The 491,691-nt window shown below is 57.5% G+C and overlaps 156 protein-coding genes across 156 annotated transcripts in view; 61 read left to right on the top strand and 95 right to left on the bottom strand.

Annotated features, from left to right (window-relative positions):
• THITE_2121352 (uncharacterized protein) overlaps nucleotides 1–802 on the top strand; it is a 2,552-nt gene extending 1,750 nt beyond the window's left edge. Inside the window, exons 5-6 of the mRNA XM_003656512.1 lie at nucleotides 1–398; nucleotides 459–802. The exon at nucleotides 1–398 is cut by the window's left edge and continues 411 nt beyond it. Of these exons, the coding sequence (XP_003656560.1) occupies nucleotides 1–398; nucleotides 459–727 (667 nt within the window). The 3' untranslated portion in view covers nucleotides 728–802. The remainder of the gene's footprint in view (nucleotides 399–458) is intronic.
• Nucleotides 803–1,375: 573 nt separating this feature from the next.
• On the top strand, nucleotides 1,376–2,449 carry THITE_2091723 (uncharacterized protein; the record flags this gene model as incomplete). Its single annotated transcript, XM_003656511.1, has 1 exon — nucleotides 1,376–2,449. One exon carries the CDS (start codon nucleotides 1,376–1,378, stop codon nucleotides 2,447–2,449), a length of 1,074 nt encoding a protein of 357 aa, XP_003656559.1.
• Nucleotides 2,450–9,589: 7,140 nt separating this feature from the next.
• THITE_2171257 (uncharacterized protein) lies at nucleotides 9,590–10,662 on the bottom strand. Its single transcript, XM_003656510.1, has one exon. The coding sequence runs from the start codon at nucleotides 10,563–10,565 to the stop codon at nucleotides 10,227–10,229; it is 339 nt and encodes a 112-aa protein (XP_003656558.1). The 5' UTR covers nucleotides 10,566–10,662; the 3' UTR covers nucleotides 9,590–10,226.
• A 2,306-nt stretch (nucleotides 10,663–12,968) lies between these two features.
• Nucleotides 12,969–14,231, bottom strand: THITE_2091721 (uncharacterized protein; the record flags this gene model as incomplete). Its single annotated transcript, XM_003656509.1, has 2 exons — nucleotides 12,969–13,051; nucleotides 13,994–14,231. The coding sequence occupies 2 exons, from the start codon at nucleotides 14,229–14,231 to the stop codon at nucleotides 12,969–12,971; spliced, it is 321 nt and encodes a 106-aa protein (XP_003656557.1).
• An 8,661-nt stretch (nucleotides 14,232–22,892) lies between these two features.
• On the bottom strand, nucleotides 22,893–28,607 carry THITE_2121340 (uncharacterized protein). Its single transcript, XM_003656508.1, has 3 exons — nucleotides 28,066–28,607; nucleotides 23,135–28,005; nucleotides 22,893–23,071 (listed from the first exon to the last, which is right to left on the bottom strand). The coding sequence occupies exons 1-3, from the start codon at nucleotides 28,420–28,422 to the stop codon at nucleotides 23,044–23,046; spliced, it is 5,256 nt and encodes a 1,751-aa protein (XP_003656556.1). The 5' UTR covers nucleotides 28,423–28,607; the 3' UTR covers nucleotides 22,893–23,043.
• Nucleotides 28,608–29,147: 540 nt separating this feature from the next.
• THITE_2121337 (SWD1-like protein) lies at nucleotides 29,148–31,088 on the bottom strand. Its single transcript, XM_003656507.1, has 2 exons — nucleotides 30,621–31,088; nucleotides 29,148–30,548 (listed from the first exon to the last, which is right to left on the bottom strand). Exons 1-2 carry the CDS (start codon nucleotides 30,977–30,979, stop codon nucleotides 29,504–29,506), a joined length of 1,404 nt encoding a protein of 467 aa, XP_003656555.1. The 5' UTR covers nucleotides 30,980–31,088; the 3' UTR covers nucleotides 29,148–29,503.
• Nucleotides 31,089–31,510: 422 nt separating this feature from the next.
• THITE_2156116 (uncharacterized protein) lies at nucleotides 31,511–32,945 on the top strand (the record flags this gene model as incomplete). The annotated part of the gene is made up of 7 exons (XM_003656506.1): nucleotides 31,511–31,524; nucleotides 31,582–31,803; nucleotides 31,858–31,902; nucleotides 31,960–32,132; nucleotides 32,181–32,269; nucleotides 32,333–32,437; nucleotides 32,498–32,945. The coding sequence occupies 7 exons, from the start codon at nucleotides 31,511–31,513 to the stop codon at nucleotides 32,714–32,716; spliced, it is 867 nt and encodes a 288-aa protein (XP_003656554.1). The 3' UTR covers nucleotides 32,717–32,945.
• On the bottom strand, nucleotides 32,914–33,756 carry THITE_2081496 (uncharacterized protein). Its single transcript, XM_003656505.1, has one exon. It carries the CDS (start codon nucleotides 33,660–33,662, stop codon nucleotides 32,967–32,969), a length of 696 nt encoding a protein of 231 aa, XP_003656553.1. The 5' UTR covers nucleotides 33,663–33,756; the 3' UTR covers nucleotides 32,914–32,966.
• A 290-nt stretch (nucleotides 33,757–34,046) lies between these two features.
• Nucleotides 34,047–35,545, bottom strand: THITE_2121333 (uncharacterized protein). The gene has a single exon (XM_003656504.1). It carries the CDS (start codon nucleotides 35,335–35,337, stop codon nucleotides 34,090–34,092), a length of 1,248 nt encoding a protein of 415 aa, XP_003656552.1. The 5' UTR covers nucleotides 35,338–35,545; the 3' UTR covers nucleotides 34,047–34,089.
• A 1,115-nt stretch (nucleotides 35,546–36,660) lies between these two features.
• THITE_135209 (uncharacterized protein) lies at nucleotides 36,661–40,673 on the bottom strand (the record flags this gene model as incomplete). Its single annotated transcript, XM_003656503.1, has 7 exons — nucleotides 36,661–37,426; nucleotides 37,506–38,058; nucleotides 38,116–38,371; nucleotides 38,429–39,121; nucleotides 39,279–39,379; nucleotides 39,608–39,671; nucleotides 40,654–40,673. 7 exons carry the CDS (start codon nucleotides 40,671–40,673, stop codon nucleotides 36,993–36,995), a joined length of 2,121 nt encoding a protein of 706 aa, XP_003656551.1. The 3' UTR covers nucleotides 36,661–36,992.
• On the top strand, nucleotides 40,669–41,944 carry THITE_2069837 (uncharacterized protein). The gene is made up of 4 exons (XM_003656502.1): nucleotides 40,669–41,093; nucleotides 41,154–41,298; nucleotides 41,357–41,415; nucleotides 41,471–41,944. The coding sequence occupies exons 1-4, from the start codon at nucleotides 40,972–40,974 to the stop codon at nucleotides 41,499–41,501; spliced, it is 357 nt and encodes a 118-aa protein (XP_003656550.1). The 5' UTR covers nucleotides 40,669–40,971; the 3' UTR covers nucleotides 41,502–41,944.
• Nucleotides 41,945–42,265: 321 nt separating this feature from the next.
• Nucleotides 42,266–45,066, top strand: THITE_2121318 (uncharacterized protein). Its single transcript, XM_003656501.1, has 3 exons — nucleotides 42,266–43,002; nucleotides 43,124–44,742; nucleotides 44,803–45,066. Exons 1-3 carry the CDS (start codon nucleotides 42,901–42,903, stop codon nucleotides 44,909–44,911), a joined length of 1,830 nt encoding a protein of 609 aa, XP_003656549.1. The 5' UTR covers nucleotides 42,266–42,900; the 3' UTR covers nucleotides 44,912–45,066.
• A 212-nt stretch (nucleotides 45,067–45,278) lies between these two features.
• THITE_2021557 (uncharacterized protein) lies at nucleotides 45,279–46,058 on the bottom strand (the record flags this gene model as incomplete). The annotated part of the gene is made up of 1 exon (XM_003656500.1): nucleotides 45,279–46,058. A coding segment is annotated over one exon (780 nt), but the record flags the coding sequence as incomplete, so codon positions are not given.
• A 1,829-nt stretch (nucleotides 46,059–47,887) lies between these two features.
• On the top strand, nucleotides 47,888–49,075 carry THITE_2121314 (uncharacterized protein). The gene has a single exon (XM_003656499.1). The coding sequence runs from the start codon at nucleotides 48,006–48,008 to the stop codon at nucleotides 48,660–48,662; it is 657 nt and encodes a 218-aa protein (XP_003656547.1). The 5' UTR covers nucleotides 47,888–48,005; the 3' UTR covers nucleotides 48,663–49,075.
• On the bottom strand, nucleotides 49,076–54,329 carry THITE_2121311 (uncharacterized protein). The gene is made up of 5 exons (XM_003656498.1): nucleotides 52,038–54,329; nucleotides 51,647–51,963; nucleotides 51,414–51,587; nucleotides 50,117–51,359; nucleotides 49,076–50,039 (listed from the first exon to the last, which is right to left on the bottom strand). The coding sequence occupies exons 1-5, from the start codon at nucleotides 54,133–54,135 to the stop codon at nucleotides 49,489–49,491; spliced, it is 4,383 nt and encodes a 1,460-aa protein (XP_003656546.1). The 5' UTR covers nucleotides 54,136–54,329; the 3' UTR covers nucleotides 49,076–49,488.
• Nucleotides 54,330–54,502: 173 nt separating this feature from the next.
• Nucleotides 54,503–56,655, top strand: THITE_2121308 (uncharacterized protein). Its single transcript, XM_003656497.1, has 2 exons — nucleotides 54,503–54,775; nucleotides 54,912–56,655. The coding sequence occupies exons 1-2, from the start codon at nucleotides 54,673–54,675 to the stop codon at nucleotides 56,639–56,641; spliced, it is 1,833 nt and encodes a 610-aa protein (XP_003656545.1). The 5' UTR covers nucleotides 54,503–54,672; the 3' UTR covers nucleotides 56,642–56,655.
• Nucleotides 56,656–57,052: 397 nt separating this feature from the next.
• Nucleotides 57,053–58,231, bottom strand: THITE_2055241 (uncharacterized protein; the record flags this gene model as incomplete). The annotated part of the gene is made up of 2 exons (XM_003656496.1): nucleotides 57,053–58,073; nucleotides 58,143–58,231. 2 exons carry the CDS (start codon nucleotides 58,229–58,231, stop codon nucleotides 57,053–57,055), a joined length of 1,110 nt encoding a protein of 369 aa, XP_003656544.1.
• Nucleotides 58,232–59,295: 1,064 nt separating this feature from the next.
• On the top strand, nucleotides 59,296–60,895 carry THITE_2121305 (uncharacterized protein). The gene is made up of 2 exons (XM_003656495.1): nucleotides 59,296–59,906; nucleotides 60,152–60,895. Exons 1-2 carry the CDS (start codon nucleotides 59,596–59,598, stop codon nucleotides 60,729–60,731), a joined length of 891 nt encoding a protein of 296 aa, XP_003656543.1. The 5' UTR covers nucleotides 59,296–59,595; the 3' UTR covers nucleotides 60,732–60,895.
• THITE_2121304 (uncharacterized protein) lies at nucleotides 60,868–62,224 on the bottom strand. The gene has a single exon (XM_003656494.1). The coding sequence runs from the start codon at nucleotides 62,079–62,081 to the stop codon at nucleotides 61,059–61,061; it is 1,023 nt and encodes a 340-aa protein (XP_003656542.1). The 5' UTR covers nucleotides 62,082–62,224; the 3' UTR covers nucleotides 60,868–61,058.
• A 571-nt stretch (nucleotides 62,225–62,795) lies between these two features.
• Nucleotides 62,796–64,890, top strand: THITE_127415 (uncharacterized protein). Its single transcript, XM_003656493.1, has 2 exons — nucleotides 62,796–64,418; nucleotides 64,475–64,890. The coding sequence occupies exons 1-2, from the start codon at nucleotides 62,991–62,993 to the stop codon at nucleotides 64,541–64,543; spliced, it is 1,497 nt and encodes a 498-aa protein (XP_003656541.1). The 5' UTR covers nucleotides 62,796–62,990; the 3' UTR covers nucleotides 64,544–64,890.
• On the bottom strand, nucleotides 64,877–65,927 carry THITE_2121301 (uncharacterized protein). Its single transcript, XM_003656492.1, has 3 exons — nucleotides 65,725–65,927; nucleotides 65,497–65,657; nucleotides 64,877–65,376 (listed from the first exon to the last, which is right to left on the bottom strand). Exons 1-3 carry the CDS (start codon nucleotides 65,733–65,735, stop codon nucleotides 65,033–65,035), a joined length of 516 nt encoding a protein of 171 aa, XP_003656540.1. The 5' UTR covers nucleotides 65,736–65,927; the 3' UTR covers nucleotides 64,877–65,032.
• A 530-nt stretch (nucleotides 65,928–66,457) lies between these two features.
• Nucleotides 66,458–68,350, bottom strand: THITE_2121299 (uncharacterized protein). The gene is made up of 2 exons (XM_003656491.1): nucleotides 67,506–68,350; nucleotides 66,458–67,428 (listed from the first exon to the last, which is right to left on the bottom strand). The coding sequence occupies exons 1-2, from the start codon at nucleotides 67,944–67,946 to the stop codon at nucleotides 66,529–66,531; spliced, it is 1,341 nt and encodes a 446-aa protein (XP_003656539.1). The 5' UTR covers nucleotides 67,947–68,350; the 3' UTR covers nucleotides 66,458–66,528.
• Nucleotides 68,351–72,290: 3,940 nt separating this feature from the next.
• THITE_2121296 (glycoside hydrolase family 18 protein) lies at nucleotides 72,291–73,831 on the top strand. The gene is made up of 4 exons (XM_003656490.1): nucleotides 72,291–72,566; nucleotides 72,623–72,854; nucleotides 72,934–73,466; nucleotides 73,580–73,831. The coding sequence occupies exons 1-4, from the start codon at nucleotides 72,387–72,389 to the stop codon at nucleotides 73,667–73,669; spliced, it is 1,035 nt and encodes a 344-aa protein (XP_003656538.1). The 5' UTR covers nucleotides 72,291–72,386; the 3' UTR covers nucleotides 73,670–73,831.
• Nucleotides 73,832–75,056: 1,225 nt separating this feature from the next.
• THITE_2121292 (uncharacterized protein) lies at nucleotides 75,057–76,570 on the top strand. The gene is made up of 2 exons (XM_003656489.1): nucleotides 75,057–76,074; nucleotides 76,154–76,570. Exons 1-2 carry the CDS (start codon nucleotides 75,468–75,470, stop codon nucleotides 76,504–76,506), a joined length of 960 nt encoding a protein of 319 aa, XP_003656537.1. The 5' UTR covers nucleotides 75,057–75,467; the 3' UTR covers nucleotides 76,507–76,570.
• THITE_2121291 (glycosyltransferase family 90 protein) lies at nucleotides 76,571–79,408 on the bottom strand. Its single transcript, XM_003656488.1, has one exon. It carries the CDS (start codon nucleotides 79,035–79,037, stop codon nucleotides 76,635–76,637), a length of 2,403 nt encoding a protein of 800 aa, XP_003656536.1. The 5' UTR covers nucleotides 79,038–79,408; the 3' UTR covers nucleotides 76,571–76,634.
• Nucleotides 79,409–80,257: 849 nt separating this feature from the next.
• Nucleotides 80,258–81,943, top strand: THITE_2121289 (uncharacterized protein). The gene has a single exon (XM_003656487.1). It carries the CDS (start codon nucleotides 80,353–80,355, stop codon nucleotides 81,805–81,807), a length of 1,455 nt encoding a protein of 484 aa, XP_003656535.1. The 5' UTR covers nucleotides 80,258–80,352; the 3' UTR covers nucleotides 81,808–81,943.
• Nucleotides 81,927–86,189, bottom strand: THITE_2121288 (uncharacterized protein). Its single transcript, XM_003656486.1, has 3 exons — nucleotides 85,871–86,189; nucleotides 82,452–85,770; nucleotides 81,927–82,395 (listed from the first exon to the last, which is right to left on the bottom strand). The coding sequence occupies exons 1-3, from the start codon at nucleotides 85,871–85,873 to the stop codon at nucleotides 82,046–82,048; spliced, it is 3,672 nt and encodes a 1,223-aa protein (XP_003656534.1). The 5' UTR covers nucleotides 85,874–86,189; the 3' UTR covers nucleotides 81,927–82,045.
• A 3,003-nt stretch (nucleotides 86,190–89,192) lies between these two features.
• THITE_2171246 (uncharacterized protein) lies at nucleotides 89,193–92,717 on the top strand. The gene is made up of 6 exons (XM_003656485.1): nucleotides 89,193–89,258; nucleotides 89,331–90,517; nucleotides 90,599–90,853; nucleotides 90,914–91,323; nucleotides 91,387–92,205; nucleotides 92,283–92,717. The coding sequence occupies exons 2-6, from the start codon at nucleotides 90,417–90,419 to the stop codon at nucleotides 92,357–92,359; spliced, it is 1,662 nt and encodes a 553-aa protein (XP_003656533.1). The 5' UTR covers nucleotides 89,193–89,258; nucleotides 89,331–90,416; the 3' UTR covers nucleotides 92,360–92,717.
• A 518-nt stretch (nucleotides 92,718–93,235) lies between these two features.
• THITE_2121281 (uncharacterized protein) lies at nucleotides 93,236–97,555 on the bottom strand. The gene is made up of 6 exons (XM_003656484.1): nucleotides 97,431–97,555; nucleotides 97,205–97,361; nucleotides 96,782–97,144; nucleotides 94,619–96,716; nucleotides 94,361–94,562; nucleotides 93,236–94,260 (listed from the first exon to the last, which is right to left on the bottom strand). The coding sequence occupies exons 3-6, from the start codon at nucleotides 97,023–97,025 to the stop codon at nucleotides 93,676–93,678; spliced, it is 3,129 nt and encodes a 1,042-aa protein (XP_003656532.1). The 5' UTR covers nucleotides 97,026–97,144; nucleotides 97,205–97,361; nucleotides 97,431–97,555; the 3' UTR covers nucleotides 93,236–93,675.
• Nucleotides 97,556–99,671, bottom strand: THITE_2121278 (uncharacterized protein). The gene has a single exon (XM_003656483.1). It carries the CDS (start codon nucleotides 99,503–99,505, stop codon nucleotides 97,958–97,960), a length of 1,548 nt encoding a protein of 515 aa, XP_003656531.1. The 5' UTR covers nucleotides 99,506–99,671; the 3' UTR covers nucleotides 97,556–97,957.
• Nucleotides 99,672–99,804: 133 nt separating this feature from the next.
• THITE_2121277 (uncharacterized protein) lies at nucleotides 99,805–101,399 on the top strand. The gene has a single exon (XM_003656482.1). It carries the CDS (start codon nucleotides 100,227–100,229, stop codon nucleotides 101,154–101,156), a length of 930 nt encoding a protein of 309 aa, XP_003656530.1. The 5' UTR covers nucleotides 99,805–100,226; the 3' UTR covers nucleotides 101,157–101,399.
• Nucleotide 101,400: 1 nt separating this feature from the next.
• On the top strand, nucleotides 101,401–105,210 carry THITE_2121276 (uncharacterized protein). Its single transcript, XM_003656481.1, has 3 exons — nucleotides 101,401–101,852; nucleotides 101,935–104,596; nucleotides 104,735–105,210. Exons 1-3 carry the CDS (start codon nucleotides 101,685–101,687, stop codon nucleotides 105,046–105,048), a joined length of 3,144 nt encoding a protein of 1,047 aa, XP_003656529.1. The 5' UTR covers nucleotides 101,401–101,684; the 3' UTR covers nucleotides 105,049–105,210.
• A 507-nt stretch (nucleotides 105,211–105,717) lies between these two features.
• THITE_2121275 (uncharacterized protein) lies at nucleotides 105,718–106,235 on the top strand. The gene has a single exon (XM_003656480.1). The coding sequence runs from the start codon at nucleotides 105,899–105,901 to the stop codon at nucleotides 106,094–106,096; it is 198 nt and encodes a 65-aa protein (XP_003656528.1). The 5' UTR covers nucleotides 105,718–105,898; the 3' UTR covers nucleotides 106,097–106,235.
• THITE_2121273 (uncharacterized protein) lies at nucleotides 106,236–108,354 on the top strand. The gene is made up of 3 exons (XM_003656479.1): nucleotides 106,236–106,940; nucleotides 107,057–107,958; nucleotides 108,040–108,354. Exons 1-3 carry the CDS (start codon nucleotides 106,359–106,361, stop codon nucleotides 108,140–108,142), a joined length of 1,587 nt encoding a protein of 528 aa, XP_003656527.1. The 5' UTR covers nucleotides 106,236–106,358; the 3' UTR covers nucleotides 108,143–108,354.
• A 3,423-nt stretch (nucleotides 108,355–111,777) lies between these two features.
• THITE_2121269 (uncharacterized protein) lies at nucleotides 111,778–113,012 on the top strand. Its single transcript, XM_003656478.1, has 2 exons — nucleotides 111,778–112,575; nucleotides 112,758–113,012. The coding sequence occupies exons 1-2, from the start codon at nucleotides 111,993–111,995 to the stop codon at nucleotides 112,904–112,906; spliced, it is 732 nt and encodes a 243-aa protein (XP_003656526.1). The 5' UTR covers nucleotides 111,778–111,992; the 3' UTR covers nucleotides 112,907–113,012.
• Nucleotides 113,013–113,576: 564 nt separating this feature from the next.
• Nucleotides 113,577–116,727, bottom strand: THITE_73286 (glycoside hydrolase family 47 protein; the record flags this gene model as incomplete). Its single annotated transcript, XM_003656477.1, has 2 exons — nucleotides 113,577–116,564; nucleotides 116,629–116,727. The coding sequence occupies 2 exons, from the start codon at nucleotides 116,725–116,727 to the stop codon at nucleotides 113,577–113,579; spliced, it is 3,087 nt and encodes a 1,028-aa protein (XP_003656525.1).
• A 3,784-nt stretch (nucleotides 116,728–120,511) lies between these two features.
• THITE_2121267 (uncharacterized protein) lies at nucleotides 120,512–122,859 on the bottom strand. Its single transcript, XM_003656476.1, has 3 exons — nucleotides 122,406–122,859; nucleotides 121,320–122,312; nucleotides 120,512–121,228 (listed from the first exon to the last, which is right to left on the bottom strand). The coding sequence occupies exons 1-3, from the start codon at nucleotides 122,688–122,690 to the stop codon at nucleotides 120,596–120,598; spliced, it is 1,911 nt and encodes a 636-aa protein (XP_003656524.1). The 5' UTR covers nucleotides 122,691–122,859; the 3' UTR covers nucleotides 120,512–120,595.
• A 10,614-nt stretch (nucleotides 122,860–133,473) lies between these two features.
• THITE_2121261 (uncharacterized protein) lies at nucleotides 133,474–136,608 on the bottom strand. The gene is made up of 3 exons (XM_003656475.1): nucleotides 136,201–136,608; nucleotides 134,258–135,953; nucleotides 133,474–134,102 (listed from the first exon to the last, which is right to left on the bottom strand). The coding sequence occupies exons 1-3, from the start codon at nucleotides 136,429–136,431 to the stop codon at nucleotides 133,855–133,857; spliced, it is 2,175 nt and encodes a 724-aa protein (XP_003656523.1). The 5' UTR covers nucleotides 136,432–136,608; the 3' UTR covers nucleotides 133,474–133,854.
• A 3,226-nt stretch (nucleotides 136,609–139,834) lies between these two features.
• On the top strand, nucleotides 139,835–140,404 carry THITE_2121256 (uncharacterized protein). The gene has a single exon (XM_003656474.1). It carries the CDS (start codon nucleotides 139,951–139,953, stop codon nucleotides 140,308–140,310), a length of 360 nt encoding a protein of 119 aa, XP_003656522.1. The 5' UTR covers nucleotides 139,835–139,950; the 3' UTR covers nucleotides 140,311–140,404.
• Nucleotides 140,405–141,661, bottom strand: THITE_2121252 (uncharacterized protein). The gene is made up of 2 exons (XM_003656473.1): nucleotides 140,866–141,661; nucleotides 140,405–140,797 (listed from the first exon to the last, which is right to left on the bottom strand). Exons 1-2 carry the CDS (start codon nucleotides 141,501–141,503, stop codon nucleotides 140,500–140,502), a joined length of 936 nt encoding a protein of 311 aa, XP_003656521.1. The 5' UTR covers nucleotides 141,504–141,661; the 3' UTR covers nucleotides 140,405–140,499.
• Nucleotides 141,662–145,908: 4,247 nt separating this feature from the next.
• THITE_2121250 (uncharacterized protein) lies at nucleotides 145,909–146,896 on the top strand. The gene has a single exon (XM_003656472.1). It carries the CDS (start codon nucleotides 145,923–145,925, stop codon nucleotides 146,772–146,774), a length of 852 nt encoding a protein of 283 aa, XP_003656520.1. The 5' UTR covers nucleotides 145,909–145,922; the 3' UTR covers nucleotides 146,775–146,896.
• A 1,466-nt stretch (nucleotides 146,897–148,362) lies between these two features.
• Nucleotides 148,363–149,380, bottom strand: THITE_2091683 (uncharacterized protein; the record flags this gene model as incomplete). Its single annotated transcript, XM_003656471.1, has 2 exons — nucleotides 148,363–148,660; nucleotides 148,710–149,380. 2 exons carry the CDS (start codon nucleotides 149,378–149,380, stop codon nucleotides 148,363–148,365), a joined length of 969 nt encoding a protein of 322 aa, XP_003656519.1.
• Nucleotides 149,381–156,924: 7,544 nt separating this feature from the next.
• Nucleotides 156,925–159,304, top strand: THITE_2121245 (uncharacterized protein). The gene is made up of 2 exons (XM_003656470.1): nucleotides 156,925–159,122; nucleotides 159,205–159,304. The coding sequence occupies exon 1, from the start codon at nucleotides 157,679–157,681 to the stop codon at nucleotides 159,002–159,004; it is 1,326 nt and encodes a 441-aa protein (XP_003656518.1). The 5' UTR covers nucleotides 156,925–157,678; the 3' UTR covers nucleotides 159,005–159,122; nucleotides 159,205–159,304.
• A 4,872-nt stretch (nucleotides 159,305–164,176) lies between these two features.
• On the bottom strand, nucleotides 164,177–167,284 carry THITE_2081442 (uncharacterized protein; the record flags this gene model as incomplete). The annotated part of the gene is made up of 1 exon (XM_003656469.1): nucleotides 164,177–167,284. One exon carries the CDS (start codon nucleotides 167,282–167,284, stop codon nucleotides 164,387–164,389), a length of 2,898 nt encoding a protein of 965 aa, XP_003656517.1. The 3' UTR covers nucleotides 164,177–164,386.
• Nucleotides 167,285–168,383: 1,099 nt separating this feature from the next.
• Nucleotides 168,384–169,733, top strand: THITE_2121244 (uncharacterized protein). Its single transcript, XM_003656468.1, has one exon. The coding sequence runs from the start codon at nucleotides 168,735–168,737 to the stop codon at nucleotides 169,416–169,418; it is 684 nt and encodes a 227-aa protein (XP_003656516.1). The 5' UTR covers nucleotides 168,384–168,734; the 3' UTR covers nucleotides 169,419–169,733.
• Nucleotides 169,734–171,332: 1,599 nt separating this feature from the next.
• THITE_2121243 (uncharacterized protein) lies at nucleotides 171,333–174,412 on the top strand. Its single transcript, XM_003656467.1, has 2 exons — nucleotides 171,333–171,446; nucleotides 171,529–174,412. The coding sequence occupies exons 1-2, from the start codon at nucleotides 171,407–171,409 to the stop codon at nucleotides 174,021–174,023; spliced, it is 2,535 nt and encodes an 844-aa protein (XP_003656515.1). The 5' UTR covers nucleotides 171,333–171,406; the 3' UTR covers nucleotides 174,024–174,412.
• A 340-nt stretch (nucleotides 174,413–174,752) lies between these two features.
• On the top strand, nucleotides 174,753–176,327 carry THITE_2056097 (uncharacterized protein; the record flags this gene model as incomplete). Its single annotated transcript, XM_003656466.1, has 3 exons — nucleotides 174,753–174,795; nucleotides 174,858–175,307; nucleotides 175,393–176,327. The coding sequence occupies 3 exons, from the start codon at nucleotides 174,753–174,755 to the stop codon at nucleotides 176,325–176,327; spliced, it is 1,428 nt and encodes a 475-aa protein (XP_003656514.1).
• Nucleotides 176,328–176,436: 109 nt separating this feature from the next.
• THITE_2121237 (uncharacterized protein) lies at nucleotides 176,437–178,927 on the bottom strand. The gene is made up of 3 exons (XM_003656465.1): nucleotides 178,469–178,927; nucleotides 177,946–178,386; nucleotides 176,437–177,890 (listed from the first exon to the last, which is right to left on the bottom strand). Exons 1-3 carry the CDS (start codon nucleotides 178,702–178,704, stop codon nucleotides 176,546–176,548), a joined length of 2,022 nt encoding a protein of 673 aa, XP_003656513.1. The 5' UTR covers nucleotides 178,705–178,927; the 3' UTR covers nucleotides 176,437–176,545.
• Nucleotides 178,928–179,544: 617 nt separating this feature from the next.
• THITE_2121235 (uncharacterized protein) lies at nucleotides 179,545–180,433 on the top strand. The gene is made up of 3 exons (XM_003656464.1): nucleotides 179,545–179,857; nucleotides 179,925–179,942; nucleotides 180,039–180,433. Exons 1-3 carry the CDS (start codon nucleotides 179,692–179,694, stop codon nucleotides 180,389–180,391), a joined length of 537 nt encoding a protein of 178 aa, XP_003656512.1. The 5' UTR covers nucleotides 179,545–179,691; the 3' UTR covers nucleotides 180,392–180,433.
• Nucleotides 180,434–181,875: 1,442 nt separating this feature from the next.
• Nucleotides 181,876–184,710, bottom strand: THITE_2121232 (uncharacterized protein). The gene is made up of 5 exons (XM_003656463.1): nucleotides 184,152–184,710; nucleotides 183,469–184,056; nucleotides 183,058–183,411; nucleotides 182,672–182,991; nucleotides 181,876–182,605 (listed from the first exon to the last, which is right to left on the bottom strand). Exons 1-5 carry the CDS (start codon nucleotides 184,283–184,285, stop codon nucleotides 182,544–182,546), a joined length of 1,458 nt encoding a protein of 485 aa, XP_003656511.1. The 5' UTR covers nucleotides 184,286–184,710; the 3' UTR covers nucleotides 181,876–182,543.
• Nucleotides 184,711–185,993: 1,283 nt separating this feature from the next.
• THITE_2121230 (uncharacterized protein) lies at nucleotides 185,994–188,508 on the bottom strand. Its single transcript, XM_003656462.1, has 2 exons — nucleotides 188,010–188,508; nucleotides 185,994–187,947 (listed from the first exon to the last, which is right to left on the bottom strand). Exons 1-2 carry the CDS (start codon nucleotides 188,289–188,291, stop codon nucleotides 186,097–186,099), a joined length of 2,133 nt encoding a protein of 710 aa, XP_003656510.1. The 5' UTR covers nucleotides 188,292–188,508; the 3' UTR covers nucleotides 185,994–186,096.
• A 2,578-nt stretch (nucleotides 188,509–191,086) lies between these two features.
• On the top strand, nucleotides 191,087–193,420 carry THITE_122992 (uncharacterized protein; the record flags this gene model as incomplete). Its single annotated transcript, XM_003656461.1, has 3 exons — nucleotides 191,087–191,588; nucleotides 191,763–193,285; nucleotides 193,352–193,420. 3 exons carry the CDS (start codon nucleotides 191,087–191,089, stop codon nucleotides 193,418–193,420), a joined length of 2,094 nt encoding a protein of 697 aa, XP_003656509.1.
• Nucleotides 193,421–193,933: 513 nt separating this feature from the next.
• Nucleotides 193,934–196,458, bottom strand: THITE_2121223 (uncharacterized protein). The gene is made up of 5 exons (XM_003656460.1): nucleotides 196,264–196,458; nucleotides 196,092–196,116; nucleotides 195,693–195,771; nucleotides 194,162–195,626; nucleotides 193,934–194,107 (listed from the first exon to the last, which is right to left on the bottom strand). Exons 1-5 carry the CDS (start codon nucleotides 196,271–196,273, stop codon nucleotides 194,067–194,069), a joined length of 1,620 nt encoding a protein of 539 aa, XP_003656508.1. The 5' UTR covers nucleotides 196,274–196,458; the 3' UTR covers nucleotides 193,934–194,066.
• Nucleotides 196,459–198,330: 1,872 nt separating this feature from the next.
• THITE_2121218 (uncharacterized protein) lies at nucleotides 198,331–201,263 on the top strand. Its single transcript, XM_003656459.1, has 3 exons — nucleotides 198,331–199,432; nucleotides 199,560–199,604; nucleotides 199,656–201,263. Exons 1-3 carry the CDS (start codon nucleotides 198,434–198,436, stop codon nucleotides 201,177–201,179), a joined length of 2,568 nt encoding a protein of 855 aa, XP_003656507.1. The 5' UTR covers nucleotides 198,331–198,433; the 3' UTR covers nucleotides 201,180–201,263.
• On the bottom strand, nucleotides 201,263–203,865 carry THITE_2121217 (uncharacterized protein). The gene has a single exon (XM_003656458.1). It carries the CDS (start codon nucleotides 203,753–203,755, stop codon nucleotides 201,347–201,349), a length of 2,409 nt encoding a protein of 802 aa, XP_003656506.1. The 5' UTR covers nucleotides 203,756–203,865; the 3' UTR covers nucleotides 201,263–201,346.
• Nucleotides 203,866–203,972: 107 nt separating this feature from the next.
• On the top strand, nucleotides 203,973–204,954 carry THITE_2121216 (uncharacterized protein). Its single transcript, XM_003656457.1, has 3 exons — nucleotides 203,973–204,161; nucleotides 204,224–204,460; nucleotides 204,528–204,954. Exons 1-3 carry the CDS (start codon nucleotides 204,078–204,080, stop codon nucleotides 204,915–204,917), a joined length of 711 nt encoding a protein of 236 aa, XP_003656505.1. The 5' UTR covers nucleotides 203,973–204,077; the 3' UTR covers nucleotides 204,918–204,954.
• Nucleotides 204,955–204,990: 36 nt separating this feature from the next.
• Nucleotides 204,991–206,451, bottom strand: THITE_2057447 (uncharacterized protein; the record flags this gene model as incomplete). The annotated part of the gene is made up of 1 exon (XM_003656456.1): nucleotides 204,991–206,451. One exon carries the CDS (start codon nucleotides 206,449–206,451, stop codon nucleotides 204,991–204,993), a length of 1,461 nt encoding a protein of 486 aa, XP_003656504.1.
• A 420-nt stretch (nucleotides 206,452–206,871) lies between these two features.
• On the top strand, nucleotides 206,872–210,944 carry THITE_2121214 (uncharacterized protein). The gene is made up of 2 exons (XM_003656455.1): nucleotides 206,872–210,042; nucleotides 210,097–210,944. Exons 1-2 carry the CDS (start codon nucleotides 207,104–207,106, stop codon nucleotides 210,734–210,736), a joined length of 3,579 nt encoding a protein of 1,192 aa, XP_003656503.1. The 5' UTR covers nucleotides 206,872–207,103; the 3' UTR covers nucleotides 210,737–210,944.
• Nucleotides 210,945–211,054: 110 nt separating this feature from the next.
• THITE_2121211 (uncharacterized protein) lies at nucleotides 211,055–213,411 on the bottom strand. Its single transcript, XM_003656454.1, has 3 exons — nucleotides 213,261–213,411; nucleotides 211,854–213,204; nucleotides 211,055–211,750 (listed from the first exon to the last, which is right to left on the bottom strand). Exons 1-3 carry the CDS (start codon nucleotides 213,291–213,293, stop codon nucleotides 211,245–211,247), a joined length of 1,890 nt encoding a protein of 629 aa, XP_003656502.1. The 5' UTR covers nucleotides 213,294–213,411; the 3' UTR covers nucleotides 211,055–211,244.
• Nucleotides 213,412–213,767: 356 nt separating this feature from the next.
• THITE_108939 (uncharacterized protein) lies at nucleotides 213,768–214,792 on the bottom strand. Its single transcript, XM_003656453.1, has 2 exons — nucleotides 214,589–214,792; nucleotides 213,768–214,499 (listed from the first exon to the last, which is right to left on the bottom strand). Exons 1-2 carry the CDS (start codon nucleotides 214,730–214,732, stop codon nucleotides 214,296–214,298), a joined length of 348 nt encoding a protein of 115 aa, XP_003656501.1. The 5' UTR covers nucleotides 214,733–214,792; the 3' UTR covers nucleotides 213,768–214,295.
• A 530-nt stretch (nucleotides 214,793–215,322) lies between these two features.
• THITE_2121210 (uncharacterized protein) lies at nucleotides 215,323–216,888 on the top strand. The gene has a single exon (XM_003656452.1). The coding sequence runs from the start codon at nucleotides 215,596–215,598 to the stop codon at nucleotides 216,697–216,699; it is 1,104 nt and encodes a 367-aa protein (XP_003656500.1). The 5' UTR covers nucleotides 215,323–215,595; the 3' UTR covers nucleotides 216,700–216,888.
• Nucleotides 216,888–218,364, bottom strand: THITE_2121208 (uncharacterized protein). Its single transcript, XM_003656451.1, has 2 exons — nucleotides 218,200–218,364; nucleotides 216,888–218,144 (listed from the first exon to the last, which is right to left on the bottom strand). Exons 1-2 carry the CDS (start codon nucleotides 218,254–218,256, stop codon nucleotides 217,077–217,079), a joined length of 1,125 nt encoding a protein of 374 aa, XP_003656499.1. The 5' UTR covers nucleotides 218,257–218,364; the 3' UTR covers nucleotides 216,888–217,076.
• Nucleotides 218,365–219,974: 1,610 nt separating this feature from the next.
• On the bottom strand, nucleotides 219,975–221,661 carry THITE_2121201 (uncharacterized protein). The gene is made up of 7 exons (XM_003656450.1): nucleotides 221,473–221,661; nucleotides 220,978–221,372; nucleotides 220,849–220,881; nucleotides 220,737–220,782; nucleotides 220,462–220,676; nucleotides 220,380–220,395; nucleotides 219,975–220,246 (listed from the first exon to the last, which is right to left on the bottom strand). Exons 2-7 carry the CDS (start codon nucleotides 221,151–221,153, stop codon nucleotides 220,145–220,147), a joined length of 588 nt encoding a protein of 195 aa, XP_003656498.1. The 5' UTR covers nucleotides 221,154–221,372; nucleotides 221,473–221,661; the 3' UTR covers nucleotides 219,975–220,144.
• An 805-nt stretch (nucleotides 221,662–222,466) lies between these two features.
• THITE_2121199 (uncharacterized protein) lies at nucleotides 222,467–223,644 on the bottom strand. Its single transcript, XM_003656449.1, has 2 exons — nucleotides 223,347–223,644; nucleotides 222,467–223,288 (listed from the first exon to the last, which is right to left on the bottom strand). Exons 1-2 carry the CDS (start codon nucleotides 223,475–223,477, stop codon nucleotides 222,598–222,600), a joined length of 822 nt encoding a protein of 273 aa, XP_003656497.1. The 5' UTR covers nucleotides 223,478–223,644; the 3' UTR covers nucleotides 222,467–222,597.
• Nucleotides 223,645–223,648: 4 nt separating this feature from the next.
• THITE_2121196 (uncharacterized protein) lies at nucleotides 223,649–226,143 on the bottom strand. The gene is made up of 5 exons (XM_003656448.1): nucleotides 225,535–226,143; nucleotides 225,308–225,482; nucleotides 224,812–225,146; nucleotides 224,171–224,737; nucleotides 223,649–224,100 (listed from the first exon to the last, which is right to left on the bottom strand). Exons 1-5 carry the CDS (start codon nucleotides 226,023–226,025, stop codon nucleotides 223,974–223,976), a joined length of 1,695 nt encoding a protein of 564 aa, XP_003656496.1. The 5' UTR covers nucleotides 226,026–226,143; the 3' UTR covers nucleotides 223,649–223,973.
• Nucleotides 226,144–226,822: 679 nt separating this feature from the next.
• On the bottom strand, nucleotides 226,823–228,357 carry THITE_2171226 (uncharacterized protein). Its single transcript, XM_003656447.1, has 2 exons — nucleotides 227,682–228,357; nucleotides 226,823–227,602 (listed from the first exon to the last, which is right to left on the bottom strand). The coding sequence occupies exons 1-2, from the start codon at nucleotides 228,276–228,278 to the stop codon at nucleotides 227,345–227,347; spliced, it is 855 nt and encodes a 284-aa protein (XP_003656495.1). The 5' UTR covers nucleotides 228,279–228,357; the 3' UTR covers nucleotides 226,823–227,344.
• Nucleotides 228,358–229,258: 901 nt separating this feature from the next.
• On the bottom strand, nucleotides 229,259–230,616 carry THITE_2121185 (uncharacterized protein). The gene is made up of 3 exons (XM_003656446.1): nucleotides 230,334–230,616; nucleotides 229,626–230,094; nucleotides 229,259–229,572 (listed from the first exon to the last, which is right to left on the bottom strand). The coding sequence occupies exons 1-3, from the start codon at nucleotides 230,402–230,404 to the stop codon at nucleotides 229,309–229,311; spliced, it is 804 nt and encodes a 267-aa protein (XP_003656494.1). The 5' UTR covers nucleotides 230,405–230,616; the 3' UTR covers nucleotides 229,259–229,308.
• A 563-nt stretch (nucleotides 230,617–231,179) lies between these two features.
• THITE_2121182 (guanine nucleotide exchange factor synembryn-like protein) lies at nucleotides 231,180–233,407 on the bottom strand. Its single transcript, XM_003656445.1, has 5 exons — nucleotides 233,147–233,407; nucleotides 233,016–233,090; nucleotides 232,884–232,960; nucleotides 231,633–232,828; nucleotides 231,180–231,557 (listed from the first exon to the last, which is right to left on the bottom strand). The coding sequence occupies exons 1-5, from the start codon at nucleotides 233,175–233,177 to the stop codon at nucleotides 231,446–231,448; spliced, it is 1,491 nt and encodes a 496-aa protein (XP_003656493.1). The 5' UTR covers nucleotides 233,178–233,407; the 3' UTR covers nucleotides 231,180–231,445.
• Nucleotides 233,408–234,022: 615 nt separating this feature from the next.
• THITE_2121179 (uncharacterized protein) lies at nucleotides 234,023–240,094 on the top strand. Its single transcript, XM_003656444.1, has 2 exons — nucleotides 234,023–237,292; nucleotides 237,342–240,094. The coding sequence occupies exons 1-2, from the start codon at nucleotides 234,338–234,340 to the stop codon at nucleotides 239,703–239,705; spliced, it is 5,319 nt and encodes a 1,772-aa protein (XP_003656492.1). The 5' UTR covers nucleotides 234,023–234,337; the 3' UTR covers nucleotides 239,706–240,094.
• Nucleotides 240,095–240,553: 459 nt separating this feature from the next.
• THITE_127436 (uncharacterized protein) lies at nucleotides 240,554–242,238 on the top strand. The gene is made up of 3 exons (XM_003656443.1): nucleotides 240,554–240,998; nucleotides 241,091–241,423; nucleotides 241,572–242,238. The coding sequence occupies exons 1-3, from the start codon at nucleotides 240,735–240,737 to the stop codon at nucleotides 241,956–241,958; spliced, it is 984 nt and encodes a 327-aa protein (XP_003656491.1). The 5' UTR covers nucleotides 240,554–240,734; the 3' UTR covers nucleotides 241,959–242,238.
• A 13-nt stretch (nucleotides 242,239–242,251) lies between these two features.
• On the bottom strand, nucleotides 242,252–244,040 carry THITE_2121177 (uncharacterized protein). Its single transcript, XM_003656442.1, has 2 exons — nucleotides 243,342–244,040; nucleotides 242,252–243,267 (listed from the first exon to the last, which is right to left on the bottom strand). Exons 1-2 carry the CDS (start codon nucleotides 243,836–243,838, stop codon nucleotides 242,343–242,345), a joined length of 1,422 nt encoding a protein of 473 aa, XP_003656490.1. The 5' UTR covers nucleotides 243,839–244,040; the 3' UTR covers nucleotides 242,252–242,342.
• A 273-nt stretch (nucleotides 244,041–244,313) lies between these two features.
• Nucleotides 244,314–245,171, top strand: THITE_2121174 (uncharacterized protein). The gene is made up of 2 exons (XM_003656441.1): nucleotides 244,314–244,790; nucleotides 244,880–245,171. The coding sequence occupies exons 1-2, from the start codon at nucleotides 244,518–244,520 to the stop codon at nucleotides 244,982–244,984; spliced, it is 378 nt and encodes a 125-aa protein (XP_003656489.1). The 5' UTR covers nucleotides 244,314–244,517; the 3' UTR covers nucleotides 244,985–245,171.
• A 480-nt stretch (nucleotides 245,172–245,651) lies between these two features.
• On the bottom strand, nucleotides 245,652–249,584 carry THITE_2121173 (uncharacterized protein). The gene is made up of 2 exons (XM_003656440.1): nucleotides 249,252–249,584; nucleotides 245,652–249,193 (listed from the first exon to the last, which is right to left on the bottom strand). The coding sequence occupies exons 1-2, from the start codon at nucleotides 249,347–249,349 to the stop codon at nucleotides 245,788–245,790; spliced, it is 3,504 nt and encodes a 1,167-aa protein (XP_003656488.1). The 5' UTR covers nucleotides 249,350–249,584; the 3' UTR covers nucleotides 245,652–245,787.
• Nucleotides 249,585–250,934: 1,350 nt separating this feature from the next.
• Nucleotides 250,935–252,204, top strand: THITE_2121170 (uncharacterized protein). Its single transcript, XM_003656439.1, has 3 exons — nucleotides 250,935–251,302; nucleotides 251,386–252,043; nucleotides 252,162–252,204. The coding sequence occupies exons 1-3, from the start codon at nucleotides 251,270–251,272 to the stop codon at nucleotides 252,176–252,178; spliced, it is 708 nt and encodes a 235-aa protein (XP_003656487.1). The 5' UTR covers nucleotides 250,935–251,269; the 3' UTR covers nucleotides 252,179–252,204.
• A 663-nt stretch (nucleotides 252,205–252,867) lies between these two features.
• THITE_2121166 (uncharacterized protein) lies at nucleotides 252,868–254,335 on the bottom strand. The gene is made up of 3 exons (XM_003656438.1): nucleotides 254,038–254,335; nucleotides 253,297–253,981; nucleotides 252,868–253,243 (listed from the first exon to the last, which is right to left on the bottom strand). Exons 1-3 carry the CDS (start codon nucleotides 254,205–254,207, stop codon nucleotides 253,007–253,009), a joined length of 1,092 nt encoding a protein of 363 aa, XP_003656486.1. The 5' UTR covers nucleotides 254,208–254,335; the 3' UTR covers nucleotides 252,868–253,006.
• A 1,133-nt stretch (nucleotides 254,336–255,468) lies between these two features.
• THITE_127440 (uncharacterized protein) lies at nucleotides 255,469–257,040 on the bottom strand. The gene is made up of 4 exons (XM_003656437.1): nucleotides 256,948–257,040; nucleotides 256,665–256,870; nucleotides 256,247–256,579; nucleotides 255,469–256,179 (listed from the first exon to the last, which is right to left on the bottom strand). Exons 2-4 carry the CDS (start codon nucleotides 256,769–256,771, stop codon nucleotides 256,077–256,079), a joined length of 543 nt encoding a protein of 180 aa, XP_003656485.1. The 5' UTR covers nucleotides 256,772–256,870; nucleotides 256,948–257,040; the 3' UTR covers nucleotides 255,469–256,076.
• A 162-nt stretch (nucleotides 257,041–257,202) lies between these two features.
• THITE_2121159 (uncharacterized protein) lies at nucleotides 257,203–259,653 on the top strand. Its single transcript, XM_003656436.1, has 2 exons — nucleotides 257,203–257,722; nucleotides 257,790–259,653. Exons 1-2 carry the CDS (start codon nucleotides 257,637–257,639, stop codon nucleotides 259,399–259,401), a joined length of 1,698 nt encoding a protein of 565 aa, XP_003656484.1. The 5' UTR covers nucleotides 257,203–257,636; the 3' UTR covers nucleotides 259,402–259,653.
• A 1-nt stretch (nucleotide 259,654) lies between these two features.
• Nucleotides 259,655–261,655, bottom strand: THITE_2121158 (uncharacterized protein). The gene has a single exon (XM_003656435.1). The coding sequence runs from the start codon at nucleotides 261,503–261,505 to the stop codon at nucleotides 260,054–260,056; it is 1,452 nt and encodes a 483-aa protein (XP_003656483.1). The 5' UTR covers nucleotides 261,506–261,655; the 3' UTR covers nucleotides 259,655–260,053.
• A 962-nt stretch (nucleotides 261,656–262,617) lies between these two features.
• On the bottom strand, nucleotides 262,618–265,022 carry THITE_2121157 (uncharacterized protein). Its single transcript, XM_003656434.1, has 3 exons — nucleotides 264,773–265,022; nucleotides 263,967–264,662; nucleotides 262,618–263,899 (listed from the first exon to the last, which is right to left on the bottom strand). The coding sequence occupies exons 1-3, from the start codon at nucleotides 264,822–264,824 to the stop codon at nucleotides 262,743–262,745; spliced, it is 1,905 nt and encodes a 634-aa protein (XP_003656482.1). The 5' UTR covers nucleotides 264,825–265,022; the 3' UTR covers nucleotides 262,618–262,742.
• A 452-nt stretch (nucleotides 265,023–265,474) lies between these two features.
• THITE_2121156 (uncharacterized protein) lies at nucleotides 265,475–266,918 on the bottom strand. Its single transcript, XM_003656433.1, has 4 exons — nucleotides 266,676–266,918; nucleotides 266,452–266,587; nucleotides 266,075–266,386; nucleotides 265,475–266,013 (listed from the first exon to the last, which is right to left on the bottom strand). Exons 1-4 carry the CDS (start codon nucleotides 266,706–266,708, stop codon nucleotides 265,484–265,486), a joined length of 1,011 nt encoding a protein of 336 aa, XP_003656481.1. The 5' UTR covers nucleotides 266,709–266,918; the 3' UTR covers nucleotides 265,475–265,483.
• A 389-nt stretch (nucleotides 266,919–267,307) lies between these two features.
• THITE_2057738 (uncharacterized protein) lies at nucleotides 267,308–268,153 on the top strand (the record flags this gene model as incomplete). Its single annotated transcript, XM_003656432.1, has 1 exon — nucleotides 267,308–268,153. One exon carries the CDS (start codon nucleotides 267,308–267,310, stop codon nucleotides 268,151–268,153), a length of 846 nt encoding a protein of 281 aa, XP_003656480.1.
• A 93-nt stretch (nucleotides 268,154–268,246) lies between these two features.
• Nucleotides 268,247–270,209, bottom strand: THITE_2121151 (uncharacterized protein). Its single transcript, XM_003656431.1, has 3 exons — nucleotides 269,917–270,209; nucleotides 269,338–269,847; nucleotides 268,247–269,278 (listed from the first exon to the last, which is right to left on the bottom strand). The coding sequence occupies exons 1-3, from the start codon at nucleotides 269,947–269,949 to the stop codon at nucleotides 268,340–268,342; spliced, it is 1,482 nt and encodes a 493-aa protein (XP_003656479.1). The 5' UTR covers nucleotides 269,950–270,209; the 3' UTR covers nucleotides 268,247–268,339.
• Nucleotides 270,210–271,233: 1,024 nt separating this feature from the next.
• On the bottom strand, nucleotides 271,234–272,340 carry THITE_123024 (uncharacterized protein; the record flags this gene model as incomplete). The annotated part of the gene is made up of 4 exons (XM_003656430.1): nucleotides 271,234–271,787; nucleotides 271,874–272,017; nucleotides 272,115–272,217; nucleotides 272,305–272,340. 4 exons carry the CDS (start codon nucleotides 272,338–272,340, stop codon nucleotides 271,234–271,236), a joined length of 837 nt encoding a protein of 278 aa, XP_003656478.1.
• A 388-nt stretch (nucleotides 272,341–272,728) lies between these two features.
• THITE_2121148 (uncharacterized protein) lies at nucleotides 272,729–274,755 on the bottom strand. Its single transcript, XM_003656429.1, has 3 exons — nucleotides 274,631–274,755; nucleotides 273,157–274,555; nucleotides 272,729–273,098 (listed from the first exon to the last, which is right to left on the bottom strand). The coding sequence occupies exons 1-3, from the start codon at nucleotides 274,666–274,668 to the stop codon at nucleotides 272,826–272,828; spliced, it is 1,710 nt and encodes a 569-aa protein (XP_003656477.1). The 5' UTR covers nucleotides 274,669–274,755; the 3' UTR covers nucleotides 272,729–272,825.
• A 244-nt stretch (nucleotides 274,756–274,999) lies between these two features.
• On the bottom strand, nucleotides 275,000–278,335 carry THITE_2121145 (uncharacterized protein). The gene is made up of 5 exons (XM_003656428.1): nucleotides 278,017–278,335; nucleotides 277,846–277,939; nucleotides 277,543–277,776; nucleotides 276,382–277,486; nucleotides 275,000–276,326 (listed from the first exon to the last, which is right to left on the bottom strand). Exons 1-5 carry the CDS (start codon nucleotides 278,146–278,148, stop codon nucleotides 275,690–275,692), a joined length of 2,202 nt encoding a protein of 733 aa, XP_003656476.1. The 5' UTR covers nucleotides 278,149–278,335; the 3' UTR covers nucleotides 275,000–275,689.
• A 2,507-nt stretch (nucleotides 278,336–280,842) lies between these two features.
• THITE_45545 (uncharacterized protein) lies at nucleotides 280,843–285,856 on the top strand (the record flags this gene model as incomplete). The annotated part of the gene is made up of 5 exons (XM_003656427.1): nucleotides 280,843–281,145; nucleotides 281,235–283,809; nucleotides 283,881–284,809; nucleotides 284,868–285,185; nucleotides 285,260–285,856. 5 exons carry the CDS (start codon nucleotides 280,843–280,845, stop codon nucleotides 285,854–285,856), a joined length of 4,722 nt encoding a protein of 1,573 aa, XP_003656475.1.
• A 767-nt stretch (nucleotides 285,857–286,623) lies between these two features.
• THITE_115141 (uncharacterized protein) lies at nucleotides 286,624–289,719 on the bottom strand (the record flags this gene model as incomplete). The annotated part of the gene is made up of 4 exons (XM_003656426.1): nucleotides 286,624–287,192; nucleotides 287,256–288,654; nucleotides 288,819–288,871; nucleotides 288,933–289,719. 4 exons carry the CDS (start codon nucleotides 289,717–289,719, stop codon nucleotides 286,624–286,626), a joined length of 2,808 nt encoding a protein of 935 aa, XP_003656474.1.
• Nucleotides 289,720–291,116: 1,397 nt separating this feature from the next.
• THITE_2121138 (uncharacterized protein) lies at nucleotides 291,117–292,931 on the top strand. The gene is made up of 3 exons (XM_003656425.1): nucleotides 291,117–291,650; nucleotides 291,710–292,528; nucleotides 292,588–292,931. Exons 1-3 carry the CDS (start codon nucleotides 291,569–291,571, stop codon nucleotides 292,680–292,682), a joined length of 996 nt encoding a protein of 331 aa, XP_003656473.1. The 5' UTR covers nucleotides 291,117–291,568; the 3' UTR covers nucleotides 292,683–292,931.
• A 3-nt stretch (nucleotides 292,932–292,934) lies between these two features.
• On the top strand, nucleotides 292,935–293,806 carry THITE_2121136 (uncharacterized protein). Its single transcript, XM_003656424.1, has 3 exons — nucleotides 292,935–293,243; nucleotides 293,319–293,380; nucleotides 293,443–293,806. Exons 1-3 carry the CDS (start codon nucleotides 293,196–293,198, stop codon nucleotides 293,588–293,590), a joined length of 258 nt encoding a protein of 85 aa, XP_003656472.1. The 5' UTR covers nucleotides 292,935–293,195; the 3' UTR covers nucleotides 293,591–293,806.
• Nucleotides 293,793–294,816, bottom strand: THITE_2121135 (uncharacterized protein). Its single transcript, XM_003656423.1, has one exon. It carries the CDS (start codon nucleotides 294,542–294,544, stop codon nucleotides 293,996–293,998), a length of 549 nt encoding a protein of 182 aa, XP_003656471.1. The 5' UTR covers nucleotides 294,545–294,816; the 3' UTR covers nucleotides 293,793–293,995.
• On the bottom strand, nucleotides 294,817–296,582 carry THITE_2121132 (uncharacterized protein). The gene is made up of 4 exons (XM_003656422.1): nucleotides 296,496–296,582; nucleotides 295,822–296,423; nucleotides 295,291–295,748; nucleotides 294,817–295,190 (listed from the first exon to the last, which is right to left on the bottom strand). Exons 2-4 carry the CDS (start codon nucleotides 296,178–296,180, stop codon nucleotides 295,090–295,092), a joined length of 918 nt encoding a protein of 305 aa, XP_003656470.1. The 5' UTR covers nucleotides 296,181–296,423; nucleotides 296,496–296,582; the 3' UTR covers nucleotides 294,817–295,089.
• Nucleotides 296,554–298,804, bottom strand: THITE_2121126 (uncharacterized protein). Its single transcript, XM_003656421.1, has 5 exons — nucleotides 298,536–298,804; nucleotides 297,584–298,464; nucleotides 297,118–297,514; nucleotides 296,715–297,041; nucleotides 296,554–296,656 (listed from the first exon to the last, which is right to left on the bottom strand). Exons 1-4 carry the CDS (start codon nucleotides 298,698–298,700, stop codon nucleotides 296,913–296,915), a joined length of 1,572 nt encoding a protein of 523 aa, XP_003656469.1. The 5' UTR covers nucleotides 298,701–298,804; the 3' UTR covers nucleotides 296,554–296,656; nucleotides 296,715–296,912.
• Nucleotides 298,805–300,005: 1,201 nt separating this feature from the next.
• On the bottom strand, nucleotides 300,006–303,054 carry THITE_2036687 (uncharacterized protein; the record flags this gene model as incomplete). The annotated part of the gene is made up of 5 exons (XM_003656420.1): nucleotides 300,006–300,492; nucleotides 300,555–302,305; nucleotides 302,359–302,676; nucleotides 302,731–302,901; nucleotides 302,959–303,054. Coding segments are annotated over 5 exons (2,823 nt in total), but the record flags the coding sequence as incomplete, so codon positions are not given.
• A 1,432-nt stretch (nucleotides 303,055–304,486) lies between these two features.
• On the bottom strand, nucleotides 304,487–306,566 carry THITE_2121122 (uncharacterized protein). Its single transcript, XM_003656419.1, has 2 exons — nucleotides 306,297–306,566; nucleotides 304,487–306,049 (listed from the first exon to the last, which is right to left on the bottom strand). The coding sequence occupies exons 1-2, from the start codon at nucleotides 306,373–306,375 to the stop codon at nucleotides 304,572–304,574; spliced, it is 1,557 nt and encodes a 518-aa protein (XP_003656467.1). The 5' UTR covers nucleotides 306,376–306,566; the 3' UTR covers nucleotides 304,487–304,571.
• A 967-nt stretch (nucleotides 306,567–307,533) lies between these two features.
• On the bottom strand, nucleotides 307,534–310,502 carry THITE_2121120 (uncharacterized protein). Its single transcript, XM_003656418.1, has 7 exons — nucleotides 310,036–310,502; nucleotides 309,766–309,931; nucleotides 309,574–309,701; nucleotides 309,314–309,517; nucleotides 308,904–309,249; nucleotides 307,925–308,840; nucleotides 307,534–307,864 (listed from the first exon to the last, which is right to left on the bottom strand). The coding sequence occupies exons 1-7, from the start codon at nucleotides 310,392–310,394 to the stop codon at nucleotides 307,740–307,742; spliced, it is 2,244 nt and encodes a 747-aa protein (XP_003656466.1). The 5' UTR covers nucleotides 310,395–310,502; the 3' UTR covers nucleotides 307,534–307,739.
• A 634-nt stretch (nucleotides 310,503–311,136) lies between these two features.
• THITE_108954 (uncharacterized protein) lies at nucleotides 311,137–311,781 on the top strand. Its single transcript, XM_003656417.1, has 3 exons — nucleotides 311,137–311,196; nucleotides 311,284–311,411; nucleotides 311,484–311,781. Exons 1-3 carry the CDS (start codon nucleotides 311,189–311,191, stop codon nucleotides 311,579–311,581), a joined length of 234 nt encoding a protein of 77 aa, XP_003656465.1. The 5' UTR covers nucleotides 311,137–311,188; the 3' UTR covers nucleotides 311,582–311,781.
• Nucleotides 311,782–312,028: 247 nt separating this feature from the next.
• On the bottom strand, nucleotides 312,029–314,799 carry THITE_2121114 (uncharacterized protein). Its single transcript, XM_003656416.1, has 4 exons — nucleotides 313,387–314,799; nucleotides 313,260–313,329; nucleotides 312,718–313,204; nucleotides 312,029–312,659 (listed from the first exon to the last, which is right to left on the bottom strand). The coding sequence occupies exons 1-4, from the start codon at nucleotides 314,471–314,473 to the stop codon at nucleotides 312,252–312,254; spliced, it is 2,052 nt and encodes a 683-aa protein (XP_003656464.1). The 5' UTR covers nucleotides 314,474–314,799; the 3' UTR covers nucleotides 312,029–312,251.
• Nucleotides 314,800–314,948: 149 nt separating this feature from the next.
• THITE_2121111 (uncharacterized protein) lies at nucleotides 314,949–317,587 on the top strand. Its single transcript, XM_003656415.1, has 4 exons — nucleotides 314,949–315,242; nucleotides 315,308–315,374; nucleotides 315,435–316,622; nucleotides 316,692–317,587. The coding sequence occupies exons 1-4, from the start codon at nucleotides 315,232–315,234 to the stop codon at nucleotides 317,253–317,255; spliced, it is 1,830 nt and encodes a 609-aa protein (XP_003656463.1). The 5' UTR covers nucleotides 314,949–315,231; the 3' UTR covers nucleotides 317,256–317,587.
• THITE_2121106 (uncharacterized protein) lies at nucleotides 317,587–320,210 on the bottom strand. The gene is made up of 5 exons (XM_003656414.1): nucleotides 319,948–320,210; nucleotides 319,515–319,573; nucleotides 319,141–319,451; nucleotides 318,581–319,084; nucleotides 317,587–318,517 (listed from the first exon to the last, which is right to left on the bottom strand). Exons 1-5 carry the CDS (start codon nucleotides 319,957–319,959, stop codon nucleotides 318,036–318,038), a joined length of 1,368 nt encoding a protein of 455 aa, XP_003656462.1. The 5' UTR covers nucleotides 319,960–320,210; the 3' UTR covers nucleotides 317,587–318,035.
• Nucleotides 320,211–321,124: 914 nt separating this feature from the next.
• Nucleotides 321,125–322,445, bottom strand: THITE_127447 (uncharacterized protein). The gene is made up of 2 exons (XM_003656413.1): nucleotides 321,995–322,445; nucleotides 321,125–321,928 (listed from the first exon to the last, which is right to left on the bottom strand). The coding sequence occupies exons 1-2, from the start codon at nucleotides 322,221–322,223 to the stop codon at nucleotides 321,399–321,401; spliced, it is 759 nt and encodes a 252-aa protein (XP_003656461.1). The 5' UTR covers nucleotides 322,224–322,445; the 3' UTR covers nucleotides 321,125–321,398.
• Nucleotides 322,446–323,416: 971 nt separating this feature from the next.
• Nucleotides 323,417–324,707, bottom strand: THITE_2121102 (uncharacterized protein). Its single transcript, XM_003656412.1, has one exon. The coding sequence runs from the start codon at nucleotides 324,418–324,420 to the stop codon at nucleotides 323,899–323,901; it is 522 nt and encodes a 173-aa protein (XP_003656460.1). The 5' UTR covers nucleotides 324,421–324,707; the 3' UTR covers nucleotides 323,417–323,898.
• Nucleotides 324,708–326,001: 1,294 nt separating this feature from the next.
• THITE_2010991 (uncharacterized protein) lies at nucleotides 326,002–327,447 on the top strand (the record flags this gene model as incomplete). The annotated part of the gene is made up of 1 exon (XM_003656411.2): nucleotides 326,002–327,447. A coding segment is annotated over one exon (1,446 nt), but the record flags the coding sequence as incomplete, so codon positions are not given.
• Nucleotides 327,448–328,909: 1,462 nt separating this feature from the next.
• Nucleotides 328,910–330,648, top strand: THITE_2121100 (uncharacterized protein). The gene is made up of 2 exons (XM_003656410.1): nucleotides 328,910–330,462; nucleotides 330,540–330,648. The coding sequence occupies exon 1, from the start codon at nucleotides 329,050–329,052 to the stop codon at nucleotides 330,418–330,420; it is 1,371 nt and encodes a 456-aa protein (XP_003656458.1). The 5' UTR covers nucleotides 328,910–329,049; the 3' UTR covers nucleotides 330,421–330,462; nucleotides 330,540–330,648.
• A 151-nt stretch (nucleotides 330,649–330,799) lies between these two features.
• On the bottom strand, nucleotides 330,800–332,299 carry THITE_2091621 (uncharacterized protein; the record flags this gene model as incomplete). Its single annotated transcript, XM_003656409.1, has 1 exon — nucleotides 330,800–332,299. One exon carries the CDS (start codon nucleotides 332,297–332,299, stop codon nucleotides 330,800–330,802), a length of 1,500 nt encoding a protein of 499 aa, XP_003656457.1.
• Nucleotides 332,300–332,453: 154 nt separating this feature from the next.
• On the bottom strand, nucleotides 332,454–334,660 carry THITE_2121098 (uncharacterized protein). Its single transcript, XM_003656408.1, has 3 exons — nucleotides 334,415–334,660; nucleotides 333,921–334,341; nucleotides 332,454–333,853 (listed from the first exon to the last, which is right to left on the bottom strand). Exons 1-3 carry the CDS (start codon nucleotides 334,590–334,592, stop codon nucleotides 332,608–332,610), a joined length of 1,845 nt encoding a protein of 614 aa, XP_003656456.1. The 5' UTR covers nucleotides 334,593–334,660; the 3' UTR covers nucleotides 332,454–332,607.
• A 1-nt stretch (nucleotide 334,661) lies between these two features.
• THITE_2121096 (uncharacterized protein) lies at nucleotides 334,662–336,122 on the bottom strand. Its single transcript, XM_003656407.1, has 3 exons — nucleotides 335,808–336,122; nucleotides 335,698–335,746; nucleotides 334,662–335,622 (listed from the first exon to the last, which is right to left on the bottom strand). Exons 1-3 carry the CDS (start codon nucleotides 335,925–335,927, stop codon nucleotides 334,862–334,864), a joined length of 930 nt encoding a protein of 309 aa, XP_003656455.1. The 5' UTR covers nucleotides 335,928–336,122; the 3' UTR covers nucleotides 334,662–334,861.
• A 540-nt stretch (nucleotides 336,123–336,662) lies between these two features.
• THITE_2121093 (uncharacterized protein) lies at nucleotides 336,663–338,365 on the bottom strand. The gene has a single exon (XM_003656406.1). The coding sequence runs from the start codon at nucleotides 337,755–337,757 to the stop codon at nucleotides 336,843–336,845; it is 915 nt and encodes a 304-aa protein (XP_003656454.1). The 5' UTR covers nucleotides 337,758–338,365; the 3' UTR covers nucleotides 336,663–336,842.
• A 1,140-nt stretch (nucleotides 338,366–339,505) lies between these two features.
• On the top strand, nucleotides 339,506–340,622 carry THITE_2056137 (uncharacterized protein; the record flags this gene model as incomplete). The annotated part of the gene is made up of 3 exons (XM_003656405.1): nucleotides 339,506–339,557; nucleotides 339,611–340,179; nucleotides 340,263–340,622. 3 exons carry the CDS (start codon nucleotides 339,506–339,508, stop codon nucleotides 340,620–340,622), a joined length of 981 nt encoding a protein of 326 aa, XP_003656453.1.
• A 369-nt stretch (nucleotides 340,623–340,991) lies between these two features.
• Nucleotides 340,992–343,808, bottom strand: THITE_2121090 (uncharacterized protein). The gene is made up of 2 exons (XM_003656404.1): nucleotides 343,301–343,808; nucleotides 340,992–343,242 (listed from the first exon to the last, which is right to left on the bottom strand). Exons 1-2 carry the CDS (start codon nucleotides 343,415–343,417, stop codon nucleotides 341,212–341,214), a joined length of 2,148 nt encoding a protein of 715 aa, XP_003656452.1. The 5' UTR covers nucleotides 343,418–343,808; the 3' UTR covers nucleotides 340,992–341,211.
• Nucleotides 343,809–343,967: 159 nt separating this feature from the next.
• Nucleotides 343,968–344,972, top strand: THITE_2097063 (uncharacterized protein). The gene is made up of 3 exons (XM_003656403.1): nucleotides 343,968–344,119; nucleotides 344,362–344,554; nucleotides 344,632–344,972. The coding sequence occupies exons 1-3, from the start codon at nucleotides 344,096–344,098 to the stop codon at nucleotides 344,703–344,705; spliced, it is 291 nt and encodes a 96-aa protein (XP_003656451.1). The 5' UTR covers nucleotides 343,968–344,095; the 3' UTR covers nucleotides 344,706–344,972.
• A 1,187-nt stretch (nucleotides 344,973–346,159) lies between these two features.
• Nucleotides 346,160–347,591, bottom strand: THITE_2121086 (uncharacterized protein). Its single transcript, XM_003656402.1, has one exon. It carries the CDS (start codon nucleotides 347,322–347,324, stop codon nucleotides 346,293–346,295), a length of 1,032 nt encoding a protein of 343 aa, XP_003656450.1. The 5' UTR covers nucleotides 347,325–347,591; the 3' UTR covers nucleotides 346,160–346,292.
• Nucleotides 347,592–350,996: 3,405 nt separating this feature from the next.
• THITE_2151762 (uncharacterized protein) lies at nucleotides 350,997–353,607 on the bottom strand (the record flags this gene model as incomplete). The annotated part of the gene is made up of 4 exons (XM_003656401.1): nucleotides 350,997–351,351; nucleotides 352,848–353,263; nucleotides 353,336–353,423; nucleotides 353,479–353,607. 4 exons carry the CDS (start codon nucleotides 353,605–353,607, stop codon nucleotides 351,313–351,315), a joined length of 672 nt encoding a protein of 223 aa, XP_003656449.1. The 3' UTR covers nucleotides 350,997–351,312.
• A 1,710-nt stretch (nucleotides 353,608–355,317) lies between these two features.
• On the bottom strand, nucleotides 355,318–356,116 carry THITE_2121084 (uncharacterized protein). Its single transcript, XM_003656400.1, has one exon. The coding sequence runs from the start codon at nucleotides 355,854–355,856 to the stop codon at nucleotides 355,407–355,409; it is 450 nt and encodes a 149-aa protein (XP_003656448.1). The 5' UTR covers nucleotides 355,857–356,116; the 3' UTR covers nucleotides 355,318–355,406.
• THITE_2121081 (60S ribosomal protein L20) lies at nucleotides 356,117–357,640 on the bottom strand (the record flags this gene model as incomplete). The annotated part of the gene is made up of 5 exons (XM_003656399.1): nucleotides 356,117–356,246; nucleotides 356,303–356,592; nucleotides 356,648–356,824; nucleotides 356,882–357,066; nucleotides 357,637–357,640. The coding sequence occupies 4 exons, from the start codon at nucleotides 357,638–357,640 to the stop codon at nucleotides 356,434–356,436; spliced, it is 525 nt and encodes a 174-aa protein (XP_003656447.1). The 3' UTR covers nucleotides 356,117–356,246; nucleotides 356,303–356,433.
• Nucleotides 357,641–358,065: 425 nt separating this feature from the next.
• On the top strand, nucleotides 358,066–359,999 carry THITE_46470 (uncharacterized protein; the record flags this gene model as incomplete). Its single annotated transcript, XM_003656398.1, has 6 exons — nucleotides 358,066–358,365; nucleotides 358,479–358,780; nucleotides 358,836–359,061; nucleotides 359,113–359,174; nucleotides 359,229–359,637; nucleotides 359,916–359,999. The coding sequence occupies 6 exons, from the start codon at nucleotides 358,066–358,068 to the stop codon at nucleotides 359,997–359,999; spliced, it is 1,383 nt and encodes a 460-aa protein (XP_003656446.1).
• A 6,898-nt stretch (nucleotides 360,000–366,897) lies between these two features.
• On the top strand, nucleotides 366,898–367,053 carry THITE_27361 (uncharacterized protein; the record flags this gene model as incomplete). Its single annotated transcript, XM_003656397.1, has 1 exon — nucleotides 366,898–367,053. A coding segment is annotated over one exon (156 nt), but the record flags the coding sequence as incomplete, so codon positions are not given.
• A 7,973-nt stretch (nucleotides 367,054–375,026) lies between these two features.
• THITE_2121075 (uncharacterized protein) lies at nucleotides 375,027–376,329 on the bottom strand. The gene is made up of 4 exons (XM_003656396.1): nucleotides 375,997–376,329; nucleotides 375,525–375,928; nucleotides 375,244–375,475; nucleotides 375,027–375,183 (listed from the first exon to the last, which is right to left on the bottom strand). The coding sequence occupies exons 1-4, from the start codon at nucleotides 376,182–376,184 to the stop codon at nucleotides 375,144–375,146; spliced, it is 864 nt and encodes a 287-aa protein (XP_003656444.1). The 5' UTR covers nucleotides 376,185–376,329; the 3' UTR covers nucleotides 375,027–375,143.
• A 1,414-nt stretch (nucleotides 376,330–377,743) lies between these two features.
• On the bottom strand, nucleotides 377,744–379,089 carry THITE_2055259 (uncharacterized protein; the record flags this gene model as incomplete). The annotated part of the gene is made up of 3 exons (XM_003656395.1): nucleotides 377,744–378,465; nucleotides 378,522–378,777; nucleotides 378,835–379,089. 3 exons carry the CDS (start codon nucleotides 379,087–379,089, stop codon nucleotides 377,744–377,746), a joined length of 1,233 nt encoding a protein of 410 aa, XP_003656443.1.
• Nucleotides 379,090–379,811: 722 nt separating this feature from the next.
• Nucleotides 379,812–381,408, top strand: THITE_2121066 (uncharacterized protein). Its single transcript, XM_003656394.1, has 3 exons — nucleotides 379,812–380,210; nucleotides 380,269–381,147; nucleotides 381,229–381,408. Exons 1-3 carry the CDS (start codon nucleotides 379,970–379,972, stop codon nucleotides 381,246–381,248), a joined length of 1,140 nt encoding a protein of 379 aa, XP_003656442.1. The 5' UTR covers nucleotides 379,812–379,969; the 3' UTR covers nucleotides 381,249–381,408.
• Nucleotides 381,409–382,075: 667 nt separating this feature from the next.
• Nucleotides 382,076–384,111, bottom strand: THITE_2121064 (uncharacterized protein). The gene is made up of 4 exons (XM_003656393.1): nucleotides 383,784–384,111; nucleotides 383,498–383,662; nucleotides 382,309–383,099; nucleotides 382,076–382,234 (listed from the first exon to the last, which is right to left on the bottom strand). Exons 2-4 carry the CDS (start codon nucleotides 383,637–383,639, stop codon nucleotides 382,199–382,201), a joined length of 969 nt encoding a protein of 322 aa, XP_003656441.1. The 5' UTR covers nucleotides 383,640–383,662; nucleotides 383,784–384,111; the 3' UTR covers nucleotides 382,076–382,198.
• A 778-nt stretch (nucleotides 384,112–384,889) lies between these two features.
• On the bottom strand, nucleotides 384,890–385,404 carry THITE_2121061 (uncharacterized protein). The gene has a single exon (XM_003656392.1). The coding sequence runs from the start codon at nucleotides 385,372–385,374 to the stop codon at nucleotides 385,180–385,182; it is 195 nt and encodes a 64-aa protein (XP_003656440.1). The 5' UTR covers nucleotides 385,375–385,404; the 3' UTR covers nucleotides 384,890–385,179.
• Nucleotides 385,405–385,632: 228 nt separating this feature from the next.
• On the top strand, nucleotides 385,633–387,322 carry THITE_2121059 (uncharacterized protein). The gene is made up of 4 exons (XM_003656391.1): nucleotides 385,633–386,190; nucleotides 386,262–386,321; nucleotides 386,482–386,589; nucleotides 386,695–387,322. Exons 1-4 carry the CDS (start codon nucleotides 386,163–386,165, stop codon nucleotides 386,748–386,750), a joined length of 252 nt encoding a protein of 83 aa, XP_003656439.1. The 5' UTR covers nucleotides 385,633–386,162; the 3' UTR covers nucleotides 386,751–387,322.
• THITE_2121057 (uncharacterized protein) lies at nucleotides 387,322–390,528 on the bottom strand. The gene is made up of 3 exons (XM_003656390.1): nucleotides 390,356–390,528; nucleotides 389,986–390,129; nucleotides 387,322–389,919 (listed from the first exon to the last, which is right to left on the bottom strand). Exon 3 carries the CDS (start codon nucleotides 389,595–389,597, stop codon nucleotides 387,519–387,521), a length of 2,079 nt encoding a protein of 692 aa, XP_003656438.1. The 5' UTR covers nucleotides 389,598–389,919; nucleotides 389,986–390,129; nucleotides 390,356–390,528; the 3' UTR covers nucleotides 387,322–387,518.
• Nucleotides 390,529–394,228: 3,700 nt separating this feature from the next.
• THITE_2121054 (uncharacterized protein) lies at nucleotides 394,229–395,222 on the bottom strand. Its single transcript, XM_003656389.1, has 3 exons — nucleotides 394,964–395,222; nucleotides 394,498–394,816; nucleotides 394,229–394,389 (listed from the first exon to the last, which is right to left on the bottom strand). The coding sequence occupies exons 1-3, from the start codon at nucleotides 394,964–394,966 to the stop codon at nucleotides 394,355–394,357; spliced, it is 357 nt and encodes a 118-aa protein (XP_003656437.1). The 5' UTR covers nucleotides 394,967–395,222; the 3' UTR covers nucleotides 394,229–394,354.
• Nucleotides 395,223–396,738: 1,516 nt separating this feature from the next.
• Nucleotides 396,739–399,070, bottom strand: THITE_2121050 (uncharacterized protein). Its single transcript, XM_003656388.1, has 5 exons — nucleotides 398,899–399,070; nucleotides 398,371–398,664; nucleotides 397,523–398,322; nucleotides 397,317–397,466; nucleotides 396,739–397,261 (listed from the first exon to the last, which is right to left on the bottom strand). The coding sequence occupies exons 2-5, from the start codon at nucleotides 398,600–398,602 to the stop codon at nucleotides 396,950–396,952; spliced, it is 1,494 nt and encodes a 497-aa protein (XP_003656436.1). The 5' UTR covers nucleotides 398,603–398,664; nucleotides 398,899–399,070; the 3' UTR covers nucleotides 396,739–396,949.
• Nucleotides 399,071–401,596: 2,526 nt separating this feature from the next.
• THITE_2121047 (uncharacterized protein) lies at nucleotides 401,597–404,994 on the top strand. Its single transcript, XM_003656387.1, has 2 exons — nucleotides 401,597–404,148; nucleotides 404,216–404,994. The coding sequence occupies exons 1-2, from the start codon at nucleotides 402,006–402,008 to the stop codon at nucleotides 404,668–404,670; spliced, it is 2,598 nt and encodes an 865-aa protein (XP_003656435.1). The 5' UTR covers nucleotides 401,597–402,005; the 3' UTR covers nucleotides 404,671–404,994.
• Nucleotides 404,995–406,258: 1,264 nt separating this feature from the next.
• THITE_2146951 (uncharacterized protein) lies at nucleotides 406,259–412,758 on the bottom strand (the record flags this gene model as incomplete). The annotated part of the gene is made up of 3 exons (XM_003656386.1): nucleotides 406,259–406,609; nucleotides 406,680–411,971; nucleotides 412,477–412,758. 3 exons carry the CDS (start codon nucleotides 412,756–412,758, stop codon nucleotides 406,259–406,261), a joined length of 5,925 nt encoding a protein of 1,974 aa, XP_003656434.1.
• A 136-nt stretch (nucleotides 412,759–412,894) lies between these two features.
• Nucleotides 412,895–413,477, bottom strand: THITE_2121046 (uncharacterized protein). The gene has a single exon (XM_003656385.1). It carries the CDS (start codon nucleotides 413,162–413,164, stop codon nucleotides 412,937–412,939), a length of 228 nt encoding a protein of 75 aa, XP_003656433.1. The 5' UTR covers nucleotides 413,165–413,477; the 3' UTR covers nucleotides 412,895–412,936.
• A 1,582-nt stretch (nucleotides 413,478–415,059) lies between these two features.
• Nucleotides 415,060–417,357, bottom strand: THITE_2121045 (uncharacterized protein). The gene has a single exon (XM_003656384.1). It carries the CDS (start codon nucleotides 416,930–416,932, stop codon nucleotides 415,424–415,426), a length of 1,509 nt encoding a protein of 502 aa, XP_003656432.1. The 5' UTR covers nucleotides 416,933–417,357; the 3' UTR covers nucleotides 415,060–415,423.
• A 221-nt stretch (nucleotides 417,358–417,578) lies between these two features.
• Nucleotides 417,579–419,467, top strand: THITE_2171199 (uncharacterized protein). The gene is made up of 4 exons (XM_003656383.1): nucleotides 417,579–417,654; nucleotides 417,776–418,058; nucleotides 418,127–418,186; nucleotides 418,234–419,467. Exons 2-4 carry the CDS (start codon nucleotides 418,020–418,022, stop codon nucleotides 419,425–419,427), a joined length of 1,293 nt encoding a protein of 430 aa, XP_003656431.1. The 5' UTR covers nucleotides 417,579–417,654; nucleotides 417,776–418,019; the 3' UTR covers nucleotides 419,428–419,467.
• A 452-nt stretch (nucleotides 419,468–419,919) lies between these two features.
• Nucleotides 419,920–420,690, top strand: THITE_2121041 (uncharacterized protein). The gene is made up of 2 exons (XM_003656382.1): nucleotides 419,920–420,006; nucleotides 420,203–420,690. The coding sequence occupies exon 2, from the start codon at nucleotides 420,207–420,209 to the stop codon at nucleotides 420,498–420,500; it is 294 nt and encodes a 97-aa protein (XP_003656430.1). The 5' UTR covers nucleotides 419,920–420,006; nucleotides 420,203–420,206; the 3' UTR covers nucleotides 420,501–420,690.
• Nucleotides 420,691–421,024: 334 nt separating this feature from the next.
• On the bottom strand, nucleotides 421,025–424,022 carry THITE_2121038 (uncharacterized protein). The gene is made up of 2 exons (XM_003656381.1): nucleotides 422,562–424,022; nucleotides 421,025–422,507 (listed from the first exon to the last, which is right to left on the bottom strand). Exons 1-2 carry the CDS (start codon nucleotides 423,873–423,875, stop codon nucleotides 421,323–421,325), a joined length of 2,499 nt encoding a protein of 832 aa, XP_003656429.1. The 5' UTR covers nucleotides 423,876–424,022; the 3' UTR covers nucleotides 421,025–421,322.
• A 796-nt stretch (nucleotides 424,023–424,818) lies between these two features.
• Nucleotides 424,819–427,385, top strand: THITE_2121035 (uncharacterized protein). The gene is made up of 2 exons (XM_003656380.1): nucleotides 424,819–425,318; nucleotides 425,380–427,385. Exons 1-2 carry the CDS (start codon nucleotides 424,941–424,943, stop codon nucleotides 427,240–427,242), a joined length of 2,241 nt encoding a protein of 746 aa, XP_003656428.1. The 5' UTR covers nucleotides 424,819–424,940; the 3' UTR covers nucleotides 427,243–427,385.
• A 13-nt stretch (nucleotides 427,386–427,398) lies between these two features.
• Nucleotides 427,399–431,109, bottom strand: THITE_2121031 (uncharacterized protein). Its single transcript, XM_003656379.1, has 5 exons — nucleotides 430,856–431,109; nucleotides 429,594–430,797; nucleotides 428,684–429,532; nucleotides 428,192–428,635; nucleotides 427,399–428,100 (listed from the first exon to the last, which is right to left on the bottom strand). The coding sequence occupies exons 1-5, from the start codon at nucleotides 431,006–431,008 to the stop codon at nucleotides 427,556–427,558; spliced, it is 3,195 nt and encodes a 1,064-aa protein (XP_003656427.1). The 5' UTR covers nucleotides 431,009–431,109; the 3' UTR covers nucleotides 427,399–427,555.
• Nucleotides 431,110–432,497: 1,388 nt separating this feature from the next.
• Nucleotides 432,498–434,989, top strand: THITE_2121028 (uncharacterized protein). The gene is made up of 2 exons (XM_003656378.1): nucleotides 432,498–432,902; nucleotides 432,971–434,989. Exons 1-2 carry the CDS (start codon nucleotides 432,639–432,641, stop codon nucleotides 434,669–434,671), a joined length of 1,965 nt encoding a protein of 654 aa, XP_003656426.1. The 5' UTR covers nucleotides 432,498–432,638; the 3' UTR covers nucleotides 434,672–434,989.
• Nucleotides 434,990–435,249: 260 nt separating this feature from the next.
• On the bottom strand, nucleotides 435,250–438,037 carry THITE_2097049 (uncharacterized protein; the record flags this gene model as incomplete). Its single annotated transcript, XM_003656377.1, has 5 exons — nucleotides 435,250–435,635; nucleotides 435,731–435,847; nucleotides 435,924–436,126; nucleotides 436,239–437,668; nucleotides 437,730–438,037. The coding sequence occupies 5 exons, from the start codon at nucleotides 438,035–438,037 to the stop codon at nucleotides 435,513–435,515; spliced, it is 2,181 nt and encodes a 726-aa protein (XP_003656425.1). The 3' UTR covers nucleotides 435,250–435,512.
• A 515-nt stretch (nucleotides 438,038–438,552) lies between these two features.
• THITE_2121023 (uncharacterized protein) lies at nucleotides 438,553–439,681 on the bottom strand. Its single transcript, XM_003656376.1, has 3 exons — nucleotides 439,325–439,681; nucleotides 439,028–439,222; nucleotides 438,553–438,910 (listed from the first exon to the last, which is right to left on the bottom strand). The coding sequence occupies exons 1-3, from the start codon at nucleotides 439,481–439,483 to the stop codon at nucleotides 438,659–438,661; spliced, it is 606 nt and encodes a 201-aa protein (XP_003656424.1). The 5' UTR covers nucleotides 439,484–439,681; the 3' UTR covers nucleotides 438,553–438,658.
• Nucleotides 439,682–441,447: 1,766 nt separating this feature from the next.
• On the bottom strand, nucleotides 441,448–441,956 carry THITE_2057473 (uncharacterized protein; the record flags this gene model as incomplete). The annotated part of the gene is made up of 3 exons (XM_003656375.1): nucleotides 441,448–441,627; nucleotides 441,695–441,785; nucleotides 441,853–441,956. 3 exons carry the CDS (start codon nucleotides 441,954–441,956, stop codon nucleotides 441,448–441,450), a joined length of 375 nt encoding a protein of 124 aa, XP_003656423.1.
• A 1,626-nt stretch (nucleotides 441,957–443,582) lies between these two features.
• Nucleotides 443,583–444,893, bottom strand: THITE_2121016 (uncharacterized protein). Its single transcript, XM_003656374.1, has 4 exons — nucleotides 444,727–444,893; nucleotides 444,377–444,543; nucleotides 443,974–444,270; nucleotides 443,583–443,808 (listed from the first exon to the last, which is right to left on the bottom strand). Exons 2-4 carry the CDS (start codon nucleotides 444,440–444,442, stop codon nucleotides 443,614–443,616), a joined length of 558 nt encoding a protein of 185 aa, XP_003656422.1. The 5' UTR covers nucleotides 444,443–444,543; nucleotides 444,727–444,893; the 3' UTR covers nucleotides 443,583–443,613.
• Nucleotides 444,894–446,454: 1,561 nt separating this feature from the next.
• THITE_61961 (uncharacterized protein) lies at nucleotides 446,455–447,464 on the top strand (the record flags this gene model as incomplete). The annotated part of the gene is made up of 3 exons (XM_003657273.2): nucleotides 446,455–446,651; nucleotides 446,757–446,968; nucleotides 447,037–447,464. The coding sequence occupies exons 1-3, from the start codon at nucleotides 446,566–446,568 to the stop codon at nucleotides 447,462–447,464; spliced, it is 726 nt and encodes a 241-aa protein (XP_003657321.1). The 5' UTR covers nucleotides 446,455–446,565.
• On the bottom strand, nucleotides 447,316–448,716 carry THITE_2121012 (uncharacterized protein). The gene is made up of 4 exons (XM_003656373.1): nucleotides 448,696–448,716; nucleotides 448,290–448,630; nucleotides 448,145–448,220; nucleotides 447,316–448,071 (listed from the first exon to the last, which is right to left on the bottom strand). Exons 2-4 carry the CDS (start codon nucleotides 448,319–448,321, stop codon nucleotides 447,628–447,630), a joined length of 552 nt encoding a protein of 183 aa, XP_003656421.1. The 5' UTR covers nucleotides 448,322–448,630; nucleotides 448,696–448,716; the 3' UTR covers nucleotides 447,316–447,627.
• Nucleotides 448,717–449,239: 523 nt separating this feature from the next.
• On the top strand, nucleotides 449,240–449,899 carry THITE_2121011 (uncharacterized protein). The gene has a single exon (XM_003656372.1). It carries the CDS (start codon nucleotides 449,332–449,334, stop codon nucleotides 449,635–449,637), a length of 306 nt encoding a protein of 101 aa, XP_003656420.1. The 5' UTR covers nucleotides 449,240–449,331; the 3' UTR covers nucleotides 449,638–449,899.
• Nucleotides 449,900–451,384, bottom strand: THITE_2121004 (uncharacterized protein). The gene is made up of 3 exons (XM_003656371.1): nucleotides 451,145–451,384; nucleotides 451,021–451,071; nucleotides 449,900–450,944 (listed from the first exon to the last, which is right to left on the bottom strand). The coding sequence occupies exons 1-3, from the start codon at nucleotides 451,320–451,322 to the stop codon at nucleotides 450,163–450,165; spliced, it is 1,011 nt and encodes a 336-aa protein (XP_003656419.1). The 5' UTR covers nucleotides 451,323–451,384; the 3' UTR covers nucleotides 449,900–450,162.
• A 514-nt stretch (nucleotides 451,385–451,898) lies between these two features.
• Nucleotides 451,899–455,063, bottom strand: THITE_2121003 (uncharacterized protein). The gene has a single exon (XM_003656370.1). It carries the CDS (start codon nucleotides 454,643–454,645, stop codon nucleotides 452,216–452,218), a length of 2,430 nt encoding a protein of 809 aa, XP_003656418.1. The 5' UTR covers nucleotides 454,646–455,063; the 3' UTR covers nucleotides 451,899–452,215.
• THITE_2121001 (uncharacterized protein) lies at nucleotides 455,064–456,749 on the bottom strand. Its single transcript, XM_003656369.1, has 2 exons — nucleotides 456,487–456,749; nucleotides 455,064–456,435 (listed from the first exon to the last, which is right to left on the bottom strand). The coding sequence occupies exons 1-2, from the start codon at nucleotides 456,578–456,580 to the stop codon at nucleotides 455,306–455,308; spliced, it is 1,224 nt and encodes a 407-aa protein (XP_003656417.1). The 5' UTR covers nucleotides 456,581–456,749; the 3' UTR covers nucleotides 455,064–455,305.
• A 201-nt stretch (nucleotides 456,750–456,950) lies between these two features.
• Nucleotides 456,951–458,407, top strand: THITE_2121000 (uncharacterized protein). The gene has a single exon (XM_003656368.1). The coding sequence runs from the start codon at nucleotides 457,102–457,104 to the stop codon at nucleotides 458,392–458,394; it is 1,293 nt and encodes a 430-aa protein (XP_003656416.1). The 5' UTR covers nucleotides 456,951–457,101; the 3' UTR covers nucleotides 458,395–458,407.
• A 505-nt stretch (nucleotides 458,408–458,912) lies between these two features.
• THITE_2120997 (uncharacterized protein) lies at nucleotides 458,913–461,279 on the bottom strand. The gene is made up of 3 exons (XM_003656367.1): nucleotides 461,063–461,279; nucleotides 460,472–460,594; nucleotides 458,913–460,416 (listed from the first exon to the last, which is right to left on the bottom strand). Exons 1-3 carry the CDS (start codon nucleotides 461,081–461,083, stop codon nucleotides 459,244–459,246), a joined length of 1,317 nt encoding a protein of 438 aa, XP_003656415.1. The 5' UTR covers nucleotides 461,084–461,279; the 3' UTR covers nucleotides 458,913–459,243.
• Nucleotides 461,280–463,312: 2,033 nt separating this feature from the next.
• On the top strand, nucleotides 463,313–465,562 carry THITE_2120995 (uncharacterized protein). The gene is made up of 5 exons (XM_003656366.1): nucleotides 463,313–463,727; nucleotides 463,882–463,925; nucleotides 464,006–464,418; nucleotides 464,492–464,714; nucleotides 464,773–465,562. The coding sequence occupies exons 1-5, from the start codon at nucleotides 463,629–463,631 to the stop codon at nucleotides 464,933–464,935; spliced, it is 942 nt and encodes a 313-aa protein (XP_003656414.1). The 5' UTR covers nucleotides 463,313–463,628; the 3' UTR covers nucleotides 464,936–465,562.
• A 1-nt stretch (nucleotide 465,563) lies between these two features.
• On the bottom strand, nucleotides 465,564–469,986 carry THITE_2120993 (uncharacterized protein). The gene is made up of 2 exons (XM_003656365.1): nucleotides 469,281–469,986; nucleotides 465,564–469,228 (listed from the first exon to the last, which is right to left on the bottom strand). Exons 1-2 carry the CDS (start codon nucleotides 469,709–469,711, stop codon nucleotides 466,123–466,125), a joined length of 3,537 nt encoding a protein of 1,178 aa, XP_003656413.1. The 5' UTR covers nucleotides 469,712–469,986; the 3' UTR covers nucleotides 465,564–466,122.
• Nucleotides 469,987–471,277: 1,291 nt separating this feature from the next.
• On the top strand, nucleotides 471,278–472,680 carry THITE_2120990 (uncharacterized protein). The gene has a single exon (XM_003656364.1). The coding sequence runs from the start codon at nucleotides 471,477–471,479 to the stop codon at nucleotides 472,464–472,466; it is 990 nt and encodes a 329-aa protein (XP_003656412.1). The 5' UTR covers nucleotides 471,278–471,476; the 3' UTR covers nucleotides 472,467–472,680.
• A 329-nt stretch (nucleotides 472,681–473,009) lies between these two features.
• THITE_2120989 (uncharacterized protein) lies at nucleotides 473,010–474,762 on the bottom strand. Its single transcript, XM_003656363.1, has one exon. It carries the CDS (start codon nucleotides 474,578–474,580, stop codon nucleotides 473,246–473,248), a length of 1,335 nt encoding a protein of 444 aa, XP_003656411.1. The 5' UTR covers nucleotides 474,581–474,762; the 3' UTR covers nucleotides 473,010–473,245.
• Nucleotides 474,763–474,943: 181 nt separating this feature from the next.
• On the top strand, nucleotides 474,944–476,287 carry THITE_2097043 (uncharacterized protein). The gene is made up of 3 exons (XM_003656362.1): nucleotides 474,944–475,146; nucleotides 475,212–475,369; nucleotides 475,432–476,287. Exons 1-3 carry the CDS (start codon nucleotides 474,957–474,959, stop codon nucleotides 475,843–475,845), a joined length of 762 nt encoding a protein of 253 aa, XP_003656410.1. The 5' UTR covers nucleotides 474,944–474,956; the 3' UTR covers nucleotides 475,846–476,287.
• A 2,785-nt stretch (nucleotides 476,288–479,072) lies between these two features.
• Nucleotides 479,073–481,425, top strand: THITE_2120984 (uncharacterized protein). Its single transcript, XM_003656361.1, has 2 exons — nucleotides 479,073–480,688; nucleotides 480,757–481,425. Exons 1-2 carry the CDS (start codon nucleotides 479,251–479,253, stop codon nucleotides 481,257–481,259), a joined length of 1,941 nt encoding a protein of 646 aa, XP_003656409.1. The 5' UTR covers nucleotides 479,073–479,250; the 3' UTR covers nucleotides 481,260–481,425.
• Nucleotides 481,426–483,007: 1,582 nt separating this feature from the next.
• Nucleotides 483,008–485,156, bottom strand: THITE_2131584 (uncharacterized protein; the record flags this gene model as incomplete). Its single annotated transcript, XM_003656360.1, has 4 exons — nucleotides 483,008–484,100; nucleotides 484,154–484,578; nucleotides 484,722–484,833; nucleotides 484,906–485,156. 4 exons carry the CDS (start codon nucleotides 485,154–485,156, stop codon nucleotides 483,008–483,010), a joined length of 1,881 nt encoding a protein of 626 aa, XP_003656408.1.
• A 629-nt stretch (nucleotides 485,157–485,785) lies between these two features.
• THITE_2120979 (uncharacterized protein) lies at nucleotides 485,786–487,636 on the bottom strand. The gene is made up of 2 exons (XM_003656359.1): nucleotides 487,273–487,636; nucleotides 485,786–487,211 (listed from the first exon to the last, which is right to left on the bottom strand). The coding sequence occupies exons 1-2, from the start codon at nucleotides 487,355–487,357 to the stop codon at nucleotides 486,040–486,042; spliced, it is 1,257 nt and encodes a 418-aa protein (XP_003656407.1). The 5' UTR covers nucleotides 487,358–487,636; the 3' UTR covers nucleotides 485,786–486,039.
• An 837-nt stretch (nucleotides 487,637–488,473) lies between these two features.
• Nucleotides 488,474–491,308, bottom strand: THITE_2120978 (uncharacterized protein). Its single transcript, XM_003656358.1, has one exon. The coding sequence runs from the start codon at nucleotides 491,007–491,009 to the stop codon at nucleotides 488,604–488,606; it is 2,406 nt and encodes an 801-aa protein (XP_003656406.1). The 5' UTR covers nucleotides 491,010–491,308; the 3' UTR covers nucleotides 488,474–488,603.
• Nucleotides 491,309–491,691: the final 383 nt, after the last annotated feature.

Here is a 491,691-nt window from a genome sequence, read left to right as displayed (position 1 = left end):
GTCTGACCTCCTCCTCTTGGACGTTGTTCCCCTGTCCCTGGGTGTCGCTATGGAGGGCAACATCTTCGCCCCCGTCGTCCCCCGCGGCCAGACCGTCCCCACCATCAAGAAGAGGACATTCACGACGGTCGCCGACAACCAGCAGACCGTCCAGTTCCCCGTGTACCAGGGTGAGCGCGTCAACTGCGAGGACAACACCTCTCTGGGTGAATTCACCTTGGCTCCGATCCCTCCCATGAAGGCTGGCGAGCCCGTCCTCGAGGTTGTCTTCGAGGTCGATGTCAATGGTATCCTCAAGGTTACCGCCACCGAGAAGACGTCTGGCCGCAGTGCCAACATCACCATCTCCAACTCTGTTGGCAAGCTCTCGGCTAGCGAGATCGAGAGCATGATCAGCGGTACGTTCTTCCTCGAGCAATTCGATGCTTACGGGTGAACGCTTGACTAACAGCCTACAGATGCCGAGAAGTTCAAGAGCAAGGACGAGGCTTTCAGCAAGCGGTTCGAGGCTAAGCAGCAGCTCGAATCGTACATCTCGCGTGTAGAAGAGATCATCTCCGACCCCACTCTGTCTCTCAAGCTCAAGCGGGGCCAGAAGGACAAGATTGAGCAGTCGCTGAGCGAGGCCATGGCCCAGCTCGAGATTGAGGAGTCCACGGCTGAGGACCTGAAGAAGAAGGAGCTTGCTCTCAAGAGGCTGGTTACCAAGGCCATGTCCTCGCGGTAAACAACTTAACGCTTGATGGATGACTAGTCTCGACCACATAGAGATATGGGGGCGTATTGGGCGGCGATTACGAAGCCACAGGCTGGAGCTATCGAATGACCGGTAGACGGCAGGGCCGCGGCATGATGGAAGGCGTCTTACATGTTTGGTTCATGAAACGGGACACCAAAAGTTAGAGGGATACCTTATATCTGGCTTTTCAGCCGCGTTTGCTCTGGACCGTTTTTGGGGGCGGGGCAGGCGGGGGAAAGGATATTTACAAAGATTGGTGATGCCTGGCATTTTTTTCTCCCTGCAGTTTCCCTGACCCGAGTTCCCTTTAGCCCATTGCATCTTGCATGTACTAGACTAGGTAGGAAGGTTAATCCCATACTACGAGTGCTCCGTCCTTCTCTCGGAGCCCCTTCCATCAACCATCGTGATGCACATCTTCGCCTGCCCTTCTTATCCAACATGCTTTCAACGCCCCACATCCCCACCATAAACGGGTCCGCTTTTTTGGGTATTGAGCGAACTAATTTAACTCCCGCCACGGGCGGCTTCCTGGAGCCGCTCACTCAGTCGTTTGCTAAGATTGGAGCGCGCCAAGCTTACGAATGCAGTCGAGATCTTGATTCACCAGAATCGGCTGATAATAACTGACTGAAAATGGCGCCCGGGACATTTGAATATTTCTTCGACCTCCCTCCCGAGCTCCGGGAACAGATCCTCTCCCACGTCTGCCTCTTCCCCCCCGGCGTCCTAGTAGGCGGCGGCACCGACGGGAGGACCGTGTCCCTACCCATCCGCGCGTCCCCCGCTCTATCTACCGCGCATGCTGCTACCACGAGCAAGCGTCACTACGGCGGCGGTGGTGGCGCCGATGGCGAGACAGCAGCGGATGGCGAGTCCGCAGAGCTCCCCGCCGGCCCGCCCGTCAATCTGTTCCTCGCCTCGCCCGTCCTGTACCGCGAGGCTGGCGACCTCTACTACGGGCGGAACGTATTCCATCTCGACTTTACCGCGGCCTCCTGGGGACGGAGGCAGCAGCGCATCAGGGTAGTGGGTGCTACTAGTACTACTGGCTACGCTACGACGGGTTCTGTGACGGAGAGCGGGAGCAGAGGAGAGGGGCGCACCGGAGCGGGGATGGGACCCGGGACCGGGACCGGGACCGGGCTGGCCGCCGCCATGAGGCTTCTGACGCACCCTGCAACGGCTAACGCCCGCAGGCGGCTGCGGAGCGTTTCGGTCCGCGTGAGGCGGCTTGGCGCGCTCATGCTGGACGTGCTGGTCCCGGCGCTGCGAGATGCGGTGCTGAACGGGGCGCTGCGGAGGGTCAGGGTCGATGTGCTGGAGGCCGGGGTGACGGGCGCGGTCTCGCTGGGGCAAGAGAGGAGGCTGCGGGCTTTGGATCACGGGGGGAACCCGGCGTTACGGGCGCTGCTGGTGCTGCTGACGGACCCGGATATGGAGAGGGCTGAGCTGCGGGTGCCGCGATGGTTGCACGCGCCGTTCTGGTGTCACTTCCACGGCGGGATGGTTTCAGAGGGCGGGGACAGCGCGGGCTGTGCGATGGCCGGGCGCCAGGGCCGGGGTTGGAAGGGCGGGGATTGTGGCGACGAGTTCTTGCAAGTGGACATTCACAGGCTCGTGGAAGCTTGCGCTGGCGGTGGCGATGCAGCCGAATTCAGGATTAAGAAGGCCGGCTTCGGTTGCCAGCGTATGGCGGTGGGACCCTGATGGCTTAGAGGGCTTGCCAAGAGGCCGCAAATCACAACCGCAAGATCCGGCTAGATCTTAAAGAGGTCCCGCCAAGACCAATTTCCAATGTCCCTACAGATACTATAGCGCCTACGCTTAGAAGTCACTCCTTTTGCCGCCGCTTAACAATTTCAATGCGGTAGTCCTTACGCCTACGTCGCGTCAGTAGCTGCCTAGCCGCTAGTTTATATCCTGCCTACATTTCTCTAACCAATCTACGTCTATACTAACCCTCTATTCTACTTAGACCTATATTACAACGTTATATCGCTATAGAACTATGTATTTAGCCTATATCCAATAGATCCTATTAGTAAGTTCAGATTATTTACTACTAACGTATATTAGTAGTTGCTAAACATTGATCTAGCTATAGACTAGTATTCTACTATAGACTAGCTTGCTTTATATAGCTAGCAACTAGAAGATGCGCTAAATAAGTTGTTTTACTACCTACTAATTAGTAGTTGCTAAACATTGATCTAGCTATAGACTAATATCCTACTATAGACTAGCTTGCTTTATATAGTTAGCAATAAAACAATATACTATATAACTAGCTATAAAACGATATACTATATAGCTAGCTATAAAACGATACGCTATATAACTAGCTATAAAACAATGTACTATATAGTTAGCTATAAAACGATATACTATATAGCTAGCAACTAGAAGATATACTAAGTAAGTTGTTTTAGCGCCTACCTATTAGCAATTGCTAAACATTGATCTAGCTATAGACTAATATTCTATTATAGACTAGCTCGCTTTATATAGTTAGCAATAAAACGATATACTATACAACTAGCAACAAGACGACGTAGTATTTATAGCCTATTAGCGCCCTTAGTCCCCTTTAATGTATAAATGCCATTTAGTTAAATAGCGAATTTAATCACTAACGTTGAATTACTAATACTATACCTATAGCGAGCTCCCTAGTCCTAGAACATCTACTTCCTAAGCCCAACCTCGATCTAGCTACTTAATAGGTACTACTCTAACCTAAGCTTCTCCCTATTCCTAAGCATCTAACTCTACAATCGTTATAATTGAACGGTATTCCTAATCCTATTCTAGCCTCTACCTAGCTACTAGATAGCTTTTCACTATCCCCTAAGGAAGATAGTTCCTCTATAGGGGAAGTAGCTTCTAAACGTAGGTATAGGTATATTTCCCTAATTTATATATCTAAACTAAAGGTTAAAGCGCTAAATAGCAGCTTTACAATTCCTTACAATATTATAGAGATCTAGGAACGCTAGTTCAAAGAGGGTATATTTACCCTCCTATATACAGCTTAGTAAGCTAAATAGCACTAGATTTCGTATTTCTATAGCTAGAGAGACGCCCTAAGGCAATAGAAAAAGAAGACTATATTTCGCTACCTCCTCTAGAAGACGCTATAAAAGACTAAAGGGCAAGGTAAACGCAATAGGGCGCTATAGAATATAGAGCTATACTGCTATACTCTCTACTAGGTTAAATACAACAATAGCACTATTGACATTGCTATTCGCTATAGCCATAACTACTTAATAAAAGACATTAAGATAGTCAAACGCCTATATACTATTCTAGAGTATATCGTCTATCTCCTCTCCTCTAGATATAGCGATAGCATAGTAGAACACTAGCTATATAGCTATACTAAAACCCCTAAGGCTAGGGCACGTCTTTACTATATAAGTAGCTAGTATATTACAACCTAGGAGATTAGCAACCTACGTAGGTTTTTTAAGCTCTACAAATACAATGATTATAAGGCATAGTCCTACAAAGTCCTTAAGGAACTAGAATTTATAGAAGCTATTGCCTAGCTACTATCCTATAGTGACTAATATAAGTATAAGGCGTTAACTGTCCTTAGCAAGAACTCTTTTACATTGGTCTTCGTATATAAAGACCTATTGGATACGCTAAAGAAGTATAGCCAACTAGCGATTATAGATACTATTTACAAGACTATATATAGAGGTTAGCACCTATTTACGATTATAGTTTAGGACTTCAATAGCTACTAGCTCCCTTCTACTTACTTCTTTATAGAGAGGTAGACCGCTAATAGCATTATAGTATACCTAGGCGTACTACTAGAATAGTATAGGGGAGTAGCTAATAGGGGCTAGCCCTTAAAATATATAATTACCAACGACTCTATAGCTAAACAACTTACTATCTAGGTAGCATTTAGCTATAATAAATACAACCTTCTATATATACAATATCTCCTCTATATAAAGCATTGCTAAAAGACTTTAAAGTACTAGATTAGTATTAACAAAGAGTGCTTTAGCTATATAGGAGCCGCTCTTCTAAGCCGTTGTTTAGAAAAAGGCTATATAGAGTCTATTAAAGCTACTATTGCTTATACTAGTACTAATAGACTTAAGTAGTATTTAAAGAACAACTAGCTAAACAACATTTGGCTATAAGTATATTAGGTATAAGACCTAATCCCTTTGCTCTACTAGGTTACTATAATAAATATAGTCGAAGGATAGCACTCGAAGGTTAAGAACTCTAAGCCTATACTAAAGTAGTAGATGCCTAGTACCTTTTTTCTTGCTAGTTTAATTATCTACCTTGATTATTGTATATAAGACTACCGAAATAAGGTAATCTAAGCCAAGTTTAAGAGTCTCAATTATATACTTCTAGCTATATATATAGAGCGGTTTAACGGCTAGGGCTTCAATAGGCTACCTAAGCGGGCTTAAGCACTAATTATATATAAGCTATCGATAGTATATAAGCGGTTTAATACCAATGTACTTTTCAACTTCAATAGCGTTTTTATACTAGACTAGTTCCTTAGTCTATAGTATAACAATAGGCAGTGGCAGAGCGGTATAGTAGCTATCTAACTACTACGACTAAGTACCTAGGGTGCTACCGACATTGCTATCAAGGTCTCTATACTTAGATAGGCTACTCTAGACGAACGCTATAACCTAGACTATTATAATGTAGTCAACTAGGCGGATCAAGTAGCTTAGCTCTTATAGAATATACCAATTCTAGAGCTAGTTAGTATCCCTCGCTATAGGTGTAAGTGGTTTAGAAGCTAGTTGCTCCCCTACTCGTATATCTAGCATTATCATTTATTAACGAACTTGTTATAGCTAAAGCACTTCTAGTAGCTAGTTAACATTTTAGAAGCAAAGGGGTTTAGGATATACTATAGCGCTATTCTACTACTAGTAGATCTTACTAGCTTAGACGAGGTCTTTGTTATATAGCACCTATTCCTATAGGTCTAGGAGCTTATATAGTTGCTATAAACAACGATATATAGGATCTAGGATAATGTACAAGTAAAATATAGCTCTTAAGAGGATCTCAACTATATTCTAAGGAAATTATTAGGCAAAGTATAGGAGGATCTACAATAGGTTTAGGGGTTAGATATTCCTTCATTTATATCTTAGTAATAAGTAGCAATATATAGTTCTCTAGTTGAGTACTAGCTAGCTACTAGACTATACTATCTTATATTCTCATTGTTGCCTCCAACTTTAAAGAACTTCGTAATCATTGATAGCTAGAAGTTAGAGGATTAGTAGCTAGCTAGCTACTAGACTATAAGCAAGTTGCTTAGTTCCTAGCTAATTAGTGCGTTTAGAAAGGAGTTTCTACAATGCTAAAATATAGTAAATGTTGTTAGTAGTCTAAGTCTTAGCCTCTAGATAAACTTTATAGAGTTGATCAAAGTTTCTAAAAGGGGGCTCAACACTATATAAATTCGTAAACAAATAGAAATTTTATCCTAACCCCTAAGCTTAGCTTTATAGAGAAACTAGAGAAGGAATATAAGTATAGAGGAGGTGTTAGCTAGCTACTTTTCTACTACTGGTCTAGATACTTTATAGTTAGATAATTCTAAAAAATAAACAATGTTTACTCTATATAGTTGATATTAAAACTATCGATTCTTTAAGAACTATATAGGTATATAGGCTACACCTTTTTCTACTACCCTAGAGCCCTCTACCTACTTCTTCTTCCTTTCCTTCTTCCAACCTTGTAGCTATAGCCGTTGCCACCTACCCACCCACGTACACTACCATTATATAAGTTGATTTAAAGCTATTTCTATCGTCGTTATCGTTAAGAAGCTAATTATCTATATTATAGCTTTAATCTATATTTTTTATATACTCTATAAGTCGGTTAAGTCGAAAAATTAGTTGAAATCGCGATAGTAGCGGTAGTATTACAATTAGCAATAGCTAATTGAATTATATAGCAACTTCAAATACAACGATATAGAGCTATATAAGGAGAACAACCCCTTCGCCACTATCAACAACAACGCTCCTACTACTAACAAGTAGCTAGCTCCTACTACCCCCCTAGCCCCTACCGCCAACCCTCCTACCCCCCCCAACTAGTAGCAACAACGCCTCTAGGCCTGCCCTACGTACCCTACGCCTACTATTATTACCACCACTACTACTACTACTACCAACGAGGGCGCTATTAGCTAGTAGCTAGCTCCCCCTACTCCCTCTACTCTAGCTACCACCCCCCTCGCCGCCCCTAGCAAGCAGTAGCAGCGCCTTTAAGCCTGCCCTACACGTTCTATACCCATTACTACCACCGCTACTAGTACTAGTAGCAAGGACGCTACTAGCAAGTAGCTAGCTCCCCCTACCCTCCCTGCCCTCGCTATTAGCTAGCAATAGCAACGCTCCTATATATACCCTACACCTACTACTACTACTGCTACTAGCATTAGTAGCAAAAACGCTATTAGCAAGTAGCTAGCTCCCCCTACCCCCCTCGCCCCTACCGCCCCCCCTACCACCTCCCCTACTACCTCTACCACCCCTACTAACAAAGGTAAGTCTAAGCTAGTTACGCCTAACAACCCTTAGAAACGCCTAGCTAGGTCCTTAGGCATAAAGTCTTTAGTAAAGAGTACTATTTAGGTGCTAGTTAGTAGCTAGCTAACGTTAGATAGGCTAAGAAGAAGAAGAAGGAGGAGCCTAACTATAGTAAGGTATAGGTAATGCTATATATAGTCTACGTTATATATATCTATAATAGGGATATATAGGCTTGCCACTTCTAAGAGAGTAAGTATAGTATTATATTTTTAATATATTAAGTTTATATTCGTTAACTAGTATATAGATCTAGGCAATATATACTAGAAGTATACTAAGTAGAGCTATATCAAGTCCTACGTTTTTATAAATAATATTAACTAATGAACGACTATTAGTCCAATACTAATAAGCTACTAATAGCTACCTACTATAATTTAGCTAGAGGTTATTAAGTAGTATAAGCAAGTCCTTAAAGTCGATAAGGACAAGCCCCTACCTACTAACTTTAAAGCGTAAAGTAGACGTTTAGTTATAACTATTTATAAGCTATATAGTACTATAGCTACCTTATATTTATACCTAACTAACCAGTATTAAAAGGTATAATATATAAGGAGACCGCCACTACCCTACCCCTAGCTAGCACTAGTATACCTACGCCTAGCACTCCTACCGCCTCTATAGCTCACCTCTTACTCGCTAGGGCCTAGCCCTAGCAGAGTATTAAAAAGAGAGTCGCTCTAACGGCGGAGCGCTAGGCTATAGTTGCTAAGCGGCTAGCTACCGCTATCGAAGAGTTAGCCTAGCTAGCTTAAGATACCCTAGAGAAGGCTAAGTAGTATACTAAAGCCCTATACTAGATATATAGGCACCTTATAAATATTGAGAAGAATATTATAAATGTACTATACCTCTACTTTATAGCTAGCTAGTAGCTAATTAGTATAGTATAGGGAAATTCTAAGTAAAAAGGGTAGTAAAGATAAGGATAAAGGTAAGGTTAATAGTAAGTAAGATACTTAAGTTTAATTTTTTTATTTTAATACGTTTCTACTATTGCCTAGTAGCTAGCTAGGCTTTGCCTAGGTCAAATATAGTCTTATACTTCCCTAGCCTAGCTATAGCCTCTATATATAACCTATTCTTATATAGCAAGATAGTAGTAGTTCTAAGGTAGGTCATATCACCTACTATATAGACTTAACTAATATAGCGTAGATACAGCGATGACTCGTAGCTAGCCAGTAGCGGTAAGCGCGCTACTACCCACCTTTAAGCGCGCTATACCCTAGAATATACACGAAGACCCCCTGCCGGTACTACTACAGTACTTCGAGTTGTGGTGGGGGGGTGGCGTTGACAGGGGCTGGAAATTAGTCTTGGCGGGACCTCTTTAAGGACGACCAAGATCCGGCTACCAGCCCAAACGTGCTACTCACGCTGCCAATGCTTCCGCCAAGACGGAGATCAAGATCTGGCCTAACCCGCTGCGGACAGTGAGAGACGGGATCTGAATCTTGGCTAAGAGTGATGTCTGGGTCTCTGAAGATCTCTGTGTCAGCAACATGACAACCGACGAGGCGGAGATTTGCCAAGATTTTGCGGTGAGTCTTGACAACAAAACATGACGAGAACATGACTACAGATTGTGAAGGCAGCCAATTGACTAAGGTATATTGTCCGGTGCTCGCTGAAAAGCTACCTCACGTCAGCGAACGTTACTCAGGTAACTAGTTGTCGATCACCCGCGGAGGCGTTCCTTGGCAACAAGCAGCGGAAAGAGCTCACAGGAGATCGTGGTTCCAGGAAAAGAAGCCACCACGGAGGCTCGGAAACGAACTAATTTCCAAATTATATTTTTTTTTCTTTCCTCATACCAAAATGGCCGTCGCCTGTGGTCTCCTTCTTTCTCTTCTGTTTCCCTCTTTGTTTTTCTTGCAAACCTCTCAAGAGAGTGACGTTACGCCTGTGTCTGTTGTGGCGGTCTCGGCCGCTGTCGCCTGCCGCCTTGGCCTGCATCGCGGACTCGGTCCTCGGAGCAAATCTCGTCGATCGACCTATCTCACAACGCGCAAAACGCGCATCAGAGGACGAGATACGAAGCGCCAGACCTTGGCGTCCGGGACTGGTTGAGGACGGTTCGTCATCCTTTCCTCCTTCCCAGATTCGCGAACGCCGCTCCCCGCCTGCCCGTAAGCTCTCATGCATGAAGACTCCGCACCTCGACCACACGACATGCATAAGCCACGCCCAGGTATTGGTGCGTTGAGAAGTCTGGTCTCGTGCAAAGAGCCAATGCAGGCCAGCGAAGAAGCAAATGGCTGCGAGATATTATTCTCCAACGACACACATCTTCTCGGACCCGCCACACCACCCTGCATGCGGCGCGTTTCTGGTGTGGAAGAGATATGGATTTCCTACCACTGTTGGCTCGAGGCGAAAAAGCACCTCCACCCTCTCCCCACCCTCACGGCGAAGCCGTCGGGTAACAGAAACAGGCCAAGCCAGAAGGATCCCTTGTCCCAGTCGTCTTGCCATTCTCCCCCCTTCTCCCTCCACCGTTCCCTGACCTCCGGAGCAAGCGTAACTACAGAGTGGGAAAAGTCATTCGTAACTCGTGTGAGAGGGACTTGTCGCTCAGGCGAGGTGACCGCGGAGATTGGACTCAGTTTCGCCTGCTCTCAAATCCCCGCCCCTCGCACACCCCTCGCTCTCCCCGCCTTTGGAGAAGCAGAGGTGTCTGGGCCAGGCTTCGCCGAGCCGAAGGAGCCGAAGCAGCGGTCAGCCGAAGCAAACCTGCTCTTGGCTGCGCTCGCGGTCTCATGTTGGTCAATTTCGCAAAACACGGTGACGAGGTGAAAGGAAAGACCGGATAGCGTTATGCCGCTGGTCAGCGGCAGCAGCGAGATGAAACCGCTTCACTCGACTGCGACCTCGTAAAAATCGGCCTGGTGGTCGTCCTGGTGCTCTCCCCAATGGACAGGGCCGAGCTTCAGGAAGCGCAACTTCGAACCATCGCTGCTGAGACTGGAGGCGCGGCGCATGATCGCGTTAGCGTTGGCGCCATCTTGCTTCGTAGCCTCGGCGAGGGCCTCGGCGGTGAGGGGTTGCTTGATCCGCTGGCTCCGAGGGTAAGAGTCCGACGTTTGGGGGGCCAGCGAGAGGAAGGTGGAGGGCCGGCTGCGAGCATTCTCCGGGACGAAGTCCACGGCTTGCTCGCTCAGCTGACGGATTTGTTCGGGAGTCGGGTTCGCCATTGGAAACAAAGGGTGATGAGAAGATCGATTGGCGGTGTCTCTTCAGTGTGGATGAAGCTTCTGCAAAGGAGGCCGAGATAGCCAAGGTTGCCTCGCGGAAACGAACAGCAGAAGCGTAAAGATTGGTAAGTGGGAAGAATCGATGGGCGGGTGCCGGTGGGATTTTATACACAACGACTCGCACCCTGTTGGCGGGGGAAGGAGCCAGCCATCATTTCCCCCCCTCCTTCCCCCCTTCCCAACCCCTGTTGTGAAGCTTTTCTTTTTGTGCTCCACACTAGTGCTCACATGAGAGCTTCCGTCATGCCCCCAGGCGGCTCGGCACTGTTTCACACAGCGCAAGTAACCGGAGAGTTCAGACGGGGGCGTTGGGGTGCCATGATTGGGCTTGTTCAGCAGCCCGGGCGACCCGGCTGTTTTCGGCCCAAGGTAGACGCACGTGCGATGGCAATTGGCCGAAGCCGAGCGGAAGAGCGGTGGTAAGCAGGGCGGTGCCGCTGAATATTAATCCGTGCTCTGCGCGACACGCGTTCCGGAAGGCACGGCGAAATGGCGAGAAAGCAAAGAACCGGGAAACTCGAGCACTCGGTTGATGCTTGAAGTGATCTCGGCGAAGAACAACAAAAGGACCGAGTGAACTTTGATACGGCAGCAGGGTGGAGCACGCAGCGGGCCTCCTGCCGGTGCCGGTGCGGCCACCCATGACGTCGGAACTGGGCCGCCAACTGATTGGATCCCCGGGCAGGATCGCGAAGATATCCCGGGAAATTTGCGGCTCGCCTCTTGGTTGATGCCGCAGGACTCCGGGGTACGCTGCGGGAAAGCTCGCGGGCTCGGTCTCAGAGTTCCGCTCCCGGGATCGGCGCGGCCCGTCCGCCATTTCGCGATGCGCATTGGCCGCCAATGTTGGGTACTTAAATCCCCCAGGAGCCGGCGATAGAGGGGGGAACTTCGAGACTGCCCGGATAACCAGCGCGTTAAATACGCCTCCATTTTCAACACCGCAAGGGCTCGCTGCAACAGCCCTGGATGCAGGGCGACCTTTCCCTCCCGCAATTGAGAGAACGGCTGCCTAATGAGCAGCCCTCCGGAGCCCTTTTGTGATAAATCAAGGTGGAATCGAGCTTCGAAACCGGTCCACAATCACGGTTCGTAGGGATTGTGGCAACACAAGATGCTCAATGGTTGGATCGGGAGCCCCGTCACAGACACAAACGCCCGGCCCGCTGTGCATTGCTCTTCTGCCATTCCGAGCTCGCCGCTGAACGTCGCTATAAATACTCCGTGGTTCAGTTCACGGGATCTTGCTACGCACCCCCTGGGTCTCTGAAACGGGAGCCAAAGAGACACTCAGACAGTTAGGTAGTTTGTACGTCGGACACTTGTCCACTGGCCCGGCTCGGAGAGCACCCCGGGTCGAAAAGCAGACCCCATACTCCCTCCACCGAGTGTAAGGTGGCGGAACAGCGGCGACACTTGAGGCCGGCCCTTACGTTTGTACCAAGGCGGGAGTGCTCGCTTGAGAACGCGGTGCGCGACTGTTCGTTTCAGCCCACGGGCACCCACGTCTAGAAAGAGCCCTGAGCCAGGAAGTTTGTTAACCAGAAGCCCAACGCCGAGCCGGAAGTAGTTGGGAGGCCAACCGAGCCGGACATGGCTCTGTGCGTCCGCCCAACCAAATATTATCCTTCTGAAGGCAGTAGGAACCCTTCTTGCAAAGCCTTGTCGCTCTCCGCACCCATGGAGGCTGGCATAATACCGGCGAGAGGGGGGGCGGTGGGGAGGGGGAAGGAGGGACACGGTGAAGCTGCCAGCTGAAGATAACCAGCTCGGGCAGCTCTGGGAGAATCCAGACCGAATCACGATTGGTACCGCGGCCAGGCTAGTGACTTGGGGATACATACCCGGAGACGCCTCGGGAGGGGAAGGGGGGTGGACGGATGGAAATGATGCCGTGGTTGGGTGCCAGTCTTCCTCAACATGACACGGCGGAGGACCTGCGGAGAACAAGGGCCGAACGCAGAGCGGGCTCTTCATTAAGCCAGGACATCGATTCCAACCGACGGAGGCCCGTGATCGCTGTCCATGGGGCGGGGCTGCAGTTGGTGATATCGACGCCATATGCCGGGGCCGAGGGGGTGGGAGAGGAAGAGGAAGGGAGAGAGGAAGAACGCTGCTGGGTTGCAGCGCGGCCGGCACGACTCCAACGGATGTCAACTCCGGCTACTCCCTGCCAATCGGACCGGGGCTTTTGCGTTTGCATATCTCGTGAACAGGCACAGTTCGGGGGGTTTCTCCAGCCGTGCTTGCAGGTGTGGTTAGACCCTTCCAGCAGACGTGCAGGCGGGAGGTGTCATATGCCAAGCCGTGTACGGGCGTGACGGGAAAGCAAAGCGCCAGACTTCAAAGCAGAACAAGCCTGTTGGACTGCTCGGAGAGCAGGCCGGGACCGCAGCGGATTTGCTCGACGAGCGAGCCGGCCTTTTCTGCGGCAGGATGAAGGAGATTGCTGGAGGGCGATCAGCGAAAGAACAGCCGAGTGCAAGGGAGAGCACCAAAGCCTGGCCTGGCCAACAACGCGATGGGTTGGGGTCATCGTCGCCGAGCGGCGTTTGGAAGTACTTACCGGGCGTCTGGCGCTTAAATCCTGCCCTGATTGGCAGACACCCGCAATTGTGGCCACAGTCACAGCAAAGTCGCGACTAAAGCTCGCATATTCGCGACCCAACATCGAAGACCATCTCGGGCCCGCCTCCACTCGTCTGTGATATCTGTGTTTGGCTTGGTAGTGCGTGTCGTCACTGCAAGGGGGGTTACCATCCAGTGCATCCCGTTCCCCAAGTTGTGTCGTTGGGAGCCGCGCCGAGACCAGCTTCGCAGGGGCGCAATGTAAGGTAACCGCAGACTGTCGCGTTTAGCTGCAGATGGAGATGGATGCAATGCGAGGCACGCGTGCTGGTCGTTGGGTTGTCCACCACCGCCGGCGTTGAGTGGGAGGACTCCTACATCACGTCGCACAACCAGCCAAAAAAAAAAAAAAAAAGCCCCGAGGGAGGGCACGAAACACCCGGCGAAAACATGTACCGCGAGCCTCGGGTGAGTTGGCTTCAAGCCCAGAGGGTTGTTCTCTTGTTGCCGCTCAGGGCCACCGTGCCATCTTATTTTCACTGCAGCAACCCCTCGTCCCGGCGATAGAGCGAAGGACAGCCGAGGCCCGGCAAGTCGAGCCTTCAGGTCATGAGTCGACTTGTGTTGCTGACACCGTCAATCCTGGCCTGGTGAGAGGGATGTCTCTGTGTATACGGGGAAAGAGAGAGGGGGGGAGAGAGAGAGAGACGGAAAGTGACAGATAGACGGCGTGCCGCGATGCTTAGACAGGGAGTCTCTGAAGGGCGGGTCACAACCCAAAGGGGTTGCACTGTCCTGACCGGCATCCGCGGCTTCGAGAAGGCAGAAGAACACGGCGAGATGGCGGGCGGCGGTGCCGGTGACGGCTTGCGGCAAGTTTGAGGTTGAGGTGACTCGGGGGTCTCCGTTGCCCTGGCCAGAAAATGAGAGCAGGGCTGTGCCGAGGCACCGGCCAGAAAACCCGGCCCGGCCAGGGCGCGGCACGCACCCGGCAAAGATGGACATGTAGTTGGCCGCAGGATGGGCCGCACGAGGCATTCTGGTAAACCAAGGAATTACTCAACGGCGTCCCGCCCAGCCAAGCGACAAGGCAGATACCTAACAAGTCGCGCGAGTCCGCAAGCTCGCAAGCAATTGCCAGGTTGGGCGACGTCATCTTCAAGAAAAAGAGACGAAGATCGAACATCCCGAAGCATTTGGCGCCCGGCCCCGGACATTGTTTTGTTGGCCTGGATGTGCTGCAACGGGAGCAGGAGCCGGTGGCCCAGCACCGCCCAGCCTGCAAGGACCAGGACCCGCTACACTAACTACACTGGTGAAGATGTGGAGTCAACTGCAGCTGCGTGCCATGCGTCTGGTGGGGCCGCAGTTTACCAGGCAGGCATCGAGCAAGCCAAACTCCGTAACCCATTGGAGAGGCCGAGCGATGATTGGCCGACCCGCGGCTCCAAGAAGCTTCAAAGCAAGGGATGGTTGATGGCTCAGGCGAGTTCCCAGGCCACGCACAAGCCGTTGAACGTTTCCTGGAAACTTCCATCTTCCACAGCCCTTGTATGCTCCGTCGTCGCATAACTACTGAGTGCCCGAGCAACATGGACATCACCAGCTGATGGCAGGACTCGGGCGCCGAGGGCTTTGCGCGAGGGTACCAGGCCTCTTGCAGCCCAGGTCCTGACATCGTCTTACTGCCTCTTGTGGCCGTCACCGCTTTGTGGCTCCTCGTGGTCTCGCTGTCGTCGACTCGACTCGACTCACATCCCGCGTGCTCCATCGCCGTTATGTCGCGTCGAGCCCGAACAATGCCGGGGTCACTCGCACCTGCCGACATGGCTGTGGAATGCTCTCTGTTCCCACGGGCTGTCTCGAGTCCGTGCCGGCCTTTCTTGAGAGGTGAGTCCCTGATGCGAGGGTACTGGCCGCTGGTATGCAACCATACCATCAGCCTCACCTAGCACGTACGTCTGCGCCTCGCGAGGCGCGGTGCGCTCGGGAGCGAATCTTGTTCTGGATCACAGGTTGTTCGTCGACGCTGGGCCCGGATGAGTTGGTGCATGCCCTTCCCTCCTTGCTTTACCCTTGACAGTGCTTGCGCTACCCCCGTCCCCCGTCCTTCCCTTTCCCGCTGCCAACCAACTGATCGCGAGGACCCGGATGGGCGCGCCTCCTCTAGGCTGCTTGTCCTGCTTCCGCACAAGCGGGATGGAGACAGTATCGCCCTGGTTCTGTTGAGTTGGGCACATACCGGCCTCGAAGTTAGCGGCTGCTGTACGGTCCGTGACGGGAAAGTCTCCCTGCTCGCCTGTCGACTCCCACAGGCGGCACCTTGCTTCTATCCGTCCTACGCCTCGCCTGGGCAGCCTAAGGTAACCGTCTACCTAGGTACCTTACCTAGCTTTCTGCATTATTTTCTGCAAGGTTCTTGACGAACTGCTGCGGAAAACACCGCCCCTGCCTAGTTATCCGCTATCTCATGTGTGCCGTTGCCCCCGGGGGTCTTGGCAAGCGCATCAGGTTACCCTGCTCGGCCACCCAACAGCCCGAAGGGGCCATAACACGGCATGGCCAGATCGATTCAGTGGCCGTTGTTCGAATGCCGTTCCCCCACAGCTAAGATGAAGGTCAGCATCATCGCGGCGCAGGGTACGCCATTGCCGAAATCACTTGCGCCTCCTATCCCCGGCAGACACAAGGGCATTGCCCTCCCGCTCTTGTTTTTTTTCTTCTCCTACGCCCCGGGTCTCGCTGGCCATTGGGTGGATATTTGTATTGTACGTACCGGTGTGGGCTCTCCTGTCGCCGGTCAACCCGCACCGGGCCGTGGAGGTGAGTACTCTAGAGACGTGATAGGCCCAGCTCCGTCTTTCTCCTGCATATCCTCTTTCCCCGTTCCCCCCCTTTGCCACTTGCCGCTCCCGCATCGACCCACACCTACCTGGTGGCCTCTCCCGGGCTCGCAGCTGGGTGAGCCGGTAGGTCCCCCCCGAGCACGGGATACACACTTGTACATCTCCTCAGAGGGGTGGGATCGTTACATCCCCCTGACAGAAAGAAGTGCTCTGGCGCGACCGTCACACATCCGTCAACCAACCGCTCCGCGCCAATGCAAGTCTGTCTTGTCTCGCCCTATGCCCAGCGGAGAGGCAGCTACCAACAGACATTGACCAAGGAGTCATCACGGAGAGCAGCGGGGCCGACGCTGCCTCCGCGAGGATCTAGCGAAGACGGCGAGCGATGTCGAAAGTATGCACCGGTGGAGGCACTCCGTCCTCGTCCCCAGCAGCGCCCGTCTATAAAGCGAGCCGTCGTGTTCCTCCCCGAACCCGTTTGCAAAGAGCCCATCACCATCCTCTCTTCGTCTGATCGCCATCGCCCTTCTCCTCTGCTCGCTTCGCGCCCTCGCCTCCCAGCGCTTCTGTCTTATCTACTATTGAACACCACACACACCGCGCAGCCCTCGCCTGCCCACGATGTGCACCCTCTTGAGGTTCCGCTACCGCGACTGCGGCCACTACGACGGGTTCGAGTACGTCCACTCGGCCGAGTGCAAAGCGGCCGGCGGCGGCTGCCACGGCGGCATCCAAACCCAGGAAGACTGGCACGACGGACTCTGCAGCCGGCATCACTAGGCCACGGCGCGCAGGCGCAGAGAAACGACGGCTCTCTCTGGTATGTTACACTACCCTGAAGATCACACCTTCCCCCCCCTCCCTCCTCCACCTCACGGAAATCTCGTTACCTCAAGTTATTTGGGAGAAAAACTCCGTTCTAACTAATCCGGTCCAGGCTCTGTGTTCCGCCACTTCTCTTCCCCGACTCTGCGGAACGCGCGGCTAGACGAGCGGTCCATCCACACGGCGACAACGAGCCCTGAGAACATTAAAGGCCGTAGGGCGGATTCTGAAGTTCCACATGGTGCCGGTGGCCGGGTTTTGTCGCGTTGGTACAACTCGAGTCCCCTTGACACCCTACAAGCCTGTGCGGGGCGGCTTGCTACGCCTTGGGGCTTGGGGGTGGAAAGGGGCCCGGAGAAGAGACTTGGTTGCTATCGGGTTTTGTGGGACGCTGTTGAGCCGGGCTCTCGCGAACCACTGCTTTCCTACTTCGCAATTTGGCTTGACAGCAGTTGTTGTACATCTGCGTGCTTGTGTGTTTGTATTGGGGACGGAACTGCCTACTCTTCTTGGTTGTTGAATTTTTTTTCCTACATAGCTTTTTGAGAAAAGTCCTTTGCCTCACTCCCCGATCTTGTCCGGTACTACGACTACGCGTTTCAGAGGCACGCATGATCAGTCGCAATGCCTTGGCTATCCAGGTTGACTCGACGCGATTGGGCCGTAGCCTCAAGCCACTCGGGCAGGACGGTTAAGAACCGGGTCTCGCCCGTCAGGCGAAGGATGGACCGATTGACAGTGGTCGGTGGACCACAGAAAAGGACTTGCACAGTGCTGTATGTAGGCCGGAAGGTGGAGGGGTTTTTGAAGGTACTCGCTCATTGCTCGACAACCGGTCGGCCCAGCAAGTCCCGGTGGAGGACGCGCAAAGAAGCGGGCCGTAACATCTTCGACGCCGTCGCGGGGACAAAGTCCTCGTGCGCTGGTCTCAAGTTTTTGTCTCTCCGGTTTCCGTTCTCTCATTTTTCTTGACCTTTTACGCACAATAAGTGGAGTTTTCTTTTTCTTCATTTTCCTTTCCTTTTCTTCGTGGCATGGCCGTATGCGCTGGCGACGGGCTGCTTTCACATTACGCGGTTAACTGACTTGCATTCCGTAACTAGCCCTGGACTCAGCGTTCCGGGCCGTTGCGTCGCAAAACATGGCAGCGGGGAGATGCAGCAGCGCCTCGTCACATGAGCTGGATCGTGGAGGAGGCGTGCAGTAAGGCAGGGAACCCCCCTGGCAAGGCTTTGGTACCTCTGTGAAAAGAGACATTTCCCTTATGGTCCGTGCGCAAGCCCCCAGCAGCCAAAGCGGGAAGGATTGCATCCTGGACGCTTATCACCGCCCGATGTCACTACAGTACGGATCCGTGCATTTGCACCTACGGTAATACTGTGTAAGTAAACATCAACGGTCCATCTGGGGAGCCAGGACGACTCTCCTCACCGAGTAATTAACCGCACTTAAATCAATCTTGAAGCGCATGTGCTAGGAGGGCCTGCCCGCTGCTCAGTTGATGTTGGACCTACTTGGCTCGGTTTGGCCCGTTCAGGTCCGCCGTTAGGCTGGCGCCGCCTCCTTGGCCCAAACCAACCTTCCTTCGTCGGTCGTATATCAGACACCCAGAGGCTGCAGCACCTCCGAGTCTCGAATGGACGACGACCGCCAACACGCAAGCCGGCTAGCCCAAACATGGGAACGGGGGGCGGCTGCGTTGACGGGAATACGAGAAGCGACATGCCGGAGGTAGGAAGAGGCAAGAGCAACTTCGCGCCGGTCCGGCAGAATACCTACCTCCTTAACCTACCTTAGGCAGGCAAGATGCAAGGCTTCGCGACACAGCTTGCCGGACTGACCGATGTCTGGCGCCGCCAAATGTGACCAGATGTCGTGGACTTTGCAGATGCTGTCATGGACCCATATGCTCCCTGCATTGTGCTACGACGCAGCGTCTGCATCGCGCTTACAGTCGCACCCTCTGCCAATGGGAACCATGCTCCAGCGGCGGCAGGCAGAAATCCGGAAGTGTGGGGGCGGCAGGGGTAGATGGCGGTTCCACATGTGGGGCTCGCGCGTCTTCTGTCCTCCGTTGTGTCCTGCGGTACATTCCGGAATAATGGAGTGTGCGTCAGGGACTTCCGCATCGGTACCTTACTTACACTCGATCCCAACTGGCTTCCTCCGTGCCCGTCAGACCACAAACTGGAACTTGCCGCTTAGAATGCGCCTTTCTATACCACAAATTATCTCGCTGTTCGCGGTTGACGTTGGGTCTCCCAGTTCGCTCAGTCACATTTCCTGCTGGAGCATTGGCTCGTCGTCATCTCGCCCGACACCCGAACCTACCGGTGTAACATGAGGCTAAGCAGCTCAAAAGTCGGATCCCAATGACTTTGAGATAGAGTGTTGCGTACTCGGTACACCATCGACTCCTGCCCCGCACGTTCACACCGTGTGGCTTCGGGCTCGGAGGAAAAGAGACGATTCTAGGCTCCCGATGACCCCTCGGCTTCCTAAGCTTGGATGCCACAGCTGGGCTCCGTTAGATGGCGTAATGTTCGGCGCAAGAGAGGGCCCGAATCACATCGTCGTGCCGAGAGAGGAAAATAGGTGAAGGGCGGCTCGCATACACTACGCCAATCATCCGGCCTGAAGGTCTATGTCAAAGCGTAAGGTAACAACCCCGGCAGGGGAGCAGCAGCTTCCCGTCGGCCTGTGTCCTGTGTCCTGCTCGCTCCGGCAATCCTGTTCTTTCGCCGGCTTTAGGTGCCTTGCTGTGTATTAGGTAGGTATGTACCTAGGTACTACCTCAAGATGCGGTACGAGCCACATGCGGTTCCCCCGGACACCTCAGCCGAACCCTGACCCGAGCTGCTGACAGAGCCTCAAGGCTCCCCACCCTGGCTCTCGCGTCTGCGTCTCTCCCGCCCATGCCTGCCCACTGTCGCTGTAGGTGCCTTGCACCAACAAGCTAAGGTCATATCTGGAAATCGCCAATGATCTCCCACCACCCTACACCATCCCGGACCAACGTGCAGACCGATCCGGTGGCCACAGGGACATGACTGGATCGAAAGGGAGATTGCCGCCTGGCGGGCCCCGATTGCTAAGCGCGAGTGGCAGGGGGCGATCTGCTGGCACGGCAACCCATCGGGCCACAGAGAAAGCAAGAATCGACCAACAACCCCATGCTTCCGCATGGGAGATGCACGCCGCTCGTGGGTCAGGGTGCGATCGCCTCGTGGCGAGACCAGCCGCCTGCCGTCCTCATTGCTTGAGGTCTCGGGAAGACGGGACTCTGGGGGGCGCGAGCCTCTTGCGTAAATGGCGCTCGCATCTATTGCTCTCTCATGCCGCTGTGGAGATTGCATCACCAACAGAACATCATCCGCCGGAAGAGTTCCCGCCTGGCACCTGGGACAAACATCGTTCCTGCTTACCTACCTTGAGCTCCATTGGAGATAAAGAGAATCGCTGGGGGACCCAAAGTCGATGTACTCTGGCGGATGGGGCTGGTAACAGTACATGGACACCGTGTCCGAGGCGAAAAGGAGTGCCATGCCACGACATGCCAGGGATGGGCGACTGGGTGGGCCGAATGTTTTGCGATCGCTCAATTTCGGGATACAAAGTTGCATTCCGTACTATGTGAAAGAGTTCGGTGCTGTTCCTTGGAAGATCTCGCCTCAGTCACGATGCCGGCCAAGCAATGGCGAGACAGCCAGGCGGCAGTGGACTTGTGGGTAAGTTATGCCGAATATTTCTGGCAAAGTTGCTCGACCCGGCGCTCTGGTAAACTTGGCTCGTGCGCAGTGAGCCCTGGCTGACGGTGAGAGTACCGAAAGTTACCAAGTGTTGGAATGACGCGAAGTGTTGCTGGATTGTTAAGACATTAACGTAACTTGTTTCTTGGCAGAGAACACAACTCAGCTGCAATGCAATGCATTTCAATGTCTTGATTCCGTGTCCGCTCCGTATCTTCGATGTAGGCGTTAATAAGGGTTGTTAACATATGGACATACAAAACTTGGTAACTTTACACATCAGTTACAGATCTGCCACTAACTTAACTGCCGAAGCCTTCCCAATGATACCGCTGCGGCCTGCTCACGGGCTGCCAAGGTTTCAAAGTCATCGGATGAACAACACAGGGCGGAAATACCAACACTAGCAGCATCTAACACTCACCTGAACCCCAAGTAGAGTATAAACCACCTACGGAGTCGTCCGAAAGTGAAGACGCACTACAACCCAAGTTTTAGCGGACATCGCCGACAATGACCAGCCCGTACGTAAATTTTTGCCTCACTGCTCCCTTGCAGTTTCCGTCAGCCTTCCAAAACGAGGCTGTGGGCAGCGAACTAGGTCTGTCTCTATGCGGCCACCGTGACAACCCGAGGCTGAGCCCCGCTCGGGCCACTGCTCTCGAGACCCCCGTGTGCGCGCGATGACTCCCCCTCGGTCAATCTACGTGTACGCACAAACGGAGAAGTCTTGTTTCGGCCCAAAATGCCAGAGACTGTTTCGTGGACGAGGATCAAGCTCGCAAGGCGATCAACCAGCTCAGGTTGACGACCAGCCACCCCGGTGGAATGATCCGCCAAGGTTTCTGATGGTGAGCACGCGACTCATAGTCACAGTATCTAGACGAGCAGAGACTTCAGATCTCGATGCGTCTTGCGGGGATCAAAGGAACGGGTCTGTAGGTGCCCAAGTAGTGCCCAACGAGTACCTTGCCGTCTGGTCGCCTCACAAGACTGATCATCGCCTCAGTCCGCTCGTGCGCCCGCACTCTTACTCCCGTTGTACATGCCCGGCCGTCCGTAAGCCCGTTTCAAGCAGCCCCTGGACTTCTCCGTCCCCATCGGCTTCCCCACCCCCCAGCTTGCCCTGCTTCTTCTCTGCCACAGCAAAGACTCGGCCCACCGCGGAAATGAGTATAGCCAAGAAGACCAGGCGTGGGCGCAGTCACCGTATACAGGGTAGCGGGGGTAGCCGTAGCCACGACCGTAGCCACGAGTCATGCCTGTACCATCGCCAGCACCACCAACCCAGACCGACCAAGGGTTGTCTGCACTGCCTGTAGCAGGCTACCCCCTTTCCCCCCCCTTTCTTCTAACCGCAAGGAAAAGGGAGGATAAACCCCTCGGTCCCGAGCCTACCAACTCGGCGCCTGCCCGATGTACCCCTCCCTTTCGTTGCCTCCGCCAAGGCAGCCCAGCCAACAACCAGGACAGACGGAGAAGCATGTAGCCCTGCCGGCGGTCACCCTGCCGATGACGACGACACGGACGTTCCAGATCATGACCCAGTCGTGCTGTGCCAGGGCCACCCCGGGGCGGCGTTCACCTGCAGCCCAGCCACTGTTGGACAAGGTGCCACTGACCACCGAAGATGGAATGGGAACACCCCCGTCCAAGGACCAACACCAACTCGACTCGGTCAATAGGCCCATCACCAATTCAAGCCGCACACCCATGTCACCCTCCCCTTCAGGACCCGAGTGACACGCTAAGCTGTGGCGAGACCAGCCGAAGGAGGAGAAAAGGGGGGTCTTCTGCGAGAGTGCCGCCACCAACCAAGCATTCACATTCTCCCAACAAGTGAGCTCCTTCTCGGTATGAGATCATTTTCCCATTCATCCACTCAGCTGCTCCAGGTGCAAGGCAACCCTTGACCGAGGGGAAAAAAAAGAAGCATGCCGGAGCCAACACTTGCTCCACCGGCTAGCTTGCCCGATGCTGCCTGTATGTACTGTACAAATCATTACAACCGCGCCCCTCCCTGCCCTTCGCCAGGTCCTTCCATCCGTCTGTCTGCCCCCACACTCATCACCAGGCCGCCAAGCCTTTCCACCAATTTCACGCCGCGGCAATGGCTCTTCCGGCCGTAACCAATCTGGTGCCGCGCATCTTCCTTAGTAGAGCCGGGGGCCATCCGCGAGGGTGCGAATCAGAAATGCATATCTAAAAGGGAAGGGGCGGGGCTGTGTTTTGGCAGTGTCATCCTCTGTTGGGGGAAATAGGGGGTGTTCTATCACATGATAAGGAAATGGGGCAGAAATAGGCAGCTCGGTCCAAATATATACCCCCAATAACAACCTGCGGATGCCCCGGGAGATCCCGTGGCATCCATGCAGAGCAGCCAGCACCCTGCATGCAACGAGAGTCGCCCGTGACTCACAAGGAACCGGATCAGTCGTTGGTCGGAGAAGTGGGTGAGCTGTAGTTGCAAGGACGTTAGCAGAGTGGTCGATCATCTGGGGCACGCCACCAGACGACTTACTACTGGTCACCATTGCCTCCGGCAGGGCCGCGGCCCGGAGTCCTTGGTGAAAATGAGGGCGACGTGGGCGAGTAGCCAGGGCTGGTCGGCGACATCTGCTGGCCCGGGGACCGCTGGAACGACGGGCTCGTCGGTGAGTAGGCATCCGGAGATGTAGGAGACCAAGTGGGCGACGCCGGCGAGTATGACGGCGAGGTGGCATGCAGATTGGGTGACGCCGGGCTGTAGCTCGGACTCGTTGGAGAGTACGACGGAGACGTCGGCGAGTTGAACTGCGCCGGCGACGTCGGGGAGTAATGCCTGGTCGCTGCGGGCGACGCCGGAGAGTAGCTGGGCGACGTCGGGCTGTAGTTCGGGCTGGTCGGGCTGCCAGGCCGCAGCATCGGTGACGTTGGTGAGAACGATGGAGACGAGGGGCTGAACTGCGGGCTCGATGCGTAACGGCCTCCAGCGTCGATGAGGGGCGAAGTGGGCGAGTAACCAGCTGGTGACGAAGGCGAGTACCCGCCATAGCCAAACGGCGAAGTGGGTGACGTGGAGAAGGGGCTGGTCGCGCGCGGGCTCGTCGAGTAAGGGTTGACGGTGCTCGAGCCGAAGCCGCCCCCGTACTCGGTCCCGAAACCGCTCGGGCTGTCCGATCCTCCGCCCTGTATGGGCGAGAAGTTACCCATGGTCGGCGAGTAGCTGCCCAGATAGCCGTTGTCCGCCATCGGCGAGCCAGTATCGTAGGGGGTTGCTGCGCCCTCAAGCTGGGATCCCTTGATGGTCATGCCAGGCATCAAGCCCATGCGCGAGTTGTCCGAAATGACCGTCTCCAACATCTTGGGATCGAGAAGAACATCGAAGTGACCGGTCCCCATGGGCGCCATCTGGCCCAGCATGACGTTCTCCGAAATGCCCCGGCAGTCATCCAGCTCACCGACGGCAGCAGCCTCGAGCAGAATCTCGACCGTCTCTTCGAACGAGCAGCGCATCAGAGCACCCGTGTCAGCGCGGTTGATGCCGTGGCGCGTCACGGCGGCGATGCTGCCACGGTAGGTCATGACGTCGACCAGAAGCGCCAAGTGCCGATGGTTGACATACGAACCGTCGAAAGCGAGCACCTGGGTCAACTCCTGCAGCAGAGCCGCCCGAGCTGCCTCGATACCGAACACGTCCACAATCTGATACAGATCGTTTGTTGACGTTCGCTTCGTGTCGACCCCCTCGATGGTCAGGACCTCCCTCAAGGCCGTGCCCTGCGTATCGAGGTACCACTCCATGCATTCCGGAGCATCCTTGTTGGCCACCTGCGATCCATCCGCCCTCTCGACCAGCTTGGTGCCCTTGTTCAAGAAGGCACGCTCGATACCGACGACGCCGCGCAGAGTGCAGTGGTCGAGGAGATGCTTCTCGAGTCGCTTGAGCATCACATCATCCTCAATGATCTTATTACCGTCCTCGTCCTTATCGTCGTCTTGGCGGATGACGCGTATCCGGATGACCATCTCTTCCGCATTGTTGTCACTGAAGATGACCGCCACGTCTTTCCTGTACTCCTCCTTGATGCGCTGCGCAACGTCTTCCACTCGGAGGCCTTTATCGAGCATTTTCTGTCGGTCAAGAGTGAGCCTCAGAATCCAACGCGATTGGTTTTCGATCGAATCCTGGTCCGACGAGTCCGGGATCAGGAAGTAGGATTCAACCATATCGAAATCCTCGGGGATGTTTGTGGATGTGATGTCCGGATCATAGTAGATCTCCGTTACGGCCGTGACGGAACGAAGGCTGGTATGTTCAACGGCGTTACGAAGCCTCTTGGCATCCTCCTGTGTCGCGTTCTCCGAGTCCAGGTAGACAACCATGGAGGGAGTCTTGATGTCCTTGGCGACGTTGAGGATCTCCTTGAGACGTGGGACACCCAGGGTGACGTTCTTGGACGAGACACCAGCGAAGTGGAATGTGTTGAGGGTCATTTGCGTCGCCGGTTCTCCGATGGACTGAGCAGCCAGCACGCCAACCATCTCGCCAGGGGCGACCATCGAGCGCGACCACCGGTTCTCCAACTCGCCCAGGATGTGTTCAAAGGCTAGCTTGTTGATCCTCTGCTCGACTGCGAGCCGCTTGAAAGCCAGGCGGGACCGCAGTTGAATCTTGAACAAGAGTGTCGCATTGTAATCGGCCTCCTTCGAGATCGCATCGGTGCCGCGGACAACAACCAGCCGGTCAAGCAAGGCTCGGACGGCGGGGATAACGTCCTTGGGCGTAAGATCGCTGCGGTGAGAGTCATCAACCTTGAAGAGCTTCTTCGCCGTCTCGATGATGCGAGCCACGTTGAGCGGGAGCTGCATGTTGTCTTCACCCCGTTTGCGGCGGTTGATCTCCCGCAAAAGCTTGCGATCAGCCAGCAGCTGCTCGTACTCTTGGTCCAGAAGCTGCTGCACCATCGGGTCGCTAGCCATCTCCCTCCCGAATTCCAGAGCATCTAGAGCAGCAGCGGAGCTCTCTTCGTCCATGACATCCAGGCGGAAACGCTTGTCGAAGAGCTTGTTCGACAGATTCATGTGATCCACTCGCTGCTTCTCGATGGCGACACCATCCAGACCGTCTTCACCGTAGATGAACTGAATGATGTCACCAAGCGAGTTCCGGACCGTGCCGTCATAGTGCGCTTCTGCATCCTCGAGCGCCTTGACAAGCCGGCGCTGGATGTAGCCCGTCTCGGCTGTCTTAACAGCGGTATCGATCAATCCTTCTCTGCCAGCCATGGCGTGGAAGAAGAACTCAGAAGGAGTCAAGCCACGGAGATACGAGTTCTCAACGAAGCCACGAGCCTCGGGAGAATAGTCGTCTTTGGTGAAATGAGGGAGTGTACGGTACTTGAATCCGAACGGGATACGCTTGCCCTCCACGATCTGCTGGCCGACGAGGGCAGTCATCTGCGAGATGTTGATTGCAGAGCCCTTGGAACCCGAACGAGCCATTGTCACCGCATTGTTGAGGTCCTTCAGGCTCTTCTCGGTGGTGGTACCAGCTTTATCGCGGGCCTTGTTGAGGGCCGTGGAGACCTTGTTTTCAAAAGTCTCTCGAATGTTCATGCCGGGGAGCGGCTCAAGCTCATTGTTGGTGGCTTGCTGGGTCAGCCGGCGGACCTCCTCCTTCTCGTCGTCGATATGCTTCTGGACCAGCTCGATAGTCTTGGCATCAGGAATTGTGTCACCGATGCCGATGCTGTGTCCATTGTGCAGCAACCAGTAGTTGACCACCCGCTGGCAGCCATTGAGGAAGTCCATGGCCCCTTGGGGTCCGAGCTCGTTGTAGCACAGGTGAACAATTCCGCCTCCCGTGGCGCCTACGCTCTTTTTTGACAGCAGGCCAAACATGAGCTCTCCTTGCTGAATGAGAAGACCATCATCCTTAAATGGATGGTCTTTGTCAGGCTGGTCCGAGTTCATGTGGATGTTGATGATCTTTGGGATGATCATGCTAATGATCTGCTTGCCGGTCCATCGGGGCCGAGGCTTGAAGATCGCTGGGAGCGGAATAATGCCATCCCAATCAGGGACCCAGAGCATGATGTTCATCACCTGCTCTTTGGTAAGGAACACGTCGCGCCGGCAGAGCTTGTACACGCCAGCTAAGGTGTCCTGGACGATGCCCATGAGAGGACCGTTCCTCTGCGGCGAGACAATGTTCAGGGGAACCATGCAAAGCTCTTTGACCTCGGCACGCGTCTCCTCGGTCTGGGGGACGTGCAAGTTCATCTCGTCACCGTCGAAATCAGCGTTGTAAGGCGAAGTGACGGACAGGTTGAGCCGGAAGGTCGAGTAAGGCATGACCCGCACCCTGTGACCCATCATGGACTCCTTGTGGAGAGACGGTTGACGGTTGAAGATGATGTAGTCTCCATCAATCAGGTGGCGCTCCACTTTCCAACCGTACTCGAGCTGAATGCCGGTCGCACGCCGATGGTGGCGGAGGTCAATCCGAGTGCCATCAGATCGGATGATGAATCTTGCTCCCGGGTGCTCATTCGGGCCGTTCTGGACGAACTGAGTAAGCTTGGCGATGTTGTACGGCGTCACGGTCTCGGGGTATGTCAACGTGCGGGCGATGCTGCGCGGTACGCCGACCTCATCCAAGGAGATATTCGCATCGCCGGTAATGACAGTACGAGCCGAGAAGTCGACGCGCTTTCCCATCAAGTTGCCTCGCAGCCGCCCCTCCTTCCCCTTGAGGCGGGCTCGGATGGCCTTGACGGGGCGTCCGCTCTTCTGCAATGCCTGTGGCTGACCAGCAATGTCGTTATCCATGTAGGTAGCGACATGATACTGGAGTAGGTTTTCAAAATCGGTGATGATATGCTGAGGCGACCCCTCTGCGATGGCCTGTCGGACGTTGCCGTTGGCGCGAATGATATCACCGAGCTTATATGTCAAGTCGTCCTCGTTTCGCAAGCCCGTTCCGGTTCCATCCATGGAAATGCTCGGACGAACAGGCGGTGGGGGAACAGGCAGGACGGTGATGATCATCCACTCGGGTCGGGCTTGCGAGATGTTGAGGCCGATGTCCACCATCTCCTGGTCGCTCATGCGGCGGAAGATGTTGAGGGCCATCTCCGGCGTGATGATCTTCTTCTCCTTGTTCTTGGCGCCTTCCTCATCCTTGGTTTCGAAGTGACCCCAAAGAGTGAGGGCCTGCTGTCGAATGACAGGTTGAATATTGCCGCATCCTCCATGCCCGCCGAGAAGCCCTCCCGCGGAGTCACCATCTTCGGCATTCTTGGGAGGGTCGTTGTCACAGCGCCTCTTGCTCTTACAGATGTCCCAAACCCGCTTGAACCGGACCTTGGGGTCCCTGATGCGCATGGCGGCGGCATATTGCGGGTCGGACTGGTCAAGCGTCAGCATCAACCGCAACAAAGACTACCCAGGCGGGTAGAATGCACTAACTCTATCCGCTAGCACCCTGCTGCAGTTGTGGCAGACGATTTCGAGCAACTTCTTTGTGCGCCTGATGAAACCAGGATGATAGACCGGTCGGGCAAGCTCGATGTGACCAAAATGGCCAGGGCACTCCGACATGTTCTCGGTGCAAGTCTTGCACTTGAACTGTCTGTCGACCGAGCCGAGCAGAGGATCATTGAGACCGCCATCGCGAGGCTTTGTGCGTGTCTCATCCATCGTCTCAGGATAGAGGACATGGCACACGCTCATACCCTTGATTTCCTCCGGGGACAGGAGCCCAAACTGGATCTCCTTGATCGTGCGGATCGGCGCACTGGAGTGCGCAAAAATAAGATTCGCCATTTTTGTGGAAGGAAAAAGGCAAGACCGCTGAAAAGAAAATCGCGATGCGAGGCGGATCGAAACGGACGGCGACCGGCAAGGACCGCGAAGCGCGGGTCGATCGTATTGTCGCAATCACAGTATTTGGGCGCGCCGGGAATTTGGTGACGAGGAGAAGACCGCGGCAAATGACCGAGGAACAAGCACTGAGAGCGTCGCCGAAATCCCGATGGCGATAGTTCTGGTGGCGCCGGTTCGCGATGCTGTTGTTGCCTCCTCCTCGGCGCTTCCCAGGCCAGAGGCCTGAAGCAGCGAACCGTCAGAACCCGGTCGGCTCCAGTCTCGGTGTGACGCGGGGAAAAAAAAAAATCGCAAAACTCGAAGATCGCGATCAGCACGTTCGATTTGCTTGTCGAGGAAGGCAGACGACAAGAACTCGGAAACCCTTGACGCGACTCGCGATGTCGGTCGGGCGGTTGATGAGAGTGGGTTTGGGGAAGGAGGCAGATGGCGCAGCCTAGACCTGAAAAAGTTCAACTGACAAAGCAACGCCCGGGAGAGGCAAAGACGGCTAAACCCGATTCTGTGAGGACCCACTTTTCGCTCCAAAGCGTGAACTACGAAAGTACTGCGTACCTTACCTGTATCTGTTCCTTTGTACCGCAGAGTAATGTGACCTTACAATGGACCGTGGGAAGCAACGTCGTGAAATGCGCACAATAGGGCAGTTACCTCCCGAGAGCTCCCTATAGTGTACAATAGTCAGTGAATGGGATGCTCGTACAGCTTGGTTCCGTCCCTTTTGTTTTGTATGTATCAGTATTTCAGGGCTACGATTGAGCGCTGACCTGGCATTGTATGTAATTGCCGTTAAATTACGGCACAATACCTCAATTGCAGCCTAATGGTATACGCCAAGCTGAATTGGAGCGGCTGCAACAACAATGCCAGGCGACTCGGATTACACAACCCATCCGGTTCTCATTCCTCGATCACATTTCCAAGCTGAGCTATTCCGTAACCTGAAAGACTTCCAGGTCTCCATTGCCCTGCGAGCTCCAACAAGGCTCCGCTGCGCTAGGGGGCACCGTCATTATGTTGATTATTTCTTCTTCGCCCGTCCCCGTCCCGGTTTCCTCCCCGGCCCTCGCTCTTCGCCTGTCATCTCATCCTCGTCCTGCTCACCAGGACTCTTCCGCCGCAGCGTCCCGAGCGATACGTTTACGAATTCTTCTTCGCTGTCCGACTCGCCCAGGTTGAACAGGATCGGCATGCGAAACGTGTCCATGCCGTTGCCTAGCCCATCACCGTCTTCCACCGTCAGGACATCGACGTCCTCATCTTCCTGAACCAGGCGCCGCTTTTGGATCTCCTCCTGCGGGTGGATGTCAAACTCGTCCTCTCTTTCGATGTACTCGACGTTCTCTTCCACCTCTACGAAGTCGGGCGCGAGGGCCGACCATCGCTGAGGGCTCGTGACAGACCAGATATTGATTCGGCCAGTCTCAAGGCCGCAGGCGGCCAACAGAGCGCGGTGTGGGTGCCATTCAATGACTCCCTGCTCCTCCTTCGGACCCTCCAACATGCGCACCAAACTGCCATGCCCGCGTTCCCAGATGTAGAGCTCGTGGTTGTTGTAGGTCGACGCTGCGACGTACTCGCCCGTGGCGCTGAAGGCTACATGGTTCCACGACAACCTGTTCACCACGTCTTGAAACTTGTGCTCGAGGGGTAACTGTATGGTGTCCGGATCAAGGTCTGCTGCGGACAGGTTCGGCACACGGAAGGTCCTTATTATGCGGTCCTGGGCATTCACCAGGAGCTCCTTGCCCGACTCAGTAAGACGAAGAGTTGTGATGACACCGCTAGCTATCTTCTCTGAGTAGATAATTTCACGCGTCCTCGCGTCGATGATATTGAGGCGGCCCTTGGTTGTGCCGGCGAGGAGGTGGTCACCTGTCGCCGTATAGACGATGGCGGTTGTCATGTGTTTCGCATCCTCCTTGGCCTGCTTCTCCTTCAACGTTGCATCGGCATCGGTGTTGGGTCGTTTCGGCACCGAGGGGAGAACGTAGCACACGGGGGCGGGAGCCGTGATGTCGACGAGCATCGGTTGGTCCTCGAAGAGGGCCGCAGCAAACTGGTAGCTACCGCCCCACACGTCAGCGGACCCCGTCCTCTCTAGGAACGATGATTAGGGGAAAACCGGGGGAACGAACTGATGCCACGGGTGAAGCTCAGCCCCATACACCGGGGCGCGGAAGCGCACCTCGCGGTGTCTTTTCCCGTCCTGCAGATCCCAGAGAATGACTTTCCAGCCCTGGCAGGCGGAGAGCAGATAGCGGCCGCACCGTGACCAACTTAGTGATGTTATGTTCTTGGAATGGCCCCTAAGTTTGCGCGCCACTCCCATGGTCTCCAAGTCCCAGATGACCACAGTGCCGTCAACGCGGCCCGAGGCCAAGAAGTCGCCCTTGCGATTGAATCGCACGCATGTCGAGTGTCCTGACCGGATAGTGTTGGTAATATTTTCGGGGTAATCTTGAAGGAGGTAGTCGTCGGATAGGAGGAAGTTCATTGTCGCGCTCAATGTGCCGAGACTCCTTGTTCTGGGAGGATTGCTCGTCACCAGCGCGGCGGCAGGAAACTGAGTGGGGTATCTGCAGTTCGTTGTTGGCGGCTTGCTGCAAGGTTGGTGGAGAGCCCCACGGAGTCCGCCCCAGTGGGTTGGGTGAGCTGGAGAACGAACTCACTGGTGACAGGGGTTCAACGGCAGATCTACGGATCTCTTAAGGTCGGGTTATGGGTGTCAGGTAACCTACCTAGCGATGTACCTTACATACCATGTTCGTACGGAGTACTGCGCATTTCACACCCGGAAGTTACACGTTACTTGCATTTCCTGTCACAGCAGGTGGGGCGGCCTGTCCTCCAGCACAACCTTCCCTACCTGACCTTACCTGATGGTTCACGGTTCGGAGTGGACCGCATTTTATGACGACGAGACTCTCGTCCCTCCAAGTGGCAGACGTCCCCAAGTGGCAGACGTCCCCAAGTGGCAGACGTCCCCAAGTGGCAGACGTCCGTTGGGCTCAGCCGAACCTTAAAGATGGCCAACTCTCAGTACGCAGTGCTTCGGATTCGTCTCGCAGACGCATCTGGCTGATGTCCGGGCTCAAGGTACGAATACGTCAAGCAATTCGAACAGCCCGACAGGCTCCTACCCAACACGTGGATAGTAATCAGGATCGACGGTCGAGGCTTCACCAAGTTTGCAAACAAGTACCGCTTCGAGAAGCCCAATGACAGGCGGGCTCTCGAACTCATGAACGCAGCCGCTAAGGCAGTCATGACCGAGCTCCCAGATATCACCATTGCATACGGAGTTAGCGATGAATACAGGCATGCGTTGACCGGGATCCTCCAAGTGGCTGCACTCTGCTGACACCAGTCTAGTTTTGTCTTTCATAAGACATGCAGCCTATTCGACCGCCGTTCCAGGTAGGATCTCACCCTGAGAGATGAGCCGGCTCTGAAATCGACCCCTGACTGGCGCAGCAAACTGGTCTCGACAGTAGTGTCGACCTTCACCGCATACTACGTCCACTTCTGGCCAACTTACTTCCCGAACAGCCCGTTATCCCCCCCATTGCCCAGTTTCGACGGCCGAGCGGTCTGCTACCCGTCGGTGGAGAATCTTCTGGACTACATGAGTTGGAGACAGGTTGACTGTATGTATGCATCCTAACTTGCAACTCGGTCTTTTTCTAATGGTCTAGGTCATATCAACAATCTCTACAACACAACATTCTGGGCGCTCATCCAACAAGGCGGAATTGGGGCCACCGAGGCTGAGGAGAGACTGAAGGCAAGCACCGCGGGACTCAAAAACCGGGCCGGGCAACGCATTTCTGACTAGCCCAACACACAGGGAACGCTTGCCTCTGACAAGAATGAAATTCTGTTCTCAGAGTTCGGTATCAACTACAACAACGAGCCTGAAATCTACAAGAAGGGCAGCGTCGTTTTTAGGGATGTAAGTGTCGACGGTTGCACCCGCCCGGGTTGCGTGGCAGCGGCTGAACAGGAGAACAAGTACGAACTGGTGGAGCCAGGCACACATAACCCTACTGTTGAAGCGGACAGTCTCGCAAAGCCGGTTCAACAGTCCAAGTCGCAGGCTGAAAAGGACAAGAAAAGACGATCGAAGGCCCGGATTGTGGTGGAACACGTTGACATTATCAAGCCGGATTTCTGGGAGCGCCGGCCCTGGTTGCTATCCAACAAGCCGGGCAAGATCCCGAAGGAGCCTTGAGAATGGCCCAGCGGGTATCTCGCCGCCGCCTGACGCTTGGCTTGCCACGACCGCAGCATGCTCCAAGTCGGCCACGAAACCCAGTGCTCCCACGAATGACGCGGAGATTGCGCTGGAATCGCCGAGCGCGGTTGTCCAGGCGACTCTAGCAGCCGCAGGCCCCACGCACTGCGCGATGGCGATCTGGATCCGTCGTGCCGCTTTCGCAGCGAGGGGGGCAATGTACCAGAGAGCACAAATGCCAAGTTCTTCATCCCTGGTCGGACTTATGCGGTGCCGCCCCTTCTCGTTCCCTCCTTTTGGCCTCTTTCCGTGCCCTCCTCTCCGCTCTCCTGGCGCGCCTTTGCTCCTTCGTCTCGTTGGCCCTTGTCGCCTTCTTCAACTCCTTTTTCGCAGCCTTCTCGGCAGCCCTCCGCGCCGCTTCCGCCTCGGCAGCTTTTCTCGCAGCCTTTTCTGCCTTGCGCAAACGCCTCGCGGCTCTCCTCGCCTCTCTCTCGCCTCTGGTATCGCTCTGCTTCTCCGTCTTCGAGACAGACCCGTCGCTGTCCTCCGAGCTCACGGGCGTCGCGTCGGTAGATTCTCCCGTCGCAGTGCCGGCCTCAATGGTGCCCTCCAGCATACCGCCTCGTACGAATGATGCGTAAAGCCCGCTCGCGCCCGTGTATTTCCCGTTCGGCTGGGTACTCGCAATGACATCCAGCTTGCCTTGCGTGACCGTCTGCACCACGGTGCCCTTCTTGGACGTGTCAAGGCCCTTGAGCTTCTGGTCGAAGGCGTGCAGCCACCATTGGTCGCTGGTGTAGTGCGTCTTCTGGCCGATGCCACGGCCGTCGGTGTTGCGAGACAGGAGGAGGGGCTTGGCGAGTCCGATATTGTTGTCGGTAGGATGGAGCGAGAAGCCTTTGCCCCGCCACCCCTGGGATTTGAGGAGCGCGGCTGCGTCCATCGCAAACTTGGGCGGTAGAGGGTCACCCAGAAGGCATGCGTTAACTGAGCTTCTTCATGGGTGTTGGATGCTGGCTACCTTTGCAGGGAGACACAGAGCGCGAAGTGAATCCATTCGCGACAAAAATTTGGGATGCCCTCACCGTAACTGATTGATGTTACGCAATTCTGCCGGTCTGTATTCCGTATTCCGTAGTTAATCCGTAATGTGGGTCACATACGTCTTTCACGCTGTGTTAATTTCCACCACAGCCAAGACAACTCCAAACAAGACCCTGCGTACCTGACCAAACTCGGGTCATAGCCCGTTTGAATACGACGGGACAAATGGGAAAGGTGTGATCATCATTGATTGCGAATGACCCATTGTGGCCGCGCATAGTGTATGAAAGTCATGAAACTCGCAATCGCTTCCTACCTGAGTTCAACTACCCTGTCCTGGTATACCCCGCCGGAACCTGGACGGTTACTGTCTTCCACACCACCTCTCCAGCAACTGCCTTGGCCATGCCTCTCATCGACTGCCAGCTGAGTTCAGGCAACGAGAATGCCGGATCATACCAGCCAGCGGCTCGGTCGACGCCAGCCGTCTCAGCCGCCCCTCCGATACTGCCGACAGCGCCCCAAAGCAACCGAGCCGCCAGTGCAAGCAGATGACCAAGTGTGTTCCTCACGGCATAGGCCAAAAACATGACGATCTTGGCGATGCCAATGGCAATCGCGATGACGGTGATCAACACCTCCATGACGAACAGGAGTGCTTCCCGCGCGACGTACTTGGCCAGCCCTACCAGCCCGTGCCTGACGATCTGCAAGATGTCATCCACAACGGAGATGTACCGTGATAGGAAGCCGAGGAGCAGCCAAACCGCAGCGGCATACGCTATCCAACGCAACCGCATCAGGGATTTCCACATGCGTTCTCGCTTGCTCTCGTGCACCCAGTCGGCCAGAGTCGGGTAGTGCTCACTCTGGCTCCCGCCGCTCTCGTCCGCCCAACCGCAGTAGTATACTACCTGGGATTTGAAGATCGTAGTGACGTTCTCCCCGTTGGCAGCGCCGGTTTTTGGGTCGATCTCACCGACTGCCGCGAAGCGCTGGAGCATTGGCCACAGGATGATTTGCACCTTGGCCAGGCGGGACGACGGCCGGAAGTGTGCGGCGTCTTCTTCATCGTTGACGCCCTCTTCGTGGCCCTGGCCTATGACGCGCCTCATGACCGCTTCGAGACGGTTCCTCACGGCGGCGATCATCATCCCCGCTCGGCCCCCGATTATGGGAATATTGGAGCCCGCCACTGCTCCCGGCTGCCGTGGAGGTTCTCGCTTTGCTTTCCATAGCTCCTCGTCGATCTTATCGGCCTTGTCCCTGGCGGCCTCGGAGGCGTTGTAGACGGCATTGTCGACTTGTTCTTGGTCCATATCCCACGGCTCTCCAGGGTATGGCAAGGAGAAGCGGAAGATGTTGCGTGACCAGCGGATGCCGATGGACAAGTAGGCCGCTTCGGCAACAATCGCGTGTAGGGCTTGATAGATGTCCCGCATTGGTTTTGCCTGGCTGGCTGGGAAGTACTTGTCCATCAGGCGAATAAGGGGCAGGAGCAGCACCATCAACTGCATTGCGAGCTGGTCGACGCAAGGCCAGAACTCGGGTGTCAAGGCGTCATCCCTGAGCATGGTGCGAACGCAATGAGACCGCAGTTGGGTGCGTTGATAACCTGCATCGAGTGAGTTCAGCGTCCATAATCCACCAGGGGAACCACGTACCTTCCAGTTCGAGGGTGCACTTGTCTTGAGCTTCCAGCATGTCCTTCTGCGTCTTGTCTGCCCCAAAAAGCAGGTCGTCAAAGACAGACGTCTCCAGCACCTTCCCGATTACCCCCGTTACCAAGCATTCTCTCAACAACCTTTTCACCAACAAATCATCCCAGCCGCCCACGGCATTGTTGTCTTGCATCGCAACTTCCTCGACAAACCACATGAGTTGTTCCGAGAACCTCGCCTCCAGCCAGATAAACCCCTTTTCAGGAGCATCATCGGCAGTGCCAGTCACGGGCACGTCTCCATACCCAAAGTACTCGGTGACAAACTGCCTCACCCGCACATACAGGCGTGTATACACCTTCTCGAACCACTCGCTCCCCAACTCGTCCTTCGGCCAGTGCACATCAAACGCCATCCTCGTAGGGCGCCAGCTGGAGCTGGTCAACTCACCCAGCTCGCGGCGCGCACGGCCCCAACGGCCGCTTCTGGCAATGCCCCAGCTGAGCCAGGCCCGGCGCGGACTGGGAGCATCGGGAGCAGGGCGGATGGGACTATCCTTGACTCCGAGGGCCCTAGCAGGCTTGCCATAAAGCGAAACTTTCGGCATGGCGCTGTGGTCGCCGCCAGAAGGGTAAGTGTCACCGTTACCCTGTCGGGTTCGAGGCCGGCGACGGGACCCGGAGCCAGCGCGGTCATGGGGTTGGTCGAGGAGGGTGCGACGAGTGAAGCTGGTGTTGTAGCCGTAGCTGTCCGCCAGGGAGCCACCGCGGAGGTGGAGGCTGCTGGTGGCGTCCCTATTCATGTTGCTGAGGCGCCCGAGTGCGTCTGGTCTTGTTCGATAGATTGTTGCCAAGCTTGGTGGTCGCGACCCTGAATGTGCCTGCGGTAGAGCGGGTTGGTTTTATGCGTGTTTGAGACAAACCCCCTTGCTGTGCCTAACCGTTACCCTGAGGTGCATCAAGCCAGAGAGAAGTTGTATCTTGAGAATGGAGAGGACGACAAGCGCTGGCTCCGGCGATTCAAATGCCGTACTTGAGAGCGACCGGTCAAAGAGAAAGCCAGCTTGGCGATGATCCGGAACAGGCATGGGAAGAGCAGCTTTCAACAAACAAAGCGAACTCGACAGCTCGACGGATGCGAAGTGGGCTTCCTACACAACAGTCCAGATAAAGAACGCATCCCGAGCAGCAAACATTATTGAGGCACATTCAAGGGCAATTTCAAGGGAGCGTAACTGGAACCGGGGCAAACCCAAACCGTGGCGCAGCTGCGACGGCTCAGTAAACAAGCTAAGGTATGCTTGGCTCCCAATACGCGGGAATATTTTGGGGAAACCACGGAGGTCCAACAAACCCAAAGGCCTCGAGGCCTCGCTGCTTTCGCGAGAGGCGCATGGCACGCCAATCGAGCCTCAGATGCCCCCAGAACGCCAACCGGCCCCGTGCTACCGCTTTCCATACAATGACATTGAATGACCAACAAAACCATGAAACCTAGTGCGCCTTCCAGGAGGGTGCCGCCTTCCGACTCTTCAGCCTCTGCCCACACAGTATCCAACACGTCACGTGTTAGGAATACACTCGCAGAAGCTGGGCGTTGATCACCAGCTTCTCAACCTCACAATCAGAACCATTCGGTAGCCTCTGGCCCTTGGGGAGGGCAGCAATGACCGTGATGCCGATGATGTTCGTAATGTGCTGCAAGCTCAAATCGAACACAACGGCGTTCACCGGCAAGGGATCATCGGCGACGGGCAGTGGCGTCGCGCGCCCCACCATTTGGCCGTTGACAGTTACAAACAGACGATACGACCGGCCCTGCTGCTCGAACGGAGCCAGGCGAGGAATGAGCTGCAATCGGCTGTGCTGCCCTGGAATATGTATCGCGAGGTTCTGCTGCGCTTCCTTCGGGTGAGCCGGGATCTCCAATCTGAACCTGTGGTCCATAACCACGCTCGGGTGTGTCCGAATCACCACACTGGGCATTAGAGAATCGGCGAGGCCTGACAGCGACATTAGCACGATGAATTTTGTGCTTGTAATGACTGGGAAACAGCCAAGAATGCCGGCGCATGAACCTACCCCTGCCGGGAGCACGATATTTGTGGTCCCATATTTGTGGCACATTTAGCGACACGGCGGTTGGATGGCCGTTTTGGAGTTGATGAGTGGAGGGATGTGACTGCAAGTTTTGGCCAGGAGCGGACGTTCCGTTCGGGACGTTGGCCGCACCTGGCGCCACACTGCCATTCTGCCGCGGAAGAGCCGCCGGGGATTGCTGTGACACAACGCCAGGCGTAGGACCGGCCAAAGATGGACCCGGAGATGCCACAGAGCCAGGTAGAGGCCTGGCACTGTCGGCCTGAAAACCGGCGCCGCTCGTGTTTGCCGCAGGAGGGGAAACAGGGCGGCTGCCGTCCGTGGCCCCATCATGACGGCCAGAATCGTTCGGCTGGTTAGCTTGTGGTGCGGGCGAGGCCGCCGCGCTACCACGAGAGCCGCCGACGTGAATGGTGATCTTCTTAGAACCAACCACCGGCGTCTCTTGCCCTGGTGTCATCTTCAGCTTGATTTTCGGTTGTGGGGGTTCCTGGACCTGTGCCTTGGCCTCATTAAGTTCCTTTTCGAAGCATTCCTGTCACACCTCTCGTAAGCTTTCCTGAACTCTCACCATACGATCGATGTGTCTTACCTTGAGCTCCGTTGCCAGGGAATGTATGACACTTCCTTCCTCGTTGTAGAAATGCGCATTGGTCCAAAGGAGGCTCGCTTTTTCTTCGAATGCTGCCCAGCTTTTGAAGTCGCTGACACCAGTGGCGGGCTGCCGGCCGTGGATCCCCTTGACAAGCTTCTGCAGGCCTTTCAGGGATAGAGGGGAAGTTATCACAGCGAAGTAATCTTTGTAGGTGCGGGCGGGCAAGTTGATGAAGTCGAGGAAGTATGGACCCCTGCCTCTGGATTAGCGTCGACAGCGCAGGGAAAGCGGGGAAGCAGACATCGCTTACGATCCATCGGACTTCCTGATCAACTCCTCAACAATCTTCTCTTGGGCTTGCTGGAAGGAGAGTCCTTTGTAGGGCACGCCTTCGTACTCGTGGTCTGCCTTGACCCGCCCGCTCTTGTCAAACTTCCTAGCTTGTTCAGACCCAGCTCGGGGGGGTCTGCCGGGCCCTTTCCTCTTGAGGATAATTCTCTTGGGATTCTCGTCATCTTCCTCGCCGCCTTCGTCGCCCTCCTCGCCCTCGTCACCCTCGTCACCCTCAGCATCCTCTTCATCGCCTTGCGCAGCCTCCTCTCCGTTCGCCTTCTCATCTTCGCCTTGCGCACCGTCTGTCCCGTTTTCGGGGGCACGAGCCTCCTCTGCCGCGGTTTGCGTGTCGCTGGGAAGCGGCGTTGCTTGACAGCTGTACCGGGGGTTGAGCTTGTACGCGGGATTGGTTTTCGTCATGTAATTGCTCAGCGCCTTCCGCACCCGCTCCGCGTCTTCAAAAACCTCCGAATTCTTCGGGTAGAACTCTTTCGCATTGGTCACCATGCGCTTGAAATAGCTTTCCAACTCCGACAGGTTCTTGAATTCCTGGTTTCGAAGTTTTTGCTCGATGATCTTCAGCGAGATCGGCATGCGGATACGGTTATAATACTCAGGGTTCGTCTCGCGGGGAACCAGGTCCTCGAAGTAGCTCGCGACAAGTCGGCCGCTGCGTTCTAATGTCAGCACTCCATGTCCAAATAGTCGTCACGGTTTTTTTTTTTTTTTTTTTTTTTTTTTTTTTTTTTTTTTTTTTTTTTTTTTTTTTTTTTTTTTTTTTTTTTTGCGCGGCCGAATGCCCCGGTCCGAAAAGAAGTTTAACTCGCCTCTTGTCCTTGGTCCTCCGGATCGTCTCGAGGAAGTGTAGACCGTAAGCGGTCGTAGACTCATAGCTTTCGCCCTGCATCAGATTGTAGTCGGACGGAGGCTAAAACCATGGTCAGCGATGTGCCTGAAAGGGGAGAAAATGAACGAGCATATCCGGTTGCGAGCCAATGAAGGATATCGCGTCGGCGGCCGGGCGCAACTCCCATTTGCATTCCGCTTTCGAAAGCGGCAGCAGAATTTTGGCACGGCCGACGAAGGGGAAGGTATACAGCAGATCGAGCATATGAATAGTCCTCGCGTAAGCGAACAAGAACCCAAGCCAACTTACTCCTGGCAATTTCTGCCTCTTCCCGGCACGATCATCGCCGTCGGCGAAGCCAGCTCCCGCAGAGCTTGCCTTGCGTTTGTTGTCCATAGGGTATCAACTTCAGGCCAATATTGGTCAAAGCAAGGCACTAGATAGTGCCGGGTAGTGGCAATACTGCCGTTACGGCGGCTGTGCTCGCGGGGTTGGGGGAGCGGAGGAGGGGGGACCGCTTGTAGCTCCGGACGCGACGCGAATCGATCGAATACGCGCGGAAGTTCTTTCGCCGGAGGGAGGGGTACTGGCCGCTCGGGACCACTGAATAGCTGGGGCGCGCCCTGAGAACTGAACGAGGAAAAGATTCAGCTACAGATAGAGAAGCAAGTCATTGGATTGTCAGATATGAAAAGGCGGATATGGCCGGGAGTAATGGTATGGATGAGAGGCTGCGTGTTCGCGGGCAAACCGAGTGTGCACTTGGAATTCCAGGTTGGGGAATGTAGGGCGGGTCCACACAGTGAGCCGCAGAGGTTTGCGCAGACACTGTGGACTGCGTGACTGAAAATGACCGTAACTATGGTATTTCTGGCTGAAAAGGCTGAGAAGACCCTTCCACAGTATCCGTAAACGGTTTCGGCTGAATGGGTGCCGCACAGGCCACCTTGGTGCCAATAGCCAAGTCGCATTGTGGAATGCTAGCAGGTGACATAATCACATTATTTGAGAACGGCTGCCGCAGTACGGCGGACAAAATATCAATTTTTTGTTCGGTTCGAAACCACCGAATGGGAGATCAGGGCACTCCTGTCTTTTGCAAAGGCTTCTCGTTGCAAGTGAAAATATTGTAACTATACGGAATAGAGTATCCGCAGCGCTTCTCCATTACACTATTCCGTACAATGGTCTGAATACATAAGGTGACAGGGAGTAAAATTTTGGCTGCCTCATTAATCAATAAGGTGGCAGACGGCAAGCTGCCCGTGCACGCGGCAGGCACCCCAGCACATTGGAACCGATTGTTTATCTTTCGCCCACTTTCCATCCCCGCCGGATTTCCACTCAACCCCAACAGGTTGCGCACGGAACCCATCGGAGTTCTCCTCTTGCAAAGGCGTTTCTCAAAAAGCACTCCCACCCAGCTCGTCACTGATTTACACCACAGAACTGACTCGTGCATCCTGGTTCGGCATCCGCCAGATCCTCATCTCATTACCCCACGCGACCCGCTGCCACCCAGTCTGGGAACAGGGCATTGCTCGAAGCCAAGTCTCTTCCGGCCGTCCGCGACATCCTCGATAGTTCCTCTCCTCTTCACCAGCAACCAACCAACATCCTCCTGGGGATCTCCGCACACGCGTCTCGTGTCCCACCTCTCGCAAACCGACAAAATGCCGACTCCGGAGCAGATGGGCATCGACATCAGCCGCCGCAACCGAACTCCAAGGCAGCTCACGGAGAAGGAGCGCGCGGCTCTGGACGAGTTCATTGATTTGATACACTATTCAACCAGGTGTGTTTTATGACATAGCCGAGCCATAGCGAGTCATCACCCGGCACTGACGCACTCCAGATACTCGGATAACGAGTTCGAGTATCGACACGTCCAGCTGCCCAAAGCCATGCTCAAAGCTATACCCGCCGAATACCACGACAAGTCCAAGGGAACCTTGAAACTCCTTTGGGAGGAAGAGTGGCGAGCGATGGGCATTACACAGGTGCGTCCTGCCTCGGGAGGGTATCTCGGCCTGTAGGATGGCTAACCAGTCTGTTTAGAGTCTGGGTTGGGAGCACTACGAGGTTCATGAGCCCGAGCCTCACATTCTACTCTTTAAGTAAGCGCGGTACCGTACATGTTTCGTGGTCACGTCGGTAACTAACATTCAGTAGACGTCCTCTGAATTACCAGCCCCCTCAGTGAAGCGCGATCGACAGGTCGTGAAGAGGAAACTCCTGAGTCCGGGTCCGTATATCGCCACTCGCATTGCCATGATACGACCGCGTAGCGACTGTCATCACGTCTATGGCTACGATGCACGACAACAAGGACAGCGAATCGCCTGTCTCATCGCATGGCTCGTCTTCGACTCGACTGAGACGGTGCATCCATCACAAGATCCATGCGCCCACGAGGTCCGGCGTCGTTGGAAGGAACGATTGGGATGTGGTTGATCACAGGACACCTAAAGGAGGGAAGGGGCTTACCGTTGGAGAAGCGCTTCGAGGGTAAACTGGATGTTGCAGGGCAGTGAAGTAATTGCCGCCGAGCGGGGCGAGCTACTCCATGTTCTAGGCCGTTGATCCGCAATGCCAGACTGTTGGTTAATGTGCTGGATGGACAAGAGATAATAATACCATTGGCCTAACTGAGCCGAGGTATGCAGCGCATATTGGCTGAAGTGGGAAGTGATACCTGCAAGCTTCGTGGGTAGGATCGCAGTCCGGAGACAACACACGTGGTCAAACACGGAACCCCGAGCGGGTGACACCAACGGAGCTGCGAGCAGTTACCCATAAAGACGGTCTCAGCGGCAGGTAAACCACGCGGCAACCACCGAGACAAAGACACTGGACATTTTCTGCAGAGTGTGCAGTATCTGAGTATACTAGGTAGGTACTTGTAAATATGCACCAGCATGGACCCGAGATCTTGAATGCTATGGGGTCATCCGATGGGTATAAACCTAATGGAAAGGTGTCAGGTGGTAGGTACTACACTCGGTACCTTGCTTATACGGAGAAACTAACGCGTTCGCTAACATTATCGGCAGGTTCCAGAATCGCCAGGCAATCAGCATGCAGCAGTCGTACGGTCGGCAATTCAGCATCTGCTGATCTTGGTTCAGGCCACATTTCCTCTTCCTTCAGACCCCATCCGCGGCTTCCTTTTTAGGTGTTTGATATGTAAGCCAAGCAGAAACCAAGCCCTCGTCGTCCTGCCACATAGTCATGGGAATAGGCGATCAAAAAGCTCTCAATTGCACTTCTTTGATGGAAATCGTGCTTCGGGTTCTTTGTCTTCCAATACCCCAGGTTGCCCTTTTCCCTGTGTTTCCTGGACTGCCAAGCCTTCTCGCCCGAGATCCTGGCCTCGAGATCAAGCACTTATCGATAAATGTCCTCTTGCGGCCGCCACTGCTGACACCCCTCGAACCGCATCGCGTCCTTTGGGAGGACCTTGACCCGGACAGTGGCCAGGTCTCGGGAACCGCGCCCAGACCGACACCAGGCCTCTCGGCAGATCGAGAAAGTCGATCCTACCGTCCCGCCGTGGTCTCAAGCCTAAAAGTCTCGGACCATCGCAACAAGCTCACGCTACCATGAAGTCGGCCGCTCGCCTCTTTTACCTGTCGGTGTTTGCCCTCTGGGGACCCCAAGTCCGGTGCCAGAATTCCGAGCGGCCTTCACAAGATGCCTGCGCGGTATGCTCTCTTTTGCCTTGTTTCCGCTATTGGCGGCTTTGACGCACCTTCGTTGCCTTGCTCCGAGGCGGCCGTGACGGTCGAAGTACCCATGTTCCATTCTAACCCCTCCCTCTCTCAGATCTCGCCCAAAGCCATTGTCAGCGACGCATGCGCTTCCTACTCGACCCTCGAGCGGTTGAACCGTAACGTCAAGCCGGCCCTTGACGACCTGACGCAGACGACCGACTTCTTCTCGCACTACAGGGTAAACCTGTTCCACAAGAAATGCCCCTTCTGGGACGACGGGAATGGCATGTGCGGCAACATCGCCTGCGCCGTCGAGACGCTCGATAACGAGGACGACATACCGCCGGTATGGCGCGCCAGCGAGCTCGGCAAGCTGGAAGGCCCCCGCGCGAGACATCCGGGCAAGACCGTGCAGAAAGAGGAACCTCAGCGGCCGCTGCGGGGCGGGCTGGGAGCAGATGTCGGCGAGAGTTGCGTGGTCGAGTACGACGACGAGTGTGACGAACGGGACTATTGCGTGCCAGAAGACGAGAGCGCGACCTCCAAGGGAGACTATGTGAGCCTGTTGCGCAATCCGGAGCGGTTCACCGGCTACACCGGCGTCGGTGCGAAACAGGTCTGGGATGCCATCTACAGGGAGAACTGCTTCCAGCGGAGCTCCTTTCCGCACTCGGCAGCGCTTGGCCATGACACGGCGGCAAAAGGGCCGGCAGCAATGGATTTCAGGGCGGTCATCGAGGCTGCGGGCCGGCAGCAGGCTCTGGAGCAGCAGCGGCAACAGAACCCGCTGACGCCCTTCGTGGCCCAGACGGGCCTGGAGCTCGAGGACGAATGCCTGGAAAAGCGCGTGTTCTACCGGGTTATTTCAGGAATGCACGCGAGCATCTCGACGCACCTCTGCTGGGACTTTCTCAACCAGACAACCGGGCAGTGGCAACCCAACCTGGACTGCTACGTCAGTCGCTTGCACAAGTTCCCGGACCGCATCAGCAACCTATACTTCAACTACGCGCTGGTCACCCGTGCCGTCGCCAAACTTGGGCCGTACCTCTCTGAGCAGCAGGATTACACCTTCTGCCTGGGCGATGCTGCACAAGACGCCGAGACACGCACCAAGGTTTTGGCGGTCACAGAGAAGGCGGCGAGCGTGCCGCAGATCTTTGATGAGAGCCTCATGTTCAAGAACGGCGAGGGCCCCTCTCTGAAGGAGGACTTCCGCAACCGCTTCCGCAACGTCAGCCGCCTGATGGACTGTGTTGGCTGCGACAAGTGCCGCCTCTGGGGCAAACTCCAGACGGCCGGCTACGGGACCGCCCTTAAGGTCCTGTTCGAGTTCGACAACAACGTCAAGCCGCAGGTCCCGGTGCTGAAGCGCACCGAGCTGGTGGCCCTGTTCAACACGTACGCGCGACTGAGCAGCAGCATGGAGGCCATCCAGAAGTTCAGAGACATGGTCATGCAAGCGGAGGCCGCTGAGAAGTCCGAAGAGCGCCTCCGGGAGGCGGGTGAGGCTCATGTCATTCCCGACCAGGCGAAGAAGCCCCAACATGCCATTGTGCCGAAATCTTCGGAGGCAGCGCCGTCTGAAGCGGAGGACGAAGCATTTGAGGAGTCTGAATCGTTCGAGGACCGCAGCCGGACCATCAAGGCCGAATTCGACGAGGAGCTAGGGAGAGTGATCAAGGCGTTCAAATATGTCCTTAAGAGCTGGATCAATTTCCCCGTCACGCTGTAGGTTCACCGCTGTGGCTCCCCCGTCCATATGGGCACTGTGCTAACCTTCCGATTCAGCTGGCACATTATCCTATCAGAGCTGGAGCGGTTCTGGCAATATTACCTCGGCTTGCCTGTTTCGCCAAGGTCGTGGGCTTTCGACCCGCCGCATGTGGATGAGCTTTGAGATCATTTGTTGATAGAGGGTCCTTTTCTTGGTTGTTTGTCCTAAGAGCTGCGTGTCATACTATACGGAGCATAAGGTAAAGGTCACGGCATGGCGTTGTGGTGTTATAGGAAAAATGTGCTCAGTTTTTGTTTACTCTCGCAGAGTTGATTTCTGGTCATGGACACTTGGACTTGGACATATGCATGCGGTTCTTAGATATTAGATAAGTGCCACGGGAGTGCGAGGCGTAAGGTAGTGCCGTCACCATGAAGTTTGGCGCGTAGCATGGACCATGGCTGTTCATCTTTACGAGCGTTTGATGGCAATGTCATAAGCCTAGGAGATTCCTTACACCTTTTCCCATTCCCCTCCTCCCAGACAACGCTAGCGCAACGTGATTCACCGTGTTGCCTATCTTGACTTTGATACCCTCCACAGGCACCCGCACCTCCTGAATGCGCCCTTTTGCCGTGGTCTGCCCAAACACGCGTTCTGTCACCATCTTCAACTCCTCAGTAGGCTCGGCAAACGACCATGCAATCGAGACGTGAAAGGCTTTCCACACTCGCGAAACGTCATCGCCCTCGGCCCATCGATACAGCCCCGGCTGCCCGTACTTAGCAACGACGGCATTACACCGCCGCAGCAGCTCCGTCAACTCAGGGTTTGGATTGTCCTCGGTATCCCCTTCCCTTGTTCCCTGAGTGCCATGCACCCGGAGGACCAGAAATGACCTTCCGCTTTCTGCGGTCCGATGCCACTCCACGGTGCTGCAAGCCAGCGTAAAAGCCGCTATCCCGCTGGCCCTGATCGCCGCTTCCACCTCGGCTGAGAAGGTGTCCTTCTGCGCCGAGGAGAGGACAATTGGCCGCGACAGGCTGATGTGCAGCGGCTGCGGCGCGGCAAGGTCGCTCAGCAGGAGGCTGGTGACTTGGACCGCGCTGCTGAGCGTCCGAGCCTGCGCCTGCAGCGACGACACGAGCTCGACGAGCAGCGAGTGGACTGCCGAGGGAGGGTGCCACTCGATGTAGATGTGGCTGGGCCAGTTGCCCGGCACGTGGGGGTTTTGCCGCGTGCGGCCCTGGTGGAGGCTGGGGTCGTCGCGGGTGGCGGTGCGGACTGTCGACGCGTAAAGGTCGTGGAAAGAGGGCGGGAGGGGCGGAAGGGCGGCGGCGTGGGCCGGTGCGGGGGAGGGGGATGGGGAGGGGCCGAAGGCCGAAGCCGACCCTTCTCCGGATCCTGTCCGTCGCTGCTTCTTCGGCGGTATCCCCGCATCCGAACCGTCGGCGCCGGATGCGGAACTATCAGAATCGGAGGAGTAGTCCACCAACGGCATTGCTGAAAATTGATTTGAGGCCAATGAGACGCTTCATTATTGCTGCTGTCTGCAGTCGAGCGGGCGAGCTTGCCTCTTCCCCCCTACCCCGCCTTTGTTTGGCGTCCTTGCGTTTGCCCTCCACGAGGGCTGCAGCGGCCCGGTGCGCAGCCCGCGGCGATCACAGCGAGATCCTAATCTAGCTCGAAGAACCGGCCTTTGCTGCGACAGCGGATGTGCGCTAGTTTGCCTGCATCTGAACTGTGCGCAATTGGTTGGCTGCTATCCTTACATATCAGCAGAGACATCAAGCTGCAGGGTCTTGTGGACTCGGTGGACTTCTCATGCCCCTGGCTAACCTGGCTAAAAGGCCGACAGATGATGTTAACATGGGACGAAAACGAACGAGGGGTCGCAGACGTTACACAATGGTTACTCCGTCGTTCGGACGGGACTCTCTCGAACGGGCGAGAGAACAGGCAAGGCGAGCCCCGCCGCGCTTTTCGTCGTCCTGAAAATGCCGTGGGAGCGCAGTGCTTGGAGGGCTGTTCAACAGAGCTTTTAAATTCCAGGTTGCCTTGTAGCGACTTTGCTCTCGCTCACCGTCCTACGAACCCCAACACTGAACCTTTGCAACGTTTTTCACTGGTGTCTCGTGGGAAAACTCAAGACTTCCCCCAGAGCGCTTCAACAAGAATAATTTCCATCTTTGCTTTTCTCTTCCACGTCTCTGTCCACCAAACGCGGCGTCTCCACAGTCGGACCCCACAGAAAAGCGCCGTGGCGCTGCTACCGCAGCTGTGCACTAACTAAAAATGGACAGCGACGGGGATTTTGACGACATGGCTGTCGATAAACACTGGGTAAGTGAGATCTTTCCAAGGTTGTCACTTGCGCCGCGGCACCTCCCAGAAGTCTGAGGACTGTAGTACGGCGGCAGCTTCACTTCCCATGTTTTTGTCGCAGATGATCCAAGCAGTTCGGGTTTGGGTTCTTGTTCGACGTTCGTTTGTTTGGACCATGACGCCCATAGTCTCCGCAGCTGCTGTTAGCTTTGCTTGTTTCCTCCCCGTCACAACCTGTCGAGGCCAGGCAACGAATACTTTGGTGCCGCAATTACCAAGGACATCCCACTGTCATGACACCGAATGTTGTCCCGGCGCTCCGCTGCCTGCCTTACACCTCACAGTACTGGCGAGTTGATTGTCGCTCGGAGGCAGTTGCGTCACTGCTCCCTTGGCCCACCGCTTCCAAGTTCCCAATCAGTGGCGTATCCCTGCCAAGTTCCAGGCACGGCTTGCCAACTACCTGCTGATGATGGCCCGAGCAAATGGATCCCGTGCTCCAGGGGCTCTCTCCATTCATCACAGCCTCGAAGCTCCTGCTAATGCATCTGGTCTCGTCTGAATCGTCTATTAGGCTTCCAGGTACATTCTCGGTCCGCTATACGACCCGGAGCCCAGCCAAGTTTGTGCAACTCGCATCGAGCCCCTGCCGACGCAGCCAGAATCTGCAAGTCGGCCTCGTGGATATTCCAGTCAGAGCAACCGAAGCGCAGGGGCCAAGGACGGCGGCGACGAGGCACAGTCGTTCCTCCATCGAGTCTTGAGCGTGAAGGACAGGGCAAAGAGGAAGCCACTTCCCGCTTCTCCTCCGCGACCCAGTCGCCCGCCTCTATCCGGATTGGAGCGCAAGCGATCGGTTCATACCGCCAACCCTCCCCAGACCCGCTGGAACCAAGGGACCATCCTATCCAGAGCCAATAGCGTGTCCTCATCGAGGCCCAGTGCAGACGCAATGGCGGCAGCAGCGGACCAGAACAGCTCCCGGCGGCGCGCCGGCTCGCTCGCTGAGCCTTATCCTGCAGACAAATCGCATCGGCCTCATGGGATGCTGGCCCCTGAGTACCAGGCACGGGAGCCGGGAGACGAGCCGCGAGATACGCTTCCACGCCGAACTGCCTCTCTCAGGGAGCGATATCCAGGCGACATGTCTCACCGACCTCTGGCAATGATCACGAGGGAACACCGGGCTGCTGACCGAGCACCGCACCTGCATAACCACCGCCGCCAACAACCCAGCGATATCATCGACTTGCTCGACGTTACCGGCCCGGTGCCGGGCGTCAGCTATCATCACGGCGGGCCATATGACGCCACCATGAAAGAGCGGAATACCAACACGAAGTACCCCCCCGTCGAGGCGGTCAGAGACACAAACCTTGAGGCTCTGAAGGCCACCCCCGCCGAGTTCGTGCAGGATTCTCTTGTCAAGCATGTCCCGCTGCGGGGGACCGCTGTTATCCCACCGGGTATGAAGGATCTTGCGGGGCGCACGATGGAGTACGAGGAGGGCACCGACTTGACGCGTGATGGGGACGCACTAGGTGGGACCTACGATTCATGGGAATATATGGTAAGCCAGCCGGCGGCCTTGTCCGAGCCGGGCTGCTGACAACATCCCGCATCCTAGCCTTGCCGCGATGACGATCTCAAGGGAAAAGGAAAGCCCTTCCCTGGCCGCCAAGCGCGCCGAGACCGTCGCAAACAGCTTGCCGATCCCAGCGTTGGGGCGGCGTCCTACGAGTTGCAAACTTCTTCCTCTCTCTCGTGCCGTGGACCCGATGGGAGCGACGGGGACGGGGAGTTGACCACTCATGTGTGTCAGCGGAGCCTCAGCAATGGTGATCAGCTACAACACAGAATGGACGAGGCGGGCTCATCGGGACTGCAAAGGAGTAACACAACCGGTAAGAGCTTTACCCAGAGCCTAAAAAGACGGTTCGGGGGTTTGAGGAGGAGGGGACATCCTGCCGAGGCGGGACGTTAAAACATGTCGCATTGAAATGGCTTCACGGTATAGGAAACACATAACAATGCGCTAAGCCCCTACTTCCTCGGTGTTTATATGCGACATGCGTCCTATCCTTGGGATTCTCCACAGGTCGAGGGGAAGAGCAGAATGGATCTGCCGCCGAGCAGTTCAACGACATGTGTTGGACCATTTTGGTATGCTACATATTGAAGGCATGCAATCACATTGCTTCCAACTAGAATCAAGTTTCGTGCATTTCACAGAAAATTGGCAAGTGGAATACAAGCCTTTAAAAGGACTATTCTCTAGAGAGCTGCACACCTCCCAGCGAGGGCCAGGCCTCGCTGTCGAACCGTAACAGAGCACCCGGGATACGTAGTACAACCTGGAATCAGCCCACTCGCAGCCAAAACCCACCAGCTCTCTTCGCCTCTTCCCCTCGCCGCCAATATCCTCTCGCTATACGTCAAAAATAGCTCAGCCCAGCCCACCCCAACACGCCTTCCAACTCGGCCCTCACCTCCCCAATGCCAGCGTACCCGGCCCTGCCCGCCAGCTCCACCCGCCGCGCCATCCCCAGCTCCGCGAACCGCTCCAGCACCGTGCCGTCCACGATGCTCCTCCCGAGGCCGGCGTCGACCCCGGCCGGCGGGCACTCGGCGCCGGCCGCGCGGTAGCCCCGGGGGTTCAGCCCCGCGGGGTGCGGCAGCGAGTTGGTCAGCTGCGCGGCGAGCGACGAGAGCCGCCGGTAGGCCGACTCGGAGAGCGGGCGCAGCGCCGCGAGCACGCCCGTCGGCGACGCCAGCAGCAGCACGTGCGGCCGCTGCGCGGCCGGCTCGCGGGGCTGCTTGTTGTCGCTGGCCTTGGCCTTGGCTTGGGCGTTGGCGGCGTTTCCGTCGTTCTTTTCCTTGTCCGCTGGCGTGCTCGCCGGGAGCAGGAGGGACTTCGTGGCGTGGTGGGCGCCTGTGTTGAAGGTCGTGCGGTGCAGGAGGAGGTGGCCTTGGAGGGATTTCGGGTCTGCGTCGGGAAGGTTAGATCAGGATAGGGATGGAGGGAGGAGGAGGGGAGGGGGGAGGGAATGTGGAGAGACGTACGCTCAGGGTCGAATTGTAAGATATGGATGTAGCCGTCGGCATCGCTCACCACGAAAGACAGCTCCTTTCCGTCGGGCAGGAAATCCGCGTTGAGCACCTCCAGCTTGGTAGAGCTCTTGCCGAACAGCATCATCTTGTACGGTTCCTCGGTGTACCCTGTGAACCACACGCCCTTGAAAGCGTCTGCTAGCAGGCACAGTCCTGTACCGGGGAGCTCTTTGGCGGCGGTGACGTAGCAGTTCATATCCATGAAGGCGACGGGCAAGAGGCTCCCGTCCTCTTTCAGACCTCGAACCATGCACTTTTGGCCCTGGGCAACGAGCATGAGCCCCTGGGTACCAATCTCGGACAGCGCGGTGACCGCTCCTCTGGGTATGTCCTCCTTGGCAATCAGTTTCAACTTCTTCCCCGTCTCCGGACGGCCAGGCTCGGGAATGACATCGGCAATATCGTAGACGTAAACACGCCCTCTGGTCGGCAGATCCTCGCCCTTGGTCAGGGCGGTGCCAACCGCAATGAGTTGCTTCCGCTCGTTGGTAAACTCGGAGACTTCCAAGTTTAGAGTCTCGACACAGAGGATCGTCTCGCAAGGCTCCATTTGCACTGCGTCAACGACGGTCCAGGTGATGGGGCTTAAGAGCTTGAGGATGCCACGATCGACAGTTGGCTTGAAAGAGAGGTTTTCCCGCGCCCACTCCTTGTGATAGTCGTCGTCCTTGGGCAACTCGAACGGCTCACTCGTGTTGCAGCCCACCACGTAGCTCTGCATGGGAGGATGATACGCGACAGCCGCGATATCCTCTCCAATGGGGATTTTCCTGACGGCAACGCCTGTTTCCGCGTAGATGCAGCCGTCCGGGAATTGGCACACACGCGCAATCCGACGGGAGTCGGCGTAGATGAAGCCATGCTCACACCCCTCGGTGTGGAATGGGCTCATAGCTATCACACCAGAGCCTTGCAGCGGCATCACCCTCGGCATCGACTTGGAAGACGCGATGATGAAGCTGGGAGATGCCCCGGGGACAAAAACGGTGCTGTATCCCCCAACGTTGTCGCACCTGCGCATGGAGAGAAATCGAGGCTGGTGTGATGCTTCATCCTCGTCCGCTTCTTGTGGGCTCTTGGCCAAGGCCGTGTTCGGCACTTTCTGGAAGAACAGCGTCTCGGAGAATGCCTGTTCGGTCGCTTTCCTGGAGCGGAAGGGCTGATAAAGCGTGAGGTCGTCATTTGCGTGGCGGAGCTGCTCTCAACGTTAGCGCCGGACGAAGGAAAGGGAACAAAAGAGGCCACAAACAATGAGGTACGGCGATTTATGAGTGCTGTCTCCTAGGTCGGCAACCAGGATCTCGGCCAGGGTTTCCTTCGCTGTTCCCTTCCGGCCCGCGTAGTCGGCCGAGAGGCCCGGGGGGATGTAGGACAACCCCTCGGCGACATAGATCGGTCTTGCGAGGTCGGGAAGTCGATATATCTGAACTCGTTAGAGACGCTGGCGCGCTTCTACGTCCTGCTTCCCGAGACTTGACTCACATAAAGGGCCCCGCTGGCGCTCAGAAGGAACATGAGAACGCACTGCGCTGTGCTGGCAGGCTTTCCCATGGATTCCTCGGCAAACACGCCAGCACTGTCGGCGTATAAGCAGCCAGTGAGCCACTTGGTTGTTGAAAGCACCGGGTCGTCTTTGTCGAGCTCCTCCAGCTCATTGCTGCTGTCTATCCGAGCAATGAACACGCTCGAGTCGTCCCGAATAATGAGAAGGAATGGATCCGCGACACTGGCACTGACGGCTCGGGGCTCCGCGCCGGTTTCTTCATCTTGCATGGGCAGTATCTGGCTGAGCCCGAAATCTGCAAGATATGTTAGGGTCAAAACGAAGTTGCAAATCACACTCGCCTCCAGGGCCGCACAATAAGGGACTCACCTCCGTCGTAGCATCGGACTTCTGACTTGAGAACCTGGATGATCCGACTACCTTTCCCCATGGTACCCGCCTCGATGGTAATGCCCGCGGCAGGGTCGAACTCGGTGCCACCGAGGCTCTCGAAACCGGCGGCAGTCAGAGCATAGACGTCAGACTTCTCGTAGCCGTCCAAATCCACCTTGCCCACAATCATGAACTTGTCGTACTGGCCGGACGTGTCGTAGCCATTGCCGAGAGAAGCGCCGGCCTTGTCGCCCTGGAGCGATTTAGGGATCGGTTTCTTCGCACACATGGTCCAGAATCCTCTGGCCTCGGGGAACTCGAAGCGGCCGATGACTTTTGGCGCAATGGCCAGGTTTATGGTGGCCAGGGAGGCTGATTTGTCCCTGCCCACGGCGCAGACCAACTGCAGATCGCTGTGAACGCCTGCAGAGTTTCGCTCCTCCTCGCTGCCTGGCAGCCAGACCGGCTGACCATACGTCATTGCCTGGATGGGCGCGATGCTCACGAGCCGGTCGTGAATGCGGAAGGTAAGATCTCCGGTCATGAGACTGCTGGCCGTCGAGGAGGGTTGCTGACGGGCTGCCGGCTCCTCGCCATACAAGTCGTCCTCATCCTCGTCTTCTTCTTCTTCTTCCTCCTCGCCGGCTTCTTCGTCCATCTGCAGGACCGCGTCTTTGGCCCTGGGCCTTCTCCGGCCCGCCTGGCTCTGTTTCTTGGCCCAGCCAAACAACACGGAGTCCCCCTCCTCGAGGCCGGCAAACATGGCGTTCCGGCCTACTCGCGAGAGCGTCGTGACGCGGCCGGGAATGATGGAACCCCCTGAGGACGCTGGGAGCATCCTCAGCTCGAGCCCAGACACAGTGCGGCCGTCGATGCGGAAGGTGACCAGGGCCATCCGACCGTCGTTCAGAATGACAAGGAGCTCGCCGAGGTCTGCTGTCAGGACGTCGACGACGCAACCTTCCAGGCGGAGGTTGAGTTCGGACTGATCGACGAGACCGAAGGAGGTGCATTGCCTCGTCATGGGGTTCACGGCAACGCCGTTGGCCTTGCCCGACTGGTCGATGTGGATGAGTTCGTTTGAGCCCACGAGGAGGGCGCCTCCAACGGGGGCGGGCAAGGGCACGACCCGGAAGAGATCCTGGGGCAGGCCGCCGACGGAGAGGATGGTGGTGGAGGCCTTCTGCTGCAGATCTAGCGTGAAGACCATGTAGGTGAAGTGATCCTTGCGGCCGAGCGAGTTCGAGGCGCTGGCGGTGGAAGCGAGAATACCGAAGGTGGGCTCGCGGTACTCATGCAGGAAGGCCAGATGCACAGGATGGAGCAGGCTTGGGTCAAGATTGGAGAGTCGGAGGACAAATGACGGTGAATATGGTGTGTCTTCTATGTTGCTAGCTCCATCTATGACGGCGCTCGACTGGTCTTTTGCCGGCCGCGGGCCGTCTAGCTCCCCATCCCAGTCACCCATGTCAATGTCTTCATCGGCCTGCCTGAAGGGCAGGATGGCCAGGTTCCTGGCGCCGAACTTGAGCGCGGCGCACCTACTGCCCGGGTCTGCCTCCAGGAAGTTGACATAGTGGCTCAGTGGCGCCGCCCACGGGCTGCCCTGAAGCTCCTCTTGTTCGTAGTAGTGAATCGACACGGTCGCGAGCGCGTGCCGCTCGGCGTCCCACTCGACGAGACTGAGCCTCGCGTCTTTGAGCGCGATGAGAAGCGAGTCGCAACCATGGCGCGCGTGTGGAGTCTTGATTCTGGCAAGCCCGGTGACCGTGCCGGCGAGCGGGGTCTCAGCAACGAGGACCAGTTTGGTGACGTTGGCTCGATCGGTTCGCAGGGCGAGACTATCGCCCCCCAAGAAGGAGGCCTCGAGGCCGTCGTCATCGTTGGCTAACCGGCTTTCGTAGCGGGCCGCATTGCGTGATCTGTGGCCGCTGTCTGGCGACGCCTCTAGCTCGGTCGAGACAACCTTTGTCCGGAATACCTGGAGGAGCGACGATTTCGCGACGACGAGGTTTGTGCCCTGCCCGGGGATGAACTGCAGCGTCGTCGAGTGCGTCACAGCCGTCGGCGGCGTCAGCTCCGTGTAGCACTGCATGGCCAACTTGCCGGGCGCATATCTGGGCGGAAATGCGCGCCAAACGTAGATGTCGAGCCGATGGAGACGGGGCCCAAGTCTGGGGGGCTTCGATTGTTGATCAACAACCAGACGATGCTGAATCGGCCGCGGACCCAGGGTAACGTTGGGTACTGTATTCCGTATTCCGTACACTACAATTTTGCTAAAGTTTCGAATTATTCCGCACAGATATCAGTAACAAATATGGATACCAATCGCGAAATTAACTTGCTTGGCCATCAGCGATTTGGTGGGGCCAAGCTGGGACCACTGACTGAACTAAGCTTCACACTGGCGGTTCACGCAGCCCCACACAAGCTCCAACCTTCATGCAGCATTGCGTCACAGGCATTAGATTATTGCCACCCAGAACTGCAGCGCAAACCACTCTGTCCGCAACATGACCGCTCTAGGACGGGCGGGTTGAAGCTATTACGTCCGCATCACAGCGCCCTCAAACGCATTCAGCATTCGATCAGCGGGCCACCTCACAGAATCGAGCGAGACAACGAAACAATGGCATCGGCAGGGCTGCTGCAGACCAGCCTGATCTGGGTCTCGTACGGCGTGGCCGTCGCCCTTGTTCTCTTCGTCGCCATCATCACCACCATCACCTGGCGTACGTCAAATCCGAGCTCTTTTATGCCAATCGCGGTTTTGGGTAGCTCTTACTGGCTCTCCCAAGACAGTCTCTGTGCTCCGGAGCTGCTCCCGATAGCCCGGTCAGTGAAGCACTAACTCGCGTTGTTCAACAGAGACTCCGCATGAGCGGTCGATTGCCGTCACCGCCGTCTCAATTTTCAGCCTTACCGCCCTACTCGCCACCGTCCTCCTGCTCCCCGTTGACATCGCGCTCGTCTCATCCACTGCGTCAGCGCACCTCGGCGCAAAGAAGGATTGGGCCACGCCGGCCCGCGTCGAGGGCATTCTCCAGACTCTGAAGATAGTGTACTACACGCTCTACACCCTCGATGCGCTGCTGTGCCTGATTGTCCTACCGTTTACCTATTTCTGGTACGAGGAATACGATGAGGTGGAGGAAGAGGAGGACAGAACCAGCAGCCGTGGGGCCCGCCTCTGGCGAGCCTTGAAGTACACTCTTGGCTTCGTGTTCCTGGTAGTGGTTCTCTTCCTCATCGGATTCTTTGTGCCAGCAGCCGGAAAGGCGTCCTCCGGAAGACATCTGGACCTCGACTACTTCAAGCGCTTGCTGGTGGCGAACAACGGGGAGAAGGCGCTTACCTTTGGGGTGGGTCTGCTCATGACCCTCGGCACCTTGTTGTACGTCCTGTATACGGGTTCTGGTCTAGCTTTGCTCCCGGTCTCCTTCATCAAGTCGGCCCCGTCCATCTCGGCGCCGCAGCTCTCGGCCACGACCGCCTCGGCCTTGGAGCGCAACCGCGAGCTTCAGAGGCAGTTGGAGATGCGCAACGCCGGCCGTCCGGAAGGCATGTCTCAGAAGGACAGGAGAGAATTGGACGCGCTCCTACGCGAGGAGCGGACCCTCGTGCGCCGCGAGAGATTGGCAGCCGAAGCGCGCGGAGAGGGCCGCGGCAGAATCTACCGCGTCTGGACCAAGCTCGAGGCGGTGTTTCGGCCCCTTAAGCTCCTCGGCGGGCTCTTTCTCCTTCTCCTAGCCATCCTCGTTTGGGTATCGATGCTCATTACCGGCATCGACAAGGCCGCCAACTCGCTCTGCAAGCAACACTGCGGATACATCCTGGGGCACCTCAACGTCTTCCAGCCCATCAACTGGATATTTGTGCAGTCGGCCAAGGCTTTCCCGGTGGACTACATCCTCATGGCGCTCCTCGTGCTGGTCTTCTTCAGCAGTTCCATCACGGGCCTCGCCTCGATCGGCATCCGCTTCCTGTGGGTGCGCGTCTTTCAGATCAAGAAGGGCCGCACCCCGCCGCAGGCCCTGCTCATTGCGACCGTGCTGCTGGCGCTCATAATCCTCGCCATCAACTACGCCGTCGCCATGCTCGTCGCCCCTCAGTACGCAATCTACGGCACCCAGACCTTCTGCGTCAACCCCCCGCGCCACCCGGGCGAGCAGCCCGACTGCCGCGAACACCACGACATGGTCCGCCCCTGCTCTGAGGCGTTTAGCGAGCCTGCCGCCAAAGACGTGTGTACGCCCACCGTCATGTCGACTTTCCTCAACCGCGTCACAATCAACTGGCCCGTGTTTGGTGCCGTCGACTTCTGGGCGCAGTTTGCTTTTTTTGCTGTGTTCTTGATTGTCTTCCTTACCAGCCTGTTCCGCGCGCCGCGGCTCAATCTCAGCGAGCTTGATGAGGAGGCCGAGGCGGACGAGGAGGAGGGTCTCCTGGCGAGCACGGGGCGGAGGTTCGGTGCTACTTGGGGTGACATCACCGGACGGCCAACCATGGCGACCGGTGGTCAGGGCCGAGCCCAGGGTCAGGAGGGTTATGGGACTGCGGCGGGCCGGGACGGGAGTGGCTCCGGTCCGGTGGCTTGAGGTGGATGAAGGGATGGAAATCAGCGGCTCAAAATTGACAGGTAACACGACGGAACGATGAACGACAGGGATCTGGTTTGGATAGGGTGCTGATTTTCTCGGCATGGTTTATGACGCTCACAGAGGTTCCCAAGATTGTAGCGTGTTTCCGTACGGGTGTGTGGTGTCTGGCATTGGCAGCTTTCAAAGTGTTTAACGCAAGGGCAGTTTGGTTGGGCATACGCGCGGCCGGTGGGAATATCAGATCCTCTCTTTCTCGCCTCCGTCGCGGTGGATGGGTTGGTTGATCAGGCGGGAGAGGACGTGGCGACGTCTGCTATACAAATCAGACCTGGGGTGCCATCGTCTCGACTCACACAGATACAGATTTAAGCTCCAAGGCCGGCCCTGAGTGAGGATCATAGACGGTGATTAGGCACGTCTGCTCCTTTCAAACTTGACCCACTTATGTCCCCGTTCATCATACCCAGCCGAGGGCCCAAGATGCATCTCCTTCCAGCACCGCGCGCAAAACACGTCGTTATCGCACCCGACACACCTGATAGTCGCATCATCGAGGCACGCAACACACCACGTCATCTGGTCCTCGTCCGTGTACTTAGTTGACCGCAGCAGTCCCTGGCCAAGATCAGATGCGCGACGGTCCTGGGGCCGGAAAGTCGGCGCGGACGGCAACCCGAGCGCGTCGAGGGTCCCGAGGCCTCGTAGGGAAGCCAAACGCGCAGAGATGTTCCTTTCAAAGTCGTCTTCTGGTTTCGGGTCGGGGGCCGGATCTTGAAGCTGCGAAGGTACGGCCGGTAGGGTTAACGAAAGCTCGTCGGCCTCCGGATCTGGCCCGGTGGCTGTCTCTGCTGCCGGCGCGGGCGGTGGCAGCGAGGTTATCTCGTCGCCGAGCTGGGAGAGTATCGTCTCAACAGCACGCGTCATGTGCTCGCCGTCGGAGTCATCGTCATCGTCAGCCGAGGCTGCACTATCCCCCTTGGGCAGTGGATTCTCAGAGCCCTGTTGGAGCGAGTTGAGGAAGTCGGCAACCTTCTTTGCGTCGCCGCTCGGATCGGAATCAGGCTTCGTTCCTGCGTCCTCACCCTCAGCCAGGTCGAAGTGCGCATCCCCCAAACTCTCCAGCAGCTCATCAAGCGCCTCCTCGTCATCCGCCTCCGACGAGAAAAATTGGTAGGAATCCAGCTTCGCGCTGGCATTCATAGGACCCGGGCGTGACAATGGAGATGCCTCGCCGGCCGGCTTCCCCTTGGCGGGCCGGCCTCCCGAACTCGTGGGCTCGGCGGCAGGCGGCGGTATTGTGCCGGTTCCATCGTGGTTGCTGCTACCCTGCCGGCTCCGAAGAATCCGGAGCCGTGCTGCAAGGGCATCCTCCCTTGACGCTCCCGGTGGGGATTCGGACCCAGGAACGGCTGCGGCGGCAGTCGCGGTGCTTTGCGCACGTGTCTTAGCCCAGTGCGTTCAACCCAGAGGGAGGACATGCGGAGTGGAACATCATTACTTTGCTGGCTTGTCCAGGCTGACGGATGTAGACTTGAGGGCATTCAGTCTGTCCAGCAAGGACCGGTCATCCGGGTGCGGTGGCGCCATGACTTGAGCGGATGCGTGAGACGCTCACCGGTCGCAGGTATGTGCTTAACAAGCCGGTCTCAAGCAGACCGAGCACCAACCCTCTACGGAGGACACCAGACTGACCCAAGTCTCACCTACGTGGGCAATGGCAATGACCGCCGCGGGGTTGCGGGCGGGGCCTAAGGCGATGGACAAGGCAAAGGGTCAACTAGCGTGTGGCTTGCATCTGCTGCGTATCTCGATTCTGTTATCCGTCAACTGTGCCACCGTATGGAGTTGTGTGGTGGATGGGATGGTGTGATGCGATGGCAAGGCAGTGCGCCCTCGCTTTGATCGGACTTGGTGCCGGGCAGCCGATGGATCGCTGTTTGACATGGACAAGGGCAACGGGATGGGTAAGGCATACTCGCAAGGCACCACACAACTGTGTACTGTGTATACTCTTGTGCAGTTAACGTTGGCGTGAGCGAACCGAGACGGGTTAGTATACGGTAATCCATACATACACACGTAACTGGACGGAGTGCGGAATACTCGCAGTAGGAGGATCCAAGACGGAGACAGGACGGAAATCTGATGGGAATGCACGACACACAGTGAGTTATACAGTACAAAGTGTTGATAAGTTACTGTAACCGCTTCGGTCGCAGGGAGTCAGCATCATGTGCGAATGTCTGGGCCTTTTTGAGTTGGGCACTGCCATCGCCAGGTCTTTTGATCAATGCAAGTCCGAAGCGAAAAGCGAGGTCTCGGGAATAGGGCCTTTTTTTTTAGGGTGTCAGCGCCCAACGAGGCACAGCACCGGCCGGCACGGTGTCTTCTGTACTGTCACGGAGGGGGCGTTGAACGGGACACGCTGGGGTAATAGGTAGCGTCAAGCCAAGAAGCCTTGTGTGTAATTGTCACGAGAGGATGTGCGATGTCTGCTTTGCTGCGCCGAAAGGTTGACCCGTGGACACTAGGGTAGCGTACTCCGTATGGGAGTGACCTTAATACACTAGCAACGTTAACTAACGTTAGTTGCTTGGCAAGGCCTCGCTTGTTGATCTAACCGTTGCTTGCTAGCCGTCAAGGCAGATCACTCCGCCACCCCGGGTCTTGCTTGGCACAAGCGCGACCCAACCGTCTCCGCGGCCAGACAGACAGCGCCCCTTCCCTTCATTGAAGGACCTGGCGTGACTCGGGCGCCTTATATACCAGCCCGGATTTGTGGTCTTGTAGATAGCTCCTTTACCTCCACCTTTTGCCTTCCCACCAAAGGTATCTGTATCTTACCTACGCAGTCTTACTTCCGGCCAGCCTCTCGCCAGGACATTTCGCACCTGGAAGCTTTTTTGTTGCGCACCCTCGCTGTCCGACATCTTGAGCCACTGCAACACAGAATGCGATTGAGCTGTCTTCTCCTCGCCTCGGCGCTCCTTGGCGACGCCGCCGTGAGCGCCGCCGTCGCACCGCCCTTCGCCGAGGTCGCAGCACATCAACCCTACCAAGACTCGAAGCGCGACGCGCCATCGTATGAGGACCTCTGGAAGCGGAAAGGCGGCGGCGGAGGGGGCGGTCGCGGTGGTGGTGGCGGCGGCAGCAGCGGCGGCAGCAGCGGTAGCAGCAGCGGCAGCAGCAGTTCGGGCGGTGGGCGCGGCGGTAGCAGCGGTAGCAGCGGCTCATCTTCGTCCGGGTCATCCGGTTCGGGAGCGTAAGTGTCATGTTCTCTTCGTCTTCTTTGCGTCACGGAGACCCTGGCCCTATCGTCTGCACCCCGCCCGCCTTGGTGTTTGGTTAGTAACCGGCGAGCGAGCAGGGGCAGAGGAGGGAGCGGATCCGGTTCCAGTGGAAGCTCCGGGTCCAGTTCCTCGGGCCGGGGAGGGTGAGTTCCGTGCATCTCCGAGTCGTCGATCAGGTATTTGATTCATGGGTTCACTGACTAAAATTGCACATCAGAAGCGGCGGCCGGGGTTCAAGTAGCTCGAACGCGGGCGGCCGTACCACGACCGGCAGCGGTCCGGCCCCGGTGTATGGTGGCGGACGATACTACAGCGGTGGAGCGGCCGTGCCGTACACGGCCGGCAGCAGGTCGCCGTCCGGTCTGGTGCCTGCATTCTTCATCGGAAGCGCCCTTGCCTTCTGGCCTGGCGTGTGGTTGTATGGCGCCCAGCTGTACCACTTCAACCACCCGTACAGTTTCTACAACGCATCGAGCAAGCAGAACGAAACCAAGCCGGTGACGTGCGGCTGCGACCCCTACAACGAGTGCAGCTGCGACGAGAACGGCGACAACCAGTACATGAAGGACCTGGTCGGCAACGGCAGCTACGCAGGACTCAACAAATCGGTCATCAACGTCGCCAACGTGAATGGTACCAGCACTATCTTGATCAACGGCACGCTGCCCAACGGCACCACTGCCGCGGGCGGCAGTGAGAGCCCCAACGCTGCTGGTGACGGGCTCCACGGCCTCCTGCAGCATGCCGGGTGGTGGCCCGTCGTTGCCACCGTTTGCGCCATTGTCTTGACCGCCTGAGCTCGGGCGATCCAGTTTGTGGGTTACGTTTCCAGGCTATACTCCGCCAACATTGGCGAACGTTCGCTGCTGGTTTTTGTTCTTTTGGGTCGGCTATACCCCATTTTGGTCACAACGGCGTTCAAGGATCGGGCATCATCGATGGGCACGATATTCTGCCCTTGGCAGGCTTCGTTGGGGCGCCAGGTCATTGGTTCTGCTGCAGACTTTCCGTAGTCGATAACGAAGAATCCCGTATAGTGTACATCCATACATAAATGGGAAACTCGTGGTCCCCAGCGTTCCGCTGACAGAATGGGAGGGCGAAATTTCTATTTACAACCTTCGTTAACCTTCGTTCAGATTGCTCTGACTTATCGGTTCGGTTGCTGATGCTGCAGCCTGGGCCCTCTGAGCCCTCCTTTCCTCGACCCAGGCGCCCAGTTTCTTCCAGATCTCCTCCTTCTCTTTCGGTCTCAACGTTGCCGCCAACCCGCTCGTGCTGGTCGCCACAAATATGCGCGCCCCTTTCCAATCCGCGCTATAGTCCACCCCTGTCTCTTTTTCCTCCTCCTTCTGCACCCCGCCTTGCACAAGCCCCAAGTTCTCCCGCTCATCCTGCCATCCGTAGCTGAACTCGTCCGCCTTGATCGCCCGCCCATGCCTCACCCGCCAGAGGCTTTCCCAGATGCTCTTCCCCACCACGCAGACCACCTCGGGCCGCCACCGGCGGACCTTCTCCTCGAGGATCTCCACGCCGGCGTCCATCTCTGCCTTGCTCAGCTCGGCCCCGTTCCTGCTGGGGCGCGCGACGATGTTGGTCAGTCCGAGGGAGTACAGTGCCGGCATCTGCCGGTCCTCGGTCGGCGAGCACAGGCGCGGCGTCACGCCGGACGAGTACAGCAGCCGCCAGAAGAGATTGGTCGGGTGCGCATAGGCGTGTCCCGTGCGCGCGGTCTCTATGCCGGGGTTCAGGCCGACGAAGAGCACGAGCAGGTTCGGCGCGATGGCGTCGGGGAGGAGGGGGAGGTGGGCGTACGTCGAAGGCGGGGCGTACCCAGATCTTTGGCGGGCGCGTTTCTTCTTGAGGCGGGAGGAAGGAGAGGAGGGAGTTGAGGAGGAGGCCGAGGGCGATGAGTCGACGCCGTCGCCAGCGAGAGAAAGCGCTTTGCGCTTGGCCGGTGAACGAGATGTCGGGATGGGCGATGGCGCGGGAGGGCTGGCCGTCGCCGACGGTGTGACCGATAGGCGCGGGCTTCGCCGCAGCCCGCCAGCGGTCGCACCACCATTGAACATGAAGCTTTCGAGCTTGAGGCGGCCCTGGAAAGTCGGTTGCGGACATCCGTCCTCCACTGTCTCAGATGGCGGCATTGTGATCTTCCCCGGACCTTTATGTCTTCTGACCTCCGACCTCTGGTTGCTCTAAACGCACACGGTATGTGATGTATGGTTTGGAGCTGCCTTGTTAGTCTGGCGGCAAGTCAGAGCGCAGGTTCAAGAAGAAGTTCGAGGCCATCGCCGTTCGTTGCGTTTCGTGCTGTCGTTGGAAGGGGCGAATTCCACTTGAGGTAGGAAGCCTGGCCCTTCCCTGACCGCCGAAAGCCACCCGCGGCGCCAGCGCGGCTGAGGTCAGCCCAGCGCTCGTCTCCCTCCGGGTATGGAAGAACTGCAAGGTTGCAGTGTGCCGGTTCTTTTGGGCATAACGGCCACCTGCGATATCAGGCTGATGTCTGCTTTGCTCGCCGCCGGGAATGGAGGATGCTGTCTTCACCGGCCGGTTTGTAGCCGTTGGAATCGCTTTTCGCCTACACTTCGCCGGGAGCATCCCATGTCACTCAGACCGCTCCTGCAGCGGCAGTTCTGACCGCCCCTGCCATTTCAGCGAATAAGAAGTCGGCCTCGGAGCACGGTGGATCCTCAGCGGCGCTGCCTGTCTCGGTTGGGCTCGCAACTTGCCACTAACAATAGTGCTTGGGGCTGACTGCGGACTGCGGGGCTGTTCCTGTCCCTGAACGGCATGCATGGAGGAGCTGCGGTTGCTCAGGATTCGTATCGGTCAGAAGTTGTTTTCGTGTCGCTTCGTGTTGCAGGACTTGCAAAAGAAAAGCTCTCGCTCTTATATTTCCTAGTGCTTTGCCTCGTTCCCCGTGAAGCCGCCTTCATCATATTGCGTCTTGCCCGGGCATCTGCACTTTCATTAGCATTCAAAGGTACTACTAGCCCGTGTGCACCGCTCTCATTCATTCCGTTGCTCTGAGGGAGCCCAGGCAGAGAGACACCATGACGAGCACAGGTGCGCCGCAGGACCAAACGCCCACTCCGCAGCAGCTCTCGGAGCTCAGGCAAAAGTACACCCTCGCCGGCCAGGGCCATGTGTTTACCTTCTACGACTCTCTGTCCGCCGCTGAGCAGGCCTCGCTGTACGGGCAGCTGACGCTGTTCGACCCCACCTACATCAACACCATCGCCGCCAAAGCACTCGCCCCGCCCGCGGCTGCGGATGGTTCCGCGGCCCAGCCATCGCTCGAGCCGCTCCCGGACTCGGCCCGCGCGAGCATCATGGACTCCAGGCCCGAGGACATCGACCGCTGGTACTCGGAAGGCCTCGACCTGATCGCCGCGAACAAGGTCGGCGTGGTCCTCATGGCCGGCGGTCAGGGCACCCGGCTGGGCAGCTCCGCGCCCAAGGGCTGCTTCGACATCGGCTTGCCGTCGGGCAAATCCCTGTTCCAGATCCAGGCCGAGCGCATCCGCAAGATCGAGGAGCTGGCGGCCAAGAATGCCGGCTCGGGCCGGAGCGTCACCGTGCCCTGGTATGTGATGACGTCCGGCCCGACGCGCGAACCGACCGAGCAGTACTTCAAGGAGCACAACTATTTCGGGCTGAAGCCTGAGAACGTCTTTATCTTTGAACAAGGGGTTCTCCCCTGCATCTCCAACGACGGCAAGATCCTGCTCGAGAGCAGGAGCAAGGTGGCGGTGGCGCCCGACGGCAACGGCGGCATCTACAACGCGCTGGTCGAGTGCAAGGTGCTGGACGACATGAAGAGGCGCGGCATTGAGCACGTCCATGCCTACTGCGTGGACAACTGCCTCGTCAAGGTGGCCGACCCGGTCTTCATCGGCTTCTCCGCCTCGGCGAAGGTCGACATTGCCACCAAAGTTGTGCGCAAGCGCAACGCCACCGAGAGCGTCGGTCTGATCGTCTGCAAGAACGGCCGCCCCGACGTGGTCGAGTACAGCGAGATCGACCCGGCGGTTGCCGCCGAGGAAGATCCCAAGCAGCCCGGCGTGCTCAAGTTCCGGGCCGCAAACATCGTCAACCACTACTACTCGTTCCGCTTCCTTGAGACCATTCCGCAGTGGGCCAAGACGCTCCCCCACCACGTGGCCCGGAAGAAGATCCCCTATGCCGACCTTGAGACCGGCGAGACGGTCAAGCCGACCAAGCCCAACGGAATCAAGCTTGAGCAGTTCGTCTTCGACGTCTTCCCCATGCTGCCCTTGAGCAAATTCGCGTGCATGGAGGTCCGCCGCGAGGACGAGTTCAGCCCGCTCAAGAATGCTCGCGGCACAGGCGAGGACGACCCCGACACGAGCAAGTACGACATCATGGCCCAGGGTAAGCGCTGGGTGCAAGCGGCCGGCGCGAATGTGGTCAGCGAGGACCCCAAGGCCGGCATCGAAGTGAGCCCGCTGATGAGCTACGTAAGCCTACCTCGCCGGAACACCCCGCCGCGCTCCCTTGCTAACTGCGTCTCCAGGGTGGTGAGGGTCTTGAGAAGCTTCTCAATAAAACCATTGTCGCCCCTGCCGCCATCGAAGTTGAATAGGGCATCAAGTATCAATGGGCGCATTGGACCGGCGTCGACATACGTCAGGCTTGCCGGGGGCGCATCATGGCAGATACGCAGGATATTGCGACAGGGGGGGAAAGCATGGGAGGGGTGTAGGCCGGAAGCGTTTGTCTCCCCCGATGTGTTGTCTGCCTCCGTCAGGTCTGGAGCATAAGACCCATCATTGTGGTGTTATAGCACGGCGCTAGATCTCAGAATTGGGTAAGGCCCCTCAACAGAGGGTGGGCTTCAAGGTCGCCCTTAGTCGGGTCTTCTTGCATTAGTAATAACATCCTCGAGTATCTCTGAATAGAAAAGGCACGTATTGCTCTCTGGCTCGCTCGACATAGATCCCCCAAATTCAAATCTCACTCGCGCAGAACCAGAACTCCGGCCGTGTCTATGAACCGCAGCAACAACGCTCGTTCGAATGTCAACGCTCCAGCGAATACCGCGCCAGCCCCAACCGTCACCCTGCGCGCCCAATCATGAGCTGTTCAAGAAACTCAAGTAGCAGTTCCACCCAATGCTAACCACGTTGACAAACAGCAGCCGGTGCTGCAGCGGCACGAGCTTGAAGTTGACCAGCTGCACAAACGGCCAGATCATCCAGTTGGTGAGCAGCGCGTCCGAGTAGCTCTTCGCGAGCTTCTCCCGCGGCGACGTCCCCTCCAGCACCGCCATGCTGCTGAGGAACACGCCGATGAAGGTGGGCGCGAAGATGCCCTGGTCGCAGGCCACGCGCGCCAGGATCGTCGCGTTGGGCGAGCGCAGGTTGACGTGCCGGGAGAGCAACCTGAACCAGGTCGCTGCGGCGGGGCCGAAGACGACTGGTGGTTCTTGTTAGCGCTGAGTTCTGTTGGTGTTCGAGTAAGGGGTTTTCCCCAAAGGGGAGGAAGGGGGGGGTTGGCTGCTATCGGGGAAGAGAAGGTTCGGCTTCGTTGACATACCACCGCCGTAGAGGGCCATTCGCCCCGTCCGAGCAAGGTCATGCTTCTCGAGACCCTTCTTGTCGACCAGTTGTTGGGCGGTGACATCACCTATCGCGAAGAGGATTGATGTCGTGACTGCTTGTGTGAGCAGCGGCCGCGCCGCGAGGCGGGCTTGGTACCTGGTCGGAATTGTCAGCCAAAGTGCAACGGGTGAGAGTCGGGTGCGTGAGTCCGGCCGCAACTTACCATCTCAACATGTTGCGTGGTGTTGGCGGTGATGGCAACCGCAGTTGGGCCTCAAGAAGGACCTGAGTGAAGTGGCCGCGTGCTGGTGAGGAAACCACAGCAGGGAATTTGGAATTGTGCTCTGGTCTATTTGGAAAGAGGACACATCCACTGTCTGTATACAGGTCTGAGGTCTCACAGGAAACTTTGAAGCGTGGTTTTGCTGTGAAGAGTTGTGATTGGTTGCTTTGCTTTTTCTGTCTCTCGAGTCTCAACGTGGGTTGTGTCCGTTTAACTTCACATACTCGAAGTTACCCCATAAACAAAACTACCACAGTAAGAAAGGGGCTTCTGACTCGAGTGACAAGGGTGATCAACATTCACACCATAAAAAACTGAGCATGTCCACGCGACTTGATGAAAAATGGGTCCCAGTGCCAAATACCGCAACTCCGAAAGCCACCTTCAGGGGATCCTAGGTCTCGCCCTGGCCTGGCGGTGAGCCTGCTGAAAACTGGCGTGGGGGGCCACAGTTGCGCTCGCCCTCTGCCTCATGCGAAAACCCATTCAAATTTCTCGTTCTGTGCAACTAGCAATGCTGATCCCGCTGAGGGGATTGGGGAGAGTCCTTCCCTTCGAATTACTGCATACACAGGGCAACCCACGACTTGCCTGCCTCGCTGATGCGGACCATCAAACTGAAGAGATCCAGCGAAGAAGTAAGGCCTTCTCATCACCTGCCACAACCTCGGTCCGATTCATACCTCATGAACTGCCCGCCGACAACTTTTGCTCGCCGCGAAGTACCGTTTGCGAGCGTGGCTGTCATGGATTTGAGAGTAGGTATTCGACGGCGCCCTGAACACTACCGCCGCTACGCCGCAGCGCCGTTACATTTCTCTCAAAATCAAAGAAGCCCATGTCGTTCAATTGACGCAGTTGCTCAGCGTAGCGCTCCTCTGGCGGCCTGTTGTCCGGCGGGGCCGTCGTCGCCGACGGCGAGGCCAAACCCCAGCTCTGCAGGACTTGCTGCAAGACTTCGGGCGAGATAGGTGGCAGCGCGAAGGGGTTGCTGGCATTAGCACCCTGGGCGCCGCCCGGCTGCCCCTGGCCGAACAGCGCGCTGAAAGGGTTGAACGGTTGCCCGGCGTTACCGGCTTGACCCTGAGCGTTCGGACTGCTTCCCGTCGGCCCATTTTGATTCTCAGGCGAGGCGGCCGGGTTCGAAGCTGACGGTCCCTGGGTAGTTGCGGCCGCCCCGCTGGACGGACCGGCCGGCGGAACGATGCCGAGGAGGCTAGCAAAGGGGTTGGCCCCTGGGGCAAAAGGACCGCCGGAGGCCCCCGGGGCGCCGAAAAGAGCACGAAGCGCTTGGTCAGTGTTGTTGCTCGCTGTTGCGGAACTCCCAGCGCTCGGCGCGTCTGCGGGGGTGTTGTCTGTCGCGCCGGGCGCGGGAAACGCGGAGCCTTCTCCCCCTCCTCCTCCTCCTTGGAGTATCCTTCGCATTCTTGCCGCCATACGAATTGCCTCGGGATTCGTCATCATCTGTCGGAAGTAGGGAGATTGCAGCATCTCGCGGGCATTGGGCATGCTGGCTAGCGCGGGGTTGGACCGGATCATGTAGTCGATAAAGTTGGGATTGTTCAGCGCCTCGTTCATGGTCTGGGCAATCATCGGGTTCGACAGCATCTCGGCCATCTGCTCCTCGCTGGGCGGCGCGCCCATCTGGTGGTCAATGTCAGCAACCTGCGTGAAGCTTCGTTTCCTGGGTGATGGCGGAACCATCCAGCAGGGAGACTTACCCCGCCGTCCGCGCCAAACAGGTCGGCGCTCGGTAAGTTGGCATGACCGGCAAACCGAGCACCAGTGAGGCCTGCAAGAAGGTCGCTGGCGCTGGAACCGGAGGCCATGTTCTGGGGAACTGCGGGGGGCGTCGGGGTGGTGGACGCAGCGCTAGAGGCGGCGGGAGTAGGATTGCTGCGGGCGCTCTTGACCATATGAATGGTGTTCATGTTCTTGATCTTGTAGACGCTCAGTGCGTCCGAGTCCTTCATGATGCGCCCGGAGTAGATCAGCCGCTGTCTCTCAACGGGCGTGTCTTCGAAATCGCTGCCGGCCAACTTTGTCTTGAGGTCCAGGACGGTTGCCGATTCGGGCATTGTGATAGTGTGTATCTTGTCATTAGAGCACTTCACCTTGAAGGTGATTTGGACGTCGCCGCCCGATTCGCCACTGTCTGCCATGACTGCGCAACGGGGGGCCAGGAGTGGTGTCGCGATGGACGGTATCTCGCCAACGAGGCGGGGCGATGCGATTGGTGCGACACCGTTCGTTGTGCGGTCGGGTCGTCTTGGAGAACAAGACGTGTCGAGGTTGGTTGCTTGCTGCGATTTGGAAAATGGTTACTGGCGCGAAGGACAAAAAAGGCTCGTTCGGTCGAGAGAGGATTCCAGCCGCCTGGGCCCTGTTGGAGGTCCGGTGGAACGGCGATGACATGCGGAGAAATGCCAAGCGCGAAGCGGGTTGGCAGTTAAGCCAAGCCCATTACTGTGTAAGCGACCTACCTGGTACTCAGCTGCCGCTTCCCCACTGTCCGCACATCGCAGGCCGTTGGTACATACACAGTACGTTACGTTAACTTCACCGTTACTGCTTGTCTCTGAAATCGGCAGGTGAGGGAGATCGTCGGTGACTGCTCGCGTTGCGGAGGCAAGGTGGCAACCGACGGGAGATACGGAGGTAGGATCCTAGTGTACGTAATACAGATACGGCGTTCAGCTACCTTACCTATCAATACGGAGTACGTCTCAGCACAGAATATAGGTAATGTACAGATTACCGTCGGACCGTCGAGCACTGTACTCCGTAATGTTCGGGATGGGCACCCATCAAGTTGAAAACCCATAACAGCGGCATGGATTTAGGCAGGTTCGGCTGCAGAGTACCTCAGGGAATGACTTCTTAGCGGTGGTCACCCATACCTATCAACAGCTTAGCTACCTCAAACCTCCGAGAGGGCGATGATATGTAGAGCCCGTCGTACCTACCCTAGGCAGTTACCGTGGTAAGTATTCTGGAGATTTCGTCGCCATTCGGACCAGAATTGACGCAACAGGAAGGCTCCAGAGAACGAGCTTGTATGGACCAATCGATCACGTATCTGCTCCGATAGCTCCTGGCATCCTTTGATCCAAATGCCTTGCCTGAGCTAGGGATACACTTTCTCCCCCAGATTACTGACGACAGGCTGGGCTTCCCGGTTTCACGACGCCGTGGCGCATACCAAGGCCCGATTGAGCTGAACAGATTTACCGGGCCGGTTCCGTATCGCCCCACCTGCGGTGCCACCACCCGGCCCCGCCGACGCTGACTGGCCGATCGCCGACGCCGAGCGGAAAGCTGCCAATGACTTGTCTACACAACAAACCAACTACCTAGGTAGTTCAGTCGAATTTAATGGCCGCTGGCTTTGATTGCACCTGAACGTGAGCGATGTACACTTTGGGTTTCAGAACTTCAAGCAAACTTGGGAGAAACACGACTTGGGCAAACAAGCTCATAACGACCTGTATGTAACGGTGTGAGAGAAACCAAAGGTAAATTACCGTACCTAAGCTACCTGATGATGGATTACTGAGTAAAGTTTTCGTGTAAGGTAGTACAGCAGGCAAGGTAGGTGGACCAATTGCTGCAGATTATTTCATACCAAAAGACCGGGGAGCTACAAGAGAATGTGAAAGGGGGGAAAGGAGTGAGAAAGAAGAGAGATGATACCTAAGCTTAAGTGGGGACGAAAGGAAAGACAAGAGAAACCCGTCTCTGCCTCTTCGCATGGACCTGAAATAGCCAACTGAGCCTGAATCCACTGTAAGGTACCGATGGAGACTTGAGACTTGCGAACACGTCAATCGTCACGGCAGCCACACTTCGAATGCGCTGTCAAGCCGCCAAGGGATTGTCGTGCTGCACAGGCACCCGATCGCTGGGAAGCTGACCTCCCTTAGGCACCTAGCCAGGTACGTACGAGCACGGCATTGGAAGCGTGGAAGCCATCACCGGTAAGCAGGCGCTTTCGATACTGCCGTAGACTAGGTACGCGATTTTCTATAAGCAAGTGCCAGCCCTTGGAGGCGTGGCTTATTAGCCCCAGGCGCCTGTCCATCACGAGGCCGCAAACGACCGAACCCCACTCAGTCTTGCCGTGCTGCGAACACACGTTTGTTTCGCCGTTAGTCTTGAGTGCTACGTATTTTACACCCGGGGCGCACACGTCTCTGTCTTCCACTATCGAGGATGGCAAGTGCCGGCATGTCATAGAGGGCTTTTCGCATTTTGACCACGTGGACCTTCGAGACAGGAAGTTGTAGTGCCAGATGTGCCAAATGTGCCATATGGTCATCAACCGTGTCCCTCGGGAGGTTGGCAAGTGTGAGAGCCTGATCACCGATGCACAAGAGACGGGTCGCATTCGAAGGCCCGACAATGTACTTTCCCGCGGTTGGTTCCTGGCCTGAACGGCTCAGCCCAGGAGATGCTGAAAGCCTGAAACGCCTTGCAACGGCGGAAAGCCAACAGCCTCGCCGGGCTGGACAGAGAATCGATGCCCAGTGTTCGCCGGGCCTCTCGGGGAAACGACGGGCGACAGGGCGAGAGCCCAGGTGGCCACGTCCGGGGATTTGGCGCCTTAATCCGCCCCTCCCTCTCCCCGCCCCCGTCACCCAACCCAATCATCCTCCACTAGCCTGGTTAGACCCCTGCGTGTGTGGTTTGCTGTATGTGTTCTGATGACTTGCAGGGCCAAGAAATCCTGGACTGTCGCACCAGGTTCGGCTGGACAAGAATCTCTGGTCATCTGCACCGCCGAAACGCCTTCCAGGTCGATTTGCTCGGGTTTGGGGGCTTGGCAATCTGTAAGACGCCCCGGAAACGAAGCCGCGTGTCCTTCTCATCTTTCTTCGCCGTTTTCCGCTGGGAAACGGTGCCTGGGTGAGGGGCTCAGAATCCTTCTGGAAGCCCACATCGAACAGGGAAGAAATATTCCGGCTGTGTGCACTAGTTCGATGACTAAGGTGACCAACCTTTGCTGGGGATGAGGTCGCATGTGAGCTGGCACTGGGCCGTTCGAGCCTTCCTACCTACACAGCAAGTGAATTTGACCAACCTCCTCGCACTTTCTTCGCATTCTGCCGGAAAGGGAATGTGCTCGTTAGATGCAAAAGCCTCCCAAAAGCTCGAGGCCAGTGGCAGGGTCTGAGGCTTGCTGCCTGCCTGCTCCCTGCTGCCTGGTGAGACGATGTTCACCTCGACGCCAGAGATGCACGTCTGGGAAACTTAAGAGCCTGTCATGGAATCCATCGGTGCAGGTAGGAAATGAAGGCATTTGCAAGAGCCCAGTGCACCGGTTGATCCACGCAGCACCGCCTCAACCTCATGACCTCGCCCTCTCTGAAGCTGGTGTCCAGACAACCCAGCCCTGCTTCTCCTTTCGCTCCGTCCATACCGGTAGGGACGCACCCCGTCCTGCTGTGGCTCCTCAGACCTAGGGCTTGGAGTTTTTTGGTCCTTTTGGTTTTGCGAATATTTAGTGCTCAGCTCTGTGCGTCGGGTTGAGCCAGCGGCGCGGTATGATCCCAAGGAAGTGGCCCATGACGGTTAGTTCTCCGGCATCCCGGTCCGTCGTTGAGCCCCCAGGAAGACGGCAGCGTGGATTCGGCAAATGCCCGCTGCCCTTCGGTGTTCTCACCGACTTCGCTCGGGAGCCCTCACGTGGGCCCCTTAGCCGACGCTGTCTCCATACCTTGGCGCTCACGTCAAGGCATTTCGAAACCGTCACGCCATGGTTCACTGCCCGGATCTACCCTCACCGCCAGGCGGGGGGTGGCAGACTGACTAATTGGGCGACAAGACCGGAATGAAGCCACGCCCGGGAAGCCGCCGACACGCGGTGCTCGAGCGGAAATCGGCAGCCGTGACGGCGTACTCGCAGATACCATTCATTGGCTACCTCCGTGCTCGGCGCCTCGACCCGGGTGCCCGTCCGTCTCTCACGTTGCCTTCCTTTAACGTCAAGAATATGCGTCTACACGTGTAGGCACCAGTTGCGGACTCATTCGCCCAAACCCCTGCTGGATTAACCCCTATCGTCCCCATCGTTCCCCCCGCGACTTAACCCGGGTATGTAGCGATGCATCGCCCTCCGATCGCCCGTCAGTCCCTTGCTTTCCCCTGTTTTACCCTTGACCAAGCCTTACTGCCGGCGCACGTTATCTCATGCCGCAGTGCTTCCACGAATCTTGCACTCGTGGGCCGTTCTGGTTCCGATGCCTGCTCCCGGCTCCACATCAGCAGCTTGGGCATGCTGCTTGGTCGCTGACCTCCTCGAACGAGTCGACACGAGCGTTGGTTTCAGCCATGTATAAACACACACGTCTCCCAAGTCTGTTGTCTCCCCTGCCACCCGGCGGCCCCTTGCTGCCCGACCAGCACCTCCAGTCCGTCAGTCCAACATGCGCTGGCCCAAGCCTCTTGCTGAAAAGGGAGGATAATCACGCAGCCAGGGCCTTGAGTGAGCGGTTGACCTCGCTCTCTCTGCATACTTCGTGGACTCAATCTGTCCCAAACGCTCTTAGCTTCGCCCGCTTCGGCACGCCGTATCGGCCGCCCTCCCAGCATTTCTGAGCACCATGTCATCCTCGTCACGCAAGTCTCGCATCACAAGCGCGGCCCATGTTATATACACGAACGCCGTATACTGGCCCAACTACAGGGTCTACAACGGGGACACGCCCGGCCAGCTGAACTACGGATGCATCAACCGGGTCTACTACGCCTTTGCCAACGTGATGCCGGACGGAGGGGTATTGGTGAGTTCGCTGCATCTCGATTGCTCCAGCGGCCGTCTGACGAGGTTGGGAGCTAGCTAAGTGACGAATATGCCGATGCCAGAGCGCCGTGTGACGGTGTTCAAGGCGCTTTGGGATCCCTAATGCATCTCAAGGCGCGATACCCCCACTTGCAAGTTCTGCTCTCCATCGGTGGCGGCGAGTCGGCCGAGACTTTCCCCATCGTGGCCTCCAACGCCGTCCTCCGAGACAATTTTGCTCGCTCTGCTCGAGGCTTGGTCGAGGCGTCAGGCCTCGACGGCATCGACAGTCAGTTCCTGCCCCTTTTCCCTTTCTGCAGGTCCCAGCAGATCACTCGATCGGGGCAACGTTGACAGCATCGCCTCAGTTGTTTGGGAATATCCATGCACCCCGCAGCAAGGGAATGACTTCCTCGCGCTTGTGGCGGCGATCCGCATCCATCTCCCCGAGGACCGCTACCTGCTCACTGCCGCTCTGCCGGCGGCGAAGCCGATCCTTCAAAACATCGACCTCCAGCAGACCAGCGCATACCTCGACACGCTCAATCTCACAGCCTACGACTTCTTTGGCGACTGGACCCACAAGAGCGGCCATCACGCCCAGCTCTACGCCATCAACAAGGACGAGCCGTCCGGGGCCTCTGGCGCGCAATACATCATGTCCTCTGGCGTGCCTGGCAAGAAGATCCTGCTCGGGATTCCGCTCTTTGGGCGCAGCTTCCTCCATGTGACCGGGCCGGGCCACAAGAACCGCGGTTCGGGGGGCAACGATGGTTCGTTCGAGTACAGCCAGCTCCCGAGGAAGGGGACCAAGGAGCAAGTCGACAAGCGGGCCGTTGCGGCGCAATGCGTGGGCGGGGATGGCGGCTTCGTCACTTATGACAACCCGGACACGGTCAAGGTGAAGGCTACCTTTTGCAAGCAAAAGGGGCTGGGGGTATGTACAAGCTTTCCAGTCCTTTTCTTCCGTCTGTCTCTCCCGCCACTCTGCGTGCTGACCTTAATTCCGTACAGGGGCTGTTCTACTGGAGTGCACCGTCTGATGCCAAAGACACCAAGAGAAGTCTCGTTGCGACAGGCTTCAAAACGTTGCACAGCTCCTGACGTCTACTCGCCGTCCCCGTCCCTCGGCCAGGGGCTGGATGGGCCAGACTTGGCCACTTCTTGTTTTCTCACGTGTATTCCCTCTTATGACGGCTTGGTGCAAACCATGTAACAATGAGATACAGAGGCACAGTCCAGACGCACTGTCAGCTTAGAGTTCTGTCTCGATAGTGTCCAAAAAAAAGCGAATCAGGGAAGGGTCCTAGGGGGTTTTCCTTTTCTCCTCCACGTGATTTCTTTCTGTGTTCGTGACGGCTTTTGCCTATTTTCCTGTTTTCCTGGGGTCGGGTCGATGGTGGCACAAGCAAACGGAGAAGTGCTGAATGTGTACACACATCGGCTTAGGCATCGAGACAGCTACTTGCCAAGTTAGACCAGGGGTAGCACTCGGAATAGACGTTGGGCTCGCGTCGAGTTCAGGAGGCCTTCATCTTTCCCGCAAAGCGTCGATGACGTGTTCTACTTTCTGCATCTTTGTGCCTAGGGCTGTCAGGGGGATTCCCTCAACCGGAGCGGGCCAAGTCAGCGATCGTGGCGGAGGCGGCGCGCCCAAGTCGCACAGATCTGACAACGCGACGTCAGCGATGGCAGTGTAAGGTGGGGGGTCAGGGGACACAAGGAACACAAAGAGCAGGATGGCGTGCCCAATAAGCGAGTTCAATTGCTGAATTGTGAGAGTTCCGGACGATGATACCCGTCTTCGCTGCCCAAGCCAGGGATCGGAATAGAATCATGCTGTGGCGACAGAGAGTATGGCATTAAGTCGGCAGGCGAGACCAGGTCTCGGGGACTGCCACGTCTCGTGCGCTGCGCGCTGCCCAGCCTGTGCTTAATAATAATGAGACGATGGTTAGTTGTTGTTTCTGGTCGTTTCTCCCGAATCGAACAGGTTGTCGTGTAGGGCCGAGAGGACCGGGCTGGATTTGGAGGGAGGGAGGTGGGAGAAGGGGGGCAAGGAGGGGCCGGAATTTGGGGTTGGGCTGGAATGCAGCCTGTCCGCCATGAGAGATCGAGTGGGGGATCTGTCACCGTTCCATTCAGCAAGATGCAAGGTCTCGCAGCGGCGGCTGCCAGCCTTGCCCGGGGCAGCATTCCGAGAAGTGTTTCTCCAGGCAATGTCTCCCCACGCGATGCAGGCTGGCATTGCAACGGCAGCGTGGAGGGCTGCAGGTTTCCTCTTCACGGCAGATTTAACAGGCCTGAAATGAAGGAACTACGCTCTTCAGTTCCAACCTAGCCTTTGACCTCAGTTAGGTATGTACCGTGTAATGTAGGTATTCATTGGCCGTCTGCTTTGAATCCATCATGGATGACCTGCGGGCTGACCTCATTGGCCTATTTAGTTAGGTGAATGGTCCAACCCTTTTCTTGAAGCCTCCTTTTTCCACTTCGTTCAGCACAACGGGAAAGTGGGTTCAAGGGAAATATGACGTCTATCGCCAAACGGACTCGGTGCACCTAACTTCGCTCAGTGCGACGGCGCAGTCTTGCCGGTTCTCACGACGTACATTTAATGACGTACTGCTTTCTACAATGCGGGTACATACCTACCTTTCATGTCTGGTAAAGCAGACACGGCCGGAATTTCCCCGTCTTACCTCCCTTACCTGCACTTCTTCCTTACCCCGCCCTGAAGCTTCTCGATCCGGATACGCGGTGCGTAGGTACTCTCTCTGTGTATGCTGTGTAAGTCAGGGTGTCGGGTGTGTTGAACATTGAGCCTCTATCGGACCACAAGCTCTCCAACGAGCCCCGATCATCAAAGCACAGCCCCTCAAGGCATTACCATATTTTCATCATGGTATCTTCCTCTTCCTACCTCGTCTGCAACACCTGCGGCACGCAGCACGGCACGGCCGACCGCACCGCCCTGACGACGTGCTTTATCTGCGATGATCCGCGCCAGTACACGCCGCCGTCGGGCCAGAGCTTCACCACCCTCGCGGCGCTGCGCGAGGCCGGCGAACACCACAACGAGTTTCACCCCTTCCGCCCGCATCCTCTTCCTTCCCTCTCCGCATCTGGACAGCCGCCCCTCTTCACATCCATCATAACCGTTCCGAAGTTCGCCATTGGCCAGCGCGCGGTGCTCATACCGACGCCTGCGGGCAACGTGCTGTGGGATTGCATCACGTACCTGGATGAGGAGACGGTGCAGAAAGTGAATGACATGGGCGGCGTCAAGGCGATGGTGATTTCGCACCCGCATTTCTATTCGTCGCACCTGGAATGGGCGGAGCGGTTCAATTGCAAGGTCTACCTTGCAGCGGACGACAAGCGGTGGCTTGCGCGGCGGAACGAGGAGAGGCAGTTGTTTTTGGACGAAATCGAGACGAAGGTGGAGGTGGACGGGGTCGACACGGGAGTCAGGGTGGTCAAGTTGGGGGGCCACTTCCCGGGGAGCTGTAAGTCGCCAGAACTGCTTCCCGCTGCCTTGGTAAGAGGGAAGAGTCAGGGCGAGAATGTGCTGACACGCTTACCCAGTGGTTTTGCTCTATGAGGGACATCTCTTCACCGCGGACACGCTGATGATGACGCCGGCCGGGCGGAGCAACTGGAGCATTGATGCGCTGGGAAATCCGAGGGAGCGGCCCAAGGGAGTGAATACCTTCAGCTTTCTGTGGAGTATCCCCAACATGATTCCCCTAAGCGCCGACGAAATCATGCGCATGTGGCACATTTTGAAGAACTACCACTTCACGAGCGCTCATGGCCTGTTTCCGGATTGGGACATTGAGGATCAAAGTCTCAAGGCGCGCGTCCTGGAGAGCATGCAGATCCAGATCAGGGCGATGGGACACGGCCAGCATCCGTTGCTGGAGGAGTCGCTGTCATGATGCTTGAGTTAAGGTATCGCTGCTATTTACTACTGGCACAGGACGGCGGTCAGTTTGATTTTTTTTTTTTTTTTAAAAAAAAAAAAGGGGGAAAATATCCAGCCATTGTATACAACTCATCTTGGAAACTATGGTAATACAAATCTACTCTCGTCCCTGTTGTCGTCCACAATCCGCCCCCATTCCAGTAATAGCCGGAATAAATAGACTTCCATGTCCTCCCTCCGCAGCGCTTTTTCAGCCCAGCGTTTCCCCTGCTCAGCAATCCATTCAGCGTCTTCCGGCCGGCCCCGCATCACAAGCTCCCTTCCGTTCAGCTTGCGTATGTCTTGGTTTTTCTTGCCGTCCTGGATGCCGGTGAAATACGCGAGAGTGCCGTGCAATGCATGGAGGCGCAGATCGATGGGGACAAAATCCACCCACGGCCTCAGCCGCTCGCTGTACCACTCCTTGAAGATGGAGGCATAAAAGGGAACACTGTTTGACCGGAGAGTGCGCAAGAATTCGCGCGGAGGCCCGTTATCCGTGTCGACGACCATCACATACTGGTTCCGCAAGGGTTCCGTAACCTCTGGCTTCTTTGGGAACTCGTTGGCTGCAGCGTCGCAGTCGCCGCCGTTGGGACTCCGGCACGCAGTGTAGCTGGCGAACGAGACGTCTATCGGCAGAAAAGTGTTGAGCTCGGCCGTGGGTAGCTCCTCGAACGCCCATCTATTTTTCTTGCGCGGCAGGAGGAGCCTCGTCTTCTCCGAGCGGGTGGGGTTGTTGAGAGCGTGGACGAGCCGCTCCTGGTGGCCGCCGCGGACGAGCTCGTGGCTGGAGCCGAGCCGGGCCACGTTTCCGCGCCAAAAGAGTTGTTTGTATTTCATGTCGAAGGTCTCTGTGGTCGGCTCGGCTGGTTCGCTAATGCGCCGGAGCGGTATGAGGATGTCGCTGTAGCTGTCCGTTTTCGCCCGGCTGAAGACGGGGACCAGCTCCTGCAGAGGACGTAGCTCGGGAGAAGTCATGTGGAAGCTGTGCAGGCGGAGCAGATCGGACTGGTGGCAGATGTCTTGGGACAGCGGCCAGTTCGCCAGGTAAAGGCCTTGAGACTGCGGTTCGGCACACGCAGTGCAAAAGTCTCGGATATCCCAGTGGGTTGCCGCGCGCGCCTTAGTCCCCGGCGGACAAGTCAGCGCTGTCATCTCCCGGAGCGCCCTCACCGAAGTGAAGTTCTTTTGGGCCACAAGCTTGTCGGTGATGGCGGCCTGAGCCTCGGGCATCTCGCCGAGATTGGGAGCGGCCCTCGGCAGCAACTTGCTTACTCGCTTCCGATATGCCGTGCGAGTAACCCTCTGCACCTCATCCCACGGCGCAAGCACCCGGGGCCGCTCGTCTAAGTTGATGGTGAGTTCCATGTCCGGAAGGTGTCCGGCAAAGCCCTTCACTAGGTCAAGCAGATCATCCATTACGGCCTTGTACGGGCTTCCCGGAGGAAGATTGTGCTGAGGCTTGCCCCCCCGGATCTGAAGCATGGCCATGTCGGGCTCCGCCGCGGCACGGCGGGTATCCTCTCTGATTTTTGCCGGCGGTATGCCCCAGAACGGGAGGAGGTCATTTTCCATTTGCGGAAAGTGATCGAGGATCTCCGAGCGGCGGTTTTTGGCGAAGTCATACCAGATGTCAAACTTCGGGGGCGGCTCTCGCCCGTTGTGGCGCTCTTTGTATTCCTGGACTGCGACGGGCAACGAGTCGCTGACGGTGGCGTGGCGCAACCATCGGTCAGCTTCAATCCTGGCATTGTAGATGACCTTGACCAGCGGATGGTTATCGACAATTTGGAGTGCCTTGATCGGAGTGTAGATGGTCGCCGCGATGGTGAGAATGACGAGAAGAAACACCACGAAGGCCCGATGCACAATGGCAACGGACTGCATGTTGCTTGCGTAGATAAACGACGAGAATCCGAAGCAGATACACATTAGTGCCAGGTAAGTCACGACGGGCGACACGTTCTCCCACGTCCCAATCAACCTCGTCTTCTGGACGGCTAGCGGGAGGCCAAGGATGAAAGTAATGGTGCCCACCAGCGACAGAGGACTTCCTTCGGTGGCGAGGAGGCTGGTAGCAATGAGGAAGGCGGAGAATGCCAGGCCGTCGACCACAACATCAAAGAAGTAGAGGGAGTCGAGGCCCCTAAAATGGTAGCCAGCTAGGCTGGCGTGAAATACTAGGCGTGACGTCCAGTATGCCAGCGCAGCGCCCAGCGAGGAGACCAGAAGAATGACGCTCAAAGTTCTCAGGCGGGATTTAGTGGTTCGGGCCCAGGCAAGAGTACGCCAGGCGACAACGGCGATGGCTGCGTCCAGCAACAAGCCGGTCCATTGCAAGAAGCCAATAAAGAGTCGTCGGTCCTGGCTTGAGCAGAAGAAAGTTGATGGGGGATCTTGCGACGACGCAAGGTAGGTGCCCAAAGTCAGCATCACGACGCCGATGATCAGAGACGCCCTTGACTCGTTTATCCAGACACCTAGGGCGTCGAAGAGAGTCATTCCGAGATTGACCTCTTTGTCGCCATCGCCATCAACAACCCGCGAACGTGCCCTGCGTCCTGGCGCGAGCTCATATACGAGGATCAGTAATGGCAGAAATGCCTGCCCACTATCAGCATGGAGACGAGAAGGTTCATGAAAAGAGACGGGTTATAAGAAGAAAAAGAAAGGAGTTACCTCAATCCCGGGCTTTGAACATTGGAGATCGAAGGTCACGCGGTGGAAGACTTCCAGTCGCAGAATGATACAGATGATCAGACCGGGCAGAAAGTATCGCCGCGGTTTCTTGGGAAGGTCGGGACGAACAACCTTCAACGGGCCCAGCTCATCATCTGCAGGGTGACGAGTCAATCATCAGCACCTAAAGGCGATCAGAGAAACGGGGTGAAGGGTGAGACGGACCGAATCTGCCGTTTGCACCGGGAAGCCAGACGGCAAAAAAGCTAACGACATAAGAGGACACGGCTGCGATGAAGAGAACAAGCAGAGAGGAGAGCCGGGGCTGCTCTTTTGTCGTCGCATGCTCCATTAGCCCTCGGACCGAGTCGAAGCGAAACGGGATCGGGACGGCTCACCTATGGTCTGATGGTCTTCCAGGTTGTATGCGAGCCACAGAAAGAAGACAACGGCGCTGAATGGGAGACAAGCTAGCGTTAACCACGGATTTTCCAATGCATTGGAAGTGCTGGTTCGAGGCGCGCTTACCACAGCGCCGTCAACCGGTTCGCCATGAGGTCGTTGTCGTTGTCGTCGCGGTCGGGGGCTGAGCGCCGCGGGAATCCCCGGTCGAGTCACGCACCCTGGGATGCATCAAACCCAGCAAAGAAGGGCCCACGGGGCTGTCGAGGTTAGCAGCTAGCTGGGGGCATGAATAGCAAGTGTCAACCCATTATTGATATTGAGGGGCGGTGTTGGACGACGTGTTAGGTGTTCAGGCAGGCAGGCGTTTACGGAGGGTGTGAATGTAAATCTGTACTCGCGCCAAGCATTCCCCCTTGGTGTCTCCACAATACCGGGCTGTGCCTGACAGGGCTTGAGACAGGAGCGTTAATTACGGATCCTCTGTCCATTCCATATTCCGCCCAGGATGGGCATGAGTCGTCAACTCTGCAGTACGGATATACGGTAATACGGCGCAGCTAGGTACCTCTTACACAGTAAGAACACGGAACACAGTCAGTTAGGTACAGTACCAGGTAATAACCCGACCAGTGACGCAAGTGCCAACGACGCGTCTTCCTTCTCTCAGCAACTCGAACCGTGTCTCTGCTCATCCGGGGCCGGGTCCCATGGCCAACCCAACGCAGCTCCGACAATGACCTCGCTCAAGACCGGCCCCGCGACGCCGGGCCTGCATCTCCTCTACATCCCCGCCGTGTGCGCTCTGATCCTCTTCCAGGGCTACTACTCGCAGTACCTCTTCAACAGCGACCCCGCCCTCGACCCTGGGCCTCTCACTCGCCGCCAAACACTCACCTTCAACATCCTGCTTCTGTGCCTCTGGTGGACCTATTACCGCGCCTGCACCGTCGACCCGGGTCGGTACCGCTTCCCGCCATCACCACCGTCGTCATCCTCGTCTGCCCCCAATCCCTCGCGCGAGCGCGAGCCCGACCTCCGCGCTGCCTGGAGCTCGACCTCGATCTCGACCCTCCACAAACGCGCGCGCTGGTGCAAGAAATGCGCCGCCCCGAAGCCGCTCCGCGCCCACCACTGCCGGCACTGCGGGCGCTGCATCCCCAAGATGGACCACCACTGCCCGTGGACGGGCAGCTGCGTCTCGATGCAGACCTTCCCGTACTTCCTGCGCTTCCTGCTGTACACGAACCTCGCGCTGTGGTACCTGGCCCGCCTGCTGTGGCACCGCGCCGCCGCCGTGTGGGCGGCCCGCCGCCTGCCCGCCTACCTCGGCCCGTCGCTGTCCAGCCTGATCGGCTTGACGGTGCTGGCGCTGGCGAATGCGGCGACCGTCTTCGCCCTCGGCGTGCTGCTGTTTACCACCGTCAAGGGGTGGGTCTTCAACTGCACCATGATCGAGAACTGGGAGGTGGATCGGCATGAGGCCGTGCTGGCGCGCATGGACGACACGGGCCCCGGGGGTGGGCACTTCTGGAGCGACGATGACGCCGCGCTGCGCGAGACGCTCGAGCGGATCGAGTTTCCGTACGACATCGGCGTGTTTGCGAACATGGCGCAGGCGATGGGGACGCGGAACCCCCTCAGGTGGTTCTTGCCGGTGTTCGGAGGCGGGCCGGTGATTAACAACGAGACTCCCGGGAAGGGTCCCGGGTGGGAGTGGGAGGAGAACGGTTTCAATGATCTGCCTGGGCTGTGGCCGCCCCCCGATCCGGAGAGGATGCGACAGGCGAGGAGGGGTGCGTGGCCCGGTGCTGCGCAGCAGCTGGGTCCAAGATACGACCAGTATCAGACCCCTGAAGAGGTGAAGGCGGCTTTTGCCAAGCGGCAGAAGGAGGACTTCCTGAGGAGGCGGAGGGTGCACGCGCAACAGGTTCACCAGCGGTCCGGAATCATTGCCGAGTTGGAAGAGACGGACGAGCTGCCCCGTTCCGGGGAAGAAAGGGATGGTGAGAACGACGAGTGGGTTGAGACGCACCTCTGGACGAACTCTGACGGCGACCGCCTGTGGGACTATGGTGTGGACGAGGACGTTGAGGAGGAACTTATATCTGCGGACAACAAGGACGACGACGTGCCTTTGGCGGAGTTGATTCGCAGGCGAACAGTCCGGTCGAGGGAAGACGATGGCTGAGTTACTCTCTGGGTCGCAAGCGACGCCGCTAGCATTGCGCTTGTTCATCGGGATAGAAAAGGCGGTTGCAGAATATGCCGGCCATCGGGACCGCTTCTAGATTTTGAACTTTGTCACAAGACGGCACTTCTCTAACAGCTTTATCCGACACGATATGTTCGCTCCCGCGGCGGATCGCACAAAAAAAACCGCCCTGGCATTCCACAACTTGCGACAAGACATGAAAGCTAGCTAGCATCTACCATTCGTCATCATCATCATCCTTCTTTGCCATGGCGTTCTTCCTCGCCAGCAAGGCATCCGCTAAGCTCCCGGCCAGACTTGGCGTCGGGGTATTGCTCCTGCTGCTGTCCGACCCGTTTAGGCTCATACCGGAATCGCGAGCCTGCAGAGCCGCAGGCTTCTTGCCGGCGGCCGGGCGCTTGGCGGGGGGCTGTGGCGCCGCCGGCTTCGCTTTCGCAACAGCACCGTTCGCCGCCGGCGGAGGCGGAGGGGGACGCGGCGCCACGACAGGGGCGGCCTCTTGTTCCTCCACATAGGCGGCAGGAACCCACGCTTGCCCGGCAGCATTCTTCGCGAGCCACCAGCCTGGCAAGGGATTGGTCAGCAATAATCAGCCTTCGTATCTGGGCTTACAAACTCACCGTTGTTTTCCTTCTGGACGATTTCGATCAACTCGCCCGCCTTGATCGACAGCTCATTGTCCCTCTGGCCAACGAAATCATATAATACCTTGGCCATAATTTTTGGTTTTACAGGCGGCGCCGCTGGTGGCGGGGGAGGAGGCGCGCGGACGGCTGACGAGTTGGATTGCTGTCGAGTGTGTGAGGGAATGGTGACCGATGCCGCCGCCGCCGCCGCCGCCGCCGCCGCATGGGGTTGAGGGACGGGCCGTGACGACGCGGTTGCAGCAGCCGATGTAGATGTGACTGCTGACGGCCGGGGCTGAGGAGTGCGGTTGACTGGGAACCGGGAAGGTCTGCCACCTGGCCCGCCAGGCTTGATGAGCTTACCCCGGGTGATCGGTCTCGGCGGAACCGGCTTGCCCTTGGGCGTCGGCCGCGAAACGGAGTTCGCCGGCTCGCCCTGCTGCGTATGCACGGCGCCGCTTTTGTAGAAGTCGTGCGGAGTGGGCGCGTCCTTCAGCACCTTCACCACCTGCATCTTGCCCGGCTTCTTGGCGTACTCGATCGTGTCTCCAATCTTCAGGTTGAACCCGCCCGGCATTACCCTCTTCATCTGCGTGAACATCTCCGTCTTGAGCACGCAGTTGAGCAGGGGATCAGCCTCTTGTTGCGACCCCACGCCCAAGGAAAACCAGTCGTCGCGGCACGTAGACGTGCCGATGAACTTGATGGCACCCAGGGGGAGAGCACGCTCCACCACGATCTGAACCTGGTGGTTCTGGCCCAACACCTGTGCCACAATGTAGTACTTGCTGTTGGTGACAATCAGGATTCTGGGGCTCGGCTTGCTGGATCGGCCAAACTTTGCCTCGAGGATCTCGCCGCGGCAGGAGAAGACTGCTTTCTCGTTGCTTCCCAGTTGGATAGCGTTCCGGACCTGGGCTCCGGGGCCGGTGCTGGCATTGATGCCCAGGTAGTCGCCAAGGAACCGTCGCGAGCCCAGAAGGCTCATCCTCCTGCGCTCTTTCCGGCCCTGCAGGACTCTGTGGCCCTCCTCCCGGAGCTGGAGGTACTCGGCCCCGACTCGCTTCTTCCTCCAGAAACGCTGAATACGGGTTGCCGCCTCTGCCCTGTAAGCCAAGTATGCCCGCCACATCCGCTGGATGCGCGTCGCCATGTTATGCCAGTACCGGTCTCGCATGTGTTCGAGCGCAAACAGTGTCTCAGGGGACTTGATGAAAGCCTTGGTGACGCCGAGCTGCCATTCTTCCTGGGGAATGCTCGTATCCTTCAGGATCTGCTTGACGGCCGCTTCGTAGGACCCTTGCCAGGTGTACTCGCCAGCATACGAGGTGGCGGGCGAGAGAAGGAAGAAGCGATCGACAAACTTCTCGAAAGACTGGCGGTAGGCGAAGCCAGCGCGCCGGATACGCACGTTTTCCTGAAGACCGAGATACTTGATCTGGTGCAGGACGTTGGGAACGTTATACTCGCTGGGCGATTTGTTCTCGTTGGGCTTAATGGTCCGGATATACGAAGGCTGGCACTTCATGAGCGTGTCGACGAGCGCGTTGGCCGAGGCTCGTATCCTGTCGCCCGCTGACGGAGGTTGTTTCCGGTTATCCTGGTCGACCTGGTCGGGGAAGAGGGTGTGGATGAACCTGTTTTGGCTGATCTGGAAGAGGTTGAGCAGGCCCTTCAGCAGCTGGTCCTTGTTCTTGTCCGTAATGCCATCTACGGTGTATGTGACGTCGCCGGCGTAGTGCTTGACAATAAAACTGCCCTGCCGGGGGGTGAGGTGAGGATTCGACATGCCGTTGATGCTCTGCATGAAGGTGCGGTCGCAGGCGGCCGGGTCGGCGTGGGCGGTCTTTGTAGCATCCTTCATGGCGGAGAAGATACCGGGTGGCCTGATGGACTCGATCAGGTCGCACACGATCTTGTTGTCGAAGTAAGAGATGGGAGTCCACTTGATCTGCTCCCGCGCGTACTCCTCCTGCTCCGCCTTCAAGGTTAACTGGATGAAGATCTGCTGCAGTTTCTCGTTCACGTAGTTGATGCAGAGCTGCTCGAAACTGTTCTTCTCAAAGATCTCGAAGCCGTAAATGTCAAGAATGCCAATCGAGTTCGCCGTCGCTTGCCGCGCCCTCAGAGACTGGTTTATCCGCTCGACGATCCAGTCGAACAAGTTGTTGTAGATGGCCTTGGCCAGGGCGTCTCTAGTCGCCATCGCTTGGGCCACATTGGCGGGGGATTCGATCACCTCTCCGTTTCTCGGCGTCAGGATCCGGATCGTAATCGCGTGGACCAGCCGGGCAGGGTCGACTTCGAGGAGGTAGGCCAGGAAGTCCACCACGGACTGGTCTGACACGGCGGCGTATCCGCTGTCGTCCTCGCGAAAGACGAGGTTGCCCGTCCAGAGGATGGCGGCTAGCATTCGGAAGATGCTGTCCTGCTCCGCCTGAGAGAGGCCGATGACCTTCATGGCGTTGAGCGTGTCCTGGAAGTCAGCCAAGTCATCAATTCCGTCGACATTGAAGCACTTGGATCTGCTCGTGTAAATGTATGTCTCCGGCTTCTGCACTCCAAATATCTCCCGGTAGTGCTGCGAAGCGCCCTTGGTGAACTGGTAGAAGATGTGGAAGTTGCGCTCGTTCGTGATCTGGCCGACTACGCGCGACTTCTCGAGCAGGTAGTTTGTGATGTCGGCGCCTACGGGCTCGCCCTGGGCGTTGAAGTGGATCTGCAGATACTTGCCGAATCGCGACGAGTTGTTGTTCCGCAACGTTTTTGCATTGCCGAAGGATTCCAGCAGGGGGTTGGTCGCCAGGACCATGTCCTTGATCTGCTGGATGTCACCCGTCTCGCCGCCCGAGACATTGGCGATGTACTGCATGATGCGCTTGGCCGCCTCTGTCTTGCCAGCACCGGACTCGCCCGAGATGATGACGCACTGGTTGTCCTTGTACGCCTTCATGTTGTAATAGGCAGACTCAGCAATGGCAAACACGTGCGGGGGCATCTCCAGCCGGTTCTTTCCCCGGTAGCTGTTGAGGACCTGCTCGGTGTAGATGCCGAGATCGCGGAAGGGGTTGACCGACACCAAGACATGGCCGATGTACGTGTAGATCTCCCCGCCCTCGAACCGCTTCTTCAAGTTCTCGTTGATGGCCTCGTTGGACACGGTGCGCAGCAGCGTGAGGTCCGAGACGCCGATCTCCTTCTTCTTGGTCGTGTCGAAGGTAGCCTTCTTAGGCTTGCTGGGACCCGCTTGGCCGGTTCCGGCGGCAGACCGGTCGGCCCGCGCGGCCTTGTCCTTTGCACGACGAGTGATGCCCTAGAACAAGCTCGCGGTCAGCGATGCCCGGTCTCCGATGTGCGGGCGCGGGAGCGGGCGCCGGCGCCGGCGGGGTTGCCGGTTCGACGGCGATGCTTACCATGGCGGGTCCGTCACGCGCGTGCTAAGTAACCTGAAAATTGGCCGCAGTAAACCGATTATCGCGCAGTCAAGCCAGTAGGTGTCCGGTCGTGGATAGCTGGTCGCCAACAGCAAAAAAAAAACGAACGCGCTGGCGGCACGGGAATCTGTGGTTTGCGATCCAGGTGCGAGTATGGGTACCGTGGGTAAACTGCGCGGTTCGAAGCCGCCCAAGCAGGAATCTTGGGGCCGCCAACGGTGGTGCCTGATGGCCGTTCCTCCGCACCCCTGTGCAGTGACGAAAGGGCAGCGATGAAAATGCTAGTGGGGCAGCCTTGCTGCGCAGCGAGTAGCAAAGAACCTGGAAAGTACCCGACGGAGTACACTATTTCCTACACTACACCATGGAGTACTTCGTATGCACGGAGAGAATTGCGACTCAGCCACAAAGCTTGCCCCGCGAGCCGCGCAAGCCATCCAAGCAAGCAAGCCGCCGCCGAGAGAGTACCCCACCTAAGACCTGTTATGATCTGAGTTGATAAGTCAAAGATACGGGTACCTTACAATACCTCCAGTTAGTTACTTCCCCGTTCCCGCAGCACGGAGTACGCAGCAACTTAGATGGTGACACCATACGCAAGGCAAAGGCGAGCTTCCGGAGAGGCCAAGCCACAACCTTAGATATCACCAGAGAGCAAGATAGTTACTGTAGGTTACTGCTCAGTAGGTCCTCTTTTGCTTAAGGCCGACGCTGAATCATTTGCCGCTGGTCGACCCAGCCCTAAGACTTTTTACGGCTCCTGAGGCTGCTAGATCCAGCGGCGAGTCTGGCGCTCTGACTCTCTGGGCGTCGGCCGTCTTTCTGCTCATAAGAGACATGAAGAAGTCAAGCTCTGTGGGCTGACGGAGGGGAAGCTCATCGAATTTATATCATGAAGGCGGGACCCTCCTGTGCACTGAGGTATGTACTGCAAACTGCGTAGTATACAATGGTAGCTGGCCTGCGTGTATGGGGAGACGCACAAATCGGACGATTCCCCACGTGCTGCACGGCCCGGATCACTCTCGGCCAGGACGGAGCATGGTGTGCAAATACCTGCAGGTGCGCAACACCGGCAAACAAGCTTATTCCATCCGAACGCAGCTATATACTACAAGCAGGAGTAAGGATCTGCTGTCTCTTCGGACGAGGAACGGCCTATTCCCAAGTTCTCTGCTGTGTAGTTCAAGATCCCATAAAGCAAGCCGCCTCGTTGTGTGCTTCAGTTCGCAGTCGTCAAGAGGAACCGCGGCCTGCCGGAGTCCCTCCAACTGTCAGTTTCAACCGGGAATCGGAGCATACCGCCCAGGGGCTTCATGACTTGCCCTTCCTGCGCTGTCGACCGGAGCCCTTCCCGCATAGTCCCGTTGTTTCCATCATCACAGCCGTGCGATGCCTTGCTTCCACCTTGCGACTTGCTGGGCCTGGATTGGCCGCTTCACAAATAGATCTACCACCCGGACATGGCACTAATGTCAGGCATGGTGTGCAGCGGCGTTAACTAGAAGCCTGAGCAACCGAATCTGGGAGGTGGTGTACTTGGTAGTTCGGGACTCGGTCTGGATTCGAGGCTTCCCACGGCATTCTCGAGGTCCGTCAGAACGCTCATCCAGTAAGGTCCATGATAAGTCGCAACCGATAGCCGTCGACGGAGGGTTCTTCGACACTTGGTCTCTCCTGTGAGGTAGTTACCGACCTGATGTGCTGTATACTGCGTATGTTGCACGGAGTCCGGATTATTATCCACAGTACGAGGCAGAAAAGAGCAAGGAAATGGAATGATCATGGCGTTTACACTATATCAGGATGTGGTCCCAGCGTCCCCGCGTGTCTCGGGCCTGTCCGGTTTGTTCAACTCTATGCGTAGCACGGTCCAGGTACCGAGTGCAGAAGGCTCAAGCACGCAGTTGTCGGCAGACGCCGAGTTATGGCGTGACGGTCTGCCCACCTGGTAACTTCCATGAGACCGTTGCCGTCAAAAAAAAAAACTCTCCAACTGCGCCGCGGGGTCGAAGTGACGGCCGAGTTTGATGTTTCTGAGCAGCCAAGGACCGCGGCCATCTATTTGCTGTGTCTGTTTAAGATCTTGGCAACCCAATCTTCGCGTGGCATGGACGTGCAGGGAACGTGCAGGGTACGCCCGAGACAGAGCCAACGCTATGCCTGATCGAGTTAATTCAGTTGGGACACAGCTGGAACTGTGCGGGATCGTCAGCGACCCTCTTAAAAACACTACACAGATTTTTTAGAACCACTACACAGCCAGGGGTGGTCCGTGCGCCCCCCCAAAAAATCTTGCAGCGAGCAGTCACCCTACGCCCCGGCTGACATGTCACCACAGGAATTGTAGGAGAAAAAGCTTGAAAGATCCCAATGGTCAATCGCCGCGTCACTTGAAAGAGAGGACTTTTGCAAAGGCGAGTGCAATGGAAGTTCTATCCTACCGAGGTGCCAACGCGAGAAGTTTCTTATCGATAAGAAAAGCCACGTGACTAGCTAAGTGCAAAGTGGAGACATTGTCTCTCGCGTTGGCGCTCAATGTAGAAGGCGGTCAAGGTAGGCAATATAACTTCAAGGTTGTTCTATAGGAAAAGCTTGGGCGTGGAATGTTTTTGGGGGGGTGCGCACAGACCACCCACGGCTGTGTAGTGGTTCTAAAAAATCTGCCATAGCGCGCCACGGGGGGTTGTCGACATGGTCTCCACTACTATCTTGGAGCACGAATTAGATCACTTGGTCGTAGGAGGATGTTCGATTTTCTAAGATCATCACCATGAAAGTCGCCTAGACGAAATTCTCCGACCTCTTAGAGCACATTGTAGTTGAGAGAACATCTCTCAGCGTAAGAGAACATCTTTAAGAGAAGGGATCATTTTTAAGAGCAAATATTTCAGGTTGAAGGTTACTTACGGAAGGAGGGATCAACGTACGTTCTTCTCCTAAGGGAAATATTTCGGTCTGTCGGACTGTCCCTCGCCAAGGAGACGGGCCCCAGGACCATTTCGGCAACACCCCGTGGCGCGCTATGGTGTGTAGTGTTTTTAAGAGGGTCGGATCGTCAGGTATGATTGGTTGTCACGCCTGAGCGCTCTGCCTGAAAGTAGTCTAGCCTCTCATGGCATTTTCCCCTTGGGACACCCAATCCTTCCACTGCCCGGCGGCTAAGCGCCAGCAACGTTGTGGCCTTCTCTGGGCAGTTACACTATCTATTCTTAGCTTGGGGTGTTCTTAAGGTCTTCGCCGCGGCCATGTCAACAGATCCTTCTGTTTCTCTGCGGTTCTCGCAAGGAAATGCCGCGATGTTGAATAATTGAATTAAACACTGAAGAAAAAACACATCTGTTCCTTGTGTTGCGTCTTATCATCTGTACGTCCCCGCTCCTCTGCCTTCTGCGACCGAGGATTTTCTGTGAATCCAAAGCCGACGACCCCTGTCCAGATCCAGACGAAACGCCCCGGTCGCCTCCAAAGACGACCCCTGGTCTGAGCGTCTCTAACACCTCCCGTCTCAACTCACTGGCACCACCTGCCCCGAGACCCTGTCCATCGTGCTAGCGGGCCTTTGCCGGGTCCTGGAATCTGACACAAGATCCGGCAGCCTCGAAACTGTCTCCAACGTCTGATCTACGGAATACCCGTATATTCCAGCTCCGTCCCATCCTTAATCGGCGCATCGCCAGCATACATCTCCTGACCTGGTGCCTGCCGCCCCACTCCAGAAGACTTGGCCATCGGTCGACCTCGACTTGGTTCAGGGGGCAAAACGACAGGAAGAGGCAGACGGGGCTGCAGCGTCACTCGGTTCTGCTAAGTTGAATTCAAGGTGCCTGCCCCACCGCAGCGTAAGGTTTCTGGGCTCCAGGCCTTGCAAGGGCCAGCATTCCCGAGGAACGGAGACCGGCGAGGGCGCACGGCGTCGCTGCCGTCGCATCCGGCCCCTTCCCTACCCCAATTGCTTGTTCGCATCCGTGTGGGCCGCTGGGACGGGACGGAGTGTCGCATTAGCTTGGTCTTCGCTTGAGGCTCGTTGGGGCCCGGTCTCTTATGACCAGGCTTCCGCCGCCCGCGCATCACTCCGTCGCTCTTCCGTTCTTTCTCCCCCCCCTTTCTCCTCCTGTCCCTTTCTTGGCGAGGCGAAAGAACCGAGACCTCCTCAGCGAGTGACTCTAGCCTGCGCCCTTCCTTTCTTTCCCTTCAGCTGCTGGCTCAGACCATTCTTTTTGTTTTCGTTTCTCGCGGGCTTCGCCTAGCTTCGGTGTCTTAATTTCTCTGCGTCGCGCTGCTGGTGGTTCATATTGGACGGAGGATTGCCGCCTGGTGTGTAGCAATAATACTGAGAGGGAAACGAGCCGCGATCGGAACTGGGCTGAGGGATCCTTTGCACTACGCTCCTCCGCGCTCCGGCCATCCACCACCCGGCACCGATCCGAAGCCGAGAAGTCGAGGTCAGCCCGGTCGCTGGTCGACATTGCCGCACTGAGTGTTGTGTACGGTTCGAAAATAAGAGCGGCAACCCGTCGGCAAGATGGAGCTCCTCACGCTGCTGAAGAAGCAGTTGACGCCAACTAAGCTGCTGTTCCATTTCCTGTTTTGGGGTCTTCACTGGGGCCTCTTCGCCTATGGATGGTACGCTTCCCCTTTCCCCCGCCTTGGCTACGGGGGCGGATCCGGAAGATTGGCGCAGGTTGCTGACGAGGAGATGGACAGGTACAAGCAAGAGGCAGACCCGCGCCTGGCGGGCCTCAACACGCTCCAGTACTCAGTGTGGATTTCGCGAGGTGCAGGGCTGGTCCTCTCCGTTGACGGGATGCTTATCTTGCTCCCTGTCTGCAGAACCATCATGCGGTTCATCCGGCCCAAGATCAGATTTCTACCGCTCGACGAGAACATCTGGATGCACCGGCAGCTCGCCTATGCCCTGCTGCTGTTTGCCATCATCCACACTGCTGGGCACTATGTCAAGTGAGTCGAAGCCGAGGAGGGGGGGGGAAGCGAGTGACTCTGGCTAACCGCTGCGTGCAGCTTCTTCAATGTCGAAAAGACGCAGATCCGCCCAGTGACGGCGGTGCAGATCCACTACGTCCAGCCGGGCGGCATCACGGGCCATGTGATGCTTCTTTGCATGCTGCTGATGTACACGTCAGCGCACCATCGCATCCGGCAGCAATCGTTCGAGACGTTCTGGTACACTCACCATCTGTTCATCCCCTTCTTCCTCGCCTTGTACACCCACACTGTTGGCTGCTTCGTCCGCGACACTCCGAACGCCTTTTCGCCGTTTGCTGGCGAACAGTATTGGGAGCATTGCCTCGGTTACCTCGGTTGGAGGTGGGAGCTGTTTACGGGCGGCTTCTACCTCCTGGAGCGCCTGTACCGTGAGATTCGTGCGGTGCGCGAGACCAAGATCACCCGCGTCATCAGGCACCCTTACGGTAAGCAGCGTCGGAATTTGATTTGCAGCATGCTCTAGCGCGTGAAGCTCACTTGCGTCGCAGATGTGGTCGAGATCCAGTTCAGCAAGCCGTCGTTCAAGTACAAGGCCGGCCAGTGGCTGTTCATTCAAGTGCCTTCGGTCTCCAAGTACCAGTGGCACCCGTTCACGATCACCTCGTGCCCGTACGACCCCTATGTCTCGATCCACATTCGGCAGGTCGGAGATTTCACCAGGGCGCTCGGCGACAGAGTGGGCGCTGGCGCGGCGCAGAGCAAGCTGTACGAGGGGGTTGACCCCATGGGCATGTACGAAGTGGCGCTGCAGAACGGCCAGCAAATGCCAGCCATCCGTATCGACGGACCGTACGGTGCGCCTGCCGAGGACGTGTTCGAGAACGAAATCGCGGTCCTGATCGGAACCGGTATCGGCGTCACCCCGTGGGCTTCGATCCTCAAGAACATCTGGCACTTGCGGAACGGGCCTAACCCGCCGACCCGTCTGCGCCGTGTCGAATTCATCTGGGTGTGCAAAGACACCACCTCGTTCGAATGGTTCCAGACGCTGCTCGCGTCTCTGGAGCAGCAATCCAGCGAAGCAGCGCGCATCCCCGGCTCTGGCGGCGTCGAGTTCCTCAAGATCCACACCTATCTGACGCAGAAGCTCGACATGGACACGACGCAGAACATCGTGCTGAACAGCGTCGGGGCTGCCGTCGACCCGCTGACCGAGCTGAAGTCGCGGACCAACTTTGGCCGGCCCAACTTCAACAAGATCTTCACCAGCATGCGCGACGGCATTCTGAACCGGACCTATCTCCACGGCCTGGAAGGCAACATGAGGACCACCGTGGGTGTCTACTTCTGCGGGCCCTCCGCAGCTGGTAAGTTGCATCCCTGTCTGCTCTGCAAAATCGTGGGATAGGGCGCTCGGCCGGCCGTGCTAACACGCCTTGATCAGCGCGCGATATCCATAAGGCTGCGAAGGCTGCCACCGTCCGCGAAGTCCGCTTCCGCTTCTGGAAGGAACATTTCTAATGTACATATTCCGATATTGGGGCGCTACTTTTCTCTTTCAGCCGAGAATGACGACTCCGACTCGGCAGCCGGGCTCGGGACCTGGCCGGCGTGCAGCAATTCGGTCCGGGAACAGGTGGAAACCGCGGCCGCGGGTGTTGTTTCGGGCATGGCCTCTGCTGTGTAGGTCACATTTTATTATGAGGGCCGGGTAGGATTTCTGTACCGGGGAGGCGGGGAGGGAGTGTCGAGCTAGGTAGGCTCAGCCAGGTGGAACCTCAGCGAATATGACGCCCCCTGAGGAAGTGATGTGTGGGGTGTGGGATGGACGTTAGGCTTTGCCGTCGCATTCCAATTCAACTCTATATCTTGGCAGGTATACCATGGAGCATGTGCTCTCGAACCCGCATCTACTGAATTTCCCATGCATCAGCGTATACCATGGTACGGAACCATGCGTCTCCGTGCTCAGATTCCCATGCCCTGTTCATCGACCGTCATGTGGAGGGTAGACGGTCCAGTGAAACCAGCGCCTCGATGGGCGGGGTTTCTACCGGACGTGCGTTGTTGAGGGAACTTATCAGAGAGGCTATGAAACCCGACTGACTGACTGACTGACTGACGCCCCACGAGGGCGGAGCCTAGACGAAGCCAAGGGAGAGAGAACACGCGCGGCCGTAAAGACATGCGCAAGTTGCATTGCAGAGTGGGAGCGTGGTCGACCCCGCGATCACCGCTTTGGAGCCTCCAGGACCGTTCGAGAGTAGGTCCGCTAGCCCGTTTCTCGATGGGCATCCCGGGAGTCGCCCAAGCAAGTAGATAAGTACCAAACCTCCGCGGTTTGTTAAGAGGGGTAGTCGCCAGGATGATTTTTCCATACAATATTTCGGGCCGCAATAACAAGCTGGCTGGAGCGGTACTTCGGTGGCGTCTGTCGGCAGGATGTCTCGTTGCGCCTTCCCAGTCGACCAGTTGAGGGCCGGGGTTTACACAGGGCGGAGGAAGACACAGTTTGGATCTCGAACTTCCTTCACGGATTAGCATGGCGCTTCCGCCACGGCCCAACTGGTGACCATCATGCAGCAGTGCTTGATCCACAGCAAAGCGAAAGGGATAGACAAGGTAACAAATGCATAGCACGGGGCCGTCCAACTGCACAGCGAGCTTATGGCCATCTGGCATTGGGCCGTCCACCACTCCGGCCCTCTTTACATGAGGTAGCAGGTTGGATATGGATAGCCCCTGCAACCCTTCGCGGGCCGAGGTTGCCTGTCGAAAGTTCTCCTCCCTCCCTCCACGAGCACGCACGCGACCACTGCATGTTAAGCCGCCCCGCCTTAACCTGCCTGCTTGCCGTCCAACTCGCAACCCACAAACTCCATTGCCGGACGGCCGGGCTCAGCGCTCGTCTCATCTGCGCCCGCCACTTTCACGATCCTAACCTCCTTCAACCCCGCCACCATCCTCCTCATCAACGGCGCCATCTCGTTCAACACGGCCACCTCGTCAAACCCCAGCTGCCGCTCGAACACCTCGGCCGGCTCAGCCCCGCCCTTGAGCTGCTTCTTCACCTGCTGCAGAAACGGCATCGCCCGCTTCAGCTCGCTCTTGTCGATCTCCCGCGTGAGCGCCTTGATGTCGAGCCCCGCATCGCTGCTGAAAAAATGCCGTCGGGCGAGGGCGAGATACTGCGTCTGCCAGGGCGGCCAGGCAGTGGCGACGCGGAGGATCAGCGTCTGCTCGGCTGTGGCGTCCCCGGCGTGGGCGTCGTTTTTCGCTCTGCTCTTGGCGCGGCGCTTGCTCTGGGCTGCGCACGCGGCCGTTAGCCGGGAGAGCGTATGCTTGATGTAGGCCCATGTGAGCGTCAGGCTACGGGAGGGCGGCGCCGGGCTCGGGAAGGGGGCTGTCTGGATGGTGGAGGGCTGAAAGCGGCCTCGCGTGGTTAGTCACTAGGTACCGGGGTCACATTCCCCTTGTCCATGAAAAGAGTGGGGGGACGGGGCGGCAGGGGACAGACGACACCTTTCCGAGGACTTCTCGCCAGATGTAATCTGCCCAGTGGGGGGCAATGGGGGCAAGCATGAGCGCTTGCAACCCGACGTAGCGACGGACGCAGAATTGGTGCATGCCAGATGAGGAGGCTGCTGCTGTCCAGGCTCGGTACGTGTCGCGAGCCGAGGCGAGGTCGTAGAAGCCTGCTTTGAGAGCGGCTTTGTAGTGGGTTCTGAGTCAAGGTAAGCATCCAGAGCTCCATCCTCTTTCACGGCTGACAAGACTCACGCATCGTATGCTCGGACAGTATCTCTGACTAGCGAGTTGAGCTCATTCAGGAAGAGTTCATCCCAGAAGCTCATGGATCCCGTTCTCTGGATTGTGTCCGCGTCGTCGGGCTTCTCTGCTGCCCGCACTTGCTCAAACGTTTCCTCGGGGCCGAGCAGGCGCGGACGACAAATGACCGCCTCCGCCCATCTCTTCAACTCGAAGAGCTTCAGAACAGCGGCATTGGCGGTCGTCTCCTCGAAGTTGGCATCATCGATGCCGTCGCTGCCGTCCGCAAGGGCAATGCGGGTGGCGTCGGCGCCGAACTTGTGAATGGTGCTGTCCAGCGAGAGGAAGTTGCCTGTGTTCTTGCTCATCTTCTCTCCGTTCAACATGAGATGACCGTTGAGACGGATGCCCTTGGGGAGGTATTGCGGCGCTTGCTTGCCCCAGATGGCTTGGTGGATGTAGAGGAAGAAGACGAAGTGATTGTTCACCAGGTCCTTGCCGCTGACCCGAACATCAAGTGGATACCAGTACGTGAACTCCCGACGCATCGCGTCCAGCGTTGACTTGTCAATATCGCTGCTTCCCACGTCATCGGAAAGCGCAAATACGTAGTCCCATACATTGTCCGTCATCTGGGACGCCCGGATGTTGCCCGTGCCAGCTTCTTTGCCGTACATGTCGGAGTGCAGGAAGTGCGCAACCGTGTAGTATGCCATGTAGATGGTCGAGTCCGACAGCCCTTCGACCAGCTGGGACGCGTCCCACGGTAGCTGGGTCCCGAGGCCGTACTGCCGCGTAACGCACCACTCAGTCATCCAAGCAAGCGACTGCTCCAGCGAGTGTTTGGTGACGGATCCGAAGCAATTGAAGCCGAGCCCGTCCTCGCCTCGCAGATGCTCTAGGGTGTCGTTTCTCCACTCTTCGTCCACGCCGTAGGTAAGGAACCACTGATCGAGGAACGCAGCCACGCACTCGTCCCCGGAGCGAGACGTGACGGGTGACTCGGGTTCGCAGTAGGTGAAGGCGTCGCCGGAGTCGAGGAGCTGCTGGCGGACGAGTGCCTTGCCCTCTTGAACCGACTTCCCTGCGAAGGGACCATAAGCCATTGTTCCGTGGTAGAAGCCTGTCTTGTACGCTATTTCTTGGGCCTCCAGCAGCCGGCGCTCGTCATTCGGCGAGTTGATCTTGAGTTTTTCCACGAGCGCGGGGGCGATCATGTTGCCGTGCTCGGGCGTATTGATGATTGGAAGCACGTCCAGGCACACCCATTCCGGCTCGACGCCGTGGAGGGTCGCCTTTTTCGAAAGATCTACCGTCGTGATGTAGTCGTCCGGACTGTCCGATGGCACAGATGCAACGATTCCAGTGCCCTTAGACTCCTTTATGGAATCCATGGGAATCACATAGATGTCGCCCTTGGCACTGAGCGGCGCACGAACCAAGGTGCCCAGCAGGTCAGAGCCGCTGACTCCGGCGACCCTGGGAATCACGCCCCAGTTGGGGAACACGCTTTGGTAGGCCAGATTGCGCGCGGCCCGGTCGGTTGTCATGTAGAACTCCTTCGCCGAAATTCTGAATATCCCGTACGTGAGACTCGGCGAGACGAACAGATTCGTCTGTCCGTACATGGTTTCCGGCCGGAGCGTCGCGGCGATCATGAAGACGTCGGCGTCGCTGGGGATAGAATCGCAGGAGGACAGCACGTCGCTGGCTCGCGCCGACCAGCGTACCACTTTGCACTTGAGGGCGACGTATTCCTGCACCAGAACACCCTCTCCGGTAGCCCGGTCGTGATCCAGACATGGCTGGGCATCCTTCGGAGAGTAAACGGTGTATCGCTTGCCGAACCGGATCTTACCCGCATCTCTCAGGCGCCGCATCTGCCACTGCACGAACGAATCGTAGTAGCTGTTGACGTGGGTCGTGATGAAGCTGCGCCGCCAGTCAATGCCACAGCCGAACTCAGTCAGGTGTTGTTGCCAGAGCTGAGGGAAGTATTGGAGCCAGTATCCGGCGTCTGCGAACTTGTGGATTTGCTCCCGAGGAATGCCGAGGGACAACATGACCTGGAACTGATGTTTCGCCTTCGCGGACTTTAGGGCTGCCTTGCCTGTACGCGCGTTCCTCCACGTCAGTGACTGGTCAGGGTCAAAATAGCTAGAAGCGCTTCCGTACCTTTCTTGACGTTGGTAAATCTCGTAACATCTTCCCTAGGCCGAGGCGGTGCGGTTGGGCCCTCCTGCTGCCCGTCCACATTCGCATCTGGCGCAGGGCATTCACTGAACAGCTCGCCGAACAAGGTCATCTCATAGGCCAGCTTGTCAGCGCAAGCCTTGATGGGCATACCAGTCGCGTGGAATCCCAGGGGGAAGAGGGTGTTCTTCCTCTGCGCTCTCGCCACCCGCGCCGCAAAATCCATCTTGGACACTGTGAAGGCATGGCCAAGGTGCGGGACGCCATTGACATATCTTGTGCTCAGTTAGCCATACGCCGAGTTGGTAACCGATACCGTCTTTACTTGCGGATATGCCACGGTCCCTGTTGGATGATTAGCAAGTGAAAAGTACGGCGCACGCACAACGGGCAGCGAGGACAGACCGAAGAACTTGCGGGTCTGGGAATTCGGACCATCAGCAGAGTGGGATCCCGCGGTGAAATCGAAGCAAGACGGCGCGTCTGCCTCGAAGACCCTCTCTTCCTGCCACAGCTTCTGGTACTTCTGCTCAATGGCCCGCAGAGTATCCCTCTTCTCAGTCTGCGACCGCTCTGTTAGAGGCATATGGACGCAGTGGGAAGCACACAGAAACCGGTTTGGCCTGCCTACGTTCTCAATTTTCATCGTTCCGTGAGAGCCAGGATCGACTTCCATAGCTGGGAGAGTCGCCATGGCTCAGGTTGGGATTGCGGAATCGCGAAAAGTGTTGATGGGGAAACTGAGCCGTCCCCAGTTTGGCCAGGAGCCTCGATGATCTTTGATTGGGATGCGATGTGTTGACTCACAGTTCATGTAAGGCTTGACATGGCGGGTGCTGAGAACGGGCGTGAGTCACAACGCACTCTGCCGCTCTAAGATCACCCCCGGCTCCGGTCGCCAACTGTATGAGTGGCAGTCACGCGATCCGTAATCCGCCTAGCCAATGCGCACCGCAGGGTGTGCCGGACGGGACCAGCGTCGCATATTTGACGGGACACTCTCCGGACAAAAAGGGAAGGCGGCGCGTCACTCGTAGTGTGACTCCCATTGGGGCCTGTACATACAGGTACAGCACGTACATTTGTCGAGATACACAACGAACTTCCCTCGGAGACCGGCCCGCAGTCCTCAGGGAGGCCGGCGTCACCGGTATGATGCTACCTGTCGGCGTCCTCGTCAAATCCCTCCTCTTCCGCCTCGAAGTCTTCTGATGCAGAAGACCCTGAGCCGCCTGCTTCATCTGACGCCACACTGGGCGTTCGCGATGAGAGGCTTTTTACGCCACTGTGAGAGTCCGCCTCAACGAGGACTTGCGAATGCTGCTCGTCCGCGCTGTGCCCCCCATCCGACGGAGCGTTGACGTCGTCGGCGAACACAACCGTCTTGGGAGCCGTTGACTTGCCCGCGGGCTCCAAGACGTCTCCACCCCAAGGCTTGCACTCCTTGACCAACGCACCGCAACGCAGGCATGTCCACCCCTCGCCTTCCTCCCTTTCTATCCTCGTCGCCAGGCAGACGAAGCAGTAGGTGCATCCGCACGGGATTGCCTCGTAGGGGTTGGTGATGTCCGTCTGTGACGACCCTATAAGGCCGCTCGATGCGGCAGCCATGAGCTCGTTCTCGCTCGTTGCCGAGTTCTGGTCCAGGTAACAGATCGCACATGTGCGTTCTGGCAGAAATGCATACTCGCCTTTCTTCTCGTCTCCCGTGCCCTCGGCGCCCGCGCTCATGATTTTCTTTGTCCTCCGCCATGTCCGTGCCAGCCAACGCCTCCACCGGTTTATGCCCACCAGAGGCAGCACGAAGAGCAGGAACTCAGTGAAGGCGTGCCACACAAGCTGGCGGTTGAGATACTCGAACGACACCTCGCGACTGACCTGGCTCGTTGGCGGGGCCAGACGCATTCGCAGCACCCGATCCAAGAGCGTCCGATACCTGCCTTGTACCAGGAACACCAGGAAAGAGGCCAGCGCGGCGGCCGCGTGCATTGTCGACAGGGCCGAAGTCCACCTCGATAGCTGCCGCACCCGCGGACTCGGGCCTTCGAATCCATCGTCCTGCTCTAGCAGCCAGGCCTCCCACTTGGCCCACAGATATCTCCCGCCAACGGTTGCCAGCCCATAGAGCGACTTCTGCCACCTAGTGGGCGGCACCAACACCGGGCCGTCGCGCCGCGCATCCGTGTACTTTAGGTTCTGCAGTGCAGCGCCGTACGTCGCGTCGTGATCCCACACGGTCAGTTTGAACAGCACCGCCCGCAGCGCAAGCGAGATCTCGGCTTCCCAGTCGTGCAGGACAGAATTGCTGGTCCCCGCGCCTCCGCGCCCGCCGCCAATGTACTTCAGCGCGTCGCCCACCTGACCGCGCAGTAACTCGATCAGCTCTTCGTCGAGCAACTCGGCGTCCACCTGGCCCACGCGGAAGGCAGGGCGCGTGCCCTCGCGGCTGGAGATGGTATCCCAGAAGGAGAGGGTCGACGTGCCTATCCTGCGAAGGAGGGGTGATTGGATGGTAGCGATCCGGGCGCGTAGCTGCGAGGCGGACTGTACGGTTGCGATGCGGGCGGCCACCTCGGCCTCGCGTGCCTGTCGGCGGGCGGCTAGTCGCTGCTGAGCTTGTGCGAAGGAATGAGGGTTGTTGTTGTTGTGGGTGTGCGCGTTGGCGCCGCCGCTCCCGCCATGGGTTCTGTGGTTTGGATCGTTCATTGCATCCGAGCGTTTGGTTCCAGGCCTAGAGAAGCTGCTCCCAAGAAACTAAATGGCATTTTTGCCGGCCGCTGTTCTGTTGTTGATTGCGCAGGTAAAATAAAAAGTGGTTGAGGATGGAGCTATCTCGGAGCCTCCCGTCATCATTGATTGAGTCGGGAAGCCGAGGTTGCGTGCAGCTGAAAGCCGACCCGCGGCCTTGGCGCGCTGCGCTAGCTCAGTGGGCGGAGCCTGTCGTGTTATCCGTACTGTGGGGTGGCCCACTTGCCGGAAATGGGTTCTTCGTTCTGACTTCGACACGGAAGAGTTCGGTGAGAAACGTCGTTTCCGAACGTTTATACTTACGGCATCTTCGTCGAAGGGAGACGACGCGGACCAAGATGACTGCGACGCCAAAAATGCCTCGGAATTGGTCGCTTCGCAGACTGTTAAGTGCCACGCAAGCCAGCCCAGCTGTGGGCCAAGCTTCCGAAGTTGGGGCAGCGCGACGTCATCTCCTAGGCCCAACAGTTGGAGGTGTAGGGCCGCATGCCTCAATAGCCGCAGGCTCATGATGGTACTGGTCTTTCTATGCTGCGTTGTCTGTACTCGCGTGGGCGTTCGAGGAGCGACTGCTTTGCGGAGACCTGGGGGGAAGGAACTCCCGCGCTGCAATTCCCAATAAACCAACCGACCCCGCTGTCACCTGTTCCAAGCAAGTTGCCTCCCAATACAATCCGTCATGGCCTGCTGGAAACTCCCATCGACAACTGGCAGGTCGGTTTGTATTCTCGGAGCGGGCGTACTGGGACGGCGCATCGGCGCCTGCTGGGCCTCAACCGGATACAAAGTGCGCATCAGGGACCCCGACGCCCGACAGGTCGAGTCCGCACAACAGTACATCAAGAGCGAACTTCCGCGATACAAACCTACCATCAGGCCCGGGGACGTCTCCGTTCAGGTATTTCAAGACTTGAAGCCGGCACTCCGAGATGCCTGGCTCGTCATCGAGTGTGTTCCGGAGAAGCTGGACCTCAAGATCGATACGTTTGCCGAGCTCGAGCAGCTTGCGCCGTCCGATTCGATCCTCGCCACGAACTCCTCGTCCTACAAATCGCGAGAGATCGCCGCCAAGGTCAAGCCCGAGACGGCCCGACGCATGTTGAACACGCACTACTTCATCCCGCCGAAGCTCCGCATCGTGGAGCTCATGACAAGCGGCTCGACGCACGACGAGATCTTTCCCTTTCTCCAGGCGCACCTGCGATCGTCCGGCATGTTCCCCATCGTTGCCCGGCGTGAATCTACCGGGTTCATTCTCAACCGCGTCTGGGCTGCTGTCAAGCGAGAATGCCTGATGGTTCTGTCTGAAGGCGTTGCCACGCCTGAGGAACTTGATGCCGCGTGGACCGAGTTGTTCGTCAAGAATGCGGTGCGGCCCTGCGAGATGATGGATCAGGTCGGCCTCGACACGGTCTGTCTCATCGAGCAGCACTACATCGCCGAGCGCGGCCTCCGGGACCCGGGTTTGATCCCGTACCTTCAGCGGTTTATCAACGAGGGCAGGCTGGGAGCCAAGAGCGACAAGGGTGGTCTCTACCCGGCGAAGCAGCACACCGAGCCGCCCGGCCATGGCGTTGAAGCTGGCACATCAGATGGACCTGGATGGTAAAGGGGGGCAACAGCACATGCGGGATGCTTGCCGGAAATCCCATCGCGTTCCGCAGGGGGCGGCAAACGCAAGCTGCATCATTGTTTGCCATTGAATCATCAGGCCTGTTGTTGTTCTTACCGTACGTATTCATATTGCTGCGTAACTGCCGTGTATTGGCTCGGTAGGCAAGTTCATCGATTTAGGGGTAGGAATCGAACGCGCTTCCGCGAACGAGTCAACGTCCACCACCTACTGGGCGGTGACGGTATTATTACCATAACAGGCAGGCAGGGGTTCCCTTGCTGTGTGGGGTCTGCGAGTGGCTGCCCCGCCATCATAACCCCTACCAGAGAGGGCTGCTTGAACGTCGACGAAGCTAACAACCTAACCTTACATGACCTGCCCGACTGTGGAAAGACTGCCCGCCCGCAAACGTGACGTCCATCAACCCCTATCCAGTTGTTTGCCAAACTTTGAAAAGATCGAAACGGCGCGGACACCTGCATTCCCGTTTTGCAAACCCGCGCGGGGCACAGGCGGCTCTCGATGAGCTTCGCAATCGAGGTTCCGGGCGAAGCTGCCCCTCTGAGCCAGTGGGAGCTTGTGAAGGCGCTCAGCGCTGCTGCCACTTCGACTAATCATGCCCAGCGGCAATCGGCCAGCCAGCAACTTCAGACTTGGGAGGCCCATCCGGACTACTACACCGATCTCCAGGTAATGCTGGTTTCCCCCGCCTTGCCGGGCGCCGTAGCCTTCTTCAAGCGCATGCTAACCGTGACTGGGGCGCCGCGTTCAGACCACCTTTCTCGACACATCCCAGGACAAGCAGGTCCGCTTCCTCGCCATTATCCTGCTTAAGAATGGCATCGACAAGTACTGGAGGCACACGGCTAAGCACGCCATCAAGCCCGAGAACAAGCAGTTGATCCGCTCGCGGCTCCTGCAGGGCTCGCTCAACGAGCAAGACAGAACCCTTGCGCTCCACAACGCGCTCGTAACCGCCAAGATTGTCAGAATAGACTACCCGAACGAGTGGCCGGATGCTTTTTCCACGCTCATCGAACTGACGAGATCGGCCAGCGCCTCGAACCCGCTGCACCTGCGCGGCGCCCTGCTGGTGCTGCTCCGCATCGTCAAGGAGCTGAGCACCGCCCGTCTGCGTAAGTCACAGACGGCTCTGCAAGGTGTTACGCCCGAGCTCGTGCAGCTGCTGGGCGGTATATATACCGAAAAGACGGCACATTGGCAGGGACTTTGGACGCGAGGCGCCGGCGACCAGGCCGCCGCCGAATTCTCCGTCGAGAACAGCCTGGCAGCCCTCAAGATCCTACGGCGGCTAGTAACTGTCGGCTATGAGCAGCCCCATGCAGATGCCATGGTGTGCGGCTTCTGGTCGCTGTCACAGTCGCAGTTCGACCAGTTCCTGAGCGGCATCAGTCAGGATTCGTGGGTCCCAATTTCGCACCAAGACATGGTGGGAAAGCACCTCATCCAGTTCGCCAAGCTTCATATCGACATGTCTGAAATGCACCCAGCCAGCTTCCCCGCTCTGCCCAACTCGATCCCGCTGGTCAAGGCCTACTGGAACCTCGTCAAGGCTTTCTCTGAAGTGTTTGAGAAATCGGGCGGCATTAAGCAGACCTCGAGCGAGACAGCCGGGGGGCATCCCAAGCACGAAGGCCCCCTCTACGAGAAGCTCGCTCTGAAGGGTCTCCTACTTCTGAGGAGCTGTGTAGCAATCGCCCACCACCCGGTGCAGACCTTCAAGTACAGGAGCGCAGAGGCCAAGGAGCTGGAGAAGCAGGCTGTACATACCATCAAGGTCGAGCTCCTGACCAGAGACATGCTTCTCGACATGGTGCAGGTCATAATCAGCAAGCTGTTTGTTTTCCGCAAGTCTGACCTCGACGCCTGGGAAGAGGACCCCGAGGGGTGGGAATCGCAGGAGCGGACCGAAGGTCAGGCGTACGAATGGGCGGTCCGCCCCTGCGCCGAGAGGCTGCTGCTCGACCTCTTGACCCATTACAAGGAGCTCGGTGAACCGCTGCTTGAGTATTGCGACCTTGTCACTAAGGCCGGCATGGACGTCGTCGCCAAGGAGGCTGCCTACTGTGCCCTCGGCTGCGCGGCCGCCGTCATTCACCAGTCCTTCGATTTCGACCGATTCCTGACGACGTTCCTGGTCAAGGATGCGCAGATTCAAGGTCCCATGGCCAAGCTGCTCCGACGTCGCATAGCCATCTTGCTGAGCCAGTGGATTTCCATCAAGATATCCCAGGCGAACAGGCCTGTTGTTTACGACATCTTCCGCCACCTGATGAACCCCAAGGACGAGCACAACGACGAGGTTGTCCGCATCACGGCGGCACGCCAGCTGAAGTATATAGCCGAGGACTTCGAATTCAACGGTGAAAGCTTTCAACCCTTTGCAGCCGACGTGTTCAACCTCCTGGTCAATCTCCTCCAGGAGGTAGAGAGCGATGAGACCAAGTTGGCGGTTCTCGAAACCCTGCGACTCATCGTAACCCGCATGGAGACGCACATCTCGCAGTTTGGAGATGCCATCATGCTGACGCTCCCAAAACTATGGGAGTCTGCCGGCACCGAGGAGTACATGATTAAACAGTCGATCCTCGCCATCATGTCGTCGTTGGTCTCATCCATGCGTGCCGAGTCTCAGCGGTACCAGGGCGTGATTATCCCGCTGCTCCGAGAAGCGATGAATCCCGAATCGGCACTCCACCTCCACCTCATCGAGGAATCGGTCGACCTGTGGAAGTCGATACTAACGCAGAGCCTGCCGCCTCTAAACCCTGACCTCACGCAGATGGTCCAGCTCGCGCTGCCGCTTCTGGAGTACGACTCCGAGGTGGCGATTCAGTGTCTAGAGATCGTCAAAGATTACATACTCCTGGCGCCGCAAGACATACTTCGCGATGCGCTTCGCCAGCCCACCCTGGCAGCGCTGGCGAAGACGCTGGATTCGAGGAGCCGGGACCAGTCACAGCTGGGCGCGAAGTCCATCGAGCTGGTAATCCGCGTAGCTGATGCGTTCGGCGGCGCCCAGGGTGTCTCGGTCGTTGTCCAGGACCTGCTTGAGATCGGCGTTCTTCGCGCTATCCTGGAAGGGCTGCACAGCGCGTGGGAATCCAGCCAAACCACCGGGCCCAACCGGAAACCCAGCAAGATCAACACCGTCAAGGAGACGGACTATTTCGCCCTGCTCGCCCGCATCGCGCTCGCGGACCCGGCCCTCCTCGTCACCATGTTGACCAGCTTCGGCAGTCCCATCGAACAGGTCTGGTCGTGGCTCAGCAGCCAATGGTTCGCCAACTTCGACTGCATGGGTGACATCGAGCGCGAGAAACTCTCGTGCCTGGCCCTGACCCGCCTCTGGGAGCTGCCGAACCCTATGCAGGATCTGGTCCTTGCACGCCTGCAAGACTATTTGTCCATGTGTGAGTAACAACCTGCCCCGTTTATTCCACCTCTACGACTGTGCAGGGAGTCATTGTTCCTCCGAGAGGAGGAATTTTGCTCTCAGACTTCTCCTTATACCCCGGAGATTGGAAGAGGACAGCTGACATTCTTGGCAGGGACCAGCGTAGTCACAGAGCTGGCGGACGGCACGAGCGGCGAGACGCTCGGCGGGCAGGACAGCCTGGTGTGGACCGAGGTGGGCCGGTACGAGTACGACACGCCGCTGGACGTGCATGAGCGCGAGTTCGCGGCCAAGGACCCCGTGCACAGCGTGGTGACCTACGAGTTTGTCAGGGCGCGGTTGGCGGATGTGGTGCAGCGGGTTGGCGGGGAGCAGGCGTTCGAGGCGAACTGGGCGGTGAACGTGGACCGCGAGGTGCTGATAGGGTTTCAAAGGTTGAGCCAGCCTGGAGGGCAGGTCGACGGGTGACCAAAGGAGCTGGCCGAGGGCCAATCCAAGGGAGGCTCAGGCGGAGAAGGATCGTGCCAACAGGGCCGCGAGGCAGGTTAGCACTTATATGCGCCGGCCATCTTCCCCTTCAAAGGGTTTCAGCAAGGCCAGCAAAGGGGCCGCCCACACCCGGCAGGGAAAACCTCCGTGCGAATAGATAGATAATGGGCATCTATTCATCGAGCCGAGTCGGCTGGAGGTGAAGACAGAGAACAATCGAAGATACTTTGCGATGTGTGAGTCTTTTTCTGTTCTGTGGACTACTTCACCGTCTTGTTGACCTAAACCATGCCCTCCTCGATTTCAATGCTGGCGATAGGCGACAGCGTGTTGGGTCCCCTCCACTGAGGCCGGGCGGCCTGCTGTCAGTGGCGTACCAGCAAGTCCGTTAGTAACACGCTGGAGGGAGCAAGGCACGGGGCATTCTCTCTGGCAGTCTCCATTCCGTACTCCGGTTCGAGCGGCCCGGGAAATGTACCTGATTTTTCTAGATAGGTATGTAAGGTGGTTGGACAAGATCTCTCGATGCATTAACTAAAGTAATTTTGACTGGTATGCATATTCCGGACATGCGGCCCTTTACACCTATGTCAGAGGCGAAGAACACAAGGTCGTCAGTGGCGTACCTGTATTAGGTAACGTAGGTACCGACTCTGCTGCAGCCTGCAGCACAGCAGGGATCTAAGTGGGGCCGTATCCGGACACGAGACCCAACTGGAAGCTCCCGAAACCGAAAAACAATCCAGGACTGACCGCGGTATCCTGCCCACGACCCAGTCGTTACAGTGCAGGGAGTGTTGTACGCAGCAGCCAGGTTCTCTGCGCTTTTATGCATCGCCCTTCCCGTGCCTGCCTCAAAACGCCGGCGCAAGCAACAGCGACAGCACAAGTCGAGGGAGACGCAAGCGCGACTCCAGCGCGTGACGCAGAGAAGCCCGCGACGCACGACCCCGGCACCCCGATCACGCGAAGTCATGCAGCCATCAACCCTGTAACACGCTCCCAAGCAGAAGGGACGAACGGATAAACGAGAGCCACACATCAGACGGACCTCTGCCAGAGCAAACAAACCCCATCCTTCTTCCACCGGCCACAGCTCCCGGCTCGGCCGTCGGGTTAGCAACAACAACAACGACGCCACCTCCCTCCCTCCTTCCCTCACGCTCACCCCCCGCCTCGCTCCACCCGGACCGCCCGCCGCCGCCACCGTCCCCGACCACCGGCGAACTTCCCTCCCGATCTATCACCGGCTCAAAGCCGGCCCCGGCCTCGTCGCGCACTCAACAACGATGCCTCATTTCTTCTCTTTCCAGCAGGGCTCCGAGCGCGCCCAGAACGTGCGGTATCTTTCTGAGGCGTCGCCGCTGCTGGGCCGGTTCCGCGTCGTGCCGCGGCCGAGTGACCGGCCGACGAGCGGCGTGTCTCGCACGGCTGGCGGCATTGCTGGTGGTGGTGGTGGTAGCGGTGGCGGGCGCGGCCGAGCTCGAGTGACCGCTGGTGGGTTGGGGCTCTTGCCCGGAGGCCAGATAGGGTTGCTTTCTTCTGGCGAGCCGGGCTGGAGGGGGAGTGTGCATGTGGGCTATGGGGCGCTGGTCGCTGCTGCCGCTGCTGCTGCTGAGGCGGAGGCCTTAGAGGCCGGTGAAGGACAGTCAGAAGAGGAGGAGGGCGATGGGGATGCGGGGGAAGGAGATTCTCTGTGTTGCTGTGCTGGAGGGAGTGGGAGGTGGTGGAAGAGAGTGAAGGCAAGGATAAAGAGGGAGTTGAGAAAGCTGGAGGATACGTGGGTTGAGCCTAAGGCCAGCGCCATTCGGAGGGTGGTTGATGTGTGGTGGAGCCGATGGGGGGCTTTGGTTGTGTTGCCTGCATCCTTGGTGAGTTGGCCGATTGACACGCTCTTAGGCCTTGCAACCGAGTCTAGTCCAAGCTGTCCCGGGGGCCTTGGCAAGGGCCGAGAACACTACTGGCAGACAGACTAACGCTTGTGTAGGCCGTTGCGTGGTGTGCTGTCCCCTTCCCGCAGTACCCTCTTCCTAGCGGCGGCGAAGATGGGATGCATCGGCCCGGAGAACCACAGCCCACACCCGGCACCAAAGTGCCGGGTCACGGAGCCGCGAGGGTGCAAGTCAACTTTTGGTTCTTCCTATTCGTCTACTACAGCTTTTACAACCTGACGGCACTGATATGGATCACCAAGGTGTTTAACATTTATAGCCTCAATTGGTGGCCGCCCTCGCTGGGTTTCCCAATTACCGTGTCTGCGATCGCCATCTTGTCGATTGCGGTTCCAATCCCCATTTACCTCGTCCCGAACGCCAAGTTCCTGACCGTCCACAACACGGCCTGGATCTCGTGGACGTTTCTCATCATGGCGATGCCGGTCGCTATCGCTTTCTGCCTCCTCATGACACACGAGCGGCATCTCGGCTTGCGACACTCGCTCTCCGAGACGCAGCGCATCTTTACGTCGTCGTGGTGGGCTGGTGACCCGGACAGGACCCTTTCGAACCGCGAGGGGAGACGGTATCTTGCCGCCTCGGACCATGATCCTTTCGATTCGACCCTTGGGGCCTCAGCGGTCGGGTTCGTGGATGAGCGCTATCCTCGCCGCAGGCTGCCCGTGAGATTACGCCGACAGTGGCTTCCGGCGAGCTTCGTGCGCTTCGTGTGGTTTTGCTTGGCCTTGTCCATCGGCCTGCTTGCGTACGTGATCGGGGAGGCTTATGCTGAAATCTACCTGAGCACGTTGCCGCACAATAACTGGGAGACCATCGTCTACGTCTACGGGTGGATCACGACCGTGCATCTGCTGGACGGGCTGACTGGGTGGATTCTGGGCGGCAACGAGGGCGAGCGGGTCGGGAGCTATCCCCTGAGCTGGATCTTCAAGCTGTACGTGGACATGTGTCGCTTCTCCCAGTTCTTGACGTTCACCGCCTGACGTTTGACAGCTATTTCATGCTCACATACCAGACCTACGTTCGCGCCTTGTATGCTCGCCTGCGGAGCCCGTCCCAGTTCATCCTTCTCCAAGTACTTTCGTCGGCGGGCCTCATCATCGTCACTCCAATACTGATGTCGGCGCCTTTCCACTGGTTTCTGTCGGCGATTGGTGTCAGCGGCCAGAGTTACGGTTCGTATCAAAAGATGTGCATCCGCAACGTCTTTATTCGCTTCCTTGCGGAAAACGCCTCGATGCTCGCCTTCCTCGGCAGCGTGGTAGTGTTGCACTTCGGCGCCAACAAAAACGTCTACCCATACTTTGCCTTCGACGGCACCGAGGACACCGAGGACTACGACTTTAACCTGACCTTTTACGCCTCGACGATCACGTGGGGATGCGAGCTCGTCGCGAGCTTCCTCGTCTCTGGCCTGATCCGCTGGATCTACAAAGTGAGCGTCGTCACTGAGGGCAAGCTCGACTTTATTGTCTGGCCGGAGCTGCTCCCTACCTGCGTCGCCGTCATGCTGCATGTGCTGCAGAACATGCTGTTCTCGATCATTCGGCTGCAGTTCCGATGAGGGAAACGTGTTGCCGGAAAGGCACAGCATTGGCGGCAACGAAGCCCATTGCGTCAGCGTCAGCCTCCCTCCCGCAATGGACCCCGAGCCTGTCAAACCCCGGCTGTCGTCCCCGTGTTCCCAGACCGGCTTGCCAGACCGGCTCGCCAACTCCTGGCTCGCACTTTCGAGCATTATTCGAAACGGATGAAGCAACTCGGTTCGCCATGGCCCACAAAATCGGTTCATTTTTTATAATTGTATATCTGTCTTGGGATTTTTTTTCTTGATGCATCTAGACGGGCGATTGGGAGCATTGCATAGCGTTGGGCTTCATGATACCCCATGGTCTCATTGCATATACTATGTACGGAGTAGCGAGGGCGTTCCTGATATACAAACGACCGACCGATCGTTCCGGATATTGATGCAATTGATGATGACAAGTCTGACCACTACGGAGTAACCTATCGGTGAGGGAGGAGAATTGGAGCTTCTTCGCTGGGAGATGCATGACGACATGGCGAACCGGCTGCCGTCAGCCTACCGTCCACAGCAACGTGGGATCCTGTGGAGTTAACCCAGGCCTTAACCGGGTCGGTGAAGAGATAAGGTAACTTGTGCCGACGTTGTCGGGTTTCACCGCATGCCGGTTTTCTCTTTCCTTCACACTGCAGCACGGGAATAAAGTGCATTCCCACCCTCGCGGCCGCGGACCGGCTGTAGGGAGATCTTCTCGGGAAGATTGGGACGGAGCCAATAACTATGCGTCTCGGAGCACTGTATGCATCCTGTTGCTCCACGCACTGAGCCAACATGGGTGAGAAGATAGGGAGAAGTCAAGATAGAACTTTTGCTAGGAGTTGGCTGTGCTGGAGAACCTCGGCTGGATATTGGATGAAGCACAGCAGAACAACATCGGCTTGGGGCAAGCTGATACTCGAGCCGTCCTGCGTGTCCGCAGGCGGTGCATGTGTTCATGGGCGACGGTACCTGGTCTCCTCAACTATATCCGTAAGTACTGTGTGTTATGCGTGACCATTTGGGGAACGGTGTGAAGGAATCCATGACCAGATCAGGCAGCCTTGACGACACTTGATGCAGTGTCACCCTCCCGCCGGGACTTGCACATCTCGTCCCAGATCCGGGTTCGAAATCTGAGCTAGCTTTGCGTCCTGAATCGGAAATCCGGACAAGCCCGGGGAGTTCGTCAGTCCCACACTTCTGGAGTGTCGGCGCAGGTTTGGAAGGAAGCGGTGAGCGTGCGGGTGAACTCGAGTCCATACCAGGTACACTGCGCTCTCCCAGGGCACCCACTCATCCATGAGACGAAGATGGTGGCTGCCAAGGAGATGGGGCACCCTTAGCTACTGTGCAACTAGTTGGCATAACTCACTGTTGCTTGTGCTTGGTCCAGGGAAGAGATCGCAAGCTGGGCCGCTTGTTGGCATGCATTGTGGGCCGCCTGGCACAGGCTCGGCCGAGTGCTACAGGAAGAAAACGAGGGGCTGCATCTGCCTGAAACCAAATTGATCCTCTCCCTCCACATGGGAGAAGATGGCAAGACGATCGTGTTGTGTGCGCGTCATCATGTGGCCGACGGCTTGGGCACAGAATCGGACCCCCGTTCTCCGTTGGTGCCGCTTGCCCGGCGCTCTCCGGTCTCCTCAGCAACGGCGACGCACCCGAAGGTTTTCGAGGAAGGAGACGCGTCCGAAAGCGAGTTAACTATGCCGTCCGAGGCGTCGAAGTGTATCGCTGCCCGGCCGATTACCGAAGGCGGCCGAAGCTTGCGCAATCGGATAGCGGTCAAGCGCGGTCCCGACGGTCGTCGGCAGCCACACACCAATCCTCATGGAAGGCAGGCATGTATATATGTACATCCATACCTTGGGTTCTGTTCAGCTCCGACGCGTTACCCGGAAGCGAGTGGAAACCTGGAATATACTGCTGCGTACACTAGGCAGAGGCGCCTAATAAGGCAGGTCCGTTGTGCCAATTCCTCCCTGCCCGAGAAGGGAAGTCCAGGAGCGCAGGAGGATGATGCCAGGTTTGATATCGGTCGCGTCGGGAGATACGCAAACAGAGGGGCGGTGGCCACAATGGGGGGAATGGAGGTCGCTGCCGGGGTCGGCTGTGCGAGGATGGCCAGTGACTCACAAGAGTACGGAATAAGTTCGTGGTCTTTCTTGGTTTCCCACTTCCGCTCCGAGAGTCCGGCCTTGCCTCCCTGCCGCATCTCGCAATCACTTGGCGAGTGCCGTGGGGGGGCGTGGAGGTGGTAATTGGCTCGGGCAGAACGTTGTGAGGTGTGGTTGCAAGATGCAAGCTTGGAAGTTTCGACAAGGAGGCTGAGAAGCCCCCGCAACTTGCGAGTGGGAGACATCTCACACCTCTCGTCTGATAAGCTCCGAAGTATTCCGTAAGAAATACGGCCTCCCAGAGGCGGTATGAGATGATGAGGGGAAGCTTCACAGCCGCGGTATCAAGCAGCTGTGCTAGTTGCGCACGATACAAGCAATGTTTGTGCAAAAGCGGATATTGGCAAGTTGTGTGAGCCAGTGGTCTGCTGGCCGCACCAGTCGGTGAGCGGTAGCGCATGTGAATTTTGAGAGCCGCAAGGAAATGGCTTTCGATGTTGCGGAATACCTCTCCTGATTTTTAGCGACCATCACACCCTTGTGCTTGGTTGGGAGAGCCACTTCGCTCGGAGCTACTCCATAAAATCATCAGCATTGCCTCACCCCACCTTCCTAAATCATTCGCCTCTCGGCTCCCATTTCACCTCCATCAATGGCGCTGGCCTTGACACAGATCGTGCCGTGCGTCTCTCTGCCGCTGCAATTGTACCTAGCTTGCCTGGATAAGCCGTGAGGTAAGTTGGATGAGTGGGTGTTTTCCTTTTCACGGTGTGCTCCACAGGATCAATGTGGATGACGGATGGAGATAACGATTTCACCTCCAGCTGCCTTCAGGGTTCCCTGGTGTGTGGGTCTCGGGGGACGTGGGTGGCCTACCTTTCTGCAACGTGATTGTTAGTGTAGTGTAGGGCTAGCCATTCACTGAGGTGCACACGGCCGTGAGTGAGCAAGCACATTGCTACACACTCGCAAGCGCGCACACGGGCAGGGACCATTGTCTGGGATGGGCTGTTTTTTCTCACCGACCCCACCAGGGGGGCCAGGTCTGGCCCCTCCGGCTGCTTCCCGGAGGGGCCGCCTCATTTTGCAGTTTCTCCTTTCGCCCTCTGGCAGATTGACGGGAGGGCGTCCAATTCGCTCGTTTATCTCTGTTTTTTTCATTGCTGACACCCAAGCTGTCTTGTGCTACACGCCCTCCTAGTTGCAAACTACCTTTTTTTTTTTCTTATCGCTCTTTGAACACGAGCTCGCGCTCTCCCTTTCCTCCTCCTTCTCTCCCGCAACATGAGCGCTCCTGTTGACGCTGCCCAATCTTTGGCGCAGACCAGCAACGACGAGAAGACCCCTTCGACCTCCGCCGAAGCCGCCGTCCTGGCTAGCAGCACAGCCAGCAATACTGCCAACCCCTCCTCGACCCCTAGCGATGCCTCGCGAGGACAGTCCTCCGCCGCCACCGCCAGTGCCTCCGAACTCGCCCGTACAAAGATAACCCTGCTCGGCGCGCTGAAGCACTTCCCGGATTTCCCAATCCCAGGCATCAAGTTCATCGACATCCTGCCTCTATTCCAGGACCCCGCCATTCACAACGCTCTGCTGCGCGCCCTCGAGCTCCAGATCCTTGAGTTCGGCGACCACGCCAAACCCGATGTTATAGTGGGGTTGGATGCGCGGGGTTTCCTCTTCGGGCCCTCGCTCGCGCTGCGGCTCAATGCAAGCTTCGTGCCCGTGCGCAAAAAGGGCAAGATGCCGGGCCCTTGCGTGACGGCCACCTACGAGAAAGAGTATGGGACCGACTACTTCCAGATGCAAGAGGGTGCCGTCAAGCCTGGCCAGAAGGTGCTTGTGGTTGATGACATTATTGCGACCGGTGAGTGAGGGATTCACGAATTGCGCCATGGCATTGCTGTCAGCTATTGCCCCGCCTAATCATCATGTCTCACCGATTGCCTCATCTCGGCCTGCAATGTTGAAACTCAACCTGCCAACCTGCCTTCTTACTAGCGATACTTTTTCTTCTTTTTCACCTCCACTAACGCTTTGCATCCACAGGTGGTTCCGCTGCTGCCGCCGGCTCTCTCGTCAAGCAACTGGGAGGCAACTTGATCGGATATCTCTTCATTCTCGAGATTCCCATCCTTAATGGCCGCTCAAAGCTGGGCGGTGTACCGACGGTCACTCTTCTGGAGACGAACGAGTGAGGCCTGACCTCAGCGCGGTCAAGCCACCACTCTTCCTACCGCTTCAGGTTCCAATACATGTCGCATGTACGCCTCCGGACTGGAGCCTGGTTAATGATAATGGCCGGGGAAGTTCAGGCTGTTTGACTTGACTTCACACATTACAACCTTAATTTTTTTACGAGCTTGGGTGGGATCTATCCCCTGATCCACCACGGGGGCTGAGGATGGGATGCATGTGGGTTGGCACTACCTGGCGTTGGGGGTTTACAAAAAGTTCTGGGGTGAACTAACTTTGGGTGGTTGTGAGAGTTTGTGCCTCTTTTGCAATTGCATGATAGACTCGATATCCCTGCCAAAACTCTGTTACGTTGACTTTCCTGTGCAGTGCTTGATTCCACGAAGTGTGTCCGCACCGTAAGCTGGCTAATGCCGCGAATCCACGAGGAGGAATCTGCCGTCTGTGGTCTTGAGCAAACAATTGTTGACGCAATTATCATGCCCAGAAATAGGATGATTCAGGACTCTGTATCAGAGCAACGCTAGCTTGAAAAATTGCACATGCAACAACTTTCATGCTGGCATGACATACAAATTTCCAGGTTGGTATCTCATCTATCGCTTTGTACTGTGTCACATATACAAGTACGTCACTCTCGTCTTGCCTGGCCCGCCTGCTTCGGGGCAAACCTCACAGCGCCGTCTCCACATCCCCCTCATCGACAATAATATTCCTTACCCTCACCCCCTGGCTCTCAATGAAGTACCGCTTCGCCAACCCGACCCCCGCCGCGTATCTCAGCCGCTGGTACGCCACGTCGCCGCCGCCAACCATGACCATGGGGATCAGATGCCGCCGCAGCATCCCGCCCGGCGTGCGCTGCACCTCGTCCAGCAGCGGCCGCACCAACCCGGCCCCGCCGCCCTCTTCGTCGTCGGACACGACCACCACCAGCTGCAGCGAGGTCGGCGACGGCGCGTAGGCGGGTATGTTGGCGAGCTTGGCGGAAAAGCTGCAGCCGCCGCGGCGGATGAGAATGACCTGGTGATCGCGCGGAGCGGATTGGGGGAGCGGGCCGGAGCAGGCGTCGCCGGCGGCGTAGATGGTCGTCCAGGGGAAGAGGCCGGCCGGCACGGGGCCGAAGGGCGGAATGCGCGCGGCGGCGGCATCGGCGGCGGCGGTCGCGGGCGGGAGAGGCCCGGCGCCGATGCCAACAGGTGTTATGGCGGTTTGATTGATGACCAAGTTGTAAGGAAGGGGAGCAGTCGCCATGCCAGGGAGAGAAGTAGGGAGCTGGATGTCGAGCGATGCAGCGACGCGGGTGAAGATGGACCGGACGAGGGAGCTGAGCTCGGAGAGGGCAGCGGGGCGGTTGGGGTCTTGGAGAGGATCGAGCTGTGGCATTTCTTCATGGTGATCGCCAGGTGCGCGGTCGTGGCTGCTGGTGTCGTTCTCGTGAAGGGCAACCCTGTGGAGCTGCTGGAGCTTCACCATGACGGGGTCTCTGACGAGGTGGAATCGGGGGTCGGAAAGATCGCCGAGGATCGCTCGATCGAAGACGGCAAACTCATCTCGGCCAAGAGGGAAGCCGTTGATCTTGGTGACTTGCCATTCTTGCTCCCCGCCCTCTTCGAGCCGGAGGGTGATCTTCAGACTGGACAGACTGGAGACCCGGATGCGGTCGGTGCTGAGACGCTCCAAGTTCTGGCCTCCGAGCATAAAATTGAACGAACTGCCACCGACAGACTGTCCCGCGGTCGCCGCAAACTCCAGGGTAACCTCGTGCGGTTGGTAAACCTTGGAGCAGGTGCCATTGCTGGGCAGAAGTTCAGGCGGCAGGGTCCAGGGGAACAGGGTGAAGTTGGATCTGGCCATGTGCAGGCCGGACACCTGACCGCCGTCAATGGTGATGCGCGAAGTGGAGAGTAAATGCAGGTCCAGCATGCGCGCGGCATGGTATATGTCGTCCCGGGCAGCCACCACCGAGCCTGAAAGAGGGGTGCTCGCTGGGCGCGGCGGGCAAGTGTTGGTGAAGGCCTCATCGTAGTAGACTGTCAGGTCCCTGTTGTCAGACCCCGACGGGGAGCGAGGCCTCACCGATGGCGTGGCTGCTTTGGGGATGATCAGGGGATGCCCCTCGGTGGAGAAGACATAGGCCGCGTCAAGCGCGTTGAGGGGATGTTGGTCATCGAAGAGGAGGTACATGTACTTGGCAGTTTCGCCGAGGAAGAAACTCTCCATGCGGTCGCTCTTCTGCCCGTCCAAGACGTTCTGCAGACCGGCCCAACCACAAGGAGTCCAGCAGCGCCTCTTGATGTCCCGAAGCACCATCTCGCCGACGTAGAGATACCAGGGATCCCTGGTGGCGCGGTACAAATGGTACGTCGACTCGATGAACTCGGGCCGCAGCGGCCACCAGCCCAGACCCCCTTCGACCGTCTTGTCCCGGATAGACCACCGTTCGGGAAGGGCGGCGTAGCGGGTCCAAATGGCAGTGTAGAGCAGGTTCGTCTCGACGGCCTCGTCCAGCTCGCCAGCCAGGACGAGGAGCCCAGAGTAGTAGGCACCGAGGCTGTCGACCCAGTTGGACACCAAAGAGCCGGTCCAGAGATTGACATTTTCATAGTGCGGATGGTCGCGCTCACTGTAGAGGTGCCGCTTGATGGCAGCGTGTGCGTGATGCCAAGCCTCCAAGAAAGTGTCGGCCGAGTTTTCGACGTCACTCAGGGGAGCGAAGAGCGTATTTGGGTCCAGCCACGCGTCATCGTGAGGAGGGGGGACAGCGGTCTGATTGGGCAGTTCATGGCCCGAGAGCAGGATGTGGGATTTCAGGGCATATTCGAAGAAGCTATCGGCGCCTGCGCCGATCACGGAATAGGATCCTATCCAGTGGCCCTGCTCAGCATCCACGCCCGCACCGATAAGCCCTATCTGACTCTTCCGGTACCACACAGCCCAGAATGCACGCTTGGCCAGCTGCTCGAACCGAGCGTCGCCGGTTAGGCGACTGAGAACTGTGAACTCTAGAACAAGCGAGCCTGCGCCGGCACTGCAGGTTTCCGTGATTTCCGGGGGCCCCTCAGGGGTCGCGTCCGGGGAGAATTCGTGGAGGGGCGAGTTTGCGTAGAAGGGAATGCCGTGGCGGAGGTTGACCCGCGGATAGGGCATGCCGGTCTTGGTGTAGAAGGCGGGTAGGAGTCTCTGGGCCAGGTCAAGGGCCAAGCGCAAAAGCTGACCGTCGTACCGAAACCCGCTCGGCCAGACAACGGGACGGGGATTCAGGGGGTCGTCGCCAGGGCGTCGTGGGTGGTAGCCGGCGATGGGCAGCGCGCCGATGGCGAAGAGGTGGGCGCTCAGCAAACCTCCCACGCCACGGATGACCGTCTCAAACACTTGCACCTTGCTGTCCAGGTCGAAGCCGCGCCCCCGCAGGCCCACGCCCGAGGGCCCGGGGCTGCCGTCTCCGTACTGCTCCACGAGCGCGGCCACGCCGTCCTGAAAGTCCCTGAGCGCTTTCGGCCCGGTGCCGCGATCATCGGGAGGAGCGGACGCCAAGATAGCCAGGGTAGAAAGACTATCGATAAGGGTCAAGGAGTAGTTCCCCAGGACGTCGTTGAGCTCGACATTTCGGGGATTCTTGGCGTCTCGAGTAAGGGGAGTGCAAGACACCGGGCGGAGCTAGGAGGATCGTGAGCGGGTTAGCACGGCTAATCGTGTGTCCAGCTGGCGACTCAAAACATACCTCGTCCTCAGGGAAGGCAATCTTCATGTAGTTGTCGAAGCCATGGTAGAACATGTCGACGGTTTCCTGGCGCAGCTCCCTCACGCGGTCCGAGCGCATGGCGGCGGCGACGGGGGGCCACCGGCCCAGAACAAGAGCAAGGAGCGCCCAGCCGAGCAGCAACGGCCAACGGGGCGAGCTGAGCCCGCGCAGCCATGCGCGCAGGTAGAGACCGACAACGACCGGCCCGGGGCCGGGGCCGGGGCCGGGGCCGGATCGGGAGTCGCCGGCAGCCAACGAGCGGCAGTCCATGCCGGTAGGGCATCACCTAGGCTCGGGCACCGGACGCGACATGTGTCTGCGACGGAGCGTGGGAGCGCGGAAGGTTGAAGGCGATGCAATTGAGCATCCGCAGGCTGTGGTTGGCGGGAGTCGCAGCAGCTTCGGACGGCCTTGGCGTCAGCAACGCGATGCCGTGTCCTCTTTCCTCATTCTGCAGATTGGCGGTGGGGCCCACTTTTCCCGTTGCTTGGCGGCGGGATGGCGGGACGGATGAGGGACGGACATATTCCCTACCTGACATAGTACACTAACTAGTGTAACGTACGGAGTAGCCGCTGCTCACCAAGGAGCACCGGGCGGCGCCGTGTGCGGGTCTCGCCGGGGAGCGGAAAGCATCCGTCTCCGGGGGCGCCGTCAACAGCGCTATGTGCAACTATTCCGTATTCCGTGCGGAATGCTGTGGCTTGGGTGAGACACCTTCCAGGTAGCGTAACTGCCTCCTTATCTCCTCCTTAATTCCGGGTCGATCAAGTTGGGGCGTAAGAATGCGCGCTTGCCCAACCAGTCGTGTCTCAGGGCACATGTCTTGTCTTGCAGCAGTTAGTTAGTTAACACAAGTTAGTGTCCTTTGCCGAGTTCACCCAACTGAATCAACCCAATCGGCGGCAAACACGCATCACATGGTTGGGCTTTTTTTTTTTTTTTTTTTTTTTTTTTTTTTTTTTTTTTTTTTTTTTTTTTTTTTTTTTTTTTTTTTTTCCCACTCTGACAGGCGGCGTTGTGCACAGTGTAGTTGATTTGGCTCCGTTATCTGGGAGTTAACCGCCATTTCGCACTCGAAGTCACTGTGACTTCCCTTCTCTCCCACCCCACCCCCCGATCCAACCCCCTCGGCGGCTTCGTGATCTATTCCGTACACTACTTTCACCCACGGGCCGCGGCAACGAGCCGACATCCGCGACCAACAGTCATTTGCCAAAAGTCTATCCATTGATCTCCTGTCACGCACACCCAACCATTTGGCCGCCGCCCGAACACAACCCCCAACCAGCGCGGTTGGGATAGGCGCGGCTGTTGTGTTTACAGTTGGTGCCGCCAGCAGGACGCAAAGGGGCCGGACAGCTCCCCCAGCCCAACGTATCGCATCAATCCCCGACGCGAGGGTGTGGGCCTCGGCAGAAGGGTAGGCAGAGTATACTACAACAAGGACGAGCAGGCAGTTGGTGTGGTGCGGAAAGCAACGGTCAAAGATTTGGCCCGCTCGGCCGTCAGCCGCCTTGGTTGCCAGGTGCCTCTGGTTCGGAGGGGTTGAGGTATCCATGCATGCGTGAGGGCAATTACCAATGATCTGCACCAGCCCTGGGCTCTTAGCTTTGTGGACGGAATAACCCTGCGCCCACCGTGCCCATGCCATCACGGTCACCTCTCCAGGGTCCCCCATGCCGGCTGTCGTGAAAGAGGCTCCGGGTGTAAGTAAATAGTTAATCAGGGCAGTAAGCCATGAACATCGCACGACAGCGGTCCCAGAGCCCGACCCTGCAGCTTGTTGGTGGCCAAAGGCTGTTGCGGCAGGCTGTGACTGCTTCGTGGATCCGGGCTGTTTTGACGGCAGTCATCTGATATCAAGACCACAAAGCGATGAACGACAAGCTCGGATGATCCACGATCGCCGAGACCAACCGGAAGACTTCCATTCCAACTGCGCACTCCTGTATCCGGACACTATTGCATACACAGTTCGGGATACACTACGCCGTACACTACACTACACTACCTCGGCGGCTAATGAGTGGCGCTAAGTTAGGTAGGTTAGCAAGGATGAAGATGCTTCGCATACAGTACGGATACCTTGTGTGCACTAAAATTTCATCACAACATTGACGATTACGCATGTTCCTCTCGAGCCCCCCATGGTCTGCACTGGCGTTGGGAGCGCCTGGGCTGCTTTTAGCTGCTTACCCAGTACACACAAGTTTGTGGGCCAGCTGGGCGGTTGCAGCGTGGTTCCGCCGAGTTGTCCGTCACAATCGCACTTCACAGTATGCTACCCTCGCTCCTTGCAGTGGTAAATTGTGGGGACTCATGTCGGCTCGGTGGTTTCCGAAGGCGAGGCCCAACCCAGGCAACTGTGTTGGCCGCATGGAGCGCTCACTCACTTGATCAGCCACGTGATCTCATGTGTCTGCACATGCAAGCTTACACAGCTTGAAGTTTGCTCCTGCCTCAGATACACTAAATTTAGCTCGCGACACGACGCCGCATCTCATCTTTACCTGGAGTGTAATGCCAAGATCCACGGTCACTTCCGTTCAATTGAGTTACGAGTTTAACTTACATCCAATTCTGTACTCGCACACTACGGAGCTCTCCATAATGTTATCTTACCGCAGTACAGCACCTGGCTATGCAAAACCAGCGTTTCACGTGCCTTCGTAACGGGGAGTCTCGGCTTTGGCCAAATGGGGTAACTGGTAAATACCTGAGCAAGGGGCAAAGGGAGTGAATGCAACACACAGTCGCCTCGCACCGCACCGAGACTGAGTTTGCGGTCAAAACGATTCAACCAGCGAGGAGAGATGTGCTAGATAGGCAGGCAGTTATGTTCAGATTGCTTCTGTACGCTAGGTAGTCAGAATGGCGAGGAGACGAGGCCGGATAAGGCGCAAAGCTGCCTGGAATGTATGTAACGCAGCATCGTGCGCCGGGCACGGCGGATCTTGTTTCATGCGGCCTTGTCATGCTGTGTTACGCCGGATCTGCTGTTGGATCTTGCAGGATTTGGCGACGGTGTGGCTTTGCAGCCGCAAGGCACCCAGGCACCAATCGCCACGGCCCTTCGGTCGAAAAGGTCGTTCGACCCGTGCTGAGAAAGGGAGCACCTAAGTAACTTGCCTACTGAATATGATCCGGGCAAGACCAAGCAAAGGATGTCTGGGAGGATACCCATTTGTGTCCAATACCTGCCTACCTAGGTACGTTCTGCATGTATGTGACGTACAAAGCGCATATCCCCTGACTTACGTACTCGATTCCGTCCTCGACAACAAGGTCAGTTGCTTCGCCGCACCAAAGCACGATGATACAATTCGCCGCAGGATTCTAAAAGACGCCCAGTTCCCCCTTGTTCATTCCATACTGCCTTACTGCTGTGTATGTGCTGAAAAAAAGGCATCCAGTTCCCAGCCGAGACATCTACGCCGCCCTCACCTCCTCATCCAACTCGATTACCGAGGAAGGTAGTATAAGGCAGCTAGAACATGAAAAAAAAAAGAAACGAGATTGACGGGTTGGCCCCGCAAAAAGGAAAGCATGTTGTCGAGAACTGAAAAGTGGAGGCTGCGTGAGCACGGAACATTGTAAACACTCCGAGATGGCGTTTCTACCTCCTTTCCATCATGTCGCCCAACCGTGTGGTAAAAAGTGTACGGTTGTTCATGTAATGAATGGGTGTAAAATGTGCCAGAGACGGAAGGAAGAAGAGAAAAGAGAAGCAAGGAAGACGCAGAAAACAAAAACCCAAACGCCCAAGAAGAGCCATGACGACGATGATGCTCCTCCATAAAGTACAAGATTACCGACCCAAGCAGAAACCAGACGAAATGACCGCAGGTTGCCCTGATCGCGACGGTTTGCTCTTTGCTGCTTTCCCTCATCCCCCGCCATCTGCTGCCGCTCCTCTCTCGCCTCAACTCGCTGTGTCCCCGCGTTATTGCGCGCCGTACGCGTTCCCGAGCATTTGCTGGCATGTGCCCCGCGCCACCCGCTCGCTGCCCTGATGGTCGAGCTCGCGAGCCGCCGACGTCGAAGGGCGTCTCGAGCCGGCGTCGTGGTCGTACGAGAACCCCTCCATGCCTTCGTCGGGGCTGAGGCTGTCCTCCTCCTTGACCTTGCTGAAGACCTGGTTGATGAGCTCGTCTGTCTGCGCCGGGGTCAGGCTGGGGGCCGCGCCGAAGTGGCTGTCGCCCATCATGGTGGTGGTGGTGTTGTTGTGGTTGCTGTAGGGGCCGCCTTGGCGGGCCGCTGCTTGGACCGCAACCTGGTGTGCGTGGCTGTGAAAGCCGGCATGTTGCAGGCCGAGCCCGTTGCCCCAGTCGCCCATGACGGCATGCCCGCCGTTCTGCGGACTCGCCTGCCTCCTCGCCGCCTTCTGCCTGCGCCGCCGCGAGCCCGTCTTCTCGTTCACGGTCGGCTCTTCTAGGCCCAGCTTGACGAGCTGACACTCGATATGCGCGGGCTTCCAGTCCCACGCTCGGCACCCGCCGTTCTCCTTCATCCGGGCGATAATGAAGTGGTACCGTTTTTCCTCGAAGTAATGGAAGGCTTCTTTTAGCCGCTCAATCTGTTTGTTTGTCTCGCCGTCAGCAAATCCGTCGGCTGCAGATCGAGAACACACAGGTTGTGGGAAAGAGGGTAGCCTTTGCGTTGTTTACCTCTTTCTCAGGCCACACGCCATACTTGGCCACTGCGCGAGAAACCTTCATCTGAAGGGCAGCCTTTTCCCAGTTACCCTGGTGCTTCTCCGAGTACTTCGCCTTCATCTCCTCCCACATCCCCTTGCCTTTCTCGGATAGATACTGCTTCCGCAGCTGGAAGAGATACTTGTCGTCCTCGGGCGCGTCGTCGTTCAGCGTGAGCTCCTCGTCTTCGTCCTCGTGCTTGAACGGGCCGTTGACGTCCGACCCTAGATGCGGCGTCGCCTTGGGTGTCCGCGAAGGTTTCCTCGCTGGCGAGGGCTTCTTTCGCGGCTGCGGTCTCCTGCCGGGGCTGAGAGCCCCGTGGGCTTGATATGCTCCAAGCAGCATTGACGGGTCCCGCAGGTCTTCAATGGCCCCCACTTGCGATGGCGGCGGCCGATAGTGCGACGGATGGGGTTGGGACAGCACGGGCGCTGCTCCGTTTGAGGGCATGCGATGATGCATGTGAGGCGTGCCGACTGGGACGTGCGACTGGCCGAGATAGGCTCCCGGGGCGGCAACCTCGACGCCGTAGGTGTGGTACTCCGGGAGCGGCTGGTGAGTGACTTCGCCGTCATTTGTGCCCGAGACGGCGAAGTGGCCTAGGTACGGGTCGATCGGGGGCGGGATCTCGCTCTTGGGGGAAGAAGGATGGTGGCTGACAGGAGGCGAGTGGGCCATGTAGGGCGTCATGTCAAAAGGTCCGCCTTCGGTGGCGGCAGGGTTCACGGTCATGGGGGAGGAGCCCTGGCTGCTCGAGCTCACTGCGTAGTTCTCAAAATACAACTTGGACGTGTTGGGAGGGGTCGGCGCCTGCGACGCGGGAGCCGAAGGCTGCGACGGATGGTAGTTTCGCATAGGCTTTGCCGATTGCCGGTGCTGCAGAGGGGGACTGCCTGCGCTGGACACCGGGGTGAGGAGGCTCGGGTCAACAGCGGCCGGGTAGTTGAACGATGAGACCCCGGAGACCTGTGTGACACCGCTCTGTGAGCTTGACAGGATTCCCCCGCCGTGCGAGAGGCCGCTACGAGCAACCGTAGCAGCCAGGGGCGACAAACGTACAGCACTGTAAGGGTCGAGGTCGGGCGAAGAAAAGGCAACTGTTTGCGGACCACTGGTGCAGACGGGCAAGCCATCCATCTGAGGGCGCTCAGCATGGTGCGCCGAAGGCGGGAGGTATTGAGGGGCGCGCGTCATGTCGACGTGGATGTGCAGTCGTTTGAGGGTCCTCCTTGGTGACGCGCTGCTGGAGCTGCTGCCGCCGTCCGAGTCTGAGACCAGCTGGTCACAGTCGAGGAAGTCCTCGAGCAGCGGCGACTCGACTTCGGCCTGCCGTTCTGTATCCATGTTTAGTGCCGTGTCTCTTCGTCTACGTTCGTCCGACTATAGCGCGGCCACACAACGAGCGGCAAGCTCCAAGCCCTGGGATGATAGGGGAAATCTTGTTGCAAGATCCGCTGTCATACTCGTTGTCCGAGTTGGCAACATGCGTAGACGGGAGGCGAGGAGATCTCACCTTATAGAACTTGGCTGCTGGCTGTGACAGTCCGAGTGTGGCCCAGCTGTGGGGCAGGGTGCGGCGTCGAAGGAACCGGGGATAGTTTGAGACAGAGGAAGCTGACCTGGCAGGCGAGGCGAGGTCAGGAAACTATCTATATCAGCGAGGACGAGAAGAAGGAGGAGGAGGAGGAGGTTGAGGAGGCAAGTTTTGAGATCAGACTGGGGCGTGTGGGAGGTAAATGTAGAAGTGAGGATAAAGGCCTGCCGCTCCCAAAGCTGTCATTCCAGAAAACCTTGGGAAAAAAAAAACATCCATGAGAATGGCAGCGCCCAGGGGCAGTTCAAGCTCTTAGCTCAATCCAAGACAAAAGCGGTAACGTCCTCGACCGTGCAGGCGATGGAGGGATGGGGGCGGGAAGGTGCTCCGGGGAAGGGGGGGGGAGAGGGGGGGGGGGGGGTGTGTGTGGATGTGGCGGCCGGTTGTGCCTGGGGTAGCGGATGTACAGGAACCTCACGCCCACACCCTGGGTTCCAGGGTACTCCGCGGCCACCAGGCGCCGTGTTAATGGCCACTTAGCCGCCGACCGTTCGAAAACTGTGCACGCAACCCAGCCAAACGGCGGGATACTCAACGCCGTGACAAAGGCTGGGACATGGGTTGGAACCTGCTGTTCTGGGCCGAATGGACAACATCAGGACTGCGCTCTTTGAATGAGGCTTATATCTCCTGTGGCCTCGGCTGCGCCCGAGTGCTCTCGTCTCCAGGGTTATGAGTCGAGCTCCACAGAGCACGACGACGTCCTCAGTTTCCGTCAGGTAGTCACTCCAGGCCCTGCAGGCCAGGCCAGATGGCAGTGTGCGTGCATGAGCTGCCGAGCTAGGCGTCCGGCTGCCCGAGCCACCAAGCACCATCATCGCCTCGAGATCACGGCAACGGCCGCGGGCGCTCGGCCCAGTGGAACGCCAGTGGAAGTGTGCCCCCCCACAATCACGGGATGGCATGGGATGGCATGGGATTCCATGGGATGGCTTATGGGAAGCGCTGGCAAGGCCCTTCCAGGCAGCAAGCTAGAGCCGACCCACCCCATGGGAGCCAGATCGCTGACTGCCAAGTTAAACTTAATGGGGGGAGGAGGAGAAACAAAAAGGGTCACATTGGATGTTGCGTTTTCTCGATCGGGCACCATCCGGTAACTTGTGAACTCTGTCACGGACGGGAGTGATGCGCGCAGACAAAATGTACTCGTGCACAGGGCGTGGGAGCGGGCTGCGAAATCTCAAGGTCTGAGGCGACGGGCATCTCATGGTTCGTTTCTTGGCACGAGTACCTTGCAGCGGTATCGCCCCGTACTCAAACGTAATTCGACACTGCCTAATGTGGGATGGACCGGTATCGTATGGGCGTCCGTTTCCGCTGCTGCGTGGTGGGGTACATGCTATACTAGTTCGTGTACTTGGTAATGTAATGTATTCCGGATGGACCAACCCGTCCGTCCTGGCGACGATCTCGGCCCTCGCCCTGAGATAGCCGCCGTTGCTTCACTCTTGTTGGTTCACGCAAAGCGGTTGGTCGTCTCCGGCGCGCGGATAGACGCCTCGAGGACCCCTCCCGCTCGGCATATCTCGATCGTGCACTTGACTTGGTTGTTGATGCCATCGCCCGGTTTGCCCCGTTGTGCGGCCATCCGTCACCGGGGATGCGTGCAATTGCAGCACAAGGAGGAAACCCATGTAAGGTATGTATTGTGTAACGACGCAATACCCGATATATCGCGTACACCACATCTGTGGAGTATTGTTACCGTGTACGGAAGTACGTATGCGCAGATCGGAAACTCGCCGCCGCCCGGGTATGGGGGCGGCGTCGGCGTCCCAGGCCACTGATGGCTTCCACTGCTAAATTTGAACAGCGGACCGTGGGCGCAGGGGCCAGAAATCAGGGCCAGGCGGAAAGATGGGCTGATACGCAGCGTGGTGGGGGATCTGCGCAGGTCAGAACCCAAGCTTCACTTCGGGCTTGGTGCCAGTGGGTTGAAACAGCTGTGCCAGTGCCTCTGACGGAGGTGCACGGCTGCTTTGCAGGAGTGGGAAGGTTCTGAGGAGGCTGTGCTCCCCGCTGCGCACCTCCACTCCACTACCAAGGTAGGCACACCTTACCTAATACACTATACTAGTATCGGATACAGAAAACTGACGCACTATTGTGCCTCTCATTCGTTCTGGCGCAGAATTGCTGCCGGGAGTCCAAATTACCTGCTAAAGTAAGGTACCCAAGATGCCTTCCATCGAGGTAACGTTATCTGGGGCGAGCGAACGGTCCAGGCAACACCGACCACGCCGATCAATGAAAGTGATCCCAGGGCGAGCAGCCACACACCATGCAGCCTCCATCACTGTCTCATTACATAGTGCCATTCTCAGCCTTGGAGGCATCTTGCCAGCCCCGCGATGCGGTGTGGGGACTATTTCCTACCTCAACCTCTCCTGCGAGGGTCGTACAGTAGCTCCGCGTGCCGGACCGCTGAACACCTGGCTCCGTCTACGTAGTGCGTACGGCGTGTTAACGCTCGGCCTGACAAATCTGGATGGCGCGCTTCCAGACGGGAATCTCTAGTCTCCGACATCTGGCCGTCACCGAGGGGACGCTCGCGACTCAAAGTCGAAGGCGAGCCTGTCTTGACTCACCACTGCAACGGTGTCTGCATGTTGTGCAGCTTGCCGCGCATGCCGGGCACCCTTTAACCATGCGATGTGGATTACCGCAATCTCATTTGCTTCGGAAAATCTCGCCGCAGATGGAGACGAGGATCCGCAATCAATTTCTTCGGCCCGTCGAGTCGCCCGTTTCTCGGCACGGACGACTTGACTGCGATTGTGTCCGATGCGATTGATGTCGCCATCCTGTCCAGCGTCTTTTTCGCTACGCCAGAACGCAATACAAAAATCAGAGTAAGGAGGTTCTAAAAACAGACTTGCGTGTTTCGAAACGTCTCCGCCGACTGCGGCGCGGGGGCGGGCTTTTTGGCGGCGGGACAGCGATGTGCGAAGAGAAGGCCGCTGTGGCCGCTCGGATTTTCCGAGACGTGATTGGTCTTGCGCGGACAGGTGAAAGGCCGCTGGACCAATCATAACGGTTACCAATCTGTCGGGACACGCTATTCCAATCTCGGCCGCAACCTTGCACTGACGCGATGGTAACGGGTGGCGACGGGTGGTCCGCGGCAGGAACAAAAGCTGAGTGGGGAAACACAAAAACACAAAAAGAAAAAAAAAAAAAAAAAGAAAGTAAATACGTGGCGCGTATATAGCTAGCCTGTGAGAAATCGTTTGCAGATCTTGTCACCGCTTCCCTCTGCTCTGCTCCGTCTGTACACTACACGCACTACATGTACGTGGAATGAACGATGCGACGTTGACCGGTTTCTATGTTCATCAAGACCACCCCGGAACGCGCTTATTGTGCGTGGTGATTGGTTGCGAAGACGAACAGCATGCAACACGGCGGCCACCACCCCCTATCACGGTAGAGGCGCGCTGGGCTGTGGAGGGAACCATCTTGTCTCTTTTTGGCGGCCCAGTGCGCACATCCGGCCGGCTGTCCTGCCGTTTTCGCAGAGACCCCACGCCGAGATGCGACTTGCACTTCCCGCTAGCGTCCACTACGCACGCTAGTTGGCCAGCTTTGGGCATCCGACAGGGCTCGAGACGCAGACCATCTCGCCATCCCGCCAATCAAGGCGACGCTCCAATGCGAGGATCAAGCAGTCGTTCAGACCCTCGCGTCATCCAGCACCCACCCAGCCCAGCCACGTAACTACCTGTGTCCACGACTGCGTCGTCGGGTTGACTGTGCAATGAACGGAGTTGGGATGCGGATGCCGTGCAAATGAATGAAAGCCGGAGAGGCACGGTGCTGCGCCCGAGGAGTGCCGGTGCCGTTGACGCGCGCTGCGCGCGGCCTCGAACCAATGCCGACCTTGCTCACCACCTCAGTATGTGCTTGTCGTTCTTCGTGCCGAACGCACAAACAGAAGTCACCAAGTTAACCATCTGGCGTGTGCGTCCACGATCCGTAGACTACGGAATACGGATACTGCTACCTTAACTGCGACTACACTAAATTTGTGGCCCTGCCGGTCAACCTTGCCAGCCTTCCCATCCGAGCTTCCGATCGCTGTCACGCCTTGGCAGGGCTCCTCTCACGATTTTTGGAGGTCTCGACTCGCCCAAAGTAACGAGGTACTTACTACACTGCAAGACTTGCATAGCATCGTCGCGCAGCCGCCATTCGGCGACCCAGCAGAACGGAATTGCTACCCTTTTGCCTACGCGCCATAGTTAGCGTAACTGCGCTCGACCCGTCGAGACACGCCAGTCGGTCAACGAGTAGGGGAGCTCCTGATCATGCCGTGGCGCCTTGTTCCGCACACACCATCTCCTCGCGGTTCACCGGACGACGCGACAGCCTGCTCATAGCGTTGCCACCGCTCCCACCCTGCCTTCTTCTCCCTTTTTCCCGAGTTCCTGCGTCGGCCCGTCTTTGGCACATTCGCCGGATGAACGTAGCACCTTACTGCGTACGACGGAGCTGACGGGCTTGTAACTTGATGACTGTGGGCATTCTGTCACTCGGGTCTCTCACAATTGTCCCTCATCATTGGCGCGCGGAAGCTGGGTGGGGGGGAGGGAGCGGTGATCCAGTCCGTTTCCTGGTCAAGGCTAGAGTCTCGATCGATATGGATACCGGCCGCACCGGGGAAGTCAGCCCCCCGCTTCCGCATCGCGCTGCTCCTGGGTCCCCTGGGCGTTGCTCCACAACGGCAACCATCCGATGGCGCATCGCCAGCCATCGGTCCATGTCAATGTGCCCTTCAACCGTGGACACTCGCTTTCACCTTGGAATAGCATACTGTGGATGGCAAGTTCATTCTTAGCTAGGCTTTTCTTGCGAAGCGATACTACGTAACTCCAGTGGTTTCTTTCCGAGACACCCCAGCAGAAACACAGAAGTGGCGCGGACTTGGGAGCCGCGTCGAGAAGCCGGCCCGGTTTCGGGACCGGACCTCTAGGCTTCGAGCTATCCCGTGCCACGGTTCTGAAACTACGCAGTACTCAGTACATGACCTACCCAGAATGGATGGTGGTCTGAGTCGTGCCTGTTCCACCACCGGGATACATAGTTGATAGACGTTACCTTAAGCTTCTGCAACAATACCATCAGCGAACGCACCTTCGCATCCAATGTCCCTACATGATAGTAACCGAATACCTCAGAGGTGCGGCACCAATAAAACGTGCCGGAGGTGCCGTAACTATATGTTTACCACAGAGCGTACCGTGGTAGTTGAAGTTGCGAAGTGTAAGAGGGCCACTGTCGTCGATCACCCTCAAATTGAAGAGGAGGTCAGGGAAGGGTCGCACGCGCGAAAATCGCTGCGGTGAGGTTAACAATTCGCCGGGTAAAACGCGCAGAAGCTGTGAATGGGCTGCTCCGACATCCGTGCCATCACTGTGCAATCCTGCCCCTCACCCGCGCCGCTGGCCGCTTCACGGGTTCGACCGGGCAGCAGCGCAGACACGACTGCCCTACAAGGCCGGGTTCCCTGCCCCAGTGTTTTCCGGAATTCCGCACATGAGTCTACACTCCGAGTTTGTGTGCAACTTTTGGGCTCCACAGCACAAGATCCTAGCATACCTTCCAGGTTAGTTCATCTTATTTGCATCGTACAAAATTCCGCACTGCGATACAAACCGTAACAGTTGCAGTATACACAGCACGTTACACTACAGAGTAGGAGTGTACAGTATTCCGTACACCACATAACGCTACGTGGGACGGAGCATTAAGGTCAGGTATGGAATGATTAGTGCTGTTCGTCTGAAGGGTTCGGCAGCCGACCCATGAATTCGTCGGATGGATATCCACTCTTTGCGATGTGTGAGTTCAGAGACCCGGCGGAGGTTGCCTTTGACCCGGTTGCTGGAGCCGGGTGACGATGTTTCTGCCCCGACTCCAGCACCCCATTAGTCATTTTGGGGGCCAGATGCTTGCCTCTTCATTGGTCCAAATCACTCAGCACGCTATGTCCTTTTCGGTAGGGCCTCTCTGATTGGTCAGGACATCTGGCCCCCAAATCTCGTCGGAGGTCGTGCCACGGTGCAAGAACTTTCCGAGCCGGCTTGACAAGAGCGGGCGGCGCTGTAGCTTGACAGCAAGGGACAAGCCTTCCCTAACCCTTGCCACTTCTGGTCTGATGTCCGATTGATCTCGCCGATTCGGGGGTTTCGGCGCCCCCCGTCCTTGCGCTTCCGCCAGCCCGGGTCTTCCATCGAGCAAGTCGTGTTGGAGTCTCCAACACGCAAAACCCTTCCATGCATAACCCTAACCTTAACCTTAACCCCAAACCCTGAACTTGGCAGCGCACCCCTTTTACCCTTCCCTGAGAAACATCGGCGATATTGCGCGCCTCGTTGCTCCCATACCACCAACATCTCGTCGGGCAGATTCTTTTCTTCTTGCTCAGATCAGGAACGGCTCACCTTGCTACTTACTGCGTATGTTCTGCTTAACCGTTATGTATGCCCTTGCCGAACCCGAATGCTCGAGCTGCGTCCGTGGCGCCCCTGGGCACCGCCCTTCACCCCCCTCCCCCCTCTGCCGGGCCGCTGGGCCCCTCCGGTTACCTTGGCCAGGAGTGGTCGTTGCCAACAAACCTTGATCCCAATCTTGAGGGATTGAGCCGGTGAGGATGGTGTCGTGCTGACTGTGCGGATCTGACCTGGCGGGTGAAGCGATACCGCCTCATGAGGATTCCTCCCTGCCCAGGCGACCATGACATTGCGGCACCGATGGGACGAGGGAGGCTCTTGGGACCGAAGGGCTCGGAAACTCGGAAATATTCCGCACGGACAGTGAATGGAAATTGCCCTGGAAATGGCCTCTCCTGATGCCGATTCCCCTTTGCCGCCGGTCGCATAACACTCCATCTCTCCATCTTCGGCCAGCAAGGCACAGCCACCGGCGGTCTGCGACGTTCTGCCGTGCTTTGATAGCGTGGCGGTTCGAAGTCACCCACCCGTTCCGGGTAGGGGAGCCGATGTCTTTTGCCTTCCCAGCCCGCCGCCGTTCGATTGCCGATACTTGGCCAACTCGGCATCTCGGATCCACTTCCTCGTCCGGGTAGGAAGAAGTGACTCTTCGCTCCGGCCCTCCCTGGCACGGTAACATGATCGGTTCCGAGGTCGGTGAAAGCCCGTTCACGAGCAGATCGAAGGGACTCGGAGGGCCGCCTCGGCCGACCCTGAGGGTAGCTCATTCCGCGTCTCCCGTGCTACATAGGAAACAGGACGTACACAGTACTGTGATATGCCCGAAATGCTGATCCGGCGACAGGGTCTCCCTCGCCCGGGCGCCGCGCTGGCGTTGTACACGACACTAGTTAAACAGCGTCATCCCTTGTACGTACACTACATACTGTACGGAAAGCTATGCTGGACAGTGGTCCGTCGGCCGCGATATCCTGCCTGGACCAGGCCATGAAAGACTCCGGAACAATTTCCCACCCGCCTGTTCAACGGTCGAGCCGCCCACCCGCACACACCCCCCTCCCCCCCTGGCCTAATTACCAGGACCAGGGACTGGTCGTCGCACATCATCCGGTTCCCAAAGTCATGCTCCATGCATCAGCCGTCTTTCATCCACCTCCAATCATCCACGGGCCTCCCGTCACCTACATGGTAGTACATCCCGGTTAATAGCCCTACCGTTTCTGCCTTACCATGCCCTGCCCCCCGGGATTGCCATTGCCTTGCCGCCGTCGCCGTTCGCAGATGGGAAGGAAAAGGGCCAGTCACGTTAGGAACCCAGATCACATTACCCGGCCCCGGCGCGCCAAGCTGCATGAGCGTACATACACTACGGTGTAAGCGTCTTGTTTAGCGCGGCGCACAAGCGCGGCGATCAACCGGGGTTGCTGGGTTCGCACAAAGGAATTCCTGTTGTACTTAGCTAGCGTATGTGCGTATGTATCAGTACGACGCCTGTCCAAGAAAGCGTAGGCCAAGATGTCGACGTTAACGCCCACCTACAGGGACGAAAGGAGTTGAGGAAGCTCAAGCAAGGACCTCGACACATTCCGCTCGGGCTGGCAATCTGCGGCAGTGAAGACTAAGGGACGGGGAGCAGGGGGGCGCCCGCCTAGCTGGCCTACGTACACGAGATGAAACGGTGTGGTTGCTTGGAGCTCTTCGAGTGCGTTCCATAACAACGGAACACTTTGTACAGATACGCGCGGTGACAACGGGGTCTGGCGATCTTTGGGAGATCTGGGGGTGTGGCCAGAGAACACGCCCATGTCCCGCCCCATGCCCTCTGTCATTAGCGGATCGAGTCCTGGTCCAGGATGCCGCGCTCACGATATGATCATGGCCATGGTGGGAGGCGCCAGACTCATCTCAGGCGACTGGGTCAGTCAGGACCTCATTTCTAACTCCGATTATTTCCGAACGCAAGGCGAGAGTCAGCCTGTCTGGCTGGTGAGAGCGCGCTAGAGGGGATAGCCACGACGCGGCCGCTTTCGAAGGCCAAAGGACGGTAAGAACCTTGCAGCAACAACAGGGCTCGAGTGATGCCTTGCTCAGCAGCGCCTCGCCTTGTTCCAGACTACTGTGGTATAGCCGAACCCGATTGAACGGATCGAAGCGGCAACAAGTCGTGTTCGCGAGACAGACAAGCAGGGCATTGGGCATGGCATCTGACCTGCCCGGCCGCTTTTGACGCGGCCCATCGGCATAGCCCCACAACCATCCACCTACAGCACCGCTCAAAAGGCACGACGGCATGGGACTGCGAGGAATGATAATGCAGTGCGCACTGCCACAGAAGGAAACTGGCCCATCAACACTCCGTCCCGTCAGAGAGGTTGCCGGGTGGAAGGAACCAGAGAACAAGAAGCTGCGCAAGTGAGGCGCAGAGCTCGAGGTCGGTCTTGGCAACCGGGTGTAACTTGTGTATCAACCATGCAACATGTTGAAACATTCAGAAAAGAGATGTAAAGAAGAAATGTAAAGAAGAAACAGTGGAAAGAAAAAAAAAAAAGAAAAAAAAAAGAAAGAAAGAAAGAAAGAAAGAAAGAAAGAAAATGTGAATCAAGATGAAATAATCCGTACATTAATTCTGGAAATGTGAGGGAAGCCTGAAAAATACCTGGTAAAACCCAAGCGAGCAAGAGCTTGGTAACGTGGGTTAGATCCTTCGAAGAGCATCCCATGCTTCCACGAGCGACCCAAACCATTTGCAGCACCTTCAAGCGAGCGCGACATCGCCACGAGACCACAAACGTGTAACTCGGCCCGCTACTTAGTAACCTGGCACGTTGTTAGTTAGTCAATGACTCCTGTGTACCACCTGTATCCCACAGTATCCCATCCAGCAGTCCCATTCACCAATGATTCTTCGCTCTCTCTCCCTCCCTCCCTCTCTCTCCCTCTCTCTCTCTTTCTGTCTGTCCGACCGTCCGTCCGTATTTTCACCGCATCAGGGCCGCCCCTCCCTCACCCGCCGCGCCGCCCCGGCGCCGCTAAAGGGGTGACTGCGTCGGCCGACGACCCGGAGAAGCATGTTTGCCCAGCGAAATCCAAGACCCCAGACTCACGGCAAGTAGGAAGGGTCCTTGACGAGGAGATTAGTGATCATGGAGCTGGCTAGTTAATTCTCCCGGTCAACCCGAGGCCGAATTCGACTTCATGCAGTTTTGGCCCCCACTGCGTGCGTCTCGGTAGTCCTGAGGATTCCTGGGCGCTCCAAAACGGCAGGTGCTTGGCGTAAAGGAATGGCCTTGAAGGACTGACTACGACGATCCTTGGGGTGAGATTGAGGCCCAGCCTGCAGAGGTCCGTGGGACGGTAACTCGGCAACGTGTGTGAAGTCGCACGTTCAGGCAGGTGTGTGACCTGAGCGTGAAGCGTTCTGAAAAGAGGTTGTTGGGGGAACCAAGAATGTGGGGCAACAGTAACCTGGAAGGTATACTATGTCCGGCAACTTCCGCGTCCGTGCCAGCCAGAGAATGTGGGGATCGAAAGGGGTACACTAAAAGCAAGGGGCGAGATGCCTCTGTGGTGGAGCTCCCTGGACACTTGTGAAGGCAAGCCTTTCCAACCACGAACAAACTCAGCTGGCGTTTCAAGAAGCGCGGCTGTTGGGGGCTGGGACGAACACCCGCGGTTGCGCGGCAAGGGGATCCGGAGCCGGTGTTGTGCCGCCCAGAGCTGAGCTTGTGCCGCAGCTCGCGGCCAACAACCCAAGCTCGCCCTCCCTCACCCTCTTGGGCGATGTTAAAACGGGCACCAAGGACGTCAAACAGATGGGGCTCGAGCAAGAATAGCAGCTGCAGCAGTAAGGCAAAAGGCTCCTCCCGCTGATGCATGCATCCGCATCTGCATATCTGAAACATGGAGCATTGTTTGCTGCTCTGGCCTCTCGAAGATGTCGAGACGACTAAACAGCCCGAAGCACCCGCCAACCACAAGGGACAAAACATCGCCTAGGCCCGGCGGAGTCGAATCAAACTGCATAAAGCACGCGGGCCTGCGAAGGAGAGCATCTCGCGGGTCTGCGGGGTTCTGGGGGTCAGGGGGTCAGGGGGTCTGGGGGGTCTTGGGAAGTCCTGGGTCCTGCTCAGCCGGCACTGTGCTGTATTGTGATGTCGTCCGGAGCTGGAAGCCGGACAGCGCGGGGTTCCTGTGGAAACATCTCGATTCGCGCTATCTGCAACTGCCTATGATTAGATAGACATCATCACTCACAGCGGAGAAACCAACCTCAGCCTTTTGTTTTCCCAATCCCATTTACGAAACCCCGTCTGCCGAGAACAACACCCGATGAACCTAGGTGACAATGTACGCTAGAAGAAGAGAGGGGGCGAAAGGGGTATTTCATCAAACATGGAAAAGCTATACTTCCGGAATACGGCCCGTGCCGGACTTGGTGCAGAGTGAGCGACCAGAAGGCGCTCTAAGTGTTGCTCTCGATCGGGACAAACGTGTAGTTGAAGTCGAGCAGCCCGTCCAACATCCAGTGCTGAGGGTCCCAGAAATCGTAGGTGCTATCGTAGTTCATCCCCATAAGCGAGTTTTGGGTGCCGCCTCCCACCGCCGATCCTCCGCTGGGTGTAAGCGCGCCGTTGGACGTGGCTAGGCCGAGATTAGCAGTGAGACCCTGGGAGGCCGGAGCCAGCGTGCTGTCCAGATGAGTTGAAGAGGCTGAAGACTCATTAGCGGAATCGGGATTCGTGGGTTGCTTGAGAGCTACCGAGGAGTATCTTAGCCCGCACGATTTCACCGTGAGAAGGACGGGAGAGAGATGAGGGGTCAAGAAGCAGGCACGGAAGCTGCAGGATGTGTAGGAGGATACTTACCGTCAAGTGTACCTCGGCCTCGAGCTTGGTACTCTTCCCTCCAGTGCCAAATCGAGTCGAACACGAGACTCATGCTGTGTCGACACCGGACCTTCAGCTGCAGACTGTCATCGATTTCCGGATCGTCACCCTGAAACGACGGCGACTTCCCCTCGATCCTGGCACCGTTCCAGATTTGGACCATCAACTCTGCGAGCCTCCAATTCAAATCATTATGCACCACGCTGGTAGTGCGGATGGCTTGAATAGTCCTGTGAAACAGGGAACGGCCTCGCTCAAATTCGACCTGCTTCACGAAGAACGACCGCATGAGCTTGAGCAAGGCAAACCCCGCGGCGACCAACATCTGCTGGATGTAGTTTGTGGCGTATTTCAAGAGAAACTGGTCTCGTAATTGATACTGATATGCTTCAGGGCAGGTCTCGGGGCCGTCCAGGATGTAGTCGAGGTAGCTGGTTGTGGCGCGCCACAGGGCCATTAGATCGTCGAGATAACCCGGCGTCCGGCTGGAGTCAAAGAAACCGGCCAGGCGCAGATGAAGGCAAGCTGCTTTCAGATGGAGGTAGACGATCGGCGACAAGTTCTGCGCCACGATGGAAGCTTGAAGCTCGTTGAATTCGCGGCGGTAGACACGCATCAACATGGCTCGGTGTTCGTCGCCGGCAACACCCCGAGGATCACTGGCGTTGCTGTACATTTCTTTCGAAACCTTATCACAAAACCGTTCTATTTGCAACCTGGCCTCCAGTTCTGGGCCAAGCGAGTACGGCCCCTCGACGCCCGGTCGGATAGCCAGAGTCCAGTCGTACAAGGTCGAAGCGGGTTGGCCGTAGCCGGTTCCGATGGTCTGCGCGACGATGTTGCACACCGCCCACGTCTTGATACGGTCATGAAGACCTTCCTTGTTGAGCTCCACCGCGACGCGCGAGAAGTCATTGATGTGGTTGGGTCGATGCAGGCCGATGCCGGTGGCCGTCTTCATCATGACGCCGCAGAGGATATGCGTGGGATCAGAGGATGTCGTGCTCGTTGGAAGGGGCCAGGTGCAAAGTAAACAGAGAGCTTTGACGACGAAGTAGCTCTGAGGGACGTCGCCAACCGTGGCCCAGAGCAGCCTCGTCAGGGGGCCCGACAGCCTAGTGAGGATATTGGAGTCTAGCCCAAAACGTCTGCTAGCAACCGCTGCGATCGACCAGTAGAGCAGAGGATGCTGTTGATAGTATTGATCCGGCGTCTGGGCGGGGTTCAAGAACGGCAGGAATGGGTGGTAGTAGTTGAAAAATTGGCTGAACAGCTGGCTCTCCTCGTCCTCAGTAAGTCTGAAATCGTCTAGCTCGCGAGCGATGCGGGGCATGGCGTAGGAGCCGCCACGTTTGAGATGCAGCAGTGAAGAGACGGCCTCCTCGGATCCTATCAAGGATGGATTGCGGGTGTGTGTATACTGGCTCGCAACCACAGGCGAGTGAAGCTGAGACTGCATCGCAGAATTCGCCAGCTCGTCGTCTTCGTCAAAGGTAAACCCCTGAGACTTGGCAATCTGGACAGCGCGGCGGAGTCTCTCGATCTCCTTCTCCATCTCGGCATGCTTGCTTCGCTTGCCAATGCGCTTGAAGTTGGACTCAATCTTGCACTCGAGCTTGAGCCGGTTACACCGGGAACAGCTCTGAAAGGGTTCTTGAACAACATCGCAACGTAACTGGACGGGTCGGACCAAGGCTCAGCGTCAGCCAGGTGCACCAACAACCAGGATGCTCCGGAGACCGGAGGGAGGCCCAGCTGGGGAAAGATGGGGGGTGTTGGGGGATGTTGTGGGGGAACGGGGGTTCGAACGGCGGTGCCGGTGGGGGACACGGAGGCGGAGGCCGGGGCGAAGCGGAAGTGTGGCCGGGAGGGAGGGGAACGGGGAAGGAAGAGACCAAGTGACTCAACATGAAGCTGCATACCTTCTGCTGGCGGCACTCGTTGCAGGCGCGCTTCACCCCAGGCAGGCGGCGGCTCTTGGTGTCGGGAGAGGCGTCTGTCCTCTCGTCGTGGTCAATGTCCTGGTCGTGATCATGATCGTGGTCGGCAAGGCTGGCTGGGCTGCTGTCCAAGGTGCTCCGTTTGCGCTTGATAGGACCGCCGCCGTTGGCACCCTGGCTCCGCACGCCAGCCGCAAACTCGGGGCTCTCCATGGCCAGACTGGGCACGCCCCCACGGTGGGTGTTTACGCGTAAGTGGGTTCCCGACTCCCGAGACAACACGGGTCCGGAACAGCGCCAGATAGGCTGCCTGTGGGAGGTCCGGTCTCGCGGTTGCGATGAGAGAAGTTGCGAGGTGGAAAAGCCGATTTCCGGAAGGCTGGGTGTCTGGTGACTCTGATGGTCCCTCGCTGAAGCGGGGCTGGGGCGCCCTGAGCGGGGGTAGGCTGCGCACAAGAAGAATTTTTGTCCCGCTGGCCCCACGACGCGGGGCTATGATTGGATGCACTGCCGGAGTCAGCTAGGTACCATGTTAACGTTACCCCCGCCGGACCTGACCCGCCTCTTTGGTGACAGGGCGCCGATCGCTTCATTCCCCGACAAGAAACAACTCGAACACAACCTCGACTTATTGATCTCACGGTGACAGCTATGTACCTAGGTGCTATGTAACCCCTACGTCTTATTGCTTGGGGGTCGCGCGAAAATCTGATTCCTTGTTCTCATCTGAACTTCAATGGGCCGGGCCGCAGAATCGACATCTAACGCAGTAATGACGCCGCAGGCTCGCACCTCATTCACCTCCCAAATCACGAGTATTCAAAGTGCATATAGGCAAGTCCGAAACATGGTTCGGTTCATCGGTATTCTATTATTGCCTGGTTGCGGACCGCTCGGCGCCATTGCCTACTCCAGAATGATGCCTTCCGGGCAGGCACTCAGGCGATGGTAAGGTATCGGTGACCTTTCGTACTCCATCACCGAGTATTCGGCTTCTCCTGAAAATCTTGTGAGAGGTAGAGGTTGACCTCGGTGACACTAAACCGAGCGATTACCCGCAAAGCGAACAATAAGCTCGCTAACTCAAGGCTTCCTCATTTGTTGTTTGTTGATTGTTGACTGTTAGATGCTGAATCTGGAACTGCTACTAACTAGGCTGTCCTTGCAATGGTATTGATTCGAAGCCTACCTAGGTTGCTTGTGTTTGAGCTACCAAGCTCACATGCCTAGGTTGTGTATAAGACGCGTTCCTTGTTTGACCTACGAAATCAGCCAGGGGGGTCTGCACCTGAATTTGGTCGTCGGGCGCAATCATTCAGAGAACAATCTCTTGATTGACCTGGGCGCCGGCGACTCTCCTATGCTTCAGTTTTGCTTTAAGGGCTAAGACAAGGTTGACGCCTGCATTGGGGTCGTCCTGCTTCAATGTCCAATCCCGTCTTCGCAAACCGAGATGAACTCGTGCAATTGAGCGGTGTTGAACTAAAAGACGTAACTTTAAATCCTCGCTCGGATTGGATTAGGAACTAGTCAGCAAGCGTAGCTTTTCACCATCACCGGCTCACGGTCGCGTCCCGCCTTTCCCTGGTGCCAACCATGCTTCTGTCTGTGTTGATTTATACTGTCCTCTGAGCGGTCGGACCAGGGACGCTCGGTCGATATCGCATCTCGCCACAGCTACTTGGGAGGGCCGGAACGATGGTGTAACGTATAGCTGAAGTCCCGGTTTTGAAGCTCACAAGTTTTTCTTGCGCACCATGATCGGCTGGTCTCCGCCTCGACTTGTTTGGCTCATTAGCCTGGAGAACTGATTCGCACTCTCTCCCGTTTCCTCACCAGCCTCAACATCTTTCCTGTGATTTTTCAAACACTCGTTGACCGGAATGACCAACCTGGCTTGTAAGGGCCTCGATACCCTCCACTGACGAGAGATTGAACGTCTTGTCATCCACATTCACTTCGAGACGTTGCCACCACAGTGCTGTGCTCGAATGAAGAATCTGGACCCCGCGATCTGGCAGTAGCCCGAGAGGCTCGCGTGAGCCCCAGGCGGGGAAGGAGACCGCAATCAGGTGTCCCTGAAATCTAGGCTGTCCCTTTTGCCTGGCGTGACTGGTTCAGGTCCGACTCGTCCAAGCTCTGATGCACTCACAGGGTATGCCCGCGCGGCAACCACTTCTCAATCCCTGAATGATTTCGAACATGTAAGACCCTCATCAGCCGGTTCCAGGGAACGTTGATGGAGTGCCTATAGAGAATGCCGAATCACTGGTGATATGAGTCCAAAATACCGGTATATACCTGGGGAACGGCACCCGCAGGTGAGGGCCAACAAGTTTCGTCTCAATAGCCGCCGTGCTTCCGAGACCAACAGCCTTCCTTGCAGCCGCACGTTCCAGTCAAGCAACTTACTAGTTAAACATTATCAGCGGCTAATCAGCTTAGCACAAACGATCTGGTGATCGCTACCCAAGCCGAACTCGTTTAACGGAATACAGAACATCCGACTGTGGGCTCTCGACGGATTGACCACCTCCAATCATGTTGCCAGCTTTTCAGCTTCTTGATGGGGAGTAATTAATTGCATGGGTGATGTAAGCCCACCATGGCCACCAAGTCACTGGAACACGGGCACATGAAGAGCTTTCGTGCAGAGCAGCGAACAGTGTCGCCGTGTCATCTCCGACGGCATCCTGAATTCAACGCGAGGCTGCAAATATAGCAGTTAGACTTTTTTGGGGGGGGGGATTAAAGTAATGTCAGCTACTAAGTCAGTGAATGAGCGTGGAGATGCGAGGACGACGAAGCACAGCCCTTTCTGAAGTCCAGCGAAGTGATCAGGGCATTCGTACACGAACGTAAAACATTGAGCGTTTGTTGCGTGAGAGAACTCGATGGGCGGGGCAGCCGCGTCCTCACCTGAGGCCGCAGTCTAACGTGCCGGTTTGAGCTGAGTTCGGTTCTTGTGGCCTCTCGGCCGTGCTCAAGCACTGTTTCTCAAGCCAAATTGCAGAGAAACGCAGTGGACATAGAGGCCCGGGGCATCGAGCATGAGCCGGGGGTCTCTGTGGTCCGTACCTAGGTAGTTGCAACGGACATAAAGATCACTGTAAAGTGGCATGTAAAGGCAGGCTTTTGCCGATGTGGCCGATACCTAATTGCAACCAAACTTTGCAGCGGGTGCTTTCGTCGTGGAATTCTGGAGACTTGCGGGAGGCGGCCCGCACTTGTGATGTGGTTGGTTAACTGAGGTACCTATGCACAAGCCACAGTGGTGGTTGTGGGTGTGGTTGTGGCTGCTTCAATGACGGCACCCCCCTGATAACATTAAAAGTTCGTTTCCGCGAGCCACTCAATTCGGCCCCATTGTGCCCAGGCAACCCAGGCAACCACCCAAAAGCTGGGATCCAGCCTAGACAGGACTTTCACGATGGGCGCATCCGGATCCAAAACAGCGCAGAAAACTGTGCGGAGGTTTCCTTCCCGCGCTCCGGGGACCTCACCGGCGGCAACACAGAGATCGGCGCCGCGGTCAGCCACGGCTCGCTCCGAGGAGCAGCAAACCCAGCGGCCGCAAGCTTCATACACCAAGGATGACGGTTGGTTCTTAGTGGCGGTGCTGCAGATTCGTGAACAGTAGTCACTAACAGGACAGCAGCAATTCGCGCCGACTCGATCCATCACGACCGTCCCGATTCCATTAGCGCCGATTTTGCCGACCGACTGCGGCAGATGGGCATCGTGCAACCCAATCCGACATATTCGCCGTCATCTATCGCATCTCCCTTCCAAGATGCCTCCGGTATCAGTCAATCCTTGTCAACACCGCGGTTCCCGTCCTCTTCGAGCAACGCAACCCTCGGCGTCCTCGAGGTGCGGCGGCGGCTTGAAGCTCGGGCCAAGGACGAGCTTGAAAATGTGGGCAAGTCAACTGACACGGGCCGAGAGTTCCTCGACATCAGTACGGTGAAGCAAATCCTGCTGCGGCGGCAGCGCGGCGAGTCGGCAACAGAGATTGAGGCGCGCCTAAACCTCAAGCCAGGCGTAGTCGCGAGGTTGGGCCCGGAATCCGTCGTTGCCCCGGCATCGTGATTCAACCGCGAGGACGAAATACTTCTTGCATGACTAGCTGAGGGCTTGCTGCCAGCGGATGGTTGTACCGCCAAATCCAAGACCGAAACCCGCGAACCCAGCTTTAAGTACATATACCATTTGGACACCGCGGCGCAACGGATAATTGCCTGAAGTCTCTTGATAGCCTTCTGGGAATGTCTTTGCTCGCTACCAAGCGCAGTGGCCGCCATCAATTCTCAAGTCCGCTCCCGTCATGAAGCTGCTGGCGTCGCTCAGAAGGAACACGGCCGCACCTCGGTATTCCCGGGGGTAGCTGAGGCGCTTGAGCATGTTGGCATCTGGCCACGCCGTCCGTCGCTCCGGGACCGCCTCGAATAGGCCGTCAGTCATGGCCGTGACGATATATCCAGGGGAAAGGGTGTTGACACGGATGCCGTGCTCGCCCCATTCAGCGGCGAGATTGCGCGCAAGTTGCAGGACCGCGGCCTTGGATGCGTTGTACGCCCTGGCGAATTGTCAGCCGGTAGGCTAACCAGGACAGAGACGAAGAATACGATGACTGGGACTACTCACGGGCAAATCAGCCCCCTGTTCGCCACCGTCCCGCTCATGCTTGCGATCAGTACCAAACTCCCCTTCTGCTTGCGCTTGATCATCTCTCTCGCGACGGCCTGCGCGGTCATAAACACGCCCGTGACGTTCACCCCGAGCATCCTATCGGCGTCTTCTGCCGTGTACTCCAGCGCGGGCGTCTCCTGCTGGATCCCCGCGGCTGCAATCAGCCCGTCGATTCGGCCTTCCTTGTTCGCGATGCCGCCGATGATTTCGCTCAGCGCCTTCTGGTCGCGCACATCGACGCGGTGGTAGCTCATACGCGAGCCCAGCTCCGACGCCGCGCGCTCTGCCACGCGCGAGAAGTCGCTGCCCTCCGCCGGCTGGGGCAGCCGGTCGAGCGCGTGCACTACGGCGCCTGCTTCGAGCACAGCTTCAGCCTGCGTCAGGCCCAGGCCGCGCGCGCCGCCCGAGACTATGACGACGCGGTCCTTGAGGCTGAATTCGGGCAGGAGGGCGCTGCGGTTCTGGCTGCGCCGGTTCTGGGTCTGGTGAAAGGCTCGGGCGAGAATGATGGACGGGGAACATAGGGACTGGCGTGCGAGCATGGCGCGGGGTCCCACTTTGAGGGTGGTCCTTGGAATGAAGGAGGTGGCCATGGTGGAGCGTTAGTTCGTGATGCTTGCCGGTGGCGTTGGTGTTGAAGAGGGAAAAGGGACTCTGGAGGCGTTCTGCTGGTTTGGATATCTGGAAACCCCTCCCCGCAAATGCTCGGAGCGTTTATAGTGCGATTATTGCCGTATCACAACCGTTCCAGTCACAGAATTTGTGCTGAATGAGCTCAGGTGGCAGGCGTCACAGCACAGCTGGCGTACCCTCCTTATACCAACTGCAAAGGAGCCGCCAGACCACCGCGTTATTCCTGCCCTAGCCTGGGTAAGTCAAAGGAACCTGGAAGGTCGGATAGGGGAGCCCCTCAGCAGAACCCCTCACTCCAGCCCCCGCCTTCAATACAGGCATCGGAGGTCTGGGCGCCTGGATGACGAGCTAGTGCAAGCTGCCGCGTCAAGTCGCAAGTTTTGACCCCAGGCCGCGTCGAGCATTTTGCAGCTGCTTCGCAAGCCGACGGGGTGAGAAGGCCATCGAAACCGGTCAGCTCCGCCGCACGTTCCAATTGGCGCTCTTGAGCTGGGTATGTTACCCGATGTGGCTTAATCGCTATATCTTGCTGCAGTTCACATACAAGCGATGCAGTTCTGTAGCACGCGCGGAGGTGGAGATACCAAGCCATTCCATGGCTTTAAGCGTCGATCGGGTGCGTGGAGAGGCGACCGGAGTTTCCTTTTTTGGATTTCCGAACCACTGCGAGCCCGCAGCAGCCGACGATCTTAACCTCTTCCATGGCACCGGGCCAGCTTGAAGAGGAGCGTGCCGGCAGGTGGAGGACAACTTTGATGACAGAGAGAGCAAGGCGCCACCAGACAAGAGGGCTTGGCTGCGGGGAATGTTCCACTCACGAAGGAGAACAGCAATTATCGTGTCGGTAGTTGTGTCGACACTAGAGAGCTGTTACATCCATCCTCAAGCGTAACAACAAATGCGTCTCGGAAGCCAGTTGCGAACAGGAATGACAATCACTTCCTCGGTACCGAAGTCCAAATCGGGTGCCACATATCGATCCGTGGCAAAGCCACTTATGTATGCAGGTCCATGCGATTGGTTGCCGGCGAGAGCTCCCGAGGTCAAGTCAGCTGCAGGCGGCCATCTCCAGTGAAGGTGTGAGTGGTCCCTCCTGCACCTGTTCAATTCGAGTCACCGTCTCTTCTAGGATATTTGCGTCTCCCCCCCTCCACCCCTCCCCACAGAGGTGCCAGTCCAAGCGAGAGAGCGGGCTACCACAGTAATCCGGAGCATGGAAGCACGTACACCGGTCTCACCTTCGCACCTTGTGCGCCTCTACCTACGCCTCTGTATGGCCAACGACCACAACGGTCTCTGGATACCAATGGGGCGTCGCATACCAAATACATCGTATGTGCCGGATGCGTTATCAAGCCTCGGTGTGTTGGCTTGCCTCGTGTATGCAGCACACAGTGTAGAGTAGGGTCGCAGGTTGTAGGTCAAGGAACTTGACGCCCTCCCTGATGTGTGGAATAGTGCACGGCAATTCAACCCGGTTCCTTGCCAGTGGCTTACTTTGGTGTGATGGGTAAGTTAGACCCCCCTGCTGGGTAGTGGCCGGGGACATTACAGGGGATGAGCGTGTTTTGTGGAGCCAAAAAGTGACTTCGCAGTGCGGTTGTGCCAGAAATTGACCGTAACTTACAGAAAGCTGACCCTAGTCGGAACCTGACAGGGGTGTCAAACTTTTGCTCGCAACCGCAGTAAGCCGGAATTCGGGCAAGGTACACTACCTAACCGCCAACAACGGCGTGCGCAGCGAAGATGCAAATTGCCTTCAGCGCACGGCAAATCAGAGAAAAGATGATGAAAAAGAATGTTTCCCACAAGAGCCGTGCCTGGCTGCCAGGCGCGGTTGCTGTTTATGGCAACCCGAGCTCGCACCAAGCACTTATGCCAAGGGCAGTAGCCAGCGAAGGTGATTCCAGATCAACCGCTGACTCGAGCAGTCTCCGACCTCCCTTTTTTTTTTCTTTTTCCCTTCTTTTCTTTCTTGTTTTTTCTTTTTTTCTTTTTTTTATTTTATTTTCTTTTTTTTTTTTTCACAAGTAAAGCATGGCAGGGCGAGACGCACAACGTCGCATCGACCAAAAAGCTAACGGGCGCACTTGGCTCTGATCTTCGTGCTCCGGTTGGTGCATGAAGAGTTACCAAGGCGGAACGGCTCGACTAGCCGAATCTCCGGCCACAAGTACACTAAGCATGCATCCGCCGGCAGACCCACGCCTCCGTCGAGATCTCCAGTCAGGTACGTTCAACCCCGGATCGGAGATCGCCATGGTTGCCGCATCGCCTCCATCTCCCCAATTCCCAGCCGCGTTGCGGAGGGAAGTTGCCAACACGAACATTTAGCGTTGCCGCAAAACGCATTAACCACGTATTGTAAGCCAACCGCTGCCATGAATGAAACCTGCCCGCTCGCGTAACTATTACGAAAGGACCCTATAACGGCACTAGTGTGCGCTTCCTCTCTCCATGTTGGATTTCCCACCTCCCCAACTTCCGGCGCCGACTCGTTACATGGGATAGGTAAGAACTGGCCGGTTCCCAACTCCATTGAAATGACAAGCGAACAGCGCATCAGACGATCCGGCACTTCGCGAATGCTAATTTGAACCGCGGCTCCACTCAACAGCGTCGTGATGCGTGCGCATCGGCGCATCTATGGCGCCACCGACAGGGCTTCGACCGCTACGCTAGTTCTTACTCCCGGCATCGCCTGCTGATGATGGAACTGCGGCGTTCTGGCCCGCCAGCAGTTCCGTAGCCTCCCGAGCATTGTCCACAATGCGCCTTCATGCCCACTAAGGCACGGTGACGTTGTATGTACGGAGGACCGAGTAGGTAGCCGAGAAGTTGTCGGATATCGATGGACGGGACGCCGATTGGAGGCTCGCCAGCCAGGTGCGGCTGCCAGCCCGATGCGCTGCGCCTTACCTCCGCATGGAGGTACAGTTCTCCGTACCGTGTGGTTAGACCTAAGTGAATTCAGCTCCGCCGACCTTCATAGTGTACACTAGTGTGTCTAGAACCGTTGTCCCAGCTTTGATGCCTTCTAGAAATTTTCTCGAAAAATCGCCCTTGCCGAACCTTCTCAGCCATTTTCACCAATTCCTCCCGTCGGGAGCGGATGTGCGGAGGACTTGCCAAAGAGAGATTGGCGTAACGGCTGAAGCGTGACTGTGGGTCAGTCGGGAATGTTCGGGCTGCGGAATTTGCCAGGGCTGAGTCCATTTGAGCCCCACTGCGGCATGCATGCCGGTGATGCCGGTACATGCACACAGGACATCATGGGAATCGTGCCCGTAGCATGGTCATCACCAGCGGGCGCCAAATTGTGTCCAGAGACACCGCGTCTTCGGTTTGTGTGAATGGAAATCAATCTTTCCCAGTTTGGATCCCCAGCTGCGGCGCTCGAAACTCCGCGGATCAGCGCGATATCAAGCACGCGAGCCCTGCCCCCCAACCTTCTGGAACGTTAGACTGGGGAGGTATGCACGGAATACATGGACCTTAACTACTCCGTACTACACTACTACACTAAGGTCCACTATACGGAGTGAATGCATGGAGAAGTGGCGTGGGGTCCGACTAGTGTCCACTGTCCACACCATCAACATCCCCGTCGTCGTACGAGACTGGGGTGCCGAGGTGGAATTTTTTTTGACTCGCCACGGTACCAGAAAACGCAAGAAGGCGGCATAAACCAAATGAAGCAGAAGCAATCGGAGAGATGGTCCACTCCTTGGCTTCAGCCCGTCGCGGTGATAAAACTCCATGGCGATCCAGCCGCCCGCCGGAAGAGCCGTTCGTCCCTGCGTTCCGCTCACTCCTCTGTTTGTTAATGTTCCTTCGCGGCATCCGGACCCAAGAGGCATTCACTAAGGTCAAGCCATGGCGCTCTCATACCAGCAGTCAAAGCTCGTCAAGGACACCATCCCGGCGCTTCGGGAACACGGCGAGAAGATTACGACCATCTTCTACAGAAACATGCTGCGAGACCATCCGGAACTGAACAGCCTCTTCAACAGCGTCAACCTGAAGACTGGGCGGCAGCCGCGGGCCCTGACTTCGGTCATTCTCAGCTTCGCCTCCAACATCACCAACATCAGCGAGCTAATTCCCAAGTTCGAGCGCATGTGTAACAAGCACTGCTCGCTCGGCATCCAGCCGGAGCACTACGAGATTGTCGGCAAGTACCTGCTCAGAGCCTTTGGCGAGGTGCTGGGCCCTGCCATGACCCCCGCCGTATTCGCCGCGTGGGAGAAAGCGTACTGGTCCGTCAAATCTGAGTTCTTGGCTGTTTCCCCAGACAGTTCCTCTGCCCCCCGAGCTGCTCCCGCTGTCCCGATTAAGGAAGGACTAACTCGTATTGTCAAAACAGGCTGCTGGCCAAGATGTTGATCGGCCGCGAGGCCCAGATCTACAAGGACTTCGACAGTTGGCCATCGTGGCGCAAGTTCAAGGTCGACAGAGTGATCCCCGAGTCGGACGACATCTACTCGTTCTACCTGGTGCCGCTGGACGGCAAGAAGCTGCCCAAGTTCTTCCCCGGCCAGTACGTGTCGCTGCGAATACCCACGCCCGACGGCTACATGCAGGCGCGCCAGTACTCGCTCAGCGAGTCCTGGAGGGAGGACTACTACCGTATCAGCGTCAAGCGCGACGAGGGGGCGCTCTACGCCAACTCGGTCTCCACGTCCTACTTCTACCCGGGGCTCGTGTCTAACATGCTCATCGACCACATGACACCCGGCTCCACCGTCGAGCTGTCCCACCCGGCCGGCGAATTCTTCCTCGACGTCAACAACACCAGCACGATGCCGATCGTGCTGATCTCGGCCGGCGTCGGTGTCACGCCCATGGTGGCCATCGCCAACACCGTCGCCCAGACCCAGCCCGGGCGGCCCGTTTCGTGGATCCACAGCTCCCGGCACAGCGTGCCATTTGCGGAGCACCTGGCGCAGCTGCAGCGAGAGAACCCCAACTTCCGCACCTGCATTTTCAAGACACGAGTGACCAGCAGCGACGTCGCGGGCGTTACGTACGACTACGGCTGCCGCATGGACCTCGCCAAGCTCGACCCGCAAGACCTGCACCTGCAGAACAGCGGGACCGAGTACTACATCTGCGGCCCGGAGCAGTTCATGCTCGACATCTCTGAGTACCTCGAGGCACGGGGCGTTGCGGCGGCGCGCATCAAGCTGGAGCTCTTTTCAACGGGCGATTTGACGCTCAAACACAAATGAGGAGGGAGTTGGATGATGGACTGGGGCTTGAGATGACTTGAGGAGTGTGTTGTGCTTGCGCCAGTATTCTTTTTGCTGTTATTTGAAGGGCTAAACGGTCAAGAGCTCACGTCTCAGGGCACGCATATCGCGAGATGAGGATAGAGATTTCGATACCCAAAATAGACACTCGGTTGCTTGGATATCATTGTCCTCTCGATAGAGAGAGCGATGGCGTTATGAGATGCCATCGCGGGACACGGAATGAGGGGACGGCGTGGTGGGGATGGGGTGTGGGGATTGGGGGTTGATGCATCAGGTACGGAATACACAGCGACAATGCCTTTTCCTTTTTTTTTTCTTTTCTTTTTTTTTTTTTTTTTTTTTTTTTTTTCATGCGGGCGAAAGAGGTTAAATTCGACTTGTTGGATGGTAGTTCCCTCTATTGGGGTTTTTGAGGCATTTGCTTGATCTCGTGGACACAAGCACACACCACCCCGGTGAACCTGATCAACCTGTCCGCCGAAAGACGCAACATCTCCTTGTCACCGCCCCAGATACTGTTGCATGTTCTAGACGTCCATTGTCATACCACTTGTCCTAGCACCGACCCCGCCGGCTTGACCACCTGTTCACGCACTGGAAGAAAAGGGGAAGCACCAAACTCAATGTCGAGGTGCCTGCTTTGGACTGTGAGTAACAGCTTACAGGACCGGGTAACTGGTAAATTACCTAACTCAACGTGCCATACCATGTGCCAGGGTTGTTCTGCTGTCTCCTTCGTGCTACTTCCGTGTCCTTCCAGCATCTGTCCCTCTATTTATGAGTTCATGAGCCATGGGAGGGCCTGAGCCAGGGGAGGGCGCAAAGTTACCTATCCATTCATGCTTTACAGGGCACGGTAACGTCAGGCAACAACTTTTGTAGAAGGTTTGGGGCAGAGAACAGGGCCCGTATTGCCGAGACAGATGAGGGGGAGGCAGGGAGCTATGAACAGCCACTGCTGCCGCTCAACGCCCGTCAGCTCAGAAAGGGAAGGCTCAAGACACGCCCTGGGACCAAGGAGCCACGCAACTCTCGCACAAGGAATGTGCAGAAGTGCACCATACCTGCCAACCAATCTGTGCATCCAGCGAATGAGTGTCGCCTTGAGCTGAGGAGATTTGTTCTTGTCGTCCTTGAGCGACTGGCAGCCGCATGCCAGGCGCATGCCACCCACATGGGGCCGGCCAGAGCGGGTCTTCAACCATCAGGCGGTTACTGACGTCGAAGCTGACCCCACGGTAGGCTCCGCCGTGTGCGCCATTCCGACCAGTGTGTTCTTTCCCGTTTAGACAAGCACATGTCACGCCTTGCAGTTGCTCGCCTTGTGACGGAACTCAGAGGAAATCACCATTAAACCGGGGCTAGCTCTTCTCCTGAACCACTGGAAGCCGAAGCCGTCATTTACAGAACAAGAAGACGAAAAAAAATGGAGAAGGGAAAAAGAAGAAGAAGGAGGGAAAGGGCGGAGAAGAGAAGAAAAGAAAAGCAACCGCTCGTACAGACGGCGACGACGTTCTTGCTGAGCAACCGTTTGCTCGTCAACCCAGAAGAACAAGACGGCAGTCTACCAAGGCTCGAAGATCCCATACGTCTCGTCCTTCAGTCTTCTGATGTCTTCGTCGGTTAGCGGCGTGCAGCCGCCGCAGGCGCATCGGAAGCCGTAGGTCGTGTACAGGTCGATAGGCGAACCGCCGTAGTTGAGCAAGAGCTCAGTGCCCGCCGGGACGACGTCTTGACAAATGGTGAGTGAGAGGACGCCCCGCTCGTCGTCAAATACGTACTGGACATTCCGCACTGACGCGCAAGCATGGTTGAAGCGAGAAGCGATCTCGAAGATTGCGATCCCACCTGGGACGACAAAGCTGCTTCAGTCAGAATAGAGATCCGGGACCACGGGACCAGGACACTCACGAATTCAGGCTTTTGATCCGTTCGACCCTGCTGAAGGGGTCCCCATCCTCGCCGCCGTGGAGGCTCAGGTACACCCTCTTCGCTTCCTCGGAGAGGCTGTGATAATCCGGCATGAGCCGGAAGTGGGTGGTGCGCAGGATCGGCTTCTCCACCAGGATGGTCTCCCCCCTCTTGAGCTCCCTCACCGCGAAAGCTCCCAACCCGCCCAGTCTTGACGGCTGGATTCTGAAGAACTGCTCAAACCCCGCCGCCGTCTTTCGGTCCGCCGGGGACGGAGGCGGGGCGACGGGGTACTCTTCGTCCCTAGGGTCCCATCCTCCGGCAACATCCTCGTCTTGACTACTGGAGCCGCCACCGCTCGGCGATGTTGCTGCCCCGGAGCCTTCAGGAGTACCCGTGATGGCAGGCTCGGGGAGCAGGGTGGGCTCCGGATTCTCGTTGCCTTCTCTCCGGGGCTCTCGCTTTGGTGGCTCCTGCTTGGAGGACCCGATGGACAGCTGCGAGATTCCGGCGGCGACGCTCTCATTGGAGGGAAGTGGCATTGCAGCTTCTGTCTCATGCTGAGCGCCAAAGCCGGCAAAGCAACTACGGTCAAGGACAGACTGGTCGGCTTTCAAAGATATGAGAGCGGCGGCTGGAAGGCCCGCCACGGAACTCTGCGTCGTGGACATGCTGAGGTTGGTCTTCTCAATGGAGTTTGATGAAAGCTCAGATCGTGTCGGCTAACTTTAAGTGAGTGTTTGGTTAGGAGATGCCATCAGGTTGTCATGGTTGGTGTTCGGGTCACTCACTGCTGCTGGTGGCTGCGAACTAGCGGAAGGCTTGATCGCTGCACTACGTGGTGCTCGAGAGAAAGTGGTCTCTTTCCAGTGCAAAGCACTGGATCTGTCTCTCGTTCTTCCTTCTGATGGGAGAAAGGACTCGTTCCTGTGCCTTGCTTCGGCAATCGGTCGGGATTCAAGAGAGCGGTCGCAGTCCCAATGTTGCAGCGATGGCGTCGGGGATTTCGAAGAATGCTGGAGGACTGGAGGAGGGTCGCTTCGTCGATGTTTGCTTTGCAGAAAGCAGGAGAGACGAAGCACCTGTTAATTCTGGTTGTTTTTCGATCACCTTGGGCTGGCTTGAGGCAGAGATGTTGGCTCCCAAAACCGAAGAGGGGGGAGATGTGGAAGGTGGTTGTTGCTGTGACCAACAGGGGAAGAAAGAGAGTCGGGGCGGGAGCTGAGGGCATGTGCTCGCAGAAGAAAAACTCCACGAGCCCCGAACAGCAACACACTCACGGCAGGCAGCTAACTGAGGGTGGTTCTGCTGAGCTCAGGGGAGTAAACAGACTTCCCACCTTTGAGTCCGGGAATGGACTTTTGAGTCTGCTCGTCTGGTGAGGACCTTTCCAATTGGCTCTTCCCAAGCAGAGATGATCGATAATGCGTGTCAAGACGAGGGCCAGCTGTTCAGAATGAAATTTTCCAGCTGACGCGTGGCGTGGCAGACTGATGGCTTCTCCAAAACCAGAGAAGGGAAGGCACGAGCGAGTTCGTACTGCTCTGGTTCTCCTGGGCTGCTTCCAGTTGCAATGCTGCGAGGAAAACGGGAGTATCGTTGTTTTTGAAGCACCTGGGAGGGAGAACCAGGTGGAAAGAAAGCTGGATAGCCTGGGCAACTGGCCAAAGACTAGGAGGAGGACTGCATGGAGACGAAGGGCGAAGGTTCAGGCTTTTGCCCCTGTGAAAGATGGTGCGGCTCTTCCAGCCTCTGTGACATACACGGCAAGGAAGACGCTACAACGCGTCCCCGTATGGTCCGTATGGTCCGCGTATGGGACCTGTTCAGGACAAGCGAGTGCACGCAGAGAACGCCAGCATAGTGCAACTCTCCACATCGAATTCCTGCGCAGCATGCTTATACCACGGCCTTGCTTGGTCTCAAAGCATGCGCTTGCCAACGGGATATGAAGCCAAAGCAGATTTGCAATGAAATCTATTCTCCAACCACCCTCTCTCTCCCTATGCACTCCATATGCATTCAGAGCATCCAGCTTCTAAAGTAGCAGGCTGTTAACAACTGTCCAGGAACAGAGGGCTGATGTCGCTACCAAGCAACGGTGAAGAAAGAGCGAAATCTCGACAACCCCTCCGCACCTGTTCGTTCCTCTAACCCACTTCCTTATGGAACAGAATTGGTGTGAGTACCCTGCGCTTTGCCCCGGCCCTCAAAAGCATGCTGGAGCTCCCAGAAAAAGGTTGAATGATTTTGCATTCACGATCATGTGGAAGAAGATTCACAATCTCAAGGACGTTTCGGTGTCAAAGCAGTTCGCTACTGGTCTTTCAGTAAGACATGCAAACGCTCTTTCCCCACAATGTCTTGCCGGAGTCGAACTATCTGACCGGCTTGCTTGTTGTGCAGTTTTACGCACATGCACGCACACTTCCACAGTCATACAACATTCCCTACAAGGACAAGCCTTCACTGTCTCGCCCCCTTGCACAATGTGTTCTCTTCTCGTACCGAACAGGGCACTTTTGCCACATGATATGAGTACGAAGTACAACACGAGGTCGAGACGACTTCTTCTGCTTCCGTGCTCGAAGTTGGAGGATAACAGGTTGCTTGCCGCGTTAAATATTTCCTTCTCTCACAAAACTCTTTGGGCGGACACGGGACAGGGCCGAACATGGCGAGCCTTGGGGTTTCTCAAGTTGGACTTCACACCATGAGCTGCATTCATTGCAAGTCTGACGACAGTGGTCACACAGGGGAAGATGCAAGTGGAAGCACAAAAACCGGTATCTGGGATGTCGTGTCAAAGGGACGCCTTGGCTGGACTGTTGCAATTGACGCATCATGACACCCGAGGCAGCAGGATCTAGGATAGCTTTTGTCCGAGGTATATCGTTTCACAAGAGTGGCGCGCATCCCTTGTGACTGGGACGGATCTCAAAACGATAATAGTCTGCAGAAATCCGGACCCTGTTATCCTACGCAGCATTAGATGAGGAGCTGGGAAACAGGCACACAAGACGAACACTTTGGACTCTTCGAAACCTGCGAGAGAGGCGTGCTATTCGAACCTTGCCAGGGAACCATTTGAAAAGGACGTTTTTATCAGAAGTTCTTTGAAGATGTTTCTCCCTTTCATTCTTGCCTTCGCACTCGCCTGCAGCGGCACGTCTGCCTTTCCGATACCATCTTTGATTTCAAACCACGGCATGGTCATCACGCCCCTGTTCAACACTCCGCTACCGCCTCCTCCATTTGCTTTAGGGAATATCTTCGGCGGACTGGTGCACCCCGCTCGACGCCAGATGATCAGTCCTGCTAAGAGCCGCAGCCACATAACCTATGGACGGGTTGCCGTGCTCAGCTCTGATTCTCTACGGACTGTCAACGTCACCGTCACGGCAAAGCCCATCGCGACAGCTCCAGCATCAGCTGGTCCCACGTCCTCGCCCCTTAGGCCTGGCACCAAAGCCTCTTCAAGGACCATAACTTGAGAACCAGCAATGCATGCAAGCGGCCCTTCGGTTTTCTCGAGGCCCTCCTCCAAACCCACCTCAGGAACAAGGTCAGCATCCCCAACATACGTCACTGCCATTGGCACCACTATTCTTTCAACAACTTGCGGAGGAAATAGCATGGCAATGGAGCGGGCAGGCACGGTCACGATATTGGAACTTGTTCCAGTCACTACCAGGTCTTGCCTGCCGTGACAGTCACCGGGCTGCAGACACTGACAAACGTCGTGGTACTTCCAGTGGAGCAGAGCAGCAGCACCACAGCGATGCCCAAGGAGACCCATCTACATTCTCGGTGTAAAACCTGCCACCGTTGGTCTCGCTGTGCGCGGCGCCAGCCAGACTGGGCCAGTTACGGGCTGGTCGCTGGGGTTGTTGAAGGCGGACGCTACAAGCCGTTGATGGGCATTTGAAGTTTCGTTACTTGTCTCTTTGTCGTCTGTTTGCATCTCGCGGGCCCGTGAGGGCTGACAAGTCTAAAAGGGAGCAAAAAAAAAAAAAAAAAAAAAAAAAAAAAAAAAAAAAAAAAAGGGGTGGGGGGTGGGGGGGGGGGGGGGGGGGCACTAACGGCGGGTTTCAAATTGCTATAATCACCAGATGGAAACCACGCGCTAAAGGTGAAGTTTTGTTATTGTCGTTATCAGCAATCACATTGTCAATCAAGATTGAGGAGCTGGCGGGGAAGGGGTGGGGATTGGCGCGATTAGCGGCGAGGGGGACAATAAGCCGGAGGAATAAGCGGTGCTGTGACTGGGGATGGTTCGTAGCCGGTTGTTCAAAGAATGATGAAGAGGGAAATTGAGGCATCTCTGGCAGATGGAGAAATGTGAACTGGTGCGGACCTGAGCCTTCGTATCTCACTGTGACTTTAGACTCAGCGGATCACTTCTCCTTTTGTTTCTGGAGCGCAGCCACGTTCGCTAAACCATTCACCTGGAGGTCTCGTACTACAAGGTGGTTGTGGAAGAGCGACTGTAAGTGCGCGAACCTGCACAGCGAAAGGCTCGCGTGTGCTGTCTGATTACCGTCACTAGATCTGCGCGGTTCTGTTTCCAAGGTGCCCAGCCCCTTTCGCAAAGCGTTGATTGTTGTGTGGTGTCCTTGGTGAGACAGGGAAGAGAGTGGACAGAGAAAGGAATAGAGGGAACTTTTTTTTTTTTTTTTTTTTTTTTTTTTTTTTTTTTTTTTTTGCCGCATAGTCAGGCCACCCAGGTGGAAGATTTCTTGCCACGATAACTACAGCCAGAACGGAGAGGAAGGACGGGAGGGGCAGTGGTCGGTGATGTTTTTGTGGGGACGGGACAACAGAACGCTCTTCTGTGAACGCTTTCTGAGTGACCTTCCTTCCCCCTCTCCCGCCTCCCCAACCAGCTTTTTCTGCTCTACGCAAGGGCAAACTGCAAACCAAAAGGAGGGAGCTGCCGGAGCATCTGCACACAGGCAGGTGTGTAGAGAGGGTGCGCGGCGCTACCTCAACGAAAGGTGGTTTATGGGGCAAGCCTGGCCCGTGAACTTCTTTCAATAATAGGCCGAAAAGGATGGAGTGCATGTAGCGCGCGGAATCGTGTATCTGACAGCACTCCGCTCCTCATTTTCCCTTCCGGTTGGTCATGATGAATCTCGACAAGGAAGTGAAGAGCCTCCCTATGGCATCCCCATGCCTTCCAGTAGTGGGGATACCCTGATCACGGTAGTGTAGTGTAAATGTGGTGTGGCAGATGGAGATCGACGGAAAAAAGATGAGGCAGCTCGGTGGCGCTCGGAATTCGGTTCCCTGTTCCTGGGCTCGTCAAAAGTTAGCTACCGTTCTAGCAAGAAGATTTTGCGGCCAACTTCAAGGCCAAACTTAGCAACGGGATCGATAGCAAGCGGGATGGAGGAAGACCTCAAGGCCGGCTCAGAACGCGGACGGGCCCACGGAGATCAGACTGCAAGCTGCACCGGCGATGGAGTCGAGTAAGAGAGGGAGCTTGTCCGAGTGCGCAGCAGGTAGGCCGGGCTGATTGATTGTATGTTGCGAGGGGGCGCTTGCTGGAAGGGACGATGGCCGCAGAAACGAGCTGAAATCTGGCGCTTGTTGGGAAGGAAAACGGTGGCTCGTTGGCACACGTAGCCAACCCAGCCCAGTCGTGCTCGGCAAGGCGGCCAGCTGCTAATTATGGAGCCTCAATGCCAGCGCGCTCATCTGGGACTTGTGATTCTAGAGATCATCAAAGCTGCTTTTCTGCAGGTATGTACCCGTGCGACGGGGGTAACCTACTGATAGTTATCAGCATTTCATCGCTGGCCAGCATGTCACAGAAACGGGCCCGTGGATCGTCATTGAACAAAGGCGCGTCGGTGATCGACCTGGAGATGCCCGAGGCATTAGTGTAGTTATTCGATTTGCGGAAGGACATTCGGAACGACTCGCCGGGCATTAGGGGTCCCACCGTCTGCCGTCCGCAACCCCAGTACACTAGCGCTGGATAACTTTCAATCCGCCTCCAAGAGGATTGCATCACGCCCGATTGGCTTTTGCATCGTCGATTCAATTGTGCCAGGGAGGATGCGGTACCAAAACTCAAGCACACTACTAGGTAATGTCACTGAGGCGGCCTGCCAGCACTTGGCCGTTTTCCCTCGTGGACATCCGTCGTGTCTTGAACCTGAAGAAGATCAACACGCGAGTCTGCTCATCCAGCGCTTCACACAACACTACGGCCAATCAGCGGCGCATCGAACTTGAGCCACCCGTGGACGGCCTTGCAGCAAAAAGGCGCTATTCCCAAAAGCGCGGGCTGAATTTCATTGGCCGGCCAAAGAAGACCGCGGACTTTATGCATTTAGTCCGTAAAACTAGCGCCAACGGGTGGGTCGAGCGAACAGCTTCGGCATGGTGCCCCACGCCTGCGGCAACTTACGGAAAGTGGGTACCTCTGGAGCACTGCGAGTATGAACCTGGCAGGTTAGTGTGTGTAGTGCACATGGACTGGGAATCATGACTGCGGTGTGCGGCAAACAGCTTCGGGGCTACGGGGTTTGCTGCGCCGTTGATTTGCTGCGAAGTGTGTATCCTTACCTGCGCAAGAGCTAGACCGCACCGTTGTCCCTTGGCCCTCTCGGACTGACGTGGCACGGCATAACACTCCTGGGTAGCTGTGGACGAGAGAAAATGCCAAAGCAGCGTGGCCTGGGCAATGGGGAAATAGGTGACTGAACAAGGTACGTTTTGTGATGCCAAAGGCACGACGCGCAACGTCGAGTTTGTGAGTGAGGCATTGAGGGCATGTTGGTGTATCGATGAAGGAGCAGGCCCCTTCGGAACACCACACAGTTCACAGTTAGGAAGGCGCTTGGCCCCATGCCACAAAATGCGCTCGAGTCACAAAGGCTGCGCAGCCTACGATTTGATTGGTTACCGAGAGTTTGGATACACTGTCCGACACTGTGCTGCGCAGCCGATGCTGGGCGCTGGTTGGCTGAGGCTGGTCAGCAAATCTCTGCCAAGAGCCTGTTCACTTGGTTCTTTGTGACTTTGGTGACTTTGAGGTGGTGGCTGCCCTGCGCTCTCATAGGGCGTCTGCCGCTGCGCTCCTGCTGCCGCCAGACTGCACACGACCCTCCCGAGCCATGGGCCTTGCGGGGTTCCTCGCGGGTCCTTCCATGTTCTTCCCGTTTTCCGATCAACTGATGCGGCCTATTTCCGTCCTCTAGTGTACACTAGGTAGCAACGCAGCCTCTTCGGACACACAGACGGCACAACCGGCGGCACAGCCGGGCCTGGCTCAGACCCGCATCGCAGATCGTGCAGGACCAGAGTCCAGTGCCCCAAGACTTTTTCCACCCCTGAAAAAATGCACTACGTGTATTGTGTGTGCGCACCCAGCCCGCGCAGGACCTTGCCTCCGCCGGCAATGCACCGCCGTGGAGGCGGGCCAGCCGAATTCCAGCAACATTGCAGATTCGAATCGACGCGCAGGCTACGGAATACCTACCTAGTGTGCACGAAGGCAGCCAGGACAGGATTGATGCTCCAGGGACCTCCCACCCCAGTCAACCGCTGCCCCGATCGGATCCACTATTCCTCGCTCTGAAAGTCGTTTAAAATCACCTCTTCCATGCAAGGTAAATTGCCAAGTACATACACTATACAACGTAACGTTGGGGTTTCCAGTTGGCTATTTACACTACCACCAACCGGCCTCGAGCAGCCAGCGTGACCGGCCGGGAGACGCCGTCTACGAGAGGCGGCTTCGGGGCCGAGAGTACCCATTGGAAACACGGCTTCCCTCCACCCTCCCTCGCTCGCTCGCACCCCCCAAACAGCTGCGACCGCGCGAAATTCCCGCGGCACTCATCCTCCAGGCGCCCCAGAACGTTTACTGCTTGAAACCGTGGGGCCTGTATAAGATTACTCCCCAGCGCTCCGGATCTGGCTCAGGGTGCATAAAGTGTGAAACAAACCGCAAGGACGCCTCGCTTCAACGTCTCTCCCTCCTCGGCTCTGTTCGGGATCCAACATGCTCTGCGAGGGCCGGCCTTCTGAGAAGCAGCCGACCAGGGGCGGGAGTGACTGGACTTCAGCGACCAGGGTCCAGAGCCTTGCCGAGAAAGCTACCCACTTAGCTTCGATTCTCTTCTGCAAGTCTCACACGGTGCACCGCCAATCACCCGCGAGGACACTACACTACACTACACTCGATTGAGCTCGCGCACCCTGGGGTGCTCGGGCAAGCCCGGCCGGCGCTGATACTGTCCGGTCACCATTACCCTCTCCCCCCTTTACCCCCCCCCCCTCTTCTGGGGTGAAGTTGCTTCCCCCCGGACGGCTGGCCGCGTTCCGAGTCTGTCAGATGATCTCCCGACTCCCTCTTCTCTGCTCCTCCGCTTTCAAGCTCACCTTGTTTACCGGACCACTTGGAGCCAGAGACTGCGGCACTTGATCCTCTCAGTCGCGTTCTTCGCGGAATTGCTATCGGCACTCCGTCACCATCATACCCGCCGGTGGTCTTTGCCGTATCAGTTCGGTCCTCTGCCCATTTCCCGGGCTCCTGCGTCGCGGTCGATTTGAGTTGCGGGGCATTCAGCAGCTTACTGTCTGTATTCGCCTCGGGTATTCCGCGCCCCCCTGCCGACCAGGCTGTTTCCTGACAGGGCAACAAGCACGGCGCCTCCCAGAAGCCGACCTGATAGGCGGCTTCCCTCACCCAGTGTTGAATGCCGTCAACCACAGTGCTCTGACTCGGCTGCTGGAAACACCCGTAGTGCAGCGACGGGACCAGGCCATCAGGGAGAACGGCAACCACGGCTCGTTATCTGCCGTGGCTTCCCTCACTCCGCCGCGACTTTTCCCCCCTTTCCTCTCCCAAAGTTGACAGTCCTATACAAGAAAGCCCGCTGGTGTGTTCCCTTTGCATCGTCTGCTCGCACCACGTCAGTGCCTAGGGCTCGATCAAACAACCCGTCTCCATCATGGATCCGAACCGTGACTTGTCCTATCACCACGAGAGCTACTACTTGTCTCCGTTGTCAGCCAGGTCTGCGCTAGAGACGCGCTCCTCTTCCGTCTCTTCAAACTCGTCCTCGACTTCGTACTCGACTCCATTCAGCACCGTCAGCGCCCCTCCCGGCAACATGTCACGGGCATTGTCGCCGGCATCGGGAATTTCTGAGCCGGGGTCAGACTCCCTCGTGTACGCCAGGAGTCACTACCCGGGACCAGCCCACGATCGTGCGCATCAGACCCAAGGGCTGCCGACGTCGTTGATGCCGAGCCCCTCGCAGTTCGAGCTCTCCGCGCCGCTCGCTCTTTACCCGCAGATCCAGGCTCCGAGAGCCTTTTCGCAAAGCTCTGCTTGCGGCGGATACCTGGTCGCCTCGCTCCCATCGCAGTCATCCGACCTCTCCTACCAAGCATACGCCCAGCCTTATCCATCCTTCGCGACGACGGCGCCTGGCTACCATCCCTCGCCGGACTTGCCATCCTACCAGGTGCCGCGGCCAACTCGCCGCCAGGCCGTGATGAACAAGCCCGAGGCGGCCAAGAAGCCCAACGGCCTGAAGCTGCTGCAGCGGCTGCCGCCCTGCGTCGTTGCCGAGATCCGAAAGTATCTCACCTGGTATCAATGCTGCAGGGCAGCCCAAGCCTCTCGATGGTTCAGGGAAAACTTCCACCCGGACAACCTGCCTGATCATGTCAAGCTGGAGGGCATGCTGTACGCAGAGCAGTACTACGGGCGTTACGGCGAGGACGAGAAGCCCGAATCCGGCAGCGCGAAGAGATGCAAGGGCAAGACGCCGCCCTGGTTTGCCTGCTACCATTGCTTCAAGCTCAAGGGCTTCGACCGCTTCGAGCTGTTTAAGTGGGGCAACTCGTCCCCGAGGCAGACCGGCGCGATCGAAGACGGCGGAGAGGGGGCGAGATCGGCCGGCCTGACGCCCCCGGCGAACCCGCATTACGACCCCACATTGACGAGGAGCAGCCTCGCCGGCGCGGCCGCGAGTGACGGCCGCAGCGGCCTCGGAATCACGGCGACGGCGAACGGCCCCGCAGACGACGACGGCAACATGGACCAGCGAATCCGGGAGACCTGGGGCGTCCGGCGGTTCTGCATCGACTGCGGCCTCCGGAAAGGGTATTACCGCGCCCTGGACTTGATCGAGCTCCACAAGCCCCTCAAACCAAACGAGGCCGTCTGGGTCTGCCGGTGCTTGAAGTTCCACTGGCGCCCTCATGAGACGAAATGCTTCGATTGCCACGCCATCGTTCCTCTTTCGTCGCCGTCGAGGAGACGGTGATGGCCCGTCGCTTGGCTTGGGGCTTCGTGCCAATGCCCTCCGCCTGCTTGGAAATACACCATCGGTTTTCTTGGCTGTGCTGATATCTGGACACTCGATGTCGCGACATAATCATCAGGTGGGTGCTTCCCCCCGGCTTGGTCTGCGTCTGTGAACGTCGGCGACAGAGTTGTGCTAATTAAACCGACAGCAAGCCCCAGACGAGCACCAAGTCGAGCAGGAACCAGCTGTCAAGCTCCCTACAGTCACTTGAACCGCCGCCTTTTATGGTAGAATTTTTGATGGTGCAGTTCTGAGCCGGGTGGTGGAGGCGGGAATTTTCGGGATTGACGTCCGCATAGTGTTTGAAAAACACGTTTCAATGTGTCTGTTTATCAACTACCTAGTTACCCAGCATTGGAGTCCGGTTTGATCTCTTCCATTTGACAGGTATTGGCAACTTGTCCTGGGGCTCCAGCCCCATGAACTTGGATAGTTACTCGCTGTCACTGTGGGTTAAAACTTAACGCTACCGAGCAATGCCATGTGCCTTCGGCCAAGCAAAAAAAGCACTGTGCAGTGCGAAACACGAATGGGCTGAGAATGAACGAATAAGAACAACCCAAAACTGTCCCGCCATCCTCCTGCCTTTCTCAGTGCATAATTCCTCGTTGTCCTCTGATGTCGTCGGCGGAGAAAAGGATCCGCCCGTCACCGCTTTCTTCCCCTTCAAGGCTCCAACCGCCTCCTCCTGGAGGGCTGCCACCGCTAACATTAATGGGCTGATGGCAAAACCGAAGGCAAATCGACAGTGCCTGCTCCCACAGCGCCAACTGGCGCCTCATCAAACTGCCCGGCCAGGTGTCATTGCGCGGATGATCTTGCCAGGGCTAACTGGGCGAGCTGCCGTATTATCTCGAGTCCCGACAGGCTGGTAAGCAATCAAATCGAGCCGTTGGCTGCTTGTTTTGACGCCGTGCAGCGGCGCGGCCGAACAAACGGAGCTGTCATTTTTTTTTCCTCCATTCTCTTTTCTTCCCGCACATTTTCGCGTCTGAGGAGACGGCCAACGTTGCATGTTGCAGCTGCAGAACGGCGCTTAGTTAATGGGCTGCAGCCACTCGATTGAACGGCTCAGGGGTTTGGGCCAACGTGCTTGTGAAGAACCCCACTCGCCGGCCGCCTCGAGAAGAATTTGGGACAGGGTTGAGGAGAAGGGGTGGCAGGGAAGGGCCCCTTCCGGGAAGAAAGGGCCGCGAGCATCGGGGATCAGGGAACAGGGGTCAGGAACGGGGAAGCGCGGTTCGTGGAGCTGTCTCGGGCCCGAGAGGGGTGAGGTGTGTGTAGCTCAACCACAGCGAAGAGGGAGCCTGGGTTGCATGCAGCCATCTTGGTGATGGTGGAGACCGGGAGGGCGATGGCCAACAGCACTCCGGCCGCATCAATGCGAAGGCTGTGTGAGTGCGTGTGGGAGGAAACGCCATCGGCCGGGGGGGTGGGCAGGGGCTTGAGCATGCCGTGACCCCTTTTTTGGCTGGGGAGACTTGTCCAAGTGTTGTGGTTCGTCAGCCATCCGCAGCAGCGTTGGTTGGCAATGAAGAAGGGGTCCTTACCGTGTGGTACATACACGGCAGATCCGCTCAGGCACTGTGCAGTTCGAGCTCAGACCGGCCTCCTTCAGCTTCAAGATACGTTACCACCCTCCCTACGCCGTGATAAGTAGATGAGAGCCACCATGACTTGGACTGACTCGATGCTTCGTGCCTGCCACCATCCTCAATCCAAAGAATTCAAAAAAACCAGCAGGGGAAGCCGTGCTGCAGGCAAACCAACACCGCAACCAACAAGCTGCCTTGTTGGGCGGAGCCTGCCGGGGTGACCAGGCTCCCATCAACCATGCTTTGAGCTGAGAATTTGCACCGCAGACACAGCAGGCATTTCCCTGCCCTGCGTAGCCCGGTGCTGCTGCTTCCACTTCCACGACGCAACAAAGTAAGCCATGCCAGGACGGCGCCACGATAACCCTCTGGATGTTGCCGGACGGAATAGGCGTAATGCACAATTGCAAGACCAGAAAGGGCTCCATAAGCGCCGAGACGCGGGAGCGCTTGGTTCCCGGAATTCTCGAAAAGAGCCAGCAAGCTATTGGAACGGCCGAACGGCATCACGGCTGCGCAGGGGTCATGATAACATGATTTGCGTCGTCTGCAGGTCGGGACCCGCTCGAACCAAGGGAAGACTTGGTAGAAGGGCGGGAATTGAGTTGCTGTGATCAATGCGGACGTATCTGTAAGGTACTTACAGTTCTTCCGTACTCCGTACATACCTAACTGAAGTCGTGAACGTTGGCAAGGTGGGCATGCTTCAGCGCGGTTCCCCCTTTCAGCTTGGGCGAAATCGGCGCCGGGATAAAATTGCGACTTGCAAGGGTACTAGTAGGGTTCTGACACTGGGCAATTATACCAGGTACGCAGTACGCGGAAGAAGCAAGCCCCGGAACGAGCTCCGGGACCCTCTCCTGCTGCGAGCCAGTCCGCCTTGCTGTAGCCCCAGCAATCTTAGACGGCTCTCGTCCGGGTGGAGGAAGGAAGGGAAGCATGGCTGGCTTTGGGGCTGGCACAGGGACACCAGCAATCCCCTGTCCGGCGCGCACACAAGCCTCCTCTCTCTCCTTTTCCGGCAGCTCGTTCGATTCCTCGGCCGAGCGGTGAGTATCCTCAGCGACGGAAACAACCTAAGCTACCACGGGCCGGCTGGGCGAAGCCAACGGGTAGCTGCCGGACCCCAGTAGCATCTTGGGCCCTTGCAGGTCTTGTTCTGCCTTACGCCCCCCGGCCTTTCAGGCTGCGGCTTTAGCAAACACTCTAGAGGACTGTTCGCACCGCTACATAGAAATCTACCCTAAGATCCCCGCCCACCTGTTCCAGCCCAACCCCTCCTCGGTGTGCCTTTGATGGACAGACGCTTTCCGACGAAGTTGGATTAATCCCGAGATTCTTGCTGGTGGTATACCCAATCTCCCTTTACAGGATGGCGACAGGAGTCGTTGGCAATCACTAATCTCGGAATATTAAAGTAGAAACTCCCCTATCTCTCACCGGAGGTCAGTGTCACGCCGACTGCGCTGCCGTTCACCGCTTGCCCGTCGGGCATGGAACCAACTGGACGCTCGAACGTGTGTGTGTGTGTGTGTGGACCCCTTGAACAACCCATCAGTCTCTTACATTCTTGCATCTGTCACAAATCCTTCCCGTTCCTAGCCACGATTCGCTGCAGCAGGTGAGCGACAGTCTCCTCACCAGCCTATCCTAGCTCTATGCAGTGCACCAAGCCCCCCCCCCCCCCCCCCCCCCCAACACGGGCGGCTACTGCTGGGAGTTCGGGGCGGGTGGGTGCGGAAGAAGGAGGGGGGTTGAGGCAGAGGACTCCAACGAACCTCTGGCCTGTCGTCTCGAGGCGGCAGCCATCATCCATGGTGTGTGGGCCCGTAAGTGAGGAGTTGGCCTCGGCATAACTCCCCATGTACACACCACCAAGTCCCAGAAAGTCTCGGCACAGTGCGCAGCACGTAGAGCAGGTTTGCCTCCCGTCCTTCAACATGATACGCCGGGAGGTCGGCGCCGCTGTTTGCTGAGGGTCACGCAACGACGCCACGTACAAGACATGTCTTCTTTGTCTGCCGAAGCAGAGGCATGGTGACCCTCAATCAGGTCATTTTGCTCGACTGTCTAGACTCCGGCCAATCCGGCAGCGCAGGTGTTCCGACTCCGAGATAGGGTCCTTTACTGTTAGCCAACGAGATGATAAATTCAAACAACCATCGGCCGCGATCCACAGGGTGTTGGGTCACATCCCGGACGCTTGTTGCGGCCGTAGACTTTGCTCACTTCTCCAGCATCTGCGGTCCAACGCCACCCAAGTCGCCCCCCTAGCAGGCTTTGATATAATTTGACGGCCACCGTAGCCTCCTCCAGCCCACGGAAAGATGGCAGCCTATACCCATCCCCGCACGGGTTGGTGGGCATGCTAGTGACCAGATGTATCGTGGGAATTGTGGGGACGCGGGCGAGAGGTCGTATCAACTTCGGAAGCGTTGAAGTCTGAGTCCAGCCTTGTCCGCGCCGTTTACTGGACAGGACCGTCGGAGCGTCAGGGCTGGCATTTCCCCGGAGGAGATCAAGCCGGTCACTCAAATCGCCGAGTGATTTGGTCCCGCCCGTCGCCGTTGCACGCACGATCCCGTCGGATTCTGACTCGTCCCTCTCACAAGAAGGGATGCTGGACCAGAGAAATTCTCTCTCAATAACACGTCAAGCCTACGAGCCACCGACTGAAGTCTCTCACGCGCAGCCTCGAATGATCGTACACGTACAGGCCTATGCTCCAATTTGGAAGTTACAAAGTCCATTGCTGATATGTTGCACTGCAGCCTCAAACTCCAGGCTCTCACCGGGTCCCACTTACGTCTGGCGGCATTTTCCAGCCAGCTTTTGATTGCCTACGCTTTTGCCTCGGAGGCAAATCTGCATCACGACCCTTCCCGTCCGCAACAGCCTCAGCGGCGTCAGGTGCTCGGGACTTGAAAATGATAACTATAGCAGGACAGAACAGACAGAGACAGTGCTTACCAATGGGCAACGGACATTCGAAATTTCGCGATTATCCTTGGCCTGATTCTTCGCAACCAAATGTGTGTAGAGTGGAAATCGAATCGAGATCTAGAACCCTGCGAGCCCCCTCCCAGCCGCGTTGGGACCTAGGACGAAGACTGCGAATGGTTGTTGATATTGCACGTGCTTCTTGGTTGGTCCTGCAGCGCCGTAACGCACTGTACCCTCCCTCTCTGTTGTTGGGTGTTTTTGCGCTTTCAGAATGGTGGTCTCGAGTCAGGATTCGGGAGCTCCGGAGTGCATAGGCATCGCCTGTGGTCCGTGCGCATTGTTTACTTACCCCTTTTCCCCTTAAGCACGGTTTGCTCCCGCGCAACACCCCATACGAAGAGATGCATGAACTGCCGGGCATTAAACTTTACCACGTAAGTGGGTTATGCTTGTAGCTGCCCTCGGGCAGAGGGAAAGGAAGCTACGCTGATCGGGATCCGGCCTCCCAACGGAAGTGGGCCGCTTTCGAAGATCAGCCCTTTCAAGCTTGGTGACCAACCAGTCCAAGCGCACACAAGCTGAGGTTGCCTTTCACGGATCGTGGCTTTTCTTTTCCTCCTTGCTATGCACTGCTAAGTATGTTCTATTACACCGACCGTGACACCAAGAGACATTTGGACCGGCCGCTCTGCAGTCTGTCTCCCTTAAACACCCGAGCGCCGTGGGATCAGCGCTCAAACACTGCTCGATCCAGACCATCATCACACCACTCGCTCAAGAGGCCATTGTCATCGGGAACCCGCTAGACACATGGGATGCAAAAGTCCACCCAGGTGCCTAGATAGTCCATGCGGGTTCCCCTTGCGTCTGCCGCCTTGTAGGCACGCTCAAACTCGTCGTAGTTCAGCCTGCCCCACCCGCCGCGGGTCTTTGCCTCCTCCTCGGCAAGATCGAGACGTCTCCATTGGATCAGCGTGCTACGCGGGATCGGAACGGGCGAGGCGCTGCCGCGCGCTCCGGTTCCGGTGCCGGCCGACATGCTCGTCGGCTTTCCGGGCGCAGAGGGTGGCACACGTGTTTCTGGCGGCGTGACTCCCTCAATCGACGGAACTGAAGACGAGGATGGAGGCTCTCTCTGCTTGGGTTCCCGCTCGCGGACTGTTGGGATGGAGTTCGGTCGGAACTGAGGCATGGTCGGGTCGCGGTACACTTCAAACTCGGCGGATCCGGATCGCTCGTCTTCTGCTATCAGCGGGGGCAAGGAATCATCGTCTTCTTCGGCGCTGGTTTCGCCGTCGTCCTCATCATCCTCGACTTCTTCTCGAGGGTGACCCTCAGGCTGGGCGGCTGCAGGGTCGACCGAATAGCCACTGGCGTCCGGCAGTTCCTGCAATGACTGGTCGCGGGGAGATTTGGATCTTCCGGACGCAGAGTCAAGGTTTGCCTGGGGCTCGTTCTCCTCGTCGGGATTGATGGACTCAAAGGCGTGCCGGTACTTGTCGCGCAGTTCCTTTGTCTCGGCAGCCTGGACGGCAAGGTCTTCCTTCTCCTTGAAGATCGTGTCTAGCATCTCGTTGAAGGCCTGCTGGATGACTTGGTAGAAAATCTCCTTGCCGACGTCCCGCTCCGCATCAGGAATCTCCATGCCTCCCCACCTCTCCGGAATGCTCCTCGATGAGGTCGAAGGGTTTGACCGGACGTCGAAGTCATCGGCGTCTTCGGCAAATCTAACCTTGGAGGACGATCGTGATCGAGAAGATAATGGCGGCTGACAAGCTTTGGTATCATCAGCCGGGCCACTGAGACTGGCGAGAACATCGTCATCGTCGCTCCAGTCCTCGGGAGGAAGCACGCCTTCTTCCTCGTCCAAGTAGAATTGCCTCCTCTTCCAACGGTCGAACAGCTTCCTTCGCGCATTCACTTTGATGCGACGACTGGACACGGCGCTATAAGCGGGCCGACGCATGTCCGGCTCGTCGGCGACTCCACCATCCGAGGACCCGTTTGCACCGAGACGATCCTCGGCCCTGTCCTCTCCGGACGCAGACGTGCCGTGATCGCCAGAAGTTGGTGCGTCTTCGCCTCTAGCCTGGGTTTCTTGTGCTTCGCCGCTTCCTTCTTGGCCACCGCGGCCATTAAGGACAAACAGGAAGTCGCCGTTATCACGCCGCTCACCCACGAGCAATGCTGGTAGCTCGTTGACCCGGGACGGTGGGTTCAACAGACCGCTCAGGTACTCTAGCCCAGATGCTCGCTCGCCGGCTGGCCGTGGGTTGTCCGTGACAGGCCCGAAGAGGCTCTCGGCGCCGTGTGCCTGCCTCGTATACACGCTGGTCAGAACCGACCGGCGGTCGGCCGTGTCTGGCGCGCTCTCGTTCACCGCCCTCGTCGCCCCATCCGTAACGCGCACCTCTCCCGTGTGGAGATTGACGACTTTGCCCTCCAGCGGACGGCCCAGGTCGGCCTCGGCGATGCCTCCCTCACGGCCGAATAGACTGCTCAGCGGTTGCCTACTGGTCACCAGCTGTTCGACATCGGTGGAGCTCATGAGCTGGTCATCGAGACCATCGACGATGTCCTTGTGGAGATGTTTGAACACGACGTAGTATGCTCGGAATAAGCGCAAGAAATCGCGGCGGCTGACGTAACCATCACCGTCGATGTCGTAGCCGTTGAATATCCTGCGGAGTCTGTCCTTCCTTTTGCGATAGGCGGTGCCGCGGAGAAACTCGGAGAAGCCAATGAGGTCGTCGTTGTTGTCATCGTAAAAGGCAAACATGCGATCGTGCAGCAGATTCGGAGCGATGTGCCTGTAGCCGCCCGATGGCACCAGATAGCGCTCGAACGTCTTCCGGTCCATCGCCAAGCCGAGCTCATCCGGGTCCTCTCGCCACTCAGTGTTCGCCATGAAGGTCCACTGCTCCCAGAGGGCCTCAAGCTCGGGGCGCTCGAAGCCGGTCTCCTTAGACAGCCTGGGCATCAGGTGCTTGGGGAGAGGTCTCAGGCAGTTATCGGGGTCGCCGGGGTACCACGTGGGCTGCAGCTGGCGGGCGCCCAGTCGCGGGATGGGGACGCGGATCTTGTAGAAGACGTGCGTCTTGATGTGGAAGCCCTGCGACTCGCACGCCTCGCAGAGGTCGAAGTCGACGCAATTGGCGCAGCGGTAGCGGATGCCGCGAATGGGCGTAACGCCGCAGCTGTTGCACTGGCATCCTCGGTGGACGTAGGCGTTGCGACGGGCGTTGTCCTCGGAAACACGGAAGAGCAAACTGACAATATTCTGGCCTGCGCGTTGTTGCAGGCCGCCGAACTGATTGTTGGCGTCGTCGTACCAGTTGTCGTCGAGCACGTGCTCATCGGCGACAGTCTCGGCGTCGTTCAAAGGGCGGACCGTGTTGACGTCGATGTTCTCGTCCGGCTGGGTCTCGGCCGACGTGGTGGACGCCTCGGAAGGTTCGCGGTCACGGCCGCGATCGTTGGCGTGTGTGTGGGCATGTGTGTGGGTGACATCTGGAAGCGAGCGCCGGCGGTGGCGGACCGCGTTGCTCCGGTGGAGGCGACGGTCGGGAGATGGCTCGGGAAGCGGCGGGCTGTAGATGCGGTAGCAGAAGTAGCCCAGCGTCGCGGCTGCGGCAAGCGACAGGACAGCCACGCTGAAGCGTTGCCGGGTCAGCGTCGAGGCTGCGGCAGTGGTATCCATGATGTCGGATGTGGCATCGTGGATGGTAACGTGCTGGTCCTCTTTCTTGCTGGCGCGCAAGAACCGACGACACTCCGGAGTGCCGGGGTTTTGAAGGTTTCGTCCGTCCAGATTGCGGAAGCAAGGTGATGTTGTTGCAGTCACCAATCATCAGTGCTTGGCAGGCAGCCGCGTGGAGCAGAGAGACCCCTGGGGTGTGCCTAAAAGGCGGTCGAGGTGCCATCAAGTCTTCATGGCGGCAAACGGATTAACTAACTATTCCGTATTCCGTCCAGTCCACAACATTACGGAGGACACTCGCGTAAACCTTAAGCTGGACCGCGTATGTGACGATGGGACATTTCGACCTCTGTAGCGGCGTCAACTTTCCCATTTGCCTTTGTAGTCGGTAATTTGTGCTTGAACCTGAACAGCCATAAACGAACGCGCAAACCAGGGCAATCTTCCCCAAGGACGCCGTAACCTGATACCCGATTTGGAAAGGAAGTGAATTCCAAGTCAACAGCTGCCATGTGACACGCAAGCACTTGGGACATAGTAGAAGGTCAACTCGCTATGTTCCACGAATGTGAGTTTAGAAACGGTGTCAACGACCGTGAGCCAGCGTCAGATATGCTTCTCCATCCTCACTTGACTCCTAAGATGCGTCACTCAGTTACTGGTTATCTGAGGCGGCGAGGCTGCAGTCGAAGGCAAGTCGACCACAAGTAGTGTATCAGTCGCCAAGGATCTGAGGGATCACCCTGGATCGGAGGCTGCTCGATGGTCAGCGAAACTTTTCGGACCTGCCTATTTCCTTTGCACCAGTGCCAAAATGCGGACTCATGCCGCGCTTCGAAACGGAAAGCGCAATGGCGAGCTGCCGAGAAAATCCTGGGAGTCCCTTGTAGCTGACCGATACAGACGCGTCATCTTGTGCCTTCAATGCCCTGCGTGAATTTCCTCTGCATGCCATGCGACTACAACTCCGACTTTGGATGCGGTTGTATGCAGCAAACGTGAGTCAAGTCTCCGGGAGCAGCGGACATATTCGGAGATTCGGCGATATGTCTGCTTGACGGGCCGCTGATTGGTCAGTGAGCGGGTTGATGCCAGGGTTCAGCGACTTCACTTCGCCTATCACATAATTCACGACCATGAAGATTTCACCTACCCACCTGAGAAGGTGCGTCTGGCAAGCCATCGTGGAACACGCAATGCCACATGCCTCTTCAGACTGGGCGAAGCTCCATCCCCATCAGGGTTCTAGTGTACAGTCCAGCCCCGGACTGTGAACGGGTGGATACATAAGTTGCGCGGTGATCCCTCGGATTTTGTATTTAAGGGCAGAGCATCCGACTTGGCCGGTTTAATGTATCTCCTCTAACGTTATCTCATATTATACTATCTTGGGCGTCGTACGGATATCCTGCCATTGTTCTCTGCCGTTCCGCCGGCCTCCCCAGCAACCATGTCCTCCCCCAAAACCTTCAGCGTCGGGATCATAAGCGGTAGCCAACGCGCCATGCGCGTGGCTCCTCAAGTCGCCGCCTTCGTCCTGGAGGCCATCGAAGCCCACCGCGAGTCTCTTCCCCCATCCGCAACGACGGCCTCCGCCCGCGCCATCACCTTCGACCACATCGATGTCGGGACCCTCAACCTCCCCTTGTTCGACGAACCGGGCCTGCCGGCCGAGATCCACTCCCCCGCCGAGTACGCGCACGCGCACACCCGCGAGTGGGCCGCGCGCGTCGCCGCGCTCGACGCTTTCATCTTCGTCAGCCCCCAGTACAACTGGGGCATCCCGGCGGGGCTCAAGAACGCGATCGACTATCTCTACCACGAGTGGCGCGGCAAGCCGGCCGTCATCGTCACGTACGGCGGCCACGGCGGCGGCAAGTGCGCCGAGCAGCTGCGCACCGTGCTCGGCGGCGGCTTACGCATGCGTGTCGTGGAGCCGGCCGTGTGTCTGTCGTTTCCGTCGAGGGAGGTGGTGGGGCGCGCGACGCGGGGAGAGGACTTGGAGCTTTGGTCGCGGCGGAGACAAGGGCAGGCTGACGGCGGAGCCAACGGCCTAGGGTTGTGGTCGGACCGAAGGGGGGATATTGTGGAGGCGTGGGAGGCGCTGGTGAAGTTGCTAGAGACGAAGGAGTGAGATGTGAGCAAGTGCAGAAGTGCTGGCCATGGCTCACCGAAAACAAGTCCGGATAGTCTGGCCAGCTTGGACCACGCTTGAATACCGCATTGTGCGCGGACGCAGGTGGGTAGATAGATATGGTAATGTCTCTTTAAACAGTTACGATTAGCCACCTGCTCTTCGCCATCACTACCTAGTTGACTAACAGTGAGGCGAAAATGGAATCTACTTGGGAAAGAGCTGACAACAACGAAATAACTGTGCCTCAGGGGTACAAGTAAAGGACTCGAGCCGCCTCGGAGACCCTGTATCTTCGACCGCCCTGGTTGCCTGGTGCTTCAGCGCTACCAGGACATCCTGGCGACGAGATTTCTTTCAATCTTTCTTCTTTCCTCTTTCTTAAAAAAAGAAAGAAAAAAAAGCTTCTGAACTCCCGCCTTACTTAGCTGGTGTAACTCGTATTAATAGTGCTTCCACATCAGGGGGGACCGGCAGGTAATTCTAAGCATCGCTCGGCGTCAGCGAGATTTCAGTCAGAGTACATGAGCAGGGAGAGATGACCGAGCTCCAGGACGAGTTGGCCAATTGCTTGAACTTGAAATGAATTATGCGTTGAATAAATATACCCCTCTATGTCTGTGTTTAAGCTAAAGATGCAGAGTTAATCTGCGCTCGGTCATACGGGACCTCTTGACCAGCCGAGCGGCTCCAGCGCTTCCGTGTAGTGCTTCATCGCCCGGCGGCTCGCTGGGGCGGCGTATGCGGGCCTTGGCCATCGTCAGCATGAAGTAAAACTCAGCGGCGTCGGCGTCGAGCGCTACATCCGGATGCTTGATCCACCTTACCGAGTTCTTGATGTCCTGCTGGCTGACTGCCTCTATGCGTACTTCTCGGGGCGCTACATCCCAACTGATCAGCTGGTACAGGAGAACCATGACACCCGGGACTTATCATAACGTGGGATCGTAAAAGACGACAAGTTGATAACTCATTTTGTTCCGCTTCTTTCTCGCGGACGGAACAGCCGCCGTCCGTCGCACCGTCTTTCCCAGGTCACCCTAGCGGACGGCAGACCCGACAAACATCGTGCACAAGTTGCGTTTCTTTCCGGAGTTGCTTTGCACTCTGGCTTAAACCGTTCCAGCGAGTCATTCGGCTTGACTCCGCCATCCCCAGGGACTTGGCAGCTGTTTCCAGGAGTGTTTGATTTTGCTGGCTGTGTCCTTCGTTCCCGCTGCCCAGCCGGGTCGGAAAGTACAACTAGACAAATTTAGCAGTGGAAGTCTTGTGGCTGGCTAGGGAGTCAGGCAACTTTCAGTAACAGAAAAAAGAAGGAGGAGGAAGGGTGGGCTTTTGGGGGGGATAGGGGGCGCGCTTGGAAGTCTCAAATACCTTCCAGGTTATCTTTACACGGCACGATGCAGTGATCATCTGGCTTTGCTTCTTTTTCTTCTCGTTTTCTTCTCAATAATAACAACAGATCTGGCACGGTGTCCTTGGTTTGTTCCGCTTCTCATTCTCTATCTCCCCCTGTTTTGGTGTTTAGACCATCCTAAACTGTGCCAATAACGTCGGTGGTGAACAAACAGTCGTGGTGATGTTAATCTACTGCTGACGGTGTAAATGGCCTATAACCTCAAAAGTCATGCCCAAGGACGGAGTAACCGCCTGTCTACCTGTCGACTGGTGGCAGGCACCGAGGTCCTCCGTATGTTGGTGCATGTATCTTACCATAGGGTACTTGTATTTGTATACCTGCTGTAAGGCACTTGATGGATCTGCTGCGAAAATTACGGGTACGATACGGTACTGTAACTTGCTGGGTAATTTACCATGGTTGTGTACTGTACCCTAGCTGGTGGCTGTGTAAAGGCCCATCTGTGTTTGTCGGTAATTACCAGGTAAGGTACCCCCTTCCTCCCTGTGGGTTTCTGATGACACCCGCCACCAATGATCTTGAACCGCTCGGGACAGTGCACCACGAGAGACCAAGCGTCCGAGGCAACATGAACGCGGCACTTGCAGAGTCGGCGTCTCTTGATTCAGGTAATTGCGCTGCGGGCTTCGTGGCGCCAGCTGTGAGCAGGCAGGATGTGTCTTTTTGTACTGACATGTTCCCGGCCGGCAGTGGAGTACGACCCGATAGCGCATCTGAACCTCCTATTCTCGCACCCGTCCACCGTGTCCTCGGTCGCCCGCGTCTCGACGACGATTCGGCAGCGCAAAGATGAGCTCTCGCAGTCGATCGCCGCCCTCGAGGTCGCCCAAGCTTACGGGCCCAACTCGTCGCTGGAGCGAATGCAGTCGGCCCAGGCTGAGCTGGCCTCGCTCTTCCGGCGCATCGAGGACGTGCGCAGCCGCGCGCTGCAAACCGAGCGAGACATCACCGTCATGACTGCCGACATCAAACGCCTCGACGCCACCAAGCGGAACTTGACGCTGAGCATGACCGCACTGAAGCGCCTCCAGATGTTGACGACGGCCTACGAGCAGCTCCGCGGGCTCGCCCGCACCCGCCAGTATCGCGAATGCGCCGGCCTGCTGCAGGCCGTGCTGCAGCTGATGCGCCACTTCAACAGCTACCGCAGCATCGAGCAGATTGCCGTGTTGAGCCGCAATGTCAGCGAGCTGCAGCGCGAGCTGCTCGAGCAGGTTTGCGAGGACTTCGAGATGGCTTTCGCCAAGGGCGAGGTGACGGCGCGCCGCGCCATGCTGGTCGAAGCCTGCCTGGTCATGGACGCCCTGGGCGAACACGCCAAGACGAGGTTGGTTACGTGGTATGTCAACACGGAGTTGCGCGAGTATCGCCAGGTCTTCCGCGGCAACGACGAGGCAGGCAGCCTGGACAACATCGGCCGACGCTACGCCTGGTTCAAGCGCATGCTCAAGACGCACGAGGACGAGCACGCCGCCATATTCCCCCCGCACTGGCGCGTCAGCGAAACGCTAGCCATGGCCTTTTGTGACGGTACCCGAGAGGACTTCAAAGGAATCTTGGAGAAGAGCCTTCGCCGGATCGACGGCGCCAAGCTCGACGTCAACCTGCTGCTCAGCTGCCTCCAGGAGACCATGGACTTTGAGCAGAGCCTAGAGAGGCGGTTCGCCAGTGATCCTCGGGCGAGCATCGATACCCTAAGCTCGGCGGACGACAGGATACAGAACTTCAACGGCTCGATATCCGTCGCCTTTGAGCCCTACCTGAGCTTGTGGGTCGAATCGCAAGACAAGGCGTTGGCGAGCATGATCCCCAAGTACAAGACGCAACCGATTATACCTGCCGACGAGGAATTCTCGCCGCAGGCTGTTGTCCCGTCCGCGATCGAGCTGTTCCACTTCTACAAGCTTACGCTCTCGCAGTGTGCCAAGCTGTCTACCGGCGAGCGACTGCTCGATCTCAGCAAGACGCTGGCAAAGTATCTGGACGAGTATGCCCAACAGGTCCTCCTCAACTTCCTCCAACGCGGTGGACCGCAAGGGCCACCGATTCGAGAGATCGTTCTTGTCCTTAACACGGCCGATTTCTGGCACGTCAATACCAACCAGCTGGAAGAGAGCATCAAGAAGCGGATCGACCCGGAAATGGCCTCAAGAGTGGACCTCTCCGCTCAATCCGATGCTTTCCTGGGCGTCGCCAGCGCTGCCGTCATGGCGCTCGTGGCCAAGGCCGAGCTCGACTGTGAGGGGGCGTGGCGCGAGATGAAGAATACCAACTGGAGCCGGATGGAGAGCGTCAGCGACCAGAGCTCGTACGTCGGCGAGCTCCTCAAGCACATAAACGGCAAAGCCCAAGAGATCCTACCCATGGTCATCAAGCATCAGTACGCCCGAGCCTTCTGCGACAACCTGGTCGAGCACCTCGCCACAGCCTACCTCACGAACGTTGTTCAATGCCGCCCCATCGGCGAGGTCGGCGCCGAACAAATGCTGCTCGACAAATACGTCCTGACGAAATCACTCGAAAACCTCCTCTCCTACCATAACAACCCCGCCGCGACCCAGCCAGCGGCCCCGCCTCCCGCAGGTTTCGTCAAGCGCGTCAACCAATCCATGACGCGCGTCGATCCGCTGCTCAAAACTCTGCAGGTCCGCCCATCCCCTCCCGAGGGCCTCGTGCAGGCCTACCTGATCCACATCGGCGACCGGTCCGACACCAATTTCCGCAAGATCCTCGAGCTCAAGGGCGTGCGCAAGCAGGACCATGCCTACCTCCTGGAGCTGTTTGCGATCCACCGCGAGGGCTCGTCCGTGCCGCTCGTGCAGAGCTCGCCCTTGCTCACGCCCCTCATGGCCGCCGGATCCTCGGGCGGGCTGGGCAGCGCGGGGATCGCGAGCAACAGCGGCGCGGCGGCCGCGGCGAGCGCTGGGTTGCAGGGCCGCTTCGATGCCGCGTCGCTGGGGGAGAAGCTGCTGAACGCGGCGCGGGACGGGGTCGAGAGGATGGGAACCACGGCCGCGGGAGGAGTGCCTGGGGCGGGTGGGGCCGGGGGTGCGGCGCAGGGCGAGAAAGCGACGATCAATGAGAACCTGAAAAATATTGGCAAGTTCTTTAGGAGGGATATCGGCGGGTTGGGTGCGCGGTTCGGGAAGAGGGATATAACGCCCACCGGTGGCGCTGACGGGTGAGGAAGCTGCAAGTGCAGTGACGAGCGACCGATCTGTATTGAATACTTATCCATCACAGTTAGCTGTCGAGCTGGGTCGGCATGGGGACAATGGACTGGGGCGATGGGTGTGCGAATGTCGGTTTTCCTTGGGTTGAACAGCACGCTTTTTGAAGGTGTGGCCCTGCATATGGCATTGCCAAGCACCCTGAGACTGCATCTTTGAATCTGAGCATCATCTGCACATCGGCCTCCTTGCGGACGGTCCTCCGTAGCCCACGCACAACAACCGGCCGGCAGAAAACCATCACCATGTAAAATACCCTACGGCGGCTGTCTGCCTCCGTAAGTTTGAAGCGAAGCCCAGTAGATGAAGCGAAGTTTGCTCCTCCAGTGCCTACACTGTATGTATGTAACAACACTTAGGGAGCTCATCTTAAAGCTTCGCTTTAATCGCTAAGGGAATGCGAGGTTTAGAGGGTTAGGGTTATGTTTGAGTTTCCGCGTCTCATCAATCCAGGACAACTTTGCTACCTCAACTCATCCTTTGTGCTTGTAATAAACTAAAAGCGGAACGAGTATCTTGGCACTCACGTATCCCATAATCAACATCTCAGACTATTGGGCTTATTATTCTTCTTGTTCGGAGCTTTTGAAGGTGTCCATCATACAAACCCAGCGAAGAGAGGGTTCTCCCGCCCATGATCCGGATCCAGAGCGAGAAATGCGGCCGTGATACAGCACTTCCAACATGATTCAAGGCATCTTTTACGCCCGATTCTTCCCCAAAGAAGGTACCCGTGGATAAGTCATTGCCACTCGTTCATCCCCGTTGTGCTGACCATCCAGGGACTAGGGACCAAGATCGTGGCGCAGAGCCCTCCCGGCTGCATCGTGCCTGTCCCCGGCTCGAGCACCACCAAGCCGCCACTGTTCGACTTCAGCGTGCTGCAGGAGTACATCATCCCGCGCCAGGCCTTCTGCAACCGCTACATCACCGTTGCCGACCCAGAGGGCAAGTACTTTGTGCTCGGATTCCCTGTGTCCATCCCCAGCCCGCGCTATGACCGTAACGAGTTCATCTTCAACTTTGGGCTGGTCGTCGAGAGCGACGCCGACCAGGTGCCCTACGAGCCTGTCGTGCGCAGGCTCGCCGCGACCTTTTCCGAGATGGAGAAGCAGAGCGGCTATCTCAGCCAGGACGAGGATTCTGCGGAGGCGAACCAGACCAGGCGGCCGATTGAGTCGCTGCTGGAGATCGTCAAAGAGGACCTCAACAACTACGGCGAGTGCATGATTCCCGTAGGTGAGTTGACTTCCTAGTCTCCCTTGCAAGCGCGCCCCATGAGCCGTATCATCCTCTGACAAAGGGTCCCCCGGCCCCGCGAAAGACGACGCCAACACGATAAACATGAAGCTCTTCCCGCACCATCCCACACCCCCCGAAGTCAAAGGCTGGCACGTGCCCGTCGCCAAGATGAAGTTCGCCGACGTCGTCGACCCGACCTGGGACCTGACGCTGCAGCGCGTCATCGCCCACATCGACGGCGTCTCGGACGTGCGCCGCATCGCCTTCCTCGCCGACGTCTCGCTCGAGCTCACCCAGCTGGCCCTGCGCCACCTGCTCTACTACGACACCATCCTGCTGCTGGACATGTTCTTCTTCGGCGCCTGCTACGCGCCCCGCCCCGGCATCCACGATTTCATCGCCAACGTGGGCGGCATGGTCGACGAGTGCGCCAACTACGTCTGTGTCGGCGCCAGCTACAGGAGCGGCGCTCAGGGAGTCGGTCCTGGCGTCGGCGGAGCGGGAGCCGGGTCCATGTCCGAGCACAGGCATGGGCATGGGCATGGGCATGGGCACGGTGAGCTGAGCGCTGAAGGCATCACCGGCGCCGACGGCGACGGCGACGGCGGCCACCCGAGGGACGCCGCCCACGGCCACCGCGTGTCCAACTACATGCTGATCAAGCTGATGACGACGTTCTGCGTCGGAAAGACGGTGATGGAGTGGCTGAAGGGCCACATGGACGCCGGGTTCGACGTGCTACGCTTCGTCGACGTGCGGCGGCTGGTCCAGTTCGGCTTGATCAAGGGGTGTCTGTACCGCGTGCACAAGTACGTCGTGTCCAAGCAGTACCTGGCGGCGCTGGCGACGGGCCAGGCGCGACCGGTCGCGGGCGGCGATCCTCTGCAGAAGTACACGGATGGCTGCCATACGTTTGACCAGATCATCACCGAGCAGAACTTGACGGATGCCGAGATCATGGATAAGTTGAAAAGCTTCCCCGCCCCGGCGGGAGACTTGACGGTTCTTTATAGGTAGATAGATGTGGCGGATGAACTATGGTCTAGTACAAGTTTAATATTACACGCTCTTTGGCGCCTCGTGAGCCGCGCGCAAGCCAAGCTCCATCAGTTGCCGTGACCCTCGCTTCCAATCTTACACAGACGCCGGGGATCGCGTTCAATGTCGTACAAATAGATGGCCAATGGAAGCGTCTTCGGGTATTGCCCCCTTCCAGCGAATCGGTCCGCGTCCCATTACTCCGAAGCTCTTTCTGCCTGGGATTTCTCCGAAGCTTTTGCTGCCTCAGATTCCTGCGAGGCTTTTTCTGCCTGGGATTCCTGCGAAGCTCCTGCTGCCTGGGATTCCTGCGAGGCCCCTTCTGCCTGGGATGGAAGTGACGCGAGCAGCTCCTCAAGCTGAGCCTCCAAATCGATCTGCTCCTGAGACTTCTTCTTTGGGAACTTGATCGCCTCGGGCCCTGCGGCTTCGTCCTCCTTCGCGGCTGCCTTCTGCAACACCTCCTTCACCCTTTCGGGGGATATCTTGCCCAGCTTTAGCCACTTGAGCTGCTGTCGGAGAGCGCGGAGGTAGCCCGTGTACGGCTGGCCCGGGTATCGCTGGCCCGATTTCTCGTACTCCTCGTCGCTGACCATCTCGATGATACGCACGTTGTGCTTGCCCTTGCGCAAGATGAGTATCTTATCGTCAATCAGATACCTTTGGGTCTCCTGCGGAAACCACAACTTGATTGAAGTCCACGTAAGCTCGCCCGGCTTCAGGGGCTCGCCGTGTCCCTTGCGGGCGCCGGGGTGACCGGCAACATAGACGCCCTGTTGCAAGGCCAGCTTGTGGCCCTTCGTCGGGCTGTCGGCCAGGCCGGCGGCGTAGAGAATGCGGCCGATGGACTTGCCCATGATGAGAGACTTGGGGAGGATCATGTCGATCCTTGGTGCGTTGTTGGGGTTTGTTTGATGTTCCGGTTCCGCATACTGACTCTCCCACGTTCCGGTCGGCAGGGGAATGGCTGCGCCGCCCTTGCTGTACATCATCTCGTGTTCCTTTTGTGTTTTGCGCGCCACCTCTTCGCCGTGAACCAGTGACAGGACCTCGAATGCAAGACGGTGGTGAGCAACGCGCTTTGAGGGGTCCTTATTCTGCTCCTCCATGATCACTTGGATCTCGTGCATGGGGATGAAAGTAAAGAGTTTGAGGAGCTTCTCCACGTCTGCATCAGGCCGCCGGACAAAGTAGCCGTACAGATCGAAGGGGCTGGTCATGAAGGGGTCAAGCCATACTGCATTCCCGGCGGTCTTCCCAAACTTGGCACCAGACGAGTCTGTCAGGAGCGGCACGGTGAACCCGACCGGGTCGTCGAACTCGTCCCGGGCGGGCAGGACTTGCACGGGGTCGGGTTCGTTGTCTCGGGCGGTCTTGACAATGTCGATACCAGTGATGATGTTGCCGTACTGATCCGAGCCGCCAATCTGCATCTGCACCCCCTGCTGCTTGAAGAGCACCCACCAGTCCCATCCCTGCATGATCGGGTAGGTAAACTCGGCGAACGAGACGCCGTCCCCTTCGGTCATTTTCCGCTTGACGCTGGAGCACAAGTCAGCTGGGCCGGTGGGTATTGGGGGTGGCTTTATAAGCTCACGTATCGCGGGATAGCATTGGCCCGATCCTGATGGACCTCCCTACTCTCTTCAGGACGTCGAGCATTGGGGTCGAGTTCCACCAGGTGTTGTTGTTCACTATCGCGCGCCTCCAAGCCCACTCCTTCGTGTATCCAAACCTTTTAGCCTGCGCCTCGACATTCGTCCACAGCTTCTTCATCTGGTAGTGAATCTTGGTGATATTTATGGCCACATCGGCGCTGCGCATGGCCTCCCGCGTCTTCAGCCGGTCGGTGGGGTCGCCTATCTTGACGGTCGACCCGCCGATGAGGGTAACGGCGCGATATCCGTGCATGTACATCCAGAATATCGCCATCAGGGGCAGTAGGTGGCCGACGTGCAGCGAGCTGGCGGAGGGGTCAACTCCGGCATATGCGCCTATCCGCTTCCTTCTCATGAGCTCGCGGATGGTGTCCCTCGATCTGGCGCCGGCGTTCGCTGTCAGAGACGGAAATATGCACAGCTATCGGGAGTCAAGGGGCGGCCATAGCCATTGTGACGTACCCAGCCGTATCCTTCACATAACCGCGCTCCTCCAGCAGGTCCCAGAAATTGGGCAACTTCCCTTCTTTGATCAGCTCCGCGCGTTTCTGCCATTGCCTCTCTGCTTCTGCCAGCTTTCTCAAGTATTTTGACGAGATGGACCGGCGCTGGATCGGCACAATCGCTATCGCGGAGACAACGAGGCATCGCCGGCAGACCGGGCCACGGTTCAGCAGGAGCGCCTGGGAGGGCGCCATGACCGCGCGCCGTGTTATTCCAACTAGATCGACGACGCCTGGATGGCTTCTGCAAGCATCCTTCGCGATGCGACGCGGTTTTCGAAGCCCCAAATTTTGCGAACCGGGGGCTCAAACCGCCAACGAAGTTTGCCGTTCACACGGTCATCAATCGTTACCAACGGTAACGTGACCTCGATGAAAATTTCGATCCCAGAATATCTGTATCTCGGGATGTTTAAAAATTCCGTCGCCGACGATATGCGCATGGGGTTATGGATTACCTACCTTACCTTATGGATACTCTGTGCACAGTACGGAGTACTCCGGGTGGACGTTAAAGAGGTCCCGCCAAGACTAATTTCGGCCAATTGTCGGCAATGTTTTTACAACGTTTTTACGTAGCCACGATCGCCAAGGCGTTTGCACTATCGCCAAGCGGTTAGTTCTCCAGGGGTATAGGGGATAGCGCTAGCCCCCCGTAGTTAGGATTTAGGTTATAGATAGGATATAGGTTATAGTTAAGGTGTAGGTTATCCTCGTTTTCTTTTTTTTTTCGATTTAGTTGAGGTATTGTAAAGTTGTTGTTGTTGCGAGTCTTTACGATTTTGCATTGTTGATGTTCGAAGTCGTGGCGGCCCTGCTTACCCTTGGCGATTTGTAATTACTTGTATACGGCAGTCTCTGAAATTAGGCTTGGCGGGACCTCTTTAACGACGACCGTACTCCGTACTCCGTTTATTACGGAATACACAACGCCGCACGACACCGGGGCGGGCCCTGTCTTGGCCGGTGGGTCTGCTAGCTGACATCCAGGACGACACGATTGGCAGACAGCGGCCGTGATTGCCGAGGAAGCGAGCAAACGGCAGCACGCCGGTTCGGCAACCTGTTTTCGCGAGTTCTTCCCGTTACTCCGCTGCCGTCGCTTTCAGAGTCGAGACACCGAAGCCCATCAGCACGCTCTGCAGCCGAACCAATTGACTGCCGCCCGCATAGTTCCAACACATGATGGCATCGATTGCTCGCTCCTCCCTGCTGCGGCAGGTTGCTTTGGTGCCCAAGCTGCCGATTGCGACTCGGCTGGCGTCCCAGCAAAGCGCCATCGTCAACGCCGCCCGGGTAGCAACCTTCCATACCACCGCCCGCAGGGATCTCTTACCCCCTCTCCCGCGTACGTACTCTCCGGGCCCCTAAAATCGAGGAGCAAAGTGCTTGCTAACTTAACTTTCTGTTCCCAGAGCGTGTTGAAGGCACAGGTACGAGCACGCTCCCGCTCTACAAAGCTCGGTGACAGCCGCTGGCTTGCGCAACTGTGCCTGTCCCTCCCCTGACCAGCAGTCTGTAAAATCTAGTGAACGACGCGGCTCCCGTGCCGGAAACATCCCCTTCCCACGGATCCTACCACTGGACCTTTGACCGCCTGGTCGCCGCCTCCCTTATCCCGCTCACCGTCGCCCCCTTCGCGGCCGGCTCACTGAACCCGACGCTCGACGCCCTCCTCTGCGCCACCATCCTCATTCACTCGCACACCGGCTTCCAGAACATTATCATCGACTACGTGCCCAAGTACAGGACGCCGCGCGCACGCAAGCTCTTCGTCTGGGGCCTCAACGCCGCCACCGTCGTCGTCGGCCTGGCCCTCTACGAGTTCGAGACCACCGACGTGGGTGTCACCGAGACTATCAAGCGCATCTGGACCGCGTGAGGTGGGGAGCAGAGACTAGGCGCCAGAACTTGACTGAGCAGAGGTCGCTTACGCTGCGCGATGATTTTATCTGTAACCACTACCTACCCCTCGCGACCACCACGGCATCCTCCTTTTTTTTTTTTTTTTTTTTTTTTTTTTTGGTCTATCCTCAACCATTTCCCTTGTGTCTCCCGATGATGGCTGCTGTCAGTGTCGGCTCTTCTAGGTGTGGAGAAGAAAAGATGGAGGGGGGGTTCAGTCAGTTTGAGGACGCTCGGAGGCATAGGGTTCCGCTAGGTTGTGGAGCTAAGAGGTGCATAAGGTGGTCAACTTGCTAGAAGGACGCTGCAACACAGGAAACGTGCTTTTACGGGGTCAAGCTGCTGCGCACATGTTGTGTACATGGATCACACGGGTTGACGAATTGGCGGTTCGAATTCGACCGGAACGTCGACCTTCCAGCGTGGCGCGCCGGAAGCTGACGGATCCGGGCGCAACCACCAACCGGCAGGCCTGCTCGACCGCAAGCATGCATGGCCCCACAATAGGAGACATGGCCCTCTGACGACTTGCCAGACTCACTTCACTCCTCGAGCAAAATCGTAAGGTGAGTGCTCACAAGCGGCCCTTTCCACGTTCCCAGGCCCCTCACGATGAGGCTGGGTCATATTGCCTTCATTCCTCGATTGGCATCCATCTTGCATATTCCCCAAATCCGGGAAGCTCTTGGAAACTGGACAATGACACATCCGGTTCGCCTGCATACATTACCTATCATGTCGGCTTGTGTTTCTGATGTCCTTCGCATTGCTCACCTTTTCTGGTCTCATCTCCCCTTCACGCGTGGATGCGGCTGGTCTCCAGTGGCTTCGGAAACCTTACAAGCCGGGCAGTGCAGACAGGCTCACGCCTCTACCAGTACGCCTCTCCCTTAGGGCAGGTGCGTAGCAGGCAGTTCACCCTCGCAGCGGCCGCTCATGGGTCAGACTGGCGCCACGCGAATGGATGAATGGCCCTTTGTCCTACCGCAGCTGCCGACGGCCTCGAATGCACAGCTCCATGGTCAGTTTGTGGGATAGCTCCTCATACCCCTTAATACATAACCCTGGCAGTCTCTTCGCTCGTTCCTCCTTCTCTCGCTTCTCCTTCTCGGATGTGCTCATCTCCGCGAGCCGTCGCGAGTCTCTGCCTTCGTCAAGTGGCTTCCTAACTGTCTCCAACGTCACATTTGGCTCTCTGCTCTCGTCACCTTCGTTCTCTGAGGGTCGGAATCCATCTTGAACGCTCCTTATCTTGGTCCAACATCTGGAGAGACGTATTTCCCATCACATTCTCGTTGCGAGGATGATCTCTGACCAGCTCGGCCGCCACGTCTGGCTGAGCCTGCGTTCTCTTCTGAGCTCAAAATGGCTCATCTCGTTTCTCAAGTAGGAAACACGGTTGTTAGGGCAGTTCTTGTTTGTCCGTGATGTACGGAAATGTACGCACAAACTGACTGTCACTCAGGAACTCGGACACTCGGTAAAATCAAAAAGCGCCAGTAACGCCGCATTCATTCCGCTTTCCAAATAACAGGTCCAGTTGCTTCGTGTACTGCTGCATGTCCATTGCCTCTGACCAAGCAGAGGGGGACAGTGAAAGAGCAAGGGCAAAAGAAAAAGAAAGAAAAAAAAAAAAGAAAGAAAGAAAGATCTTTAAGAAGGAAAGAAAGAAGCCGCCGTGGGATCTACCGCAACAGTAACAGAAATACCGCAACAATAACGGAAAGGGGGAAACAAACAAGATGTGAGGATGAGCAACGAAAAGACAGGAGAAGGGAACAGGCACGATGGATCCGGCCACGCTGAGGTGAGCAACCAACCGATTCCTCTCCCCTCCCAACCTAGACTCCTTCGATCCGTCAATCCACTGGATCTAGGATCAAGCTCATAGCCCAAACTCGCAAGGTATCATAGCAGAAGCCTCCGATCAAGCACCCGATCTAATCCCCGCAGAAACATGAAACAAAACCGATGGGGTATCTCAATCCAGCAAGCCCCATGACGCCAAACCAACAATCCCGTCATGCCTAAGGAAGCAGGCTACGTGAGTCGGCCTGCTTTCCCATGTTTGATTTTTGATATAGCCTGCTGTTGAGTGTTGCTTTGCCGGTTTTGGAGGTCCTTCCAAACTACGGGGCATAGCCGGTGAGCCGGTTGTCGAGGGCGACTTTGACCGATTCGCAGTACCATTCTGTCGTCGGCCGTCAGCAACCATGTCGGGCATGCATCGTGGCAACGCGCCGAGGACGCGACTCACCGGCAACCTTCCACCTCTTGGAGACCTGCTCCAGCGTGCTCCTCAGGTTTTCGACTTTCATGAGCCACTGATCGTCTTGAAGGACACCGTCGCCGTGGGAGATGAGCAGCAGAGCGGCATAGGACATGGCGAATGCCGCGCAAGGAGCGATGCTACCCTTGCGGAGCCTCTCTTGCTGCTCGACGAGTTTACCGGCTTGGCCGTGGATGACGTCGGTGAATATCCGAATCCTCTGCACGGCCTGGACATGGCTGGGATCCGAAGTCGACATCGGGTCAATTCCACTGAAGAGACCGGGCTGGTTGAGCTTCATGAGAGATCTGCAACGACACCGCCAGGTTAACTCAACTCTCACGAGTTGGCGCGCAAGCAAGGGAATGGCTCACATGAGGTCAGCGCCAAACGCTGCATTCCGGTCACCGGCCCTCCACTTGGCCGAATCGACGTCTCTGGCGTGCTGCAGGATCAGGTTGGAGAGCACCTCGGGATCGATGTTGCCCGGCAGCGCGGGGTCGGACAGTTGCTGCAACACACGGCTAAGGTACCAAGCAGAGGTGGCTTCGGGGAGGACCATGCCCTCGATTCGGTCACTGTTTGCGTCGCGAAACCCTGGGCCGTGAAACGGGGCGCTGCCGGGGAAATGCTGGTCGAAGGCCTCCGGCAAGGGAATCACGGAGACTTGGGCAAGACCTGATGTGTGCATGGGGAACACTTGGTCCTGGTATCCGACATGCAGAAGGCTGTTTTCCGCCGTTAGCCACTTCGCCGCTACCCCTTGCCGGAAGGGACACCCTTACCAGTCGACGTAGACGATCGCCCACCAGAGGATGGAGCAGAGCTTCAGCTCCCTCGGCATGGCGGCTTTCCGATCGTCGGACCAGAATTCCACGTTGTGCCATCCAAACGCTTTGGTCATCTGGAGACAACGCCCAAGGGTCAAATAAGCCTGCTGGGGCATCGACTGGGAAAACTCGTACAAGGCGACGAGAAGCTCGGCCTGCAACAACGGGACCGACATGGGAACCTTGCACTGGACCAGACTCAGGATCGCTTTGGTGGAGAGATATACGGTGTCCCCGATCTTGCTCGGCCTCTGGTTCGGCGGACGAGCAATGAGAGCCATGCAGAGCGCCAGGATGCTGTCTTCTGCGGGGAGTTTGGCCCATGCAGCCTCGAGTCGCTCCTCGAAACTGGCCCTTTCGACGATGGTGAACCAGGAATTGACGCCGGCAAAGTACTGGTCGACGGCTTCCATGACTCGGGGCCTCGTGATGAGGATGTCTAGGAGGGTCCCGAATGCCAGAGAATGGATGTCCTTAGCGGAGTTGATGGGTCCGAACAAGCCATCTTCCGCCGGGTCCTTGTATTCGCATGTCCGATTTGTTCTGGGGAGGCCGGTCAACACACCACACGATCAGGGGTCAGGGGCGAAGGCACCGAGCCGATATCGAGCCCGGATGGAAGCGACGGCCGAACTCACTTTGCGCATTCGCTGCAAGGGAATCCCTTGTCACATTTTCTCTTCATCTTCTTGCATTCCATGCAGTTCTTCGGACGCGGCTTCGCAACGCGCGACACCGGGGACGCGGCCGGGGACGAGGATGTGGCCGACATGTTGGGCGGTTGAGCGGGCATCAGCCAACGCCGCACTTAGACCAAGACACGGAACATCGGCCGACGGTGGGATTGATCCCCATGCTGAACCGGAGAATCATCGACATGGTAAATAAATGCAGACGAGCAACGAAAGGAGGGAACCCCTTGCGCGGTCCTTGCTGTCGAGGGCCCATGAGCCCATGCCATAGAGGGTTTCGTTCCTCTGCATGCGCATGCGCGAGTGAGGATGATGCAGCCGGGGGGGTACAGCGCCCCGAAAGCCGCAGTCGGGAGCAGCAGAAGCCGGACGGGAGCCCATGGTGTTGGCACCGCTGGCGGGAAACCGGCCAGTGAGCTGTGCAGCCGCCTTGGCCTCAGCCACAGCCCTCAGAACAGCTACCCTGCCAGCTCGTCTTTGATTGGCTGGCGCGCCTAACGGCGTCTATGGCGGCAGATCGGCGCAAGGAGATCGGACCTGGCTGGCAATCCCGTCAATCCCATGGGCTTTGAAACGGCGTGGCTTTGTGTCCAGGAAACAGAGCGCCAAAAAGTTTCGAAGTGGAAACGAGCTCGCCGCCGGCACTGGAGCGCTTTACAAAGTCACCATCAGCGCATCAGTCGACAGGAACTGCAATGTCAGCACAAGCTTTGCTGTCTGCTGCCGCCATGCTGGGGTTGTGGTTGGCGCATGGCCAAGCTTGGAATCCAGAAGGGTACTCGGGACAAGTTGCACGTATCACATACACAGCACCTACCTAGGTACCTTAGACTTACTTGGAACTCGATCTTTGCATGAGCCTTTGTGGAACGTTGAGATACAAAGCGGCTCAGTCGCGCTTGGGGGCCAAGACCACCCCCGCGCAACGTTTTTAGTGGAGTCAGTTTTGGGCTGCGGCTTCGGGAACCAAGATGACCGCTGCAACGGCCCTGCAGGAAAGCCAAGCCACAACAGGGGAACCCCACGGAAAGTGTGTGTTCCGGAGCACAGCGCGGGCACGAGCCACTGGTCCCCCCGGTCGCTGTGTTCCTTCTCAAAAATGGTCGGCTGCCTCGCCGAGGTAAACGTCCTCAACTGCCACCTGTGAACATCCACGTTTGCGATCTGTGAGCTACCTTACCTGGCCAGCCACATCCAACCGTAAAACGTCTAATCAAACGAACCATGGACCCTGCACGATCATGCAAGATCTTGGTCCGATCTCCTGGAGGCTGGTTCGTGCGCCGCGGGACAGCGTTTCATACCCACCAGTTTGGATTTCCCTGCCGGCTTGACCATGGCCCGGGCGGCTTAGACGCTCTCTTCCGCTTCTAGGACCCCGCCAGTCAGAGTACTTCTCTGCTGCGTCGCCCTTCCAGATCGGCGGCCTTTTTGATGTCATACCCATCCAGCACTTAGGTGGTGATTCAAGTGGTGGGCGGAGGCCAGGCTGTCTGGTGTCCGAGTCCAACATCTTTGGATTCACAAACGAAACAGACCGTGCGAGCCCAGCCGGAATGCCCGATTAAAGCCAGATGGGCCATCTTAGCTGCCGATCCGGTAACTGCACCATTCTCGGCTTGGCTTGGAGTAAAAGGGACGGCCAACAACTCGAGACAGCAGCGAGCGAAAGCGTCGTTTCCCATTGGTGCATCTGATCGTTGGTATCATCCGAACTATCAAAAGAGCGTCACCCAAATCTCTCATCGGGGTCATCCAAACTGTCAAAAGAGCGTCATCCAGGCGGACCATTCATCGACTTTCTTCCCGGGAATTCCCCAGCTGCCCCTTCCCGAACCATCACCATCACCCATCACCAATCACCGGCACCCCCACTCACCCACTCACCCAGTCACAGCCGGAGCAGATCCTCCGCGATGCCCTGTCCCACCTCCGCCTCGGAGCCGGGCGTCGGGGGCGGCAAGTTCTCCACCTTGGTGCACACCCAGCAGCTCGCATACATGTTCACGCGGTCGATGCACCTGCCCGGCTCGCGGTCGCCGACCTGCTTGCCGACGAACCCGTGCGCCTCGAACTCGCGGATGTACCAGGGCCTGCGCGCCGAGCTGCGCAGCAGCACGCGCCCGCCCATCTTGAGCGCGCGGTTCAGCTTGGCGATCTGCCGCGCCGCCGTGCCCGTGCCCGCGCCCGCCGGCTGCTGGTCGAACCAGTCCATGCTGTCCATGACGATGGCGACGGTCAGCGTGCCCGGCGTGATGCGCGCGATGACCTCCTCGATCTCGTCCGTGTGGATGCGCAGGCCGTCGAAGGCGTCCGGCCGGCTGAGGATGGCGTGCGCGCGCGGAGACAGGTAGTCCGGATGGCACTGCGGGGAGAATTCGCCGGCCAGGCAGACGTGGTAGTAGGGGTTGTCGGTGCCCACGTGCGTCGTTTCGATGACCGGGTCGAGCGTGTTGACCATGTAGTGCCAGATGGCGTGGGATCGCTTGTTCTTGGCCGTCGGCGAGGGGCCCGTGACCGCTTCGCTGGTGGCGTGGTCCGCCTCGATCATGGCGAGTTGGTTCTTGGGCACGCCGAGCGCCGCCCAGAGGAAGGCTTCGGAGCTGACGACGATGTTGCTGACCAGGGGGCTCAGGAGGGCCGGGCGGATCTTGGAGTGCCAGATCTGTCGCTGTTCGGCGAGCGTCTTCGATTCCAGGAGCTGCTTGACTGCTTTGCGGCATCCGAAGAGGCGGGAGACCCAGCGAAAGACGCGGATCGCGTGCTTGCTGCCGCCCGTGTCGTAGAGGCCGCGGCCGCGATCGTTGGTGAAGATGCTGGCGCGGTCGAGCCAGTACTGGAACGCGCGGCTGGACAGGTGCGGAGAGAGCTTGGACAGCAGCAGGGACCGGAACTCGGGGTGCTTGCCCTCGCCAAAGATCTTCCAGAAGTCCTCGTAGGGCAGCGCGGTGAACGAGGCGACCTTGAGTTCCAGCAGATGGTTCTGGCTCGGGTTGAGATCGATGGCGTGGATCCTTGCCGGGCTTTGCATCGCATACGAGAGGATGTTGTCGCCGGCGCTCGTGATGGCTAGGACGACATCATCCGGGCCGAGCTTGAGCAGCTCCGCGTCGACATGCGAGTCCTCCCACGTGAAGGCGTAGATGTACTCGTCGTTGAACTGCATGTGCTTCTCGAGCTGGTCGTCGTAGTAGATCCGCCAGTGGTGGTTCTGGTAGAAAAACGAAGGCAGCGGTAGGTTGGCCGAGAGATTCCCAACAGCAGCGTCAAACGCCTTGGACCGGATCTCTGGCGCGGTCCTCTCAACCGCGCGCGTCAGGGCATTCGTCCCCTTCTGGTTGTTCGCCGGGAAGAGGTACGGGGACTCGGTGGCGAGCGCATCGATGCGCTCGACGATCTCGTGAGGCAGACTTGACGAAGAGAAGGGCTTCTTGTGGCATCCCAGCCAGATGTAGTAGGGAATCGAGCCCAGGGCCTTGTTCCGCAGGTTGGCCGTGAGGATGGTTCCGAGCCGGTACTCCAAGTAGTCCCGGCGTCCGGGCTCGAGGGAAACCCGGTCAAGGTCGAACCAGGAGCGCCAGAACGTCCGTCCGAGGAAGTTGACGTGGCGCCCGGCCAGGCCGCCGGTGTAGTTGCGAAAGCTCACGTCAACCTTCGACTGGACGTAGAAGTCGACGACGCCCATGATTCCGTGGGGCGAGAGGAGGGACGTCAGGGAGTCGATGACGGAGTAGTAATCAGGCTGTCGAGCTGTCAGTCCTCGTACTAGGCGCCTTGGCCCTCCCGATCTCCAGGTCAACGCACGATCATCGACAGGCTGTACGACATGGTAACCAAGTCGGCCCCTCCATGGTCGGGCCGGGGCTCGAAGTAGCTCGCAGACGAACGCGTCGGGGTGGTTCGGCCTCCAGAGAGACCATTTTCATAGTCCTCGAGGCGGAACTTCCTCGCATCCTCGCAGATCACCTTCACGTTGCTCCAGCCGAGCCGGGCGAACCGCTTCCGGGCCACTTCGCAGAGCGAAGGTGAGAAGTCCACCAGGTAGACGCTGGAGAAGAACTTGGGCACATCGAGAAACTCGGACATGGCCTCGATGTTCCAGCCCGTCCCTCCGCCGACCTGACGGCTTGTTAGACTAGCAGACCAGAGGAGCTCGGGTGAATGAGAAGAAGCCCACGTCGACCCAGATGCGCTTCTTTTCAGCGCTGCCACCTTGCTTCTCGGCCTTGAAGCGGAGCTGTGCGGCGGCGAGCGCCAGCATCTCCTCGCGGCCTTTGAGAAGCGCCTTCCTAGTCACATCGTACTGCTCGAGTCGTCAGCGGCCTGTTCTGCGGTACCGACAACCAAGATGGCATGGGCCCCTCGTCTCGGTCAGAGATCCCGGTGGAATATCAGGTCAACATACAGCACCGGCTTGGCCAGCGTAGAACGACTCTAGGGCACCCTGCTGGCTGCCGTTGGCGCCATGCGGGTGCGGCTTCAGGAAGCAAGAGTAGCAGAACAGCATGAACGACTTGATGAGGCTTGGCTCCTCATTGCCGCCATCCTGCGGGGGCTTGCTTGAGAGCTGGTACAGGCCGATGGAAAAAAAGACCACACCGGCAAGGCCAGCAACAAAGATTTGGGGGTTGATGATGCTCTCAGGGGGCGAAATGTTACCACCAGGAGAAGCCATGGTATTCTCTCATGCTGGAAGTGAGAGAATTGAGTGCCAAAAGCGGTATTCCGTCCTCGAGTACGCCGGCAGGCAGTGAAGATGGGAATAAGGGGAAAGGGGAAGGCGAGAGGACGGGGCGTGACCGATGCAGTGGTTCATATAGCGTGTGTAGCTGTCCCGCTGTCCAACCCACGCGAGCACGACTCTACTTAACCTCCAGGACGCAAGATCGGCAGCATGGCACCTCTGTTGATCCTGAGACCCTTCACGCGAGGGACCAGCAGCCGCCAGGCACGCGCACCCCACAGCACCCGGGGTATCTGCAGAAGGGGCTTGGTGTATGTGTGGCGGTTGCCGGCCAATCACTCGCCCACATGGCATGGGCACCACACGTTGCAGGTCCGCAGCGAGCCGTCCGAGGAGATCGAGACGCTTGCCGTATCCTCCTTGAGGGAGCTTGAAGTATCGGAAGTACATAGAATAGCGCAAAAGAGCGCCTGGGTGGAATGAGTAGTCCATTTTGCGCCCGGGTTGCTCTCCGATGCACGCATTGCGCAGTCCGGCGAGTAGTCGGCGGAGGGCGGCGCATGTCAGTGCCCAGGGTCCATGGAGGAAATGAAGGCCTGACCGACACCCCGATGCGCTTCTACCCTGGTTGGACCCTGAGAGATCGAGTCCGCGGGCCATTGCCGTGTTTGGAGACACCAAAGACTGGCAACCGCGTCCCATGTCTCGAAGGCTGCTGTGGAACGCGATCTCCCGCAGAACTGCTTCTGACGCGGTATGCCGTTCCATAACCGAAGATCCATTGGCGGGAGCAATCAAGGTGTGCGGCTGCAGTGCTGCACCGACTCCATTGCCCCTCCTCCACAACAACAAGCTTCTAGTTGTGGTGGGGTTCTCAACCGAAGCCTATAAGCTGATTGCCCCCACACACGTGTTCCGAGCAGAGCTTGTCGTTGCTGCGATGAATCTATGAACTAACCGAACTCTCCCCTCCTTCGAATATATACAAATAAACCACAGATGAGGACAGATTCCAACCTTTTACGGACATCCTGGTAAAACAAGCCCTACACGATTCCTCATCTCTAAAAATGTCATAACAGCAACCTGAAATTCCATCTTCCTTTCGTCGTCGTGTCAGCTTTTGAATGACGCGTTAACCTTGTCAGTCAGGCACGAGGGACAGCGACGGCTTGAACGCCTCTCGGTGAGGGCCAGAATGAACGCAGCCGTGCTCGGGCTTGTTGTGTTGTGTAGCGAGATGCTTTGATCAATACCTGGTAGGTCAGGTACCTACCTGATTTTTGTCCAGGACTGGTTTGGCGTGCTTCTGCTGGGTGACCCTACCTCAGCGCGCAGACTTCGTGTCAAGGGTCTCTGCTGTGTCGACCTTGAAAACTTCCCCTGAGCACACGACTTTCAACACGGGCGATAATATCGACTATAATGAGCAGGATGGATGGCAGTGCAAGTACAAGGAGCAGAGGTAGTCTGGATATTGGGATGTTTTCGGTGCGCATCCTGGGCATGGACGGCATCTGGCGCGGTTTGCGTGGTTGGTATTGTTGCTTCCGTCTTTCCAGTTTACCACAAGCATCTCCTCCCTAAACCTCTGTTTTGACACTCCAAGTCCATATCTGGAACGGCATATACATGTGTGCATCGGAAACCAAACGTTGTGCATCGGAAACCAAACGTGCGACCATGCGCATTGTCGAGCAGGGTCTGGAGAGGCTGAGAGACCCTTCGATTCATGGATCCTGGTCCCAATTTGCAGGACCGAGGGTCGAAGACGTTTGCGCTTCCAGGTCTTCTCCCTCAGCAGCAGGCGCCTCTCTTCCCATCCGGGAAAAGTTCACGGGAAGTGCTGAGTCATCACCCCCCTCCTCCGCGATTTTCTTTCCATTGGCCGGACCCAACCCCACATCCATGTTCGATCTCCACAGTGTAATCCGTACACTAGTACAGATACCTCCATACGGATTAGTGTGTTCTTGGCCCAGACAGGGCAGGGGTGTGGCGTGGCTACGCCGGTCATTGGATGTGACGTGCATTGCATTTGTGAGCCTCCGGCAACGCAACGACAGCGCCGCGCCGAGGAGTAAAATAGCAACGGCACGACGCGCCGGACTGCCCAGTTATCTCGGCGTTCGACAAACCCAAGAGATTGCTCGCATTCTTTCCCGCGCGACACGACGGATCCAGCGTGCCCTCCAGGATGGCCCCGTCATCGAGCCAGAAGGGAACAGGGAAGAAGGCGGGCGCCAGCGCTATTCGCCAGCAGCAGCAACAGCAGCAGCAGCGGAGTCGCAACACCACCCCCGGCCCGGCAACCCCGATCGCCAGTCTACCTCCATTCGAGACCGTCGAGACCGAGACCATTGACCTGCGTTTTGATGTTTTCCGAAACCTGACCTTTGAGGACATGGTGGACCCCACCGCGGCTGCCGCGCTGATCCCCGACTCGAAAAACCTCGACGGCATCCTGACACGACTGCAACGATTATCCGATGTGATTGAGAAAAGGGGCATACACTGCGACCGCGGAATGAGGCTCCTCGCCCAAAACCGGAGGCAGCGGATGGACGAGTTGGCCCTGCAGCGGGGCAGGGAAGAAGAGCGACGGCAGCGCGAAGCCGAGGACGAAGAACGTGAAAGAAAATCGAACAAGAAGAAGCGAAAAGGCGCAGACACACTCGCGCCGCAAGGCGGAAACCTAGGTCAGTGATGCAACCTTTTTTTGCGACGGAAACTTCTCTGGGCGCCACGATCACATCCTGGGGGCGGGACCTGGGTGAACTCTAGCAGAGGCCACACAACGGATGCCCGGTTCTATGTCTCCGGCTTGTGCGAAATGCGCCTCACCACAACCGATTGCTAACCTTCTAGTCCAGAGCGCTCGTCTCCCCTTGGCGAGTCTACCGGAAAAGTTAGGAGGCTCTCTCGCGACCACGATTCGGCGAGCTCATCACTTTCACCCGTCGCGCCGCGGACGCCAAGCAACATGGACGTGGACGATAAGGCGAAGGTCGAAGCGAACGACGATGACTCGAGTTCTGATGATGGCCGTCCGCCTCCTCCGGCCCGGCCACAAGCCAACACATTCGGCGACGACCCCTCCACGTTCCCTGATCCGACCGTCTACGAAATTTTGCCTGTACAACCTGGCATGACTGAAGATGAAATCAAACAAATCTACTCTGTCGCGAGCTACCCTAAAAGCGACCTGCGGGACCTCATCGCCGGCGACCCTCCAGACAAGGACTTCAGTAATGCTAAACCGACCAACCAGATCAGCTTCTCCACCTTCAGCGCATCCATCGAACCTTACTTCCGACCGTTCACCGAGGAAGACCTGGCCTTTCTCCGCGAGCGCGGCGACCGTGTGACCCCCTTTGTGATGCCAAAACGGGGCAAGAAGCACTACACCGAGATATGGGCCGAGGAGGACGGTGTCATGGCTGTCGATTCGTCGCCTCCGGGCGGGCGCGACAGGCTCCCGCCCAACCAGGCGCGCGGCACGATTGAGAACATGAATGACGAAGTTGCGGAGACGGACAAACTCTCGGTTGGGCCCCTCCTCTCGAGACTGCTGCAAGCCATGCGCCCTGAGCACCGCGCACCGCCGGCAGAGGACAAACCGGGTGGTATCAACGGTGTCAACGGAGAGGGCGATGGCACAAACGGCACCGCGTCCTTCGACTTCAGCTCCGGCGACAACCCGCCCCACAGCCAAGCCAACGGCGTCAACGGCATCAACGGCTCCGGGGCCTCATTCTCTCAGCAACCTGACCCTCCACAACCACAGGGGCAGTCCCAGACACTCCCCCCCGCTACCTACATGCCCGAGTCCAACACAGAAGCTTGGAAGAAGGCCATTCACCCCAAGCTAGACTACGTCCAAGTCGACGAGCGCCTTAAACAAGAACTGCGCCACATAGGCTTTCTCCCGCTGCCCCCTCACCAAGACCCCTCTGCGTCCTCCACCACCGCCAACCCCTCCTCCGGCCCACCGCAACCCGACTCGACAGCCACCACGGCCGAATACGACGGCCACTACGACGACGAGGTCGCCGCGCGCCTGCGCCTGCTCCAGTCGCGCCTTCGCGAGCAGGTGCTCATCAACGGCGCCCGCAAAGCGCGGCTGACCGAGCTCGTCAAAGAGCGCATGGCCTTCCAGGAGTACCAGACCATCCTGGAGGACCTCGACGGGCAGGTGCAGGCCGCCTACCTCAAGCGGACGCGGACGATGGGCAAGAAGCCCAAGAAGGCGCGTCCGGGCCAGTCCGCCGCGGCGGCGGCGGCGGGTGGGGCCGGTGCCAGTGGGGTTGCGGCGGGCATGGCTAGGCCCGGGATAGGAGACCTGACTCGGACGTTGATGGAGAGGCGGAAGCGATGGATAGAAAGCATCGGGACCGTGTTTGATGACCCGCAGATCACGAAGGTTCCGAGGGCGAGTGAGGAAGGGAGCTCGATATTCAAGCCGGCCGAGATGGCCGAATTGATAAAGAAGGAGAGGGAAGCGTGGGACGAGGAGGTCGAGGAGGAGTAGAGGCGGTTTGTTACTCAAATTCGTATCTCTTTTCGCTCCGGCGCCGGTCTGGGAGTTGGGCCTAGCTTTGGGAATTGGCAATGGGTGTCTTGCAGATGGGTGTTTGGTGTTTGGTATGACGAGCTCTCCTCGCTAAGGGAAGAGGGGCAACGCACCCAGGGTGGATTAGCGGGGGTACCTTTTGGTGTTGTTGGCGTCCTCATCAGATACCTGATCAGATACCTGTGAACGGCTGACTGCTAAGGATCGATTTTGCATTCCACTTGACGAGGACAACGCGTATGACGTGCAGCGCCTCGCTGTGGATGATCTGGGCCAGGCCGTCGAGGCCAAGAGGCTACCGATGCCGTGCTCCCACCAATGCCAGCCAGGACTGGTCATGGAGGATTCATTGCTCTACATAAACACCATCCCATATTTGAGAATGGCAACCCCACACAAAGCCCGTCATATGCATCTCAGCTTTGTGTGCCTACATATAGATCCTGAACTCCAGGGATCTGTCTCCGCAAACACTGTAGTATTACCCTAGCCAGTACACCGGACAGGGGATGCAATCCACAAGAAAACAACCAAACTCAGGGGTATCTTGCGTTCCGTCCCATATTTAATCAAGGCCGAAAAACATGACCGAACAGCTTTTCTTTCAATCGAAGCCAGGAAAGATCCTGGTGCGTATCCGTTCCCCTGCCAAGCTGTTAGTATCACATGGTTTTCAGAGGGGTCCCTGGAACGGCTTACACCTTGTCGACCGGCTCTCCCCATAGTCCGGTTCAAAGCCGGCCAGCGCGCGCATTCGCTCTCTTGCCAGCACGGTGGGAGCTCCGTAAAGGTCGGCATTGGCCCGCGAATGAGGCCGGAGTCGCAGCTGTAATCGCTGTGGTCGGCGCGTGTTGGGCGTCGGCTGCCCTTCCTGCAACTCTATTGAATTTGAGTGCGTCGGATCTTTCTTCGCACTAAATAACCCGGCCCACCAGCCCAGAGGTTTTTTCGGGCTCCGCCCATCGTCGACAACAATACGGCCCCGTAATCGGCGAATGGCACGCTCCCGACGCACCATGGCATTCGTGACATTGGGGCAGTACCCCTCGGGAAGCATACTAGCTTTGCAGATCGGACAGAGAGAGCTAACCTCGTGTAGGAACTCGTCTATGCAATCGGGATGGAAGATGTGGCCGCATGGCAGTTCGCGGATGACCGTGACTCGGTTTTCGTAGGGCTCGAGGCAAATCTCACATGTTGGTTGGTAGTCCGTCCCCGCGGTAGATGCCGCACATGTGCGGCCGAGACCTTGCTCGGGAACTGTACCAGATCGCGCGACCCGGCTCGCCGCTGCAATCTCTGTCTGATCAGAAGGGGGGATTCCGGTTTGGGACCGACTCCTCTCTGCAGACTGTGGGGAGGCTGATGGACAGCTGATGTCGGGCTCGTAGTTGTATGTGAACAACGGGAAGTTTTGGACGTGTTCCATGGGAACTGTGAGGTGCTTGATGCCCATGGCTTCCAGGTTGACCTCTCCAGCGATCACTCGCCGGCGCAACGACGCTCGCCGTCGGGCCTGGACAAAGTGCATGAGGAACGAGGTGGCAGATATGACGGTTAGGAGGACGCCGAGCACGATGAGAAAATACACCCATGTACCTAAGGGCACAGGTGGCACGCTGACGTCGAGTTCGGTCCAGATTCGGAGGTAATCTTCCGTGTCGGTGAGGAACAGGGCGCTGATATTCCGGCCATAGGGTACCACGGTCATATTCCCCGAATAGAGACTCAAGTGCTGCATCATCAGGTCGCCGACCGTGCCCGAAACAGCGAAGACGGGGTAGCCGGTCTTGGCCATCCAGTCGGCACCATCTCCAATATACCACTTCTCGGAATCAGCCGGTGGCGGCGAGTCCGGCTCTTCCGGCATGTAGAAGAGGAACGCCCGCACGGGATCGGTGCGCGCGGCGGCCAAGTAGAAGCTCGCACAGCGGTCGCTCACCCAGGGCGCGAGGGCGACCAGGTGATAGTTGGTAGGCGGCAGGTCGGATTGCCGGACGGCAGAGCTTGGCACATGCGGTGCCGTCTCCTGTACACAGGAGTCGCCGGGTGGGAGGTCCGGGACGTAGAGTAGGCCGGCGAGTCCGCCGTTCGTGGTCTCGGCATATCGCGTGGACAACACGGTGGTGTTTCCTGTAAACCGGGACGAGTAGGCCATCTGGCTCTGCTCTCGAGTCAGAGATGGGACAACGAGGATGTTTATTAGCTAGGTGGGACCGGGCTGTCGTACTGATAAGGCTGTGATGTTCCGGATAACGGTACTCGAGACAGTGCCGACCCCCCTCCATGATGGGTTGCTGAACAAAAGACTGCTCCATATGTATGGCATTAGTTGGGCCGCAATCGCAAAGCTAGGCTCGTAGTCCCGGCTATGGTATGACCGGGAGATACAATAGGTGAACCAAGTCCAGACCAGCGCATGTCGTGCTTGTGTTGATCAAGGGGGCATGGTGGTGACACGGCACCGGGGGTGAAAGAGCGGCTTGGCGACACAGACATGGCGACACAGCCATGGCGCCGCGTGACGACGATGGTGGCTGCTTTGGCGAACTTTGAAAATTGGGGGGTCGATAGGAAAGGAACGGCGCATTCCAGGGCCGCGGACAAGGCAAGAGAATGGGATACATACACGACATTGCGGATCTCATTGAGGGCTGTGAGACGTCAGCGGCCCGACCACGACAATCTACCCCGGGCTTGGCGAAAAGGCTTGGCTCGGCCAAGAGGCGACAGATCTCGAGGCTGGAACCTTCGCCAAGATGCCCGTTGAGGCGCAACTGGCGCAGGCTGCGGGAACTCACACATTGACATTGTCGGACATGTCGAAGCGCACTAACGACGGCCTCCGAGCATGACGATTCCACGCATCCGCCGGACAGCGGGCGTGCCAAACGAGCAGTAGAGCAGGGCAATTTTTTTTTTGTTGTCGGGGGTGGGCGAAATGCTGGGAAACTTCTCGTCCGAACCAGGGTCACGCACTCAGTGGCACGGTGCAAGAGAAAGGAACCTGGCGAGCCAAAGCACCAGGGCGGGACGCCGGGTTTTGAGTGCCAAGAGGTCTTCCCGCGTCCTTGGCGCTTGTTTCCGAGAGTGGATGCTGGCGCTCTGCAGGGATGCTGCACTAGTTAGGTACCTTAGTTAACACGGGTCAACTTCCATCACTAGCGTATACTAGTGTTGTTTCTTCTGTGGTCCATTGTCCTGCGGGGCTCAGGCTGAGTGAACTGTGTTACCCCGTGACAGGCTGGGCATATTCCGTCCTCGTCCACCTTACGGAAGTACCTAAGGTACTGTGTAGTGTAGTGTGGAGGGGTCCCTGTCAACTTCTCGATTAGGATATCGTCTCGCAACGGTCTGAAGGGGGCCCAGACGAAGGGGAAGAATACTCGAAAACACTTTTTAGATGATGTGGCCCGTTGCGAGAGATGGAAGCCGAGCTTACCAATCTTGGGCGCTCCCGCTCTCTCTCTCTCTCTCGAGCCCTCCGAGTCCTCCGCGTCAGGGTCGGCAACTTACGGATCAATCGGGAGCGGAGACAAGACTTCCAATTTGAATTCTGTGTAAGTTACCAAGTACATTCAGTCGTGTGCAGGGAGTTCGTCGCGAACTCCAATTGACCCCAGGTTATCTCCCGAAACAGGTTGCCCCTTCAAACACACAGTCCAACGACCTCTGCATGCTCCGCGCTCTTTGCTACAGTGGCTCGTGTCAACCACCGCAGCAAAATAGAAGGAAGGCCAAACAGTCCATTTTTTTCTCCATGGACGAGGGCTCGAAAGGTAGTGAATGGATGGGCTTGGTGCGGAGAAGACATTCCATACAAAGCTGCCTCAGTTGGCTAGTACATACAGAGACTGCCGTGTTCCCACCCTGCAGCCGTGCCCACCAGCCGCCATGTCCGAAGTGGCGTTGGTTAACTAAGGTATTTGATATCCATAGCGAAAGGCAGTTAACGTTAAGGTACCTACCTTACTGCGCACCTACCTAGGTACCTAACTCAGCTTCGTGACTACAGGTAATCCCCTTTTCGCTTCGGCAGCCCCAAAACCGGGATAGGTAACGAAGGCAACTTACCTTCCCAACTTGTGTGTACCGCAGTAGTTGGACAAGAGACATTGAGAACGAGTGAAACACCGTGCGAGCGAATACACATTAGTGCGAGTACACTAACATGATGAATACGGCCCATCCTGTTCCATCACCGCTCCGGGGACATTATTTAACCTTCCAACATACTGCACAGTACCTACCTTACCTACCTATTCATGAAGGAGCAGCACGATCCTCGTTCTTCAACGTTAACTTTGCGAGGAGTGCGTGGCAGCTCAAACCGAAAATGCAGACAGTTTACAATATTTCTCGAAGAATGTTATTTATCTGATCCTAAAAATAGCCCCCCCTCCCCCAACAATTTTAGTGGCGTGTTTACAGGACACTCCTGGTTTGTTTGTTAGTTTGGTTCTTGCCCCCACTTTTTGACAGGGGTCGACAGCCAACCAAACTCGGCCTTTTTACCCACCTGTTCCTCATCATTCTCCAGAATCCAAGTTGGACTAAAGCACGTTTGATATAGCTAAAGCAGTGTTTTGAACGCCATTTCCTACCTAGCGAACTGGTTAGACACCGAAGGAAGCTGTATTGTAGGCAGAGGCTATAGTGCCCTCTGACTTCCTGTTGCGGTTGGTCTATTTCGTGCCAAGACGGCTAGGTAGGTAACTACCTGTGATTTAGAGCCCCTGTCGTGATCCACCATAAGTACCAAACTAACAAACAAACCAGGGGGGCATTGTACACTAGTGCGCCCTCCTGCGTACAATCTGAGTTAGGGCATCCCTGTCTCGGCCTCCACTGAAGGCAGCGAGGTGCGAGACCTGCAAGGCTTCGAGTCTCATCCACCACTCCTCTTCGTCTTGAGCCGCTGCGCGGGGGTCACTCTCACAGACAGCCTCGTGGGCACCCCATCTGCGCAGCATGGCGCCTCTAGCCAGCGAACCACGCCAGGTGCTGACCGTGCTGAACCCGGCCCGGCGCAAAGCTCTATACACGCTCCTGGTAGAGATCACCGCCTTCATGCGCTCGCAGATCGAGTTTCACGAGTCAACAGGGAACTCGGGCTCTGCACCCCTCCTCATCGACCCGTCCGCTGAGAACAGCATCATCATTCCCGGGGAAGCCGCTGCGGCCGACTCGACCCCGCCCAGTCCGGCCCTCGTGCGCCTCCGGACCGCCGCCATCGAGCACTTTGATGCTTGGCGCAAGGACGTCCTGGCCAAACTAAAGGAACTGCTCTCCACGCCGGACGATGCCGCCGTCGTCGAGGAGCGCCGCAAGCGCGCTGAGCGCGTGACCCAGCAGCAGCAGCGGCAGCAGGGAACGCAAAGCCGGACTCGCTCGTCTGCCGGCCACAGAGCGGACCTGATGGGGGCCTTGGATGCGCGGCCAGAGAACGAGAGTGAAGGAACGATGGGAAGAGGGAACGAAGAGGACCCCGCCCAGGCCGTGGCCCGTCTGCAGGCGCACTGGCATCCCATCCCGACCCGGTTGGTGACCATCCCCGAAGTAGACCGCAAGGAGGCGCTCAGCTGCGTGCTGCTGGTGTTGCTTTCCACGGGACACTACTCTGCCCACTCAAGAGCGTTGGCTGTGTATCTTACCTCCGCGCTGGAGCTGCCCCTGGCCGTGTTGAACGCCGAGGAGGTGGAGATTGCCAAGTCGCTGGTTGAGCGGTCCGCCGAAGCTGCCAGGCAGCAGCGGACCATGTCCGCCGACGCCGAGGCCGAACAGAGGAAACAACAGAACCAGGCGAGCCGGTACTGGAAAGTCGGCCTGGCCTCGGTGGCAGGAGCCGCCATTATCGGCGTTACCGGCGGCCTTGCTGCTCCAGTGGTTGCTGGGGCGATCGGTGGTCTCATGGGGTCTGTAGGCCTAGGCGGGGTGGCCTCGTTCTTGGGTATCTTCTGGATGAATGGCGTAAGCGGCAGTCCACTTCGTTTCTGCCACCGCGCTGCATTCTCCGGACCATGGTGGCCGTGGAACAGAACTTTTTTCCCGAGAGACTAGGAAACGCCTGGGTAAACGTAGCTGACATTCTTGCAAGGCGCTTGTAGGAACGCTTTTTGGGGCCTTCGGGGCGAAAATGACGGTGAGTCACCAGGAAGCCGCTCTCTCCGTTCAAAGCTAATGGCTTGCTTAGGGCGAGATGGTCGACCGATATGCTCGGCAAGTCGAGGACTTTCGCTTCGTTCCCCTGAAAGATGAGTGGGGTACTCGAAGCGCCACCCAGGATGACAGGCGTCTCCGGGTCACCATTGGCATCAACGGCTGGCTGAACGCGAAAGACGACATCACCAAACCCTGGCGCGCTCTCGGCGATGATTCCGAGGCATTTGCTCTGCGCTACGAGGTGAAGAGCCTCCTCGGACTGGGTCAGTCCCTGAAGGAGCTTGTCTCGTCCTACGCCTGGAACACCGTCAAGCTCGAGATTCTCAAACGAACAGTGCTGGCGACTCTGTGGTCAGCTCTCTGGCCTGCCTATATCTTGTCAGCGGCAAGCGCCGTAGACAATCCCTTCAGTCTCGCGAAGAACAGGTCGGAGAAGGCTGGAGAGATCCTCGCGGATGCGTTGATCAACAAGGTACAGGGCGAGCGCCCCGTCACCCTCGTCGGATACTCTCTCGGTGCAAGGGTTATCTACTCGTGCCTGCGATCGCTGGCCGCGCGCCGGGCATTCGGCTTAATCGACACGGTTGTCTTCATCGGCGCCCCCGTCCCGTCCAACAAACAACACTGGGACATGATGCGCGCCGTCGTCTCAGGCAAGATGTTCAATGTGTACTCTGAGAACGACTACCTCCTCGCCTTTCTCTACCGTGCTACGTCTATCCAACTTGGTGTTGCCGGCTTGCAGGAGATCAAGGACATCGAAGGGGTGGAGAATCTCAACCTCAGCGAGGAAGTTCAGGGGCACATGCGATATGCCAAGCTCATCCCGCAGATTCTCGCCAGGTGTGGCATTCCGGTGGTCCGCGGTGCCGACGGACCCATCGAAGAGGACGAGGACAGCATTAGGCTCGCTGACTTGGATAAGGACGGCACGGACCTCATCGACCTCGAAGGTTTGCCTACCGGGGCTCCCCCGAAACAGAACCAGCCTGTCCCGCCCTCGCTGTCCCGCACAACATCTCCCCATCAACCACCCGCCGCTCCAGCCAAGAATCAGCAACGCATGACCGTAATCAGAGCCACCCCATCCGCCGTCACAGTCAGTCAGGATCTCCTGGGTCTTGAATTGTCCGACATCCCCTCATCCAGTCCCAACACGGCAACGAAGCCGACGTCCCCCTTTGCTCCCCAACCACAGGCAGCAGCAGGCCCACAACGGAACCCAAGCCTGCCAAAGTCCGTCCCGCCTGAGCGCAGTAACGCGCAATTCACCGCGCGAGAGGAGCCCAACACTCCCTTGCGAGCTGACGGGACTTCAGGCCAAGCAGGCTCACCTGCTCTTGTTCCTGCTTCTGCCTCTGCTGTACCCATGTCCCAGATGCCGTACGCCGCAAAACCACCATCGCCGGCACTTGCCTCCTCACACAGTGCGGTGGATTATAAAGATGATGATGACGACGACAGCGACGAGGAAGGTGGAACGGGCATCCAGATGGTGGATCACGATGAGGATGGCCTCACCCATTGTGACCCAACGCCCATTGATGATTACTAGTTGGCGATGCCAGGCGAAAGAAACGAGGTGGCGAAACACTTGCACGACCGGGATTAGAGCCAGCTATCCATTCCTCCCGATGCGACGCGAACGCCGTGGTGAAACCGACACGCGCGAGAAGCTGTGCAGCAGCAGTCCTACGCCCTACCGCCACAGGAAGAGGATATCTATTCGTCTTCATCTTCCCCTTCCTCTTCCTCTTCCTCCTCATCTTCATCCTCGTCCTCCTCCTCTTCTTCGCTCTCCTCATCGTCTTCCGACACTGTCCCGTCAACCTCGGCATCGTCCTCCTGGCCGTCACCACTCTCACTGCCCTCTCCATCCTCCAGCGCCTTCCTCTCCTCCTCCTTCCGCTTCCTCTCCTCCTCTTTCCTCGACTCCTCCAAGACCCTCAACCTCTCGGCCCTCAACTTCCGCTGCGAGACGACATACGCGCCCAGCGGCGTGCGCTCCCACTCGAGATCCTTCAGGAACGCGTCGACCTGCGCGCGGTCCTTGGGCGCAAAATCGACCTTGGCTCGCTTCTCCTCGATAAACCTGGCGTTCGCCTCCAGCTTCTGCACCAGCAGCCCCAGGCTCGACGCCAGCTTGCCGTTCTTGTTGCCCTTGCCGGGCTTGCGGCTCTCCTTCAGCCAGCGCTTCAGGCTGACGACGGCGGGCAGGGAAAACTCCGGGAAGGCGATGCTCCGGCACCAGAGCACGAAGAACTCGGCGAAGAGCTCGACGACCTGCTCGCCGACGCCATCCTGGTACACGCGTGTGCGCAGGTACGACTTGGGCGCCTTGTAGGCTGTCGAGAAGTCAAGGGCCTTGAGAGTCGAAGGTTTGGGCGGCTTTCTCATCTCGGCCGAGTTCAGGACCTCAAGGAGGGCCGAGACAAGCGGGATGTAGGTGTCGGTGGCGCGAGAGAGGCGTAGGAGGGAGCGGATCAGCTGGAAGCGCAGCGGGAAGTAGAGAGCTGTGGGGATGAGGCGCATCGCGCCGAGGGTTACTTGGACGAGCGGGTAGATGAGAGGCTTGAGAGGGCTCTCTTTGCCCGCTTCGGCTTCTTTGAGGGGGCTACAGTGCTCCGAGAGGACGCACGACCAGAAGTCGAGGGAGTGGACGTATTGCCAGTTGTACACAGCGCGGTACGAGTCGTTCTTGTTGTGAACGATGCTGTTGCGGAGGTGGATGGCTAGTTGCCGGATCGAGGTGAAAGCTGTCGTGTAGCCTAGGTTCTGGTCCAGACCCCACAACTCGGCAGCCGAGTTCTTCATGAGGTTGATGCCCTGGATTGTGTTGGCGTTGGTGAGACGGCTGCCCTGGACAAGGCCTTGATATGCCGCTTTGAGAACGACTTCCCTCACAGCCTTGTCACCGATTACCATGAGACGCCGAATCACCAAAAACGCTGTGATCCTGGTAGACTCAGTGCTCGCGGACTGGGACCAGAACGCGACGACGGTCTTGATCAGCATCTTCAAGATTTTTCGGAACGAAAGCAGGTAAGGCACGAGCGGTTGGAGAGCCGAAAGCGTGAGCTTGAGCGTCGCATCATCTGACAGCGTGCTGAGCAGTCGAATGACGGAGGTGGTGAAGCTCTTGATGAGCATTGACAGGGTCTTGAATTTCTTCCCTTCAGTCTGGACATAGGCTCTCCCAGCGGCAGATTCCTTGACCGGAACATGATGCTGCAAGACCTCCGGAATCCCCTTCAATGCGGCGACAACGATGTCGTGGAACACCTCCGGGCTCGTGATGTTGTATCGCTGCGGGTGCTCCTCGTCACTCTCGTTCAGGTGGGCGGCGCAGCGGAAGGCAATGGCCACCTGCCGAGCAGCTCTGAGCGAGTGCGTCTCGGCCATTGCAGCCTTCCATCTGGCGACCATGGCCTGGGTGAGCTCTCTGTCGTCCTTCGCTTGCGCCTTGGTTGCCTTTTGCTCTTTCTTCTGCTTCTTCTTTGGTTGTTCACTCTCGCCATCGCTGCCGCTGAGTTCGTCGATCTCGGCAAGGTCCGCGTTCTCGTCAAAGTCCAGCGCTTCCGGGTCGTTCTCTTTCAGAAACTTGTAGAACTCGGGATCCTTCTCGGCGAGCGCGTCCATGGCGCTCTTCGACATGCCCAGGTCCTCATCATCGCTGCCTTCGCCGCCGTCTGATTCGCTGTCGCTGACCGCGACCTCCTCATTGTCCGAAATCTCGGATTCGCTGCCGCTCCCTTCTGGGCTGTCCGCACGAGCATCTGCTTCGCCCCTTTTGCGCTTCCCTAATTTCGCCGCAGACTGTCGCTTCTCCTTTGACTTCGAGCTGGCTTCAGTACCGAGAATTTCAAAGCCGCCCTTGAAGAAGTCGTCGACGCTCATCTCGCTCGCTTTCGCCCCGACCTTATTCTTCCTGGCGGCTCGCTTGTCGTCACTGGCATCGGCGCCAGGGCCTTTGTAGAATTCTTCATCTTGGGCGCGCTTGGCCTTCTTCTTTTCCTTGAGCCTTTGCCGCTGCTTGATCTTGGCCGCCGCCTTCCTCCGTTCCAAGACGCCCTTGAGGTGCTTCTTCTCGAACTTCTTCGTCGCTTTTAGGTTCTTCTTAGAGGCCGTCATGGTGGGCAACACCTGTGTTGGGAACACAGCGTTCGATCCAGCTGCGTAGTTGTAATTGGCCTTGCGTGCGCTGCAAGGGCCTCGCGGCCTCCGACTATCCCAAACTTTTTTTCGACGGAAATGTTCTTATCAAGACTCTTATCGGAAGCGGCTAGCGCATATCTGGTAGTTGCAGCGCAGCCGCCTGTGCTGTCCCTCCCGAGGTTGCTGTTATCACCTAACTGATAACGACGGAAGCTGGCTGCTCACTCGGCGCACGAGAGATGCCGTCATCCTTCCTCCTGCCATGAGCTTGCGCACCCGCAGCTCCAGACGATCAAAAATGATACCGCGGCAGCCATATGCGCCAACTCCACACAGCTATGTTCCCAATTCGACGCTGTCAGCCACCATCAACTTAGATGAGGTGGGCTCCTAACGCCCCGCACCCAGCTCGCGAGTCGCTGACGCCCCTCCTTCGCCGTCTAGGAAGTCAAGCTCGCTGAGACGCGCGCCGAACGCGACCTTCAGGACTCGCTGGCCGAAATATTCAGTATCATCGTTACGATCGACGAGCTCGAGAAGGCCTTCCTCAAGGATGCGATTCCCGAGGCCGATTACACCGAGATCTGCGAGCGGGCGCTGAAGCAGTACAAGTCATTGATTGCTGATGAGACGGTGGCAAAGGCGTTTGTGGGACTGGAGGAATTCAAGGCCGAGTGGGATGTGCGTCTTACCTGCCGTGCCCAACCCGCACGCCCAAGTCGCTGACATTGTGTGATGCTACATACAGCTCGAGGTCCCTCGCGCGACGGAGAGGATACGGGTGGGCATGCCCTCGACTGCCGTGACGGCAAGCGCTGGCCCCGCTGCTGCGCCGGCTGCGACGGGTAGCACCAGCGGTGCGTTGATTCTGGAGGCGACACAGGATTTCATCACATTCTTGGACGCGCTGCGGCTGGGACTGCTGGCCAAAGACCAGCTGCACCCGCTGCTTACCGATGTGATCCAGTCCGTCAACAAGGTGACGGACCGAGACTTCGAAAACAGGGGCAAGATCGTGCAGTGGCTGATCACCCTGAATCAGATGAAAGCGACGGAGGAGCTGAGCGAAGAACAGGCTCGGGAGTTAGAGCTAGACATCAACTCGGCGTATCAAGGGTTCAAAAATACCCTCACGTAATATGCATGGTTTGTTCCATAGACAGCCACGCCGGGCTGAGCATTCCCCTCGTCTTACCTCTAGTTACTGATCCTTAGACCAAAAACGTCCAAAAACTCGGGTACACTAGCTCCTCCTCAAATATCCTCCGCACCTGCTCCAGCACGAACCTCTCTACCTTGCCTACGTTCTTCAGGCTCTGCTTCCCGCTCTCTCTCTGCCCGATCTCGCTCTCGACTCGAATCTCTTGCAGCAGGCCGCCGAGCTTGGTGCTCCCTGGTTCTCCAGCCGGACCCCGCTGCGACCCTTGTCCATGGCCATCCGCTCCATCCGCCTCGGTGTTTTCATCACCCACCGCAGCAACAGCATCCTCCGGACTCAGGAAGCAGAAATGTACCCTCTTCCTGATCTTAGCCAGCACCCCAACCCCATCAAAGGTCAGCCCTGTGATGCTCAACCTCACCGGGATCCCTACAAAGCTCGGCATGGGGTAATCCAGCAGAATGTCGGCCGTCAGCAGCAGCTTGACGTCGCCTGCGTAGCGAATCCGGAAGACGGCTTGCATGTCCTCGAGCCGTCGTTCCCGAAGACGTGGTTGGTTCTCCTGCTGGTCCTGAGCCTGAGGGGATGAGTCGGCGACGCTGCTGCCAGTGGGGCTGCTGTGGCTGTCGCTGTCTTCCGCGACGGCGGAGCCCATCAGCGTCGCTGCCGCATCGCGAGTCGGAGGGCGAGACGCGCCGGCTGAAGTTGGGGCAAGCGTTGAGACGCTGTGCTTTTCCCTGAGGGAGGGGAGGCCATGGACAGCAGACGAGGCCGGCGGGGCAAGGTGGCCTGTGGGACTATAATCTGCAATGGAGATGGAGCTCTGCGATGGGTTGCGGCTGTGGCTTGGCTGGGGATAGTTCTGGCGTGCCTGACCATCAGTGGTGCCTAAGTAGTTGGCCGCGTAGTGGTGCAAATTCGGCACCGAGGAGCTGTGCCCGTGGCCCTCAAGCCAGTTGGCGGTATTCAGGTGGTGGGCGCTGGCCACGGCAGCAAGCGGTGTCTGCGTGCCCGAGAGCCCACTGGCTAGGTGCGAGTGGAAATAGTGCAAGTTGGACGTTCCCCCGGGAATGCCGGGTGTAGAGACGCGCATAAACGGGCTGCCAGTGTCTCCGTTCCGGGAGTTTCCACCTCCGGGGCCGCCCAAGGAGAGGTGCGGCGGAAGATGGCTGACGTGCCGAGCGCCGCTGACCAGGACATCGGATTCCGCCTGACGGCGGCGGCGCTCATCCAGGACCCGACTATCGGCGAGGTTATCCTCGCCCTCCGAGTCCGACGCTAAGTCGGAGTCGACATGATCTTCGTAGAAGTCCGGGAGCGGGTCGGTGATGTCTTTGAGCTCGATCTCGGGAGGGATTGTGCCGAACTGAAAATCGTGAACGGTGACGGACTTGATAAAGCGCGGCAGCGGCACCGACTGGAACTTGGTGTGGATGAAGTCACGGATCTTGCATGCCAGTTCCTGCCCATCGGGGCCGCCCGTGACCGTTTCCCAGTTCAAGTCGATTGACATAAGCCAAGAATTATCAAGCCATCCAGCATCGAAAGTGGCGGACAGCTTCTCAAAAATTGCAGCGCAAGGGTTGGCTCGCAGCTCGAGCAACAAGAACGTTGCCCATCGTGTGTCTAAGGGGGCTGCGAGCTCCTCTGTTACTGCCAGGTGCAGACTCGCCGTGAGCTGCAGCAGGTGGGGCAGATGGGGACAGGCAGACAGCAGGCCAAGGTCACCTACACTAAATTTACGGATGCGCATTGGAATGGTGTGTGCCGTAGTTCGGTTAGGTTAGGCAATTGGAGCCTGCTTCGAATGGAACCCTAACCCTGGGGCGCGTCGTCCCCATATGCTGGGTTGCTGGGTTCCTTCGTTTCCCAGGCAACAACGTGTGCGTAAATCAACAAGTCTGCGCCTGCCCTCCCCACAATTCAACAAGCCCTTTCCGCAAACAAACTTTCATGTCATGTGTGAGGTGCACATGCGAAACTCAAGGACCCCACATCTCGTCCCTTCATGAGCTCCCGAGTTTACTTTTTTTGCTGCTTTCTGTCCATTGCTTGACTCCCTGCCATGAAAGACCTCTGATAGTTCTTTCCCCGTTTCCCGATTTTTCAGTACCCCTATCTCAGTATTACCCAGCACGTCCATACAACTCGGGTCCCCGTTCACCATGGATGCACACTCACCGCCAAAGAGAATGACCCGGGCGCGAGCTGCAGCAGCGACGTCCGAGTCAGCTGCAAAATCCACCCGCGCTGTCACCACGACCGCCAAAGCCAGGACCACCCGCAGCAGCAGCACAAACGACGTTGCAAGAACAGCAATCAAGAGAAAGAGCCCTGCTGACGAAGACGAGGAAGACCGCGAGCTGGCTCCGGCCAAGAAGATGCCGACGGGTGACGCGAAACCTACTCGCGGCCGCGGCCGACCGAAAAAGGTGGCTTTCGAGCAGGCCCCAGCCGAGCCAGCACCAGAACCAGCACCTGCGACTACAGTTCGGACCCGCGGCAGGCCCAAGAAAACAGTGGACCCCGTTGCAGATGAACCCGTCAGCTCGAAAAGGACGACTCGCAACAAGAAGTCAGAGCGAGCGGCTGGGGAAGAGATGGGCCCTGCCGCCGAACCCATCAAAAACTCGACCCGCGGCCGGCCGGCCATCTCAACAAGCGCGACAAAAACTGAGACGCAGTCCCTGTCCAAGCCAGCCATCAAGAAGACGGTCAAATTTGAGGAGCCCGAGAAGGAGAATATGGTGCCTGCGACCAAGACTGCCCCAACCACAGGTACCGCCGCCGGGCTGCGCGGAAAGCCGGTTCGCAAGGCTGCCAGCGCTACGGCCGCTCGGTCGTCTCGCAGCACCAGAGCAGCGGCTAGCACTGCCGAGCCAACCGAGAAAGAAGAAAAGCCAGCACCTCTGAGCCCTAAAAAGGTCAACCAGCTGGTCTTGAACTTGCGTGTCGAGTCCGACGACGAGCTCGGCATGGACGAGAAAGTCCCTGTGAAGCGTCTCAAAAAACTTCCCATCAAGCCCGCCTTGGGAGCCACAAAGCCACCGTCACGGGCCAAAACCGCTGCTCCTTGTGTGGAGAACGATGAGAATGCGGCTTCAGTTGCCCGTCCCGAAACAGAAGCCGGTAATATGCTTGCCTCCCCCGCTAAGCGCCTGCCGCCCTCTCCCTGGAAGGGCAGCATCAAAAAATCCCCCGCGAGACGGGTTGAAGGCTTGCTCACCACCACTGCCCTTCAACTAGACAGCCAGGACACTGGAGCACCGACGAAGACGGGACTTTTGCTGTCCCCTGCGAAGAGACAGCCGCTCAATCTGAACCCGCCTGGAGCGGACGGAATTAACGGGACTGGTGCTTCTCCCGTCAAGCTGTCGCTTCTGTCATCCCCGGCGAAGCGACCAATTTCCCCTGCCAAGCCCCTCTCCAAGACGATCGGGGAGAAGGAGCGCATGAATCAGAGCCCGGCCGCAGAACCTACTCTGCTCGCTACCCCGCTCGCTCCGGGGGTGTCGGGAATCTTTGAAGAAAGGCGCTCGGAGGAAAACGCACTCGATCGCCAGCCTATTGGCGACATTGTGCCGGAGTCGCCCAAGGGCCTTGGTTTCCCGGGTCGACTGTCAGCTGTGTTGCCGAGGCATGCAGACCCTACATTGACACCTCCGATGCTGGCACTACCGGAGGAAGCAGCCCAGCATGAAGTTCAAGACGGCGCAGTTGAGCAAGTCGCGGAGCAAAGCGCGAACGTCATGAGTTCGGGAGAACCCATGGCGCTGGATCGAGAACAAACTGAGGGCCCGGCTGCTCAGTCTGCCAGCACAACTCCACCTTCATCCCCTCCGAAGGCTCCCAACCCGATGTTCGAGTTGCGTGAGCAGGTTCTCAATCCCTACGACAACGGGCTCGACTTGGAATCGGATGATGAGTCACCTGCTGGGCAAAACAGGTTCACGTCGGCCTTCACAGCCTTGCCCACCACACCCTGTGCGGCCCATACGATATCCCCCAACGACGTAACACGGTCTGCTGGCGGAAGCGCGGCCATCAGATTTCAGTCGGATTCCAAATTCGGGTTCACACCTCTTGCTCAGCAGCTTTCGAGGTGGACAGCCGCTCCCAGTCCCATAAAGGCGGAAATACCGTCTGCGCCTGTGAGCGGTCGCGAGACCGAAGCCAGTTCGACGCTTATGGAGCCGGCACAGAGCACCTTCTTCGAGGATGAAATGCACGCCCGCCCGGAAGCCACAGAGCTTGACGAGGAAGCGAGCACAGATCTAGAGGACGACGGGGAACCCATCCTGGAGGATGTGTCGTTTACAGAGGAGGATGCTGCCCTCGCCGCGGAGGCGAACGATATGTCGCTGTTGGAGAGAGAGCAAAACAACGGCGACGCTCTAGACCCCGACGACTCACGCTCACATACCAGCGAACAGTACGGCGACGAGAACGAATTTCCCGTTGAGCCCCCTGTTAGCGTTAGCAATGTTGCAAACGCATTGTCAGTCCCGCCTGTCACTCCGCAGCGCATCGTCCATCGGGAGTTCTACACTGTCACCAAAGTCCCGCTCAAAGCCGCCGACAACTCGACACCTCAACCTCAAGTCGAAAAGCGCAGCTACAGTGCTTCGCGGCTTCCCCCCGTGAGACCTACCGAGCGATTAACCAGGGATGCTGCCATTATTGCGTGCTCGCCCAGCAAGAGAGGAGATGGCAATCCCTTTGAGGAACCATCGAAACAAGAGGCCGAATCTCTGCTCCCAGTGACACCAGAGAAGTCGGACGTTTGGTCAACGATCGGCACCCCCGCGCGGACGCCCCGCCGAGATGTCAACCCAGCGCTTCTCCGCGGCGCTGTAGTGTTCGTTGATGTCCATACCAGCGAGGGTGCTGATGCCAGCGGTCTCTTTGTCGAGCTGTTGACCCAGATGGGCGCACGTTGCGTCAAGTCCTGGTCATGGAACCCAAACAACTCGTCGGAGCAAGGAGGGGACCCAAGGGTTGGGATCACCCATGTGGTGTACAAAGATGGAGGAAAGCGCACCTTAGAGAAGGTCCGGGCGAGCAGAGGGTTGGTGCAGTGTGTGGGTGTGAGCTGGGTTTTGGAGTAGGTTGCTCCCACTCGTTTTCGATCACTCGAGAAATTCTAACATCATGCCAGCTGCGAGCGCGAGAATGAGTGGCTCGACGAGGGCCCCTACAGCGTTGATACTACCGTTATGCCTCGCGGCGGTGCCCGCCGGCGCAAGAGCATGGAGCCGCGCGCCATCGCCAACCTCGACGGCATACTCGTTCCGTCCTCCGCGGGCAATAGCTCTCGGGGCAGCCGCACCGCTCCCAGCACACCGGCCAACAATCGCCGTGCGAGCGCCCTCTGGATCCGCAGCCCCGAGGTATGCTTAGACGACAACGAGAATAACGATATCGCTGAGGATAATGACGAGCATGGCGGTGCCAAATGGGCCGCCCCGCTGACTCCGGTCCCCAAGACCCCCGCGCCGGAAACTATCGCCCGCATCGCGGCCAACCTCAGCCCCGGCTCAACGTCACCCTCCAGCGTGGGCAGCGTCGACAGTGAGGACCCGCTCGCGCGTAATGACGATAGCCGCCGCCATCAGGAGATGCTCACGCGCACTTGCCCACCCAAGCGCACCGCCTTTGTCGAGTTGGGAGAGGGCATCCTGAGCAGGGAGAAGGACGAGCGGGTCCTCATGCGGCTGATGGCTGCTCGCCGGAAGAGCTTGCAGTTTGCGCCGAAAGTGGGAAGCCCGCTGGCTAAGAGTTGGAAAGCATCGAATTAAACGCACCTCTTGTTGTCTGGTTTTCGCCATTGAGTGGCCAGCGAGGCGAGGCTGTCCTGCCTGTTGCCGATTACCGAGGCAGGCATTTGAATAGAAGAGTCCGTACCAGAAGGGAGGGGGGTTTGTCATTCGTTTTCGGGCCGGGCAACTCACTGCATGCGGTTAGGGTTTGGATGGGCTGGTGGTGATTGGCGTTTTTGGCGTGTTCCCGCTGTCAGCTTTGACAGCTTTTGTAGCTGAATCAAGACATACTCAACGTTATCATGGCTCGGAATGCGCTTGGGTTGCTGAGATCCACACCTCCATTGAACATCAGCAGATTAATGATGAGTCCCTAGCCCAGCGATATCGGTAGGGAACAAGCGCATATTGTCCCCGAGATGGGGCACGTTGCTGACACCGAGGAAAGAGAGACATGAAAACCCGCAGACGCCTCGCTATGCGCTACCAATCTAGAAGAGAACTGACCGAAACCCATGCAACCTGTCCCTGGCACATGAGGCAGCGCTCACACGCCCGCGAACGTCCTGCCCACAAATTCCTGGCCACAAACCGCGGCCTTCTCCCTCTCACTGAGTGCCCGACTCCACAGCCTGAGCTCCTCAAGCGAGATATTCGACTCTCTCAACCAGCGTAGATCAAGCCCGGCCTTGCCGCCCCCGTCGCCGCCGCTTTCACCGTTCCCGTCCCTGTCCCCCCCGCCAATAACGTTCCCCAGCCCTCCGTGCGCGCTCTTCCCCTTCGACAGCATGCCGAACCGCAGCAGGACCTCTGACATGGTGACGACGATGCTGACGACGATGAGGGCGATGATGATCCAGGTGATGTTGCTCATCTTGGCGTCGGCGACGCTATCCGCCAGGATGTCGGCCAGGTCGAGGAACACGCGGCAGCGCTCGTTGAGGACCTTGATGCGCGGGTCGATCTCGAGGTACTCGCGGATGGCGACGTAGAGGGGGTGCAAGGTGGGCTCCGAGTCCCAGAAGAAGTTGGGGACGTCGAGGACGTTGGAGGCTGTGGAAGGAAAGATGTGCCTGGTTAGTGGACGGAGGATGGGAAGCCAGGAGTGGAAAAAAAAGGGGCGGGGAGGGGACAATGGCGACGGGTTGGGACGTACAAACGTTGATGTCAACGCGGCTTTTGAAGAGGCGGCCCAGGATTTTGAGGATATCGGCTCGCTTCATGTTAAGATCGCCCGTGAGAGCCAAGCGTTTCGGTACGTGCTGGACGTCGAGCATCGTCTCGGACATGCGCTCTTCGAAGAAGCAGAGCTTGGTGCTCTGCGCGATGGCGTGGCTGATGGTCAGCTTTACCATGTGGTCGGACCGGCGAAGCAGCGTGATCATGTCGTTGAAAACGCGCGGGCGCTTGATATCATCGCTATATTCGAAGTGAAACTCCTCCGTCTCAAAGTCCGTCTCGTCGAGCGCCCCCGTGACTAATGGGACCCCCGTCTCATTCTCCGCAAAGGTCAGGTCGGCGAGGAGGTCCTTCTCTTGATGCTCCGTGAAATTCCAAAACACAACAACGCCGTACGAGAAGACGAACATCTCGCCGAAGTGCTTCGCGTCAGGGACCAGGCGGTTGATCGGGCTAACAGTCAAGTGCTCTGTTTCATAGCTCCCGTCTGTTTGTGGGAGTGCAGAGGGATCTCTGCCGACCGGTTGGAGAAGCGGCGCCGTGATGGGCCTTGTAGCCAACCCTTGGGTGAAGTACGAATACTCGTCTCCGAAGCCCTCGTGCTCGTCTCTCCGCTCGCTACGCTCAATCTCGAGATCTAACACAGTCTTGCCCGTGCCCGGCGTCTTCAAAACGGGCCGGCTCCTCAGACGGTACCCGTCAATGCCCGGAAGCAGTGGCAGATGGTATACCGTGTAGAGACAATCGTCGTAGAGCTTCGTCTTGGCGTCGTGCTTCGTCCTCAGAAACTCGGCCGTCGCCTGCATCTTGTACGCTTGGGCGGTGCAATAAGCGGTCAGGCGAGCCACCTTCTCTCCCCGCTGCACCTTTGGCAGGCGCTCTGCATAGCTCTTCCCACGGATGCCGCCTCTCTTCCTCAGCACATCTAGTTCTTCGTCCTTGAGCGGTCGGGTCTCGTCATCGTCTCGCATCAAGGACGCACGCTGCGCTAATTCGTCGTCGCTCTCTCCTTCTTCATCCCTATCACCGGGCGCCTCAGGGAGTAGCACGAGTTTTTGGCTGACCTTTGTCGTCCGAGAGGGTACAATCTGCTGGCCGGTTCGTGTGGAAGCGAGAGTCGGCAGACCACCGCCCTGGCTGGTGCGGCGCTTAGCCGTCGCGCGAGTTGGGCGACTGCCAAGCGGCACCCTAGGTTGGCCTGAGGGTATGTCGGACGAGTTTTGCAGCACATTGTCGACAGATATAAGGCGGGTGCTCGGTCGTACAGGGGTGGCCAGCCCTCTCTGCGGCGCCCCTCGAGCCGGGGCGGGCTCGCGCGAATCAGTCATCTGGAGACCTGGTGTCAACCGGGAACTCAACCAGGAGGAGGTCGTGTGCAACTTACCAAGACTGAAGGGCTTCTTTTTGTGGAAGACATCTTGGACCGCTGCGATTGTGATGAGCACTAAACCTCAAACATTGGTGTTGTTGACTGCGCCCGTCTTGGAGTCGCGACACTTCTCATAAATCGAGTCAAGTCTACTGCCCAGTCATGGTGCCAATTGGGTACCCTCAACGTTCCCGAAAGCCCACCAGTAGAGTTTCGCTTGTCGAAGTTGCGTTATTGGGATATCGGCTGGCCGGCCTTTGTGGGTGAATCGAGCAATGAAGAGGTATGCAAGATGATGCCGCATTCTCCCTAACCGACCTGCAGTGGAGATGTTTGGAAGGCCAACCGACGTCATCCTACAGCGCCCCACAGCACCGCTGCAAATGCACCCCCTGCAAGAACATAGCGGGCTGCATAAAATCAGTAGTTTGCACTGCTGTGTGCTGCGTTCCTATGTGAGAATCACACACACCCGGCTGTCGAGCTTAATGCATCTTTGTACTGGCCGCTAGAGGCCCTGCACGGCGCAATAACTCTGAATCGCTGTTTGGATTGTTTTCATCGACATGCTGAGAGAGGCCGGAGCAATCATGTCCCTGTCCATCGAGCCTGTCACCCAGAACAAGAGAGCGCTCAAGAAGATAGGTAGCTATGTGATACACAGTAGTGTCATGTAAAAAAAAGGAGATGTGAAGTGATCGGATCGGGACGGGATATAGCCTCGGAGAGCCTCCGGATGCCTCCTCTGAGCTGTGGCGCACGAATGAGTAAACGCCCCAACAACAGGCATCCCGTGATAACGTTTCCCTGGCGCCTCTTAGTGTCAATACAGCACTGGAAAGCGCCCAAGCATACTCGGTTAGGGCTCTCCGCGGGCTTGTCAAAAACAGGATCAAGTCTGGAAACGATGCACCTGGACGTCTTGAACACCTTGCTGCCGCCCAATGTCATGCGTGCTAGTCAGCGCAGTGGATGGCATGCTGCCGGGCCCAGCCAACGACGCCATATCCCGAACGCACATAGAGTAACCGCCTCTCCACGGCATCCATCTCAGCCATATCTCATCGGTTGGTTCGGCTTGGGTGTTCCCTGCGGACCCCACCCTTGCGGCGGTCCAGGCGGCTGCATCGGCATTCCATGGCCTCCTTGGCCGCGGAGCGCCTGAACGTCGGGCCGGTGCGCGAGAGGTTGCTCGAAGTGGCAGATGCGACACGCAACATCTTCGTAACCTCTTATCGAGAACGGGATTACGGGCTGCGATGCGGTGCACACGTCAGTCGGTGCTGCGACTCCAGTAGTGGAAGGCAGCCTCTTCGAGGAGTCCCTGTGCACCACGGACTTACAACGAAGCAAAAGGTGAACCATGGATGTGATCTAATAACAGACGCCGAGTAGTTGCCGCAGTTATGGCATTGGCAGACGAGCCCCTCGTAGCCTTCCACCTCCCTGCGGAAGGTGTGCTCACCACAGGTGAACACCAGGCACATGGCGACGACGAGGGTGATGCGCGCAGTTTCGAATTATGAAATATCGTCGGTCAGAGAAAGAATATGTTTCAAACGTCGACGGGCAGAAGTATTCAAACCAAGCTAGAGGTTGTTGCTTGCGAGGCTAGCGATATACCGAGTACAGAGGAGGAGGAAAGGGCGAAGTTGCTGTCACGAGGCCTGCCGCTGACGACGCATGCTTGGAGCTTGAGCTCTCTGCCAAGCACCACACCCGGAACAGGACTCTGCGTTTCAACCAACCGTGCTCAACTTGTGACGTTACCCTCCATCGGATAGCCTACCGGGGCCTGCGGAATAGGTACTGTAGCCTACCTACCTTATCAATCGGTGCTTCATTGAGAAGTAAAAGAACTCCGCATCGAGTGATACTCCGTATCGGAAACTGGATTACCTTGCGTATGTGTACCTAACCGCTGCCAACGCAGTTGAGACCTCTTGGGAAAAGAAACCTGGAAGGTCTTGCAGTGTCGGGAGCCAAGCTCGGGGTTCTTTCTGATTGGGTACCTACAGCGTTACATTGGAATTCTGCCCCACCATGCGATCGAATACCGATGCCACTGTATTCCGTAATCCGTACAAACCGTTACACCAGGTATCGAAATTCTTCAAACATGCTCCCTAGTGTATCATCAGCCGGCAAAGCGACTGACACCACCCCCGGAAGACCAGCGACTTGGAGCTCCTTGCTCATTCCCAATGACTCGACAACGTCTAGTCATATCACATAGGCCTACGTGTTTTAGCGATCCGTAGTTTTGGCCCCGGAGAGTTCGGCCTTCTGGACCTGCGCATGCTTCTGTCGCGGGCCGGAAGCCCCGTAGGCTCAGCTGCACCACACCACCATGCTGTACGATCTAAACATTGCCTGGTCGCCAGGCACGCCCGCTGCCGAGCTTGAGCGCACCCTCAGGTTCGCCAAAACACTCGGATATGACGTCGTCGCCCTGAACCACATAATCTCGGGCCCAATCCCGACCCTGCCGAACCCGATCACCAACCCGATCCCGCAACTGACCCCTCCGCACCCGTCCTACCCAGGCGGCTCAACAACAACAAGAACAACAACAGCTCCTCCCAAGACCCAATCAGGCACAACGACGAACCTCTCCACCACCGCCGCCTCGGCGCTGCCCGCAACGTCCCGGTCCCGATCCGCCCCCGCGCTGCCCACCACGCTCCGGCGCGCCACGCTCGTCATCACCGACCCGGCCACGACCAACTACCGCCTGCCCGACTTCGCGCGCGCCTACGACCTGCTGGCCCTGCGCCCGACCAGCGACAAGTCCTTCTCCTGGGCCTGCCTGGCCACGGCGGACCCGCCCGCGCTCGTCTCGCTCGACCTGGCCGCGCACCTGGGCTGGCACATCCACCACCGCACCGCCATGGCGGCCGTGCAGCGCGGCGTGCGCTTCGAGATCTGCTACGCCCAGGCGCTGGGCGGCGGCGGCGGCGGGGTGGATGCGGCGCGGCAGAGGGCCAACTTCATCGGCAATGTGCAGGCGCTGGTCCGGGCGACCAAGGGCCGGGGGATCGTGCTCAGCAGCGAGGCGCGCGGGGCGCTGGGCTTGCGGGGCCCCGCGGATGTGGTGAATCTGATGGCCGTGTGGGGGCTGGGGCCGGAGAAGGGGTTCGCTGCGCTGGGTGAGGGGCCGAGGGCGGTCGTGGTGAATGAGGGGATTAGGAGGCGCGGGTTTAGGGGGGTCGTGGATATCGTTCGGCCAGCCGAGGGCGGGGACGTCGAGGCGAGGAAGGGAGCCGGTCAGGGCGATGAGGAGGGTGGAAACAAGGGGAAGAAGCAGAAGAAACAGCAACAACAGCTAGAGCAAGGATGCAAAAGGAAAAACGGGGACGGCGGCGATGGCGGCGGCCAGCAAGGGGAGATGAGCAAGCGGCAGGCGAAAAAGATGAGAAAGGAAGCCGCACAAAGGAGGCCTGAAGGGGCCTAGTTCACGACCGTTCCCTTCCGCTGTAGATATACCAGCCAGTCGGCTGCCCCTACGATACCCCCTTGCAGATATAACCTGCGGGCAAGCAAATTAGAGGCGTTCCCAAAGGCGGAGGCTTGCTCTCATTCATCTCGGTTCCGCCTGGATAGGACGGCACCTTAAAAATGCTATGTATACATGAACCAAAAAACCACCGGCCATCTAGCCGGAACGACCGCTAAGTACAACCGGTACAAACGAACATCTCTCTCTCTCAAGAACAAGCACTAAGATGCTGTCTAAGCATGGAGACGAAAATGGGTATAGTCTTCATGGAAATTTGTAAACCTTCCTTCATCTTCTCTTTCCCTCTTAGCCGGGTTTCCTTGCCCCGGCATTCACGCACTCGCGGAGGCGGTCGGCGAAGCCAACTTCCCCAGGTTGAGCTGGCTGGAGAGCGTCAGACCAGAAACATTAATCGTGGGACCGGCCCCGGCGCCGTTGGCAACCGCCGGTGTCGTCGCAGACGGCGGAACAGCGGCGGCAGCCGAAGATATCTGGATCATGCCAGCGCTGCCGCCAAAAGCGCCAGCAGGAGCGGCAACTGGCGATGCGGCCGAAGGATTGACAGTAGCGACGGGAGGGAGGCTCAGCGTGCTGAGTGAGCTCGCCAGGCCGGGGAGCGGAGCGAGCGTGGAGGCCGAGGTGCCAGTCGAGCCCTCCGAAACGGGGGCTCCCACGATAGGGAGCGTCGTGGGGCTTGCGGAACCGGTGGTCGTCTGGAGGGACGGCAGAGCTGCCAGCGACATTACAGACTGGCTGGTCGTCTGGAGGGACGGCAGAGCTGCCAGCGATGTTGCAGACTGGCTGAGCCCCGGCTGGGTTGCTCCGCCTTGACTCGGCAGTGGCGCGAGGGATGAGACGGCGCTCGTGACGGTAGAAGAACCGGCGTACGGGTTCGCTGCGAGGGACGTCGCTGCGCTGGCGCTGCTAGAAGAGCTGGTTGGTTGCGAGACGGCTGGTTGAGAGACGGCCGGTTGGGAAACGGCTGGCTGCAATGCAACAGTTTTCGTTCCGACGAGGCTGGTCTTCCGAGCGTCGGTTGGGACCGGAATTGTCGTGACGCCGACGCCGCCGTGCGCTGCGACCGCGGGAGCTGTTGTTGCACCTGCCCCTCCTGCAGGCGCAGCCGACGTCAAGCCGGTGCTTTGACTGCTTACAACGGCACCCTGGGCTTGGCCTGGCGGGCAGACTGTGACGGTTGACGCCGGGGCCGTGACGGTCACGGTGATGGCGCCGGTGGCATTCGTACCAGCGCCCACCGCCCCCGCGGCGCCAACCGTGATGGTCTGCCGTAGTGTTTGAGTGACCGTTTGAGCGCCGCCTAGACGGCTCAACATGCTCAAAATTTCTGAGGCAAGATTTGGGCGGGGGCTGCCCCCTTCGCGCCTCTCGTACGCAGCAGCCTAAGATACCGTAAGCTGCCTGCTCCACGATGTTGCCGTCTGGCATTCGGCTTACCTGCGCGAGCGACAAGGCGCCCAGGAAGACGACTAGGGACGGCACGTATATCCTCATTTTGGCTTTTGTCCTGCGATTCTATGATACTGATACTACCGTTGGAGCCCTTTGAAAACCGGAAACGATTGAGCGGCGCAGGCCAGCAGTTGACAACAAGCCGTGGGCCTAACCCAGAACCGCTCTCACAAGCAAGGACTGACCGTGACCGTTCAGGTGGCGTTCGCGGACCAGCAGTGCCGGACGAGCACTCGAGTGCAGGAGAGAATGAATGACGTTACGTCTCTTCGATCGAGGCCGGAACCCGTTGGCAACGGCGAGGAGACGAGAAGGCAAAACAACAGCCCTGCTGTACCGGAAGGAAAGGAAACTCGGGGTATCGATGTGTCGATGGCCGCCAAGCACGGGAATGAAGAAAACGCCTTGAAAATGAATGTAGTCGAAGTGGAACGGTGGCAAGAAACGAAGGAACGGACCGGACCACATCACATTGGGAGAGGGCACACGAATGAGGGAAAGGGGGAAGCAGAGGTAGTATAGAAACATGAAGAGTCTTGGCGAAAGTGTTTCGAACCGGCCCCATGCTCGTCCTCATTCTCAACGCTGCCGGTATGTGGGCTCTGCAATGGGTTCCATGGCAATCTAGGTAACCCCCGCTGTGTCGAACGACGACATTGTCGGGAGGCTGTCTCATGCCGGGGTGAACGGGCGTGTTCTGGGCTGATGTGGAGTTGCTATCCCACAAAAAGACCCCTGTCGGCAACTTGAGCCGTTGACATGGTGCGGCTGCCGAGGGAAGTGTCCCACGCCGCGAAGGGGCATGAGACGGACCCCAGACGACTTGTGTTTCGGGTCGGCCCAAGCGAGACGGGCCACCACGAGAGCCGCGCGGGGGGGAGACCAGCTCAGATCAAATCTGGAATCGACGCTTGGCAGATGAAGGACCGACTGAAGTCGCAAACCATGCCAGATAACGTCGCAATATTGCAAGCATCGCACTTCCCATATTGTCCGTCACCTCGGTGCATTTCCTCGCCATGGTCCAGGGCCAGAAAAACGGCAAGCTCTGCTACTAAACATTCGCCACAAACGGGTAAGGGAACGACGAGATATTGAAAGTCGAGCAGGGATGCAACTGACAAGTTGCGTCCAGACCCTTGGATCAGATGTTTGGCGTTGTTTGACGGGTGGTGATGAACGACTCGCGTTCTGTGCTTGGCAAACTCAAATGTCCGGGATGGCTGGGTAACTTGGCTGGTGGATGCTCCCGACCCACTCAGGGGCGCTGTTATGATTAGGTTGTAAGGTACCTAGTGTAGTTAACGTTAACATTGGTTAGTGCCTTGCGATGCGTGCCAGGCCCGGGCCGCCGCATGTGGCCACGATGGACTGAAAGCCCTGGTCTGCCGGCCTGAACCCCGTGTTCGTCATGTAACCTGAGCTGGACTATCCGTAGTGAAGATGAAGGTGGTGTGTGTCATGGACACATTAACCAACGCTCTCTCCTTTCCTACCGTCGGATGAGCGTGAAGTAGTGACAATTTGCTGGCCCGCTCCAATCCGATATGGTTACACAGTTCGGAGGACATTGAACGGCGCTACTGTGTAAGAGAGGGGATGCTGGATTCAGTGCTATAGTGCACTACCTGCCTGCACTAGTGAACACGAGACGCTGCAACCAGCGCCACACACACACACACACACACACAAACCAGGGGGCTCCAACTTCCAGAATTTCAGTTGCCCTCTCTCCTTCAGTTGCCCCCTCTCCTGCGCTGAAATTCTGGAAGCGAAGCCTCCCTGGTCGACCCATATCAAAAGAAGCACTCCAACTTTTCCGGATCCCCATCAGTCAACAACACTCCATCATCCCGAGCAAGCGCGTGTAGTCCCAATCAAATACACTGGCCGCGACAAGCCAGCCCACTTGAACACTGCCTTCCGCCTTCTAGATCAAGCTAGTAGGCTGGTCAAGGACCTCTTGGCTGTCGCTGTACTCGGTAGGGCCGGGTGATTCCGTGTACGACTCGCAGCCCTCGGGAATCGGGACCTGGGCGAACAGTCAGATATTTTATTCGTCACGGCGTTTCTGCAGCCGGCCCCCAGCATTATCCGCTGTCTCGACAGCCACCGCACTTTCGAGACAGCCTGAACGGGAGCAAGCAGAGCAAGTTGTGCCTTACCATGGCCGATTTGGTCCTCCAGGATGGCACGCACGATCAGCTTCCTCAGCCGTACAGAACACCGGTCTGAGCAGGAACATACCAAATGTGAATCGCCGTTTTCCAGTCCAAACCTTCGATGCAACCCGCTTTCACGGAGACTAGCAAAGAGTGAGCCATGCCGAGCTGGTGTTGCAAAGTATAGAGATATGGCACTATCACACCGCTGTTGGGGCAGGATACGACGCAGGACCGAGGCGGTCTTGAACACTGAAGGAGAGAAGGGGTTTCAGTGGGGCACGCACCGACATTCTTTGTCTATAAAACAGGACATCTGGTCAGCAGGCGTCTAGCCACTCGGGGTTTGGCAATGCTTACTGGCGTGGTATGGATCAATCGAGTGCCACATTGCTTGCAGAAGTAGCTGTTGGTTGGGTTGAGTCAGAGCACACACGGCATCGCAACTCAGCTTTGGCTTCCCACTACCTACCAGTACAGCGTCTCGCCGGTGGAAGTCGGTCTCCTACAACAGCCCGAGCATCAGTCTCGCCGCGTCCCGGCAGTGACCGTTGATGTAGCGATGGGGCGGAGAGGGAAGGAGGGGGCAAGGTCTACTCACTTGTAACAGCTCAGCAGCTCGGCATCTGGCAGCGGAAACCTGGGGAAGATGGCCGAGGTGCCAAACGCCGAGCTCGTCTGCCGTTGGCAATCCTGGCAGTGGCAAATGTACAGTGCCAGGGGTTTCGGCGTGGGCGTCTTGAAGCTGACGCTTCCGCACTGGCAGGTTGCGTTCATTGTTGCTCAGCTTCGTGATTTCCAATGGTTGCTCAACAGCAAAAAACGCGCGTGCTCAAGCTTTGGGGCAGGCTCGAAGACGAGAGTCTCTTCTCCGAAGTCGTGGGGGTTGTCTGGCGCGCTGCCAAAGGGGTGCAACTTTTGGGTATTGGGTCGCCCCGACTCCCACCGGCAGCAGAACTGCACTTCTGGCTCTCCACCCTGTGCCGAGGCCGAAGGCTGAGCTCCAGGTCAGGTCAGGAAAAGCTTATTGGAAGCAAAGAGGAGGGAGCATTGATGGCCCAATTGAGTCAATTGGCCCAGAACGACGCCGTCATACGCAGCTAATGCAGTTGTATGTCCCCGCTGAATGCAGACAGCAGACAGTAAGGGAAGGAAGGTTGAGGCACCTCAGGCCAAACGGCCCTTTCAAGGACGGGCAGGCGGTCTGAAGATCTATATACCTGATTCCCCAGTTCTGTGACTCGTGCTGGTGGCTGCAGCTGTCCAGTGACATGACTCACATCAGCCTCTGGTGTCCTTTCAAGGAGAAACGCGTGGTCACATGACTACCCGTCCATCCATTTCTCGAAACTTCTTACCTACCAGAGTATTGAGCCAGCTGGCTTGGCTGCGGCTGCGAGCACGTCCGCAGGATGTTTTGCCTTCTCTCTATTTGCGTCCAGAGTACTTCTGAACATGTCTTCCATACGTGGCATGCCCCCCCCCCCCCCCCCCATCTTTCCCAGAGAGTGGTGGGGCATGCTCCTCGGCTCCGAGATTCCACCGTCGGTTGACCTCAAAGGGAAGTCGGCGTCGTAAAGAACTACCAACTCCTCTGCGCCACCTTCTACCGACAGAGCAAACATCAAAGGAGAGGGCCGAACATTCCAAGTGCTAGAAGACTTGAACTAACTGCCTCGGATGTCTTGCGTCTTGCCCCCTGCGAACTGGTCTAGTCATACTCTATGTACGGTGGCATTACCGTACGTTTGGAGCCTTCGATGTGTGCTGCAGAATATGCCCAAGTCTCACTGACTGGCTGAATTGCGCAGTTTCTGCACGGGTGACGGAACATCGCCAGAAGCCCACCCACGTCAACCTCGGCTGCAGATATGCTCTGCCGCCGTCGCATGTCGAATAATTGCGCCCTACTGGCGAAAAACCGAACGTATCGTGCTTCGGACCTTTGGCCGCGCGCAGGAGTTCTGTCGTGGTAGGTCCAACGCTGCGCAGGACCGGGTCGTGGCTGCTGTTGCCGAATCCGCCGCCTTTGCCAGTCTTGTCAGCACGACTTCAGTTGTGGCTGGGGGGTCGGGTGACGACGGACAATTTGGGTAGTAACGCAGTGAAGCGCACGGTTTCCCCGTGGGTGGGAGAAGGCGGCGGAATGATAGGGACAGAGGCTGGATGATAGAACCACCTTGCCAGCCCAGATGACGATTACGGAGCCGGTCCTCTCTCCTCAGCGCTGCGAAACGAAGGGGATATTCCGTGGAATGTCCAAGTCACCTCTGGCGGCCAGCCAGAACAGGTGTTCGGGCTCTAAGGTCGGTTTTCCGCCCGCCGCCCCTGGACCTCCCGCTCCGGAACCTGCATCTCTGGCATGCTCCGCCGCACCGGCAGCCTCGTCTTCCTCCTCCTCCTCTTCTTCCTCGTCTTCTTCCTCATCACTCTCCTCCAAGTTTTGCCTGAGCCCCGTCCGCACGTTTTCAATGCCCATCGCCTGCTCTTCAATCGTGTACTTCTTCTTCACTTGCACCGTCACGTAGTGTTGCAGTGTCTCTTGGAAGGCATCGTGCATGTCGGCCCACTGGTCGGTGAATGGATCCGACGACACATCCTCATCCTGGTCCATGCCATAAATATCCTCGTCGTAGTCATGTTCGCGGCGCGTAGGCACCCCGGTAGCAAGCTTGGTTGCATCGACCCCTGCGGCCGCCGCGGTCTCTCGTGCTTCTTCGACCCAGCTCTCGACATCCGGCTCTAGCTTCTTCCGCACTAGCTGAAGGAGTACATGCTCTTGTGTGCGGCCGGGAAAGTTCGTCGACGGATGGACCGCGGTGCGCTGGAACAGGTCGGCATTTTCGGTTGCCAGCTCCTGGAGGGTCCGGATGTTCTGCTGTAGGATGGTGGCCGAGGCTTGCAGCGACTCGCTAGGTGGGACAGGTAAGCAAAGTGCGGCAATAACAGAAAGCACAGTTCAACACACACCGACTAGGAAGCGGATTAGAATTTATTATGCCTGCACGGAGACTGGCCAGGCTGCTCGTGAGCTGGGCGTAGCGGTTGCGCAACAGTTCCAGTTGCTTCAACTCCTCGGGTGCCATATTCAGGGACGCCATGGCCACGAGGCCGTCTGTAATCAACTACAATTGGGGGTAGTAAAATTAACGTTGCCAGAGGCAATGGCATGAGAAATCCAAGTAAACTCGGCAGGGTGCGAGTTGTCTGGATGGCGGATGAAAGAGCACGAAGTGGCATGCAGTTGAAAGCGGGCGTGGGCAAGCGGGCCCACCTCCCTCCACTCACAAGCACCGAGGGGCTAACTGACCCTAACCCTGAGCCGACCAAGTGCAAAGCATTGCTTTTGAACTCCAAACACTCGAGAATTGCGTCTTGTTCTCCAGGATTGTGACTTCGGTAACTAATGGCGCTCAAATGTCCGCTAATGATTTATCAACGCTCTACGCCTCGCTAGAAATGCCTTAGGGTAAACCACCGCGGGAACCGCATCGCCGTATAAAAAGAAAAGGAAAGGAAAGAAGAAAAAGAACGAAAGAAAAGTGAAGCTGCAGTTCAAGAGACTTTTGAACCTCGGACTGCTCCCGCCCAACTCCGTCACTCCCCATGGGAACCGGCCTGGTCAGCGACGATGGCCGCCCCCGTCTCGCGCCCAAATTCATCCACAGGAGGGAAGCGCGCCCTGCGCTCGAGGTCATCCAGCGGGATGTGTGACCGGATATACCTGTTTCAGACGTCAGCTCCCATCTCTCCATTCGCCGCCAGCACGAAAGGTGGTGAACGGAAGGACCTACTTCTCCCTGCCATCGTCCTCCGGGTTGAAATCCCAGCTCGTAAACCGCCCCTTGGTCAGCGCCGACCACACGAGCCTCCTCTTCCGCTGCGAGAGCAGCACCTGCCGCGTGATGTCCTCGAAGTCCCACTTCTCCCGCGCCTCCTGCTCAAACGCATCGAACACGCGCTTGATCTTCTCGTCCCTCGCCGCCGCCCCGCTCTTGACCAGATCGTCCAACTCTAGCGGGTCCGCCTCCATGTCGTACAGCTGCGACCCGTCCGCGGGGCAGGTGATATACTTCCACTTGCCGCGGCGGATCATCATGAGCGGGCTGACCGTGCCCTCGCCCGTGTACTCGGCGAAGACCTCGTCGTGGCCCTCGCCCGAGCGGCCCTCGAGGTGCGGGAGCAGCGAGACGCCGTCCATGGGGAGGTACGGCGCCGGCTTGGTGCCGACGAGGTCGCACATGGTGGGGAGGATGTCCAGGGTCGAGACGTTGGAACTGACACGGTGCGGGGTGAACCGCGCCGGGTAGGATACGAGCAGCGGCACGCGGGCCGAAGACTCGAAGTAGTTCATCTTGTACCTGCCGAGGACGTTAGTCGTGCTCGTCTGCCATGACACGGTCTGTGGGGGGGGGGGGGGGATAGAAGAACTCACCAGAGCCCCCGCTCGCCGAGCATGTCGCCATGATCGCCGCTGAAGATGATGATGGTGTTCTCGCGGAGCCGGCACTGCTTGAGCACGTTGAGCAGCTTGCCGACGCAGTCGTCGACGTAGCTAACGGCGCCGTAATAGGCCCGCCGCGCGCGTTTGATCTGCTCGTCGCTGAACTCGGTGTCCCAGAGGTCGCACACCTTGAGCAGCCGCTTGCTGTGCGGGTCTTGCTCCTCCTTGGGGATCTTGACCTTTGGCAGCTCGATGTCGACGCCCTCGTAGAGATCCCAGTACTTTTGCTCGATGGTGTAGGGATCGTGGGGGTGCGTCAGGGAGACCTAGGCAAAGTCGCCCCCTGTCAGCCTACGGTCTACCCCAGACATACACCCTCGCCACTTCTCAAACATCACCCAACCCCCATGCAGAACGGGCGAGCCGCCGGCCAATCGCGGGCTACTCCGGGAAAGACAAGATACCCTTCTAAGTAATCGTTACTTACCGTCAAGCAAAACGGCCGCGCATCGGGCCCCTCCCGGACATGGTCATACAAGAACTGCGTCGACCGGTACATGACTTCCTCGTCATAGTCGAGCTGATTACTCCGGACGCACACGCCCGCCTGCAGGATGGAGCTGGCATTGTGGTACCATTCCAGGCGCGTGTCCGGCTCGTCCCTTAACTCTATTAGCTCTGATACACTCACTTACCCCCAATCGAGAAGCCTACCAGTTGACGACCCAGCCGAAGTCCCCCGGGTAGATGTCGCTGGTCAGCCGGGTCTCGTACCCGTGCAGCTGGTCGCCGACGAAGTGCATCTTGCCCGCCAGCACGGTGTGGTAGCCGCGCAGGCGCAGGTAGTGCGCGTACGTGGGGATGTCGCTCGAGATCTGGGCCGCGTTGTCGAACGCGCCGATCTTCATGGGCAGCAGCCCCGTGATCATGCTCATGCGCGAGGGCGCGCACAGCGGCGACGGACAGTACGCCGAGTCGAACTGGACGGACCGGGCAGCCAGCGCGTCCAGGTTGGGCGTGAGAATTTGCGAGTCCGGGTTGTACATTTTGAGCAGGGGCGCCGCCAGCTGGTCGGCCATGATGTACAGGATGTTGGGCTGCTTCTCGCCGCTGGCGCGGCCGGCCGTGGAGGTTCCATTACGGGTGAGGTTGACGGTTTTGCGAGGCAACGGCGAGGCCGGCAGCGAGTTGAGGTCTGGCGGCATGGTGAGCTGACCGAGCCGTGTCAATGAACTGGTTGCTGAGTGGTAAAGGTGTCACGCCGCGGCAGGTAGTGTACTTTCAGCGCTGTCTTCTCTGCGTGGCGCGTGTGAGCGGGAAACGGGGTGTTGCTCAGGTATAACGAGCTCCGCGGCAGTCAAGAACGGCACATCCGGATTAGGCAAAAGTGAAGCCTGTAAGAGCACACTACAGCGTTGCGGGAAGGCGTGGGCGGTGTGTGTTATGCGCCTTGGAGGAATTCGATAGGAATAAAACCAGCAACCCCCACGAGGAGCTTGGTGGGAGTTGGCGTATCCTTTGGGAACGGGGTGGGAACGGATATGCTGGGATTACCGCCGGAGCACGAGCACGCAACTCTCTTTGACGCAATTCGGAGGACCACGGTGGATAACGGACCGGATGGCGCCATCGACAGACGGGATGAGAACAGCGCAAGCCGGGGAAAGCCCCATTTATCCCATTTATGATTATTCACTTCATTCCGCTGTGGCCCGACTCCTGTCAGGGCATGACAAACCCCGGTGAACTCCTGGCGGGTCCAGGGGATGCGCAGCGCATCTCGGATGGCGTTTTCTTGGCATCACGAGGGAGGAGGCGCTATCTCAAAACCATCGCGATGCAAGCCGCGGGGCGGTGTGCTGTCCTCGGTTTGATAAATTTGAAAGCACAACACCGGCTCGACATACTGGGTTTCAAATGCAACCGACGATGGTCGCCATCCGCCTTTGTGCTCCAGGACTTGTTGAAGCGGATAGTGTAAGGTACGGAGGTGAGCTTGAAGCGCCTGGACCCTCGGTGCTGATTTTTTTTTTTTTCTTTCCCCTCCGATAATCGCGATAATTGCTGTGATGAGGGGTTAAATGTGGGGAAGTTCAAGCAGGGCCCCCACATAAACAGGAAGAACATATTTTCAAGGCCATGAAATCGTGGACTGCGTCAAGACTTGCTGCGGACGCTATCGAGCCGATCTGTGCACCGGAATCGGCAGGTCTCCTCGTGCATCTGAGGGCTTCTTCCGAGCTGCAGGTGGCCGCGACTGGTATCCTGTCCTGGGCGAAACGATTGGCAGCGGTCCCCTCGGGAATTGAGCACATGACCCCGTCGTCGAATGCCGCCGAATGGTCTCGAACACGGACAAGGAGGGACTAGCTCCAGGAGAGCAGACACCCGTCACCGCCGAGTGAACCATCAAGTCACCGAAGAAGAACGGGGAATTCATTGAAAGCGACACCTAGTGTAAAACGACACGCCCGCGGCCCGCGCCGAGAACTGAATGCAAAGATCCAGAAGCCAAGCTGATCCACTAACCACGCCGACGAGTCGTGGGTGCTTTGCTCTTCGGTGTCGCGGTCGTCGTAGCCGAGTCCGTCCCCTGAACCGGGTCCTCCTTCTGCTTGCCCTTCGCTTTGGTCGACGGTGCGTTCCAATAATAGAGCATCTGCAGCGCGAGCACCAGGTTCAGCGCGAAGGCAGCGATGAACCCGTACAGGATGAGCTTGTCGTTCACCTCTTGCAGCGTCGTGAAGATGCGTGTGAGCGAGCCGAGGAGGTAGTTGAAGACCTGCGCGAACAGTCCCGTCAGAAAATCCGTACAAATGTCCAGCAAAATCAACCCGAGTTATCAACGGCGCCTAACTTACCGCGAAGGCGCTCAATTGTCCGGTCCCGCCCTCCTGCCAAATCGCCAGGATCTGCGGCACTTTGCTCGCCACGCTGAGCGCGCCAGCGCCGGCCTGGAGGTATCTCAGCTTCTGCATCTCCAACATGCTCTCGCTGAACAGCGTCACGACGCTGATCCCTAGCGCTGCGACAAACATGGCTGCCATGCTGGGCCTGCCGCTGTAGTTGAGCACGAGGATTGTGATGATGACATTCTGCCCCAGCACCAGCGCCGTCTCGCCGTAGGTGCTGAAGGGGAACGCGTTGCGAACGTTGTAGGCGAGCGAGATGAGGTAGCTGCTGGTCTCGAGCAGGTACGAGAGGAACGAGACGCCGCTGGCCGACTGCGACTGCACGAGCTTGATGATCTGCGGCACCTTGACGATCGAGGACGCGCCAACGATGCCGATGCCGAGCCCCTTGCTGATAGCGAGCTTGAGGCAGTCCGCGTTGTCGAGATCAACGTCGAGCAGCAGCGCCTTGTAGCACTTGTCGCCGATGATGGACACGCCGAGGTCACGGATGGGCCCGGGCAAATTGTTCGTGATGGGCTGAATCGCCGAGCGGAGCGCGTCCATCTCGGCGGTTGGCTCTTCTCTAAGGGTTTGATTATGCGCGTCGCTGTGCGATCAAGTCTCCAGCGAAATTGAGGTCTGGTGTCTGTGCGTTTGGCGTTTTCGTGTCATGGACGCCAAAAGCACCCTGATCGGACGTCATCCATCCAAGCTCACTCATCTCAGGGGCGCGCCCCCACATGATTACATAAGGTAGTGTGACCTGCGGGGCCAACCGCCGTCATTCACTATTACCGAGTTCCCAACAGTCGCTCCGACGAGCTTATGATCGCTTGCTTCTGATGTTCATGCGGCATGGCATTAAAAAATTACGTTTGGGCAAGCCGGGCCATCGCACGCTCGGAGATCTATAGACCATGTGGAGGTCTGATGGAGCTTGAACCAGCGACGAGAACAACCCTGACGTTCACGCCGCGATGAAGCGCTGCGAGTGTGATAATACCCGCTGTGTGTAAAAGTACAGTCGCCATGGAGAACCCTCTGTTCCATGGAAAAATTGCGCCGAACCTTGCTCCGTGAAGAGGGTCAGATAGACGCGAAGTCAAGCCATCCGGGATCGCGTCAGTGCCGGGCAACGCAAGCGGCCGTGTGCTCCGGCATCGTTCCCAAATGAAACCCACGAAAGCCTCAGATGCTAGTTCAGTCTCTCGCCCTTAAGAAAAGAGAACCGCCGATACCTGAAAGACCCAAAGCAATGGACGTTACTAGAAAGCGGCAACAGAGGAAAACGCAAAGTGGCCCCAAGCATGGAACCGGTCAGGCTCGGCTTCTTCTCTTCCGGACTGGCCGTCCAGGAGACTTTTTAACCGCTTTCACGGTCTTGGCCTTCCTTCCCCTGGTCGCCTTCTTCTCCCCAGTAGAGGGGCCAGCAGCTTTCTTGGCAGATGCCTTCTTCGCGGCCTCCTCCGCCTTGGCCTTCTTCTGCTTAGCATGAAACTCGCGGACGAGGTCGAGCGAGCCTCTCAAATTCTTCTTCGGCTCCCACGTGTTCTCGCTCGCCGGATAGTTCTTCCTGTTCAACAACGTAAGTGGGCTATTCCATAAACCGGGACATCGCGAGCAGCCCGGGAGCGAAGGAACTCTCTGGGGAGCAGCTAAAGGGTACCCGAAACCATCGTTGGAAAAAGAAGAGCTCGGATTTAACGTACCACTTGACTAAGTACATGTGCTCTAAGGTGTCAGCATCGATGGCCGAATCGACGATCTCCTCGACCTCGTATTCGCCGGCAGGCACCTCGTCATTAGTAGTGACCTTCTTAGCCCGCCCGCTCTTCTTAGCAGGCTTAGGAGCAGGCTGCTTCTTTGCGTTAGACTGCAACCGAAGAACCCGATATCTAAGGCAAGGCTTACAGCAGCGGACTTGGGACGACCGCGGGTGGGCTTGTTAGCAGCCTTGGCGGCAAGTCGCGCGCTGGCGGAAGAACCGGCAGAGCGTGCAGGGCGGCCTCGCTTGCGCGCCGGGGTAGTCTCAGCCTCTTTCAGCTCTGGCTCGGATTCCGCAGCCTTGCGCTTGCCGGTGCTACGGCCAGCGCTCTTCGGTGCGGCCGCACTGTTGGTCGACGTGGGGGTCTTGGAAGAGACAGACTTGGCTGGAGTAGCTGGGCCTGACAGCGACGGTCTGCCGCGCTTCTTGATGGTGGAGGGAGGTGCAGGCGCGGTTGAGGTCACCTCGGCCTCATCTTTTGCGTCGATGTCCAATTCCGCTTCCGGCGCAGGGGCTGCCGAGCCGTTCATCCCAGCCTGGTCATCGAGCGTAACAACAGTCAGACCTCTGCCAGGAGCAGAGCCCTGCCCGACAGGTGATTCAGGCTCAACCGAGCTGTAATAATGTCAATCAGTGAGTGGTACGGGACGCAGCGAAGGCCGCGTCACACCGCAGCGCCTTTTCGAGGATTTGGCCGATATGGGGGACCTCAGATGAAAATGGACACAGTGAAAGGGGGAACAGGTAAGTGGACAACAGGAAATTATCAAGAACAGGGACTGGGGGCGAAATGCGATGTAGAAAAAACAAGGACAGCAAGCCTGCGACCGCACTTGCGACAACTGGTGACTTACCCGCCGATGAGATCGCTCTGGACCAGAGGGGGACTCAAGTCCCCGTCCAAAATGTCCTCGCCGAAAGGCATTTTAGACGCGTCGAAAGTCGCAACTTGGAGTTGCTGATGAGTGGTTGATAATCGGGAGCTGGCGCGAGACGGAGCTCGATGGAGCTCGACGCGACGGTGGCGGTTTGAGTTCCTGACCTTGCCGCGTGTCGCGTTGCGAAGAGTGCTGCGGTCGGAGGTCAAAGTGGGTTCGGGAAATAGAAAAATTCAAGAACAAAAAAAAGGCAAATATCTTACGTTCTTTCAGAGCTTCGACTCTTGCATCGCCTACCTCAGTGGGAAACGAAGGCGATGTTGTGCTACTTCCGAGTTGAAGCCGCACTGCGCATGATGTAAACACGCTTCTGGCTTCTGGGTCGGGTTGGACGTGACCGCTGGTAAGTTACTCCGTTGGATTCCAAACAGGACGAGTTAGACCAAGACGAAGCTAAGCCTTGATCAAGGGTTAGGGTTGATTCCGGTTTATCTCCCAGCATAAGCCAAGAAGGAACTTTTCGACATCATCCATGCAAATAGCCTCAAGTGGATATCTCGGAAGTGTGTGGTAAGGAGAGTAGATTGTCCATTTTCGTTTCATATTCTATCTCGCGTCATTGTTTTGCAACAGCGGAACCGCCGCTTTTGTACTCCAACATGTTGATGTCTTATCAAGTGGGCAAGTTCTCAGGTTTCTATGGAGTTAGCCAGCCTCCGAACGCTTCTGGCTTGCCAAACCACGAAGAAGCTCTGAATGGGCTCGGAATGCTGCCTGACAGCTCGGATGAGTAAATCGGCCGTCTGACCTGACGCTCTATCGGCAGGCCGTGGTAAAGGCTAGTAACCTGACAGTTTGCCTGAAGGCTCGGTTACGATGCAGGCCTTACCAGTATGCTGCTCCCAGCTCAGCGACAGCATGAACTCCTCCATGTCAACATAGAGTAAAGGCTGTCTGCTTCCCTCGCTGTGTTGGCACAACTTGCGTGTAGGGAACATCATCTAGCTCCATTTTCCTCATCGCAATAATGCCCAGCATCAAGCAACAGTCCGCATCGTAACCCGATCCACGTATGTTTTGCCATCTCACTAATCCAGGTCCTCTGCGAGGTCATCATCATCTGGCAACTCCTCAAACCTGCCCTCCTGCACGGCTTTCTCCACAGGATTCTGCACCGACATCACCCCGGTCTCCTTCAGCCTGTTCAATCCACATCTGTTAGCTAACTCCTTCAAGATAAACTAGACGAATGGAAGGAGAGGATAAACCACTTACCGCTCGAACAACACGAATAGCCTCTCCGCCTCCCGCTCCTTCTCCTCCGCGGTCATCTCCGGCAGATCGACAACCCTTTCCTCATCCAAAAACTGGCCCGTGATCGGGTTTACTGGCCTCTTCGGGCCCCTATCCCCACCGCTGCCACCGCCTGACGACGAAGAAGCCTTCCCATCCTGCCCCATTGCCTCCTCTGGGACCGGAATGTGATTCTCAAACAAGAACCCGGACGCATACCCGTACCCGACGTTCTCGATGAATTGCGCCGCGTTCTTGTCGGACATGTCGAAGTACAGGTGGGCCACCGCGCTGCGGAACTGCGGGGCTAGCGGGTTCGACCAGTTGCGCAGCAGCCGCGAGGGCAGGGTGTCGGCTTTGCCGAGGACGCTCTTACGATCTTCTTCGGTGGGGAGGAGTTTGGATCGGATGAAGCCGCGCGCGTCGCCGTCGCCGTCACCGCTACCCTTGCCGGGACTGGCGACGGGTGCGTGTTTATAGACCGCGGAGAGGACACACATCAGTGGGCTGACGGCTTGGTCAAGCTCGCTGTCGGTGTAGGCCTTCATTGATAGGTCGAGAAGCTGGATGAGACGGCCGGCGATGCGGGCCGGTTCAGCTGCGGGGTAAAGGGCGGACTGAGCGGTGGGCGTGGTGAGGTCGAGATTCAGGAGGGCGTTAATCAGGAGGCCGAAAGGCGGGTCGAGCGGGGTTTTGGTTGTTTGGAGGAGCGCATGGTTGCAGAGGATTGTGGCAATGTGCTTCAGAGCCAGGTCAAAAAAGCTAACGTGGTCTTTGGCGAAGTTGGTGACATTGAAGAGGAGTTTGAGGGTTTCTGCAAGGGCCATCTCCTCCATCGGGTCTGTTGTGGTAGCAGCGACTGACTGTGCAGAGACCCGGGCGGCGTGCCTTGACAAGTTCTGGGCGATGGCGGCCGCTAGCCCGTGTTTCTCGATTAGATCTGGGAGGTTGATCGTTGTGCCGTAGGTAGTGAGGAGGATCAATCTGGAGATGAGGAACTCGTAATCCCGGCTATCGTTCTTGAGTCTTTCGCATGCCTTGGGCTCATATCCTAGATCGACAAAGATCTGCCTTGTTTCGGACTTGAGAAACAGGGAATTGCAAAGGACCCTGAGCGCATTGAGGGACGTGCTGTCTGAGGTGCTCTCGAAGGCATGCTTGGTGAGGGTCTCAATCCCCTATGAGCTGTGTAAGAAGGCAGTGATGAAGAAATGCAGTCGGAAACTGACATACATCCTTGGTGAAAATAGGGTCTGCAAAGCTGGGATCGCGGCCGTACACTTTCAGCTCCTCGAGGGCAGCGTCACGCTCTGTTGCAGAGTCAGCGAACGCTCGTTCCTCCCACTTGGCACCATGGGAGTCAACCTTGAAGCGAAAGAGTCGCAGACTTCAGATCTTCAGTCAGCTTATCCAGAAGCCTCCTGACAGCACCTAGCTTGTCTGCGGGAGTTGTCAGCCAGTATTGGGAAGCTTCGGGGTAGGGAGGAAGGACACACCAGGACCGGAGAGGCTGCCGAATGACAACATGGCCAAGCTCAACACTCAGAATGGTGGAGTGAGAAGAGGCGTTGTTAGGCAGTGTAACTTATTCAAGCACGCGTCTCGCCTTTTATTGGCAGAGTGGGATGTTGTCTGGGAAAGAGAAGGAAATTGAATGATCAATCATCACCTTTGGCACGGGAGGGACACAGCGGAGTGCTGATGGCTGTCTCGGTTACAGTGTAAGCATGCCCCACCTTTTCCAACCTCTTCTGCCCGTCTAGATAAAGAAACAGGATTAGTGGTGGGCACAACCTGAGTGCCACTGAATCACGCTCAGATGCGATCCAATGTGCCTAACCGGAAGGCTTTAGGGATACACACGAGTCTCTATGGAGCCTTTCTCGGGTCGGTGGTTAAACTTGTTGACCGGATTTTCAGTGTCTTTTTGCTCCATGTGTGGAATAACTACTATGAGTGTTTCCGATACGGCGTACCAAGAAGATTCTTGCATCTGAATTCAGAGCTTGGGCTTCAACACAGGAGCTGCGCTGGCAACCGAAAGCCGATGCCTCTGCGCAGATATCAACACTGGTTATCTCGAGCCTCGCAAATCTCAAGATGCAGAGCAACGAACTTTTTCAAGCCAAGTAAGGTGCTTCGCTTGCGGCCAACTCCGTATGCCCATGGGATCGTTCGTTAGTGAATGTATGTAGGTACAGTACCTCCAAACTCCGCATGGATACCTGTTGCGCAAGCTCAAAAATGTGGGGGAAACTTCCCCATATTGAGTGGGTGGGCGAGCTTAAGGGTCTGAAAAAGAGGAGGCTGAGATGTGGGGCCCAGACGAACCAACTTACAAGAGGGTCCAGGGGCGCGATGCAGACGCGCCTGAAGGTGCCAGGTGCCGCGCGATCGCGTCAAAGCCTTAATTGCCTGGCGTCTCGCGGACAGCTCCAGCTATCCATCCTTCACCTTCACCCCATCTGCGGCGACTTATCGCCCCGTTTTGTCATTCGACGCTTTTTTCTGGCTTTCGGAGTTCTTCTTCTTTTGTGGTATTGTATTCGCAACCGTTTTTGCTCGTAATCGGTTTGGGTTTCTGTTTGATCTCGATGCCGCAGCTGCCCTCCCCGCCAAGGTGACGATCCGCTGGTCTCCGGACGCAGTTCAGCCTGCCTCCATTCTAGGCTAGCCAGCTGGACAGAATGTCATCGCCCGCTGTCTTGTCCAGTCTCTTAAGCTGTCTGCCGCCGAGACCGCCGACTCCCCCGCGCGAAGCGGATCATGATGCTACAGCCCCAGTCAAACCCACGCTGGGCTCCGGCGACTCCCGATTGAGCCTGCACACACCACCCGGCTTCCAGTCCCCCGCGTCTTCCTCCGCGACAGACTCTGCCTCACGCCGGATACGGAAAAAGGTCGGCTTCTCGGTGCAGGCCGAGTACAAGGATCCGCCTGTGTACACCGACGGCGTGACCCAGCATCCGACTCCCGTCTCCCTGCCTCGGAGCGCGTCGAAGCCCGTCAAGTCCATTCTCAAGGCCACCAACCAAGTGCCGAACCTCCTCGAACCGGCGACTGCGAACGATTGTGATCCCTCGGATTTCCAATTGAACTTGGGCGCCATGTTGGAATCAACGGTTCAGCAACTCGCTGGGGGCGACCGCGAGTCTAAGCTCGACGCCTATTTGATGCTGACACGAGCATGGAAGGCGTCCAACAATCTGCCTGATCGGGTCGCTCTACAAGAGAAGATGGGTCTGTTTACTCAGTTCATGCAACGGGATGTGGTGGCAAGAACGTCCGAAGGCAATCTCGATACCTCCCTCGTCAACCATGCCCTCAACCTGCTCAACACCTTCCTGCACTTTCCCGCAATCGCCTCGACCATTTCCAACGACTTCGGCGTGTTCATCATCGACCACTGCATCCGCTCCTTCGAGGACGTGTCCACCCCCAAGGACACGGCCCGCCGCCTTATGCAGGTCATCTCTCTCCAGAACTTCTCGCCCAAAGTCATGTCCTCCGACAGAGTGGCGAGATTGGTGTCGTCGTTGCACAACATTGAGGAGCATTTGAAGGGGAAGAGCATAGTCTTGTCTAGGATTTTCGTCTACCGGAAACTTGTCCAGCAGTCTAGGCAGCCCATGATCGCCCACTCGGACTGGTTACTCGACTTGTTCACGGATATGCTCAGCAACCTGCGGGACATCCGATCAGCGGCCATCTCCTTGGGCTTAGAAGCGGCTTTTAGTATTGGTCACGAAAAACAACTCTCTCGGAAGGTCATGGAAATCCTCAACCTGGCGTACGAGGACCGGCGCTATATCCAGTACTACGAGGAGAGGCTCAGGGCCATGGCCAAGGACAAGCACGAGTCGGCAGTCGTCCCCGAGATCTGGAGCGTGGTCATCCTCCTCCTGCGTGTCCGTCTTGACAAGTGGGAGTACGCGGGTCCATGGCTACACATCATCCAGAACTGTTTCAACAGCGTCGACTTCCCGACAAAGATTGCCGCCAACCGTGCTTGGGGTCGGCTCACCTACCTCATGCACCTCGAAGAGCCCGTGTCGCCGAAGGATCTGGCGACCTTGACGAGGCCCTTCATCAGCCAGCTCCGACGGAAAAGTTCGGGGAAGCCTTTAGAAGAGGAGTTGCGGCAGGCGGTTCTGGGTGGCATATGCAACCTGTTTTACTACGCCTTCAAGCCCAACACAAACTCGACACTTCTGGAAACCTACTGGGACACCAGTGTCAAGCCGGTCCTCTCAAAGCTGCTCGACCGAACCGCGGAGTCTGCCGAGGATAACCGTCACCAGGCCACCGCCATTCTCACCGGTCTCTTTGACTGTCTGACACCGCGCAGGTGGAGAGTTGACCACATCGTGGAAACTGCGCTCGTGAAGCCCGCAGAGCTCCCGGCCATTGATCCCAAATGGATCAGGCGCAACGCCGGTAGAGTTTTCGCCGCGATCGAGCCCATTCTCGAGCAGGACTTCCTTGCGATGGCCAGAACTGACACCACCACTTTCGCTCTCTGGCGGACTCTGGTTTCCGCCGTCGCCTCCGCGGCGGCTAAAGAAATCAAAGTCTCCAAGGACACTGCGCTTTTCGTAACAGAAGCCCTCAATCTTTTGCAAAGAATTTGGGAGCGGGGTTTGCCGAACCAGGATGGCGCCGAGCCCAGTGTGTTGGAATTCCTCCTCGCTGTGCAGGCATATCTGAAAGCAATGATCAGCTCCCTGGGCCTGCCTCCGTTCACGGAGAAAAGCGGCAAGCATCAGGCTCCAGCGAAGGCGCCACTTCACACCCTCTTTTCGATGTTGTCGACGCTTCCCCCAGGCGTTCCGGACGACAAGGAGTTTGCCGAGTTTTTCGGCTTGGTCTTCGCCCCCTTTTTCACTTCCAAGGGGGACCGGGCGAGAATGGACCTGGCCCAGGACTTGCTGTCAGGCATTCCGATGGACATTCCTCTGCCGTACGGTACTTGGTTGCTGGTGGCTGAGAATATCCTGTGCTGGCTTGAGCCTATCCAGAACAGCCACCACTCGAGCGGCTCTGGAGGGGAGACCCCGGTTGGGCACGATTATCGCGACATTGTCAAGGTCCTCGAACGCGGCATCAGATCGACGCCGAATCTTCCGCCAAAGCACTGGGAGTCCCTGTTTTTTGCTGCGTTCAAGCGGGCGCGTGAGGAAACTGGGGACGCGGGAGTGGCCATGGTCATGATCGAGCCGCTGGCGAAGGTTCTTGTTGACCAGCCGGCCACCGGAGGGACCAATGACAAGCAGCTCAACCGCGCCCGGTATGTAACTGAACTGATCGCTATCGCAACGCAGCCACGCGAAAGACAAGCCGTGGATGCTGCCCGAAAACATCTATGGGGCACAGTCTTCGCTGGTTCTCGTTCCTCATCCTTCGATACTTTCGACAGCCTCTACAAGGTTGTTAACGAGGTTTTGGAGGATTTGTACACCAACTTCGGCCCCACCAACGCGGAACAGAGCGCCCGGCTTCTGAGGGAGCTTGGTGGCTTCTTCGACAGGTGCAACCGCCAGCTGTTCCTCAAGGCGATGGCTGCTCTTCAAGACGGGTTTCTTCCCTGGTTTCAGGACAGCCAACGACTGCTTGGCAGCCAGTCTAGTGCCGTTCTTGCTTCGGTAAGTGCAACTGGCTCCGTCCGGCAACATTCACGAGCTGACCAGCCAGACCAAATCACTGTGGGACAAGCTCTCCCACTTGATTAGCGAGGTCGAACACCCCGAGCGGCACCTGCAGTGCCTTGGGCCGTTCTTCCGCGCCTCCTTTGCGTCCTGCCATCGAGCGATCGTCAACGCGAGCATCTCCTTGTGGAATAGACTCTTTGAGAACGTCGGGCATATTGACTACCCCGAGGATCTCAAGGCCGCCCTCGTGCAACTGCAGCTTCATGCCGACATCATCCTACCAGGGCTCGAAACCTCGAGTGTCGAGTGCGCTGGGCAGCAGCAGTCCTTCGTTGACTCTGATGATGATTTCAGCTTGCCGAGGTATCCCTCAACGCGATCCAGCAGCCGAAGAGGGACCCCCCGTCCAGATTCTTCTCGGTCCAAGTCGCCCAAGCCACCAGCCTCGCTCAAGCTTGCCATGAAGCCGACCAGCGCCTCTCCGCAACGAATCCCAGTGTCGAGGAACCGACAGAACACGCCTCGTCGATTCAGACATGACGACTCGCAACTCCATTTTGCAGCGATCGAGCCTTCGTCCGTCTTCGGTAACCCTGTCGAGTCTCAGGTCTTGACGGAGCGGCAACAAGAGGTTCGTGAACGGCAACGGCAGAATGCCGCCCTCTTCCCCGCAATGCGGTCCAGCCCAGGCGTCACGCCGAAAGAAGCCGACTGGCAAATGATGCGCCTGAGTGGTTCTCGGATGCGGCAAGCCACGACCCCCGAGCCCGAGAAAGCATTTGACGACTACGTCTCATCAACACCAACCCCTCGGCGTGGTCAAGCATTGGTCATGCCGGAGCATGATTTGACTGATCCCCCTTCGTCGCCGCCGGAGCTCAGAGGGAACCCCCTGGCAGCAGAGATAAGATCCCGGTCTGCCAGCCACAGCCTACTCGAGGAGTGGCAGTTTTCTTCCTCCCCAGTTTCGGGGTCACCAAATGCGAATCGGCACGCCGTCATTCCCGACCCATCGAGCCAACGTGGCTATGTCAGCGTTGTGTCATTGCCCGAAGTCGTTGATGCTACCGATTCCCCCGAAAATGCAACCGGGGTATACGACGGAGCAGAACCAGAGTCACCTGCGGACGAGATAGTCGAGGATAGCATGGTCCTCGATCCCTTGAATGGGGTTGCAGTTCCGGAACCATCCGGCAACTCGGCGGAAGAGGACCCTTCTACTCCACGACGGTCCGCCCGGCTCTCACAGTCTCGGGCTCCTCGGGAGACGCCGACGCCCAAGTCTGACGGTGAGGTGTTCGTGGACGCGCCATCCAGTCCCCTTCCACCGACGCCAAGACGGCCAGAGAGAGCCAGCAATGGGGCGGAAGCACCGGACGCCAACCGAATCCCGGTGGTTCCTACAGGCGACACCTCGTTTGACCTTAGCGACATCGATGACACAAGCTTTCTCAAACTGGTGGTTGAGCTGGACTCGGGCAAATCTGACCGCTCAGACTACCACCGAACCTCTCCGTCGGTATCCCCTGATGGTAAGGGGCGGGATTCGCCGATCGCCGACTGCATTGTTGTTGGGGACAGTCCGGAAAAGGCTGAGTTGCCTGCACTTTCAAGAAGCACTCGAGGCTGTTCGACAAGATCGCCGAGCATTTTGCCAGAGAATGTTGCGAGCTCGCAATCGAAGTCGCGCGTGGGGCGTCGGAAGAGAAAGAGGGCGTCATCAAAGTCGTCTGAGAATAGCCCGAAAAGGCATCGACATGAGCATGGGTCGGTAGCTGGGTCGGTGAAGGCGTCAGACATTGAACCAACGCCAACACAGAACAGCGACGTTGAAGTCCATGGGTCTGGGGAGGCACCGGAAGTCATCTTAGGGTGTGCTGAAGCGGATAGCATCGTTCACGAGGAACGAATTCCCAGCTCATCAGCCGAACATGAAAGTTCGGGAAGCGCGAGCGATGGCGACAGCTGGCAAGGCTTTACAGTCTCTGATACCAGAGACGCTATGGAAGTCGAAGCAGACGATCAGGACGTGCAGTGCCAAATTGCGCTCGAATTCAGTCACAGTCAACACCAGGAGGAAGACAGCACGCCGGCGTCTGCGGAGGACTGCCCGAAGCCAGCCTCAGCCGAGCAACCGATGCACGCTAGCGTGCAACAGCCTCTCACCGAAGAAGAGGAAGTCCAAAATATGATCCCTACAACAAACACGACGGGCTCTGTGGCGATGGTGGACCAAGCAGAGACGGCCGCGCCAAAGCCGGTGGAAAAGATCATGAACTTGTTTCGGAGCGGGTTGGACGAGCTGCGGACGGCGCGGCTGTCCCGACAAGAGGTTTATCAGATTGAGGATATGTTCATGGATATGAAGAGAGAACTGTACGAAGCAGAGAGACGGGGGCGAGCATAACGTTCAGGTAATTTGTTTCTGCATACTTAGTGGCGTATATAGGCGTGGTGTATGGTTTAACGTTGCATGGCATGGGTCACTGGGTGTCTGGATGTCTGGTTGTTGGGTATTGTTCAAAAAAACATCGACATGGCCAAGCGAGGCTACAGGAACATCAAGTCCAATAGAGATCACCGCACAATAAAGTGCGGCAGCTTCAGGTTACCAACCAGGAATTGAGGATGGTGCCTTCCTTGATTCCATATGTACTTCCAACTAAGTTGATTCGACGTCATCATCAAGGGAGCTTGGGCTCACCTGAAGTGTGCGGTGACCGCAGCAAGACGGTGGCGGCGTTTCAGGTTCTGCATCTGACTGCGTCTGACTGCGTCCGACCGCATCAAACCAACGGGCACACACAGGAGGCCGAACCAATGCGAGGTCGAACCAATGCGCGCTCTGCAGTAGCATCATCTTCGTCCCGCCCCATGTTGGCGGACGTCTTTACCCCGCCGCTGTTGCTCAGACGCTCCGCATCCCGCATCCCGCATCCCGCGGGGCTCACTCGGCATGAACATATCCAAGGCGAGATCAAGTCAAAGCCGTGGTCTGCTTCGCGGGCCGGCTTGCCACTTCTGCACCTTGTCACAGGAAGCAATCCTCCCGAGTCAATTGGCACTTTAAATACAGCTGCAAGGGGCTGCAGAGCCCTGCTGGCCCTCTCTGGCTTTGGCAACTTGCGGTTTACCAACGGAAGAAATCCATCCACCTGGAACGAACTCCCCACCGTAGCCACGGATACCTAACATTAACTACCCCGCAGCTGCTGTGCTCGAACGGCGCATCCCACCTTCGCGCATCCAACCAACCGGGCTGCATCCGCCACGTTCATTAAGGGGAAGAAGGAATGACTACTTCCTAGCAACTTTGCCAACAACTTCCACTTCCCTCCTCACCACACTCATCCAGCCAGCCAAGCAGCCAGCCAGCCAGCCAGCCAGCCGGCCAGCCCACTCTTGCAGAGCACGGCTACCGAGAAAACAAGACAAGATGGTCGAGCGCGCCAACAAGCCCAAGCCGCCAACGCTGTCCTCCACCCCCGGCCTGCCGCCGCAGGCGACAGTGACCTTCTCGGACGACAATTCACGTGTGATTGCCGAGCTGCCTACGGGCGAGAGCGTCACAGTCCTGCTCTACGGCGCCACCGTCATCAGCTGGAAGGATGCGCAGGGCGACGAGAAGCTGTGGTTGAGTGAGGCGGCCAAGCTGGACGGGAGCCGCGCGGTGAGGGGAGGGATTCCCGTTGTGTTTCCGGTTAGTCCGCTGTCCCAACCTCCTTCCCGCCTTGAGATGGGAGGTATTCATCGTGTGGCCGTGCTGGATTTAACGCTCGGGTGTTTCTCCAGGTCTTCGGCACTGCCCCGACCCACCCCCAAACCAAGGACCTGCCGCAACACGGCTTCGCGCGCACCTCGCGTTGGGAGTTCCTGGGCAAGTCGACGTCGGAGTCACAGACCGGCAGCGCGGCCAACGGGCCGGCCGTCAAGCTCGACTTCGGCCTCAGCTCAGCGGCGCCGGGACTGGACCCGATCGCCGCCGCACGCTGGCCGTTCAAGTTCAACCTTATCTACAGCGTCACGCTGACCCAGACCAGCCTGACCACCAGCATCGTCGTAACCAACGACGACTCGGCGCCGTTCGACTGCCAGGTGCTGATGCATACTTACCTGCGGGTCAAGGTACACATTGCCCCGCTCCCGCTTTCCCCTGTCCCCTTTTCCCATTCCCCTTTCCCCTCCTCTGCCTCCGATCTCGCACACTGCCCGCGGCGACGTACTTTTTTTTTCGGCTAACAACAACCCACCCCTCACCTTCCCACCCACACAGGACATCACCGCCGTGCAAGTCCAAGGCCTCGCCGACGCGTCGTACATCGACAAGGTCGACGGCGGCGCCCGCAAGACGCAGTCGGCTGCAGAGGTGACCATCACGGGCGAGACGGACCGCGTGTACACGCCGGCGGGCGATCCGGGCGCGGGCCCCGTGACGGTGGTCGAGGCGGGCCGGCCGGTCTACGCGGTCACGCGCGACAACCTGAGCAACGTGGTCGTGTGGAACCCGTGGGCCGACAAGGCGCAGGGCATCGCCGACTTCGCGCCCAAGGACGGCTTCCGCAACATGATCTGCATCGAGCCCGGCGCGGTGGGCGCGTGGCAGTCGCTGGAGGCGGGCGACGCGTTTGAGGGCGCCCAGACGATCACGCTTTTGGGCTGACGGTGGCGGAACCACGGGGAGAGCGGGGTTGTTGGAAGGAGAAGGAGGGGGTCAAGGGCGAGTGTGTTGTGAAAGCAGGAGGGCTGTGATCCCCGCTTGGGGCGGCGAGGGGGACTTGGCAATGCCATGTCGATAGGATATCGGTCGGAAGGATTGGGATTGGGGTCTGAAACGAGTCCAGGATCAAGATATGAATGTGTCATGAGATAGACGAACCTTTCCTAGAGCTAACGACGGGAGGTCTGACCTTGCTCCAGCCATGGAGCGATATGCGAGTTTCAAAGCTAGGCGCACACTTGGATCTAGCGTGTTTATTTCTCCTAATCTGACACCAATTTTTTTCTGCCATTGCTCCGAACATATGCAGTCCGTCCTGAACACATGTCAAGCCGACTCGTCCTCGTCCCGCCTCTCACTCCTGTAGTGATCAGCAATCAAGAACGCCAGCTCCAACGCTTGCTTCTCGTTAAGCCGAGGATCGCAGAAGCTGGTGTAGTTGGTCGACAAATCATCCTCGTCCAGGCCCTCGCTCCCGCCCAGGCACTCGGTCACCGCATCGCCCGTCAGCTCGAGGTGCACGCCGCCCAGATAGCTGCCCTGCTCCTTGTGAATGCGCAGCGTCTGCTGCAGCTCGCTGAAGATGTCGCTGAACCGGCGCGTCTTGATGCCGCCGTTGACCGACTGCGTGTTGCCGTGCATCGGGTCGCACTGCCACACCACCGTGCGCGCGTACTCGCTGTCCTCGACGGCGCGGATGTGCGCCGGCAGCAGCGCGCCCACCTTGTCGGCGCCGTAGCGCGTGATGAGCGTGATCTTGCCCGGTTCCCGCGCCGGGTTGAGCGTGCGCAGCAGCGCGAGCAGGTCGGACGCGGGCGTCGTCGGGCCGACCTTGACGCCTAGCGGGTTGGCGACGCCCCGGAAGAACTCCACGTGCGCGTGGTCGAGCTGCCGCGTGCGGTCGCCGATCCAGAGGAAGTGGGCGGACGTGTCGTAGTACGCCTTGTGGGGCTGGGAGGGGGGCGAGGTCGGGTCGTCAAGCAGGCGGGTAAGGCTCTCCTCGTACTCTAGGAGTAGCCCCTCGTGGCTGGTGAACAGATCAACCGTGTGGAATTTCTCGTTCTCGGCGCCGATGGTGTGCATGAAACTCCGCATGTCCTTGAGGAAGTCGACGGCCTTTTGGTACTTAGCCTTGAGCACTGGGTCGCGCACGTGGCCGAGTCCCCAGTCAAGGGGGCGGCTTATATCGGCAATGCCAGACGAGATGGCAGCTCTGACATAGTTCAGCGTTGCTGAGGAGTGGTGATAAGCCCTAGGACAGATCAGCGGGAAAGTTCTCCTCGTGCCATTGCGTTCCAGGAGACCAAGATCAGGGCAAATGCATACCTGACTAGCCTGTTGGGGTCGAGGTCCCGTTCATCAGGGTGGAAGCCGTTCAGAATATCGCCACGGAAAGACGGCAGCTGCCGGCCGTTGATGGTCTCCATGGGACTGGAGCGCGGCTTCGCATATTGGCCAGCCATGCGGCCGATGCGCACGACCCGCTTGTTGGCGCCCCAGATGAGCACCAAGCTCATCTGGAGGAGCAGTTTAATCTTGGATTCGATTGCATTTTGTTCGCAGTAGTCGAAGAGCTCCGCGCAGTCGCCGCCTTGGAGCACGAAGGCCTTGCCCTGGGCCACATCGCGGAGGTGCTGCTTGAGCTGGATGATCTCGCGCGGGTGCACGATGGGCGGCAGGCGCTTCAGTGCGGACACAGCCTTGGCGAGGCCTGCCTGGTCTGGGTATTCGGGGCACTGCTTGATCGGCTTCGATCTCCAGGAGTCTGGCGTCCACTCGGGCGCATGCCCATTGGTGGCTGGAAGGGATGATTCCTCGCTCATGGGAAATTTGTCCGAGGTATAAGGCGGGTCATTAACAGATGGATTCAAGTGCGAGAGACCAAGCTGATCTCATAGCCCCGATAATTTTACTGCAATATCCGGCGAGGATACCCCAAGACGCCGTTTTGTTCAGCCAGGCTGATGATAGAGATGGTTGAGTTCCGGCTGCTCCATTGTGCCTGTGAGTCAAGTCCAACGTCGGCCACATCCAGGAAGGGGGTGAAAGAAAGGTCGAATTGGCCAATCGAAATCGACATACTTGTCCCTCCAGTGCTGCGGAGCTAGCCTCTTTTGCCCTAACGTTACCTGAGTTACCTAAAGGGCGCAGTACCTCCGTACTGTAAGGTGACATTTAGTGAGCGGTTGACAGCGGTTGATGGAACACCGCGTAATTCGTACTAGGTAAAAAAAAAGAAAGAAAAAGAGGAAAAAAATAAGAAGAAGAAGAAAACAAAGAGAAAAAAAATGAAAACTGGGAAAAATAAGAAAAAAAGGGAAAAAAATACCGTACAGCCAGTGTTACAGCATGTCAACTACACAGTACGGAATACACAGTGGACCTGCCCCTCCCCCACCACTGCAACTTCGAGCTCCAGCCGCCCTCGAGCTCTCGACACATCAAAGGATCCACATCCCAATCCAGCAAGCCACTTCGCCTGGTCGCCGCGGCACACTCGCAATGGCTGAAGACAGACAACCCGCCGACATCGTCGAAGGTGCCACGACGGGCGACGTTGAGGACGAGGTGCAGCCGACCGCCAAGTCGGCCGAGGACCGCAAGGCCGCCGCGGCTCTGTCCAAGCTCGACGCGCACGGCGATGACGAGACTGCCCCGGCCCGCGAGGTCGACCAGGAGGCCGTCAAGAACGCCATGAGCGCGCTGGGTGATGGCGCCGTCAAGAAAGAGGTCAAGAAGGCGGTCAAGGTGGATGCGGCCGACGTGAACTTGCTAGTGAGTCCCCCGGTCTTTAGCCCAACGCACCAAAGGGGTGGGTGGTGGTATATTCGGGACGGACATCTGACGCTGTGTTGCGGGAACAGGTGGACGAGCTGGAGCTGCCGAAAGCCAAGGCTACCGAACTGCTTAAGGCCCACGACGGGGATGCCGTCAAGGCGATGAGAGCCTACCTCCAGCCCGACTTCTAGAACGACCGATCCTTCGACCCCGAATACAGGCCGGCCGGCCCGTCCGCGATACGAGTCGACAAGCCCAGGCGCACAAGCAGCTCAGGGAACGTGTCGCCCCAAGGCATCACCGTCGGTGGCCGTATCGGACCCGAGAACACTCGGACAGCATTCGGCACTCGTCTGCAGCCCATCCGAGTCGCGACGGCTGATTATTGTCAGCCCTGAAACATATTCAGGGTTCGGGCTCTGCTCTGTTACTTAGTTGCACGGCATCCGCGATTCAACTCCAGCAAGACCGGGCATTCACCCATCACTGCCGGCCACTTCCATGCTGAGTGGGCGCGGGAGGAAGGAACACCAATCCCGTAGCTGTATCAGCATAGAGAACTAGATGACAGAACCCAGCGGCGTTCATCGTTCACGTCCTGTGCTACGGGGCCAAGCCAACACCTGTGCCGTTATTGTGGTATTCTTTGCTGGGCCCGACGACCCCAGAATGTTCATCATTTGCCTCAAGCTGCCAACCTCAGCTGCAATATCAGCGTCCTAGTGAGGCACATATACATGAGCCACTTCTATCCAACGCAGTTAAGAGCTCATTCATCTTTACAGCTAGTGCTGGGTCATGCGGTCAACCACGCCCAAGGGGAAACTGAGTATTCCTATAATCTCTTTCTCACACACACATATAGAGAGAGAGGTATATAACAAGCGCTGAGACAATGTGGAACCAGGACGATCGAAGGCACCGCACGCTAAGCCGCTCCTGAACTCCCGCCGTATCCAAGACACAAAGGAGGAGTAGTAGCCATCTTCCCGTCTCAGACAACGAACTCCCCACGGTCCAGCGTCGCAAGGGGCACGTATCCCTCCGCCTTCTTGCTCCTCCCACCAAACAGTCCGCCAATCGCCTGCCTGAGGCCACCCATCCACCCCCATCCATCTCCCTTCCGTACAACGCCGCCCTTCTCCGCCGCCTCCGCTTCGTCCATCCACCGGGGCCTCTTCCAGAACTTCAGACACAGACTGCTGACCACGACGCTGACGCTGCTCGCGGCCATGGCGGCGCCCGCCATCATCGGGTGCATGTGCCAGCCGAGCGGCAGGAACACGCCCATGGCGAACGGCAGGCCGATGGCGTTGTACAAGCACGCCCAGGCGAGGTTCATCTTGATGCGGCGGAAGATGGTGCGCGCGAGGTGCAGCGCGGCGGGGATGTCCATCAGGTTGTTGGGGCGCATGAGCACCACGTCGGCGGCCTCCATGGCCACGTCGGTGCCCGAGCTCATGGCGATGCCGACGTCGGCGGTGGCGAGCGCCGGCGAGTCGTTGATGCCGTCGCCGACCATGGCCACGACCGAGCCCGCCTCTTGGAGCTGGCGGATGACGGCTTGCTTCTCGTCGGGCGAGACGCCGGCGTAGACGTCCTCGGCGCCGATGCCGACTGCCGAGGCCACGGCGAGGGCCGTCCCGCGCTGGTCGCCGGTGACCATGGCGGTCTTGACCCCCATGCGGTGGAGAACCGCAATGGCGGCGGCAGCGCCCTCTTTGATGGTGTCGGAGAGGCACAGGTGGCCCGCGTACACGCCGTCGATGGCGATGAAGATGTTGGTCGTGCCGGCATTGGACTTGGTCGGGCGGGCCGTGTTGGCTCGCTCGGAGGCTTCGATAGCGGATTGGGGAACGCTGATATTGCTCTCTTGGAGGAACTGGACATTGCCAATCAGGACTCTGTACCGGGCCCGCTCGTTGGCAGTCGCCGGCTCGACGTAGGCACCAATGCCCTTACCAACTGCCGCCGAGAAGTCGCCGATACTGCCTTCGATTGTGGCCTCAGAACCGAGGCCAAGCTCGGTCTTCGCCGCGCCGAGGACAGCTTTGCCGATCGGGTGCTCGCTGCCCATCTCGGCGAGGCCGACGATAGCCCACCACAGCCGCCGTCGCCAGTCGGTGTCTGCCCAAGGAGAGGCGAGGTTTGCCTTGGCCACACTCATCTTTCCGTAAGTGATGGTGCCCGTCTTGTCAAGGACGACCTGAGTGATCTTGGTTGTAGTCTCGAGGGCCGCACCGCCCTTGACCAGAATGCCGTTCTCCGCGCCGACTCCGGTTCCCACCATCACTGCCGTGGGAGTGGCGAGTCCTAGGGCGCAGGGGCATGCGAACACGATGACAGAGATGCAAAGCTTGACACAAACCATGATCTTGCCACCGCTCGCCTCCTGCAGGAAGATCTTGGGAGGGTGCGGGAGAACGTGGCTGAGGACCATCCAGACGAGGAACGTCAGAAGACCCAAGACCAAGATTGTCGGCACGAAGTAACCCGCAAGCACATCCGCCAGCCGCTGGATCGGCGCGCGGTTGGTTTGTGCGTCTTGTACCAGCTTGACGATCTGGCTGAGTTGGGTGTCGCGGCCAGCTCGGGTGACGCGGAAGTCGACTCTCCCGTGACCATTGACCGTGCCGCCGATCATGATGCTTCCCTTGGTTTTTTGCACCGGCATCGCCTCACCGGTGACCATGCTCTCATCCACGTATGTCTCGCCCCTGACCAGGACACCGTCCGCGGGGATCTTGTCTCCTGGCCGAAGGATAACGATGTCTCCGACTTGGATGAGTTCAGTTGGGATCACCTTCTCCTCAGCGGCATTGCCGCCGACAGGTTGCTTCGGGTCTTCCACGCCAGCCCCGGTATTCCATCCCTCAGCAGCCTTCTCGGCAGCAATGGGGTCAGCGTAGATGGTGGCCATCGACGGAGCAAGTGACATTAGGCGGGAGAGCGCTTTCGATGTCTGACCCTTTGCCCGGTTCTCCATAAAGCGGCCGAGCGTAATGAAGCTGATGAGCATCGTACTTGTATCGAAAATGGTGCTCGGCCTCGAATGAGGAGGGAACAGAACAGAGACAAGCATGGCCAGGACACTGAAGAAAAAGGCACACGAAGTGCCCAAGACCACCAAGACATCCATGGTTGGGGAGCCATGCTTGATCGACTTCCAAGCCGACTTGTAGAATCGCCTTCCAATGCCAAATTGCACGGGTATGGTGAGCACGAAGCAAAGTAAGTCGCCGAGGTACAAGCCGGGCAGGATCCTGATCGCACCAAAGTCCAAGGCCGGAACGCACATGGGGAGGACCATGCTGGTGAGGAAAACTGGGATGGCAAAAGCAACCGAAATCTTGAATGCCCGCCTCCATTCGTTGATCTCGCGAGTCTTGGCCAGGGACTCAATTTGCGCGCTGTTGTCGTCGTTGTCCGCCACCAGAGCGTTGAGGCCAGTGCTCTCGACGGTTTCCACGATCGCTCGCAAACCTGTCACACTGGGCATATGCACAACGGTTAATCGGGACGTCGCGAGGGCGAGTCTTGCGCTCTTGACGCCGGGGAGAGCTGTCAACTTCTCCTCCAGCGCCTTCGAAGCAGCGGCATCCAGTGCCCCATAGACCTTGAACTGAGCTGTCGACGTGCCGCTGGCGTGGTCGACCGAATCGAAGGTCGTCGAAAGGATCTTGGCGTCGAACCCTCGGTCCTCGATTATTTCGGCAATCTTGTCGGCTGGAAGTTTCGTCGGGTCGTGGGTGATGACCGCCCGTTCCGCGAGCAAGCTGATATTGAACCGAAGGACGCCGTCGACGTTCTTGAACCCTTCTTCAACGGCCGAGGTGCAGGCGCCACAGGTCATTCCTTCGATCGCAACTGTCGTGGTGGCAGTCGACACAGGCCGCAGGCCTTCCGGTGCCATCTTGGTTGCTGGCGCCTTTTCATTGCTTTCTACAACCTCGGCACCAAATCCCCTGTCCTCAATGATCTCGCAGATTGTCTCGGCGGTGAGGAGGGCCGGGTCATGCTCGATGACGGCTCTTTCCGAAAGCAACGAAATGCTGAAGTGTTTGACTCCAGCTACATCTTTGAACCCTCCTTCTACCGCCGAGGTGCAGGCGCCACAAGTCATGCCCGTGATTGCCACCGTCGTAACCAGCGTGGCCGGGGCGTCGTCCGTGGGGAAGGCACCAAACGAAGCACGAGGCGCCATCGGTGATGGCAGGTCGGTCGACAGGACCTCGGCGTCGAATCCGCGATCCTCAATGATCTCCCGTATCCTATCGGCCGATATCCTTTGGGGATCATGCATCACCACCGCTCTCTCCATGACAAGACTGACCGAGACACTTCCCACGCCATCGATACCCTTGAAGCCTGCTTCAACGGCCGAGGTGCAAGCGCCGCAACTGGAGGATGTTAACAAGTCAAGCAAAACCAAGCCTTCCGCGAGTGAACAAGACTCACGTCATCCCCTCCACTTTGAGCGTCGTCGTAGCCATATGCGCCGCTGGCGCTGCGAGCGACGCACCGTCCTTGGACGGGATCGTGATGGAAGGGGCCATTTTGCAAGACCACTACGCCAGACGACGTTTGTAGAGTCGCTGCCTGGAGCCAAATGCAGAGCTGTCCGGCAGCGACCCAGACCGGTGGATGCGCTGGGTGCGACTCGAGACACTCGAGATGTCCTTGGTCGGTCGGTCGGTCCGGTCGGGGTCGGGGAAACAGCCGCTACAATGACATTTGGGACGGCGTCGAAGGTGGCGTCTCGACGAAAGAAAAGCAGAACTGGCCAACTCCCAGCGATGGCGGTCTGTTTTCTTGAGGTTTCCCGGAGAAGACGACGGGAGAGTAAGGAAACTGAAGCAAGATACCAGTTTCCCCGCCTTCTAATACCCGTCGGCGAAATGGCCCGCGTGGCAGCGGCAGCGGCAGCGCAAGCGACAGATCCGATTTTGTCAGCCTCAGCCTGTTCCCGTCCCGGCTTTCGTCACAGAAAGACCCCTGTCGCGAGTGGGTACAGTGTGCCGGACTGTCAGGCGAAAGTATGCCACACAATCACGACTCTCCGATGAGCATCCTGCTTTCCTTTACAGACCTCATCAAACCTCCGAGATGGACAATTGCGCAAAGAGGCCTTGAATCGGTGTCAAAAGATGATCAACAACCAACCCGACTTTGAGAGTGTACCCGGTCAGTTTCCCGACCCGTGGAAAGTTGATGAAGCACACTGTGGGCTTGGAACTCTGCTCCGGAACTCCCGGGCAGTAGGTTGGTGCTGCCCGCCGTCTGATGTCTCGAGGGTCGCACAAACCGCGCCGCCGCGTAAGACGCAGGGCGCTCCTTTTCGGCCCGCCTGTCTACACATGTACACGGTACCAGAGAATGTAGCCGGGTTGTAAAACTGAGGGAAGGTTTAACAAGGCTTCCGAGCCGCTACTCGCTGGATGCGCCAGAAAGGTCTGCTAAGCGCTTCCGCATTCTATACCAATAGCCATTGCCGAACACCAAGCATTCGCGGAACAACTATTTTCGTGAGGAGCTTTGCTAGTCACACGCACGACAGGTTTCTCCCGGCAATGAAATCCAATAGTTCGGTGTATTGCATGCTCTCCCGCCCTGCACTGTTGCCATCCCGAGGCAATATTGACACACCGTGCAGTCGGGAGCATGGTGGGGGCCATATCCAATTCACCCCAACGCCGTGGACGCTCAGACGATAGCGCACTGTGCGATTCTCACGATGGCGCGCTTGCAAGCGATCCAACTGTGTTGCTGCTTTTCAAGCTGCGCTTGGACAACCCGCTGCAACAGCGGGTCAAGAGAAAGCACGGGGGTAGCAAGCTCAGACCCGTTATAACCCCTGGACAGGCACAAGAGGGTGTAGTGTCAAACACATCTGAAGCACCCTCTCAAGCGAAACACGGAACGAAGCAGCAGATCATCGAGGATCGAGGGGCCGCAGAAGCGAGCAAAGGTGTCTTCTTCTGGGTCCATCTTGGGCGGACTTGGCACTGCCGATCCAGGCGCATCCCGCGATCGCCAATGATAAAGGTACCCTAACACAGAATAAAATTTATAGTGTAGGCAACCACCTAATGCTCGTCACCAGTGTTTCAAAGCAGTTTTTCAGGCATAAGGGACGTACAACTTTGCTAAAGATCGGACAGCGTTTTATACCAGTTACAACGTGACTGGAATGCTTTGTAATGTACCAAAGTTTCATACAAGTACAAAGTACCTACTGAATGCCAAGAAGCTGGCTTGCATTTGGCTCAGCCTTACCCCAACTCTCCAGCCCCACCAGCAAGGCTACCGCATCCTGGAGGAACAACCCAACAGCTCCGCCATTGAACTTTGGCACAACAGTCTGCATCCCGACATTGAAGGCTCCGGCATTCTCAAAGTTTGATCCAGGTAGTTACGGGTTCAAAATCAGCGACACCTCTTCAAGGTTGAGGACACAGCATTCCGAATCTCTTGACATGGAGCAAACCAGAGCTCTCAATGCTCTCGAGGTACGCCCTCAACGCCGTTGCCCCGCATTCGATCAGTTCGCCAGACAGCTTGAGGCCACCTCAGTGACTGACAACGGCATCAGCCCTTCCTGGCTCTCAGTAAATCAGCTACGTCTCCCCGCGCCGCAGCCGATTTGATCGTGCGAGCGACCTCGGCGCCGAATACCTACATCTTCACCGAGTTGCTGCAGACTCCGCAGGTCCAAGCTCTCGCCTCATCCCCAGAGTTCGCGCCGTTCTTGACCCTTCTCCAAATATTCAGCCATGGCACCTACTCCTCATACACTTCTACCCCCGGCCTCCCGGAGCTCAACGAGGCACAGCGCCTGAAGCTCCGCCAGCTCTCCCTCCTAACCCTCGCCAAGAAGGACAGCAGGACCAGCACGGCCAGCTCCCCAGCCCTCGACTACGCGTCCCTACAGAAGGCCCTCGACCTCCCCTCTCGTCAAGCCCTGGAAGAGCTCGTCATCAGTGCGGTCTACGCCGGCCTTCTCAAAGCCCAGCTCAACCCGAAGGCCTCGGTCGTCCAAATCAACAGTGTCTCGCCCCTGCGCGACGTCGCACCCTCCGACATCAGCGATCTTCTGGCCTCCCTGCAAGCCTGGGCCGGACGGTGCGACGCGACGTTGGAGTCCCTTTCCGCGCAGATGAACCAAGTCCGAGCCGAGGCCGACCGCCGGGCGGCGCGGGCAGCCGCTCGCGCCGAGGAGACACACAAGCTCATGGAGAAGGAGCAGAAGGGTGGGCAAGTCCCCAATCGCATCTCTTATCAATCCGCCACGCCCCGGTTCTTGCGCTCCGGCGGCCCCGCTCCCACGATGCCAATCTCTGCTCGCACGCTCAACTCTGATCCATCCAGCACCACAAATTCGATGAACAGCATGCTGACGGTTGGCGGCGGCAGCAGTTTCTTCGCTCCCGCCGGCGCCAGGGCTAATGCAGCCGGCGCAGTCCTGGCGCAGCTTCAAGTGAGTGCGGCTGCCGACCACAGATCCGGGCTTGACGATGCCGAAAAGGTTGATATGGACGTGGATGACGAGGACGATTCGGACGGGAAGAAGCGGGCGGGCAAGCGAAAGCTTGGGGCGTTAAGCGGGGAGGACGGTTCTCTTACGACATAGGCTCGGTAAAGGAAGAGGTCGCCCATTTGCGACCAAGCCCTCATGGCGGAAATGATGAACAGCAACCGCAATGGTTCATCCACCCTTGAAACCAAGTACCTGAACTCCTAACCGTGACTGTGTGCGAAATGTGACTCGGCGCAAATAACTTTCTTGGGTCAAAGACCAGTAGACTCCTGGAAGATCACGATGCTGAGTCCGGAATATCTTACATCGGCGGCGACGGCGACGCAAGAGCAAAGAATGAGAAAAGCCATCGAGCAAAGAAGAGACCCTTGTCTCCATCAGAGAAGCCGAGCGTGCCATAATGTAAAGCACTCGCGATAAATAATGATTACAGAATACAGAACAGGCCGATATCCTGAACACCGATCACGCCCCATCCCCATGCCCTGCTTCCAAAGCGATTCGAATGGATGAGCCCGCTCAAGAAGGGGGAAACGATAAAATTATTGTAGAGGTATCTGCGGTCGTGACTGTCGTGATGGAGAAAAGAGTGTTGCCGATTGAGAAGACGCCTTCCTCGGGGTTGATCGGGTGCGACGCCAGCTCACAAGCTCCCGTGAGCCAAGCCAACGCTCCATCACAGTCGCTTGCCCGGGACAAAGATGAAGAGAACGCAGAGTGCTGCATCGACCAGTACCGTCACAGCGAGAACCATAATCGCTCGGCGAGCAAGAAGCTTGCGGACGTATGGTTCCCGCACCCGGGAGAAATTGAATGGGGTGTATTCGCTCAGGCCGATCAGGGCGAGGACAGGATCCAGCGAGTACTGGTAGGAGGCAAGGAAGTAGACACCGATGGTAAAAGGAAGGATGAGCTGAGAGCTCGTTAGCGATGGAAAGCATATGATGGCACACGGATGCTACATACCCACAACCTCACTCTCCGCGTCTCGTTGAGGAAGATCAGAATGAAGGCGGCCCAGAAGCCACCAAACATGGAGACCAGGCCGAGGATAAGCCGCATGACGAGCGTCGGGGGAATGAGGTTACCGAGCGCCTTCATCCTGAGGAAGCCGGGGAAGGCATCCCGCTCCATCGCCTGAAAGACGTAGTCCTTAGCCACGTCGAACACCTCTGGGTCATCCCTTCCGAATTCCTCAATTGCTGTCGTGACGTCCTGTGTGATCGATCCCGGAAGGATGATCTCTCGCTCGGCACCGGGAAGAAGGAAGGTGTAAAGAATTTTCTCCGCAGACGCCCTGATGTCTTGTCGAGCAACCGTATGAGGCGGGGAGTTGGAGTCCGTATTGAACTCGCGGGGCGTGCTGACATTGGGGCTAGGTCGATCCTGTCTGGCGCTGCCCGCCGGCGAATCGTGGCGGTCGCCCCGATCTTCTCGCAAGAACGCCGACATCTGCGCATCCTGCTCTTTCTCCTTTTCCGATGCATACATAGATGGTCCCGCAACAGGGTGGCTCATCTCGCCGAGAGCTTCCAGAATCCCCGATGATCGCTTAGAGCTCTTGTCAGGATCGGGAGTGCCGACGAGAACGGATCGACGAAGCTCTCGCACATAATGGCGGCAGAGCGACATGTGTTGGGCAACGTCGAGCCTGGAATGAGGTTAGCCACTTCAGAGGCACCGACCACATTGAACCACGCGACCAACCAGAAGTCAAGGTAATCAACAGAACGCTGCTGATCCCTCATGTAGATGTAGAAGGAGAACAGGTCGACAGGTGGAAGCGTACGCCGGCTAAGCACCTCGAAGAGGGTTGGCAGACGGTTCCGAGTCAGGTCGGGTTGGGGGGAGGGACTAGCTGCCGCATCGTCCGCCATCTTGACCGAGGCCAAATTGAAGCAGTTGAACGGAGACGGATTAAGAAAATGAGAAGAAGATTAACGATCGGAAAGTCAAGTCGCGTTAAAGTCTGCCTGGAAATCCACTTCAGAATTCGTGGTTCCTGTCGGGAGCATGGAGCAACCGAGCAATTGGCTGGTTGCACCTCGTTGATGTGATGTTGTTCAGCTGCAACGATGTGTTTTGCAGCGAGGGGAACGCAGGTGAATTCCCAATGACCAGGGCAGGAAAAGAATGAGCATGCGCGCAGCGCACAGAGTGGTTATTGTCGAGAGAAACTCAATGGTAATAATCGGTTTGGCTTGGGTCTTGAAGAAGCTCGAAATGAACAACTTCACGAGGCGTGGTTGCCCCCCTGCAATCCGCTTTGTTTGGGAAGAGCGGGTCGCGGAAGTTTTAATTGAATACGAAGGTCCCAGGCAGTGGAGCCGGAGCTGTTTGTCCAAAGTGAACCGCCACAGCGGGCCAGTTGGCTGCCACTGTTCAGGTGCCGCCACAACTGGCCAGCCACAGCACCAAAGGAAGGTGTGGGGATACAGAGACCATTCCACTTTAGGGCAATTACGCGAAGGCTCTGAGCCCAGGCCCGCACTTTCGTGATTTCGCGGAAAAAACCAGGTGCAAAATTCCCCAGAGGGAGGGTTGTCAAACTGATCAAACCCGACGACTCCTCGACACCACTCAACCGACACCGAGTGCACGAGATCCCGACGTCGCAAAGTACGTAACGGCAGCCGCAAAGCTTGGTTTTTTTCTTGGACAATATGTTCCAGCCGAGACTTAGGTTGTGCATCTCCCGCTAACTGCCTGTTGTCAGAATGTCGTCGAAGAAGCCGTCAGGAAAGGCTGCCCGCTCGGCCATCGCCGATGTTGTGGCCCGCGAGTACACAATCCACCTCCACAAGCGCGTACGTTTTGCAGAAACTTTCTGGGATGCATCCTGGGGTGCTGACTCCATGGCCAGCTCCATGGCGTTACGTTCAAGAAGAGGGCCCCGCGTGCGATCAAGGAGATCAAGAAGTTCGCTTCCAAGGCTATGGTATGTTCGACCACATAACGACCGACCCGAATGAATACGAGCGACGAGACAACACTGTTCCGGTTTCGATCGTGTTGATGCGGACATGACTGGCATGATGTGGACATGACTGGCTGGTGGGCTGACAGTCGTGACGTTTAGGGCACCTCGGATGTTCGCCTAGATCCCCAGCTGAACAAGAAGGTCTGGGAGCAGGGTGTCAAGGGCGTTCCTTACAGACTCCGCATTCGCATCTCCCGGAGACGTAACGACGAGGAAGGCGCCAAGGAGAAGCTCTACAGTTACGTGCAAGCCGTCAACGTCAAGAACCCCAAGGGCCTGCACACCGTTGTTGTCGAGGAGTAAAGGCTGGCAACAAAACTGGGGTTTCGAGATTGGGCCGTGGTTCGGTTTCAGGGCGGCATTGGACTTTTCCGGAGTTTTCACATGGCATTTAGCTTCCTATTACGAATACATGGGGTTCGTAAAGCACGGCACCTTCGATACCAGAAACCATTCCGACGAACGTTGAGGGCGCTGCGGTGGGGGCTGGCGTTGCTTGGGAAGCTATAAGAATGATGCGCTGGGATTATCTCGGAGTGTTACGCTCATGGACAACCAATGTCCATTACAGCCAATGCTTGATGTACATTCGGGCTGCACCGCCAGAAGACAAACGATGGCATACTCATGAACCAATTCGCCCTGGCAATGCAATCCTAACCAGGTGACCGTACTCCGCGGACCCGAAGGCCCGAAAAACCAGCTGATGACTCCAATTGTCCTTGACAGCCCAGAAAAACGCCAACCCATGCCCAATGCCTCGCCCTCAGTCGTCCTCGATGTCCTTGTGGCGGTCCATGACCTTGGTCTTGAACAGAGCCGGGTCCTTGTCCCACAGCTCAGCAGCCTCCCCGTTCAGCGGAGATGAACTGAGATAAGTTAGCTTGGGAATCCCAAGAAACAGAAGGGGCCCGATGCAGAAGGCATAAGGCATACTTGTTGGGCTCTCCCAGCAAAGACTGCAAACTTAGCAGCACGGTCTGGGTGTTGTACGCCGCGGTCCACTTGTCCTTCAGAATGTCGAGACAGATGCGGCCCGAGAAGTCGACATTGGGGTGGTAGATGGGCGTCCGGAACAGCACAGTTGGCGGCGCATACGGGTAGTTGGACGGGAACTCGAAGCTGAGCTTGAATGTGAGGCCGGCGTAGGGAGTGTCATCGGGGCCCTCGATCGTAGCTCTCCACGAGAGCAGGTTGCCGTCGGCAGAGGGAAACGCAGAGACGCCCGGCGCCGGCGAGGTCATGAGCTGCATAAGCTCCGTCTGCAACCTAGAGGTTCCGAGCGTCAGCTGCACGGTTTGTTTACTCCCGGCGACTCCCAGCGGTTTACCCCAACAAGCACACAGATACCTACCTCTTCGCGGCATTCTGGCCCGGCTCAGCAGCTTTCCTGGCGCCGCCCAGCTTGTTGGATTGGACGCTGCTTGGAGCAGAGTTCTGATTGTCGTCCATAAATGACATGACGTTGCGTAAGGTGGCGACCGATCGAGTGGGCAGCGGTCAAGCAAATCAAAGATGAGTTTTAAGAGGGAGTCTAAAGCGGAATGCCTTTCACCGATACTGTTGAGGAAAGGAGGTCAATATCTAGGGGCGTGAAGCGCAAGCGGAGATGGCTTGCAGCGAGTAGGAATCCGTACCTGTTGGAAAGGCGTCAAGCCTCCTTTAAAGACTGAATGCGCAAGCTTAGGATCTCCGGCAAGAGCTGAAAACAATGGCTGGTCTGGCAAGGGTGGGAAGGCGGGAACGGGATGGAATCAGTGCAAGTTCCAGATTCGGGCAGGAATGTTTACACAGCAAGACCCAGCTTGCGACCCCGCCAACCGCCAGGCGACGAATGGCGCTCCTCCAGCAACCACGAGGGGTTAGCTCGGCCAGCCCCGGCGCCAAAAATGCCCAGAGGCTCAACTAAACCTTGAACTCGGGAGCCAATGAACCTGCATCGCTGCCTAATGTTAGTGTAGTGTACTGTACTTCCGTACTGTACCTCTGGACAAGGCGCAGAAAACAGTGGTTGTTGCCCTCAATCACGGTCACGACATCCACTTAAACAACGCGTGTCGAGAAACGCGCGTCTCGCAGCTCCGACGCGTCTATCGCGAGAATGGTCAGCACGTTTCACCAGTCGGGCCTGCAATTGAATGCAGACTCTTTGTGAGATCCCAGTCTCTAAATCTAGCAGCATCGGTGATGCTGCTGTTTCCCGTCCCATTCAGATATTGGGGACAATTTCCTCTCGTGTTTTCTGGGGAACCCCTCAAGGGACGATCTCGGAAGAGCAGTATCTTGGACCTCTAGACTCTGAGAATATCGACTAAACAACAACAAAATGCAACAGTCGCAACTAGATCCTCTTCCGAGCGATCTACCCTTCCGGATCATCTCCAAAACGATCGGAAGGGGCGCCTATGCATCGTGAGATCCGGCACCCAGTCCCACTTGTGCACCCCGTCGTAATGCCACCACACTAACACCCACCCAGCATCAAGAAGGCAATACCACTGGATGCGGACTCGCCAGTCTTCGCTGTCAAGCTGATACACAAAGACTATGCCGTCCGGCAGGGGCGCATATCTGCGAAGCAGATCGCCATGGAGGTATCGTTGCACTCGCATATCGGCCAACATCCAAACATCATCGAGTGGTTCGCAACCGGTGAGGACGCAGTGTGGAGATGGATCGCCATGGAGTTTGCCGAGGGTGGTGATCTCTTCGACAAGATTGAGGCAGATGTCGGCGTGCAGGAGGATATTGCCCACCTGTACTTCCAGCAGCTGATCAGCGGTGTCAGCTTCATGCACTCCAAGGGCGTCGCGCACCGAGATCTCAAGCCCGAAAACATCCTCTTGTCAGCAAGCGGAAATCTCAAGATCGCCGATTTTGGCATGGCGACCATGTTCGAGTACAAAGGGGCCCGGAAATTGAGCAGCACCATGTGCGGAAGCCCGCCATACATCGCCCCGGAGGTTTTGCAGTGCGCAAGGCAGGACAAAAAGACGCCGGACGGGGCGAAGTACTCGTCAGATCTGGTCGACATATGGTCGTGCGGTGTCATCTTGTTCGTTCTCCTGGTGGGCAACACCCCCTGGGACGAGCCAACATCCGAGAGTTGGGAATTCCAAGAGTATGTGCGGACGAACGGCCGGAGCACCGATGCGCTATGGGGAAGAGTACCGGCCGAAGCCCTGTCTCTGCTTCGCGGCATGATGAACATCGAGGCGAACAAGCGCTTCTCTTTTGCTCAGATTCGCCAGCATCCCTGGTACACGCGGCGCAACCCGCTGCTGACAGCAGACGGCAAAGTCTCGGACCCGATCGCTCTCGCGACGCAGATGCTCGCCGGGCTTCGCATCGACCTGAGCGCCGAACCTACCCCATCCCAACGCCAGTCCCAGCCAGAAGCCATGGACGTCGACTCTCAGCCCACCCCCGGCTGGTCCGCCAAGCTCCCGGCCACCCAGCCCGAAACCCCGATCAGCGACGCGCTCTTCGACTGGGAACGGCCCGCCCGGCGCACGCTCGGCACGTACGCCATCTCAGCCACCCAGCCGCTTGCAAGAACCGACGCCGCGGCTGCGGCCCACCTCGGGTACTCCTCGGCCCTCGAGGCGCTGGCCGACGAGCCCACGATGAGCCAGTTCTCCCAGACGCCCGGCGTCCCGCTCAGCCTGACCCAGCACGCCCGCCAGTTCCGCGACATCGTGCCCTCGTACTCGCTGACCCGCTTCTTCTCGCACGTGCCGCCCGCCCTGCTGGTGCAGATGCTCGCGGACGCGCTGCACCAGCTGAACGTGCCCCAGCCCGGGCGGGCGCCGGCAGTGGACCCGAACGCCGAGCACGTGGCGACGCTCAAGGTGAAGACGTTGGACGGGAGGCGGCAGGGCTTGCACGGCGACGTGTTGGTGGACCGGTATCGGCTGTCGGAGGAGCAGGAGCTGCTGGAGGTGCGGTTCGTGAAGGTCAAGGGGGACCCGCTGGAGTGGCGGAGGTTTTTCAAGAAGGTTACTCTGTTGTGTCGCGATGCGGTGTACAGCGGCGACAGAGGCGGGAATGGTGGAACTGGGAATGGAACCGGGAATGGCAATGGGGCGTAGGGCGCTGTTGAGTCTTGTGGTGCTGGTGAAGGCGATCGTGTGAACCTGGGTTTGGCAGTGGCGTCGATGGGTTAATCATGATGCTAGGTTCTGGGACTGGGACAAGCGGGACGCAGGTAATGTTGTAACGGTTAGGCTAGCAGTGTGTTGGGTCAATGTTGATGGGACAATGGCTGGATGTTCATAGCATGGCGAGCTGATAGGAAACTTGCAAAGGATCCAACTGAACACTCATGAGCGTCTCGCCGACTTCAAGCCGAGGCAAAAAATCCTTGTACGAAGCCGGGTATTACTACGGTCGGTTCCAAAAGCTGTTAAGAACTTGTTTGTCTACCGCTACATATCCCAATGCCAATTGAGTATATCCAGACAATCTCGAGGGTATCCATCTAATGGGAAGCAAGAACAACAAAAGGAACCGCGTCGATATGATCATCGTAATCAGCCTGAAGAAATGCATCCAAAACTGAGCCCAGGAATCCATTGGCTCCAATCCCTGCGTGTATGCTGACCTGCGCCCTGTATGCTGACCCGTGCCATGTACCATAGTTCCACGAACGCCATCGCCATGCAACCAGGCTCCCTCCTATGCAAAGTACTTAGGAAAAGAACAAATGGAAAACGCGGGGTCGTGTGGAGGTTGGCAGAAACCTCAGCTCCAAGGCCTCTGCAACGCAGTGTTGGGATAAACGTATGTGGCTGGAGATTTGTCCCCGGTGTAGACGTAGACGGGAAGGTTAGCTCGGCGTTGTCTCCACCAGATATTGCCGCTGCCGCTGCTACTGATGAGGCTGCTGCTGCCTCCCCATCGGTCGTCGTGGTACGGCGGTATCTCGTGGCCGCTCGGCGATCCACCGGATCCAAGGTATAGCCCGTCCCGGTCGCCAACACAAGCTCCAGGGCCGGGAACTAGGCCGCCTCCGAAATACACCATCTCCGGAGGACCGGGTCCAATAGGAGCAGTGGCGACAGTATCCTCATTCTGCTCCGCTGCCATCCCTGAGCAAGGATAAACGTTGACGGTTGCGGTCGTCTCAAACTCCGCCTTCACGTCTTTCCTGCCACCTACCCCACCGTCACCGTCCCTACCCGCCTCTGGCCCCCGCGGGAAACCCGCATCGATCCTAAACAGCTCCAGGTCCGCCTCGACCCGACTCAAATACAACCCGGCCGCCTCACCGATCCACTCCTCCATAATGGCCGCAATCTCCCTAAACCCGGGCGTATGGCCGCCGCACCAGCGCGCCCTGAACCCACAGCAGATGAACAGATAGCTGTGGATCAGCTCGTGCAAGAAGGTGCTGATTAGCAGCCGCCGGCTGAAGCGCGGGTCGCGCAGGATGGGCGACGACAGCACGATGAGCGTTTCGAAGCCGCGGGTGCTGGCGGCAGCGCGGCGCAGGGCCGTCGTGCCGATCACGCTGCTGTCGTAGCGGGTCGAGGAGGAATGCGACCAGTCCCAGGTCACGCGCTGGGACAGGCGGCCGTTGAAGAAGATCTCGTTGACGGCGGAGAAGATGGACTCGAGGGCCGCGTTGTCAAGGGGATAGGACTCGGCCTCTTCCTGCCCGTCGCCCCCACGGTCAGTGGGGGAGCCTCCGCGGTGTGAGAAGTGACGGCGGTGGCGGTGAGTGGGGCGTGTGCGGGGGCTGATGATGCTGCGGAGGATGCGCTCGTGCTTGGAGTCAGGGTTGCGTCGGCGGAAGGCGGCCAGGTGGTCGCGGACGCGCTGGGCGGCTTCTTGGTCTTCCAGGAGCTCGGTCGAGGCGCACCGTTCGACGGGGTCCGGGCGGATGGAGTGTCCTGACGCGGTTCGCTCCATGGCTGGGGCGGCTGCGCCGGAAGGCTCGGGAGAGGCGCAGTGAGGTCGCGGGGAAGCGTATCGGCGGCCAAGGGACGGATCGCCGGATGGCTCGTCCACGGCCTTGTAGGCGACCGGGTCGGCGAACTGGCTTGGGCCGACATATTTCGGCCTCTTGTGCCGCGAGTAGCGGTGGTGGTCATCATCGACACCTTCGGCGACACGCCGCTTGGCGAGGTAGGATGGGCCGCCGAGGGGGCTGAAGGGCGGGTAGCCATCCCCGCCTGTCACCGGAAGTGCCATCGGACATGCTCAAGGCGAAGCTCTGGGCAGACAGAACGTTGTTTCACGCACAGGTGCAAGACCGTCGGTTCTAGGACTGGGAACTCTAAGGCAGCGATAATGAAGAGCATGAGCGGCCGAGGGATGCCAGCGATACAAGAACTGCTCATGGGTGTGACACTCTCTGAACCGAACCAGATTAGAAGGAACAACGATGAGATGAAGGATGGCACTCCGTGTGGGCGAGAAGCATGGCAGAAACATGGACCGGATACGTCGCAGTGGAACCAGACCAGCCGGACCTGCGCTGCGTTGGTCCGCCTAACTGCCTGTCCCGTTCCGAAGCCAGTCGTCAGTCGGCCACCGCGGTCGGTTTGACGAATGGCCCGGGTTCCGGAAACACGCAACGCCACTGGGAAACAGGGCGGTAGAGGCTCGTGAAGCATGGTCGGCGCTGAGCCGTCCAGGATAGCGGGCATCCAGCGAAGACCGCCTGTTCTGTTTCGCCCTGTTCGCCCTTCGCTGTTTGGGACAGAGCAGCGATCCACGGAACCACTCATGCTTCCCCAGGTGCGTTGGCCAACAAGCGGTCTGGGACTGGAGCGGTCCAACCACGGCCAGAGGGGCAAAGCCAACAAAATAGAAACAACAAAAGGGGCAGAGCGTCCTACCGCAGGCAGGCGGCGGTGTGCTGAGTAGCCGAGACAGAGAGAGTGCCGACATACTCCGGACTATGGAAGGTATGCAGCAGTTTGCGCCGACTGCAGGCAGGGGGCCGTAGCGGCGCATCCAGCCCTGCCATGATTGGCTTGCAAACACCAGGCCGGGGAGGCGATTGGCCGCCTCGAAATGTCGGAGCTGCTCCGCTAATCCTCGCGCCAACACAGAATCTTGTCCACGGATCGGCCTAAGGCTGACACCGGCAGACACCCGGCGCAACATGGACTGGGTGCGGGCACAACATGCGGCAAGATTTCCGCTCCACACGTGTTGCAGCCCCAGACGCATGAACAGCACAGCGTCGCAGCTCAGCAGCAGCCGCGCTGGTCATTGGACAGTGGTCCCAAGCATGCAGGAGGGCGGGGAAGCGGAGAGGGCATATATCTCTGGACCGTCATCCGCCCTGCGCTGATAACCAAACCCGATCGGAGCGCTCTGCTTCGGACACGTGCCTCCACTCGGTGTCGCAGACAGAGGTGATGCCGCCCGCCGCCATTGTTTCATCCGCGTCGCTAGTTAGACAACAACGCCAAGATCATCAAAACGACGGGAGACCCAGGTCCCGGACGAACCGGACATCGTCCGCCTGCCTCTCCAGAGCGCGCCGCATCATCTCGCTGTACTCGTTCTGCGCAGCCAGAGTCTCGGCATCGGGCATCTCGGCTTGTTGCTCGAAATCCTCGGCCGTGAAGCCCGGGCGCGCCGAGAAGGTGACTAGTCCCAGCTTCTCGCCTGTCCAGAAGAGCAGGTCGTCAACATTGGTGGCCTGTCCGCCGCCTGTGCCATTGCCAGCCTTCGCAGCCGGCCGGGTGGGCAGCAGTTTTCGCGCCATGTCGTCGGACCCGGGCATCGAGGCGAAGATGGAGGGTCCCTGGCTTCTTTCGCTATGCCCTATCCTGCAGCGGCGCACTTCGGTGAAGCCGTCGCGCTCAAACCACTTGATGTAGCCCGACCCGTCCGAGAACGCGATGCGCGTCCCATGGTTCACCACGGACAGCAGCTTGGACTGCGAGCACGTCTGGCGATTCTTGAAGGTGCAATTCTGCAGGCCTCCCGGCGTGCTCGTGTGCGCCGAATCGCTGCTAGTGAGGCCGTAGAGTTCTAAAGACCCCTTGGTGTTGTATTCTCCACAGGCAACCAGCGTCCTCCCGCCTACTGCGCTCTTGGACGCTTCCACCTGCTCAACCGACAGCTCTCCCTTGCGCCGCAATTCGCTGTCGAGCGTAGAGAACGGGTAAGGGAGGGAGGTCATGCTGCAGAGCCTTGCGCCTGAGTGGATAGAGCCCCGGATCGAGGGGAACTTGCGCCGGTCGTAGTGCAGGATGTTGGAAAAACGGCCTGCCACGTAGATGTCGTCCGACAGGTCGGCTTCCCGTCCCGGCTGTTGGAGATGGAGTATGCTCAGGGGTCCTGGTTGGGACAATGGCGCGTACGGAGGGAGCGGCTCGTCGTCAAAGATATGCCGAATGCTGCGCTCGTAAAACGCCTTCGCCCCCATCCGTTCGAAGCCGTCGACCCTGTCGCTTTCGTCGTTCCGTAGCGGTTTGCGCGATCGGTAGTCATGCAGATGGATGCCGAGGCTTGTGCCGATAGTGAGTGGTACACTTGGACTCGCTGCGGATAAAGCCGTGATTGACCATGGGAACGATTCGCAGTCGACCACTGAGAGTCGCTGTAGGTCAACCTCAATGAGATCTACGCGTATCGTCAGCAACCTCAGATACAACGCCCTCGTTCCCAAGACATCTCCAAGGAAACTCACGGCTTTGCACAGCAAAAAAAGCCTTATGCTGCCGACTGTCCACGCTGACACATTCGGTCACTCCTGAATCGATTCTTTTGGACCGTCGGCGGTTATCCGCCTCTGGCCCGTCAATGAACAATATCCCCGGCCTACTCCGGGCGACAATTGCCCCACGCTTCCCTCGCGTACCGCCGACATCCCACAAGCACACGCCCCCATCGTCCAGCGGCGACACTGCCAGCACCGTCTCCCCCAACTCGCCATCAGGGTAATACAGCGCGACGCCGCGGGCCTCGATGAAATTTTCGGGCGACGCCCGGTCTTCGTCGTAAGCGTATTGCATCCAGTTGACCACGACGGGGCCGTGCCGCTGGATGTACTCGCCGTACCACGACACGCGCTCAGAGGGGAAGCAGGGGTCCCAATTGGCCATGATGCGCACGCGCTCGCGCTCGCGCGACTCAGCTGTGCGTCTCGGGCTGTCGCCATCGTCGTCACTGTCGTCAGTGCTGCTGCCAACACCGTTGATCGTCGTGGCCGCCCCGCCATGGAGGGCTTGGTGTATTTGCTTGGCCAGGCGCCGGCGGCGATGGAGGACGTCGAGGAAGGACGACTCCTCCAGGCAGCGGGCTCGCCAAAATGCGTCATCGCGGGCGAGGTTGTAAAAACCGCGGGAGACAAGCTGAAGAATGGTAATCTCGCGCGGGTCAAGGACTGTGCCACGAGATGGAGAACAAGAGGTCAGCGCGGACTGTTGCTACCCATCCTGCCATCTAGTGCCGTATGGGTTACACAGCGGTAAGTGTCCTCGGGTGATCACTTACACGACAAGATGTGGAGCAGAATCTCCTCCGGAAGATCGGAGAGACCCGCCATGGTGGTGGTGGCGGGGAAGCGCGGGGCAGCTCAGGGATACCGCGATACTGCGTCCAAACGGGTGATGCTGGGGTCGATGGTTCATGAATCAGGCATGAGGATGGAATTGTAATGTATTTGGCTGAGAAAGCGTAGGTGGGTACCAAATTCCCCTCTCACGTAGGGCGTAGGACACGCCAGCCCGGCCCAGACTCTCAGGAGGTTGCCTGCGGGGATTGGGAGTTCAGCGATTGTTTCGGGGCGATATACAGTTAACCGGGAATGGGATTCTGAGGGTGGCCTGTGCTTTCCCATGTCTGTTTGCTTGCGTATTCCGTAACTTATTCCGTATCAGTTTCACAAGCATGCCGCTGGATTGTTAATGGCCACACCTAACCCGCTTAGAGAACGACATTCCTGAGAACAGCTTCTCTAAATCATCAAGTGTCCAATGCAACATCCAACCAGCATGACGAAGGAGAGCAGAATCAGTCAGTCATTTGTGGTGGAACAACTACTGGAAAATGCATGGCCGCTTCAATTTCGCCTCTGGTTTTCAGTGCCCGAGCTACCTATGCAAGCAATACCGGAGGCCCCTGAATGCGGGTTAGGATATTGGCAGGCTCGGACAGTCCAGAAGATGACGGCTTACACTGCATGTAGCACTGAGCAAAAGCAAATCAAAGTCTACTCTGTCCCTCCTGCGGTACTTTGACGACCACCTTGCCCCAAGTTTCCCGGCCGCCGAGGGCTTTCAGGGCGTCAGGGACAGCCTCGAGTCCCACAAACTCGCGGTCTGTGAACTCGGTACCCCTGAACTTGCCGTCGGCAATCAGCTTCATGATACCCTCCCACACCTTCAACACCGTATCTCTTTCGTGCACGGCATACTGTCCCCAGTGGATGCCGACGAGGCTGATATTCTTCAGCAGCACCTTGTTCATGGCCACCTTCTCGATGCTGCCGCCGGCGAAGCCGACAATTAGGATCCGGCCGTTCCAGGCCGTGCACTTGGTGCTCTTGTCGACCATGCCGACGGGGTCGTAGACAATGTCGACCCCCCTACCCTTGGGCGTCAACTTCTTGACAATCTCGGGCCACTTCTCGTCTCGGTAGTCGACAACGTGGTCGGCGCCGAACGATTTGGCTACCTCGAGCTTGCGCTTGTTGCCAGCGGTGGCGATGACGGTTGCGCCGAACGCCTTGGCGACTGCGGGGGTGTCAGCGAGGTATTCCCGCGCCGGCAGCCTTGGGTCAGGGCATGAGCATACCCTGAACAGCAGCAAGTCCGACGCCTCCAGCCGCGGCGTGGACGAGGACGTAATCACCCGCCTTGACGCCGGCACGCACGACCAACGCGCCGTAGCTCGTTGGCGCCGTCACGAACAGGCCGGCTGCCTCTGTGTAGCTCCAACCCTTCGGCACTGGGAGTAGGCTGACTTCCTTGGCGAGAGTCCTCGTGGCATATGCACCTTGGGTGGCCCCGAATACCCGGGAGCCGACGGGGAATTTGGGGTTCTTGGAGCCGGAGGGGGTGGCCAGCACCACGCCGGCGAACTCGGCGCCGGATATCCAAGGGAACGCTAGACCGGTTATTAGCTGGTGAACCGAACCATTAGAGACAAAACTTGGGGCTTGGCCTTCGCACGAGGCTGGTGCTGGTATTTGCCCTGGATCTGCAGAATGTCGAAGAAGTTCGTCGCGGCGGCGTGCACCTCGATGAGGTAATCATCCGGGCCCGGCTTGGGGTCCGGCAGCTCTGTCACTTTGAGCTCGTGGGGACCCTGCAGGTGTCAGCTCACTCATATCAAACTGATCCGTACAAGCTACACGCCCGCCGTCACCCGAGACATCGAGACAGGCTATGCTCACCTTCACATACTGGGACAATTGGATGCCTCGCATCTTGCAGCAAGTGAGTCAACTGCAGAAACTGTCCTAAGAGTGCTAGATCAGAAAAGAAACGACGAACAGGTGAGCAGCGAGGAGTACCACAAGTCAGTCGTAGGCCGGTTGTACGAAGAGCGCCAGTCCCGAGTGTCCAGCTCCAGGCTTACGCCGTCTATCTAGCCCGTATAAGTACGGAATAGAGCCGTGCTGCGCTCACTGGCAAGCCCCTGGTTCAGTGGGGGGGGGGGGGGGGCAACTTGCCGAGCCGAGGTCCCAACCTCTGGAGTACGGATGACCTGCCAGAAGCGCTGATTGGATGCTCACTTTGACCCCACACGGCTACCTAACCGACGCCGATCGTTCTTGGCAGGCGCGAGATCTGGAACTGATTCAACCTCCAAGCTCAGCAAGCTCAGAAAACGCGATCAAGCTCTTTTATCTTTATCGACCGGGCTCTGTTCTGTCTAGTAACAGCCGCGCAAAAGCAACCAAATCGGCGGTGCCATATTCTCGCGACACGGCCTTCACAGCTGTACCACGGATTACTCTAGTTGTTGGTGAATCTCAGGTCGACGGACCATCGGTGGCCACCGCAAGTGGAAGCACCACTCAACATGGCGACCGACACATTATCCTCCTCAAACCTCGATGAACACCGACCCTCATACCTCGCGTCGCAACTCCTGGCGCACGCGGCACCCGCCTACTCCTTCAGCTTCACACCGTTCCTGCAACGCACCTATCAGCACTCCCTCCCCCCGGACCGACCCATCTGCAAAGCCTACCTCGCAGGCAACTGCCCGCTCAAATCGCGGTGCCCCGACCGCCACGCCACCTCGGCCGCGACGGCCCCCGGAGGCGGCGGCGGTGGTGGTGGTTTCGGCTCGCTGGTCTGCAAGCACTGGCTTCGGGGCCTCTGCAAGAAGGGCGAGACGTGCGAGTTCCTGCACGAGTACAACCTGCGCAAGATGCCCGAGTGCAACTTCTTCGTGCGCAACGGCTACTGCAGCAACGGCGACGAGTGCCTGTACCTGCACATCGACCCGTCGTCGCGGCTGCCGCCGTGCCCGCACTACGAGCGGGGGTTCTGCCCGCTGGGCCCGCGCTGCGACAAGAAGCACGTGCGCCGGCGCATGTGCCCCTTCTATCTCGCCGGCTTCTGTCCCGACGGGCGGGCGTGCAGGGAGGGCGCGCATCCGCGGTGGGTGCCGGAGGGCCAGTTGGAGAAGCCTAAAGCGAAGGAAGAGAGGAAGGAGGAGGTGGGCGGTGCTGGTGGGGCGATGGAGGACAGGGAGCGGGAGCTTCAGAGGGAGCGGGAGCGGGAGATGGATAGAGGGGGGAGAGACAGGGAGAGAGATGGCGAGAGAGGCCACGATGGGCGACATAAAGATCGGTTCGGAGGCGGTAGGGGCGGGCGGTGGCGAGGGAAGGGCGGCCGGTTCAGGGCCAGAGGGCATTAACGAGGTCGTTGTTTTGCCCATGCATTCAGCTGCTGAAGCGCGACGCGAACATTGTCGGGGAGAGCGTGGTATCACTATGCATTATTCATCATTCAGGCAGAGTCGTGAGGTGTCTTTACTGAGAGAGGGGTGCCTGCACCGGCCACTATACCAAAACACCAGTCATGGGGTTTCCTCGCCTTTTTCTCAAGTTTCCTTCCAAACATTCGCCTCCCCAGCATGCTCCAAAGGCGGGACAGTAACAAATGAGTCGCTCCCGACCACTCCCTCGCGGTCACTTCCCGCTGATTTCGGGCTCCCGAAAGCTGAGGAACCGTTCCCCTGCCAAGTTGCCAACTCGTCGACTCTCCGGATTCCCATCATCCAGGCCACCAATCCCCTCGGCACCCACCGCCCCACAAACCCGTAGACGCTGGCTCCCAAGCCGACACGCACCGTCCCGCTCGTGATGGATCCGTCGATGACATCAAACACAGCGTTGTGCAGTTCCCTCAGCGAGCTGCCCCGCAGGCCCCTGATCCGGCCGGCGCTGATGGCGGACCCAGACTGCGAGACAAAGTTGCGGCCGTACGCATGCCGCGCCGAATCAGGCCAGGGGAGCGCCTCGGCATCTTCGGGAGCGGGGAGCAGCCCGTGAGGCTGCACCAAGCGAGAGTTGGCCGCGGGCGTGAACCCTACGAAGTCGAAGGTGCCGAGCTGCATGTGGGTTACAGGGATGCCCAACGGCCGCAACTCGGCCGTGAGAACCTCGGTGAAGGCCGAGAGCGCGGAGCAGACCGTGGCTTCTGGCGCGTGGAATGGTGGGTTGATCGACGAGATGATGGAAGGCGTGAAGACGAGCACTTTGGGGCTCGGCCGCTCTTTATCAGCCGTCGGGTTCAGGCGCGCCGTCAGCAGGGGCAGGAAGGCTTGTATCGTGAGGATCGGTTGGAGGAGGTGGGTGTTGAAGAGATCGGCAAAGCTGGAAGGCGGAATGGTGGCGATCGGCGAGGTCTGGTAGTGAAGGGACGGGATGAGAATGACTGCTTGGAGAGAGAGGTGGTGCCGTTTGCCGTTGGGAATCGCAGCGTGGGGAGACTGGAGGTAGCGGACAAAATTGTCGATAGAGTTGCCAGCACTTGGAGGCTGCGGACGGTTAGTCTTCGACCCAGCCCTCGCGAGAAGGTGAGCAGGGACGTGCGTACGTCGGTGATATCAATGCTCAACGGCCGGATGTCCGGGCGCGACAGGTTCTGAACCATGACTTCGTCCTCATGGCTGTTGGAGACGACGAAGACAATGAAGCCTTTCCTCTCCAGATCCAATGATAGCGACCGCGTCAGCGGCAGTGCCGGAGAGCCGGCGATAACCACCACCTCCACCCGCCCGCCGCTCCGGGCCCGTTTAGCTCGCCGCGTCTTTCGCCATAGCGCGCTGCTCCGGTATGTGCGGTAGGCGACGACGCCGGTGGTCACGGCAATAAACCCAACCAGGATTTTGTGTCTCGATATCCAGCTCTGGATCTTCTCGAGGGCAGACGTCGGGACGGTGATGATGGTGGGTGGAGGCGGCGGTCGTGGCCGGAACTGCTCGGGCACCCACTGCGACTTGGCGAGCGCATCGCGTAGAGTCTCGGCTATATGGTCGACATGTCTGTCCACGAAGTCGGCGACATCTCGCGAGTATTTTTGTATATCGGTCGGCAGGGACGACAGCTGCACACCACCATTGCGCGTCAGTTGGGCTCGACTGAGAATGACGCGATGCGGGCCCGAGGGTCATACCACGTCCAGGAAGGCCTGGTCGTCCGCAGACATCATGGACACAGGACTCGCTCAGCCCACGACGTCGCTAGCATAAAGCTAAGGGAGCGAAATGCGCGGCTAGCAATTTGACAGCGGCGATGCCGTGTCTCGCGTCTTTCATTGACCGAGAAAGATTCAAATCCTCGGGCCTCGGGACCAATGTTATCCATCCATCATTATCGGTGGGCTCGGCGCCCGGACAACGTCATGAGCCCCACAAGTCTGCCACAAAGTCTTGCAGCAACCGTGCGTAGTAGATGGGTATAACTAAGGTATTGATGGATTACACTACACTACGGACTATTTTGCACTAGACAGTTTCCACTCCTCGATTCGGCTACTTAGGCTGATGGCTAAAGAGGTCCCGCTAAGACTAATTTCGGCCAATTGTCGGCAATGTTTTTATAGCGTCAGTACCCCGCCAAGACCGCCAAGGGGTTTGCACTATCGCCATGGGTTAGCCACGGGTTAGTTCGCTAGGGGTGCGGGGGGCGGCACTAGCCCCCCGCTAGTTAGGGTAAGGGTTATAGTTAGGGTGAGGGTCAAGGTTAGGGTAAGGGTTAACTTCGTTTTCTTTTTTTTTTATTTGGTTGAGGTTTCGTAAAGTTGTTGTAACGAGTCTTTACGATTGTTCGTTGTTGATGTTGCTCGAAGTCGTCGAGGCCCCGTCGCAGCCCCGCTCACCCCGTAGCGATTGTAAATACTTGTAAGCGGCAGTCTCCGAAATTAGTCTTAGCGGGACCTCTTTAGGGTAGACGTTAAAGAGGTCCTGCCAAGACTAATTTCGGCCAATTGTCGGCAATGTTTTTATAGCGTCAGTACCCCGCTAAGACCGCTAAGCGGTTTACACTATCGCCAAGGGTTAGTTCGCCGGGGGTACGGGGGGTAGCGCTAGCCCCCCGCTAGTTAGGGTGAGGGTTATAGTTAGGGTAAGGGTCAAGGTTAGGGTACGGGTTAACTTCGTTTTCTTTTTTTTCGATTTGGTTGAGGTTTCGCGAAGCTGTTGCTACGAGTCTTTGCAATTCTCGTTGTTGATGTTGCTCGAAGTCGTCGCGGCCCCGCTCACTCCGTGGCGATTGTAAATACTTGTAAGCGGTAGTCTCCGAAATTAGGCTTGGCGGGACCTCTTTAACGACGACCCTTAGCGGGACCTCTTTAGCCATAACCCTACTTAGCGGCATGTTCGAGATATTACACTAGACTCAGCTCAAAAGCACTTCCCAAACCTCTTTAGCACGTAGCAGAAGACATGAAGCGCCCTTGGCCTGCGTTGCAACCACCCCACCTCCCTCTCTCCTAGACCCTCCTCGCGAAAACTCTCAGTCGCACATAATTAAATGAATGCCCTCCCGACGGCTGTCTCTGTGCGATTTCAAGCACCTCCACCACCTCCCGAATGCACTCCTCCCGCTCGGCCTCGGGCAGGATCTCAAACCAGTTCTTGGCCATGAGCCGCACCCACCCCTCGACGCCGCCCTTGTCTGCCCTGGTCGGTCGCCACTCGCGCTCCGCGCGCTCCACCTTCCACCCGCCCACGCGCTCCTCCATCACCTGCCTGACCCAGTCCTCGTCGGGGAAGAACCACGGGTCGGCCTCCTGCGCGCGCGCGAGCCCGACCCGCCGGCCCACGGCCGACAGCAGCGCCGCCCGGACCTCGCACACGTTGCCGAGCCCGCCCATCTCGAACACGAACGCGCCGCCGGGCGCGACCGCCTCGCGCACCCCGCGGAAGACGTCCTCGCGCGTGCGCTCCGGGCGGAGGATCCAGTGGAGGGCCGCGTTGGAGAAGGCCTTGGTGAACTTGCCTTGCTGGAGGGAAGGCGTGGAGACTAGGGCAGTTGCGTCAAGGACTGGAGTTGGAAGCAGAAAGGTAAGCAACTGGGTTATATAAGCCACCCGGCTTGTAGATTTCGGGGGGAAGTGAGCGCGGTCGTGCCTTCAAAGGTGCACCTGTCTGCGAGCGCCGCCGACTCGGCCGCTTTTTGGGCGGCCGCGATCATGGCCGGCGAGCTGTCGATGCCGTGGATGCGGCCGGAGCCTTGAGCGACTACCCGTGCCATCTCGACGTTGAGGACACCGTCTGTGGAAGGTGAGATGAGCATGCGCTTTGTCGACATCCTCGCATTGATAGGCATGGAAGTGCAGCTGTGCGGCTACCGGGAAAGAGTATTTCTCACCGCCGCAGCCCACGTCGAGGATCACATCGTCCTTCTGTGGATCAAGCCACTGCATGACCTTGGTGGCCAACTTGGGCACGAACGATGCCGCGTTCTGGTAGGCCTGTTTGCCGTCAATGACCGAAATGGAGATCTTGTCTCCGTACTACCCTCATGTATAAGTAGGTTGACTGAAGATGGGACAGCTTGCCTCTGACGACCAGTTATCCCTCTGTTCGGCGGCCATGTTTTGCGGATATCTTGACAGTGTCAACAATGAGAAGCAGAGACTAAAACTTCGGCGATGGGCGTGTGCGGAGGAGACTGGAACGAACACGACACTGCTGGGAAGCTTACAGCCTTTATTTACTTGCAGCAGAGGTTACTGAGAGCTCCCAGGTTGGCGCCCGGTATACCAAGGTATGAAAGAGAGAGGTGCATGATGCAAGCAGGCCAACAGCTCCGCCGATGTCGGCGCTCTCCCTGGGGAGGGGGAGGAGTTTCGAGCACTCCTCCCCAACCAAGTCATGATACTGCATTCGACGGAAAAGGAGGCAGGTGGTACCAATTTACATAATACTAACTCGGCTGCGTGAGAAGGCAACGCTGAGATCACTGCTTGCTCCAAACGCAAATTTCCCACATGTCAAGCTTTGATGACCCCCGTTCCCCATCCCCCCGGCCCACCGCGCGCCGGACCTTCGAGTCTTGGATAGCTAGAGGACGCCACCACTAATCGTCCAGATCATCGAAACCCAGGAGCTGGTACTTGTCATCGCCGAGCGCGTCCTCCAGCCTCTTCATCACGGCCAGCACCTTCTCCTCCTCCAGTCGGCGGCCCACTACCTGCACTCCAACGGGCAACCCGTGCATCCGCTCGGCGTCGTAGTGCTTGTAGGCCCCTCGGGCAACCCCGTTGAGCTTCTTCACATTGAAGGAAGCAGGCAACCGGTCCAAGGTCTTGTCCACGCGGGTTATCGGCAGGACGCCGGCCGTGTAGTCGAGCTGCGAAGAAACGGGTCAGCCGTGGTCCGCAACAACCCATGCTCTCTCTGACACTCACCAAGTTGAACAAAAATGTGTAGCCGCAACTGCTCACGGCATCCCGCATGCCGTCATGCGGCACTGCAGGAGTAGCGTTGGGGGGCGCAAGGATGACGTCCAGCTCCTGCTCGTTCCACCACTCGAACCACCTCGCCCGGTAAAGCTCCCGCTGGCTGACGAGCTTCCAGTTCTCAAACGCGGAATGGGCCCGCCAATGGCGGATCAACCCGGCCCAGATGTGGTCACGCCTGACATACTTCACCCACAGATAATACAAATACCGGAACGGCGCCCAAAGGCCAGCCAGCCGCCGCATCTGCGCCGCCCCGGGGTCGTTCCACTCCCCCGCCCGCCTGAACGACTCAAACATCTGGCAGCCATCCGCGTTCAGCAGGAGCGACGCGAGCCTCAGCCCCTCATACATATCCGGCGCGCCCTTCACCTCGACAATCTCACACCCTTGCCTCCTCAGCGCATGCTCCGCCATCCTCAGCGCCCTCGCGCACGCCGGACTCGGGTCCACGACCCCGTCCGTCCTCAAAACGCCGACCTTCAACTTCCTCCCCACGTCCCCAAACTCTTTTTCCACCTCGGCGCGCCACGGCAGCGGATGCACCGTGTAGTCATACCTCCACGGCTTCATCTCCCCGAGCACCGCCCTCGTGAAGTAGACCAAATCCCCCAGCGTCCTCGCCATCGGGCTGTACACGCTCGGCACGCCTTCCTGGCCAGGCATGCTGGTGCAGATGCCGATCTTGGGCCACCTGCCGGTGGAGCACCGGATCGAGTAGCAGCCGGAGAAGTGGGCGGGCACCCTCACGCTGCCGGCGACGTCGCTGCCGATGCCGATGCGGCCGCCCATGGCCAGCAGCGCCGCCTCGCCGCCGGTGCTGCCGCCGGGCGAGTAGGCCGCGTTGTGCGGGTTCACGCAGCGGCCCCACACCGCGTTGGTGCTCTCGAACGACAGCAGCGTGATGGGCAGGTTGGTCTTGACGTACGGCACCGCGCCGGCGTCCTTGAGCAGGCGCACCATGGGCCCGTCGCGGTCCCCGCGGTTGCCCACGAAGGCCGAGTAGCCCACCGTCGTGTCGTAGCCGCCCACGACGACGGTGTCCTTGAGCGACACGGGCACGCCCGCCAGCGGCCCGCGCAGGTTGATCTCGCCGCTGCCGCCCGCGAGCCAGGCCTCGGCGGAGGGCAGCAGGATCTCGGTGAGGCAGTTGGTGCGCGCATGGGCGCGGAGGGCCACCCGGCCGTAGGTGCGCAGCACGGAGAGCGGGGTGGTGGTGCCGGAGCGGACGGACGAGACGAGGTCCTCAATGGGCTGCGTCAGGACTGCCTTGTCGGCGTCGGTGAGCGGGCCGTGGTAGGCGGTGAGAGACTCGATGCGGGAGGCGCGCTCGGCTTGTTTGAGGCGGCTGTTACGACCAGGTTAGAGGAGCTGGCGTTCGCAAACGGTCAGGTATAACGTTCTTCGAAGAGAACGAGCTTACCAGTCTCGCCGATGCTGAAGATACTCGAGGAGGAACATCGTGGTCTGCCAAGCTGATTTCAATTGGCTGTGCCACGGAGTTTATGAAGCTGTAGAACTCAAGTGATGCTCAATTGCTGCCCTAGTCAACCGGGTTGAGTGAGGGAAGCATTCGAGGGCGTCCAGGAGGGCTTGGGACGCTCGACGCTCGAAAGCCGGGCAGGCTACGGGTCGGCTACTTGTACTTTGAAACGGACGCTGTTGCACGAGGTTTAAAACGAGAGCCTTTCAGGGCACTGGGGCTGCAGGCCGTCGACAACGAGCGAAATACGGAGAGGCGTGCAAGGGGTGCGACAGGCACATGAACCGCCCCTGAGTGCCTGGTGTAAGTGATAAGATAGCGGGAGTGGGCAGGTGATGTGTGGGGCCAGCGGGTCTTCCCCGCATGTCCCCCGCCCCGCTTTACTGCTTCCGACTAAGCTGGGAAGCTCCGCGCCCGGCCCGGCCTTGTTGAGCCGTCTACAGCCGAAAGCCCTGCTCGCTAATTTCCAGGGGCAAGCAGGATTCCAACCGAGATCGGCCCTCCGAGGGTGTAGGAGGATAGATATCCGGGTCCGGGACACTGCATTTCTGGCTGGGATTTTGCGTAGTTCATAGCAGCAGTATTCACTTGTAATCTTATGTTGCCTAGAAGGGGCGTGATCCGAGGCGTGACACAATACCGGCAGGCGATCGGAACCCAACGGGATACACTCCTACACTACACCGGCCGTCTTGTGCAAGGTTAGGGAGAGGGACTAAAAGCACCACAAGTACCTACATACAACATACATCCGTACATCCGTACCAATCGTTCCTTTCCCCGGCTGCTAAATGCTAGGCCGTGAACCATTCGTTGTTATCAAGAGGCTCCCACAGAGAGCTCATCCGGCGCAGAGAGTCTGCCACGCCCGCTCTCACTTTTCGTAAACAGACCCCGTGACCTGTCCATAACATAACGCCCTGCCCTCCCTTCGCTATCCCGATACTATTTGTACACGAGCGCTGCTGGCCATCATGCCAACATGCTCCCCTAGGCAGGTTAGGCCTTGCTTTCGACGTCGTCGTTTCTTCCATTACCGGTCGACGGCGCCGCTTCCGAGACCAGCGTGGGCGCGATTCGCCTCCGCTTGGGCTGACTGCCGGAGGACTCGTCGGCTTCGCCCTCGGCTGTCTCCCTTTTGGCGCCGGTGGGCGCTGTAAACGAGCTCCGCGGCGTCTCGGGCGGGGTTGTGATGGGGATGCCCACCACTTTACTCGAATTCGTCGCTGCGATGCTGGGCACCTGTCCAGCTATCAGCGGCGGATTGCTCAGTACGCCTCCTTGCGGCACACAAGATTGAGCGACCACGGAAGAGGCCGCCGAATTAGACCGCGCCGGTGACCCCGCCCGCGCGTTGACAAAGGACGCCGTTGTCGTGGGTGGAGAGGGCGCGGTGAGTGAGCTGGCAGAATCCCGGTGCCTGTGATGAGAACCGTTCGGGAACGGCGAAGGGGGCGCAAACACCGAGGTTGGAGTTGGAACGGGGGTATTCTGATTGGAAGATACAGCTGCCCCTGCGTGCTTCGGAGGTCCCAGGTCCCCCGTGTAGACGGTGCCGAGCTCGCCAGGAGCGAAGGACAATGCCGAACAAAAGCCGTCCGAGGATGAGATCAACAACGTTAACCCGTCGCTCGACCTATCGACAGCCTCGTCAGCAATGTCCGGATATCGAAAGCAAAACATCAACCTACCATGCCAGATCCGTAAAGGTGGCGCAGTGCAGATTGCTCACGATACAGATGGGCGTGTGCTGCTGCGTGTCGTACAGCAAGACGGAGTCTTGCGTCGCCACAGCGTAAACCATCCGGTACGGCAGAGCGAACACAGATTTCGGTCCTGTGCTTTGCACGCTCGTCTCCAGGCTTAGGCTTTTCGAAGCGGATGACGAGGTATCGGCCGAAATAGGAGGCGGGGGCGGTTCCATTACCGACGGTGCGGGCGAAGGCTTAGATAGGGGCTCGGGAAGCGACGGAATTGCTTCCTCGGCCGACGATGAGTCGATGGTGATGTGCTTGGTGACGGGCGGAGATTGTCTGAGGGTGTAGACAACCGGGGAGCACCGCACTGCAACCGACGGCTTCTTGTGGCCGGGCAAGTGCGCGATCGGAGGCTTGTTGATGCCGCCGCGCGTGTAGATGTAGACGGTGTTGATGACCTCGTATGTGGGTTTTGCGCCCTCCACTTGATGCTGGGTCTGATACTGCCCGGCAGGAGTGAGAAGGAGACTGCCGTCGGGCGTGAAGGTCAGCCTCCGGAAAAAGGACGTCAGGGTTTCATTCGCGTAGAGGCTGGCATTCTTCATGCCTAAGCTCGTGCTGTTCAGGTGCGGCTTCGGCGACGCCTCGATCGGCATCACAGCCGGCAGTGGCATTGACGGAGCTGGCGAGACCGAACGTCTTGATGAAAAGGAGGAGCGCCGGCTGTGTGTGATCACGCTTGGAGGGTTCATCGGGAGGGCGGCCGATGTCGGGGTGCCGGGCGCCGACGGAACAGGCGAACCTACCGCGACGCCGGGAACAGCATCGACCGCCGCGAGAACCGACCGATACCCTATATCAGGCGGTGCTGGGCTGCTGGAGGATATCCGGCGAGGGGGAAGATCGGTCTTGGCGTGGCTGGCGATCTTCGGGGGCTTGTCATCGTGGCTGTTGAGAGTGTACTGGCCGTCCTTCGTCCTCAGAGAGTAGATATGTACAGAACGGTCCGACGATTGCGTTGCGATGTACTCGTTCAGCGGGTCCCATGCCACGCCCTGCACATAGTGGCTGTGCTCGGCTATCTGACGCACAAGAGTCCCTGAGATACGGGTTAGGAGGCGGACCTTCGACGGCGTCCGTCAAGAGGCTACCAACCTGTTCCAGCGTTGTAGATTCGCGCAACATTATCCATGCTGCCGATAATGAAGAACGAGGCGTCCGGTGACCATGCCAAGTCGTATATCTCCGTGCCCAGCGACCGACACATGTGCTTGGCCCGCCACGTCTCCTTGTCATCGAGGCTCTCGGAGCCGAAGGCTGGGTGGTGGGTTTCTGACTGGACCCATAAAATGACGTTGCCATCGTCGCCGGCGGAGGCGAGGATCTCGCCTAGGATGTATTAATAGGACTGACACATCTTGCTGGCACCGCGAGTTGAGGGGTCGTCGATCGGCTCACCCTTGGGCGCCCAGCGGACAACGTTCACTGCCTGGGTGTGCTTCGCGAGCGTCGCCAGGTATTCGACTTTGTGGCTCTCACCGTTCTCTTCTATCTTCCACAGCTGTCGCCATGTCAGCACCTGACACTGGCTGGCTACTCGGAGACGCGGCAGGGCAGGCATCGACCTACTCGAACATTGTTGTCCCCGGCTCCGGTTGCTAGGCGGCCTTTGCCGCCGGCGGGCTCGAGCGAGACGGAGTATATCGGGTACGGATGGTTGTTGTCATGGTGCCAATTTATGATTAAGGGGGTCGCTTTCATTTTCGGAGCGCGTCGGTTGTAGGACCGTTGTCATGGGTGGTGGTAAGTAACCGCACTGCCTTTGGATCCTCCAATGATCCCGAGAGTTCAAGGAGCACACGGAAGTCGAGAGATGGTGCAGCCTTGAAGGAGCGCTGGATGTATTGCAGAATCAATCGATCAAGAAAAAGTTCGTAAGACACAATTGGTCGCAGCTCGTCCCGTTCAAGAGATGTTGCAGTGGTTGTTGTGTAGTGTAGGTGGAGGAAAGCGGAGCAGCGGCTTGCAGCGTGTGCAACTGGGGAGACTTGGGGGCAGCTGAGCACACAAAGCCGGGGTAAGCTGTGTTGGAGGTGTGCAGGTGCACGCTCGCACAGACGCGGTGTTAGATAACTATGAGTCGGAAGAATAACGTGCACGTCAAACGGGAATCAAGACTCTCCGAAATCTGTCGTTCTGGCTTTTCAGGACGTTTGCATGACGCGACTCCCAGACGCTGCGACCTCACTAGCTGGAGCTACGGAGCACGTTTAAAGTGCCACAAACCACCTCGTCTTGGGGAATCGCGTTCTGGGTGTCGCGCTCAAGCCAATCACTGCATCGTTCCAGCCCCACATGCAGCTTGATCGTCCACCGCCATCGCCCCATCAAGCTTGCCAAGATGCACAGCGACAGGACGGACCGAGTGTCCCGGTCTGATGGCTTGTCAGAGCTACCTGAGTATGTTAACGTTTAACTGGAGATGCGAGTTGGAAGAATCAGAGCCACCTCGAACCACAATCGGCATTGAAAGATGCAAGCATAAAGTTTAAATGCCCTTCGGCTCTTCATCGAATAATGTCAGGGCCCTAAGTACGGATACCCTAACTTGGGTAAACGCTGCGTTACGTTTTATGAACTACCTAGGGATGTTTGATGAACGGACCTCAGTCTCCAAGCAGAGTCTCTTTCCTTGATTGCAAATGGTCCTCGCAGCAGGACCTCGGTGTGCTTCAGAGTTCTCCCGCTCGATCCGGACGTGGTTGCAGGGCTGAATGATTGATTACGCCACGGGTCAATGTCTGTCAGACGGCAGCTTGCCATTGCCGCTGCACGGGTCAATGTCTGTCAGACGGCACCTCGCCATTGTCGCTGTAGCTCCCAGGTCCCAGCCAGTCGTTCGTTCCAACAATCGCGGTGAGCCAGGTCTCATGCATGCGCTGCTGCGGCATCGTCTGCTGCAGCGTGGTTACTGTGTATTCTCTCACAGGTGGCTCTCCGCCCATACCGGCATAAGGTAGGTAGGTCGGTACAAAGCACTTGACTCGGGAGAGACTGAAGGACTGAAGGGGAATCTGGGCTCGCTGCATTCCTAACCCAACCCTGCTGTGTATGTGGTGTGGTGGAGCAAGGAATCTGAAGAACTGTCATCAGAGTCAACCTCAATGAGTCTTCGCGGCTTGCAGTCCAACTCTTGTCCCATCCGTGTTTCCTTGCGGTCCGCCTGTTCTTGTTGGAGTAGGTAAGGTAGGTAGTTAGGTTGTTATCTGCCCAAAGAATCTCAGAGCTCCCAGTTGCTGCCCTCCGGCCCTCTCGTCCCCCAACGGGAAGTTTAGGTACGGTAGGTAAGTCCCAGGTATTACCTTTAGGGAGTACTGCCAAAGGTTTCCAGCGTGACGGTGCCCGGTAAGTACCAAGGCAATGTAGACATACCCTACAAACACGTAGGTACCGAGGTATTGAGATTCACCTCCACATTGGTTCTGCATGGGAGGCAGATTCTGGGCAGAGATCAATCAGGGTGACTCGAATAGGTATTGGAGTGACTCGAAATGTGCGCTCCTCACTCAGTGCCAATTCGGCAGCCTGCTGAGATTGGAAGGTGCTCATCCAACGGAAACCGCGCTGATTGATAGCCATCAGGTATCCGCAGCGTATCCGCCAGTGCAAGTGGCCCCCACATGGAACGCACCGTTTCGGCGGCCGCATTTGCAATGCACAATATGCACTCCGTATTTCGTAGTGTATGGATGTACGGAATACTGTACGGAATTATTCCCAGTCACAAGTGTAGTACGACGCTACACTAAGGTAACCTAAGTTACATACTGTAGCGCCTCCCGTACCTTCAGCGAATCGGAAGAGCGTTGTTTCCAACCCTCTGTTGGCCCAAGCAGAAGCTGCTGGGCCAACAATCCCACCACCACTTCCCGTTCCTTCACCGCATGAGTCAAATCTCTCAATGACGGGACCTGCACACCTTGCGGCCCGCAATTGTCGCCTTCCTTCTCGAGGTTGGTGCGCAACAAGATGTCTGCCTGAGCCATTGAAACCCCCCACCTTCTTTCATCTTTCTAATCTGCTTGCGCTCGGGGGTGTCTCCAATTGGACTTGTATGTAAGCTGGACGGTTTGCCGCTCTTCCAGGATTGAACTTTGCCTGGGGAACAATCTGCAAATGAAAAAGGGTATGCCACGGATGACCCTCTTTTGAGTACATCCGTGCTGTGTTCATGAGCGTTGAGTTTTAAAAACGTCCCTTCAATAGCAAGAGCACGAAATTGGCCCCTGGCAAGCAACTCAGTGGCGCAATCGGAGATAACGAAACAGTTGACTACTTACTGCCCGTACATGGAAGTGGCCGGGTTCCCCACGGCTCATCCCAAAACACCCTACCGCGAACCCGCGGGACCGCAACTTGGACGACCGCGACCTGCGTGGACCATCGCGGCTGACAATGACGCTCGGTGACTCGATGCTCATAGCCGCCGGGACGGGAATCGCGTTCATTGGACTCTGCTCTGTCCCTGCTCTGGGAACGGTTGCCACTCGGCTCGGGAAGCGGGATGCGAGGCAAGACGCGTACGAGGATGCCGACGGCAAGGCCTCGCCCGAGTCGCTGAAGGCCTACTCGGCCGCGCTCCCCAAGTCAGTCGTCCTGGCTTCGGGGGCCGCCGGCCTCGGTGTCTCAATTGTGCTCTTGGTGATCTCGCCGCACGCGGAAGGGCTGCTTGTCGACAGTCTGAGTACGGCGTCTTGGGTGAGTGCGTTCGGGAGGGCGCTGCCATTCTTGCCTGGGATGACAACGGAGACGCTGACTAGCGCGTCCAGGCCCTTCTGCTGTTCCAGGCTGTGGCCATAGCCTCGAGCAGGAGTTCGGTGCGGGCCTTCAGACTCGGCATCTATACCTTCTTCTCGGCCATCGCTCTCGCCGGCTTTCGCCTCATCCAGGGCGTCCGGATCGCCGAACCTCTCTTCCACTCGGCGCCGGCGGCTCTTGCCCTTCGCGTGGCCGAGCTCGCCTCCAGCATATCTCTTGCCTTCTCGGCGCTCTGCATCCCGAGGAGGCCTGATGTGTTCTACCAGGGCGGCCTGGTCGACCGGAGGTACACTGCCTCTGCGCTAGGTCGCTTCACCTTCGGTTGGCCAACGGCGCTTCTCGACCTCGCTGCTCGAAAGAAGGACCTGGACCTGGCGGACCTCACTCGCCCTGACCACAACACGCGTGCTGCTTCCGTCTCGGCTGATTGGAAGACGAAGGACAAAGGCGGCCGCCGCCTTTGGCTCGCGATAGCTCTCGCTCATAAGGAGAGTCTAGCCATCCAGTGGTTCCTCACGCTGTGTTCCTCGGTGCTGAATTTCCTTCCCCAGTGGGTCATCTTGCAGTTCCTCCGCTTCTTGGAGAACCGGCGGCCCGGCAGCCGTCAGAACGTTGAAGCCTGGATGTGGGTGGTTTGGCTCTGCATCGCTATCATCGCCCAGTCGTGGGTTGAGAGTTACGTTTGGTGGTTGTCGTATGCGGACCTTCAGATTCCGATCCGGGCGCAGCTAGCTGCGCTTGTTTTTGAGAAATCGATGCGCAGAAAGGATGTCAAGGGCGCTGGGAAGGCGAAGAAGAAGGACCCCGGGCCCGAGTCCGGGTCCGCAGAGCCTGCAATCGGAGGGCCTGCCCTGGCGTCAACGGCCCCGGACCATTCTGATACCGACGTCGAGAAAGAAGATGACTCTGAAGAGCTTAAGAAGAGCAAGCAGAGCACCGTGAACCTGATCGGCGTCGACGGCAAGAGGGTTGCGGAGTTCTGCTCCTACCAGAACATCTTCCCGGGCAGTCTCTTCAAGCTAATCATCTCGCTCGCCTTCCTGATCGATCTCCTCGGCTGGAGAGCTCTTTTGGCTGGCTTCTCAGCCATGCTCGCCATCATGCCCGTCAACATCTACTTCTCCAAGAAGTACTCGGCAGCTCAAGACCGCCTGATGAAGCTCAGGGACGAGAAAATGGAGGTCGTCACCGAGGCCTTGCAGGGCATCCGCCAGATCAAGTTCTCGGCCCTGGAGCCCGAGTGGGAGAAGAAGATTAATGGCGTGCGGAAGCGAGAGCTGAGCGCGGTGTGGAGCGTTTTCATGAACGACACCATGTTGATTGCCTGCTGGATCACGAGCCCCATCTTGTTGTCCGCTCTTTCGCTGGCTGTGTACGCAGCCCTGACGGGATCATTGTCTCCGTCCGTGGCATTCGTTAGCCTGGGCGTCTTCAGAGCGCTCGAAGTGACCCTGTCCATTATTCCGGAGCTCACCACGGATCTGCTCGACGCCTGGGTTTCCGTCAAGCGTATCGAACAGTACCTTAACTCCCCAGAAGTGGAAAAGGTTGCTAAGGACTCGGACGAGGTCTCGTTTGACAACGCCTCCATCGCCTGGCCGTCGGATGAGGAGATCGACGAAGGAGACAGGTTCGTGCTCCGGAACATCAACGTCACCTTCCCCAAGGGCGAGCTGTCCGTTATTTCGGGCAAGACGGGAACAGGGAAGAGTTTGATGCTCGCAGCGATCTTGGGAGAAGTCGATGTCTTGGGAGGCACCCTGTACGTGCCGAGGGCGCCGCCTCTCTCCGAACGACACGACGACAAAGCGAACAAGGGCAACTGGATTATACCCGAGGCCATTGCGTACGTTGCGCAGATCCCCTGGATTGAAAACGCGAGCATCAAGGACAATATTCTGTTCGGTCTGCCCTTTGACGAAGAGCGCTACAACAAGACTGTCGAGGTTTGCGCCTTGAAGAAGGACCTGGAGATGCTCTCTGACGGCGAGAACACCGAGATCGGCGCAAATGGAATCAATCTGAGCGGCGGCCAGAAATGGCGTGTCACCCTCGCCCGGGCTATCTACTCCCGAGCGGGGATTCTGGTGCTGGACGACATCTTCAGCGCCGTCGACGCACACGTCGGCCGCCACATCTTCGAGAAGTGCTTGAATGGCGAGCTGGCAGCCGGCCGGACGAGGATCCTGGTTACCCACCACGTCGCATTGTGCGAGCCCAAGACCAAGTACCTGGTTGAGCTCGGCGATGGCGGTGTCTTGCATTCCGGCCTGCTTTCGGAGTTGCGCGAAGAGGGCACCCTGCAGAAGATCAAGAGCCATGAGCAGTCGGCGGAGGAGATCGAGGCGGACGAGCTGACCACCGCGGTCAACTCGGAGGGTGCCTCGGATGCCGAGAGAGAAGAATCAGATGATGCGGAGGGGAATACCCTGAAGAAAGTGGCGTCCAGGTCCCAGGTGCCGCGCAAGTTCGTTGAGGAAGAGAGCCGCGAGCAGGGTGCTGTTCGCAAGCACGTCTACCTCACATATCTCAAGGACAGTGGCGGGTTCTTCTTCTGGGCGTTTGCGTGTGTCGTTTTCATAACTGTGCAGGGTTTCTCCCTCGGTACGCTCGACTGCCGTCTCTTTGTCTCCGTCCTCCTTGTCCTGCTAGGCGTTCGTACTGACAGGGTCCAGGGCGCTCATGGTGGCTCAGGATCTGGACGGGCAGCTACGAGGAACAAGGCGTCCATCAACTGCAGGCCGCCGGGCCCTCGAGCGAATACAGCTTTGCCTACATCGACAGTGCTCGACAGAACCCGATTCACGCCATGTCCGCACCTTTACCCGCGATCGAGGGAACCTTGCCGTTCTACCTAGGCATCTACGTCGCCCTGTCCGTCATGTCTTGCGTCATTGGCACCTCGAGGTTCCTATATATCTACCTGGGCTCGATTCGTGCAAGCCGGAAGCTTTTTACCAAGATGAACTTTACCATCCTCCGCACCCCGATTCGGTGGCTCGACACTGTCCCCGTTGGCCGCATCCTGAACCGATATACGGCCGATTTCAGCGTGATCGATTCGCAGTTGGCCAACTCGGTGAGCTTTGGCGTCAATTCGTTCCTGGGGCTTATGGCCGTCGTTATCGCTGGTCTCTTCGTCTCGCCGTACATCGTCCTGCTGGCCAGCGTCCTTCTGCTTATCTGCCTCTACTACGCCATCCGCTATCTCAATGGAGCTCGGCCTGTCAAGCGACTGGAGAGCACCACAAAGTCTCCGGTATTCGAGCAGTTCGGCTCGGCTCTCACCGGCGTCGCTACCATCCGTGGTTTCGACAAGGCGCAGGTCTACATAGAGCGCATGTACCGGAAGATTGACGACTACTCGACTTCCACCTGGCACTTGTGGCTCTTCAACCGGTGGATGGGCTGGCGCATGTCTCTCGTCGGATCGTTCTTCTCAAGCGTTGTGTCGATCCTCATCCTGCTCACTCCAGACATCGACTCGGCCTTGGCCGGCTTTGCTCTCGCCTTCGCACTGGGATTCTCGGACTCTATCATCTGGACCATCCGTCTCTATGCGAACGTCGAGTTGAATATGAATGCCGCGGAGCGTATTATTGAGGTAAGAACATCTCCAATGTTCAGCGCGAAGAGATGGAAGATTGACAGCAACGCAACAGTACACCGAGCTGCCCACCGAGGCTCTCGACGGCGAGAGCCCGCCCGCTGCTTGGCCGACGGAGGGTCGGATTGAGGTTCACGACTTGGTGGTTGGATATGCTCCCGACCTTCCACCCGTTCTCAAGGGACTTACTTTCAGCGTCAACCGGAATGAGCGCATTGGCGTTGTCGGCCGAACCGGCGCCGGCAAGTCGTCCCTGACGCTAGCCTTGTTCCGGTTCTTAGAGGCGCGCTCTGGCAGTATCCACATCGACGGTCTAGATATCTCTAAGATCAAACTCCACGATCTCCGATCGCGCCTGGCCATTATCCCTCAGGTCAGCAGCATCCGATCCACCCCCCTCCTTCCACCTTTGCGCCCTGAGAAGAATCTCTCCTAACCTCTCTGCAGGACCCCGTCCTTTTCTCCGGCACAGTCCGCTCAAACCTCGACCCCTTCGACCACCACACCGACGCCGAGCTCCGGGACTGCCTCGAGCGCGTCCACCTCGTCACCAACCAGCCTTCTTCCTCCACCGCGACCGCCTCCGGCTCCGGCTCCGGCTCCGGCAGCGTCACCCCCGTCGATTCCACCACGCCGAAGAACGCCAACCCGTTCGCCGACCTCGCCTCGCCCATCTCCGAAGGCGGCCTCAACCTGTCGCAGGGCCAGCGCCAGCTCCTGTGCCTGGCGCGCGCCATCGTGTCGCGCCCGCGCGTCATGGTGCTCGACGAGGCCACGTCGGCGGTGGACATGCACACGGACGCGCTGATCCAGCGCAGCATCCGCGAGGAGTTCACCGACGCGACGCTGGTCGTGATCGCGCACCGGCTGAGCACCATCGCCGACTTCGACCGCGTGCTGGTGCTGAGCGACGGGCGCGTGGCCGAGTTCGGCACGCCCAGGGAGCTGTGGGAAAAGGGCGAGCAGCAGGGCGTGTTCAGGGCTATGTGCGAGGAGAGCGGCGAGAGGGACAAGCTGCGGGCGATTATCTTTGGGAGCCAGTAAGTGACTTCAAAAGGGGGAAGTATGTTGATGGGACAATGCTTTTTTTTTTCTTTTTCTTTTTCTTTTTTTTTCTTCTTTCTTTTTTCTTTCTTTTTTTTTTCCTGGTCGTTTCCTTGTTCGCAGGCAATCAAGGGCCAGATGCTTCCGTGATATTGAGCACCATGTGGTGGTCACGGGAGATGAAAATGGATATTCTAGACAGTTTCACTTTATCTTTATATATAGGCTTCGTACCTGGGGTGGATACGCGACCAGAGTGGAGGGAGAAAAAAAAATAAAAAAAAGCCGAAGCCAGTTTATTCGTGACATGGGGCCTTGGTCGCATTCGAAGGCCCCGTCTCCTGAATACACCTTGTGCTCCGGTAGTTGGAGGGTTTGTACGCATGCTGTTCCGTCAAGTGTCCGAGGCCAAGTCGGTACACAGCAACCGACGACTCACTCAACCATATAGAACTCATCGCAGCTTGTCTGAGGACATCGTAAGGAAGCCATCATCATCCTAGCACCTGTCATGGTCTCTCAGTTCCCAACCTCGACCCTCCGATATCATCAAGGGGTTTGGGAAACTCAAAATGAGAAAGAAACAAAAAGAATGCGAAAAAAGAAAAGCCCAGAACTCTGAAGAGATCCTCATGACCCGAGATCTCTCCCGGACACCACTTCCCCAACAGAAGGTGTCCTCCCACCCTCCACATCATGTGAAGAACTTAACAGCTCAGGGTAGAAGAACCCCAAGCCAGAAGCCCCTTGGGCCGATATCAAAGTACTTAACCATGGGCGTTGTTGATCCAGGCGACCGCGGTGACCGCTCCCACGATGCACAGCCAAAAGATCAAGGCGGACAAGCCCAGGAACAGGATTCTGCCCCGCTGCTTGGGGCTGAGGCGGGTTGCCTCGCCGCGAGTGCACCACGACAGGGCCGCGTCCAGCACGCCGCAGTAGACGAGCGGGGCCACAAACGGCAAGATGCTGAGGCAGCACATGACATAGTACCAAATTTGGCGGCGCTGGCGCGCCTCCCGAGGTAGGTGGCCATCCTCGGTCGCGTGGTGGCCAGACGGGGCGGCCCCTGCGTGGAAGCTGGCGAACTCGCGGGCAGTCTCAGCCAGGCTGATGCCTCGACTCGCACCGCGCCTGTCATGGGCAATGAGGCGGGGCGAGTCGAAGATGGAGGGCTGTGTCGGGAGGGCCTGGTTGTTTCTTAGCGAGGTGTGCGCAGTTCCAAACGGATTTCGGAACGAGCGCGACATGGCCGATCCGCCGGTGACCAACGGGGTCGTGCTTTGGTCGGAAGTTCTGTTGGAAGTACCAGTGTCATAACCGGTGGACTGCCTATCTACGATCGGTTAGTATGTTGTAGATCGAAGGGAATGGAAGCCAAACAAAGAACTTCATGTACCCTGGGCCATCGAGATCGTACGGCGACGGGAATGTGCAGCTGGAAGAGCGGGAGGCGTTGTCATTTGAGGCGCCTTCGACAACATGCTTGAATTCTTCTGTGTCCCTCCGCCGCTGGTAGGAGTGCAGCTGTCCGGATCTCTGGACTTGAGCGCTTCTCGCCTGGCGGCCTCTTCTAGGCTGATCAACGGAAAGCTGAACAGGGTGGCCGATTTTGGACCAAAAGAGTTGTCGAACTGGTCAGAGCCCGTAAGATTGTGGCCTTGTTGACCAACACCCGCAGAACTCTCGTGCGGCATAGGCGACGGCAGCATGTCCTCATTGTTTTCGTGCAGTTGCTGGTCCCAACCCGGCTTCCTCTCACCAAGCTGGTTCCTATCCCTGGAAAAACTGCTCAGCGCCTGATTTCCATTCGTGGCGCTAGATTGCCCATTGTTAGTTGAAGAAAGCGAGTCCAAGGACCTGAATCTGGAATCGGGCTCTTCCTCCGCATTGAGGTGCTGGTTCTGCCGCTGTGCAAGTTTCCTGTCGCTCTGGGGCCTCATCGAGGCACTCGGTTCTCCAGCAGATGCGCCCGTAGTTGAGTTTCCGATACTGCTAGTGGTCGGATCGGAGAATATGCGGTTGGGATTAGGAAGATAGCCGTTCACACGATGGATTCTCGGTCTCGGTAGAAACACTGGGGCACCAACATCCTCCAATGTCCGGCCAAAGCGAGATCTGGGAGCGTAGATGGCCCTTGGGGGTTGCGGGATCTGCTCTATTGATGAGCGCACATCGCACTGACGTGTCTTAATGCTGCTTGTATCCGAGTAGTCCGCGATGCTGCTTCCAGTCACCTTCGCTGGGTGGGTTTCCCAGAAACGGCTAGATGAGGTCTGATCACGATTGTTGTCATAGTGCACCAGGCTGGTAGCGACGGTCTCCCAATCAGCCCCGTCACTTGTGAGTGTCTGGGCATCATCCTTGCGACGCTCGCTGTCCGGGTTCTGATCGAGTCGACCGAGGCCGATAACTGGTGGTACAGGGGCATTCGGCGGAAGAGGTGGCGAGCGAATTGAGACCTTCACCTCGTTGTGCTTGCTGTCAGTGTCCCAGTCGTAGTCAACAATTGGAGGCTGTCGTTTGTTGAGAAAAGGCTTCTTGCTTTCAACAGGCTGCGGAGTAGCGGGTTCCCGCGAGGGCACCGGCTCCACAACACCCATGGCAGAAGCTGTGCTGTTCCCGCTCACACACCGAAGTGCGGCACTGACCTCTCTCTCCTTGGAAGGGTGAAGAAAGACAGTGAAGGGGCCACGATCGTACTTGAATGGGTCCTCGTCAGAGTCGGTGGTGCCGCCTGCGGAAAGTCCACTGTTCGAAACGCCTCCATGACTGGTTTCGCCGTCCTCAAGGTGGTCCTGGAGAGTCTTGTAAGCCTCCCGATGGGGCAGTCTGCGGTGACTGGCGAAACTCCGTTGAGAATTGTTGTTGCCGTCCAGCCAGGGATCTTGATGGTCTGGGGTAGCCCAAACCGCGCGAGTAGATTCGCATCCGCTAGCATCACTGTCATTGTTGGACACACCAAGTAGCTCTTGAGAACAAGAGGAGGAATCCAGAGACTCCGCGGAGCAGAGGCTACCAGAATTGTAGTTGTTACTGGAGCCTGTGAGGCTCTGTTTCATAGCGTGGCACGCACGGGGGAATTCGGGTAGAGAAGTCTGGTGCCACGTGCTAACTGGCACGCTCATCTGCTGGCGGTTCTTCTCGGAATCAGTGTAGGCATCGGCCTGTCGAATACCGGAAGATGGACCAGTCCCACCGCGCGAGCCGGCCTTGGAATAGTACCAATACTCTTCGCTCGGATGTGCATCGCCATTGGCAATTCCTTGGCGAGGCTGAGCCGATGAACACGGTTCGACCATAGAGAATGGCGAGTAGTGTTCGTAGATGCTGTCCTCTGTACTTTCAGCTTCCAAGGCATCCGAGCAGGCCAGGGCCTTTGTAGCGTCGCTGTCCAAATTGCCCTTGATGGGGTTGTCGCTCTTTGAGGACGACAATGCGAGTGATGAGACGACTGGGGAAGGATCGGTGGGAGTCAAGCTCGTTCCCAAACCGCCAGCCGGACCTGACATGTCAAAGAATGTCGGACATTGTTGATGAGCTGAACGGCTCGGTTCAGCGAACTCCATGTGGCGAGCGCCCGAAGGGCCCATTGACGAGCTGGTACAGTCGGAGACATCGTCGGATGCGCTAGAGGAGGGCTGAGCGAATGTGTTGGGAACGCGGTTTCCAGGGGAGCGCGAGCGCGATGCCAGCCTCGACGTGATTGCTTGATGCGCCTCACCCAGATTTGTGAACAAGGTGCCCTTGGGGGTGATGGACCTCTGGGAAGCCACGCCAGTGTGGCCGGGCTTGGTTGAGCCTTCGGTCGCCGCCGAATCCGTGGGAGGATCCTGCGCCTGTGGATTGCCCTTGCCAGACATGGCTGCGGTGGATTCTGCAAATGGTAATTATGTCAACCTCGGATGTTCTTCCGCTGGGGAAATCGATATCCTCGTGAGCAGGAGCGGTGTTTGTCCTAGCCTGAGCAGCAGACTGAGTACCCATACCTTGACCGATTCTGAGACCGCTGAGACCGGTACACACAAGACCGATTCACGGTGCAGTCTAGACTTTCTGGATCGGCAGCGGCGGTGCCCGAACCACGTCCGCAGGGTTGCTCTTCCCCAATCGCAGAAGGTGTTGGTATCGGTGACCGCCACTATAATCGTGGCTTTGCGTTAGCGATGCGCGCCGTCAGAAAAGCGCGTGTTTTTTCGGCGAGAAACTCTTTTGAAACCGCCCTTCAATGGAAAGAAATCGGCAGTTCCAATTTGAATGAGCAGCACTTTACTGCTCCGCCAGGTGCCAGTCAGTCACGAGGCTGGTGGTAAGAAAGTCAAGAAAATGCTTGGAAGGACGAGAAGCAGGACGGAATGGGGAAGGCGTGGAGGGGTAGAGAAGCCGGCTGAGGAACTGGGAAGAAGGAGGTTGTGGTTTCTCAACGATTTACCTTCAAGATAAACATGGTCATCTGAAGTTCCCCGGCAAATCCCGATATTTACCCCCTGGAAGCCTTGATGCTTTAATGATTCGGCAGTAGCCACACATCAGCTCGTTGATATCTTCAAAAGGAGCCTAATTGCTAGCATGGTCGCTCGGGAACCTTAGCGAATCTATGACGGTGACAGATTCCTCAACCATGATGGCTGGACGGTTCCTACATGTCCACAGGACTCTTTTGCCGTTAGGGTAGTCAACATATGGTGATGTATGTAACTGCGACGATGCAATCAATGTCCAGTGCGAACCAGGAGTAGGTCCAGGTGGTGCAGCAGCAACATGTCCTTCCGCCTTCATCGGCGCTGGACTAGACTCTTACGCATTCAGTCAGCCATGTGTTTAAAAAAAACATATAAGATCACCCACCAATATAGTCACAAGGTTGTGATTGACAGGTACCCTCGGCCTTCAACACCATGGTGTGGGCAACACCTGCGGCCAACACAAGTGATGCAGCTTCATTATGATCTCATAATCCATGCTTTGGAAACTCCAGAGCCGGGTGGAAATTCCCCTCCGAGCAAGATGCGAAGCTACATTGTCGAAGTAAGTGTATTTAACGCATTATCCTGGATCAGGCGCGTACTTGTTGAGTTGCCTAGCCAAAGGGGACCGACAGTCCCGGTGTAAGTGGTTTTCCATTGTTGGAAGGAGCGTCGTTGGAAGAGGCTTATCGATAACAAAGCATCCCTGCACTGTTCGAGTGGATTGCCGTTAAGGCAGGGGCAGTGAAGATCCCCACTTCTCCATTCGCCCTCGGGCAGTTAACTCCCGTTAATGCATTTGCCTCCATAGTGTACAGCACAGTACATTAGGCAGTGCATTACCGCTAGCTTTGCAAAGACCCCTGTGCGTTAGTAGCCTACCCCTCCGTCTGAACATTTCTTACGGAAACTCGACCCCACGTTTCGAGATTCGGCGCGCGTCCACCTATGGATCCCTGGGCTGAGTAAAACAGATTTGTTCTGGAATCTGCGCTACCCTACCGGAAGGCATTTATAAACAACTTTCATAAGACAGCCAGAGAAACCCCAGCCTTTGTTCCGCGCTTGGGGTCGACTACTTTTACGCCTGAAAGATCCTGACAAAACCGCCAAGCTGTTCTCCTCGTACTTAAGACGCACCCTCCGCTCCAGCGCTACCGGTCTCTCCGTAGCCGCTGCCGCAACGCTCTCCAAGAAGAGCACCCCACCTTACCAGAGCGAGATCCAGACAATTGGCAAGCGGAGGATGCACAGCAGGGTCGTCATCATCGGCTCCGGGCCAGCCGCCCACACCGCCGCCATCTACCTCGCGCGCGCCGAGCTGAAGCGTGAGCATCCGCCCGGAGAGGAGATGAAAGCGCGTGACTAACATGTTTTGGTCCGACAGCCGTCCTCTACGAGGGCTTCATGGCCAACGGCATCGCGGCAGGCGGCCAGCTGACGACCACGACCGAAGTCGAGAACTTCCCCGGCTTCCCCGAGGCCGTGACGGGTCAGGAGCTGATGGATAGGATGCGCAACCAGTCGGAGCGCTTCGGCACGGTCATCATCAGCGAGACGGTTGGGAAGCTCGACCTCTCCAAGCGGCCCTTCGAGTACTCGACGGAGTGGAACCCGGACGAGATCCATACCGCCGACGCCGTGATCCTGGCCACGGGCGCGTCTGCCCGCCGGCTGGGGTTGCCGGGGGAGGACAAGTACTGGCAGAATGGCATCTCGGCGTGCGCCGTGTGCGACGGCGCGGTACCCATCTTCAGGAACAAACCGCTGGTCGTGATTGGCGGCGGCGATTCGGCCGCCGAGGAGGCCTTGTTCTTGACCAAGTACGGCAGCCACGTCACGGTGCTGGTGCGGAGGGACAAGCTGCGCGCGAGCACCATCATGGCGAAGCGGCTGCTGAGCAACAAGAAGATCACCGTGCGGTTCAACACGGTCGGCGTCGAGGTCAAGGGCGACGAGAAGGGCCTGATGAGCCACCTCGTCGTCAAGGACGTCGTCACGGGCCGGGAGGAGACGCTCGAGGCGAACGGGTTGTTCTACGCTATCGGCCACGACCCGGCGACGGGCCTCGTCAAGGGCCAGCTCGAGACGGACGCGGACGGCTATGTCGTGACGAAGCCGGGCTCTACACTTACTAGTGTGAAGGGTGTATTTGCGGCGGGAGACGTTCAGGACAAGAGGTATCGGCAGGCCATCACCAGCGCTGGTATGTGCAACCCTCCGTCTCAAACGCAGGGCATGTCCCTGTATTCTAACCCTGCACAGGCACCGGCTGCATGGCGGCGCTGGACGCGGAGAAATACCTGGCGGAGCTCGAGGAGGAGCAGGCAGACGGAAAGGCGGCCAACGGCAATCTATAGACTCGCGTTCGCTCGATAGATTTCGTCGTGGTGGACACAGCGTAGCCGCGACCTTTGAATAGAGATACCTTTATCGGCTTCTCATTACTTGAGGGTGTGCAAGACCGATGAGCGGTGGGTGCTTGGATGAGCTACGAGATTGTGACGATGTCCAAAGCGCTCTGCCCTTCGGCTTCCCCAGCCGCTTCTCATGAACTCATCTGCTCGTGTTTGCACTGTGCTATCTCGACAACTGCACATGTTCTGGCACACTTACGGAATAGCTCCCATCCGCGGAAGTCATCCGAAATCAGATCAGCACAGATAGCGCGCCCGTGGATACACTAACTAGTGTAGCTCAGGTGTTTTGCTTAATTTCCCACTCCAGCCCTTCCACTTCAGAACCGAGTGTTCTTTCTCCTCTCCTCCTCTCTTTCTCTCCTCAACCAGCAATCTCTCTCACAATCCCCAATCCCAGCGCAATCACAGTTACCTGACTTGCCACCCTTGCAACGTTGAAAGCAAGCAATCAAGATGTCTGACCGCGGATACACCTACAAGAGCTCGGGCATCAACACCCACGTAAGTCGCTCGCTTGTCCTCGACGTCGCTTCCCGACCGAGTTCCTACCAGGCAGCTAACCGCTTGAGCTTGCAGGGCAATCACTACTGTGCCCGCGACTACGGCAACAACTCCAACTCGTACCACTACTCCAACCGGTGCGTTTCTCGCTCTTAGAGGCAGAATGCAGTTTCGAGCGAGAGGCTGACGGACAATCCAGCGACGGTTCCTACTACTACTCCAACCCTAACGGCAGCACCTACTACAACAACGGCCAGGGCGGCTCGACGTACACGTCGCCCAGCGGCGCCAAGTACTCGTCCGGCTATGGCTCGTCGTCCGGGGGCTCGCGCGGCTCGAGCAAGTAAATCTGTCTGGGAGGCGTCGGAGCGCATGGGATGTTCTAGGCCGTCTTCACGTGCATGTTACAGAGTGACAGGCATGGGGGGTACCTGGATCTAAGCGTCCGGACTAGGCCGGTGGGATCGGAAGGGTAGCCGAATTTGAGCGGAGTCATTTCCAGCAGAATCGTTGCCTGCCGAGCGCAAAGTGACAAACTAAATCGTACACGCTGACTGCATCATCGTATCCTCGCCGTATGAGTGAGAGAGAGAGCCATGTGTTGCCGTATGCCTTGGTGTTGAGGGTATCCATCACGCCACACCCCACCCGTTCATATCCCAAGCACGCCTTAGCGACCATATTACCACCAGAGAACCAGTTCAAGATCCAACCCTCCCCCGCAACCCTCCAACAGCATCCTGGATGGAGTCTCAAAGCACGGCCACCAACCCGCAGATGGCGCCGCCGGCCAACAGCGCCGTCCTCCCCAGATTCAGCACCCCCCACCAATCCACCGCCGCCTTCGCGCTCATCTCCTCCTCCTCCTTCACCTGCTCCTCCGCACTGACCTCCGCCGGCGTCCCCGCAGTCACCGTCGCCCGCCGCCGCATCTCCAGCAACCGCGCGTTCAGCCCGCGCATGGCGGCAAACGTGTACGGCACGATGCTCAGCGTCAGCGCGCCGGCGGCGAGGTAGCAGCGCGAGCGGAAGCCCAGCGGCGAACCGGCAACGCCGCGGAGGCCGAGCCAGAGATAGGCGGCGGCGGTGGCGGCGGCGGCGAAGGGCATGGTGCGGGCGCCGAGCGCGTAGACGCGCGCCCACTGCGCGAGCATCACGTCCCTGGGCGCGTCGTCGAGCAGGCAGGGGACCACGACGGCCGAGAGGCTCAGGGAGATGCCCGTGGTGAAGGACGAGAGGAAGAGCGCGGCGCCCTGGGTCAGGCGGACGGCGGTGGTTGGGGCTGGGGTCAGCGTCGTCATTTTTTTTCCCCGGTTTATGTTTTCTTCTTCTTCTTGTTTTGTTTCGGTATGTGCTCAAATGAGGGTGCGAAGCGGATGGTCTAATTGAGGGATACCCGTTTGAAGGTCTGCCAAGTGGTTCAAGAAGAAACTTGTTGGAGTCATGAAGTGGGTGATCGAGAAATTCCGAAGCTTCATTCGATAATGATAAGCTCGGGTGGATTAAGGCTAGTTAAGGTAGTGTACTGTGAAGCTAGCTCTGTCATTGAGAGCAGCGCGCACGGTGTGCCCCCTATAAGGTAAACCTAAGACACAATAGGTTGTGCGGGCGCGCTGAGGATCGGGGGCCATTTTAGGGGGCTCTCCCACAGTAACGAACTAGGTACTGAATGTGTCGTTACCTAACTGCATTCCATCGCAGCAACGCTTGCTGTGGCGAACTCCCCGGCCCGCCCGGATGCGGTGCAATTCGGGATGCGAACAAGCCCCGGCATCCGCCCCCAATCACTTCCGCAGTGGAATACTCCGCTGCTGGACGGGCTGTATGTACCACACTGCCGGTTGTACTAGGTGTTGGCCAGAAGCATCACCGCGCTCGTAAAGGTCGCCGGGTAGCCAAACGTGTCGTTGGTCCCGGTGCCGTTCTTCAAATAGCAGTACTCGCCAGCTGCGACAAACCCCGAGCGTCAGTTCCAATCTTCGCCGTCGACCGCGGCAGCGCCTAGATCCTCTCCTCCGGAACTGCTTTGCGGGGAGCCGGGACTTACGGGCCTTGACGATGGCCACGGACCGGCACAGGCCGGTGTCGTCGGGAAATACGTGGCTGTCCAGGTTGGTCTCGTACTTGGCATTGTACATTGCGCACGCCGCAATGCAGTCTTCCAGGCTAGGCAGGTACAGCCTCATGATGTCGTACAGATGGGGGTTTCCGTACGTCTTTCCGGCCGGGTAGTTGGTGTGGCAGAGCACCGTGAACACCTGCGCCGCGCCGCCCGCGCGCAACGGGATATCCTTTCCCTGTCCGTCGAGCGGCGTGTAGATCGAGCCGTTGATGTTGGGGCAGCCGCCGTCCGTCGGCGCAGGCGACACGACGCCAGACCGGCTTGTCGTCGGCGTCGCCGTTCCCGGCCTCGATGTCTTGGTTGCTGCTGTATCCGTCGAGGACACGGGATCTGTCGAGGGCCCGGGATCCGTCGAGGACACGGTGTCGGACGATGCCGGAGAGCTGCGGGGGGGATTCACGTCAGACTCAACCCCAGCGGTAACCATCCCGTGGGAAACTCCCGTTCTGCGCTCACCTGAGCGAGTCCGCGCGTCTCTGCGCGGCCAGGCCGCCGCCGACACCACCCGCAATCGCTCCCGCGACCACCAGGACCAGACCGATGATGACGATCCAAAACACCCTCGCTGACAGCCCCAATATCCTCGGTTTTGGCTCATTTGGCTCATTTGGCGGGGCGGCCTTTCCCGGCGCTGCTGCACTCCATGTCGGCGCGACGTCTGGGCTGTAGTGCTCTTTCTGCTGTTGCTCCCGCCAGGCGTTTTGCCGTGCCCACCCCGACGGAACCCTCTCGAGGCCCGGAACCGGGACGGGCTGCAGACCCGAGTGGTCGTCTGTTGATACGGGGTACTTGGGTGCCGATCGCTCGTCGCTCATGCTGGAAGGTCTCGTTTGTTGTCTGGCTCGCCAGGGCGAGGAGAGGTGTGTGTCAAGCAAGAGCGGGCGAGGAAGAGGGCTCTGGCACGGTCCCGTAGGTGAGTGTTCAACAAGTTAATTCTTGCCAACCATCACTTCAGTCATCCGCAGTGGCGCGGTTCCGAGGATGGAGGGCTGCGTCCTGCCCCGCTACACATACTACAAAGTAACACATGGCTTGGATACGAATGGCGCAGCGGACCCCTGGCACATGAGTGAGACGGAGGGTTATTGGTGGTGTTGATTACTCCCATATGTGGTTAGGGAAGTAGTTACCACAGTAGTATAGGTAGGTGAACGGCACAGCATCGGAGACTCCACCTTGTTTATTTTGTCTTCCGTGCTTTTCTCCATTCGTGCTGTTCTCCGTTCGCGCAGCGGCTGTTGAAACGTCGTGCCACTGCGCCAAGAGCAGTGGGCGCCCCAATTGTGGGGAACTGCGATCAGTTAGAATCCCACCCCTCTCTTTCAACAGCCCAGCGGCAGGCACTTAACTATTATAGCACAGCAGTGTAAGGTAAGTTTGCGCACCACAGGACCGTCCCGGAACGATGGACTCCAGGGGCAACTGTCCCAGCCCACGGAATGCTTGCGGAAAATGCATAAGGTAACGTTACCGCTGTGCGATGCTTATAGAAATAAAGAAATCGGGTAGTTAAACAAAAAGGCGCGCAGCTATTCTGAAGATTGCCGTCATAAAGCGGCCTTACCCCTGGATTCGAACGGCAGCACAAGAACCAAAAGGCCAGCGGCTATGAACAGGGCACCGCTGATGTAGACGGGCACGGCCGTTTGGAGGTTGGCGAACATGGCGACAATGGGCTGTATGTACGGCATATTGTCAGCTTCATCTCGGAGACGCGCCGGCCGTCGGCAGGCAGGACAGGCGATCGCTTACCGCCATGATACCGAAGATGCGGTTGCAGGTGGCAGTGAGGGCATTCCCCGTGCCGCGCTGGGGAGTCGGGAACAGCTCGGGCGTGTAGCCGTAGAGCACGGCGTACATGACGTTGCTGGTGAAGCTGAAGGCGCAGTTCCAGCCCAGCAGCGACTGCGAGTTGAGCGCGGTGGTCGAGGCGTACAGGAACACGCCGGTCAGGATGGTCGACAGCGCCAATGTCCCCTTCCGCCCGAAACGCGGGAGCTCGACCAGGAGTCCACCGAGCAGGGCGCCGGGGACGCCGAGCACGGCGATGATGAGCGAGTTCCGATACGTGAGGTATGTCGATCCGTCCCCAAAGCCGGCGCCACGTGTCGCCTGGATGTAGGGCAGGAAAGCGTTATAGAGGGGGTAGCTGATCCGGCGTCGTCAGCTTCCCATCACACTACCACGCGAGAGGAGAGGAAAACGCTGCCCAACTTACCCCAACCCGATGAATGCCCAAACCACCATGATCAAGCTGGTCGACAAGGCCAGCTTTCTGGTCGCGAATAAGGCCCGTACCCTGTCGAGCCTGACGTCCTGGAGCTTCCGCTTGACCGCGTCCGCAACGTTCGACTCGTGAACGTAACCCTCGGGCTCGCAGGCCTTGAGGTCGGCCACCGTCAGCGTGGTCGTCTTCCCGTTCCGCTTCGCCACCTCGTGCACGATCCGGACCGCGTCCTCGTCCCTGCCCTTCCCCATCAGATACTTAGGCGACTCGTAGATCGTAAACAGCCCGAACCGGACCAAAAACATGAGCACCGTGATGCCGCCCATGACGATCATGAACCAGCGCCACCCCATGTTCTGCTCGCGCGTGCACACGGCCTTTTCCTGGCACGTCAGGTTCCCCAGCAGCGGCCAGGCCACGAGGGTGGCGACCACCTGGGCGACGGCCCAGGCGACGGACAGGACGGTGAGCAGGAACTGGTGCGACGCCGGCAGGAACTCGAGGTAGATGGCCGAGTCGACGGGCAGGTTGCCGCCGACGCCGAACGACCAGAGCGCGGCGAACACGCCGGCGGCGGCGAAGGTCGGCGACCCGGCCGCCGCCATGCCGAACACGGCCGTGATGCCCAGCGTCAGGTTGAAGGCCCACCGGCGGCCGAACACGTCGCAGCCGAAGCCCCAGAACAGCGCGCCGGCGAGCAGGCCGATGTTCTGGCTGAGCGTGAGCAAGGGAGGCCGCCCGGGGAGGAATTCGTTGGTGACCGGCGTGAAGATCAGAGAGGTGACGATGGGCCAGAGGTTGTCGGACGCCCAGCCGAAGCTGATGACGGCTGTGAGCTGCCATTGGTACCAGCCCATGCCGATTTCTTGGATCTGGCCGTGTTGTCAGGAATTGGTCTGTGATTGGGGATTGTCCGGACAGGGGGGGGATTTTGGCTTCTTACAGCGCGGTTCAGGACCCGTGCTTTCTTCTCGTAAACCGGGTCGATCTGGCCTTCTGGCAGGATCGCGTTGTCGCCTGCTGAGAGGGAGACTGCATCTCCTGGACGCGGCGGCTTGGAAGCCTCACCGGTCGAGGAGGGGTGGTTGCCCTTTTCGAAGTCATCCATGTGTACCTAGGCACTATTCAATGTCCAAACTCCGAGTTCGTTGCTGTGATTCGTTTCGTGGGAGTAAGTGCAGGAACGTAGGCCGCGACGCACTCCGGATGGACTCCCAAGTCTTATAGAGGTACACAGGTAGTATGTGAGGCGAAAACGCAGCGTGCGTCGTGAGCTACCAGCATCAATGGTCACCTTCCTGTATCCCTGCACCTTCCCTACTGAGTGTAGTAGGTACCCTTGCGAAGACGCCTCCAGTGCAAGGCGGCATTGCGCAGGGGACGTCGAGTCGGGCCTAATTGGAGAAGGTTCCAAGACGCAGAAATGCACTCCGATGGCGCCATCCGCGCCGTCTTCACCTTACTTGCTGCAGTGAGAATGCTGGACCGAAGTACGATGACGCCATTGCTGTTCCCCACACGTTCCGCCCGCATCTGGCAGAGTGCAGCCAGTAGCAGGTACGCGTTACATTTATGGGGTAGTGCACTGTGCTCTATACGCCGTTGATCTGAAGATGACGGCCCGAAAAGAGAAAGAAGAAGAAGAAGAATAAGAAAAGCCTAGCCAGGTTGTTTGCCTGTTTCCTCGAGACCCGAACGACAATCTTGGCCGGCGTTGCTGTGGCCGCCCTGTTTACACCCGGTCTTGGCACCCCAACCCCTGAGCTGGAGAAACAAGGGGGGTCGAGCGGGACAACTTGGACCACGCTCTACACTACAGTATCCCTGGCTCCCCTTCATATTTGTTCAACTACCCTGGAATTTAGGTTTCGAAGTTCAAGGGACTCCCCCTTAACGACCCCAAGCGCAGTTGTTTATCGATTTTGATTCCATGAGAAATCCCAAGTCAGCACCACAACTTCCCCAACTTCTAAACGAATCCATCGCCATTCTCGGGGACTTGCTACGAGTAAGTGCTAGTTAATCTCATCGGTAATGTGAAACATCGGGCCGCCATCTTGGTGCGGTACGTGCAACATCTATGATCCACGTACGGAATACGCGACCCAGATCCACAAACAACAAAGTCCAGGAAAACTGCGCGGCAGTCGCGTGATCTCGAGGAGACAAAACAAAACGCGCAACTCATCCGGCCCTGAATCGTCAACCGACTTGAAAAGGAGTACTCCTACCAGTACTTCTTCGTGGGGTCATCATCAAATCCTCCGGGGGCCAACATCAGGTTCGACAATCTTCGGTGCGTACTTTCAAACGCACTGGACGAGGTCTCAGATTGTGCCCCGTCTAAGCCCATTCCCCGATGTTGGCGCTGTTTCTCTGATGTCAGGGATCCGGGAACGTGACAAGGGGGGTTGTTTGGGCGAAGCAGCAAATGGGCGTAACGCTGCGACTGGCAGTTGTCGTCGTTTCGGCCGACATGGTCCATCTCCCTCACCATCTGCAACGCCGGACCATAGAGGGTAGAGAAGACTCCGCGCGTCCTGAGGTCTTCAGGGTCCCAGTCTGCCTTCTCTCCAAGACCGAGCTCCATGTTCAGCCTGCAAAGTTCCTCAATCTCAGAGGATACCACGGCTGCCTCGTACCAGCGCGGAAACTCGCCCCGGCATCGCATCTCCTTTGCCTCTCGGCGGTTCCAAGGGCGAGCGAGAAATGCCCTCCATCCATTTTCGAGATAATCAGGCAGCTCGATCTCCATCTGCTCAACCTCGGTGATCTCGAGTGCACTCCTTCTGTCCAGACTAGGGTATCGCCACTTGGTCAAAACGCGGACTTCTTCCACTTCCGCGGTGAAGCTTTCGTGACTTGCATAGTAAACACTTGGGGCGCCTTTGCTCCTCAGTCTGCAGGGCTTGTAAGCCTAGGGCCCACGGAAAGTGTTGGGGGGTCCATATGCAGCACTTACGAAGTATCGAGCGTCTGCAGCAGATAATTGGCAAAGATGCCGTATGCCTCGTGTAGCTCCTCCGTATTGACGTGGGACACCACAATGCTCAGATCCCAGTGACGGCGGATCGCGTGAATGTAAACTGGCAACGATGGCTGTTCGGTGCTGAGGGGATCGTCGCCATCTCCACGAATGGAGTATCGTAAGACGTTGCCGGAGGAACCATCATCTTCGACATCAATGATAAACCGACGACTGTTCTCCCTTGAACGTGGAATACAGTAGAACGAGTAAGTCGTCCAGGCCCGACTTGGCTCCCGACTCCAGAGTTGAGCCCCGTCGAGCTTCGTGTTGATCATGTCCACGATGTCGGAGGCATAGGTTGACAGAATTTTGGTGAAGTGGATGTTTCGATTTCCGCCAAAACCCATCCTCATATTGGTCAGCAAGTCGCTTTTTCTCCATCCGTTGCTGGGTGTCGTCTCGTCGTTGAATGCCACGCCGGATGGATCCGTGACTTCAAGAATTGCACGACCAAACTCAGCCCTCACGGCGACTTTGCCGCGCCTGTAAGGGCCCAGAGACAACAGCCTTGCAATCGCTGCTTCGGTCTCCTTGATGAAACTGTCTGTGGCAAGCAGGCCGCCTCCCGAACGAAGGTCCGAAGGCGGGCAAGGATGCACACCCGGCCTTGAGAGCGCCGAAGGACCCACGATTGTCGGATCTTCCGGCTGCTGCGCGGCGTCGTGGCTCTTCATGCTCTTGAAGTCCTCGGCGCCCGACTTGAGATACTCCATGAAGCGTTGGGCATGCGGGCTCATATAGCTTGCACCCGAAGTTTGGGTGCCATTCTCGTTCCCCCCTGCGCCACTGACTTTGTCTGAATGAAATGTTTTGGGATCGCTTTCGCTTCCTTCCTTTCCGTTGTTCTCCGAAGGCCAGGGAATCAGTGGAGCCATTGTCCACTTGAGACAAGAACTCAGATCACTGCTCGGGGTGACGGTCTGGACGGCTGCCAGCATGTCAACCAGACAGTTGGTGCCGGTAAATGCGAGCTCATCCTGTTCCTTCTCACCTAACCCCGCTCCGTCTCCTGAGGCTTTCACATCTGTTAGGTGTGTAGCTGAGGAACTCAGATCGAGATTGGAGATCTCGTCAACACCAGAAATTGAGTCCGCCTGCTTGACAATCGGCCCAGAAGCAGTTGCACTAGGCGTTCTATGATTCGACGCCGACGGCTCGTCGTCGCTGTCAACGACTTCCTCGTCCGTAAACTCATCAAAGTTTGTCTCGGTATTGTCACCATCAGGAATAGTGTATGCAGCGTCTGTTGCTGATCCAAGCGGTTCGGGCTCGGTCCAAGTCTCATCCAGGTTTTCGGTCTCGGGACTCGGGTTCTCCACAGAATCATTGGCTTCTCCAGCAATGAATGTGACCTTGCCACGGTCTATCTGGATGATCGTAGGTCGGTTTCCCAAGGTCGACTTGTCCTTGTGCCGAAAAGGGACTTTAGGGCCAAGGAGGGAAACCCGACAGGACTTCTCCGGTACCCAGAAACACAGGCGAAGTGAGGCCCCTTCTCGGTAGATCATCTGGTAAGAAGCCGCCAGACTCTCTACAGTGACTCGATCAAGGAGCGTTGAAGAAACCAGCACGGGGTCGATGTTGGCCAGGTAACGGATGTCGGCGGTGAATTCGTCGGGGCCCGGCTCAACGTAATCTTCGGCATACGCCAAGTGCTCAGCCATGGGCGGTATCTCTGACAATTTCTACAACCTTGATCAGTACTGTTACGGGGAATTTTTGGGCGAGGGCTGCTTACCTTGATGGCGAGCATGACCTTGAGCTTTTCGCGCGTCTTGCGCACCATCTGCTCGCTGCCGCCACTGATGCAAACCAATTTCCCGGCGAGGTGAAAAGATAACTCAACTTCCGCCTCCGCTTTTAGGTTCTCGAGCTGCTGGTCGGTCAAGATATCGTGCACTGAGTATGGTTCATTGTGCTTGTCGAGATCGTCCCATATGGAGTTGTAGGGATACTGCGCGATGGTTCCGTGATGGTGAGACTCCTCGACATCATCATCCTTGAGACCAGAGTGTCCCTCAAGTCCCTGGCTAAACCATTCATTGTCGAAGGACGACTACTCAGTGTCAGCGTGTTGGATTAAGCCCTCTAGGAAGAACGCAAAGGCTACCTTGAGGGTATCATCGTCGCACAGAATGCTGTCCTCGTGGGTCCCAAACGCCTCCTCTTCAATGTTGCGAGTCGTGAGGGCAAAGGCCCTGCGAATCCCGCTGGCATCGCTTTCGCAGCACCTGATCTTAAACCACTGGTACTCGCCGTCGTAGCTGAAATCGGCTTCGTCCTACGGCCGTGGTTAGTATATAGATGGAAATTTTTTTTAAAAAATGGGAAGACCTACATATCCCAGGTTCATCAGGTCGTCGAGTACTTGTCTCACAGCCTTGGGCTTGTACGCCCAGAATGTCGTCAGGTAAAACTCGGTCAGGCCCTCCATCGTGACGATGGCCGGGTCGTCGACAGCGGGTGGGTAGTCGTCAACAACAGGGCAAAAGTACCAACTAAATAGGATCCAAACGTTCAGCTTAACTTCTTTATGAGCGCCGATCGACGCTCGCGGCAGAGCACTCTGCAAAGGAACCCCTTACCAGAGATCGGGACTGTGCGGTGGGGCCGCGAAAGCCAACAGTTTCCCAGTCGAAGCTCAGATTCTGGCCAGGACCTAATTGCGGCGGCCGGTACCCATTGGAAGCTGGGAAGCTGGGAGGCTTGGAAGTTTGGAGGTTTGGAAGGTTGCAAGGTCGGGGAGAGAGCAGAACTTGGAACCAGAGCTGGAAAAGTTGGAACTCAAAACGAACCACTTAGCTAAAATCCAGAAGGTGAATTCGGATTTTTGTGCGGAGGTTGAGCGGCAGAGCCAAGGATCAGGACCTGTTTGCCGCGCAGGAAGGTGCGAGCCTGGCTGGGAACCTGCCCAATGCCGGGCTAGTCGATTCCGTAGCGCCAGCCCGGCACCGACTGTGCCATGAAGGTTCGCTGAGGTCTACGGGTTATACAGGAATGAGATACTTTGCAGAATTCATGATGTTACTTTCCGTGTTCTCATGAGTACCTTACCCGACCATGAGTCTACCTGGTACTTCCGCGCCTTCCAGGCACCGTGGTCCATCGCCGCTGCAGTCAGACAGCTCCCACACGCTTGAGGATGCCAATCAGGATCAGAACCCGGTGGGGTGAATAGGCGAAGCTCTTAGAATACCATGATGCTTGTGTTCCTTGCAAACAAACCGGCCATCTTAAACCACCTTCGGTTACCCCCTGAACCGAGGAAGCCCCTGAACAGGGCGGTTGCCAAGCAAAACATTAAACAAAGCGACTCGGGAACAATTTGCTGCACAACCTGATAACCACCGCACCACTGAATTTAGAGTCATTCTGAGGAGCAATGCATTTGATGTTGTGTGCCACAGGAGAAAGTAGTAGAGAGATACTGTGACCATGTGCTCGCCATATATTCAGCCTTGTGTGCGTTTCTTCGATTTCCAGAACCTTGACAAAACCTCTCAGCAACGCCCCCAACCGCGACCTATTTGAATCCTATTCCCTAAAGTCCCAGACCATGATAGGAACGAAAAGAAAGATAAGAAAAAACTATGTATCCGAACCACGACCAGGAGTTGTGTTGCCGTCGCCGTCCATGCATGATCGATCGCTTGCCCTGACCGCTCGCCGTGCTGCTTCCCTCGCAACCATAATTGGTCTATTTGCCTGCCCCACCCACTCCGGTCGAGCTGGCTGGTATCATCATTACAATGCCGTTAAGAGCGGGGAGACGCCGACATGAGTTAGAAAAGAAACAAAACCCACCCTGCCCACTGCTCGAAAAATGGCAGAGAAAACCCCCGGTGCGAGCCAATACCAGGAGGGAGGCAGTCTTAAAGGTGCCATCCCTAGAGGCAATAGGACCAAGTCTGGCCTCCTTCTCCCAAGGCGGGACGGTTCCGACCGAGCACCTCACTGAGCCCACGGAATCTTCTCCTTCACATTCAGTGCCCACCGCAACTTATCCAGCGCCTCTTTCGCCTCGCGCAGCATCCGCTCCTGCTCCTTCTCCCTCTGGTCCGCCAACCGCTTGATCTCTCTGAGCTCCTCCTCCTGTTGGGCCTTATACCTCTGAAACTGCATCTCAATCTCGTCCTTCTGCCGCCTCAGCTCCCGTATATTCCCATCCTGCTGGTCGCACAGCTCCCGCAAGGTCTCGATCTTCTCGTCGTCCCTCTTCCTCTCGGCCGCGAGGTCCTCCACCTCCTTCCGCATCCTCGTTATGGACCGCTGCACCTCTTCCCCCTGCTCCTTCCAATGGCTGCTGATCGCGTTGTACCGGCCCTCGCAGAACGCCGCGTAATTGGTCGCCTCCTCGACCTGGCGCTTGGCTTCGGCGCGGGCCTTTTCCATCTCGTCCTTCCAGATGCGCTCGCGCTCCGCGGCGTTGACGGCCCGCTGGCGCTCGAGCTCGACCGCGTCTTGCAGCGACTCGACCTGACGTTCCTTCCGCGCGAGGAGTGCCTTGGTGACGTTGGCCTCGAGCAGGCGCGACTCGTAGTCGGAGACGACACGCTCGAGCTTGTCTTCGAGAAGGCGAGCGGTCTGGCGGGATTCTTCGGCGCGGAGACGTTCGATCTGGATGTCGCGCTTGAGGGCCTCGTTGTCGGATACGAGGCGGTTGATCACGCGGCCGGTCTTGCCTAGGCCAGCTTTGCCGACGGAGTTGTCCCAGCCGTGGGAGAGGCTGGCTTCGGTCGCTGTGAGGGAGGCATCGGTCGTGCTGGGTCCTCCACCGGGGTCGGCACTGGTGCTGGGCGGTAATAATGATGACGAGGGGCTGAGGCTGCTATCTCGTTGGGCGAAATCGGCGAAGCTCGGGCGGGATCTTAGTGCCCTCGGTGCCGTGTCGCGAAGGACTTCTCCGCCATCCGGCGTCGTTGTTGAGCTGCTTGGTTTTAGTCTGCTGATCGAGGGCATTTTGCTTATTCCATTAGGATTCGCATCCCCCCGTTGTTGTTGTTGCTGCTGCTGCTGTTGTTGTTGTTGCGAAGTCGCTGACGACATGCTGGCGGTGCTGTTGATCGAACTGGAGAATCCGGAGTCCCGCGATGTCGAGTGCGATGGCGTCCCGTCGGTGCTTGAATCCTCCCCCGGTTGCCTTGGCTTGTCGTCGAAGCTAGGTACCGTTCGTATGGTTGAGTTCATGCGGTTCACTATGCGCGGGGACAACGGAGGACTTGAAGCAGGCGGGTTCGCTTTGCCATTGACTCCGCCGGCCACCGCTGTCCGTGACATGGCAGAGTTGATCGTGCCCTCCGAGGCGGGAGTGAGGGTCGACCTGGGCGAGGGGTGGTCATGCAAAGATTTCGGCGCCTTGTTTGGTAATGGTTTGCTCGGTGTAGTAGCTGGTGTAGTTTCGGCCTGGACGACGGTGACTGACGAGAGATCTTTGTTGACCCTGATGTCAGCTTCTGTTGCAAATCTGCGCCGGCGCCCTCACCGTGTCTAGAGACCAAAATGGACAAATGGACTGGACCCAACACAATAAGCCGCTCCTTGAAAAACAGTGCAGCTATCCAGACACAGCACGCCGACATGCCCAACTGAGTAAGCTGCACCTTCCCGGGACACAGGCCAGGCACCTGCAGCAGAAACCGGAACACTGACACAGAGGGGAAGGGATTTGAGACATACTGTGTTCGTCGTCCTGGTGGATTGAGAAGGCCGGCTTTTGGTCGGAATGTGGCCGAGCCTTCACGAGCTTGTTGCGCATTTCTCGCGTAGGCGGAGATGAAATCAAGACACGGAGAACCTGGACAGCGACAGACGGGTTTTCCCAGGACGTTCGTTCCCACTTCCAAGCAACCTAGTTGGGTACCGATGCTGCGGCCGGGATCTGGGTGTTCGAGTAAGGCCGCCTATTTTCCGTTTACGCTGCCAAACCGTATAATTGCGCGGTTACCTCGTGAGAGCGTCTCAGTTTTTTTTTTTCGAACGTTCGTGTGCGCCTTGAGTCGGTGTCGGACCTCGACGTGGTGTTGGACGTTTTGGTTTCTTTGGTTTCCATACGCTTGCAGACTTTGGTAACTTAACCGTTAAATCTGTATATTACAAGGCCAGTAGCGTGGTACTTCCCGTGGAAAAGTAATTCAAGCATGGATCAAGCAAATCTGGGTGGTCTTTCAATTCTGCAAATCTGTGTTGATGTTGACGCACCTCCCGGCAAAAGCAAAACTCACCGGCTCTTGGGACACCGGGTTGGCTGCTCAAAGGCAGTTTGTTGGCGCGTCTTAAAGGCCCAACGCGAAAGTGGCGTCAGAATCACTGTCGTGTTAGGTAACTATCTCATCCCACTGCCACAGCAACCGTCTTGAGAAGTGGAGCCTTTCCTTTCGGTGGATTGCCGGATTCAGCCCCCTCTTCTTGCCGAACTGCCCACGCGAACTGCCCACGCGCTCGGGCCGCCTCGCAGGAACCTGAGACAGGGGTGAAAAGGCTGTGCCTGGCTGTTGCTGGGCAATCCTTGCACTCGTCAATGACACTGCGTACAGCGTACTGGGACACACGGACAGATTACAGATCGGTGATACAAGTATTCCGTAGACGTGGAACAATAAGGTATGCATTCTCTGGCTTGATATCACGCAAGCAATTCAAGAGCGAAGGACTTTTCGGTCTCACTTCGACCAGTCAATCCGTGATAGACAGATCCCGCGCAATGGGTAAACCTGGTTCAGGTCGACGCGCCCGTAATATTACGTTTCAGTTATGACGATGATGCTCTTGGTGATTCGTTTTCTCCACGTCGCGTCTCTGTGACGCGTGTCCCGATGACCAGACGCGTAAGATGGGTTTCGTTGCAGACTTATTTGTCCTCAAGCTTGTCTATGTATTCCGCAGGGCAGTAAGCATGATACAACGATGCCCGTTGGCGGAGAGTCCACACTCCACCTCCTCCCGTGGTTTTGGCTGTCCCCAACCCCAACGCCGCTAATCTTCTTGGTAACTCTCTCCATGAAAATCCCTTTCATGCAATGGGTATGTCAACGATGATGTGTAGCGATAATCATACAAAGTCGTGCAGTCCTTCGAGATGCAGCCGCCAAACCAGGCCCCCTCTCGTAATTTCGAGTTGCTTCACGCCGCGATCGCCACGTTGTTAGCAGGGGCCGCATCGCCCTGAGCACCGCGAGTCTGTGACTCGATGAAGCCCGGCCGCCACTTGGCAAGATACTTGGCCGCCAAGGGGCGAGCATCCTCATCTGCAACACCTCGTCAGCCGTCAAAGAGAAGGCCATGGAAAGCAGGGAACAGAAACTCACACTCAGACCAGATATCCGCCACCGTGTCTAACGCGATCTCTCTTACTGGCGGCCGCATCATGACCAGATACAGCAGACTCGTCAGTGCAAGTTGCACCGTCGTCGGGTCCGCGCAGAGTCCCTTCAGCTTCCCCAGCAGCGCCTTGCTCAATTCGGGTATCTCGGCAAGGAACCTCGTCAGCACCTTGTCTTGCGTCGTGATGTAGCTCAGAAACCCGTCAACCAGCCGCAGCGTCCACTTTTCGTAGTGCAGGGGCGCGTTGCTGCCGCTGCGCTTGGTCAGCTGGTCGTTGTACCACTCCTCGCAGAGCCAAGCAACGGCGATCTCTATGCGCCGCCGCCAGTCCTCGAGGATGTAGGTGTAGAGCATCTCGCGGATGGTGTCGCCCAGGGACACGCGCGGTCGGTCGAGCGCCGAACCTGCGTCTTCCTGCTTGATGCTGCTGCTGACGTCGTCGAGACCCGCCGTGCTTCGAGTGGCGAGGCGCGTGATGAGGGTCATCCACGACTCGTGGTCGTAGGAGCTCGCTGCAAGCCGGTTGATGCCAGCCTTCGATTTCCGCACGGCGCCGCCGTCTTTGAGAGCTGACACCGGCCCGAAGACGCGAGAAGCTGCCGCTTGACTGAGGCTAGCGGCAGTATCAGGGTCGAGTGCAGGAGGAGGCGGAAGCTTGAAGGGGCCGAGAGCCAGCGCTGCAGCAGCGTCGGCCGCCGGTTCGATCACCTCTTCCGGAGGCGCGTTATCGAGCTTGTTAAGGATCTGCTCGGTATCTTCTGCCAGAGTCAGGTCTGGCTCGTAGTCATCGTCCTCCTCTTCAACGCCCAATGGAGCTGTTGCGGCGTTGATCACCGAGGGTTCTCCCGCTGCTGCCGCCGGCCCTGCACCGTAAAGAGATGCGAGACGATCCCGGACACCCTGGATTAAGTCAGTCCTTACATTCTCCTTTATATGTGGATATCTGTGATTTCAGCCACTTACAGCGACAGCAAAGTTCAGAACCTGCTCGTCTAATGTGGCCAACGCGCTGACGCTGATCCTGGCGGCGAGATTTGCAGGAAGTTGAGTGGCATCAAACCCTTGAAGGCCGAGATTGCTTGTCAGGGCGAATACCGCAGCAAGAGTGTGCGGCCCTGGCCCCAGCGGCGGGATGGAGACTTGAGCAACCCCGCCCTCCAGCTTCTGCCTTTTGGCGTCTCCATAAGCAGCCGCAGTGTGGTCAGCAAGAGCCCGCTTGCGGCCTGCCTCGTCGAAGATCTCGGTTCGTGAGCGCATCAGCCGCTCAAGGTATTGCTGGATGCGTCCCGACATCGGATTGTGCGGGTCCCTAGCACTGTGTCAGCAGACGAGCCCACTGCGCGTGGCGCGCAACAATGAGCAGAGTCCCTTACCGTTTAAGCAGATTGGTGAGAAATATGCGAGTGGTCTTCACCAGAGACTGTACTAGTACTCTTGTTTTCGGCGTCATGGGAGAGTTAGCCAGCTTCAGAGGGTTGAAGTTGAGCACCGCGTTGAGGATGCGGTTCGATGTGGCCGGCCGGGTTCGGATCAAGATCGACAGGCAGTTGAGGGTGGCATCGACAAGCAGAGCGTCGCTGGGGCAGCGGTCAGTCCATGGGGCTGAGGAACACGGTGACTCAGTATAGCCCACCTGCTGTTGTCCTGCAATACCCCTAACATCCTATCCAGGAGGCCGGTTGCCTCTGCTTCGAGTTGCCGGGGGTCTAACAAGGGGTGGTTCGGCGGGACCATGTTCAAGGAGATATCGAGTCCGTTGTACTAATGGAGGCGTCTCACGTCAGTCATGCCCCCAACACGTTGAACCTCTGGGTATTTTACCAACCTTTTGCTCCATCCCATTTGATGCGGTCTGGCAAAGTACAACTCGCTGGGCAAATTTGATACAGCTCAGCTTGACCGGAGCTGGCGCCCCATCCCAGATATGTAATATCCTCGACTTGGTGGCCGACATTTGTTCCCAGCTTTCTGCATGGTAGGAGTTGTGAATTCTACGGGAAACATCTGTTAGCATATCTTGAAATCCCACGACTAATCCCAGCAGAGTGGTATCACGTCCAGAGCGCTACGGAGTACAGGAAGACACGATACTTACATCCATCTCAGAGCGATGGGGTACGCGCTTGCCGCCGCCGCGACACAGGCCTTCAACACGATGACATCCTCGCCAGCACCCTCAATCAGCCTCCTGAGCGTGTCAAGCACCGCCACCGTAATGTTCTCCTTGTCGCGCATGGTCAGGACCGGCGTGGCCAACGACTCGGCCAGGAACTCGGCGCCCCATCGCCGCAGCTCGAGCGCCGCCGTGGGCCCGATGATGGGCAGCACGCCCTTAACGATGCGGTCGTAGTAGGCGATGTTATCGAGCACTAGCTTGCGCGCCGCATTGAGCTGCTCCAGCTGCTCGGCGACCGAGAGCGTCTTGGACGATGCGTCGGTCGCGTCGGCCGCCATCGTGGTCTCACGTGCCTCGGGCAAAGGGGACGTGTGGCGGATGGAACGAGGGCGACAGGGGTGACAGGCGCGACTGACGGGCAACGGCTAAAGAGGCTGCTAAAGAGGCTACAGACAGTCGGCGCCAGATGCCTGATGGCGAAGTAAAGGGCAGAGCAAGGCAGTCAAGGTATCCCAATGAGACCCGCGCGGCGCTTCCCAGCATCGGCTGCTGTCAATGTGCTGCCTAGAAACCCCAAGCCACCGCGGTGCAATCGGCCAGTCCAGACACTCAATGTCCCCTGATGTCGACTACCGGATACCAGAGCCAAGGACGATCATCCTGCAGCGCGGCGAGAATGTCGATGGTGCTAGCAGATGGAACGTAAATTTCAGGTCGCGGCCAGAGGTCGATGGCATCGACTCATCCATTCCATCGCCAAAACAATGGCTGCGTAATGTTGCCCAAAGCCGTCGCCAACTCTCTTTTCTCCTCGTGGTTGCGCAGATTCAATTGTATGGTCGCGTCAGTTCAGGAGGTTGATAGCCAGGAGGAATGGTTGGTTTGAGGAAGCTCTCGTTCCAGCACTGCAAGACGCGCTTCTTTTGGAAACCCAAGCCAAACTGAAAGACAGTGACGTGAAAGGAACGCACAGACCATCCATGTCTTGCTGCCCACTCACCACCTTATTGGCTGGCTGTCGATAAGGCATTATCACCCGATTTCCACGGCAGCTTCCGGCCTCCGCGCATCAAAGGATCACCACGAATCATCCAAGGAGAGTCGCGCCATTCTTCACCACTCAAAATCAGTCATGGCCGGGTGAGTATAAACCCAGCACATTGATCGCACTAGCACGACCTCAATCCTACCTACCGCGTAGCCCACTAACACTGCGTCTCGTCATAGATACCAGCCCTCAACCTATTACGACAGCCGGTTCCGTCAATCCCCCGCCCTCATCCGGGCGCGGCGCCCGTACCTTGGCAAGAACGCTATTCTCGGGCTTGGGCTATCCGCCTTCGCGCTTGGAGTTTGTATGTCACGAGAGGCGCTCAAGAACACGGTTGAAGCCCGGGCATGACTGACGCAACGTGTGACCCCTGCAGATGCGTACACTCTCCGCGCCATTGGCCAAGACGAGTTCGAAGATGTCAAGGTTCCCGATGTGCCAGTGAAGCCCAGCTCTGAGGGCGAGTGGAGATGAGCGTGCTCACACCGAGAGGTAGAGGGGCGGGGAACGAGGCTGAATGGGGTGAGAGTACCCGAAGTGAGGGGCCAGTGCTGCCCCTTTGTGTCAACTCAATGTACAACATATACGGGAGGACAGGTGGCTAGAGCGGCCAATGTATTCTACGGTCCACGTCATGGCAGAGTTCTAGGGAATCTTACTTCGATTCATGGTGCAACGCTATGCCAACGCTATGCCACGAGACACGTCGACCAGGGATCTGCTTAGACTGAAGGCACCGGTACCGGCCAGGTATTATACAACACATTCAAACAAGCCCAACCGAAGCCCAAACCGCCGAGCAGGCCTCCTCCCATCATGCACATAGAACTCCGCTGACAGAGAGAGAAAAACCCTCGTTGGCCCATCTGCCACCTCTACACATCCAAAGACAATCCCACCAGAACCCCCCCCCCCCCCCCCCCCCAAACCCACCTATCCTCGTAGCAAATCTGCGTCTGAGACGGGAACAAGAAGAAAAGTTTCCCCGCACCGCATTGCTGGAAGCATAACCGGTCGCCTGCCTGCTGGAATACCCCATGAAATGACCAGCCCACGAACTCCTTAGAGTCTGTCAAGACACCCGATGGCCCTCCTGACTTGAGGGCGTAAAACACGAAACTCAACAACAAGAAAAGATAAGATATCAAGTCGCATGAATCGCGGGCTCCCGCCTCAGTGGCTCGGGGCCCATCTTGGATCCCTTGAGAGAAGGCTCAGTCACTGCCGAAGAGTGCGTCTTTGGAGCCTGGGCTGGAGAGTCGCCGTTGTAAATAGTAGACGTGCTCGAAGAGAAGAGACCGCCAGGTTGGTGGGAATGTCTCCGGGGCGCCGACGACGGGCCTGCGTAGATGGGCTGAGGGTGCGCATCCCGGTGCGCGTGCTGGCGCTGCATCTGGTGAGACGGGTGGTTTGGATTGGCCCACGGGGTTTGTTCGATGAACTGCTCTCCGGCCGCACCAAGGCCCTGTCCGAAACCGAGGCTTGTCGCGTACTCCGGGCGCAAGACTGACATTTGGTTTGGTATGCGCCTGGGCATCGGCTCACGGGCGCTCTGGGTATCCGGTTAGTTTTGGTGCCGTTTGCTGAACCGCTGCCTTGGCGAAGCTCACCTGGATGGCTTCCAGGTCGGCTTCCAGCTGTTCTTCTGAAGCGCCATTGAGTGGGGGGGCAGCTGGAAAGCCGACGTGTTTGGCAAATCCGGAGAGGACCGAGACTTCTTTGTTGTATGACACGGCGTTTCTGACAGCTTGCGCCCTTGTGGCAGGAAAGCGAAGTCCATAATCCGGTATCGTGTTGGCCGCCCGCCGACGCTCCTGCTGAATTTCGTTCCACTCTCGGCCCAGCTCTGTGAGTACCTCCTCTCGCGAATCTCGCACCGCTTGGTAGAACTGCGACATAATCTGCGCGCGTTCTGCCACTGCCCGGCGCCGGAGCACAGACAGCTTGAATTGCAACTCGAGGTCACTTCGGCGTATTTTTTCCGCTCGCCTCTCCTCGAGACATTGCAGCATTGCAAGGTATTCGGGGTGTGTCGGATTGTCGCCCATGAGGGACGCCTCTTCTTGGTTGAGCTGCTCCAGTCGTTCCTGATAAAGACTGTGGACGAATTAGCGACTGCAAGGGATCGCATGGTCGGAATCAATACACTTACCGCTCCCGAAAGCTGCTGAATTGCTTCTCGATGGCTACCAGTTCTTCCCAAGCCGCCTTTTTACGTTCCACTGTGGTCGAATTAGCCTCGGAAGAAATGGTTCGAAAAGATATTGCTGGTCACGTACATTCTTCCTCGTTGCGATGCGCAGCCTCTGCCTCCTCATCGACCTCTTCGGCGTGATCATCCTCAGCTTGCGGCGTCGGCACCTCGGGACTGTGCATATCGGCATCTTCGGGAGGTTCGTCTGGTGCTTCTTCCTGAGCACCGACTTCTTCTGGGCTCTTGCTTTTTCGTTTCTTTGTCGGGCTCCGTTTCCCTTTCCTAGACCTGCTCGGCGCGGCAACGTCTTCTTCAACCAGGTCTTGAGCCTCATCTATAGGCTCACCGGTGGCCGCAGGCTCCTCATTATCTTCTTCCGCAGTATGATTGCCGCTCTGGGTGTTCGTCGAGATTCCCTCATCGTCGACCATGGGTATGTCATCGGCGTACTGATGATCGGCAGCGCCAATCGAGCCGGTTCGCTTCTTCAGCGGCAGATCAGACTCCGAGTGCTCGGCAACAGGTGAACGCTTCCGTTTCCGAGAGTCTGCGGAGTTCTGCCTTGACGGCTGGGGAGCGGTGGTATCATTCGCGGGAACGACCTGGCTTTTCTTCGCCAGCGACGGCGACGTCGGTGGCGGCCGCTTGGCTGAGCCAAGCTCACGTTCGCTAGACGGGACGTCGCCGCTCTCCTCCTCTGCTTCAGAGCCAAAGTCACGACGGATGTTCGTCTCCTCAGTGTCAACGTCGGCTCGCAACTGCTGGTGGAGCTTGCTCGGGCTACGCTCGAAAATGCGGCCGCGACGGTCAGTGAATCGCCGATGTCCAGCACTACCAGCTGAGTCTATGGTGTCGCGTGCCGCGCCATTCTTTGGAGGAGTGTTGTAGAGTCTTTCTGTCTCGGCTTCGGAGTCATTGACATCGACCTCGGATAGCTTGCTGTCGTCGTCTGACTCGGAGGCATCTGTCGATGGGTCGCCGCGGGAACCACGACGGTTTGGTGTGTTGAGATCGTCGCTCTGGGCGCGCAAGTCCATGTCCGCCTCGTCGCCAGATATGTCCTTGTCTTCAGGCTCGCTGAGGGGGCTCGACAGATTGCTCGGGCTGTTGTCCAGCAAGGGCGGAGGAGGGCTTGACGAGGCCAACAGAGGCGCGGTATCACCTGTAGCCATCGTGAACCATGCGACTAGGTCCAAAGTGGATCGGCAATGGTTTCGCCAGCGGCGCCAGGAGTAGTTGTCGTCGAGCGCAGAGGGTCGCGCAAAATTGATCTTCGCCGGATGCTGGGAGCGACCAGCCGTGACCGCGACAGCGGTCGCGCGACGTTGGAGCCAGGAAGGGAAAACCGCGGATCAAAATCGCACCAAGAGACGCAAGCTGGAACTGGAGTGTGCTGCTACCGCTAGTCTCGCGAAGAAGTGCGTGCTGATGGTGCGATGGGCAGGACTGGCTGTTTGGGGGTCGGTCTTGGGAGAAGTAGCTGAGGGCGGCACTCAGAGCAGCACGAGCACAAATGGGCGGGAGCGAGCTTGCTTGGGAGGGACCCGTTGCCTGCCCGCCCGCCCTGCGCAGGGCGGTGAAAGGCGGCAGTTTTGATAAGCGCCGATAACCGGGCGAATTTTCGACTTGCGGACCCACTTCGGTGCGCGGCGCTCAGAAAAAGCAGCTGTCAATTCCTCCCGAGATCACGAATTGGACAGGGCCAGCTCGAGGCCGCAACAAACTGGCACCTACCTGACGCAGGCTATGCCGCTGTCCGGCCCTACATCTCTTGAATTCAGTAACTTCAGTGTGCTGTGACAGCAATTGAAGGAGGATTTGCAGGATTTTTCCTCCTTGCCAAACGCCCACCTGCTTCAACTCCAAGACCTTTCCCCGAATCCACAGCTTTGAGTTTGCGCCGTGGCTTTGGGGCACCCACCTCGCCGAAATGGCCAAAGAGTATGAATTACAGCTTTATTGCGTGGGATCTAGTCTTCGGACAGTATTGCTGACTTCTTCTGCAGCAAATCCGCCTTGTCTGTTTTATCCAAGGCCATCGACCCGGCCCTTGATGCTCTCTTCTCCCAGAGTGTGGGTCGCAGCATCAACAGAATCCGTGTGGATGAGGACGATAGTTAAATCTTTTTTTAGGCTGGACCCGTCAAAACGCCCCCAAAATCCCGCTACGCAGAATTGCTCCCGAAGAAGTCCCTGGCAGACGAGGAGGATCATGATGGTTTCGACGGCGCAGAGCCGGAGGGCTCCGACGAAGAGTCAGAAGCCTCCGAGAATGGATCTGAAGAGCGGTCGGGTAGCGAGTCCGATGCCGGCAGCGTAGACAAAGGGGGGGGCATATTGTCTGGTGAAGACGAGTCTGAAGCCGAAGACGCCAAGGGCATTTCGAGCGCCGACGATGAAGCTGAAGCGACGAAGGTCTCGGAGAGAGTTATCTCACGCGGAACATCTCAAGAGGAGGGCCGCAAGCGGAAACGGAAGCAAAGAGATGGCGATGAAGACTTCGAGGCTAAATACTTGGAGCGATTGGCGGACGACGAGGCTCCATCTGGGAAGCGTCGCAAGGCAGATGCAACTGAGAAGACCGCAGCAGCAGAGGATGCAGGCGGGGTCTCCAGGGAAGGTGACGATGAGCGCATGGCTGGGATGGAGGAGGACGAGTCGTCAGTGGGCGAGGTTCCTGTTCATGAGTCCTTGACCACTGGCCCTGTCGAAACGGAACTCGAAAAGGCGAACCGTACCGTCTTCCTCAGTAACGTCTCGATCGAGGCAATCACCTCGCGCAAGGCCAAGAAGATCCTGCTACATCATCTCTCATCGGTCCTCGACAAGAAGGCAGACCCTCCTCAAAAGGTGCAGTCCATCCGGTTCCGCTCGATCGCTTTCGCGACAACAGGCATACCGAAACGCGTGGCCTACATCAAAAAGTCGCTCTTGGAAGCCACTACGAAATCCACCAATGCCTATGTCGTCTATAGCACGGCAGCAGCGGCGCGGCTCGCTGTGGCACAACTTAACGGCACAGTTGTCCTCGACCGCCACCTCAGAGTCGACAGCGTTGCTCATCCAGCGCCCGTCGACCACCGGCGCTGTGTCTTCGTTGGCAATCTGGGTTTTGTCGACGATGAGACTGTGTACAGCACCAAGATCGACAAGGAGGGCAAGGAAATCACCGAAAAACGCAAGCGAACCAAGACACCAATGGACGTCGAGGAAGGACTCTGGCGAGTGTTCGGCGAAGAAGCCGGCAAAGTCGAGAGCGTCCGCGTCGTAAGAGATGCCGCTACCCGCGTCGGCAAGGGCTTCGCCTATGTGCAATTCTATGTCAGTCCTCTCCTCCGCCTTGACCCCACCCACCTCGAAGCTCAAGCTCTTGCTAACAAAACCCTCCAGGACGGCAACGCCGTGGAGTCAGCAATTCTCCTCAACGGCAAGAAATTCCCCCCCATGCTGCCCCGTGAGCTGCGCGTCAGCCGTTGCAAGGCCCCCCACAAAACAGCCCGCGCCATGGAAGCCCGCAGAGAGAAAATTGCGTCGTCTGCCTCTTCCGACCGTAAGGGCGGTGGCAAACACGACGGCAAAAAGCGAAAGAAGAGGTCTGCCGACGGAGAGACAGGAGAGTACGTCCCAAAACTCACCGCCGACGCCCAGACCCTTGCCGGCCGGGCGAGCAAACTGCTGGGCCGGTTCGGTGCCGCGAAACTTGTTGGGGAACTACCCGGAAAGGACAAGAAGCGGCGGCGGGATAGGCGAGAGCGCGGGATAAAAGGCAGGGGTGGTGAGGCCGCGGGAGAGAAGCCCAATGGGATCAAGGGACCGGAGCAATTCGTCTTCGAAGGGCGGCGGGCTAGTGCGAAAGATGGCAAACCCAAGGATTTGAAGTTCAAGACGAAGAGCAAGGGGAAAGACAAGGTGCACAAGAAGAAGAAAAAGAAGGGCGCCAAGGGCGAGAAATGAGATGGCGGGCGCAGGAGAGGTCTGCGTGGTACGAGAAAAGGGGTAACATGGTGGGCACAGCGGTCGAGTTGTCCACGGCACGAGGCGGCGCATTCCTCAGTCGCCGGCCGGCGAGTTCTAGACAACAGGCTGGGTAAAAAGCTGCGTTGATAGCGCAGCGTGGAAATAGAAATTCCCGGAAACTCGATGACGGTTGAGCAGATGAGTTCGACAGACCTGGTGGCATTGTAGAAAAAAAATCCTTTTGTGCTTGTCTCGATGATTACAACTTGAGGCGTTGCCGCTCTACTGTCTCCAGGCACCCGAACTCTCTGTCATCTCATATCCCCCCGGGGCTACACGGAAGGAAACGACACATTCAGGCTTCCAAGCTCCAGAAGGAAAGGTAAGGGGGATATCAATCTCGACTAGGTAAGGGAGGAGCTATCGACAGTATAAAAGGTTATCAAACCAGCGGTCTACAATCGTAAAAGGGGAGCAGCCCAGTTGTCCTCATCTACCAAGGCCCCTATCCACATTTTGCTATCTCTCGAAATGGACAAGGTCAAAAGCAGTTAAGAACATGGCTTGCTGGGGGAATTATTCTCATACTAGCAGGGAACGCAGAAAGCCCATCAACAGATTTACCTTGTCGCAGAGGAGTTGCGGGCAAGTCTTCAGCGCATGCCACGGCTGACCAAGAAGAACTTGCCGGGCAGCGGCCCAGAGGTTTGCATACTCCACTCACTTCACACCGTACGCACGCCGACAGCGAGAGCGGCGGAATACGGCGCGAGCGGCTTAGTACTCGGCCTCACCCTCGCCGGGTTCAAACGAGTCGGCAGCGACCTCCTCGTAGTCCTTCTCGAGGGCAGCCAGATCCTCACGGGCTTCGCTGAACTCACCCTCCTCCATACCCTCGCCAACGTACCAGTGGACGAAGGCACGCTTGTTGTACATGAGGTCGAACTTGTGGTCGAGACGCGACCAGGCCTCGGCGATGGCAGTCGTGTTGGACAGCATGGACACGGAGCGGTCGACCGCGGCGAGGCCACCGTCCTGGGGCGAAGCAGTGGGGACGGCGACGGGCTTCTGGTAGTTGATGCCGATCTTGAAGCCAGTGGGGCACCACTCGACCAGGTTGAACGAAGCCTTCGACTTGAGGGCAGCGACCGCAGCGCTGCAGTCGCGGTGGACAACGTCGCCGCGGTACAGGAGGGCCACGGCCATGTACTTGCCCTTGCGGGGGTCGCAGACAACCATCTGGTTGTTGGGCTCGAAACCTGAGGAAGAGCAAGTCAGTGCAACCGCTGGCGAAGACGTGGAGATTCAGAACCCGCACTCACACTGGAAGGTGAGGTCCGAGACCTTGAAGCTCTCATGAGCGCTCTTGGCGGCCGAAATGACCGGCGCATAGCTGATCAGGGGGTAGTGGATACGAGGGTACGGGACCAGGTTGGTCTGGAACTCGTTGAGGTCCACGTTCAAGGCGCCGTCAAACCGCAAGGAAGAAGTGATGGAAGAGACCACCTGAGCAATCAGCCGGTTCAGGTGCTCGTAGCTGGGCCGGGGAATGTCCAGATTCCGGCGGCAGATGTCGTACACGGCCTCGTTGTCAACCAGGAACGTGCAGTCGGAGTTCTCGATCGTGCTGTGGGTGGAGAGCACAGCGTTGTAGGGCTCAACAACGGCAGAGGAGAGGCGCGGCGCCGGGTATACGGTGAACTCCAGCTTGCACTTCTTGCCATAGTCGGTCGAAAGACGCTCGAGCAGAAGAGCGCCAAAACCGGAACCAGTACCACCGCCAAACGAGTGGAAGATCAGGAAGCCCTGGAGCGACTGGCAGTTGTCTGTCATGCCGCGTCAGCTATGCGCCGCCTGCGACCACCAAGAGGATGGGGCTCACCAGCGACGCGGCGGATGCGGTCGACGACATCATCGATCTTCTCCTTGCCGATGGTGTAGTGGCCGCGAGCATAGTTGTTGGCAGCATCCTCCTTCGCGCTGATCAGAAGCTCGGGGTGGAAGAGCTGGCGGTAGGTGCCAGTGCGGATCTCATCGATCGGCGAAGGGTCGAGATCGACAAAGATGGACCGGGGAACGTATTTGCCGTTGCTCGTCTCCGTGAAGAAGGTCTCGAACGAACCAGCATCGCCTACGTCCTTGGCGTTGGGGTCCGGGCGGCCGTCAGCTCCGAGACCGTGCTCGAGGAGGTACCTGGGCGCATTGGTTAACGAGACGCGATACTGCCGGGAGCGTGGAAGAGCGGTGAGGGCCTACAGCTCCCATGCGCTGTTACCCAGCTGGACACCAGCCTGACCGAGGTGGAGGTGGAGAATCTGGTCGCAGGCGTGTCAGCATGCAGTCTAGTGTACTGCGAAAACCGATCTTGTGTTGCAGCGACGAAGCGCCGGGAGCTCTGGAGTTGGACCGCGACGAGTCGCGATGCAGGGTGTGCAATGAATCAAGGCTGGCATTCGAACTCGAGGTCGCCAACGACACAGCGGGTTTTTTAGATTGAAAAAAGGTTGCGGCTGGGAAGAACCTAGGATTGACGCCAGCTGGACAAGCGGGAGCATCGACAACTCTTGGGATGTAGTGGCGTTGTGGTCTCGAGGGTATCCGCATTGGAAAAGAGGGAACAGCCCAAAGCAATCGCCCAGAGCGGGATTGCGGTTCCAAGGGACGGGTAATGGGGCAGTTGTGAGCTTACCTCGCCTCTCATCGTGATGGATTATGTCGAAATAGAGGTACCGGCGATAATCGGAAGGAAGCGGAGCAGTGAGCGCACAGCGCGGCGGAGAGCAGCAATAGAGGCAGGAATGTCGGTCGTTGAATTTGCGGAGAGAGCTGAGGGTCCTGGGAGAGGTTGTTGCTTGCCTGGCGTGGAGATTTGGTGGGTCGCGGGTGCGAGGGGCAGTTTTTTCGTGGGTCTGCCGGGATTTGCTTTACAGTCGTACTAGGTACGTGATCTGACGGAAAATACGCCAGGAATTACTCCAGCTGCGGGTTACAGTACTTCTGCCCCGCACTTGCCGCCCAACAACGCGAGCTCACCGCTTCCCATGATGCCCCTGGCGGTTTGGACTGCTGATTTGTCGGGCAACACAGCTAACGTGAGTTGACAGCATACCTATCCGATGATATGCAAGGCACAGGAACGCCGGTCAGATCCGAACCAAGCAACACCACAAGATTTTAGTTGACCTGTGGCTTACCAAAAGAATGAAATCCAAGGAGCGCGCATGTAACTCTCCGCTCGTGAGAGGTAAGTTCAGTTGCAGAAGAGCAACAAATAGCGTGACTAGTCCAGCCTACGACTGTTGTGTTCATGGTGCTACGTGATGTGATAAACAGAAAGTTTGCAGAATTGAGGGAGTCAGAGATGCAGAGTAACGTGCGTGCCTCGCAAACACATCATATTTCGAACCTGGTGGGTGTTGAGCCAAAGGCATGGTAACGGCCCGGGGGCTCTCTATCATGTCTGCCATGGACCCTCTTGCTGCTATAAGGAGGGACATGCGTTCTTCTTCTTCTTCTCCTCCTCCTTCTTCTTCTTCTCCTCCTTCTCCTCCTCCTTCTCCTTTTCCTTTTCCTTTTTTTCCCTTTTTTTTTGTTTGTTTGTGTGTGTGTGTGTGTGTGTGTGTGTTGGGGGGGAGGAGGGAGGGGGGCGGAGAGCGGGAAGGGGTTAACTCCTGGACGGAGCATTTCATAGACAAACAGCAGTCACATCTACACTAAAGCGCTGCATTGCGAGCCATTGTGTGGCAACAGAACAGCCAGGGCAACGGCGTAGCACAGCATCACCGTGCATTAACCATAAAAGTTCATGCCGCCCCTCAACCAATACAAAACATGCCCACGCTGCAAAGGAGCACTACAGCCAACGTCCAGAAGCAGATGGTGTTATCAAGGGTATCTCAATTAGCAGCATCATGGCTAGATAAACAAGACCATCATTCTCGACGCTCTCTGATCCAGCCATCAAATGCGCCAAGCGCGAAGAGACACTCTGACTACAAACCCTCCATTCTGTCATGCCATTAAACCCAATCATACGTCAACGTACTCCAGTCTGCAACATCCCGCCATGCATTCGACAAGAACTTTGAGAACACAAACATCGCCACCAAATTCTAAACCAGGAACAACAGGAACGGCCTCTTAGAGGGCAAGTACAGCCATGGCAACACCGCCGAACAGAGCAAACGAGCCAGCAGCGAGAGAAGCGACGCCGTTGGTAGTCACGGCGGTGGTCGCAGCAGTCGTTGGGGTGGGGACCCGAGTGACGTCGCTGGTGACGGTGGTGATGACCGGGCCGGAGCCAGAGCCAGAGCCAGAGCCGGAGCCGGAGCCAGTCGAAGTGGTGGTGTAGTTGCTGCGGATGGTGGTCGGCACGGAGGTCACCGACGGCGAGGTCGTGAACGTGGTGCGAGTCGAGTTCTTGCCGATGGTGGTAATGGTGGTGGTGGCGGCGGCCGAGGTCTGGCTCGTGGTCTGCGTCCCAGTGAGGGTCACGGTGTTGTTGCCGGTCTCCGAGGACCCGCTGCTGCCGCCGACAATGTGGAAGGGGAAGCCGTACTGGAAGATGTTCTTGTCGGACTCCAGGTAAATAATGATGCCGTAGGTTGCGAGGTCGCCAAGCGTCTTGGGCACATGCCAACTGAACGACTCGGCGCCGCCATCAACTCCGGCTAATCATTGGTCCAAGTGGTCAGCCAAACGAAGTTCTCCAGGGAAAAGCACAGGCGATGTCTTACTCGCGATGGTGTCAACAAGGGTCAGGCTCGACGGCGTCTTTCCACCGAGCAGGCCGATCGTGATGGGGCCGGGGTGGCGGGCATCCTTTTCCCAGACGATCTCATATGTCGACCCGGCGGGGACCTTCTCGTCTTGAGTGGGCTTGGTAATTACATCGAAGCCGGCAGTCGGGTTCTGGGCCAGGACGGATGCCGCAAAAGCGAAAGCGGTGGCGATGGAGAAGCGCATCTTTCCTTTTTTAACTGTCACACAGGATGAAGATCTGCAAGACAGCGAAGAAGCTAGCGTAGTATAACTAAGTGAGCGTGGGTGATGAAGGGAGCGACAAGACCCGAAGGCCGGCAAGGGAGCGACTTTATGAGGGATAGAAAAGAATGGCTTGCGGCTGAACACCACAGTCTCTAGCAGAGGCACGTTAACTTGTGTGAGGGAAAGGAAAGGCAGAACGGCGAAGGGGAAGGGAGACGGCGGTTTTCATTGTGACACTGCCCCCCATTCCTCTGCTCGGCATGCTGGCTGTGCCGTAGGATAAAATGACGCGGGAGTCGGCATGACCAGCGTCTCCCCTCCTTCGCGCACCTTGGCATTTCTGGCGACCGAGTCGCTTGGCTGTTGGATGCCAACGCGGCCGTGCCATTCGACGTTGTGCGGCTGGAAGCGATGGTACCCCTGGACCACACCACTGCCTAGGACCGTTGCAGACACATCTGGAATGGGCGGGATGGCGGGCAGAACAACCGAATCCCTGCCAGGAAAGAAATGAGGCGTGCAGGGGCAGGGTCGTTACACTGCGCTACAATGCACTATGCTCGATCCATTGAAGGCCGCGGCTGGGTGATCCCAGGCGCTTAGCCCTTTCCAGGGTAGCCTAGGCTCAACTAACGGCCAATCAGCTTCGATGGACCCCTACGCAGTGTAGTGTACTGCGTACGGCTGAAAAGCTCAGCGCATCGGACATTAGTAACCAATGTCAGGTTACACAGGTACTTTGCAATCCGCAGTCCCGTACGTACTATACTAGTAGCGTAACTTACGTATAATCCGCAGTATATAGAATCTAAGTACCTGAACTTTCGTCGAGCTCACCAATTCGCCCTGCGTGAAGAACAGAGTCTCCTGTGTACCTTACTGTGTAGGTAAGACTGCCAAACAGCAGTGGAGAAGCGTTCTCCAGCGTGGTAGTGATGACTCAAAAACTCCAGGATTCCTTCGAAGCTGACTCGTCGCCAGTGATCATGCACGGGTCTTGTGCTCTGTATTGTATGTACATGGTATGTCTACCTACTCAGCCAGCCACTTCACTACCCTGACCATACCCTCATGCAAGCCTTCGGCAAAAGAGCCTGGTCTGGATGAAGCATCGACACGTCCTTTGGCCTAAGAGTTTTTCAGCCCAATTCAGCACCGCTGCTGAGAGTGGACTTAATTCTGCTAACAGCCAAGGAACTCAAGAACGGGACTCCGTCGCTCTCAGATGTCCGCACATGCAGCCCTATGAGCGACGACAGCAAAGACAGATGCGCAAGCACCGAGTCGCTTTTGAGCGCAAACAAACGACCGCCGACGGGGACAACAGCCGTCGGGGCTCCCGCAATAATTACCTAGGTTGTCAGCGACTCACAGAATGGATGACGGTGGCCCCGTGGCTGACCAATTTCCCACGGCTCCCACGGATGGTGCAATGTCTCCACACACAAGTTCTCTGCAGATGTTGCCGAAACCAAGGCGGGCACGCGCACACGCTTTTTTTTTATTGTTTTGGTCGCTGGGAGCCAACAGCCACTCGTCGTCCATTCACTTGAGAGTTACACGCCATTCTTTCACATCGCCTTGCTCCTTGTTCTCTCGACACAGCCCATCCGACGCGGGGCTTCCCCGTCAGACTCACTGCCGCAAGCGCGATTCAGCCTTCCCAAGTGTAATTGCCGCCCATGTCAAGCAGCCAGATCAGGCTGTTGAACTCGACATCGATGCTCTTGATCTGCCACCAGCCCGCCGCCTTGGTGGTGCCGAGAATGGTGATGCCGCGGCTGGGCTCGTTGGCCACGCCGAAAGTGGCGTGCCAGCGCAGCGCGATGGACTCGCAGTCGACGGCGTCGATGCTGTCGACCACGAGCGGGAACGCCGGATTCGACAGCTGCGCGTCCATGAAGATCTGCTTGGTCGCGAACGTCGGCTGGCCGAGCGGCTGGAAGATGAAGGTGTTGATGCTGTCGGACCGGTCGACGAAGTCGTCGGCGCAGTACTTCTCGCAGACCGAGGGAGTGTAGTTTGCGATCAGGCTGGCGTAGATGTCGACGATCTGCTTGGCCTCGTCCCGCGTGATGCAGTCTTTGTCCTGCCGCGGCGAGAAGAGCGAGCCGATGGAGGGGAAAGCGACCGCCGAACTGGCGAAAGCGCTGACGGCGAGGATCAAGAGGCGCATGTTGTCGACGATGACCAAGTTGGCTCTGTCTGGACGATGCAGATTATCCGTGGTCGGCCTCGTTCAACCCTCCCTCACTCGCCGCCATCAAACCCATATTTATACCTGGCGCAGTTTCGGACTTCGTGCATTGTTTGCTTGAGGTTCTGGAGAAGAACGGCATCATCTCGACGTTATCGCCCTTTTCCCGAAGTGACCGAGTCGGCAAAGCGAATTTATCCAACCAACTCCGTCTTGGACTTAATAACAGACTGACGGACGTCCGACAGGTAACCCTTCACCCCGAACCCGGGATCGCGGTGCTCTCCGGGGGGTTCAACTACTGGGCAGGTTGTTTCCTCCCAGACATGATGGGCAAGTTCGTCCTGCAAGCGCCGGTCCGGGGTGGTTCGGACCCGAGTGGCGGCCCTTCATCAATTTGTTCCTGCGTCTTTATACGATCGAGGGTGTCAAAGGAGTTCCCTTTCGGAGAGGACATACCGCAAGGACCTCACTGCTGGGGTCGAGATGGCGGCCGGTCTTCGCATTGCGAGGGTCCAGCGGAACACAGCGCGGCCCTGGAGAGCTACAGGGCCTGGGCGCAATTTCAAGTCGACCCGCGTTGCTCCGGCTAGATCAGGAGGGCGTTGCGTACCGCTTCCTGCGCTCCGATATCCAGAGCATACCTCCTGGAAACAGGATGGAGAACCTGGCTCTGTCCGTTTCATTCCAGCCGCCCGGGGTCCGGGGAAGGCTAGGTACTTCTAATTATAGGTGAAGCTTCATCCATACTCTCGTTGACTTCAACCCTAATGTTCTGAGCTCTCCCTCTCTGCGGCCCGCACTGGCCAATATTCTGGACCCAGTCTCACCTCCGGGCTGCTGCACGCTCCCGCACAGTATACATACATGACAATAGCTGGGTCTCGGTCGTCCAGAAGAGGCGTGCCTACTCATTTGAACTCTGAAAGGACGAGGAAGATCCCGTGAGCCGAGGACAGTGACTTGCAGTCCGCACGTTGTCCAGTACCCCTTCACGCTGGGGAATGGACGGCGCAACCCCTCATAGCTCTGTGGACATTCACAGAGTAGCCCTAAGCATCTATTCATCGGCTTGAGGTCAATGTCTTTCTTGGAAATATCCCTCAACTAGGTGTAGACCTCCATATCACAGCCAGTGTCTCAGCGGACAAGACAACTGTCAAGGATAGCATTTGGTGATTATGTAATCGCTAAGCCTGGGCTTCATTTGCTTCTGTAACTGCAGAAACCGTTCGGCAGTTCCACGCTCACGCTCGGACGTCAGTAATCACAGAGTTTGGTCGTGGAGGCTTCAGGACGCTGCAATAGGCGGCGAACTGTCGGGGATTGGTAGATTGGCCGAACGTATCATCGTATTTGCCGACCGACTCGAGTTTCTTGTCGCGTTCCCGTCTGCGAACCTTATTGGTGTGAAGAAACGCGTGCCAACACCACTTCGCTTGGGAAGCTTGAACCCCCTGTGTCCGGTCAACAACCAGGACCCGGCAGCCATCCGTCGGTATGGGTTTCGTCTTCTCACGCCCCGTTGCGGCAGCAACATCACCCGCAGCGCTGCCAACCCTCACTATACGCAACTTGACCATCACCCCTCTGGAGCTGAAGCAAGTCGAACGCCTAGATGCCCACTCGCACCTGCACATACCAACGACATTGCACAAGACTGCTTCACGCGGAGGGGAAGAGGAGTCCGCGTCGTCAGCGAGGCAGGAGATTAAGGGGATAGCCATTCAGCCTTTCTCGGAATGTCACACTCCCGTCTATACGCCAGACCCTGCCCGCCATGAACACCTCCGCCTCACATTCGAGGACCCAGACAGCGGACACAGCTACAGCGCCGAAATCCCGGCTTCATCACGACGTAGCATCATCCTCAAAAGTCACCCCAAAGGCTCAGAGGAGGAAACCAAAGAATTCACCGCCATCTATCTCCCCCAACATGCCTATCTAGCCGTCTTTAGCTCCGCCAACCTCTCCTCCTGGATGGCCACGCTCGATTCCTCCCTGCCCATCTCCTCCCTCTCCATCCCGGGCACCCACAACTCGCCGACCTGCCACGTCGCCCTCCCGTCCGTCCGCTGCCAAGCCGTATCCGTCCTCGAGCAGCTCAACAACGGCGTGCGCTTCCTCGACGTGCGCGTCTCCTGCCCGACATACACCCCGCCAAAGGCCAACCGCAGCAGCAACAACAACGACGACAGCAACAACGACAACAACCACGCCTCCATACCCGAGCTCTCCCTCGTCCACTCGGCCTTCCCCGTCTCCCTCACGGGGGCCAAGTACCTCTCCGGCTTGCTCGCGACACTGTACAGCTTCCTTGCGGCGCACCCGACCGAGACGGTACTCGTCTCCATCAAGCGCGAAGGGACCGGCCGGGGCAGCGACGCCGACCTCTCGCAGATCCTTTACCACCACTACATCGCGCCGCGGCGCCAGCACTGGTACACGTCGCCGCAGATCCCGACGCTGGCCGGCTGCCGCGGCCGCGTCGTGCTGGTGCGGCGCTTCCGGCTGGCCGCGTCCGTGCCCGCGGCCGAGGGCGGCATCGACGGCTCGGTCTGGCCGGACAACGTGGCCGACGGGACGTGCGGGAGCGGGACGATCCGGATCCAGGACTACTACGGCGTGGGCAGCGCCGCCGACATCCAGCGGAAGGTGCAGTTCGCGCAGGAAGGGCTGGCGAGGGCCGCGCAGGGGGTGCATGCGACGAGGCCCTCGGAGGTGCCTGCTGGAGGGCCGCAGATGCCGCTGTTTATCAACTTCTTGAGTGCGAGCAACTTCTTCAACGCTAGCTGCTGGCCGGATCGGATCGCCGCCAAGATCAACCCTTCCATGATCGAGTATTTGTGCATGAGCCACGGGGCGCCTGGCAAGGGGCCTGGGCAGTTGGACATTGGGGACGCGGCCACGGGAATTGTGGTGACGGATTGGGTCGGGCATAACGGGGACTGGGACCTCATACGCTGCATTGTGGGATGGAACGCCCGGTTGCAGCTCCGGCAATAGAGTGAGTGGCAGAGTGGTCACACATACGCTGCCCCAAAGGGCAACAGCGAATTGGACATCAAGGTGTAGGATCATGCATGAATTCTGCGCGGAATCTAACAGAGATGGCTACCAAGAGCATATAGACGGTAGTGCAAACCAATATTGGCAAAGCATGCACGGGTAGATCTCGAACTGGTAATTAACTAAGTCAGCATATTACTTGAACTCAAGCAAGTAGGGGAAAAAATCATCCGAAAGGCAAGGAGACGGGGAAAAATTGAGACTAACTTACAGTTCGCTGGGAAGGACTGAGTCAGGATGCACTCCAGCTTTACCTGTCCACCGAAGCGGTCAGCCATGGCCCTCATTTAGAATCGCTGCATGAACACCTCAATATGGGACCCCAAAAAATCAGGCTGCAATCCAGTCAGCGTCCGAAAACAACCCAAGCAAGGCTGAGAGACATACCTCATTAAATCAGATTTTGGAGATTGTTCATTTCCAACCCAGAGGGAGGATCAAACAGTGTGAATAACGAATCATCATTTTGCAATGGGCCGTGAACATGCGAGCGGAAAATGCCAATTACCTAACCAAACACGGTCAGCCAAAACCGCTTTCCAGAGGGGAGGACAGCGAGCTGGTGAGCGGTGGCACAATCAGCTGACGAGTTCTCAGCAAGAATTTCCCGCCGAGCTCCCCTCACAGGGTGTACAGCCCTGCTTTTGGCGAGAGGAGACGGCGAGGCTTCGTTTATGTCCGCCCGTTCGTTCAAAGTTTCGTCATGGTGCTAGAGGGTGGAAGTAAAAGCCCGAGCATACCTGCAATGGCTGATTAGCACAACGGTCATAGACGCTGAGCTCATAAACAGCAGACAGGTAAGAGGCCAAATCAGACAAGGCTGAAACAAGTGAATCCACATCGTGAGTTCGGCATGAGGAATTCCCTATAATTGTCTTTTGTTCATCACTTGGAGGGGTAAAAAGAAAGCGACTGAAAAACCAACCTTTTCCGAGAAGTTTGGGAGCCACTGAAAAGAGAAGCCAGGTGAAGGTTGGTCGACACTGAGCAGACAATGTTAGCAAAAGGTTGGAAATCGCCAAGCCGACACGAGTCGCTCTGAACAGGGTGCTCTCAGGGTAATTCTAGAGTAAATTGTAGTCCCCACGGGCTGGTCGGAGTTGGATTGATCGATTATCATCACAGGAGCTGTGCGACAGGTAACGAGAGGGAAGCAGGGCGATTGCTTACCTTGTCGACAGAGGAATTGGTGCTGTAGTTGGGGGAATGAGAGAAGCTGTGGGAGCTCAAAAATTTGGAGCATTAAAAGCGTGCCGCAGCTGTGGAGGTGCGATAAGATAGAGAGACCCACTTAATTTATGCAGGGACTGAAATGCAGAGCAACATGTGTAAATGCATAGGAAGTTACGCGAATGCCAGCTGGCGCTGGTGTGGGGATTGCGTGACGTTATCGATAGCTACCGAGCCAAGGGCATCTCGGTAACATCCGGATCTCCGCATGCTCCCACCCTTCCCGTGGCTCTTCCCCCTCAACCATCCACGAGGCTTTCAGCGCCCACTCAGGCCCTAGTCTTGCGGATCGCTGAATACCTAACCGCCATGTCTCCCGCAGGGGGGATTTGGGCTCCTGCGGCCTTGCGGGCTTTGCACAAGCATCTGGTGGTCAACGTCCGAGTGGCGACCAAGATGCTGCGCTCCAAGCTCGCGGCCGCCACTCGCCCAGTCAACGCCGAACTCCAACCCGTCGCAGTCCCGGTCCGCGCCGGCAACTCTCGCCAACCCATCCATCCCGCAGCCTGGTTGCGCCAGCAGAAGCGCGCTGGCGGATTCAGATACTACTCGACCGCCAGCCTCAACTCGACCATCCGCCGCTTCATCAGCTCTGGCGCCTACCCCTCCGCCTCCAAACCCGGCTTCCGCTTCGACCGCTCCAAGCTCCCGACCTCGCGCGTCTCCCGCGCCGTCAACCAACTCACCGGCCGCGCTCCTTTCGCCTGGACCCTCCGCCCCAACCTCACCGGCGGTACCCTCGGCCGCACCGCAGGCGGCTACGGCATTCCCGGATCTGGCCGCCTCGGCGGTGCCCGCTACTTCAGCCACACCCCGGCCGCCCCAGCGCAGGTCATCCAAAATGTCAGCCAGGCGATGCGCGCCTTCTGGCTCTCCGGTCATCGCGCCCGGTTCGACGGCACGGGACCCAACGGCGAAAAACGGTATCGGGCCGTGAGCGCGATGCAGGACGAGGCGCGGTTGAAGATGGAGAGTGCGATGGCCGGACGGCGGCGCGCCCCGGGTGCGTTCGTCGATTTCAAGATCAGCCCGACCATCACTGCGCTCAGCCCGCTGGGCGTTGTGATGCCGTTCGCCAGCGCGGAGGAGCAGGTTGCCGCCGTTGGCGCGGCGACCCTCAATGCCGAGGGCTTCCTTGACGTGCTCTCGGTCGACTTCGCGCGCGCGCTGAAGGACTTGGCGGCGGTCATGACGGATCTGAAGGCCTTGGCGGGGCTGGGCGATCTGCCTGTGTTCTTGGAGAAGAACAGTGTTCTACGGGTGCGGTTCCCTGGCATGGATGCCGAGACGGTGGAGAGGCTCTGCGATGACGTCGGCGTCAAGCGGGGCGTTGTCGGGCAGGATCCGGACTTTGACGCCAGCGCTGGCGTGGAAGTTGCGCTGCGCTTCCCGTTTGCGCCCGATGCGAGCGGTGAGGGTACCATCACCTCACCTGGTGGATCTCTCAGGTCCCGCGGCTCTGAGTCGTCGTCGTCAGAAGTGGAGGAAGCGTTCATCGTGGATGAATTCGAAGAGAACCCTTGGCGGCTGTCCGGCTCGGAGCCTGAAGAAGGCTACGAGAGCATGTCGCCGCCTGTCTTGAGCACCTCAGGAGAACACTGCTCCGAGGATTTTGAGGGGCTGGAGGGCATATACCGGTTTCTTGAGGAGTGTGATCGTGCCCGCGGACGCTTCCAGTGAATCCGGATGCTGCGGGCACGTGGAGGAAGCGTTGGCGTTGTGGTAAGATAGGGTTCATGGATGCAATGGGATCGGCATGGCTTGGAGACTGTCACTCACTCATCTCCTATGTCTTTTAGCGTTGTTTTGGTTCGTGCACATGTATTAGGAGGACATCGAGAAGGACTACTGGTGGGGTGCAGGTGCCCCGGGGCCATCATTGCCCAACATCTGGCGATCAGCCTCTAGGAAACAAAGTCATGAATTGACAGGCCTGAATAGCTGCAATGGCACATCGAATTATCTGCTAGCTGAGGCGCCTGGAACATCTCACTGCCAATCAATTCCTGATGGGTGTGTACAGTCCAACACTCAATCCCCGTCTCCTCGTCTCCAGCTCTTACACATCAACCAACTTGTCGACCTTCTGAGTTTCAGCGGGCTGAGCAGGCAAACCCGTCGCCTTCTCCCCGCATCCCTTTCCACCGGTCGTCTGCACTGCGAGCCCCGCTGGAGGGGTCACCACAGTCCCCGTCTGCGCCTGGCCCCGATCGGCCCCGGCAGCAGGAGCATGAATACTCGCCGCCAGCCCGCCAGTCTTCGCAGCCGTCAACATGGCCTCCTTGTCGCCGCCGACGACGCCCTTGCCCCGCCCCTTCTCGAGCGGATTCACCTCCCTCTTGCGCACGGCCTTCCCGCCGCCTCCCACTCCTCCTCCTCCTCCTCCCAGTTCCGACCCCAGCCCCAGCCTCAGCCTCAGCTCCCGCAGCAGAGCCAGCGTCTCCCGCAGCTGGGCCCTCGTCGCCGCCTTCTGCCCGCCGCCATGACCGCTCACCACCGCGCCGCCCGCCCGAACAGCGCCCGGCACCATCCCCCATCCCATCGGGTGCATCATCCCTCCGGCCCCGCCGCCCGGGGCTCGCACGTCCCGCGGATCAAAATACAAGCCACCACTGCTTTTGCTGTTGTTGCTGCTGCTGCCGCCGCCGGCGGTATCCGGGCCAAGCGCGTGCTCAACCGTGCGCGATCCCGGTGTACCGCCGTTGCCGTTGCTGCTGTTACCGATGGCATTGGATTGGTGACCATTATTGTGGTTGTCGTTGTTGTTGTTGCTGTTGTAACAGTGCTGCTGGAGCGCCACCCACCAGGCCGGCAGGCCGCGCAGGCCGACGGCGGCCAGCTCGGCCGGCGTGGCGGGCATGGCGTGGAGGTAGCGGCAGTGCAGGCCCCATTTGCAGGTGCCGTGGTGGCACCAGTGGCGGCAGTACTCTGTTCTGGTGCTTGGGTTGGCGCTTGGGCTCGGGTTCGGGCTCGAGGCGGGGTTGTTGTTGCTGCTGCTGCCGCTGCTCTTGGTGCTGCTCCTGGGAGGAGAAGGGTGGCTGGTGGCGGCTGAAAGTGAGCGTTGGGGCTGGAGCTGCTGCTGCTGCTGCCGGGGTGTTGGGGAGCCGGTGGTGTTGCTGACGAGTCCCGCGGCACGGGCGTGGGCCTCGCTCCAGTGGGCTTTCATGCGGTCTGCTGGGTGGACTGCGGTTTCGGGCGACGCAGCGGCAGACTGGCGAGTAGTAGTGGTTTCATGAGGCGGGTTGGCGGTAGTATGGTTCTCTGGCTTTGGCTCGATGGCTTTCAGAGTACCCGGCAGCTGACGGACAGCAGGGAGAGCCTGGTGGGTAATCTCAACGGCGTACGAGCCCTTGCTCTTGCTGACGGTTCCCAGATTGTAAAGCCCAACGGTCTGCTCGACGGTGAGCTCGCGGGGGACGCCAACGATGTTGAGCCACTCGGGCAGTTCATCGACGGCAATGAGGGGCACGATGGGGCCCGGGAGTGTATTCACTTTGCCGTCGGCGGTCGGTTTTTTGCCGTCAGGCCTGACGATGAAGAAGCGAGGTGGGGAGACCATGGTGAACTTAGGGATTATCCCTTTGATTGTTGGGTAGATGGTGGATTGTCAGTCAGGCTGCGCTTAGAGAAGGGATAGCGGTTGTTGTTCTTGAGGCGGTTGAGAATCATAGCCGACTGAGGACAGGGAGGGGACGGTCTTATGCTCCGAGGCGGACGTCTTGAATGGGATTGATGGACAAACCTGCTTTCGAGTTTCCATTCGGAGTCCAAACCAACTCAACAAGCACCTCGATTTCACCAACAACCATGGGCAAACAGAAACAAACAGTTCACCGTTGCCGCTATCCAAACTCCTCATACAAACTTTCACCGTCTCTCCACCCTAATCCTCGCCTCCAGCCCATCCACGCAGTATCCAAGCTGACGGGGCCCATCCTTCAGCTCCACCTCACGCTTCACCCACCTGCCAGCCTTAGTTTTCCCCTCCATGGCCTCCCCAACCGGCTCTCCCGCTTCGCCCCGCCGCTCCCACTCAGCCTCCAGGTCCTCCTCTTCCACCTCACTCTCCCCATCTGCCTCATCAAACCCGCCGACGGGATCCCACTCCCCCGTTTCCCACACCAACCGCAGCCCCAGCGGCGGCAAACCAAACAACCTCCCCGCGAGCCCCTTGACAGCATAGATATCAAACGACTTGGGCACCTGCACAACAACGCTCTTCTGCTGCGCGCCACCGCCAGGGTAGTGGAACTCCACCGTGATCAGCCTCGCCTCGAGGAAGTTCGGGTCGACGCGGCCGCGGCGCACGACGGGCGGCTCGCCGTAGGCGGCGCACAGCTCGGCCCAGCGGCGGTGGCGTGCCAGCACGGCGGGCTCGGCGGCCTCGGGCACGGCGGCCAGCTGGCGGGCGATGCGCGAGAGGTAGAACATCTCGGCGTCGGCGCGGTCGGCGGGCGTGACGGCGCTGAAGTTGAGCGTCCTGAGCGCGGGCATGCGGGCGACGACGAGCATGTAGGCTTCGTCCGTCTTGGCGACGCCTTTTCGTTGGGTGGTAGTGGTGGTGGGTGCGGCGAGCGAGGTGGGAGCGCCGTCGTCGTCGAGGTCGGGGTCGTCGTAGATGGGGTTGTGGGTGAAGCGGAGAGAGGTAAGGCCAGGGAAGGAGTGCGGGAGGGCATCGACGAAGGACCAGGAGGCGATTTGGTTGTAGGAGATGTCGAGGTAATGGAGGGAGGGAGGGAAGTTGGGAGGCGAGGTGGCAGAGGCGGATGAGGGAGGGGTGATGTGGGATATTCGGTTGCCTTTGAGGAGGAGGTTGCGGAGGCTAGGGATCGCCGAGAGGGGGGCAAGGTCGGCGAGAGAGGAGAAGTCGTTGTACTCAAGGTGCAAAGAGACAAGGGTGGAGGTAAAGGGAGCGGGGGCGACCGGCGTGAGGCTCGGGAGTTGATTCGAGCCGGCGTGGAGCGTGGCCAGGGACGGGAACTTGGCCGCAATGTGGCATATCTCGTTCCAGTCGAGAAGTGTGTCCTCCAAAGCAAACTCCGTCACGCCGTTGAATGCGTCACCAGCCGATGCCAGTCTTTCATCTTCCAGCACATGTTGAAACCGGTTGCCACTAGCCACCATGTCAGCAGGCTCACTCACTAGTCTTCCTGAACAGCACACAACCTGGGGCCACTCACTTAGCTCTCAAGCTTCTCAACAGGCGCAACTCGGAGCAAATGTCCACAACGGGCCCGAAGCGCTCAAAAAGGTTCCGGCTCAAGTCCAACTCCTTGACTTTCGGGCAGACTTGGCCGATGGACTGCTGCCCACCCTTCGCGCCGTCGACAGCCCCCCCGGGAGGAGGCGATGCATAGGCGATCTGGGCGCCATCCAGAATGACGAACTGCAGCTCGTCGAGCTGGGCCTGCTTGTGGCGGACCTTCTCAAAACCGACCTCCTCGGCTACCTTGCCCGAGAAGACGATCTGCCGGGGCGGGTTCTGGCCTGCAGTCGGATCGGTGGCGTACTTGAGCTGCAGCGCTGCGAGGAAGGTCTGGGGTACATCTGTCGGTCGCGTGGGGCGCACGAATGATGCGGCTGTCGCGGACTTGGATCTGCCTGTGGATTGACATCGTCAGACAGCAAGTTGGTGTGGCTTCAATGGGTACCATGTGCGGCATGAGCGGCATACACGAAAAGTAGCGGACGCCGTTGTGTTGGCCGTCGTGTTTTCCCCGCGAGGGGTCATCCCACTCCACGCCCAACCACGAGCCCGTCGTGCCCGCGACTTCACCAACGTACCGGACAGTGCAAAGCGCACCGTCGTATGATCGTCGCTCGCCAATTCGCGCGCGCGCCTCAGAGGGCATCCTGAAAGTGAAAAGTTTGTGAGATGATGGCGAGCTTGGACCCGCCGGCCAACAGCGTTACTGGCGAAATTGGGTGAACGTGATGGAATTCAGGTGCGTCAGATAGCCAAAAGCGCCAGGCAGCAGCAGCACACAGAACCTAGGCGAAGGCAAAACTTCAACACCATATGGAACATACCGTTGGCGAACTGAAGAAAAAGGCATTTACATTAACTATTCATACAAAAACCATCAACACCCCCGGGGCCCCGCCCTCACACGCTACGCGCTCACAGCTTCCCCTTCACGGGGCCAACACACTTGATCAGCGCCCTCCCGTTGCTCAGGCACACCTTGCCGCCGGCCACGCGGACCTCGAAGCGGACCTCCTCGAACCCGTCGCGCATCTCGCCGGTCCTCCAGGCGGACGCGACCAGCTTGTCGCCGGGCCGGACCGGGCTGGCGAAGCGCGCCTGGTACTCCTTCAGGTTGGCCGGGTCGCTGCCGCCGAGGTGCTGCAGCAGGCCGTGGGCGGCCCAGTTCCACGTGTACAGGCCGTGGATGATGACGCCGCCGAAGCCCATCTTGCGGCCCGGCTCCGGGTGCGCGTGCAGCGGGTTGTAGTCGCCGTTGAGCCGGTACAGCAGCGGCGTCTCGGCCGTCGTCTGGTTCTCGAACACCACGTCCGGCCGGCGGTCCTTGGGCGCGGGGAAGTTGGCCGTCGCGGGGCCCTTCGGCCCGCCCCAGTTGCCCTGGGCGACGAAGAAGGACGACGAGATGACGCGCGTGTAGACGTCGCCCGTGGTCGCGTCGACTAGGTCCGATTGCGTCTCGACGACCGTCCCGGGCCGCCCCTTGTCGTACACGCCGAGCACCTTGGTGCGCACCTCGAACTTCCGGCCCGCCGAGCTGGCCGGCAGCGGCTTGAAGGACTGCAGCAGCCGCTGGCCGTCGACGACGCGGGCGGGGTCGAACTCGGGCACGCCCGGGATCCGGACCGCTTTCTGGGCGGCGTAGAAATCGATCACGTCCGTGGCTGTGCCCTTGAATGCTGAGCGAGGGTTTTAGTATTGGCCGGCTTGCATTGGAAGGCGAGGGTGAGTGAGAGTTCTCTCGGCTGGCTTACTGAGGATGACGGGGTACGTGGGGAAGACGGAGAAGTTGGGATCGAGCTCCTAGACAGACGGTCAGGCATGGGGAAGGACGGGTCACGCATGGAGACGGAGTCGAACGCACATAGAGGAAGTGAAGCTCCTCGGCCGTGCAGCCGATCGAGTTGGCAAAGAGCAAGGCATCTCGCTTCGTCCAGCTGACCTCCTTCGCGGGATACTCGAAACCAACACCGGGCCCAGACATGTTGCTCTGCTTGTGCTCGATGCGATCAACGTTGGGGTTAGGCGGAGCTTTCTCAATAACGTTTCACAGGTTCGATTGACTGAATTGAATCCCTGAGCTTCGGTATGTACAACCTGGCGGCATGCGGGTCGTTCTCCCTTTTTATAACACAACCTTCGGGAGCTTTCCCATCGCGGTTGGCCGCCAAGGTGCCATCCGGCTCCCTGGTGCGGGGAGCTCCAACGCCGAAGCCGCCAGCCGAGGTTCAGCGGGTGGGGTGGCCGCTGTGGAACCGCACTGCAGTGCTGTGTTTGCTTAGCTAAGTAGGGGGCCACTGGGCCTGCCCCGCCGCCTGCCGTTGTTAGCCTGTGGTTTTCCAGCTTCCGCGCCTGTCTGAAAGGGCAACTGTGTGCAGGTATGTTCAAGGTAACGGATGGGGCGGCGTTTTGCGCCAACCGTCCGGGACCAGGAAAAGAAGCTGGTCATGCACCTTTTTCCCTTGGTGACTTAAAGCAGAAGGAGAGCTGGCTAGATTTCAGGGCGGGAGCCCCATATCTACTGTATTCCGTATGGAATATAGGTAACTACCGTGTGACTTGGATCCTGGCCGGCAGTTTGACACGCAACGGGAGATGCCGCGTCTGTGAACTACGACGCTTCATATCTTGACTGCAACTTGCATAGGTTGACGTGTTAGACGGACCATCGCCAAACCTCGCCCCTGGGGATCTTGGCCTCGGCTGTGGGTGTGGTACTGTACCAGCACACGGCTGAGGGTTGAGACTACGAATTCAGGAGCATCGGCAATTCCTGGGACAAGGCAAAGGAGTATCATGTGTGTGACTGAGGAAGAGCCATGCTGAGCTTTGAGATTCGACACGCGGGCGGTTGAGGTTACACCAGCAATGAGACCGGTCACGGGAGGCAGACCTCAATCTACTTCAACTGGCTGTATTGCTTTGTGGGAGATGGGCGTTGCTGACCACCCTGCTCTTTTACACTTCCCTGCTGAGAGCGTATCGACTCCAAGGCTTTCCCCTTGCCCATGCCACCCGCCTTGGTTGACGCTCCACCCTTCCCCTTGAGAGCCTGCACCTGCTCTGCCACCTTCCGCTGATGGGCTTGCTTCTGGGCCATCTTCGCTAGGCTTTGAGCCGGCTTAGCCTTGGCCGCGGCCGGCGTCAGGTTGTGAACGGGGCCGAGTGCCCCGCTCATTTCCAGAGGAGGCGCGGGCCGATTTTGACGGCGGCGGTGGTGCCGCGCAAGCTTTCTCGCCGCATGACGGCGCATCTGCTCGTTAGCGTCGTAGACGCAGTCGTCGAAGCCGAGCGGGTCGCTGAGCATGTCATAGACACGCCGCTCGAAGTATTCCATTTGGTGGACGGGCTTTCGAGCAGCCGGAACAGTCGCAACAGTCTTGCTGCTCTCGGCGGCGACGGAGACCGGCACCTGCACCTTCTTCACCCCACTGGTGTCCCCATTCACGGTTCTGCCGTTCTCGAGCTTGACACTTTTGGTGGCCCGCTGCTGCTCCGTCTCGTCCCCAGCCTTCTCGCTGTCTAGGGTGCGCTTCTGGGCATTTTTGGTTTGGTCTGCCTGGACCACGCCGTTCACCTCGGCCACCGGGGCGCCGTCCGCGACCGAGTTCCGCTCCCCTCCGCCGCTGGCGAACTTGGCCTTGCCAGCCAGGTGGCTAGGGCCGGCGACGGCATCCGTGTCGGGCGGGGAAGCCCGACGGCGGTGATTCGCGGTGCCGGCCGCGGTGCTGGCCGCGGTGAGGACGAGACCAGCCTCCTCGTCGGAAGATTCCTCGTCGGCCTGGATGCGGCGAATCAAGTCAATGAACTCCATGGTGAGACCTGGCCGTCGCGAGCTTCTCCACAGGAGTCTTCGGAGCAGAAACAGATCAAGAGCGCGCTCGGGGTTGCGATGACGCCTGTACAGCTTTTCCAATTTGCCAATCGCGAGCGGGTCGGCGCGACGGAGGCGGTGGTGGATGAGTGTGTTGGTGAGATGGCGGACGAGGAGTTTTCTGCTTGACGACGGCGAGAGAATATTTGGATAGCGCGCTGATCTTGCTGTTGTAACTGGTTTCACCTGGCTGCCCCTGGGTTTCCCCGGCAAGCATCTCGGAGTGATCCGGTTGAGAGAGAGCCGTGAAGGTGTAAGTGAGTGTGTTAAGGTGACACGCTTGAGGTTGGTCTCCGGAGAAGTCGACTTCTGGAGGGCTCTTCGACGTTTCCTGAGAAAGAGCTCAGACGCAGTAGAGGACAGACATGGCAATGGCCGGCCTCGAAGATATGAGCTTGCAGCGCACGCAGCGTGCGTCGCGTTGCAGCTGCCATCGTATTGTGCCATCTTCTTCAAATGGGCATCGCAACCAAGGAACAATAGACGGAGTGAACTGCAATAGAACACAATTAAAGAAGTAATAGGTTGCGTCTAGAATTATATGGCACACTTGGAAAATATATCCAGAGTACGCTTGAGACAATAGACTCAACCTCAGCCAGTGAGTGTCAATTTGTTGCAAAAGCACAATGTCTCGGGGTCTCGATTTTTATTTTTTTTCCTTTTCTTTTGGTGTTTTTGCCGTCACTGTTCCTGGCGCTTGGCATGACCCCCTGTAAAGTGCTGAGCGAATGAGCCGCTGCGCTGAGTGGAGCAATGTGAAGTGTTTACGGATTACTGTGTAAAGTCTTCTTGGTTGGATCCCCTGGCATCTCAGCAAAGCTGCTTTCTTTTCGCAGGAAATACCTAAAGGTACCAGGTAGGCAGGTAGGTATGTCCGGAAAATGTCCTGCCTGACATCCGATGATCTCAAGCCATGCAGCACAATGAAGCGGTCTTATTTTCACTGTCCAAGCTTAGCATGAGGGAAACACGGTATCGCAAATCTCGAGGCCAAACCCTAATACTCATGTTAACTGCGTGAAGACCATCCATATCAACTGCTTGGGTGGGTACCTAGGTAACTAACCTTATCTGATGAGCGTCGGAGTTAGCGGGCAGAAGGAAAAAAAACAGCAAGAGACGATGTTGCCCGCAAAACCCGCGTTGCTGCGAAAGATGACGCGCGACCCGGACTTAAAAGGTCAAATATTACTCATGGCTTCCGACTTATCTCCGTAGGGTTTCCGTGGCAGTGGAGCGCTTAACTTACTCTGCATTCAGCGAGCGGTATGTTGCGAAGCGATGGTGGTGGTGTTACTAATACCTGGCACCCAAGGATACCTCGGCCAACAAGCTGACAAGGTTGAAGCAGCGGAAACTGGGGAATAACTGGTCCCCGTCTGCCGCTTCGGCTTGGTTTGATGAGAAAATCAGCCCGGTGTCGCGGACATCGTCGACTGGGCAGCGGGATATATCGGCCATAGCCAGCGGGCCGAACGGTCGATGTCCGACTTTCCTCCGGCACGCCCCGTACTTTGTTCCTTTTGTTGCATTGTGGAAGAGGGGATGGCTATCACGAGCAGCTACTTCGTATAAAGGCAGCGATCTTGCTAATTAGAACCCGACGCTTCATCTCGCTCAGAATCATCTCTCCCAACACCACAGTTTGACTTTTTGCTTCCATAGCTTCACTACATCTCGACAGTATGCCTAAGATCAACGGACAGGATGTGGGCGCGACCGGCTACGGTCTCATGGGTGAGTCTTGGACGCGATCAGTCTGCAACCCAGCGTGCAGCTGACTCTCGCAGGCTTCACCTGGCGCCCCGACCCGATACCGCATGATCAAGCCTTCGAGGCCATGCGGACGGCGCTGAAGCACGGGATGAACTTCTGGAACGGCGGCGAGTTCTACGGCACGCCCGAGTGCAACTCGATGACCCTCCTGGACGCGTACTTCGCCAAATACCCCGAAGATGCCGACAAGGTGGTCCTCAGCATCAAGGGGGGCATGAACCTCAAAAACCACAAACCAGACGGCTCGCCCGAGGGGGTGCGCCGGTCCATCGACGCCGTGCTCAAGCAGCTCAACGGCCGCAAGAAGCTCGACATCTTCGAGTACGCCCGTCGCGACCCCAATGTGCCCATGGAAGTGACCTTCCGCACCATGCAAGAGTACATCGACAAGGGCCTGCTCGGCGGCATTTCCCTCAGCGAGGTCGCCGCATCGACCATCCACGAGGCTGTCAAGCACGCCAAGATTGTCGCCGTCGAGGTTGAGCTGAGCATCTTCAGTCCGGACGTGCTAACCAACGGCGTTGCCGCGGCCTGCGCGCAGTACGGCATCCCGCTGATCGCCTATTCGCCCATAGGGCGCGGGGTGAGTTCTCTTTTCTCGTCGCGCACCTACCTGGAAAAGCACTGTATAGAAGTTGCCCATTCTTACCGTATCCTCCCCGACAGATCCTAGGCGGCAAGCTGCAATCGCAGTCCGACATCCCGCCCTTCCTGCAGCAGTTCCCGCGGTTCCACCCGGAGAACTTCCCCCACAACCTCGAGCTCTTTCGGCTCGTCAACGCGCTCGCGCAGAAGAAGGGCTGCACGCCGGCGCAGCTGGCCATCTCGTGGACGCGCTGCCTGTCGCGGCGGCCCGGCATGCCGACCATCATCCCAATCCCGGGCTCGACGCGGGCGGAGCGCGTCGCGGAGAACGCCGTCGAGGTCGACCTGACGGACGCCGAGATGGACGAGATCGATAAGATCCTGGCCAAGTTCGAGGTCAAGGGCGAGCGGTACCCCGCGAGCATTCCTACGAACACGTAAGGTAGAGACCTAGTACGGGCGGTTCTTGTGGGTGATTTGAGTAGGTGGAGGTTTAACTGGATGTTGTCAGCACTGAGATCGGAGCAATGTGGCGGACGAGCGTTGATGCAGTGATTGCAATGGCCATCAGAAGAGAATGTGAAATCTGTCCACAGTGCGCGTTGGCTCGGAATTGCAGAATTCATACAACATTCATCAGAGGCCATAGAACCAATCAATGAGAGCAACTTACTCATCATCAATTCCTTGTGGTCACTAAAGACCTCACAACGACCACAGTGTGTCGGAAAGTGGTTTGAGAGACCGTTCAAGAAAGGAGTGAGGCAGACGGGGAAACCGGCAGAGGCACAAGAAAATTAAGCAATGGTGGGTTAAGAACGGACTAAAACAAAATCCGTGTATGCGTGCAAGGGTTAGGGTCTGCTGCTCCCCTTGGAGCTTGGCTCGATGGACAACGGGGTACTCGTAATCACTGATGGCTGGTTCGCACCCGGTATTCATATCAGTCTTCTCCGTACACAGTAGCCGTACATGAACCCTCCCATTACTGCCGACTTACAACTCCAGAGACGGCCCACGCAAGAAGGTCTCACACGCCCGCGCCGTCATTAGCCCCCACCGCCTCCAGTCTATTCACGAGCTTCTTGACGCTGGTCCACTCCTCGTTCTTCAGCCCTTCCTTACCGCCCAGATCCGGGCCAACCTCGAACACAGTGACCGCCCCATCGATGCCGCCCGTGGCCAGCCTCTTGCCCTCGGCGGGCTCCCACGCCAGCTTATTCAGGCTCTTGCTCAGCATCGTGCGCCCGTCCTTCCTCGGGCTGGGCGAGATGCGCGCCACCGGCTCCTCCGTCTCGACCGTGATGTCCCACAGCTCCAGCCACCCGGCGCCGTCCACCAGCCCGAACACGCCGGGCTTGACGGGCGACCAGGCCGCGCCGTAGACGACATCCTCGCGGACAAAGTCCAGCAGCGGCGTGACGGCCGGCTCGAGGAGGCCTGCGCCGCCGGCGGCGCCACCGCCGGCGCCGACAACGACACCCAGACTCGTGCCCAGGGTCGCGCCGCTGGCGCTGGTCCCGCTCGCGGCGACGGCCGACGTGGCCGCCGGGGCGCGCACCTTCCACAGCTTGACGCTCCAGTCCAGGCTGGCGGAGAGGACCAGGTCGCCGAGGTCGACGGGCCCGCGGGCGGGGTGGAACGAGACCGACATGACGGGGGCGGCGTGGCCGCGGTAGCTGACGCGGGCGTCGACGCCGGCCTTGGCGCCGGCGCGGTCGTACCGGTGGCACGGGTAGATGGTGCCCTCCTCGGAGCCGACGAGGAAGAAGGTGGGGTCAGCCTGCGGGAAGGCCATGCACGTCGGCGACAGGTCCTCGGTCCTGGCGGGCGGCGGCGCGAGCAGGGTCATGGCCTCCTGCGGCTGCGCCAGCATGTCGACGCTCCAGCCGCAGACGGCACCGTCGGTGGAGCACGAGATGATGTTGTTGGCGTTCTGGGTGCCGACGATGTCGACGCAGTAGACCGGATGCGTGTGGCCGGACCCGGTAAGCGGCGTCTTCTGGACTGGCGCCGAGCGCGCCCGGGTGTCCCAGAGCAGGACCTGCCCGCTGTAGGCGCCGCCGATGATCAGGTTCGGGTGAAACGGAGAGAATTTGGCCGTGAGGATGTCGGATTGCGCGTGGAAGACAAATTCGGGCCGGTCGTGCAGGTGGAGGTTCCAGACCTGCACGATGCCGTCTGGTTCATGTGGCGCTGTGGGGTTCTTGGTATACGACGCCAGAAGGAGCTCGCTGAACTTGGGCGAGAAGTCGATGGCGCTGACCATGCGCTTCTTGGACCAACGCTCGTCGTAGAATTGGGCGATCTCCTTGACCTTGCGCCGGCCCTTGCCTCCCGTGTTGCCGCTCTGCTCGTCGTCGTCGTCGACATCGTGTACCTGGAGGGTGTAGTCGGTGAGGATGTCATATTCCTGGTCCAGTGCCTTCTCGATGACCTTGGTCGACCGGTCAATAAAGTCCATGAACTCGTCGGAGTGCGTAACGGCGCTCAGCTCTTCGGCGGTGAGCGTCCGGGCGGGGAAATTCGCCGCGGCCGACGGCTTGAGCACGCCATCGACAAGCAGCTCCTTCGCAGCCTTCAGTTCTTCCTCAATCTCTTTCCTTATGTTTTGCCGTAGTTCTTCCTCTCGGTCCCGCTCCCTCCTGCTGAGCCGCTTGTTCGGCGAGGCCGTGACCGGCGGCTCTTCATTTTCCGATTCAGAGAGGGTGCGTGACTTCGTGGGCAGCGTCCAATCCTCCGTTGTTTGCACTCCTTTGCTGTACGAGTAGACCTCCTTTACCGGCGACGGAGGGCACTCGTACACGGTCTTCAGGGGTACAGCAGAGAGGATCTGCGGCTGCGGAGTGACGACCTGTCCGTTTGCGGGGCCGGCGAACTCGGAATTGTTCTCAACGCTCAGTTCTCCGGCGCTGAGAACGCTGTTTGGTCTGCTGCCGAGCCGCGCGGGCGAGTTGGCGCCGGTCGGAACGGAGACTGGCCTGCTCTCGCGGACGAGGCTGTCGATCAAGGACTCGATCTCGCGTCGGTTGTCGGCCCGACCTGGTGTCGGAGCTATTAACTGGGATGCTCGGTCAGCTCAGTGCTGAACGAAGTCTCGCCGCCGCCGAAGGACCAACCTCGCTTTGGCTTATGCTCTGGCGGGCGGTGGCCTGGCTTGCCCGCAGCTCCCTCTGCCGCTTGAGCTCCGCCAGTTTGGCCCTCTTTGCGAGGATTTCATCTCGTCGTTGTTGCATTCTGCAAGATCACCAAGCCCATCTTCAGGCGTCAGCCCAGCGGTATCTGTGTCGCAAATTGCGGTTGCAAGGATCAACGGGCCTCGAGACGTGCAGCCTCGCAGTCGTTCGCAATCGCGGAGTTCTGGACTGGTCTGTCGCCGCGTCTCGAAATGATGTAAGTCGCCAAAAAGGTCAGTACACAATGCGCCTTGAGATGTCGGCATGCGTATTCCGTACATCCAATGCGACAACGGTGCGTTCGTTCCTTTGGCCGTTTGTCTCCCCCTTCAACTTCCACCCGCGTCAAATCGCGACTTTGAGTGGTCAGCCAGGTGCATGGACCCGCCCTCCTTCAGTAGTGTAAGTGCGCCCGTTATGTTCACGGTTCACGCCGGTGGCGTGACGTTAGCTCAGTAGCTTTGGGTACGTTTGATACGGAGGTACGGGACGGGTTACTTACAAGTACAGAACGTGGACTGCACAGTGGGTCAGCAAAAACCGCGACATTTCCCGAGCTCCCGATCAAAACTGAAGCTCGCAATCACCCACAGACCGAACCGGAGCGCAATCCACTGGCGACCGACGACAAGCCACGGGGCCCATTGAGACCGCCAATTGCCGCTCTCTGAACCCGACGAGTCAATCCCCCGGAACCGAGACGCGAGCAGTCGCGGGAACCAGATCGCATCAGTCGCAATGTCGTCCAAGTCCGGTGTCAACGTGAGTGCCACGCATCCCCAAGCACCGACACTACCGCAGCCCTTGCCTTCAGGCTTCAGTGGCGGCCGTCCGCGAGAGCAGCGTGCAAGCGCGAGTTTGCTTGTGCGCGTAAATCCCAACCGGCTGGGAGGACTGGTCGAGAAGAAAGCCGGGCGGCGGAGGTGTTGCGGATTGCGCTTTGCGGGACAATTGCCCAACGGCTGTAGCTGGGGATCAAATCCGCTAACTGTGCGCTTGCACAGGTCCTCCGGTATTCCGCCCTCGGCCTGGGCATCTTTTACGGCTTCTACCACCAGCGGTCTATCACCGCATCGCAGAAGGCGGCCGCGGCACAGCGCGAGTATGAGCACAAGCAGGAATTAATAAACAAGGCCAAGGAGGCCTACGCCAAGTCAAAGCAACCTGCTACCCCCAGCGCGTCCGCCACGACAGGGCGTGAGTTATCCCTCGGTCCTCTATTTCTCTACTTCTATAGCCTTGACTTGGGGGCGCATTTGCTGACCGACATCCAGTGGACCAAGACCCAATGTCCCCGGACTTTGATCTCGAAGCCTACTTCGAGGCGCTGATGAAGCTCAAGGAATAAGCACGGCCGTGACCGAGGCTGGGGAGCCAACAAACTGGAGCAAGACAGAGTCTGCGTGGCCAACTGGATTGGACTCGGCATCGCCCTCGGATGCCGACGACCAAAGGGTGGGAGAGGCCAAACGAACGACGCCCCAAAGCCACGGAAGGGCGATGTGGGGAGAGCATGTCTGCGTCTGCAGGGTCGGTCTCGCTGCGGAAAACGCGGGAGACGGTCCCGCAGACGTGCAGGCATGGTGTATTATTGCGCACACGTCAGCAACCACGGCATAGAGAATTTCCTTACCCGTTTAGGCTCATGTCAAGGCTCTACATGTACAGGTGTACATTACCGAATTAGAGGCGGGTTTGGCCATGGCAGAGCGGCTGAGGTCGTTTCTCGTCCTTGTCAGTGTCATGTGGTTCTGCATCATCGTGCTTCCTTGTGAGCGACCACATCTTCCGGTCCCTCTTAGTCTTTGAATCTTGGGCCTTCGATCCTTCCACAACCGCCTCCAGCCAACCTGGTCGAGGAATCACGGCTCAACTACCGGCCCTGACTATGATACTGCGCCATTCCCAAAGCCCCGGCAAAGGCAACACTCAGTGATACCACGGCAGCGGCATCGGGTTCCAGGGCTCCTCCCCACCAGCTAGAGCGGTGATTTCCTCCGTAGAAGGACGGCAACGCGGAGTGGGTTTCCTTTCCGCTGTGTCGAGTCAGATCTAGGTATGATTGACAAGCAGGCCAACCGAAAACAGGCTTCTGGGTTTACCTGCCGAGCGGCAGGTCTTCAACTGCAATAACGGGAATTTCACGGAATTCAGAGCGGCGGAGAGAGGACTCCTACAAGTAATGAGAGACGGAATAACTCACTAGCTGCATGCGACGGGCGGGGATCAGGCACTTGACGATCGGCAGGTCAGCGCCCGGCCGCCATAGAAGGAGTCAGTGTCGCCTGAGTGTTGCTCGCCGTAAGACTTTCAGTATCACAATCGGGATAGTCCGGATGATCGTTGCCCGTCATCACCAGCGACGCTGCTTCTGGGGTACCTGCCAAACGAGGGCTTTCCAGTCAGTGACAGACACGGCTGTGGTGCATCTAGCATGACCGAATCACTTGCTACTACCGGAGGAAGAAAAGGCTCCAGACTCAGGTTGACGAAATCATACGCGTTGTTTCAATAGTTTCTTTGTCCATGTACCATTCGAAAGAACCCAAGCCCAGTACCGGTCCAGTCCCGTGGTATCCTCCCTTTCGCTCCCTCGCAGCCCCGAATGAGGTAACCGCGCCAGTTCCACCTGGGATTGACTGTAAACCCCTTGCGTATCGAGCCATGTGACCCCTGGTTGTCAACGCCTCCTCAAATCCGGGAGAGTCGGTCAGGCCGATCCATGCCCCGGGCATCTATCGGGCTCCTGCTTCCCTCCTCCCCAATCCCAGTGGGCCATGTAGATATAGCGATGGCTAGTTGCGAAGCTGGATCCAGTCCATAACAGAATAACAAAAAAACCAAGGCGTTCTGATAGACCTGAGGTAAATCGCAGGCTTGCCGCCCAAGGCGAAGCAGCCCACGAATGTAATGCTGCAGTCCCCTCGCTAGGAGCTCATGCACCTGGCTGTGCCGTCTGCTGAGGTCGGTTCCCAGACTGTTCTGCACGACGACCGATGGCTTCTGGCGGCCGAAACTCCGGACGACTGCCCTGCTGGCCCTGCGCATAAACGGCAACTGTGTTGAAGGTGTCCAGGGCACCCGCGTATCTGACTGACGGCCGCGGGGAGAACCCCGTGATTGTTGATGTCTGGGCCGGCCTCCGGCCAGACTCGAGGGCCTGCCGAATCATGTCGTGAAGGAAGTCCGGGATTTCTTCCCAGTGGCCGGCTCTGGCGGCGGCCATCATCCGCGGCGGGAAGATGTCGTCGGCGGTGAGCGTGTTATGCGGGCCCGGGAACCGCGCAATCTGATCTGCCACGTGGGGCAGCTCTCCAGACTCTATGGCGTGCTTCAGCCAGTTTTCCCATTCTTCGTCGAGCGGCATCGAGTGGTCTCCCGATATGTTCCGCATGGCGACGCGCTGGCGAAGCCGCTCGTTCAAGTCCTCCCCAACGCTTTCCAGCTCTTCGTCGCTCTCCTCCTCCTCTACGTCCTCGTTCTCGTCCTCTTCCTCGTTCCCTTCCTCAGCTGCTACAGGGTCCTCTGTCCCCGCTGAGCGTGCGCCAAGGGCCTGTGCCGAGTAGGGGTCGTTGGGGTCAGCGTAGTTCGGAAGCCCATCGGCTGTGGTGTCTCGGATCTTGATCCCCTGCTCGCGCTCGAACCGCTCCTTGGCCCACTTTGTTCCTTCCCACTTTGTCAGATTCGAGATCTCGGCATGGGTTAGGCGCAAGCCGTCAAAGGCGCGGAAGAGGCGGCGATGCCACGGGAACCGGCTGAGGCGAATGCGGTGGATCGGGTGCGTGTAGTCAAGCCCCGGGTACTTGGCCTCCGGGGTGTCCAGGTGGCCGTAGAATGAATGCGTCTCCTGCCGGACCTCAAGGATGAGATACCGCTGGAGAAGGGCTTGAAAGTTCTGCGGGTCCGACTGCCGAGGTTTGGGGAACATGTACTCGTAAACGAGCTGCTCGACGGGACGCCCCTTCATCTTGACGGCGTTGTCACCACCACGATTCGCTCAAGCGAGTCGCCCAGCCACGTCGGTGCAAGCCTGCCAGGGCGGGAATGGCCGCTTGTCAATGTGGAAGAAGTTACCAGGCACGGCAGCGCTGTGAAGGCCGCTTATGCTCCGAGAAGGGTGCTAGGGAGTGTCCGCTGCGGTCGAATGGAAGTGGAGGATGCCTGGGTCTGGTAACGGGGAAGGCGATCAGGCTCCGTGGTGTGACTTCTCTTTTTGGTGGGTTTGGTCAGGAAGATATTGGATGTACACAATAGGCACTGGTAAGGCAACGCGTGTGTCCGTTTGCGACTGTCTCGGGGATCGGCGCCGAGGACAGGCAGGCGGGATGGATGGGGGCGCGCGGTTGTAGTCGTGGACAGGCAAGTACCTGATTTCACGGCGGAGCAGAAGAAAGTGGAAATTTGGGGTCCACGGGCCCGGCGGTAATTGGGGGTCTTCTTGTATTTGTGCACTGGAACGCAGGAAGAAGGCTCTTGCGTGGCTTCAACCGGGCTTGGTCCCATGGGGTTGGCTGTCGGGTCGCGGCGGGGCGGTCACGGCTGGGTCAGAAAGCGGGCGGTTTCTGTCACGTTATTGCGAAGCGATCGATCCTGTCGAGATTGGCATGGACTGGCTGGCCAGGCACGAGGTCGGGCCTGGGACGGACGGAGCCCCGAAGCTCGTAAGACGGAGCCACAACGAAGAAAACCCGGCGCTACCCTCAGTTACCGAAGGGAGGACAGGAGGACCTAACCCGGCACGTTCCTGTTCACAGTAATCCGTACACTAGTAGTGGAGTAATCCATTGTTAGGATGAGCACTGTTGAGCAGAGCATGCCGCAGGTGACCTTGTGCCTGATCATTTGACTGGATTCCTGGTCTTGGATGGCTGGCCCCCTGTTGTGGGGCCTGAGCTGAATGGACACAGTATCCCTCCAAGCACGCTGCAGTGTGGGTGTTGGTGGCTTCAGGGATAACGCTGCCGCCTGCATTTTCTCGGGAGATCTGGCATCCTGTCAATCGAGTCGGCCCACCCAGGCCGACTCTGCACTGCACCCGTATGAGGTGGTTTGGCTCTCGATATCTCTGCTGCAGGTCCCTACTAGTGTAGACGCAACTGTATGCCAAGGTAGGTACAGAAGTTGGTGTTGTGCCATAATTTACCTACACTGGGCGGATCTGAGGCCTTCTACGGATTACACTACTGCACAGTACTGAACCTATCGTAATTACCTATATTGCCTTTCAATAAGCGAACCTTCAGAAAGTTGCCTGCTGCGGTTCTGCTCCCTTTGATTTGTCAATACCTAAATTACCTAGTTAGCGTTAAATATTGCGTAACGTACTGTAATGTACTGCCCCGGGTCAGTTGAGGTAAGGTAACCAACGGATAACCTCGCACTTCACATCAAAAGCAGCCCCTATGATCTGCATGAGCAATGATTCCAAAGTTGCTCGTGAAGCAAGCTTCCGCCGAGCCAATCACGCCCGAGGAGAACACACCGTTTCAAAACACGGCCCGCTTAGCTAACTCTCCGTCTTACCCTCGCTTCTGCGCGTGGGGAAACAAGCGGACGTAATCCGTAAGGCCGCGCTGGCCGGCCGCCGGCCGGCCGGCGCCGCCCTCCACAGAAACCTTGCTTTTTCAGCCACTGACGGGGTCGGGCGCCGTCCCGGCCGAGAATCGCTTCCCAAGCACCGAGTTTGATCTTCCGCGGCCTCGACCAACCATGCCCACGAGGAACTTCCAGAAACCGACCGTGGCACAAGCGGCCAGCTAGCAGCGGCCCACCAAGATCCCATGGACGCAGCCTGCCCGCCAGACAATCACTGCTTGACTGACCTACTGCATCTTCCTCCGCCTCCGCGCTGAATCTTGCCGGTCTTCGACGCCCGCCAGCCGGCCACCTCTGCGGGCCGCTCCCCTAGCTGAATCCTTCGGTGGTCACTTGTCGCTGGTTCGCAAGCGTGCAGCCCGACAACTTGGACGGTCAATTAATATGGCGGGACAGGCGGCGTGCATGGGCGCGTACCTGGCTGCCGTCCAATCAGTGTGTTACGGCGCGGTTTGGCGCATCCATCGGCCGTGGCCTCGTCCACGGCGGCCCGCCCCTCCAACAGCGGCAGCCGAGCGCGGTGGTTACTCCATCCAGTTTGCATCGGCGAATCAAGGAAACAAACGCAGCGTGCTTGCCGTCCCAGCCACGGGCGCCTACTGCGCAACACGACGCACGCACACGGCATGCCAAACATGCAACAAGTTTAGTAACCAACTTGCTGCGCCCGAGAAACGCATGCTTGCGCCGCACGCTCGGTTTGTTGTTTGCCTGCCTCCCTGTTTCCCTGCCGGTTCGTTGGGACGAATGTAAGGTGGATAGATACAGTACCACAGTATGGACTGGTTGGAGGATCGTTGTCACCGCCGTAGTGCTCCGGTCCACTGAGTGCCTAGTGCAATTTTTAGCGGGGCCGGACCGGCGGACGGGAGCCCGGGCCAAGGCATATCCTGATTCCGAGTCCCGACAGACACCGACCGGCCCTCGTCGCAAAAGCATTCACGCTGACCGCCGGAACCTCCATCCCCACGTCGGCAGCCCCTGGAAATGGGCTATTGTCACCCTGCAATCAAATCCCCGCTTCCCGCGTCGGGCCATCGGGCACGTCGATTGGAGCTCTGGTGCTGGCAATCGCAACACGCGCTTACCACCGGGCAGTGGATTCGGTCAGATGCCAGATGAGAGGGAGCTCCTCCGGCCGCTTCCATCGGCCGCCCCCGGCCCTGCCAGACGACCCGCGGACCCGCGGAAGGAAGGACATGACGGCGGTGCGCTATCTGCTTGCCTAAATCGTGCAGCGCAGCTGCCAGGACGCTTTACACGCCCGCTGCGGCTGTGGCGCCGCAAACGCAAGCCATTCCCGCGAACCCGACGAGCAGAGCTTCCTCCTCCTCCCCCCCATGCTCACTGCTTGCCCAGCTACCCTTGCCAGACCCGGCCGGTTTTGCTGGCCCGGACGTCGGTTCACTACAACACGGGCGGATTTGGCACGTTTGTCTGCTGCGGACTGTCATGCGGCTTCCTGGTTACCTGCCTGCCGATCGAGCAGGGACGGCGGAAGGGCCCCCCTTCCTTCCCTTCTCCCTCCCCCCCCCCTTCCCTCCCCTTCCCCGCATCATCGCCATCTGTATGTTCACACGCAGATCGTTGTCCGAGGAAATGACGCCTCCGCCTTCGCTTCCGCCGCCGCCCTCATCGTCCATGGAGCGGGCCTCACGCCGTGGTCATGGAGACGCAAAAGTGGCAACTTCCATCCCGGATGCTCAACCCACGAGGCGAGGATACGCATGCAGACACTCCGCTTCAGTGCTTCTGTCCCCCGGAACTGGCCAGTGACGCGCAATCGCAAACCGGCACAGGGACACAGCCACTCGTGAAAGCGGGTCGTGGGCCGTGGGTCGTCTCCAAAATGTGCTGCGGCCTCCAAGTCTCGCTGCCCGCTCAGGTGAGTGAGCTCCCGCGTAAGGTAGGTAGCTAGGGCCTTGTGGATCTGAGTATCGTAGGAGGTCTGCCTCCTCCCCGGGCCTCTGGAGCTTGGAGGAAGTGACCAACTTGGTCGTCAAACCATCACCATCACGTCAACAGCCGCGCCTCTCGTTTCGGTGAGTTGGACAAGGTCGTTCGATTGCAACCGAAGTAACCGCTCTACATATGCCCTTCCGCAACGTGCCTTGTATAACGCCGGGCAGAATCAAAATCATTTCCCAAGTGTGCCTATGAATTCCATCATCATCATCATCATCATTGCGTCGTGACATCATGATCTTTTGACCCTGCCTCAACCCCTTCCCCAGAAACTTGCCGGTTGGTGCGAGTGTGGCGCGGAGAGCAGGGCCCATTGCTTTCTAGCCTCGCTGTCGATGTGCATCTCCCCGTAATAACGCCGGCGCGAGTTTTCTCAGTCCCTCGTCCATGGTGTCTCAGGGTACATCCTCCCACCGACCCCCGTGACCCCGGACATGGCAGGGCTGGACATTCTCTCCCGTTCCTTGCCTCTGTCCCGGTCCCGGTCACGCTCACGCTCACGCTCACGCTCCCTCTCTCGAGGTAAATTTTCCTCCTTTCTCCACCGCTCGCCATCGTCCCTGAACCTCTCCCGGTCCCGGTCCCGGTCCCTGTCACGAACGCGGTCTCGGTCTCGGTCTCGAAAGTCCCTATCCCTATCCCTCTCCCGATCTCGGTCCCGATCGCGGTCGCGGTCCCACTCGCGGTCCCAGTCGCGCCGACGAGCAAGGCGGTCAAGATCGGCGTGGCTGCTCGTGCGCCGGCGGCCGGGGTCCGCGTCACCAGAAGGGTAGGGTCCGCGGGACCAGCTACGCGGGGTGACATCCTCATCTGAATTGCCACGGCGTCTGTCGCGATGCAGGGCGGCGGCGGCCGCCGCCGCGGCGGGGCTTGGGCTGGGGACGAGACGGTCTCGTTCTCTGTCGCGCTCCCGTCTTTCGCGGTCGTGGTCGCTGTCGCTGTGCGGCCGCTCGCGCTCTCGCATCGGCCGGCCCCGGCCTCGCTCGCGGTCTCTTTCCCACTCCCTATCCCGGTCCCGGTTTCGATCCCGGTCGTGGGAGACTCGCTGTCGCTCTCGTTCCCTCTCCCGGTCGCGGTCGCGGTCGCGGTCCCTGTCTCTTTCTCGCTCCCGTTCCTTGTCCCGATCCCTCGGAAGTCCTTTTCGCTCGCGCGAATGCCCCCGACTCCGCCTCCGTCGCTCGTCCTCCGAGTCTGAGTCGTCCGTATCAATTTCGGACCATGACCGGCTTAATCTGGAGTTGGGCAGTACGTCCTCCCTCGATACCCTCGTTGAGCCACCCAGCCCGTCCCGTCTACCACGGGAGTCGCTCATGCTCCGTGCTCTCTCGCCACTCACACCTGGATTGATGAAGCTGGAGAGCTTCTCCTTCAGATCGAAGAGGGCACTTCGCCGCTTGCCATCGTCGTCTCGGGGGCCGGGGCGAACGCCGTTAGACGGACGTGGCGAGTGGACGTGTGACGGTGGCATCGGAGGCGGAGGCATGTTCGCCCGCACGACCCGCGGCGATTCTTCGGGGCTGCCCGCGTGAACACGGCGGACTGAAATCGGAGGCGGCTCGTTTGAGCGCTGGGTTCGCCTTGGGGTAGTCCGGGGGCTAATCGAAATGCTGTCCGAATCCGACGTGCTGCTGTAGTGCCGAGGCTGACTGTGTCGGCGTCGATGCGGGTCGCGCTCAGGCACGAGGTGCGGAGCTCGTACGGGGCGCGCCTCGTGCGGTGAATGCGGGTAATCAGAGAAGCTGCGGCGACGTTGGGCGGTGTCGTCTGCCGGAGGGGCTCGGCGGCGTCCGTAATGCTCTCGATCTCTCGCCCGTTCCCGCTCGGGAGATCTCCCTGCCGATGTCGGACGCGGGGATGCGACGTGCACGTAGGCGACGTTTACGGGGCGCGCCGCAAAGTAATCGCGCGGCGCTGTCGGGTTTATCCGGACATGGCTGTAAGGGACCTTGCGGTCCGTGAAGTCGGGTTTCGGCGGCTCCTTGGGCGGCTCAGGTGGGTCGCCTTCGGTCGCCTTGAGACGGGCCCTCCGTGCACATTCCTGGTGCCAGTGATCCGTATCAGGGTCGGCTTCGGATGGGAAAGCCTCCTTCGGAAGGTCAACAGGCAGCGGCTCGCCAGTGTCGGGATGCTTCAATGCCCAGTGGGCGGCGGCAAACTGCAACACGGGCACTTGAGTCTGGGGTCCCAGCAAGGTCTGGATCGTCTGCCATTGCACAAATCCCTTCAGCGTCAGTGCAGGGATGGACGGCGGCGCGAAGTCGTCATCGCTCGGAAGGAGCCAATGTTGGCAGCCCAAGCCAGAGTAGACCGTGGAAATGGCCAGATGGGGCATTTCAACAAAGAATGCTAGACGGGGCTGGGGGTCAGCGGCGCTCCAGCAACAGGGGGTTGAACAACACCAGGGAATCAATAACTCACAGTCCCAGTCATGCCCAGCGGTTTTGTAGAATGCAGCGAGCTTCGCCGGGGTCAGGTGCTTCTCATTTTTGTCACCGATTTCGTTTTGCTCGAGACTGCGTTAGCACACAGCAAGGCGGCGGTTGCTCGGGTTCGCGACGAACAATATGCAGGGCAATGGCTCTCAGGAGGGCATCAAGCACGGGCGTCGCAAGCGGGATTGGCTTCGCTTTGGTGAACAGGTAACCGTAATATGCCGTGCCATCTTTGGTTTCGCCTGCTGCGGTGGTCATGGCGACGGTAGAGGAAGAGTCTCATAGTCACAGAGAATGCATCCGAGACAAAATGACGGCGGCCAGCGGACCAGATCGCAGGCCAACGATGACGGGTTGTGATCGTCGGGTGGCACGACGAAGAGGGGTTCGCTGACGGTTCACGGCATTTAAAGAAACCGGGCTTCTCTCACTGCCTGCGGCTCGCCGGATCTGCGACCTAGGCTGCCGCGCGGATCTGCGAACGCCAGGGAAGTGGTGGACTCGGGCAGACTGCGAACGAGGACATTCATCTATCTGCCTGCACTCGGGCGGGCGGACTGATGTCGCCTTCTTAGGCAGACTCGGGTCACCTGCTTGAGTCGCCGATGGTTGCGTTCAAGCTGCGGCCATGGGTTTCTTTTTTCCCCCTCGCACAACCTGGAAGGGCAATGAGGTCGCTTACTGCGCCAAACAGGTCGGTTGGTTTCGCATCGAGCTGCAGCGCCGCTCGTTACTGCGGGGCGGGCTATGTGACCTTTGCCGGCGGTTCAGCGGGTGACACGTGCTGCGCTTGCAGCTCTGCCGCACTTCTTCTCGTTTCGGTCAGGTTGTGTGGCTTGCCCTTGCAGTAAGCGGAAGGCAGAATTGGCGACCTCAAATGAACTTCCATCGGTGGAAGAGGATGTAGGATGGGAATTTTGCTGAGGAAGGCGAACCATGCTAAATGCGCGAGTTCTAGTTCAGTTTTTCGCATGGCTTTGGTCTCGCTAGTTACATTGCTCCAAGTATGATTGTGCATTTGTTCTCTCGTTGGCGCTCGGGTTCGCTCGAGTTCGCGGGCTCGCGGTGCGGGTGGTGTTGACCATTCGACGGTTCAAAGCACTTGGACTTCCAGTCTGGTGGTGCCTTGGGACCCACAAAGCTGATCAGGTATCGATACCTCCCTCCCGCCTTCCAGGTCTGGATGGCCTGATAACCTCAATCGTCGGACATCACGTGGAGGTCTCTGTCAAGGCAGCGATCTCATCTCGTCTGAAGTCTCCTTGCCCTCTCAACACACTGCCTCTTCCAGGCGCTGTCACGGCCTCCCGGGTATTTGGACCCAGGCCCAAAACCAGGGGCCATGCCTAACATTGGATGGTCCTCTGGCGTAGCACTCGCCGCTTCTTTGTTCTCGCAGCTGATTGACGATGGTACTGAAGGCATTGGCGGAAGAGATTCAAAGTAAACAGCTACTTAAGTACCTTAGCGGGAAGCTCTACCTGTGACAAGAGGGACCAGAGTAACGACCCGGCTGTGCGCAGCCCTGCTATCCCTGATTCACGGCGAACCACTCAATTCGCCCTCCCCCCTATCCAAACCCTTCTGCCCTCCGGGAAAATACCTATAAGTGGGCAACGCAACAGTGCTCCCCGGCGCGGCGCCCTCCGTTAGATCTTCCCCCAACCAGGTAAGAAACCACTCGAACCCGGCCTTCGCTAGCACTCTCTGGCTCTTGCCATTCCCCGCCGCTGTAATAGCAATCAACCGCTCCCTGACCAGCCTTCCTCCTTCCCCGTCTGCATTCTCGTCCCCAACGGCTCCATCCCCAGCGAGCGTTCTCCGGTCGACCTCCACCTCCACCACCTCCCGCTCCAAGGTGTCCCACGCACGCAGCCATCCCTGCAGAAACTCCGTCGCCAATCCCTTTCCCCAGTGCTCCTTCTTCAGCATATACCCCACCTCAGGCCTGTCCAAAAAAGCGAGTTAGTTTCTTCCCTAGGTAATCCAGACATGGGGGGGCAACTGGGGAGCAAAGAATTATCTCGGGAGCAACTAAGAGCTACCCGAAACCATAATCAGCAAAAAGAGAGCTCGGACTTGACGGACCAGCCGAAGCTCCCTTTAGTCAGAGCGCAACCGCCAATGCCGATCAGCTCCCCCGCAGCGTCGGCGTCGCCATCCACGCCCCTCGCACAGATCGCGAAGTTGAACGAGGCCGTATCATTGGGCGGATAAGACCTTTCCATCCTCCTCCGCGTCTCCTCCAGATCCGCGTCCGGCCTGCCCAACGCCGTCCAGCGCATCACCTCTGGCTGGGTGCGGAGGACATGGAGGGCGGGGATGTCCTCCGGCGTCAAGGCACGGAGGATGAGGCGGGGCGTGATGATGGGTTGGCGGGCTGAGTTGGGAGGGAATGGGGAGCGCGGGCGAGTGGTGCGCACGCGGACGAAGGATGCGGGATCCGGCGCCGGGCCCGGGGCGGGGCGGGGCTCCGATGGCGTGGGCTGTTCCGGTGCTGGAGACATGAGGTTGGCGGATTGAGAAACCAGAACGAAAGAGCTGGGATATGAAAGGCAGATTTCCCAAGCACACAGCGCGACAAGGAAATCATCAATGAAGTGGTCTTAATTAAGAAAGCGAATGAACAAACTGATGATGCGCTTCTTGTTGCTCGTATTAATTGGTCCTTCGATCAGTGAGTCAACAGCAGACCCCATTTTTGTATCCAGCTCCCGCATTTGGAGTAGTTACGGGTAAGCAGGGCTTACCCGGTTGACCCGACCCAGGCTGGGCCAAGACAATAAATATCTCATCCTCAGCGCGACTCAGAGCCCCGCCGCTGGCGGCGTTGTATCTGGCGCATGTCTTCAAGCAACCGGACTTCCATCAAAGCTTGGAAGGTCGTGGAGGATACACCATGCACTGTCACTCCGGCACACCAAAGGACCGAAAAAGGGACAGACATGCTCACAAACAAACGCAAACCCTGTGCTTGACCGTTTATTCATTTCATGCTCGTCCAGGGAGCAAATGCAGGATATCCCATTTTCCTAATGAACACCCGAAGACCCTGCCAACCCCAACCGCAACCATGAAAACCCCTCAAGCAAAAGTGGACGGGCGCGTCGCACTGAAGATCTTCTTGGTGTTGATCTTGGGAACCCGGTGGGGCAGAGGGAAAGACAGGTTCTTCTGGACGAGCTGCTTGATGTAAGGGCGCCTAATATCCTCGGTCTTCTCGAGCTCGACGACGCGCAGAATCTGCTCCGTATTAGCATCCCGGAACTGGGCAGCCGGGAGTAGGCAGTGAGCATACGTGGATGGACCTGAAGCGGGCACGGTGGCGGGCAGCCATGTCGGCGTACAGGGCCTCGACAGCGGCGGTCCTCGAGGTCTCGCGATACTCCTTGTACATGTTGTGCGTGCCTGACCGCGAGTCGTAGCGGATCCAGATGCCGAAGTTCTTCACCTTGAGGGGGTGCTTCTCGGAAATCTGGAGGCCGAGTAAGCATCCCGCGTCATGCGCCTCCACAGTCTAGTCGCTACATACCTCATTGACGCTGACGATCTCACCAGTGGCCTTCTTGACCTTGCGGAGACCACGGAGGAAATACCAGAAGCGGGACTTGGCAACGACCTCGTTCGGGGCGAAGATGCGCATGCGGTACAGGTTAGGAGTCGGGTTGGCCTCCGTGGGCAGATGGCGCCCGATCACCTGGTACTCATGAAGACGGCCTGAGCCATACGTCAGCCCACTGCGCTCCCGACAGAAGCTTCCGCGCAATCTAGATGCGGTATAAACGTCGTCGAATACGGAACCGTCCCTCGCGAGCCATCGAAGTTCGGGGTCAGAAGTCGTTTGAAGGCTGGCTGGGATACATTCCGACACCTGTCCAAGGCAACGTCGCAGCTTGTCTTTGATGATGTTCGGCGGAGTGCAGGAGTGTATCGCAAATCAATGCACATCTTGCTCGGCTCGAGTGGTCGTCGATCGAAGTGCAGTCGCCCTTACGGTCGAGATGTGGTCGTATGTCGGTTGGCTCTCCAAGTGTCGCCGGCGCCAAGGAACATCAAAGCCGTTGAAGAACAGAAATTCGCTTACCCATCTGCTCAAGTGTTAGAATATTCCACTGAGGGGGGATTGCGACCAGCAGGACTTACTGTGATGGTTTCCCGCTGCAATTACGAAGTCGTTGGGTGAGCGGTCGGAGTCCTGAATTGGCGATCACGAATGTATCCCTGGGAAAAATTGGGTGCGCCTGGCTTAGGGTTTGGAGAGCTTGGGCCAACTGCAGCTTGCCAAGCCCATTGTGGCGGTGCAAGTTGGTATGAACAGGACCAACATGAAGCGCCACAGCATGTGGGTCTCCGGCGGGAAACTGTATGGATTACGGATTACTCCGTACTGTGATACCTACCTCAGTAAACCACCGTTGAGGTTCTCAGAGCCAATCACCCAGAATCAAACAAACATTGGAGCTTCAAGAGCAATCACGCCACAACCCTGCAATCGGTGACAGCCACACGCCGGTCTTGGGTTCAGTTTTCCGACTTGCAATAAGGCAGACTGAAATCAACCAATCTAGATATCACGAGCAGAAGTTTCGGAAGCGAAACATATCGACGGTTCGTCAGAGCCACCCGAGCTTTTACATTCCTGTCTGGGGGCTTTCTTCACTGGCGGAACCGCCTTGGCAACTGCACATCACATCCGCAACTGAGCCTCGTTCCAAAATGGAATTTGGCCCTTCATTCTACCACGAATTCGCAGAGGCTTGGGGGAAACAGGACGGCTATCGCCTTGCACCCACATTATCACCCGAGTTATCGACTGAGCAACTAAGGACGATCTATCAGAGCCAAAATGCTCACAACGTCAAAAACGCGCTCAAGCACGGCCTCCAGGGGAGTGTTGCAGGCGTTGACAGGATTGACCAGGTTGAACTTCAGGCCTGGGTAGAAGTGTACGCGGCGTACTGGAAGGCCACTGGAGTGATCCTGGATGCTTGGGAGACAAGCGATGGCGACAGCAAGGTCAGTGGCAACGTGGCCGGTTTCAGCATTCTCTTGGATCTCCTCCTCCTCTACCCCTGCTGCCCTACTGCTCCAATGCAGCAGTCTAACGCTGACTTGTTCGACAGCCACAGGAGTTGCCGTGGTCGAAAGTCTACGAGGCGTGGACTGACCTGCTGAATTTCCTCCTCCGGGGATACCAGAACGCCGGCTTCGAGGCATGGACGATCCCTTGTCTGTATGTTGTGTGTAAACACTTGCGCATTTTTGCCATTAAGGCAGATGCAGAGCGCAACAGCAACAGCGCCAGCTCTCTCGATGATGGTGCAGCAGCGAACTTCCAAGATGATTTCGACCCGGAGACCAACAAAAACCAGAAGCTGGAAGACTGTGCGAGAGTTCTGGGTAGGGTCTTCAACGTGTGCCATATGGATAGGTAAGCATACACTCCCCCTGTTGACGATTAGTCTGTCGCCCTGACAATACCCGAGGGCGCCAATCGAAGAGTCGCGAAAGTGGGCTAGCTACTATATCGCCAACCTCCTTCTCAAGACATACTTCAGGCTGAACTCGGCGTCCTTGTCCAAGCACATCCTCAATAGCCTACGTGCAGGACGGGCTGATATGCCCCCATTCTCGGCCTTTCCGAAATCTCAGCAAGTAACATTCGAGTACCACCAAGGGGTGCTTGCCTTCCTGGAGGAGAACTATGCAGAGGTATCGCCACAACGAACGAACCGTTGAGGTTGGGAAGCTAAGCAATCCCAGGCCGAGGAGCATTTGACCGCTGCATGGAACCAGTGCCACAAAGCCGCTACGCGGAACAAGGAGTGAGGCGACCATGCATTGATGTGATTGCGAGCAGCAGACTAACACCGGACCAGGCTCATTCTGACATATCTCATCCCCTGCCATCTGATCACGAATCACACCCTTCCAACCGAGAAACTACTGGAGCCCTATCCAAGGCTGCAGAAGCTCTTCTTGCCGCTCTGCCGGTGCATCAAGAGGGGCGAGCTCCACAAGTTTGACCTCGCCCTTCAGGAGGGCGAGGACGAGTTCGTCAAGCGACGCATTTACCTTACGCTGGAACGCGGCCGCGATATCGCGCTGCGCAACCTGTTGCGGAAGGTCTTCATTGCCCGTGGCTTTGAGGATGCAAAGGAAGGGGAGAAGCCCGTTCGCCGCACCCGCGTGCCAGTTGCCGAGTTCGCAGCCGCCATCAGCCTCGGCAGTCAAGAAAAGATCGACAATGACGAGGTTGAATGCCTGTTGGCCAATATGATCTATAAGGTGAGTGAACTCCATGCCACATTTGCTCGGAAGCCATGTCCTTCTTCCCGCTGTGGCACCTGGTGATCCTCTGAGTCGTCGAGTGTGTGTGTCCCGCGACCATCCGCTGGAAACTGCACCCAAGAGTCGTCATCTGATGGATGCCTGAGATTCCATGTTCTGCTGTCAGGCACCTGGGGTGTCGGGACAGCAATTGCGCCTTCAGGCACACACAACACACGATTGGCACAAACTGTTGCCTTGGCAATGAGTCATTTGGCTGATTGTTTGCCGTCTAGGGCCATATGAAGGGATACATTTCCCGCCAGCACGGCATTGTAGTGCTCAGCAAGTCGGGGGCATTTCCCGGTACCGGGGTATGAGGGGTCCGGCTACCATCATCAGAAGCAAGCAGCAGGACGATACCTCTCGAGGTTCAGGATAGCCGCTTGATGGAGCCAGGACCCGTCTCGATTTAACGGACGGTCGGAATCCAAGAGGGTGGGGGGTGGGGAGTGTTGTTACGGGATTCGATACAGCGTAGCCTGTGCAGCGGCACAGCTCGGGCTTCAAGGATAAGGTGGCAACGCCGCAATTCGCAGCAAGTTCTGTTGGCTCAACGGGAATTTGCTGACTACACTATGAATGCACCGTCCCGTTGTCGCAAACGGTGGGGGGAATCACGGCATTTGAAGGACTGCATCCTCCATCGTCGGCGCGCGGGAAATTGCCTGACTTGATCATTCGTTCACTTTGTTTTGACACTGCCAGACTGGGAGAGCCACCAGCCGCCCATTGGACGGAGTCACTCCGTGAATCAAGAGGAAGCCCATCGTTGCCTCAGCTGATCTGCGCATTGATGTGTGTGTGATGAAAATACACAACGTGTTCTCTTCCGCTTCAATGCAATTTGCACAGACGCAGCCCCCTTGAGCAACAGGCTGTTTGCTGCTGGTGTGGAGACAAGGTTGCTCCAGAAACGCCCAATCAGGTAGCCTCATCCAAACATCTGCCCCCCTTTCCATGGCCTTCGCCTCGCATCGCATCGCCTCGCATTCCCTTCCCGCCCTGGCTTATCTGGCTTGACCATTGGCACACCAAACAACCAAGAAGGGGGACCCCCTGGCAGATCGCTGTTCTTCCCCGCACTTTTTCCCCCTTTCGCAAGAGAGAAGGATTGGCTTCGCACGGCGCCATTCACGCCAGCACACTCCGTGGCCCATTCACGCACTGCTGTGGTAACGTTCACACAGCCTCCTGGCCGCCCCTGCAAGGGTCGGCGAGCACGCGCGGCGTGAAAAGTGACTCACATAGCGCCAGCTCGCTCCCTGTCACTCCCACCTCGCCTATTCCAAAGAGAATTGGGTTGTGACACAGGATCCGGTGGTGTACCCACCCCCTTTCCGTTCCTCCCGTCCTTTTTCCTTTTCGCAGGGGTAACGTAGTAGTATAATTTTCTTTGACGGAACTTTACGGAGTGTCTTTTGACCAACAAAATTTTCTTGGAAAAAGCCAAGACCTTCCCCCCCTGAAATTGTTCCCAAGGCAGAGAAGCCAGTGGCAAATTTCACTGATCCGGCCCGACGGTTCTCAGTTTCCAAAAAGCGTAAGCTGACCCACCCGGCAAGCCCGGCTGGATGGGTCAGTGGGTCGAAACGGTGGTTGCTTCACACCTCGTTTGCATGGATCTGTTTCGAGGTGACAAACCTTGTGTCGCGCACAGTATATAGGGTGCCCCTGGCCTTTGCAGGGCAAGGATGTCCTTTTGCCCGTTGTGACACCTTGGACAATGGAATGCGCTGCTTCAAAGGACCATCACAAATGCACAGTAGTGTACACGAGCGATGTGGGGAACATGGCTTGCTGGTTGCTTGGTAGTATTTCACAACGAGAGAATGAGCACCAGCTTGCTGTGTAAAGGATCATCCTCAGTCGGCCATGTCCTTGTCTCGAGGCAAAGCCTTCAAGATCCTAGCTGGAACGAGTAATGAATGAGGGACAGAAGTGAAGGATACAACTCTCCTGATCTCCTTTTTCTCGAAGTCTCCATCCAGTACCGAATTGAAAATTTGCCATCGCAAAGAAACACGATACCAAATGAGATCTCCACTCAGAATAGAATATCCATGTCCTTGGAAGCCACCATCTTGCAGAGATTGCATCCGAAGCAGGGGTAACTCGGAGTTGGCCGGAAGAAGAAAAAAAAAAAAAAGAAAAAGGAAAAGAAAAAAAAAAAAAAACTTGAAAACTAGACATCCCCAACCAGAAAGTTCCCAGCCGGCAAACAAAGTCATGTCGTGAGAGGTATGTTGTTGTACAGTCGACCCCTTGTTTGTTCGTTAGCGCGGTACTTATGGTGGATCACGACAAGGCTCTAAATTACAGGTACCTACCTAGCCGTCTTGGCACGAAATAGACCAACCGCAACAGGAAGTCAGAGGGCACTATCGCCTCTATATACAATACAGCTTCCTTCGGTGTCTAAGCAGTTAGTCAAGTAGGAAAATGGCGTTCAATACACTGCTTCATCTATATTAAACGTACTTCAGTCGAACTTGGATTCTGGAGAGTGATGAGGAAGAGGTGGGCAAAAAGGCCGAGTTTGGTTGGCTATAGGCCCCTGTTAAAAAGTGGGGGCAAGAACCAAACTAACAAACAAACAAGGATTGAACTGTACCCGAGGGCCAAAGGAAAAGTAGGTATTTTCGTAGCCCTCTCTTCCTCTAGAAGAGAGGGGCACAAAATTGGCGGACACCCCAAAAAAAAACGGACACCTCCCTACCCAATTTTGTATACGAACGCGTCCTAGCATAGGGGATTACGACCGTGTCAACCCTATCAATTTAAAGCCATTGCCGCTAGCTAGCTTACAAGTGGTAATACTTTTTATAGTGTTTTAACGTAATATACCTAGACCTTTGAACTACCTACCTAAACCGCCTAGCGTTTACGCTATCCACTAGCTCAACAATACCTTTATACGCTATTATACCAACTATCTTTGCAGTAAGGCTAATAGCTATACAATGCCCTCTCTTTATATTATAGCTAAGCAGTTCGGCTATAGTAAATCGTAGGTTACTAAGTATTTTAAAGCTCTTTGTAATACTAGCTCGTCGACATTGAATACTCGTCGGATCGCTAGGCGGCTATATATATTTATAGATATAAAAGACAATGCCCTTAATATATATATATAGTAGCTATCTACCTTAGGATCCTTGCCTACCTAGGATCTTATTAAGAGCGCTATAAATTGCCTATAGGTACATTATATTCCTCCTATAGGCCTAGTCAACCACGCTTAGTAGACGCGTTGGTAGTTCAATTATCCTATATACTTTATAATAAGTAGGAAGCTAGTAGAGGCTATACAACTATCTACTTAGTAATAGATCAATAAGTTAAATGAGTTCTTCGACTACTATAAAGATGTTATTAAAAGGTTTAAGATTATAGTAGCTAGTTGTTAAAACGTCGACGAGATAGGCTATCGCTTAGCGATATTGAATAGGAAGTTCTAGATCCTAGCTATTAAGATAAAGAAGAATAAAAAGGTTAGAGGTTGTTCCTTAATACCAAGGGTCTACTATCTGCTTACTATACTATTTTCTTAGCTAAAGCTCCCTAACTTCTATAATAGGGAGTCGATAACCTTGATCGGCTATACTAATACCGTTGGTAATACTATCCTTATATATAGTATCTTCAAATAGTAGCTAAACGAGAACTAGAACGTCGATAGCTTTGATAGCGAGATATACTTCAATGCCTTAGAAACGACGTTTAGTAACTATAATATTATAGTCGACTAGATCTAGCACTTCAATAGGTACTCCTTCTAATACTATCCTATCGTTTAAGTATATAAGCTTATATTCAAAGAGTAGTTTAGCTATAGCATATACAACTTCTAGAGCCCTAACAATATAGTCGAATCTAAGTAGAATAATATACGCCCTAAGGATCGTATCTATCGTCTATTAGTAATAGATAGCTTCTTAGAGCACTATACGTTAGATATCTACGAATACTATCTTATATATAATATCATTATCGAGTTCCTACTACTATATTCATCGTATAAGATATAGCCAATAAATATAGGTGTATTCCAATATATTAAAAGGGTATATCAAATGCACCTTCGCTAAGTAGTTCGCTAGAGCGAGCTAACCTTTATATATATGTAGTTCATTAAGAACCTCTAGGTGTCATGCCCCGGAGCCACCCTAACCCGCGGGACCCGCCTCGGCACCCGGCACAGCCCTCGGAACGCGCTTCGGCACCTAGCACAACCCTTGGCCCGACCACCTCGCCCTGTATCCGGCACCCAGCGTAGCCTAGCCAACCACAGGGCACTACGTAGGTCATCTGTATACGCCACTAGGGCATACGTCAGTAGCCTAGATCACGCGAGCTACCTAGAGGAGCGATCGGAGGGGCATAGAGCTGAGCGAAGTATAGGGCATTAGGCTGAGCAAGTGCGGGGAACTGAGACATTGGGTCGGCAATAGAGCGGATTAGGCGTACTTAAAGAGCTATATAAGCGCTATAGGATAGCCTAGAAAAGGATCTACGAGCTTAGGAATAGAGGCTAGCCGATACGGAGGAAGATCGAGGGCTAGGATAGGAGAAATAAGGAGGATAGAACCTATAGGCAGTAGGAGAGGCTAGCGTTTAATGCAACTACCTACAACCCTCCTACCTATAGCTACCTTGTAGTATATACTCTACTTATACCTTACTTATACTCTATCACTTCAACGTATACCCCTTTCCTTCTAAGAGCCCCTGCTCCTAACAAGTTGAACGCTCTTATCCCACCTTAGGGAGTTGAACTAGCGGAGACGAGCTATAGCCTAGACCTATACCTACGTTGCGCTTAAGTAGAGCCCTATACCCTTGTAATCTTAGGTACTTTCTATCGATTTGACCTCTTCGTATACCCTCTCTATACTACTTACGTTTAACACTACTATAGGCAAGAGCTCCTAGTACGCCTAGATTAATCTAAATAGCTCCTATATAGCGCCTATTGACCCTTTGCTCTCTATCTAGGAGTACGACCTTACTAAAGAAGAGCGTTGTCTAAGCGCTAAGATCGCTCTTAAGTACCGCTATCAAGCTATCCTCTAATTATAAGCTTAGTATACGTAGCTTCTACGCTAGAATGCCTAGCTTATATATATTGCCGAGGGCGCTACTTCTTCGAATTCCAACCTTTTTGCTACCTAGGCCACTAATACCACTATACCGGCTATATCTATTGCTACGCCTATACCTATACCTACTCTTATATCTACTTCTACGCCTATTGCTACGCCTAAGGCTACGCCTATAGCCACTATATCTATATCTATATCTATAGCTATACCTATAGCTATATCTATTGCTATCAATGCCTCTCCGCCTATTGCTAATCCTAAGTTTAGTACTCCTATTATACCTTTGCTAATCTTTCCTAATGCTATAGGAGCTCCCCTCTAGTATACCACTAGCTTGAACCACCCTATATATAGTAACAAAGATACTTCTTCGCTTTAGGCCTTCCTATACAACTACTATACTAACTTCTAGCTTATAGGCTACTCGCTTAATAGTAGCGACTACATTATATATATAGTAAGCTACCTCTAAAGCCCGTCTAAGAACGCCTAGGTAAAGTATATCTAAGAGTAGAAGGCTAATCCTAACTTTCGTCTCTTAGCTATTACCTAGGGCAAGTTCGTTATATTCCTTTAAAACGAACTATCTAATCCCAATTTATATACCTTTAGTATAGCCTTAGAGCTTAAACGCTTTATATAGTATAAAGACAAGACTATCCTAGAGTTCGTTGAACGGTTTACTAGTATAATCGCCAATATACCTTCGAAGTAGAATAAATCTACCTATATAGTCACCCTTCTACCAAAGTTCCGCCTAGAGATTAGCTTTATCCTCAACTACTCCCCCTAATTACCTACTATGTTCTAGTAGCTTATAAGCTTTACCCGCTATATCGAGTATAGTTAGCGTATTGCTAGTACCTCTCGCTATCGCCCTTGCTCGTTAAACAACGCCCCTATAGCTCTATAGCCGCTATACCCTATTAACGTCCCGCCTACGCCCTTCTAGCGCCCTGTTCAATGCTTTACCTATAGTAGAGAGGGCTATCGCTATACCAACTGTCCTAAGAACCGCCCTCCTACCTAGCCTGCCCCGCCTTCTACCTCGCCTATTTAGCCTATTCCGCCTACGGCTATACCTACCTAGCTTCCTCCTATATAGCCTATACCCTAGCAACCTACCCTAGATACTACTACGGCACCTACTACTACGCCTAAGTTACACTTAGTTTACTATACTTACAACGAAGTTGGCTATATCTCTATATTTTGCCCTAAGGCTATCTACTATCGTTATAGGCATATAGGTTATACCGCTATTCGTTGCCTAGAGCCTTTGAACCTGAACGCCTAGAATAACCTAAACCTTGCTCCGCTTAGGCACGACTATAGCGCTAACGCCGCCTAGGAACTCGGGGGGCCTAGGTCGTCTTAGATCGAGAGCACTGTCCTTATACACTTAGATAAGAATTGGAAGTCTACGATAGCAATGCTAGATACTAGGTTAGATTATAATATAATTAGTCGTAGCTTTCTAGCTAAGTATTTACAATTGACTAAGTTCATTTAATGCTTTAGATTTACTACTATTAGCAATATACCTATTCTAATATATAGCGTATACCCCCTATATATTCGTATTACCGACCACCTTAGATACTCCTAGACCTGCCTACTATGCTTTATAGTTGTAGATATCGAGCTATTTATAATCCTCTTAGGCTAGACTTAGATAGAGATAGCTAAGCTATTCTTCAACTACTATAAAAAGACTTAAACTTACTTAAACTTAAAGCGCTACCTTAGCTTATAAGTTGAGCCTAAGTAGGATTAGAGCGATAATACTTTCCTTATTACTATACTTATACTAGTCACCGACCTAGTTAAACCGCTTGACCTAGCTAACCTAGACGACCTAGCTAAAGAAGACTCGTCTACCGTTGGCTTGCAACCTACTACTCCTGAGCTCCTAGAAGTATATAAGGCCTACTAAGACCTCTTCTCTACTACGGATTGACCTCCCCTACTTCGCTATACTACACTTAAGCACTATATCGATCTCGAAGACGATACGACTACGCTATAGGGGCCGATCTACCCTCTTAGTAAAAAGGAATTGGAAACCCTATACAAGTAGCTTACGGAGGCTCTAGAGAAGTAGTAGATCTAACCTTCTACTAGTCTTGTAGATACGCCTATTCTGTTTATTCTAAAGAAGGGAGGCGAATTACACTTTATTATCGACTATCGTATACTTAATCACATTACCTATAAGAACTATACTCCTATTCCTCTAATTAGCGAGATCCTCAATCGCCTATCTTCTACAAAGATCTATACTAAGCTCGATTTAAAGGATACGTACTATCGGATCTGGCTATACGAAGGCAACGAGTAGAAGACCGCCTTTCGTATACGTTATAGCCACTTCAAGTTTATTATAATGTCGATAGGCCTAGCTAACGTACTTATAACCTTCTAGACTTATATCAACTATACCCTCTCTAGCCTTATTGATATTATTTATATTGTATATTTAGATGATATACTAATCTTTAACAACGACGAAGCTAAGTATAAGCGGTATATATATAAAGTTTTAGAATAGTTATAAAAAGCCGACCTCTATATCAACCTCCCTAAGTATTAGTTCTATATATATAAAGTCAAATTCCTTAGGTTCATTGTTACCCTAGAGGGTATCAAGATAGAACTATCGTACATTGAAGCTATTGTATAGTAGCCACTACCTTGTAGTACTTATAATATCTAGGTGTTCCTTAGGTTCATTAGCTTCTACCGTAGGTTCATTCGCAACTACTTAAAGATCTATACCCCTTTGACCAACCTACTTTGAGGCAATTGTACCTTTGAGATAATATAGAATACAATCGATATGTTCTACGAGCTATAGCGTAGATTCTAGGAAGTGCCTATCCTACGCTATTTCGATCCTAGCCTTCCGACCTACATTGAGGCAGATACTTCGAAGTTTGCTATCGGCGTAGTCCTCTCCTAACTGTTTAAGGGCCAGTAGCACCTTATTACGTTCTACTCTTATAAACTTAGCCCCAAAGAAATATACTATAGTACTAGTAATAGAGAGCTATTTACGCTCGTCAACGCCTTTTATACCTAGTAGCATTACCTCCTATATTCGTAGACCACTATTATCGTCTTCACTAACTATCTGAACCTCGAGTATATAAAGACGAAGAAGCGGCCCTCTACGTAGTAGCTACGCTAGAGCGATAAGCTTATAGAATTTAACTTCGTTATTAAGTATCGCCCTAGCCTATAGAACCCTACTAACGGACTCTCTCGAAGACTAGACCTAATAGAAGGCCCTAGCGACAAGGGCGCTAAGAACCTACTACTACAGCTTCTAGAAGAGCATATTACTACGAGAAAGGACTATATACTAGGGTACCGCTCTACGGTTAAGGTTGTTACTCTAGCTATATAGCTAAGACCTAGTATAGGCCTTAGAGAGTTAGAGGATATATATAAGCTATATAAACAGGAGTTTAATAAGAGTATTACGTCTAATATACGCCTCGAGGAGGGCTATCGAGAGGTCTTATAGCGTATAGGTAGCGGTAAACGTTACTATGAGCTTATAGCTAAGGACGAAGGAGAGGCGGTAGTATAAAGGCCTCGCCTAGATGACGCTTTTCCACTAGTTAACCACGGCTTAGACAGAAGTGCTACCTATAGCCTAGATAGATCTAGTAAACCGCCGCTAGAGCGTAGCTCCCTAGAGGCCTAGGAAATATATATAAGGGAACCTAGCTACCTAGGGCCTAGGCGGCGACCCCCCTTGGACTAGACGGCCTATAGTAGTCTAGCTAGTGGTGTATATACGCCTGATCACCGCCTATACGTCGCTACCGCTATTAGGAAGCTAGTGAAGGACGAAGGCTAGCCTTTTAAGCAGCAACTAATCTAGGTATAGGAAGTCGATCCCTAGGTGACTAAGGGCGCTTGGAAGACAGCTTGTATATATAGGTAGTAGAAGCTTAGAGACGATAGTATCCTACGTTATAGCGGCAAGATCTATATACCTATAGCCCTATAGTATATGCTTTTAGTATACTACTACAACGCTATAATAGGTGGCTATAGTAGCATTAGGAAGACTTATAAGCGCCTAATGCGCTACTACTATTGGCTAGATATACGTAGGGAGATCGATCAATATATAGTGGAATACGTTATATATAGCTATATAAAAGCGAGAACCTACTGCCCTTATAGCGAGCTTATAGCGTTGCCGGTTCCTAAACGCCTATAGTAGGATATTATAGTCGACTTCGTTACTAGCCTACCTACCTCTATCGACCCCTATATATATAAACCCTACAACGCTATCCTCGTTATCGTCGACAAGTTTACTAAGTATACCCTCTATATTACAATGTATAAGTAGCTCTAGGCTAGCGCCTTTGCCTACCTCTTCTTCGATTATATCTATTGACCCTTTAGCTTGCTATAGACCATTATTTCCGACTATAGGAGCTTGTTTATAAATGGGTTTTAGCGTATACTTTATAACCTCTTAGATATTATATAAAAGCTAAGTACTATATACTATCCTTAGACTAACGGCTAGACAGAGAGGCAGAATTAGGCGTTAGAGTATTACTTGTACATTTACTATACGTAGGAGTAGTATAACTAGGCGTAGAAGTTGGCTCTAGCCGAATATACTTATAACACCTTAGTATATTCAGCTACGAAGGTGACCCTAGTATACCTCCTTTATAGCTACTATCTATACGATCTAGCAGACCTATTTACGAATAGCTCGAGCAACGTTCCTACTATAGAGGAGTGTACTAGGAAGCTTGCTAAGGATTGGGAAAGAATCTACAAGGCCCTAGTATAAGCTAACGAAGGTTATACGAAGTGGTATAACCGTAAGTATACGCCTATAACCTTTAGAGTTAGCCAATAGGTTTAGGTTGATTTAAGGTATATTCGCTAGCGGCGCCTAAGTAGTAAACTCGTAGATAAGTATCTTAGGCTATTCAAAATCATCGCTAATATAGGCAGTAAGAAGATGGTATATCGTTTAGATCTCCTACCTACATTTAAGTTCCACCCTATTTTCTTTGTTATAATGCTCAAACTATTCAATAGCAACTTATAAGAAGCGTTTATATACTATAATCGTATATAGGTCGTTGTATAGAAGTAGCATTGGGAGGTCGAAGCTATTCTTAATTATATAGGGCCACCTCTCAATAGGTATTTCCTTATCAAGTGGAAGAACTACCTATTAAAAGAGAACACCTAGGAGCTATATAGGTATATTAATAACAGGCCTTTACTATATATTTACGAAGTATATATTTAAGATGAGTATAGGCGTAGGCGATAAGCGGCGAGAATATAACGAGGGCGCTAAATAGCGCTTTAATTAAGGAAAAAAGAAAAGAAAAGGAAAAAAGAAAAAACAATGTAAGAACCACCTATCTACCTAACAGCTACCCCCTATATCGCCAAGTCCTTCTCTAAGCCCTAGATCAACTCCATTATAAACTTAGCTATCTATACGTTATTAGCGCCCTCCTTACTACCCCCCTCCCCCTCTTTACCCTCCTCTAGTAGTAGACCCTAGCTCTTTACTACTACTAAAATTTCATTCTTTGATTGTTAGCTATATATACGCTTTATAGACGTAACAGACTCGTAGACTTACTACTACCCCCTCTATACACTTTTACTACTCTTCTAGCTTAGCTAGCCTTTCTACTACCTCCTCTAGTATAGTGTTAGGAGGAGGGGGAGGAGGTAGGAGTAGCGTAGGTACGCCAACGAAGCGCTAGAGGCGCCTTTTTAGCCTACCCTCTACCTTTTATACCTCCTCCTACTGCTCTAAGAAGTTCTTAGAGTAGGCGGTAAAGGCGACTAGGGCACTGCTAATAGCCTTATAGGCCACTGTAAATACGTCGACAACGCCTTAGATAAGTATAGTTAGCTAGAATATACTTAGTATATATATCGTATATATAGAGAAGACACTTAAAAACTTACCTTTTTATCGGCAGTAGGGTAGTCCCTTTTATCAAGGGCTTCGATAAAGCTATAAACTATAGCGAAGGCAGTAGGATAAATCTTCATTTTTTTAAAGGGATTAGCAATAGTGCAACGTATATATAACGAAAATATAGGTTTCGGCTTTAAAGCGCTAAGGTTAGCACCTTTGAAGGAGGAGGGCAACTTATAGTAGGGCAAGTATAGTTATTTTATATATACTCAACGTAGTATAAACTAGAACCTATAAATATATTAGATATAATAAATATATAACCTATATATAGATATATATTGGCTTAATAGTAGTAGACGAGGACGCTACTATTGTCGAAAAACTTAGCTATACAATGGCGGTAGCTACTATTGTTAGTATATATATAGCCTACGCTTTCGACACACTTTGGTTACACTCTCTACACTTATAGAATAATATAGGCAACGCCTATAGGGACTCTCTTCTTAGGCGTTAAGTCAAGGTTACTAGACTACTATACTATTAGCGATCGCATTGCTTCCTATCTACGCCCTCTCTATATACTGCCCTTCTCTTATAGCCGAAGCCGCCTTTATATAGAGTCGAAGGCTTAGATTCCTCTATCTCTTCGTCTTCGTCCTCCTCCTTTTTCTTCTCCTTCTCGTTATCGTTGACAAGCGTAGCCATTATACTAGACGTATACTCTATAAAAGCCGTAGGCATATCGTCGGTAGGCGACTCCGCCTCGCTAGTAGAGTGCTCTTTAGGCGCTATATTAATAAGCTAGAAGCCTAGGCTCAAGAACAACTTTAATATAATTACTTCTACCTAGTATATTAGCAGCGTCCGCCCTACTCTATTTATCGACATCTTAGCGTTGAAGGTCACTTATAAGGCGTAGCTAGAAATAAATGAGTTATTTGAATCTACTATATTATCAATATACCATTGTATTCTTCCCACTAGCTATATAGCGAGTTCGCTAGCTATATAGCCCTTGTACACTAAAATCGCTAGAGCTATCCTATCGATCGAGAGCTATCTTGCCAATCGACCGAACTATCGTAGGGCGACCTACTAAGGAGAGGCGAAGGCGGAAGCACTAAAAAAAATGAATCATCTACAAAGCAAAGAAGTCAGCTATATATATACGATTAGAAAGAGCGTTAAAAGGAAGCAGAGGGCATATATATAATTGTAATTGTAGGCTAGTATTATATTATTATCGTAGTAGGCTAGGCACTTAGGTAGGCTAGGCATTTACAAAGGTAGTACGAAGGAAGAAAAGGAGGAAAGGAAGGCTAAGAGCTATAAGCCTAGAAGATATACTTGGTAAAGTAGTCTAAGCTTAGAGGGCTTAAAATCCTATATTTCTTATATTGCAATGTTCTAGCAAAAGTTTCAATTCCCCTTTTCTATATATATAGCGAAGGCGCTTAGGACATATATAGTATACGCTCTTTACCCCTTTTTCTTTCCTATCATCACCCTAAATATATATACCTTCTATTCAGTTCTATTTAGCTCTATTATTGCCTTCCTATTTCGGGCCTGAATAGGCCCTGAATAGGTGGCCCTAGATCTGAACAAGCTACTTCTATCTAAGCCGCCCTAGATCGTATATATAGAAGAGCAGTTAGATCGATAGAGGCTATATATACAAGAAGATCGTAAACTACGTATACGCTACCCAAACTACCACTATACGATCTACCGCTAGTAGGCTAAGCTACGAGCCAAAGCGCAACTAACAAGAACTATATATATAGTAAGATCGTAAACTATATATACACCACCCAAACTACCGTTATATAGTCCGCCACTAGGCATACAAGGCTACGACCCTAAGGCACGACCACTATACCCCTTAGGCTATAGCATAGTAGTCCCTAGGGTCAGGGACCTTGAAGGAGGAGGGCCCTATTATACCCTAGAGCCACTTTAACCCACGGGACCCGCCTCGGTACCCGGCATAGCCCTTAGAACACGCCTCGGTACCTAGCACAACCCTCAGCCCAACCACCTCGCCTTACATCCAGTACCTAGCGTAGCCTAGCCAACTATAGGGCACTACGTAGGTCATCTATATACGCCACCAAGGCGTACGTCAATAGCCCAGATTACGCGAGCCACCCAGAGGAGCGATCGGAGGGGCATAGAGCTAAGCGAAATGCAGGGCATCAGGCTAAGCAAGTGCAGGGAACTAAGACATTAGGTTGGCAATAGAGCGGATTGGGCATACTCAGGGAGCTATATAGGCGCTATAGGATAGCCTAGGAAAGGATCTACGAGCTTAGGAATAGAGGCTAGCCGATACGGAGGAAGATCGAGGGCCAGGATAGAAGAAATAAGGAGGATAGAACCTACAGGCAGTAGGAGAGGCCAGCGTTCAATGCAACCACCCGCAACCCCCCTACCTATAGCTACCCTATAGCGCGTACTCTACTTATGCCTTGCTCGTACTCCGTCACTTCAACGTATACCCCCTTCCTTCTAGGAGCCCCCGCTCTTGACACTAGGTTCGTTGCCTTACCTAGAGCTAGACCTATCACTAGTTCTAATATACAACTAGCAAATCGTTGATAAAAGCTTTATAAAGAATAGGATCATCTTTAGCTTTATAAGGTCAAAGATATAGCTATTAAACTGTACTATCTATATTACTAAGCTCGAAAATACTGACCTCTAGGCTAATAGCGTAGTATATCCTTTGTTACTTTCGAAGTAAAGTCGTTAGGAGTCGGCTACTAAAGGTGTTAAATGCCTTTAAACTAAGTATAACAATATATTTAGCTCCCTAATATACTATTATATCGAAGATATTGCTATTACAATATAAGAAGGTCAGCTTATATAGGAGCACCTTACTATATTTATAGCTAATAATAAACAATAGCTAGCATTGTACACTATAAAGTGAGCTAAGAGGCGTTTAGTCTAGCTATCTAGCGCTATTATCACTAACGTATCCGTCGAAGATATTTATTGTATATAAGCTATTCGCGATCGGAGGTATATAGAGGCTATTACTAAGGAATCTCGTAAAGTAATAAAGAATATTATATATACTAAGGAAAAGGAGCTTAAAAAGGAGTAGATAGAGTAGAAAAGGATACTAAGTAATAAGGTTATAGGCAATAGCCATTTATAGATAACAACCTTCGAAGAATTCCTTAAAAAGACTAGCTAGACCAACGACATTATATCTTTTGATCTCAACGACCGTTTAATCTTCAATATATAGTATAGTAAGGATCCTCTATCTAAGCCCTTCTTCTTTATCGATATAATAGGCGAAGAACTAGATACCTATAGGCTAGAGCGACCGCTATACGATTTCCTAGTGCTAGAGCTATAGCTAATATAGAGCTATATCTAGGTAGGCGATAAATAGAAGCTCTTTACCAATAATAGCCTCTCCTAGATGCAATTTAACGACGATAATACCGACGATAATATCGACGATAATGCTAACGATGATACCGAGTCGCCTCTACTATAGAGAAGCACTTACAATAGCGAAGGCGTTTATAAACTAGCTTATAATAGGATCAATAAGATTATTACAAAGTAGCAGGTATATAAGGCGAGGAAGTACATAGTATAGGAAGCTCAATACCAAGAATCAATGGCTAGGTAGGATCGTAATAGTTCGCTATATATATAGATACGCCTAGATAGCAATAGCGAGCTAGTATCTATAGGTTTAGCCGCTATATAGTAAGTTGGTAGTAGTTAGGGGCGTATAGTCAGGGGAGTAATTGGGGCGTATAGTCAGGGTATATAGGCTAGCCTTATATTATATAAGCGTGTTTCAATTTGATCTAGATCGAATTTTATTACATTTTTAAGCTTTTTGAGCTCTCCTATATATTTGCAAGGTGGTCGAATTGATGCGGTTGCGAATTACGATACCTTGTGCCAGGATACGTTCGTATATAAAATTGGGTGGGGAGGTGTCCGTTTTTTTTGGGGTGTCCGCCAATTTTGTGCCCCTCTCTTCTCGAGGAAGAGAGGGCTGCGAAAATACCCACTTTTCCTTTGGCCCTCGGGTACATGTTGGAATATTTTGCGGAAAGAGCAAAGCAGGGACGAGGCAAGAAGATCAACTCCATGCAAGAAGGAAAGGAGACCCAGCCAAACCAGACCCAGCGCCGAAAACATGAACCCGATGATGGAAGACGTCTCTATGCCCAAGCCGAATCCAAGAATTAGACCGTATTAGTTCCGAAAATCCGTGTGCGTGCGAAAACAGAATCGAAAGAGGCAGAACTATGAAGCATCATCCATCGCAGAGTCGAGAACGCCTGAAGGGGCCAGGTATCTTTCTTTTTGTTGTTGAGAGGTGTTGGGTATCGATAATCTTGCAGAAGAAGTGGTGAGAGATGCAAGGGAAAAGCCTAGAAAGGGCGGCCACTGTGAGGTGTCCGAGGTGTGGTGCTATTCAGCGAAAGAGGGTTAGAGTCTGGTATGCCCCAAACTAGAATTCTGGCAACTTACGCCGCAGCCGAGATGTCATCAACATGGTTGCACAAGGCAACGAACAGGTCAAAGAACAGCTGGGTGCCGCCGTTGAACATCTCGAGTTGCATGGTGCCGCTACGCTTGAAAGTACTACGGCTCCGGATGATGAGGGCGAGATAGTGCGCGCGTAGCTTGGAGTCGGTGTCAGGGGTGTTGGCATACGCATAGCGAGCCGATGTGAGGATTGTGCTGGCTTGAATGCCGGATTCTGTTCCAGTTAGAAGGAGGGAGGACGCGTCTCGACGGGGCCGACTTACGAAGACCCTGCTTCCGCAGAGAGATACGCTTCAGCTCCTCAAGCCCATACTTCTCGGCAGCGCAGTAGATGGCCGTGTCCTTCAGCAGCTCGCCGTCGACGCTGGGGTGATAGATAGTGGCTTCGGAGCGACCATCCTCGCCAGTCTGTTCCAACTCCCAACAGTTGCGCTTCTTGTTGTGCACCAGACGCGGGTGATAATCGCCCTTATAGAGATACTCGAGAACGGACGAGAAGACTTCGGGCTCTTCGTCGGGCAGCGAAATTTTCTTGGTTTGCGAGTCCATCATCTGATGCTGCAGGATACTCTGAAAGAACGGCGAAGCGGCAAGGACATTCTCATGAGCGGCGAAGATCCTCTGCTCTTGACCGATTATGAGAGTGACGATGGGCGAGATGGGGTTACTAGACCAGAACCGATCAGCACGGCGTGCACCAGATGGGGGGATGCGTGAAGGCTGGCGGCAGCTTACCCCAAGGTGGACTCCGATGCACCTGCGTTTGACACGGTGCCAGCCCGGCGGCGTCCAGACTCGATGGGTCTCTTGGAGATGCCGGCATCTTTGACGAATGACGAGCTCGCCCTACGATGCCTGCCAGACTTGGAAAAGCTCTTGTTGCTGTGAGAACTGGAAGGCGGTTCGAAGCGTCGCGAGAACATCCTGATCCGCTGCTGCCAGCGCTGGCTGTCCGGCTCGCTGTTCAATAACTGGCTCCGCCCGGCTCGGCTAGGCCCCGAGGAGTCAAAGACTCGGCCCGGACGTGCGGAAACAGTGGTTCAAGCTTTTTCCGTTGATGGTGATGATGGAAGGATACCCGGCGGCGGCGGAGCAATCTCAGAGATAAACGGCGCAAAGATGCAACACAACAAATACAGTGGAATTTTGATAAAGCTTGATGGCCAAAAGCCGAATGTCGACAAGCTCGGGTTGGTGTTGGATGAGCGAGGACCTACCTACTTATTAAGCGAGGCCTAAGTGGAACTGAAACGAGGATGGGAGAAAATCTGCCTTTTTCATTTCCCGTGAGAGAAGGCCGGCCTTCATATTTAAAGGGATGAGCGAGACCAGCGGCTGCATAGATGCCTGGTTCTCGGTGGAGGCACCTTGTCTCGGCACCGGAAGGCAGAGGCAGCGCAAAAAGCGTCTGCGGATTCACTAACGCGATACGACGCGAAAAGTGGGCCTGGGGTAAGGGGTGCCGCGACACGCAGTCACCTGATTCATTTACCGCTTTGGGATAAGCTGAGCGAGCATTTGCGGGATCGCGCCCAGGGCTCCTCCTGGTAAGGTGCCTTCAACCAGGGAGAGAAAAGCAAGCCGGGCCGCAAGAACAGGGGGCAGTTCGGAGTCAGACAGTTACTGTGGTACAGAGCAGTGTGGTGTTGTTTGGTGGCGTTCCCAGGTTTCCATGCAACTGCCGTGGAGCCGTCCAGCTAGGCGAGGCCGGAATGAAGGTGCGGACGGACCTTCTGGAAAAGGCTGCAAGTGTTGGGTTGCAACGCTGCAAGGCTGCCGAGGCGCCGCTCACTGCCCTGTGAACTTATGATAGGGCCGCAACCCGTGAGGCAGCAGCAGGCTGACGTGGTTGATGGAGGCAAAGATCCTCCAGGGTGTCGAAGAGACATGCATTTAAAATACCTTCAGAATCAATTGTGCCCTGGAATTGACCGAGTCAATTGACTCGAATCATCCTCGAGGACGAAAAATTGATTGGCTTTGTGTTCGTGATGTTGCTGGCCAAAAAAGAACTTCAAAAAGATCACAGGGTAACCACTTACCTGACATTAACATGACTGGAGTTTGGACAGGGTTCCCGGGAACAGCCGGGAACCTGGGCAGGGCATGCAAACGCCCACCCCGAGCATCACCCCTGCTGAGAACCCACGGAGCAGAAGCCCGCTCAGCCGTGCCGCTGGCTGACGAGAAAAGCAATCAACATCCCAGCAAACAGCGTTCACAAGGCTTGCACGGATAGACGTGCACGACACACCTCTTGGCATGATGCCGAAGTTGCTCCTTTTCCTTCGAGGGTTGTGGCCTCTTTTCTCCCGTCTTGGCTTGACTCGAATCTCTTTCTGACTTCGCGTACGTTACACTATTACACTAGTTAAGCCGCTGCCGGGGGATAGACAGGGGCTACACCCGGCGGTGACCCGCTCATAACGATGTTGTTGCCGCTTCAAAAAAGAAATCCGGAAGAAAATTCTCACGCAAATCTTCAATTGCGATCTAACGCTCTTTTGGTTAATTGTAGAATGGCCTGAGCAGCCAATCTTTTCCCATCACTTCGGGCAATGGCCTCCTGGTGATATGCCACGGGCACTATCCCCTTCTCCACCGGGAGGCCGAGCTCCACGCATCTCTGATAGAGACGCTCGCTTTGTTCCTTCGGCACCAGTTCGTCTCTCTCGGCCTCCAGGATGTAGATCATGGGTGCCGTGCGACCTGTGGCTTTCGAGCCGTGCGCGATCAACCCCAAATTTTTCCAGCTGTCAAGGTGGTTCCGGAGGAAGGGCCACAGGTATCTGTACGGCAGCCACTTCTGGGGATACAGTGTCTCCAGCATGGCTCTGACCGACACAAACGGGGTCTCGAGAAGGAGGCCTTCGATGGGCATGGTTGGCGGTATCCGGCCGGTTGCGGCCAGGTTCGTCGCAACCCCTGAGCCGATGCTCTGGCCCCAGACTAGCAGAATGGGGCGGGTGCCGCCGTCCTTCCCGAAGGTGCGTTCGTGATAGTCAGCAATCCATCGCACGCCAGCCTCGGCGTCAAGCCGAAGTCCCGACTCCGAGGGCCGGCCCCGTGAGGTCCAGTATCCTCTATAGCTCAAGCAGACAAACGTTAACTGCATTGGTGCCAGCACATGTGTCTTGCTGTCGCTAACTGCGCGAAGGACCCAAGAGAGGTCGGGCAGCCGCGGCGGGATCGACGATGCGTTTCCTAGCACAAGGTCAGTTCGCAATTCCCTGGTTTTGCCGGCCTCATTGATTGCCGACCCTGGAAATAGAGGACGTAGACGTGCGCGGCCGCTGGGTCACCAGGCTTCGTAGCCACCGGGCGTCTACCCTGTGGTAAGGGGACGGTGGTGACGGCCATAGCAAGCTCCGTCCCATCCGCAGCCTTCGTGTTCTGTTTGACCCATTCGACGCCCCCGCATAAGCTTGCCCAGTTCGCGATGCACTCTCTGCGGGAAGTTGGCGGCAGGCCGGGCATATAGATGATCTTGTTCTGAAAGACCACCATCATCACACACTTCCTGGTGGCGTCCGTCAGCGGTGTGAGTGTGGGCCGGAAGTATTGACGGCGGACATACCAGATCCACAGGCCAACCAGCAATCCACTGAACAGCACTGGTGGCAGGAGGATCGGGGGGATATGGATGCTTCGGCAGCTTCTGCCAACAAACGAGACGCGCAGGCGACGGAACCCCGACAGGCTGCTGCTCTTGGTGGCCGCCCAAATCGGCGTCGAATGGAGGCGAGTGCTGCCGCGGCCAGTGTGCAGAAGACGGCCCAGTTGCAGCAGCCGCCGCTGAGTTCCCCGCCCCCAGCTTCGTGCGATCATCGCCGCATTGGCGGAAGCTCCTGGCGAGATGGGGTGCAGGATGAGGTGCTTTCCAGCCAAAGAGGGAGATAAGTTGGATGGCGTAATGAGACAAAAGCTCCCCTCCCACAACGGGAGATTATCTCATGCGTTTTCGTCTGCCACTCGTCAGAATCCCCGGGATGTTCTGCAGAAAGCCCAGCTCCACTCAAGCTCGCGGCCAAAAGGGGGTTGAGCGAATCTGGCTGGCTAGTTGGGCACGAAATCGGACGACTCGAGGTCCGCCGCTGTTGACGTCGTCTCGATGCAATTCGTCAGAAACAGCCCCCTGGTTTGAAGGCAGATCTGTAATTCCATCAATCAAGACAGCCTTTGACCCAGTCGATTCGACATTTCCAGATGATGCTGATGCACGATTGTGCAAAGCATCTGAACGATGGACTGTTATCTGTTGTGTGGTGTTCTAGTGTACGTTTCGAGACGGACAGAGCAAGGCCAATCCCGCGTATCTTACGTACTGTAATGTACGAAATACAGATCGATCTTCGATCCGCACATGTAGGTAATCCACACACTACCACGGACGGGGCAACTCAAGTGGATCCCGGTTCATATGCACAGTAAATGTACTGTACAGCACCGAGGTAATGTACGGATTACTGTGTACAGTAACGACGCGGGTAGCGAGTGGCTTGATGATAAGCAAAGGCCCCTCCATCAGTTGGTGGTCTTCCTACATCCCTGAACACGCAACTGACTGCCTATATTTTCTCCGGGCGCAAACTGACGAGCGTTGCTGCAGTTCCTTCATACAACCTTGGGCCTCGACGAGCGCATCTCTCCTCTCGCAACGCCAGCAAAAGCTCGCTTGACGTCGCAGGTATTCACTGTCGTGCCAACAATGACCGCCCATCTCGACGAAAGCGGTCCATCACCAGGCCAGCACATCGAGCTGGTCGACGACAATCCCTCTTCCCGACACGATGGCGAAACCAGCCCTGGGTTAAGGAACAGCAAAGGCTGGGATGGGAAGCTTCGCGTTCCCAAGAGCGCGCTCTTGGCAAACCCAGAGGCGCTGTCGGACCCAGAGTACTCGGACGAAGACAACGTCATACCCGGCGAGGAGGTCGCTGCAGATGAAGGTAAAACAGGTGTTGGCGATTGCTGCACATGACCATATGATTGCTGACTCAGTCTCAGACCTGCTTGACGGCGAAGACCCGGACACGGACGAGATCATCTGCACACACTCCCGGATCCAGTCGATCCCCGCCCTTCGCCTAGAACGCTTCAAAAAGGTAGCCCGCATCTGCCTGCGGCAGAACCTCATCCAAGACATTGAAGGATTCTCCTGCCTCGCCTCCACTCTTCACGATCTCGATCTCTACGACAACCTCATCTCCCATGTCCGCGGCTTGGACGACCTCGTCAATCTCAGGTCCCTCGACCTCTCCTTCAACAAGATCAAGCACATCAAGCACATCTCTCATTTGACCAACCTCACGGACCTCTACCTCGTCGCCAACAAGATCTCCAAGATCGAGGGCCTCTCAGGCCTAACCAAGCTGCGCAACCTCGAGCTGGGCTCCAACCGCATCCGCGAGCTTCAAAATCTCGACTGCCTCACCGCTCTCGAAGAGCTCTGGGTCGCCAAGAACAAGATCACCTCCCTCGCCGGCTTGGCGGGCCTTCCGCGCCTGCGCCTCCTGTCCATCCAGTCCAACCGGATCCGCGACCTCTCCCCGCTCAAAGACGTGCCGCAGCTCGAAGAGCTGTACATCTCGCACAACGCGCTCGAGACGCTCGAAGGGCTGGAGCACAACACGCGGCTGCGGGTGCTCGAGGTGTCCAACAACAAGATCGCCTCGCTCAAGGGGCTGGGCCCGCTGGCCGAGCTGGAGGAGCTGTGGGCCAGCTACAACCTGATCGCCGACTTCGGCGAGCTGGAGCGCGAGCTGCGCGACAAGACCGCCCTGACCACCGTCTATCTCGAGGGCAACCTGCTGCAACTGCGGGCGCCGGCGCTGTACAGGAACAAGGTGCGCCTGGCGCTGCCGCAGGTGCAGCAGATCGATGCGAGTAAGTGCTAAGTGCTCCTCCTTTCCCTGCTTTTGGTTATTATCCGATGAATGAAGGCCCCTCTAACTTATGTATCTGCAGCGATGGTGCGTGCGGGCTAGGAGTCTATCATCTCTAGGTACACAAGATATCGCGGCACTGGAGGCATTCTGCTTTTTTTTTTTTTTTTTCTTGCCGGCCGAGGAATTTTGTTCTTTTTCTGGGCAGGGGTTTTGTGGCGAACTCGACCCATACGACAGAGTATGGTGTTTATCTGGAGGGATTAAACGCATCACGACGTGGTTAGCATAGGGCGGCGTTCAAGGCAAGGCGAGAGCGGCGCAAGGTAGCGCAGGGTATGTATGATTTATGATTTAGGGAGTCATTTACGGCGTTTTTGGAGGGTGAGGCTGGGTAGCCAGACTGGCTGTTGCAAATCGTGATGGACCTCGATCAGTTAACAAGTTTGACTGTGGGTGATGGTCAACAGGGAGTGAGCGAGCTAGTGAACTCGACCGGTTTGGGCGTATTCGCTCCCCTCGGCCAAGACCTTCCGCAAACCGGATATCCAACACCAGCCAGTTACTTCACTCACGGTTGAGAAGGTGTAATTAAACGAAAACCGCTAGATTTAATATATTCTATGACAGTCTCCACCCAGAAAGAGCATGCCATGCCATGCATCGAAGGACATGAGAATCCTCCATCCCGGAGATATATATATGTTGTGCGCGTGTGCATCTAAATCCACGCAAATGTCCACCCGGCCCCGTGACCCCCCTCTTCCGGTCAGGCAAGCGTCCGTCCAGTCGGCGTGAATTCCCATTCCATTCGTGTGACAAATGACCGGTGCCCGGGGTGAAGATAGGAAACCATCCGCTCCCCGTCTGCCGGCCGCCGTCCCACAACGTGAATTGTCAGAGCAGAGGGGCCTGGTATCCGTCGTCAAGCAGAACAGAACAGACACAGCGATGGCCGTGTCTCGCCCTGTTCTGGCGGTTGGCCAGTCTGGCCGGGGCGGGACCGCATTTGCGCCCGCCCTCCCCGCACTCGCGGCTGCCAGGAAGTGTATTTAGCCAAAGATCCAGAGGAGCTCGGTGGGGAAGTACTATAGCCATGCGGAGTTAGTTATATGGGAGTGCTTGGCAGATTTCGCGAAGATCAGGTTCGCGGGGCACTCACGTTCGAGGGCTGGTTGAAGCGGATGCCGCGGTCGAAGGAGGAGATGGTGGCAATGTCCTCGTCGGAGAGGTCAAAGTCGGTGCAGTGCAGGTTGGAGATCATGGTCTCTTGCCTGACGCTCTTGGGGATGACGGCGAGGCCGCGCTGGGTGGCCCAGCGGAGCAGGACCTGGGACGGGGCGCGGTTGTACTTGGCCGCGATCTTCTTGATGGTCTCGTCCTCCATGAGGGGGGTGAGCTTGACGGCGTGCTGCATGTTGAACTCGAGGAAGCTGGCAGGGCCGAAGGAGCTGTAGGCGGTGACGGCGATGCCCTCTTGCTTGGCGAGGTTGAGAAGCTCCTGCTGGACGAGGAAGGGGTGGTGCTCGATCTGGAGGGTGGCCGGGCGGATCTTGGCGTACCGCAGGAGATCGTAGATCAGCTGGGCCTGGAAGTTGGAGATGCCGATGCTCTTGGCGAGGCCGCTCTCAACAAGGGACTCCATGGCGGTCCACGTCTCCTGGATGGTGGCGTTGCTGCGGCGGATCTCGGACTTGCCGTCATAGTGCCAGCCGGGCGGGTAGCGAACCGAAGGGTCGACGTACTCGAGGGCGACGGGGAAGTGGATGAGGTAGAGATCGAAGTACTCGAGCCCCCAGTCGGCCAGCTGCTTCCTGACAATGGGCTCGACGCGCTCCTTGTCATGGAACGTGTTCCAAAGCTTGGAGACAATGAAGAGCTCCTCACGCTTCACGAGCCCCTCCTGGATGGCGCGGGCCACGCCCTTGCCGCACTCAACCTCGTTGCCGTAATCTGCTCATGTGCTTCCGTCAGCCATCCGCACTGCGCGAAGGTACTTGGCACTATGGCACAACGGTCCACATCCCGTCCCGGCATCACCTCATCCCGGCGCCTGCTCCGCTGCTCAGCATTGCTGACGCGCCCCAGACAGCGGACAGGGGTCCGGCAGAATTTGACCCCTCCATCCGGCTCGCATGTGGGGGTGCATGGAGCAGGACAGAGAGGGGGCGGGGTAATTTGCCCCGAGGCTCTTCCCTCCACGTCGAGCATTGCGAACCACGATGTCATAGCAGACAGCAGCTCCACCCCGCCTGGGGTTTCTTTTTCTATTTTTTTTTTTTTTTTTTTCGTTCCTTTTTCTGCGGGATGTGTGCAATGGGAGTGGGAGGATGGAGGCAAGCGCAACTTACCGCAGGCGCCATCGAAGAGGCGGTATCCAGCCTTGATGGCGTTGTAGACGACATCGGCGGCAACGGCGCTGTCGACCTTCCAGAGGCCGAAGCCCACCTGGGGCATGTCATAGCCGCTGTTGAGCTTGATGACGGGAGCCATAGTGCTGTCTACGAGCTCTCTTTCTGAAAACGGTGTGCGACGCTGTGAGTTCTTTGTCAGAAGCCGGTGGGTAGAATGACGGCTTGAAGCGAGCGGCGGGCACGGGGAAACAGGGTGGAATGCGCAGGTCGTCGGGAGACTCACGTCTAGGTATCGGTCCGCAAGGTTCCAAGGCAAGGCGAAAGTGAGTAGAGTATGGAGGACGAAGAGAAATCAGCCGGGCGGGAGGGAGAACGTCAAGGGGGCTGCGGCGGTACTTATACTGCCTGCCCCTCTTCATAAGCTCTCTGGAGGGTCGGCGGGGAGGGGTGTTACCAGCCCACACAGTAGCCCACGCCCCTCTCCGCCGAGTCGCACGCTTCACCTACATGATGTGCTGCCGGGCAGGGTCATACCGTCCCGTCTGGCGCGGTATCTCCAGCAACGCAGGCGCTGTCACCCCTCCCTTCCCCCAATCCAGACCCGCTCCCGTCGTCCCACGTCGTGGGATCCCGAGGCTGGGACGCCGGGGTCTCTCTCAGGGACCGACTAGCGACAGCGGCAGACAATGATTGCATTGGCACGCTCTTCTTCTCGAGCCTCGTGGCGGACCACCCGTTCCTACTGGCGCAAGCCGAGCCTTGCGATGCTCTGAGCAGTCGCGTCTCCGGAGTTGTCTACACTGATTGGCATGGATACTCGGGGATATGCTTGGATGCTCAACTGAGCTGATGCCCCATCCACTTCCACCACAGAGCCAAGGCAGTGGAGTCCGGCAACAGATCGACCATTCGCGCGGGTTGAAGGTGCTGGAGACTTTGTGGACTGATATGGGTCCAGGTTGCGTCACTCAGGAGGCGACTGGCACTACCACGGTAGCCTCAAGCACACCGGCTGCCAGGATCCTCAACTTGCATCTCAACAGCGCAGCGTGTTTGCGTCTCGCAACCGGAGAAAGACCGGTTGCTCATGCGCCTGTGGCGGCTGTTGGCTCGCCAGCAGGCCAAATCTCAGACGATCACCTGGCCGATGGCGGGTGGAATCGAGGGAACTCGCTCCGAACCGAGGCGACGCCGAGGGCTGCAAGGCACCGTTGCTGGAGCTCCTTGAGCCTGCGAGTTGGACTTGACCCGGTATCCGGCCATGCCTGGAATTTAGCCTGATCACCCGCGCCAACCAGAGGAGCCGGTTAATTGAGAGACTGAGAGAGGAGCGGCGGGATATCCACAGTGGGTTCCCATTTCGCCGGAATCTCGCCTTGTGTGGGCGCACACCGGACATCGACCGACAGTGAGCCCAGCTGGGGAGCTGCTGAAGGAGAGTGCCGCGGGCAAGAGGGCCACAGTGCTGCGGCAATAACCAACGGAGGAGTCCGTCGACTTTAGCCATCCCACCAGCCCAGATGTCTGGTAATAAGGAGTGCTGTAACGCCGAGACACAGCTAAAGGATTTTAAGAACTCTGATTGGCTCCGTTAGTTGGGTTGGCAGGTTGCAGAGATGTTGTGTCCTTGTTCTCAAAACGATTGTTATGTTGTTTCAAGCAATTTGATCTGTCTTCAGTTACCAAGTCGACTTGGATGGAGGCTGTTGCTCAGAAGTTGCCTGTGGAACAGCTTTTGCTGGTTGGCGACCGTCGCACGTGGCTCGCAGGGTCTGACTACGGCTCTGGGCAGCTCTTTCCTGGTTGGTGCGCCTCTGACGTGCCCTTGCCCTGAGCTGATGGCTCGAGTCGCTTGAGGCTTCAAGATTTACCATGGTTCGCAAGACTCAAGTTCGGTGAAAAGCCGTCATTAGCCCGAACTGACGCGTGTGAACGAGCGAGTGAGTCTAGACTAAGCAACTTTATAGGTGGATTGTGCTTTGCTGGCATTCTCCGCGCCGCGCCGTCCAAGATTCCAATCGGCGTTTGGTGGATTTTCATCTGACTCGCGATAAGTATTCGGGCCGCAGAGATCTGAAGCCTGATTAGATAATAAGGGACCCAGCATGCATGATGATCGGCCAAATGTTTGTCTTGAAACCTACCTATGTGTTAACCTTAGGTGAGCGACATCGTTGACGTTTGACGTTGGCGAGAGCAGAAAGTGCCAGGGGTTAGGGTTGATTTCTTCCGACGCCCGGCAGGATGACGCTACGGCATTTTCAGCCACAGTAAGAGTGATGCTAGGATGACAAGTGTTAGCCACACCCAAGCTGTGGGCAGTGAAACCTTTCTGTTTTCGGAATAGCACCTGTACGTACCGAGCCGGGGTAGGGAGTACGGAATACAGAGACGCTGCCAGCTTTCAACATCAGACCTCGACCTAGTTACATTCGTTGCGGGTGGACCAGACCAGAGGCGCCATTACGAAACCTCCCACGACCTCCCACAACCAGCAAGCTTCTATGAGCCCTGATCATTGAGCAGCAAGCCCCAACGGTGATTAAGACTTGGGGGAGACAGCCCTGCACCCACACCGCAGGAGGACGAGGAGGGGCCTCCCAGGCCACCAAGACCGAGCAACGACCCCCATCTTCGCACGCGAGCTTCCCTGAGGCCCAAGATGTCCCTTCTCGGAAAGCTCCTTTATAGTACGCTCCCGGCGAATCGACGCTCCTTCCTTCGCAAGCGCACACTGACCGCGACCGCCCGCCGAACCTAGTCACCGTGCTCCTCCTCAACGCCATCTGCATCCCGTCCGAAGACCGCTTCCTTGCGCGCGGTACGTTGCCATCCAGCCCACATCAACAGCCCGCCCGATATAATCATGCCCTCCTCATTGGTCGATACACGGGAATGATTGGGGGAACGGGGAATTGGTAGCGACGGGGGCGGAAGACAGAGTGTTCGACGACGGCGCTCAGGCTAACACGATGACACAGTTGGCCTCGCGCCAGCGACATACCAGCGCGCCTTCGGGCAAGACGTCGACACGAGCGTGAAGTACAGGATCATACAGCTGATAGCGAGCGTGCGGACGGTGATGAGGGGTGAGTACACCCCGAAAGACCCTTGCCATGGACGGCTTGCTGGATGTGGAACACCACGCTGACGGGTCGCGGGGCGCAACTAACTCGCGCGTGCTGTTCGACCAGTACCCCTCATCATAATCAACAGTTTGATTATAGTGTACGAGCTCGTATTGGGCTGAGAATACGTGCGGCTGCCGGGTTAGCTGAGCGCGGGTGTCGATGAGGAAACGGTCAGCGGGCGGGTTTGCATCGAGATCCAACTGCATGCAGAGCGGTGGGAGCGGGCCATTACAGGGGACACCGGGACAGTGATATCTGCTCGCAGGCGTTTGGGGACGGAAAAGACATTCCTGGGCTCTAGAAGCATCCCGATCGTGCTGTCGGTTCTCGGGAGGAATGAGCATGAATTGAATTAGGGGAGGGGTCGCGAGGTAGGGACAGAAATGCGCTCCCCGATGGTGGACTAAGCGGAGAAACCTGCCCATTATCTGCGTGGGCAGCATTAAGGTGGTAGACTGGACGATTCTGTTTTGTTTATAAACAGGGGCCATCATGCGACTCCCAAAACGGGCACTCTGGACATGCCCGGTAACCTCTGAACCTTAAGCCCTGATCGTACAATGCCAAAGCCATGCAACTCGCCACCAACCCCTTTTTTGCCCTTCCTCTCCGACCCCCCAATTGGGAAAGCAAGCGAGCGAGTCTCGCCATCTCGAAAAGCCCCCCTTTCCTGCCACTGCCGCAACATCCAAAGTCCACGTGGGGAATGCGCTGGTCTATAAAATACCAAAGTAGCCAGAAAGTCGCCATGCCAGCCGAGGGTATTCGAACAAGTAACCAGCGCCTTCCTCTTATCCAGGGCCTGACCCAAACACAAAGCTCGGCAATGCATATCAAGCGGCGGCGTCCACAGGCTCGGCGCTACACAGCAGACACCTCGCGCCCTGCTAAGGCGGAGAGAAGAACCTGCTGCTCTTTTTCCTTCCCAACCCAAAACTGAGCCTCTCCTTTAGCGGCGGCTTCTCCTTCTCTTTGTCCTTCTCCTTGTCCTTATCCTTGTCCTTGTCATTGCGCAGCTGATCGACCGCACCAGGTGCCGGTTCGGACCGCGGCAGCGGCCGCGCGGTGAGGGATGAGTGGCTGCCTTGTTTACCACCACTGACGCCGTTCTGCTGTGACGGGTGGCCGCCTTCGCCAGCGGCGCTGGTTTCGCCCCTGTCGCCCCTGTCGCTCCTGTCGTCGCTCGCCTCGCTGCGGTCCGCTCTGTCAGCCTGGGAATCGCCTTTTTGCTCGTCCTTGCTGTTCAGCCCGAGGTGCAAGAAGGCGAAGCTCTTGCGCGTCATCGACTTGCGCGTCCGACCCGCACGGTTGAGAAACCCGTTCGCTCCACCTTCGGAGGAGGAACTTGCATCTGCTGCTGCTGCCGCCGCCGCCGCCTCTTTCTTCTGCCGCTTTCCTTCTTCCGCCGCCGTCTGCTTGCTCTCCTGGATGGCCTTCTGCAGTTGCTCACGCTCTAGACGCGCAAGTTCGCGTATCCTCTGCAGCTGCTCCTGACGCTCCTTCATCGCAATTCGAGCTTGCTCCTTTTCCGCCGCTTTCCGGGCCTTCTCTTCGGCCTTCTCTCGGGCTTTGAGCTCCTTCTTTTCTCTGGCCATTTCTTCCTTTGACTTCGGTGGGACGGCGGCGGCTTCGTCTGACTTCGTCATAACTGCGGGAGGAGGTGGCGGCGCCGCAACCAGCGGGTGGGCACCGGATTGGGAGAGCGGTGGGGGCAGTTGGTCCATGGGGCTGACAACGTCGATCTCGGTCGGCGCCGACTTTGTTTGTTCCAGGGCGGCTAGTGTGACATGCTCCTCAACGGGGGGCAAAGGTTGTGAGTTGAGCTTGGAGAGGGCAGACGGACTTGCTCCGTTGACATGATCGGCGGTCGCTGCAAGATCCGCTGTTTGGTTGGCCAGCTTCACCTGGTCCAGGCCCTCGGCATCGAGCTCTTCCCGCACCTTTTCAAAGGTCGTCTCCTGGTAGAACAGCACGTAAGCACAAGCCATTCCGGGCTTGTCCCCGAAGAAGTTCTGCACGAAGCTCTTGTCCACTGGCTCCACCATCTCGTCGTCAAAGAGCAGCCAGCCACGATCTTTTGTCTTGATGACAGCGACGTAGTGCCCGTGGTACGCGTTGCCTCCGATGTGCACAACCACGGCATAAAGCTCGTACATCCTGTCGGGATCCTCGGCATCGTCGGTGGTGTTGAACAGGCGGAGGTGGTAAGGATAGACTACTCGGTGGAAGAGTTTCTGCAGGCGGCTATAGTCCTCGGTGTATTTGAACCGTTTCAGGTGTAGCGCCAGGACCTTGGGGAGCTTCTTGACCTTCATCCGCTTCTCGGCTTCCTGCAAGCCGCCGCAGTGGTCGCAGTGGAACTTGTTCCTCTCGCACAGCATCTCCTCGGCAGAGAACTGCTGCAGACACGCCGTGACGGATGAGTGCTCCTCCAGGTCAATGGATAAATCCAGAAACGTCTCGTCCCGCTGAGATGCCGTCTCACAGGTCAAGCACCTGGTCTCCGAGGTCAGCACCCCCTCGAAAATGTCGTGCACCCAGCCGGTCCCCGGCGACTTCGTCGTAAGAGCTGCTTCGTTCGTCGACAGCGCTGGCCCGGAAGCCTGTGAGGGATCGCCCTGCTTTCTGCTCGCTGCCACCTCTTGCATCCGCCTGCCGTTGGCCTCCACGTTGGCGATCACGTCGTTGAGTACAATGCCGTAGAACTCGTGGGCGTCCTGGTGCATCGAGTTGCGGAACATCTCGTTGTTGCGCTTGAATATGTCCAGGAACCTCCGGGGGCTTAGCACACCGGTCCTGGACTGGCTCTCGATCAGGGCTGTAAAGATGTCTTTGAGGCCCGTGAAGGTACACTCTTCCATGCCATATGGGTCTGTGTTCTCCTGAGCCAGGTCTAGTACCGGGCCCCTTATCATGGCCTGCTTCTTCTTGTACTCTGGCGAGTCAGGCTTGTCCTCGGGCCGCATGGGCGTTACACTGGGAGCTAGCTGCCCGCCGCTGAACGATGACCGCGGCTTGGATGGCTGCCCTGGTTTGGCCTGACCTGCAGCACTCCCACTTGCTTGGACTGGAGGTCGAATTGTGACATTGACCTTCCTCTCGACTCCGTTCGGCTTGTCCCACGGGGAGGGTGGGGGGTAGCTGACGACATTCTTACGGAAGTGTTCTGAATGGTACAACGCTTGGACAATTGAGTTGCAGTAACTGCAAAGGCTGCAATCAGCATCCCGACCACGTGCAATGCGGAGTTGGTTCTGCACGTATTTACACCTACCATGTATTCCCGAACTGGAGCAAGCAAGAGCTATTAGCGCTACGTGTGCCAGCAGGGAAGGGTTCCTGAATGGTCCTTACATTCTCCAGACCAAAAAATTTGTCGCTGCCGTCTTCCCGAATGGGACCTGCATTGTGCAACAACTTCTCGAGCGGAGTCAAATCCTGCTGCGGCTCGTCCTTCTTGTTCTTGGCGGACGTGTTGCTATCGGGTTTTGAGACACCCTGGCGATATTGTTGTCAGCCTGTGCCTGCGGACAAGCTTCCGACGCAACCAGGCAGAGGGCAGAGGGCAGAGGACAAAGGCCGTGGGGGTTCAAGGTGGCGCCGGTATCGCGGGGTTTTGGTGTGCTAGTGTTCTGTTGCTCTGGTCGCGCCGTTGCGCCAGTGTCCTGGTGTACGGCGCGAGGGGGGTTGCATGTCCAGCGACACCAAGGCTTGTCCAACTTACAGATCCCGTCCCTTTAAGTTTCTGGAAGAACCCCGCCATGGTGAGCGCCGAGGAGACGAGGCGCCCGGCGCGTCACTCAGCAGGCGGGGGCCGTCGCTATCGGTCGAATCGCAAGAACAATGCGCTCGAAGTTGGACAGGGCCGACAAAGGGTCGAGCGACGTGGCGGCAGGCATCCGGCAAGTGAGGAATGGGAAGGAAATCGCCGAACTGTGTGGTACGTGAAGCTCGCAGAGCCGGCCAAATATCCTGCGCGTTGGACAGCGGAAGTTCTGTGCACAACGTGGCGGAACTGGTCAAGTCGCGCAGTTCACTGGCTGTCTCGGCGCGATGGTGCGCGGCAGGCGTGGGTCGGTCAATGGAAGGTGCCTGACCTCTGGGGGGGGGGGTTCTTCAGGTCTCGGGGTCTTGGACGCGGCAGCAGCCGTCAGATCAAACGATGCTGGTAACGATCAAGGTTCAGCCCAACAGAAGTAAAAACGAGCCGCTCAAGGGGGCTGGACAAGCGCCAGTGCAGGAGCCAAGGTTGGACAGCAGGCTGCAAACAAGCGGCCGACAGGCGAGCAATCGACTTGTCGGTGCCATTCGCAGGAGGCATGCAGGAGGTGGTCCTAGGTTCCGGGCTGGAGCTCTACACTACACTACTGGTGTGTAAAGGCGCGGCGCCTGCTGTACAAGTACTTGGCCGACAATCACTGCCAAGTACTCCGTACCCCGGTCGCACCGCCGACCCCATTGGAAAACCGGCTCGTTTCCAGAATAGTTCGGCCGGGGTGTGGGTCCTGGAGGGAGGAACCCCACCGGATCACACCCATCGGGCGAAGTCTCGGGTCAACAAGCGCAGCATCTTCCAAGAGCCCTTCCATGTTGCGACGGCAGATCGACCTGTCCAACGGTTCCCTGCTCTCCGAAGCTACCTCTACCAAGCTACACAGTAACCTGGAGGCCTCAGAGCGGTACCTAGGCAGGTAGTAAATCGGCTGATCAGCCTGGAGGACCCGTTGCTTCGAGGTAACGTTGACCATTTCTTGGCGCTTCCTTGCTGGCTTGAGCTGCAGATGCATTCTTGTGGGAGTTATTGGGAGGTACTGCAAAGAACGTTCGTCCCCCCTCGTGCATTTGAGGTGCCCGGTAAAGTTGGCTTTAGTTAGGGCTCTGACCGGGGCAGGGAAATGGGGACGCGGCAACCCTCCTTGTGTGTGTACTCGCATGCCTGGCTAGGTCGCTGTCCCCATCGGTGTGGGCGCCTCTTCGAGACTGAACTGCAGGCTTTAGCGGTCGTTGGCTGGACTGCGCAAGATTGCAGTGTTCCACTACATCGAGGACCCTGTCTAACCCCGGGCAAAGGGCACAGCAGGCGCGGAGCGAGTAAGCTCTTCACTTGATTCAGCACCTTTTTGTCCCGGCGCAGTGCTGCGGCGGTCCTTGGGCGCTGGACAAGCGCATGCCTTGCTCGACATCGATGCACTTTTTCCGTGGGCCCTCGACGCTAACTACACTACACTAGCGAGGAGCAGTCCGACTGTCGCCTGGTGACGCACCAGGGTGATAGTTAACTTTGCCCCATCCTGTGGTTGCAATACACTATATCGCAAAGTACCAGCGCCAGTCCGACGGGTCCTTCAACACTCGCAGCCAAAGCTTGCCATTCGCCCAGATCCGCCCCCCTAAGAACCATGGATGCCACGCTGTTGACCAGGAGTCCACGAGCGCGGGAATGTGGGGTAAAATCTAAGACACACGGACACCTCGCTTGCGCATGGAGCTTGTCAGCTTGGGTTAGCCCACTGCTCCACCCACTCAGCACGGATGATGGATCCCGCCCCAATCCCACCGTTCAGGTGCGTCCACAGTACTTTCAGGGTACTGTGTACAGTACTGTGCACAAGCAGGAAGATGTAACTCCTGAAGGTTCCAGGTTGGGCCGCCTCCTCCGTAACCTCATAGCCAACCTCGAGAGCCGCGTCAACCACAGCGTGAAGCAGCGTCGTCAAGCAGCGTCTTCGTTACCGAAGCGATTCACTGTGGACACCAAGGAAATCCACGTCGCTGCGATCTCTCGCCTTGCTAATGAGACGCCTCCCACCCTCAGGGCCCCGTGAATTACAATTACACGATAGATAGCAACAGTGAAGCTTCTACCCTATGTGTACAGTGTACTACTACTGTGGACGGCGCAGCAACCCATGTTGTCCGCCATGTGCCCCTCCTCTGCAGGCAGTGGCTCGATTCCACGCTGGTTTGTCCCGAATGTGGCAAACTGAGCCGAAAAATGGCGTTGATTCCGTTCCATGAAGACAGCAACAGCAGAACAGCGTTCGGAGTGGGAGCCGTTCAGGCTTCCGTCACCTGCCCGTTCAAGACCAACCCCCAACGCTGCCTGATGACGAAACTTGCAAGCAGTCCTACCTACTGACATGTCGACCGATCCTTCGCCTAACGGAGTTTGGACACCGGGGTCAGGTCCGAGAGCCGAGTTCAACAAAGCGGCAAACGAGATTCCGACTCCACTGGCGGCGCTGGCGAGATGGAAAACGTGCCAGCTTACGGATAAGGAAGATGGCCCTGTCGACTTGGGCACACTGGAGGCGATGCGGGTTTGGATTTCGCAGCTTTACGATACACAATGAGGCAGGCCGGGCCTACCTATGTAGGACCTACCTTGCCATGGTAGGCACATAGGGATTCGATATCCGGGTAAATCTTGATTAGTTCCACGGCGCTGCACTCACAACCAACATGCATTCTCGGGAGGCGCCACTGGACCGAGAATGGCGCCGGGCAGCTCGCAGTTGGCGAACGCTCATAGGTCACAAGATGCGTTGCGGCGCGGGACTCGGTGGTTGTTTTGAGACGAGTAAACGGTACAACCCCGCCCCTGCCACATGATGACTTCGACCTGCTTGACATCCTACATATCATGCACTACATAAGACATGTGAACATGGTGGCATTGAGCCTCTGTGATCTAACGTTAAATCTACTGCTGGACACGAAGCCGCGAGACACCCTTCGAGTCGTCAAGCGCTTCCAGAACATCAAAATGAGAGAGGTCCCTGTAACACGAGCCCCAAAGCAGAATGGCGGACAGCCCACGACGCATGTTTTGGGAGATCTCCGAAAAGAAGCGGCGAAACATAGCTATCCACGTCCCTCTACACTTCACGATTGCATACTCTCTTCGCCGGGCTGGTACGCAAGCCAAGGCCGACCAACTGGGGTTTCTGCCGATCGTGCCCCATCACACCCGCACCCGCAGAGTTTCAGTCGTCATGTGCTATCCAAACGCCTGCCATGTGTAGCCCCGAGTCTATTTCGCAGGATCCGGCCCGGAGACTGTCACAATTGAGACTTGAACGCCGTCCTGTCGCCAGCAAGCACGGGAGGCCTACAGAGAAGGAATTCGGGCCGTCATAAGCAGCGAGGCATCCACAATCGGATAACTCGGTACATAACGTCACCCAACGATTTGTAACCACTCGGAGATAGCGGGACGAACGGCAACATCCTGTTCAGGGTTACCTATTCCTTCTTCGATGCTTCTCTCACCCACGCTGCGCTGCGGAATCGACTCGCTGAGCGCAACCTGGTAGACGGCGAGAACACCCCGCCGTACACGTAGCCTCGAATGTTCCCAAGACAAGGACCCAAGACATCGATAAACACTCACATCGTCCCCCAGACAAAGAACATCGCATTCCCAAGCCACAGCCATTAAATGATATTGTACAACACCCGGAAGAACCATCTGTCGCAACGGTATAGATCTAGCCGTGACGAATATGGCGACGGCTCAGGTGTCTCACGTGCTGCTTTTGATGTATCCCCTAGCCCGAACCACGCCTGAAAAAATGGCTAAGAAAACAACCCCAAGCCTCGTCCCGTACCACGGCGGTGGTCCGATCCTTTTGCGATCCGCATAAGCCGGTTGACCACAACCCACTCGTGTCTCCCGCCGTAAATTCTGCCGCAGCTCCAAAGGTATATCTCCTCAACCCATCTAGCTCGAGAACCGGCGGGTGATCTTGGCAATAACTACAGCAAGCCCCCCCAAGGGACCCGTCAGTAATCGTTCAAATAACTCACAGCACCGCTCCCCCCAGCAGAACCCTGGCAACAAGGGGGAGGAGGGGGACAACTGACTATGCAGCGCGACAACGCTAAAGATGAACACCAGGCTCAGCACGAGCACGACGACCGGGTCGACCTTGAGGCCGGGCGACTCGTCCGTGTACAGCCGCAGCATGGTGCTGCTGGAGCCGCCGGCGCCGGCCGCGCGCGTGCTGTTGGGCCGCGCGTTGGCGATCTTCTCCTTCTGGTCGGCGGCCGCGCGGCGGCGGATCGCGGTGCGCGCGCCCCCCGGGGGAGGCGGCGACGACGGGCGCGGCGCCGAGGCGCCGCTGGCCGAGGCCCCGGCGGGGCCGGCGGCCGGGGATGAGGGGGAGCCGGCGCGCGGGGAGGACTGTTTTTGGGGCCCCGGTGGGTGTTTGGTTAGTTCAAGGCGGAATCGCGCGGCGGGTTTCACTGTCGTGATGGCATGGCAGGGAAGAAAGCTGGCAAAAGGCTGGTGGTTCGCGATGCGATCGGGGGCAAACAAGGGCTTACTTACCATTGTGTGGGAATTAAAAGAACTGTAGAAACTGAAAAGAAATCTGAAAGCCGACGAAGTGAGAGAATGAATGGATGGCGGACGTCGGCTCGATCACAGTCGCGTGCTGGGTTTGGCAAGGAAGCTGGAGATGCAGTCCACAACCCCTAACTCCCAATGGGTGATCCGTGCTCCCAATTGAGGCCACGAAGTCACAGCTCTTCTGGGGTCCAGTGGTTGACGCCAAGAGCCAACCAAGTCCAAGGGGTCCAAGCTCGAACCTGGAAGTTCCGCAATTTTGTTCGACCGGGGGAGAGGTGGGGCCATCGCAGCTCTGGGCCCTGCCGAGTTGACAGTGGTCACTGCTGGGGAGCCCTGGTGCTTCAACCTCTCCAGTTTTGAGCTCACAAGGCAGAAGCCAGAAGGTCTTTTTGTAGTCAAAAGCCGTTCCTGCGTATGTAGCTACCTACCTGGTAGTTATTCGAAGTTCTCAGCGTGGGGAGAGGCCATAAAGTGAATATCTGAGAGTCGACTTAGCCTGACTTAGCCATGGCTCATGACAAACAATCGCGTACTTACCTGGTATTCATTGCAAGCTCGGTTCAATGGTTCAACCTGCTTGGCTTGCCTTTATCCTTTCTTTTTTCGTTTCTTTTTTTTTTTTTTTTTTTCTTTTCTCTTTCTTTCTTTCTTTCTTTCTTTTCGTTGGGGTCATCGACTCCTCTTCCACTTGTCGGAGGGGCCGTGTAAACTCGTCCATCTTTTCCACAGGTTCCGTCGAGCCAGCCGGCACCCCGTTCTGAGGCTGCATGCTGCAGTCACCCACACTAGACAGTTGATGAGTTGCCACAAACACCCAGAGAACGGACTGACCAAACACCAGGCTACACCGCCCATCCTACACACATCAATTTACTTGACTATATGTAAGCAGGCCTCCTCGAGGCAGCGTAGCTGTTCTCACCCGTAACTTTACATGCCACCCGAGACGCTCAACCACCTCTTGTCCAACCACGCGCTCGGCCATCTGGCCTGGTCTCTCTCCTCGAGCGACCAGTGTGAAGCACTGGACTTGCAGACGCCCAGATCCCATCTTGTTGCCGCTAGGAAAAGGAAGCCACTCGCAGAGGGAAGGGGAGCAAAGAGATTTATCAATATACACGGATGCTGTGCTATGCTGCTCAGATCACCAGCCAGTGTAAACGGGAGTTGCTGTAATCGCGCAAATCGCTCGTGGTTCGATAAGACGATGGACGAACGTGCGACAAAGGGGCAATCGGTCGACAAAAGAAAAAGGAAAAGGCGAATATGGATGACAACCCGTCAAGGGCGAGATGGGTATGAGTAGGCAACAATGGGGGTATGGTAATGATAAGGGCAAATGGACGGAAATTCAAAGGGGTAAAAGGGACTCGGCTGACATATCCGAGTTGTCGACATAGGAAACGAGGTGCGAAATGAAAGGTTGATGTCTGACAGTGCTGGCTTCTCTCCGTCCTTGCCTGCCTGCTGCTCGCCAAATGTGAGGAGAGAATAAAAGAAATGGAAATGAAGAAGGAAACCGTTGAACCCGCCTTCCAAAACATATACCAAACTCCAAGAACCCCTTTAGATGGGATATTTTGCCTCAAAGAGCACCCAGCCCGTTGCTGGCCCTTCCACTTCCGTAGTCTCCCGGATTCCGGCAGAATCAAGGAGTATCGATAATAGGAAAACAACTCGCAATCTGGGAGCAGATCTCCCTGTTGACAAGTTGTTCCGACTCGACCCCGCCTGCTCAGAGTTGCCCGTTGAGGTAGAGGGGGAGTTTGCTGGAGCTTGTGACCCGGAAACTGAAGAAGGAAGCCCGCGACGCTGCATCACGGATTATCGAAGGACTATGCGCACATGCGCCCCAGTATTTTCCGGGAGGATAAACCTAAACCGGCCTCCTCGCTGTCCGGAGCGGGGACTGGTGAGCGGCAGCTTATCGAAGGGGAGTCGGTGTCGGCAGAAGAAAGAGAGACGTCAAAGAGAGACATCGAGGACCAGGCTGACATCCCGCACGTTCGGCCCAGCCAGGTCTTCGAGAACGGGAATAAGGTCCAGTAACTCATTATCGTGGGCATCCGAGAACCAGCTGCTGATAGGAACCGCGTGCTGCGGGTGGAAGATGTACGACGTCGGCGAATTGTCGATGATAATGGTGTCCTTCAGGTCACGGCCGACCTGCGACAGGTCCTTCACGTAGTTACCCTGATGGTTGTAGCAGCTCTCCCGGAATAACCGATGATGGACCACCTTGTGGATGTCCAGCTGATCGAGGAGCGGGTCGCCATACTGCCAACGAGTCAGCATTGAGCCAGCCTAGCCAGCGCATGGAATCGGGACTCACCTTAGCCACCGACGCCGTGAAGACGACAACCTCATAGAGCTCGCCAACCCTCTTCATGAACTGGTCGACACCCGGCCTCTTGATTACGTAGACATTATGGTAGTTGCCCTCGATCTCTACCGGTATTGTGAAGTCGGCTTGGTGGAGGATCTGCAATGGTCAGCATGGGATGACTGGCGCTGCCAAGGGTGTTACGGCTTGCTCACCTTGAACGAGCTATGCACTAATGTTTCGTCCAGATCGAGGACGAGGCATTTCCGACCTTTATGTTCGGGCGCCTGGGGTGGCAGGAGGAACCTTTGGGGCTGATCGGGCGCGAAGACTGGGGGGCTTTCGATCAACGCGCTCGTCGGTGCATTTGGGACTGCTGGGACTGGCCCCGGCGGCGGGGGAGGCACCCTTGGAAGGGCTTCCTCTACGGCTGCGACGGGCCCCTGGTGCGCTTGCTCGTGCTCCTGCTGGTGCGCTTGCTGCCGCGCCGACTCGGCATCCGGCATGGGCACGTCGCCCTCGGCATCTTTCTCGGAGGGGACTTCGTCCACCTTGTCGTCCTCCGCGCTCGCTGCGTGCGGCGGTTCCACGGAGATGACCGGGTTGCTGGAGCCGGGCCCAACCAGCGTAGTCTGCTTCGATTCATTATCCCGCTCTCCGCCGACCGTGGACTGGTCTTGAGTGCTCGCGCCCGAGACCCGCTTCCCGTTCTTGGGAGGCCCCTGCGATACAGGCACTAGCTGGCTGGGTTCCTTCTCGGAGAGGTGGGTTCTGCTGCTTGACGGCTGCTCCGAAGGCGTCGCCGTCCTCCGGCTGGCAGTGGCTGGTCGTGCGGGGATCTTTTCGAGTTTGTGGTTCGGAACCGGGGGTTCAGTGTCAAGGCCGTTCGCGTTGTCCGGAACGCCGCAGCACCCCAAGAAGGCAAAGAAGCCACCCTTCTTCTTCGTTTGAGACATGGCCGCAGGGGAGTGCAGTTCCGAGTTGCCTGGTGTCGCCGTCGGCCCTGTTCCCGCACCTAAACGGTTACTAGACGCGTTTCCATTGTGGTTCGGCCGTAACATACTGCCTCTGGATTCCTTGGAGCGTCCGCCGATGCTGTCTCTCGGATCACTGGCCGTCGCGCCGCTCATTCCCGTCGCTGTTGGCGAAGGCTGGACTCGCTGGGACGATGACCTTGAGGGCACTGGTAGAAGCGCCCTGCTCTTCTTCGAAGCTCCGTCCTCGGGTGTGAGCATCTCCTTCTCCTTTGAGCTCTCAGCTACTGCCTGCGGCTTCTCGTCTGTACCCCGAGCCATGGCGGTGTGCGAGGGCGGGGGGCGGAGGCGGCGTTGAAGGTTTTCCCGGAAGAATTCAGAACCTTTCGGAAGCGTGTCAACCAGAAGACTTCACATAAACGCGCCATTGGAGGGGTTGTCGGCCAATCCAACCTCAGCGCATGTCTCGACGCGGTGACTCGGTCGGGCAACCAGGGTGCAGCCTTGCGGCTGACCAATTCAGAGAACACACCACGCAATCGATGCGCCGCGGCTGCGGCCGGCCTCAGAGGTCGCCAGGTGTGGCCGCACGCCTGATGCAGACTGGATTAACCCACCTCAAGGGATCGGAAAGGTACCCAGCTGTCGTCCAGCCCCGATCTCAGCGTGTATAGCCGCCAAGCCGCACGGCTTGCTCCAGCTCTTCGCGGCTGTTGCTGGACGACCCGCTGCCCCCCAAGTCGAGTGCGCGCCCTCGAAAGGAAAGGGAATCGTTGCCGGTTGTCGCAGGCGGGGCGAAAGCGTTGGGCCTGACCGTGACAGGCGGTCGATTCCGGCGGGAAATTGGCGGGCGCGGTCGATCGTGAAAGGGGCCGAGCAACACGCGGTGTCTGCCTAAGCCCAGCGCCGTGTCGGAAGAAAACGTTGCGTTGGGAAAACGAGGTCCAAAGGGGCTGGCCACTCCCCGAAAAGAAAAAAAAAGGGGCGAACGAAACTGGCTGCCTATGGCCGAGCGGAAGGAGAATTAGAAGAAGAGCTGTCTCAACGGCCGAGGAAATCGTGAGGGCGCGAGCGACAGGATTGACTTGGAAAGGTGATCGGTCGGTTGGGTAGTTACTGGGGTTCCAGGTCGCTCGAGGCACAGAGGGCGACGGGGGATTAGACAACCAAGAGTGGAATAGCGAGCTGGACAGCTGGAGATTAGCCAGGTGGAGGGAAACGCTGCAGAAAGGGGGCTGAGATGCTGCGAGTTACCACCTAGCCTGGCGCTAAGCAATAACTACCACTTGCAAACTAGGTGAGTCAATGCTGGATTACATAATACGCCTCTAACATTATTTATCGCAGCCCAGCGCGGATCAAGTAGCTGTAAGTTTGCTCTCAGGTACGAGTACTGTACATGGCTGCTCCATCGGTTTATATCCGTCCAACGCATGCCCCCTGTGCCCGAGGCCGTCCAGGTTTGTCTGCAAGAAGACGATCCATAATTCTGCAGCGGACGAAGCGCAGTTCTCATGAAGGGCTGTTCACAATGCAAGTACGGATATTGCTTCTTCCCTCGCCCGCAACCAATTAACTATAGCGCTCGCGTGGCCGAACTCGCCAGCCTGGCGCAGAATGCCAGCTTCCGTTGAACTATCAGTTCACGGTTCGAAAGCCAGTTGCAAGTAACTAACTGCGTCTCGATCCCTTCCGTCTGGATGTCGGTGATAGATAGGTAGGTCGGGATGCGTTAAACACACCACACCACACCCGACTAACAGTATGGGCAATGTTGTCCCGACTCCCTTGACAACTACGGCGCTAGCAACTGATACCTAGTTTTAAGCTTGAACTGCTTTGGCTGGGCACTGTAGGTACTTCAGCGGCTCAAAGCCAGCCCAGATCGGCAACGTTGGGAGTCGGACACATTGGACGGACGCATTGGAATCGGGAAGCTTCACCTTTTCACTCCACAGTTGATCCACATCGGTGCAAGCTCGGTGGCGTGCAGGCTGCCCTGTCAAGTACAGTACATACACAGTAGTGTAGCGTGCTACGGCAGAGAGCGGGAGAGGCAGCGCAGACAGTGGACGGCCTTTCATGAACGGCGAGCACGGCATCTCCTGGGCCGGATGCCAGGAAGCTGTAAGCAGCTGTCTGATTGGCCGTGTTGCCGCCGGGGACGGTGATGGGGGAGGATGGGCCTCTGGGTTGCGGCCAGTCGCCAAGCATTGCTTTGTCTCTGTCGGTGCAGTTTGAAGGCCGTTCACAAACTCAAGCCCTTTTCTCCTGACAGAGCGGCGCGAAATGATTGTTGCTGCTGAGAGGCGGGCTTCCTTCCCCCGGATGGACCCGCACCCTCCCACATGCGAGACCCTTCCTTCCTGTGCAGTAGTGCTCCGGTCCATCCCGCTCCGGCATCCCGCTCCGGCATCCCGTCCGTTGGCCCTGCATCGTCTCTCACGGCACAGTGGCGGCCGATTATCCCAGTTCAAAGAGAGGCTGATCTCTCCCTGCGAAGGCATTTCAATTGGAGCTCCGGCTTCCGCGAAGTGCCATCGCAAGTCCAATCAACAAAAACAGCTTCTTTGGACTCTTCTGGGCATTTTCGTATCTATGGCTGCATATGATGCCCTACACTGAATTTCGCCCACAAGGAATTGAGAATGCACATCCTCTCTCGGCAATCGCGTGCCCTCCTGGTTTTGCTCGTTGCGCTGAACGGGGGCGGAGGTTTCCGGACCCCGGACGACCTCGTACCCAAAACGGAGAACCACGGTTATATTTACTCTACATTACTTGCATATTGGAACTATCCGTAACCCGTCGATCCAAATGGTGTTCATGATGACACAGATTAACACGTCTGGGCTGTGAGGAAGAGATGCGGAGCCCACATATCATAAATTACGGCGGGATACCAGGTCTTGGAGTTTCTATGTAGGTACGTTCGGATACAGTACATAGGTACAATACGGTGCAGCATACTAGTGCGATACTCTAGGTAGTGCACACCAGATCACAAAGCTACTCCCTTAGCAATCTAGGAGCCATTTTGAGCGCAAAAGAATAGTGCCTCTAGTAGTTGAAAGTAACTTATACACTTCAAAAGGGGGATTGCTGTTTTGTCGTTGAGTTTTGAGATTTTGGTTGATCCCCCTGTGTATGACAAGTTTCCGGGTTATCACTGATCAGGTAACTTTCACTAATATGGACCCTCCAGCAGTTGGGTGCTGGAGCAGGCGTTGCTGATTGGGTAGCTGGCTTGCCTGGGGACGCCGATGACGTTTCTGGCGTTCACATGCCTCGGCCGACCAACGTCGGATCGGGAAACGGAAGCAGGACCAGGACAACCTCCAAGCAATGCGTCTCTGGCAGAGGTATTGCTTATCCCCTGACGCCGAATACAAGTCTACCCAAGGCCGATTTGCTAGCAACGTTGGATTTTGTTTTCCCTTTCTTCTCTCCATCTCTCGATCTCTCCGGCTGTCGCCATCGCCGCCGGAAGCTGAGGCTCGGTTTCCCCTCGGTACTGCGCCGGCGCCGTCGCATCGGCCCCCCATCCTCGCATCGTCGCATCCCGCCCCGCCTCCGCCATCATTAATCGGTCTGTTCGAGTTTCAGACAGTCCCGCAGACGCGACGCTAATGGGATACTGTGTCTGACTCTCCCGAGCACTCGGGATACGCGCACGCGCCGTGGTGCCTCGTCGACGCTGTTGACGCAGTTGACGCGGACAGCCATGGCGGCGCAATCGACGCTGCGGCAGTCCGCCGCCGAGGAGGCCATCGCCGCCTTCATTGACAAGTACACCGAGCTCATCCGCAGCAAACTACGCAAAACCTCCAAGACCACCCGCCTGCTCTCCGCGCTGGCCCTCGTCGCATCCATCATCCTTGCCGGCGAGGGCGCCCGTCGGCGGTGGAAGCGCAAGCGCGCAGAGCGAGAGGAAGGTCGCAAGCTGGTGCGCACCAACTCGTGGTTGCACAACAAGGACGGCTCCCGCACCATCTTCGTGCCCTACAGGGACAGAACCGCCAAGGTGGTTATCCACAGCACGAAGCGCCTCACCTTCGAGGCTCACCGGCGCCTGTTTCTGAGCCCTCCGAAGAAGTCGGGCCTGGCCGACGGGACGGTCCCCTCGCCCGAGACCAAGCCCGGCGTCAACTTGGCCTTCCTCCACCAGCTCAGCAGCCTGCTGAGCATCATGGTCCCGAGGTGGACCAGCAAGGAGGCCGCCCTACTGATGGGACTGAGCGCGTCCCTGATGATGCGTACCTACTTGTCGCTCGTCGTTGCCCGCCTCGACGGTGAGATTGTGCGCGATCTCATGGCCGGCAATGGCAAGCTGTTCCTGTGGGGGCTGGTCAAGTGGTGCGGCCTCGGCGGCGTCGCCACGTACACGAATTCCATGATCAAGTTCCTCGAGGGCAAAGTGTCCATCGCCTTCCGCACGCGGTTGACGCGCTACATCCACGACCTCTATCTGAACGACAACCTCAACTATTACAAGGTTCATAATCTAGATGGCGGTGTGGGGTTATCGACGGACCAGTTTATCACGCACGATCTCACCAGGTTCTGCGCCGCCGCGGCAAACCTCTACTCGTCGCTAGGGAAGCCGTTCGTCGATATTTGCATCTTCAACTACCAGCTGTACCGGTCGCTCGGCCCCTTTGCCCTCACCGGCTTGTTTAGCGCCTATCTCGCCAGCTCGAGCATTCTAAGGAGGTTGGCTCCCGAGTTCGCTCAGCAGAGGGCCACAGAGGCTCAGACGGAAGGCGAGTTCCGCAGTCTCCATGGGCGCCTGATGGCCAATGCCGAAGAGATCGCCTTCTACGGCGGAGGCGAAAGGGAGAAGGGCTTCCTCGACGGTGTCTTCGAATTGCTGAAGGATCGGAAGGCCCTCATGTACCGGGCCAGGGCCAGGTACATCATGTTCGAGGATCTTATCGTCAAGTACGGCTGGAGCGCCTACGGGTATGCCTTAGCTTCGTTGCCCGTCTTCCTCCCCGCCTGGAGCGGCGCCCACGGAAAGTTGGAGCCAGCCGCACAGGCCGAGAAGGGCGGGCGCGAGCGAGGACGCATGAAGAATTTCATCTTCAACAAGCGATTGATGCTGTCGCTTGCTGACGCCGGTACACGCATGATATATGAGCTCAAGGACCTTTCGGAGCTGGCCGGCTACACCAGCCGAGTTTACACGCTCATCTCGACGCTGCACAGGGTCCACGCGTGCGCCTATCCTGTTAAGGGCATGGGAAATGAGCTGTACTCCCTGTCGGACGTCCAAGGCACAATGCAGCGAGGTTTTGACGGCGTCCGGTTTGAAAACGTGCCCATCGTCGCTCCTTCTCTGTGGCCGAATGGAGGCGATGAGCTGATTGAGTCTCTTTCGATGATTGTACGCAGCGGGGACCACCTCCTGATCTCAGGCCCCAACGGCGTCGGCAAGAGCGCCATCGCCCGCGTCCTCGCGGGGCTCTGGCCCGTTTACAGGGGCCTGGTCAGCCGACCCAAAAACAACGGCGAGGACGGCATCATGTTCCTCCCTCAGCGCCCGTACCTCAGCATCGGCACTCTCCGCGACCAGGTAATCTATCCAGATGGCGCGGCCGACATGCGCGAGAAGCACAGGACCGAGAGAGACCTCCAGAACGTGCTCGACCTGGTCCACCTGGATTACCTGCCCAATCGCTTCGAGGACAGGTGGAATGCTCGCAAGGAGTGGAAAGATGTGTTAAGCGGCGGCGAGAAGCAGCGGTTGGCCATTGCCCGGCTGCTCTACCACCAGCCCAAGTATGCCTTCATCGATGAGGGCACGAGTGCTGTCTCCAGTGATGTCGAGGGTCTCTTGTACGAGACGTGCAAGCAGAAAGGGATCAGTAAGTCCGACGCCCTCCTCTCTCTCTTCGGGCCGCTTCCGCGTGCTAACCCCGTTGCCTAACTCAGCGCTCATCACCATCTCGACCCGCGCCTCGTTGAAGAAGTATCACCGCTACAGCCTCACGCTCGGCCTCGGCCCTTACGGAAACGAGTGGGACTTCCAGCGCATCGGCACTCCGAGCGAGAAGATGCAGGCTGAGCGCGAGCTCTCGGAGCTGAGGGCCCGGCTGGAGCAGGTGGAGGCGTGGAAGGCTAGGCACGCTGAAATCGTTCGCGAGCTGGCGCAGGTGTGGGTTGAGGGTGGTGAAGACGGGGACACGGCGCCGCTTCCGTATGGCGAGACGGAGCCGTCGCAGAAGACCGACACCGAGGCTGAGGAGACCCAGGATGAAGCTGATTTCCACGAGGCGCAGGAGATGATGGGCGATGAGACGGACGCGGAGAGGAGACATGGAACGTCGGATGGGGCCGAAATGAGGAACAGCACCGGTCGGGAGAGCGGGTCAACGGTTATTGTATGAGTTATCGATGAGTGGGATGTGTTTGATTCTGGACGTATTATGATTATGAAAATGCACACATACAATACAGCGAACCAGCGTAGGAAACTCATCTACTTTGTACCACTGCGTTGGTGCACTTCCCCGAGGATGCCATTCAGGGGTAATGCGATGGTGGCCAGGTAGCACACAACTGACCGCGCGGAAGGGAAGCTGAATAAAAGAACCAGTGAATCGAGATTCTGATCCCGACACAGTCTGAGGCCGCTGTCGCACTTGTGTGCTTATGAATGCAAAGGGGAACGGCTATAGAACCGGGCAGCGCATCGAAAAGACCGTTTAATAGACTTATACGGTATAGTTTTGTCATTTGTGACTTTTTTTTTTTTTTTTTTATTGAGCTCCAAGTATCAGTCTCAACGCCTCCTCCTTCTCTCATCGCTGCGAGAAAACGCCGCCGGTTCTGAGACCGTAAACCTCCAGAGTAATGCCGGCCTGGGAATGACGAAAGAAAGGCGATGGATTGAGTGGGAGAATTGTTCTAGGTGTCCATTGAAATCCAGGAAGTGCGAGAGTGGCGCGTCTCTGACACTAGTAGCCAACCCATGGTGCCGTTGCCCCCGACGATGAGAATAATCAGACGCCTAACCCAATCGAAGCTTACATCATGGGCTGCTGGTAAGGCCCAGTTGTCCCTTGTCTAGTGAGTAGACGGCGACGAACTGAGGACCGGAGACGCATTTCGAACGCTAGGGCGCCGCCATACCGTGGGTGCGTCGAAGTCGGCCGAGTCAGACAGCAAAAGAACAGCAACGCGGACAAAAGCTCAAACATCAATTCGACCCTCGCCCAATCTGCAAACATAGACGAACAAAATCATGCTGAGATCACACCAAGCCCGTCTCCAAGCCATGCTCCTTACCCAAAAGAAGGATGAACAACACCAGAGCCGACGGAAAGACACCATCTGCACCAGACCCAAGGACCCGTTAAGTCGTGACATCCCATCAAATCACCCATGATCCCGAATTCCCAAGCAGGTGTCCAGTCCAGTCCAGCCGCGGCCAGCCCAATCCAAGACTCGACCAGTCAAACCGAACAAATCGTCCTAACCTGACCTTCTCCAAAAAAAGGCAAAAAAGAAAAGAAGAAAAAGAAAAGAAAAGAAAAGCCCACGACAGAAACGCCAACCCTCTGTACCGCACCGGAAGTACCCGGGTTTTTCCTGTCGGGTTGATATGCTGAAGTAGCCCCTGAAACAAAGCATAGAACTGACGTGGCACGCAAGCCAACCAAAACATTACTCAATCGACACCCACACCATACATGCCACGTGTTCGACAAACCACCGGTGTACGCCGAATACGTTCGTAGCGAAAAAGAGAGAAGGAAAAAGAGAGAAAAAGCGGTCAGGCGCAGACAAAGCGACCGTCTCCCCCGCCAAAAAGGGCTTCCCAGGCAGCGTGCCAGTCGCGCTCTGCCGTGGTAGCCACAGAGAAGGGCAATATAATATATATATCAGGAATGATGGAGCATGGTCGAAGTTGCGGCAGCAGAAACGAAACCCCAGCACAGCAGCGTTGCGGAAGGCGCAAACTCAGGCCACCCGCTAGGGTTCCCCAAGCGCCGACTCGGGCGTGTCGACCCGAGTCCCAGCGGAATCGGAACCTGAGGCCGACGAGGGTTGCGGTGTGTCTGGATCCGGACCATCAACAGCACGTTTGCGCCTATCCGGCAGCAGCGCCGGTGCCGAAGCCGACAGCCCAGACGAGAGCGAGCCAAGGGATGCTCCGTCATCGTGCGGGAGGGGCCCAAACCGCGCCTCGTAACGCTGCAGCAGCGCCAGCCGCTCAGCCAAGGTGTCCAGCACCTCCGACATGGGGGCGCGCAGGTCGTTGGGATCCCGCGTCGGGTCGTTCGCCAGGACGAGGTGGCGGACGGCGAGGGTGGATACGCACGCCTGTTGGTCGGTTAGTTCCTCGCTCTACTGAACCGGCGAGAGTTGCAGGTAAGGACATGGGTATACTTACCTCAATCCGGCTGACCTGATGCTCCATGAAGTTCAACAAGAACCGCTCGGTGACCTCCCCGCCGCGCCTCTTTATGCGCTCCATGAGCTCCGTCTCGGGCGGCTGCAGACGCCCGGGTGCCTCCTGGAGCGCGCTGCACAACCTCTCAAGCCGCAGCGACACGTGCCAGAGCTCCCAGACGTCCTCCGGCCTGATTTCCAGCCCGGCATCCCTGAGCGTGGCGGGCTTCTCGGACTCGGACTGCGCTCGCTCGTGAAGGTTGTGCTGGTCAATTCTACCCGCCAGAGCGTGCGGGTAAAGCGAGTAGATGTACTCCGGGTTTTCGAGGCCCTTCAGCTTCTTCTCCCCCATCTCTTTGACCTCGAAGCCCTGGCTGCTCAGAGAGCGGAGCTCACTGCGGATGGCTCGTGCGTAAGGGTCATCGTCGAAGGTGTCCTCAGCCGAAGTCTCTTGGTACGTCTCGAGACAGCGCTGGATTTCCAGGATGAAGTCGGACGACACAGTGATCTGCCCGCCGTCGGCACAGGCCGAGACCCGGCTTGCCTTGTTTACCACCGGGCCGAGGTAATCCATGCGTCGAGTGACGGGGTCCTGCTCGGCCAGCGGCTCGCCCCAGTGAATACCCATCCGGACCGACAAGCCCCTGAAGATGAGCCTGTTCTCTCGGTCGAACGTTGGCTGGCAGGTGACCGAGTTGAGCATCTCGTTGGGCCAGTTGACCGTCAGGAGCTGCATCTGGACCGCGAAGCACCAGAGCAGCGCCGCCGTGGCCGTAGCAAAAGTCACCATGAAGGCATCGCCTTCCGACTTGACCTCGAACCCACCGATGAGCCTGAGCTGCCGCCGCATAACCTCGTTGTGCAGCTTTAGAGCCGACCGCATCGCGTCCGGGTAGTTCTCCCAAAGCTGCGTCGAATTCTTGATGTCTGTGAAGACAATGGCAATGTTACCAGTCGGAGCAGGCACCTCGGCGTCGAGTCGCAGTAAGGTCGAATCGAGCGGCCCCTCCGCCTTGGTCTTTCTGCCCCTGCGGGACGAGACGGGGAGACCGTTGTCGTCTTGCGGGAAGTTGAACCACGACATGCTTTGGCCCCTGTGCATCCGCGAGCGTTCGCGCCGCTGCTTGAGGTTTGCCACACCCAGAAGCATTACCATGATCTTGTCCTTGGAACCATAGGCCATGGCAAGATCCCGTATCTTCTGTGCCGCCCGCATCAAATCGCCGCGCTCGGTACGGGCGATATCGCAAACATGCTCGGGAGAGAGATATTCCCACACCTCCCTGGTGGCGATGAGAATGGTCTCGTCCTGATCTTTGATCGTATGATGCGTGACGTGAGGCGCAGCTTGCACCGCAGGCATGAAGTCCGCGTAACCGAAAGCCCGAGAGACGGGAAGAAGCTCGTTCAGGCGCCCTTGGCGTGAGACCCAGCCGCCAGCATCTCGGATGCGCGAGCGTTCTTGAGGATCAGCCGGATCGTGCTTTTTGGTCAACATTTCGTACTGGCCGTCGTTCCGGATGAGCATCGCTTGGACGTCGCCCACATTGGCCACATACAGCTCCTGCTCGGTGATGTAGACGACGGTGGCAACAGCGCCAGAATTGAGATCTTCCTTGCTCAGGACCAGCGAGGCTTGTGATCCGCGGTGTGTCATTAGCGACCTGTCCTCTGCATGTTGACTCGCAGCCGTAATCAGGTCTTTGTTAAGGGCCAAGAATGCGCGCCGAAAGGCGTCTTGTGGTGTCTCGCCCTGAGCCGCTTTGCGTTCATTCAGTTCGTGCGCAAAGATATTACCAAAGTTCTCATGGAGATACTTGGCGACCTTGGAGCCGCTGCTGGGAAGCGTCTGCCCATCAAACAGGCCCAAGAGAGTCTCCGAGTCGGACGAATTGAAGCGTGGAACCACGAGGTCGATGGTCGACAGGTGTTCGTTCTTGCCGAGCGTGTCGGCCATACCGTATGGCATGTACCCGGCCAGCGAGCTCGACGTTCTGACACGACGATCTTCGCTCTGGTCGGGAATGCTCGGCTGGGTGAGCGTCACGTCTATCAGGCCCAAGACGCGGAGGTTCGCTAGCCGATTGAAATCGGAATACTGCTCGCGTGTCTGCCCAACCATGCCGGGATAGCTCTGCTTGATCTCCAGGCGTCTGTTACCAGACAGGTTGAGATACCGCAGGTTGGGGTTGAGGTTCCAGTTCCAATCGTACGGCACGTTTGCAATATTGTACTTGAGCGAGTTGCTACCGCAGTCCAGTACGGCCAGCCTCCTCGCCCGGGAGATATCTGCTGGTAGATTGATGAACTTGTTGTTGTTGATGTGCAGCGTCTGCAAGAGAGAGTAGTCTTCCAAGGCGTCGGCCGGCAGGCTCGTGAGTTCGTTGCCTGAGAGGTACAACTCGGTGAGCTGCGGCCAGCTCCGGAGGGCGCGCTGCGGCATGTCGTTCAGGCCGTTGTATGAGAGATTGAGAACTCGAAGCTCGTGCAGTTTCATGAGCGTTTCCCAATCATCGTCGTCCAGCGAGTTTTCGGCAAGGTACAGATGGCGGAGGGACCCGGCAAAGGTGGTGGTCAGAAGTGCCGAGTGACTAGAATCCTTCCTGATGCCGCCGGACACCGGGGGAGCACTGCTCTGGGTGCTCCGTGAGACCACCGACGTTTTCCGGCCGCCCTTTCCGTACAAGGATACCATCGAGCCCTTCCTGTCACCGCTGGGCGGAACGGGGGATGGACCGACGCTGAGAAGCGTGCTGGAAGCTTGGCTCGGGCGCCTGGACGCATCGCCATTGAGCTCCTCGACGCTCGGCATTGGCGACACAGCGCGCGTCGTTCCCGAAAGCTTGCTGCCGAGAGAGCTGGCTGCGCTGGCTGTTTCTTCAGGAGGCACTGGCGGACGGGATGCGGGTTTGGGAAAGCTATCCAGAAGATTGGACGACGCATTCAGAGTTTCCAGCTTGTTTGCATACCACAGTTCCATGGGAAGCTTGCGGATGTTGTTCCCGCGGACGTCCAGCACGCGCAGCTCCGTTAGACAGCCAATCTCGGGTGGGAGCTGGCGTATCAAGTTGTGCGCTATGCTGAAGTGCTCGAGCTTCTTGAGGCTGCCAATCTGGCTGGGCAAGGAGACAAAGTAATTCCGGTCAAGCACCAGACGCTCGAGGCTCGGCATGTTGTTGAACGAGTCGTCAATGCTGGCTAACTGGGCGCTGGATAGATTGAGGAGCTTGAGCGTCGGGACAGACGCCCGGATGTCGAACTTGGTGACGGGGTTCCAGTTGAGCTTCAAGCTGCGCAACCTCTCGAACGTACCCACAAATTGGGACACGGAGTTGTGGTCAGCGGTCAGGATCTCCAGCTTCGGGAGCTGGGCAATGACGTCGATGTTGGCTATCGCGTTGTACTTGATGTCGAGCTCACGGAGGCTGCTCAGGTTTCTGAACGAACTGGGGAAAGACCCGCTCAACCGATTGTTGGTGATGACGAATTTCTCCAGGTTCCGCAGCTTCCCAATGGCATCCGGGAGCTCGCTGATGAGGTTAAAGCTGAGATCGAGGTCGACGAGGCTTTCCAGATCACAGACGAACGCAGGAAGCTTCTCCAGAAAGTTGGAAGAGATGTTTAGCGTCCGCAGCACCGAATAGGCGCCAAAATAGGCAGGCAGATGGCTGAGCCGATTGTTAGCCAAGTTGAATTTGAGGAGCCCGGTAAGGCCGCCGAGGTCGACGTGCTCGAGCTGCTCCAGGCGATTGTTCGACACATCCAGCAACGTCAGCTTGTTCGCCCAGCCTAGGCTCGGCGGTAGTTTCCGGGCCTCGTTGTTGGTGTACTTGATGTCCCGAAGGTTCTCGCAGGCCTGGATGAAGTCGCGCGGTACGTCCAGAGAGAGATTCCTGGACAAGTTGAGAGAGATGATGTCTGCGGCCTTGGAATAGAGAGCAACCGGGATTGCGGTCAAGTTGCGGCCGGACAAGTCGACGTGGCTGAGCTTCTGCATGCGGCCAAATCCCACGTTGTGCGCGACGGCGTGGAAGCCGCTTTCGCGGGCCGACAGGAACATGAAGCGGCAAATGTAGCTGTTGTCCTCGCGCCCGATGTCCTCTATCCTGTCGCGGTCCTCGTATCCAACTTGCTGGAGCAGCCGCTTCTGCATCAGCAGCGGACGCTCGGCAGGGCTCAGGATCCTGACCAGATCATGCTTCTTCAGGATTATGTTGTAGTTTTCCACGCCGTCGATCACGTAGGACTTCTTGACGATTTGCGAGATGAGGTCCGAGACTGTCGCGTCCAACGCCATCTGGAGCGTCGCGAAAGTGCCATCTGCCCTGAACACGCGGATGCAATAATTTGTCAACTTCTCTTCCGGCCTCGGCGGACTGCCAATGTCGTCGGCTTCGGGAACCTGGGCCGATGCCTCGTCTCCTCGGCGAACCGCCCAGCTGTCGGGGGCGTTCCAGGCGCCGCTCGGGTCAGTGGGCTTGATGGGCAACTTGTCGAAATCTAGATCACTCAGGAAAGCGGTATCCATGGGCGTCAACGGTGTCCGCTTGCTGAGAATGCCCTCCATATCATTGAGGTTCGTGTCGAGGTGGAACACGGTCCCTCCAGCATCCTGCCTGTCGGTAGGGCCGATGTTCTCATCGGCGTCGTCATGCTGTCTGATGGCACGGCTCTTTTTCGACGAGAAGGGGAACTTGTTGTTGAAGGTCGCCGCCCGCGAAAACGGGGGCCGGGGTCCGTAGGCGTCGCGGTGGTCGGGCGAGCCTGGCCACTCGGACCCCTGCGGCGTGGATCGGTCGCCGAAAGGAAGCTCGTGTCGAGAAGGCCGTGGTAGAAGCGACTGGGTGGATGAGCTGAGTTTGCCTAGGTCGCCCGCGTCGTCCTTCTCCCTCCTTCCGCGCAGGCGACCAAGGAAGCGCCGTTTCGGCTGGCGGCCCGGGGACGTCTGTCCATCACCGCTAGCGTTCTTGGAGCTCCAGTAGGTACTGTTCGCGCTCGGAGCTGGGCTCTGGGCTCGCGACCTCGCGCCGTACATGCCGGTCGAGCCACTGCGTTCCTTGGCGGGGACTAGGGTAGAATCCTCCCTGCTGACGGATGGCCGGAGCGACCTCGGGTCTTCGTTGCTCTTGTTGTGTTTATGATGGTGCCCCGGCAAGTGCACAATTGAGTGGCCGGACCGCCCAGAACCGGATGTTTTTGGCGGATTCTGCGAGGAGCCGTCGGTGACGTAGCGATCACGATCCGGGCCACTGAGAATGTCCCGGACGGGCGCGACGCCATATCGCGCGATGTCCTAGATTACGGCATTCAGCGTTAGGGTTGAAAGAAAGCACGGAGGTAACATTTGGCGGATCAATGGGGGCGGATTGCCGAAAGAAGGAAGGGGCAGAACATAGGTAGTCCGAGGCTAAGGGAGGGAGTGGGGTCGCACGCACGTCGGGTTCCTGGTACAAGAACGGCACGACTTCCGGAGCGGGCACGGGCGTCCGCGGGCGCGACGACGGCGAGCCATCCCTGCCGTGGTCAGTAGCGTTGGAGAGGTTGCGATCGCGGTGAGGCCGGGTGTGGCTGTACGAATGCGAGCGGTGTTCCTTGCCGGCGCCGGGGTGTGGAAGGCTGATCTCGGACGAGTCCCTCCCGGGAAACTCCTCGCCAAAAAAGCCCTGGAGTTTCCGCAACCCTCCCCTTGTAGCACTGGTTCTAGAGCCTTGGCTGCTGGCCGTCGTGGTGATGCTGGCGATGGACGGGCGCCTTTCGTCGGTGAAATACGCCGCGTCGGGAGACTCGGTGCTGCCTGCAGGGGTCGGGCGGCTGATGGATGTGCGGACGCCGGGAGACAGCTGGGAGGCTAGCGAGAGGTTATCGGTCGAGTCGTTGTAAAAAGTGGTGGGAATCTGGTCGGTGCTGGTCGGCGCCGAAGCGGCGCCGCTGGAGTTGGCCATCCAGGGCGGGCCTTGTCCGAAAGAACCGGTGGATGGATTTGTCTGCTGCTGGGCGCGCGACGCCCGGCCGCCGGCGGGGTCCAGGATGGCGAGATCGCGGCGGTAATCGAATAGGTCGCTCATAGCATGCTCGCGCATCGATGTGCTGGAGTTCACCGACGAGGGGGACAGCGCGCGGCGCGAGCCGTTGGTGGGCGAGACCTGACCGTCGGAATCCTTCAGAGACCTAGATTGGCGGCGTTGACGCAGCCCATCCATCAGTTCGCGTTCATTCGGGACACGAAGATGGCAAGGCAAGAAAGAAGAATTGTGCCACTCACCGGACGAAACTGCCGTTGTCGTCTGTCTTGAGGCGTGACGGGGCTGCTCGTCGCGATCCATGCGGGGCGAATCTGGAGCCATTGTTGCCCGGACAAGGAGCGGTGGGAAGAGAAGGGGTAGTGGGCGTCAAGGGCAGCGGTTTCACCGTGATGCTGGATCTCGCGCTGTCGGTGCTGGAACCCGTCATGGAGCTGAAGCGCGAGCTGTCGTCGGCCCGGGGCATTGTCACCACCGGGGCGGGGGGCAACTTGCAAGGAGCAACCCGCGGGCTAACAAAGGAGCGGCTTCAAATGGGCCGCTGCCATCCGACCGCTCGCTCAAGCATTCGATGACTCGAGGGCCGGCAGCGTAAATTAGGTCATTTCCTTGTGGTTGTTGAAAATCGCTCTCGATGCTCGTACCGCTGGTTTCTCTTGCCGCCGGGATCGCTGCTGGTGGTGTCGGTGCTGCTTGCGGCCCGCTTCACTTCGCGATGATGTGATGGGGTACCAGGATGCATAGGCAAGGGCGAAAAGTGCCCCAAGGTTGGTGTCCAGTCCAGGCCCTGCGGGTCCGGTCTGACCGTCTGAGTGGGTGGGCGGGTCGGTGGATATCTAGGTAGGTGGATACAACCCCAGACCCCACGACAGGGTTGGCGGCTCCTCACTGTTTGTGTGCCAACGATCCCTCCACGACAGTAAAGGTTACGATGGGACGATGGGACGTAGCGTTTCTATATCACGCTACGGAACTAAGGTACATAGCCACCTCAACCAAGATATCTACAACTATACGGATAGTCCGTATGCTCTTCAAGCTCTTCACAGTACGGAGGTAATCCGTCCACGATGGAGGGTCCGCTTGCCCGAATCTTCGCTTAGTCAGGGTGAGTGGCCAACCGTGGGTGGGTGTTTGGGCGGTGAACCGTGCACGCTGCCGAGACGGATCTGGCACTCGGGTATCGCACTGATCGGAAGCTCAAGAGCCACGATGGACCCTGTTGCTCTTGGACTTTCTACCTCACCCATAGCCGTGTTTCCCAAATACCGATTTACCGACCCAGCACGCTTGTCGAGCACCCTCCTCAACGAAACAAAAATGCAATATGCAACGTGGAATGTCTTGCGAACAACATTGGCTCAGCACTTCAAACAGCTCGGACAGTTAACGTTGTGTGCTGTGGAAGTTAACGTCGCCCACACCCTTCTCAGTTGCCATAGAATCTCGGTCACCGGGACGATTCGAGCCGCTTTCAGCTGGCAAAAATTTCTTGGCAATTTTTCACAGACCGTTTCGGACCGGCGACCGAGATCCCATGGCAACCGGAATGGGTGTGGGCGACGTTAGCTGGTTATTCATCTCCACCTCGGTCAACGTTTGAGCAGGGCTTGGCAAGTGCATCCTCGTCTCACCCGTCTCACCTGAACAAAGAGCGAAACGAGTGTCGTATTTTTCTGGCTTTCGGCACTCCATATCTTCGGAGTCGCGCAGTATAAGCTCGGATGTCTCTGTTGAACTGTGCTAACAAACCCGACTCTACCTATGCACGGAATAGTGTACGCTTCTTCTCCGCTGAGCTGCTGGCGAAACCCAAACTTAGATACCTGAGTTCCCTCAATAACTTTACCATTGAGTACCAAAACTTCATCCCTGGGCAAGAACATAAGATGCCCTTCCAAAGTACGCCGCAGTACGCGTGTGCCATAGTAGCTCGGGCGTCGGGCTGGCCGGCCGATGGCCCAAATTGCTCCATCCCTGCGGTTCGGGTCTTTGGCCACCTGCGAATATCAGGTTGTCGTCGAGTATATCTGCCGTGCTCGTCACTGCAAAACAACCTTGAAACGTTTCCCCATCTGGCAGGTACCTTGTCTGAAGATGCTAGCCTCCACACAGGACCTTATATGGGTAAATCAGATACACTCAGGTGCACAAGCAAAGGTGAGCCAGGAAGGTGACCAATTCTACGCGGTACATAAGAAGCAACTCCCCGCAACGCAACAGCAGCCTTCGTGTGTGTGTGTGTGTATATGTTGTCATCAGAGCGTCTGAGCTCAGCCCCAGCACGAATGGTTGAGCGAGCCTGGTTTGCTTGCTGAAGGTCCTTGTCTCACTGCCCCGTGTACGGAAGTATGCCGAGCGTAACCGCATTATCGGTAACTCGGACATGAATGCGTAATCTGTGGTCCTACGTTCCGTAACCCCCGGCATCTTGTGTCCCTGCTGGTACCGTTTTCGGCGTAAAATTGCAGGCGGCTGGTCTTCGCAAGAAGCCTTCAACCGACCAACTCCTATTATCCTCCGCCTAATCAACAAACTTAGTTATAGCAACTCAGAATAACAATGCCAGGCATGGTGGAAACCCAGTGGGTATCATTTCGGCCTCCTGTGTGCTAGTGACAATATCCTCGGGAAAGCCATAACAGAGAGCACAGCCATACCGATAAAGTGCCTGCTGGTGTCAAGCATCTTCAAAACAAGGGCCCTCTTCCCTCAGTGACAGCAATCAATGTGCCTGGCTAAGCGGATCAACGACATCATCATCCTCCAAAACGACATCAGCAATCTCATCGTTCAACAACTCCCCAACATCACTACTTTCCTCCAGAATCCGCCTCGCCTCCTCCTCGCCCACACTCATATCCTCCATGATCAGCCGCACCGCCAGCTCCGGTACCAGCACCGACTGCAAATATACCGTGTAGCCCCGGGCCGACACTAGCCTGTCCTGTAGGGCTCGCTTCCGCAGTATCGACGAGAACTCCTGAATCAAGTTCTCCGACATCGCTCTCAGGCCGCGGATGCCGTAGTATCCGGGCGTGAGGTTCGCGTCCGACCGGAAGAGCGTCCGATTCTTTCCCGCGCGAACTGTGTCTTGGAACACGTCGACGTAGTGGGAGTCCATGCCGTCTTCGAGGATCTTGCGGAGGAAGCCGTAGTGCCGCGATATCCGTTCGTCGAGACGTCGCCAATCGATGTCCGGGTACCCCTTCTGGATCCACGTCTCCCGAGCTGACCGCCGCTTGTGGTCCTGGCAGAATTTTCGCATGTTGGCGACTGTCAACCGGGGATGTCGCTCTTTGAAGTCGTCCAAGTGTGCCTGGTCGACTACTTTGCGGCACAGCGGGCAAACGGGTGTCGAGTCCAGGGATCCCAAATCCGTGAGGGGCGAGGTTGTGTTTCGTAGTGGGCTCATTGGGCTGGAAGCGCCGGCTGGCGGCGAAACGGTGAGGCTCCCGTTGCCCTCTGACGTCCTGACGAATGGTTCAGGCAGCTCTTCGGGAATGGAAAATGCGAGTCGCTGTGATCCCTCCGGACCATCGAGATCTCGCAAGAGCGTTGAAGTGTCATCATCCGGCATCGTGAATTGCTTCTTTCGCACGGGGGATACATCCGCTGGTGAGTCTAAGTCGTCGTCTGGAAGGTTCAACTTGCGGGCTGGGGAGGCAGGATCCTCTCCCGCCATCGACGGAGACGACGGGATCTCGAACTTCTTTCGCCTCTCCGGGCTTGGTGGCTCTGGTGATTCAGCCTTCGGCGGACGCTTGAACCTCTTGGTCGGCAATGCCTTTTCCTTGACCCCACTGCTGAGGGCCTTCGTGCCGCCATAACGTCTCACGATCGGTCTCTTTCGCGTGTGAAAGATCGGATCTATGTCAAACTGACTGCCTAGCTCCCCGTCGCTTGGAGTGTTGCTTTTCGATTGCTTTGTTGCCGGACTTGACTCGTTGGGCGCCGTTGCTGAGTCAGACCGGCGACCTAGTTCCTGAGTGCTCGAACCGAGCTGTCGATCGGGAAGAGGCCCTGTTGATGCGCGGGTTCGCTTGCGGCTTGTCGCTAAGTCCGTATGGCTTTTACCCGAGTCGGTAGCCTTGGTCTGTTGGCGTGGCGATGGCTGTTGCCGCCCACCCCTCAGGAAGCGACTGGGCTGGATATCTCCCCTGACCGGCAGGCCGTCGTCGTCACTCTGGTCGGAACTGCTCAGCGGAGGGGCATCGACATCGACGTCCTTCATATTGTTGCTGGCGGGGTCTCTGCGGATAACGCTTAATAGCCGAGGAACGGGTTGCTTCTTGCTGAGACCAACAAAGCGCTGGCCAGACATCTGAGGAAATCAGAGGGATGGTTACTGGGTCCAGAGAGCAGGAAGTGCTGGGATAAATCACAATTCCGGGTTCCAATGGAGCGAGACGGATGATTCTTCCAGTGGTGTTCTGAGGGAGCTGCTTGCGTGGACGAGATGAGAAAACAGGATCGAACCTGGATAACCTGGAATTTAAGGAGCCGCAGCGCAAGCAATGTAACTAACACCTGTGAGGCAAAATCTGAGAAAAGCGGCAGAGCCTGGTGACCTCAAGCACTGCAGATGCATGCGGCAGAGTGTGCGAGATCAACACTGGATTCGCAATGCTTCATGAGTCGCGATGTTGTGTATTCCGTACCGATTACGGTATCTTCACTACACCACAAACGGATGTTCGAATGCTTAAAAAGTGGGTCCCGCGACCTGGGCTGCGAGTGTTGCTGCTCCGTAACGCTATCCGGGTTATGGCTAAAGAGGTCCCGCCAAGACTAATTTCGGAGACTGCCGCTTACAAGTATTTACAATCGCCACGGGGTGAGCGGGGCCGCGACGGGGCCTCGACGACTTCGAGCAACATCAACAACGAACAATCGCAAAGACTCGTTGCAACAACTTTACGAAACCTCAACTAAATCGAAAAAAAAGAAAACGAAGTTAACCCTCACCCTAACCTTGACCCTTACCCTAACCATAACCCTCACCCTAACCAGCGGGGGGCTGGCGCCACCCCCCGCACCCCCGGCGAACTAACCCGTGGCTAACCCGTGGCGATAGTGCAAACCCCTTGGCGGTCTTGGCGGGGTACTGACGCTGTAAAAACATTGCCGACAATTGGCCGAAATTAGTCTTGGCGGGACCTCTTTAGCCATCAGCGCTATCCGTGCTCGCTCCCCATAGCCCCGTGCATCTGCGGATACTACCCCTGACAATCAGGTCGATTGCCAGACACCGACCACCGTTGCAGCCACTTTCAACCCGATTGAAGCTTCGTGCATGAGAATGCCGACACAACATCGCAATGTCTTCAAATAGGAAATACGCGGCCCTGCCAGACCTGGTGGGTCCGCACTGCAGCGGGAGACGCAGCAACGCGGCGTTGCGCTAACGCAGTGTTGCTGAGCGCAGGACTCGGCGCCAGATATCTACGAAACCCCCGATCTCACCGACGACCATTCGACAGTTCCGGTAAGTGCCTCTGACGCCCAAGTGAGACTTGGCTGACAGGACTGAAGCCCACCACCGTGCAATCACCTTCGGACAACGAATACGACGAAGATGAGGAACACGCCGCTGGGATCTCGCGGTCGCGCCTCCGAGTAAGAGAAGCCCGGTCGAAGTTCATGCCGGCTGCGGTCGATGCGAATGATGTAGACTTCTCGGACCGCCTGGACGGCAAACGAAAGTCGTACAAGACTTCGACCCGGCGACACCGCGTCCTCGAGGATGGGACCGAGGAGCTCGGCGACTTGAGCGATGAGGACGATGCAGTGAACCTTGCGCGAAAGATTGCTCGGCTGAGGCGGGAGATCGAGGTGGTCAAGGACGAATATGGAAAACAGAAGGCGGCGGCGGAGAAGTCAAAGGAAGAAAGGGTCACGGAGGACGATATCGAGTCGCTCAGCAAGGTCCTGGATGAGATTTCGCGCTTCGATGACAGTCTCACCTCTCGCCATCTTCCTGCCACAGTACCACCGCCCGCAGCCGTTGGGCAAAATGTCGAGGGAGACCCAACGGACGGTGTCAGCTACACAATAACGTACGCACCAAGCTACGAGCAGACCCATGCTTTGGCGAAGGCTGCGGATTTCGATCGTCGCCTCGTGGTGCTCGAGAAGGCCCTGGGAGTGGGCTCGGCAGCGATGCCCGAATTCGACTCAAACGGACTCCCGCGGGCCATCATCCCTCTCCTGGAGCACCTCCACAAGCAAATCTCGACCCTGTCCGAAGCCTCGGTTCCGTCATTGGATAGCATCAGCAGGAGAGTACGGGCATTGACCCAGGAGGCCGAGGCTCTCGAGAAGGCGCGCCGGAACGCCAAGGCAGCGCACGAGGCGCTTGCCTCGGCGGGAGCAGCGCCGACGGCCGAGGCCACTGCGATCGATGACTCCGAACAGACAGCCAAGATCAACGCGCTCTACGGGACGCTGCCGACCATCGAGAATCTGGCCCCTCTCCTTCCGCCCCTGCTCGACCGTCTCCGATCGCTGCGTATGATCCATGCCGAAGCCGCAACGGCGTCTCAGACTTTGGAGCGCATCGAGAAGAAGCAGGCCGATATGGCTGCCGAAATTCAGCAGTGGAGAGAGGGCCTAGAGAAGGTGGAGGCCGCCGTTAGGGAGGGAGACGCGACCATGGTCAGAAACATGGATGTGATGTCGCGGTGGGTGAAGGACCTCGAGGACAAGATGTCGAAGTTGTCTCCATGAGCAACGAACAAATCGCAATGATACCCAATTTCAGATACAACCTACCCTACTATTTTCACGAGCATCTAACTGGTTTGACTTGCCTCGGATACCCGTAAGGTAGGTACCTGACCGTCAAATTGGCCTGGAGAATCGAGCGACGCAGGGCCCGGAGGAATGCACCAGTGCAGCTGCTGGTCCCCTGCTCCATGCCAAATGTATGAGGTAAGCACCGAGAAGAGCGAGCCCGGTGAACTGCTTGGCACTGTGCAGTGGATCCACCTCGGCCAACGACATGGAAGATAAATTCTCCCAGCAGCTTGGGCAAAAAGCTTTTCCAATTTTCCTTCCCTCCTCAGCACAACCCAAGGTCAGCAAAGCTGCAAGAAGCTGCAGGTATCCCATCCTGCGCACGCTTCGCCGATGGGACCCGATGAGCGCCTGGCTGTCTGCAGGCTAGCCGTTCCGCGGGGTGAGAAGGCTGGAGCAACTTTGTAGAGGCGACGCACGTGATGGCGCGCTTGCTCGAAGTTTAAGCTTCGTTTCTGAGGGGCGGCCAGGGACTTCCAACATCAGCAACAACCCAGCATCACACAAACGGTAAGTTAATTTGAGGAACCCGACACAGAAACCCCATCTCTCCGGTTGGATGATGCATTGAACAGCATGTATTACCTGAAACCCAATTGATGTGTTCTCAAAATCACCAAGATCTCTGACAACCACCTAATCTTCGTCCCGTGTTTGCTCCGCCATCGCCATCGGAATACCGAAGCTAACATGATAAAGAAGCTAGAACCATGACCACGAAACCGCCCAAGGGTCATTTTAACATTCTGTACTTTGCCAGCGCCGGCTCGTACACGTCCAAAAATGTCGAGGCCCTGCCGGCGCCGCTGCCGCTGAGGAAGCTGTTTGCGACGCTCGAAGAGCGCTACCAGGGCTTCCGGGCGAGCGTGCTGGACCACAGCCTGGTCACGATAAACTTGACATATGTGGATGTGCCAGGCGAGGACGCGGCCGAGGAGGCAGAAGAGATAGTGATTCAGGAAGGCGACGAGGTCGCGATCATCCCCCCGGTTAGCTCGGGGTGACGGCAGCCGGTTAAACATACTGCAGTAGGCCCGTATCTCGCCCCATTTGTCGCTATCCATACCAAAGTGTCCTCGCGTAGAAGTCCAGACGTAGGATAATAGTAGATTCACTTCCCTGCCAGTGCCTCGCTTCCCCTTACTTAGCAACCTCCTCCAGTCCTACCACAACACTCCGTTCAACCAACCCCCCAACCTGCAGCCTTCAAAGCCATCCGCTCATCTGGCCTGATTCACGCTAAATGACCATGTGCTATTCATTGTCCCCGCCTGCAGACCATCCAACTATGGTCGCGACGAACGGGTCAAGACCACTCACCTTATGGGAGCCTTTCAGTCGGAGAGGGGGCAAGGGAAACAAGTGGTGGTCAGTGTCCGTAAATCGGCACTTGCTACCCCTTTACTGAAATCTAATCCGTTTACTTTTCAAGACCCATTGTATGGCGGTAAGGGTGAAAAGGGGCGTCTTTGTGATCTTTCCTCCTAAATGTAGCCTTCGTCATGGCATCGCGCGGGGACAGAAGCACCACAAACTTTGCTATCTGCATCGAGCGTCTTTTGAGACTAATCTAGTCGGAGAGAATTCTGAACGCTACATCCAAGCCTTCAATAGCCACGGCCTGGGCTAGGACACACCGATTAGGTGGGCAAACAGCAATGGTTATCGATTCGCGTAGAACTTGATCTAGCCGCGGGATTCAAACAGATTTCGTACGGCCAAGCAGCCAGCTCGAGGCAGATCTACAAGCCTAGTAGCATGCGCAGCGAACCGCTGGCGGGGGTATGTCTATGTCTTTGAACCACCGCCCAACTGCATCCTGCTCATCAACTCCTCACGATGCTCCTGGCCCTCCTCCGCTCCTCTTCGGTCAGCACCCACTGCATCCCCGCGCCGCCGTCCCCTTCCGCGGCCAGCTCCTCCCACTCCTCGTCCTCCATGTTGGCGACCATCAGGACCTGCGCCGTGCGGCCAAATAGCTCGCGCACGGCGTAGTTGCCCTTGCTAATGACGCCGACGATGCCGCTGAAGTCCCGCTCCATGCGGATGGCGCCGTACGCGCTGGTCCTGCCGCCGGCGTAGCTCCACACGCGCTTCTCGAGCACGCGCGCCAGGTAGTCGGCCGTCAGGTCCAGCAGCGTGGTGTAGGTGCGGGGCGTCAGCAGGCGCGCGACGGGCCGCATCAGGGCGTCCCAGCCGTGCTCGAACACGCGCGGCACCTGGTCGAGCACCTCGTCCTCGGTCTGGCCGTTCTGCGCCGCCAGGTCGGCCAGCTCGTCCTCGCTGAGCGTGTAGTCGGCGTCGCGGAAGGTGTCGGTCAGCACGGGCCGCAGCCGCGGCTTGATGACCTGGCTGAAGAGCACCCTGACGCCTTCGTTGATCAGCTCGGTGGTCTTGGCAGAGAATGAGGCGTTGAGGTTGTTCAGGCGGAGGGCGACCTCGGCGGCTTCGTTTTTGAAGGGGAAGGCATCGTGCAGGGGCTTCGCGTGCTGCTCTTGGGACGGGTTGAGGAAGCTGGAGACGATGCGGGCAAGGTACTCGTTGGCCATGTCAAGGCTGTTGATGAGGACGATAAACGAGACCACCTTGTCCTCGGGCGGAAGGTTGCCCTGGACGGCGGCTCGCGGGTATGAGTCGTCGCGCATCTTGCGCTGGATCATGCCGACAAAGTCGGCCCCGAGGATGCTGGATATGCTGGCGATAACGGAGTCGATAACGGCTCGTTGAGAGGTGGATATGGATCTTCGGATGACGGTGTTGACGATGTACATGACCACGTCAACTGCGGAAATGATGAATGGGGGGTTGCTGTCTATGGGTTTGCTCATGTTCAACGAAAGCCCGGAGGGTGACTCGTCCAGCTGAAACGCCTTCTCGACGGACCGTCGGAAGAAGAAGGTGGTCAGCGAGTTGCACGGCTCCACGAGCTTCCCTAACACCTTCCGGCTCAGGTTGGACTTGATGAGGACGTCCGGAAGGGTGAGCGGAGCGTCGTCGGGTGATTCGGGATCCTAGAGTTCATCAGCCATCGTTGGCTAACCGCCTTGCCGCAAAATCAAACTCACCCTACACTTCCCAGCGAGGAAGCGGCAGTACACGGACCACTTCTCGAGCATCACGGCGATCTCGACGAGCAATGCGTCCACCTCCCTCATGTTGACGCCCTCGTCTTCGCTGTCGCGCGCATCGTTAGTTTGGCCGCCAAGAGCCGGTGAGTTCACCCGCGGCGTCCCTCCGAAACCGCGGTTCTGCGGCAAGAAGCTCTGCATCAGGAACGAGAAAGGGTAGCTCCTGACGTCGGTGAGCCTCCGGTCGACTGCGCGGTCGTCGCTCCACGAGTCCAGAATAATGCCGCCCTGGACGTCGGCCTCCATCTGCAGTCTCTCGATGACCTTGACCATCTTGCCCGAGCCGTAGTGTCGTTCTACGAGCCCGCCGTGCGCCTCGACGATGCGCGCGATGTGATCAAAAAGTCTTGTCAGGGCGTTCGCATAGAACACCCCGTCCTTCCTTCCTTTGCCACCTGCAACGGCCGACCCCTCCTTTAGCGACGCCCTCGCCTCGCCGGCCACGCCCTGGCACACATATTGCCCATAAACATCCAGCCCGACATCGCCCCGCCCGATCAGCGGAAACAGCTTGAAGAACCTCGTCACCTTGGCGGCGTCGCCCTCCGCCGCGGCCTTCTTGAACTCCCTCATAAACAAGGCACAGAGGCTCTCTCTGGCCTGCTCCAGCGTAACCCACGGCGGATCGGGCACCTCGACGGTGGGCACGACGGCGGCCGCGAAGCCGCCGCGCACGATGTCATCGGGCACCTTCGCGGCGCGGCTGATGTACCCGGCGGCGGCCTCCCAGTCCTGCGGGGCGCCCATGCTGCCGACGACGCCGGCGACGCACGCCTTCAGCTCGGCGACCTGCTCGACGACGCGCAGGGTGTCCTCGACGCGCTGCTTCTCGAGGTCGAGCGCGCGCACGCGGCCCGACAGGCGCGCGGCCGTGTCGGCGGCCGACGCGAGCATGTTGCTGGAGATGCTGCGCGCCGAGATGACCTGGGCGCCGAGCCCCGCGCGCAGGTTGTCGAGGCGGGAGAGCGAGCGGGTCAGGCTGGCGTGGCCGGTGAGGAGGGTCGAGAGGTGGGCGGTGAGGGAGGCTTCGCGGGCGTGCAGGGCGGAGAGGGCGGCGCGGACCTCGGCGGGGGAGGTGGCACGGTGGAGGGGTGCAGAGGGGCTGTTGTCGTCGTCCTTCTTGGGGGAGGGGGTCACGGCGGGCGGAGGGCGAGAGGGCAGCCCGTTGCCGCTGCTGCTGTTAGTGCTGCTCGGGGCAGGCATCTTGGTCGTCGAGCGGGCGGTGGCGGCGCCATTGGGGAGGGTTGACATTGGTGGTGCCGTCGTGACAACGGCGGCGCATTTCTGCTGCGGGCGCCAGGGAGGACGGAAGGGAGGGAACTCGATGTCGCGGCTGATGCTGTTTTCCACAGTAATCCGTTAAAGTTGTAGCCCGTGTCCGGTAAGTATGGAAGGTAGCTGGCACCACTGCCTGCCTGCCAATCAGCAACTTGTCTCGCGCTACGGCTGTTCGGTGGGGCCCGTGATTAACTCCTGCGGCCCGCATCGGACCGCTGGCCTGAGCCACTCAGGACGGTGAGACTGGCGCCTGTGGGGAGCGCGAACCGCCGTTCGAAAGAGACTATCGGTGATTGAGGCGCCTCTCCGGCGACCGACCACTGCAAGCTTGCGACACGAGCTAGTGGGAATAATCAACACTACATACCTACTAGGCGCTACGGCTGAAGGAGGAAGCCCGCCCGTCTCAGCTAGGTAGGTAGTTATTCTTGGCACAGCAATTGCTGGTAGGAGCCGTGGCTTGACGCAGTCAAGGTCCCAAAACACGGTCTGCATGCGCTGGGTGCATCAAGGATGACGAGGCCACGGCAAGGCTGCGCACCGCCCAGGCCAACTTTCTGCTGCTTGAAGCGGCCGGTCCAACGCCTTCTGGTCTTGCCAGCCACTGACTGGCCCCTGAGTCGACGCAAGTCCACGCAATGAGGCCAACAGTCGGCCTCAGCGCCAACGAAGCCCGTTTCCTATTCCTGTTCACGTTCCCGGCTGGCGGGCGTCAGGAACGCGCTTTCGTTGGCGCCGAGGCGCTCTCTGCTGCGTCCTGTCTGCCTCACAGGTGTGCATGGAGTCTTGAGGACGGGATGCCATGGATGGGCGTCTGAGGCCGCGAGTAGGTTGTTAAATAGGGACATGGAAGGCGTCGAGTCTACCGTCGTTCTGTGCTGTTCTCCAGACAGGACATCTGCAAAGCTATCCCGAGCTAAGAACTACACACATTGATAGACCTCCTCAGAAACACCGTTACCATGACCCTGGACGCTCAGAAGCCGCAAAAATCCCAGCAGGACCTGCTTGTCAATGACTCTCTCCTCAAGAAGATCGATGCACTCCGGGCCAAAAACATCGGCAAGCACGTACCGCTTCCCCAGGCATGTGTCTCCCTGCATCCCTGGGCCTTGGCCTCTGTCTCCCATCATTGCTAACCACGCAGCGCAGCTCGTTGTTGTCGGCGACCAGAGCTCGGGCAAGTCATCCCTGCTGGAGAGCCTCACCGGCATCCCCTTCCCGCGCGACGTGGAGCTCTGCACGCGGTATGCGACTCAGATCACCCAGCGTCGCGACGACGTGTCTCGCGTCGAGGTCAGCATCATCCCGGGACCGAATGCGTCCGAGGCGCACAAGCGGCATGTCGAGGGATACCGCAGCCCCGCGCTGAACCCCGAGGACTTCCGCCAGCAGTTCCCGTCCATTCTGAGAGAGGTGCGTGCTCTTGCTCTCCACCTCGCCGTGGGCGTGAAGCAAGGCTGACGACCCTGAATAGGTCAATGAGAGGATGGGCATCCGGATGAGGCTTTCCTCGAATGGCAGCTCCGATTCCAGCTTCTTGTCTGCCCAGTTCGCCTCTGACGCCTCCTCGTCGGAAGACGACGGCCAGCCGGTCACGCGCCCCCAAGGAGGCAGCGTGTTCAGCGAGGACGTGCTCAAGATCGAGATTTGCGGCCCGTCGGTCGACTACCTCACCGTCATTGACGTGCCGGGCATCTTCCGCATGCCCACCCCGGGCGTCACGACGAAGGCCGACATGGTTCTGGTCAGGAATATGGTGCGATGGTACATTCAAGACAGCCGCACCGTCATCCTGGCCGTGCTTCCCTGCAACATCGATATCTCGAACCAGGAGATCCTGACGCTGGCAGAGGAGTACGACAAGAATGGCGAGCGGACCCTCGGCATCCTGACCAAGCCGGACCTGGTGACGGAGCCGAGCGCCCAAGCCGCCGTGCGCAATATCATCCTTGGGAAAAAGAAGCAGCTCAGGCTCGGCTACTACCTTGTCCGAAGCCGCGGCGCCGACATGAATGACGCTGACTTCCTCCACCGCGAGGATGAGTTCAAGAAGGCGGCATGGGCCAGCCTGCCGCCCCCGAGGGTCGGCGTCGGCGCGCTGAAGCGACGCCTTGCCGAGCTCCTGGGACACATGGCCCGGCGTGAGTTCCCCAAGCTGCGGAAGGAGATTGGCGAGATGCTCCATTCCGTCCAAAGGGAGCGAGACAGCCTGGGCCCGTCTCGCAAGGACGAGCAAGAGCAGCGCCGGTTCCTGAGCGGAGTGGCCCAGGAATTCCAAGAGCTGGTGCGGGCTGGTCTCGAGGCTCAATACGCGGTCAGCGCCGCGTTCGAGAAGTCCGCGGAGCTCCGTCTCGTAACGCGGGTGGTCAACCTCGCCGATGCCTTCAGCGATGAGTTCAAGCGCAATTCGGTCCTCCGCCGCTTCGACACGATCGACGAGCCAGTGAAAGTCGAGGCCAGCCCATCGCGGGCCACGCCCGACTCGGACCGCTCAGACAGCATCCTGGAATTCGCCCGAGACATTGACACCGAGGACTACCCGGAGCTCGAGAACATCATCAGTCACGACTATGACATCGAGGAACCAGAGGACGGCATCCTCGACTGGATCACCGACCTCTATGTCCGCTCGCGCGGAATGGATCTCGGCACCTTCAGCAGCGCGGTCTGGGCGAGCGCGTGGACCGAGCAGTCCAGCAAGTGGCCGGCCATGAGCAGGGCGTTCATGAGCAAGGTCATCGTGGCGGTCCACCGCTTCATCATGGCCGCGCTGGAAGTCGTGTGCGCGGACCCGCGCGTCCGCGAAGAGCTGTGGTCGGCCATGCAGGACGAGGTGCTGCGGCGCTACGAGGCGGGCATGGCGGCGGCCGAGTACCTGGCGTCTGCGGAGCGCGACACGAAGCCCTACACGCTGGACCGTCACTTCAACGAGCACCGGCAGCGCTGCCGCGGCGGGCGCATCGCCGGCCTGCTGCAGCACGTCACCGGCCACAAGGACTACCAAGGCCTGGTGAGCATCCGGCAGGTCAGCAACGTCACGGAGCAGAAGCCCAACATCGAGGACATCGTCGAAAAGCTGCACGACGATCTCAGCGCGTACTACGACATCGCGTGCAGCCGTTTCGTGGACAACCTCCTCAACCAGGCGGTCAACTACCATCTCCTCTTCGGGCCGTCGACTCCTCTCGGCGTGTTCAGCCAGGAGTGGGTGATCGGGCTGAAACCTGACCAGCTGGAGGCCATTGCCGGCGAGTCCCCGAGCATCAAGGAGCATCGGGAGAGACTGGCCCAGAAGATCAACGATCTGACGGCCGCCAAGGAAATTTTGCGGCATTAGTGTGTGGCCTGAGCGAGGTCTCTCGAGAGCGCTGGCTCGTTTCGGAATTCTTTGTTTGTATGTGTATGTGTCTGTGCGTGTGTTCGTGTGTTTTCATCTGGTATTGTTTGGTTGAATCGTTTTCGCACAAATTGCCGCCGTCTAGCTCAAGGTCCTCAGGGCAGTAATCTCGTCCAAGTACTTCTATCTAACCAACAACACCCATTTCATATACACGAGATCGCACATGTGTTGGTCCAAAACCAATTCCAGGTCGCATCCATTCATCACGCTACAGCATAACCAATGCTCGTTAAACCCATGGAAGCCCCCATCAAACCGCCTGGCTATAACCCCGACCTAAAAGCCCGCTCCTCTTGCCGTACCGCCACCACTTGCGCCCCTCGTCCACCCAAAACACACTACTGCACAGGAGCACAAGCGCCCCCAGGTCCCGCCACCCCAGCGCTTCGGTCTGGAAGACCTCCTGCAACCAAGGGAGATACACCACGGCCAGCTGGCCCATGAGGCTGCCGGCCACCGCCCAGTTGAACAGCACGTTCTTGAACAGCCCCACCTCCCCAGTCAGCACGCTCTTGCTCTCGGAGCGGCACGTGAGCGCATTGAACATGTCGAACAGCACGAAGCAGGTGAAGGTCATGGTGGTGTCGCGGCGCGTCACCTGCCCGTCGTCGAGCATCTCGTGCGTGTAGACGAGCATGGTGCCGGCCACGATGATGGCCGCCTGCGTCAGCACCCGGGTGAGCAGGCGCCTGGTCAGGACGGGGTCGCCCCGCCGGCGCGGCGGACGGCTCATGACGTCTTTGTCAACTGCTTCGACGCCGAGGGATTGAGCGGGCGGGCCGTCCATGATGATGTCTGAGCAAATGATGCGTGCGTTAGCAGGAGTGGGGGAGAGGGAACAAAAGAGAGAAAGACGAAGGAATGGGTGGAACGGGCCGGCACTTACTGATCCAAAGAATTTGCATCGCATTGAGGGGCGACTTGAATCCCAGGGCGGTGCAGATAAGGACAAGGGAGAGGCCAGCAACGCTGGTGGATAGTTGGAAGGTGATAAAGTTCTGGATGTTGTTGAAGATGGCTTTGCCCTCCTCGATAGCATGGAGGATGGTCGAGAAGTCGTCGTCAGTCAGGATCATGTCGGCAGCTTCCTTCGCCACGTCGGTGCCGTGCATGCCCATAGCAATGCCGATGTCGGCTTTTTTGAGCGCCGGCGCATCGTTGACCCCGTCTCCCGTCATGGCGACAATATCGCCGCGGGACTGCAGGGCCCTGATGATCTTCATCTTGTGGTCCGGGTTGGTTCGCGCGAAGATGGTGGTGTGGTCCATCGCCCTCGCCAGGTCCTCGTCCGACATGGCGTCAAGTTCGTCGCCTCGAAGGACCGGCTTGACTGTGACCTGGTTAGACGCATGCGCAGTAGGAGTAGCGATTGCCATGCCTAGCTGCTTGCCAATCGCTAGGGCCGTCGTCTCCGCGTCGCCGGTAATCATGATGACCTTGACGCGGCCGCGCATCAACTTCCTGATCGAGCGCCCGACGCCAGGCCTTGGAGGGTCACTCATGCCAACCAATCCGGCAAAAGTGAGACCCTTGTACTGCTCCTCACAGCCGTGGTGGACGGGACTCTCTGCGCCATCCGCGCCGGCGGGGCTGCTTCTAGCACCGCCGACGGCGGACCTGCTGCTTCGGGATTTCGCGACAGGTCCGCTTGCAAAGGCGAGAACCCGGAGCCCTTGAGATGCCATCCTCTCCGCCGCCTGCAAGGCCTCTTGCCGCCGTGAGGAGTCCAAGACGACCTCTTTGCCGTCTCTGGTGACATAGGTATCGCAAGCGTCCAGTACCTTATCAATGGCGCCTTTCATGTACGCAAAGTCCTTGTCGCTCTTGCCCCCTTCACTGCCAATGGTGACACCCATCCACTTCCGTTCCGAGGAGAAGGGTGTCTCGCTGACCCGAGGCCCGATAGAGTCTCGGACGTCATGCTCTCGGAATCGATCCAGCAGGTCAAGCATGGCAACGTCCGTGGGCTGCCCAACCCATCGGGTGTACGTTGATGTGTGACCTCTGCCCTCCGTCGAGGAGAGCACAGCTCTGGCAGCCGCGCCGTTTTCGCTGTACTTGCGAGCGAGGCGTGCATCGTTGGCAATGTTCCCAATGCGCAAAATCCTAAGCGCGGCAGGATCTGGTTTGGCCTCCGTCATCTCGTCGTCCGAATCTACGTCGAAGGCGTCGTCGGCTCCAAAGTACCACATCTTGGCCGTCGTCATATGGTTCATTGTCAGTGTCCCTGCAAAGTGTCAGCACTGCATATTTTCGCATCGAGAGTTATCATTGATAGGGAATCCCACCCGTCTTGTCCGTGCAAACTACGTTGACGGAGCCCAGCGTTTCAACCTTGGGCATCTTCCGGACGATGGCATTGTGCTTCGCCATCCGATGCACGCCCAAGGCGAGAGTGACGGTAACGATGATGGGTAGGCCCTCCGGGATGGCCGCCACAGCTAGCGAGACAGAAATGGTGAACACCTCGAGCAGCTTCTTCCCCTGAAACCAGCCGATCAGCGAGATGAGCCCAATGATAACAAAGGACATCTTGCTCAGTTGCGACCCCAACTCATCCATAGATATCTGCAGCGGCGATCGGGGGCTCTCGGTCCCAGAGACGCTGGTCGCGATAGTCCCAAAGTGCGTGTTTCCCCCCGTCGCGAACACGATACCCTGGCCGTGGCCGGATTTCACCAGAGTACCCATATATGCGATGTTTTGCGGTCCATCCTGGTCACCCTGAGCGCCAGTGGCCGAGCTTCCGTCAGGTGCCCCGGGAAAGGAAGGCTGAGGCAACTGCAAGGTAGCGCCGCCGTGAGTTGGCGTGGCGAGTCCGCGACGGGGACGTGTACTCGCTGTAACTCTGACAGGCTCATTCTCTCCGGTGAGGTTCGACGCATCGATCGTCAAGTCCGCAGCCTTGGTCACTCGAATATCGGCGGGGATACGATCGCCGGTGGTGAACAGCACCAGATCACCAGGCACCAATTGCGCCGCCATAACCTTGGACGAGGTCGCTTCCAGCACTTCCTCCTCGGGAGTAATCGAGCCGGAGCTCTCGCCCGTGTCGGGGGTCTTGTCGCCAGCCCTGGGCCACATCGGCGAGCGAGATCCCGGAGACGCCTTTGAAGCCCGTTTCCTCACGAGATGCGCATGGTTTGGGACCAGGTGATTCAGTGCCTCGATGGATTTCTCGGAACGATATTCCTGTATGAAGCCCACGCTGACCACGATGGTCACTGCAACTGTGATGCTCACGGCGTCATCCATGTTCCCCACCACCACTGATGCGCCAGCTGAAACCAACAGGAGGACTATGAGCGGCTCCTGAAATTGCTTGAGAAAGCGCAGCCAAATCGGCTCGGGTTCGTCGTGGGGGATCTCGTTTGGGCCATAGTCGCGTAACCTCGACAGCGCCTCCGCAGGCGTGAGGCCATGCGTGAGTGACGTGTTCAGCCGTGCGGCGACTTCGATCGGAGTGAGGGAAGCGTATTCATCAGCCACGCTCTGCGTCAATGCTCGTTAGCTCTTTGTTCAGTATTCCGTGCCCTTCCAGGAGCCCTACTCTTGACTGCGCAGATGTCGTCCGAGGGCTCATTCGGGGCGAAGTGGACCAAGACCGCGAGCTGTCTCCGAGTGCTGCCGGCGGCCCTGGCTCTTGCGAGTTATGGTACAGCGGCAGGCCATCGTCATCGTCTTTTCGCATCAATCGGTCCATCTTGGGGCGCGGGCCAAAGATGGCGGGAAGAGCAGGGCGTAGGCGCGAAAGACCCCAAGGGGAGGTCGATGGACCGAGCGAGCGTCATCAACGGCCGCGACAACGGCAGCGCGAAGAGCGAAGGCTGCCGGCGCAACGGCGCGACACGATTGAAAAGAACGCCCAAAAGGTATTCGAATGCTAATCAATACATTAGAAGGAGATCAACAACACCGCTGGTGCTGGCGCAAGAGATTTCTTCTCGTCGCTTCAGCGGCAATCCAGGTGCGAGTCAACCACGAACTTCGGAGATGGCCGCTTGTGGAACAGGTTTCAATCTCGGCTTGGCAGCTTTGACCTTCTCCGTAGCGTGCTCAGTAGCGGAGCGTAGTTCGGGTGCAGCGAGCAAGGGTGGCATGCGGCTGACGGGGGGCGTTTGGATTCAGGAACCGACACTGTACTGTACAGGACGGAATACGGAATACAGAACTCGGCACCAATACCATTCACCAAGTCTGCGATGGCGTTTCGACGGACACCTGAGCAGCAATCTATGCCGTACACAAAGGACTTTCAATAGGGCGACTTGCGAAGAGTCCTCAGTCATGTCACCTACCCTGCCTTGTTACGCGAATACTCCGTCATCGCAAGAATCAGGTAGTGTACATTTCCGATCGAATCCCGTACAGAGCCGCTTGACGATGCGGTCCAGTGCTCCGTATACGTCCGGGCGCAGTGCTTTACTGGGATGCATGAAGTAGTAATGGCAAACCGCTGTCAAGCTCAAAAACACCTAAACAGGAGCAACCTTCAGTCATTCTGGAGCGACTCCTCAGATCACCCATGAAAACGTGTTGTTCTGGAGTCTGCTTCAAAAATATCTTACATGGTGTCCATGTTTGGCATGTACCTGTCAAGATGGTCGAGACAACGTCCGCTTGCGGGCGGCGACTGAAATGACGGATCAATACCGAGCTTCAACGCAAGAAGGATCATGTTACTCTGTGCGAATGCCATGTGCGGAACGAAAATCACAGCTGCAACACGTGTGTCTTTCAATATTCCGGAGACCAGCCTGTGAACGGATACGCAATAGTGTCCTGTACATACACATGAAACGTTGTGTATATATTCCATCAGATTGGTAAATCGACCGGGGTGGCTGGTGGGGCCGCAACCCCCAGCCTCTCAAATTTCGGCAGGGGCTCGTGGAAATTCTCGAGACCAGCTTGGAGCTGCCCACGCTCGATCTGCCCACCATCAAACCGTGCCCATTTACGCACCCCCTCCTTCTTCTGCAAACTCGACCTGGCTCCATCGCCATTATCGCTTCCACCTTGCTGTCGCATCCCTCGGGGCGACTAACTAGCTGTTGTACTCCAGAGATCGGCTTTTTGCGACAGGTCTCAACGCTTTTTGTTTGGCTGCGCCGCTCTATGACGGCCCCGAAGCGACTTGCTGCCACGCGCTATTGTCCAAACGGCACAACGCGCTTGTTGTTTACCTCCACCTCTCCATCGCCGCCACCCCGCCGTCGCGTCGCGACGGTTGCGCGCCGACATCCCCATTCCTCGATCATCTCGCGCCTTCTGAATTAATACGAGACTGCCATTAAATCACGCGCATTGATTCTGTCGCTACCGTCGCCGCCATGTTCTGGTCGGGGACACTACTCAGTGCCACCGGCCCCTTGGCCAAGGCGTGGCTCTCGGCCAACCAAGAGCGCAAGATCACCAAGGTCCAGATCCTGCAGCACAACCTTCAGGACAGTGTCGACGCCATTATTGCTCCAAATGACGCCCCCCTCGCCCTCCGTCTGAGCGGCCAGCTGCTGCTTGGCGTCGCCCGCATCTACAGCCGCAAAGCCCGCTACCTTCTCGATGATTGCAATGAAGCCCTCATCAAAATCAAGATGGTATGACTCCCCCTTGTCCTAGGCCGTTGTCCTCCTCACCTGAGTTTGGCCCACTGACGCGCTCTCAGGCCTTCCGGTCCGCCGGCAACCATGACATTCCCGCCACGATGCATGCGACGACAAAGGAGTCGCTGATGCTCCCCGATACCATCACGCCCTATGATAACCTAGACTTGCTGCCGCCGCCGAGCTCCGAGTTCCTTGCTTCGCAACTCGATGAAGTGAACGCGACTCCACTAAGCGGCCGAAAGGCCGCTGTACGCCCGAGCAACCGAGACATCAACCTCCAGGAAGACTTCAACAACAGTCAGTTCCTCCAGGATAACAATGGTGACGACGAAGAGATGGCGCTCGCGAATGTGGATGACCTCGACTTGGAACTCGATTTTGGCATGGATATCGACGATCGGCCGAGCAAGCTTATGGACAAGAGCGTGGAAATGGGCAGAGATGCGCCTGCCGCGAGGCCTGTCGAGGAGGACATGTTGAGTGAGATGGATGTCGCCGGCCCCAGCAAGGATCGCCAAGCTCGCGAGCCCTCGTTGGGTCTCAATCTTGACTTTGGCGATGGCGTCCATATCGCCGATGGCGAGGGTGATATCCATATGGGAGACGACGACCTGCAGTTCAATGTTGGCGATGAGTCGGCCATGCCTGGAGCTGCCGGCCGCGACATGAGCCGTGCGCGCATTTCAGAGTCCCCGCTGTCCGATATTGACGAGGAATTCGCCAAGGAAGTTGAGCTCGAGTATAGTCGCCACATGAACACCGACATGTACGAGCCAGGCGACGAACCCACAGCGTCGACTATCCGGGCGCCCCAGCGGCAGAAGAAGAAGAAGCTTCTCCAGCCGGACGACCAGACAGTGCTCACAAGCGCACAGATCAAGGAGCAGCAGTCGAAGCGCGACAACATTCTCAAGCCGCAGTCTTTTGTAGCCCACGATCCGTATATCGTTGGTCTGATGGATTTGCACAGGAATGGGGGCTTCGTTCACAACATTCTCTTTGAGGGCCGCAGTGATGCTTGGGCACCGGAGCTGAAGGGCCTGTTGTCTCTTAGCTCGATTCGACCGAACGACCTGAAGAGGAAGAGAGATAGCGGCGTCGCCGACATGGACAGTGAGGATGAGCAAGGTGCGTCCAAGTCGCCTCGCCTGGAGCTGCCTGAGGACGAGACCACGCTCGGTTTGGGCGGGGCCGCGGCAGGCAACCAGAGCATAGCCGCAGACGGCACCGTGCTCGAGATCCCTGCCGACGACACTGCCGTCTTCCACGGCGACGACGAGCATGAACGACCAGGATCAAGGGCTGGCGCACCTTCCAGCCCGCTGCCTGCTTTCGATGACACCACCATGCCGATAGTTCACCCGGCCGATAGCGGCCCGGTCTCTGTCGGTACCAAGCACGCCGTGCACATCCTCCGGGACCTCTTCGGCCCCGATGCGGCGACGAATACCGAGAAGCGCAAGAAGTCGGCCGTTGTCTTTCAGGAACTGCTGCCCGAGCAGCAAACAACAAAAGCCGACGCGACCAAGATGTTCTTTGAATGCCTCGTTCTCGCCACCAAGGACGCCATCAAGGTCGAGCAGCCCGAGGGTACCCTCGGTGGCCCCATCCGCATCCGCGGCAAACGTGGCCTGTGGGGTGACTGGGCTGAGCGTGGAGCAGGCGGCGAGATCGCTCGTGAGCAGCAGCAGCAGCAGCAGCAGCAAATCGAGCCGCAACCTGCTGTGCAGTCGTCTACGGCGGTGGCTGTTGGGGCCTAGGAGTCTTCTGTGTTGAGGGACTGAGTTGAGCACTTTTGTTTTGACTTGTTGGCTTCAGGCCGGCTCATTGTACTGCATATTTCTTTGTTGTCTCGGGTTGGCGGCATTCCGGGGTTGTGGATCTTGGGTCTGTGTTTTCTGTTTTACTGTTTTCTCGGTCGTCAACACGACCGAGTGGCGTTTGGCGCACCGGAAGACGGGGAAATACCATTGTCGGAGGGCTCTCGTCTGGTTTGGCACAAAACTTCCAGCTGGTTCTCACTGGGCGAGGAATGGGTCATTTTCTATCTGTGGAGGTTGGTTCTGCGGTATTAGCGCTCAGTTGATGATAGCCAGCGGGGCAAAGAAGTCTGAGTGGAACTGTGTCGTTGAGGTTGGCGCTTGTAAGCTGTAGGATACATGCCGCTTGAGGCACCTACCTAGTATAGCTGAATGAATCAGAATATCAAACAGTACGGTCCACGCCCTTTCTCGTTGCTGCTATCCCATACTCCCACCCCCCATCTCCATTATTCTGCCGTGCTCAATACCTGTCCACCTTCGTAAGGCACTGTGCTCCCTATCTCGAGTAAACAATAGGGGCGAGGAACATGCGTTCGATCTGCGGCGCCCAATAACTCCAAGGTTCAAGCAGACTAGGCAATACATCTGTCCCATAATATACTCACGACTAACCCCCTGGTTATCGGAACTGACACTCTCACACTCCCTCCCAAGCAATCTAAACCCAAGATATCAGGCAGATACCAGATATAGGCGCGGTAAAAACAGGGGCCCGTCGACGAGCCTTCTCGTCCCCAATAATTATACCGGTACATACCGCCGTGTGTTATCCTGACTGCTACACCTTCAACCCGTCGACCTTCTCCGCCAGCTGCTGCTCGTTTTCGATCCCCGAGTACTTGTTGATCCAGCCAAGCACCTCCCGATGCCAGACCAGAGAGTTTTCGTGTTTCAACACCCACTTGTTCATCGCAGTGTCAGCAGGCCACCCCAACACGGCCGTTGCTTTTCTGTAAGCGATGGGGGGGAAACGCGGGTGGCGTGTTGTCCTCTTACGTGGTTTTCATCCGGGAACACGAGCAGTTTGCTCGGCACCTTCCTCGCCTGGAGCACATTGAACGCGGCCAGGCCCTCTGTGATAGGCAGACGGTAGTCCAGCTCGCCATGGATGATCTGCCGGCATGTTAGGTAGCTTTGTCAGTCGCAATCGGTGTTCTCTCATATCACGAGGGGGATGGCGGCGACTGACCAGCTGCGGCGTCTCCCACTCGCTGACGAACCTCGCCGGGTCCCACTTCTCGTACGCCTCCCTGTTGTCGTAGAGCGTCCCCTCGAAATCGTGGATGGGGAAGAACAGCTCCTCGGAGCTCCACTGGTTCAGCGTGCTGAACACTCCGTCGTGGCACACCAGCGCTTTGAACTTGCGCCCGAGCGGGTGTCCCTGGATCCAGTCTTTTCCATGGTAACTTGTCATCAGCACACACAAACCGCCGCCCGAGACAAAAAGACCAGATGATCCAAGCGATCGGCAAGAAAAACAAACAAAAAAACAACGCAAACTCACTGATCATGAACCCGCCATAGCTCGCCCCCAAGGCCACGGCCCTCGTCACGTCCACCTCCGGCATGTTCTCCGCCACCCACTCGACGCACCTGACCAGGTCGTTGTACGGCCGGCCGCCCCACTCCCCCCGGATGCCGTCCTCGAAGGCCATGCCGTAGCCCGTGCTGCCGGTCGGGTTCGGGCAGACGACGACGTAGCCCTGCTCGGCGAACACGGCCGGGTTCCAGCGCGTGCTCCAGGCGTCGAGCCAGGCGCCCTGGGGCCCGCCGTGGATGAGCAGGCACAGCGGGTACTTCTTGTTCCCGTTCCCGTTGGCGGCCCCGCGGTCGAAGGTGGACGGCCGCACGACAAGCGCGTGCACGTCGTAGTCGCCGCCGGCGCCGCGGAAGGTGATGGAGTCGACGGCGGAGCGCGACAGGCCGAAGGATTTGCCCTCCTTGGACGCGGACGAGATGACGGTGGCGGTCTGCGCGGCCGGGTCGGCGATGCTATAGCAGGAGTTGTCGACGAGGGAGGTGGATGTCACCAAGAGGTGGTCGTTGTCGCTGTCCGCTGGGGAAGAGGAGGATGAGTGGTCACGGTTGGGGCGGAGGAGGTGGAAGGAAACGACGCTACCGTCGGGCGTTTTGATGGGCACGGGTAGGGCGGTTGCTCTTGACGGAGTGGATGCTAATTGGAATATGAGCGTGCGCGCGCGGTGCTCGGCGGTGACGTAGAGTTTGGAGTCGTCGTGGCTCCAGACAATTGATTCGGGGCGTGCGTCCCAGCCGCCGACACCGTCGGGAGTGGCATAGAATTCCTCGGTCTTGTCTGGGTTGGTGATATCGGGGACCAGGAGAAGGCGCGGCTTGTCTGACTCGTACTGGTTGCTGCGCATACGCGTAAAGGCTACCTTGCGGCCGCAGTGAGAGAAGACGGGGCTATTGGAGTAGCCCTCGAGCCCGGGGGTGTTGATAATCCTCGGAGGAGGCGCGCTGGACTCCGTGAAGGTTTCCAGGGGAATGTAGTAAAGGTTGGTTTTGGTGTAGATGGCCGGGTCGAGCTCGGGGTCCTTCGCGACGAAGACCAGGCCTGAGGGCCCGATATCGAAGTCGCCAGTGCCTCCAAAGGGAGGGACAGGCGAGGACAGGCCAGTGCCGGCCAAGGCGTTGGTAAGCGTGCCATTACGGAGGGCATATTTGCCGTCCTTCTGCTCAAGCAGGCCGTAGAAGATGGAGCTTTTGTTCCTGGTGTTCCACGCATCCCAATGGCGGACGAAGAGGCCGGTGTAGACCCTAGCACTGGAGTGTGGCTTCTTCTCTGTCTCGGGGTTGAACAACTGGCCGTCAGGGGTAGTCAAGGCTGAACACGCGAAAGCAAAGCTGCCGTTGGGGAGCTTCTTGACTATCACGTTGGAGATGGGAGCCTTGACTGAACCGGCCTCGTAGGGTCTGCAGACTCTCTCAGCATCGAGACACGCACGCACGCAAACGAGGGCGGGCTCGCTCTCACTCTGCCTCGGCGGACCAGGCATGACGGACCACGAGAGTCGTGATCCCGGCGTCACCGCCCTTGAGGTAAAGGACCTCGTCGTCGCCGAGCCACACGGGCTCGCTCGCGCTAGCATCCTCCACGATGGACACCGAATCTCCCGACTCGATGTCGAGCACCCGGATTTGGGACGTCTTCTTGTGGTCCTGGAAGGAATATGTCGACACTGCGTAGACTGCCCGTTTCCCCGACGGACTGGGCAATGCCGGGGTCCGCCGGGGGGCCGAGAGCATCACCTCCGGGGTGAACTTGGTCGCCGTGATTGTCATGCTGTCCCAACTTGTTGTGATGAGAAGAGGGGCACGGGTGAAAGGTGAGTGGGTTACCAAGGCTTGCGTCGGGATTGTGGACGAAGATATAAGCCGAGCGGCTCACCCACGTACGGTGTACCTTACAGCAGCGGTAGTGAGGGGTACGAGAGCCGTGCAGGAGTGGCCCCGCACTTGAGCCAAGCTGAGTGTGTTCGGACGGATAGGTAGGTGGGTAGTGAGACGCTCAGCATCCAGAATAGGCAGGAGAACAAGCCCCGGAAGCATACATCCAACTTACCTACCCCATCACAGAAGGAGCTTACGGAAGTCGCATGTCCAAGCACAAGATTCGTCTGAGTCCATAGATTAGGTTCACAGACAGGAAGACGATGCCAAATAAGCAGCTTCGTCGCACACTGGTGCGTCATCGGGGGGTGAGCACGCTTACATCATCAGCCATCTCCAAATCCCACTCAACGCCATCCGGGCCATACCGTCCGTTGCCACGACATCCAAGGGGTATCCCGCGTGCTCCAAAGCCATTGTCCCGGTGCCGTCTATAACCCACCCGCCACCCAAACGCCGTTATCCCCAGCCGAAGAACAGGAAGCAACAGAAATCAAGCTCGCGCGAACCACGTCATTTCCTAGCCCCGAAGCTCGTCCTGACCTTCTTCGTCTCCCTCCCGTCCGTCTCACTGTCCTCCGCGGCCGCCGCCACGGCCGCCGCACCGCTCTTCTTGGTCTTCTTCGTCGTATTCGCCCTCCCGCCGCCACCTGCGGCACTCGCCGGCGTGGCCGCGCTCGACGCACCGTCCCTGTTGTTCCCAAAACTACTCGACACGGGCGTCGGCGCGTGCGAGGCCGGCGTTGAGGCGGGCGTCTGGGCGTCCTAACTCGACGTCAATACCCAATTCCGAGTAGCTGCAATACCAAGGGCGGCGAAGGAGAGAGAGAGAGAAGCGAGGGCCCAAGGGGGAACGTAGAGAGGAAGGAAAAAAAAACGCACCGCCGCAGCTGCGTTGTATGATATTGAGCTCCGCGAAAACACCCGGTGCTGATCCGCCGGCCCCGCCTTGCGTCTCTGCGCGGCAGCCGCCGTCGTGCCCTTGGTGTAGTTGTCAAATCCGGTGATGATATTCCCGCTGGGCGTGCTTTCGAGGTACTCGGTTTCCTTGGCGAGGATGTGCTCTTCGGTTGCGGCCTGCCGTCCGCTGCGAGTTAGCAGCCCTGTTGATTTTCCATTTCATAGCGACGCGACGGCGACGGGGAAAAAATGAGCATCATCAAGAATCAAGACACGCACCAGTCTCTTTTCGAGCGCTCTGCGCTGCGCAATCAGGCTTTTGAGATGCTGCCGCTCCTTTTCATAGAATGGAATGCCCGCCGTGGCCGCCCCGTCGCCCACTCCGTTCGGGCCGGCCGGTTTGACGCCCGCCCCCGCAGGAGCCGCGTTTTCCGACATTCTTGTCCCGTTTCGCAGCGGATCCGCCGTGAGAGTAGCGTTGAGGATGAGGCAGTCGAAGTTACTGGGCGGGCGATGTTTGGTTCATGGAGGATGCCGTAAGTTGCAGCGCTGTGGAATCACCGAAGGTACGGACAACTCCGTACTGCTCCGCACAGTAGACCGCATCGCCCAATCATAGCGCAGGAAACCCACCACAGCGAAGGTGTGAGGGGAACCCAAGGCAGGGCGGTTGGGGGCTGACAAGGCGGCAGTGAACTACTGGGACAATCCGACTAAGTGATCATAAGAGGTAACACCTTGTGTCCAATTGCCAAAGTGTGATCTCATGGCAGTTGGATACCCAACGTTCTCGGCTCGGGCGAGAATTCGGGGCGCTGGCCAACAGAGGAGAATACCTCTCGTCTTTAAATGCAGCAACAAGGCCACAATCAAGGATCCTTGTTTTGCAAGCCTCAACATACGAGGCCGTTGTCGTGCTAGAATCAATTTACTGCCCAAAGTATCTACCTAGATACTTCGTCTGTCGATCTGAGTTATCTAAGCTAGATGTGTAGGTAAGGGGGTCGGGAAGCCAATGCTCGTCAAACCATTTGAGTGAGCTACCGAATTGTGTTGCCCACAGAGGAGCTGGTTGCTCAGGGATCCCACATCCTCTCAACCAGGCCATTGAGGACTGAGAGAGATCGTCGTGCTTCTGAAATGGACAAGCTGACGGGAAGAGAACTTCAAGCAGCGTTAGCCTCAGCGTTGTCGCCTCCGCTCCTTGAGGATCTCATCTTCTTGATTTTCTCCCTCAGCTCCCTCTCCCGGAGTTCATTGGCTGCTTTTGCGTCCTGTCAGAGTTGCTTAGTTTCATAAGCTCCCTCTTCCGTGCTCGGTCGTAGGGACGTACCAGCTGCGCAGATGACGCTGTTTGATCGTCACGAAGAGGTCGCGGTCTGTCTTCAGCGCCTGAACCATCAGCCGATCTGTCCCGTCTAGAAGAGTATGAAGATGCAGGAGAAGCTCTCCGATCCCTGTATCCGCTGCTCGGCCTGTCGTTACTACCCGCGCGACGCCGATCCCCGGACCCGCCACGCGACCGGTGCCGGGGGGCACGACGTCGATCATCGAGCGAGCTAGCAGGACTAGTGCTACGGCTCCTGCTTCGAGTCCGGCTTCTGCCTCGGTATCGGCCAACACCGCGGGGGCTGCTCCGGCTGTGCCGTCTCGGCCGCCTCGGAGGGCTTCGGCTGGGTGATCGCGAATACCGAGACAGCCTAGATGAAGAGGTAGACATCGACCGGCCACGGCGCCGTAGCGGTGTTCTAGACGGACTGCGGCTTTCAGTGCGACTCCGGCTCCTAGAAGGCGAATAACGACGGCGCTTGGGTGAACGAGAGCTGCGGTCGGAAGACACCGAGCGGGTTCGGCCAGACGGAGACCGGCGTCGCTTAGTCGTGTCCCGGCGAGACACCGGGCTGCGGGACCGAGGCCTCGCACGACGCCACCGCTGTGGGCTGGGCGACCGGGTGGCGGAGCGTCTGCTTCCGTCAGGGCTGAGGCTACGCGAGAGAGACCGAGACGAAAACGACCGGACAGACGCAGATCGCGTGCGAGATCGGGACCACCGCCGTCTGTTGTCACGCCATCCTCCTCCTCCACGGCGAGGTGAGCTTCCGCGAGGGACGTATGTATCCCTCCAGCCACCACGGGGACCTCCACGCCCGCCACGCTCCTCTCCGTCGCGGTAGCGGGGTGGGGAGCGGGACCGGCCACGACCATACCCACCACGATCCCTATCGTCGCGCCCGCCCCGCCAGGAATCGCCGCGGCCGCCTCCTCCGCCGCCACCCCGGCCGCCTCTTCCGCGGTCGCGGCGTGCTAATTCTTCTCGTCGTTGGCGGGCTTCTTCGGCAGCTTTGTCTGCCTCAATCTGTTCCATCGCATCAGCACGTGCGGCATGGATATTCCTTGCCCCATCATCCATTGCCCACCTTTTCCTGCATCAACTCCAACTTCTTCGCTTCTAGCAGTTCCTTGGGCACGCCCTGGGGGCTTGCTTGCGCGCTAAGAAGCAACCTCCAGAGATCCCTGCAGAACGTGGGCGTGTCTTTGTCGAGGAAGCCGGTCAGCTGTATCTGGAGGGATTTGATGTCGGGCTGCCGATCGAACATAGATTAGCGTAAAACCGAGGCAGGCGCACAGGAAGTTGGAGGGGACACTGACATAGCGACCGCCCTCAATCAGGTTGAAGATGAGCTCGATGACCACGTCGTCCTCGTTCCCCAGGATTTCTATGACTCGGTTGGCGATCCATCTGTCAAGCGTCCCGTTAGCGAGCTGCAAAGATGAACTGCCTGGTCCTCGACAGTATAACCACTCACTTCTTCATGACCTGCACATTGACCTTTTGCATGTCCACTTTTTGATTGAACTCCGGAGGGAACTTGGTGCTCTTCAAGAGCTTCGCGTCGACGCCCGTCGCCATGGTTGCTTCGATCGCTTTCCGGCCCTTCTGATTCTTTGCTTCGAGGCGGACGGAGCCAGAATCCGAGTAGCGTCCTTTCAAAGCTAACCGCAAATTCAGTATGCCTTGTCGGCTGTCCTTGTCTGCCCGAGCGCGTTGGAATCAGGTCACTGCATGTTCGGTGATTGCCGAGACCAGACGCGGACAACCCGTGTAGCCAAGGCAGACGGGGTGATCATCGAGGTGGCCAGTGCATTCTTTCCTGAAGGAGCGTACTCCGCAAAGCGTGCGTAAATACCGATACAAAGAATGTTGCTCGCCAGGGAAGGGAGGCTCCTGCTCCGTATTTTACACCTTAACGTTACCCGGTGGTGTACGGAATACTGTACGAATCTGTATGCTGGACCTCAGTTGTCGTTTCATTGAGCCCCAACTACCACATGAACCGCGCGGCAAGGAAAAGCGCTTGTTCCTTGTTCTCTGCAATGGCAGCTTGGGTGTGTCAAAAAGCTCCCAACCCACACATCAAATGCATACTCTTGTACAGAGTGCACCAGACTTCAAGTGTAGAAACGGTTCCTCCGGCCAGAAACCTCAGCAGAAATGACTTCCCTAGCATGCAACATCCCGCACGCCGATTGACTGCGCCTAGTTCTCAACATCAGTTTACGACGACCAGCAACCGGGCAGGTTAAGTGCGCTATAGCAGATGAGATATCGGGGCTTCCCACGTATGGCGTGTAGAAAGATAAGGCAGGTAGTCATGATTGATGATATGGTTAGTGTCTTAGTGATGCATACATTCGTGCCAAGCAGTCCTATTCCCACCTTGTGTGGTGTACGGAAGCTCCTACCAAATGAATCCGCTCACCGCCTCCAATGCCAAGCCTGTAAGCCTTGGTAAAGTAATAACACTCTGCACTGGCGATCCCCACGGAATCCATCTCCTGAACTTCTCCTGAATCTCACGATCCCCGAGATCCAACTACTCGAATAGAAAAGAATAAAGCTATTCAGTGCCCTTAACAGTACTGCAGATATATTTGTCAAGGATATTGAGAGGGGGGGGGGGGGAGAAGGGGGCGCGAGAGGCGAAGGGAGGATGTAAGATCGAAGCTCTGAATAAGATTAGAGCTGTAAGCTAGGCCGTTCAAAGTCTCGGGTTCAATGCTAGTAAGCGCTTCAACTTACTTATTCTTAAGCTAGAGGATTACCTAGGTAGCTTAAGAGCAAGCGCTTAAGCCTACGTAGAAAATATTTGCTGAAGAGGTTCAAGGTGGTTCTATTGAGGAGGATGATGATGATGAGAAAGACGTAGATTGAGGGGACGGAATGGGGGGACGAAGGATCTGTATGTCGATGTAAATACCGGCTAATTCTGCCGGCCGTACTGAAGGCGGTAAGCGGGTTCTTTTGGTAGGAGCTTCCGGACATTTTCCTGTATCCCATGACCACCATCGCAGTCGCAGCGGACCATTACCCTCCCTCTTCGTTATTACCAGCTTTTGCCGCGTGCATGATCCCGTACCAAAACGCCGTGATACTCCGCGACGTGACAACCCCAGGCCATACGCCGAGAACACCATGATGCCACCCATGAACCGAATAAGCCGGTAGTAAACCTCCGTGCCGAACCAGCGAGATCACCACGCTCCCTTGCTAGCCCCACGATCATAGCTCAGGAGCTCTTCGGATACGTGAATTTCGTCCCACTAGCACCATCCTTCTTCTCGCTCTGCGCCTGCTTCGCATGCAACGCGGCAACCTTCTCCCTCAGTTTGTTCAGGCTCCGACTGCTGTCTTGATCTCTCAGTTTCGCGCGGAGTTCATACAGCGCCATCAGTGTGCTAGCCCGGTCGACGTCCTCATCGGTCTATTGATCCCGAGATGTGTTTTAGTAATCAAAGTTTGTACTTTGGTGCAGCGGAAGGAAGTAACACCGGTATTTGTCAGGGGGGACGATGCTCGCGGTGAGATGTAGAAAGAGGGCGATGCCAGGATGGCTCGTGATTCCGAGCAGTGAGTAGATTGTGCTGACCTCTGTCTCTCGTCGCGGAGTTCCTGGGATGGACCCATAGGCCGAGTTGGCCCGGGTGTTAGGCGGGGTGAGAATGCGCCGCCCGTACTTGTCAAACTTGGCTGGGGAGGCTGTTCTCGAAATGAAGGACGAGCCCGCCGAGGCTACCGAGCCGCCGGAGCCGGAGCGCTGGTGATGGCGAGGCCCTGGACGCTGTGGACGGGGTTGTTCGGGGGATTTGCTCAAATCATCGGGTGCTGACGTTGAGCTGGACGTCTTGTTGGCGTTTACCACAGCAAGGGCGGCTTGGGATTCTTGCTAGGGTGGTGCATCAGAGACTCGTTCATTCTGCAGGTTTTGAACGCCGGTCGACAGCAGACGTGAGCGGCCGCAGTCGGACGGTCCGATACAAGTTGCAACTCACCGCCGCGTTCAGATCGCTCAAATCGGCGAGCATCTGCGCGAGCTGGAGGCTCTCCATGCTGGCCATGTTCGATGACCTTGGGACCTGGACACGCTTTTGTCGATTCAAGGCCCGGCGATGTTCATGTATGATGATGGAATGCCTCGGTATCGCAGTTCACGATGGATCTGAGATGTCAGCGCCGAGACGGTTGCTGAGACGTTGGAAGGTTGGCTCGGTTGGTCGGTTTGCGTGTTTGGTAGCAGTTTCATGGAGTGCGGATGAGGCGAAGAAATGGAACAGCCGCAAGAAAATCTTTCTTGTATTGGCTGGTCACACAACCCAATGAAGGGGAAGATGGACTGTCCTACATCGGTAGCCCCTTCCGGTCGGGGTGCATTGGCTGTTGTTGGGTGGCAGGTGCTTTGGGCCGCGCTGATATGCGTGTGCGCAAGGCTGTGAGGTGTGCTTTGTGTCAGTGGGGGGCTTGTTGCCGGGACCGACAGGGGACCCGTGACACGCAGGTCAGCCGAGGGCGTTTTGGCATTGAATGCTGCGTGGGATGGTCGCGTACGGTGGCTCCGAGCTCGGACTCTTCGAAAACCCAAACCACCTCGATGTTTTTGCCTTTACCTACCCCGCTCACCTAGCTGCCCTACTATTGCCAAGAAAAATTTTCAAGGCCCTACAGAAAACAAACCTTCCTTACCTTCTTCGCCAATTACACTGCTCCACAGTGGTCGGGTCGATCGCGGTGCAGTGGTCGGGTCGATCGCGGTGCAGTGGTCGGGTCGATCGCGGTGCAGAGGTCGGGTCGACCGCGGTGCAGAGGTCGGGTCGACCGCAGTGCAGAGGTCGGGTCGATCGCGGTACAGTGGTCGAGTCGAGGGAAGTACAGTGATTGAACTGACTGCAGTGCAGTGGTCGGGTCGAGGGCAGTGCAGTGGTTGAGCCTGCCTATGGCTTGCATGCCTGTGGCTTGCGTGCCTGTGGCTTGCGTGCCTGTGGCTTGCGTGCCTGTGGCTTGCGTGCCTGTGGCTTGCGTGCCTGTGGCTTGCGTGCCTGTGGCTTGCGTGCCTGTGGCTTGCGTGCCTGTGGCTATGGCACGCAAGCCACAGGCAAACCCGACCACTGCACTGCCCTCGACCCGACCACTGCACTGCAGTCGACCCGACCACTGCATTGCGGTCGACCCGACCACTGCACTGTGGTCAATTCAATCACTGCATTGCCCTCGAACCGACCACTGTACGGAAGTATTGTGCCCACTGTGGAGTCGGTAAGGTACCTGGAAGGTAGGGAAGGCTTGTTTTCTGTACACGTTAGAAAAATTTTTAAGAGGGGGCGGGGCAGGTGGGTAGGCGGGGGAGGTAAAGGCGAGAAAGTCGGTTGTGGTTTGGGTTTTCGAAGAGTCTGAGCTCGGAGCCTCCGTAGTCGCGTGGGGACCCCGCATTGGCGCTGCTACGCGAAGATGCCCCTCCGTTTTTCAACGCGCGGCTGCTGGGACCGGGCCGTTGGGTCCCACGAACACAGAGGAGATGCTGTCCCCCGCTCACCTACCCGCACCTGCCCATTTCTTGGAAGCCCCCGGGTTCCTACGAGTTACCCATGAATAAAGTCGGGGGTATAGGAAGGTAACTGGAGCTTTTTACGAGGCGCTGTCAATAGACGGACCCCGGTGCTGCGACTTTGACAAGCTGACGCAAATCCGTGTGTGTCCAATAGGTACGCCTGAGTGCATGTGCACAGGCACACCTGGCAGCTATCACGGGCACCAGAATAAGCGATCATCAGCCCCGCAAACACATGTCCTACTTCGTGTATATAGCCGACGTCATCAGCTTATCAGCAACCAACCTCCGGGACCCCTCAATTGTGGGACAGTCGCGGTTTGACGCTTCACAATCCTTCACATTACAGACAGGCGTAATACAGATCCCTCAGTTACCGTAAGACCAGGTAATTATGGATCGCCTAGGTCAGGTAATATACCCAGCGTTACCGACCCCTAAGTTGAAGCGGGTCCATCTGGAGCCGTGCCTCCAGAAGTGAATGCCGAACCAGGCGACTGTTGCCGAAGTCGCATTCCCCTCCTGACGGGATTGGTTGTGAAGAATGCGCCTGTCGGGCCCCAAACGCAATAGTTAAGCCCGGTGCAGAGCGCAGCGGAATATAAGCCGTCGCGATCCAGCGCGGGGAAACGATTCGCAATGGCTCTGCTCATGAGGAGGGGAATGGCTACAATGGCATCGCTCAAGAGAGCCGGAAAAGTCATCTGCATTGGCCGCAACTATGCGTGTGTAGAACCCTTTTGCTGTATCTCGCCCGCATGCGCTCTCTCGGGCTTCATTTGTCCGGCATGCGCCACGCAGCTCAGTGTTCACTGGCTAACTTGCACCAGGGACCACATCACCGAGCTCAACAGCGCCCGGCCCAAGCAGCCCTTCTTCTTCCTGAAGCCGCCTTCGTCCATCCTGCTTCCCGGCGAGGGCCCAGTGATCCGGCCGAAGGGCGTCGACCTGCACTATGAGGTCGAACTCGCTCTGATCCTGGGCAAGCGGGTCAGGGATCTCAGCGCACAGGACGAGCAGGCGGCGTTGGAGGCGATCGAGAGTGAGCGCTCCCCCCCCCTCCTTCCCGCGTCCCCGCGACTGGCTGGTCATGCTAACACGTTTGTCCAGGCTACGCGCTCAGCATTGATATGACGGCCCGCAACATCCAGAACGAGGCCAAGAAGAAGGGTCTGCCCTGGGACATCAGCAAGGGCTTCGACACGTTCCTGCCCGTGAGCAAGGTCATCAACAAGGCGGCCATCCCGGACCCGCACAACATCGAGCTGTACCTCACCGTCAACGGCAAGGTGCAGCAGAACGACTCGACCGAGCTGATGCTGTTCCGTATCCCCCGGATCCTGAGCGACATCTCCAAGGTGATGACCCTCGAACCGGGCGACATTGTCCTGACGGGCACGCCCAAGGGTGTCGGTCCGGTTGTGCCGGGCGATGTCATGCGCGCGGGCATCAGAGTGGGCGGCAAAGAGCTGGAGGAAGCCAAGATCGAGGTTGCGGTGGAGGAGTCGACCAGCTCATATGAGTATGCCGAGACTTGAGGTTCCCATCCAGGTAACATAGACTTAAGCTCAGGATACTGCTGGACTTGTCGTCCGCGTTCGCTATTATATATTTAGCCAGTACTTGATTGGTATACACATCCGTATGCTGGACTGGCGCTGCCCGGTTACCTCCGAAACGAACCCCTCACCAGTATTCTTCTCACTCGGCCAAATTCGGATCCCGAATCGAGCCGGGTCGAGGACACCAGTCCGCGACCTCACCACACGCCTTACATGTCCGCGCGGCCACGTCCCCCTTGAACCTCTCCACGGCCTCCTTGATCTGAGTGCCCAGGTCGGTGCAGTGGAAGGCGGCCTCGTGCACCACCGCGCCGCACCCTTCGCGCTGGCAGTACCAGCGCATGCGGTCGATCGAGTCGGCGGGCCGCTTCTGCTCGAGCACGATGCCCACCGTGTCGGCGAAGCGCACCGGGTTGTGCGGCGTGTTGGGGGGCAGCAGGAACATCTCTCCCTCGCGGATGACGATGTCCCTGAAGGCGCCGTCGTCGACCACTTTGAGGAGCATGGCGCCCTTGTACTGGTAGAACCATTCTGGCGTCTGGTTGATGTGGTAGTCTGTGCGCGCGTTGGGACCGCCGACGATCTGAATTCCAGGGAGGTTAGGGGACGCCACGCGCCACGCGGACAGCGGGCCGAAGGACGGAGAGGGCGGATACCATGACGGTAAAGTCGTCGTTGTATACGCAGTAGTTGTTGATGGGCGGCTTCAACAGGTGCGAGTTCTCTTCCAGCCTGTTCATGGTCAGCAATCCCGACTGGAGGCGCTGAGAGTCATTGGCAGGTTGGACATCTGGAACATACCACTTGGGCAGGTTCACTGGCGGACTGAGCATCTTGGCGTTACAAGCACTCAACCCCACTGGGAGGTCAATTTAGGGAGGACTATGGGAACAGATGTGAGCGCAATGAAAACCTGTCGTTTCTTATCGACTCAGTCGTGTGAGCGAATAACTTCTAGGTTTAGAAGTACTGGGCCGAGAGCTCCGATGAGCGAGAGCGCTTGGTAAGGTGACTCAAGACGCAAGTTCAACCCCGCAAGCAAAGACTCGGATATCATCGGGCGGGGCCATTCGAGTATCCGTACATGCTACTTGCAGCGCGGGTTCTATCAACGTTATGTAAACCTTGAATCTCCCAAAAAGCTTTTGGAGCATAGGTACAGTCAGTCTACAGAGCTTACTCTCAGTGCTTCCGACATTGACCATACCTTAGGTCTGTCGGATGGTTGTCTCCTGGTTAGTGCGCGCCTCGCTGGAGACCCCGCGCTTGCCAAGACGACACCTGCAGCGTTACGATACGGCGCTCGCGTCACTGCAGCTCACCCAGCCCCGCTTGGTAAGGCGGATCGTTGGCGCTCCTTGCCCTTCCCGGTTGCTTGCTTGACGTTAGCAGTAGGGCCCGACTTCGTAAGCAGTTTCAGATTGAGGCTGGAGGGTCGATTTGAGACACTCCAAGCGAACCTGAACTCCCCCCCAAAACGATACGAGAACAACAGAACAACGCATGCACACCTGTTAATAGCAAGCGGACAACCCACAATCCAACAACAAGCAATAGTCGTAGTCTCATCAGTCCCAAATCTCGCAAACCGCCGCCTGCTTGCCGCTGCAGAGTCACCGCCCTGAACGTTTCCCCTCGCAGCAAAGACACAGCCTCCATCCACCATGGACCACTCTCACCACGCCATGGACCACGGGGATATGGGGGGCGGCAGCCACATGTGCAGCATGAATGTCAGTCAGCGGCCCTCACTCACACCTTTGCTTTCTTTTTCAGAGAAACCTATCCATCGTCGCTCGCCCTGAACGCTTCTGCCTCACGCTCACCTCCACGCGCGCAACAGATGCTCTTCACCTGGGACACGACCAACCTCTGCATCGTGTTCCGCCAGTGGCACATCACGTCCAACCTGGGTCTGGTCGCGTCGCTGGTCGCCGTGGTCGCCATCTGCGCCGGATACGAGGCCCTGCGCGAGGGGATCCGGCGGTACGAGGCCGCGCTGTCCAGGCGGGTCGACACGGTGCCGCGTAAGTTTGTCTTTTCTCTTTCTGGGCTTGAGTGGCCCTTTCCTTCCCTCACCCACCCACCCAGTCCGAATCGAGTACTTTGTACGCTTGCCTGGAGGATGGATCGGTCAAAGCGTGTGTAACCTGCATGAGTGAGAAAATCAATCCGCTAAGAAGCGTCGCGCCTGGATTGAGTGCCCCGATCCCCGTCGCCGCCGCCGCGCCAATCTGAGGAAGCAGATACTGAAAACACCCCATTTCTTGCGCTGCGTGCAGGGCAGAGCCGGGAGCAGGTTTCGCGGCGGGCCCATGTTGTCAAGGCGGTGCTCTATGGTTTCCAGACTTTCTACGCCTTCATGATCATGTAAGTTTCAAATTGTGATCTTCTGTCTTTCCCGAGACGGCTCAACCCCGGCTGACGAGAGTGTCTGACGCGATCAGGCTCATCTTCATGACGTACAACGGCTGGGTCATGATCGCCGTGTCGGTGGGCGCTGGGCTGGGATACCTGATGTTTGGTGGGCGCACTCCGGCGACGAAGGAGACTGCTTGCCATTAGGCGGAAGAATGGACGCAGCAACCGGCCATGCCGGGAGGGATGAGAGCTTGCCCCATGTACGGCCTAATAGATATCCCAAACATCCCTCTATCCACCCGAAATGCTGCCGTTACATCTTGCTCCCTTCCCCCTTCTTCCCTTCAAACCCCTTCACCGCCTCAGTAGCGCGCTTCGAACCCTGCGACATCGGCGCGCTCTCTTGCCGCTTCTTCTCGCCCATTCTGCCCTGCTTCGCGAGCGCCTCAATGAGGGCCTCGTCCCCAAAATGCGTGTTGTGCTCGAACTCGGGCTCCTCCCCGTACGCGATCGTCGCCGCGTCGACCAGGATCCGGGCCGTCATCCCCCAGACCTTGTACCTCCTGCTCTCGGCCCCGTCCTCGCCCGCCTCCGACTCGTCCTCCGACAGCGCAGCCAGCCCGCCCTCCCTCACCTTGGGCTTGACGACGCGCTGGTTCGTCACGGGCACGTAGAAGAAGTGCACCCGCCACGGCTTGTCGTGCCACTGCGTCCAGTGGCCCTCGTACCAATGGCCTGGTGGAAGCTGTTTCTGTTGTTGTTGCTGCTTGGCCCCTGGAGGAGGAGAGGGTTGCTCGTCGGTGCTTTTCAGAAAGCCGTGGAACGGCGCCGAGAAGACGGCGGCCACCTCCTTGGCGTCGAGCCGCGGAATGAGGGATTCCTCGGCTGTTGGAGACGGGGCGGGCGAGGCGGAGCCGAGTGGGATCGGGGCCTCGGCAGTGTGGAGGAGGGCAACGCAGGGCCGGACCACGAGTTCGGTACGCGCGAGGTTCATGGGCAGGTAGCAGAGATGTTCGATGCGGAAGGGCGCTGGGAGCTTGGTGTCGTCCATGGGGAGGCCGATTTCTTCCCAAGCTTCGCGGCGGGCAATTTGGTCTGTGGGGGCGTTAGGCAAGAGGGAGTGCGGTAGTCGGACAAGAAGGGGAAAAGGAATTAGAGGGTGGACGGATACATGGAGTTTCATCCAGGGTGTCAGCTTTGCCTCCTGGGAGGGCCGCGTGGCCTGGGTAGGAGTGGTGTTAGTGAGGTACGGCGGCTAGGCAGGGGGCTTGGGGCAGCAGGCTAGCAGGCTGCACCTGAGAAACTGCGCAGACTGGCGGCGCGCATGGTGATGACAGCGCGCAGGTCGCCTCTCCGGTCGGCGTACAGCAACAACAACACGGCAGCGCGGCGGCTCAGCGGGAGGCGGTCCCACAGAGGGAATGGCGGCGGCCGGTAGGCCCGCAGCCGGGCGATGGCGGCCTTGGTGCGCATGAGCAGGGGCTACTTAATCGGGGTCATAGAAGCGTGAGGCATGTAACTTAGCAATCAAAGACTGACCGCCGACGCTGCGTTCAATGGCGCCATGCTCGATGCATCCCAGTAACAGGATTCCTCATCCCTTTCTTCCGCGACCTCGAGCGATTCGGCCTCCTCATCTGATGCCCGAGGCAGCTCAAGTGCAGTTTCGGCGGCTGGCAGGTCTTGTATGCCCTGGATGACCGTCTGCGCTTCTTCTTCGTGTTCTGGCGAGCCGACTTGGATTAGCGGCTGCTCTTCTACTGCAGGAGAGCCGCTCATGGCTTCGGGGGACCGGGCTGCAGCAGGTGCGTCTTGCCCGTTGCTCCAAGCTGGGCCTCTTGTCGGATAAGGCAGGCACCACGGGCCCGGTCCGGTTCCGGACGGCTGGCAGGGAGCGCTAACGATCGTTCGGCCTCGGTTGGCTTCGGGCAAGCTAACGTTACATACCCCGTACCTGAGTTAAAGCAGTGACGTCAGAGGCGTCAACTTCTCGTAACCGTATCTGTAACTTACAAGTATCAATGGCCAAAGTCAGGGAAGCCCGTATTCAGTAATCCGTACCCTGTCCATCTTTATTTCTTTTTGGGACACCAATGCTTTCCTCTCCTCTTGATTATCCTTTCCGCGCCGTTGTTGACCTTTTTGTTTACTACGTGTGTATGGACTATGCTCACTGACGCAAATGACGGCTTCTTGAGAATCGAGCGACTCAACAGGCATGTATGGGGATCGTAAAGCTGGTTGGTGGATTGCTCCATCCGTACCTCCCGTACCGTACCGTGGAATGGACAAACACATCGCGAAGCCACCCCCATCTATTCCAACCCCCGAACTCTCTCAGCGCTCCATATCATCTCACCCAGTCTCTACACCACGCCCAGCCCGATCCCCGGCCCTGGAGCCCCCATCCCATGCTCTCTAGTTCCCTCCCCTGAACGTCTGGGTGACGGTCCCCCATTCTTCCTCCTCGGCCGGGGACTGCCCCGGGGACTAGGCCCCTGCCTTGGAGCCGGCGACCGCCTATGAGTGGAAACTGGGCTAACACGAGCCTTCTGGCCCGGACTCTGCCTCCCAATATCTGGGCTGACATTGGAACGCACTCCTCGGCCGTGCCACGGTTGAGGGCTTCCCCTGGTACCGCCCACATTGCTCTCCAGACTCTGACCCGGCAGCGTCCCGGTCCCCAGCAAAGACCCGTCCCCGGCGGACGGAGATGCAAATGCGAACTCAGTGGCACCAGTAACCGCCGGCGCGGAACCCAACCTCCCCCTATAGCCGCCAGCCGCAACCCCACCGCCGCCGGCTCCCCAAAGCGCCGCAGGCGGTGATCCCGATCCCGATCCCGATCCCAGAGAAGTCGCCGACACGGCAGAGACGCCGGAACCTGGCGTAGATCCAACACCGGATCCAGCAGTTCCGCCCGCCAAGACCCGGCCCCCGTCGCCCAGCACCCGGATGCTGCTCTTCAGCCTCTGCCGCCGCCTCTCATCCCCGCTCATGCTCACGTGTCCGATGTTGGCGGTGCTCTTGCTGAGGAACCCGGCGGCCGCACCGACCAGGTCGTTCGTCTTGGCTGCGAGCGCCGACATGGAGGCTTTCGTCTTGGCTTTCGCCGCCGCCGCTGCTGCTGTTTCCTCTCCCGTTCCTACGCGAAGTTCCGGAGTCGAGATGGGGAACGCGGAGGATGATGAGTGTGACGGCGGACTGGGAGTAAGATTGTATGGATTGGCGTGGTGGGCGTGGGCGTGGGTGTTGGCATGGTGGTGAGCGCGGGTGTGACGGAAGCTTGGTTCAATGGGGGTGTTGTTCGGTACCGGGGGTGTTGGTGTCGCTGGGGTTCTTGGGATGGTTGGCGAGGCGGACGTGCGGCCGAAGAAAACTTTGGCCATGACGGAACTGCTATGCCTGTGGCGCGTGTTCGCCTTGCCGCCTTTGTCGCTGGGGCCGAAGGAGAAGGGGATGGAACCGCCGGTGTCAGGGGTTCGGGTGCTGGGATAGTTGTCTGTGTCGTCCCCGGACTTGCTGCGCTGTCCCGGGTCTTGAGCGTGGAAGCGGCGGGTGAGGCGGCCGAAGGTGCTGGCGCTCACGGTGCGAGGAGAGCCTTGCTGATAATTGGACGGCCGCCAGACAGGGACGCGCCTCTCGTCGTCACCGGAAGGGATCCCGCCAGAAGGGAGATCTGACGGGAGGTGCCGATAGTTCTGGTGTGGTAGAGAGGGCAACTTTCTGGAGTCGTAGCTGCGATGGCTTCCAGCACCGCTTGCTCTGCCCGCTTCCACGAACTGCTGGACAGCGAGCTGTTCTGCCTGGCTCCTTTCCGCCTGTCTTGCTTGCTGAGTGGCCATTGCGTCACCCTTCGCTAGCTGCTTTGCCGCTTCATGGTATGGATCCGGACTGGATTTGTCGCTCGGTGTACGGTGACCGGACACTCCGGGGTCCACGATATCCCGCAAGCGCGGGGAGCCTTCGACGTACGGTGGCGTCTCTAGGACTTTTCTCTCTGGACTCCGGCTGGGTCTTGCCGGCTTCGCGACGCGCAGAGGTTGCGGGACGACAGATGACTCTGCGCTGTGGAGATGAGCATCTCTGGAGCCATAATAGCCCGGGCTCGGCTCGGGGGAGTACGTCCAGCCGTCCGCCTCCGGGCCGGCGTCCAAGTCTGAGACCGCGGTCTTCGGTTCCTCATGGTCATAGGGGCTGCTTTCGTTGCTGACTGGAGAGACTTCACCATGGAGCTGTGTATGTTCCTTGGCGCGGTGTCGTTTGTTGAGTTGGCTGCTGCCCTCGCAGGCAAGCTCGAATCCCGTGAGTCTTCTGACCTTCGCCGGCGACTTGTGCCCTGACGGGGTGCTCTCTCGAGGCCCCAGGACTCCAAGCACTTTGGCCACCTTCGGGGAGAGAACACCGCCGGGTACCGACGTTGGAAGGTTTGCTATGTCGAGTTTCAGATCCTCCCTCTTCTGATTGTCGTCTTTCTCGTGGTCTAGGGCCGCGGCAAACTCAGCGTCTCCGCCGCCTGGCGCTGATCTCGGAGACGGAGATGGGCGGTAAATGAGACAGATACTACCTTCGTCGGGAGTGATTACGGAATCAGGCGTGGCCAACGCTTCGTCGACCTCCTTGCTGAAGTTGGACACGCCAGACTCTCGCTTCCGCGGCACCTGCGGCAGGATCCTCTTTTCATACCTCTCCGCGTCTCGAGGGGGAGGAGGCGAGAGGGAATTGGGGAGGGGCGTCTCTGCTCCCGACAACCCCAGAGATGAGCTGGAGACATTGGCGCTTTCTTGAAGAGCCATTTCCGCGGCACGTCGGCGAATGAGGCACCGTTTCCAGCTTGTAGAGTTTGTCTCAAGGGGGTGGCGAACGGCGGAGTCCCGTTGAGACGGTTGCCGAAGGAAGGTGGTGCGTGTTATGCCCAAGATATCGCCGGCCAGCTTTTCAAGGCGAAGACAAAGCCGAATATTCCATGGCATCCGGACCGATTCTTCGCTTTGTGTTGCTAGTGAGCTGCTCTGGCCGCTACGTCACGAGGCGGCTTCGTCCTTTGTCCCGCTCTGGCCCGGACAAAAACCCAGCCGGAGCACCTGCCGGCAATGATGATTTTCCACGACCGTTGGTAAGCGGAGACATACGGAGCCAGCTGTAGTGCTGAGACAGCAACAACCAGTTAGGAACCGTGGCTTGTTGCTGGGTATTGGCGAACGGCATCTCTGTCGCATTCTCAAAGCAATCCTGAGCAAAAGAGAGCGAGCAGATGTCGACAGAGATGTTTTTCGCTCTACATGCTTGAATCATTAGTCTATAACCTCCAGATGACCGGATTCGCCCCATGCGGCGGCCGACGGGTGCCTGAATGCCCCCTCTAATGTACTCACACATGCCATCGTTAAAATAGACCTCTATATCCAGACTCCTAAGCAGCCACCGGATCACCCCAACACCAAAGACATGGCCGTTCAATCCTCATCCTCGTACTTGTTCCCTTGATAGTCGCCCAACAAAACCATATCGTCCACTCCCAACCCGGGGACCGAGTTCCGAATCCACTCGGTCTCGATCCGAAAGAAGACCCACACCCATCGCCTGAACACCTCTAGAAACTGAATCAGGAATATCGAGCTCTCAAAGTCGCTAATGCGATCCATCTCCGGGCTTAGCTTGGTCATCCACGTACATCGCAGCACCAGGTCCAGCGCTATCACGGCGTAATACACGCCCGGTTTGTGTATCAGCAACGTTCTCCTCAGTCCAAACGGATGGTCGGGCGAACCCCGCTCGCTCGAGAAGAGGGTCAAATCCCAATCCTTGGCCACGTCCCAGTAGAAGCTATACAGCGAGTTGAGCAAACATGCCGCCACCCACGCGCGATATAGGCCCGGCGACCCGTCTTGCTGGTTTCTCAGCATCGCCCCGAGCACAATCACCGGAAAGGCCGTCGCGTATTTGGCCGCGTTAGCCAAGTGCTGCCCGCCCCAGCCCGTGGATTCCTTATATGGTGCTGCGCGCACGCGCCCAAATTCAATAAGACACTGCCGCAAACGGATCGCGCTCGGCAGTGCCATAATCAAGGGCACGAGCACGGCACCCCCGCAACCCCGGTCGGGCCTGGCAGTAGCAGAACCATCGCGGGTAAAGAGGAACATGCAGATGCAAACGAATAGGTCGGCGAGGGTCTTCGCATAGCTCGTCAAGACATCGGCCAGTATAATGTCGCCAAACTTGCCATCTTTGGTCTCGGCAATGCCGCCCACCGCAACGCGGCGAAGCGTCCGGAGCAGGCGGCTGCGACCTGTGTGGGAGACGGAAAGGCGGCGGAGGGGGAGGACAAAGAGCACGGCGAGGACGAGCAGGTTGGTCATGGGCAGCCAGTCATAGTCGATGACGCGGCGCGGGTCTCGGCGGGTGAGAAGCCAAAAGATGACGATGGAGAGCGTCGATGTGAGCGAGAGAAAGGCGGCCAAGCGGTAGGTCGAGGAGTGGTGGGTTGGTTGTGACGAGCTGGCGCGACTCGGGTAGCGGATCAGAAAGGGCACGTCGATGCGGCGGAGGTGAAGAAAATGCAGGTTGCAACCCCATCCCCAAACGGCTGCTTGATTGTTAGGAGCCATTGTGTGCCGGATGAGGGAGCAGTACACACCCAGAGTGATGAGGAAGGCGACTCTGTAGGGCAGCGGAAATGTCAGGCTGAACGAGTCGAGCTGGGGCTCGACCGCAGGGTCACCGCCGTCCATTGTGCCTGACTGTAATGGCCTTAGTCGGCGTCATCGAAGAGGTTGTCGGCCAAATGGCGATCCGGCGCTGTTGGGCTACGCAACGGGGGAAGTTGCAAAAACGATCGAACACGAAATCTGTTCTCGATCGGCAAGCATCCCTGTATTACCCCTGGTCGAATGAAATTTGGGGGATTTCCATGTCCAGGAAACGACGTCAATCCCAAGAAACTGGGGTCTGACCGCCTAGCCTGAACCGGCATCCCTGCAGCCTTGCAGCCCATGAGTTACAGCAGTTCCGTACCGTGTAAGTTACCTGTAATTGACCGTAAGAAATGGGTGGTCCCCTGGCGCTGAATGACCCGAGGTCCAGGCTGGGTGAAGTACCGAGCCCACCGTCATGAACCGAACCTCGACTCCTGTGAGGCGCCGACGCAACGAAAAACGACAGCAAAAGGGACCAGGCGTGACCGCGACCTGGCTCTTGGATTGTTGACGTGTAATATCTCTTCTCATCGAATTGCACACAAATCACAGTCAACATGGCTTCTCCACAACCGCCGCCGTCACGTCCCCCTCCGTCACTCACAACCACCTCGCCATACCCCTTCGCTGCCGCGCCAGACATCATTCGCGCTCACCAAAAGGACGCCTACTTCCAAGGGGTCCTGAACAACCGGCTGAGTGACCTGCACCGCCGGCTGCGCGGCGCCCGCTCCGCCCATGCCTGGGCCAACGAAACCCGCACATTCGCCGACGCCCTCTACCTCGGCCTGACCACGCTGCTCGGCAACCGCACCCTCGGCGAAGAATACTGCGATCTCGTCCAGGTCGAAGCCCCACAAATCGCTGCCACCACCACCAGCACCTCCTCCCCCAAGGACGGCACCCCGGGGCCCGTCCTACCCTCCCTCACCCGACGGGCAGGCATGATCATCGCCTCGACGCTCCTGCCCTACCTCGCCGGGCTGCTCCTCCCGCGCCTGCGCGCCGCGCTCCGCGCGCGCCTGCAGGCCCGTCTCGCGCGCCTCGCCCGCCAGAGCCAGGGCCAGGGCCGCGACGAAGCGCGCGAGGTAGACGACAAGTCCGGCAGCCGCCGCCCCAGCCGCGCCGGCCGCGGGCCCAGCGCCGAGGCCCGCGTGCTGCGCTACCTGCTGGCACACCTGCCCGCGCTGACCAGCGGCGCGCACATCCAGGCGGCGGCGCTGGCCGTGTTCTACTTCACGGGCGCGTACTACTCGCTGTCGAAGCGCCTGTTCGGGCTGCGGTACGTCTTCACCCGGCGGGTGGAGGAGGGGCAGGGCGGGCGCGCGGGATACGAGGTGCTCGGGGTGCTGCTGGTGGTGCAGATGGTCGTGAGGGGGTACTTGCACGTGCGGCAGCAGCTTGCGGCCGGGAACAGTCCGGAGGTGGACGAGGGTGCGGAGTACCGGGAGAGGGCGGATTTCGGGCCCGGGCCGAACGTGGACGTGAGCTTGGACGGGAACGCATATGCGAGCAATACCGAGTTGCTTGGTGTCCCCGGCGGTGGAGGGTCAAACGCGCAGAGGAGTCTGGAGGCGATCGGGGTGACCACACATACGCCAGTGCTCCGAGGGGGCAAGGCCAGGTACGATTTAGGAGCGAGCCAAAAGGTCATGGGATGGATCAAGGGCGCCCAGCAGAGGAAATGCACCCTGTGTCTGGAACAGCTGAAGGACCCGGCGGCTACACAGTGTGGGCATGTGTTCTGCTGGGCGTGTATAGGGGATTGGGTGAGAGAGAAGCCCGAGTGCCCGCTGTGTCGGAGGGAGGCAATGGTGCAGCATATTCTGCCGTTACGAGCTGCATCATGATGAGAGCTATGCTTATATCCAGCGGATCATACACAAAATCCCTCGGTAGACGGTTCCGGATGCCCAATCCCATGAGCAACTTGAGGCCTAATAGCATACCGCGTTGCATTGTAAAGATGACTGCTTCCTTGCAAGACGCCAGTGGAAAGGAAACCAATACAAATAGAATCAGCAGCGCCCAAGGGCATGCAAGGAAAACTGACATGGAATCGGGCAGGAGCCCAGCTGTGCCCATCCCTCTGCTGCTACACGGAGCTTGTATCTCATATCGTACAACACAGTTAGCAGTGAACGACAGAACACGAAGCCACAAGCTGCCCACCCAACTCATCAGAACGAAAACGAAAAACAAAGAGGATCGCTCACACAGACAGTAACTGGCAGCAATCACACCACACAGAAGAACCACCTGGCCAGCACGGTTCCATCGCACCCAGCGCTTGCGCCCTGGAAGTCCAAACCCACCTCGAAGAACAGGATTCCAACCGTGCGTGGTCCAACCCACCGTCAGCAAGGAGCGACGAGCAATCAAAGAAGCGCAATCAAGAAAACCACCATTGTCAAATGGAAGTAAGACAGAGCAAGCGGATGCCAGGTGAGTCTGCGACTCTTGCACCTTGAAACCCCAAAATCAGGGAAGCCATAAAAGCAACGCAGCGCTCGGGCCCACAAATGCCCTCATATTCCAAACACAAACAAAAAGGTATCATCATGAGAAGGAAACAAGATGAAATCAAGGGATATGCCGCGTGCCCTCGTCATTAACTCCCGGCCCGATGTATCTCCCGCTCTGCCCTGCCCCTTGATAGATGAAAGCCTCCGTTGAAATGCAAAATGCCCCCCAGCCGCTCAATCATCAAGACAGAACAGCACGATCTCGCCACGTTCATTCTTCTTCATCCGCAACGATCTCCATAGCTCCTTCTCTTCCATCACCTTGCTGAGGCCGCTCCCCGACGCACTCCTCTCGCGATGGTACCTCTTCAGCGCCTTATTGACACTGCATCCGCGCTCGCTCTCGGGTCCCTTGTTCACAAAGCTCAGGAAGTGCTCCGCCCGCGGCTTGAACACGACGAGGGCACCGCTCTCCTCCTTGCCGTCTTTGGATCCCGGTGTGAACTCGAGCAGCTTTTGCTGTTTGGGCGCTTCGAGGGCCTTGGCCGTGCGCTTCTTCTTGGGCTTCGACGGGGTCGAGCTCGATTTTGTTTTTGTGCGCTTCTTGGAAGTCGACTTGGATTTGGATCCGGCGGTGATCATGGCCATCAGGCTGTTGCCCAGCGTCTCCGTTGTCCGGCTGGACTTGTGGTGCTTCGACTTCGACTTCTTCAGAGGGCTAGCCGGTGTTTCGGCAGCGTCGCCACCGGAGTAGTCGGGCGATGGCGGGAACACAGACGGTCTGGACATCAACCGGCTCATGCCTCCAGTTAACCCCGAGTGCAACACGGGCGGCGCGTCGGTCATGATGTGGTCGGTCTCGATGTGTAGCCGTTTCCGCTTTTTATCCTTCTTAGCGTCCTTGTCACCCTCCTTCGTCTTTCTCCTCGCTGTCTTTGCCGCAGGTGTCTCGAAGTTGGTCGGCACCGGACCAGTGCCGTACTGGACCATCGCGCCGTCGTCATTGAGGGGGCCGGCCGTGCCATTTGCATCGGGGTCAAAGCGAACCAGCTGTGTGTCCTTGCTTAGCTGGATAGGCGCAGAGGCTGGAAGAGAAACATGGGAGGCCGTCGGTGTCGGGTTGGCGACGAGGAAATCGAACACATTGACCGCCCGCTGTGCTTCGAGAGCAGAAGGGGGAGTGGGTGCCTCCGGGAGAGGGTCGGCGAGAGACTGCTCGTCGTCATCGCTGCGCTGTTCGTAGTCGCGCCAGGAATCATGGTCCTCGGCGACATCTTCGACGTAAGCTGCTTGGACCATGGTGTTCGACGCCGCGTGCTTGTTCGCGGATGGTGCTGCAGACTGCGCGTTGGCTTTTTTGTCGCGGTAGAGGGCGCCCTGGTACTTCTGCTCCTCCGTCATGCAACTCTGGGCCACAGTTAGCGTGCCGGCACCGACGACATAGACAGCAGATCTGCCTTACCGTATGCCAGCGGTACTCTGTGCCGGGAAAGTGCACCATACAATCGATGCAGGTAAAAGTGGCACCTCGACAGCGGTTCCGATGCGGGTCGAGCTTCTTCTTGGTCAAGACGTCGCCACAGGCCTATGCACCGATACAAGAACAGTCGTCAGATGCTACTGAATGCTCAACACAATTGGTTCCCTAGAGTAACCAGAACCATATAGAAAAGCAGTGTCTCTTGGCGATAGGGAAGGATCAGGGAGAGGGGGACTGAACCAAGGGAGTATCAGCTTGATCAGACGCGGAGGGGTGTGCGGGAATGAGGGGTGGTGTGCCGGGGGGGTGTGACCTGTTGGCTGTGACCTGCGCGGGAAGTGGTGTGTGGGTGGGTGAGCGTGTGATGTCAGTTTAAGATTGCCCTCCTGGGATGCTCATGATGGGGGTGTGCGTCAAGAGCCAGGACCCAGCAAAGGAGGGTGACAAAGGGTTGGAATTGAGGCGCCGGACACTGAAGAATGCGGTTGTCTCTAATGGAATGACCGGGAGTCGACAATACCAGAGAAAGCAGGTCTCCCTGGATGGCATAATGGAATAAACGACGTGACCTACCTCGCACGAAAAGGAAACCATGGTGTCGGCGGCCGGCCAAACTCCCTGTTTGTCCCAATTGGCGCGCAGGATGCAGGTGAGGCGGGCGGGTCGTTCTCAGCGGCTGCCAAGAGCCGTCCTCACTACCCCTTGAGAATTTCAACTGGATGGGAAATGCGGTAGCCCAGATCCAACCAATCCCTGGGCAGACAGAGAGCGAGAAATGCAGTTGCCCGGTGACCGGTGCCTGATGCCCGGCTCCAGAGCGTCAAAGGTCGAAAAGCCAAAGCACGGTGAGATCGGAACCTAGTGGGTGCACCTGTAAGATACGGATGGTTTCGGCGGCACGGAGGTAAGATCGGTGTCTCCCGCGGGAGCAAGGCGGCTGTGAGCGGACCTTGGTGGGCTGCTGTGCCTTTGGGCACGAATGAGAGTCGAGAGTCGGAGGAGCTGACGAGGAGACAGCGCGCCAGTTGGGCCGAGGTGACCAAGAGCGCGTAGAGAATTCGCTAGCTCTTAAGTAGATCTAATTCGGTCGATTCCCTGTGTCAGGTGTTCTATACAGGAGGATTCGGGGACCAGAGTCTCTCGAAGGTGACGTGAATGGGCAGCCATGTAGCAAGAGAAAAATGTCGGAAGCTGGAGATGTTTTTCTGCAGGCTTTGGGCAGCGATGTGTTCGCGAGCCCCACTGTCACTTCAGCTCCCAGTTGCCGGGCTCGTGCCGCCCCCCAGACAGCCCCTCCATCCCATGGGCCTGAGCCTGCTCGCCAAAATGGGAAATGTCTCCAAAGAGCATAGCAGGACAGAATATGCAGTTATCCATACTCCGTAGTCCGTGCATACCTACATATACTAGAGCAACCCGCTTCCCCGATTTGTGCATCAGACCGCAGACGCAGCCAGAAAGCTTTGGCTGAGAAGTGGGGCTGTGCGGCACATATCCCAGACACGAAACTCGACCTGAGGCGCGTCTTGGTTGGTCAGGGGCCCAAGCGAGCGCGTTTCCATTTCATTTAAGAAAAGGAATCGATGCAGCAACCCATCGGGCGTTGACTTGGTTACAGCCGAACTGCTTGGGGCGGCCTTTCTGTTGATTCCTCAAGTTCACAGCAAGGGTAGTTCGCACTTGAGGGAGAGGGAGTGCGGAAATAAGAAAACAATTCAACATAACGAATAAATAAAATAAGTATTAAAAGAAAAAATGGAAAGAAAAATCACACATGAATATACCTACACTTCTGTCTCTGCGATCTCCTGAGTGTATGCGGTATCTCTGACTGTTTCATCAACCTTCGCTAGGCAAGAAACCGGGCAGACAAATGCGTATGCATTGACGAATCATCTTTCCTCCGGGCTTCTAGAGCGTTTCGGCGCCTGCTCTCTGGAATAACGGTCTCGTCTCCAGCAACGGCTTTGTTGCGATGTCATTCGCCATTCTGTGGTTTCACGCCTCTTGGGGGTGTGCTGCAACTCCTCCTGTCTCCTGTTTCAGAGCTTGCGCAACTGCTTCCAGCCGACTGGTTCATGTTCCTGCTTAGGTCTAGTGCATTGAGGGCTTGCAGGAACGTCAACGATCCTCACGTCAATGACTGGAGCCCACTGCAGTGTGATGGGGTCTGCATGCTCAAGTGAGAGTGCGGCACGATCCAATGCGAGGGGTCTCTGTCGCGCGCGACTACTGTGTCGGGCGTGCCTACCTGCATTGCGTGGTTGCCAAGCAGATTGCCTCTTCCGAAAATGGGGCTCGCTGCAATCAAAGGGATGAGCTGCAAGCCACAGCTCGAGCATCGATCAGTCCGCTCCGGTGCGCGCCGCGCCTAGCCTTGCCAGCAGAGCATCCGTTTTGTGGTAGTTAGATATTTCATGTTCAGTTTGGTATGCTTGTCATGCAAGGTTGTAATTAACAGACTGGCCCAGCTGACCGATCCTTCCTGTCGATCGCGATGGCAGCAGGTCCGGCGGCTTGGCAGCCGGGATGGTGGCTCCGGGAGCGGGCCCGATCGGAGGCCGGGGCCCAGCAATCTGCCGGCCGTGGGACGACGAAAATGGCCAGATCTGCTCAGGCCGATATTAACACCAGTCGTTCGGTGATTCTGACTGGCACACACCTGGGCAAATTTCCTTCCCCCGGGCCACAGACGGTGCCGCAGCGGTATCTCCACATGCAAACGGGGTGTCAGCCCCATCATCCGAGGTACCTTTAGGTACCTCAGGTAGGTAACTGTTCGCCTACGCAGCACCTCTCATGCAGTACAGGTAATGCCAGATACCTCGGGAGACACCGAAGTCACCTAACACCTGAGATGCCCGAGCGTACACTATACTACACTACTGCCGTGTGGAGGCACCGTCGCTCCGCACTTGAAAGTGACAAGCACCACAGGCAAACGCCAAAGCAGCACTTTTGATGCACCCCTGCTGAGTCCGCTAACGCACCCCGACTTTGTCCCACCCCTGATCTCCTCCACCGCCGACCGCTAGTGTACGCAGTAGTATACACGACCGACATTCCGTATCCCAACAACGGGTACGGAATACCTGACCTACTGACCGTCGTTTTTCCACCGATCTTTCCTTTCTCCGAGATGCCCGATCCGTCGTCGAGCAATTCTCTCCTGGAGCAGACTGTCTCGCTGATGAGCAGCGCAGCGAGCTATATGCGGCTGCCTGCTATCGCTTCTACTGTATGCCCCGACACCTCTGCGAATCCCGCAAAGTGCCTGAATGGCTGCGTCGCCAACCACGCCGACTGGTTCAGGGGGCAAGTTGCAAAGCTCCCTCGCCGGCCTCGCGTTCCATGCCCGTTCCACCTGCTAATCGCTCCTCTGGCCGTCTTAGGGGGTCGCCGCTCTCTTGACCGCCCTGCTCTACTTCAAGCAGAAGTACGCATGCCTCCTTCTCCGTCGTCCGACCGCTTCCCCATTTACCCCCCTTATCACACGTACTAACCTCGCGCCGGCAGGGCCCTGATCTATCCGTCCCACATCCCGGCCAACGCTCGAACCGACGTCCCCCGCCCGAGCCAGTTTAATTTCAGAGACTACGAGGAGCTCATCATTCCAACCAACGATGGGGAGAAGCTGTCGGCCTTCTACATCCGGGGTCCGCGCGGTGGACCCAATTCGAAGGTGACGGTGCTGATGTTCCATGGCAACGCTGGCAACATCGGCCACCGTCTGCCCATTGCGCGCATGCTGATCGCCGCAAGCGGCTGCAACGTCTTCATGCTCGAATACCGTGGTTACGGCATCTCGACCGGCCAGCCTGACGAGTCGGGCCTCAACATCGACGCTCAGACCGCACTCGATTACCTCCGTGATCGTGCCGAGACGAGGGACCACAAAATTGTCGTGTACGGCCAGAGCCTGGGTGGAGGTATGTCGAATCCTGACTCCGGAAGCCCTTGTTCCCCGCAGCGGAAGGATACGGGGTTGACATTGTCGGTTAGCGGTTGGTATCCGTCTTGTTGCCAAGAACCAAGGCGGCGGAGACATCAGCGGCCTGATCCTCGAGAACACCTTCCTGAGCATGCGCAAGCTCATCCCGAGCATAATGCCGCCCGCCAAATACCTCGCCTACCTCTGCCACCAGGTTTGGCCCAGTGACAGCCTGATCCCGAGTATCAAGGTTCCGACGTTGTTTCTGAGCGGCCTTCAAGACGAGATTGTCCCGTTAGTCTGCCTCTCCCCAAAACCATGTCAACATCCGCGCTGACAAAATTCGGATCAGCCCCATCCACATGAAGCGCCTCTACGAGCTCTCCAAGGCCCCCATCAAAGTGTGGAAGCCACTGCCCGGTGGCGACCACAACTCGAGCGTGATCGAGGAGGGCTACTTTGAAGCCATTGCCGATTTCGTGAACAAAATCGTCGCGGAAAAGGAAAAGGAATGAGATGGCGCTTCCCGGGCAATCCTTAAACAAACATCACCAATGACACAGTTCTCCCCATCTGTTCTAAGACTCAGGAACTGCAGGGGCGGGCCCGGAGGTGGGGCGGTACGGGGGGTGAGGAATGTGATGGTTGATTATTCTCATTGCAGGCCTCTTTCTTTGTTTTTTTCAAGGTTTGATACCCCATCCTGCGACAGGAATTCGGGAAGGTTCGTCGATAACCCACTACTTCGGAGGCACAGACTACCTAGACCAGATTTCGATCCTTTCCAGGCAATATCCAATGCAATACCGCACGGGCAGCATCGCTGGCTCGGCAGAAGCGCCCATCACAGTACTCATGTGAGCGGGAAGTGACTGGTCTGTGTCCAGACTGAAGCGGACGGATGGATGGGCGGGTAAATGGCCGAGTTCACGCAGACGACGGAACCGGCAAGACAAACCACTCTATGTCACACATATATGGCCCCTTTTAGACGGTTTCTTCACGCCTGAGAGATTGCCAAGCTTGGGACCTGCATTGCTATGCTGCCCCGTTATCCTCTTCTGAATTAAACTTGCCCACAAACGTCTTTAAACCATTCCGTCGGATACGGACGCGGGCAGCTGGCGTCGCACGTCACGCGATAAAAAAAAAAAAGAAGAAAAAAAGAAAAAAAAAAGATGAAAGGGGGGCAAAAGGAGAAGGCAAAGTGAAGAATGAAGGGAAGGGGAGATTTAAGTTAAGACCTCCGGGTGACTTCAAACGACGAAGGTGCCGGTTGGCTCTGCCCTCGATCCGTCGTCAGGGGCATCCAGGGGACTCGCTGCACATTGATCAGGGCGGTGATGGGACCTAGCTCTGCAACAGTGAATGAACCGTCACTGACTGGGGAGCTGGTGATGGGTCCGGTTTCTTTGAAGGACTCCTGGAAGGAAGACTCGCTGGGGAAGAAGGAGCGGGCTCGATGACTGTCAAAAGAAAATGAGTGGGAGGCCAGTACATCCCATGGAGGATATCCAGTCGGTTGCAATGTGGTCGGTTGTTAGCATGCTAGATTCGGGCAGCGCCTCACGCTCTGCAGAAGCAGCTCGAGCCAAAGTTGGATGGAGTTGGTGGTGCCGGGGGCTATCCATGCTCAGTCTCGTTCGTGGCGAGACAATGACCACTACTTGAACATGAGAAACCCATTTTATAGGTGATGGGTTTAGACATCAACGCTGACCGCATGTGAAGCGTGCTCCGCGCCAGCCTGCTCCGAGTTCTGCTTAATCCCCCCAGTGCCTGCTCCCTCATCAACGTCAACACCGTCGAGCGCTTCATTTGCCACCCCTCCGTTCTGGTTACCCCCATTCTCATTCCCACCATCTCCCACACCCTCCTCCTTCTCTTCTTTCTCAGCTGCCGTAAACCAATCCTCTTCCACATCCTCTTCTTGCTGCGGCGCAGCAACACTTCTCTTCACCTCTGACTTCCGCAACGCAACAAACGCGCTCGGAGCACGCAGCTGGCTCGGTGGCTGCGCACCCGGCGCCTGTTTCGCCGCTTTTCGCCACGACCCACGACTCGCAACGGCGCTCCATCCACCGGCGTCGGCATGCGCATCGCCTTCACTCCGGGTGATATTCCGCGAGGCATCGACATGGCACAGCGAGACTGCGCCAGCAAGCCGAAGGCGCGAGACAGTCTTTGCGACGGCAGGCTTCAAGCTCTCCAGCGCCGATTCGACTGCTCGTGGCCTGGGAGCGGGAGAGGCAGCAACGGCCGAGGCGGCAAGGCTGGGTGTGGCTGTGATGAGTACTTGGTCGGACGGCAGGAAGTTCGTCGTGAAAACCAGGGCGGGACCGGTTCGTGAGGCCGTTGCTAGATCGCCGGCGAGCGCAGCTTCAAGTTCGTCAATGGTCAGGCCGAAGCGCGGGCTGTTGAGCAGCAATGCATTCCATGCCTGCGATTCCTGCCGAGAAGCGGCCGCAGGGGGCCTAGTGGTGAGGAGGGAAGCACCGGTCCCCAAGTTGGAAGCTGTCTTGGCTATCCGGAGACACTGAGCCAGCGTCTTCTGCGGGGCGGATACAAACCGGGGAGTCTTGAAAATGCACACGTGGCGATGCGGTTCCGGATCCTGGCTTTCCGAGTCGAGACCAAAGTCCTCAGCCAGGGCGTGCAAGAATGCCCGCTGGTGCGATGGCATGGGTTTGAACCGGAGGCGCTTTTCCTCTGGTGCGGCAGCGAAGACGCGGAACTCGCGCTCCTGTGCCTGGGCCCAAGTCATGTTTTCGCGGAACAGTTTGAGGGTAGTGTCGGAATATGGAATATGGTCGTCCGTGTGCGTCTCGGTGTCAATATTCAAAGCCTCAGCAAGCTTCTGGTTCCGCTGGAGCCGAAGACACTCATCGTCGCACTTTAGAGTCGATTCTCCGGTAGGCCACGGGTTGGCTTTCGTAGCCTGGCATCGAACTTCCTGCTTGCGGCGCTGGCAGGGGCAGGTTATGAAGGTCTTTGACTGGCACGGCTTGTCCTCCTTGCAGGGATACGGCGCGTGGCACTGGTCTGCGCATGTATGCTCGCAAGACTTGCGGACCTTTCCACAAGGCTGGGAGCAATGAGAGCCTGAAGCGTCGCCGTCTTCGCACTCGCCAGGCTTGTGACACGGCTTTCTGCATTCATGAGCGCCGCATCTAAGCTTTTTCCCGCACGGCAGACCACAGCGCGCCTCCTCGAACCAACAGGGCTGGTTCTTCAACATCTTCTTGCCGCAAATGCATGCCTTCTCCACCAAAAATGGGCACTTCGGGCATGGTGTATCGTCAGGGTGGCACTGGTGGTGAACAGTCGGATGGCCACAGGGACGAGATCTCGTACAAGGAAATCGGCACTCCGGCGGTCTCGTCCCGCACGGCTGCGGTGGCTGGAGGACGGTCCGCCCACAGGAGCAGCTTATCTCCTCGAAAATAGCCTCGGGGCATGACATGCAGGGCCCCTTGTGGCATAGCTGCTGGCATTTGTGCTTCCCGCACTTGAGCTGGCGACCGCACACCTGCAGGCAGATGTGCTCCGGCTCATAATCTTCGTTGGCGGTCCGCTTCTGTCTCCGCCTCTCAGCCGCCTTTTTGTCGCCAGAGCAGCAGCGTTCTCCGCACTCATGCCGCCCGCAGTTAAGCTGAGCTCTGCAAACACGGAAGCAGAGCGGGTGCTCAACGTGCCCTTGGTGGCACGCGGAGCTCGCCGTTGTCCTCCCGCACCGGCAAGTTATCTCGATGTGCTGGGTGCAAGGCGGGCAAGAACCAGTGTGGCATTTGCTGAGGCACGCATGACCACAAGCCAGAACCTTATTGCATGGCTTGTCGCAATGCGCAATGGGATCCCGGCAAGACCGCCTTGGCTCGGCGGGGATCGAATTGAGCGGTGTTTTACCGCATGGACAGTGGGTGACAACATCGGGTGAGAAAGGGCAGTGGGCTGCCGCTTCAGTCTGTGGATGACAGGCTTTCTCGCAGACGTGGGCTCCGCAGTCGAATGTGCGGCCGCAGACGTTGCCACACTGAAACGAGCCCAGGAACCACTTGCCCAAGGAGAACTCTTGGTTGACGGGCAATTGGCCGTGGTTGAACGAGGCCAAAACGTCGCCACGCCGATTGCAGGGTATCTCTTGCTGCTCCTTCCCACAATAACAGGTGGACTCTAACGGTATCTCGCAGGCGTCGCAGAGTCCTGGGTGACACGGCTTCGTGCAGTTGTGTTCGCCGCAGGCCAGTAAGTCGCCGCAAGGCTCCAGACAACTCCATCCATTCCCGTAGTCTGTCTCGCTGCATCGTTTAGTCGAGGTACTCTTGCCGCAGAAGCAGGTCTGGCTCGGACCCATCAACGTGCACGGCGGGCAAGGCCCTGCGTGGCACATCAGAGTGCATGGGTGCGGGCACGTCGCCCTGGATTTCGAGCAGGTCTGGCCGCAGCTATGGGGAGGGAGCCCAGCAACCGGCTTAGGGTCGGTCTCCTTGCCACACCAGCAAGAGTAGGGCCCAGGCTGCTCAGTCAGGGTGGAATTGCAGCCTGGACACCGCCAACCCTCGGGCTGGTTGGGGGCGTTCGCGTGCCATTTCTTCACGCAATGAAGATGGGTCACGGTCCAGCAAATGGAGCAAGACCACACCTTGGAGTTCCGCAGCACTTCGTTTGTGCAGATGACACACTCGTACTGCCGGTTGTCGATATCCTCGTGGATGCGGGTGGGTAGGTCTGCTGCTGTGGATTTGGGTAACTCCCTCGCGGCAGCTACTTGCCGCGGCTGAGCTGGAGCCAACGCTTGTTGCTCAGAGCTGCGATTCCTGTGAGTTGCACCACTCGTGGATGCGGGGGAAGCAGACGAACCTGGAAGCGGCTATCGGCCGGCCCGGAATAAACGCTGGAGCAGTCGCACGTAGCCCAGCTCCGAGCACGCTGCTGCCTCCTTCCCCCCTGTTGGGAGGCGGTGCTCGCCCGCCCCGATGCGATACAACAATGGAGCGTTGAGTGGCCGCACCTCTCCCACGCCCACCGCGGCGTTGCGTCCCCCTGCCGTCTCGGCCCCTTCTGGGCAAGTCATCCAGCGCAGACGTCGCAGCATCAGTTCCGCTCGCAGTGGCGACAATTGGTTCAGGACGGTTCTGGATCGGGTGCGGGGGTGCTTGCTGGCTCCCCTCGGCAGACCCATCTGGTTGACCTGGTCCAGTGTGACGACCTCTTCTGAACCCCCCTCTGCGACCCCGTCTTCCTCGGTGAGGAGCGGTATCTGGCGAGGCTGTCCTCGTCGCATCGGACATGGTTGGGCTGAGTGTCGAGCCGCCGCACGAAATATTCAGTCCTGAGCCGAGACCGACAGTGTGAGGAGATGGCCCGTCAGTGTTCGTTTTTATGAGGTGCGCTTTTGAAATACAGCGACTTCAGAGAAAGTGCAAAAGGGAAAAAGAAAATGCGTTGAAAAATGGAAAGAAAGGAGAAGATGGTTTGACACGGAAACCACGAAACTGATCAGAAACTGGCAGGCAACAGCTGCAGAAAGCTTGATGGCACTTCCTCATGGTGGTTGACGAAGCATAGGCCAAGCCCGGCGTATGAGTAACACTGTACAAATAGTCCACACTCAACACTGGGCCTGAGTTTCTCTTCAGGGACTTTGCCACTCACGATCGTGGACTACTCGGAACCGGACCTCATATCGAGCGTACCTTTGCTGTTCAAGGGCTAGACAGAGAACACTACTTACAAGCTTGGATGGTAACCAGATAGCATCGAAGGCTGATCGTGATCGTCAAAGATTTTGCCATGTCTTGTCCTTGTGCTCAGAACGCCACGACTTTCCAATTGTACGGTAACTAAGGTACTACCTACGGTAGGTCAGGTACCTTACCTAAGGCAACTACGCAGTAATGAGTAAAAAAAAACCGTAAGGCTTCCGAGGCATCTGACACCCTAGCGGAGTGCCAGTCCATCTAGGCTTCTCGGTGAGGGACGATGCTCAGACCTCTGGGGCGAGTTTATCTTGAACTCGGCAATTGGTGATCGCGTCCTCTCGGCCGGTTTTGAACGGCCGAGCACGAACCCAGTGAAACAGGGGCCGAGTCGTGAGGTCATCAACAGATCGGCTGGAGTACTCAGCGGACTCATTGCGAGCCGAATTCGACGAAAACAAAGAGTTGCGTGACCCCATGTATCTTTGCTCCTGCTTCCGCGGGCCTTTCGGCTCGGTGGCGCAGGCCATGACGGAGATGAGGAGACGGACCGTCGCGATCCGAAAGGCTGGACCAGCTACTTGCCTCCTGCGGACGGCAACTCGAGGTATTAAAGAACTCGGCCAGACCCTTTGTGTCTCGGGCCGTATGAACCATTTGTGTCTCTGGCCGTATTTGTTGAACTGAGTGCCACACAAGTTGATGACTATCGTCCGTCGAGAACCGGTCGACTGTTCGCTTCGTACTCGTGAATTTGGTCGAAAATAAGAACGGCCTGCTGGTTGACAGGATCCGATTCCAGGTTCCCTGCAAAGTTGCGCTCCAATCAGCGCCCCTGCTCCCCACAATCTCTCCCGCCGTGCAGGCTCGCCCACTGCTCGGCACCTGTTATTGGCGCCTTTAACTGGAAACAGGGACCCCGCCTCGATCCTTTCCTTCCCGGAACCAGAGCCTTGTGAGCCAGTCAACTGTCGGGACGTCCTGTCCTCCCTTCCTTTGTCAAACCGCTGCGTGGCCTCGACTCACCGTCCTCAAGCTGCTCCCGCAGCGGCCTTTTTCACCTTCTACCCAGATTGGTCATGGTCGCGGCACCAACATAACGAGTGTTTGTGACCCTGCCAATTCGACACGTTGGTTCTCCAACCCAAACCCGCACGCGGTTCTGGCCACGCCGGGCAACCACTTTCACCGACGACTGCAAACGGAATCTGCGTGAAGCGGACTTGTTTATTTAGCATTGGCCCGCCTCAAACCATTCGCCCTCCCGAAGCAACACCCGCCACTTTTGATCTCGTCCGCATGCGCACTTCCGAGTAACAGGCCCGGTTTCCCGAGTGCAGCACGTCGCTCGGCCAACATGGAGCCAGTTCCCGAAACAGAGCGGATGGAGGAGTTTCGACCGTCGCCACTTCCCAGTTTGAGACCGCCCGGAACTGCGGCTCTCGGGACTGCCGAATCCGACGTTTTAAGGAAGCCTCCCACCATCCGCCGATCGACCGAGCCGCCGCTGCCGTCTCCCATCTCGACCTCGTGGATGCCGCCCGCCGCTCTCCCTTACCGACCCCGCGCATCCTCGCCGTTGTCTAGTAACCACGCCAGGTCGCGGTCGGCAGCGAGCTTAGCGCCCCCCATGGCCCGCACTCAATCCATGCCGAGCACGATGACCACTGGCCACCTGCTTTACTCCCCTCAGTTACGCCCGCAGAGCCCCTCCGGATCCCCGGGCCGGATCCGCATTCCGCGGAAGCCGGTCGATGAGGTCTTCCCTTCCTCGCCGACCCGAGTCTCTGTCCTCGACCCTGAGAGGAGATCAACAGAGAGGAGCAGCTCGCCAAACCTCAGCTTGAGCATGGCGCCAGCTGCCACATTGCAAAAGGTGCGGCGACCGTCGTCTCCGCTCTGCCAGGTCGCCCACGCCAGCACCGGCTCAGTCCCCGTCGCGGCCCCGGCCACGCCCTCTTCTTCTTCGCTTGCTATTTCGCCATCGTACCGACAATACGATTCCTTCTCGGGCAGCTACGGCTACTCTGCAGCATACCCGTCATCGTCAGTACCTTCTACACCCACCTCAGCCAGGTCCAGGAGCCCCAGTATTTCGAGTCTCGAGACTATCCCGGATTCACCGGACGCCGAAGAGGCCGCTCTCGAGGCCGAGAGGATAGCCCAGCTGAAAGCTGCGGTGGACGCTGCCGAGGGCGCCGACGTAAAGGGGAGGAGCAGTCTGGATGTGCCGACCAGGGGCCGGACACTGAGCGGCTTCAGCTCCAGGGATAAGCGGAAGCGGTGGAGCGTGTGCGGTGCAGAGCGGCGACAGGATCTAGACTTGGAGACGATATGGGAGGACTGATATCCAGCTCCGGACATACATACCACCAAGGGTAAAGTTCGACAAGAGGGCGGACGGGCATATTTCGGGAGATGCATCCTCGGGGCGGCTGTTGTCCATTCGCAGACATGTTGGCTTTTTCTTCTCCCTTTTTTTCGTCCCTTTTTCCGCCTTCTTCATCCGGGCATTATGACAAGAGTCATCATTGGCAGGCGTTCCGTGGATTTTGTCGCTTAGATACCCCTTTCCATCGGCATTCATCAAGGCGCCGTGGGCGGATGCCGGGACTGTATCGTAATCTGGAGTCTTGGGCTGGGGGGTCAACATGGGTTTGCATTGCATTGTCGGTATTTAGGTAGTTGTGCGTCAATGTAACTACGTCTTACTCAGGCCAATAAACCAGCGGCAGTGGGTGGTGTTCAGGCTCCGTGACCGCGGGAACACCCAGATGTCGATGCCCTCGCTTCATCAAATACAAACCTACCTACCCACTAATAACCTCCCTCTTCGGGACGAAACCTTTGTCGGAGCTTGGGAAGTGTCAACACACCTGGCCATTTCTCCGTCCCGTTGATGGGCTCTTGACCGAACGCGAGTCTGCCCTTGGAGCTGGTACGGCCTGCGAACTCGACAATAGCCAGAAGGAGTTAGTTGGGTGAATTCATAGTCTTTGTATTGTCATGAAGAATCGCCGTTTAGCCCTTCGCCTCGACGGAAAACCATAAAGCTACATGTGCACATCAAGGAGTTTGGGCACACCCAAAGGCCCTCCAGCCACTTCTCTCCGCCCCCCACCCCCCTTAGTCAAACGGTATCCTCCTCAACTGCTCTCCGACTCCCCTCTTCTTCATCTCCTCGGCCGCACCAATGCTACTCGGCACCTTAATCCCGCAACAATCCCCCCACCCGCTCTGCTGATGGACATGCCTTACCCCGTTCTTGTCATCAAACACTTCAACCTCGCCGCCGTCCTCCTCCTCCTCCTCGTCCTTGACCCCCGCCTCCCGTGGCTCGCTCATTCCTTCTGCGGCGGGGATCAAGGAGCCAAACAAGAAGTGCTGCATCACCGGGAGCTTCCCAAGAACCTCCGACACAAACATACGCCTCATCCCACCCTCGATCTTTGCCCAGTTCTTGGCACTGCTAATATCGTCCAGCATTGGACTATGCCACCGCAACCCCTTCACCGTCTTGGTGCTGTTCACGAAGGCGACCTGGCCCAGATACAGGAACTCGCCGCCGAACTCCTCCACCGTCAGCTCCTGGTGGATCGCGCGCGGCGTGATGAACGGGTGGTGGACCAGCTGGCTGGCGCCGAACAGGAAGGGCAGGAACTGGTAGTCGTCCAGCCCCCACACGCCGTGCGACCCGGCCGGCTCCAGATAGTAGGTGGTCTGCACGCGGCGCATGACGGCCAGGTAGCGGGCGAAGACGCGCAGGACGAGGGCGGGGAAGTCGGCGCGCGAGAGCAGCGACAGCTGGTACAGACAGAGGAGCCACATGATGAAGTTGAGCTCGTGGCCCGAGCCGTAGTCGATGCGGGTGCGGTTGCCGAAGGACTGGGTCAGGTAGGCACCAAGTTCGGCAACGGCGGATGGGTTCGGGAGGTTCAGCAAGGTGGTGTGCCAGGTTGGAGAGCGCTGCTTCACTTTGTCGACGAAGACGCGGAAGGCTTTGTTACCGAAGCGAGAGCCGCCTTGGTCGTCCGGGGGTGTGTCTTGGCAGAGGGTTTCGGTCTCATTCAGGATGGAGAGGATGGCCTTGACAGTGGGGGAGAGGTCAGCGTCCTTGACGGAGGAGATGGGCTTGTCGAGGACTGATTCCGAGAGGCCGAAGACGAAGGACAGGATGAGCTTGTAAGTCGGCGAAGACAGGAAGAGCTGGTGGTCCTTGGGGGAGAGGATCCTGCGGCTGGGCACGGTAAATTTGAGGGTTGCAGGGTCCGGCCGAGGAGGTGCCGCCGGAGTCTCCGGCACTGGCATCGGGTTTGACGGCTCGGGCTTCCTACGCCGGGGCTCCAGTTTGGGAATCCGGTCCTTCAGGTTGGGTATTCCCCGGCCTGGCGCGGGTGACGGCTTAGCCGCGGTGGAGCTTTGCGCGGCTTCATCAGGCACTGTGGTTGACGCTGATGTCATGTTCGAGATGCGTTGATAGAGTCAGATCGTCCGGATGTCTGTTCGATATAGCGCGAGCTGCAACACGAGGCTTGCAAGTTCGAGGTTGAAAGAGGAAGGCGGAGCTCCAGATGGTGTACTGCACCAACATCCCTGTAAGTGGCGGCTAGGCTGTTTGCCTGCAGCTGCAGCGCTCACTGACCGCGTTAACGTTAACAAAGGTGAAAATGCGGGGCTCTCCGCCTGCAGTTGAACATCGAAGCGACCAGCTGCCGTACGGTAAGTTTACCTTACCTACCTTGGTAGGTGGGTCAGGTCAGGTACCAGAGTTGAGGCTACACTCAAGCGACTCCAAACCGCAACTGCAAACACAAAAACCTTGACTTTTCCCAGAAGAATGACAGCAACGACAGCACCGGAGGCCGCGCTCGGGATTCTCCCTCGAGCGGACGGGTCTGCCAAATACTCGCACGCCGGATACACGGTAACGGGCTCGGTAAACGGACCTATTGAAGCTCAGCGGCGGGACGAGCATGCATACGAGGCACACGTCGATGTGATCGTTCGCCCGGCGGCAGGGGTGGGAGGTGGGCAACCTGCGCAGCGCCGCTTGCAAGAACATCGCTTTCTCACTACTGACCTCTCTCTACAGGGACCCGGGAACGGCATCTAGAGTCGATTCTGCAGTCTTCTCTCTCGCAGCTCATTCTGGTCAAGGACTTCCCCCGCTCTCTCATCCAGATCGTGCTCCAAGTTGAGAACTCTCCGGAGAACGACTATGTCGACACCAAACTTGTGCAGGCGAGCCTAGTGAGTGCGCTGACCTTTTCCTTACTAGACCAGCAGAGCTCTTGGCCTAATCCGCTGGTCAGAATTTTTCCATTATGCCGGCGCTTCTTCAGACCGCCGTCCTGGCCCTTCTTTCGGCGGCCGTCCCGATGAGGGCAACGGCTACCGCCACCGCCATCGCGGTAGCGCAGCAAGGCGACCACAAGAAGACCATTATAGATCCTTCCCCGAGGGACATCGAAACGGCCCATTCGGTACATGTGCTGGCGTTCACGTCTCACGATGAGCTGCTTCTTGCTGAGAGCGAGGGTGACTTCACTGTAAGGGATTGGGACGATGTCTACGAAACCGCCAAGAGGATCTGCTGCCGCTCCGCACGGCCAAAGGAGGGCATGGCGATGGTGCTCGACGAAGATGATGTCGGTGGGCCGGATATGCGGCACTTCCTTCAATCAACAATGGAATCCAAAGTGGCTGCGGATCTCCATTGGAAGTAACGCATCGCGGGATTTGCCGCTGGTTTGTCTCGATTCCGAGGGTCGGACCAGACCAGGACGTCCGCCAGATGCACGAGCTAGGCGGTCAGAACACAAGGATGGAGCTACGGATACCCAAAGGCGCAAAAGGTTCGAAGTGCCGCTCATGCCGCAGCTGTGGTGACAGTCAAAAACAACCTTGTCCATCGAGGTGCACAAAACGAGCTAGCCAGATGAGGAAACCTGGAAAGCATGGGTGTGTCGCGTTGCCCCCTGAAGTGCTACGCGGTTACACTACATGACGACAAATCAGCTCCCGGCAATCGCCTGTGGCGTCGCGGCATTGGAGAGCATGGAGCTGTCACCGAAGAACAAGACAATCGAAAAAGCACCCTTATTCATGGGCTTGCCCATGACTTTTGGCATCTTTCTTACCTCAAGACTCGTTAAGCTTGTGATGGAAGCAAGGTGCTACCATCTTCAAACGGTAGCGGGCCGTCCTGCGAGGTCGCGTTTGGGATTGCCCCCGTCAGCGGGCCGAAGCCATGTTTCATCTCAGCTTTGCTCCGATACGTGTGCGCCGCACACGAAAACTGTAACGCCGCAGTTTCTCGGGCAGTTTGAGAGGCTGGATACCTGCCAGCTTCGGCGCTTGTTGACGGCCGCCAGCCAGAGAGGGATGTGGGGGTACGGGGGTTCCAGAGGTGTCGGCAGCCCTGCAGGTGGGGAGGTGGATAAGTTACCGTCGAGACCGCGCCCGTCTCAGCCAGACCTGCTCCTCGACTTCTCGACTGCGTGCCTCGAGGCACCCGAGACTCATCAGAAGCTGTGATTGAGGTGAAGAGTGGCTGGAGCCCCTGCTTGATTTGCGCCAGGATTCCCAACATCTCTGCGGAGTCAATGAATGCTGCTAGGACGGCCACGCCGCTCTCCAATTCGCCGCCGGAAGTTTCCAAACATTTTCTGCATCGACAGGGCAAGCGTCGAGAGGCTGGATCCTTATGCGGCTACTCAAGCGAAGCTCCAGCGTGCCGTTGCAGGGTGAACAACACAGATAAACCCCCTGGTGGAGCTGAGAACCGGCGGCAGATTTGCAGGGCTTCCCGCTCGTGCTGCTCGGGGATGCGCCCCACGGGCCAGGATGCTACGCAGTATGCAAGTGGGTACGGAGTACATAGTGTACGACGAATGCTTTGCTCGCCTCCAGACCCCAGCCTCGGGGAGGCATGGTGAGACTCGCAAACCCAAACGCCAAGACAAGCTCCTTCCCGCTGCCTCCAGTGAGAGGACAGACAACATGGATGTTGATGTCCCTTCTTGCACTACGCTGAGGGGTGACGAGGAAACTGAGGGGACAAGCTCCCGAGGTTGCATCGCTCAGGTGCCGAGGATTCAGCAGGCGCGTCGAGCCCCGGCGGAGACTGGGATTCCAGCGCCCAGTTTATGCATACACTGCCTTGCACAGTTAGCTGGGACACTGAGCCGGCACCTCGGGACGTTGGCGGCGACCAAGGACGGAGAGCGATCCATGCCTCGCCGGGCATTGGTTGAGCTACACTACACGGCTCGTGAGGATCTCCAGGTTGACGCTGTACTCCCTCAGGAGCCTCGGGCGCGAAATTCCCAGCCATGTACTTGTGTATGTACCTATGTACAATTCACATCCCAAGGATGCAGTCGGTGCCGTCACACGGAGTCGTGGATGGCAACCCTGGCGAGCTTGGTGGCAGATACCCTTGCAATGCAATGGAGCTCCAGCGCACCCCAGCATCCATTCTCCCCTGACTTCACGGGAGGGTCATGGTCGTCGGGCAGTTGGCTATTAAACCTCCAGGATGTACTTCGTATGCCATGGCGCTTCCCAGCTTCCAACCCTCTTTGAAGATCAAGCCGACCAACTTCACCAGTCCCCGGGAGGACATCTGTGGAAGCAGAGCTCTGGTAGCTCTTTCGTTTCTTCTTTCCCCTGGCCTAGAGTTCAGTTCCTGTCTTTTGGTATCACCTTACTGTCGGTATAACTATATGTCACTCTCTTAACTTTCTCTGTACTCGGTGGTGGACGCGGTTGCTTGTTCACTTTGGGCTGAGCTTGGACTGCATCGGCCGTCCTCTCTTCATCTCCCCGTCCAATCGCTGGCCGAATCACCTCGGACGAGCCGTGCATTCGCTTCGAAGTTCTTTGAAGGGTCACATCGGCATTCTGTATTCGGCACCTCTGTCCTCCCTCGGCACCGGGATACTTGAGCTAAGGTTATCCCCCAATCGAGCACGCTCGAGCAACCAAATCACCACTCATATCACGCGGCCTCATAAGCGATCCATCCTGCATCTCGCATCACAGACGCACACGGGGGCAGCGCCAATCGGTTCACTTACACGGCCAACTCGCACGCCACAGCAACTACAGCAACTGGTTAGCCGGCCGGAGAACAGTCCACAGCGGGGTCTGTTCCGGAATTGGGTCCACTGACTAGTGTAAGGTAGGCAACCGCCACCGAAGCCCGTGCTACGACAAAAGCCCGGTTCCGCTCTCGCACGGCATCGAGGCCCGGATTCAGCACGTTCTCGCTTCAATTCTAGCTGGGTGTCGGGGGCAGCCGTGGCCGTTGGCGTAAAGTGGTCGGTTTGCCGAATCCGGGGAAATCTGCGGACTGCGAGGTAAGCGTCGTTCACGGCGTTTTTTACCACCCCAACCTTCCTCCCATCGCCACTTGAACGCTCCGGTGTGGCCGAGAAGGCTCCCGCGCGGGCTGGCTGAGGCTGGCAGTGACGTTGGCGGCACAGGCGCATTTTGCGCGCGCATTTGCAAGACTCCTCATACTGCTCGCTTTGTTGTCTTCCGAACCGGCCACACTTGGGTCAGGCCCGCTGACGCTCAGCTTCCGACAGTCGTGCGTGGACTTGGCCGCTTGGGCGACCGGGTTATCGTACTGTGGTGAGACAAGTCCCGGCCAAATCCCAACTGGCAGGCAGCATCTCGGCCTCCGGGATCGAATTTGCTGGCATACCACCTACACACGGTGACGGTGACGTCGGCAGAACAAGCAGTGCAGCGGGTCGGCTCGTGCATTTCCGCATTTCTCTCCGTCCCCTTGGTGCGTCTCAAGGGTTACGCGGGGCGGAAAGCGCACTGCAAGCCGTCGGTCGCTCGGGTCTCCGCGAGATCTGGGCTGCAACTGCAACCTGACCTCACCAGAATTTTCGCTTGCTGAAGAGAGCGGCTAGCTTGAGTGCGACTGCACCTTGGCAGGCAGGGCACACCGGCGTTATCAGTGGGAGAGCCGGAGAGTACGGATTACACTATTCCGTACCTCCGCGTACTTCCGTGGAAGAACCCTGAACCCCCAGGACAGCGGCGTGACAGGATTGCTAAGAAGTGCAGGGGACCGGAAATAACTTGGCACCCCCCACACTGCTGATTCAACCATGCCCGGTTCAATTCACCCAGCCCTCGGTCACCCCGCTGACCACCCGCTCCTACTGCGGCAGGAGCGGTGCGTCTCGGATGGAGTTAATAAATCCTCACCCGTCGGCCCCGAGCGTCCCCAGGATTCCCAAGCCGCGCTACCTCTCGTGCTGTCGCCCCTGGACAACGGCGTTAAGTGTCCTGCATCGCCCGACGTCGTCGTCGCTGCTGCACCTGTCACTCCCACCTCGGCCGTCCCCTCAAACAGGAATGATGAACCCGCTGCGCACCCTCAACCGTCTCTGCCTGCAGTAGGCCGGCCTGCACCGCCGGACTCCGACTCCCTCCAGCCCAGCACCCAGCCGCTTCCCGCTGATTCTGCGGCTGCCCGTGGTCACCGCAAGAACGCGCTCTCGCTTGAGTCTGTCCCGCGACAGACGATTATGAAAGCACTGGCGTCGGTCGCACGCAGCAACAGGCCCCAAGCACTATCGCTCACCGGCATGCTCTCCGCTCACGGCGCCCCGCAGGGCGGCGACACCCGGCCCGCGTCCTCGTCATCCCAGCAGCTCTGCGACGCCCTCAACGGCCTCGCCCAGGCACAAAACTCTCGCTCCAATGCGACCGCGACGCCGACTGCCGCCTTCCCCTCGCTGCAATCGCCCTGCTTCTACCACAATCGCTTCGATGACGCCGTCGACATTGAAAAAGTTCTCGAGGAAATCAAGAATGACGAGTGGATGTCGCACTCGCGCTTGGTGCAGACAGCCACCGGCGTCCGCGAGGTGTCCAAACAGCTCCAACGGCGTCCGATCAAGCGCGCTGTCAAGAACGTTATGATCGTGACCAAGGCCCGTGACAATCAGCTGGTTCTGCTCACGCGGGAGCTGGCCCTGTGGCTGCTGCAGACGCCGCGGTATGGATCTGACTTGGGGGTCAATGTCTATGTCGATGCGAAGTTGCGCCACTCGAAACGCTTCAACGCTCGCGGGATCACGGATGAGAACCCACGGTTCGCCGAGATGCTGAGGTACTGGACGCCTGATCTGTGCTGGAGCCAGCCGGAGAAGTTCGACCTGGTGCTCACCCTCGGCGGCGACGGCACCGTCCTGTTCACCTCATGGCTGTTTCAGCGTATCGTGCCGCCCGTCCTGTCCTTCAGCCTTGGGAGTCTTGGCTTCCTGACGAGCTTCGAGTTCGAGAAGTACAAGGACCACCTGAACCGCGTCATGGGCGACGAGGGCATGCGGGTGAATCTCCGCATGCGCTTCACCTGCACCGTGTACCGCGACGGGCCCATGGGCAACGAAATGGAGGAGGGCGAGCAGTTCGAGGTTCTGAACGAGCTGGTCATCGATCGCGGGCCGTCGCCCTATGTGTCCAACCTGGAGCTGTACGGTGATAATGAGCTCTTGACCGTCGTGCAGGCGGACGGCTGCATATTCTCGACGCCGACTGGTAGGTCTTTTTTTCGTCCTGGTGTCCGATTCCCGCGCGCCCCCCACGTATTGACCGGTTTCTCGCAGGGTCTACCGCCTACTCACTCTCCGCAGGCGGCTCGCTCGTCCACCCGGACATCCCCGCCATCCTGCTCACGCCAATCTGCCCCCACACCTTGTCCTTCCGTCCCATGGTCCTCTCCGATACCATGCTCCTGCGGGTATCCGTCCCGCGCAACAGCCGCGCCACGGCCTATTGCGCCTTCGACGGCAAAGGGCGCATCGAGCTCAGACAGGGCGATCACGTCACCATCACGGCCTCGCAGTACCCGTTCCCCACCGTCGTGCGTACCGATACCGAGTGGTTCGACAGCGTGTCGCGCACGTTGAGGTGGAACGTGCGCGCGGCGACGCAAAAGGCCTTTGACGCCGGCGCGGCCAACGGGAGTGGTGGTGGCGGCGGCTCGGCGTCGGGCAGCGAAGACGACGAGAGCTGGGACATTGACACGGATTCGGCGTACTATACCAGTGAGGAGAGCAGCATTGCTGCCAGTCCGCTGAGGAGGCAGATGAGCATGTTGGGGTTGTAGATTCCCTCACCCCGCGGAGGTCCTTTTGTTTTTCTTTCTGTCCATTTAGTATGCATTGCGTTCTCGCGAAGCATCGGTAGAGTAGGCGCCGTCGGGCTTAGGCGTCGCGTGGCATGGACTGGCGATTGCCGTCGCGCAAGGGAAACCGGGACCGGGACTACAATGGTTAACGGCGTCGTGGGCGTTTTGGCTATCGTTTCAATGGTTGAACGGGTATGAGGTGGACGGGATTGACTTAGTACCTACCCTGCGCGTGTCCATTACCTGGCTGAGGTCCAACAACGGAACAGTCTTGCATGCGTTGCCTTTATCCTGCTCTGACCGGTTTTTGATGTCATCCCGTCGATGGAGGAAGACTCACGCGAGTTCTGTCGTGAGCTTTAAGCGCCGCCCTCTCCTCTCAGGGGGCAATGTTTGCTTTCTACCCCGCAGCCACGAAAGCGGTCATCAAGGAGCTCTCCCTGGTCCGAGGGCCAATCCAGAGTCACTGATAGGTAGGGGATACACAGTTCCTCGGCATACTAACCATGTATAGCTGCCCAATACCGGACCCAAGCATTCTGTTGAGGTGGTTGCCATCTTTCGGACCAGAACTTGGGCAACCCAACACCCTCCTCAGTCTGGTGTAAGTTTGGTCCCAGCTACAAAGCACTTGGCCGGGTTGATGCCAAACATACCTAAATGTCCGTCTCCCGCTGGTATTACAAGTTGTATCCATTCCCAATGGATAGGTATCTCAAGATTAAAGAACACAGCTTGGGCGTGAGACGAACCAAAACACAGAATGGCTGGCTGACTGGGTATTTGGATATTTGGCATGTAAGTTGCGTGTACTGTGCGTACATATCTTACTCACCAAGTGTAGGCACACGACCGCTCGAATGATCCTTTCTGATGCTCGCCTCTGCTTCGTCCCTCCTGACTTGCAAATTCTCGCACTTGAAAACAAGGCGTCTATTCCACATCTACAGAGGGAGTCTCCCGTCCACTTCCGCTGAGCTCAATATCATACTTCTCTATCCTTCTGTTCCGTCGGTGGTTCGCCGATTGTTTAATCAAAGACACATACCCTGCCGAATTGACAATGCCCAGGAACACTGGAAATCAATCAACAAATCAAGTTCTGACTCCAAGAAAAGAATATTTGCTTAATGCCCCTTGAGGCCCACGGGAAGATTGAAAACTGCCGCGAGAGGCACAGCAACACAGGACGCGAGGAAAAGACAACCAGAACAGGCTTGATTCCTTGACTACCTATATATTCTAACAACGCAATGTGGCCTTCCAACATCCCATCATGTACCTGGGGAAGCAATCCCTGGCCCCATCCATGCCAAGCCTCCGACAGAAGAACATCGTGTTTCTTCTCCGTCAGGGGTCGATGCAGGCCAATGTGACCATGCTACCTCCCGTGTCAAGGATGTGGTCAACCGAGCATTGACGTACTTAGTACAAGACCTGCAAAGATGGCCATACCTTGCATAGATGCTTATCAACCCAAACAAATAGCGCCCAGAAACCATGATGAAGACCTTCCTCCGTCTTGGAGGGCGCAGAAACAGCGCGAAGGCTGCGAGATGCACAAGGAGATGATGATTAAGCGTAGGGGCCTTGCTTTGTGTGTTTTGGCGGCCGAGTGAGTGTTTTGGTCTTCGAGTGGGCTCCGTTGTCGATGGGAGTCGACGGCGGAAAAATAAGGACAAGCCAGGCCTCTCCCAGGTGGCGGTTGTCTTCTATTGAGACGGGATTCACCGCCACTTGCCCTGGCTAAGGGAGAGCAGACTGGCGACGGCGTCGGCGTCGCCCTTCTTACTGGGACTGACGTCGCCGCGCATGAAGCGCTCCACCTCGTCATCCGGGACTTTGTCCGATTCCGGGCTGCAGTCCTCGGCGTCCTCGTATATCTGGAGCGGGGATTGTGCTCGTTCGCGTCGCCGGTGTTGGAAGCCATTCGTGGGGGCGGTGTGGGCACGGCTGGAGAGGAAGGGCGAGCTGCGCCCTTCGTGCAGCGACCGGCGGCGGTTGATCTTAGCTACGGTAGTCGGCCCGGAGGGAAGCGATCGCCGGCTAAGTGAGCCACTCCCGGATGGTACGCGGCGGAAGGGGCGGGAGTTGCCGTTTTCGTCTGGGCTCCAGTTCTCCTTATCCGAATCGTTACCAGCCAACGCCGCCTCCGTATCTGTCTTGGTTTTGTCCAACCGGGATACTGCGGGAGTTTCCCTCATGATATTGTGCCTTGAACTGGGACCGAGGGTCGTCTCAATCCTCGCCTGACTGCTCGCCGATCTGCTCAGTCGAGGTTTCTTTGCCACGTCGCGACGGGACAGCCCGTGATGTGCAGCGGCAGTCTTGCGCTTCACATCGGTGCTTTGTCTCGCGGAGGTGCCAGCTGTCAGACTCGTCGATCGGATGAGATGGATTTCGGCGACGGCCGAGCCACTGCTCTCGTGCTTGGCTTGCATTGTCAGGGTATCCTCGCGGTTCTTGGAAAGGCAGCAGTATTCCCACGCCTGAGGGTCGCGCGACCGGCCCCTCGTCAGGCGGGGAGGCAGCGGCTCGCTGGTCGCGGGAGGCGGTGGCAGGGAGTCGGTAAGCGTCGAGATGGGCGGAAGAGTAATAGTACCGCGACTAGGTTGGAGGTCCAGTCTAGGGAGAGGCTCTGGCCGGTATAGCGCGTCTGACGGTCGAGAGGCCCCGGTAGGGTGCGGCGGCGAAGAAAAGGTTGAGGGAACGACCTCCGCCTTGCCCTCCAGGGAGGTGGACAGCCGGAGAGAGCTTGGTGGAGTAGGCAGCGCTGGAGAAGCAGCGGAGGGTGGGGAGCAGGACGGGAAGGGCTCGGACCTACAAGTCCAGTTAGGGGCAGCGCATGCCAGGGCATCACAGGGAAGACAGACCTGAAGGAGTCGTCCCGGCCGAGGTGAGAGGGCGTTGAGGAGGCAGGAGAGGGGCTGGTGCGATTCCGCCGGTTGGCTAGATAACCAACTTCGCCAGCAAACGACCGAGAAATAGGTTGCTGAGACTCGCCTGCCCTCTGGCCAGCAGGCGCTGGCAGTTCCCATGGTCTGCCCCATTGCGGCCGCTCATCCGCTTTCTCGGCCTCGCTCGAGGACAGAGAGCTGGCAGGGTCGGAGTGGGACCCAAAGGCGCCGGTCTGCTCTGGCGGCGGCAAGCAGGGGACGGGCGCGGACGCATAATTGGCGGGCTCCACAGAGCTGCCCGGGAGGAGTTTCACAGGACCGTATGCGATAGCTGCGAGATCCTCGGGCGACAACGGACGCGCTTTCCGACGAGCGTTTTGGCGCCGGTTCTGGAACCAGATCTGGTATGCAGCATCAGCGAGGACTCGGTCCGAGCGCTGAGCGCCGACCGGCGACGCGCGTGTGCGTGTTCGTGAGGGGTGGGTTTTGGGGGGGGGGGGGGGGGGGGAGAGGACGGGCAAGCCTTAGTTTGCTGCAGACTGACCTGCACTTCCTTCTCCGTCAGAGAGACGCGCTTGACGATCTCGGCGCGCGCCTCCTTGTCGGGTTTGGAGTTCTTCCTAAATTCCTCCTCGAGGATATCCTTGTCTCGAGCTCTGCGAGGAAGACGCGTCAGGCTGAGGGGCCAACAGCACCGGGTCGCCGAGCCAGTTCTGAGAAAACCTTACGTGGTCCGCTTCCTCTTGGCCCTGGGATGGCGGCCACCGCCAGCGGGGGCGCCCTCCACTGCGGGCTGGGGTACAGGCGGTGGTGTGGATTGCATTGACTGCGAGCTGGGGCCCTGGGGCGCGTCGCTGCTCGTTGGGGACGCGGCGTGTCCGTGGGCCTGGCCGCCGAGGTCGGACGAGGCAGGAGCTGGAGGAGGCGGAGGTGAAGAGGAGGACGGTGAAGACGGGGAGGACGGTGCTTGAGGGTCCATGGCGGATGCGTTGATTCCCTGTGGTTGAGTAGCGTCACGAAAACGTCGAAGGGGAAGGCGGGACGCGACGCCTAGCAGATTGATTAATTTAGGTTCACCACTTGAACGTCCACTACCGCCCCCGAACCCGCAGCTGACCGTCACAAGTTTCGCGCCTGTGAAAGGCAACGAACCCGGCAGTGCAGGTAGCTTGTGAAAAGGTACCTGGGATGCTGCGCAGTCAGGTGGGAGTTGGGCAGGTGGCTTCTGTGCAAAGCAAAGCAGGTGCAAGACGGCACAGAGCGCGGAAGGACCCACGTCGTGTGCCAACTTCGCGCCTGCCCGCGTCTTAAGATATGGCCAATCACAGCAGCCAAAGTCGCGACCCGAATTCCCGATCGGGAAGTAAAGTCAACAGTTTCCCCACGGATGCATAGCAACCCCAAGCCAAGCCCCGCTCAAAATCCGACATGCCTCCAACATGGCCCCCTGTATGTAGTGTAGTGTAGCGCGGTAGTTTGGGGTTCATTAATCCGTAACGTTATTCGTACAGAGCGTGGATTCATCGGTAAATATCCGTGATTCAGGGACGTTACCTGACAGACACGATTTGCGTACGTCACGGTGATGTTGTGTGGAAGATGCGAGGCTCTCGTTGCACGCAAAGCGAATTCAACGCTGGACATTTAACTAGCACTCCAGGTGGAAATTTAAACACTTCGACATTGTGATTAACTAGAGTGTACATGTTCGCCCGCTTACCTATCCCACTCGCCCAGGGTATGTACTGTACATACGCCGTAGCCGTTGTACGGCGTAAATCAGGGGTGCATCGGGATCCGAACCTGCTTCATACCAACCGTCTGCAACCGCAAAGCCCGGGAGACACATAAGCACACTTGACTCAGTCATCTCTGCTCTCCTGGCTCAGCGCTTCCTCAAGATTGCTGGCCGCCCTCCTGAGCAACTCCCGCCGCGTCTGCCGCTCGCCTTCGAGCTTGGCGACGCGCGCCTGCAACTCGGCGATCAGCTGATCCTTCTTCTTCAGGCCCTCCCGGAGCACGTCGCGGCCGCGCTCCACCCCGCGGCACCGGAGGGCATGGAGATTCAGCGTCTCGCGCACCGCCCGCCGCACCGGCGCCGAGACCGACTCTGCCTTGAGCAGACCCAGCACGGCAGTCGTGATTTCGGCGTCGTCTTCCGAGAAGTCGTTGGCCCCCTGTGGCTGGCCTCCGCTTCCACCTCCCCATTTCCGGGCTGACGAAGGCGTCGATGCGGGCAGCCCCTGGTTTGTCTTGAATCGCTTGGTTCCCGGCTCCGACGCCGAGGCGGCGTTGGAGCTGTTGCCCGAAGTTGGCGTCTGCGGCACGCCAAATCCCAGACGTGTACTCCTCCCGCTTGGCGTCGCCGGGCTGTCGCTAGCAGACTTGGATCGTTGGGATTGCTGGGACTGGGACAGCTGGGGCTGCTGACTCTGGTGCACACGGTCGCTCTGGTTTGCTGTTTCGACCGTCATATCGACATTATTAGGGCCGAGGTCGGACGGTCCCGCTGCGGTGCCGCTCTCGCCTTTATCAGCGGCGGGCCGCTCAGCATCTTCGCCCTCTGCCAGGGGTCTCTTTCTTTTTGACGCCGGTGACGCCACACCCAGGCACGGACCAGAGCTGTGTTCGCGGCGGCCGGCCGCCGTACCCTCACTGTCCTCATCGGAACTCCAACCTGAGTCTGGCACCGGAGGCAGCCTGCCTAGGCGGCGCTCTCCAGGGGCCGGCGTCGGAAACACGCTACTACTCTGTGAGAAGATGGGCCCCTCAGCTGTCATGGACACATCCTGGGAGAATGGGGTTTCAGCACCACGGCCCGCAGGCTTGGGGCTTCTTGGTCCAAAGGCACCGCTGTTGAAGCCCGACTTCTCCTGGAGGGCCTTCTTTTTAATCGCATTTGCCTCATCCTCAAACAGGAAAAAAGAGCATTGCGAATCCTGCGGCTTGGCACACGTGTAAAACCATCTCCCTTTGTTCCGTCCCGGCTTCTTCACCTGCAGGAAGGCCGCCTGGAGAGGCGGATTGCAATCACCTGTAAGGGAACTGGTTAGCCGGAAGGGTAGCCTCGGTCATCTACGGGTTACGCTACGTACAATACCACCATTGACCCTCAAATGTCCCTTTCGTCGTTTGGCGGCGATGAGGTTGCTTAGATGATGCGGGCGTTGATGCTGACATTAGATTGAAACATCTCCCGGAGGGATCTGAAGGCTGCAACTCGGCTTCTGGGACAAGTAGTCTAGCTGATGCGACTCGTCGTTGCCCAAAGGACACCCGCACCTATTGATCTTGAGTTCGGGCGGGCAAGATTGATGAGAACTGATGTACCGGCCGGGCTGCGGCCGGCGTGGGCGATGAGAATTGATGAACAATGCAGGGCGGCATGCCCGAAGTTCCTCGATGTTGCTCAACAACGGCTTACCACCGATGGAGAGCGACGGGACCAATTGACAGTTCATAGCAACCGCCAAGCAGCCAACGATCGACCCCTTTAAAAACACATGCCAGATTTTTTAGAAACACATGCCACCCAGGGACGGCCCGTGCGCTCCCACCAACACTTTGCAGCGAGCGCCACCACAACCCCTAGCTAGCATACTACAACAAGAATCGTAAGAGAAACTGTTGAGAGTTCTGAACAGTCAGTAGCCATGTTGCTTACTAAAGGAGAGGACAGTTGTAAATATAGATATAAAGCTGTATTAGGCGTTGACTTAAGGAGCTTCTTATCGATAAAATAAAACTATGTGACTTGACAACTTGGGGGCTTGGCGTATAGGAGGCGGTCAAGGTAGGCAGTATTTAAGCTTGTCCAACTATATTTTGAGCTTTTTAGCCAAGTCTGCGTTTTCTAGCCTCTTTAATAGCACTAGCAACATCGTCATTTGGTCATTTTCTTGTGCCGACATGCATGCTAGGGGTTGTGGTGGCGCTCGCTGCAAAATTTTGGTGGGAGCGCACGGACCGCCCCTGGCTGGCATATGTTTCTAAAAAATCTGGCATGTGTTTTTAAAGGGGTCGGCCAACGATGGGCATTGCCCCACCTTAAATGGCCACTGCAGGGGGGCTCGGATGCGGGGCAATGCATCAAACTTCAGATGCTGGAGTGAAAGGCAGTGAGCATTCCGCCTTACACAGTAAGCGCCTGTGCTGAGCACTTCCATCAAAAAAAAACTTCGTCTAGACACCTGTGCATGAAGCCACAATACGTCTCGTCAGATTTTGTGAAAATAGGATAAGGCGGGTATAAGGCGGGAATAGTACTTATAGTACAGGGGTTGGGTATCCGTCGACCGACAAACGCTCCATGCCTAAGTAACCTAGGTCCCCAGGACGAGACGAAGAAAAGGGGCAAGCTACCCTTTGCCCGCTAGTTGCCAACAAAAAAATAAAAAAAAGAAAACGGCCAGAGACAAGGCTGCCGTCAAATCGCATAAAAATAATCCTCGTCTAACCCTTCCCTGCTCGGCACCACGCCGGCGCCCTGCACCCCCGGACCGGCATACATCTGCTCCAGCCGGACATTGAGCAGACGGACCTTCAGCCCGTAGTCGCTGATCAGCGTAACGAGCTTGTTCGTCTCGGCCGTTATGGGCGCCTGGTTGAGCAGCATGAGCAAGCCGTCGAGCCACTCCGACGCCAGGCTGTGGTTGAGAGGGTACAGAGTCAGGACTGGCTCCTCCTTGGGTTCGGCGCTGCTGCTCGTGCCGTTTGGTGTTACCGCTGCTGCTGCTGTGGTGGATGTCTTGTTCGTGTCGGGGCTGATGGGGGTGGTGCTTGGATTGGTCAGGTCGTCTTTGAAGGAGTAGATGGTGATTTTCGTTGTCGGTTTGCTGATCGCCGCGCCGTTGTGGCGCAGCGTGGGCGTGCTCGAGTCGGGGGACTGGTCAGCTTCACCGTCGCCGGCGGCGGCGTCCGCGTCCGGGGCTGTGGACACGTTGGAGACGACTGAGCTGATGGTGCCGAGGTCGATCTTCTCGGGGAGGGCGTCCAGCCCGGGTTCATAGGGCAGTTTGTCGGGGAAGTCGGCGTAGTGCAGGTAGCGGCGATTGTGGGACAGCTTGGCGAAGCGCCAGGGCTGGTACAACTGCCGCTTGGGGTAGCTCTCCTGCCGGCGGTGCGGCATTGGCTTGGTGAACCAGCTGCCCTGCAGCAGGCAGCGGATGCGCTGCTCCTTGACGAACTGCAGCGATTCACGCTTGAGCTCCTCACGGACCTGCGACAGGTGTGCGCCCCACTGGTCCTCGAAGGAGAGCTCCAAGAGCTCCATCTGCAGCTCGCGCAGCCGTGCAGCGTCGTACTCCTGCAGTTCATCCTCGACTTCGAGCACATCCTTAGTCCTGCCCGCCTGGCCCACCACGTGCTCGACGAGCACACGCACTAGCTCCGCAACCTTGTCAAAGTCGTCGCGCTGAGCGCCCGTCGACTTCCACAGGCGAAAGAAGGCGTGAAGACCAGCCGTGTGCAGCCGCGACCACTGCAGCAGCAGCGGTCGGAACAGCTTGTCGTGGGTCTTGGCGTCGTTCAGGGCCAGGAAGCCCCTGGGGTCCTCCAGGTCTGACTTATCGACGTCGAAATGATCATAAAGAATCATGGTGACAGCCAGGCTCGCCCTGGCGACCGGACACCGCTCGCTCAGAGGCCTGGTCGACTGCTCGAGCAGCAATTTCTGGAATTCGTCTTCGTTCTTCCTCACGTAGTCGGTCAGGTCCATCATACCGAGGAACCCAGCCGTCTCGAACTCGAGAGCAGGGGACTCGGTCTCAAAGCCCAGCCGCCGCCATTTCTCCGGGTTATGTCTCCTGCTGCCCTTCTTCAAGCCGTCCGCCTCCTCGCTGGCAACAGTAGCCCCCGTGCCAGGTACCCCATTCGCATGTCTCCTGTCCGGTGCACTAGCGAGGTGTAGCCCCTTTAGCGCGCGTCTGTGCTCAGGCCTCTCGAGATCGACCCTCACCTCCCTCCATTTCCTCAACAGCACTTTCGTCAGGGACTGGAACTCCAGCAGAGGGTGCGCGAGGTCCTGCAGCGCCGAGCTCTGCAGGAGATTATATACGGCGCGGATGAGGCCCAGATCTTGCAGGCGCTTGATGAACTTGCTCCACTCCTCGCCGGCACCAACCGCGGAACCCTTGGCCTGTAGGCCTGCTGTACCGCTCCCGTCGGTGGTGACGGCGTCTCGAATCAGGGCGTTAATCAGCATCAGCGCGTTGGCGCACAGCGCATGGTCAGCGCTCTGCAACTGCTGGATGACCAGCTCGAAAAACTGCGGGTAGACAGCGACGGCCGGCTTGATCGCACGGAAGCCAAACGTTCCGGGCGCGCGGACCGCGGTTGGTGCCCGAGACGAAGGCCCAGCATTCCCAGCAGCAGCAGCACTACCATCACCACTACCACCAACGCCATTGCCCCCGGCAGAAGGCGAGCCAGGCGAGCCCGGCGGGCCGCCGGCGCCACCACTCGGCGACTGCAGCCTGCCCACAAGCGCCACCAAAATCGACATTGCGCCGCGCAGTATATTCACGAGCGGATTGGTCACGATCAGCTCGACGATGCGCTCGACCAGATCGCCGGCGGCGGGGCCCTCGAAGATATCCCAGCCCATGTCGACGTCCAGGAGGCGCGTCAGGCTCTGCAGCGAGTAGGCGAGCGTGTTGCCGCCGGTGGTCATGATCAGGCGGCGCAGGATGACGAGCCCGCCGGAAGAGATGAAGACGTCGGCGAAGGCCGGGTCGTTGATGGAGCTCTGCAGCTTGAAGACGGCCATCTTGCGGACGGCGTCCTCGTCGGAGGCGAGGCGCGAGAGGAGGGCGGGGATGTCGGCTTGGTCCATCGCGGCGGTCGGCCTGTCGCGAGCTTGCGGATTCTCTCTCGCTTGGTCGCTGTTCCGAGATCGAGGTCGAGGTCGAGGTCGAGGTCGAGGTTGAGGTCGAGGTTGAGATCGATGGCCGCGGGGATCACGAGATCACCAGGGCGCCCCGGCCCGTGGTTGCGCTGCGAGCGGCAGATAACAGTCGTGTATTCGGTCGTCAGAGGTTTGTCTTATATTGAGAAGCTCATGAATTCATGTGCGGGTGGGGGTGACTGCCAATTTCATGTTGAAGTCGAGATCGGCCTCGGTTCGTGAGGGAGCTGCTGCGACAGTGTCAGGGGAAGCTCAATTATTGCAGGGGTGTTAGCCCCCTAGTGGTAACTTTAGTTCGTGTATGTCCCGGCGTTACGTTGATTAATACTCCGTACTGGAATCACACCAAGTTAACTACCCCGCAAAAGGCCTCGAGGCAACCAACATTAACACCACGGAGCGCGGTGCCCACCGTAAATGTGTATCGGTAACGAGCTGGTAAGATCGGGTAACGATTGATCGCTGGTCCGCAAGGAACGCCCGTTCGAATTCATGCGTTCATTGGTCAATGGCCCAGAGAGGCGGCCCAGGGAGACGGATCGTCCATATCTTATCTACCTCCACAGTGGCTGTCTTTCATCTGCTGTGGTGCTTGGGAGACAGAATCCAC

The sequence above is a fragment of the Thermothielavioides terrestris genome, chromosome 5 (genome assembly GCF_000226115.1).
Source record: "Thermothielavioides terrestris NRRL 8126 chromosome 5, complete sequence".
Lineage (NCBI taxonomy): Eukaryota > Fungi > Ascomycota > Sordariomycetes > Sordariales > Chaetomiaceae > Thermothielavioides > Thermothielavioides terrestris.
Note: the sequence above shows the minus strand (reverse complement) of the source record. Positions and strands in the feature narration are given on the sequence as shown.

What these genes read in the sequence shown, in the direction of transcription:
- THITE_2171257 (XM_003656510.1), bottom strand. Translation starts at nt 10,565, where the DNA reads ATGGCGAACCCGACTCCCGAACAAATCCGTCAGCTGAGCGAGCAAGCC.
- THITE_2121340 (XM_003656508.1), bottom strand. Translation starts at nt 28,422, where the DNA reads ATGGCGAATCTTATTTTTGCGCACTCCAGTGCGCCGATCCGCACGATC. An exon ending in GCAGGGTGCTAGCGGATAGA is followed by an intron (nt 28,006 to 28,065) that starts GTTAGTGCATTC and finishes ACGCTTGACCAG; the next exon opens with TCCGACCCGCAATATGCCGC. An exon ending in GGAGGCAATGGTGACCAGTA is followed by an intron (nt 23,072 to 23,134) that starts GTAAGTCGTCTG and finishes TTGCAACTACAG; the next exon opens with CTCACCCACTTCTCCGACCA.
- THITE_2121337 (XM_003656507.1), bottom strand. Translation starts at nt 30,979, where the DNA reads ATGAACTTCCTCCTATCCGACGACTACCTCCTTCAAGATTACCCCGAA. An exon ending in GAGCTTCACCCGTGGCATCA is followed by an intron (nt 30,549 to 30,620) that starts GTTCGTTCCCCC and finishes GTGGGGCGGTAG; the next exon opens with CTACCAGTTTGCTGCGGCCC.
- THITE_2081496 (XM_003656505.1), bottom strand. Translation starts at nt 33,662, where the DNA reads ATGGACGCAGCCGCGCTCCTCAAATCCCAGGGGTGGCGGGGCAAAGGC.
- THITE_2121333 (XM_003656504.1), bottom strand. Translation starts at nt 35,337, where the DNA reads ATGCTCAGGGATGACGCCTTGACACCCGAGTTCTGGCCTTGCGTCGAC.
- THITE_2069837 (XM_003656502.1), top strand. Translation starts at nt 40,972, where the DNA reads ATGCCGACTCCGGAGCAGATGGGCATCGACATCAGCCGCCGCAACCGA. An exon ending in TTGATACACTATTCAACCAG is followed by an intron (nt 41,094 to 41,153) that starts GTGTGTTTTATG and finishes GACGCACTCCAG; the next exon opens with ATACTCGGATAACGAGTTCG. An exon ending in GAGCGATGGGCATTACACAG is followed by an intron (nt 41,299 to 41,356) that starts GTGCGTCCTGCC and finishes CAGTCTGTTTAG; the next exon opens with AGTCTGGGTTGGGAGCACTA.
- THITE_2121318 (XM_003656501.1), top strand. Translation starts at nt 42,901, where the DNA reads ATGAAGTCGGCCGCTCGCCTCTTTTACCTGTCGGTGTTTGCCCTCTGG. An exon ending in CTTCACAAGATGCCTGCGCG is followed by an intron (nt 43,003 to 43,123) that starts GTATGCTCTCTT and finishes TCCCTCTCTCAG; the next exon opens with ATCTCGCCCAAAGCCATTGT. An exon ending in ATCAATTTCCCCGTCACGCT is followed by an intron (nt 44,743 to 44,802) that starts GTAGGTTCACCG and finishes CTTCCGATTCAG; the next exon opens with CTGGCACATTATCCTATCAG.
- THITE_2121314 (XM_003656499.1), top strand. Translation starts at nt 48,006, where the DNA reads ATGGCGGCAGCAGCGGACCAGAACAGCTCCCGGCGGCGCGCCGGCTCG.
- THITE_2121311 (XM_003656498.1), bottom strand. Translation starts at nt 54,135, where the DNA reads ATGCAGTGCTACACGGAGCTGACGCCGCCGACGGCTGTGACGCACTCG. An exon ending in GCGCCAGCGGGGCCCTTTAT is followed by an intron (nt 51,588 to 51,646) that starts GTGAGTCAAGTC and finishes TAACGAGTTCAG; the next exon opens with ATATATCGACTTCCCGACCT. An exon ending in ATAAATCGCCGTACCTCATT is followed by an intron (nt 51,360 to 51,413) that starts GTTTGTGGCCTC and finishes CGTTGAGAGCAG; the next exon opens with CTCCGCCACGCAAATGACGA.
- THITE_2121308 (XM_003656497.1), top strand. Translation starts at nt 54,673, where the DNA reads ATGGCATCGGCAGGGCTGCTGCAGACCAGCCTGATCTGGGTCTCGTAC. An exon ending in CATCACCACCATCACCTGGC is followed by an intron (nt 54,776 to 54,911) that starts GTACGTCAAATC and finishes GTTGTTCAACAG; the next exon opens with AGACTCCGCATGAGCGGTCG.
- THITE_2121305 (XM_003656495.1), top strand. Translation starts at nt 59,596, where the DNA reads ATGCGATTGAGCTGTCTTCTCCTCGCCTCGGCGCTCCTTGGCGACGCC. An exon ending in GGGTCATCCGGTTCGGGAGC is followed by an intron (nt 59,907 to 60,151) that starts GTAAGTGTCATG and finishes ATTGCACATCAG; the next exon opens with AAGCGGCGGCCGGGGTTCAA.
- THITE_2121304 (XM_003656494.1), bottom strand. Translation starts at nt 62,081, where the DNA reads ATGCCGCCATCTGAGACAGTGGAGGACGGATGTCCGCAACCGACTTTC.
- THITE_127415 (XM_003656493.1), top strand. Translation starts at nt 62,991, where the DNA reads ATGACGAGCACAGGTGCGCCGCAGGACCAAACGCCCACTCCGCAGCAG. An exon ending in TGAGCCCGCTGATGAGCTAC is followed by an intron (nt 64,419 to 64,474) that starts GTAAGCCTACCT and finishes CTGCGTCTCCAG; the next exon opens with GGTGGTGAGGGTCTTGAGAA.
- THITE_2121301 (XM_003656492.1), bottom strand. An exon ending in AATGGCCCTCTACGGCGGTG is followed by an intron (nt 65,377 to 65,496) that starts GTATGTCAACGA and finishes AAGAACCACCAG; the next exon opens with TCGTCTTCGGCCCCGCCGCA.
- THITE_2121299 (XM_003656491.1), bottom strand. Translation starts at nt 67,946, where the DNA reads ATGGCAGACAGTGGCGAATCGGGCGGCGACGTCCAAATCACCTTCAAG. An exon ending in TGTTTGGCGCGGACGGCGGG is followed by an intron (nt 67,429 to 67,505) that starts GTAAGTCTCCCT and finishes ATTGACCACCAG; the next exon opens with ATGGGCGCGCCGCCCAGCGA.
- THITE_2121296 (XM_003656490.1), top strand. Translation starts at nt 72,387, where the DNA reads ATGTCATCCTCGTCACGCAAGTCTCGCATCACAAGCGCGGCCCATGTT. An exon ending in TGCCGGACGGAGGGGTATTG is followed by an intron (nt 72,567 to 72,622) that starts GTGAGTTCGCTG and finishes GTTGGGAGCTAG; the next exon opens with CTAAGTGACGAATATGCCGA. An exon ending in AGGCCTCGACGGCATCGACA is followed by an intron (nt 72,855 to 72,933) that starts GTCAGTTCCTGC and finishes GCATCGCCTCAG; the next exon opens with TTGTTTGGGAATATCCATGC.
- THITE_2121292 (XM_003656489.1), top strand. Translation starts at nt 75,468, where the DNA reads ATGGTATCTTCCTCTTCCTACCTCGTCTGCAACACCTGCGGCACGCAG. An exon ending in GGGCCACTTCCCGGGGAGCT is followed by an intron (nt 76,075 to 76,153) that starts GTAAGTCGCCAG and finishes ACGCTTACCCAG; the next exon opens with TGGTTTTGCTCTATGAGGGA.
- THITE_2121291 (XM_003656488.1), bottom strand. Translation starts at nt 79,037, where the DNA reads ATGACTCTCTTCGACGCCCTAGGTGTCTGGATAAACGAGTCAAGGGCG.
- THITE_2121289 (XM_003656487.1), top strand. Translation starts at nt 80,353, where the DNA reads ATGACCTCGCTCAAGACCGGCCCCGCGACGCCGGGCCTGCATCTCCTC.
- THITE_2121288 (XM_003656486.1), bottom strand. An exon ending in CGTCCAGAAGGAAAACAACG is followed by an intron (nt 82,396 to 82,451) that starts GTGAGTTTGTAA and finishes ATCCCTTGCCAG; the next exon opens with GCTGGTGGCTCGCGAAGAAT.
- THITE_2171246 (XM_003656485.1), top strand. Translation starts at nt 90,417, where the DNA reads ATGGAGCTCCTCACGCTGCTGAAGAAGCAGTTGACGCCAACTAAGCTG. An exon ending in GGCCTCTTCGCCTATGGATG is followed by an intron (nt 90,518 to 90,598) that starts GTACGCTTCCCC and finishes GGAGATGGACAG; the next exon opens with GTACAAGCAAGAGGCAGACC. An exon ending in CTGCGGGCCCTCCGCAGCTG is followed by an intron (nt 92,206 to 92,282) that starts GTAAGTTGCATC and finishes CGCCTTGATCAG; the next exon opens with CGCGCGATATCCATAAGGCT.
- THITE_2121281 (XM_003656484.1), bottom strand. Translation starts at nt 97,025, where the DNA reads ATGGATTTTGCGGCGCGGGTGGCGAGAGCGCAGAGGAAGAACACCCTC. An exon ending in ATTTACCAACGTCAAGAAAG is followed by an intron (nt 96,717 to 96,781) that starts GTACGGAAGCGC and finishes ACGCGCGTACAG; the next exon opens with GCAAGGCAGCCCTAAAGTCC. An exon ending in GGCGAGAAGTCCTCGGAAAG is followed by an intron (nt 94,261 to 94,360) that starts GTGTCGTCTGTC and finishes GGCCGCTTTCAG; the next exon opens with CCCTCCACCATCCAGACAGC.
- THITE_2121278 (XM_003656483.1), bottom strand. Translation starts at nt 99,505, where the DNA reads ATGAACGATCCAAACCACAGAACCCATGGCGGGAGCGGCGGCGCCAAC.
- THITE_2121277 (XM_003656482.1), top strand. Translation starts at nt 100,227, where the DNA reads ATGGCCTGCTGGAAACTCCCATCGACAACTGGCAGGTCGGTTTGTATT.
- THITE_2121276 (XM_003656481.1), top strand. Translation starts at nt 101,685, where the DNA reads ATGAGCTTCGCAATCGAGGTTCCGGGCGAAGCTGCCCCTCTGAGCCAG. An exon ending in ACTACTACACCGATCTCCAG is followed by an intron (nt 101,853 to 101,934) that starts GTAATGCTGGTT and finishes CGCCGCGTTCAG; the next exon opens with ACCACCTTTCTCGACACATC. An exon ending in GCAAGACTATTTGTCCATGT is followed by an intron (nt 104,597 to 104,734) that starts GTGAGTAACAAC and finishes CATTCTTGGCAG; the next exon opens with GGACCAGCGTAGTCACAGAG.
- THITE_2121275 (XM_003656480.1), top strand. Translation starts at nt 105,899, where the DNA reads ATGCATCGCCCTTCCCGTGCCTGCCTCAAAACGCCGGCGCAAGCAACA.
- THITE_2121273 (XM_003656479.1), top strand. Translation starts at nt 106,359, where the DNA reads ATGCCTCATTTCTTCTCTTTCCAGCAGGGCTCCGAGCGCGCCCAGAAC. An exon ending in TTGTGTTGCCTGCATCCTTG is followed by an intron (nt 106,941 to 107,056) that starts GTGAGTTGGCCG and finishes ACGCTTGTGTAG; the next exon opens with GCCGTTGCGTGGTGTGCTGT. An exon ending in CTGAGCTGGATCTTCAAGCT is followed by an intron (nt 107,959 to 108,039) that starts GTACGTGGACAT and finishes CTCACATACCAG; the next exon opens with ACCTACGTTCGCGCCTTGTA.
- THITE_2121269 (XM_003656478.1), top strand. Translation starts at nt 111,993, where the DNA reads ATGAGCGCTCCTGTTGACGCTGCCCAATCTTTGGCGCAGACCAGCAAC. An exon ending in TGATGACATTATTGCGACCG is followed by an intron (nt 112,576 to 112,757) that starts GTGAGTGAGGGA and finishes TTGCATCCACAG; the next exon opens with GTGGTTCCGCTGCTGCCGCC.
- THITE_2121267 (XM_003656476.1), bottom strand. Translation starts at nt 122,690, where the DNA reads ATGGATACAGAACGGCAGGCCGAAGTCGAGTCGCCGCTGCTCGAGGAC. An exon ending in ACCTCGACCCTTACAGTGCT is followed by an intron (nt 122,313 to 122,405) that starts GTACGTTTGTCG and finishes GGTGTCACACAG; the next exon opens with GTCTCCGGGGTCTCATCGTT. An exon ending in GCGTGTGGCCTGAGAAAGAG is followed by an intron (nt 121,229 to 121,319) that starts GTAAACAACGCA and finishes ACAAACAAACAG; the next exon opens with ATTGAGCGGCTAAAAGAAGC.
- THITE_2121261 (XM_003656475.1), bottom strand. Translation starts at nt 136,431, where the DNA reads ATGGAGAGCCCCGAGTTTGCGGCTGGCGTGCGGAGCCAGGGTGCCAAC. An exon ending in ACGAGTGCCGCCAGCAGAAG is followed by an intron (nt 135,954 to 136,200) that starts GTATGCAGCTTC and finishes CGACCCGTCCAG; the next exon opens with TTACGTTGCGATGTTGTTCA. An exon ending in AGGCCGAGGTACACTTGACG is followed by an intron (nt 134,103 to 134,257) that starts GTAAGTATCCTC and finishes ATGAGTCTTCAG; the next exon opens with CCTCTTCAACTCATCTGGAC.
- THITE_2121256 (XM_003656474.1), top strand. Translation starts at nt 139,951, where the DNA reads ATGGGCATCGTGCAACCCAATCCGACATATTCGCCGTCATCTATCGCA.
- THITE_2121252 (XM_003656473.1), bottom strand. Translation starts at nt 141,503, where the DNA reads ATGGCCACCTCCTTCATTCCAAGGACCACCCTCAAAGTGGGACCCCGC. An exon ending in AACAGGGGGCTGATTTGCCC is followed by an intron (nt 140,798 to 140,865) that starts GTGAGTAGTCCC and finishes ACAATTCGCCAG; the next exon opens with GGCGTACAACGCATCCAAGG.
- THITE_2121250 (XM_003656472.1), top strand. Translation starts at nt 145,923, where the DNA reads ATGTTGATCGGCCGCGAGGCCCAGATCTACAAGGACTTCGACAGTTGG.
- THITE_2121245 (XM_003656470.1), top strand. Translation starts at nt 157,679, where the DNA reads ATGGATCCGAACCGTGACTTGTCCTATCACCACGAGAGCTACTACTTG.
- THITE_2121244 (XM_003656468.1), top strand. Translation starts at nt 168,735, where the DNA reads ATGTCCTCCCCCAAAACCTTCAGCGTCGGGATCATAAGCGGTAGCCAA.
- THITE_2121243 (XM_003656467.1), top strand. Translation starts at nt 171,407, where the DNA reads ATGAACGCGGCACTTGCAGAGTCGGCGTCTCTTGATTCAG. An exon ending in GTCGGCGTCTCTTGATTCAG is followed by an intron (nt 171,447 to 171,528) that starts GTAATTGCGCTG and finishes CCCGGCCGGCAG; the next exon opens with TGGAGTACGACCCGATAGCG.
- THITE_2121237 (XM_003656465.1), bottom strand. Translation starts at nt 178,704, where the DNA reads ATGGCGCCCTCCCAGGCGCTCCTGCTGAACCGTGGCCCGGTCTGCCGG. An exon ending in TATGTGAAGGATACGGCTGG is followed by an intron (nt 178,387 to 178,468) that starts GTACGTCACAAT and finishes CGCCGGCGCCAG; the next exon opens with ATCGAGGGACACCATCCGCG. An exon ending in CCAATGCTATCCCGCGATAC is followed by an intron (nt 177,891 to 177,945) that starts GTGAGCTTATAA and finishes CTTGTGCTCCAG; the next exon opens with CGTCAAGCGGAAAATGACCG.
- THITE_2121235 (XM_003656464.1), top strand. Translation starts at nt 179,692, where the DNA reads ATGATGGCATCGATTGCTCGCTCCTCCCTGCTGCGGCAGGTTGCTTTG.
- THITE_2121232 (XM_003656463.1), bottom strand. Translation starts at nt 184,285, where the DNA reads ATGTCGGCCACATCCTCGTCCCCGGCCGCGTCCCCGGTGTCGCGCGTT. An exon ending in CCTTGCAGCGAATGCGCAAA is followed by an intron (nt 184,057 to 184,151) that starts GTGAGTTCGGCC and finishes CGGCCTCCCCAG; the next exon opens with AACAAATCGGACATGCGAAT. An exon ending in GCGATCGTCTACGTCGACTG is followed by an intron (nt 183,412 to 183,468) that starts GTAAGGGTGTCC and finishes GGCGGAAAACAG; the next exon opens with CCTTCTGCATGTCGGATACC.
- THITE_2121230 (XM_003656462.1), bottom strand. Translation starts at nt 188,291, where the DNA reads ATGTCCGAGTTTCTCGATGTGCCCAAGTTCTTCTCCAGCGTCTACCTG. An exon ending in CGTACAGCCTGTCGATGATC is followed by an intron (nt 187,948 to 188,009) that starts GTGCGTTGACCT and finishes ACAGCTCGACAG; the next exon opens with CCTGATTACTACTCCGTCAT.
- THITE_2121223 (XM_003656460.1), bottom strand. An exon ending in GGAACATCACAGCCTTATCA is followed by an intron (nt 195,627 to 195,692) that starts GTACGACAGCCC and finishes ACTCGAGAGCAG; the next exon opens with AGCCAGATGGCCTACTCGTC. An exon ending in GGAGAGCCGGTCGACAAGGT is followed by an intron (nt 194,108 to 194,161) that starts GTAAGCCGTTCC and finishes ACAGCTTGGCAG; the next exon opens with GGGAACGGATACGCACCAGG.
- THITE_2121218 (XM_003656459.1), top strand. Translation starts at nt 198,434, where the DNA reads ATGGCGCCTCTAGCCAGCGAACCACGCCAGGTGCTGACCGTGCTGAAC. An exon ending in GTATCTTCTGGATGAATGGC is followed by an intron (nt 199,433 to 199,559) that starts GTAAGCGGCAGT and finishes CATTCTTGCAAG; the next exon opens with GCGCTTGTAGGAACGCTTTT. An exon ending in CCTTCGGGGCGAAAATGACG is followed by an intron (nt 199,605 to 199,655) that starts GTGAGTCACCAG and finishes TGGCTTGCTTAG; the next exon opens with GGCGAGATGGTCGACCGATA.
- THITE_2121217 (XM_003656458.1), bottom strand. Translation starts at nt 203,755, where the DNA reads ATGACGGCCTCTAAGAAGAACCTAAAAGCGACGAAGAAGTTCGAGAAG.
- THITE_2121216 (XM_003656457.1), top strand. Translation starts at nt 204,078, where the DNA reads ATGATACCGCGGCAGCCATATGCGCCAACTCCACACAGCTATGTTCCC. An exon ending in CCACCATCAACTTAGATGAG is followed by an intron (nt 204,162 to 204,223) that starts GTGGGCTCCTAA and finishes TTCGCCGTCTAG; the next exon opens with GAAGTCAAGCTCGCTGAGAC. An exon ending in AATTCAAGGCCGAGTGGGAT is followed by an intron (nt 204,461 to 204,527) that starts GTGCGTCTTACC and finishes TGCTACATACAG; the next exon opens with CTCGAGGTCCCTCGCGCGAC.
- THITE_2121214 (XM_003656455.1), top strand. Translation starts at nt 207,104, where the DNA reads ATGGATGCACACTCACCGCCAAAGAGAATGACCCGGGCGCGAGCTGCA. An exon ending in GGTGTGAGCTGGGTTTTGGA is followed by an intron (nt 210,043 to 210,096) that starts GTAGGTTGCTCC and finishes ACATCATGCCAG; the next exon opens with CTGCGAGCGCGAGAATGAGT.
- THITE_2121211 (XM_003656454.1), bottom strand. Translation starts at nt 213,293, where the DNA reads ATGTCTTCCACAAAAAGAAGCCCTTCAGTCTTG. An exon ending in AAAGAAGCCCTTCAGTCTTG is followed by an intron (nt 213,205 to 213,260) that starts GTAAGTTGCACA and finishes CCAGGTCTCCAG; the next exon opens with ATGACTGATTCGCGCGAGCC. An exon ending in CCGCGTTGACATCAACGTTT is followed by an intron (nt 211,751 to 211,853) that starts GTACGTCCCAAC and finishes TTCCTTCCACAG; the next exon opens with CCTCCAACGTCCTCGACGTC.
- THITE_108939 (XM_003656453.1), bottom strand. Translation starts at nt 214,732, where the DNA reads ATGTGCCTGGTGTTCACCTGTGGTGAGCACACCTTCCGCAGGGAGGTG. An exon ending in GGTTCACCTTTTGCTTCGTT is followed by an intron (nt 214,500 to 214,588) that starts GTAAGTCCGTGG and finishes ACCGCATCGCAG; the next exon opens with CCCGTAATCCCGTTCTCGAT.
- THITE_2121210 (XM_003656452.1), top strand. Translation starts at nt 215,596, where the DNA reads ATGCTGTACGATCTAAACATTGCCTGGTCGCCAGGCACGCCCGCTGCC.
- THITE_2121208 (XM_003656451.1), bottom strand. Translation starts at nt 218,256, where the DNA reads ATGAGGATATACGTGCCGTCCCTAGTCGTCTTCCTGGGCGCCTTGTCG. An exon ending in GCGCCTTGTCGCTCGCGCAG is followed by an intron (nt 218,145 to 218,199) that starts GTAAGCCGAATG and finishes ACGGTATCTTAG; the next exon opens with GCTGCTGCGTACGAGAGGCG.
- THITE_2121201 (XM_003656450.1), bottom strand. Translation starts at nt 221,153, where the DNA reads ATGAACGCAACCTGCCAGTGCGGAAGCGTCAGCTTCAAGACGCCCACG. An exon ending in GAGCTGCTGAGCTGTTACAA is followed by an intron (nt 220,882 to 220,977) that starts GTGAGTAGACCT and finishes GGGCTGTTGTAG; the next exon opens with GAGACCGACTTCCACCGGCG. An exon ending in ACCGGCGAGACGCTGTACTG is followed by an intron (nt 220,783 to 220,848) that starts GTAGGTAGTGGG and finishes CCCAACCAACAG; the next exon opens with CTACTTCTGCAAGCAATGTG.
- THITE_2121199 (XM_003656449.1), bottom strand. Translation starts at nt 223,477, where the DNA reads ATGGCGTCCCTGAATATGGCACCCGAGGAGTTGAAGCAACTGGAACTG. An exon ending in TCTAATCCGCTTCCTAGTCG is followed by an intron (nt 223,289 to 223,346) that starts GTGTGTGTTGAA and finishes TGTCCCACCTAG; the next exon opens with CGAGTCGCTGCAAGCCTCGG.
- THITE_2121196 (XM_003656448.1), bottom strand. Translation starts at nt 226,025, where the DNA reads ATGCCGCCAGACCTCAACTCGCTGCCGGCCTCGCCGTTGCCTCGCAAA. An exon ending in CTCGGCGAGCGGGGGCTCTG is followed by an intron (nt 224,738 to 224,811) that starts GTGAGTTCTTCT and finishes CGTCCTCGGCAG; the next exon opens with GTACAAGATGAACTACTTCG. An exon ending in GAGGACGATGGCAGGGAGAA is followed by an intron (nt 224,101 to 224,170) that starts GTAGGTCCTTCC and finishes CGTCTGAAACAG; the next exon opens with GTATATCCGGTCACACATCC.
- THITE_2171226 (XM_003656447.1), bottom strand. Translation starts at nt 228,278, where the DNA reads ATGGACGCGCTCCGCTCGGCGATTCAGCCCATCACGAACAATTTGCCC. An exon ending in GACAATTGAGCGCCTTCGCG is followed by an intron (nt 227,603 to 227,681) that starts GTAAGTTAGGCG and finishes CTGTTCGCGCAG; the next exon opens with GTCTTCAACTACCTCCTCGG.
- THITE_2121185 (XM_003656446.1), bottom strand. Translation starts at nt 230,404, where the DNA reads ATGCCTTTCGGCGAGGACATTTTGGACGGGGACTTGAGTCCCCCTCTG. An exon ending in CAGAGCGATCTCATCGGCGG is followed by an intron (nt 230,095 to 230,333) that starts GTAAGTCACCAG and finishes ACATTATTACAG; the next exon opens with CTCGGTTGAGCCTGAATCAC. An exon ending in GTCGTCCCAAGTCCGCTGCT is followed by an intron (nt 229,573 to 229,625) that starts GTAAGCCTTGCC and finishes AACGCAAAGAAG; the next exon opens with CAGCCTGCTCCTAAGCCTGC.
- THITE_2121182 (XM_003656445.1), bottom strand. Translation starts at nt 233,177, where the DNA reads ATGTTGTCATTCGGCAGCCTCTCCGGTCCTG. An exon ending in CGGCAGCCTCTCCGGTCCTG is followed by an intron (nt 233,091 to 233,146) that starts GTGTGTCCTTCC and finishes CAACTCCCGCAG; the next exon opens with ACAAGCTAGGTGCTGTCAGG. An exon ending in CTATTCGTGTTGTTCGAGCG is followed by an intron (nt 231,558 to 231,632) that starts GTAAGTGGTTTA and finishes TGGATTGAACAG; the next exon opens with GCTGAAGGAGACCGGGGTGA.
- THITE_2121179 (XM_003656444.1), top strand. Translation starts at nt 234,338, where the DNA reads ATGTCATCGCCCGCTGTCTTGTCCAGTCTCTTAAGCTGTCTGCCGCCG. An exon ending in CTAGTGCCGTTCTTGCTTCG is followed by an intron (nt 237,293 to 237,341) that starts GTAAGTGCAACT and finishes CTGACCAGCCAG; the next exon opens with ACCAAATCACTGTGGGACAA.
- THITE_127436 (XM_003656443.1), top strand. Translation starts at nt 240,735, where the DNA reads ATGGTCGAGCGCGCCAACAAGCCCAAGCCGCCAACGCTGTCCTCCACC. An exon ending in GGATTCCCGTTGTGTTTCCG is followed by an intron (nt 240,999 to 241,090) that starts GTTAGTCCGCTG and finishes GTGTTTCTCCAG; the next exon opens with GTCTTCGGCACTGCCCCGAC. An exon ending in ATACTTACCTGCGGGTCAAG is followed by an intron (nt 241,424 to 241,571) that starts GTACACATTGCC and finishes CCACCCACACAG; the next exon opens with GACATCACCGCCGTGCAAGT.
- THITE_2121177 (XM_003656442.1), bottom strand. Translation starts at nt 243,838, where the DNA reads ATGAGCGAGGAATCATCCCTTCCAGCCACCAATGGGCATGCGCCCGAG. An exon ending in GACCCCAACAGGCTAGTCAG is followed by an intron (nt 243,268 to 243,341) that starts GTATGCATTTGC and finishes GATCTGTCCTAG; the next exon opens with GGCTTATCACCACTCCTCAG.
- THITE_2121174 (XM_003656441.1), top strand. Translation starts at nt 244,518, where the DNA reads ATGGCTGAAGACAGACAACCCGCCGACATCGTCGAAGGTGCCACGACG. An exon ending in CGGCCGACGTGAACTTGCTA is followed by an intron (nt 244,791 to 244,879) that starts GTGAGTCCCCCG and finishes TTGCGGGAACAG; the next exon opens with GTGGACGAGCTGGAGCTGCC.
- THITE_2121173 (XM_003656440.1), bottom strand. Translation starts at nt 249,349, where the DNA reads ATGGCCCCTTCCATCACGATCCCGTCCAAGGACGGTGCGTCGCTCGCA. An exon ending in CTCAAAGTGGAGGGGATGAC is followed by an intron (nt 249,194 to 249,251) that starts GTGAGTCTTGTT and finishes AACATCCTCCAG; the next exon opens with TTGCGGCGCTTGCACCTCGG.
- THITE_2121170 (XM_003656439.1), top strand. Translation starts at nt 251,270, where the DNA reads ATGGAGCAAACCAGAGCTCTCAATGCTCTCGAG. An exon ending in GAGCTCTCAATGCTCTCGAG is followed by an intron (nt 251,303 to 251,385) that starts GTACGCCCTCAA and finishes CAACGGCATCAG; the next exon opens with CCCTTCCTGGCTCTCAGTAA.
- THITE_2121166 (XM_003656438.1), bottom strand. Translation starts at nt 254,207, where the DNA reads ATGGCGGACGATGCGGCAGCTAGTCCCTCCCCCCAACCCGACCTGACT. An exon ending in GTTGATTACCTTGACTTCTG is followed by an intron (nt 253,982 to 254,037) that starts GTTGGTCGCGTG and finishes ACCTCATTCCAG; the next exon opens with GCTCGACGTTGCCCAACACA. An exon ending in CGCGGAGAGTGAGGTTGTGG is followed by an intron (nt 253,244 to 253,296) that starts GTATGTAGCATC and finishes ACGAGCTCTCAG; the next exon opens with CTCATCCTTCCTTTTACCAT.
- THITE_127440 (XM_003656437.1), bottom strand. Translation starts at nt 256,771, where the DNA reads ATGTCATTTATGGACGACAATCAGAACTCTGCTCCAAGCAGCGTCCAA. An exon ending in GGCCAGAATGCCGCGAAGAG is followed by an intron (nt 256,580 to 256,664) that starts GTAGGTATCTGT and finishes CGGAACCTCTAG; the next exon opens with GTTGCAGACGGAGCTTATGC. An exon ending in TTGCTGGGAGAGCCCAACAA is followed by an intron (nt 256,180 to 256,246) that starts GTATGCCTTATG and finishes AACTTATCTCAG; the next exon opens with TTCATCTCCGCTGAACGGGG.
- THITE_2121159 (XM_003656436.1), top strand. Translation starts at nt 257,637, where the DNA reads ATGCAACAGTCGCAACTAGATCCTCTTCCGAGCGATCTACCCTTCCGG. An exon ending in GGAAGGGGCGCCTATGCATC is followed by an intron (nt 257,723 to 257,789) that starts GTGAGATCCGGC and finishes ACACCCACCCAG; the next exon opens with CATCAAGAAGGCAATACCAC.
- THITE_2121158 (XM_003656435.1), bottom strand. Translation starts at nt 261,505, where the DNA reads ATGGCACTTCCGGTGACAGGCGGGGATGGCTACCCGCCCTTCAGCCCC.
- THITE_2121157 (XM_003656434.1), bottom strand. Translation starts at nt 264,824, where the DNA reads ATGGCGGGTCTCTCCGATCTTCCGGAGGAGATTCTGCTCCACATCTTG. An exon ending in TCTGCTCCACATCTTGTCGT is followed by an intron (nt 264,663 to 264,772) that starts GTAAGTGATCAC and finishes CTCGTGGCACAG; the next exon opens with TCCTTGACCCGCGCGAGATT. An exon ending in TTTTTTTGCTGTGCAAAGCC is followed by an intron (nt 263,900 to 263,966) that starts GTGAGTTTCCTT and finishes CGATACGCGTAG; the next exon opens with ATCTCATTGAGGTTGACCTA.
- THITE_2121156 (XM_003656433.1), bottom strand. Translation starts at nt 266,708, where the DNA reads ATGCGAGGCATCCAATTGTCCCAGTATGTGAAG. An exon ending in AATTGTCCCAGTATGTGAAG is followed by an intron (nt 266,588 to 266,675) that starts GTGAGCATAGCC and finishes TGACACCTGCAG; the next exon opens with GGTCCCCACGAGCTCAAAGT. An exon ending in CGGACTTGCTGCTGTTCAGG is followed by an intron (nt 266,014 to 266,074) that starts GTATGCTCATGC and finishes ACACCCCCGCAG; the next exon opens with TCGCCAAGGCGTTCGGCGCA.
- THITE_2121151 (XM_003656431.1), bottom strand. Translation starts at nt 269,949, where the DNA reads ATGTCTGCGGACGACCAGGCCTTCCTGGACGTG. An exon ending in ACCAGGCCTTCCTGGACGTG is followed by an intron (nt 269,848 to 269,916) that starts GTATGACCCTCG and finishes GGTGGTGTGCAG; the next exon opens with CTGTCGTCCCTGCCGACCGA. An exon ending in TGAGCATTGATATCACCGAC is followed by an intron (nt 269,279 to 269,337) that starts GTACGCACGTCC and finishes AACCGTCCGCAG; the next exon opens with CCTCCAAGTGCTGGCAACTC.
- THITE_2121148 (XM_003656429.1), bottom strand. Translation starts at nt 274,668, where the DNA reads ATGTTCCTCCTCGAGTATCTTCAGCATCGGCGAGACTG. An exon ending in CTTCAGCATCGGCGAGACTG is followed by an intron (nt 274,556 to 274,630) that starts GTAAGCTCGTTC and finishes TGGTCGTAACAG; the next exon opens with CCGCCTCAAACAAGCCGAGC. An exon ending in ACACATTTTTGTTCAACTTG is followed by an intron (nt 273,099 to 273,156) that starts GTGAGTGTCAGA and finishes GTTTCTTCGCAG; the next exon opens with CTCGACTACACGGCCGGCGT.
- THITE_2121145 (XM_003656428.1), bottom strand. Translation starts at nt 278,148, where the DNA reads ATGAAAGCGACCCCCTTAATCATAAATTGGCACCATGACAACAACCAT. An exon ending in CCGGGGACAACAATGTTCGA is followed by an intron (nt 277,940 to 278,016) that starts GTAGGTCGATGC and finishes CAGCTGTGGAAG; the next exon opens with ATAGAAGAGAACGGTGAGAG. An exon ending in ACCTTTACGGATCTGGCATG is followed by an intron (nt 276,327 to 276,381) that starts GTAGGTTGATGT and finishes GGCTGTCGATAG; the next exon opens with GTCGAGCGACGGGTTAACGT.
- THITE_2121138 (XM_003656425.1), top strand. Translation starts at nt 291,569, where the DNA reads ATGCACAGCAGGGTCGTCATCATCGGCTCCGGGCCAGCCGCCCACACC. An exon ending in CGCGCGCGCCGAGCTGAAGC is followed by an intron (nt 291,651 to 291,709) that starts GTGAGCATCCGC and finishes TTGGTCCGACAG; the next exon opens with CCGTCCTCTACGAGGGCTTC. An exon ending in GCAGGCCATCACCAGCGCTG is followed by an intron (nt 292,529 to 292,587) that starts GTATGTGCAACC and finishes AACCCTGCACAG; the next exon opens with GCACCGGCTGCATGGCGGCG.
- THITE_2121136 (XM_003656424.1), top strand. Translation starts at nt 293,196, where the DNA reads ATGTCTGACCGCGGATACACCTACAAGAGCTCGGGCATCAACACCCAC. An exon ending in GCTCGGGCATCAACACCCAC is followed by an intron (nt 293,244 to 293,318) that starts GTAAGTCGCTCG and finishes TTGAGCTTGCAG; the next exon opens with GGCAATCACTACTGTGCCCG. An exon ending in TCGTACCACTACTCCAACCG is followed by an intron (nt 293,381 to 293,442) that starts GTGCGTTTCTCG and finishes CGGACAATCCAG; the next exon opens with CGACGGTTCCTACTACTACT.
- THITE_2121135 (XM_003656423.1), bottom strand. Translation starts at nt 294,544, where the DNA reads ATGACGACGCTGACCCCAGCCCCAACCACCGCCGTCCGCCTGACCCAG.
- THITE_2121132 (XM_003656422.1), bottom strand. Translation starts at nt 296,180, where the DNA reads ATGAGCGACGAGCGATCGGCACCCAAGTACCCCGTATCAACAGACGAC. An exon ending in AGACGCGCGGACTCGCTCAG is followed by an intron (nt 295,749 to 295,821) that starts GTGAGCGCAGAA and finishes TCCCCCCCGCAG; the next exon opens with CTCTCCGGCATCGTCCGACA. An exon ending in CGTGGCCATCGTCAAGGCCC is followed by an intron (nt 295,191 to 295,290) that starts GTAAGTCCCGGC and finishes GGTTTGTCGCAG; the next exon opens with CTGGCGAGTACTGCTATTTG.
- THITE_2121126 (XM_003656421.1), bottom strand. Translation starts at nt 298,700, where the DNA reads ATGGATGACTTCGAAAAGGGCAACCACCCCTCCTCGACCGGTGAGGCT. An exon ending in CACGGGTCCTGAACCGCGCT is followed by an intron (nt 298,465 to 298,535) that starts GTAAGAAGCCAA and finishes CAACACGGCCAG; the next exon opens with ATCCAAGAAATCGGCATGGG. An exon ending in TGGGCATTCATCGGGTTGGG is followed by an intron (nt 297,515 to 297,583) that starts GTAAGTTGGGCA and finishes ACGCCGGATCAG; the next exon opens with CTACCCCCTCTATAACGCTT.
- THITE_2121122 (XM_003656419.1), bottom strand. Translation starts at nt 306,375, where the DNA reads ATGCGCAACAAGCTCGTGAAGGCTCGGCCACATTCCGACCAAAAGCCG. An exon ending in CCACCAGGACGACGAACACA is followed by an intron (nt 306,050 to 306,296) that starts GTATGTCTCAAA and finishes GGGTCAACAAAG; the next exon opens with ATCTCTCGTCAGTCACCGTC.
- THITE_2121120 (XM_003656418.1), bottom strand. Translation starts at nt 310,394, where the DNA reads ATGGCGGCCGACGCGACCGACGCATCGTCCAAGACGCTCTCGGTCGCC. An exon ending in CAAATGGGATGGAGCAAAAG is followed by an intron (nt 309,702 to 309,765) that starts GTTGGTAAAATA and finishes CGCCTCCATTAG; the next exon opens with TACAACGGACTCGATATCTC. An exon ending in GGCGGATATCTGGTCTGAGT is followed by an intron (nt 307,865 to 307,924) that starts GTGAGTTTCTGT and finishes GAGGTGTTGCAG; the next exon opens with ATGAGGATGCTCGCCCCTTG.
- THITE_108954 (XM_003656417.1), top strand. An exon ending in CGCCTTCGCGCTTGGAGTTT is followed by an intron (nt 311,412 to 311,483) that starts GTATGTCACGAG and finishes TGACCCCTGCAG; the next exon opens with ATGCGTACACTCTCCGCGCC.
- THITE_2121114 (XM_003656416.1), bottom strand. Translation starts at nt 314,473, where the DNA reads ATGGCTACAGGTGATACCGCGCCTCTGTTGGCCTCGTCAAGCCCTCCT. An exon ending in TTCAGCAGCTTTCGGGAGCG is followed by an intron (nt 313,205 to 313,259) that starts GTAAGTGTATTG and finishes ATTCGTCCACAG; the next exon opens with TCTTTATCAGGAACGACTGG. An exon ending in CCGACCTGGAAGCCATCCAG is followed by an intron (nt 312,660 to 312,717) that starts GTGAGCTTCGCC and finishes CCGGATACCCAG; the next exon opens with AGCGCCCGTGAGCCGATGCC.
- THITE_2121111 (XM_003656415.1), top strand. An exon ending in ATGCTCTCTTCTCCCAGAGT is followed by an intron (nt 315,375 to 315,434) that starts GTGGGTCGCAGC and finishes ATCTTTTTTTAG; the next exon opens with GCTGGACCCGTCAAAACGCC. An exon ending in TCGCCTATGTGCAATTCTAT is followed by an intron (nt 316,623 to 316,691) that starts GTCAGTCCTCTC and finishes AAAACCCTCCAG; the next exon opens with GACGGCAACGCCGTGGAGTC.
- THITE_2121106 (XM_003656414.1), bottom strand. An exon ending in GGTAACAGCGCATGGGAGCT is followed by an intron (nt 319,452 to 319,514) that starts GTAGGCCCTCAC and finishes CAATGCGCCCAG; the next exon opens with GTACCTCCTCGAGCACGGTC. An exon ending in CCGCATCCGCCGCGTCGCTG is followed by an intron (nt 319,085 to 319,140) that starts GTGAGCCCCATC and finishes GCGGCATGACAG; the next exon opens with ACAACTGCCAGTCGCTCCAG.
- THITE_127447 (XM_003656413.1), bottom strand. Translation starts at nt 322,223, where the DNA reads ATGCGCTTCTCCATCGCCACCGCTTTCGCTTTTGCGGCATCCGTCCTG. An exon ending in CCTTGTTGACACCATCGCGA is followed by an intron (nt 321,929 to 321,994) that starts GTAAGACATCGC and finishes ACCAATGATTAG; the next exon opens with CCGGAGTTGATGGCGGCGCC.
- THITE_2121102 (XM_003656412.1), bottom strand. Translation starts at nt 324,420, where the DNA reads ATGCGCCTCTTGATCCTCGCCGTCAGCGCTTTCGCCAGTTCGGCGGTC.
- THITE_2121100 (XM_003656410.1), top strand. Translation starts at nt 329,050, where the DNA reads ATGTCTCCCGCAGGGGGGATTTGGGCTCCTGCGGCCTTGCGGGCTTTG.
- THITE_2121098 (XM_003656408.1), bottom strand. Translation starts at nt 334,592, where the DNA reads ATGCCCTCTGAGGCGCGCGCGCGAATTGGCGAGCGACGATCATACGAC. An exon ending in CGGCGTCCGCTACTTTTCGT is followed by an intron (nt 334,342 to 334,414) that starts GTATGCCGCTCA and finishes GTCAATCCACAG; the next exon opens with GCAGATCCAAGTCCGCGACA. An exon ending in TTGAGAAGCTTGAGAGCTAA is followed by an intron (nt 333,854 to 333,920) that starts GTGAGTGGCCCC and finishes CATGGTGGCTAG; the next exon opens with TGGCAACCGGTTTCAACATG.
- THITE_2121096 (XM_003656407.1), bottom strand. Translation starts at nt 335,927, where the DNA reads ATGTCTGGGCCCGGTGTTGGTTTCGAGTATCCCGCGAAGGAGGTCAGC. An exon ending in AGGAGCTTCACTTCCTCTAT is followed by an intron (nt 335,747 to 335,807) that starts GTGCGTTCGACT and finishes CCGTCTGTCTAG; the next exon opens with GAGCTCGATCCCAACTTCTC. An exon ending in CACGTACCCCGTCATCCTCA is followed by an intron (nt 335,623 to 335,697) that starts GTAAGCCAGCCG and finishes ACCCTCGCTCAG; the next exon opens with CATTCAAGGGCACAGCCACG.
- THITE_2121093 (XM_003656406.1), bottom strand. Translation starts at nt 337,757, where the DNA reads ATGGAGTTCATTGACTTGATTCGCCGCATCCAGGCCGACGAGGAATCT.
- THITE_2121090 (XM_003656404.1), bottom strand. Translation starts at nt 343,417, where the DNA reads ATGCAACAACGACGAGATGAAATCCTCGCAAAGAGGGCCAAACTGGCG. An exon ending in AGAGCATAAGCCAAAGCGAG is followed by an intron (nt 343,243 to 343,300) that starts GTTGGTCCTTCG and finishes CGAGCATCCCAG; the next exon opens with TTAATAGCTCCGACACCAGG.
- THITE_2097063 (XM_003656403.1), top strand. Translation starts at nt 344,096, where the DNA reads ATGTCGTCCAAGTCCGGTGTCAAC. An exon ending in CGTCCAAGTCCGGTGTCAAC is followed by an intron (nt 344,120 to 344,361) that starts GTGAGTGCCACG and finishes GCGCTTGCACAG; the next exon opens with GTCCTCCGGTATTCCGCCCT. An exon ending in CGCGTCCGCCACGACAGGGC is followed by an intron (nt 344,555 to 344,631) that starts GTGAGTTATCCC and finishes ACCGACATCCAG; the next exon opens with TGGACCAAGACCCAATGTCC.
- THITE_2121086 (XM_003656402.1), bottom strand. Translation starts at nt 347,324, where the DNA reads ATGAAGGGGCGTCCCGTCGAGCAGCTCGTTTACGAGTACATGTTCCCC.
- THITE_2121084 (XM_003656400.1), bottom strand. Translation starts at nt 355,856, where the DNA reads ATGTCTCCAGCACCGGAACAGCCCACGCCATCGGAGCCCCGCCCCGCC.
- THITE_2121075 (XM_003656396.1), bottom strand. Translation starts at nt 376,184, where the DNA reads ATGTTCTCGCGACGCTTCGAACCGCCTTCCAGTTCTCACAGCAACAAG. An exon ending in GCATCGGAGTCCACCTTGGG is followed by an intron (nt 375,929 to 375,996) that starts GTAAGCTGCCGC and finishes GTTCTGGTCTAG; the next exon opens with TAACCCCATCTCGCCCATCG. An exon ending in GATGACATCTCGGCTGCGGC is followed by an intron (nt 375,184 to 375,243) that starts GTAAGTTGCCAG and finishes TTCGCTGAATAG; the next exon opens with CACCACACCTCGGACACCTC.
- THITE_2121066 (XM_003656394.1), top strand. Translation starts at nt 379,970, where the DNA reads ATGACCGCCCATCTCGACGAAAGCGGTCCATCACCAGGCCAGCACATC. An exon ending in GGAGGTCGCTGCAGATGAAG is followed by an intron (nt 380,211 to 380,268) that starts GTAAAACAGGTG and finishes ACTCAGTCTCAG; the next exon opens with ACCTGCTTGACGGCGAAGAC. An exon ending in GGTGCAGCAGATCGATGCGA is followed by an intron (nt 381,148 to 381,228) that starts GTAAGTGCTAAG and finishes ATGTATCTGCAG; the next exon opens with CGATGGTGCGTGCGGGCTAG.
- THITE_2121064 (XM_003656393.1), bottom strand. Translation starts at nt 383,639, where the DNA reads ATGGCTCCCGTCATCAAGCTCAACAGCGGCTATGACATGCCCCAGGTG. An exon ending in CCTCTTCGATGGCGCCTGCG is followed by an intron (nt 383,100 to 383,497) that starts GTAAGTTGCGCT and finishes GCACATGAGCAG; the next exon opens with ATTACGGCAACGAGGTTGAG. An exon ending in GCTTCAACCAGCCCTCGAAC is followed by an intron (nt 382,235 to 382,308) that starts GTGAGTGCCCCG and finishes GCATGGCTATAG; the next exon opens with TACTTCCCCACCGAGCTCCT.
- THITE_2121061 (XM_003656392.1), bottom strand. Translation starts at nt 385,374, where the DNA reads ATGGTAAATCTTGAAGCCTCAAGCGACTCGAGCCATCAGCTCAGGGCA.
- THITE_2121059 (XM_003656391.1), top strand. Translation starts at nt 386,163, where the DNA reads ATGTCCCTTCTCGGAAAGCTCCTTTATA. An exon ending in TCTCGGAAAGCTCCTTTATA is followed by an intron (nt 386,191 to 386,261) that starts GTACGCTCCCGG and finishes CGCCGAACCTAG; the next exon opens with TCACCGTGCTCCTCCTCAAC. An exon ending in AGACCGCTTCCTTGCGCGCG is followed by an intron (nt 386,322 to 386,481) that starts GTACGTTGCCAT and finishes ACGATGACACAG; the next exon opens with TTGGCCTCGCGCCAGCGACA.
- THITE_2121057 (XM_003656390.1), bottom strand. Translation starts at nt 389,597, where the DNA reads ATGCGGCCCGAGGACAAGCCTGACTCGCCAGAGTACAAGAAGAAGCAG.
- THITE_2121054 (XM_003656389.1), bottom strand. An exon ending in TAGCGTTGTCGCGCTGCATA is followed by an intron (nt 394,390 to 394,497) that starts GTCAGTTGTCCC and finishes GGCTTGCTGTAG; the next exon opens with TTATTGCCAAGATCACCCGC.
- THITE_2121050 (XM_003656388.1), bottom strand. Translation starts at nt 398,602, where the DNA reads ATGGCTCGGGGTACAGACGAGAAGCCGCAGGCAGTAGCTGAGAGCTCA. An exon ending in CTCCAAGGAATCCAGAGGCA is followed by an intron (nt 398,323 to 398,370) that starts GTATGTTACGGC and finishes GTAACCGTTTAG; the next exon opens with GTGCGGGAACAGGGCCGACG. An exon ending in TCACGGCGTCGGTGGCTAAG is followed by an intron (nt 397,262 to 397,316) that starts GTGAGTCCCGAT and finishes ACTCGTTGGCAG; the next exon opens with TATGGCGACCCGCTCCTCGA.
- THITE_2121047 (XM_003656387.1), top strand. Translation starts at nt 402,006, where the DNA reads ATGGCGGCGCAATCGACGCTGCGGCAGTCCGCCGCCGAGGAGGCCATC. An exon ending in GTGCAAGCAGAAAGGGATCA is followed by an intron (nt 404,149 to 404,215) that starts GTAAGTCCGACG and finishes TGCCTAACTCAG; the next exon opens with CGCTCATCACCATCTCGACC.
- THITE_2121046 (XM_003656385.1), bottom strand. Translation starts at nt 413,164, where the DNA reads ATGCCCCGGGCCGACGACAGCTCGCGCTTCAGCTCCATGACGGGTTCC.
- THITE_2121045 (XM_003656384.1), bottom strand. Translation starts at nt 416,932, where the DNA reads ATGAAGGACGTCGATGTCGATGCCCCTCCGCTGAGCAGTTCCGACCAG.
- THITE_2171199 (XM_003656383.1), top strand. Translation starts at nt 418,020, where the DNA reads ATGTCTTCAAATAGGAAATACGCGGCCCTGCCAGACCTG. An exon ending in ACGCGGCCCTGCCAGACCTG is followed by an intron (nt 418,059 to 418,126) that starts GTGGGTCCGCAC and finishes TGCTGAGCGCAG; the next exon opens with GACTCGGCGCCAGATATCTA. An exon ending in ACGACCATTCGACAGTTCCG is followed by an intron (nt 418,187 to 418,233) that starts GTAAGTGCCTCT and finishes ACAGGACTGAAG; the next exon opens with CCCACCACCGTGCAATCACC.
- THITE_2121041 (XM_003656382.1), top strand. Translation starts at nt 420,207, where the DNA reads ATGACCACGAAACCGCCCAAGGGTCATTTTAACATTCTGTACTTTGCC.
- THITE_2121038 (XM_003656381.1), bottom strand. Translation starts at nt 423,875, where the DNA reads ATGTCAACCCTCCCCAATGGCGCCGCCACCGCCCGCTCGACGACCAAG. An exon ending in TCCTCGCTGGGAAGTGTAGG is followed by an intron (nt 422,508 to 422,561) that starts GTGAGTTTGATT and finishes GATGAACTCTAG; the next exon opens with GATCCCGAATCACCCGACGA.
- THITE_2121035 (XM_003656380.1), top strand. Translation starts at nt 424,941, where the DNA reads ATGCACTCCGGGCCAAAAACATCGGCAAGCACGTACCGCTTCCCCAGG. An exon ending in TCCCGTCCATTCTGAGAGAG is followed by an intron (nt 425,319 to 425,379) that starts GTGCGTGCTCTT and finishes GACCCTGAATAG; the next exon opens with GTCAATGAGAGGATGGGCAT.
- THITE_2121031 (XM_003656379.1), bottom strand. Translation starts at nt 431,008, where the DNA reads ATGGACCGATTGATGCGAAAAGACGATGACGATGGCCTGCCGCTGTAC. An exon ending in CGACATCTGCGCAGTCAAGA is followed by an intron (nt 430,798 to 430,855) that starts GTAGGGCTCCTG and finishes GCATTGACGCAG; the next exon opens with AGCGTGGCTGATGAATACGC. An exon ending in AGTTTGCACGGACAAGACGG is followed by an intron (nt 429,533 to 429,593) that starts GTGGGATTCCCT and finishes GACACTTTGCAG; the next exon opens with GGACACTGACAATGAACCAT.
- THITE_2121028 (XM_003656378.1), top strand. Translation starts at nt 432,639, where the DNA reads ATGTTCTGGTCGGGGACACTACTCAGTGCCACCGGCCCCTTGGCCAAG. An exon ending in CCCTCATCAAAATCAAGATG is followed by an intron (nt 432,903 to 432,970) that starts GTATGACTCCCC and finishes ACGCGCTCTCAG; the next exon opens with GCCTTCCGGTCCGCCGGCAA.
- THITE_2121023 (XM_003656376.1), bottom strand. Translation starts at nt 439,483, where the DNA reads ATGTCGGAAAACGCGGCTCCTGCGGGGGCGGGCGTCAAACCGGCCGGC. An exon ending in GAGCGCTCGAAAAGAGACTG is followed by an intron (nt 439,223 to 439,324) that starts GTGCGTGTCTTG and finishes AGCGGACGGCAG; the next exon opens with GCCGCAACCGAAGAGCACAT. An exon ending in CATACAACGCAGCTGCGGCG is followed by an intron (nt 438,911 to 439,027) that starts GTGCGTTTTTTT and finishes ACGTCGAGTTAG; the next exon opens with GACGCCCAGACGCCCGCCTC.
- THITE_2121016 (XM_003656374.1), bottom strand. Translation starts at nt 444,442, where the DNA reads ATGGCCAGCATGGAGAGCCTCCAGCTCGCGCAGATGCTCGCCGATTTG. An exon ending in TGAGCGATCTGAACGCGGCG is followed by an intron (nt 444,271 to 444,376) that starts GTGAGTTGCAAC and finishes GCACCACCCTAG; the next exon opens with CAAGAATCCCAAGCCGCCCT. An exon ending in CTCCGCGACGAGAGACAGAG is followed by an intron (nt 443,809 to 443,973) that starts GTCAGCACAATC and finishes CGGGATCAATAG; the next exon opens with ACCGATGAGGACGTCGACCG.
- THITE_2121012 (XM_003656373.1), bottom strand. Translation starts at nt 448,321, where the DNA reads ATGCTCAGTCCGCCAGTGAACCTGCCCAAGTG. An exon ending in CCAGTGAACCTGCCCAAGTG is followed by an intron (nt 448,221 to 448,289) that starts GTATGTTCCAGA and finishes GACCATGAACAG; the next exon opens with GCTGGAAGAGAACTCGCACC. An exon ending in ACGACGACTTTACCGTCATG is followed by an intron (nt 448,072 to 448,144) that starts GTATCCGCCCTC and finishes CCTGGAATTCAG; the next exon opens with ATCGTCGGCGGTCCCAACGC.
- THITE_2121011 (XM_003656372.1), top strand. Translation starts at nt 449,332, where the DNA reads ATGCTCTTCACCTGGGACACGACCAACCTCTGCATCGTGTTCCGCCAG.
- THITE_2121004 (XM_003656371.1), bottom strand. Translation starts at nt 451,322, where the DNA reads ATGCGCACCAAGGCCGCCATCGCCCGGCTGCGGGCCTACCGGCCGCCG. An exon ending in CAGTCTGCGCAGTTTCTCAG is followed by an intron (nt 451,072 to 451,144) that starts GTGCAGCCTGCT and finishes ACTCCTACCCAG; the next exon opens with GCCACGCGGCCCTCCCAGGA. An exon ending in CACCCTGGATGAAACTCCAT is followed by an intron (nt 450,945 to 451,020) that starts GTATCCGTCCAC and finishes ACGCCCCCACAG; the next exon opens with ACCAAATTGCCCGCCGCGAA.
- THITE_2121003 (XM_003656370.1), bottom strand. Translation starts at nt 454,645, where the DNA reads ATGGCTCTTCAAGAAAGCGCCAATGTCTCCAGCTCATCTCTGGGGTTG.
- THITE_2121001 (XM_003656369.1), bottom strand. Translation starts at nt 456,580, where the DNA reads ATGGACGGCGGTGACCCTGCGGTCGAGCCCCAGCTCGACTCGTTCAGC. An exon ending in CGCCTTCCTCATCACTCTGG is followed by an intron (nt 456,436 to 456,486) that starts GTGTGTACTGCT and finishes ACAATCAAGCAG; the next exon opens with CCGTTTGGGGATGGGGTTGC.
- THITE_2121000 (XM_003656368.1), top strand. Translation starts at nt 457,102, where the DNA reads ATGGCTTCTCCACAACCGCCGCCGTCACGTCCCCCTCCGTCACTCACA.
- THITE_2120997 (XM_003656367.1), bottom strand. Translation starts at nt 461,083, where the DNA reads ATGGTTTCCTTTTCGTGCGAG. An exon ending in TGGTTTCCTTTTCGTGCGAG is followed by an intron (nt 460,595 to 461,062) that starts GTAGGTCACGTC and finishes ATCGGTGCATAG; the next exon opens with GCCTGTGGCGACGTCTTGAC. An exon ending in CAGAGTACCGCTGGCATACG is followed by an intron (nt 460,417 to 460,471) that starts GTAAGGCAGATC and finishes ACTGTGGCCCAG; the next exon opens with AGTTGCATGACGGAGGAGCA.
- THITE_2120995 (XM_003656366.1), top strand. Translation starts at nt 463,629, where the DNA reads ATGCCCGATCCGTCGTCGAGCAATTCTCTCCTGGAGCAGACTGTCTCG. An exon ending in CTGCTCTACTTCAAGCAGAA is followed by an intron (nt 463,926 to 464,005) that starts GTACGCATGCCT and finishes TCGCGCCGGCAG; the next exon opens with GGCCCTGATCTATCCGTCCC. An exon ending in CGGCCAGAGCCTGGGTGGAG is followed by an intron (nt 464,419 to 464,491) that starts GTATGTCGAATC and finishes ATTGTCGGTTAG; the next exon opens with CGGTTGGTATCCGTCTTGTT.
- THITE_2120993 (XM_003656365.1), bottom strand. Translation starts at nt 469,711, where the DNA reads ATGTCCGATGCGACGAGGACAGCCTCGCCAGATACCGCTCCTCACCGA. An exon ending in CGGCCGATAGCCGCTTCCAG is followed by an intron (nt 469,229 to 469,280) that starts GTTCGTCTGCTT and finishes CAGGAATCGCAG; the next exon opens with CTCTGAGCAACAAGCGTTGG.
- THITE_2120990 (XM_003656364.1), top strand. Translation starts at nt 471,477, where the DNA reads ATGGAGCCAGTTCCCGAAACAGAGCGGATGGAGGAGTTTCGACCGTCG.
- THITE_2120989 (XM_003656363.1), bottom strand. Translation starts at nt 474,580, where the DNA reads ATGACATCAGCGTCAACCACAGTGCCTGATGAAGCCGCGCAAAGCTCC.
- THITE_2097043 (XM_003656362.1), top strand. Translation starts at nt 474,957, where the DNA reads ATGACAGCAACGACAGCACCGGAGGCCGCGCTCGGGATTCTCCCTCGA. An exon ending in CCCGGCGGCAGGGGTGGGAG is followed by an intron (nt 475,147 to 475,211) that starts GTGGGCAACCTG and finishes CTCTCTCTACAG; the next exon opens with GGACCCGGGAACGGCATCTA. An exon ending in AACTTGTGCAGGCGAGCCTA is followed by an intron (nt 475,370 to 475,431) that starts GTGAGTGCGCTG and finishes TCCGCTGGTCAG; the next exon opens with AATTTTTCCATTATGCCGGC.
- THITE_2120984 (XM_003656361.1), top strand. Translation starts at nt 479,251, where the DNA reads ATGCCCGGTTCAATTCACCCAGCCCTCGGTCACCCCGCTGACCACCCG. An exon ending in CATATTCTCGACGCCGACTG is followed by an intron (nt 480,689 to 480,756) that starts GTAGGTCTTTTT and finishes GGTTTCTCGCAG; the next exon opens with GGTCTACCGCCTACTCACTC.
- THITE_2120979 (XM_003656359.1), bottom strand. Translation starts at nt 487,357, where the DNA reads ATGTCAGCATCAACGCCCGCATCATCTAAGCAACCTCATCGCCGCCAA. An exon ending in TGAGGGTCAATGGTGGTATT is followed by an intron (nt 487,212 to 487,272) that starts GTACGTAGCGTA and finishes GTTCCCTTACAG; the next exon opens with GTGATTGCAATCCGCCTCTC.
- THITE_2120978 (XM_003656358.1), bottom strand. Translation starts at nt 491,009, where the DNA reads ATGGACCAAGCCGACATCCCCGCCCTCCTCTCGCGCCTCGCCTCCGAC.